Source organism: Phlebotomus papatasi, chromosome 1 (assembly GCF_024763615.1).
Source record: "Phlebotomus papatasi isolate M1 chromosome 1, Ppap_2.1, whole genome shotgun sequence".
In the NCBI taxonomy this organism is placed as follows: Eukaryota; Metazoa; Arthropoda; class Insecta; order Diptera; family Psychodidae; genus Phlebotomus; species Phlebotomus papatasi.
The window spans coordinates 99,605,766-100,082,391 of NC_077222.1; the positions used below are offsets into that span (position 1 = coordinate 99,605,766).

Here is a 476,626-nt window from a genome sequence, read left to right on the forward strand (position 1 = left end):
AGTTCAAAATTTAAAGGCCACAAATTTGTTTCTCTGAATGAGTCGATTGTTTTCCAATCAGGATTCTAAACTTTAACCCTCTGTTATCTTATTGTTATAATTAAACTAATTGGCAGAAAACTTGTTTTTCTGCTAAAAATATTGATGAAAATTCAAAATAATAATCCATTCTTCTATTCTGAAGCTTAAGAGGTGGCAAAGCGTCCTAAGCTTTGCGACGTGCTCGAACTCGTAACTTAGATGCCATAGGGGAAAGTAGGCATGGTTCGCACAGACAACCTTCAAACGATGCGAATTTTCTCTTTGTTTTCAAAGAGCTGACCTACCATTATTCATCTTGTTTCATGAGCTTAATAATGATCTATCTTATGGCTAAGAAATGACGAACTAGCACTTTGCAAACAAAGAGAAAATTTGTGTTCTTTGAAGGTTCACTCTGTGCGAACCATGCCAACATTCCCCTACATCAAAAGTACTTTTGCATCAATTACCGTGTACCGCTTTTCAACCAATTTGAACCGATTCATAAATTACTTAAAACATTGCCCAAAATAGCTGAAGAGTAATAAAATTATCATCGGTTCATTACCGGTTCAAAAACTGATTAGAATCGGTTCAGGCTTGTGAAGAATTCCAAGACCTTCGAACCAGCCTAAAGATAATACAATTCATTTGAGAAATACGCTCTCTAGAGCCTTTTAAACCTTTGACTTTGAAAACCCGTTAGAAACGATTCAACAATATTTTCGTATAAGGACGAAATATCCTCCTAGGTAGCCTCTAAAACATACCCAAAAATAAAAATTAAATCGCGCGACGCTTTTTCGAGCTATCGCAAAAGAAAACTTCGGTTTTGGCGGGAAAGGAAAGGGTTAAAGCACGGATTACTATATTCCTGGATAGTAGGTAGATATTTTTGTGTCCCATAGTAATGCAAACAAAGTGAATAGAAGTACGAATAAAGACGTCGTACCCTTGCTTTTTGATATTCTCGAGACTGAAAGTCATGCAAATCCTACATTTTCATTCCTCAGCATCAAATCGCATCATTTCTGGGTGCACTTTTATTTGGTTTGTTTGCACTATTATGAGACCCGAAAATCTCTATCTACTATCCAGGAATATAGTAATCCGTGGTTGGAGCGAAAATCAGGGGTATGTTTATGGTCCCAGAGTCGACTTATTGGAGGATCCCCCAAAAGTGCCAAGTTGCTATCTCTAACCGTTTGGTTTCTAGGCGTAGTAACGACTGGACAGACAGATGGTGAAACGCACAGACGGATATACAGCGTGACGTCAAAAACTCGAAACTTCAGTTTTCCAAAATTCTACAAAAATATACACTCTGTCCCGACATTGTGTACTTCGGGATTATGCACCTGATGAGATTATGCACATACAACTATGCAAGCTTGCCTACTTTTAGGAGTCAATTTATGAAATCATTTTTGAAATACGCCTGAATGTATACTATTTTTGTGGCACGGGCAATTTGAAGACACTATGCTTATTTTTCAATATAAAACTTTAATTTCAGGTAAAAATTTTAAATATTCTAACAATTTATTGCAGAACTCTGTCCAAAGAGTACCTACTGTTTATTGATGATTTTCTTTTAAACGGTTGAATCTTTTTGTTCTGACTACTTTTACTCCGCGCGAAATTCGTTCTACGGCCGATTCGTTCAAAAGAAATAGCCTGCAAATTTCTCGATGCATAATTCCATTTCGCGCGTTTTGTTTTTTGGTCCCGAAAGCTTGCACAATCTCGGGACAGAGTGTTAGGGCCTTGACAGACCTGAGAATTAGCCGAGAGACGGCTTAGCGCAATTATATTAAAAATAATAGTTAAACTACATTTCCATAATTTTCCACTAAGTCATCTCTCGGCTTAAGTCGTGAGTGTGTCTAGGGCATAAGTGTCCCAAATTTTGGCATAGTTGCAAATAAGAACCACTCCTAAGTTTGAAATGAAATATTTTTAACACTAAACCTACCGACCGTTTTTAATCGATTTTCCTAGCGTGCTCGGTCAAATGGGCGATAGGGTAGGATACCTACCAAATTTTTTTGGAAAAGAGGAAAAAAATTAAAATTTAAACTTTGAAAAATATCTTACATGCTTATTTTAAGAAATTTATAAAATTTGATAGCAATATTGTACTGTTTAAATATGTGTTAATTTTAAAAATGTTTTAAACCGGCCAATTTAACCGGATCTTGGTAGCTTTAGTATTAATACCAGGGGCCTCTCGGCATTTCATTTTTCCATACGTTTTCGCATAGAGGCACTGAAGACTATTGGCAAGTTTTTTCCTAAAGAGAATTGACTTATCAGTCTGATATATTTCGAAATCGTGCATTAAAAGATATCTAAAAATACATATTTCATAATGCTCGCCGAAATAATACAAAAATTACGAGCAAATTTGTTTAAGACGCGGTGCAGTAACTGCAAAATTTTTACAAGGAAAAATGAACAATATCTTCACTTTTTATTAGGCTTGATGGGCCCCTGATTAATACACATTGAAATTTCTTGTCACTTCTTACTCAGGAGGGTTATTAGGAGCCTTGAAAAGTAGTCTATAATCTTTGTTTTCTGTGAATTAGTTCCTAAAATATTGAAAAATAAAAAATATATATAAACATGGTTTTGTGTGCTATTCCGGCCACTTTGAGTCACCTTGTTTGTGACCCGTGGTTAATCGTTAATCGTGGAACGAATTAAATATTTCGTTAACTACATTTGTATTTATGATCCACAAGTCCTGGAGTCATTACGTACAATTATCGTGAAGAGTTTTGACATCACAAGTTTACCCGCAGATGCCTTTCTTGAACTCTTCCAAAGCCTTTTCTACGTCATTTTTTCATAGGGCCGATGCGTTTTTCTTTCTATGAGCATCTTACAACCCAGGAATTGAAATAAAACTAAAATAATTAAGAATTTTGGATATACAAAAGATGTGGCCGAAATAGTAAACATTACTTCATTTTAGAACCGGTCACAAAATGTCTTTTTTTACACGAAATACGTGATCCAGCTAGGAAATTTCAATCGGAATCTAGACTAATCTACACTAATCAATTAAAATGAAAAACTTCGAAGTAAATTTTTTTGCACTTCACCACAAATTGCTAGACTGCTAGCAACACAAGCGATCTGTCACATTTTTTGTAGTCTTTCCACATTGAAGTCCCAGTAATACAACATTAATTTAAATTTTACCCACAATTTAACGATGTTTGTGTTACTACATTTTAAAAAGAATAAATATTGAAAAGAAAAAAATCATTGACAATTTGAAAATTAATTCTATAATATTATATTTAATTTAGTTACTTGGCCGAAGTTAAACACAAAATAACCGAAATTGAAAGCTGGCCGAAATTTGACACACTTACTCTAACTCTTTGAAGTTGAAATGTAGCTCAAAATCGAGGGATCGTTTCTTTTCGTAGGAGCAAACGTTCAAAAATAAGAAGAAAGTTGTTTCAGCATATTTCATTGAGGAAAACTGAAAAATATCCCTCAATGTTTATAATTTGGTAAACAAAAACAAGAGTTGATGTTGTGTCCAGTTCCCAAATCTTTTGAAATTTCTAAAATATAAACAGTTTCAGTAATTTTTCAAAATTTCATATATCAATAAGTGTACTAAATAGGATCTTTAGTAAAAAAAAAGATCCACAATTATATCACTTATTAATAAACTAGAACAGTTAAGTTATGCAGATCAACCTTAGGTTTGAAAACAGTACAAGAGATAGGTCAGTTTATGACCAAAAAGCTTAGGTAGTCAAGATTAATTTTTCGCCCTTAGATACCTTTGTTCGAAAAACATTTCGATATCGAATTTTGCTTAACCACTTTGAATGGCCTATTTTTCTTGCTTAAATTAGGATTTCTTGAATGATCTTAAAATTTTCAAACCGGCTTCATCGGACTTAATCGCTTATGAATCGGCAAAGTACGGCAATTGAAGTATAATAATATGCCTTAGCCTTGTTACTAATGCTAAAATATACTAAAATGTGCTTTTATTAAACAATGCTTTTCTATTTCTGGATATACTTTACTTTAAGTTATGAATTAATTTATTCGGTAGAAATCTGGTATGTACAACAAACAAAAAAGCAAGCGAAAAGATAATACACTTTTGATTTTCAAAAATTATAGAAAATTCTATTTAAATTTTTTTGGGGCATGTGCTTTATTATCCCATGACTGTATAAGAAAAAATAATAAAGTATATATATATCTCGATCTCCCCTTGCGAGAAGGCATAAGTTCCTCTATAGAATGTCGTGCCACCATTATTATTTATTATTAGCTATTTCAATTCAGATTCTAAATATTCTAAATTTTCGTATTTGTATTAAACCGGTTGATGGCTTAAACAAATAATTTTTTAAATTTGTTTTTTTGTATTATTTATAGGAAAGACACGTGTTCCAAACTGAGATTGTAAAGAATCTCAGCTAAAAACAAACAATTTTGAAAAAAAATGAACCTATTTAGTTTAGTATGCATGACGATTTTTCCTGAGTGTGTCTCAAATTGGAGGAAAATACCCACAAATCGTAAAGAAAATCACATACATTTTCAGTGCAACATGTAAACAAAAATTAAGAGTTAAATGTAATTATTTTAATTATCCCCCATTATTTCATACTCCAACACGAATTTGATAAACAAAAAAAAAATGCACAATTTTTGTGTTTAGTTCTCTTTTCAAATTCTTCTGTGTAAATTTTTATCGCGATAATTGCATTAAAATATCGACATGACTTTTGTACATAGCAAATGAGTAGAGGAGAAATATCTGAAATAATTTATCGCCTCTACTTGTCCTTGTGCCAGGCAGTGATTACTGCTTCCATTGCTGACTGCTTGAAAAACTTTTCAGAATATTTTTCCAACAAGACACACACCAAATGAATGACTAATATAATTGGTGGCACGAAATTCATACACTTCGCCTCATTCATTATTACATATATCCATATCAATGTGACTTGCTAAACACCTTTGCATTTTTTTCCCAGGTGGACTTAGAATGTTAGAACCTGGCTGCAGTAAGACCGCGGAAATTCTTTTGCATTTTGCGCAAAAAGAACAATCTCTGCCCAATGACGTGGGCATTTTTGCAAAAAAAAAATTACGCAATATATATTCACTATTTTTCTTCAAACGTTACAATTTATAAAAAATTCATATAAATAATATATCTATTGGACAATATATTATATATTTTTGAAAATGTCACCATTTAATATAGAAACACATTTGAAATGTTTTCATTTCCTATAAATATCTTTCTGTTTACTTTTCACCATATAACGTTGTCTCCTTGTGCACACAAAATGCTTTTTACGACAATCACACTAAAAACTCACATATTTGATAGAAATGCGGAAATTAAAAATTTCTACGATGGTTTCAATCACATTCATAAGTGACACTTTAATTTGTGGCAATTTTATTTATTGATAAATTTTAATAGGAGTTTAATAAACGTGATACTTTTAGAAAGGATGTAAAAACTATCGAAGAAGAAAACACAAATTAGTGAGATAAAATTAATATTACTTTTACATTAAATCTTCATTGAAATAAAAAACTCAAAAACTATTTTTTAAAGATACAAAATTCTGGTCAGTAATTTTTAGATCAGGAAAATTTCGTAAAGTATCCGGCACACCTTTTAAATCGGTAAAATCTCATGTAATCAAAATTCACAACTCTTTCTCTCTCCAAAAATTTCTATAAGTCTGTCCCATTCTTCTCACTCAAAATTATATTGAACTAAATTTAATTTGGTCTGATTTATGAGAAGAAGAAGAGTCCGAAAGAGAGAGATAGACATATCCAAAACGTTTGAGAAAGAAAGAGGTTTGAAATTCGATTACATTAAATATAACTGATCTAAAAGGTGTGCCAGAGCCGTAAAAATTAAAATTCACATCATTTTCTCCCTCAACTTTTTTTTATTGATGTCCATCTCATTTTTTTCATTAAAAACCAAATCAATTTTTGTCAGTACAAGTCAAAATTCGTCAGATTAAAAAATAGTTTTCGTCAGTTGAAAATCGATTTAATCAGCAAAAATTATTTTGATCTTTAAAAAAAAATAATTTTGACCTGTAAACAAAAAATTGATTTATTCAGTAAGAAATCAATTTTGATCAAATACATATCAGTTTTTATCAGTAAAAGGAAAAATTGATCAGTAAAGAAATCCATATTGAACAGTAAAAATATCAATAATTTTGATGAGTGAAAAAGAACAATTTTAATAAGTAAAATAATTTAATTTCTATCAATAAAAAAATAAAAAGTAATAACAAACAGTTTTGGTCAGTGCAACTCAAATTTAGTCAGAAAGAAAATCCATTTTCGTCAGTTAAAAATTGATTTTAGTTAGAAAAAATCAATCTTGGTTAATAAAAGAAATCAGAAGTCTAAATTTGTCAAATTAGCATTTGCACTAGAGAAAACAAAATACATTTTCCCCATAATAAAACATTCATGTTTGATTTTCCTACTTTAAAAGTTTTAAATTAACCAATAAATTCAATTTCTTTTTTATTGACCAAAATTTATATTTTTATTAATCTTACTTTTGTATTAACTAAAATTGATTTTTGTGGCTCCTGCACACCTTTTAGATCAGGTAAATTTCATGAAATCAAAATTCACATCACTTTCTTGCTCACATACTTTGCATATGTCTATTTCATTCTTTCGCGTACCAAATTCAATTGAGCTAAATTGAATTTGGAGTGATGTGAGAGAATGAGATAAACATATATAAAGCATGTGAGAAAGAAAAGCATTCGAATTTAGACTTCATGAAATTTTCCTAATCTGAAAGGTGTGCTGGAGCCATTAATGACTAAAATTGTTTTAAAAAGCCTCCAGTACCCCTTTTAGACCAGACAAATATCGTGAAGTCAAAATTTGCATCCCTTTCTTTATGAAATATTTTACATAAATGTATCCCACTCTTTCATACTCAAAATTGGATTAAGCTAAATTGAATTTGCTATGACATTCATAAGAAGAAAAAGAGTTCGACAGAGTGGGATATATATACAGTGGCGGTCAAAATAATAGAATCACTTTGCAAAGCTTATATTTTTTTTTACTTTTGTATATTTTCCCAATTTGTTGATATTTATAATTCTGAAGAAGAAATCTCCAAATTATTAGAATCGTGGAATAAGGGTTATTTTGGCCGCTAGAGGTCTCTATTTTACACAGAATACGGCAATAGTGAAATTCAGTTCAGCCAAAAAACTGGGAAACTGTCATTTATGGTTTTTAAATATAGCTTTATTTAAACTTATTTGATTTATGGACCACATTCTTTAATTTAAATAAAAGTAGTCCTATTGTGTTGCTCAAACCGAATTTTACTATTGATGTATTCTGTAAAAAATAGAGACCTCTAGCGGCCAAAACAATACTTATTTGACGTAAGGTAATTATTTGAACATTTCTATGTCAAAATTATTTCAACGAATTGTAATAAACAAAAATGCTCATGGTAAAATAGTGGTCTTTGCGGAGCTGATTGTATTATTATGGCCGCCACTGTATATGTATATTTAAAGGATTTAAAAAAGAAAGAAAAGTGAATCTTGATTTGATGATTTTTTCTGATCTAAAATATGAACCGAATGCATAAATAACATAAATAACAAAATTCAATTCTTTTAACAAAACTCTGCAGTAAATTGAGAGACATTTTTATAACAATTCGATAAATAAAAAACAAAAATTAATAAATTAATTAATTAAAGAACTGATACTACTTCCTTCCTTAAGAAAAAATATCCTGGAGAATGTTTTAATTGTGTTGTACGCCACAAATCCTAACTTATACTAAGTAATATCATCATTGATCTCGAATTCACTAAAAATATTAAAATATATTTGATAAAACTGAAATGAAAACTGTTCAACTTTGTAATTTGTGTTCTCTTTGCATTCTCATTCAGTTACCCAGCAACGAAAGAAAATAAATTGAATTCATCAATTTCACCATCCCCTATTCAAAGGATAGGATATGAATAACAATGCGCTGAAATATCCCAAATTTGTTAAACGATTTGGGCCAGTTGCAGTTGGATGCAACAGGTGCCAAAAGCATTTGGGGTTGCGTAATCGAAGCCAACAATTTGGTCACAATAATTGATGGGGCACACTGGAGAACTTAGCCCGGTCAGAATTGAATTCGATTTGGCACAAATGCTGAGGCTGCATTTCGAGTAGAGTGGATGGAGTTTAAAACACACAAAATGCCACTCAATCCGACAACAATGACCCAGCATTCTACCAAGTGACCATCCAGCCAGAATGAAAAACCCACTTTCCCCCGCGATTCACCCCACTCAATGAATGGCTTTTGTAATCGTGGCAATAATCCAATTTTCACATACAACACCTATCAAAAAATTGAATCAAAGTTTAATACCAGAGAAGTGCATTTTCGATTTCAGTTCCCATTTGTTGTGAGTCTCTCTCCGAAATTGCCTCTCTCTCTGCCTTCTTTTTTTTATTATTATTATTTATTCACGTTAACGAAAATTGATACTGAAGGAAGGGAGACCTTGAAGTCGAAATTCGCAGACGACACAACGAATGCAATTTTACGGGCTGAAAAACTTCGTACACAATTTACAATGTGCTCCAAAAAGAAGAATAAAAAAGAGGCACCCAGAAAAAAATGTCTTGAGCAGACAAAAATTGTTGATTCGGCATGTCCAAGGCCACTTTTATCGCTGTTTTATCGAAATAGTGGCATATCTTTTAATAAAAACACTCATAAAGCAACATTTTTGCAAGTTAAGAATTTATTGAATACGTTCATCACATTGAGTTATATACGTTACTTCTGTATATTGATGAGCCTGATATTGATAGGGGAGATCGGGGCAGATGAAATTTTTCTCTGCTTATAATTTATGAAAAACATGTTTGAATGAGACTGATAAATATTTCAAGAGAGGGTTAATATTGCAGGGAGAAAGTTAATTACGTTGAATAAATAATAGTTTGCTCAATATTCTTTTCTAAGGGATACTATAACATCCCACTCTTTAGTTTTGATTCTATATTCTATACTAGATTTCATGGTTCAACGATCCTGGCCTTTAGTAAATCTTTTCAGACCTAGATCATATTCAAGGTCTAAGTGTTTCGATTATTCTAATTTCGAACTGGTTTCATTTGATTAATTTTGAAAATTTGCTTCTAACATTTCCTAGTGGTCTTTCTAGATTTAACGACCAATTCATAAAACTCATTTCAAATACTCTGATGTTTGTAGAGTAATGCCCTAGACCCTAGACAGAGTTATGGCTTAGGCCGTAAGACGGCTTTGTGGTAAACTAATAGGTACGCGGTATAATCATTATTTTGATTACATTAAACCGTCTCTCGGCTTATAATGTAGATCTGTCCAGCACATAAGTTTTAGTCTAATATGACAATAAGACGATTTCATTATTAGTCATACAGAGGTAGTCACTGTAAATAGGCATTTAACATATATACTAAGATATTATATCAAAGTCAAAATCAAGAAATATCAAGATCTTGAAATTTAAAAGTTTATTTTTTGCTAATGTTTCTAAACAAGTAAGTACGAACTTGCAAGTGATCAGTAAATGTGTGTAATCTCCTATTTTTTCAATATTTTTTTAGTTTTTTGTTAATTTATTTGGTAGTTCTTTGATAACCTATGTATATGTAATTGCCAATCTTTACTTAACCTGGGATCATGGATATTTCAACCTATTGCCTCAAATGTTTCTTAGTTAACCTCTAATTAGTTGCCTTTCTCAACCATCCTGTTGCAACGTCAGAGTCAAGAAAGGTCACGTATTTTTATACCTTAAATTTTTCCAATCTATTTCGACCGCAATGAACTTACCAGAACCTATTGAGTTCTATTTGCTCAACGAAATTTATACTTTTCAAAATGGCATTAATACCTCATAGTCGGATTTAGTAACCGTCCTTCCCCAATCACACAGTATCAGGTATCCGAAGTCACTCTGAATTCTACTCTGAATTGTCCTTAAAAGTATGAAATTTTTACTTATACAATTTAGACGAAAGTATGGAGACTAAAGTATTATGTTTTTTCACAGTACAAGTAAATTGTAATGTTCAATATTCATAAACCGTTATATACCGCTCAGATGGGCCTCCCTTTAAGTGTGTATTGTGGATGCTTTTTCCGTACTCCCGGAGTTGATGGACCTAAGCGGTGTATTATTACGTTTTTTATTACATAGCAAAATTGTCTAAATCAGACATTCAGATCTTTACACTAGGAGGGACTCTACGTCACAACCTTGAGTTGAATCAGGATCTATGAACTTAAAAGTCAACGCTCTATCCAACTGTACCACGAGATCCCCATAATCTTGGTTGAATTTATTGTTGAGGGCAGAAATATCCTCATGGATATTGTCGGTAATAAATACAATCTAAAGTACAAAAAGTCTTGAATACTATCGAGACTGTAGATTAACGTTTAACTGATGCTGACCGGATGGATATTCCAGTTACAAAAAATCTAACCTAATAATAGTAGTACAACGTTCATCGTCGGTCTGTTGACATAATTGACATAGATCCGTTGCCGCTTAACAACTGTGAGCAAACTTCCATTGATATTGCCACCTACTAATGTTGCCTTAACGTATAGGACTGAAAGTCACAAAAGAAAAAATTATTCTAAGTTGTATCACTATATCAGAATCCATGTTTAACCGCTACTCTCCGCTTGCTATCTTGATGTTCTAGATAAGTCCGCAATGTAAAATATTTTGCTTTCAAAATCAGCGAAATATAGCGTAGGGTTAACAGTCGTTACCATTTTATCCTTTCAAACTTTTAAATCTTTGAAGGTTCCGATGGGGCTCATTTGAAAAATATTACAAGTCTAGCACTTTTGTATAGTGCACATTTTGTTATACAATTAAATTTCAAGAGCTAATCCAGCAAAGGTCTATTTGCCTGAAAGAACTAGAAGTATTTCGGGTTTTCAAGGGACCCGATTCTACGTTAAAGTTCACCACATGGGAAGCTGTATGCACTTACTAGAATCTAGCACTGCTACTTCAGTAAAAGAAGTATCAGAAATGTACCCGCTTATGAGTGAGAGTATAGCCGTGTCAAAAAAGAGATGAGGATTGGTGAGCTCGATCGTGGACCGGGTTAACTATTGTTGATTAAGTCATACGTACTACAAAGTCATTGTTAGATCTTTCCAATATCAATTATTAAAGAAAGTAACTTCTGTAAGGGGAAGTAGGGCAACTTTGAATTGGGGCGGCTTTAAAAATGGGTTTTTTCTCCTATTTTTAAACGAAAGTGGACCTCACCGTAATATTAATTAGTTTTACAACTAATTAATTATTAGAAGCTAAAACTTGCCAGAATTTAATTTAGATCCACAATTGTTTTGTCTATCTAAATTACATTACGTTGAAACCCAGGTTTCAAATGTCAAAATAAGTTTGTTCAGGTAACGTTTTGACCATTGACGTACAAGTTTCATTTTACGTCTGTTCGGTTTCAAACGGTTCTTGCACAGCTCTGCTTTAGAAATATACAAATAAATCTTATATCAAGATAGCCGCACATCTCGTAACCCCACCTCCCTCTATGAACACTGACAGTTCACTTTTACATTGATTTAAAATTCAACGGTCTTAACGAACACTTCATATTCTGCGTGGAATTGCATTTGAACCTTTAACCAAAGAAAGGTGTTATGCCACTAAGGTGAGTAATGACCGAAATATTCGCCATACGGTGTTGTGCGTTTTGTATTCTCTTCCTCTCAACGCGTCGTCGCCAAGTTGAACGTATTTTTGTGGGGCTCGCCGAAAAATTCACAACATTGGATGTCTACCGCGACTGTCGTTGGCCTAGGTCGCCTCCGGTGGCGCATTGACCCCGTCGTGGCAGACACACATGAGAAAATTTCGGCAGCCCCAGTCCACCGTTCCGAAGGCAACACGTCGGCACACATACTTGTGCTTTTGACTTTTATTTCGTACAGAGAGAGAGCAATACGAAAATTTCGGTGGCACAAATAACACTTTGGCTTTTCAATACATGTGAAAGGCAAGAGTGGAGTGGTTCTCTGTGCCAAAATTCACTGACGCTACCATGCCGTCTGGGTTGCGCCCTCCCGCTTTTCAGTTTCAATTTAGTTTGGCAATGAAAGTGTGACGAACGAAAGTGAAACCGTTCACTGCACTCTGCAGTCCAAAACCGTCGAAAATTGCATTCAGCTCCATATGTACATGTAGGCACATATGTATCCTGACATTATGTACAATATGGTGCAGCTGAAAATTTCAGCAAACTCCCAAAATACATATGCATAAGTGGCACACATCAAAATTATTTTCATTTTGCATCACATCTGGTGCACGGCGGTTTTCTCAAAACTTTCCCACTTTTCCCGCCATCGTCTGCAGACCATTAAATCTCCGCCATAAACAAAACAATGCAACTGAAATTAGAGAAAAATCAGTTGCACACACGAAAAAATGCTGCAATTGCACGCTCCAAAGTGAGGTTATGCCTTCGACGATACAGGGACATTTGTACCGTTTCAGTGCGGTGAAAGTTAATTTTTAAGCATATATGCATACCCCTTCAAAACTCATTAAAGTTCCTTGTTCCTCCAACCAATTTGCCAAATAGAAATAGTTTTTCTCGCATTTGTTGGCTTTTCTTTCTCATCCCAAGCTTCAAGTTTGCTGAATAAATCGCGTCAGTGTAGTTGTTGATGCGTTGGTTTCCGGTGCGTTTCATTTATTCACTCACATACCGCTTTTTTTTTGTTACAGCAGCGATATTTTAGCTGCAGAGCTTTTTTATTCACTCATCATCCAGCTCCCCTATCACTATTGCTGCTCCTTTTTGTGCCCCGCACTCCAACCACATATCCACTCACCTACTGATATCGCCAGGGGTTGTTGGATATCCAGTTTTATTCATTCGCATCACAAATTATGTGGGAGGATGCTTTTATAAATATATTCCTATTCCTATGAATTTCTTTACTATCGCATGTTATGTAATGGCAATATGTTTAGCTAGGGGTGAAATTTTCACATTAACTGAAAACTTTTGGGTTAATCCACATGTAATTAAATATTTGATCTCAAAATATTTTGTCCAATCGTGCTTTGTAATTGGGTATAGCTTTAATGCAGAGGCGTGCAAGAATCGTTGAAACCGAATAAACGTCAAAATAAGTTTGCTCAGATAGCGTTTTCACCATTGACGAACAAGCTTTATTTGACGCTTTTTTCGGTTTTAAACGGTTCTTGCACACCTCTGCTTTAATGCATTTAAGGGATGCAAAGCTCTACTCAACCAGTGTACGCGATTGAACTGAAATATTTAATTTGGATAGTGATTTAATGCATAATTTCATTGTGGTGCCCTCTAGGATTTTGGGCTACATTACGTCGACAGCGACGCAGAGAATGACGTTTGAAAGACTTTTCGAATCTTGGCAATTTAGGGAGTTCTAAGACTTATAGATCGACAGCTTATTCTGAAAAAATGCTTGTAAAAATCTTGTAAAATCTTGGTGATTCATATGGGAACGTAACAAAATCTTGGCGAACTCTGTTATCTCATTGCTTCTTGTAAAAAAAACTTGGTGTTTTCAACAAAAAGTTTTTTTTAGAAACGCATTCACCAGGAGTATTAGGGGAAACTGGGGCAGTAGTAAACACAGGGTAGTTGTAAACACTGTGATATTTTTAATTGATATTGAATTTTTTTTTCAAATGATGCAGATGACTTATACAACCTGAGAATTTCTCAGTGAGAAATGAGTGAGAAAGAGCATTTCCACCGTTTGGCTATGGAAGTTGGTTACCATCGCTAAGGCGGCGGTGGACGTAAGCATTGCTTTCTGACAAATCTTTATACATATCGTAATAAATGTATCCCTTTTCTTCTGTTTTCAAGAGCACTAGCTCAAAAGCATCATTATTAATAAATAAAAATAAATAAGAAAATTTCAGAAAACGAGACCTATATAAATTTATAGATAGTATAGCTATCCTTGTTCCAATATGACAATTCTTTAGTGATAGCATACCCGTTAAAACACGAAAATCGTAATAATAATAACCATTAAGTTGATAAATAATTTCAGGAAAAAGATCATTTTGGCAGAAAAGAAATGTTACGTGTTTCCCAGCGCCATCTTTTTGGAATATTAGTGTAGATTTCATAGGTAAGGTCTTCTTTAAGCCTTACAAATCATTATTATTCCTAAAAATCAAAGGATAAAATAAATAATTTGAAAATACCCCTAAAAACGGAAATTATAAATCGCAATTGTCGTTTAAATCAACAATTGTCGTAAGTCTATCGTCACCTATATCAGCAATTCGATTAACAATATGGAAATACACATCTATTCAAGAATTTCTAATTTTAATGTTGAGTAAGTTACGATAAATGCTGATACAAGTGTAGTAGGACTGTTGCGCCTAGAGGTGTTGGAGAGAGAAAGCCCATCCTGACGAACACTCTTCTAAGCCAACGGTACCAATTACTGTTCAGCTAGGGTGTAACCTTGAGGGGTGCTATAACTGCGGCTAACTTCAAGTTACGACATCGCTATAATTCCGCTAGATGGGGTTGTGAGTGCTCGACGAGTTATTCCGAAAGTACAATCAAATTGGCTCCTCAATCGGTCTTCACTAGTGAAGAAAGGAGGACGCCGGATTAGTAGCTCTCTTAGAATGAGCAATGGGGCTCACTTCTGGAGGCAAGCTATGAGGGTGTTCTAGCATGTTCTGGTGCGGACAGCAATTCTTGCTACTCAAGTGACTGTTATCAGCCCAATATACCAAAACAGCAAACATAAAATATCAAAATCGAGGGTAAAGAACCATCTGAGAGAAAAGTTGTACATAGACAAAAATGTATCTAATAAAATTCTCTATCAAACCCATAAAACAGATTGATAAGGACAGTTCTAGTTTTCCAGATATTTTTGATTAAAGTTGCTAAAAAGATCAATTTTTCCATGTTTTCTGACATATATGAGACTACAGCGACCCCGGTGTCAGTTTTACGAACTTCATTAGTTCAGAGCATTATCGAGTATGTAAACGAGAACTAATTTTCCCATATCAAGAAGTAAATCGGTTCAGCAAAGTCGGAGATATAGGCACCCAATTATCAAAAAAACAGTAAAAACGGTTTCGCATAAATTACTTGGGTGGCTGCAAAGTTCCTTTAAGGGACCGGGCCTCTCGCACTAACCTCCTATAGTCCTGTCTTAGTGGCTCTCCATCAGCTTCCTCCAAAAACGTAGCATAGGTCGCTATTGAAAAGTTCGTCCTATCGGAGGCTCCTTGCGAGTTTTCGTAACAATCTTGCTTTTACGGGAAATGTTAGCCCCTCGCCCAACCCTCTCTAGAAGGACCAGATCTCTTGTTCGTTAGCCTCAGGTTCGTGACTTCCCACTGGGGTTGGTTACCCAATCTTCTATCACTCATCTGGCTGTACCGAGTCCTACTAGGCATCTAGTCCGCTTGGAGATATACATAGAGGAGGCAAACAAAATCCCGAAAGCCAAAATCCCAAATGGGATGAAATTATATAGAGGATAATGTGTAGAACTACTTCCCAAGACACAGAAAATGTCCCTTTGCCTCCAGCAAGAGAGGGTTCTTTTAAGAATTCGGGATTTTGGTCCATTCAGGATTTTAGCTTTCGAGATTTTGGCTTTCGAGATTTTGGCTTTCGGTATTTTGAGCGGAACCCGTATATAAGAATTGAGGGGAAAAGGCTATGTGTCGCATAACCGTAAAAAAGTTCAAAATTGTTGCATAATATAATTAGAGTAGAGTCTCTCAAATTCGGGCATATGGGACCGAAATGTCAGCCGAATTAGACAGAAATTCGGGCGACAAACTTTTTGAAATGCAACGATTTTTTATTCATGTGCATATAGATATTGAGTTTATGTGAAGAATTTCGGTCCGATGGGGTGTAGCAAGAAGTGACGGAAACACTAGACCTTTCTTGACTTTCGCAATTTTATTCTTTACGACGTTTCGAGGATGAATGTCCTCTTCATCAGGTATCGAATTTTGTTGGGAAAATCACGTACAGGCGGGAAATGATTACACTTTTCTTGGACTTGGATCTAAATTGCACTTTGAAGTTCACCATTCGACTGATCGACACAGAATTGAGTTTACACACTCATTATAACGTAAATTGCATGAAAATCCCTCAATAATGCAAAATCACATCAAAACTAAGACAAACCATGCCAAATTTGAGCATACTTGGTTCATTTGATAATCATAATCAAACTTGAAAAATGACAACAAACTTTTTTCAAATGTAACCGCTGCCCGAATTAAAAAGTAGCCCTGATCTTAAAAGAGCCGAATTAGCGAGAGTCTACTGTAATAATAATAATTTATTTAACTTCGCGTAAACCCCCTAAAACTATGCGTCCGTCGCCGTCTTAGCATTGGTGACCAGTCTATGAAGCCAAACGATCGTAATGCTTGTTCACTGGTTGTATAAGCATTGGTAGTACTTTAGATACTACAGATACTACTTAAAATTCTGGAATTTCTGACAAAGCTACTACTGTATAGGACTAGGATCCTTCCAGTCTGAAATGTCGGTCCTCAGCAAACAGAATAGCAAACTCTTAGCCGCGTTTGAGAGGAGGATTCTACGACGGATTTTTGGTCCCGTATGTGAGGAGGGACGGTTCCGGAGCCTATACAACCATGAGGTGTATGAGCGCTATCCAGAAGTCATCAAGTAAATACACATCAATAGGCTCTGGTGGGCTGGTCATGTGGTTCGCAAGGATGAGGACGACCCAGCCTGGAAAGCCTTTAGAGAAAGACTTTATGCTTCATGAAAACGAGATCACGTGAAAATCAGATAGACCAGGACGCCAGTTCATTATGGGTGCGGAATTGGAGAACAGTAGCTCGTAACAAACAAGTGGCGACGGGTCCTTTTATAAATCAATTACGAAGCCCTTCGGAATGTCTTAAGGTGTCTACACATTGAGCACAATTTTCATCAAAAATTGATTTTTTGAAGGAAATTGGCTGCAGTGCTGTAGGCAGAAACGTCAAAATTCTGTCAAAAATGCAATTTTTGACAAAAATTGCACCCAATGTGTAGAGGCCTTTAGGGATATTGATGTTGTCTTTCAAATTTGACTTCGGAACACTTCATGCAAATTTAACATCAAAAACTAATTTAAAAAATATATTTATGTAATATTAAATGAATATATAAATATTCAACTTCTCGGCATCTTTGAAGCATACCATATTTTTTTTTAATTGTCTATTGATCACATTTTCTTGACATCTGACACTCTTATTCTCAATAAAGCCTATTTGCAATTAAAATATATTCTTGAGAAGATTAAGAAAAATTCCTAATCGCTGAAGTCTGATTCTAAGAATTTTAACATCTTAAAAATATCTCTGAAAGTTATAAAAACTTTTCGAATATTTCACTGACCTTTCGGTTTCAGTATTTTGGTGAATTTTGCTACAATGTTGCGGGAGGTGGAATGTGATAGACTGTGGGGTGGAGGGTGGTTATGCTATAGCTTAATAGTGTTAGATATAGTACGGTGGTTCATCATCATGACAAGATTGTCAATATTGGATATTGCCAATGAACTGCACCGATCACCACGCCCGATTTAATTTTCACATATAGCCACATTATGGGTCGAAATGTGTGCTAAAGCGACCGTATTAATCGGGTTTTGCCATTGCTCATGGTGATTTTCAAACAATTTTGTTACTGCATTAACAAATTTTCTGCGTATTTTTTGCATCTCTGGGTGCTACTGCCGATTTTATAAAGTTATAACCGTGATGTGGAGGTGTTTTATTGAGCTATGTAATATTTATCTTCTGTACATCCAAAAAGGCGATAAATCGTTCAGTTTCTGAATTCTCAATCACCACGTCATAATCGTCACGATCTTCTAATTTAACTGGGGCTAACAACTATAATATCGCATCACTAATACACTACAATCATACGATATTTGCGGTGTATTATGGCCAAAAGTGCTGTTGCGATAGCTCGACTTTGAAGTTGCAGATGCATGGCAATATGCTTATGTAGATACAGTGTGCAAAAATTGTCGATGGCAAATACAGTCGTCTCGGAATGGCAGTTTGCGGGTCACGAGAACCTTCTGTGTATTGTAACTATATCGCATCGCACCGTGACCTTTGTGCAAATTTCCATGCAAATTTTTCTTACCTTAAAGTCACTGCTCACACTTGTTGACGCCACATGAAATTACGCTTTTTTTGATTGTGAATTTTCCAATTGAGCATTGGGTCAATAGTATTCACTATTGGAAGGTTATCGCATAATGTCAAATGCATAGAGTTGCATAGAGATTTTTGTCGTTTCATGTACTAGTGAATCGACTTGGTGAATCTGATCGGGCGATATGCAGTACGGTTTGTTCCAGCTGTTTCTGGAATAAGAAAAACCAAGGTAAGTATTGTAGGGATTGTAGGTGTTGCATTTTAATTTTGCAGCATTAATTCAGATATCGAGATAAGCCTAATGTCATGATAGTAATTAGTTAGTAATTAGGGAATTTGAGCTAATTTGTTGGATCTTGTAATAGAATAGAATATCAGATGGGTTTCATTGTAAAGCTTTACCCTTATCCCAGCAGGTTTTTTATTTGTAAACGGAGTAGAACTACTGATTTTTAAGAATCTTAAGGATCAATAGCCCTAAAATCCTCAACATTGGGAGCAATTTTCATCAAAAATTACATTTTTGACAGAATTTTGACGTTTCCACTTACAGGCACTGCAAACCATTTCCTTAAAAACCGATTTTTGACAAAAAGCAAAAATTAGAAGATGGCTGCCATAAAGGTGTCTACACATTGAGCACAATTTTCGTCAAAAATTGCTTTTTTGAAGGAAATTGGCTGCAGTGCTGTAGGCAGAAACGTCAAAATTCTATCAAAAATGCAATTTTTGACAAAAATTGCTCCCAATGTGTAGAGGCCTTAATAAAATTTGCTCAATTTGCCCAGTTGACCGATCAGTAAGCATTTTTGTAAAAAGCAGCTTGGTAAAAGTTCAGTTGGGTAGAAACTTTTCAGAAAACGTCACGCAGTTTCTAGAATGTATCAAAATTTCTTTCATTTAGTCAAGTTTTTCTTTAGTTTCTATTACTAAAAGCATGTTTTTGAACTTAAAAGTGTAGGAGATCAAGAGAATAAACAATTTGAAGGAGGAACAACATGAAAAACGTAATTTCTGGCAAAATGAGTGGGAGAAAAATCATTTGGTCAATTCGGCTAGGATCTTGATATATTTCCCTTTTAGACTTTACATTCCATTTATGATTCTCATATTCTAAAGGTACTACAATTTGTGAAATTTCAAATCACATTTGCGAGTTTTATTTCTAACCCCAAAATCGTCAAATTCACAATTTCACAACTGCTAGAAAAAGTGCAGGAATGCCACACTGTAAAAATCAGGTACACATTTTTCCAATTTTAACTGTTGGTGCTTATACTATTCAATTCTTAAGCAGTCTTCAGTTTAGAAGTTTAGCCCAGTTCGCTACGGTCTTAAAATCCTAAATAGCAACCTTTTTTATTGCTTTTTCTGAATTTAGTAAGTCATTTGCCGTTAATAACCTAATCCTAAGTCAATTTTTTTCCAAAAGGAACGTCCACATGTATTATGGCTAATTTAGATCTAAATCGGTACTCCTGGACAAACCCCGGAAGATTAACTAATCCTTCCACCACGAGGCAATGAACAAAAAATTAAGTGTCTTCGAAAGAACCCATCTGTTCCTCAAATCGCAACAAATGTGTAACCCTGCTACTCTTAGCGATAATGTGTTCACGCAATCAACTCAATACAAAAAAAGGTTGTTTTCAGATCCAGCTCTGACCATCATTTTTATAAACATTGAGGGATATAATCGACAAGCAAAGAAGCTGTTCTTTGTGATATTTGTGTTAAGTATGACTGTATTCAGGAAAGCCACCGACGTCCCTCACAAGGACTGTCCAAGATATCGGGTATGGAACTGATCATAGAGACCACACGGAAAGTACGTTAGAGGGATACTGTGGATGGGACACTTGATAAATTACTTGTCCGACCATCTGATAAGCAATTCGAGCGAATTTCCATTTTCGAGCAGTTTTCGGATAGTCTCCATACCTGCCAACTTAATTAATTAATTTTTTTTGCGATTCTTGGTGGCGTAACTGTGGTTAAGCACACAAAGCTCAATAGGCTCCGCTGGGCTAGTCATCTGGTTAGCAAGGATGAGGCCGACCCTGCTAGAAAAGTCTTAAAGGACAGACTTTACCCTTGGAGACCTACCTAGTTTCCCATTGTAGACGTTTTCCCACCAACATAGTAAAGTAGGGTCGTTTTCTACAATCTCACTGTGGCAATGTCCGTTATATTCGAACAATAATGGTTCCTTCCAGAGAGCCGCTAAGAATATGAAGGTGACAAGTAGCGACACAAGTGGTGTAGTTACTTCGTCACGAGAGCTTCGCCAGTGCACATCGTGTGTGCGAGGACCTCGCACAGAGGACCATCACCAGTGTGAGTCGTAAGTGCCTCTCTTAAGGGGATCTCCAATCTGCAGAGGAGGCCAGACTTAATCTGTGGAAGGAAGTCTTTCTACCAGATTTTGTCGAACTAAGGGAAGGCCTTCTTCCTGGTGGTGACCAAGACTGGAAGACATGGAAGTCTCTCAATCGTTTGAGAAGCGGCATAGCGCGTTCGAGAGAGAACAGGCAGCGATGGGGTTTCTACAATTGTGACGTCCTTTGTGACTGTGGGGCGATCCAAACCACCTCCCATTTGTTTGTTTGTCCGTTGTCCCTACCCTTTGTGGAGCAGAAGATTTCATGTCGGCAAGTCCGCTTGCCATTGACGTGTCCCGTTTCTGGGCAAGACATTTCGTGTTCTGGGAGTCCCGGAATGAATTGGGGCGCTTCACGATGGCCCAACGGCATGGACTAGGACGCCAACACAGTAAAGATGCGGAATCGAAAACCAGTGGCGCGTAACAGGCTCCAGTTGCGACAGTTCTTGAGTCAGGTCAAGATCAACAATTGGTTGTAGCGACATATAAGTCATAAAGGTTAAAAAGTTTTCAAGGGGTGAATAAATAACTCTAGAGTGAACCCTGAGCGTGCGGCGATCGGCAAAATAATGGCGATCTGGACTAAAATTCGGCAGATCAGTACTGTCTAATTTGATAAGAAATTGACAGATCGGCACAAGTTTGTAGAAGTACATTCCTTTATCAAGATTATAACGGTCGTAATTTGAAAGTCGTGAGTCACTTCCCCTCTCTAGAACGGTACCGCAACAGGGTATTCATCGAGAGAGAGAAGTCAGTCTTGGAAGAACCATGGAAAGGTGAACATCGGGCTCCGTGTTCTGAGGCTTGGGAAGTGGATAATTAGATTTCCCAGGGCCCAGGACAACAAGTTGGTCAGAAATCGGCAAATTGGCATAAGATCGGCAAATCGGCAGATTGGCAGAATTTTTAGAAGAAATTGACAGATCGGCACTCGAGTGAATCATGAACGGCATAGTTACCCCATAATATTTTTCATTCCCGGATGAACCTAATACCATTTTTATTTGTAAAGTAACATAGTGTTCAGGGTACCTTGTGATGACTTTTTCGTGGTATGTCGCCCGAGGCTGGGCTCAATTTTCTCAATGGCCAATTGGTGTGAATTGAATGGGGGTTATATTTATCTGGCGAAAAATCCGGAGTAGGATGCAACAAGTGTGCAATAAATTTTTTAGCTAATTCGCAAATAAATTCCAAACTGGCTGATTTTTTTTATACAATCCTCAAATGCACCTATCGCGCAACTCCATTGCCTATTTGCACATTTTAGAAAGTTACTCAAATATTATTATTTGCTGGATTTCGCGCAATAAAACTATTGTAATCTTCAATATTTGTGGTTTTGAGGCGATCAAAAAAAGATTGGTTGTGACGGAAATGTCGTTGGAGGCTTCCGTGGAGTGTCGGGGGATTAATCTGTGGGAGTCATGTGGAGAAGTTGGGATTTTGGGTTTTTTTTTAAATAAATTTTGGGAAATTTAGGGAAAATTTGATGTTTTTGATGGAGAAAAGTCCACCAATTGGAGGCTTTGTAGCTGAGAAAATTAACTAGCTGCACCACCACACTTCCCCAAAACAGTCAAATGTAGCCAATTCACCCAATTTAGTCAGGGGTTTTGGATGTGTTGGTGCTGCAACTCCTTGAAAAATTGCATTCAAATTCATTGACGGGGTAGCGGGATGGAGGAAAAGCCACCACCATTTGTGGCATCAATGGCTGTACTCTTCACACAAAAGTAAGCCCATGTCGTCTGTCGCGGGTGCATTGTGCAAATACTTAAGTCTATTTCATTCACACGCGTGGCCCCACGATGCGCGGCGCAGCGTTTCGGGTGCCCCATCGTCAGTATTGGTGTACTTACGCGATTTTTCCTAACCGTGTATGCGTAAGAAGTGCATTTTGGCGCTGCATTCGCGCTCTTCACTCATAACCTATACATGATCACCTACCCCTTTTCGCGCAACGTTACACTATACGAATATGTTTTTTTGCGATTGTGTTGTGGGCATAGCATGCAACGCGGCTGCATTGCTCGCGGACCAATTCGTAGGTCATGGTGCTGAGGTGGGACTTGGGACGTGGGCAATGAAGGTTACACTCGCTTCTCGTTATATGTAATGTATATAATACTTTTAGTTACTGAGTCGCTCTAAAATTGTGAAGAACTAAAATACATAAATCCCAATATTTTTTACATGTGGCGTCGGTTTTTCCACTCATCTTCCACCATATCTTCGCCTCAGTCCAACCCAAACCACTAAAAATGTCGTGTGATGTGCTATTTGTGAGGAATTTTTGCGAAAAATCCCAACTTTTTGCCCAAACAACCAATGTGCAGTGAAGTTTCGGATTAAAACGGATTTTTATTTTTCGTGTACTCTGCCACGGCATCTTCAAGGGGGAAATCCAAACGCATTTTCTCGCAATATAGCTGAAAGACGCTATCATACCAATCGCCTGCCGTCGCCGTCGTTTGCAATCATTGCCGCAATATAGTGTAACTGTCGTCAACTTAAATTTGCATTACAATATCAATCGAAATGCATTAGGAACTGTGCTCGAAACTCTTTTTTTCGACAATTCCAGTTTTTTCTTTTTTAATAAAATATATCAGTGAAGTTAGTTTCTATTCTGTTTTCTTTTTAATTGTTTTTTTCTTTTTAATCAAAAACCAGTTGATGAACATTTTGCAACCCAAGGAGACCTCTCCGATAAAACCCTCATCGGATTTAAAATGCACTTTTATCCATAGCAACAACACAAAAAAAAACTATCCGGAAGTGATAAGAGTGTGCATATAAAAAAAAGTTCGTTCAAAAATTCGCATTGTGAGAGTTTTAAGCAGCAAAAACTAAATGAAAAGAAACTACTGAACTTTGTGAACAAAAAGTAGTGCCTTTGTGTGAAAACTTTGTTTTTGAGTTGTGACACTAGCAAAAAAAACCCCAAAGTAAAAACAAAAAAAAAAAAGAAAATTCAGTGTTGAGGTTTTCATTGGCGAGAGTGGATTGTGACAAAAATACAAAAAAAAAGAGTATTGCGTATTGTGACGACAAAACATTTGTATCTCTCAAGTTATATTTTTAGCCCAAAAGTTCTTCACCGTGAACCAGTGAACAGGCCACAGAGGTAATTGTTTTCATTTACCTTTTGTTTTGTCCAATGCCAAAAAAAAATTTTTTGTCAAGTGCCAGCAAATCCCACTTCTGATTTATTGGCATGTGTTAGGGGGGAAAGGGGTGGGTTTGGTGGGATAGGTGCGAACGCGAGATATGTCGATTTTAGACTCGCACTTTGCGTTTTCATCGCCAAATATAAGCCACAGTTGCGTCGATGCTACTCATGGTTTAATCTACTTTTGGAATATTGCGAAATACCACCGCAAAACCACCCTTCCGATAAGTTTTCACGAAAAGTGCCTCCAAAACGTCACATCAACCGAATTTGGAGGGAACAATGGATTGGAAATTGTGAGAAAAATTAGCGAAACTTCGTGAGGAGCGGTTTGATGACAACATTTCAATTTGGAAAGCAAAATGGCTTCCATTTTTAGAAACGCCACATTGGGGAGGTGTACTTTTTTTCACTATTTTGTACTATTTCCTCTTACATGGATAACCCCTACCCAAATGATACTTGTGCAAATGAATTAGTAAAACAATCAATATGATATTTCTAGCGTCATACGGTGAAAAGTTCTGACTCGAAGGGCTACCGTATTTTTTTTTTGCTGTTGTTGGGGAAAATTGTCAAAGGTCCAATTGAGATGGACTATTGGAAAGAACTCCCCATTGTCATGCCATGGTCACTCAAAGAATTTCAACTGAACGAATAAAAAAAAATGATCAGCCTTGAAAATGTACAAGCTCTCTTTCGCATGCATAATTTTAAACATCTACATGTACATTGTCGCTGTCGATTGTGCATTGTCGAGTCAATTTTGAAGCTCGTGAAAATAATATTTAAAAGACGAAATATTTTAGCAAGACGCTCAACTGCAAGCCAGCACAAGGACAGTGTATAGCTTCGTTCAATTCTTTCGACATTCGACCGATGTCGCTGTGAGGCTGATGCCACAAGAGGGAGAAAAAGTCAACTAAAAGTGATCTTCCAGAAAAAAAAACATCACACTGCCACCCGATTTGCCATTGAGTGTGATTGAAAGAAAATTTTTCATTAAAAAAAAAACAACAAATGGCAATAATATTCAAATACACTGAAACAAAGAATATTTCGATTATTTTATCCAAACAAGAAATAATTTATGCAGTGTGGTTCACTAAAGTAAACGTCCTTGATTGAGCTAAGTAAAACAAAATGGCTGCCTAAAATATTATACTTAATTTTCTATCGTAAAATAGCTAAACGAAACGCGAAAAAAAAACACACTTTTTATAACAATTTTACATGTACGTACACTTGGATCCCACCAAACGAATGAAAATCTTACGCAACCAATACAACCTCACATACACGTGACTGCAACTGCATTTTGTGCACGTATATACCACACTTTTCCTCTCCGTGAAAAAGCTCCTTACCACCACAAGCGCCATCCACGGCAACTTGTCTTACAACACACACATAAAACACAATACAGCTACATGTACGCATGCATACACCGTGGTAGCCGCTGTAGCCGTCTTCTTTGCGACTTCGCGAAAATGCAGAGAGTGAGACAAGAGCGGGAATTAATGCAATTAAAAGCCATCAGAATGGTGTTAATTGTGCTTCTGCCAAACAATATCTAAAAACACTGGGTGCACATTTTCGATCACATTGCCAAATCATCCGCACAATATTCCCCTCGTGGATTCACGGCAGAAGCAACAACAAAGCCTGAGGTCGCCTTTGTGTCGCACTTTTTGTTTTCTTTTTTTTGCTTTTTTTCGGTGGGCTTTTCTGGACAACCATGAAAACAGATCAACCGTCTGTAACCCCAAAAAAAGTCACTTCAATGCATTGACTTATCATCTGGCGGAATTTAAAGTATCGCCACCCAGTGCAATTTAAAATAATTAACCGCAACTGTGTCCTAATTTTTGTGTCCATGAATGGAATTTTTTTTGATAATTTATTATCACGAGACACCACGAATTCACTTCTCGTTGGACGAGGTGCTCCTCGCGAAATGACACGTACTACGCAGCATTTCTTTCTTCAATACAAAAGAAAAGTCATATCGAAGGAAAATTCGCCGAATACTCGAATTGGGGATAAATTCGAGCAATTCGCTAATTGTTCCTTGCTTCTTCAAAATGGTAGAACGTTCGGTCTACTATGTAAGCAATCCGAGCTCAAAGCCATTTTAGATCATCATGTTAGAAATATTCTGACCGTGGTGTCACATAGGGGAAACTGGGGCACTACCAAACACGGGGTACCACCAAACACTGCGATTTTTTAATCAGCCATTCGACTTCTAAGGACAAGACCTATAGGAATTTATAGGCACTGTAGGGAGGCTTGTCTACTGAAGAAATGGTTGAGATAGTCCAAGTAGTTAAGAAATAAAAATTAGTGTTTGGTGGTACCCCGTGTTTGGTGTTGCCCCAGTTTCCCGTATAACAGAGGTGTGCAAGAATCGTTTGAAACCGAACAAACGTCAAATGAAACTTGTATGTCAATGGTCAAAACGCTACTTGAATAAACTTGTTTTGACGTTTATTCGGTTTCAAACGGTTCTTGCACACCCCTGCCGTATAAGATTAATATTAATGTTAAGAAAAGCCGGAAAGAGAGGTATGTAGAAAGCAAAGTTTCAAGTGGAAAATCACGTGTGTTAGAAAGAGTACACTCTAGTGGAGTAATACGATGAGTAAGATATTACTGTTCGTATTAATTGTTTTCTGAATCGTATAAATGGTCATTCGAGCAAATTTTTATGCGTACCAACTGTGATTCGGTCAGTTTTCGAGCGATTGTATTGCTGCCAACTTTGTACGCAGAGGGAAAATGCGAGAGGCAAAATAAAACAATTGCTATATTTTTTTGCCATTCCCGCAGTTCAGAACGTTAACAGTAGCGTTACATATGTCAAAGAAAAACACCGGCGAACGATAGCGTACAAAGTTGGCAGACATGGAAACTTCTCGAAAACTACCCGAAACGCAGTTGGCACGCGTGGAAAATTCTTAGATTGCCTTTTTAAATGGTTCAGAAAAGATTTAATACGAATAGACTGATCGTATCACTTAACTAAAACCTTTCTAAAACCAAAAATAGACACGGGGCTCGGCTCAGGGATCAGCTCGAAAAATGAGGATTGGTGTCAATACACTCAGGGATCAGCTCAAAATATGGGGGATCAGACTCATCATGAGGTCAAGTGATAAGCGACATAAGTGCTAGTGGCAAAAATACAAAACTTCACTTTTAATGGTTTTGGGTACTTTTAGAAATGTCTTGGGTGAAAAAACATGGAGGTAATGGTACGAAATGTTGCAAAACCTTAAAAAAATATAAAAATTAGTGATTTATAGCCAACGCACAATAACTTTTGTTTAGTAAACATGTTTTTGACATTTCATTAAGAGGGAGTGAGATCTAGATCTAGTCATCTCGCTCATTCTCATGGGAAATTTTGAAAACATGTTTACAAACAAAAGTTATTGTGCGTTGGTCATTACCCAAAAAATGCTAATCCTTAGAAAAAGATTCATAGTAGCTTTGAAATTGGGATTTTTTGGCTTATTTTTAAATGAAATTGAGTCTTATCAAGATGAAATTTAGCTTTGCAATTGATATGCTATGCTAAATTATAGTAATATAATAATTAATTATTTATATCAGAATCTGAGACGGTACATGTCATGGTAGCGAAAAATAAGTTAAAAATTCAACAGTTATAAATCATAATAATTTTCTCAATCGAAACATTAAGTCTGTTTCTCAATCACATAAGAAATATCTTTACAAAATCGCACTGGAGTAATTTAAATATATTTCACTATAATGCGAAGGTAATTTGAAAATGAGCGGTACTGTCTCTACGTAAGTTGAAACTTTACTTAAGTAATATAGTAATGTGGAGTAACTGGATCGTTTACCGAAGAGTGTTACTTAACCATTTAAGGACGATTGGAACACCGGTGTCCCATAAAGAAAATATTTTTTCCTGACTACCTAAAGTTATTTTTTTTCATATGTTTGTACATAATTGTAAAGTAGAAGGTTGAAGGAATCCAGAATATTTTTTGCAACTCTCTAGCTATTTGCTATATAGTAAATATTTAAGCTCAAAAATAGCGAATTTTTAAATTCTCAAATTCATAACTGATTTTATTTATTTTTTATATTTCCATTTTTTTTAAGCAAAACCTTTTTGGCAATAAAAACTACAATAGTCATACGTAATATTTTTCATTAAAGCGAAAAATACTGTTCATTGGTATTGTCAGAAAAATTACTTAAATTTTTGAGCTATTTTTGTCCCTATCGCTTATAGAGGTAAAAAATACACCGAATCAGATTCTGTTGGATTTTCCAAGGTTAGATGTAAGACTTATCATTGATTATGTTTCCTAGTTTAATTTTTATTGTTGATTTTCAGTCAGTGAAAAGTGTCTCGTCGTTAAAGGGTTAAACGTTTGTTTTTGAACTGATGATTTTTTTTACTTCTTCTAAATCCATAGAATTATTCACTGTTTCATACAGAAACATAAATATAAAAAAAAATTATCAAAAATAATAAAGAAAATTTATAAAATAATTATAATACTGAAATAAGTCAGCATGCACTAACTGGGTCGCCTTTTCGCTAATTCACTTTTAATTAAACCTTTGGATTTAAAATGCTTTTTTTCACAAGTAAAAAACAATATATGTTTTCAATCAAACAGCTGTCGATAGCGAAAATATCACTGCTAGAAAATTTTTAGTAAAGAATGCAGCTGGTACAAGATTGAAATGAGTCGATTACACTCACTTATTTAATGGACAAAAATATCATTTTTGCTTTTTTTCAAACTTGAATAGTTATGTAATGTATTGTTTGTTATGTTCCGGAAATGTTTATTTTACCCTGCAATATTGATCCGAAATCGGTGTAAATATTACCTTTTTTAGGTGTATTAGGGGTTAAAGTTACCCTTTTTCATGTTAATTTTACCCTTGAAAAGTGTAAAATTAACATTAAAAAATGTTGATATATTTTTACACCTAAAAATGTTAAAGTTATGAGGAAAAAAAGTTAATCGAACCCACGTTTTTTTCTCAGTGTGAGAGAGAAGAAGATCTGGCAGTATAGAAATTATGTGTGTAGTTCTTTTAAGTAAATTATTTTCTACTGTTCACCATTCAGATCCACAACAAATGTAGAAATTGTTAAAGAAGGTAACTTGAACTAAGAATAGTTAAAAAAAAAGAACAAGGATCCATATGACCAAATTTTTACATATTATGCATATAGCTATCTCTTCAGAGTTGGAGCAATAAACAAATATATAAAGAAATTTATCTTACGAGGTCAATAAATTATTTGGCAACGAACATAAACTTGAAGCAATGAATTTTTTTTGGAGTAAAAAATATTTTGTATAAACAATAAATTTTTAGCCTGGATTTTTTTTCTGAGTGCATTGTTAAATTGAAATGCACGAAATGAATAATTTGAAGATACTTAACGTCACATGCGACTCTTTTGTCCGCTCTAAGCCCTCGCGCTGAATTTAGTGCATTTAGATATCGCGGCAATTTTTTTCGTGACTATTTTCTCAACTTTTGAGTGAAACGAGCTTATCTCAATGAAAAGCAAACGGTAAATGAAAAATTGCACCTAACAGTAAATACACAATACGTAAGAATCAGTGGTAAGGAAGATTTTCAAGTAGATGATGTGGATATAACTTTAATTTCGCGGCAAGTTTTTGCACATACCATTACCTCAATTTTCAAATACTAAAACATCACAAATATTGCATCGTTTTTTTTTTCAATTTTATTTTACAAGTGCGCCATTTGCGAGAAATAAGCACCGTGGATATCATCAAATTTTGCACTTTGCTGTACTTAACAATTGCACACATGCATACGCACGAGGGAATCTTACAGTATAAATTTTATGGTTCTAAATTAAACTTTTAGTATTTTTAATTAAAGAGAAAAATAGTATTTAGTTTGAAGATTAATTCGTGCATATCTGATGCCTTTTGTTGGATGCAGTGAAACCCGGTGAAATAAATCAGTTTTTTAAAATTGTAATCTCAGGACGCCACCACAATCATTTTTAATTAAAAAATCTAAATTACCATAATTTCTTGCACATTCATGACCATTTCTTGTGGATATAAACACGCGGAAGTGCACATAAATAGAACATCTTTTGGCATTTTAAAATACATTTCGTGAGTTGAAATTTGACCGTTTATGTCTTATTCTTTTCCATTAAAGCTATGTAACTCAATTAATGTGATACAATATTAATAAATCTTAAGAGAATATTCAATAATCTGTGATCTTTCTGGACAAAATGATACATTCAGATGCAACTTTGTATTTCTGTTGAAATGTATGGAATTTTTACATAATAAAAGTAATAATGTATCATAACATGCCATTGAAGAAATATGCCTTCTCGCAAGAAAGATTTCAAGAATTGCATTATTTTTATTTCTTAGAATAACGGTGTTATCACACATTAAAATATTAATGTGATTCACATTAATTGTCGCTAATGAGCGTTCAAATTAATGATTTGTGTCTTTGAATCATTTAATATCCAGAATATTACCCATTTGATGGCAAAACATTTATGCTTTACAACAATTTAATCCTTTAAGAACGAGAGGGCCAAAAATTAATTATTTTTTGATTGTTCAAAGAATTTAAAGAAAGACATTACTTTAGATAGATGTAGTAAAAAATTGCTTTATTTGGGTTACCAGTGATCCAATAGTTCACTAAGAAAAAACCTAAAAAGTTAAAACAACTTTATAGTAGAGTTGAATTAACTTTACGAATATCGATGTCATTGTTAGTCTTATTCGTTGTAAATTTTAGTAAATAGGGGTGAAACAACTCTTCGTGCGAGTTGAATTAATTCGTTGGATATCGATGTAATTATTACTCTTTTTCGACGTAAAATTTCATCTAGACTGAAGTATATGCTTAAGTGTTTTTGTTTTAAGAATATACTTCAGTCAAGAAGATTTTCGTGTGACAAAGTTCATAGAGAACATCAACTAGAAATATGCCTAACAGTGTTTAATGAAGACATGTGCGTGCATTATACATGATATTTCGCTCGGAACATAGGGAACTTGAGGTCAAGAAAATATTAATAAAGAAAATTATAAAATTAAAAAATATAAAATTACAAAACATGAAAAAATTATTTTAACTTTAAAAACGATTTATTAACTCTTGAAACGAGTTATTTTAACTCTTAAAACGAGTTATTTTCAGTCTTAAAAAGAGTTTATTTACTTGAGTTATCTTTTGTCATGTAAATTTTAGGAAAAAAAGTTAAAACAACTCTTCCGAATACTACACCTAAATCGAAGTAAAATCAATTCTAAAATATAGTTAATCGAGAATCACAACGAAAAAGAGTTAATTCAACATCGATTCGAGTAAGTTTTACTCGATTATTTTTTCAAATGTGTTCTTAAAAGGTTAAACCTGTTAAAGAAATTTTTGCAAGCCAAATTTACCTTTCCTTAATTAAACTTGTATTAAACTCTAAATATTAAATTATTCTTAAATGCAAATAACACATTTGAACGCACGTTAAGAAACCGAAAAGCTTCTACCGGAATTTTAATACAAAATTCCCATTAGAAAGAAGTTTTTTAAATGTGTATTAAAAGACTTATTACAGTCTTGGTTCTAAAAGGCATCTATTTCCCTTCTTAGGATATCAAATATTTATTTTTTTTAATAATATTGTCAGGTACTATAATAATATTGATTAATAATATTGGTATACTTATCGAACAATTTTTTATCGAAAGGATAATTTAAAAAAAATGCAAATTAAAGAATTTGTTCTATATAAATTTCAGCTTATACTGAAGGAATAATTTAAACTTTAAGAACGACTCTGCAGACAAATTTATTTAACAAAAAGAATTGAATTGTTGTTCATGTTCACACAGATCAAAAGAATGTTTTCAGAGACTAAAGAGGCTTTTAGGCTTACTTTTATTATTTGAAACTTTTCCTTGACACATTTTTTTAGGTCAATCTTGCGTCAATTTTCTTATGATATCATTCATTGCAATTTATGAAATACTCTTAAAGTAATTCAAGAAAATTTATTTAAGAAGACATTTAAAATTGAAATTTGGGTTAAGAATTTGTTGATTTTGATCTTTAATTCATTTTTATTATTCGTTTTTATTATGCGTTTACAAATTGTGAACAATTAATACTCCCTCTGTCCCAAAAAAGGTGTAGGGGAATGCGCGCTACCTTCTGACGAATCAAGCTGCGAACAATTCAGATTTTTCTCTATGTTACTCAAGGATTTCATTCATAACTTTTTCTGAAAATTTGAGCCATTGAATCAGCTATTAAAATATAATATTATAATGGGTCAAATACATTTATAACACATTGAAAAAACTGATTTGTGCAAAGCAATTCTTTGGAAAAGAATTATCCCGGAAAAATTTGTTTTGTCGAATAAAATCATTAAGAATAAGGGATGTCCTAAGGTAAATATTTAATGTTCTGCATCTGCCTGATGGATAAATATATTTAACCCTCTAACGCTGTTTTCTTTAATATGCGAAAAAAGTTCTAAAACAATGTTTTCTAGGATAATTATGATCCAATAAAGTCGAAAAAACCGTCCATTCTTCATTATCTCTTTTAGTTTAGGCGCTAGGTGAGAAAATATAAATTTTTTTTGAAACTCTTTTTGCTTCTAAAATTCACATTTTTAGTTTTTTCAAATTTTTTAAGTAAAATATACAAAGTAGAATGACATATCTTTCAGTAAAAAATAAATTTATTTTAGTCAGATAACTTTAAATCGGTATTTTTCGATCGGAGTTTTTTTGCACTAATATTTTTTGTTGCTTTTTCTCTGACCTGTCACACAAAACTGGGAATAGCAACAAAACGAAGAGTCAAAATGAGTTCAAACTTTCAAAAGATGTTAGTAAGACTATTACCGAGGACACTATAGTACTTTTAAATAAATAAAACCTTTATTGTCGCTGTAAATGTGATTTTTGTGAAGACCGCCTGGAGGCGGTCTTACCCGTTAGAGGGTTAAGATTTTTACCAATAACAAAAGAATTTCTAAAAGTCATTTCTTAACCCGAAAATTTTTCCCAAAAGCACGACTTTTTTAGGACAGAGGGAGTAATAAATTTTATAAAAGTATTGAAATTTAAATGTTTGAAATTTAGGCCTTGAAGCGGGTTTATTTTATTTCATGGACTTATTTTGGTAAAATTAAGTTCTTAAGGGATGTGGTTCAGAAGACAATTTTTTTTCATATTTTTTCCATAAAACTTAAAGTTAAGACTTAATAATAAATATTTATCGCCAACTTAAATAGCATTTTAAAAAGTATTTTTAAAACAGTAGTGTAGAAATAGAAAAAAACACATTTTTGATATGCATTTACAAATGATACTACCGGTGCAGAATTTACAGTCTATTTGCTACGGTGATTAAGAAGAAGACTATCTGCAGATCGAGCAGTTCCAAAATAAATTGACATTCAATATGACGTAAAAAAATTAAATATTAATATTTTCTTTATGATTTTTCAAGGATTCAAAGAGTGGAAAATCGACTTTAGCCCAAGTATTGCTCACTTAATTAGTATTATAGAATATCTAGAGAGGTAGGGGTATATTAAGCTGTAACTACATTGAAAACCTTACTTCTATCGCATATTTCTGAAAGAAGCTGAACCAACCCATAATTTAATTTAGATCCATAATTGTTTCGTTGTCTAAATTTATTTACGAAAAAATAGCGTGATTAATGTAGCTCCAGCTCATTTAGACTCCACCTGTTCTATCTATTTTTACTTCATGAAAAAACAGAATTAAACTAAATTTAATATTTTTTTGAGCAACTCGATTCATTAAGTAGTTTTTTTTATCACCAGAGTGTAGCTGAAAAAGCAATTTTGAAAAAAAAAACGAATAAAAAAACATTTGAAGAAAGATACCAGTCGCACTAGAATTATCGCAAAATTGTATTTTTTTTATTTAAGAAGTATTATTTTTTAATTTAAAAAAATACATTTTTGAAAATTTCTGTTATCAATTAAACTAAAAAAAATAATTAATTTAATTAATTAAAAAAAATTTTTTGGATATAAATCAATTATTAAATAAATTATTATTTTCTCAAGAGTATTAGTCTTTAATTCATGTGATATTTTTTAAAACTTAACCGCAAGTCGCTTTTTCTAAAATTATATTCTTTGAAAAAGACGCATTGTGTAAATTAGCAGTAAATAAATTGAGTTTGGCGTACAAAAGTTAAATTTGATTAGTATTTAATTTGGAATATTGATGAGTATAATTTTTACAAAAAAGACAGTATAAAAATATTTTCAACCTACCTAGGGGAAGTGGAGCACCTTTAAAATGCCGCAGTTTTGAAATTGAGCTTTTTTCTCATATTTTTAAATAAATTAAATTATCATGACATAATTTAGTTCAGCAAACCAATTGCGAATCTCAATTGCATCATGATAAGGCTCAATTCCATTTAAAAATAGGAGAAAAAAACCTAATTTCAAAGCTATCCCACTTTCCCCTACGATAATTTTAGAGGTCAATTAGGCAAATGAAATGCGTTTTTGTAAAAATTTTGGTTTTTACTGATAAAAATCTATTTTTCAAAAACAACTTTAATTTCATTTTTTTTTTCTAAGAAAAATTAATGTATTTAATTAGTAAGGCAATTAAAACTGGGAAATTTATGAAAATTTAGTAAAGGGGAATCGGAATTCGTCGGGGAAATGAAGTCACTTTTGGAAAACGGAAACTTTTTCCAAAGCTTTCGGCTCGGTCTCCAAGCCATCATCCTGGAGCATAAAGAGAGCCTTCTTTTCTATTTTAAAGCTGCCCTAATTGAAAGATGCCCCCCACTTCCCCATAATGTCATTTTGCATGGTTTTTTTCGGTCCCGAAAATGTGCAGTGCATAGTCCCTGGACCCCCTGTTAAACCATTTCGCTCTCGCAAAAAATATGAATAGGGAAAAATAATTAAGATATTCAAGATGAGTGCTTGAAGGTCTTTACTAATATTTCATTTATTTACATCCCTGAACAAAATCAACATAACTAAATTTTTAACAGATGAGGTTTTTCTATAACTCAGAAATTGAGAAATAATAATATTTGGATATTACCTCTTTCTTTTTGTAACCAGACCCATTACTATTTTTCTATAAACTCGCATAATTTTTTTTGTTAGTTTATAAAATATTTGAATGATATCATCGAATGCAATATATGGTTTGTTTATACAAACCATAAATATATTTTGCAAACACTTCGAAAGAAAGTGATAAGTTCAAGAGTATATTTCTATTTTATGATATTAAGTTGCGTATTATTTGAAAGCTCTCTGTATTATTTTTCTTATTGTTGATTGTCACTATCTGGCAGAAGTACCGCCCTTAAAATTGAACATCATAATTATAGGTATTTTTATTTGAATTCAAGAAATGCAATTAATACAAATGATAATCTCTGAGTATACAAGTTGCGATTTCTGAGAAAAAGACACAAGCCTTATGTATACGGCACACATTTCCGGAAGTGTAACCCAAAATGCATCCGTGCCGTTTACTATGTATTAACTTCACAACCATATATAACCTGACATAGCAACGACCGGAGCCGCGCCAAAAAATTCACGATCAATAATTGAGCAAGGTGTGTGCACGGGGACTTCGCACTAAAAACTTCACATGACAGGCTATTTGAGAAAATACTATGTGCATGATATATGCCACCTTTTTTTTGTCCTTCAAGACGAATCTCCGTCCGAATATGTTCATGCAATATTGAAGATATCTGGAAATGAAATTCACACACGAAATAAATCTCAGTGACACCCTGTACTAAAAAAAAAAAGAAACACTGATAAAAAATTCATGAAGAAAATTGCTAGGGTGGGTCATGGCGTTGTATTTCACAGAAAGTAAAGCAGAAGCTTGGTAACATATTTTTAATTTTCAACACGCTCCTGTAATTTCTGCTTCAACACAAAAATCCATCTCCCTCTTTATGCCATGACAGTGCTCCTTTTTTCTTGTCTAGATATTTTAATGAAAATAAATTTCTAATTTATTTATTTAGTTTCAGCTGAAAATATGGCAAAAAGACTGACAAGTATTGTGTAATTATTTCAGTAGAAAATATGAAAGAAAACCATCTTACAATTAACGATGATTAATTGCATGGAAAAGGAATACATATTTTGTGCTATTGAAAGTTAAATGATTCATTTTAAATATAATTCATAAGAAGATATTCAGCTTAATTACTTTGTGGAAGAAGTCAGGAAAATGTTGTAAAATTATTTAATGTGGATACATTGCTTATTCGTATTTTTAGCAAATTTGTTACACCACAACTAGTTTAAGTTTTAGTATTTCTCGATTGTAAAGTTAATTTTACTCGAACTCTAATGACATTACATAACAACTTTTGGTTTTGAAAGAATATTTTAGGGACTTAAAATGAATGAAGCAGAAGACTTAAATAAATTATTTATCACTCTCTGTAATATGTTCAATATAGGGTGAAAGGAATACTTATTGACACTTTAAGAACTCGTGTCAGGACTTTTGACACCCTATTTTATAACATTACTATATATATATATACGCTATATTACTTACATTTTATTAGATACATTAAATAAATTTCAACATTTTGACAAAATTGCCAATAGGGATTCCCTGTCGAAGAGGTGTTCCATCGACCATATGTTTGCAAAACTAAAACTATCTGGTATTGTATAACATAATACAAGACAGAAGAAAGCACAATCAAAATATTTTTAAAATTTCTTAAACTTAACCCTTGGATACCAAAAATTTATACGGGCTTCAGAGCTAAAGTTTAGCCATATAGGGTAAGATGTAGTGATTCGGAACCATGGCCATTTTGTAATTTTATGATATACTTACTGTTTCAGACAAGGGTTCAGATAATAAAAGAAGAAAAGAGAAAAAGAAAACCATTAAGAAATAGGGGAAAGTCTCCATGCTTCGTAAGATACCAAGCTTCGTAATGAATAAATTTTTCCTATGTTTCTAAATTAACGCAACTCTGCAATATATTTTAAAAACTGGACACGTTCCGCGATGTGTCACATTTATTGAGAAACATAGAAAAAAAAATTAGTCATTACGAAGCTTGTGATCATACGAAGCTTAGGCACTTTCACCTAAAAGACTTTACATTCGAGAGCAATTCTTCGTTCTTTTTTCCCTTTTGCCATCAACTGATAGGAAATCTCAAAGTTTCAAATTAGACATGATTCCAAATTACCCCACCTTACCCTAAATTAACTTCTCTAATTTGTTATCACGCAAATTCTTTTGCAAAAATTTTAAGTTAGAATTCAAAATTAAAGGAACATTAGGGTAATTCTCCAACCTGCAACCAATAATAGATATTCATAGTTCATCAACAAGACGTTCTATTTCTTTTACGCTTCGATTTATCATTTTTTTTAAATTTTTAAATTATCTTAATTCTAAAAGTCATTACTGATTTTGAGTTAGTGCATGTTGTTAGTTAGTGCATGCTGAGACTTATTTCAGTATTATCATTATTTTATATTTTTTTAAAATATTTTTGATAATTTTTTTTATATTATGTTTCTGAATGAAACAGTGAATAATTCTATGGATTTAGAATAACGATCCAGTTACCCCACCTTTCTATACTTTAGGTGCTATCATACTAGGATTTTCACAACTTAAATTTAAATTCAATTGAGCCAATTGAGCATTATAAGATTTCTAGAATTTACTTGAAAATTCTCACAGCCACGACACATTTTGCAAGAAATTTGCTCAATTTTAAATATTGCTGCGAGATTTTTGATTGTGAATGACTCCGGAAAATGTGTTATAGTACTTAAAATGTCTTATAAGTCACTTATCTGTTATTCAGAAAGATCCCCAAAGCCAAATTAAAGATTTGTAGGGAAAAGGCTGATGAAGGGACTCTCATACATCTTGTTGAAAATCTGTGTGAAGTCATATAAACAGGAGATTTCTTGGCACAATAATGGCTTTGGAGGAACTTAGCAAATTACTCCAGATACTGATGCTTCACTTGCGTACAAGTTTATCACTAAATAACTGTACTTATCTTATTTTTTGGCCACAAATAATAGTAATTAATTACGAGTAAATAAATTTAATAAGAACAATTTGGTTCAAAATGATACTTGTTTAATTGCAATAAAATTGAAATTAATGACCAATTTTAGCATTTTAATTTGCTGAATTCAAATTTAATTGAGCAACCACATTTATGATATTTTAGCATGTTTAAATATGTTTTGGTGGGCCAAGTATTAGTTTATATCAATAAATAAGCGCAAATCTATCAATTCAAATTATTTTTAATGCAAAATAACGCATAGGAACATTTCATCTAAAAATTGAATTGAATTTACAAATTGAAAAAATCCTAGTGTGATAGCACGGTTAAGCACTTAAAAATACAACATTTGAACTATATTTTCTGAGATTATTTGTTTAAAAATATGTATTAAAAATCCAGCCGTAGAGGTGTGATTTTCAGAGAACTTTTTCAAAAAATTTAGTTCGCGGTAGTCACGATTACTCTCAGAGACGCTTCATCCGAAATTTAAAAAAAAAACAAATATTTCCTGTTAGCAAATATGTTAAACTGGTATTTAGACGAAAGATTTTTTTATATTCTTTGTAACAAATCATTTTACAAGACAAATGTCATACATATGAAATACAATTCTAATTCTAATTCTTTGTTTAAAGTTTTCCCAAAAATACATTTTGTTTTCAAAAATTCATCGACCATGAACGGGGTTAACTTATCAGCTAACTGGAAATATTTTGTTTTTTTTTAACTTCTGATGAACTTACTTTTAGTAATCGTTACTACTGCTATGTAAGTTTTATCAAAAAAGATCTCTGAAAATCAGATCCCAACAACTGAATTTTTAAAATTTTTAAAAAAATATTTCAGAAAATATAGCTAGCTATCTATTGTAACTTTTATATTAAAAGCTTGAATTAAATAAATTTATTATTGAGTTGAAAAAAAAAATAGACAAAATATTGTTCTTTTAGTCTTATGTAACCCCTTAATTCACAGGGAGAAAGCTCGGTTTTCCCTATCGAATGTTGTTCCATAATTCTTTTTTTTTTTTCAAAAAAAAAAGGAAAATAAAATACTAACAACGCTCACAATCCCAAATAATACAAGTGCACATTTTTAATAATCCAAAGTTTGAATGTTTATTACTTATGTAAAGTGATCAATATGTTTTTAGTCTTCCATTTCATATTTCTAAAAATTAAAAATTACTCATAATTTATAAGACAACTCCTGATTTTCTAATAGTTTAATTTTTTATGTGAAAATTTGGAATTTCTTATTCCTGGAGGGGAATTCTCTAACAGTATGATAATGTCATATGAGAAATTTCCATGATAAATTCGGGAGTAGGACGGCATTAAATCCCAGTGGTGATTGTATAGCCATTGCAATATGCTCTATGAAGCTTTTAGTAACTGATATGAAACGGATTTTTGGTTAGTTGTGTCGAATTTACCCCTTTACAAACTTTAAATTTGTTATATTTGTCATACTGATACAGAATTTCCCTACTGGTAGAAGATTGGAAGGCTGATCTCCAATTTTTGACCCTCTCGTCCTTTATGGTGTCTACACACTAGAGAGAATTTTCGTAAAAAATTGCCTTTTTTTAAAAAAATTCTGACGTTTCTGCCTACAAGAATAGGGAAAATTTTCTTTAAAAAGGCATTTTTTAAAGAAATTTCTACTAGTGTGTAGAGGCCATAATGGCTTCTATTAATTAGGATTAATTAGGATCAAATTTTAATTTTTTTTACTGACCAAGTTTAATTGTTTGCTACTTATTTGTTGTTTTTTTTCTTCTGTCACTTTAAAAATTTACAGCTTAACGATCTTTCTCAGAACAGTGATAGATTCAAAAAGCAAAATAGTTAAGAAACTTTTTTTTTATTTTCATTCTAATCCTACAAGAAGATTTTAAAAAACTTTTATTATTAATATTTATTTTCGAGACGTTGCAAAATTTAAAAAAAAATCCGAATAATGAAACGGACATCTCGACATCTGTCATTTTGACTCCCAATTATCCGAATAAGAAAGCACGCACTGCATTTTTTTAAGTATTCAATATTTAATTCGAAATTCGAAAAGAGTAAATTCTAATTTCTATTTAGAAAATTTTGCAGTCCTAATGAATTAGTTCAGTATTTCTATTTCAAAGAAAACAATAAATCCCTACTCTCCTATCCCCCCTTCACACCGTAAAGTATTTGTGATCATTCGTTTTTTTTGTCTTTTAGAAGAGATTCAAAACAGCGTTAAAAGAAAACCGTATAAAAACGAAGCCACAAATCCAGAATTGGCACTTATATAGCAAATATATCGAGATATATTTTGAAATCCTGTATATGGATATGATGTCTCATGATAAGTTTAACAACTCAACTGTTATATAATATTAAACCCTATATGACATGGGAATATTTCTATTTATGCATATTGCAGTCATTTTATCGGAAAGCTCTGTCCCCCTACCCTAATTCTCAATTCCATTCTCTCTTATTTTTTTTTTATCTATCTGAAAAACTTTTCTTGTCACTCCGTTGTGCACATAGACGAAAAGTAGAGGGATGAAAATATGCGAACATATATCGTATACTCTGGGTTTCCGTCTTCACCACCATCGTTGGAACCTTTTCCTCCACACAAGTATATACAAGCCCTGTTCAGAATGGGGTTGCCATCGGGTGGTACTGAGTAAAACGGAACACCTCCAGTGTGCCCGGGTCTCTTGAAAAATTACACAATCCGCTTTTTTAATTGGAAAACCACCCTGACACCCAACACCACCAATAACGCCACTGCACTCGCCCTGGTTCGGTCTGGGGGGATGCGAGGGTGAAAGCTGGAAGCAACGACAACTACAGGCGACATTGACGATGGGGGTTTGAGGCTGTGGGGGAGCTGTGCCAGGGGTGGCCCTGTAGGGTCGATGATGCTTAAATCCAGAATTCTGTAACTGCACATCACCAGCGCAGTCTCATCCCCCCAAAGACCCCCCCTTCCCGTCCCTAACTTTATACGTAAAAATATAGCATACCACATTCTTTTTCCTCTCCACTAATGGAGGCATCTCTCTTCCATGTGCGCGACTCCAATGCTTCTCCCCAAGTTTATTTTTCGCGTCATTGTCGCCATCGCTGCCCGGAGAACTAGCACTCCAGTGCTCCAGGCCATCGGGACAATATGACCAATATAGGAGACTTTTGGCTCGATGGTCATGACAGTGTCATTAATGATAATGCTCATGTTTCTACTACGATCAGCCTTCTGACTCTACCATTGATTGTCGTAGTCCAAAAATTTGCATGCCACCCACCCTCTCTCATTTAACCACCCTCCCCCAAAGCTCTCTTCCCCAATTTCTTTCCACCGCATATGGAAAATTTCCACGTTCTACCCCAACATTCCCATCTTATTCCTCTGCGCTCTCTGAGTCACAGCTTCGCCTTGAATCTGACGGTTAAAAGGCAAAAAATAATAGCTTGAAAAAAAAAGCTCAATTTATCATGCAAAAACATCTATAGTGAATTTGCATACAGGGAATTCAGCAAATATTGTAAATTTGAAAATGCATGAACACTAATTAAATTCATTGCCGAAGCAGGAGCTTCACTGTGGAATTTTTATTGAATTTCGTTTAAATGCACTTTACATCAACATCCGCGAAAAATAATAATCTACATAAAAAAAAATAGAGGCAAAAAAAATCCACTAAAAAAAAAGCCAAGTGTTATTTTTCAGACAATTTCTCATATTCTATAAATTTTTCTTTCCGCGTATATCACACCGGAAAATTAAACAATGATCGCTTGAATCATGGAAAAAATGTCTCATGTTGAAAACATTTCAGCTCCTCCAATTTCTGAGGTGTCATCTTCAGGCAAGACGGGATGAAGTGCAGAAAAAAAAATCTCGTGCTTTTCACATTCACCGACGGTAAAAATATCTTCGGTCTAATTTAAATAAAATTGTTATAAGACGAGAGTGAAAAAAATATCTCAAGCACTCATAGGAAGTACCAAAGAAACTTTCTAAAGAAAATTAGTTTTCCCAATCCTTCCAATCAAAAGAACGTTGTATGTCAGATTTTTTTTTCCTTCAAAATTGAGCTTCTTAGACAGGAAATATTATACCATAAAAATAATAATAAAAACACAAAGAAGAATGGGAAATACAGAACAATCAAGCTTTTAGATTGAACACTTTCGTAAATAGATCATACAATACTTATTATAATTCAAAATTTAATCATACCTTTGATAAAGAAACAGATGCGAATATTATTTGCTGCTTATAGTATTGTTTCCAGAATGATAACTTGATTTATGCTAAAATATATTTTCAAGTTTTATCTGATCATTCAGGGCACTACAAAAATTAAGCCATCAAAATATATAAATAAAATGATAAATAAATAACAATATTAATATTGAAACTTAGGAAAGACACAATAGGGGAAGGCTTTCAAGCTTCGCACACACTGTGGCTTCGAGAACTTCATATTTTCCGCAAAAACGAGTTTACGGAATGCAACGTTGATACTAAAAGGTCTCATATTAGTTATAAAATTAGAGTGTATTAAATTTAAGAAGAAAATGATCATTAAATTGTTTAGTACCTCTCAACATTTTGATCTTCATAATTACTTTACGGTTTAACGTTATTTTTTCGATTATCATCCGCTGTGAACCAGTTTATGGTTTCGATGTCCATTTTCTGAAGTCCGAACCTAATAATTTCAAATGATTATCTTATATCATACCAACCAGATTGATATTTCATGGACTGCAAAATTAAAACCTTTAATTTTAAGGTCCTAAATTCGAAAATTTTAAAACCAAAACAGACTGTTTCGATTGTGAATTTCCAAACTGTACACGTACAATCTCTAACCCTTCCAGGACAAGACACTTTTCACTGACTGAAAATCAACCATAAACCAGTGATAAGCCAAGATAAGCTTAGAATAACTGAAATTCTTTACGAGCAACTTCGAAATCGATTTTTCAATTAATCGAACCTCCGTTTAAATCGAATGAAGCTAATATGAAGCTAATATTTTCAGGAGTGTTTTCTTGAAATTCAAAATCAGTTTTTATGATTATTAAATCAGAAAATATCAAAACTTCTTGAAAATTTTTGAAATTCATCTTTATGAGACAGTGATATCATGGAGAAATGTGATAGGAAAAGCGAATGAAATCCATAAGAAAAAGATTATTAGAATAAACATCTTTTTAAGATTTCGACCCATTCAGAATTTTGTCTTTCGGGATTTTGGCTTTCGGGATTTCTACTTTCGGGATTTTTTTGGTTTTCGGAATTTTTGGCCTTCGGGATTTTGGCTTTCGGGATTTTGGTTTTCGAAATTTTGGCTTTCAGGATTTTGGCCTTTAGGAATTTAAAGCTCTGGATTTTGACTTTTTGGGATTTAAACTTATTCGCGATTTTGGCTTTTCGGGATTTTGGCTTACGGGATTTTGGGTTTCAGGATTTTGGAGCTTTTGATTTCGGCATTTTGGGATTTGAACATATTCGGGATTTTGACTTTAAGGATTTCGGCTTCTTAGGTTTTTAAAGTTCGGGATTTTGGTTTTTTCGAGATTTGGACTCGTTCGAAATTATGGCTTTTCTGGATTTTGGCTTTCGGGATTTTTTTGGTTTTCGGAATTTTTGGCCTTCGGGATTTTGGCTTTCGGGATTTTGGTTTTCGAAATTTTGGCTTTCAGGATTTTGGCCTTTAGGATTTTAAAGCTCTGGATTTTGGCTTTTTGGGATTTAAACTTATTCGCGATTTTGGCTTTTCGAGATTTTGGATTATGGGACTTTGGCTTTCAGGATTTTGGAGCTTTTGATTTCGGCATTTTGGGATTTGAACATATTCGGGATTTTGGCTTTAAGGATTTCGGCTTTTAGGATTTTGAAGTTCAGGATTTTGGCTACTCGAGATTTGGACTCGTTCGAAATAATGGCTTTTCTGGATTTTGGCTTTCAGTATTTTGGAGCTCTGGATTTTGGTTTTTCGGGATCTGGCCAGCACCAAAAAAACAAAGGAGAATGGTCAAAAGTATATGGGCGCTGGTCCCGGAATCGCCACAAACGAGAGTAGGCGCATTTTGTAGGTACTGATATAAGATTGAAAAATTGCCGGGACCCAGGACGATAAACGCTGGGAGTCCTTGTAAAAAAGCGTTTGTCCTTCCGAAATATCGCTGTTTTGACAACGAATTACGCAAGAACGGCTAAAGTGATTTTGATGAAATTCGGTATAGGGTCACTGTATGACTTAAAGTTTTTATCCATGCATATCACCCCCTCCCCCCACCCTCTGTTCTGGTAGCGCCCATACAAAATGGGGGCACTTTACCTTATAACTCCTTTCTAAGAGGAGGTAAAAAGCTGAAATTCGACAAGGGAACAAAGCTTATGGAAGACTTTTCAACCATGCATACTAACCTCCCCCTCTGTCCCACTTTCTGGTATCCCTCATACAAAATGAGAGCATTTCACCTTATAACTCTTTTCTGAGAAAAGATAGAAAGTTGAAATACAGCATGGGAACAAGTCTTAAAGAAAACTTTTTAACCATACTGACCAAACTCTTCCTCCATCACCCCTTCTGGTAGCCCCCATACAAAATAAGACTATTTTACCTTACAACTCCTTTCTAAGAGGAGGCAGAAAGCTGTAATTCGACTAGATGTCTATAAATGCATATAAAATCTAGAAAATTATTGTTAACGTTATTAGTTATTCATTTTTTTTTCATTCTTTTACAAACAAACTACTTCTTCTCAGAAAGGAGGTCAAAATGCTCTCATTTTGTATAGGATTACTAGATGGGGTGGTGGAGGAGCGGGTTAACATGCATGGTTGAAAAGTCTTCCATAAGCTTTGTTCCCTTGTTGAATATCAGCTTTCTACATAGTCTTAGAAAGGAGTTATAAGGTAAAGTGCCCCCATTTTGTATGGGGGCTATCAGAATGGAGGGTGGGGGGAGGGGGTGATATGCATGGATAAAAACTTTAAGTCATACAATGACCCTATACCGAATTTCATGAAGATCACTTTAGCAGTTCTTGTGTAATTCGTTGTCAAAACAACGATTTTTCGGAAGGATAGAGGCCTTTTTTACAAGGACTCCCAGCATTTATCGTCCTGGGTCCCGGCATTTTTCTCAACCTTATATCAATATCTTCAAAATGCGTATACTCTAATGTTTGTATGAAGATGAACCAGCGCCCATATACTTTTGATCATTCTTCATCATTGTAAAAAATAGTTTTTATGCTCTAGAACTGTTCCTCTATGGTTTAGAACATTGATCCCAGAACAAAAGTTGTTACCTATACTAATGTCTATCCAATGACATAGGTCCCGTTCGTGGCGATTCCGGGACCGGATTTGACCATTCTCCTTTTGTTCGAAAAAAAAATTATTTAAATGTACTTTTGTCTGGTTAAGAGCTTTAATTAAAAAATAGAAAAAAAATTAGTCTTCGTGAACCACGTTACCCCTTAACTCTTTAATGGCAGAACGCTTGTTACTAAGCGAAACCGATCATAAAAAACAATGAAACGTCTTACATCTTAACTTAAAAAAATAACAGAACTTGATTCTGTGTATTTTTTCGCTCTATGGAGAATTGCAATCTGTAAAGTACATGATATTTAAGAAGTTTTTTTTTCTGAAAATACCGATGAATAATAACAATAATTATTGTATTACGTAAAACAGATATCGAAAAAATCATAAAATAAGTAATTTATGATGTGTTTAATAATTTTGTGATATTTGAGAAATGTGTTTTAAATAAGAATTTAAGTCTTTTCGATTTTGCAAGAAGCCCATAAGTGATGATTCTACCCTATAGTTGTACTTCCTAATGCTAAGACGTTTTTGTTTAAAAAAAATTGGAAATATAAAATAATTATTTATCAGTGCGGTCATTAGAAAATTCGTTACTTTGGGCTTAAATATTTACTATATAGTAAATAGTTGGAAATTTGCAAATAATATTCTATTATATTTTCTACAACCTTCTACTTTATAATTATGTACGAACTATTAAATAGAAACAACTTTAGATAGCCAGAGAAAAATCTTTTCTCTCTGGTTCACCAGCGACCCAATATTTCTTGAAGGGTAAAATGTGGAAATCTCAAAAAGATAGTTTGATAGAGTAAGATGGGGTAATTTGGAAACATGTCATTTTGGAATTTTGAGATTTTCTAACAGTCTCAGATGGTTAAAGAGAAAAAAACACGAAGAGGTACAAGTCTTTACATTCGAGAGTACTTCTTCGTTGTTTTTTCCTTTTGCTATATGAAGCTGTTAGAAAATTTCAAAGCACCAAATTGGACATGATTCCAAATTATCCCATCTTACCCTATATTCTACAAATGCATCGTGTCAGAATATGTAATATTGATCTTGATTTTCGTCTCAAAATTGAGGTAATTATATCGTTCCTCCTTATAGAATTTTTTTCCAAACGAAACGATGATTAATTAAAACTAATATGCTTTTTACGGATTGTGTTTTTATTGTGCTTTTATTGGTAATATTTATGATAATAGTAATAATAGTAAAATATTGTGTTTTTATTACTTAGCCGCGGGACTTTTAGTGAGTGATGTGTTAACTGTATCCTTTTTGCTTCACTTGACTACTGACTAATTTGAAGATATATAGCACAATTCTATAAGATACTCATTACCTCTACAGAGATAAATATTTCCAGAGTTAAATCGTAAGTGAAACTGTCCCATCTTCCCTTATGTAATTTTAAATAATTATTTCTTCATTGTCGTTAGAAGGTTGAAATTAATTTGGAGACACTACGTTACTTACAGGGGTTAAAACTTTTTTTTTATTGATTAAAAATACTTAAAGACTTCTACACATTGGGAGCAATATTCGTCAAAATTGCTTTCTTGAAGGAAATTGCCTGCAGTGCTATAGGCACAAACGTCAAAATTCTGTCAAAAATGCAATTTTTGACGAAAATTGCTTCCAATAGGGTAAGTGTGCCAAATTCCGGCCTGCTTGCAATTTCGCCCATATTTTTTGTTCCTCGAATTTCCATGAATTTTCAGTTTTAGGATACTCTTGAGTTTGTAATGCAAAAAAATAACAAAAAATGTCGCTTCGACGAGCAAAATGATCCGAAAAAGATATTTAAAGAATTCTGGAAGAGCAGGGAACTGTGAGAATGAAGGTGGCCGAAATAGGCCACCAATGCTATGTCTACATTTTTATTCATTTTAAAATGTATTAAGAGTGATTTTAGAGAAAATAAAGACGATAAACTGTCTACAAGGTTCTAAGGAACACTCCTTAAGTAGAAGCAATGAAAAAAATCAATTTGTATTAAAAATATTACATTTCAAACTTAAGACTTTGGCGCTTGCATGCAACTATGCCGAAATTTGGCACACTTACCCTATGTAGAAGCCACAACGTAAAACTACGTGCGATCTATGTAATGCGACATCTGAAAATCTTCTTTATGTTTTTCCCATATTAGGCATATTGCTCAACGATACATTTATCGAAATGAAAGAAGATCACAAATCAAATGGTGAAGGGGAATATGGTCTTCTAGACTACACACATTGCATTTGATATCTCACCAAAACCCTCAACTTCACACAAAATATACAAAGTTTTGGTGTTTACTTATCATAATTTGCTGACTTGACGATATATCCCACGGATGCATCATCGAGCGTCATATTTAAAGCCAAAAGGAATGGTGTTGTAAAATATTTGAGTGGTACGATATTGTATAGAATTTAATGGTGTGTGTAACCTTCTTAAAATGGCGGTTCTTGAAGACAAGATTGTGACTCATGTGTGGAAAATTGTAAGATTGCAATTCTCGCTGATTTGTCTTTCAAAGTTTAATTTGATGCAATTTTTTGATACAACGCATATAATGCCATGAAACTGACATTTAAGCCACATTTGAGCATTTTCAATTTATTGGAATATACGGCATATTGAGCACGAGTTTGTGAATCTGAAACTTGTGCATACTCTGCAATCTTTTGCATTGTCCTTGACCTATATTGCAATCGTATAATTCATTATGTGCATTTACTTATTGGAAAATAAGATATAAAATACACGATTGTTGCTTTAACTTTAACACAGTAGAAAGCATAAGTATTTATGTGCTAAGTCACCTGTATAACGATCGACGACAGATAACAAACTCTTAAATGTATAAATGTAAAGTAATGTAATATGCCTATTCGTGTAGTACTGTTTGTTAATGCTTCCACATCTATTAAAAGGAGCTCCTATGTATCTAAAATGCACTGTGAGTCACATGGAAAAGTAATACATGCTTAATATCATATGCTAACCACTGTGATCGCTTACATTTTAAGCAGAATATTATTCAGGAAGCAACTCATATATAATACCAACAGTGCCAAAGTACATAAAAAGTGATTCAAATGTATTTCAATGATCGAGTTATAATGGCTTGAATGCCGTGAAAAGTGAAAATATTATTAGATTCCGATTGTTTTCTCCACAAAGCACCTGCCCCATGCAGAAATCACCATTTCCACTTACTGAGGGACACATATCTAATTTTAGTGAAGTTCAATTGTGCAATGAAGGAAAATACCCATTTGCAGAAATTTATTTATATTGGAAAAAAAATTGTTTTGGACTTTATTGAGAAACTTCCTTGATAATCTCTGAGAAGCAACTAGTTCAAAAGATCATAAAGTTCAAGTGGAGGCGCCTGGTCATGGAATATTCTAAGGATTATGTTTTTTCTTCCTAAGTTGAAAGTTTTTTTTTTTGAGTTTATTTAATGAAAAATAAAACATTTAAAAAGATAAACAATATGAAATACAGAATTGTTCATTTTTATAAGAGAACTAATACGAAACTTGTAATTATAAATATTACAGCAAGAACAACAAAACAAACAATATTACACTGAGAAAAACTTCATTAGTATTTTCAACAATTTATTTATAGAATAGTATTAAAAAAATGTAGTATGTTTATAGAAACTTCTACTCAAAATTTATAAATTGAGAAAAGACATAGGGAAAGTCTTTCACGAAATTTTACCGATGATCTAAAAGGTGTGCCGGAGGCAGCATAAGGGCTAAATTTCGAAACCCTAATTTTAATAAAGTCAGTAATTTTTTTTCTCACTTATGAGGCTTGTAAGGTTTGTCATGAACGTAGTTGCTTTCGAAAGCTTTCATGACTTTTCGCACTCAAATACAGTCGGTGTCAAAAGTTTGTTGCCCCATGTATGTATGTATGTTCGGGAGATCAGGGTAGGAATTCTCTAACTCTGTGAACGCTTCACTAGTGAATGATTCACTAGTGAAAGGTTCACGAGCTTCCCTTCACGACTGCTAGAAAAGTTATTCTGTTACTTTTCGTGAAGCGAGAGGGACAGTGTGTTGAAATTTTCCGTAAATTTAAGATTTTCATCCATATTTCAACTAAGTAACTATGAAAAACACTAGAATTGAGTGTTACAAAAGATGTAGTGTTGGTTTTTAAGCTGAATATGGAAAAAAAATTTACTGGCTTCACGGAGTGATAACATAATCTTCACCGAAAAATTAACAAGTGAAACACATAACCTCAAAGTGATCCTTTGACGTGAAGCTATCGCATACTGAATCGCTTTTGGTATCACTTCTGTGAAGCGTTCACCAATTTTGACAGATGATCACTTCACAGAGTTACAGAATTACCCCCCAGGTAGAAAAAAACAAGAAAAAATTACTTTTTAAAATTTTTGTTTTTGCAAATTAGTAGCCTGTAATCCGTAGATTATATTTATGTATTTCAAAACGAATAATTCATTTTACTTGATTTAAAAAATAATTGTTTTCCTAAAGTTGTTCATTTTTCATGCGTCAAAAGTTTGTTGCCTCATCTTAAAAGTTACTCAAAATGGTCAAATACATGAAACAAACATCATGTCAACCAGTTATATTTTGAAATTATGTCATTTGAGAGGAAAATGGTAGGTTTGCACATTTTGATAGTTTTCAATGGTCGATACTTGCATATAAAAGTAATGACAAATAATAAGAAATATTGTCTTATTTGTTAATTTTTAATTCATATTAAATATGGAAAATAAGAGAAGTCAAGAGGAGGAAAATTGTCCAGAGATAGGGGAGACTGGGGCAAAACTTGTCAAAACGCATATTAGGTGAGATTCTTAACAATCTCACCTACTATTTAATTTTTGTTAAAGCGTTTTTTTATTTACTGTGATTTTTCTCATTGTTAATTTTTGTGCTGTAACGTTTTTGGAACGTTATGCAGGGAGAATGTCAATTCGATCAGATTAGGATTCAGTTCACAAATTCTTAAAAATAATAATAAAAAATCAAATGCCTGAATTTGAGAGAGTTTACTGTACCTTGAAGGCTACCAAAATTTGAAATAGTTGGTTTGCCACTTTTGCGCTCTACCTTCGGAGTACATAAGCTTCTGACACCTCAATTCTTTTTACGTTTTAAATGGATTTTACATATGGATCTTTTTCTATTGAAATTGGATTAAGTATTAAAATATAATACTATAATATAAATAAAATTTATTAAAGACATAAGAAAAAAATGAATTGTTCGAAGCTTGAGATATCCTAAGTTAGCGTACTTTACCCTTTAGGGCAGAACCACATTGACAGTAAAGCGCTCACCGTATTTCGTTAATTTACGCATTTTTATTGAATTTCTTACGCAAATTCTAAATTACCGTATTACCTTATCTCATACTTGGTGGCACTATATGAAAATAATATAAGAAAATTGAATAAACAAAATGAAATAATCCTCTCGTTCAGTAATAACCTTCCCGATTTGAGAGCTCTCTCCGGTTAAGGTTTTTCCTTTACCGATTCGAAGGTATATCAGAGAGAACTTACCTAAAAACCCGTTGGAAGTTCGAACGTTTAAACCGACGAGTTACACAAAAGTAAGCCAGTTCATCAAAAGGACATTTCTTTAAATGAAATTGCACTTAAGACGTTCTACTATCCTTAAATGGCGAATCGAAATGGCAGAACAATCAGCGTTAAAGCGGCGTATAGGGTAAAGTGATATAATTTGGAATTAGGGCAGAATCACATTGACAGTAAAATGCTCACCGTCACCGTCAAAGCCCTCACCGTATTTCGTTAATTTACGCATTTTCATTGCAATTCTTACGCAAATTTTCCATTACGATATTACCTTGTCTCATACTCGGTGGCACTAGGTGAAAATAATATAAGAAAATTGAATAAATAAAGCGAAAATGCGATAAACGGTGAGCAAAAAAACTGTACGAAAAACTGTAGCAAAAAAATCCTACAGTTTTTTGTTTTGCTCACCGTTTATCGCATTTTCGCTTTATTTATTCAGTTTTCTCATATTATTTTCACCTAAGGCCACTGAGTATGAGACAAGGTAATATCGTAATGAAAAATTTGCGTAAGAATTGCAATGAAAATACGTAAATTAACGAAATACGGTGAGGGCTTTGACGGTGACGGTGAGCATTTTACTGTCAATGTGATTCTGCCCTTAGTGTTACAAGTTGGACAATTCGCCGGTACAAGTTGGATAGGGACTTTTTCTTGATAAATAAAGTAGAAAATTTATTTTTAAGCACAAGGAACCAAATTATAAAACTAAAGCACTAAAAATATACAAATAAAAATGAAGTACTAAATTTATCAAGACAAAAAGCCCTGTCCAAATTGTACTATTGTCCAACTAGTACGACTGTGCCCTATATTGTAAGAATCACTTTTATTCAAAAACGTAGAAAAAAATTAGTCATAATAAAGCTGCGAATCGTACAAAGCATAGGCATTTTCCTTTAGATTATGATAAGGCTCAGTATATATGAACTATATGTAGCTATATGAACTTGCACTTTAGGCATCCGGTAGATTTTCGAATAGGTTTGGCTTGGCTTTGGAGTGGCCTTGTCTCTTCGAAAGGTTATTACTGAACGGAGTCAATGGGGCCATGTTTAGGCTCGTTGGAAAGGTCTTGGAATTTCTCATAAAACTGAACCGTTTTCAATAGATTCTGAACCGGTAATAAACCGGTTCATAGCCGATAACAAATTTTTATCCGGAAATCAATTCTATTACTTTTAAAACAATTTTGGAGGATCTTTTGAGTGAGGATCTTTTTGAGGTTCAAATCGGTTCAAATCGGTTGAGATCCGGTAAATGGTAAATGATGCGAAAGTACTTTTGAGATATAGGATCTAAATCACGAGTTTGAGCATTTTGCAAAGCCTGAAGCATTTTGCCACCCCTTTTTTTGATAGTACTTTCTGATTTTACTATCTCATTTTTCGCGGTGCATCAAGTATATAAAAAGTATAAACATGCCACAAATGAACATCTCGCGAGAATGATATATCCAGTAGTCAGAAAATGCAATTGTCATAAACTGCAAGAGCTACCATCTCACTAATTAGGGTTCATTTTCAAAAGTTACGGCAAATTTTGATGACAAATGCAATAAATTTTGCGTGCCTATGAAAAAGAGATAAGCGTGAGAAAACGGAAATTACAATCTCAACCACTTATTTTTCTCACATATTCCAATTCACTTCACTATCACACCACTAATCTCAAGTTTTCTTGACACCCATATTTGTACTATGAAGGTAAAGACAGCGTGAATTCATGGAAAAAAAAAACAGAGTGCCATCATCTCAGGCAAAAGAGATGCTATCCCCATAATTCAACAACTGGATTTTTTAGTCAGAAAAATTATATTGGTGCAGGTGCAAGCCTTGCAAATATAAATTTAAACCAGACCTTTAGAGAGACTATATGGAAAAGTACGGCTGTTTTCTTGGGATTGTGCTGTAAATTTTTCCACTTAGGTATTGGTGTGCTTAGGAGATAGAGCCAGATGATCAAATGAGGGTCTTTTTCTCAACATCTCAAATTTTGCCATATTGCGTTGCAAATATCGATTACCAGAGAAAAATTGAAAGATCATTCGTCAAGATCATTCTAAACTTGTTTAGGTTAACTCACAATAGCATAGTGCATGATGGTTGGGATGTGTAAAAACCTGTTTAGCCTGTACTCCATATGTACTTAGGTATTACTCTTGGTAAACATATATAGTATGGGGCATATGAATAAAATCAGAAATGGGAAGAAAAGTTTCTTGTACGGGGTCTCTTCTATCTCTATATTTAAAGGTTCATATGTATGTGGTTAGAGATCTTGAGGTTGGGTATCGGGAGGAGGTGCAGCATGAAATAAAAAAAAAGATAAAAGTTCACCATTAACAAGGTGAATTGCTTGGCGCTTTTCATGAGGTATTGCAGTTTTCTTTTGCTCCATGGGCTGCATGTGAGCAATCTATAACTACATACTACACGACTAAAACAACTCAATGAAGCCAATTTATGAATGAACGCTCTTGTGCTGAAAATTGCCAACCAGGCGGGAGGATCACTCTCTTGGATATACTAAAGTATCATGGGGAAAAAGAGTGGTACTCTGCCAGCTAGAAAACTAGTCTAGTTTCCTCTTCGATCGCGTCGCCACCAATCTATCAAATGAGTCTCTTATTATGGGTAATCAAATTATTTTTGTATGGTAACACACACAGGTTCTGATTTGAATGTTAATGATCATTTTACGTGAGCTCAAAATGGGCGTCCGATTGGCAATTTTATGCTAATGACAGCACCTGAACTTGAATGGTCACTCGAGATACCTCAATCTCACAATTACCTTCTCCTCTATACTACCAAGTGCGCACCTTCTCAGAATTAATGTACACCGACAATATTCTTAATCCCAGAATAATTCCTATGCCCACCAGTGTCACTATAACCAATTTGCCCCTGAGGCTAAAATGCCCATGTGAGAAAGGTATCCGATGCTCATGGGATGAACGGATGTTACCCCCAAGACTTATAGTGTTTGATTGTCGATGGAGGTGCCGGGTAGGAGCTGCGAAATTGAACGCCTATTTAAGCAATATTGCCTTGTGAACTGTGCCAGGACAGCTGGAATACAGGCTTATGTATGGCCCCAAAATTGCATTTCCACACGCTGTAACCGTTTTGACGTGATTTGCATTCATCTATATTCACTTAGCAGCTCCGCCACAATCGCTAGAATGAGATTGGGTAGCATCAATATAGTGGTACCTGTTGATCGTCTCAACAAACTGAATTTACTCATTAAGCACTGGAGTTGAGTTAGTTTCATCAGTTTCATCTACCTCCCAACCAAACATCATGTATCCGCCTGTGTACAATTCGATGCACATAGGCACCATGCAGCAGTTCAACTGTGCACCATACGTTTTCATTTCATGCCACGGATATGTATATTATGCAATATTGTATTTACTATATATGCATCAACCATAGTACTGGGACATACCCCGTTGAGATTTTGAATCAAATTTTGCGCTTCCACCACTGGCATTTAGCCAAGCTCTGGGATGAACACTCTACAAGTCTTTATGTTGTTGATATTATTGCCAACATGAACTTCTACTCACACTTTTTTTTTCTTACACCTCTTCACCATCACCTCACACACAACACCATATGACCACAAATAGATCACTTCTTTGTCTTGCAACTGTGCCACAAGACTAAATTGTTGCACCTAAACTTTGCAAATGTTTGACGGAACTTTTCAAGAGTTCTCTGCCATGAACAACAAACCAATTTTGCTTTACTAATCTTATTTCAATTAAAGATAGAGGTCTCATACCATGATTATACTTCTTTCATATCAAATTCAAGATGGAATTATAAGCACCACATTAACCCTTTCATGACGACTGAGAGATATGTGACGCATAGCAAAAATCAAATTTAATTAAAGTGTGTTTTCTTAGGGTAGGGGAGAGCCTGCATATTTGAGACGCAGCAGGGGCCTCTCGACATTATTTTTTCCATACGTTTTTGCATAGAGGCACTGAAGACTTAATGTAAAGTTTTTGCCTAAAGAGAATTGACTTATCAGTCTGATATATTTCGAAATTATGCAGTAAAACAGAGGTGTACAAGAACCGTTGAAACCGAATAAACGTCAAAATAAGTTTGTTCTGGTAGCGTTTTTGAACTTTAACGTACATTTTTCATTTGACGTTTATTCGGTTTCAACGATTCTTGCACGCTTCTGCATTAAAAACTATCCAAAAATATATACAGTGCACGCTCTCTAATCCGGATCGCCGTAATCCGGACGAGTTATCGACAGTTACCTTTAAAATCATTTTGAGGTTATGTATGCATGTGTGTTCAGCAATGAGAATGAATTATCCTGTGAAGTTTTTGTTCAATAAATGAAGTATAATAGCATAGAATTCTCTAATTTTGTCCTTTTAAACTTCTTTAAAACTTTTATTCTAATTCTCGGAAAAAACCTTGTATTATATTTTCAAGACGTTGAACAAATTCAAAAAATCCATCCGGATTACGAAGCGGACATCTGTCAAATTGTTTCCTAATCATCCGGATTACAAAGCGGGCACTGTATTTCATAATATTCGCCGAAATAATACAATAAATACGAGCAAATTTGTTTAAGTCACGGTGGAATATATGCAGAATTTTTACAAGAAACAGTGGAAAATAACTTCACTTTTTATTAGGCTTGATAGGCCCCTGAGACGCGGGCAGTACGCTATGGATGTTTCTTTGATTATTTTAATAAATTGTTGTGGACACACAAATTAAAATACTTTTAATTATTCACTGTTGTTGTACGACAGTTCCAAGACAATTCCGCTGAATCGAGCGGTTTATGCAATTTTTATTACATTTTAGTGACCTAATTATACAATATTTAAAAAGTGTATTTAAAATATAAATAGTAAATATAAATAGAAATTAAGAAATAAATGATTTAATGATTTTACAAATAGGAAGAAGTGTTTCACAACAAAATGTTTCAAAAACATTAATCGAATTATTTTAATAAAGTCCATACTAGTTAGTATACTAAGTGGTATACAAAATTTCAGGATATTCTCTTGAGTTTTGAAATAATGCTTAAAATTAAAATTAAAAAAAGTGTCTTAAACATGCCGGCTCTCCCCTAACTCTACCAAAGTTAGGTGTAATTGAGTGCAACCGCCAAAATCTTAAGTTTGAAATACAATATTTTTTAACACAAATTTAATTCTTTTGTTGCTTATTTTTAAGGACTGTTGCTTGAAATCTTGTAGAGGAAAGTACTCTAACTTCGAACGTTCAAGCCTTCGAATAATATGAATTTACTTTTAGTTTTCCTAAGAAACTTACACTTTTCTATTAAATATTAGTTAGCTTATCATCAATTAATGATAATTATGTGATAATCATGTGTAAGTTTCTTAAGAAAAGTGAAATAAATTCACATTATTCGAAGGCATGAACGTTCGAACGGAGAGTACTTTCCCCTATATAATTTATCGTATTTCTTTTCTCTAAAATAATTTTGAAAACATTTCAAAATGAATAAAAATATAGACATAGTTTTGGGTAAGATTTCAACCACCTTTATTCTCATAAATCCTTGCCCTTCTGGAATTCCCAAAGTCTTTTTCACACAATCTTATTCGTCTAAACGATATTTTTTTTTTAATTTGTATAATCTCTAGAGTATGAAAATATTAAAAATTCATTTAAATTTGAGAAACAAATGAAGTGTCCGAAATTTGGTACAGTTTGGAATTATAAATTGGATAAATTATAAGTTACAGTTAAATAACAAGTTACAACTTGTTATTAAATAACAAGTTATAGTATAAGTTAAATTATAAATTACAGTAATTATAAATTGGATTGATTTATGTATTCCAGTATCAGACTGGTACAACTTTAATTTTTTAATATTATTGTTTTTTCTCCTTCCTCATGCTGGTTTATTTTATATATTTATTTTTTCATATTATATTATATATTAAAAATTATTTATTTAAAAATATTAATATAATTTCATATTTTTTAAGCACATTTCTTTCACATAAAACATGAATTATCTGTAACAACTCTATGCAGGAAGTGTGAACTGGTTACTTTGAAAAGCAAGTTTTGTTAGTTTTTGTGAAAGATTTATCACAAGGACCTTGTGCTATATTTTGGATATGAAAAAGATTTTATAAAGTTTTGTGAAGAGGATTTTTTTATTCACAGAAAAAATGTTTCGTAAAATTACTGCTTCCGCTAAGTTAAAAAATAAATAAATAAATAATTGTCCAGTGCTGGATTGTGTAAATAAATTTCGCATTGGAATGAAAGGGTTAATGGATAATACAGCATTTCAATAATTAATAGAAAAAAAAATAAAACAGATGTTTAGTTAGCTTTTCAGATATTCTCCTAAAGGCCAAGAAGGGTTATTAAGTCTAAAAATTATGAGTAGAAATAAATTGTAAACTTCATGGTAATAAAATCCGATAAACAAATTAGGTAATCCCTGTCTTATTAAATATTCAGATATTCAAGTATTCATCTTAATTTTACATCAGGCATATTTTGCTTAGACGTAAGTGGAAAAGCAATTCATAAATTTCAAATTGACATAATTTATGCCAAAGGTTATACTTTTAACAGTTTTCAAAGTAGAAGAAGCAATTTTCAAATTCTTCAATTAGTCTTTGGATATATCAATCTACTATTCTAATTCTCTATTTCCGGATATTTTTCTGTTTTAATAAATTTTACTAGAAAAATCAATTGGTTATCTTTAGTGTTTATGTATTAAATTCTATAACATTTTTTAGTGTATCAAAATATTGTGTATTGAACTATATTCACATAATTTTGATTAATTTGTTAAATTAGTATTTGTATATAATTAATATTAAATATCGTTTTATTAGGGGAAGTATAGCACCTTTGAAAGAGGGGTACCCTTGAAATTGTGATTTTTTCCCCTATTTTGAAAAGAAATTGAGCCTTATCGTGATATAAATTAGATCTTCAATCTGTTTCTACAGCTAAATTATATCACATTAATGCTTCATTTTATTTAAAAATAGGTGAAAAATCCTGATTTCAAAGGTGCCCCACTTCCCCCTACGCTAAAAACGAACCCAAAGAGATTTCCTAAATGGAACAAATTTCTGAGAATTTTCTAATTTTCAAATGCATTATTTGACTTTCATATTATCAAATTTACAAACCCAGTTACTGAAAAACATCTGAGCACCATACAGTACAGTCCTTTGCATCTCCCGTGAATCTTCTTTAGTGGTTCTAACTAAATTGGATTTATAAACGATTTTGAAATTAATTCATAAATCGAATTGGTTTTAACTAAAGAAGATGCACGAAAAAAGCAAAGGGTTCAACAAGTCTAAATAGAATTATCTCAAATTACCACAATCTAATCTAATCTAACTAATCTGAACATACAGATTTTTATTTAGTAACAAATCATTTCACATAGTTTTCTATAAGTATTTTTAATATATTCCTTAATCGTAAATATTCTGGGATAATCTTCTATTTCGCGTAAATATTTATTAGTTTCTGCTGAATGTGACTTGCATTGGAAAAATGCCTCTGCTTTTCACAAATGCAATTTTGTCCATGAATGTGTCAATTTAGGAAAATTTATCTCTCTGTAAAAGCATTTTCAGATATAATATAATCTTTTCTACCAGATAACAAATTCTGACATGACAAACAAAATTAACTTCATTTGGTAATTTTTTGCTGAAACATTCACAAAATTATCTGCCACATAAAATATATTTTTCTCCCATGAATTGGTAAAAGGAGAAAATGAATGTTTTTTTTCTCTTATGTGTTCTACAATAAAAGACCTTAAAAATATTTATCACATCCAATAAAATGTACAACAGACATTTTTCAAGTCAAGTTAACAGAAAACTGAATCAGGAAATACTATAACAATCCTGCTTTAATGCGATAAATCCCAAGTAAATGACTCGATATGATGTTGATTGAAAACTTTCAATTTGCACTCAAAATATGCACGTTAACATTTTCCGCGCTCATGTTGGCTATTTTCTTATTCATCAATTGAGATATTAGCACCATAAGCCTAGTTTCTGCTGTATGCTAGATCACCTTTTTTTTCATCTCTAACACATGCACTGTGAAATGACAGTAGTCGCGTCTAAAATGCAGAATCGCCATGCACAACAAGTTTCGTATGATTTCAAGGTGGCTTCGGTATAGTTTTAGAAAGGAAGCATTTGTATACTTCTACCATAAATCCATAATCAAAATGTAGTTCAGGGCAATGCGAAATATACATCAACTTATGCATATGGCAGTGTGCATAAAAATGCACAACTTTAAAGGTGTTTTTGTGTGTACAAATGACCGCGAGTAATTGGGCAAATTCAGAACATGGTGACCTTTGAGAATGCAATAACAATTATGCCATACTCTCTAAAAGAGAATGCAGCCAAGCTCAGAAAAAAAACACACATTGCTATTGTGCGAGAACTCCCCGCATGTAGCTCCTCCAGTATGGTTCTAATGTCACAAATTCTAATACCAAGAATGACGAATAGCCACTGCAGCGTTGCAAATCGAATTTTGATTCGGACTTATTTTATTTCACACTAAATTGATTTAAGAGACCTTACCCAAGCTCCGCCCGAGAATAATTTGCTCAAGCAAGTGGTTAGGGTTAGTTGAAGTGTACGGAAAGAAAAAAATTGCACATTCTTTGTATGAGGCATTCCTTCGAGTAGTTCTATGGACAAGGAGAACAATATTTTATCATTAGCCTATTAGTGGGACCATATCATAAACGAGAGTGTACATCTAGAACAAGGGTGAGGTATTTCAGTTAAATGGTGTACTCTACGTAAATTAAAAATTTAGCTTGACATTCTTATTGCAAAAGGATAAATTTAATTATAACCCCCTATTCTCAGATTAATCTTAAAGGTCTTAAACTCTAAAGTTTGAATTTACTTCTAAAGGCTGGGGTGACATGATAAATGCTTTTCTACAGTATCGACTGTCGATTCTGCAAAATTGAAACGATAGCTGTACTTTTCGCAGTTACTACAAGTATTCCTCAACAGTCACTTTCCTTTAAGAATGTCACAATAAATTTAAAAAAAATGTCATTCACTTAAGCTTACAGATATAGACTTATCGATACTGTCGATTCGATAGTGTCAAAAAGTTATCATTCCACTCCTGATTAGTATTTACAAGTCTATTACCTATGAATTGGCGGACCTAGTGGAACTGAACCTTACCAATTTATAATTTAACTCCACAAACCAATTGTGAAGCTAGATTAAGGGAACGTGCCCATGCTTTGTATGATCTCATGCTTCGTAATGACTACATTTTTCGTGTTTCTCAATAAATGTGATTATTCCCATCCGTAATTTAAAATCTAGGAGAAAGTGCCCAGTTTTTAAAATAGGGTAAAGTGATATAATTTGGAATTAGTGTTACAAGTTGGACAATTCGCCGGTACAAGTTGGACATGGCTTCTTTCTTGATAAATACAGTACAAAATTTGTTTTTAAGCATAAGGAACCAAATTATAAAACTAAAGCACTAAAAATATACAAATAAAAATGAAGTACTAAATTTATCAAGACAAAAAATCCTGTCCAAATTGTACTATTGTCCAACTAGTACGACTGTGCCCTATATTGTAAGAATCACTTTTATTCAAAAACGTAGAAAAAAATTAGTCATAATAAAGCTGCGAATCGTACAAAGCATAGGCATTTTCCTTTAGATTATGATAAGGCTCAATTTTAATTCAAAATAGGAAATAAGCCCTATCTTAAAGATACCACAACTCAAAGATATTCCTCCATTCCCAACCGTGAGATTGTAGCAGGCGTAAAAGGTCATTCAATAAGTCCGTAGGATGAGCAAGAAGAAAAAAACAAACAGAAGGCCGATAACAGTCGATATACCGTTTTCAATGATTATCCAACTTTTTAATCCCGTTCAAAAAGGAATCTTTCGTATCGTAATCTTATCGAATCGTAGTCTTTCGAATATAGAAGGACTAATTCAAACCCAATTTCATACAATTTTGCTTCATTTTTGGTTTTGCGGTTTTAGTCCAAAGTGAGTAAACTTGGCAGCATTTGGCATACAGTTTTTCATACCTAAAACATCATGCAGGATGCGGAAAATACGGTCATACGATATCCTCATGGATCATAAGTAACCCCATTAATTTCACTTTGGGATCATTTAGCACAATATCGGTGTTCTTTCAATGCTTTCTCAAATATTATATAATCACTTTTTGGGCGACCAGAAAAATCAGCGCCGTTTTTGTATGTCTCGTCACACCTTAAAAGCCCGAAAGTCCAAATTTTTGTTTAGGTTATCGTTTTCTGAAGTAAATAGTAGTGTTTATTTAATCAAAAACAAAAACGAAATTCAGAACTCTTTATTTTGAAAAAGTACTTAAGTATACCAGATTACTTTTATAACAGCTGTAACATGGGAACCAATAGGTCAATTGCTATCAACTCATTTATCATTTGAAAAATCATTTTAACCCATTCCTTACCATGGTATTATACATCATAAGCAAATTGAGTGATTTTAGATAATTTATTCCTGGGCAACTGATACTCGAATTGCTGTCGGGAATGGATTTTTAGTAACTTTAGTTCTTATATTACTTGAGAAAAATAGTCCGACAGAGATGAAAATACATTTTGTTATTGTTTTCTTGCCTAGCGGAAGGTCATGAAAAATTTTTGCTCAAAATGGCGGACGGAAAATTCGACATCTCGTCGAATTTATTAAAATTTGCTTCTTTCCTCTTTCCTGATTTGAATTCTGGTTGCCAATTTGTTTTCTTGGATAGTTACTCTATCTAAAGCAATAGAGTTTATAATGAATTAATGCACAGAATTTAAATTCAGTGACTGTTAAGACGTGTGTTTGACAGGGGCTCCCCGCGCCCCCATAATAGATAAAAAAATTTCTTTTCAGAAAAATCATCTACTAATCTGTAGCAAACTAATCCCAAAATATGAACATTCTATCTCAAGTATTTCTGGTACATTGACTGAATGGGTTAATAATGGCGACATGTATGTGTCATCCTACGGACATACTAAATGCCCTGTTACTTTTGTTTTCGATATTTGTCTTTAGTAAATTTGTTGTCGACTGACCCATTTTCTTGTCAAAATACACATGTTGAATATTGACAATATATTCCTAATATTATTATTATTTAAAATAATCATATAATCGAACGCAACTATGGTGAATTTTTTGTCATAATTATGTTTAAAGTATTTTAAAAAATATTTAATTTTAAATTTTAATAAAAGCAAAAAACTTTACATTGGCCATTCGACGTTACAAGGGGCATGACTTTAGCCACAAACTTGTTTCAGTTGAAATTATAGTTCCCACTTTCTAGATTTTGTTTTATAAATGGATTATAAAAACAAAGAATTATTTTGTAATAGGATAAGAGTGCCAAATTTCGGCATAGTTCCATGCAAGCACCAAGGTCTCAAGTTTCAAATGTAATATTTTTAATATAAATTGATTTTTTATTCCTTCTTCTTAAGGGAACCTTGTAGACAGTTTATCGTCTTCATTTTCTCTAAAATCATTCTCAATACATTTTAAAATGAATAAAAATGTAGACAGCTTTGGTGGATTATTTCGGCCACCTTCATTCTCATAGTTCTCTGCCCTTCGGGAATTCTTCCAATGTCTTTTTCACATCATCTCATTTGTGGAAGCTACACTTTTTGTTATTTCCTTTTGCATTGTATAATGTCTGGAGTATGCAAAAATTAAAAATTCATGAAAATTCGAGGAACAAAAAAGGTGACCGGAATTGCAAGCTGGCCGGAATTTGGTACACTTACCCTATCTTTTTAATTAATTTTTTCTGAAATTTTATTATAATCTTACAAAAAAATTAAAATACTTTTATTATAATATTTATCTTCGAGACGTTGTACAAATTCAAAAAACCTATCCTAATAACGACGTTGAGATCTGTTATTTTATCTCCTAATGATCAGAATAAGAAAGAAGGCACTGTAATTTATTTTTTTTATCTCCATTTTTTATTCTTTCTTCATTGTAAACAAAGAAAATAAGTAAATTTTAAAACTATTATAACTTATAATCGAAATAAATTGATATCCAGAGTTCTACCCATTTTGACCCTTTGACTATAATAATTCTCAAATTGTTTAATGTTGCTGTTAAATTTTATGTCATAATAACTAGATATTTATCATTGAGTCTCATGTAGTGAGTTATCTGGATCATATAAAATCTCCTTCTGAACATATCCTGCCAATAAAACTATGATATTTGACATCTCGTTTACAAAATTGCATCGAAAGTCGCTTAAGTTGATAGACGAGATCTGTAGAGCTGCATCGCGCCGTTAATCTCTGTATTAAGGAAATGCCGAGTGATCGTAAATCTTTATGTTGCCCATTACAACATTAAAAATTTGTAAATGAGCATTAGCGAAAGATCTGGCGTCAGTGTTGATGAAACACTTCGTATTTTGTTTCAAAACTTATAATTATAAATGTAATAATTATAAGTTACACTTTTCTTTACGGTGTTGGAACAAAATATGGTGAGTGTTTAAAATAAATCTCACTTCACTCGCATTAAGCGGTGAAATTAAAGGCGTTAAAACGTTTGATAAATAATAGAAGTAAAATTTAGGATTTAACTTTTCCTGTACGTTTTCTTTCCAATTAAATGAGACAACTAGGGGAAAGTGACCATGCTTGATACTGTAAAATGATGTCCAAGGTTTGTGATTTTTTTCTGATTAACACACAAACCGAAGCGATTCTTCCACTATGACAAAAAATTGTCTCACTTATTAGGTTCATAATCCAACCTCAAATAGTTCCTGGAAATCCTTAGATTTTCTTCAAGAAGAAAATGAAAATTCAGTGGCGACTTTTATAGAAGTCGGGTCCGGGGCCTTCCTGTATAATAATTGATTCGACAAATCGGAGGCCTATTTTCACTGCAAAAATTTCACCGGATACAAAAAATTGCACATCAATATTTAGACGGAACTCTAATCTATCTGCTTAAATCGTTTGTACGACTGGTTATTAGTTTTAAAATCACTTTTATGTAATTTTTCTAAGCCATGTTTTTATGACATTAGGACACTAGCGAAAACCATTTTTTCACTTTGAGTCCATGAAAATGTCACTCTGCAACCTTAAAATTCAGGCAACAGGGTTGAAGGCTATGTCAATTGTCGATAAAATTGGCGGATTTCAATAGGTGTAACTATGAAAGAATCACATCTAATGATAGAGTTGCCACAATTAAATTATTATTCATGGACCCTTCTTAAAATATAGGATGGACACAAGTAGAATTTATGAATTTGTCACCACCCACAAAAACAGTGTCCCCAAGTAAAAATATTTTTACATAAATATTAATACTGATGAACCCTCTATGTGCCTATGATAGTAGTTTTCCTGAAAAGCGACATTAATTAAGAAATACTTATAAAATATCATGTATCAAAATTATAGTTTTGGACCTATTTTTGATTTTTGCTTCGTGAAACTAGGAAAAAAGAGCTAGGATCCTAATTTTTTTAGGAAATGTGAGGCTTATCACCTGCTATTGAAATATATTGCGATAAATCATAACTATTGATTAACATAGAAAATAAATAGTTATTATTAAGCTTGGATCGTATCAAGCATGGTCACTTTCCCCTACTAAAAATTTTAATTACTTATATTCTTCTGATTTCCATCGCTATTTTGCTTGAACATATTATTTTCATCAGGAATATATTATTGAGCCATATTATTAAGCAAAACGTAGTACGAGGATTCATTTTAAAAATATAAACAGTCTTTCAAACATACTAGTAATTTTAAAAAAAATTCCAAATTTAAGCAGTTTCGCTTAAAATTGAACCCCCTATATTATTTGTGATTCCGGTTACATGTGTATTGACGAAAAGTCCGAATGGGTAACATCCAAGACTTATCCAAAAACCAGTGAAATCAATATTCTCACTTTTGAGAAAATTGGAGGAAATTAGAGAGGTATAGAGTAAAATTAAAAATACTTTTTATTATATAAAATCGAGAACTGAAGACCAAGTGTTGATATTTCTTACTTTATAGATCAATAAAAAACCTAAAATTCCTTAGAATACTATATTTTCAAAAATCAACCGGTGCTTTACCAATTCATTACCGATTGAAAACCATGTAATCGCGTTTGGAATTCAGGCCTTTGAAATTATTCTAAATTTGACGAAATCGATTGAGAAATAGGCCCTTCAGAATTTGACCTTGGAAACAAAACTTATGACCTCAAAAAATCCAGTACGATGATTTTTCTTTTCATAAGTGTCTATATACGAAATGTTTACTTTCGAAATGCTTGCGAAAAGCAAAAATCTCAAATGGGTACAAATCTCGAAAATCTCGAATGGGTCAAAATCCCGAAAGGTAAAATTCCAAAGTCAAAATGCCGATTCGTCCAAATTCCGAAAAAGTCGAAATCCTAAACTTCAAAATCTGGAAAGCCAAAATCCCTAAAATCAAAATTCCGAATAATCAAAATCTCGGATTGATCTAAATCCCGAAAAGCCAAACTCTCAAATGAACCAAAATCCCAAATGCCAAATTCCCGAAAACCAATATTGCGAATGGATCCAAATTCCGAAAACTAAAATTTTGAATGGTTCAATATACCGAAAGTCAAAATTTCAAATGGTGAAAATCCAGATTTGGTCCAAACCCTGAAAAGTCGAAATCCCTAACTCCAATATCCAGAGAGCCAAAATCCCTGAAACCAAAATTCCGAATAATCAAAATCCCGAAAAGCCAAAATCTCGAATGAACCAATACCCCAAATGCCAAATTCCCGAAAGCCAAATCCCGAATGGACCAAAACCCCAAATGCCAAATTCCCGAAAGCCAATATCCCGAATGGATCTAAAATCTTGAATGGGCCAAAATACCGAAAGTCCAAATTTCAAACAGCCAAAATCCCGATTCGGTCCAAATCCCGAAAAGCCGAAACCCTTAAGTCCAAAATCCGGAGAGCCAAAATCCCTAAAACCAAAATTCCGAAAAGCCTAAATCCCGAATGAGCCAAGTTTTCGAATTGGTACAAATCCCGAAAATCAAAATCTAGAATGGGCCAAAAACCTGTAAGTGAAAATTCCTTAAGTCAAAATTCCAAATAGTCAAAATTCCGAAGAGGCCAAATCCCGAATGGACCAAAATCCCGCATTCCAAAATCCTGAAAGCCAAAATCCCGAATTCTCAATAATATCAATCTACTCCCACTATTGTACATGCGCTTGTTGTAAGCAAAGAGAAATTTTCAGTGTTTTGGAAAATTATTCTACACACTGTCCACCGTATAATTTCGTCTTATTCAGGACTTTGAACCATTCCATATTTTGACCCATTTTGAATTTCAATTTCGACCCATTCAGGAATTGCCGTTCCGGATTTTGGCTTTTCATGATTTTGACTCTTTCGGGAATTTCTTTCTTCACGTTTTTGACTTTCGGGATTTCGGCCGGCACAGTCAAATAAAAATTATATAAAAATTTATTTTGATTTTAAATTAAATTTAATTAATTGCTGTAATTCAGAAGTGATATGTAAACCTATTAACTCTTTTTTAAATACTGGAAATAAAAATTAAATTCAACAAACATCACAATGACAAACTTAAAATTAAAATACTGAGGCTCTGTGTGTTGTTTTTAATTCTAAAACCAATTATAAGGCTCTATTAAATCTTTAAATTTGAAATAAGATTGTAATTCACGAATCATCATTAGACTTTGTTATCTTTAGTTTGGCACAAAAGCCATAAATTACTCTCAAAATTACGGGAGTATAGAGCAGATCTCAGGTACACTGTGATATAGGGGATATAGGTATTGTTCTATATTGAGGTATTTCCAGCAACTTTGTGCCAGCAACAACCTGAGCCTAATAGACTAATCAACCTATAATTTGGAAGACTACCAGGCGTCTCCATTGCAACACCTGGCGCCTCCATTTCAACAAAATCAATTATTGCTCACAATTTTACACAAATTTGATTTCACATTTTGGTGAACAACTGTGGTGTACAATCCATCGCAAAAATCTCGCCTTGAAACCCAAGTGCAACGCTATAAAATTTCAATTTTGCTATGCACTCCGAAGCGGCCGTATAGAATGGCAAAATGTGACACACAAAGCCAAATTGTATTAAAAAAAAAAAAAGAATCGTCATCCAAACATGACCGAAACCTATCTGGTGACTTGTTCCGATGCGATTTGTACAAATGTGCATTGGGTGTTTTAAAATAAATAGTGTTTGCAGTTAGCATGAATATGCATCGTTTGTCCCCTCAGCCTCTCTCGCCAATATGCTGCCATTTAGTGTTCCTTTTTCTTTGTGTTTTCGCCCAACACTGAATGCCTTTTATTCAAATGCAGAAGCATTTTGCACATACATACGGGGTATACTTGTCGAAAAATTTTGATGTACATCATACATTGCATGAATACATTTTTCTTACAATATACTTTACATTGAACATACGCAGTCTTCCACACATCCAAACACGTGACGTATTGTTTCGCCAGCCTAGAGATGCAAAATATGCAATTTCACGACAGCGCGTCTCTCTCACTTGCATCTCCCGACTGTGCCACCAAAATTAATCCAGAGGGAAATTATATAGTGGATGCATACTTTTTTTTGTGAATTTTCTGTGTCATTTTACTGAGCGAGTATGTACTGCATTTTCGCGTCGCGTCTTGTTTTCAATGCAAGTGAACTAACTACAGAAAACAGCAATACCCAAATGAAGAAATTCAAATACACCAAGTGTTTTTCTAAAAAAATATATATATAGTAATAAATATGCTAAATATGTTAAATTAATGAGGAAAACTTTTTTAATTCGACTTTTTTCATTCGGATTCAGAAGGCATAACTTATTTTATTGGTTTAATTTTCCGACACATTTTGTATTCAGGGGCAAATCGGGTACCTTTGAATTGGGGTAGTTTGAAATAGAGCTTTTTTCTTCTAATTTCTAATTAAACTGGATATTAGTGTGATAGAATTTAGCTCTACAGACCAATTTTGAAGCTGTAATACATTAAGATAAGGCTCAATTTTAATTCAAAATATGAGAAAAAAATCCAATTTCAGGGGTACCCCAATTAAAGCTGCCCCACGTTCTTCTAGAGTTAAAAACACCCAGGCCACCAAAAAATAGACAACAAAATAATTTCAAAACCTGCAAAATTATTTAAGACCTCTTCAATTTTACGATAGCTTAAAAATAAATTCATAGTTTTGGATTGGGTCTTCAATAAAGGCACTGTACCATTAGTTTTTGCACTACGCCCATCAGAAAAACCCTAGAAAAAGAAAGTTTGGGTGGTTTCAAATAATAAAATTAGTAATAAAATTAAAATTTTGTTAGCTAAAGTATAGTTCATCATTTGGCAAATTAGTCCTAAAAAACGATCAGATGCTTGAAACTATGCCACCATCGCTTATTAGTAAACAAAAGGATGGCAACGTCTCTCACCTTTGCGGAATGCCCAAACTTGTGACTTTTCGACAAAAATGTTGCTCGAATATGTAAAAAAAAATTATTCTATAAGGGAAGGTCACCAGCGATCGGCAATGTTCTACAAATCATAAAGTTTATGGGAGGTGAGTCTACATTGAAAACGCTATTTTTTCACATATTTCTAAAGAAAAGTGAACCGTGCTATAATATTATTTAGATCCTTAATTGATTTATCTATCTAAATTACCATAAGTTAAAAACCCAGCTTCCTTTATAAATGCGCAGAAAAACAGTGTTTTCAATGAAGCCCCAGCTCAATGTAGCCCCCACCCCCTTCAGTGAGATACCACATTAAATTCGTGGCGATCCCGGATACAGAGTGCAGTAATTACACTACAGATTTTTTATATGTTTTTTTATAAATTATCAAATATTTAAATGCACAGATATAGCTAAATTGATCACTTACATACCACTTAGCGTCTTTTTCTAACCATCTTGAATAATGCAGATGACTCGTACAACCTGAGAAAGAGTTTTCCACCGTTTTTACTCTGGATGATCGCCACCAACGCTATGACGGCGAGGCCGCTATTACTCAAAGAAATTCTTTAAGCTCTGTACCTCTGAAATATATTTTCAAGAGCACTAGCTCAAAAGTAGTTATATTAATAAATAAACGAACTCCGGGACGCAAACGATGAAAAGTCCTGTATCTAGTTCTATATTTTGCAATCCCAAGATTGCTTAGAAGTCTGGGTTGTTCAATCCGAAATGCTTAGATCCAAGTCTGTAAGGCTGTTTGGCTAGAGTAACTCTGGTGGATGATCTGCACATTGAAGTCAGAAGACCCTTAACGGCTACGTGGTATATTTCAATTAAAACATGGCGGATTTCTCTTATAATATTTTAGAAACAAAATTTATAAATATTTTTAGGATTCTGGGTGTTAGGGTTTAACCTTCCAACCCTTTGCAATCACCCTCAATTGACTTACGATCGAAGGGAAGGCGAAATAAGTTCCTAGGTTTAAGAAAAACACTAAATTCCACTAGTATACTTTTATTTACTTCACTACTACATTTTATTTTATTTTCTCAAGGCTATATGGATCTCCTCATAACAATAGGATTTAATTCCCAGGGGCCAAATGATCAATTTTAGAGACCAAAGGTAAAGGGGTTCTTCCCTACCAAAGCAATTGGGGCAGATCTCCAAGCTCTCTCAAAACTTTCTCCAAAACTCACGAGTGAAATATTACACTCTATTATGGTTGCAATTGTATTATATATGCGTTACTCGAAAGAATTATAAGCCCAAAGCGAAAAATTGCTTTCTTGTGAAAAATCGCATTTTAAATCGCCACAAATTTGAATTAGAAACCAAAAGATAAAAATTAATAATTCCCAAAATTCCTTGAGAGCTGATGAAATAAATAATATAATATATCAATAAATAATTCAATGAATAAATTTAATAAATTCTTAAAATTCACATAAAAAATCCGCATGTTCTTTAGCATTTTCAGTGTATATTTGGTTTTAAACTCAGATTATAAACTTTAAAACTACAGAAACCAATGTTTAAACCAAAAAACGTTCCATTTGATATAGAACTTATCAAAAATGAGTAATTTTATGAAGAATGTATTGCAAAATCTAATGTTTTGTGGATTGTAAATAAATCTGAGTAAAATTATGTATTAAAATCCTTGCAAAATTAAGGCAAAAAGCCTAATTCTGAACTTGCTTTAAATGATAATTTTTCACACAATACGTAATTCAATCTTACTACTAAATTTGTATTTATTTATCTATCATATTTGTGAAAAACATGCTTCAATCAGAACGATAAATATTTCAATAAATAGAAGGAGAGATTTAATACTCTGATACTTTCCTTAATGTTCTTTCTAAGGATAGCTATAGCACCCTACTGTCTAATTCCACTCCTGACTAATTCTGCCCCGGGTGTCCCCTATTTGATTCTTTACGTTTCAGATAAATCCAAATCCAGTTTAATAAATTATGTTCTATTTTGTTGAAATTATTAATGATCAAATGTAAAGTAATACTCATTTCTTTCAAAATTGCCCACTTTAATTGATTTTTTCGAACTCCAACAACAACGAAGCGTCAACAGGGCAGGAAATATTTAGTTGACACTACTGGTATCGCACTGTACTGAGTTTTAGATTTGTTTATGATCTCTGTTTGACAAGAGAATTTCATGAATTCTGATACGGTGAGTTTATCACGTGATTAAATTCAACGAATTGAGATATCCTTTTCTAAGTGATTCAAGAAACTTTCTTAAAAATTATCATGCAAATTATAGGGGGAGATGGGACTACTTTGAGCTGTGGGGCTAAATAGTTATACGACTTTTCCGCCTATTTCTAAATGAAGCTGGTGCTTACAATTATTTTATTTAAATCCACAATTATTTTGTGTATCCAAATCATGTTGAAACCCAGTTTCCATTAAAAATATCCGAAGAAATCGTATAAAAATGTAGCTGCACCTCCTCCTACTGTAAATGTTTTATTTTATGATATTTTTTCACGAAAAGCTACATGAAATATTCACAAAAGGCGATCTATAATGGTTGTGAATTTCTCATGTGAATAACTCATGATTTTCAGAATTCACCCCATGATCTCAAAATATATTTTGCATTTCATGTTGGAAACTGCCCTACCTATCCCTATCTATAATACTCTTTTAAACGACATCAAGTCATTTTGCTGATGAAAATGACAATGGATAAGTCGGCGGTAGACGCATCAACAAACATATGTCAGTAATAAGCAACAAATGTATATAAGAAAGGGTGAAAGAGTTGCAAAGTGTCGTAAAATCTGTATTATGTATAAAAGTTTGCTGGCACTTTTGGTCTTCCCATAACTCAATGTTTCGGCAGCTGTAATGCAATTAATGAATTTTCTTGTTTACCTTCTTCTGCAGCCTCCAAAGGAGCGACAGGCGTCGAGACGCGAGGACGAAGAAATTCCCTCGAAAGACTCTCATTTGGACGAGAAGGATAATTTTTTCTGATTGAATTATCCGTTTCCCAGAAACGAATTTTTCCGGGGCTGGAGAGAAAAAAAAGAGCACCATCGTGTGGAGCAAGAGTGTACATAGATTAGAGTGAGTGTATAGTACGATTTTTTTTTTTAAATACAAGTACAACGGTTTATATGCCAAAAGTGCATACGGCGTCGTTGTGTCGCTCACAAATCGATGTCAACGGAACAAGTGCGAATGAATAGAGTGGATGTTGCTGATGATGGTAGCGACGCGATGAAGAAGTCCACAAGCACCAGCAGCGGGAGCAGAGCAGCAACAGTGGAGGCGACAGTGCTGTATGCTAGTTGTTGGCAATTGGGGCAAAGGAGATGAGCATATAAGTGCAGTTGGTGCTTTTTTTTTCTATTATTATTATTTTGAGCAGCCCACCCCGCGCGCACTCTAAGGGTATAAATGTGCATTCCACCTAGTGGTTGCAATAGAGACAGCTACTGGTGCACCAACCCCCATTCGTACTTGGTTGTCTCCTGTACCTAGGGCTCTAACTGTCCCTTGCACCCACGGCACTCAGCACATACAGCCACAACGTGAAAATGTTTGGTGATTCCCATTTGTTGAGTTAGGAGTTTTTTGTTTGCTCCTCCGTTCGTTTCTTTTTTACACCCTTCCCGCAACACCCCCAAAACCCCCTTGCATTCCCTACCCTCCCCTAACGGCTCCCATGAACCCTGAGCTCTACGGAAAAGCAGCAGCAAAAAAAAAACAATTTTTGTGTGTGCAAGAAAAACTGAGGCAACTCTGGGATAGGGAAAAAAAAGATGACTTTCTTCTCCGGTTTTCGTGTTACGAGAAATATTTTTCAGTGATTTTTCCATAGCGCAGGAACACAATTTTTTTTCCCATATAACTTTCGGGGGGTGAAAAACTTGTTTTAGTGGAGAGGACTCTCTAAAAAGAACTTGCGATTCTGTGTTGCACTCTGTTTTCTTCGGTGGCGGAAAGAGAGACATTTTTTTTTGTGCCCCGCTGGAAAAATAGCCCCAACGAAGGGGTTTTGAAGAAGAAAAAGCACAGTAATCGATAGAGGGTGTTAGTGGTGCTACGAACTAGACCAATTCCTCACGCAAAAAAAAGAAAGAAGTGCAACAAAGACCTGCATCACGTGTTTGACGTTCGCTAATGAACAAGTGTCTATCAAGTGGAGGATTATGCCTCATTAGCCTCTTCAAATTTTAGATAAATCGAAAAGTTGATAGGAGAAAAATTGTGGAACTCTAGTGAAGAAAAAAATTGTGTGGAAAAAATAGAAAATTGAGAAAAGAAAAATATTCGTTAAGTTGGAACTATCGTGAAGTGCGATAAATAATTTCTACGATCATATCAGATGCACATAAAGTCGTCGCAAATGTTCGTGCCATTACTTGTTGCGTCACACTGTGCTGTGACGTCAGAGGGAAACGCATTTTTCATTTCACCATTGCCACTATTTGGACATTCTTTCGTAGATACCACAGCTACCGCTAAAAGTAACATAGACACTCAATCAATAAGTGAAGTTAACGAAAAAGCTATTGGTAGCCAACAAAAATGGCGGATTGTTCTTATGCACGTTGTGTTCAAGAGAGAAGATTTATAAAGCGTGAACTGCAGAAATGGACTAAAAGCATGGTTTATATTGTAGGTAAGTTCAACACAAAAACTAAATAAAATAAAACACTCAATTTCTTACTCAAGCACTTAATTGTGCATCCCATCTACCCTGACCTACCAACGTAGATGCCGCTACAGCCAAAATTCCCTGCTACTATCTGTTGCAACTCCTCAAATTGAAATTAATGCAATTATTCCACTGTCACGAAACATTACACCATCCCTCACGTACGGTATGTACCAAAGTCCTTTTCATCTTGGTACTCTTCGTCTCACTCGGATTCAGCCACCCGGAGTACCAAGTATTATATAGAGACCTGTTGCCAAAATGTTCCTGTGTTCATTGTGTACACAACCCTATGTACAACCATATACCCCCATCAACATCATACAGACTGAAGTCGAAAATGTTGAGAAAATTCAAGTCCTCACCCCAAAATGTCTGGGCAATGTCTGTCCAAAGTATGAGAGTGGCAGAAGAATTATTTTATCCGAAGCTGAGATGTATATGTATACTCCCCAGGCATTCACTAAATACTACAAGTTCCTTTTTTTCACCCATAACGGCTATAGTCATTTGTGATTCTACTCCCAACAATATACACGTATAACCTACAACCCTTAGTATCAAAAAAAAATGCAATCTCCTGGATTTTGAAGCAGGATAGCACAAAAATTTTCAACTCATCCCTCAAGAGGGAGGAAGTTGTGGTGGAGTCTCTGGCAATATTACCTCAATTGAACCAGAAAATGTGATAAAAGCAGATAACTTCTATGTATTTTCCCCTTTCAATGTCTCTTTATCATCTCATCATCTCTCTTCCTCTTCCCGCAAAAATTCCAACTTATCCATCCATCGCTCATGGGTGACTGCACCGGCACAACTCACCTTTCCTCCTTCTTTTTTGGAGAAGACCAAAATATAAATTTTGCAAATAGTCATAAATCACTTTAAAATAATGAGAAAGAAAACCACAATTGATCACCATAAATCATAAAAGTTCCTCCAAGACACATCATTAGGGGAAAGAACTTCATCATAGTAGAATATACTTTGAATGACACTGTTTTAATTCAGGTGAATGATAGTTCATTATGTCCTATACATTATGCATAGTATCGATAGTAAGTATTAATAATGATTTTAGGGCCAGTGGGGCAGATTTATCAAATCACAAATTTTTTCAAAACATCAAATCTCAAATTTTTTCAAAAATATTCACATAGGGGAAAGGCTCATAATTCCGGACAAGATCAATGTTCTAACACGAAATCCGAAAAAGTTAAAATAACATTCCGGAAATGTTTATTTTACCCTGCGGTATTGATCCGAAATCGGTGTAAATATTACCCTTTTTAGGTGTATTAGGGGTTAAAGTTACCCTTTTTCATGTTAATTTCACCCTTAAAAAGGTGTAAAATTAACATTAGAAAATGTTGATATATTTTAACACCTAAAACGTGTTAAAGTTATGAGGAAAAAAAGTTAATCGCACCCCCATTTCTTCTCAGAGCAAGAAACATAGGACAACTACACTGAGAAAAAAAGAGGATACGGTTAACATTTTTTCCTTAGAAATTTAACACTTTTTAGGTGTAAAAATAAATCAACATTTTTTAATGTTAATTTTACACCTTATTAAGGGTAAAATTAACATGAAAAAGGGTACCTTTAACCCCTAATATACCTATAATATTTACACCGATTTCGGATCAATACTGCAGGGTAAAATTAACATTTTAGGAATGTTATTTTAAATTTTTCGGATTTCTCTCAGTGTTAGAACATTGATCTTGTCCGGAATTATGAGCCTTTCCGCTATGTGAATACTTTTGAAAAAATTTGAGATTTGATTTTTTGAAAAAATTTCTTTCAAATTTTCAATTGGACAGAATCTTTCAACAGTTATTCAAAGGCATGAACCTTTGAAGGAAGAGTATTTTCCCCTATAATTTTTAAAATTTTGATGATTTGAAAATTTAAAAATTGACAAGTAGAAGCGTAAAAGAAATAAGAAAGTCTTGATGGTGTACTATGAATATCTTATTGGTTTCAAGTTGGAGGATTACCACAATTTTCCATTAATTTTGAATTCTAACTTAAAATTTTTCCAAAAAAAACTTGAGTGATAAGAAATTAGAGAAGTTAAGCTAGGGTGAGATGGGATAATTTGGAATCATATCTAATTTGAAACTTTGAGATTTCCTAGCAGTTGATGGCAAAAGGGAAAAGAGAACGAAGAATTAGGGTAAAGGCTCATAATTTTGGACAGTGTGCTTATAAGCATCAATGTTCCAAGTTTGAGGTGCGATATTTTTAATACTAATTGAATTTTTTTGCTACTCTCTTTTCAAAAGGGTTGTTTGGAAAGTTGGCAATCTTTTTATTGTCTTTGTTTTTACTAAAATTAGTCTCAATACGTTTAAAAACGAACTTATATGTTGAGGTGAATTTGACTCAAATTTTGGATACTTTGCTTATAATTTTAGATAGCTAATCCGCCTCAATAGGATGGCCATTGTATTCCATTTCTCGAACCTATCTTACCAAGTCCTCTTCCTTTTCATGTAAGGTGGCCGTTGAATGTCATAAGAAACCCGGAAACTTTCCGTATCATTCAATAAAGTGAGTTGACTTCGGTACTCCATGTACGTGCGGATTCGCGCATTTGCTGGTCGTTCCAGGTGCCCTTCAAGGGTTTTCTCACTACATCTCGTTGGTAGAGTTAATAATCCTTTATTTCACCGGCAATTTATACAACCCAGTCATCACAAAAGCTAAAACTTCACGAAATTTCGTGAAAAAAACACCTGTCCAAAATAAGGAGTATCACCTCACTGGTAAATCTCTTAGAAAATTGCCCATTTTTCTAACTCTCACTTCAGAAAGGGAATTCTGTAACAGTATGACAATGTCATATGACAAATTCTCGTGGTAAAATTCGGGACCAGGAGCACATTAAAACAAAGTTAGCATCTAATGGCCATCGCAAGGAGCTTCATAAAGATTTTGGTAACTGATTTAAGTCGGATTTATAATTGGTTCTTCTGAATTTACTACATAAAATTTTTAAATTTGTCATATGCCATTGTCGTAGTGTTACAGAATTCCCCTTCAAGTCAAATGTACAAATCACCATTAATGTGAATCAACACAATATTCAATGAATATTTAATAATATCGCTCAAAAAAAGCGAGGAAAAATTGTTAGTACTTCACCGCAGCTAAATAAAACTGAAGTAAAAACGAAGTTGTGTTATATTTTTCGTAAGCAATTGCTAACACTGAAATTTCAACAAAGCAATTTTAACTCAAGTCTTATTTAAAATTTGAGGAATTTAGTGTTAAAATCTTCTAAAAAGAACAAATATTTACATAAAATTCATTAGGGGAGGTGGGGCTACTTTGAGCTGTGGGGATAAATTTTTATATGAATTTTTCGCCTATTTCTAAATCAAGCTGGTCCTTACAATTATTTTATATAGATCCACAATTGTTTTATCTATTTATGTTAAAACCCAGTTTCCTTTACAAATATGCGAAAAAATCGTATAATAATGTAGCCCCACAGCTCCAAGTAGCCCCACTTCCCCCTATTCATCAAATATTGGTACAAAAATCCATAATTTTAATCAATTTATTCTTAGTGTCCAAATTTAGGAACTGTCCAAAATTATGAGCTCCTCCCCTATTTGAGATAATTTATTATCATCCAGAAATTGTGCTGTACATTTTCTCTTACCCATCATATATCTTAAAAAGACTATACTCATTTCACCTGAAATGTTCATATGCAAAAATGAATTTAAATTCACATAAAAATTTGTTATCTACAAAATACATCAAAGTGTTACAATTTAACTGGCCTCACTACTTTTTACAGTTTTGCTGGACTCTCAATCAAGTATCTACTGCACTAACTCTGGGTTTGAGCAGTAAAATTAGCAATTTTATGAATTCAAAAATAATTAAGATTTACCCTCAGATACAAATCATAAAGAAAAAGTTTAAGGATCCAGCAATAACCCTCTTGAAGTCCTTTTAATAGCTGGAAAAAATGTTATAGGCCATTACCATTTGATATTTGTCAGTGGTGTAATTTATTTTTTGAAAAATATTACTCCTATTTCAAATAATTGAAACGAAAATGAAAATATTGAATTTCATACCCACGTAGGGGAAATGTATCAAATTTCGGCCAGCTTGTAATTCCGGCCACCTCTTTTGTTCCTTAAATTTCCATAAATTTTTAGTTTTTGCATATCCTAGAGATGATGCGAAAAAGACTTTACAAGAATTACGGAAGGGCAAGGAACTACAAAAATTAAGGTGGCCGAAATATTACCCAAATCTATGTCTATATTTTTGTTCATTTTAAAATGTATTCAGAATGATTATAGAGAGAACAAAAACGATGAACTATCTACAAGATTCCAAGCAACACTCCTTATAAAAAGTAACAAAAAAGTTCAATTTGTGTTACAAATATTACATTTCAAAATTAAAACTTTGGTGCTTGCATGCAACTATGCCGAAATTTGGTACACTTACATTATGTAGTAAATAAAATAAGGAAGGATGGAGCCGATGGAGTACTATAATTTTCTCGATCTTTTCTACGTCTTTTTGAGGGATGGACTGAAGATAAAGCTTTCGTGTTATTGAAATAGTAGTATAGTCCTCCATCTAGTAAAATCATTATCTTCATAAAAGCCCAAGACTTACCGTTGTTTCACATATAGGATCGAGGAGTAACTCATTTCAGGGAACTCGAGCCAATCTGGCTGAGGAACCCATACATTTTTTTCAGGAAACCCGGGGAACCCATACATTTTTTGGGAACCCGAGCCAATCTGATTGATTATGAAACCTCTTGTATAGAATTAATATTAAGATTAATATTTTCAAAACTACGAGAATGGCAAACACGATAGCAAGTATTTTGTCTTGCCTCTATGCTGATCCTTGAAAATACTTAATCCGTAAAATTAGTGATGATTTATCCTAAACTATCATACACTGGGGACTTAGGGTCGTCGATTTGCGGTCCCTTGTATAAATTTTCTGTACTTTATCCTCTACTCGAAAGTTCTAAATAGGTACCCAAAGGATCAAGTGAGAGAGCTCTGTAATGCAAGTAGTTAGGATTCGAATCCCCTTTAAGTTACCAGGAATTTTTCTGGCGTTAAAGTTGTTCGAAGTGCATAATTGGAAGCGTAGTTCCCGTAAGTCGTAAGTCTATTTCGGCCCTAATACTTATAGCTTAAATTTTCGAATTGATCTTTCAAATTTCCAGGAAAACGTAACATTCCAGTAGGGGAATTTTTTAACAGTATGACAATGTCATATGACAAATGTTCGTGGTAAATTCGAAATTAAAACCATATTAAAGCCCACTGAGCTTCGAATGAAGCTCTTAGTAACAGATATGAATTTAATTTTCGATCAGTTCATCCGCATTTACCAAATAAAAAATTATGAACTTGTCATATGACATTGTCATACTGTTACAGAATTTACTTACAGGATTCATGATTTCAGCGATTTTAGAACAAATGCTATAGGGGCTGAGTTATTGAGAAATCAAAATATTGGAGTGTTCCAAAATGGTGGATGGGGGTAAGAGGGTAAGGGGATGGGTCTGACATCACCACTTTCTAGCCACCTGTTGACATTTAACCTGTGCCGAAAACCACTTGTCAAGATCTCTTTCCGTTTTCTCTCTAGAAGCGTTTGTACTCCGGACGGGACGTACCCGAAAACCCCGAAAACCGATTTTTAGCACAAATGATATTCATGATCTATGAATGTCAAAACGTCTATATCCAAAATTTAGGCCCGATCCGACGAGGTAGGATTTCACTTCGAACCACAAAAGCTGATATTGTAAAGTACCTCAACTAAAAAATTATTTTCACAAAAATGTTCGTGCGCAACCCATAAATTTTACTTCCTAAGCAAAAAGCTTCCCAATAAAACTAAATCCTGCAGCTAAGCAGGATGATGATTGCAGAAGATGTGCCATGTTTTTAGTGCAGCGAAGTGTTGCAAGGATAAGAAGTACAACATTGGCTATAATGATAGACGTTGAGTAGAGTGGAATAGAGCAGATATACCACTAAAAGCAACTACGAGCGTTCTATATAGCGCTCAAAGGCGATAGGCTGGGGAGGTGATCGAACTCTTTTGAACCGATCCGATATCCCCTTTTCGATATAACGCCAAATACAGTAAAGTCTCCTCCTCGATGCGCTGCCCAAAGTTTGAGGTTACCCTCCCGGTTCACCACTCCCTTGGCCATCGGTATCGCCCAAGAGGCACTTGCAACCATAAAGAGAGGGATGCGTGCGTTTGTAGTGCTCTCTCTCTCGCCTCCTCAGGGCGACGACTGCGACGACGACGTTGGTGTACCCCAATGGGGTAGGGCTGTGGGTGGGCAGGCTATTTTCGCAGTAGGGATTATTTCATTTTCGGAAAGGGGACAGACGCGTTTTTTCTACGTCTGCCACTTCTGCAGTATGCGGAAAAATCATTAGCAGAGATGCTTTTTCGTCACATCATCTTCTTCGGCGGGGTGAAGTTCTTTTCACCAATTTAAGGCGCCGATGCACATCCCAACCACCCCCAATCTTTCTCTACCTCAACCTCCTCAGCCTTGGAAACTTCTTGCAAAATGACAATGTACAGTGGAAAATTTTGTAAGACGTTGGTTTTGTTCAAAAGTATCCCTCAAGGATCCTAGGAATCTTCCCCTAATGGGTTATGTACAATTACGGCGCACAATGAAATTTATTTTTGTAAATTTTGAAAGAAATTGCTTTTGGAAAAACTCATTTTTATTGACTTGGTTATAATGGTTTAACAAAAAAAATTAACGTTACACACTACTGGAGTAGAAATACCTTGTACTCAAAGTGATATTAATATCTCACGTATTCCTTATTTTAACTTGGTTCATTTGGTTACATTTTGTTTGTTGGGATCTTTTCTTATTTAAATTGCTCCTATTCCAAAACATGATAAGTGTACTTAACATAGTTTCCCCATTGATATATGTGTTATTCCTGACACTCTATTCTATAAAGTTATAAGTGTTTTACTCATCAGATGTTTAGGTAATGAAGTAATTTATAATGCTCGAATGCAATATATAATATTGCGCATTTGATATTACAGGGACACAACTTACTTTCAAGGAGTATAAGTTTATTTTTTCTTTATTAAATTCTTTACTTTTTAAGAATGAGTAAGTCAGAAACTTAATAAAATCACTAAAATCTTCACTGTTGTAGCCAAAAACAATATTGAAACATGATAACATTTGTGGAAAGACTTTCGGTCCACTGAAACTGTGTCAGTCAATCAAATGGTGAACATTATAGCAGAAGTTGTGATCCAAGTTCAAATGCAGTGTGACAATTTCCGCCTGTACGTGATTTTCCCAGTCATGTTAGATACCTGATGAAGAGGAAATCCATCCTCGAATCCATCTCCTATTATAACCACAAAAGATCCAGGTTGGAAACGCGGTAGGAAGTTTTAAGTAGTATATTCGTCAGACCAAAGTCGGAATCCGATTTCTCATACTGGTGATTTTGATTTTTGGCAGCGATTTTTACCCCTTACTGTTCGTATTCTAACACATAAGGATAGCCTTCACCGATCTGATCTACTATATCCACTATATCCGATCGGTAAAGAATTAAAAACCTCCTTAAGTGGTACAATTAAAAAAAAGCTTACTAACAGCAGGGGCAAAGGCAACCGCAACTATACAATATTAATCTGGAAATATGTGATTTTCTCTCAAATCAGTTGCCGCACTGAGGACTATAGAACACTATGAGAACTAAACACTAATACGTAAAACTTTGTGACTTGTTTATTCCGGAAAGTTGCCAGATGTGGATTTGAAGGCAGGCATTATTAAAATTCGAACCAACAAGAGTTACTTTCCGATCCAAAAGGTATCTACATGGAGAAAAGTACTTTCTCTTCGAACGTTTATACCTTCGAATAATGTGAATTTCTTTTGTTTTTAATAAGAGATTTACACTAAATTATCACGGAATTATCAAAAATATTGATGATCAGCCATTTAATAAAAATGTATAAGTCTCTCAGGAAAACTAAAAGAAAATTAATATTATTGAAGGCATGAACGTTCGAAGGGAGAGTACTTTCCCCTAAATGTTATTTCCAATTAACCTTCAAAACTCACAGTAAATGATTCATTCGTAAAATAAATTCAACTACGAATAATCACACGAATCATATACAATATTAAAATTATAGTTTGGAATTGGCTCAGGATTTTTTGTCTCAGTATCTAGGAATTTAGGGATAGATTTCCTATTTTTAGAGGAATGAAATTTTTGATTTGAAATAAAATTTAAAAAAATAATATTCGAAAATTGGAACATGACTTTAGTTTGATTTTTTGTCCTTTTGTTGGAGAATTTGAAATCAAAAGCTAACGCATTACTGATTTCAACCCATTTCCTAATTACTGCTCAAACTCAAAGAGAGAGCAGTCATATAATCGACTTTTTTGTGACACGGCTAGAGGCAAAATGGTAAATGATATCGACTTTTGACCTTTGACTCCAATACCATGATTTTCTTGTATATATCAAAAACAGCTCCTACGATTTCTCTCATTTTCGTATATGTTTTAGAGGTAGTCTATGCGAATATTTCGTCCTTGGACATCTACATTCGAAAACCATTTCGATACAGAATTTTCGAAAATCAAAGTTTAACCACTTTGGAGGGCCTATTTTTCAACCGATTTGCTTAAATTTAGATTTTTTGAAAGATCTTGAAATTTCCAACCCGACTGCATCGGATTTAATCGGTCATGAGTCACTATAGTACCCTAATTGATGAATCTTTCTCAAAAAATGTTCAAAAATATTTTTTTATTTGTTTGAAAGCTTGTGACACAGCTAGAGGCTAAACGATAAGAGATATCAACTTCCTTATTTCTTATAAGGAAGTTGATCAATCAATTTAATCGGTAGTAAAGCGATATGTATCTAAAAAGCATGCGAAAAATAATACACAGATAGTTCTTTTTTGTGAGTTTTTTCAACAACTCTTTTGTGATATGAACAACTTTTTCATATGCCATTAGACTAAATTTTTTCGAAGTCGACTAACTACTTTCGTTTATTTCTTTACTGGCTTTTCTGAAAACAATATATAAGACGCCCCGTCTGACTAAGTTTAGCGTTAATTAAAGCCTAAATTATTCCGTATCTTTCCTACCTTACTTTTAATAAACTTCCATTGAAAATACCCCTTAGAAAATATACGTGAATGACACTGTTTTGCATTCGTAGCGGTGAGCATTGGAACTCCGAAAATTATATTGCCGACCGTATTGCTCAGTTGTCACTGACAAGATGAAATATTTTCCAATTACCGAATTATTTGTTTTTAAAACTTATACAAAGATTCTCAGAGATTTTAGTATTTTATCAAAAACAATAAATATGCGTCGGTGCGTTTCGATAGAGATAAGTGTACTGATAACAATAAACAAATTGCAAATGAAATCAGGGGTTTGCAGAATCTTTGTTTTTTTTCATTTTGTTTTTCACACTTTTGTTTTTCCCGGTTTGTCTTTGGAATCTTTGTCTTCGGTAGTTTTTGTTTTTTGGAAACTTTGTCTTTGGAAAATTGTCTTTCATTTATTTTAAACGAGTATATTTTATTAAATGAAATAATGAAATCACATTGGTTTTTTTTAAGTTTTTAGTTTCGTCCTTCAGGGCAAAGGGAAGTTTTCTGTGTTTTGGGAAGTTATTAGTTTAGTCCTTTGGACCAAAGGGAAATTTTCTGAGAAAAGGGAACTTTTTGGAAAGTTATAAAATATACTTGTGCAAAATGTGTTACAGACAAAATTTACGAAAATTGTTCAAAATGTATGAAAGACGAGATTTCCAAAGACAAAGTTTCCAAAAGACAAAAATTACCGAAGACAAAGATTCCAAAGAAAAAACTGGGAAAAACAAAAGTGTAAAAGACAAAATAGAAAAAACGATGATTCCCGATCTCGAAATCAGTGCGTTTGACAGTTTCATTCGTCCGCCATTGATGTACGTAATAAAATCCAGCCATTAATTAGGGCTTACCATTCAGATATTACCAATAAGGCCTAAAATAGTGCCTAAAGCTGGGTGTTAATTAAAACCTTAACGTAGAGTCCTCTTTACCCTGCGTAAGACGGGGGTTTTATTATTTTAGCTTCAAGCAGTTTTCCTAAAACGTTATAATTCTTTTAATTCAAGCAGTATTAAGTGGAACTGTCGGTATATTTCGTGATTTTCTTTATGAAATATTTTGTAAAACGAGAATGTTGTTATCGAATGTCTTTCTTACTTTAATAATATACTCAGTAGACCTATTACTTTTTTAAACCATTAAGGTTTTATATTCATTTTCATTGACAAAGTTGAGTAGAACTTATGACCGCCTCGAAAAAACCTTTACAATGTCACAAAGTAATTTCGAAAAACATTTTGAAACAAATTTTTTGGTTTTCGGAATCATTTACTAAAAAAAAATTGCAAACGAGGCTATAAGGGCCATAAGTAAGGACAGGTTACAAGTAATGCCACCACCCTAAACGTTTTCTTGTTATGCTAAGTACATGCAGCCCCTTAAAAAAAAACATTGGCTTGAATACAATAGTTATGAGTACTTTACAGAAATTACAGAATTTTCAAGACTATCAACTTAGTATTGAATTTACCAAGACCGCAAGAAAAAAACCAAAAGAAAAACAAAATAAAGTTGCTAAAGAAGAAAATACAGATTTTTGTGCTCAATTTTCTCTTAAACTAATAAGTTAACTCAAAACTCTGAAGTATTTCTTAGTTATTGGGTATACATGGATACTTTTAAATTGTAATTCAGATTTCTGAGCATTCAATTTTTTTTTAAGTATTTCACAACAATAATTGCTGCACTTTGGAAATGATCCCGGCTGACATAGTGCAACGAACAACAAGTTGTGGAACCACTTACGAACCACTTACTTATGGCTAGCTGTAGAAGTTGTTGGCGATTTTGTCAAGATAATAAATTTTATTAATTATTTCTAAAAAAAAAATGCAAATAGGGGAAGGTGACCAACCTTTGAATGCGGCAGTCTTTGAATATTTCAATTTTTCTCTTATTTTTCAAAGCGGAAATCCTATTCTCTAAACTATAGTCAATACAACTACTCGTAACTCGTAACTTTGCTTTGAGAAGGAAAAGAAAAAAAAATGTTCAAAGGCTGTCGCATTCAAAGGCAGACCACTTTCCCCTAATATGAAATTTTTTATTAATCTATTTTCTCTATAAGGATAGATGTTTAATAATAATAATGCTGGCACAACATTCCATGAAGGAACAAGGCCTTCCTGTAAAGGGATTTCTAGACACACATTATTATTTTTTCGTGTACGGGATGAAGTTGTCAGTCCCATTTCCGTGGAATCAAGTGCAAAGTTCACTGGATGCATTCCGAACACCTTTAACGCCAGAAAAATTCCTGGTGACCTAAAGGGGATTCGAACCTGGGACACTTGCATCATAGACCGAGTGCTCTACCACTTGACCCATTTAGTGCCAAGGATAGGTGTTTACTTATCGCAAATGGTACCAATTAGGCAGGGGCCCATCAAGCCTAATAAAAAGTGAAGCTATTTTTCACTTCTCCTTGTAAAAATTTTGCATCTGTTGCACCGCAACTTAAACAAATTTGCTCGTAGTTCTTGTATAAATTTGGCGAACATTATGAAATATGTATTTTTAGATAGCGTTTAATGTACGATTTCGAAATATATCAGACTGATAAGTCAATTCTCTTTAGGAAAAAACTTGCCAATAGTCTTCAATGCCTCTCTATGCAAAACCGTATGGAAAAATTAAACGTCGAGAGGCTCCTGCAATAGGTGTTCCTTAGACCCTATCTTTAGCATTTTTGTGGAATTTTAGTGATATCACGTGCGGGAATAAGATATAAAAAGTTAATTGTTTCATTTTAAGCGGAATTTCGTGAAATACTATCAGTGTTGGTTTGTATACAATTGCATTCCTGTATTATCGTTAGAATTTCTACGAATTCTGTGGTTTTTCGCAAGGAAGGACCAAAAGTGAAAATTTGAAACACCTCCCCCAGTGCAAAAGGGTAACGATGATATTGGGGTTTCTGAGTAATTGGAAGAGATAGATATAGCAGGAGCAAACAGAAGCGCAACCAGTAGTCGGTTGCAACTTCATTTGGATGTGTTACAATTCGTTACTCTGTGTTTGGGGAAAGATATATCCATTGAAAAGTTTGTGGCTATGTGGAATTGTGCAGAAGTTTTGTACTGTGGAGGTTTCCCCGTTGTCCTGTGGGGATGGCGCCACCCTCATCCTACCATACCCTTGTACATACTGATTTTGATAATGCCGTTCACCATGATTTCCATGATGTTAATGATGATGTGGATGCTTACGACAAGTGCAGCGGCATGCTGTTGAATCACCGCTCTAACCATTGGGAGGGTGAATGAGAAAGATACAGGAGAGTGGATCAACAAGTAGTGAAATTGTTTAGCATCATGATAGTTTTCAGAGAATTGCACTGACTCTGTACACATGTAGATAATCGCACCCTACACCAGTTATACAAATAGCGCATTCGTCGATTTTCATTTCGCTGGAAATCACGATTGACACAATTGTTTTTGGTTGGAAGTTTCGCATTTCGGGGAACTTTCAACTGAACTAATCAACATTTGCTGCAGTTTTTTTTTCGCTGTGGCAGAATTGGTTGAGTTGAGCTGGTCAGTTTTTGGGAAAGAGAGAACAATATATAAAAAAAAAGTTGATTGTTTTGGAATATGGTCGATGGTTGGTGCAAAAACATCGCAAAAATTCCTTTCTTATCTCAAATCTATCGCCACCTTCCTTTGGGCGTTTGAATGGTGGAAGACATAATGTATTGGACGAAAAAAAAAGCAGCGACGAATGAGACGAAACGAAATATGAAATTTTTTCCTCTTGCGCGCACTTCTGGAATATTCTGCAGTGACTTGTGAATATTAAATTTATTTCCCCCATGATAGAAGAGGAGCGGGGTGGAGGGGGGGTTAGGTTCTCAAAAGAGTGTGGCTCTGAGAATGAAGAAAATCTTTCACACACTAGCGAAAAATGGTCACTCACACTTTCTATCCCCCTTTTTAGAACATCTCTCATCCATCGCGAAATGCAATACAGTGGCAGTACCAGCGCGAAAAAAAAAGCACGTCACCAGCAATTGCACATTTTCAGTACTCTCCGATGATGATCGACACAGCGACAACACCAACGACACCAAATGATGATGATGATAAGGAAAATCTCTCAACTATAGCTATCCTACTCTGTAATTACACACGGCGACGACGCGATGCATTGTCACTTTCCATTCACATACACTCACACATTGCGAATTTTCCCATTCCATCTTCAAAACGCATACATTGATAGGTGCAATCGATGCACTTCCACTTACTTCACTTGCAATTGCAGCTTGTGCAATTATGTGCGCAAACGTATACGATTGTCTCACTCTGTGCGAAGAAGGCCCCTCCGCGCTGATGTGGTTGGTACACTGGGAAAAAGATTCTATATGTCACAAATTCTCAAGTGGATGCAATTTTTCTTGCCATAAGTACTATCTGGAAAATTCGTCGCCCAAAAAGAAAAATGTCTTCAATTTGATATATCGACTTTTTTTTAGTGCTTCAAAAGCAAGTATCTCATGTGTTCCAGGAAGAAAATTCCAAATCCCTTGAGGATATGGTTCTTTTTTGTTGTCCTCCCTGTGGAGTAGCCCAAAAGTCCAATCCTGAATGGGTGTTTATCCCTTTTATGCAGGGTTATGGACTCTCGAGGCTACTCAACATTGTCCGTCCTGCTCTTATTGTGCGCGAGTATATGTGCAAAAGCTGGGTAGTCAAGAGTTGGGGAAAAAGATGCATTTTGGTATTGTGTATGGTGTTTGTAGCCACTACAGGCATATGTTGGGAAAAGTTGCCGATGTATTGTGAGCCCGATTGGTGGCTGTAGACGTAGTTATACACACTTTTATATGATTTTCGCTCCGAATTGAATGTCGATGCGATATATTTTCAGTCGCATAAACGCAACGCACCGATATGCAACGGGACGTTTTTCGGGACGCGCCCCGAATCAATCCGAGTGCGTCCGAACGTGTCCGAAGAGATTTTAACATACCGCCGGGCCATAGTTTTGCGTGATTTGAAATTTTGAAAACAACATATAGCAAAAAATAAGAAAAACAAATTTTGACCAACTGTTTTTGAGTTCTTTTCCGGCTAGTCCCAGAGGTGTTGACACATTGTACTACAGCTCATTCAATGGTAGCACTTATATTTTCTTTTCTTTTCTTTTTTTAAAATTCTAAAAAGAAATGAAAAGAAAACTTGAAAATTTTTTGTAAGAACGCATTCTAAGTGGTTGTTGAGAAAAATTTGCCAAGTGTTTTGTGATTTTGGGTGATGAAAGAAAAATTGGTTATTGCAAAAGGGGAAGTGTGAGAGGTGTTGAGGGTCTTAGATGAAGGACCGCCTGGTCCACTGGGTTGACCATTGAGAGCCATACCATATGTTTGGGTATGGGTGTGAGATGGAGACGCCTAGTATCTCATGCCCATCACCTACAAAATGATCTGTTGCCTTATTGTTTGGGTTATCGACAGTGCTTTTTTTATCGGTCAATTTTAGTCCAATTACCCCAAAGGAGAAGCCCCTGTATTTGCATGTGTGTATGATTGCGAGAAAAAAAATACAGCCCCAAAATGAGAGACGAGTTGCAATAAATTGAAATAAATCCACGAATATGTCCATCAATGTGTGCACTGTGAAACGATTATCTTGGGCGGTTTTTCTTGAAGGCTTTTCGCGCTCTTCTCCTCAACAAAAAAAAAAGTGCGCAATGTGTCAAATTGCTCAAATGCAATTGAAGAAATTTTTTCAACCCTGATAACATTTATTTAAATATTTAATTTGTCTGGTGATACACCCATGGCAGAAGTTGTATATTTGAAAATTTTATGTGACGACAGCAGAAATTGTGCATTTTCTTATCTCAAATCCTCCGAAGTGCGTTTCGATTGCAATTGCAATTTCTCGGAGCGATTCTTCTTTCTTTTTTTTTAGTCGTTGCCTTCCTGCCTCGACTTGGTGGGACGCGGTTTATTTTTTTCGTGTAATGCCTCCATCTCAAATATACATTTATATAGAAGTCGTATCATTTGATAAATTTTTCACAATTGCTCTCATTGCAATTTCATATCTAATTACAACACCATGTATATGTTCTCTTGTGATATGTGCGAAAAGTAAATTGCAGTGTGTCCCAATACAGATGCACTTCCTTTAGCAAAATAATGACAATTCACATAAAGTGGTTAATTTTTTAAAATACCTGATTAGTTTCGCGCAGAAGCTCGACGGTGATAGGTTTACATATAGTGAAGAGATCCATCATAATAAAAAATATGGAATAATTGTTCTGCCAGTTTAGTGGAAAAATTATTACTGTTCGCGATCATACGTCTCTCTTTTTTTCTTCCCCAACAAGTTTTTTTTTTCACAATCAACCATATATGAAAATACAGGAAATCTTGATGGGAAAATGAAGGAGGGAAAACTTAATTGATAAAAGAAGTAAAAATCTTTAAAATTGTTATCAGTGCGTGAACGAAATAAAAGTTGAAGTTTGCGGTGGTGATCGCTGAGAGATCTCTTCAGCAATTAATGCAAAAAAAATATAATAATACTTAATGCGAAGGCGAAAAAAATAAGAGAATCGCATAAGAAGCTTGTACAAATTATATATTCACTGTATTTACACAAGAGAAGGAGGAATATCCAGCACAAAAATTGTGAACGTTGCAGCGCAGTTGTGATCGAGTAAGACAGCCCAAGATCGATCGGTCGATTCTCGATCAATATCAACAGAAATTGCAGCAGCACCAACGGCGGCTCTCAAGCCAACGACGAACGACGGCGATTAATTCCAAGTGCCCAAGGTTTACCAGTTCATGGATATCCATGACGTGCAACGTATGTTTACTTTTGCATTCTATCAATGTTCATGAATATGATCGTCTCTCGATCGAAAATTGCATTCCCCAATTCACTTACCATTAGCTCAAATATCAAATAACTACAAATTGCAAGTTAGATTTATCGACACTAAACTTGATAAAAAGGAGTTGATACACTTAATACAGAAGAAAAATCTCTCCATTTGGTTTCTGTGGTCAATTATAGCGATTTTTTACTTTAAATTTTCAATCAATCCTTATTAATATTTCATAGAGACATACTTCATTTCTCAAGAGTCACATTCTCAACATCGAGATCATTCACTGAATCACTGCTAGATTGTTGATGTCTTTTAAAGGCATTTTTTTTTGTGAGCATATCAGTTGCTAATTTCACAGATATTGTATTCCTTGGACACGATATCTACCGGCCTATGCTCACAAAATTACAACACTTGAAAAAATTTATGTAGGGAGAGCTGGGGCTGCTTTCACGAGTGGGGCTACATTGATAGGGGAGAGTGAGGCTACTTTGAGCTGTGGGGCTAGATTGTTATACAACTTTTCCGCATATTTCTAAATGAAGTTGGACCTTACAATTATTTTATTTGGATCCACAATTACTTTGTGTATACAAATTACATCATGCTAACTGTGTTATCACACTTGTACATTGAAATTTTAATATGATTCACATTAATTGTCGCTGGTGAGAGTCCAAATGTGTAATTTGTGTGTTTGAATCATTTTATATTCAAAATTTGATCAATTTGTTGATAAAAAGGTAGACTTGGCCCGCAAAATTTGATATAAATTGATTTATATCAAAAAAAATTAATGCGATTTTCTCTTTAATTTTTTATTGTGAAAAATATTTATGCTTAAGGTAGATTTAAACTTATTTTTGAAGGCCAAGTCCACTTCTTTATCAATAAATAGAAAAACCCCAAATATTAAGTGACTCAAGGACACAAATAATATATTTGGACGCTCACAAGCGACAATTAATGTGAACCACATTAAAATTTTAATGTGCAAGTGTGATAACGCCGCAAAACCTATTTTCCATTAGAAATATATGAAAAAATCGTATAACAATGTAGCCCCACAGCTCAAAGTAGCCCCACCTCCCCCTATACGATTTTTTATTATATTTCTTAAGGAAGTTAGGCCTCCATTACATTACGTTACAGCCCAGTTTCCTTTAGAAATATTTACATGAAAAAATCGCATATCATTGCAGGCCCATTGCTTAAAGTAACCCCATCTCCCCTATTTACGCTTAGGGAATTGCCTAATTAAGAACCTACCTCACAAGGGTTTTTTGATTTATCTGGAACACAAAGAATCAAATAAGATCGTGACATAAGATAGAGTAAGTGTGCCAAATTCCGGCTAGCTTGTAATTCTGGCCACATTTTTTGTTCCTCAAATTAATTTTTAGTTATAGAATACTCCAGAGATTATACAATCCAAAAAATAACAAAAAATATCGCTTCCACGAGCAAGATGATCTGAAAAAGGCATTGGAAGAATTCCGGAAGGGCAAGGAACTATGAAAATTAAAGTGGCCGGAATAGGCCACCAATGCTGTGTGTACATTTTTGAATTGAATTGAATTGAATTTTATTGTCATCTCTGTTTTTTTCTTCTGTTTGTTTCAATTTTTTTTTCTCTGTTTTTTATTCATTTTAAAATGTAAAGAATTATTTTAGCGAAAATAAAAGTCTACAAGGTTCCAAGCAACACTCTTTATAAAAAAAGTAACAAAAAAACTCAATTTATATTAAAAATATTACATTTCAAACTTGAGACTTTGGCTCTTGCATGCAACTATGCTGAAATTTGGCGCACAAATCTATAAAAAAATTTAGAACTGTGTTTATTGAGGAATATTCTTTATTTCAAGAATATACAGGGAGATTTAGGAATACTTTGAGCAGTGGAGCTATAGGGAAACCTGGCATATTCAAATATGCCAATATTTAAATATGTCTAATATTTTTAAATCAAATATTAGACTTTAGAAGACGAGACCTATATGAATTCAAGATAAGGTAAAGTACCCTTTAGTCGGCCGGTTTCTCAACTCGGCCAGTGCGACTATTTATTCAATTTACTTAGATTTGTTATAATATGGTCTTACCGATTTAACATTATAAGGTGTATTATATTATATATAACGTAAATCAGTAAAAATTTCATAGAAATTGACTATAAAACGTTAAAAAATTTGTTAAATAATTCGACTGGCCGAGTTGAGGAACCGGCCGACTAGAGGGTACTTTACCTTACTATAGGGAACCTTTTTTTGTGAAAAATACTCGACATAAATTCAAGTAATGTAAACATAGTGTTTCGTGCTACCCCATGTTTACTACTGCCCTAGTCTCTCATATTGATATACCGAAAGTGAGGATAACTTTGTCCCCTGTGGGTGACTTTGACACCCCCCTGTTTGTAAGCTTTTCTTTATTAGAACCTAAGGTTGATCTTTACCGATCCCATCTACCATGTCTGATCGCTAAAGACCATCCTTAAGTTTTAGAAATAAAGAAAAGCTTTACGAAGAGGAGGTGTCAAAGTCACCCATAGGGAACAAAGTCATCGAACCCTTTTAAGATTATTTTCTTCTTTATAACATCTACAAAATTATAGTATTTTTTTAAGATCCAAATCCTTGTTATTGCTCTTTCGGCGAAAATATCAAATCAACATAAATTTAATAGGTTTTCTCACATTGTTGAAAATATGTTCATATTCATATTTGTCTATTTAGGATAATTTATGTTCCTTTCCATGTTTTATTCATACGAAACTGGTTACATGGGTTACATCAACATATATTTATTAGTCTTGTTTTTATTACTATTTCAAGAAGGATGAAATAAACTCATCACATTGTTGAAAATATATCCAAAAATAAAAACAACTCTTTAAAATTATTTTCGATGTTCTTTTTTTTCTAAATCGCTAAATAAAATTAAAGTTTTCATTCACATACTTATTACTGAGTTAATTAGAAAATTAAATAAGAAAATTGATTACATTCTTGAATTTATATCCCAATCTACTTTTGGTTTTTCAAAGTTGTTTTCGATGTTTTTTTTTTCTTTGAAAGTTTGTCAAATTTAAAGAACCTTTTTGTTCAATGTTCATTGCTGTTTCTGATAAAAAGTCAACATAACAATAAGTAAATTGCTCTATTAGTTGAAATTTGCATTAGCCTCATTACTACAACTTCTTTACTTTTCTATGTTTTCTTCACCTAGATTGATTATTCAGAACAAATTTTGAACAAACAACTATTTTATCCAATTAGGCACCGGGTTCACATTAATTCATAGTTGAAATTAATAATTGTAGAGTCTTAACAACAATTTTCGATGTTTTTTTTTCATTAAAAAATCTATCAATTGAATGTAGAGCTACTTTCAAACGCTTCAATAGAATATTATTATGATATGGCAAAACTATATCCTGATAATCAACTAAATGGCATAAATTCAAATTTTCTCTGAAAACATAGATTTTCAATCAGTCAATAACTCTGTTATCATAGGAACTGTAATCTTAAGAAAAAAATATCTATAGAAATACTTAACGCCAATCACGTCAATTTTACTAAAGTATTTTGAATGTAAGATGAAAACATCGAAAAATGTATAGTCAGGTAATTTGAATTTGTAAATAAAGAATTAGGGGAAAATGACCTGCCTTTGAATGTTTGAATATTTGAATATTTCAATGTTTCTCTTATTTCCTAAAGCAAAAATTCAATTTTATAAATTATAGTTAATATTATTAATTATTTTCTAATAACTTCGATTAATAAAATAGAGTGTTTGCTTTGGAAAATACTAGAAAAACTAATAAATATACATAGGCTGCCGAATTCAAAGGCCGACTAATTTTCTCTATCCATGTGTAATTATATATTTAATTGATTCAATGATGTCACCAATTGAATTGAGACTTAATTGTCCCAAAATTTGATTTGGGACAGTTCAATCTCAATCTTGCGCGTCAGTTTAAACGGTTTCACTAAGGCCATTTACACCGCCACATTATATTGAGGGTTTATTGTCCTAAAATCCAATTTTGGGACAACTCTGTATTAATATAAGGCAGCAATATAAACGGTTTCATTAAGGCCATTTACACCGCTGTAATATATTAAGGCTTAATTGTCCCAAAATCTGATCTTGGAATAGTTCAATCTCAATTTAATGCGGTAAAGTAAGTGGCATCATTGAGGCCATTTACACTGCTGCATTATCTGGAGAGCTAATTGTTAATTGTACTAAAATCTGATTTTGGGACAGTTCAATCTCAATCTAAATCGGCAATCTAAAATGTTTCATTGGTGCCAATTGGTGCCATTTACACTGCCGCATTATATTGAGGATTAATTGTCTCAAAATCCGATCTTGGGTTAGTTCAATCTCAATCTAATGCAGCAGACTAAACGGTTTCATTGGTGCCATTTACATCGCCGCATTATATTGAGAGTTAATTGTCCCAAAATCTGATCATGGGATAGTTCAATCTCAATTTAATGCGGCAAACCAAACGGTTTCATTGACGCCATTTACATCGCCTCATCAGATTGAAGCCTAATTGTCTCGAAATCTGATTTTGGGACAGTTCAATCTCAATCTAAATCGGCAATCTAAACGGTTTCATTGAGGCCATTTACACCGCCGCATTATATTGAGGCTTCATTGTCCTAAAATCCGATTTAGGAACAGTTCAATCTCAATCTAATGCGGTGGTGTAAATACCATCAATCTCGTTCTTTAAATAGACACAGGCTGATTCTCAAGAACATTTAGCGTGTAAAATTTGACAGTAAAGACTGTCCCACACTGGTAAAAATAAAAGGGTCAAATTGATCCTTTTCCAAAGGATGGATCATATTTGACTCTTTGAAAGGGTCACCAGGTACCCTTCGAAAGGGTCACGGTTTTGACATCTATTTAATTCCGGAATAAACGAATAAAAAAACAATGAAAAAGTGATCTTTGGTGTTCGCTCAGATGAGAGAAATATGATATCAGTAATAAGTTTACAATAAAACATGATTATTCGTGATAAATGTGCATACTAAATTTCAAGAGATACAAAAGTGAACCTTTCAAAGGGTCAAATACGATCCATCCTTTTGAAAAGGGTCAATTTGACCCTTTTATTTTTACCAGTGCACGCTGAGAGCTTAGAATCATCGATTTTAGAGGTCCTTAGCATAAATTGCCTTAACTTAATCCTTTATTGCTGAATATTACACAGGCCAAATATTCTCAAGAATCAGTCTGAGCTTTCAAGCTTTAGCCAATTAAAAACAAGATGGAACTAAAATATTTTACAATAATAAATATTTATTAAATGTGGATAACATTTACAATACTGTAGATATTTGTTCTAAAAGTTTATGAGTCATGCAAAGAATTGTGATAGAGGAATGTTAGTTTAGTTTATATGCGATTGAAAAAATGCTATAATGGCTAACAATAGAATCACAAAAGTTCACGAATTTGATGAGGTTTATTTGAGTTATCTTTCGAAATGCAACAGACACCCTTAGTGCTACATATAGAATATCTTTCAGCGGAAAGTTTGTAGAATTTCTGACGGTGTGTCTGTGGTTCCATGGTAGTTTTGAATATTGGGGGTGGCAAAAGGCAGAAGAGTGAACATATTTCAACCCATCAATCAACAAATGATTTAAATGGTACACTCCCCATTCTCCCTCTTGTATTTTGTATACAATTGCTGTTTGAGAGTAGTTTCAAGTTGAGATTTTGTGAATTCAAATGAGAAAAGCGGACGAGATAGTGAGTGTATGGTGACACTTGTTGCTTGACGCCCATATATATATATATATATATAGTGTTCCTAGGTAAATACACCACACTCGTATATATACTTCATGTGCACTATATATAGGAGAGAGATATTATTGTGATGTTGAAGCTTCCACACTGTATTTTCCAGGATGTAGAGTAACTTTGCTATTACTATCGCCACAGTCAAATGGAAAAGCCTTCTCTCGCAAGTTTTCCCTATTTTGGGGCTTGCCATATCACCGCACGAAAATTTCATTGGTAAAATACCAAACCCAACCCCCTGTCCCTCCTGTAGAGCCACATTCAGTCTCACGTTGATGGTTTCTACACGTGGAAAAAAATTGTTTTCCAGGTGACAGAGAGAACAACTTTTGAGCATACGTAAATTTAAATAGTCGTTCTATAAATATAATTCTGAAAGTTGCTCCTACTAAAGCTTCCGTCATCAAACAACTTCAAACAGATATTTTCTCAGACAAAAGTTGAAATTATTATATGTGTATTTAGAAAATCCTACAAGTGCTCTCAACTACTCACTAAACACATTTCCTTTACATCAAAACTGTTATCCTTTGGTATTTTGAATTATTTGGAAAATGTAGATTTGGTGACCTAATGCTACTTTACTTACACTAAAATTGTATAAAATTCATCAGAACTGCTTATTCTTCCTGAGGAAAAATTATAAGCTTTTCGAGATATTTTTATGAAACACGAGAAAAAAGTCTTACAAGGAATTATCCACTTTTTAGTGCATTAGAAACTTGATATCTATTGGAAAATATTTATACTTTGAGGGAAAACATGTCACTAGTGTTCTAAAAGAGACAGTTTTCAGTGAATGTTTGCAAAAAGAATGAGCTATCCTTGTAAAATTTAATCTCACAAATTAAAAGATACTAGCCTCAAACCTCACCCAAGAAGCAAAATAGCTGCCTTATAGAACCAAGTATTAAACAAGTCTTTTAGTGCACTTTTAAAAGACTTTAAGTGCAAATTTTCTGTTGAAATTTCTATAGAAGCTCTTAAGATCCTTATGAGTGCGCCACTTTACTTATAGTAATCTCAGTGATGGAACCAAGAACGTTATAAGTAAATAAAAAGATTTTTTGTTCTATCGTGCCTTACTTAAGCAATTCTATAAGACTATATTAAGAAAAAATTGTTTCTTGGGCAACCTCTTGAGGATAACAAGGAATCTAATCAACTAATTCCTGAAAATTTATTATTTCTGTTATATTGAAAATCAGAAAAGGTTAAAGTTAAAAGTAAGAAATTGTTCTTTGATGTTTGTAAATTCCTTTTAGGAACTTACGAAATACTCGTAAATCACATAACCCACAAAAAGTTCGCAAAAGTTGATACTTTTTCACAAACATTGTTTGTAACATGGTCAGTTGACGAACATTTTTTTATTCTTTTACAAACACTTGTTCGTATATTTTTATTTGTTTGACAAAACTTTACGAATAAATTACAACATTTTACAAACATTTACGAATACATGTTTGTAAAAGAACAAAAAGGATTGTCAACAGATCATATTACGTACAATGTTTGTGAAAAGAGTACATACATTTACGAATAATTTTACAAAATATTTCTAACTGTGTCATACTTTTATTTACCTTAAAATGTGAAAAAAATTAAATTTAAAAATTTTTACATTGCAAAAAATAAGGATACTTAGATGTTTATTGTCAGGAATGTTCTTTACAATATTAAAAAAATATCTTTTTTATATCAAATCATAAAAAAATGTCTTGATATTTGAAAATTCCAACTAAAACTAAATGATTTAAAGACATGGTTAATAGGGGAGGATGGGGCACTTTCATCCCTAAATTGCAAAATGAAACTTGAGACCATTTCGTAAAATGGTGATAAATAGAAGTAAAACTTTGTATATTCTATGAGTTACAGTTGGGTTTGGGGTAAATAAAAATAATAACAATAATCTTTTAGTTTCATTCGTCTATTGTGGAGAAGATGATTTCATTAAATGGTAGAATGCGTGAAAGTCCCCCGTTGCGGGGCAATTTCACGATAAATATGAGGCCAAATTTTTGAGAAAGATAAAATGTGTTTATTTGAAAGTTTGAAAGTTGAAAGATATAATCGAGCAAGAACTTTATAAAAGAATTTTAACACTAATACATCATGCAGAAACTCATCAACTGAACAATTTTCTTTAATTTTTTATACGAAAGAAATGTCTTTTAGTTCTAAGCTAATTCTGAACAATAATGGATCATTATATAGCCTTAGAATATGACGTCTTTAGTATAACAGTTTTATAATAGTATTTTAAAATGGCATTGAATAAATGAGCAGTAAAAAGTTAAAATTCATCAGTAACAAAAAAATTTGAAACAGTGAAATTATCGTCCAAATTTTGGCATAGGGAAAATAAAGGGCTTTTCACTCTATATGGAACAATTTTAAATGTTAAATATGTAAATTAGGCCCATTTTTGTAAAGATTTAAGTTTTTTATTGACCATAATTAGATATTTTACTGCTCATTTTTAATATTTTACTGCCCGTTTAGAATTTTTTACTGATCGTTTGTTTTTTGCCTTTTAAAATCTTGAATTTTCATAATACTACAAAAAAATTATAATATCTTATTAAAAACATTCTGAAAAATATTATAACAGTTAAATTTAGAGTTTTTAAGCACTTAGAAACCACTGAAAAATTATATTTTTATTTTATTATTTTTTTTTGTTAATGAGCTTTTAGCTACTTCTCAAAATTTCCAATGTTATCGACAAAAACAGCTACAAAACGTTTTCAGTGATTGTTTTAAGGTCATTTTGATTTAAAAACTAAATTATTGAACACAGGAAACTACTACGTGTGCTTGCATGAAACTGCCCCTCACGCACTTTCGGAACTCAAATCAAAATTGTCAGAACCGTCTTAGAATTTATTGAACGCTAAATGCCTTATAATAATCATAAAACGACTAGTAAATTAATATAATTTTGTTACGATTGATAAGTGCAATGATTCAGAAATTGTTGAAATACGCTATTACAAAAAGTTTCATTTTGATGTAGTTTTATAAAATCAATTACAGAATTGAAACGAGAAACGTCACGAAATTAATTATTTTTGAACATGAGTTCAGTTATCACTTCAGTAACATAGAGGTTTTAATTCATTCCTTTCAAAGAGATAGGAAGAATATGCAAAAATTGAAAGTGCCCCGTCGTTAAACTACCCCACCCTCCTTTAGAAACTGAAAGTTCCTATTTAAGAATTTCTTATTTTTCTATGTAAGAAACTACCTGCCTGGAAGGTCCGGGATGTAGAAAAATAATGTACTAAAATGTAGTTTATCTTTAAAAGAGACTGTGGCTTGAAATTTTTATTATAGATAGCCTTCATGAACCTTCTTAAACTTACACAGTTTCAAGGAATTCGAGGAAGGATTATGTAAAATAAAAAATAATGAAATTTTGAGCCGTATTTTTTTGAATATTTGGCTTATAGAAAATATCAATACTGATTAGCTCAATTTAAGCATATTTCTCGTTAAGATAGAGAAAAATTATCTTCGACAAAGTTGTCAAAGTCGACAAATATGTCTAGGGTCGAATGAAAACCTCTCCGACAGGGAACCCCTATTGGAACTTTTATCAAAATGTTCAAATTTATTTAATGTATCTAATAAAATGTAAGTAATATGGCGTTTTTTCATTAATCTGCGTTTTTCGATAAGGATAATTGTTCAAATTTCGTATTTCAAATAGTACAGAGTAGGGTGTCAATAGGTCCTGACACGAGTTCTTAAAGTGTCAATAGGTGTTCCTTTCACCCTATTTGATCTTTTTAACGTTTGCGAGAGTAAAACGTCACAAATTATCTGATGACTGACAAAATTTGTCCCAGCAATTTTGAGAATCTCCACAAAATCGACGTTTAGAAAATTATTCGAAAATCTCATTTCTTTCTAGATAGTGAAAATAATCTCCTGCAATATTGTAGAGCAGTAAACTTCCTTTAAGAATATGCTCATTGTAAAACGTTTAAGTTTTCTCAGAGCTCGTGATAGAATTAAATATGTATTTTTGACAAGTTTGCCCCAGTCTCCGCTACGTTCCCTTCTAACGTTCACCTTAGAATGATGTGAATATTCTTACACTTCACTTACACATTTCTATTAAATATTAGTTAGCTTATTATCAATTATTGATATTTACGTGATAATCTTGTGTAAGTCTCTTAGGAAAAGTACCGTAGATGCTAGTGACTTTGTCTCCCTCTTGTTCATAAACTTTTCTTTAATTTTAATGTGTATATGAATGGTCTTCACAGACATGATAGATCGGATCGGTGAAGACCATTCTTTTACGTACTAGATTAATAAAAGGCTTACGAACAGGAAGAAGGGAAAGTTAACTACATCTACGGCAAAGGAAACTATCGTTATTCGAAGGTATGAACACTCAAAAGGAGAGTACTTTCCCCTACTGCCGAATTTCTTTACGGACCCAAGTAAAATTTTACGAAAAATTACAGATTTTTCGGTATAACTTCACAGAAAAAAATATTTTGTAGAAATGTTCGTAAATGTTTGTGAATTCCTATGGAGGAGTTACAAAATGCTCGTGAATCGTATAACCCACAAACAAGTTCGTAAAATTTTGTACATTTTTCACAAACATTGTTCGTAACATGATCACTTGACGAGCTTTTTTGTACTTTTACAAACATTTGTTCGTAAATGTTTGTAAACACACAAAAATGTTCGTAAAATTTTGTCATTTGTTCGTAAATGTTTGTTTTCCTGTCGAACATTTTACGAACATTTACAAACAAATGACAAAATTTTACGAACATTTTTTGTGTGTTTACAAACGCTTACGAACAAATGTTTGTAAAAGTGCAAAAAATGTGCGTGAAATAATCATGTTACGAACAATTTTTGTGAAAAATTACAAAATTTTACGAACTTGTTTGTGGGTTATAGGATTCACGAGCATTTTGTAAGTCTGCCATAGGATTTCACAAACATTTACGAAAAATTTTACAAAATATTTTTTGTCTGTGTTCTGTCTATATATCCGGCAAAAAATCTACAATTTGTTTAACGAGAGGTTAAAGGCGTAACTTTTTAATTGACAGTTCTATGTTCTATAACAACGTGTACGTTTCAAAAAACCGATCACAGTGATTGATCGCGATTAGCCGATCTGCCAATTCAGTCGCTGCCGATTCATTCACTAACCGGACATGCCTATCCCCTGGTTAGCAAATGTTACATATATTTTGATGTATCAAACTTTATACAAATATACCGTTTAAGCGTAAAGATAAAACTGCTCAACATCTTAGTTCTTGTACCTGAGAACCCAATCATCATCTTCATTTTTTAAATTTCTCATCGACCGGACGTTAGAGTGCTCTTAAACACGGTTGTTTGCTGCGAATAAGAACCTGTTTAAAGCTCTTCCTATTCGATATGATATAATTTTGATCGTAAAAGCTCTCTCTCGCACATTTTAATTCTAGCCGTAAAATTCTTAACTTTTCCTCATGGGCTCTACTATACTCAACTTTACTGTCACATTAAGTTGAAATTTCTCTTTCAAAGAGTGCATTGTAAAATCACCACTTAACTTTAATAAAATTGCTTCGTGACCAGTTGCATAGTAAAATCGGAGCAAATTGATGGGAGAACAATTAAAATTTTTCCTGTCAATGTTTTTTTTTTGTTGTTGTCTTTTAGGGTTAGAAAATCTGTACATTGAAATTGAATGATTATTTTTGTTAGTTGTAAGGACAATTAGAAAATCTGGTTTGTTCATGTGGAAAAAAAAGAATTATTAATTTCTTTGTGTATTTACGTGTGTGCATGAGGAACAGATAATCACATAGCTGCAACAACCGTCACCTTAACACTGGCCATTTGGCTTGACATGAGATGCAAAAAGGTGCACTCAAGTTGAATAAATTGCCCATACACGGCCATCAAACATCACTAAATTCCAACTATTCTCTAATTAGACTTTTATAAATAATTTTTCAATTGATGGTGGATTTTTTTCTTATGTACATAGTCACATTTTCCAGTGAAAAAGCCAAGAATTATATGAACAAAATAGTGAATCAAAATGTACCTAGAATTAAATCAACTCCTATGTACACCTTTTTATTAATTATTCTAGCTAAAGTCGAGGTGGTATTATTGGTAATTTTCCAAGTTCACCTTGTTTGTCTTGAATTAGCATAAAATTGTTATTTTTTTTTGCATTATTTCACATATCGCGATTAGAGATACAAAATAAAGTAAAACAATAAAAAGTGCAATTTTTTCATTGGAAAAAAATATTTATAAAGGAAAAATTGAGGTGGAAAAATAGCACAAGAACTGAAAGATATTAACATATGTAGATGTAATGTTTATTTCTGGATTTAATCCACATATCCCTCTCCTCGTACCATCGCGCGTCTTTGCCTCACCGTCAAATCATAATGCAATTTTATTTAGTGCGAGTCATGAAAATTATGTAGATAAAACGTGAAGAAGATGAACGTGTACACCGGAGTTTTTGTTTTATATTAACAATTTCAGCCTTCATAATTTATTTAATTCAATTCCATAAATGCGTAAAAGTGCACAGCGGTAGCAGACGCAAATATCACACATATCCATACATTGAAAATAAATATATGTGAACATAATGAAGGTATGATATTGTTGGAAAAAAAAGGGGAGTCATCCGAATGCACAACATCTTTTATGCTTACGCATTTGTTATGGGGGGGAAACGCACAATTATACACCAAAGTAACGTGTTTTTTTTTATAATTTTCCATATATTTTCAAACAATTTTTAATCGTCATTTTACCTGTGCGAATTCAGAAATTAGTTAAATGGAAAAATTATGAATTATGTATTCCAGATACATTGTAATACAGTTTTCAATTGAGAAATATTTTCAGAATAGAGATGAGTATTGTTGGGAGGAAGAGAAGAAAAAAAACAGAGAAACAGTTTAAATCGAATACACGTAATTAACTCGGGATATTGTCTGTTTAAATGCTATACATTTAAGACAAGATATTGAATTTGCATAAAAATACAAATTTTACCTAATTATTTTTTTTTTCATTTTTTTTTCATGGGAAATATCTGCTCTTCTGCACCAGCACCAATTAATGTGCAGTTTTTTTTCGACTCTCTGAAGTATCTCTGAAGTACAATTTTTTTGCAGCCAGAAACAAGACCCAAAGTCTTTTTCGCGTGACCATAGTTATTACCAAGAATCTATTTAATGTGAATGGTCGCTCCAGAGCACCATGAAAATTAAAAGCATTTTCTTTGTGAGGTGCTCGTAAAAATTGATGGAGCTGCACAAAAATGTTGCAGAGCTTTTGACTTGAAAATAAATTAGGGTTAATTTTCACTTCGTTTCAAGTGCACCGGGTGTATTTTTTTTTCGAGGAAACTTCCCCCAATTCCTATTCCGTCGTAGATAATTTATTATATTCGGATGTGGTCAGAGGAATTTTCTCTGTAACACACCTTCTTCTATTTGTGGGTAAATTAAATAACTCACGTTCCACACACCCTTGTGTTTTTCATTGGGAAAACTCGCGTGATCTCATTGCACGGTGACTTTAAATTGGTTAATTATCGGGGAATTTGACTTTCTTAATCATTCTTAAATCTTCAAGTTACGACACATATTGCAAGAGAAGGATTACAGATTTATTTACGTGTGAATTTACGTCCAGTGACAAAGTATTTTATTGAAACTGAAAATTGAAAATAGGTAGAGGAACTGTACCACATTTCAACATAGTCCCAGGGTTCTAGCACTAAAGTCTTTAGTTTAAAATGTAATATTTTTAATACAAATTTTAACTCTTTTTAGGAGAAAGTGCCCATGCTTCGTACGATCCTATGCATCGTAATTACTGAATTTTTCCTATGTTTCTTAATAAATGTGACTCCGAAATGAGCACTTCCCCTTACCACTTTTTCAGGAGTGTTGTTTGAAACCTTGTTGATAGTTAATCATCTTCTCTAAAATAATTCCTTCACTGAGAGAAATCCGAAAAAGTTAAAATAACATTACGGAAATGTTAATAATACCCTGCATTATTGATCCGAAATCGGTGTTACCCTTTTTAGGTGTATTAGGGGTTAAATTAACCCCTTTTCTTGTTAATTTTACCCTTAAAAAGGTGTAAAATTAACATTAAAAAATGTTGATATATTTTTACATCCAAAAAGTGTTAAAGTTATGAGGAAAAAAAGTTAATCGCACCCTCTTTTTTTTCTCAATATTATACATTTTAAAAATAATTAAAATATATCCATTTCTTTGGGTAATATTTCGGTCACTCTGATTCTCGTAGTGCCTTGCCCTTCCGAAATTTTCTAAGATGTTATCGCATGATCTAGTTCATGTACATGACACTACTCTGTTTTTTTTCGCATTATACTGTACTTCTTAAAAAAAATATAAATCCATAGAATTTTGAAAACATATGAAGTGGTCGAAATTACAAGCTGACCGAAATTTGATACAATTGTCCTGGATAGATAAATTTACACGACAAATTGCAAAAAAGTGCAACATTCCAAAAAATGCAGGGACAATAAGAGCTATTCGTTTATTGCGTTCATCGCCGGCTTAGCGTTAATATCTAGCCTAAATAAAGTTAAAAAAAATTTAGATACTTTACCATGATTATCATTGTAAATTTTACATAAACATGTAATCGTGTGTACTGATTTAGGTAATTTATACACATTTTGTCTAAAAACTGTGCAATTTTACACGAAATATGTAAGAAAATGTACGCAATGTTTAATCATTCGCAGTTGATTACACAGTTTGCCTTACACGCCTTACACAAAATTTTAAATTACACATTTTCAGATTACGCGTTTTGTTGAAATACAAACGCATTTGAGTTACTTTACAGTAATAATCGTGGTAAAAAAGCAAAATAACGGTTATCCTTGTAATCTTTTTTTACTGTGTAGGGCAGCTTTGAAACAGGGCCTTTTTCTCCTAATTTTAAATGGAATTGAGCCTTATCATGATGTAATTTTACTTCGCAATTGATTTATTGAGCTAAATTATACCATAACAAGGTCCAGTGTGCTAATTAGAAATTTTGGAGGTGCTCGGTTACCTTGTAAAAAAAATAAAATACCCGTTTTGTTACTTTTTGCCCCAGTCTCCCCTATCCTTCATATAATTTGATCTCTGTCATGATTTTGAACATTCGAGATTTTGGCTGCCTCCGCAATAAATATAGAAATATAACTTTATAATAATAAAACATATATAGTTGTAAGCCTTAAATCTTTAAACAACTGACATTTAAAATACTATTCGTCTTTGCAAAAATAATTTCTTTATTTTAAAGTGTATATAATTCTTTGGGCCGTTAATTTATGATGAATAATTTTTTTTTCTGCAAACTAGTTCTTAGAGATTTAATCCGTTAAAATAAAACGTAATATATTTCTGCAATAATTAAGCGACTTTACAAACTTTAGTATGACCAACTAACTTTAGAATCATTGGCTTATAACTCAAAACAATATTTTTTTAATTTTAAAATATTTGACTTAAATTATCAAACTTAACTTATCTTTCAATTTAAAAATTTATTTTTCTAAATTTAGCAAGGGCGAATGATCGACTAGACCTTAAGAAACACCACAGAACTTGCTTATTAATTTAGATTTCGAGACCTTCAGAAACAGAATTAAACATTCAGTCTCAAACACGTGTAATACTAGCACTAGCACTAGTCCAAGAATATTCCAAGAATACAAAATTTTAAAACAGATATTACAATATATATCAAATTTAAAAGAGGAGTATTGAAATATCAGATTCGGATCTAAGCTTTAGAAATTATGTTTCCGGCAATTTAAAAATAAGATATTAGAGTATTCATTATACCCATTATACTTTAAATTTATCAGCATTTCTATTAAAACGAAAAAAGAGGCCCCATTACTTTAATCGTTTGTTTCAAAAATTTTACTTTTTCTCTTTGTTAAATGCAATTTATATTTAGAGTAAAATGAGATAAATTGAAATCGTTTCTAAATTAGAATTTTGAGATTTCCAGACTGTTTCAGATGGACAAATAGAAAAAAAGACCACGAAGTAGAAAGGGGGAATGTGCGGTACCTTCGGACGACTCAAGCTCAAGAAAACTCAATTTTTTTCTATGTTCTTAATGGACTTGACCCATGGCTCTTTTCAGGAATTTTAAAAAAAAAATTATTAAGGCATTGGACTAACTATTAAAATATTATATAATATTAGAATGAGTCAAACTCGTTAAAAACACAATGAGAAAAATAAATTGTTCGAAGCTTGAATCGTCCAAAGGTAGTATATACGCTTGGCCCTAAGCCCTACAGTTCTTCGGGTTCTTCGTGTTTTTTTTTTTATCTCTTACCCTTCTCAAACAGTGAGAAAATCTCAAATTTGTAATTTAGAAACTGTTCCAAATTTCCTGTCCTACAATGATATTTTCATAGAAATGAAAACCATGCGAGATGCGCTTGTAGAAGAAGGCTTTTAGGTTTCGCACACACTCTGGCTTTAAACGCTTCATATTTTTCCCATATTCCTTTAATGTAGAATATGTGCGAAGTCTGAAAGACTTTTTCTACATATTAGAGCGATATAATGAAAGTTTATTTAGTGTTTAGATTCTTAGCCTAAAAGATTTTTAAAAATAGAATTTTTAGAAATAGAATTCCAAAATAGAATGATAACGTAACCCATTTGCAATCCTAAGTGCTCAAAATGACGTGTTATTTCTAAGCGTTTCGTAGAAAAAATTTACTAAATTTAAATAGTTTTCTAAATTCAAATTCCTTTAACACATTTTTCTCATTTCGATTAATTCTATTGATCGAAAATACAATTTTTAAAAAGCTCTTGTAAAGTTTAAAATTAGGATTTTCTATCCTGTTCAAACAATCAAATGTTGCTAATAGGAAATAGTAATAATTCCTAGATATATTCTGCATTTACGTAATTGTACAGTTAATTCTCTTTCGTAAATTATGCATCTATTTGATATACGGGATAATTTAATATTCCTGCATAAAGTTGAATTGCACCAAAGTGTCCTTCGAACCATCAGTCGATTGCATCTAAAATTTATATTTTAATAGTAACTTAAAATTCTAAAATTAAATATTTGATGAAGGTTCCAGGAAAAAAAACTATCGTTGTGGTTTAGGTAGTTTGAAGTGAGAACACCATAAATGTTTATACATCGTGAAAACAGATGAAAGAGTGCCAAGGAAAAATAATATATGCATAACTGTAACTGGTTGGAAAAATTTTTTTTTTCATAAAAACGCATCTTTTTCCCATATTTTTTTCAATAGGTTTTAATTCAATAGAGAAGGAAATTTTATTAATACTAGAGTTCAAGCGTCAATTGATTTCCTCAAAAGTGGCTATGAATGTTTGTATTTGGAAAAAACTATTGCAATTAATATTTTTATTGTTAATGCAAATTATTGGTATTGTATTCTGTAGTTTAGAGACTTCTAGTTTTCTATTGCTTGGAAACAAATTGAATTTAATTGTTACCATTTTCTGTTTTACCATTTCCCACATTTATAAATATCCCAATGTCAAGAATATTGTGTTGTAGAATTGTCCTAAAAATTTTCATACTGTATGGCAATTATGGTTGCATTTGTACCATTTATTATTGTACAGAATTGCACATAAAATTTTTCACATGTTTTTCATTAATAGATTATAAGTGTACAAATTGGTTCTGTGCAAAACAGAGAGACATTCAGAGAAAATTGTCTAATGATGGAAAGAAAATGGGAGATTTAGATCAAAATGTCTTTGGTGCAATGACTGCGAGGCATGTCAGAAGAAAGGGCACATCCAAAATTGTTGCATTTTGCCGTTGGATGCATCAAGTGTAGAGAGGAGCATCGCGAGGAGTTCAGCATGAATTTTACTTTCTTTATAATGCTGCCGCAGCATTTCTTTATTCGACAGACTGTCTGTGATGAATTAAGCTACACAAAATTTCATTGTGATAAGAAATTGTGTGCATATTTTCCTTTGTCTCACCCTGAGACATTGATTCCCACACGAGACCATTGACTCCGTGATCGACTGATGACCAATTCACGCATTTCCCCATAAACAATCGCCTCTTTATTCCTCCTCGATATTCACAGTGAATCGCTAACAACGGCATACAGAGTATGCTAAAGTTTTCAATGTGTGGCCAGGCCATTCACCAAAACAACCACTCTAGCACCCGCAAATTCGATAAGCTGCCCGAATTCAATTTTTGGGTTGATTCATTCGCCAATATACACCAAAACACACTCAAACAAACCCAGACGAAGTTTTTTTCTGCCAAAAATTCCGTCTGTTTTCGCGCCTTCCGCTTTGGTAGACTTTTATGCTTGCAGACCATGCATCGTGTCCGCATATGTACACATGGCACGGCGAGTACGCATATTTTACTAACCAGTTTAGCCTGGGTTGCTGCGCGAATTTGGGCAGGTCATGGTTACTATCAATGGGGTAACGACGCGATGAAACCAGACATACACGACTTAGTGTACAAATCCCATCGAACGAGTGAATGTGTCTGTGTTGTTTATCTCCATTGTATGTGTATCCCATATGCTGTATATGGCACCGTTTGTGGTATAATGTATGGCTTTGGTGGCTGATACATGGCAATAATTATGCAAAGTAGTACTAAACATTTTGGCACATTGACTGGTAAGCCTGAAAAGCGGGAAAATCAAGAGTTTTTCTTTCTTACATCAAGTTGATCTTGAAACAACTTTCGCACTTTGTGGATATTTCTATAAATCAAACGTTCACAGGTGGTTTATTTTTTCATTAGAAATTTTAATAGCGTAGCACATAAATCAAAATGATTTTTAAAATCAAAAGTGAAGAAAATTGTAATAATAAGAAATATGAATCATTGGTATTGAGTACATGGGCTTTCTTAATTGGAATATATTTAATTAGTAGCTAGATTATTGATTTCGTGCTAGGAATTTCCTAAATTTCTCTTGATTTATATTTGATCAGATAACTTGTTAGATACATTGTAAGTTGCAAATATTGAGATTTGGATTGTTTGTGCAATATGGGTGAATGGAACAGTAGCTCTTTGTTGCCCGTACGACCTACTCCACAATTGTTAACCCAGTCGACGGTCAAACTAAGTTATCTGTTACTGAGTTTGAATTTGATTACAATGGCTTTCACTATGGTCATATACTGAACATAACCACATATCATCGACGTTTTGATCACTCAACATGAAGAAACAACTCCTAATGAACGATTATGCTCCTTACTTGATTTCCACGAGTGACTCCCTCAAAGAGCTAAAATCTTTGTGCGTATAATGCCTCACCTAACCCCTTGTATACCAAAATCATTAATTTCCTAAGACCCAAAATAGACTTAGACTCATCTTCGAGAATATTTAGCCTTTAAAATTTGACAGTAAAGGATCAGGTAAAGGACATTTATGCAAAAGACCTCTAATCCATGATCATAAAAACTCATTCAGATGATGAAAAAGTGCATAAGAAAAATGTGTATACTTCAAGTATCGTTTTTTTTTCAAAATCCTTGGAATATTAATAAAAACAAGTTTTTTTAAAGAAAGTTTTTAAAAAAAAATTCCTGTAATAACATTATAACAGAAACAGATGAAATTGTTAAGAATTTCATCTAATTTCTAAACCTCGGGTACAAGTATTTCTTTTATATTTTTGTATTCTTCCTTTTAAAATTCCTCTAAGCTTGTATAGGTATTAAAAAAAAACTCAGCATTCGAATCACTTTAGCAACCCCTGTATAGTCAAGTGGTTTTTAGAATTGAAAAAGGGCCTTTATTTCAATACGGATATTTAAACATAATAAAATAAATAATAAAACAATAAATAATTAAAAAAATAAAAAAAAATAAATGGATAATACTAAAATTGTAATAAATTCTTTATTAGAGGAGACTGGGGCAAAAAGTTACAAAACGGATATTTTATTTTTTTACAAGCTACTTCAGCGCTTCAAAAATTTCTAATTAGTGCAGTTTTATAAGAAATTTACCGCTCTACAACTTCGTGAAAGTGATTTTCCTCTATTTGTTAAGGAAATACATTTATCGAGCCAATTTCTAAAAGGTAATTTTGTGATTATTCTCAAAAATGCTGGGGCAAATAGTAACAGGCATGGGGTATTATCATATTTTGAATCGCTTCATTACAGGCTTCCGTAAATTTGAAAAAATATCTAGAGGACATATTTTCATACAAAATTTATTCATCTACATCTTTGTAAAACACCATTTTCTCTGCGAGAAAAGTGAAAAAAACGAGAAAATCGCTTTTCAAGCTATTTTAGTAAAAAACTTCCTATTGCTTCGCTTTTTTGTTACTTTTTGCTCTATACCTTTTGTTACTTTTTACCCCAGGTGGCCATTTTTAATAAAAAGATTTCTGAAGAAAACAACTTTTGTGAAATTCTAAAATAGATAGCGGATTCGTATTCAAAAAACCAAATTATTTAGAAAATATTCACCAGTGCATCGATTTTGGAAAATAATTAGGTAATAATTGTTATCTTCTGCAAGGAAAATATTTCAAAAATAGGACTAAAAATTTCGATATTTTTTATTTTCTATTCTTCAACATTTATTTCGTAATGTTGACAATATTGTTGATATTGTGCTTACACAGAAAAAAATAATTTCATAAATTTGTTTGTATATGTTTGTGAATTCATACTGGGAATGCGAAATGCTCGTAAATCGTATAATCCACAGAAAAGTTAGTATAAGTTTGTATTTTTTCACAAACAATGTTTGTTACATGGTCACTTGACGAGCATTTTCCATTTTGTTACTAACTTTTGTTCGTAAATGTTTGTAAACACACAAATAAAAGTTCGCAAAATTTTATCAATTGTTCTTAAAGTTTTGTCAGACAAACAAATGTTTGTAAAAGAACAAAAAGTACTCGAGAATTTATCATGTTATGAACCAAGTTTGTAAAAAGCCAAAAACTTCACGAACTTTTTTGTAGGTTATACGATTTACGAACATATAACTAAGTAATGTAAAATACGTATAATTAAGAAGAACATTTGTCAAACTAATCAAAAAAATCCTTGAAGGAAAAAAAGGAAAAAAAAATAATCTAAGAAGAAATACTTCTCTGTGTAGATCACAAGAGTCAATGCGTAATTACTTTTTTGGTCATTTATTGTGAATATTGCAATGCTAGTCACCGCGACGTAAGCATTTCGATACTAAAATTACAACCATTTTAATTATTATTTATTATAGAAGAAAAACTACTTTATTCAAAAATGAAAGATGATTTAGACTCTGCAGATTTCTGACATTATAAATTGAAAGCGCCTTTCTCATGATATGAAGTTTAAATTCAAGAATTATTGCTATTACTTTAAAAAAAAAACGTAAGCCCAACTTAGATCACAGAATATACTAAAAATTGTAGTACTATTTATCAACTTTTTGTTAAACAATTTCAAGATTAAATCAGATTCATTGAAGGAATATGGGAAAAATATGAAGTGTTCGAAGTCAGAGTGTGTGCGAATCCTGAAAGCTTTCCCCTACATCTTGTACAAAATATATTGAAATTCTGTGATTAATTTAAAAAAAAAACAATTTCATTCAAAATCCTTATCGCAAACGATCCCCCCTTTCTCAAAGAACTTAAATCTGTGTTTCTCATTAGACAATCAATCTCAAAATATTTTTTGAATTAGAGTGAATTTATTTATATCAAATCAACTTTTTCAAGTTTATAAAACTGCCAAAAACACCTTAAATTTATCTAGATATGTCTCCCTATTTTTTATTGAATTTTTCTATTTAATATTCTGAAACGTTTCCAAAAGTGCAATAAAAAAAGAGATGCTTAAAGAACTTTCGTGCGAAAATCGTGAACTAATACCAAAAAAACTGCTTTTTGATAAATAGCTCTCAAGCACATTTCTCGCATATGCACTTCAATACGAACGAAGATGGAAACGCAACGACGGTAAATGATTATGTAAACATATACAGGAACTATATAGTGGAGTTTCTATTCATTTATGAAAGGTAGCACCATGAACTTTTCGCATATACAATTGCATACTTTTGCCAGTGGTACAAACATGCTATAATGAAGTCGAGCGTGGAAGGTGCAGCATAAAATGACGTTTGTGTGATAATTTTGCGTAACTCTCCTTAACTAATTTGAAAGAGCTTTATACTTTGGGGCGGTTGGAGATGCAGAAACATCCTTGATTGCCACCCTCTGTTACACAAGGATTTGCAAGAACGGAGTCAACAGAGTTATATGGGAATTTTTGCATTGCATATCCAGCTTTTCATAAAAGAATCTTTTAAAAAAAACAGAAGAATTTGTGCAAGATTAGTTTGAATGCTTGACCCTGGTTAAAGATTTAATGAAGGTCACTGATTGACACAGTTTATGACCACAGAAACACTTTAATCTAAAAATGTTCTTCAGAATTGATGCATCATTGTGTAATTTGAAGAATTTCATGTATCAAATCTTTAATAAGATGTGATTTACGATCATTTGCACCTTGAATATTATGTTGTAAAAACATCTCTCGTGACATCAATTTTGGCCTCATAAAATTTTAATAATCCCACACTTGAGAGAAATTGTACTAAAAATATACTACAATCAAAGAAGTATATACTTGGTAATGTAAAAAGCATGTTAACGACATTCTTGTATCAAATTCAGAAATTGCATTTATTCCATTTTCCGATTTTTGGCAAAAATTTAAAGATGCTACATCGATCTTTTGCAATCGAAAGGGCAAAAGACATTTTAAACAACTTTAAATATAAATAAAACCTTAAAATTTTCTAGTAATAATATTTTGCAATATCATTACAAAGCGGAAAATTTATCTGAGTATTTTCTGCTAAAACTGTGAGAAAAGAAGCATTTTGTACAAGTCTAATCCATGTTGTTTTAGCAGCTGTTTCCTGTTGAACCAAACAAGTACAATTGCATTGAGTTATGATAAAATGTACGAAAACCTTAGGAAAACTAATAATAAATTTGATATTTACATTGGTTACATTTACATTGAGTCGTTCGAACTATATTTTTGTGCAAATAAAACCTGAAAATGTAAAATCCCTTTGGCAATTTTTTCCACAACTTTGCATTTTCACATAGAAAAATTTACATCTTGTCTTAATTTCTTCGGAAATTCAATTTCCTGTAAATAGATTCTTCTAAGCTGAATTAAGTATGTTGAAAAGGCTATTAATAGGAGAATATAACTCATCAGAAGAAGGGGTTACAGGTCTAAAACACCTCAATCAATTTTCTGCTATAATGGTATTACTCAATTTCTGTAATAATTGTTTACAATCGAAGATATTGGTGATACCACTAAATATTCTTGAGAGAAAATAGAGCGTGCGACTCATTTGACAATTGTTAACCCAGTTTACAGACGAACGCACCAATCGTAATCTTTAATTCCTGTACAAAACGTCCAAACCTTGTCCCTAGAGGGAGTTTTAAAGTTGCTAAGGATCAATCGTCGTGTTCAGTGAGGAAGTTGGAAGATGAGTGGGACCTTAAATTCCCTGTTCTCCCTTTTCGAACTTGTAATACAGGGGGTCCCAGGATTATACATATTTTCACGACCAAGGAAAACCGCGCAAAACGGTTTTATGCATACAGAAATTTTGCATACTTTCAGGAGACTTCTTTTGAATAAGTTATGGAAATGCCGTAAAATATGCAAAATATTGTTGGAGACACTTTCTTGGGCTATTTTCAGCGCCAACGGTTCATAACTTACGCATTTCAAATTTACCGCCAAACAAAGATATATAAGTGTATTTACATAATCCCATCACATGCATAATTCCGATATGCATAATCCCAGGACCCCCTGTATTATCTAGTTACATTGTTTAATATTTGTTGTTATTTAGTTAAAAGGTTACCAATTCCTAGGAAAAAAAATAACCAATTTCAGTGAGCATTCTTTGTTGTTGTTCGCGTAAAGTTAATTTTTCCTTAAAAATTATTCATTATTCTAGCTCAAAATTGAAAAAAACTAGTTCTTATGCCCAGCGCACAATAACTTTTGTTTGTAAACGTGTTTTCAAAATTTCCCATGAGAATGAGCGAGATGACTAGATCTAGATCTCACTTACTCTCATTGAAATGTCAAAAACATGTTTACAAACAAAAGTTATTGTGCGTTAGGCATTACATTCAATTTATTAATACAAGACAAAAAAAAATATTTCGTTAAATCGTTTGTAAGTGTTTGTAAAATCATAATGGGGACTTACGAAATGCTCGTAAATCGTATAACCCACAAAAATGTTCGAAAAAGTTTGTACTCATAATCCTTTGTGTTCCTCATCCTTGACAAGATTTTTTGTTCTTTTACAAAAAAAAATTGAAAAAGGAAGATCCTTTTCACAAACTTTTCTTGTTAAATTAACAAAACTTCTTTTCAAAGTAGTCCATTATGTACAGACTTATAGAGGAATGTTGGCATGGTTCGTATACAGGGAACCTTCAAGCGATGCGATTTTTCTCTTTGGTTGCAAAGATCTAGTTCGTTATTTTTTAGCCATAAAATAGATAATCTAACCTCATGAGACTGAATGAGAAATGGTAAACAAGCTTTTTGCAAACAAAGAGAAAATTCTCATCTTTTGAAGATTCACGGTGTGCAAACCATGCCTACATTCCCGTATGATTTTTTTATTTAAAAATATTCATTCAGCCGAATACACAAAATTAGATCTCAAAAAAATATTTGGAAAAATTGTAATAAAACAATATTTTGCTTAGTAAAAGTTGAGTAAAGCTTAGTATTTTGCTTACTAATTAAAATGGCAGAATGTGATAATTTTTTAGCATCCATTGCCGTCTTAGCTATGCTTGTTAACCTCAGAATAAAAGAAATAGTAGAGCTCCTTGTCAGTTTTCTATTTATATTTTAAACATAATAATACCGATACAGGAAGGTACGGAATTTTAAAATATAGGGTAATGTGGGGCAATTTCTCTCAGCCCAACTTTTTTCATGACCCATTTGCTCAACAACATATTCAAACTGACTGTAGTCCGTTAGTTTCTCTTGTGAACTGACTCAAAAAATACGGAACAATACCTAAATCTTCAAGAGTATTTAGTCGTGTGAAACTACCCCATCTCTACAGTCACTGGCATATTTTTAATATTATTAGAAAATAATAAAGAAAATGCCAGGAAATTCATCTTTGCAATATTTTCAATATTTTAAAAGACAATATGAGAGGTTAAAACTAAAAGTGCTTTTGTTAGGCATTGTATAAATAAACAGTAACAAAAAAATTTGAAACAGTGATATTATCTTTAAAATTTTGGCAATGGGAAAAGAAAGAGCTTTTCATTCTATGTGCAACAATTTTAAATATTAAATATATAAATTAGACCTATTTTTGAAAAGATTTATTTTTTTTACTGACCATAATTATTAGATATTTTACTGTTCATTTTTAATTTTTTACTGCTCATTTTAAATTTTTTACTGGTCGTTTGTTTTTTGCCCTTTTATTAGAGGGAATTGGAGTATCCTTGAATTCGGGTACCTTTGAATCTGGGCTTTTTTCCTATTTCAAAATGGTCCTGAACCATACAATGATTGTAGTTTAGCTTCATAAACCTATTGTGAAACTAAATTGCATTATGATAAAATTGCAGGAAAGACTAAACTTTAAATGCGTCCCAATTCAAAGATACTTTACTTGCCCCCTACCTTTCTTTTAGTACTTTGATATTATCTGCAGAATTCACTTCAAAATGACACGTTTAAATTAAAATTTACAAAAAACAAAATTGAAGAAAACGTTTTGGACAAACTTTATTAGTTAATTTAAAATTTTTTGGATAAACTTCCTGTATGGGAAGGTGGGGTTACATTGAAAACGTTATTTTTCGCATATTTCTAAAAGAAGCTGAACCGAGCCGTAATTTAATTTGGATCCAGAAATCTTTTGTCTATCTAAATTATATTACGATAAAGTTCAGTTTTCTATATAATACAGAGGTGTGCAAGAACCGTTGAAACCGAATAAACGTCAAAATAAGTTTGTTCTAGTAGCGTTTTGACCCTGGACGTACGTACATGTTTCATTTGATGTTTATTCGATTTCAACGGTTCTTGCACGCCTCTGCTATAATATATAGTCCCACCCTCCTCTATCCGTCAATAAAGATCAGATAATCGTATTTTGCCCCCTCGATTGCAAAGGTGCTGCATGATGATAATGTTTGAATATGAATAGTAAAGCTATCTTTCCATATACGCCTAGGTTTCAAAATAAATGTGGAAAAGCGTTGAAAAAGCCATTTCTTTGAGAAAAGTGTATGATGTAGTTTTCAATGCTGGAAATAGTTGCATGGGAGATTTGGGGTCAAAAGCGAAAACTTTTAAGAGACTCTTTTGAAAATCATTCTTGAAGTAGGTGCGCGAGTTATAAAAAATGCACTAGTATTGATTCGTGGGGCCACTTTCCCATTTCCACCCGGTGGTGCTCGAGGGAGGGCACATCACCCGCACAAAACTGGTGAAATACCCCATTTTGAACCACACGAATACACACTCCACACTAACAGCTCGTTCCGAGTGGAAGAGGGTACCCTGGGGGATGGGACACATATCGTTGGGGGGATGTATACGAACGCCACTAACTACTGAATTCCCTCCATACATAGTGGCTCTCTCTTTGGTGCATGTACTGAATACCGTACATAGTGCAGCACCTCCGGCCCCGGCTAAGAAACACTACCGGGGGACTGTCTCTCAGCACACTTCAACTTTTCATCCCCCACTCATCCTCATCATCGTCAACATTATCTGTGTCCTCATGGGGGAAGGTGTTGGGGTACCGCTAATACAGAAAGAAGTCCTATATGTATGAGCCTACCCTACAAATGCACTGTCAAATGCATTTCTCTGCATTTTCACACACGAGGCATTTTCTTTTCAGCAATTGCCATGAAATGTTTCAATTTCGAAGAAGGGATTATTACACGTGATTGTTTGGTATATATTCGCGAATGTTAATCCTAGAAGAAGGAGAACACCACTGAAAGTATCGTCTTGTAACAAGACAATTTCAAAGCTGTACTTGACTTCTTTAGAATTTTTATATTGAAAAAATATATATTTTAAAAAATTGTTCAATATCACAGACTTTCTATTTATAGTGATGTAATAATTAGAAGATACTACGTCTAGATTGGTCTTTCTGTGATTCTATATTCTCGTGCAATGATCTTTGAAATATTCTTACTATACACAAATATCTGTAATGATTTACTTATTATATTCTTATTATTTTACTTGATTCTTTCATGTAGGAGAGGGTAAAGCAGTTTGGTACAGCACAACATTTTTTTTTTAAACTTCTTTTGGACACAAATGTGATCTAGATTATTTGTATCACTTGGATATTCACCTATTAGATCAAAATACTATAAATATTAGAAATAAAATGTTCATAATTTAAAATTAGCTTCTTCCAGATTAATAGATGATTATTGTAAAAGTGAAAGTAAATTACATATAAAGAGGATACGGGCAAATGATATTCAACAAGCATTCTAACGGTCACTCTATTCAAATTCCGCAACTTAAATTCATTTAAACACCATTTATTTAAATAATGTAACTGTCTAATAAGAGAATTTGTTACTCAGAATTCAAACTATGAAAAAGAACGAAGGAAAATATTATCAAAATCGATGCAATATCACCTTTAAGTGCACAACTTCGTGCATAAATTTTGCACAACTTTTCGCAATGCGAGAAAATTTCTCACAGTATTAAATTAAACTAGTTTAGTACAGTAGAGTCTCTTAAATTCGAACGCTCGGGGTGTATTTTTGACATTTCTCACCTCCCAAATTCGAACGATTTTTTCAAAACTAACGAAATTTGTGTGAGATTAAATTGTACTTTGAATCAAATTCCCGTACTTTCTCACAAGTCTTAGTGGTAACATACTTCCTTTTCATTTTACTCGACCATAATGTATGTAAACATTCAGGAAGAAGCACATAAATATGATTTTCATTCACCAAGAATACGAACTGTCTAACATAACCTCACAATTGACAATTTGAATCCAAACGGCGTTCGAATTTGAGAGATTCAGATTTGAGAGACTCTACTGTAATTTAGTATAAGTAGCTACTTGAATTTAGTAAACAGCTCATCCAAAAACTTAAATAGTCAGAACCGGAGCAGAATTAGCCTGCAAATGAAATTTTTGATGGCGTATAATTTGTGATAAAAATCTATAAAATAGACTGATAAATATTTCAATGAAAAGAAGGGAGGTGTTTACTTCAAATGCATAAAGATTTCCTCTATTAATCCTCTTAAGACAAACTATAACATCCCACTATCTAATGCTATCTATGACCAATTCTGCTCCGGTCTCCCCTACTGCACCAATATATTAGCAAAATTCTTCTGAATGATTAAAAAGTTTGTTCATTATAGCTCTATTTATCAATATGTTTTTAGAACCATCATTTTTTTCCTAGAGAAAATTTGATTTTATTTTATTTTACTTCCAAAAAGTGTTATTTTTCTAACTATTATACGTGGACTATGCTAGCTATTTCTTGAGAAGACATGCATTACTATAATGCCTATGACAAAGGTCTAGTTCTCTCTAAGCAGATTGTTATACTTTTCCTAAATGGTGCTTAAATTTTGTACCAATACGGCCTAGAAAAGTGCACTTAACCTGTTTCGATTTAGGACTAATTTCAATTTTATGTAGCTTTATTTATTTTTTTGGCAAACGAAGACAGAAATTGAACTCCAATTGTCAACAAGTGATCTATTTTTACCTTCCTTTACCAACTTCCAACCTCTTTTTATCGCCCATCGACAAAAAGGAGACGATATTGCATTCTAATTGTCAACAAGTTGGTTGACTTCAAATTGAAGTAAATATGTTTAACAACATTGGTTTCTTTTTGACAATTTTCAAACTTTATTATTCTCTTTGTACGTATCCCGACGTTATACGGGCTTCAGACCTAAGGCTTAGCTATATGGCTTAACTTCTCTAATATCTTATTAGTCAAGATATTTTGGAAAAACTTTAATTAGAAATGGATTATTAAAGTCGAATACCTATTAGATTTTGAAAATTAAATAAAATCAGTTGCGGTTTAAGGTTTTGAGACCCTCGAGAACTGGGCTAAACCTCTAGTGTCAAGACGGTTTTACGGAGCTCTTAGTTCCTCGATCATCATTCCCTTCCTAGGGCACGAAACGGGCTTATCTTCAGTCATGTGGGTCATATGATTTCCATTTATTCCTCATGCCCAATATCGCAATAGTAAATTTTTAGGGCAAACTTTTATACAGAGTCCTGTATCTTTCAAAATAAATTAGATTTAAAAAATGTGTCAATAAAAAAAATAAAATATTGCTTTTAAAAGAATTAATTAAAACACTGTTAAGTACTAAGAGAAATATTTAAAATACGTTATGAATAATCCAATGTTAATTGGAAAGCATAAACGAGATTGTTAATCGCAATAGAGAAGGGAGATCATTTTAATATTCTTTTATCTATATTGTTTTTGTTTTTAATATCTACATTACAAAGACAATGCTATCGTAAAAACTCAAAAAGGCATCCGACTTTGATCAACCTTCTTATTATTCTCACTGTATTATTTTTTGCCTTAACTTATTACTGGTATTACTTATACTTGCTTACATTGTTTCACCATTTTCCACAATTAATCATGTTTATTATTAATCATTTAGGGGTCGTCTCTTTTAATATATTTATTTGCCTCGAAAGTTCTGTCAAATAATATTAACGATCTTCCTATTTTTACTAGGTAAAATTGCTTATAAATGTCCTAATTTAGTTTTCTAAAATTCAAATAGCTGTATGATTACCATTATTGCTAGTAAATATTTAATTACTTCATTAACTTTTAACAGGTTAGCCCTAAAGGGGTCGTGGGTCAAGTAATCAAATACTATTTTATTAATTATTAAGAAGGTTTGCACAAAGGTTCATTTTTCAATATCAAACTGTTATAATATTTGATTATGATATTTAGATCTCATAAAATATTCTAATGAGGTAGGGTTCGCTGATTGGCTAAAGCTTTTAATGCAATAAAGCTCTAGCCAATCAGAGGACACAATAGGACTAAAGCATTTTACGGGTTACAAACATCTGCTTGCACGTGTAGGGGAAAGCGTAGTACCTTCGGACGACTCAAGCTTGATGCAACTAAGATTTTTCTCTATGTCGCTAATGGACTTGACACTTGATTCTGTTCCGGAAATTCGAGGAATAGGACTAGGTATTAAAATAAAATATTATAATAAATAAAATTCATTAAAAACATATTTAAAAAAAAATAATATTTAAAAAAGATTGGTCATTAACAAGTACTTAACCGATTCATTACCGATTGCGACCGATGCAATCGAGTTGGAAATTTGAAGATCTTTCCAATAAGTCCAAATTGCACCAAATCGGTTGAAAAATAGACACTCCAAAGTAGTAAAAGCCTTTTCCTTTAAAAATTCTAAATAGCAATTTTTAGGTCATATGTATTTTTGGACGAAATATTCGCCTGGACCACCTTCAAAACATATCCAAAAATAAAAAAAATTGTAGAAACCGTTTTCGAAATAAACCAAATAAACATGGTTTTGGAGGGAATGGTTTTCTTACCGAAACGAAGACCGGAACTTACTATCTTTTACCGTTTAAGTTCCAGGACGGTGACAATTATAGAAAGCATTCGATTATATACAGGGAGTCCCGGCTTAAGTGAAAACGGACTGAAAGAATTTCATATGAATTGTCTACCATTTGGTGGGAGCTCTTTTATAAAATAATTTTTGAAATGCCTCTAAATATATGCAAATATTTTTCACGCCGTAAATTTGAAGTACTTTTCTTATGTACCGTTTGCGCTGAAAATAGGCTGACAAATTGGACTCGAAAATATTTTGCATACATCACGGCGCCTCCATAACTTATCCCAAAGATATCTCCTGCAAATATGCAATCTTACTGTGTCACTGGAGTTAATTGCCGGGCTTTTTTCGGTTCCGAAAAATTCATTCAAAGCGGAACTCCCTGCAACTGCTTTCACTTTAAGTTCGAGCAGTAAAAATAAATTGTTCAAAGCATGAATCGTGCGAAGGTAGCACGCTTAAGGTATTTATATAGCTTAATTTTATAAAACGATCTAAATAATTTCATAGTGATAATATTGTCCTGGGTCTCAGGACAATCAATTACTCACTTTGCAAAATCCAGGGCATAGAGCTCGATGCTTTACTTTTCACTGTCATTCCAAGACTGCTCCTATCTTCCTACAAACTCTCTTTTCGGTCTTACGAATTTCAATTTTTTTCAAAATAAGAAAGAAAAAACACAGAAAAATTTAAAATTTTCCCTAATGCCGTAGACACAGTTACGACTTAAGCCGAGAGATGGCTCAACTTAATTATAATCAAAATACGGATTTGACTAAATTGCCATCAGTTTCCCACTAACTAAGCTGTTTCTCGTCTTAAGCAGAGAAGTGGATTAGTCAAAAACTGATGGTAATGTAATCTGATCCTTTATTTAACTACAATTACGTTGAGCCATCTTTCGGCTTAAATCGTAAGTGTGTTTAAAAAGTCTAAAGCATAAGCCTTCTGCCCTAGACACACTTACGACTTAACCCTTTAACGACGAGACATCTTACATCTAACCTTGGAAAGTCCAACAGAGTCTGATTCAGTGTATTTTTTTGTGTCTATGAACGATAGGGACAAAAATAGCCCAAAAATTTAAGTATTTTTTCTAACAATACCAGTGAATAATATTTTTCGCTTTAATAAAAAATATTACGTGTGAATATTGTAGTTTTTATTTCCAAAAGGGTTTTGCTTAAAAAAAAATTGGAAGTATAAAAAATAAATAAAATCAATTATGAATTTGAGAATTTAAAAATTCGCCATTTATGAGCTTAAACATTTACTACATATCAAATAGCCAGAGACTTGCAAAAAATATTCAAGATTCCTTCAACCTTCTACTTTACAATTATGTACAGATAAAAGAAAAAATAACTTTAGGTAGTCAGGAAAACTTATTTTCTTTATGGGACACCGGTATTCCAATCGTGCTTAAAGGGTCAAGTCGAGAGACGACTTAGTGGAAAATGATGGATATGTAGTTTGAACATTATTTTTAGTATTAATTCCGGTAAGCCGTCTCCCGGCTTATCCTCAGGTCTGTAAAGGCCCTTCTGCTCAGACTCCAAGCCTTCCTGTGGTCGAATTTTACTCTTTTCTAGAATTTGACCACTTTGGAGTCCGAGCCGAAAGCTTAGGAAAAATTTTGAATTTTTATGTGCTTCTTCTTCTTACCTGACGCTCATCAGTTTCCATATACATATTGAATTAGTCATCGAATATCACCAAAAAATGCAATTATAAAAGAGTAAATGAGAAGAGAATCAAGTCAACTCGGGTAAAAAGGAATTGTTTTTTGGCAAATGTTGATTTCCAAATTTCCTGCAATGTTCAAATATACCTAAGAAAATTGCTTTGTCATAAGCTGCTTCATATGAAAGTGCATTACATTTAGAATAGTCACCATGAATATCTGGCGCTTATCTATGGGGCGGTAAAGTGTATATCCGAATTATCGATTTCTACATTTCTTATTCCACGAACCCTGCTAAATAATTCTGCGATTGCCCTCCCAACATTGTGCAAAGGTACGACTGGGATTTCTTGCTGAGGTGGATCTCTGCTTGCATTTCATATCCAAAGAGAGAGGGTGGAATGGCTGGTGCATAGACTAGGCTCTACTATTTCTCTGTGCTCTCCTAGATTTTGGATAGTGCACTTCTCTTACTTAAACTATCACATCCCCTTCCCGAAATACTTCCTCCACCTTTCTGCTGGAGAGTCTTTTGAGGCTAAGTAAGAAAGGAAAACTAGGCCGGGAGTGTTGAATTTGGTTTTGGCGGATGTGTATTCGGACACAAGGATCAAAGGATACATATAGCCATCAGCAAACGTATAACATGATCATATATCACTGCATGCACTCTGCCGTTGATCCATAAACTGGACGAGGGACAGCAGGAGTTAGTTAGGTTGAATTAAATTTTGATTGTTTCCTTCCATTTATAGACTTTGCGTGAACCGACATCTACCATGTTACATATGCCCTATAGGTTGCATATGTTGAAATTGACGACAGAATGAAGGAGGTTGAGATGGTAGGGAATAGTTGAATAATACCACACAAAGGCCATCATCAAAGGCTGGGGGAGGGATATTTCTGAATATGTGTAAATATGATTGGGAACGGTATTGTGGGTTCGGTGAGAGGTGCAAACAATTTGTATCCATAGTACATAGACGTGAATTAAGGATTTCTATCACACTTCAACAGTTTGTTTTGCTATCGTCTGACCAAATCACATTCAACACTACACTTTCCAATCGACTAATCTTTTTATATACTTAATCAAGACGCTCTTTTGCAGTCATTTTACACAAAATTAACGTTCGTTTTCATCCATTCCAAATAGCAAGAAATAGATCAAGCTAAAAATATATATAACATGAGAATCTGTAAATCCTCTATACCCATCCTCAAATTGTCCTCAATTCTTTATTGCAGAGTGTCCACTTTGGAAACTTTCTCTATATTTTGACCATTCTTACTTTTCAGGTTTAGAACGAGTCGCTGAAGAATTGATGGGACGCAGGAAATGGAAACTGTACCAAGAAGTTCTTGCCCAATCACATATAAATACAAATTCAACAAGTTTAGTGCAAAACAATACATCAACAGGTGGGTGGAAAATTTAATTTTGTGGAAAAAGTTTTCCTCTAAAGCAAACTTCTGCACAAAGTCATGTAACAAGGCAGAACATTTCGTTTTGGCATCTCTCTCTCCCAGTGTGTGCTTATATATTTTTCGGTGTATATAGCGATTACTCTATTATTCATGCATTTTATACAATATATCCCTCTCTTCATGTGCTTTTACTCTCTTTACCAAACAAAATTTTCAACAGATTCTCCGAATCAAAACAACGGAAAGCAGGAGCAAGTAGAGAAGGATTCAACACTGGGATCCCAAACGCAATCCAACTTGGAGAACCATTCCAAAGAAATAGGGGACAGCACGGAAAATACCCAAATCAAAGAACCCAGCACAAGTCAAGACGAAGCAGGTAAAATATCTCACCTGAATTACTATAGGGGAAGCTCAATTGCATTTCTCACACTTGCAGAAGAGACCAGAGTTGTCGGTTATCTAGTTTATATATATTTTTTTAATTTATGTATTTATTTTCACTTTCGACAAATTTATTTTGACAAATCTCTTGAAAGCATAGCATGGTAGCGTAAAAATATGAAGAGAAGTCGTAAGCGTCCGCCGCCGTCTTAGCATTGATTGGTGAGAAACCTTCAGAACAAAATGGTAGAAAAGTTCCTTCGTAGATTGTATATACCAGGAGCAACAATTCCAATGCGCAGTGTCTCGATACAATCCATACAATCATATCGCATTTAGATTTAAAAGTGAAAAATTGGAATAAATAATAGATTAAAAATTTTTGATCAATAAATTAGCAGTTTGGTCAGTAAAAAAAAATCGTATTGGATAGTGAATAATTCAGAATGCTCAGAAAAAAAATTATTTTGATCAATTACACTAAAAAAATCATCAGAAATCCCTTTCAATCAAATTGACAGTTCCAAAGTGATTTATATCCTTTATATCTCTTTAATTTTCTCCTTGCTAAGAATATTTATATATTTTATTCACTATTTATAATTTCTCAATTTACTTGCTACAGCCATTTGTATTGCTTTGATTGACATATATGCCAATGTTTAAAATTTTCAAGCTTAAAAAGATTTAAATTTTAAATTTAAAAAATGTGTTACAGAAAAGAAATAAATTACTGTAATATAAATAAGTGATTTTAAAAAAATTACAACCTATTTTAAAAACTTATAATATTTCTCTGGCTAAGAATTCTAAATTTTCGAATTTGTTTAGATCTTTCGGCTTTGTGAATCCTTCCTTGAGATTCTCGAAAGATTCTCAAAAATTTTGAGTGTTCTTCAGTTAAACCTTAGCTTAAATCAATAATTGGAGTTTTAAATGGTTTTAGAAGCCTCTGTGCCTCTTACAAGAGTGTTCTTTATTTTGTAAGGATTAATTCGACAAAATACCGCTCTTTAGTATTTACAGAGGCATAATTCCAGCCATAACTTACTTCTTTTATTTACTTTTTTCTTTATCATTTACAACCTTTTCTTTACAAAGCAATTTAAATATAATGACATAGTTTTCTACAAAATGTTTATAGATATTTTCTTCTTGAAAAAATATATTTAAATAGTTATAACACTTATATACACGTAATTCTGGTGAAACTTTTCTTCTCACAAATAATTCAAAATTTATTTTAATAATATCTAAGAAAATAACAAAATTTTCTATAGGAGATTGGAGATAGAAATTTTTAAAGTAACAGATGCCTTTTAAATATTTCCAGCAATTCTTTGTAAGTTTTAAATAATATAACGCTTGGAAGATACAAATTCACATAGCTATAGAAAAAACTATATTTAATTACACCAAGATGTACGTAAAATTCTTAATATGAGCCGCGTCTGGATATATCTGTATTAGGAACTAAACTAAGCAAATGCAGTTTTCATATTTAAGAAAAATTATCTAGAATTTTAACATTCACTATCGCGATTAATGTAGAGAAAAACTTCTGTGAAATATACGAAGAAGCAATTCCCAGAAAAAAAAACTTTTTCATAAATGGTAAAATATTCAGAAATTTGAATTTCAAAATCTTGAAATTAAAAAGTTTATTGTCAAATGTTTTTAATTATTTTGAATTATTTTTTGTGGGAGCACTGGGATTCTATTCTCTCGAAGTTGGTGAATTGTGACTTCTGTGTCTTCATATTTTTTCATCTTCCGAATAATAAGTGCAATTTACATTTGAATAATCACCTTATTAAAATTGAAAGTTGATTAAACATCATAGTCTTTTTTCTGTTTTCCTAAAAGACAGCTGTAGATTGTAGAACAGATACTATACAAGTCCTCAGAACCTTATAAAATTACACAATCAATGTTAGGGACGCTTATGTCGATAGAATTATTTCCAAAATTTTTAAAGTTAAATATCTCAAAAATGCAACAAGGAATTGTGGTAAAATTAATTTATTAAACTGTCACAAAGATCATTCAAAAAAGATGAGTGGGATAGTAAGACTCCCCTTTATGATGGTGTTCAGTTTGGAATCTTAACCTCATTTAAGAAGGTCCTTAATTTCTAAATAACAAGCAGGGGCATTAAATTTTGAGTCTAGTCTAGTCTCAAGAATTAATTGCTTTTAAAAACCATCGTTATTCAAAATTTTCCAAAAAAACTAGTATATATTTTGAAATTTGAAACACATATATTATCTTTTATACGGGCCATATGCTGCTTTTAGACCCATGATTAACCAAATGAAATAGCTTCTCTGATTTCAATTTAATTAAATTTATTTAAAGCTCAAACAGGACGATGCCCTCTTACAATTTTTGTAGCAAGTATAAGAGGAAGGAAAACAAAAATAAATAAAAAAGAAAAAAAAAACAACCAAAGAGGAGTAAGTTACTAACCAAATTAATTCTCAGCGTTGCAAATGTAATCCCAAATCCTGAATTGCGTGCGGTGATCATCAATTTTGCGGGGTAACTAATCTCCAACCCGAAATTTCAATCGGAAATTAGTTTTCCAATCACGTTTTAGGAAAATTTTAATTTCAGATAATATGGGCAAATGGTCCATTACATGTTCAAGACTAAAATTTCTTGTTTTTTAGGACTTCAAAATAATTGAAAGCTGGATTAAATCTCCGGCCTGAAACCTGTGTGTGACTAGAAGTTTAACTCGATTCCCAAATGTCTTGATTTTCTAATTAAAAAGCAATTTAAGTAATTTTCAAAATTTGTTAGATCACTCACCCTTTCAATCTAAAGTCAAAATTTTCCTAAAAACTTTGCTTGATGAGAAATTAAAACTATTAAGTAATATAGATAAATCTGAGGTCTGAACACTGTGTCATACGGTCTTCAGACGAAAGTCCTGACCCAGTTATTGAAGAGCTTGAATTTATTTTAAAAAAAAAACCAGCAAATTGCAATAATTTTTTTTAATGATTATTTTGATTAAATTTAGTAGAAAGGAACCGGAGTTCGTCTTAAAGTGGAGTCACTCTTAGAAAACGGCAACTCTTGCCAAAGCTTTCGGCTCGGTCTTCAAGCCTTCATCAGTGGTCGAATAAATAAGGAATTTCCAAAGTTTTGTCTCTCAATCTGTCCAGGACGAAGGTTTGGAGACCGAACCGAAAGCTTTGTTAAGAGTTGCCGTTTTTCTAAGACTGACTCCATTTTCCGATAAACTTCGGTTTCTTTCTACTAAATTTCCCTAACGTCGGTTTTCTCACAACAAATTTTGATTAAAAATACGTTAAGCCGTATGTTAAGGATTTTTTAGGGGCATTTCAAAAATTACTTTATAAATGAGCTCCATATAACAGGCAATTTATATAAAATTATTTCAATCAGTTTTCACTTAAGCCGGAACTCCCTGTATGTTAGCGGCTTACAATTTTGTGTCCACTGCCGTCTTATCGACGATAGCGAACCCTCAGTTGAAAACAACAGAAAACCTTCTTCACAGGTGTCTCCACTATTTTAAACCGATCTTTATCTTTATCTATATTTAAGATTCTTTGTAGAATTTTGCAACTCTGTAAGGAACAACCCTTTGGGTGCAAAGCATCATCAAATTTCTACAGGATGCTTCTATATGTTATTTAGGAAAGGACATGAATTTTGAGAGTCTTGGGTATTTGATATAATTTGCATTGTGCTCCGTATAAAGGTTGTTTGAATTCGAGAAACTAGGTTTTCATTCCAGCGTAAGGTACCTTTTGAAATATTTTCACTTTTACCACTTTCCACCTAAAATATCTAAGAATGTAAGATACAAAGTCTTAAGAATTTCTAAATTGCATTTATATGAATCTGTCCAAAACGTAAACCAACTCGTCCATTATTAAAATTCAACTATACAAAGAGGTATTTTAAAAGGAATTCACATATGTCTTTACCTCCACAAAAGTTCAATTATTAATTTATATTCTTGTATTTAAAACTGATACACATCCCAATGGAAGAAAACTGTAATTCCATTTTCTCATTTTATACGAAGTAATTTGACTTTCATGTATATTTCACAAACATACAACTCCCTGTAATTTTTTTGCAATATAAAGTTGGAAAATGATATGTGAAATGCAAATGAGACATCCCTTTTTACAATTTTGTCACGAACTCTGAATTATAGAAGGGGTTTTTTTGTCCGAAGTAGAACTTGGGTGGTGCAATAGGTTCTCTTTTTTTAACCACAGTCTCAATATACCTTTCGTGTGTTTGTTTGTTAGAGAATCATCAGGCTCAATTTGCCAGGAGCGACAGCATAGCAGATACCGAGGTGAAGAAATCAGAAAGCAACTCAAGTGATATCAAAGGCATCACAGTCAAATCGGACGAGGAATTGCTGGACACGAGACCGCCAAAGCCGGTGGATTGGCGGCCTCAGGACAAGTGTTATTTCTGTGTGGACGGCAAACTGCTCGCAGTGAACGAACGCGGAGAACTTGTGGCTGAGTCCGGCCCGGTTAACGCCGAGCCAGATCTCGCCAACACGGTATGTCTATCATTTTTGCGATTTATTTAAAATTTATTTTAATGTTTCTTCATGCGATTTTGTAGACACCCCTCGACTCAGACAGTGATACTAGCGAGAGCTGCTCCGAGGCTGAAGTACAAAATCCTGCGGCTGCTTTTGCAGCAGCTACGCAAAAATCGGTGGCCGCTCTATTGCGAGGTTCCGTACCTCCAAATATGACTTCTTTGGAGTCTATGGCCGCCCAATTTGCAGCAGTTGCATCTCTACAGGGGCTACCTACGGGGCTAGCTCCATTTTACCCAGGTTAGTTTCACAAAATATCTACTGAAATTGATTTTAAAAACGGATCATCGGGCTCAAGCCTTGTAGAAAGGTTTCTTTGAGCCCTATAAAACTTTCCGGAACGACTATGCGTAGGAGCTTTTAAATAAAATACTAAGAAGCTTTAGTATGATGTAACGTGGGTTTTTGTTAGCCAATCATGTATCGAATTTTTGAGTTTTGGATCAGTTCTCATGGGGCTTCTAAATTAATCTCTGTAGGGTTTTTATAAATCATTTCTTGAATTAAAGCTTTAAGAGCTTTTGAATCAAACTGGATTTCTCCCTGCATCGCGTCATAGAGAACTTCTCAATTAGGATCGTGAGCCTGAGAAATAAGACTTTCAGCATAGAAAACCATTATACTCAAGGATCAAATGACATTCATTAATTTTTAACCACTAGTCCCAATTGGAATCGCGGGCTTAGGACACCCAGGTTAGCAGCCCACACCTGTCGGTCCTGTGCCACTTCAGGAAGATGTTCGTAGTCGATCCCAATCCCAAGGTGCTCCAAGGCAAGATACTGAATTTGATTCAGTCACCTTGTCCTAGGTATGCCCCGAGGTCGACGTTTCTATACAATCGTCCTCAACTCTTAAGTCTTCACGAACGGTTACGTGCCTCGCTCAATCTAAAAGAGTAATTCCTTTAACCGGAGGATCAAAAGTTATAAAAGAGATTTGCAAGTCTTAATTAAAAAAGGGTTTCTCTAACTCTTGCTTTTATTTAGAATACTTCTCTATAGGGGCCTAATACGGGCCTTAGCCTAGTGTATCCTTATCCACGGATTTTAATTCTTAAACGGCAAAATATTTGGGAAAACTGTTAATTAGGATTGTTCATTAAGGATAATTGATTAATAAGCTTTAAAAGTCCCACATTGCCTGTTGCTTATAAATTCTAAATTTTCAAGAACCTCAGCCTATACCTCGGTCTTGAAAACTTTTACAGATACCGCTCCGTAGAAACTGGTGAATTAAATCTTGTAGGACCTGTGAAAAAAATCGTTAAAAGATTGATTCAGCGATTTTGACAGAAGCCATATAGTACCTTCAAATAGCTAATAAGGGACTTCTAAGTTACCCGTTGCAAGATCTTTGAACGCACCTTAATCTAGAGGTGCCTATAGGGGGTACTTTATACGACTTTCAAATTGAGCCTTATACGGGCTTCAGCTCTAATTTCTTAATACGGGCTTTAACTGCTCTAATTTCTTATCAATCACGATTTTTTAGAAAAATATAACTTAGGATTGGATTACTAAAGATAAGTGACCTACTAAGTCATAAAAAGCAACAAAAATGCTCGCTATTTAGGATTTTAAGACTTTCGGGAACTGGGCTGAACCTCTGGTCTGAAGATCGCTTTATTTATGATGGCCTATTAATTAAGTCCTAATAACGCTTCTTGATCAAGTAATTTGGGTCTTCTAAATTAAGTTCTGCGGGATTCTGGGACCAGTAAAAAATTTCTAAATCAAGCTCTGAAGTATTTCTTCTAAATTAAGCTTTAAGGTTTTCTAAACTAGGCCAGATATGATTCCAAAGCGAGGTCTTGTAGAACTCGCCTCCAAACTAAGCATTATATAATAGTTTGTTCAAATTAGGACTTTCGGAATCTTACGTTTTAAGTCTGATTAAGTATTTGTTCAATTAAGTTCTTTCGGTTTCAGTTTATTTTCATATTTATTTTTATTCTAAATAGAGTTTTATATGGCTTTTAAATTATCCCATTATGGCCTGCTAATCAAGGTTTCAATAGGGCTTTCTAATCAAAGTCTTTTGGGCTTTTCAATTTAACTCTGCAACAGGGCTTGTGAATCATGAATGATTTTATAAATTAAACTGTATACCCGATCAATTTTTTTTTTTAGATCTTGTTACGGGTGCATTATAAAGCTCATGATCCGAAGAGTGAGAAAAAAAAACTTGAATTCCCGTAATTACTTGCTACGGCAGTAGATTATCCTCCTGATTTGGGTAAAGATTTAGTTGTTGGATAGGTACGGTGTGAGCTGTGTCGTTAGTGGTGTTGTGCAGTGTTTTTTTTTATTTTATGTAAAATCTGTGTAAGGCGATTCAGTTAACAATTGGGAATCTATCAAGTGATCACAAGGAACCTTATAATATTTTTTTCCTTTTGTCTTCTCCTTGGGAGAATATGTGTGACTAACAATCTTAGCTCCAAATTAAGCACTGTAGTTCTTTTGAATTAGATGCGATATAAGTTTTTGAATATCCTTTTACGTAGCTTCTAAATTAAGCCTAGAAAAGCGTATGAATCAAATCATAATAGAGCTTCCAGATCAAACGTTTAAGATTTTCTAAATTAAACTCCGCAAAACTTCAATATCAAGCCCTATATTGATTTTCCAAATTAATTTCCTTAGCATTTTTAAATCAATTTTTAATATTCGCTGAGATTAAGAATAAAGTCTTGAAGAACTTATCTCCTACAATCTTCCAGCTAAAGTTCTCTAGGCCATCTGAATTGACCTGAGCAAGACTTAAAAATCAAGCCCTATCAACGGTCTATGGGAGAAACTATATTTAGGTCTCTAGGCCCATCACTAAGCTTCTGTATTAGGTTCATTAAAGCTTATTTTGAGCTCTAGCTCTAGCATGAGATTCCGACTTTCCAGAATTACGAATTCAAATATTTGTACATAGGTACTAATTCCGGTAATCTTTCGATGTAGGGCTTTCAGGACTGTGGTACCAACAATTTTCGCAGCAGGTGCCCCATGCAAGCTCATCGGGAAACTCAGGAGAGATGCTAGCTTCAGGATCGTCCACAAGTGGTGCTACAACGAGTCCCACGATAAAACCCTCATCTAGCCCCAGTGAGACGATCACAAATAGCGAGCAGCCGTTAGACTTAAGTGCAAAATCATCACTGTCGTCCTCGACGGCCCTGGATCCCAAGCACATTTTCAAGTGAGTACTAAATGCAATTATGTGTGTGTCTATGTGAATTGCACTTGGCACTCGCCAAGCTCATACTTTCCTTCTATATTGTTCTTACAATCCCCATTTTTGAATTGTTGCCATTTTTATCTCTCGCAGACAGTGTACATTTTGCTCATATCATTAACCTACATTCTGACCGTCTCAAATCCTCACCTTTCTCTCCATTACTATTGGGATAGTGCTGGAATGATAAAATCCATTGGAAGAAATTGTATTTTCCCACTGGTTATGCGCCCTATGAAACCATTGGATTATACGTGGGTGTCTTTTTTTTGCAAAATTAAGCAAATAGGATTTTATTTTATCCCCATTCAGCTAATCTCTTGATGAAAATTATTGCACAACCCTTTGCAATGTCTATTGTAAAAGGAAACAATATAAATTCAGATATTAAATTACCCAGGGACACGTAGTTTCTTATAGGGAGCGTAAAACAATTTTCAAATTTGATAAGATTAAATTTGTCGCCGAGAGATAAAATGGTGAGTTCTCAATATTACATTTTCGATTAGACAAATTGCACTTGAGAAGTGTTCTACTTTTTAGGGAAGTGCAACTCGATACTGGGTCAAAAAGATATTTCTCAATAAGTATGACTCAAAATTATAAGCTTTTTACTACCACTTCGTCATTGAAATTTTTATTAGGTTTGCTGGGTAAATATATTAAATTCTTCTTGGAAATATCGTTAAAGTTCTCTAAACCAAAAGTCCATAGGGTGAAGTCAGCTTGTGGCGACTTTAAGCACTTGACTATTAGTTTACCATTTTTTATCTAAATGTAAATATTTACTATAATTTTATTTAATAGCTTTAGTCAAGACTGCTACGAAACAAAACACTTTCATAAGGCAGATATTTTGGGACATTTTGCTAAAGATAAAACATTCGTTTCGTCCGACTGACGATGTAAAACTTACAAATTTTAGCCACATGGGTCTCAAGCATTATAAAAGGTGAAAAAAGTGTTATACTTAATAATCTTACTAACTGTTTTAGATTATTTTGATTTTTTTCAACTGGATGGTTTTCGTCTACGATTTCAAAAAAAAGAAATGATAATATTTATAGAAAAAATAGTTGTTTTTCAAATTCGATAGCGATATTTGACATCTAAGTAAGACTTTAATTAGACATTTTTAGATTAAAATTGTCTTTCTTCAAGCTTTTACATAATTGCTATATGAGATAAGTAAAGTATGTATCGACCATGCAGGTCGGATCGTGAGGAAAACAATTTTTTTTTTTTGAAAATCATTCTTTGCTTTCAACTAATTATCTTTTGGAATATGCAATTGATAATAGAAGACATTTTGCAAGAAAAAACTATTAGCAAAAAACAATTAAAATTTTCAAATCCATTGAATAAATGGTCGAGACAGTCCAAGTAGTTTAGAATTAAAAATTAGTGTTTGGTGCTGCCCCGTGTTTAGTGGTGCCCCAGTTTCCCCTATATCAATTTAGCCCCACAGCTCAATATAGCCCCACTTCCCCCTAACAGTTTTGTTTGTTTTTTTTTTTTTTGAGAAAAATATTAGAATTTGATCCAAAAATCATTATTAAAGAAAATCATTTCTGTTGTTGTTTTTGTCCCTCTGAAAATAATTCCGTTCCCTATAAACTTCTTGTGTAATTCATCTTCCTGAATTTAAGGTTTCTGAAAATCAATGTTTCGATGTTTTGTCCGGCTTTAATCAGAGCTAAAGATCGAACCGATCAAACGCTTAAAAAACCTGCTTGATGTCTTCAAAGTATACCTTAAAATTACGATCATAAACATAATTGTAATTTTATTAGAAGCCTCTCCTTCTCAAAAACAACTTCAAAGATTTATTATTTCATTTTCGAATATATTTTTTAGATTATCTAGATAGACACTCCCAGTCAATATGTAATAGTAATTGCATTGAGTTTTATTTCAATCTGTTTTGAGTGTCAAAAATGATAATGGTTTTACGGATCGTACTTCTTAACATATTACTAACACAAGTTCTAAGTTTTTAAACTCTTTAAATTGATTTTTTTCTCAGACAAGAGTTTGAAATATTCAAAGATCGGATCTGAAAGCCAAAGAAAGAACATATTTACTTCTCGTTTCGTCCAAGTGGTGGCTGAAATTTTATCTTTACGAATTTCGAAGAGTCTCGAAGACCAGTTTTTATTTCGTTGTAAAGAAAAATAAAGAAATCATCCTTATTATTCTTGATCCAATATAATTTCCCTCATCACTTAGTAAATCATCTAATCACTGCATTGTTTCACCACTGAATAAGGTTCATATCCGGACCGAAAGCTCTTAGCAAATTTAAAAAGGTGTTTTAGTCTTAAACTGAATAAAAATCTCAGTGGTGGATCACCGAAATCTTTCAAACCAGGATCCCTGTAGTATAATTCATGTAAAAGTCTCGTCCTCCGAAGTCTTAAGAACAATCGTAGTGTTTACAACCACTCCATGTTTACTACCGCCCAAGTTACTCCTATCCTCGGAATTTTACGTTTGTTTTTGTTAACATATAAAAATCGGTTTAAACTTAAATTAAGTTGCGAAAATGGTTTAATCAATCCTTCAAAATTTTACCCTCAGAAAAATTTTCACTTAATTTTGGGTATTAAAAATTTGTGATTTCCGTTTCAATTGGCTTAACTTAGCAAATTTTTTACTGACTCTTTTTATAAAAATACCACTCAAACTAATGCAAATGTAAAAAATTAATAAGCTGAAGCCAAAGTGCGAAATTCGGTCTAATTTTTTGTTCTTCAATTTGACTTTATTTTGCCAACGTTTCGATCCTGGATGGGATCTTCTTCAAGGCCTATTACATACAAATTCAATCAAGTAAAAATTCAATTCAATTCAAGTAAAAAGTAGTGCATTTTTGTGTATTTTCTCTGACGGTGGTTCTCCTAAGCACTTTGATGTGAGTTAAAGTCCCAAAGAAATTGTTTGAAAAATTGTCCAAAGAATTATTTAGTAAAGGATTGAATTTGTATGTAATAGGCCCTGAAGAAGATCCCATCCAGGATCGAAACGTTGGCAAAATAAAGTCAAATTGAAGAACAAAAAATTAGACCGAATTTCCCACTTTGACTTCAGCTTGTATACGTATACGGTCGAAATATAGCACTAAAAAATTAATATTTTTACAAAACTTCTAGCTGAAAGGTAAATTGCGCTCGAGTTGACCGGTTCCTCGTCTCGACCGGTAGTCAATATTTGAATGTTTTAATGGTGAATTTCTATAAAATTGTCACTGATTCGTATTTATTTATGGAATAATTGATCTATTAATGTTATCATACGCCAAATATGAGTTCAAAAGTAAATTGAATAAATAACTCTACCGATCGAATTGAGGAACCGGTCGACTTGAGGGAACTTTACCTTACCAATGCCAAAGAGAATGTCAAAGAGAATGCCTTCCAATCAAATTCTGGTGTTGAAGTGGTTTTCAAAAAATCCTAGATGGCGCTTCAGGGCCTCTTGAAAATTTTACACATGAATTCGTGGTGAACTTTTAGGCATCCAGTTTAATTGATGTGTAGTGCTGAGTCACATAGGATGAACGATGAAGAAAAAAAGTAGTGCAGAGCACACATAATGGAATTAATTCTATGTAACACCATCCCCCTATGTTTGGAGCATAATAGGACAGAGTCACTCAAATACCCCATCTATCGCCACCCAACGTGGTGGTCGTTCTGAGATCAGCAGAAACGAAGTTATCCCGCCCATAAGACCCCACCCACCCAGAAGCCCCCCTTATTGTGTCAAGAAAACCGATCGATAAAGTCAAGTCACCAAGAAACTCACCCTCTTGGCACAAATTGGGGTTTCTGAAAACCCCAACGTCGGGCACCACCAACAATACTTCGCCTTGGACACTGCAAATATTTCATGTGTTGAGTTTGGGGGGTTGGCAGGAGGTGTTGGACATATAGAGATGAGGATGGGGGAGTAAGGGTGTTTTCAGGTATCCCAGAGTAAGAGACATTTCTTCACCCATACATACAACAATCTCCTCAAATTTCCCAAGTCGAACCTGTATAAGGGGTTGCGGGCGGAGAATGCACAAGGCAAAAAGGGTGTATGGGATAGAAGATGAGAATCCTTCGGGAAGGCCATGGTTTTTCAGGAGAGAGTAGCTGAAAAATTTTCACACAGGGACGGGAAAAATTAATTAATTCACAATTTTAATTAAAATTTATTCAGAAGAATTGTTAATTAGCGCTATATGGTATGGAGAGCAAAAACTCTCGGGTACATCAACTAAAAGAATGGGAGAGAGAGGATAAAAATTCACGGAAGTCTAGCAAATTCTTCGCGTCTTTTTTTCGATAGACACTCTTCTCTTCTTCGTAGTCAGTTTTTTTTTGTTTATGGGGTGGGTTATCGTCTTTTTATCGTCCGCAAAAATTAAAACAACAGCGACTAGCGTATACAAGTGGCGAACGAAATGGTTCTGAAAGAGAAAATACTCAGAGCTGTATAGTAGCTGCCGACGCCGTTACTGGTGCAGGTCACTGACCGGGAGTTTCTGGCGATATTGGGTGAAAAGAAAATGGGATGATTGTGTAGAGTTCGCACATTCTCCTCTTGGGATGAGGAATTGGGGGCGAGAGTGTTTCAAGCCCAGAGAAAGCTCCGGTAGCATCTGAGTTCGCGCACAATAATTGCCAATTTTTCTGGATTTTATTTTTGCTCACACTGATAGATAGTGTACAAGAGGGGGTGAAGGGTGGTGCGAAGGTGGTGAAAGAGAAGATAAAAGCTCACCACCACCTTTTTTTTATACCAAGAGCTACTACCCCCAAAGTTCCAACTCTGGAAAACCGCGACAGAAGAACGTGCGCAGGATTGGGTCGTTGCTCTCAAATATGACTCTTTTTTTCTGTCCCAATAAATGCGGAACTGAAATAGTCTGAAATTCAATTATACACCATCTCTGGGTTTTAGGTGAAAACTACTAGCCTGCCATATGGTAGGATTGCGCTGTACACAACATACCTTTCTAGTGTAAAACCTCTTACGATCAATTTAATTTTCAAAGTCCAAAAATTTTGAAATTTTTGATATTCAATTAACTGAGATATTCAACCCCTATTTCCTATGCTTAAAAGCTCGTTAAAAAGCTTTGCATAAAGCTGATAAATTTGATCGAAAGATTTCCCAAAATTTTGCCGCAATATGATAAATCAATATGTCTCCACTTCCAACCCGATTCACCTTTAATTAAATATTTAATCCCATAAGATACCTATTTTAGTCCCATTACGTCCTATGATTGGCTAAAGCTTTGGAAGCTTTAAAACTCTAGTCAATCAAGTAACATAATAATTCTGCAGCTAAAAGAATAAAATTCGCATAGGGGAAACTGGGGCTGTAGTAAACATGGGGTAGTTATAAACATTGATTTTTATGTCTAAACTTCTTGGACTTATGTCGACCATTTCTTCAATAGACAAGGATCCATTTAATAACCTAAAATCTGATTTACAAAAATTGCAGTGTTTGCAACTATCCCATGTTTACTACTGCCCCAGTTTGCCCTAGATTTTGGAAGAATATTACGAAAGAGATACAGTAGAGCCTCGCTATAGGTCATATTTGGTTCCAGATTTGACACTTGGGTCGCACTATAGTCCATGTCATTTTTTAAAATTATCAACGACTTTTAGTATTGAAATTGCCCGACTGTTTCCACTTTCTTTGCGATTGTAGTACTTGTCCTCGCTCTCTTCATTATGGATCACAATTATCACAACTACTCAATAAAGTTTGCCAAAAATATTTAAATAATTATGAAAACATTGCATGTCGCGTACTAAAAAACATAACCTATCGACATAACACATAAAACATAACATCGACTATAGAGCGATGGCCTATAGCGGGGTTCTACTGTAAGTTGAGCTTCTTTTCTTAGAACAGAGCAAAGTGACTAAAAAAATCGAAATATATAATTTGCAGGAACAATGTTACTACAGTCAAGTTCCTCAAATTCAAACGTTTGAAAAGTATAATAACATTTCTCAATCAATTTCATTTCAATTTATTTAAAAAACCACTACAAACAGGGTACAACCCTCTTACAAGTGCGTGGCAAACAAATATGCAAAAGAAATGAAAATTTTAAAAGAAGAAGAAGAAAAAAAGAGTAAAAGAAAATGTAGAAAAGCAAAGAATTGAGAATAAAAAAAATGTCACTGGTCAAGCCCAGTCTGCAAGTGTCTCTGGATTCTCCGTGGTGCCGTACGGACCTCACGGGGAAGAGAGTTATATAATGAAGAAATTTTTGCGTGGAGTCTAAATTAGAACAACAATGAATTATATTGATATATTCTCAAAATTTATTTCTCCTTATTTAGAGAAAATGCATTTTACATGAATTCCGTTATATTTTTGAAAATATTTCTCAAATTTGAGTAGTGAGAAATGTCATCTATACCCCTCAAACGTTCATATTTGAGGAACTTTGCTGTAATTTTTTTTATAAAGAAAATTAACTTATCATAACTGATTTTATTTTGAAAATGTATATTAAAAATTGAAAAAATTTTGACGAATTTCGTTCGATTCTCAAGAGAGCTTTATTGGAAAAGTGATTCTGTAACCATGACAATATCATGTGACAATGTCAGAATCTCAATTCAAATAACAATTCATATTTCAAAACAAATCAACAAAGATAGACCGCATTTGCATTTTCTAACTCCTTTGTGACATTGCAATATATTACAGAATTCCCCTACAGAAAGACTTGGAGTGAATAGTTTACTGAGTTTACTAATAATTATTTGTAATGTTTATGGAAAGTGCACATTTGTGACTTTCTGTATAAGTGATCATTAGAGAACTCTTATTAAAAATAAATCCGAAATCTTTCGAATAACCGACTTATTTGGGAGTGGATGAAGTTGACTGAATTATGTAGTTTTCATATGCGCCACTGTGCATTGTTCAAAGTTACCAAAGTGACATTTTAACTCGTGACTTTCTCACTATTATACGAGTTTGATCATCAGTCGAGCAATCTGATGTTCACAACCATTGAATATAATTTAAAGAATACCTATTTTATTTGAAAAATATATTTCGTCATATTCCCAAATCCAAAGAATTAATTGTAATCTTCATCATCAAGATCAAACTACTTATCCCTATTGGGGTCGCGGGCTGAGGTCATCTGTCTAGCAGCCCAAGCCTTCCGATCCTCCACTACTTCAGTAATGTTAATCGTTTTGTCTATATTTTTGTATTAATACCAAATCCTTGTATTACACGATAATTCGTAGAAAAACTTAAAATTTTACGAGTCTTTCCAATAAAATTATATGGTATGGAATATCCCTTACAAGCAAGTTCACCATGAAGTGAGATATCTACTCATTGCTCGCAGATAATCATTTAGTAACTAGACTAATAAAATAGTACAAGTATACCTGAGAATTGTTCCTCTAATCTTAAATACTTAGTCCCCAATCGCTCTGATTTACTTTTAACAACTGATTCCTGGTATATTATTTACGTAAGGAAAATAACTCTCACAACTAACTCGAATTCTTACAAACTTATTCAACTTTTTAAGGTTTCAAGATAATTCAGATAAATCCCTCAATTCTGAGATAAATCTTTAAATCAGCCTTTAATTTTGAGATATCAAACTACTTTAAGGCTTTATATAAAAATGCAAAACACTTTGTAATAAACTATAGTGAATATGTATAACTTTCTGAGCTTGTCTGGGCGTAAGGCGTATTTATTCCTTTAAAAATTGAGCATTCTGAGGTGTTCTTATAATAAATAAGCACAGAATATCAGATATGTAATTTTCAAAAAAAAAAACTTTATATATTTCTTTTTTTGTATTAGAATTCTGAAAAATGTTACAAATATCAAATATCGAACCCCCTTGTGCCATATGAAATTAGGGAAAATAAGATTTCGTTTTTTAAATAGTTAATAGCTCTAAGAAAACAATTGAATAAAATCGAATTTTTTAGTAATATCATTACATCTATTATTCTCCTAAATAATATGTATATGTATGCATATATATTATTTTTACTTTTAATGTGCATATATCTGGTTTTCACTAAAATCTCATATTCATTGTTGAGGAACTGTACCAAATTTCGGCCACTTCCTTTGTTTCTCAAATTTATATATATTTCTAGTTTTTTTTGTCATTCTCCAAACATTGTACAATGTAGAAAAAACAAAAATCTGTCGTCTTTAAGAAAGAGATGATGTGACAAAGTCCTTAGAGGACGCAGAAGACCAAAGGACCAAAAACAATTAATGGCGCCGATCTGAAAGAGGATTAGTTTGTGGGAGATATCAATATAATTCGCCAAGATATTTTCAAGCGTTTTTATATATCATATTGGAAAAATCCAAACCATGAAAAATGGGTGATTAACGATTTATGCCCAGCGCACAATAACATTTGTTTTGTAAACATGTTTTTGACATTTCCATGAGAGTGAGTGAAACCTAGATCTAGTTATCTTGCTCAATCTCATAGGAAATTTTAAAAATATATTTACAAACAAAAGTTATTGTGCGTTGGGCGTTAACCCTTTAACAACGAGACAGTTTTCGCTGACCGAATATCAGCAATAAAAATGAAACCGATAAACAAAATCAGTAAAAGATATTTCATCTAACCTTTGTAAAGTCAACAGATTCTTATTCAGCGTATTTCTTGCCTCTATGAACGATAGGGACAAAAATAGCCAAAAAATTTAAGTAATTTTTCTGACGATACCAATGACTGATAAAATTTTCACTCTAATCAAAAATATTATGTTTGAGTATTGTAGTTTATTGTTCCAAAACAGTTTTGCTTAAAAAAATTGGAACTATAAAAAATAATTAAAATCAATTTTCAATATCAAAATTTAAAAATTCGTCATTTTTTAGCTTAAAAATTTACTATATAGCAAATAGCTGGAGACTTGCAAAAAATATCCTAGATTCGTTCAACCTTCTACTTTGCAATTACGTACAAACATAAGAAAATAATAACTTTAGGTAGTCAGGACAAATTATTTTCTTTATGGGACACCGGTGTTCCAATCGTCCTTAAAGGGTTAACCGAAAAGAAAACAAAAATTCAAAAATGACTGTTTCCACTATCAAATTGCTACATGTAATGCAAAAGAGATATTGCTCAAGTAACTCAAAATACCGTACCGTAGATGCAGGTGACTTTGACCCCCTCCTGTTCGTAAGCTTTTCTTTAATTCTAGCACTGAATGATAGTCTTTATCGATCCGATCTTCAATGTGTAATCGGAGAGGACCGTTTTTAAACATAAGAATTAACTCTTTCGCATCATTAGGGTCATATATGACCCGGGGAAAAAACAATTTTTTTTTACTATTTGCATTAATTGAAATCTATCGGATTGTGCACGACATCATAATAGAAGGATGTAAGATTCTTGCCTAATTTTCTCAAGACTCCAGATATTCAGGAAAAGAAAATATTTGAGATCAAAAATCACTAATTTCGAACTTTGTGAAATGACTGTTCTTTTTCAAATTTTTTTATATTAATTTAGTTTTTTCAGCAAAAAGTTCTTTAGAAACACAAAATAGAATATCCAAAGATTGTATATTGCATATTTTGATATAATAAACTACTCTCAATTTTCCAGAAAAGCGTGTAGAATTTTCTGGGTCATATGTGACCCTATTGTCGGCAAGGGTAACAGTGTTTTCGTCTCAAACCTATAGCGAAATGTAGTTGGGACATTATTTTTCTTTGTGAAATGCAGGTGGGACATCTTGCTCCTGGACATTTCATCTTATATCTGATGAATTATAACATATTTTGCAATATTTTAGAGTATTCCGCAAGCGTCTCATATTGTGCAATTGTATTGTGTGTGAATAAATATGTGGATAAGTTTATTTTTGCCAAATACCACTCAAAATATTGTGACAGTGACTGTTCAAGGGATTTCCAGGAAGATTCCTTGAACACCAGGAGTACAGTGTTTATCAAAGCAATCCAGTTTGCCATGGTTTTGGCCAATTTAACAACTTCAAGCAAAAAAAACTCTCAGAAAGCCCGTAATATAGATTTTGAAAATGGTATGTACACTTCCCTTGAGGACAACAGGGTCATATATGACCCGGGGTTTTTCCGAGTTTTCACGCAATGGAAATTTTTTTTCCTCTCTGAACTATTATATTTGATCATAAAGCATTAGGAAAAACTCAATTTTACATGAATTCATCTGCTGAATAAAAGTGGGACGCGAAAGAGTTAGTTAAACGAATTTAGGAGGACAAAGTCACCCGTACCTACGAGCTTTCTCCTATCAAACTATCAAAAACGAAAGTAATAATAGAGAAAACACGGAAATTTCGACATGGTTCTTCTCCTGCTTTATTTTCTAGCCAACGTTTCGGAGCTAGAAAATAAAGGAGGAGAAGAACCAGATCGAAATTTCCGTGTTTTCTCTATTATCATCGAGTTATCGGCCGGATTCCATATAGAAAAACGAAAGTACGAATAAAACTCTTTGAACAATTGGGAATCATGCAATACGAGTTGCATTATACCAAGCGATACTATCAATATCGCCATTACTATTGACCAATTTCGATCTTATATTGCTCGAAAACCGGTCAAAATCGGTCAGACAACACAGTCGTGTGATATTACAAGATGACAATGCTCCATGGCATTGCACTTTCATGGTCCAGTAAGGAAATTCTGTAACTCTCGGTTCTCTCACTGGTCATACTTATTCACCCCCTGTTTTAGACCCAGTCCCTTCCGAGTTATCAATTAGAGAGGTAGGTAACGGAAGTACCTATGTGGTGCAAAAAAGATGGCAAAAATATACAGCTTTCAATGACCGATACTTAAATTAAACTAGTTTTTGTATTGCTCTAGAAATTTTCTATCTCTTATTGGTAAAATTGTTTAAATAGTTAGCTAAAAACCTAAACCGTAAACATTAATTCAAAAATCTATTTCGATATTGATCAGCAATCAATTTATATGGATTTCGCAACGTCAGATTTTGATAGTATAAAATGTAAAAAATCTTTTAGGAAGGGACATTGATTCTTATGCAATCTTAAAAGGTTTTTCACGGAATCATCTGTGAATTTGTATACAAAATGTACAGTATATGAAGAGTTGAGAAACAGCAACTACTTTTCTCAGATTCATGCCGACTTTGCTCTATGATAGCTATTATAAATTGCAGCATTCTATACCCGTTGATAATTCACTTTAAATTAATCTTCCCCCATTTAATTGTATTTCCCATGAGTTTGCAAGAATTCCTCATCTAATCAGCTCAACAAAAATATAACAAGAAAATGAATTACGCACCGTTTTTTGTGTGTTGCATCTCCATAATAAATTCATTTGCCTCTTTTTTTTAATTTTAATTCTTTCACAACATTGAGTATGAGTAGAAAGCCCATTCAGCAATGAAAATGTATATCGCAATTCTTATCGCTCTTCGAACTCTAGGGTGACGTGAAATTTGTCATCATTCCCATTTTACTTACAACAAAATATGTGCAAATATTTGTATGTGAAATGTTAACGAACCTCAAAGACCAGAAAGTGTCGAGACGTTGAATTTCAACCAGGAAAAAAAAAGATGAGAGAGAAAGCATGGAATATATGCTTGAAAAAAACTTTTGCTGAAGATGAAGTATTTGAAGAATTAGCAAGGATTTTGAAAATGTTTTTTTTTTTAATTAACTTTCTTCTTTTTCTGCCAAAGTTCGTACAAAGAAGAAAATTGTGCATACAAAATATGCGCAATGAAGATTTTTTTTGTTCCACTTTTATTCCCCACAAAGTTGGAAAATAAATGAAATTTTATGTGTTTATTCTTAATCAAATTTTTTCTTTTAAGATTTTATAGATAAAAGTTGTTTTTTGCTCTGGCTTCCAATGTAAAATTGTTTCTTGCAAAAAAAGGCAAATACAGTATTTCCAATTTTAAAAGAAAAATAGCTTTAACCCACTTCTGTAAACTTCAAAACCATAAGAATTCTCTTGGGAAATCCGAAAAAAAAAGAACGAGAAAATATATTGCGCTTTTTTTCATTTCCAGATTGTGTACTTTTATTTAAAAACGAGCAATTCATAAATTTCGTAATATATTTTCGTCTTATCGCTAGAGTTTATTGAACGCAATCAACTGCAAATTTTCCTTTGGATATATGGGTACGAAAAAAAGGGAAAAAATTCAAATTTTACATGGAAAATGCAATATTGTCCTCGAGCGCTTGCGTCAAGAAGGTCAGAGTGTGTGGTATTCCCCTCAAAAGTCGAATACACTAAATGAGAATTCCGTATGTAGTTTGCACTACATATCCACATAATGCATTTTGTGAAGCAACAGGCAATAATAGTTACCAATTCAACTAATTAAATTGTTTGCATTTGTTGATATAACTTATATACAATTATTTAAAGCAAATTTATCTCATCTATTATCCCACATGATGTGTCTGAACACTAATATCTCGGTTATGGGGAATATTCTAAAAATAAATAACTTATTGGGGGTTTCTAAGGAAATTGCAATAAATGTGACAAAGTAAATTTCTTTCCAAATTGTGAAATAAATCTTTGCTAAATTGTGCGTATTGTGATCAACAATGAGTGCAATGTACAGTGCGTTGAACTCTTCTTTCGCACGAATAAATCGACATAAAATGTGATTGATTAACGTTATCAAATTAAACAATATTTATTTAAGAGACATCGCGAGAAGGCTAAAGACCGGCGGGTATCACACCTTCGTCTAAAATGAAATAAAACAGTAACAAAATAAGAATTTTCAGAGGCCACAGAACTTTCAATGTTGCAACAATAAAAAGGGATATTCATAATAGGAAAAACATGTCTTTTAAATACAAAATTTATATAGAGGGACGTAGGGCTACATTGAGCTGGGGCTAGATTCAAAACGCTATGTTTTTGCATATTTCTAAATCAAGCTTGACCTAGCTGTAAATTAATTTAGATCCTCATTTGTTTTGTCTATCTAAATTGGGGGGAAGTGGGGCAAATTTGAAAGGCAAACCTTAGAAATTTGGATTTTTCACCTATTTTTAAATAAAATTGAGCCTTATCATGATATAATTTAGTTGCACAAATAGATTGAGAAGCTAAATTGCGTTATGATATAGCTCAGTTCCACTTAAACATAAGAGAAAAATCCCAATTTCAAAGGTGCCCCACTTCCTCCTACATTATACGGGCTACAAACCTCAGGCTTAGCCATATGGCTTAACTGGTCTAATTTCTTATCAGTCAAGATTTTTTTGAAAGAAAAATTTATATTTGGATTATTAACCCATTCCTTACCATGGTATTATACATCATACGCACATTGAGTGATTTTAGAAAATTTATTTCTGGGCAATTTTTATCCGAATTGCTGTCGGGTATGGATTTTTAATAACTTTAGTACTTCAATTACTTCGAAAAAATAGTCCGACAGCGATTGAAATACATTTTGTTGTTCTTTTCTCGCTTCGCGGAAAGTAATGCAAGATTTTTGCTCAAAATGGCGAACGGAAAATACGACATCCCGCCGAATTTATTAAAAATGACCTCCATCCTCTTTCCTGATTTGAATTCTGATTGCTAATTCGTGTTCTTAGATAGATAGTCTATCTAAATGAAAAGAGTTTGTAATTAATTAACGCACAGAATTTAAATTCAGTGACCGTTAAGACGTCTGTTTGACAGAGGCTCACCGCGCCCCCATAATAGATTTAAAAAAAATTTCTTTTCAAAAAAATCATCTATTAATCTATATGAAACTAATTCCAAAATATGAACAATCTATTTCAAGTATTTCTGGTACATTGACTGAATGGGTTAAGTGTGAATCATCTACTAAATTCTCAAAAACAAATAAAATTGGTTGTTATTAACGGTTTTGAGACCTTTGGGAACTGGGCTAAACCTCAAATCTGAAGACCGCTTAATGTTAAAAATACAGCTTCCTTTTGAAATATATGAAAAATAGCATTTTCAATGTGGCCAGAGCTCAAAGTAGCCCCCATCTCCCCCTGCTCCATCTCTTAAGTTCTAAAATACCATACAACTCTATGATACATAATACCGCCAGATACAAAGACAAAGTGATAAACGTCCAAATCTTTCTACTCTTTCCTGTCCTTTTTCTTCATTTTTATATAGCTTTAAATTCCTTTGCTTTGCTCTAATAGCTTTTATGAACGTTAAAAAATCTTCTCCAATTTTAACCTAAAATGATTCAATCGAGGATTAAACTCGGAAGCTATCTTTGGTGCATAAAGCCAAGCTGTGCCTTTTGAGCTACTGACTCCCTTATACAATTTTCACACTACAGGTTTAACCCAGGTTCTGAAGATCTCAAAATCCTATTAATAAGCCATTTTATTGTTGTTTGTTATTCTAATATTTAATATTTTCTGATAAACCTTGATTGATAAAAATTTTAAAAAGTTAAGCCATATGGTTAAGCCTTATACGGGATTCAGGCATAAGGCTTAACCATATGGTTAAAGTGCTCTAATTTCTCAAACCAATCAAGATTTTTTGGAAAAATTTGACTTATAAATGGATTATTATAGGAAAGATCTATCACACTCTGAAAAAAAAACAATAAAATTACTTACTGGATTTTGAGACCTTCGGGAACTGGGATAAACCTCTAGTTCGAAGATAGTTTTAGATCTCAAACTTGTATTTTTTGTTCAAATTGAAACTTAAAAATACTATGTTTTTGGTCTTTTACAATAGGAATATTAAATTTTAGATTCATTTAGAGACAGGTGGGGCTACTTTGAGCTGTGGAGCTACATTGATATACGACTTTTTCGCGTATTTCTAAAAGAAACTAGGACACGACGTAATATAATTTAGACAGACAAAACAATTGTGGATCCAAATAAAATAATTAAAAGGCTCTAAATCCTTTAAAAACATTCAAAAAAGTCGTATATCAATGTAGCACCACAGCTAAAAAGTAGCCTCACCTCCCCCTACGAAATTATTAAATTTATTTTTTATACAACTAGTTATTGTAAAAGTGATTGAACAGACTTCTGTTCGCTTGGTACGTAATCCCAAGAAATTTTGTGTTTGTGCACAGAGAGCGACAATTTGAACAATCCCAAGCGACAAATTTAACCCAAATAGAGACAGGAAAAAACTCCTAACTGGTTATTCTTTACACTAGACGAAGAGACCAAAATCCCGAAAGTCAAAATTACGAAAAACCAAAATTCTGAAAGCCAAAATTCCGAAAAACCAAAACCCGAAAAACCAAAATACCGGAAGCCAAAATCCTGAAAGGGCCGAAATCCTGAAAACTGAAATTCCGTAAAATCAGAATCCCGAAAGAAAAAAATCCCGAAAGACAAAATCCCGAAAAGCCAAAATAACAATCGCCAAAATCCCAAAGCTAAAATCCAAAAATCTTAAAAATGTCATAGCCTACTCCCATGATTACACCTGCGTTTGTAGGAGGCAAAGATAATTTTGTTGTATTTTGGGAAACTATTCCACACAGTATCCTCTATATAATTTCGCCTCTTTTTAGGAGACTATTCGGGATTTTGGCTGAACCGACCCCTTGTACCATTCGGTATAACCTGTCTAAGAATATCCGTGCACCATAATGTGCGATATCTACTCATCGCTTGGAAGTGACACAACACTGTTTTAATGTTTTTCCCAAATATTTTTGATTTCTAAACAGAAAGCTAGGATAATTAATTATAAGAGCCTATTTATATGATTGACTGCCCTTATTCTAAAATCCTTGTTATCTCAAAATAAGACATTACAGAAATTAAACCAGGTGGCTAAATCCCAGATCTAAGGGCCATAGTCAGTCATCAAATACCGCAAAGACTTAAACCTACTTTGGCCTGAACTACTTAACTTTAAACCTTTAAAGAGATAGTCCGGTAATCGTCGGGTGAGAGAAAATTCAAACCATTCAAACTAGAATAAAAATTCTTTTTTTCTGAGCCGAATCTTCTCCCATCCGACGATTACCGGACTATCTTTTTAAATTAAACTCAACGTCGATTTTCTCTATTTTTGTTGACTTGAATAACGTTTGGCGAATAACAAATTATTTACAAAAAGAGCTAACGCGACTACCTGTAAGAACTAATAGCATATTTATATTTTTTTCTATTCAATATGCTAAGTAAGCTCCACCTACGATTTGGACATACACTGCTAAAAATAAAATGATCAAATTGACCCTTTCCAGAAAAAATGGATCATATTTGACCCTTTGAAAGGTTTACTTGTATCTTTCGAATTTTTGTATGCACATTTATCACGATAGATTATGTTTCTTCGTAAACTAATTATTCATATCACATTTCCCTTATCTGAGCGAACCAAAGATGACTTTCTCATTGTTTTTATTCGTATATTCCGGAGATAAATAGGTGTCAAATCAGTGACCCTTTCAAAGGATCCTCGGTGACCCTTTCATTTTTACCAGTGTAATATGAATATTCGAAACTCTTAAATTTCCCATATATTCAAAAAATAGGCCACACCCTCCAAAAAAATATCTGGTTGTATCGTAATATGTTGTAAATATTTTTCTAGAAGTTTAGTTATTTTTTTTATTTGTTTGTCAAATTTTAATTAATGTCAAGTTAATAATTTAAATTAGTTTCTGTTTGGTATTGATTATCTGAAAATGTACTTTACATTTCCCATATAATAGTTCAATATTTAAAAAATTATGGTTGTCTGAAACTGCCCCACCTTCCCAATCTACTCACAATTTGTGAAGAAAAAGAGAATACATTATTATCTTCTGTTATTCTCTTGATCACCTTCATTATATTTTTTTTTAATTCTCAAAAATTCTATAGAAATTTTGCTTTAAATTCAAGAAAGTTCGAAAAAGGGCGTGGCCTATTTATTTATAAATAAAACCCTCTGATAGAATTGCTGCTAAGAAATTTCTTTAAAACAAATCTACCTCAAATACCTAAAGAATCCTAAGAATAAATCTTACTGGCTAGGATTCGTTGTTTTTACCCAGGACCCTATTCTTTGTCTTTCCAGAGCTAAACCTCGAATGTCTGCTGTGGCAGGTCGGCGAACTTACACAGAGGACGAATTACAAAATGCTTTACAGGATATCTTAAGTGGTAAGTTGGGAACACGGAGGGCTGCGGTCCTCTATGGCATTCCGAGGTCAACACTTCGGAACAAAGTATACAAGTTGGCAATGGAACAAAAAAGAGAGGCTAATATACATCCACTGGTAGCTCCAGTGCTAGATTTGGAAGATGAGGACAAGGACTTGTCGGGAGGTGAGGATGAGAAGGAGGTGGAAAAGGCATTGAGTTCTCTGCCATCGACTCAGGAGGAGTTGCTACGTCTGTCATCGACGCAATCCTTGGCAGCGGCCACAATGCAGAAATACGGCAAACTGTACGATAGTGCATCGAGTTCCAAGAATACGGACATGCCGAGTGAGATCAATAAAACACCTCAGACACCAACAACGCCTCAAATGGGTCTACCAACGGCACCATGGCTGGATCCACATGTTCTGCTGCAGAGTTTGCTTCTATCGGGAGGACTTGGTGCCCTGCCTGGTCTTCTGCAGATGAAGTCAGAAGATGGGCCAAATGCTGGGGTTTTGCCAGAACTCTTGCGGGCCTTGGTGCTGCAGCAACAGGAGCTGCTGATGAAGAAGCAAATGGAGAGCTCAAGTCAAGCCACCAGTGATCATTTGAACAATGGTAAACCACCAGTTCCCGATCCGCGACTCCTAATGCAGAACCTACCCCTATCGCAAGCCCATCAACCTACAAGTCCTTACTTAAATCGCACTGGAAAGACCGAAACACCCGAATCGGCCCTCCCAAGTGCAGCCAGTGCAAATGATAATGTAGATGACTCTGCTGTGATATTGAAAATTCCGTCCTTCAAACCTGTAGCCGGCTCCTCTACGCCAATCACCAGCATAGGCAAGAATGGAGATAGCACGCCTCAGTCTCAGACAGCTGCCACCACACCAATCCACTCAAGGAGCCCACAGCAGAGCCATCTCGGGATATCGCCACCACTGATGCGCCAGAGTAGTGAGTCCCAGTCACCGCCAATGGCCACCAAGGGTACCCTGTCCCTACGTGACGTCATTGCGCAGAGCATCAGTAAAAACTTCCAGCAGCACATGTCACATGAACAACAGGGCCCACCATCCATGCTCAAACAGACTGACCATGGGGATATGGGACCGTCACCGGATCAGTACAAGAGGCCCAGTATTTCGGTGATTAAGAGTTTGGGCGGGGATATGAGTCGTTTTGGAGGTGGGGCCAGTCTCATGGCAAATAGTGCGGCAGCACAATCAGCTACGGGCACTGGTGGTAAGGGTACCCGACCCAAGAGGGGCAAGTATCGCAACTACGATCGCGATAGCTTGGTTGAGGCTGTGAAGGCGGTTCAACGGGGCGAGATGTCCGTTCATCGGGCTGGTAGCTACTATGGCGTGCCACATTCCACCCTTGAGTACAAAGTCAAGGAGCGACACCTTATGCGTCCACGGAAGCGCGAACCTAAGCCACAGCCTCTGGATGAACGTGGTTTGAGCGGTGGTTCGGTGTCAAATACAAAGTCTTCAGACATTCCAAGTGCAAATATGCGTGGGGGTGTCGATAAGAGTAAAGTCCTTCCAACAACAAAGCCACCCCTGAAGACACCACCATTCACCGGATCACCGAATGGACTTAAAATGCCATTTATGGATCCAGCAATGGCTGCCCAATTTCAATATACCTCACACCTCTTCTGGCCACATCCAACTAACTTTAGTGGTCTGCCGATGGACTTCACACGGACTCCTGGTCCCTCATCATTCCCACCGAATGCAGCTGACAATTTTTATGCATCACACATTATACAAAGAATTCAGGAGCAATCTGTCCGACACCAAAATGTTAGCGGATCTGTTACGGCCAGTAGTTCTTCGACACCCAGTATCAGCTCCAAGAATATCCTCACCACTGCAGCTGCGGCCAGTGGACCCAAGACGGCACGTGAATTAACGGAGAGTTTGTATGATGGTGCCAATGGGTCCTTTTTGGATGGTATCATACGTCATAGTCTGGACCGGAAACACAGTGAGATGCCCCATGGAGCCCTGTTAGATCATCTAGTGAAAAATAGTTTACCAAGTACATCTATGAGTGATGAAGGTGGTGGTATTTCGGTGAAACGAAGTGCAAGTCCTGCCTCATTTGCCCATGAAGTTAAGAAGGAGCGAAAGAGTCCTCTGTCACTTGTGAGTGGTGCTGGTAGTTCAATTCAGGATAAAGAGCATTCCCCCCTTTTTACTGATATGTCGAAAGAATCTGTTGATAATCTACTGAAATTGCGGGAAGGACTCTCACTTCGGCGAAGTTCCACCGAAGATCACAATGGTAGTACGACGTCAACGGACGAAAAACTCAAAATATTGTCGTCTGAGAATGAGGATAGTTCGTAGAATTGGTCTTTGGATCGATACCCTTGCATACAGCGTATTTAAAAAAAACAATGGCAACATCTTACATTCTTCGGTGTGACTCAAGATTTATTAAAAAAAAAAAAAAGAAAAATTCACAATAAGCTAAATAAAATAGTGAAGGAAAAGAAACAGAAAACAAGAAATTAATAGTAAGAACATTATTCACATATATAGGTATATATTTTCGTATACGTTAGCTGATAAGACGTACAAGTGTTGACTTAAGAGGAATATTTTATATTTATAGTAACATATATTTTCTTTCGTTCTGACAATCGACACATAGGCCCCTTCTGAAGAATAAAAGAAAAATAAAACAAAAAAATACAAAAAATAACAAATAAAACCCATAAAATCAAAGATCTTTTAATAGAGAGTGAAAACAAAAGTAACAAGAGGAATAAACAAAAAGTGAAACCATCAGTAACAAAAAAATAAAAACAATAAATTGAAAAAAAATAAACCGACAAATAACCTTACAAGAAACAGCGTTGAATCAAACATAATCACAAAAAAAGAGGAGGGTGGATTTTTGCCAATCTCATGACAACATTTATGTCTTTACAACTCTTCAACACTCCATAGCCCAACAACGGATAACAAAACAAAAAATCATTAAGAATCTTCGAAACATCTCCCAATGATTGAGTGTAAAACAAATTTATGCGAAGGATCTTTTTTTTGTAATTTTATTTTCAGGAAATGTGCAACTTGATTTTTTCCTATCAACTCTTTTTTTTTGTAAATCCTGATCATGAGATCGTTTTTTTTTATTATTATACATTATATGTGTAATTATGTGATTTTTATAAATAATTAATTAGATTGTCTAGTATTTTTGCAACATTTGGCCATGTAATCTGTTGACTTGATATGCGATTTACAAGACACTCGCATGATTTTATCGTTACGAACTTTTAGGGCAAGTAACAAGTCTTTTTTTTTATCAATTAAATCTTTAAACTTTTTTTTACGGAATATCCTTGAGAAATAAAGAAAAAAAACCTGAACGTCTGGATAACACAAAATTTAAAAATATTTGAAAAACAAGTAACGTAAAGTAAATATTAACTAAAAATAAATAAAAATAAAAATTTGGTGTTCAAAATTTATCAAAAAAAAAACAAGAAATAAAAGTATATTACATATTAACGTAATCAATGCATTCCAATATACACATTTATATGTTTGACGTTTACTATATTTATGCAAAAAAAATACACATTTGATGTTGAAAACATATTTAGCAAACAAAAAAAAGTCAAGAAAAGTGAAGAAAAACTGATTGTAAGAATAATCTCTAAAAAAAATATAAATGTTCGCATAAAAGTCATGGAATATTTAGCAAAAAAAAATGATCACTAAAAAAATTGTCAAGGAAAATCGCATTTACTATTTTAAACACTAAATTAAAATTATCAAAAAAAAAGACAACTTACACTTTACTATCCATACATTTAAATATATGTGTGTGTCTTCACGTCGCGTATACCTCAAAAATATTTTTATTAAATATTTAGTGTAAAAAATCAAAATCTTAAAATTATATGTATACATAAACAATTTTATTAAAAGAAAAAAAACAACCAACAAATAAAATTATTCATTTATCACTACTGGTAATATACATTTTGAACACAAGAAAAAAAAATTATAAATTTTGCTATATTCGTGTTGAATGTAAAATGCAGAAAAAAAAATTACTCTTCTACCTTTATCTAATTGCATAAACTTATCACAATTTTACATTCAAAATGAAGAAAAAAAATTTCCCCCCAATTTTTAAAAACAAAAAATAAAATAAATAAAAATCAACACATTCAATGGATGATATTTTGAAAAAATAAAAAATAAAAAAAAGATGGAGTGTCAAAAAAAATCTTGGAAATAGATTAGCGAAAAGAAAATTTATAAAAATATTATACACTATCTGTGATTTTTAATCCAAAATTTTGATGTATATTTTCTCAAAAAAAAAGAAGAAAAAAATGAAGATGAATTAAATGATAAAGAGATAAGCAAAAGAAATGGGCAAAACTGTTTGGGCGCGCGCAGACGTTTGAAATTTAAAAAATATTTAAAAAAAAAATGTCTGATGAATTTAAAAGACTTCAAAATCTTATCTATTATCACAAATTTCTTTCATATTTTTTATGTTTAGAAACATACCGATATATTTTTGAAAATATTTTTGCTATATAGTATTTCTATCAGACACAAAAAGGAAGTTTTTCTATATTCTTTCTAAAAAAAAAACCAACAAACAAAAAGTAAAATTTCAAAACAGATGCATAGAGAGGAAAAAAAATGATCAAAACAGTTTTTTCTAAAGTTTTCTTATATATATTTAAAAAAAAAGAGAAAGATAATATGAGAAATGAAACTTGAGGAATGAAAGAAAACAAAAAAACAAAATTTTATGTATTGAAAACAAGTATAACAATAAAATTTTTTAGTTTAAAAACAAAGAAAAAAAAAGAAAATTAAAGTGCAATTAGAACGATTTAACGCTAACATATTCGTTAAAAGAAAAAAAATATTTAAAAAATGAAAAATGAAAAAATAGGGAAGACATAATTATTCTATTTACATTATTAAATAGGTAAAAGAAAAAAAAGATGAAAAAAAATATTAGCAGTTGTAAGTTAGAAAAATATACTTTAAAAAAGAAGTGAAAGATTTTTTAAAGGAAATCAAAACCCAAGAAACAACAAACAAAAAAAAGAAAGAAACAAAATCACCTTTGGGGTATGTGTTTTATATTCGGAGAGAAATAAGATTGACTACCTAAAAAACATGAAGAAAATAAAATTCACAAAAAATGAAACAAATTTTATCAAACTTTATAGGTCCAGTTGATATAATTAGTGCAATTGAGTTCTTTTTATAGAGAAAGAGTTTTTTTTTTAAAGAAATTGAATTTATATTTATTTTTTTTCTATATTACGTTTGTTTTATCAATTATTTTTTTCCAGAACATGTTTTCTGCAAATTGATTTTTAATTTGTTCTCTTCCAACTATGCAAAGAGTTTTTTTCTCCGTTTTACTTATATTTACTTCTTTCTGTAATTGCGCTTGTTTTTTGGATACCCTGGCACTAAAGTTTTTAGACATATCAGATTAACTGTGACACAAAATGCTAAAGAAAAGGTCAAAAAGATTTTCCGTTACGATTATCTTTCATTTTACTTTTGCTGTTACTGCTTTTTTGAATTTTTTTCAAAAAAATTGGTTTAAGAACTAATAATTTGGTTTTTAAGCACAGTTCGTTAAACGTAAAAACTGTTCTTGTTTTGTTTTCGGATGAAACGAAATAAAGATGGTCATGAAATTACCCCAAGAACTTAGAACTACATTTTTTTATTCGGAAAAAATTGCTAATATTGCTGGAAATGGGATTAAAAAAAAATAAAAAAAACAGAGTTACAGATGAGAAAATAGAAACACATACAAGTTTTCAAGATCAAATGAAGAAGCTGCAAACTACATAACCACAACCCTCCCTCAGATATTCTACGCCGACAGTCGATTGTTAAACCGAAACCAAACATAAAATATTTAAACAGACAAAAAATACACTGAAATAGAACCGGTAAGAAAATTGGTTTTTATGCCAATTTTCTTAAATAATACACCATACACACAAACTTTTTTGTTTTACAGTAAATAACCCTTAATAGTAATATTCTTAAATTATAGAACCACACAACAACACACAACTTTTTCCGTTTCTCCATATTGATATTGAGATTTGCTATGAAACATAATCACAAACACAATCATACATACATAACTTATTTAATCTATATAGAACACAACACATGAGTAAAAAAAAAGAAAAATCACACAGAAAATAGCAAAATAAAATGAAAGTTTTCAATTTTTAGCTGGTGAATAAATAGGTAATTAATTTAAAGGACAACCAAAACACGCGTTCATTTTCTTTTCATAAAAATGCATTTCACAACAAAGAAAAAAAAAGAATGATATAAAATTAAAAAAAAAAAAGCAGACGGTAAACCCAGTGAGAACAGTATGAAAAGATTTTTTAAATTCCACAGAACGACATTTAGAAAAAAAGAGTAATGTATGTAGGATAACTATTAAATCAATAAAATAAAAGAGAAAAAAAATAATACAAAAAAGTACAATTAATCATACTACAATAATTACGTTAAAGGAAAGATTTAAAAAAAAAGAGAGTGAAAAAAGCAGAACATGTATTAACAGAATATCATTAAATGATATATTTCAATTTTACAATAGCCCGTAAAATTTATTAATTATTGATAGAGAAATTAAAGAGAAACAACAAGAAAAAAACTTACATAAACAGCAACAAAAAAAAACCAGGATAACTAAATAATGCAGTAGCAATTGAATAGTTTTTTTTATATTAAATTTCGAAGTGAAAAGAATTGCAGAAAGAACAGCCTCATGCCATGGGTAGAGAATGTTGTGGCAAATGTCGTTCCAACAATTCGTTATCATTTCAAATTTGCAGTATATTGAATAAACCCCACCCCCCCAAAACCCCGATTTAATTTTAAACCCCCATCACTTTCTTTTTTTTATATATTTAAAAATAAGCATTTCAGATAAACAAGAAATTCCCATATGACCTTTAAAAATCTCAAACCACGTACTTGACATATCGATGAAATATTCCAGAAGAAAAGCTTCGCTAAAGACAAAACAAATCATTAAGGCTACAATAGGCAGAATTTAACTTGATTAATAGCTTTTTCATTAAATTCTACACATTTTGCAGTGTGTTTTTTATTGCAAAAATAACGTACATTTATTCTTGTGCCAGAACACCGTTAGAATAGGGATTCAAAAGTAGATAGAAACCCCCCCCACACGGCCACTTAAAACGTTTCCCCCAAAGGGCGAATACAGAAAAAAAAGACCTATTCGCCATACGTCAAACTTCTGTGTAAATTGGCAAGAAAAAAAAGGTGTATAAGCTTAGAAACAAAACATGTACCAAAAGTATACTAAATGTCTGGATAACAATTTTAGGTAAATGCGCAAATGACCTCTACTTTTTCGCTATAAAATACATGTTATTAACAAATTGATCGCCATCTACTTTAAAAAAAAGCCTATTCACTGACAGATCTCTCCATCAAAAAATGGATATTAGGATTTTATCCATCTTAATATAACGGTTTCAGGCATAAAACTATTAAGATCGATCGTCCTTTTACACAGACGGAAATTTTGAAAGAAAAAAAAGGTGAAACACTTTAATTTGAAAAATAGTGGTTATATCTTAAGGACTATAAGAGAAAATTGTGAAATATGACGTACTGTTTTGATTTCCATAGATATTGTTTCTAAAAAAAAAAGACGTGAATTTAGGATTAAAAATTTGTCAATGACAGTGATCACATGGCAGTTGAAATTAAAGTGAAAATTTTTAAATAATCAAAAAAAAAGAAATTTGTTGTGATACTGGGCATGGGTTTTCGATCAAATCAAATTCTAGAAAATAATGGCGCTTGCACATATTTTCGATTTAGTGAATTTCATTGAATTTGTTGTTCGTCTTGTTTTATCGGATAAATTCTAAAGTAAAATATTCTAATGCAGTTGCATAGAGTGGAGCTTGAAAACATTCCAATTTCTCAAAATTCTACACTGAAAAAACAATTACCACGATTATTGAGTGCAATGGTAGCATTACGATTATCGTAGTAATACTTCCAGTGATTATCATAACAAAGGCCTTATTTTCCAACTGAAAGTTGCACATTGCAATGATTGTCACTTGAAATAAAAAATAAAAACTAGTTCAGATTAAACAATTATCATTGTAATATTTAACGATAATCGTTGTAAAATTCAACTTTAAGCTGAATATTGAACTTTTTGTTACGATAATCGTTGTTATTATTACTACAACGATCGTATTACTCCCAATATAAAAATACAATCTTTGTAATTGAACCAGAGAGCTGAAATTCTAATTGATAATCGTTGTAAAAATCAACTTTAGCTGGACAAATTAAGTCTTCTTACGATAAACGTTGGTTATATTCCTATTCTAATCATAATACTACAAAAAAGAATCATAATACCAAAGAGTTGGAATGTCAAAAGATAATCGTTGCAAAATTCAACTTCCTGTTGAAAACTGAACTTTTTACAAAGATAATGATTGGAAATATTACTATAATAATCGTGTTACTCCCATCAAACAGGATTCGAACGGTTGGTATGTCAAACGATAATCGTTATAAAATTTAACTTTCATGTAAAAAAATAATATTTTTCTTTCATAAAAAATCTTCGAAATATTTCTAGAATAATCGTGTAATTCCCATTAAACATGATTATCATTCTAATTCGACGCAAAAGTTGAAACGTCAAACGATAACCGTTGGTAATATTACTATAATAGGTAATCGTTTTATTCCTAATAAACAGGATTATCATGGTAATTCAACCAAACAGTTGGAATTTCAAAAGATAATCGTTGTAAATTCAACTTTTAGCTGAATATTGAACATGCTACGATAATCGTTGGTTGGTAATATTACTATAATAATCGTGATACTCACATAAAGCACGTTTATTGTAGTAATACGATCAAACAACTGGATCGCCAAATGATAATCGTTGTAAAATTCAATTTTTTGACTATTGATTTTTTAACTACGATTATCGTTAGTAATTTGACAAAACAGCTGGAATGTCATAAGATAATCGTTGTAAATTCAACATTCAAAGCTGAATATTGAACTTTTTGCTACGAAAATAATTGGTAATATTCCTGTAATAATCGTTTTACTCCCATTAAACAGGATTATCGTAGTAACACAACCAAAGCGTTGAAATGTTATACGATAATCGTTGTAAAATTTAATTCTCGTTTAAAAAATTTAATTCTCCTTTAATAGTCATTATAAATATTTCTATAATAATCGCAATACTCACATAAAACACGATTATCATGATAATTCAACCAAATAGTTGGAATGACAAAAGATAATCTTTGTGAAATTCAATTTTCTGCCTAAGAAATAAAATTCTTATCTTTAATAAACTTTGGAAATATTTTTAGAATAATTGTGTTACTCCGAATAAACAGGATTGTCATGGTAATTGAACCAAAGTGCTGATATGTCAATCGATAATCATTGTAAAATTCAACTTTTGCCTGAAAATCAAATTTTTCCATAATGATCCCTGAAAATATTCCTCAAATAATCGTGATACTCTCAGAAAGCACGATTATCGTGGTAATTCAACCAAACAGTGGGTATGTCAAACGATAATCGTTGGAAAATTCAACTTTACCTTGAAAAATCGAATTTTTCTTATGATAATCCTTGAAAATATTTCTTCAGTAATCATGACACTTTTATAAACAAAATTATCGTTCTAATTCAACTGTAATGTTGAAACATTAAACAATATTCTTTGTAAAATTTAACTTTTGCCAGAAAAATGAACTTTCCTGTGATAATCTTTGGAGATATTTCTATAGCAATCGTTCTACTACCAATTAATACAAAATCATTGCTAAATGAAACTTTCGGTTGAAAAGTGAACTTTCTGCAACGATAATAGTTGGTAATATTACTATAAGAATTGTTTTACTCTCAGTAAACAGGATCATCGTATGTAGTAATTTAATAAAAACGTTAAAATTCCGAAGGATAATCGTTGTAAAGCTATACTTTGAGCACAAAAATGACCGTTCTGAAACGATAAATTCTAAAACGATAAAGTTTGTTTTGCTCCCTTTTCAGACGATTATTGTAGTAATTTTTTCACAGTCAGTGCTATAGGAGAGACCACGGAAAAGCCAGGCTTAGTATTAGACAGTGCCAGTGGAATGTTATAGCCTGCCTTAGAAAAAATATTGAGGAAATCACTACTTATTCGAAGTAAACACATCCCTTGCTATTCATTGAAATATTTATCAGCTTGGTACAAACATTTTCTTTACAAATTATATGCAAAGAAAAATTTCATTTGCTGGCTAATTCTGCCCCGGTCTCCCCTACTACTACGATTATCATTGCGAATGTGTAATTATCAATTTTTGGAATGCAACTGGTTTTTGGTATGTAACCAATGGAAATGATGGGATTACAATATTCTTTTTGAATAATCATTCAATTACATGTCGATAATGCTTTCGAAATTGATATCGAAATGTCGAATATGAATTCGAATCTGCAAAAAAAATCATTGATCATTCCAAGTAAACCAAGTAACGAATTTAACAAAGTTTAAAATTGAATTCAGTAAATCAAAGAGGTGTGCACACAGCATATTCTATTTTCTAATGTTCGAATTTCTATTAAACGAAAACCTATGTCTATATTTTCGAAAAATTAACCAATTGGCGTGATGTTTCGGTTCAAAATTGTGATATTTCGGTGAATTCCGTATTTGTGATATTTTTTTCGGAAAAGAGAAACTTTTTAAAAATTTTGATCTTGCATGAAATTTTAGGCATACTTTCAGTGAAAGGCTATATGTGACCACCGTCATTAAAATCTAAGGCTTTTTGGGTGACATAAAAAAACTTGTAGAAATATAAAATCTGTCCGAAATGTATTTCTATTTTTATAAATAAATGTATGTCTCTATGTGATACATGTAATATCTTATGTATTGAGAAATTTAATGGAAAAAAAAGCGTTTAAATTTCAATTTACATAGACGTATATTAAACAAAAAAAAAAATAAAGAAACACTTGATAAAATGTGTCTAATTTAGTCGATATCAGAGTAAAGAAAGTGACAACATACTTCATATACAAGTTAAATTCTATCCAAGATTGAACGTATCAAAATTTTGAGAAAAAAAAACCCGTGGTCCAAAATCTCTATTATTGCAGATGAAAAAAGAATATTTATATATATACATACCATTTCCTTTTCCATCAAAATAATTTTTTTGCGATTGTATTCATTCCATTTTTTTCTCTATTTTTTGAAATGGCTTTCTTTTTGGGTAAGTTAAGAAAATGTTTCAAATGAATTCCTTTTAGTATAGAAGAAATGTTTAAATCTTTTTTTTTATTTTTGGTGAAAATCAAAGAATATACATTGTATATGTACGCCACTGAACCTATGATATTTAATTTTTGGACTTTTTGTATAGCTAAAAGAAAAGATAAGAAAACAAAACATATATTTGCATTCTTTATTGTTGGCATTGAACAAAGGAATATTGAAAGGTATAATGATATGATACATGATTGTATATTGATACAAAAGAAAGAAGAAAAAACAAGTAAAAAAATATATAAGTTTTTAGTAAAGATACTACCTGTAGAATAAAATAATTTAATGATAAAGAAAAAAATACCTAGACGGTTAAGCTAAAAAATATTGCGCTGATGTATAAAAGATGAGAAAAATGGAAGGAATCACTTTCTTTAAGGAAAAAAACATATTTTTTAAAAATTATGTAAATAGAAAATATTGATAGATAATTAAAAATTATACTTTTATTGTCTTTTATTGCTTAAAAACTTTTTTTATATTAAGTAGAAAAAGAGGATTTAGTGAAAAAAAATGATAAAGAGAAAGAGAAATATTAAAGAAATTTTTTAGGTCGATAGGAAAAAGATTTAAAAAAAAAAGAGAAAGGCATTACAGTGTAATTGGCTCTATTGAGTTTTTATATATTATACATATACATGCAATCATAATATGTACATGATGTATGTATTTTATTATTACAAAAACAAGAAAGATGAAAGAAAACAATGTTATGGATATTTATACAGGTGACAAATTTTTATAAAATAAGATGAAAAAGCGATGGATACAGAAAGAGAAAAGACATTTTTTTTTAAAGAGTGAGATATCAGTTAATAAAAGAACATTTTACTTTATGTTGTGTTTCCTTTTCGTTTTGAATTTTTCTTTTTTTCTTTCAAATAGAGAAAAAAAGAGAAAAAGATAATAAAGAAAAATTGAAAAATTACAGTGCGTTTATTGAATGCGAAATATTTCATTGTATTTTTTACATTTTTTACATTGTAAGACATCAACTGTATGTATAATTGTTGTTCTTTTTTTAAGTTTTTCAATCTTTATAACAATTTTTTATTACATTTTTTCACACACATACAAAATTTTTCTAACCGATTGCATATTAATTAACACAATAGCCGATAAAACCAGATTCAAAAAATCCACATGAAGGAAATTTCTTGTTTTGTTCTTTTGCTAAAAGAATTCCTACAAGAATTTCACCATAAAATATAGTAAAAAAAAGACGGTGTATCGATTAGCAATAAAACAAAAGTTTTTCTTCACCGTGGATTTCCATAATAAAATTTTAAAATAGTAACTCTTAATATTCAGAGCAATAAAAGTCCAAGTGATATTGATGGAATTTTTCGTGGCACTTTGGCAAGTAAAAAAAGGAAAAAAAGCAAAAAATTCCTCCACAGCAATGCACAAAAAGATATCAATCACTTTGGATATTTTATTGCAATCCATAGTAACTACACATCTACACTCAGAATAATTATTAAATGTTGCAGAACACTCTTATAAATAAAATTACAATAGCAGGTTAAATGAACTTTTCAAAACCAATTTTTCCAGTTTTTAAAATCACCCCCACAAACAACCTCCTTCAGACAGGAATTTCTCATAAATATTTTCATTTTATGTTTTTTTTCTCATAACACATGTTAAAAGTAAATTTAAAAAACAACCAAACCAAACAATAATTCTTAAAAATGAAATAGCATGGAATAAGTAAATTATAATTACAGTAAATGGTATAACAGCTGATGAAATAAAAACGATACTATCAAAGCAAATCACTCATACTGGTTTTTAATTTTAAAATAAAAAAAAAACAAAACAACTCCTAGGACCCACACATAACACACAATAATTGCAAAAGATTTTAAGGATTTTTATTGTAATTTTGCATTGAAATTTTCACGCCAACTGATTGTTTTACTAATATTTAAGGACAAAGAAAAATACAAGAAATAGTTAGTACACAGAAAATTAAAAAAAAAAAGGTAACCAGAAAGCAAAGTACATCATTCAACAATAGTTTTATAACAATACAAACCCACCAAACTAATCAACAGCAAACAATATGAAAAATTTCCAAAATCTAAATGATTGAGGGGTTATTCTAAGCCTGGCTGAAGTGTTGAATTAAATAAAAAATAATTTCTACACTGCTTCCGGGACATCAATAGGGATTAACCTCAAGGCCTTTTTGATCTAGCAAAGTGGAAGTTTGCAAAAATCAAAGAGATTTAAGGTTTATTCTTAGACTAGCTGATGTGTTAAATTAACCCTTTTGTAAATTTTCAATACATTCCCAAACTAATTCAGAAAGAATTACTCCTAAACATTTTTTAAGCCAGCAAAGAATTAAATTGCGAAATCCAAATGTTAAAGGGATTATTCTAAGCCTAGCTGACGTGTTAAATTAGCCCTATGAATTTTCAACACATTCCGGAACTAATTCAGAAAGAATTACTCCTGAACATTTTTTAAGTCAGCAAAGAATTAAATTGCGAAATCTAAATGTTACAGGGGTTATTCCAAGCCTAGCTGACGTGTTAAATAAACCTCTTCTTAAATTTTCAAGACATTCCGGAACTAATTCAGGAGGAATTACTCTCAAGCATTTTTCACTTAGCAGAGAATTGAATTGTAAAATCTAATGTTAAAGGGGTTATTCCAAACCTAGCTGACATGTTAAATAAACCTTATTAATTTTCAACGCATTCCGAAACTAATTCAGGAAGAATTACTCCTGAACATTTTTTAAGACAGCAAAGAACTAAATTGCGAAATCTAATGTAAGAGGGGTTATTACAAGCCTAGCTGACATGTTAAATAAACCTTTTCTTAAATTTTCAAAACATTCCGGAATTAATTCAGGAGGAAGTACTCTCAAGCATTTTTCACTTAGCAAAGAATTGAATTGTGAAATATTATATAATGTTAGAAGGGTTATTCCAAGCCTAGCTGATGTTTTAAATTAGCCCTATGAATTTTCAACACATTCCGGAACTAATTCAGAAGGAATTACCGGAATTACTCTCAAGCAGTTTTTGACCTATAAAAAAATTGAACTCCGAAATCAAAATATTACAGGGGTTTTCCAATCTAAGCAGACGTGTTAAATTAACCCTTTCTTGAATTTTCAAGACAGTGCGAAACTATTTCAGAAGTTACTCTCAAACACTTTTTACTTAGCAAACAATTCAATCGCCAAGATCAAAATGATTCAGGAGCTATTCTAAGCCCAGCTGAGGCGTTAAGTTCCCCTACGTAAATTTTCAATATTTTTTCCGGGAATAATTCGGGTAAAATTGCTCTCAAACACTGTTTCTTAGAAAATCAATGAATTGTGACTCCGGGAGTTCAGGAATGAAATGGGGCGCTTTACAACACAAACTTTCAACCCATTCCGGAAATAATTTAAGCAAAACTACTCCAGAGCACTTTGTGTCACAGCAAACAATTCAATCGCCAAGATTACAATAATTGAGGGCTTATTCAAGCCTGGCTGACGTATTATATAAACCCTTTTCTAAATTATCAATACATTCAGAAACTAGTTCAGCAAGAATTGCTCTCAAATACTTTTTCATGTAAAATAATTACATAGTGGAGTCAAAATGATTCAGGGGTTATTCCAAGCCCATCTGAAGTGTTAAATGACCCTCTATATAAATTTTCAACACATTCCGGAATTAATTCAAGAGAAACTAAGCACTTTGTTGTGGCTCAACAAACAATTGAATCCGTAAGAGAACAATGATTGAGTCCTTATTCTAGCCCTGGCTGACGTATTAAGACATTCCGGAACTAATCGGAGCACTTTTGACTTAGCTAACAATTCAATCGCCAACATCAAAATGATTCAGGGGTTATTCTAAGCCTAGCTGAGATGTTAAGTTTCCCTACAAACATTTTCAACACGGTTTACGGAAATTAACTTAAGAGGAATTACACTTAATCACTTTTTGACTTAGAAAACAGTTAAACAGCGATAATCAAAATGATTGAGGGGTAATGCCAAACCCTGCTGAAGTGTTAATTTAACTAATCAGTCTAATCATTCCGATAGGATCACTCTCAAGCATTTTTTGACTTTGGAAATAACATAAAGAGGTCGTAATTTTCAAAACAGATAATTCCAAAACAGAAAAAACAACAACATTCAGAATACTCAAATAACAATCTAATCACATAATGCAATTGTTAGGAAATCAATCCATTGAAACTTTTCAATCAAGGAGGGTGATTTTGAATAAGTGAAAAAAAACGACATTTCTCCATTTACTTTTGCAGAACAGTTCAAGTGCAAGAAAAATTAAGTTAATCAAAAAATGGGAAGAAAACAAAAGGATTTTTATTTAATTAAGAAACTGGAAGATATTTTAAAGACAAATTCAAAATTTTTGATTAATTTTTCAATGAAAGAAACAGAAAGATACACTTAAAATCTTCTAGAAAAAAAGTAACACAATTTATTATACCTATAGTTGGGACCAAAAGACATGATAAAAAGATACATCTTTCGGTATATTGTCTAATTTTAAAATTTAAATATTGTCGACATTTTGATTTATCAAAAAAACGGACAAATTTCGGGGAAATTTTTACAACAAAAAAAGTTTAAAAAAAATCAAACACGATGTCTAAAAAATAAAACATTTTCCATTTGAAAATCAGGGCCATTCCATAAATTCAAGACTTGTTTTCCTATGATTTTATTATAAAGAAAAAAGACATTATTTTGTTATAAATTTTGAGTGATTTTTTTATCACCGGAAAAAAATCTGCGTAAATATCATTATAAATAGTGTATACATAAAAAAAATATCTATATGGTGACTATATTTGCCTTTAAGTGTCACATATATTTAATATTTAAAGAAAAATCGTGGATTGTTATTAGATATATTGTAAGGAAAAAAAATTATTAAAAAAAATTTAACATATTTAAATATACATATTTAGGAACCAACATTTAAAAGAAAAATGAAATTGACGTGATTTTTTCACACATACGTGTTAGAAAAAAAAGGTATAAAAAAAACATTGCATTATGGACGGTAAATATAAAATCTATTAAAAAATAGAGGAATCAAGCGATGAATTGAAAATTTTTGAAAAAAAGTTCGGTACACTGATTTTCATTGTAATATTCTATTAAGAACCTTTCTTGCTTTAAATCGGCCAATCATCTTTACAACTTTACTAGTGAAAAAATATAAGAACTCAATGTCTGTGGTATGCTTCAGAGTAAAATGAAAATTTAAAAAAAAATATAGTAGATACGAATTATGATGTATAACTAAAAAAAATAAATATTTGGCTTTACTTCGTATTATAAATATAATTTCATCCAAAATGTGTTAATATCTCAACTGTGAAGCATAAAAGTTTTTCTTTTTTCAACTAAAAAAAAAATAAAATGACCTGTTCGATGAAAGTAAAGGAAAAATAAAAAACGGTAAAAAGACGTGTAATGAAATTATTGTAAAATTACCCCTATTTTTGTACTCAAAACTTTCACCGAAAAAGAAATATTGAAATGAGAGTAAAAATGGAAAAAAAAGAAATCAAAGTATTTATGTAATTGCTAAAAGAAATTGTAATATATTATATAAATAATTAAATTGTTTGATATGAATGACGTGGCCGATATTTAAATATTGTTTTCTCCTTTTTGTATTTTTCAAAGAAAGAACTGAAAGTGAGAGGATAGAAAAGGAAATAAAAACAACTAAAGAGACACTCAAAGTGAAAACTATGAAAAAAAACATTTGCTTTGTGGGATTGTTATAAACATTTGACGAATGGTTTCTTCCAAAAAAAAAACAGCTAATGTATAAAATCATAGGAAGAAAGTAAAGTAAAGAAAAAAATAGAATAAATATTACATAAAAACATGTAATACAATGTCTTGATATGAGAAAGAAAAAGATAGAAAATAAAATAAAAATATTAAAAAAAACAAATCTTATAAGATAAATAAATTATTAAACATTAAAACAAAAAAAAAACAGAACATATTGTAATATATTTATAATGTGAATTTGGAATAACCAGTATTTATTATACTGTATCAAATAAAAAGAAATTGAAAATATCTTCCGTCTTTTCATCCAAAGTTCTGTTTCTTTTTATTTATTATTTTGAAACAATATGGAGAAATTTCGTTAATTTCCTTCGTTCAGTTATTTGACAGAATTAAGAAGATTTCGTTAAATTTATTCCTCATTTCATTTCATTTTCATAGACTAACACTTTTACAGGTGACATTTAAAAAAACTTGATAAAAATATCTTAATCAAGCATAAAAGGTGAGTAAATTTATATCTTGACGTTCTTTTCCAGAGAGTAAACAGGTCTGCTACTCACGGTTCACTTTGAGTGCCGATTAGTGCGATCCTAGAGGCTTGGAGACTGTTCATGCGACCGAGCGTTCTAAAACGTACGATTTCAAAATAAAAAGACGGTATTCGTGTAAATACCTTCCCTCTAGGGTTGCTAGGTATTATTCATCTGTTAAGTTCTGAAACAATGTATAGAAATTTTGTTAATTTCTTTCGTTCAGTTACTTGTTAAAATACTAAAAGATTCTTTATGTTTCTTGCCATTAAATATTATATTATTTCATTAAGATCTTCAGAGACTAACTTTCTTACTCATTTTAAATCACAAAAATATCTATAGAAAAATTCTGCCGATTTATTTCGTTCAGTTTCTTATCGAGTTACTGAAATATTCGTTAAGTTTCTGCTCGCTAAAAGTATAATTTCATTGAGTATCTTTCAAGAAACAAAATTTTTACAATTATCTTTTTTTTAATCACAGAAATATTAAACATAATTCCGTCTACTCCTCTCGTTCACTTACTTAGTATCGTTTTATTGAGTTTCCAACATACTTACAATTATTTCTTCTTAAATCATAGAAATTTTTAAAATCTTTATTATGAAACTTTATCTTTATTCGCATAATAGAGCCCATAATTCCGTATATTGCATTCATTCAGTAATATGACATAGTATTAAAATTTTCGTTAAGTTTTTTTTTCAAGGTTAAACATTCTTACAATTATACCTTTTAAATCACAAAAATATCAAGTATAGGTCCGTCTATTACTCTCGTTCACATACTTATCAAGATACTGAAATATTCGTTAAGTTTCTCATCACAATGTATCGTTTCATTGAGTGTCTTTCAGAAAGTAACATTCCAGCGATTATCCCTTTTCAAATCACAATAATACCAATTATAATTCTTTTTTTTTTCTTTCGTTCAGTTAGTTGTCAATGTATTGAGATTTTCGTTAGGTGTCTTGTCACGAAATATCGTTTTATTCAGTTTCTTACAAGGAGTAACATTCTTGCAATGATCTCTTTTTAAATCACAGGAGTATCAAACATAATTCCGTCAATACCTTTCATTCAATTACTTCTCAAAATACTGAAATCTTTAAGTTTCTTGCCACTAGATATTATTCGATGAAAATTCTTTAAAAGACTCATATTTTTACAAATATCAATTATGGACATAAGTCATGGAAAAATTAAGAACAAGTCCATTTATTCTTTTCGTTCAATTACTTGTCAAAATACAGCGATATTCGTTAAGTTTTGTGTTACAATATACGACTTTATTCAGTTTCTGTCAAGGACAATTATTTTAGCAATTATCTATGCATAAATCAAAGAAATATCAAGTATAATAAGGTGAGTAACCTTATCTCTTTGCATTAGAGGTCAATCAAACAATTTTAACGAGTCGTGCATGGTCAACGAAACTAGAAAATTGCATGCTAAGCTAATTTTGCGTCAACTGTAACTAAAAGTTTAATTTCCTCTCGAGGTGTTGCGATAATTCATTGAGATTGATCTACATGGTGATCATCTGCATGTTTTCTCGTGCGACCACCTGAATTCGTCGGAATTTCGCATTTTTTTAAATTTGTTGTCAAGAAGAACTTGGGAAAGAGGAAGACACTAACCTGCATCAAGACTTGACGAGCTGGGGCTATCATGAAAAACTGAAATGCGTCCAATACCTCTCTTTTTTTTCCTACTGGCTATTTCCATCTATACAGACGGAAGACGACAAGCATGTAAAATTTATCCAGAAACGTGTAATTTAAATAAATTAAAGTGTACTGTATACGTATCGAAAATTACTGTTTACTTGTATTATATTTCACATACACGCGTTATTTCACCTCTTTTTTTATGCACTTGAATATGTACGAATAATACGCCTCTAAGCGTACAGCAATTTTTCATTTTCCCTTGAGGTCGTATGCTCTCTGCAAAAATATGCAAAATCCAGACAAATTTAAATTCCATTCATGTAGCCTATAAGACAAAATTGTTACAATATCAGCGATATTGTGAGTAAAACTCACTAAAACTTGCGATAATTCATACATTATTCATAGTCTTTCATGTAATATTTGCAGCCCATTCACGATCATGCTCTCATTCACACTTTTCACCATTTTCTTCCAGCTATTTTTTATCTTAATCCTGATTTTGCCGAATTTTGGTTTATTAACATTAAAAGACAATGATTAAAATCGGTCATCAAAGCTGTGACGGCTGTGAACGCAAATATCTGCCTATTAATTTGGCCTTTTAAAACATGCAGTTTCAAAGGAAATTTTTCATATAAATAAATAAAAAAATTATTTCAAATAAACATGAGAATTCCCGAAATTTCTGGTAAATTATTATGAGTGAATTAATTATAGGCTTATATGAAATATGTTTATTTTTAATCCACAAATTGCTTACATATTTAATTCACTGTTTTATGCTTCTGATATAAAATGACAATTAAAATTTATTTAAAATTCAATGAAAAAAAGAATTAAAAATATAAATAGAGGGAAGGCGTTTAGGTTTAAGCTTTTACGATTTTCAAACTTGTAATCTGTGATCAAAAAGGAAAGAATACAAGGATATATGGGATACAAAAAGCAATTCCATACGAAGGGGTGATTCATACGGAGAAACCCTTGTCAATAGCTTAAGAAACACTTTGCGAAACCTGAGAAACCCAGAAATTCCCTCGAGAAACTGGAAACCCATGTCAGCAAGAGTGGGAATGAGTAACCCCTTAGAAATCCTTTCCTTTTCTTTAAATGAAAATTGAAAATTTCGTAATTTCTTGCAAGACGTAATTTAAAAAAAAATTATATTATTTATTTAGGATCATTATTAAGGATTATTTATCATTATTTAGGATCAATTTCTCGAAATATTTTTAGAATTATAAGATAATTTCAGCCTTCAAGGACTGCATTAATTTATTTATTTTCAATTGGTTGTCCCTATTGGGGTCGCGACCAAATTGCATCTAATGTATTATTACATTCCTATTATAATCTTCTTTATTCTTCGCTACTTCAGGAATATTTTCTTGTCCATTCTAAGGCACTCTAAGGCAAGATCCTGTATTTTCTTCAGTCACTTTCGCTGGGGTCTGCCTCGAAGTCCACGCCCCTTCATTATGGCTTACAAAGCCGTTCTGGGCAACAAATAAGGGGTGTGTAGGGTGTGTAAAAATATATTATTTTGCTATTATATTTTTAGCGAACTGTGAGTGGAAAATCCGGGTCAATTTTTGCACAAAGATTGACAGATTGTTGCTTGAAAGAATAGGGAGTACTATTCTTAATCATCTCTTGAATCAACGAAAGAAATCTTTACAAATAGCATTACAATAGGTTTGAAATAACCTAGAGAAATCCTCAAGTTTTAAATCTTTAAATCGACTATCGAGAGCTGGGGTGACGATAACTACTTTTCGATAGTATCGATTGTTGATTTTGAAAAAGGACAAAGGGCAGAAATGTATGGGAGCATCCAACCTTTCGTCAGAGACAGGACTAGGTCCCTTTTGTAGGTATTGGTGTAGGGTAGAGTCAGTACTTTTCGCCACCATTAAGCTTTAGGGGCCTCGTAAGGTGTGATATTTTTGTCAGACTAAAATGATTTTTTGTATAAAGATACTTTGAAGCAATATCTATCTATATATCTAGGATACGTCTTGAGAATTTTAGAGAATCTCATTGAAAAATATGCATTTTCCCCAATTATGCTTGTTTCAGTACTTTTCGCCACCTGTTTTAAAACGAATTTCAATTAATTAAGATACGTAATAACGTATTGGGATATTAGAGCAGAGCATTTTATGAGTGTTGAAATGCTACTTATTCTTAAATGCCTTAAATTAGTTGTTTTATATTAGGTGGCGAAAAAGTGCTACATGGCAAAAAGGGCTGACTCTACCCTATGACTTAAAAATTACCGCGCGCGACCCAAGTGAAAAAGGACTGTCAGTCCTTGGAACATTCACGATATCCTTCAAAAAAATTTACAAATTTGATAATAATTTATTTCTCAAAAACGGATTAACCGATCTTAATGAAATTCGACTCAAGTCGATGTATAACTGAAACTTTCAATAAATATTTTTAGATTTTCCTTGCGGTTGCTTTATCTGGTAGCTCCCATACAAACTAATCATGTTTTAAAGACATCGAGCATTACAGGGCACTAAAACGAAGACTTTTTTTCGTGTGATAGGAAACCACAGGTATTATCGGTATCGGAGTCATTGCTGTGTCTTTAACGTATCTCCAGAAGAAACTTGTAGTCCATCACGTCAAATTTTTGAGACATCTTAAAGACAGAGTTCTTAGGAAGTGAATGGAATTATTTTTAAAACTTGCTTTTTCTCAAAACGGTATATCGTAAACGTAAGTTGTTGGTGCCAAAGAACGATTTCTAAAGGAGAACTCAAGGAATTTTTTCTTTTAGAAGAAATCGTATCCCTATCTTTCCATTTTCCTTATAATTATAGAAATTTTTCTCAAATATTCTCGAATAACCTTTAATTCCATTAAACAGTTATCATTCCACCCTTGATTCTTATTCTTATAATAAATGATATTAATTTTTAAGTTTACATTATTTCTGTAAATCTTAAAGGTAAAATGCAACAAAATGTAAAGGAAACAAAATGAAATTTAAATGTCAAAGATTTTTTCTAAGTAGGAAAAAGTGCGCTAACTTCGGATAACTCAATTTTTTATGCTCTAAATGGATTTCACAGATAGCTCTTTTTAGGAAATTTAAGGTATTGAAATAGCTATTAAAATACATATAATATTATATTGGGTTAAGTTCATTAAAATCTATTGAAAAATGGGTTGTTTGAAGCTTGAGTCGACCAAAGTTAGCGCGCTTTCCCTTTAACCTTCAATTTGTAAATTAATTTTAATTTAATTTTAGAATTTTGCATAGTGATAATTTTGAGGCTTTTACTTTATTTTGAAGTCGGATCGTCATTCTAAAATAAAGTGTTTCTTATGAAATTATTCGCCGATTTCTTATGTAGGGGAAAACGTGCTGCCTTCGAATGACTCAAGCTTCGAACAACTTATTTTTTAAATATGTTTTTAATGAATTTAACACATTATAATATTATATTTCAAAAGATAGTCCAATGTAAAAAAAAAATCTGATAAAGACCATGGGTCAATTTTATTAAGAACTTAGGAAAAATATTGAGCTGTTCGAAGCTTGAGTTCTCCGAAGGTAGGAGGAAGTGGGGCACTTACTTGGTTAAATAAAATTGAGGCTTATCGTGATATAATTTAGCTACACCAACTGATTGAGAAGCTAAATTACATTATGATATGGCTCAGTTCGACTTAAACATAAGAGAAAATCCCAATTTCAAAGGAACCCCACTTTCAAAGATACCCCACTTCCCCCTAGTGAGCTTTCCGTTACTATCTTTTTTGCATATCGTTCCATATCCATGCAACGATTTTTGCATAAGACAATTGCTAAAAACCAGCCAATAATTTTCATTAAAAAATCATTTTTATTTCGAGTTAACGATCCGATGTTTAATATCGATCATTACAGTGATTCCATTCCACGGAGTATTATTACAACTACACTACACTAATTTTATTTGAAATTCAAAGTATTTTAGTTAAATCTTTATTATAATTTCTTAAAATTATGCAAGTCTTTTTTCAATTCTTCTCAGTACCTTTGAAAAAAATGGCATCACATTGTAACGAGAAAAACCATTCATTTTAGTATTTAAAAGAAAATAAAAAACACTTCTAAAATTAATTAGTCTTAATTAAATTATCTCATAAGTTTTTTGTAAGACAGTTATTATGATATATATTTTATTTAAAAAAAAAGAAAGATATACCAAAGATAATTGAATTATTCCTCTAAAAATGTCTTACCCTTTTTTAAATCCACATTTCGGTAAATAAATTAGTAAATTTGATAACTAAAAAATTAAATTTTGAGAAGTAAAAAAATCCATTTTTGTATTAGGGTAAGTGTGCCAAATTCTGGCCTGCTTGCAATTTCGGCCATCTTTTTTGTTCCTCGAATTTCCATGAACTTTTAGATTTTACATACTCTAGAGATTATACAATGCAAAAGAATAACAAAAAATGTAGCTACGACAATCGAGATGACGTGAAAAAGATATTGGAGGAATTCCCGAAGGGCAAGAAACTATGAGAATGAAGATGGCCGAAATAGGGCACCAAAGCTACATTTTTATTCATTTTAAAATGTATTAAGAATGATTTTAGAGTAAATAAAGACAATAAACTGTCTACACTACAAGGTTCTAAGCAACACTCCTTAAGTAGAAAGAATAAAAAAATCAATTTCTATTAAAGATATTACATTTCAAACTTGAGACTTTGGCGCTTGCATGCAACTATGCCGAAATTTGGCACACTTACCCTATTTATACATAAAATTTTCATTTTTACTTACAAATTTTCCTGGCCTCAGCCTTGAACAAATGCAAAATTTTGTTATACATATTGGATGATCTGGAACTATCAGGTATGCTTTTTTGCTGCGAAACCTTATTTTCTGGTTCGATTGAAGCCTCTAAAGACGAAATTTTCCATTTTAAAATGAAAACCCAAAACAAAGCGTCGTTGTTCTTAGATTTTCTTTCAATTCTGTGATTTCACAAGGGCATTGATGCACATACGGTTCATGTGCATAAAACTTTTCCGAGTTGCCCATTATGCAAAACGACCATGAATTGGTTTAAAAGACGCACGTGGGAATGAAATATTTTGTTTTTATTTGTTCATTAACCGTTTATTTCTTTAAGAATTTACAAATTCAAAAAATCAGTCTCACAGCGCCATCTACGACACACAAGCCCCTGCTGAAGTAGTTTAGTACTGAGAGAAAAATTACAGTCGAGGCATGATCCAGATAGTACAGTAGGTGCCACATATAATTGAACAGTCTGCTGAATCTTCTCTTACAATTGAGAATGAATCCTCAAAAATCTTTTTTGAAGATTTCTTGATGCCCAATTGCCCAAATTTATTATGTCCTGATGATAGGGCTCGCCTACATTCGGTTTTAATGAATGTGTGCTGATTCCCACAAGAAACTGCCGTGACTTTGAATTGGGCATTGAGGTCATCGTCCCCGTCCCGAGGTAGATCGATTATTTCAGGAATACTGTACACTACAGGGGTGAAATTTGCTGTTGGCAAGGAAGGATTAGAGACTGAGATTCCCAGCTGTCCACTCACATTCCAGCCCCAAGTGTAGAGATCTCCAAAAGCTGATACTGCAGCACTATGCCATCCTCCAGCTGCAATATCCACGATTTTTATTCCACTTAGAGCTTCAATTAGTTGAGGTTCTGTATGGCCCTCCAAGTCTCCGTGACCCAATTGACCCCTCCTGAAAAGGAAGAATGCTGAGAATGTTGGAGTTTTATGAATAAATGTATCATTACAGTCCATTTCCCCATGAATAAACGTCTCCATTCTTTGTTAGAAGAACTGCATGTTCGTGTCCACAGGAGATTTTCTGGATTTTCACGTGTTTCTCAAATTGGTGGATTTTCGAGGGAATATCATATATAGCACCTTGCCTGGTAACAGCAATATTCTTGGTTTCCCCACAAGAAATATGCGTAACAAAGTCTTTTTCAGCAGAATTATTTTCAGTGGAGAGAAAATTCAAAAGAATCAACTGATTTCTCATCACTGAAAACTGATAAATTTCTCCAGTCTTCAGCAAGATCAAACAGTGCTTGGTATTGCAGGAAATATCAGAGATTTCCTCAGTAAAATCATGCAATACAGTCTTTTCTTCTCCATTGATAAATCCTCTGAAAACAATAAATTTTCCCGCCGCAAAAGCACTAAAAGTGAGAGTTGCAGCAACTTTGATGGACTTTCCCTCAAATCGCCGACTATGAGGGTCAATATCGATTTCTAAAAGGTATTTCCTAATTAATTATAGACAATATCATTTTTCCAGGACATGGCCTTACCGGCAAAATCCAATGATGGCAATCTCGTGTCGTCACGAAACTGCTTAAATCCGTTGTGACCAACGAAGAGAACGTTCAAAAGTTTCCCCATCGGCTACCCTCGAGGATTCAGTTGGCCGTCGAGAACCTCGTGACAAGGACTGATTGTACAGCAGCAGCAAAGAAAAATCCCAATTAAAAACCCGTGCAATACAACTTTTTGGTGCTTAAGTGTTTTTTAAAGGTTTAACTAAGGCAAACAAATGGTAATTCCCAAAATCAAATGCATTTTATTCAATAATTATAGGGAAATTTCATCAAAGAAAAGTGTTTTGCACAGTCATTTTAATATTTTGTGAGAATATTATATTTTTCCTCACCATGGTAACGATAACAACACCTAATTTCTAAAACGTTTTGAATACATAAGGATTAAACTGAAAAAAAAGTGAAAAGCGTCTGTTTATTTAAGGGTCTTCTCTCCCTCCTCCGAAAACTACGATCTTCCCCCGACAAAGAACTGAGGATTCTACTCCTGGGGCTGGACAATGCCGGGAAGACAACACTCCTCAAGAGATTGGCAAATGAGCAAGTCAACCACATAACCCCAACCGCCGGCTTCAACATAAAGACCGTGGCAGCTGATGGATTCAAACTAAATGTTTGGGACATTGGAGGGCAGAGCAAGATAAGGCCCTATTGGAAAAATTATTTTGAGAATACCGATGTACTGGTAAGTAGATTTATTTTCACTGGAATATTTAAATTAGCACTATTGCCTTTTAAAATATTTATAAACATTGATACTCGAGATTACGGTATCGCGAAATCAATAGCTATTCTTTTATTTATTACATTTTCGAGGTTGGCACAAATCAAATTCTCAAATAATTGATAAAGATGTGTAAAGAATCAATAAATTGAGAGAATAGGGGAATAATTAGGATTAAAACACATTGATCGTTCATAACAGAAAACAGGGAGTTCTGTGAGCCAAGACACATCCTAAGCAAGAATATTTTTCAGTAAAATAATCATCGACTAACAATATAATAGGGGAAAGTAGGCACGGTTCGCACACTGTGAATCTTTAAACGAAGCGAAGTTTCTCTTAGTTTGCAAAGAGCTAGCTCATCATTTCTTAGTCATAAGATAGATAATTATTAACCTCATGAGACGAGATGGAAAATGGTAAACCAGCTCTTTGCAAACAAAGAGAAAATTCGCATCGTTTGAAGGTTCACTCTGTGCGAACCATGCGTACTTTCCCCTATGCTTTTAAGGTTCGTAACGTTAAAGACCGTTTTATAAGGGGGAGTTTTTTTAAAATGCATTCCATTATGTTATGTACTAGCACCGGTTAATCTTATAAAAAGAGGTGGCAAAACGTCCCAGGTTTTGCGAAGTGCACGACCTCGAGACTTAGATGATATATATCCATGCTATCCCTCAAAAGTACTTTCGCACCATTTACCGCTTACCGGTTCTCGATCTACTTAAACCGATTTGTAAATCACTCGAAAAATCCCACAATTAGTTTTAAGAGTAATAAAATTGATTTTCGGACAAAATTTATTTATCGGTTCATAACCGGTTCATTACCGGTTCACAACCGATTTGAACGGATTTATAAATCACTCAAAACATTGCCTAAACTAACTTAGAATCAATATAATTGAATTTCGAATTAGTATTGGAGGAATTTTCGCTCTAATAGGTTGTAGCAGATTGTGAACAGAAAAATAGACCTTTCTTGACTTTTTCTCTTTAATTCTTCACCACGTTTCGAGGATGGATGTCCTCGATCTTCATCAGGTTTCGAATGTGGAGGCAAAATCACGTACAGTACGAATTCGGTGTCAGTCCATTGGATGGTGAACTTCAGAGTGAAAATTTGTAAAAAAAAGTTCAAGTGCATTACAGCAGCAGAATTTCCCACCTGTACGTGATTTTTCCTCTACATTCGAAACCTGATGAAGAGGGACATCCATCCTCGAAACGTCGTGAAGAATTAAAGAGAAGAAGTTAAGAAAGGTCAATTTTTCCGTTCACAATCTGTTTCGAATTAGTAATCGGTTTTGAATTGGTTCAAAACCAGTTGGAACCAGTTCAGTTTTGTCGGAAATTCCAAGACCTTTCCAACGAGCTCAAATATGACCCCATTCGCTTGTAAATGCTCTCTCTAGATCCTTTTTTACCATTTGGCCTTGAAAAACCGTTATCTGGAATGTTTCAACGGTATTTTCGCACATGGTCAAATGTCCGCCTAGATAATCTCTAAAACATGTCCAAAAATGAAAAAAATAGCATGACGTGTTTTCCAGCAATCACAAAAAAACAAGGTTTCTGGAGAGGGGTGGGGGAAAAATGAGAGGCCCGTTAACGATCTTTGGATCGACTTATAGGGAGGAGTCCCCAGAAGGTCTCAAGTCGTTATCTCTTACCGTTTGGCCTGTGAAGTTGGCGGCAGCCGAACGGACAGACGGACAGACGGACAAACAGCGTGACGACATTTCTCAGAAATCATCTTAAATGCGAAAATTTGTTGAGAAAAGTAGTCTCCATGGGGTGGAAGGTGGAAATTTTGCTGGGGGGGGGTGAAAAAATCGACGTATTATATACTGCTCTCTGCGTGGAGTTCGAGCAGTAAAAAGCCCCACAGGTGCAGGATATAATAACACGAAAAGATAATTCACGAATAGCCCTATCTCATTCCATTTCAATCTCAGTCCATTTGATACGCTTTGCCATCTCTTTTTTTTTTAAATATCGTAAAAAAGTTATTTTTAATAATTACGGATAAAGTTCTCATAATTGAACAAGTGAACCTTTTATCGGACTTAATTCTAAATTAAATTCATTGAGTAGTGCATCCAACACACATTTTAGATCGATAAAATTTCATGAAATCAAAATTCACGTCCCTTTCTAACTCAAAAGATTTGAATTGGTGCAAACTGCAAGCACAAGTAGATTTTGATTCTTAAATAGTGTCTTGGATAAAAGGTAAATGGAACTCTATTGGCACAAAAAGTCGTTGATGTTCGAAGAATTCAAATTCAATTTCGAATTTTCATACTAAATTTTCGAACAAGGTAGGGAAAATTTATGAAATGTTGCAGTAAAAGTTCGCAGAATATTTACTCAGTAATTATGGATTGATTAAATAATGGAACAGAAGCAGTAAACGTCGTTGCTTTGTATTTTTCCTCACAACAAAGTGAAGATCAACACATTTTAACACTTGAGCACTTCGAAATTCGAACAGGATGTTATACTTCAGTCACCTTGCGAAAGTATCAAGAAGCAAGAATGTCTCTTTTTTGGTATAAAATCTTTGATCTTGGTTTTAGTATAAATAGATCTTCGAATTTTTCAAGAAATGAAAGAAATGAAATTGAAACAATAATAAGAAGCAATTTTAAAAATAATAAAAAATATTTAAAAAGTAGAATTTGGGCTCGAAATTTTAATATTCAAAGAAGAATCCCCTTTCAGAACACATCACACCGGAAACCGACCACAATCCATACCATAAATATTCCCTCGGTATTATTTTCAGTTTTTCTGACTCTTAATAATATTTACTTATAGTATTTAGCTTATATTAAATGATTATTAAAAGATTAGATCAGTTTTAGAATGTGGAGCTACTTTCGCATTTTTGTCTAAAAAGCTAATTTTTGAATGAACCTCAAATTATAAATTTTTTAGCCCATGTCTTTTCTCAAATCTTGTTTAAAACTGTTCTTAGGTTTATATATGAAACTATTTCAGTCAATAGAACTGGATATTACAGCGTTTTCTCGGTCCAAACCAGGTGTATTTAAACTTACGAAGGGTGTATTTAATGTTTTGAATATTAGTGTACATATGCAAAGCGTTTGAGAAAGAAAGAGATGTGAAATTCGATTTCATGATATTTTACTGATCATAAAGGTATACAAGGAGCGTTACGGCTCCGGCATACCTTGTAGATCAGGAAAATTTCCAAAAATAAAAATACTCATCCTTTCTCTATTAAAAGTTTTGCTTCTGTCTGTTCTAATCTTTCGAACTCTTCGTCTTCTTTTTAGCATTACAACAAATTAAATTTAGTTCAATCCAATTTTGAGTTCGAAAGAATGGCATGGACTTATTCTATTCAGAAGTAGATCTTGAAAAATTCGAAGATCAATTTGAAAAGCCAAAAAGGAGACATTCTTGATACTTTCGCAGATACTTAGATACTTGGATACTTGATACTTAGAATTTCTAAATTTTCTCTATTCTTTTCAAATTATCTCAACTTTTTTTATCAAAATATTGCACAATCTGCTTAACACTTGGAAGGACCCTAGTGGCAGCCGCTGCCAATTTAATTTTCAATTTTATTCTTTATAGTGAAGAATATATTATTTCGCCTGGAGACCCGATTGAATGCGTGCAGAATTTATCTGGCTATTTTTTCGTTATAAAATTTTTAATAAAAATTAAATATTAATGTAAATATATTGCAAAAACAAAAAACTGCACTCGGAAGGACCAAGTGGCAGTTGCTGCCATTTGCATTTTATATGGGAGTTTGACGTTCTGCAGATGTAATTTTCTTGATTGTTAGTGTATAAAGCCTTAAAAGAACAAATTGAAAGTGTTTTTGCAAATTATTGAGAAGAATTATGGGAAATATTGAATAGGGGAAATATGTATGAAATATGAATAATTATGGGAATTATTCAATTTTTCTCTTATTTACCAAAGCTCAAAATCCATTTTGTTAAGCGAAGTTAATAGAAAATAGTTAATAGTATTAACTATTGTTCATATGTAGAATTTTTGCTTTGAAAAATAAGAGAAAAATTGAAATATTCAAAGGCTGCCGCATTCAAAGGCAGACCACTTTCCCTGACGCCATGATTCTGATAAAAATGAAAACATCGAATGGTTAAAAATCTTTAGATACAGTACCCAAGGAGGTGAAATTTCTGATTCAGACACCAGAAAAGAACTGACTGAGGCTCCGAATGTTAAAATACATGTAAAAATATTAAAATATTATGTAAAATCCGATAAGTGGCAGCGGCTGCCACTCGGTCCTTCCGTGACACTTTTAGTTAGGGTTCTTCGAAGTGTTAATCTGCTGTTCACTCCAGTCTTTCGCAGTCAAATCTAAATTTAATTTGTCTCGATAGTCATATAATCAATTTAAATTTTGAACAAATTTTAATATCTTTCTTTTATTTTAAAAATGCCTTTTTAAAAAAAAATCCCCTATCCTTGGTAGGCACAAACGTCAGAATTTTTTTAAAAAGACAATTTTTGACGAAAATTGCTTCTAGTGTGTAGACACCATAAGGGACATGTTATTTTAGAATTTGAGGTTATATCGAACGATTTTTAAAAAAAAAATCTACTTGAACTTCGAATATAATACAACAAATTTAAAATCTCCGTATAAGCAATTATTTAATTAAAGGAATTTTCCTGGCATCAAGTTATAAAAATGCCTATTTAATTTATGAAGTTTTAAGTTTTTTCAACTTCTTCTTTTCATTCCAAAACATATCAATATCAATATATTTTTTAAGAAAAAAATAATTTTAAAGAAGGTATTATAATAAAATAAGGCACATTATTTTTTTTAACAGTGTTATCAAATAGGTATAGCAAACAATATTAAATAAATCTATTCTATAAATACCTTTTCCTCTGCAAAATCAATGCGGAACTGTAGAACGCACTTCAACTGACTAAATTTCATTCAATATTTAGTGAATCAATATGTATTTCATTAAAAATTGTAGATTTCATTCATAAAACTTTCTACTACAGTAGACTCTCACTCAATCGGCTCTTTCTCAATCGGGCGTCAAATTTTGTTGACAGTTTTCACGCTTAATTATGGAGCTAATTTTCTCAAATTCGCTGTAGTTCTTCCTATTTTATCGTGATTCTTTATAATTGAGCACTTTTTGTGGAATTTACAGAGGCTTTGACGCTAAATTCTATCGCTAAACCGGATGACATTTTGCCCCATATTCACGATTGAGAGAGAGTCTACTGTACTTGTTTTGGTTCTTGCTGTACTGTCATACGCGATTGGTAGAAGCGGTAGAGGCGATGTTTTAGCACTTGCAAGCCAACGTGCGTAAATTTAAATGCCATCTTCTCTAACGGATTTTTTGCAGATTTATGTGGTGGACTGCACAGATCGCAAAAGATTGAAAGAAACAGCTGAGGAATTGTCTGAGTTGCTGGTGGATGAGAAGCTGAAAGGAGTACCTCTGTTGGTCTTTGCAAATAAACAGGATGTCTCGAGCAGTTTGAAGACAGCGGAAATTGCAGAATCTATGGGCCTTGTAAATCTCAAAGGAAGATCCTGGCAAATTCAGGGATGTTCTGGTCTGCAGGGTACTGGGATTCAGGAGGGAATGGACTGGATTTGTCAGACCATCAAGAATAAATAGTTCTGTAGATATTCACGCAAATTCACTGTCATTTATTGCCTGTTTTGTCCGGTCTTGCGTTGAAAATCGACAATGTTAGCAGGAGTCCCGTGTTATTAACTTAATAGTGCATTAGTCAATATATAATTTGACCATTGTAAACGTGAAACAACATAGATGTACAAATATCATTATAGGACTTATCACAAAACTATCATGCACTTGATAGAAAATATTCTTAAACACAAAACTCTATTGCAATATTATTTGTAAGGTCAATAAAGGTCATCTTTTTCTTTTTCTTTTTTAATCCAACCAATCTGATTCATGCTCTCTTCTATATGCATCATGGAAGGTCTCGTCGTTCGGATCGACATAAATGCTCACACGTTATTTCAAAAAGTCTATTCAATCGGTGCGTGTCACTCATTACAACTCATTATGAACATATTCTGTAGTCACTCGAGCCTCACCTTCGTGGAAGCCTGAACAATCCACCGGGAAGCGTACCTGCAACATTTAGCGATGACTCAGTAATTGCTTCAGCACGAAGGGAATTTTTCTCCCTAATAAGTCACTTGGTACGTACCTGGCAGTTTCCTGGGTCAGATATTATGCTAAAGAGTGTCCAGAAGGGAGTCTTTGTATCACCACTCAGCACCCATGATGCTGCCATACTTCCAAACTTCGTGATACCAGCCTTAAAGCCAGCCAGACCGAGATTCTCACTCGGATCATGTGAATTGATGTCGCACATAACAAATTTATCACAATGGGGAACGATCAAGACGTATCGATAGGCACGATATACCTTAAGTACAGGTTCAATAATCTGCCAAAGAGGAGGAAGAAAAGGTGTTAATTGTCTCAAGCAACCATCAAAGTTGTTATTTTAGTATTCAGCCAAGCACCTATCAAGAGAATGGATTCTTACTTCGAGATTAACGGTGTCTGTGAGCTTGTCACTAATTTCTGTGGCGTTGAATTTCTGGAGGAGACCTCGAGCTTGACCCAATTTCAGTAGTTCTTTCACATAATTCACCGCTGGCTTCACATATGTCTTTGATGATATTTTTACGCTAAGGTGCTTCTTGGCGACAGCATCAATGAGATGTGCCAGTGTCTCACTTGCCCTGGATGGATCTATCACTGGGAGGTTCTGGCTCTTCAAGAAGCCATTAAGCATCATTTGAGCGGTTGCGAAATACCTGAAAAAAAATAAACCAATAAGTACAAAACTCAAACTATTTTAAATTTAAATAAATATTACTATTCTCAGCGTTAAACCTTGATTTTACCATTATGAACTTGAATTCTAAAGAATGGGCATTATCAAATAATTAATGCACAGTGTTATTAAGTTTAGCCAACGATAACAAAGAAAAGCACATTACTTTTTCCTAGATAAAAAATAAAGCTTTATTTTATTTTTTTTAAACTGAAAAAGTAGCTATTAAATTTTACAGGAGATGGGTAACAGAGATAGCAGAAAGGTAAAAAATGTCATTAAGCATTTTTTTTAAGTTGTGGTGAAATAGAACAAAAGAAAAATGTTACACAATTTTTCATCACACGAATATTACTATTTAAATTACAAATTACAACAAAAGCGAGTCATATAAAGAAATATGTAAATTGGAAATTATTACACAGCTTGTAAATTATTAAATATTTACATAGCCTTATTTTTGAACTTGAAAGAGATAAGATAAACAAATTGATCTGAAAAATATAAAATTAGCATCGATATTTAAATATTTATGGCTCCGGCATACCTTTTAGATCAAAAAATTTTCACAAAATTAAAATTCACATCTTTTTCTTTTTCAAACGTTTCCCATATAACGATCTCATTCTTTCACACTCAAAATTAGATCGAACTAAATTAAATTTGGTGTGATATTTAAAAGAAGAAGAAAAGTGCGATAGAGTAGGATAGACACACAATTTGAGAAAGAAATAGATGTGAATTTCGATTGAATGAAATTTTCTTGATCTAAAAACATGTGCCAGTACTATTAGAGGCCTTTTACATCAACCCCTAACTCCAAGTATTCAAATTTCGCGATATTGGCCTAAATTCTGAGACCAAGATTAAGATCCTAAATTTCAAGCTGTCAAAAATATTTTCAAAATCAAGATTTAAAATGTCTTAGCTAAGAAATAACATTTCAACAAGATTTTCCACACTTATGAAACCGTCATTTCTTCTGCTGAATTTTTTGAAGTTTCCCCACATAAATTAGTTAAATTAATTAGGCCGTATTGAATAATACACGAAAAGCTATAGGAGAGACGGGGCAGATTTAGCCAGCAAGTGTTTTTTTTTTCATTGCGTATAATTTCTAAAGAAAATGTTTGTACCAGGCTGATAAATATTTCAATAAATAGGAAAGGATGTGTTTACTTCGAATAAGTAGTGATTTCCACAATATTCTTTCTAAGGCAGACTATAACATTCCACTGTGTAATAACCATGCGTGGCTAATCTGCCCCGGTTTCCCCTATTGTGAATAAGAAAGTACAAGCAAAAGCTCCTGGTCCAATAAACCCTGAAATGTATTAGATGCTCGGTCAGTAGATTAATTTTTGAATGACAAAAAAAAAAACACGGATTTGACCTAGATCCTTCTCCTCCTTTATTACTCGGTCCGAGTAATAAAGGAGGAGAAGGATCTAGGTCAAATCCGTGTTTTTTTTTGTCATTCAAAAACCCTGAAATGCTTATGTAAGATATGATTCTTTTGGAGATATTCTCTTGGTGTTGTACTTCGATACATACATCTAGAAATATTCGATTTAATTTAATTTAATTTAAACATTTCGATTAAATTACAAGATCAAATGCAATATATTTTTTACTATTTTGTAACCCCCTCTTATAGAAATATTCTGCATCAAGATAAATTTTCTTATAACACTCTTTAAATTGTTGGTATCTTGAAAATTCCATACACCTCCGAGATGTTCTTGAAATTACTTCAAGAAAACAAGAAAGTTTGACATCTAAAAATCTCGAAATATTGGTTAAATAAATAGAAATCTTGAAATCCTCATATAGTTTGTGTCTTAGATTTCAAGATTTGAAGACATTTGACAGATTTAAGCTTATTCTTGATTTCTTGATTACAATATACCAAAATCTTGAAATCTACTTAATGTTGATTTTGATCTCGGTCTCAGAATTGAAGCCAATTGATTCATTTTTCATTTAATGTATATTTTATCAGAAACATTTCTTCTCAAACCATATGGATATTTCCCAAATTGAAAATTTTAAATAGCTATTTTTGTAGGGATGTTCCTATAAAATCAATTAGATACTTCTATAACTTATATTAGCGATATACAGAAAGAAATAATCATGGGCCTCTCGACATTCACCTTTTTTTAAATCGCCGTGTAATTGTTGCAATATTTTTACAAGGAAAAATGAAAAATAGCATCAGTTTTTATTAAGTTTGATGGACCCCTGAATATAATATTGAATAATTGATACGGACACGTAACCGAAATCGTAAATTCGTCGATAAAATATTGCAATAAATACATTTTCGAGTATTCAATTTATGCATTACCAAGATCATGATGCATGTACTTTGAAGTCTAAAATAATATAGAAAAATTGACAGCATATTTGAGGACAAATTCTAAAAATTTAAAAATTAAAACAAAATATCGAAATCTGGAAGAAGAATTTCCATTTTGAGTGATTCAATATTAATAAAATTTTCAATCTATTGGACTAACAAGGAAATATAAAATTTCAAGAACCTTAAAAGCAACTTTAAATTTTGATAAAAAAGATTTTAATGGCGCTGGCGCTGACACACCTTTTCAATTGAGTGAATTTCAACCGATTGAAATTTTATCTCTTACTCTCTCAAACTGAAAACAAATATGGGTGTCTCTTTCTGTCAAATGAAATTTAAAATTGAAATTGAAATTTCAATTTCAATTTTCATTTGACAGAAAGAGACACATATATCTTATTTCGCTTTGAAAGAGTAAGAGGTAAAATTTCAATCGATTGAAATTCACCCAATTGAAAAGGTGTGCCAGCGCCATAAGATATTACATTCTAAACTAACGTACAAATGTATACAAATTCCGAAACGAAATTTTTAGCCACCAGTTCAAGAGAAGCATTTTTGCTATGCCCTAAGAAATCATCAAGATGATTTCTTACAACAAGAAAAATTTCTAGTCTCCTTACTTTTTGACTATTGATCCTGCGCAATGACCGCAGGATGAAAATAAAATGACCGTACCAAACTAAGCAATAAAAAGTGAAACTTAGTCAGTAATGAAAAAAAAAAACAATAAAATTATCACTTAGGATTTGATAAAGTGAAAATACTCTTTTTTATCTTACATGTGACCATGCTATGTAATATGCTTCTCATAAAAATTAGATCCATATTATTAATTTAAGTTTTTTACAAAACAAAATTTTACTATTTCTGATTCTCTACTTTTCATTTTTGGCTTTAAAAATTAAGGATTGCAACCCTTTCAAATAAGTTTTGAGAAACATTGTGCTCATACATAGGGCAGAGTCATCACCTATGGACGTTCTACACTTATGGACAGCTTGCAAAAATTTTAAGTTCTTATCTAAAACCGATTTTGAAAAATCACAAATTTGTATTATAAACTGATAAATTTATAATTTTTCTCAAAATACTCAAAATTATTACACGCCGTTCATAAGTGTATAACGTCCACAAATGTTGACTTGACCCTATATTACATTATAATAATAAAATTATTAATAAAATAGGCTTTATTAATTTATAGGGTTTCAAAACTATTACTCCCATTGAACTAAAAACATGATAGATATTAAATAGTTCTTTAATTTAACTATAGCTTCAAAATAGTTGCATTTACTATTAGGAAAAAATTAAAAATTCACCTTACAGAAATCTATCCATTGTTTTGGTACAAGAAATAAATATGAAAATGTTACGCCTTGTTAGTCCCTAAGCGACTGATCTTCTTTTCAACAGAAGCTTATTCTCCAAAAAACTCCATAATTTCAAAACATCATCATAATAATACTGTCATACGTGTAAAAGATAAATTTTGGGAAACAGAAATATGTAGATTGCAAATATCAAAATTAGGTATATTTCGAAAATGAAAGTGATTGCAACCTTCAACAGAAAATAAGAAATCTTAATCTTAAATTGAAAGTAAAATATTAAAGATAAATACGTCGTAGATATTTTTCTCTATACATATAATAAGAACATAAAAAAATATCAAATAAGGGATGAATAACCAGTCAATTCTTAATACTCTTAGCCATGTCGATAAACTTAAAAAAGTCCACCATGTGCGGAAATCGTCAGAATTTTGAAGGGAAAAGAGGTGGAAAAGCATCCCATGCTTTGCGAGATGCTCGAACTCGTGACTAGGATGCTGTATCTCAAAAGTGCTCTCCCACCATTTATCGGATCACAACCGATTTAAACCTATTTATTTGATACTCAAAAAGTCGTCCAAAAAAGTTTAAAAGACACTCAAATGAATTTCGAATAAGAATTGGTTATCAGTTCATAATCGGTTTATTACCGATTCCTAATCGATTTAGATTTATTAGAATTCCTAAGACCTTTCTAATGAATCCAACCACGATCTCATTCTTTTGATATACGTGCTGTATATAGCTTTTTTAACCGTTGACATTGAAAAAAACGTTTTTAGGAATGATTTAAATGGTATTTTTTTGTATATGGACGATATATCCACTGGTAAAAATAAAAGCATTAAATTGATCTAAATTTGATCCTTTTGCAAAGGATGGATCAAATTTCGAAATGAATGCACATTTCTCATAATAGGACATGTGAATTTGATCCATCCTTTGCAAAAGGATCAATTTGATCCTTTTATTTTTACCAGTCTCCGCGTGAGTAATCTCTAAAACATACTTATCAATGTATCAGCATTAAAACATAAATGATAATTTTTTAATGCTTAAAAATAGTGGAAAACGTTTTTAACCACGTAAACTGTCTTTTAGTATCCTGAGTATGGCTATTTAAAATGATTTATGATCAATTTTCAGTTATTGACTAAAATAGAAAAAAAAGACCATTTGGACTTTTACTGACAAAACTGTTAATATACTGACAAAAGATGTTTGTGATTTTCCTTACATAAAAAAAATCATTAATTTTCCAATGGCTTTCTAGAATTTAGGATGAATTAAAGACTTCAAAACTTTGAAAAATGTGTTGATTATAAATTAAAAGACAGCATTTGTCGTCATAAAAAAATAAGTTTGAAAATTCTGTATCTGTTACCCCCTATGTAGATGACCTCTAATTCTTATACCCAGCGCGCAATAACTTTTGTTAGTATATATGTTTTCAAAATTTCCTGTGAGAGTGAGCGAGATGACTAGATCTAGATCTCACTCACTCTCATTGAAATGTCAAAAACATGTTTACAAAACAAAAGTTATTGTGCGTTGAGAATTATATTCTTTCTTTTACTTAAAAGTAATAATAAATTTGTAATAAAAATTTTCTCTAAAATATCAAATAAAATTGAGGTATAGGGGAAAGGTTTCAGGCTTCGCACACTTTCTAGCTTCGAACATCGAACACTTCATATTTTTTTCCATATTCCTTTAATGAATCTGACTCATCTGATCCATTTATGGCAATATATTCATTAAAGCAATATGGAAAAAATATGAAGCGTTCGAAGGCTGATTGTGTGCGAAGCCTGAAAGAGCTTTCCCCTACTTCAGTTCAACTGAAATAATATCAAATTTTCCTTTGTTCTTGGATTCTTTTAAAATATCATACATTTATTGTTGTTACTCTTACACCATTTTAAAACGGTTTCACTCATAAAAAGTGCAATAAAAAGTTAAAAGCTTCTCTCCTCGGGTGATACCACAGAAAAAAGCGCAAACCAGTAAATAATATTGCAAGTATCGATAAGGTGTTTACATCATTTTACATCCAACACCAATCAAACTAATGCATTTCAATTAAAGACTAAAACAACTTGAAGAAACAATTAAACAAAAAAAAAATGCTAAAGAGTGAAATTTTCACAAAAGAGCAATCTCTTCTGCGGAATTTTCTCGCTTTTACCTCCGTGAATTTTTGTGGTGACCCATTTCGAGAGCCACACCGCGATAATCAGTTCGCGATATGTTGTATTCAGATGATCTCGCGGGAACACGATGGCAAACACAAACACCAACAAGAACAACAGTTATCCAAACGGATAATTTATAGCAAGATTTAGCATAAATAAATATATTACGGTAATTTTCCTCTCAATTCTCAAAAAAAAATTGGCTGATTGAGGCGATTTTTCTTTTTCTTTGCAAAAAAAAAACAAAGTCGATGGCACAAATTTGCTTATCAAACATGTTATTAATGCACGCTCTTGTTGAGTTTATTAGCCGAGATCTAGTCTTACCTCTGATACACTTCCGGATCAGCTAGATAATTGGCCCAATCGGCCAGATAAACTGTGGCTGTTTTAATCCATCTTCGGCGGAAGGATTGGTTCTCCAAGGATTTGAAGAGTTTGTTGTAGTCAAGTTTTCCATCCCTTCCCGTAAAGCCCTGTGCATTGAATAAAGGTTAGCAATAGGAGGATTAGGTTCAATCCAGGATGGGACTGACCTTAAAAACTGCACTGATACCGGACTTTGTCCAGATGATTTCAGCCAGTTCCGATTGAGAGAAGTGATCCCACATTACATGGATATTTTCCAGGAATGGCGGAAGTAGGGCATGATCCTTGTGCCTTTCTTGGGTTTTTTGACCCTCAGGTCCTGAGAAGGAGCTTATTGTTTGCAGGACCATTGGTAAAAGGCTCATGAGACCATCACCAGCTGAATCAGAACTCCTCTGCTGCTGTGGAGCTTGATTGCCTAAGAATGTGGAAGCGAGATTGAGTACAGTGTCCCAGCCTGAAGGTTCCTGCTGACCAGGTATCTGTCGCTTCTGCCTGGAATTATCTCCATTGTTGGAGAACATATCGATGATGTTTGTGATGATGGCTGGATCAAATCCACCTCCACCATCTTGGCGGGTATTTCCCGCCGCATTGGCCAGAAGTGAACCAATTCCAGCCATAATGGCACCTGCTCCATTGTCTCCTGATTTTCCAGAATTATCGCTCTGCATCAGACTCCCAATGACCGAGGCAATGCCTCCGATTCCGCCATTTCCACCGCCCTGATTAGCCAGGGCTTCCGTGAGAAAGGCCGATGCCATGTCCAAGAATGGATTTGCCTCATCTCCACCACTCGGTCTCTGAGTGGAGTGGGCAGAGATTCTTGTTGAACTAGCCGTGAGAACTGCCACAAATAACACTACACAATTCACCATTTTCTTCCACTTAAATATTTATATATATTTTCTTAAAGAAATAAATTGCAAATAAATTGGGTAATCCAAAAAAAAATAGTTTTACTGGGGCATCTGGTCTGACCGCGAGGAGCCACTTGTTAAGCCAAACTGAGGTACCTCAAGTGAATGGTGAGAAGAAGAACCCAAGTTGCACTCGTAAGAAGCATAACTGTTTATTCCGGTTGGAGCGATGTCTTCACGAAGTTACTTTTTCTTGAGCACCTACTTCTCGCCAAGTTCTTCCCCAATGATTTTCCTCCAACGAACAACTCACACGTATCCGCAGAATGAGTGTCCAAATGGCTTTGCCAAATAAAGTATCACCTTTCTTGGACTATTCTGAAATTTAAAAATTTTAAGGTGGAGTCATTTCTGGGAGAATCAATAAATGTCCAAATAAATGACCCAGATATCCATCGTTCCCGAGAAAACCTCCATGATTCACCTCAAAAACCATCTCAAAATTCAAGAAACCGCTGCTCCAAGAATTTATTGATCACCCCCAAAAAAAAGAGTTCTTTTCCAATCCAGTTTCAAGAAACCCATCGAGACACGTTTGTCTTCCAATTCTTGACCCACTTTGTTGAGAGGTTCTTGTTGGGAATGGTAGAGAATGCGATTGGGCAGATAGATAAATCCCAGGTATAAGCCTAAAGCATGCAGGTATTGGTGCATTGGTATATTTTGAGTTCTTCAGCCTTGACATTGTTTCGATAAATTCAATGACCCAGAGGTTGGTGAAACAAAACGAGTTTTCTTTTTATTCATTGTACCAATGCACGATAACCACATAAAACAATATTTTATACATAGGAATTGGCTGAGACGATGGATTCTCAGACAAAAGAAGCTCATGGTGTAAAATTCCCTCTTTGCTAATTCGCTCATTTGCAGACTTTGCAGATAATGAAGACACAGAGCTGACGTACTCAGCTGAAAGGTAATTTTGCCACAACAAAGACACTGGTTACAGTCACAGAAGTTTCGAGATTATCACATAAGCACATTATGTGATCTTGCACTAAAAGAAATCATACTACAAAATCTATTACAAATAGTTTAACAGATGAGTTGAAAAGCGAGTAGATCAGAGATAAAACTATGTGAGTTTTATCACTTTTTGAATTAAAGGTAATTAAACATCCGATTCGTGGAGGTCGTATTAAATCATAATGTTCTGAAGAGTTGTAAAATTTTTCAAGACCTTTCATTTGCTTCGAAGATGACGAAATTCTGATTATTTGCACCTGAGTTTTGGCCATTTAAAGATTTATTTTTAGACACTTTACAATTCAAGTCAGAGGAGTCAAACAGAGGTTGTCAACCCCTTTTTTTGTATCGTTTCAATCTTCAGAAATCAACTTTTCGGACTCTAGTAAAAGAAGGACATCAGAATATTATTATCCCAATTTGCATACCTCAAATTTCAATAAGGAAAAGTGGGGCATTTTTGAAAAGGGGGCGGTTTTAAAATTGGGCTTTTTTCACCAATTTTTAAATATAACTGAGCCTTTATCATCATCCAACTCAGCTACACAATTGATTTGTAAAACTATATTATTATAAGATTCAGTTTCATTAAAAAAAGGAGAAAAAACCTTATTTTAAAGGTTCCCCACCTTCCCCTATCTCTTCTTTATCCCAAATTATCTTTCCATTCTTTTGCTAAAAAAAAACTTTTAAACCAATTTAAATATTTTCCTAAAACCTACAAAGATTAAAAAACTAAATAAAGCAATTTCTTAATCATAAGAACAACATAATTTTATGAACTATATTTTCAGAAATTTCCATTTAAAAAACTTTAAAGATTCAGCTGTTGGGATTTGATTTTCTGAAACCTTTTTTGATAAAATTTACTTTATAAAAATAACTCCGAATAGATTCACCGGAAGTAGAAAAAACAAGAAAATATATTGCTTTTCTGGTCTACGCGACCTACGTAAACCCTTAAATCGTTTAACCGATATTCATCCATCTCCTTGATATTTTGGTTTAAATACAAAATTTGTATAATTTCACGAATTTGATTCAAGACAACTGAATGGCGACTCACAATTTCAGCTCTAAATCGAATTTGCATGCATTCCGAGTTAGCTCACCTTAAGTTTACCTTATGCCGGAAATCGCTTTTCCAAAAGCGTTTGCATCACGTAAAAGAAACAGACGTAAATACACGAAAATCCATTTCGAAGTTCTCTAACAAAGCTTAGTCAATAGCGCTTTAGATCGGCGGCTGTAATCCTTTTTGGTCTTTCTGTACTCAGAATCGAAATCAACATTTTAAAAATGTTTCAATCAATTTTTACGATCGGTTTTCGTTGGTAAATGTTGGCCATAGCTTCATCGAGGAAACGTTGAGCTTAAGTTTTTTTTCTAAATCCAGTGGAGATTGATTGTCTCAGGTAAAGAGATCCGCCGAATCAACCTCGTCTCCCCTCAATCTCATGAGATTCCTCAGGATACAATTTTACGGCCCATTCTGTTTTCCCTTTTTATAAATCATGACCAGCAAGTATTTAGGTTCTGTGAATAACACTCTTATGCTGAAGATCTTCAATTTTATTAATCTGGAGATACGTTACGTTACATTCATCCTGTACATTGAAGCGGTAAATGATTAGGAGAAATTCCCATTCTTGCCCAGGGCGGAGCATTCTCATATGTACATTTTCCGTACAAAAGTATGGTATATTTTTTCTTAAGTGTTTTTTTTTCAGTTTTTATATAAAACCAAATGCAATCATTTTAAAACTTTTACCAAATGAAAGAGTATCTAATGTTATGTTATTGGCTCAAAATTTAAAATGATTGCACGAGGATAACAGTTCTTAAAACCTATATGAAAAAGACATAAAATTCGCAATTTTTTGATTTTTTCTGACAAAGTTTCTATTTGTAACACCAGTAAAATTTTAAATTCAATAAAAATATATTATCTGTACATGTGCCTACCATTTCGTGTTATATTTATTTTTGTGGGATCTAAGACTTAAAAATTATAAAGAATTTAAGAAAAATATACCATTTCTGAATTAAAATACTCCATCCGTTAGTTAATCATCCTAGTTCTGGCCCTTCAGCAATAGTTTTGTCTTGAATCCCAATCAATCTCAGGTTCTAATCATACATTCTAGAGGTGGAAGCCCTTCTTCACATCTACTATATCTTTCGCACGAAGTGATTCCACGTTCCACCCTCTTCCAAAGTGAGGAATCTTGGCAGAGATTTATCACAAAGTTTTTCTGACCTTGGGTATGTTGCAGTGCTTTCAACATTAGTGCGGGCTTCGAACCTAATGTCGGCTTCAGACTGGAGGTTTATCCCAGTTCCCGAAGATCTCAAAAATCTAAATAACAAGCATTTTTATTTATTTTTCAAAATGTAATGGATTATTTTCCCCGAATATCCAATCATTACCAACAATTTCCTAAAAAATCACGCCTGATAAGGAATTACAGGAGTTAAGCTAGATGGCTGAACCTTAGGTCTCAAGCCCGTATAAGGCTTAGCCATATGGCTTAATTGCTCTAATTTGTTATCAATCACATTTTTTTGGATAAATTTAATTTAGAATTGGAGATAAGTGACCTATTAGGTTCTCAAAAAGCAATAAAATTGCACGCTATTTAGGATTTTGATGCCTTCCGGAACTAGGCTAAGCCTCTATTTACGTATTTTTACGTATTTGTTAGAGTGCTGATTGTGCCCTTTTTCACCTACGCGTACGAGCTGTTCTTTCGGACACACTCTGAAGCCCAAAATCGGACTTCATAAATATGATCAAATTTCCTCATTATTATCGACTCCCTTTTCGGTCATCCTATGTTCGGTTATCTCAATACCCGTATGGTGGATTTCATCTCCAGGCTTCTGATGCTGCTTCCGTTCGATCATCCTTCAGTTTTTCGTATCTCCGCATGTGCCTGGTTCAAAAAGTCGCAATCTTCGCAACTCCATTTTTGGGTACCGTGTCGTACTTTGGAACATTTTGCCGAGGATGGGAAAGGGGGCCTTATACTAAGTCATGTGGCCTCTACCTCTACACGTTCCTAATTTATCTAACATTTGTATAAGATCATTCTTGTACAGAGAACCGTACGCCACATCCTACCTTCTTCTTTACGTATTCCCTTCTTTAACTTTGTTAAGGCATAGGAAACATTTTTTAACTGTTCTAGATCGTATTAAAACATAATTTTCTAAATCATTTAAACGTTTTCAAATTTAGCAAAGATTTTAGGACAAATATATAACTATGTTCTCTTTGAAGTGAATTTAAATCAATTCTGACGGAATCATGTTAAAATCGTGTAAAGCATTTAGTTCCAAAGGGGCCTTACTAATTTAAAAACTCTTCAAAAGGTGACTTTAAAAATTAAATTTTATTGCAAAAATTATAGTGAAAGAAACGGAAAAAGCCATAGAAAATTTTAACAATACAAAACCTATGAGCATGACGAAAATTTTCCTTAATCATTCTTTATAATGCATTATATGAATTGGGATTTAAAAAAATTAAAGTCACCTCTAGATAAAATGCAAATTAGACTTACAACTATCTTAAACTGATGAGCGAAACTTTAATATAAGTTTGAAATCACTTTCATAGTATAAACGATATCACTTTAACATGTCACCTAATATTTCTTTTATTCAATGCAAATGTGAAGCAATAAAATTTGCAACTTTACATTAAAATAGTGTTGCAATGCAGACTGTACAATTAAAATTTTTATTATTTCACTTGAACACGTTTTCTTTAATTTTTTTTACACAAAGCTCTTTATCATCAAACATTGTGGCTTCACTAATTATAAAAAAACATGTTTTTACGTAATAAATTTCAGTCGCCTAAAGATAATTCACTGCGAAACGATTCGTAACTTTAATTTGTTCTAAAGTACTCACCTTTTTATCAAAGATGAAAGTTGTATTTCTATTGTTAACTTTATGTGCTATCTCTGTAAGAGTTCGAGGAGCAAAGTCCAGGAGTGCTACCCAGAGCGAAACTGATGCCCTAGAAAGGTGGAAAGAGGATGTTAATTTTGAGTATATCCGCAACTTGATGAACCCCAATGCACCTGAAATTACTCCAGAATATGAAGATACAGGTGTCGTTGAGAGTCAAATTGAGAACTATCTCTTGAAATATGGTGATCCCTTTGCTGATGCAGAAGATTGGATCTACGATTGATAATATCGGTTTTAAATATGTAAATTGTACAGTTTAAAATTTACCGCCATAACAATAAAGTATCTTAATTTAAAATAAAATTATTTCTATTTCTGCCTGAAGTATGTTCCAATCAAATTTATTGGTTTCATCCATCTCTTAAGCCAATATTCTTACTAATTCATCATTCAAGAATACAGCTTTAGTGTTGATAATCCACAAATTCCAACAACTTTCTCTCGATAAACTTGGTGATTGCGTAAAGTGCAAAATACCGCCACCACCAATCTCTTGCATTTCTCACTGCAATTCACAAATGATCCAATGCACCTGCAAAACTCTAAGCAACATCAGTTGTCTTCTTACATTCCTCCTTGGTGGATCGTAAAGTGCAGTGGACAAAATAATATTTAAAAGTTAATACATATTCGAATTCGAAAAAGTTTGTGGCTCAAGATGCGTCTGCAATACAAATCCCTCCATGATGATCCCAACTTCAATCTGGATAAATTGTTTCAGCGTCAAAATTGCTTCATCGAAGTGAATCCGGGAAGTGTGATCCTGCCGAAGAAGTACAATGAGATTGGAGAATCTATTTTGGATCTTCCTGTTCGCAAAGATGATATCTTTCTCATTTCCTACCCAAGAACAGGTTGTGAATCATTCACTTGCATTTAATTTTGTTACTTGAACGGAGAAATAGTGTTCGAAGTGTTAAAAAAAATCTCTGTCTGGCGTGTTTGAAAGTTTTCATGCTTTTACTCAATTTATGGGATTGTAATTGAACTAGACAATTGTTAAGTCATATATCAATAATAATTAAAATGTAACTGAAATTGATCTTCAAACATTTTGCATTGAATGAATACAATAAATTAAACTGAGTGAATTAAACAAGTTGTACTACTAACTAAACATGGTGTTGCATTTGGATTTATCATCTTTTCCTATATTTTCAAAAATGTTGTTAATCCAAAAGGAGATAAGATCTTTAACACTAAACCTACTAAAACCGGTCAAATTGACCGGTTTAAAAACTTTTCAAAATTAACACATGTTTACACGATATAATGTCACTATCAAATTTATAAATTTCTTAAAATATGCATGTAATATATTTTTTCCTCTCTTCAAAGAAAAATTTATTGAGTATCCTATCTACCGCGGTCTGTCATTCGACCGAGGGCACTAGGAAAAATTACCAAAAACGATCGATAGGTTTTATGTTAATCCAAAATGCAGAAAAATGGCCCATAATTCTTAAAGTTTCAAAAAAATTTTTTTTTTAATTAATAAAATCTCTTACAATATGGTTCAGTTTTATAATAGGAAAAAACGCGGTACCTTCGGACGACTCAAAAGCTTTGGACAATTCATTTTTTCTATCTTCTTATGGATTTAGTCCATGACTCTTTAAAAAAAAAATTAAAGTATTAGACCAGTTATTAAAATATAATATATTATATAAATTGGTCAAACTCATTCAAAACATATTGAAAAAAATGGTTTCTTCGAAGTATGAGCTTCGAAGGTAGCGAGCTTTCCCCTATCAACCTAAATCTTTCTGAATTTGAAGCTATATTAAAGCGCCGGAAGTTATGACAAAATCATTTTGAGTATCATCTCATAAATCCGAAAATTCGTGCACTTTTTTTTTTACAATGTAATTTATTTAATATTTCTGTGTGACTTACATTTAATTCTTATTCTAACAGTTTCCAGCCTAAGCTTTTCTTTATCTTATTAGGTGACATTCTTAACAATCTCACCAATTTATATTAGAATTCTTAATTGCTTTATAAGTTTGTATTGTGTATATTTAGGGATTAGATTTATAATATGTTAGAATAATAATATGACAGAATAACCTAACTTAGAACTTGGGGTGACATGATAAATTCTTTTCGATAGTATCGACTGTGAATTCCAAAAACCTTTTTGTAACTAATTTAGATATTTTCCAAAGGTCACATTTTTTTTTTAAATATCATAATAAATGTCTCAAAAATGCGTAAAAAGTCGATATTTGCTTTATATACTAGTTATAGATTTAACCGATTTAACGATACTATAGATTCGAAAGTATCGAAAAGTTATCAATTCTCTCCTGCTTCAAATGAGATTTTGAATTAAAAGTTATCATATGAATGGATTCTTGATTTAGGGCAGAATAACATTGACAATAAAATGCTCGCCGTAGACTCACCGTATTTCGTTAATTTACGCATTTTCATTGCAATTCTTACGCAAATTCTCGATTACCGTATTACCTTATCTCAAACTCGGTGTCACTAGGTGAAAATAATATAGGGAAATTGCTAAATATAAAGAAAATTCGATAAACTGTGAGCAAAGAAACTGTAAGAGAAATTAATCGTACAGTTTTTTCCCTCACTTTTCTTATCGCATTTTCGTTTTATTTCTTTAATTTTCTTATATTATTTTCACCTAGTAACCGAGTATGGTAACCGGGTATGAGTTAAGGTAATACGGTAATCGAGAATTTGCATAACGGTACTATCACACTAGGATTTTCACAATTTAAATTTAAATTCAATTGAGCCAATTGAGCATTATATGATTTCTAGAATTTACTTGAAAATTCTCACAGCCATGACACATTTTGCAAGAAATTTGCTCAATTTTAAATAGTACCGCGAGATTTTTGATTGTGAATGACTCCGGAAAATACGTGATAGTACTTAAAATGTCTTTATAAAGTCACTTATCTGTTATTCAGAAGGATCCCCAAAGCCAGAAGAAAGATTTGTAGGGAAACGGCTGATGAAGAGACTCTTATACATCTTGTTTAAAATCTGTGTGAAGTCATATAAACAGGAGATTTCTTGGCATAATAATGGCTTTGGAGGAACTTAGCAAATTACTCCCGATACTGATGGTGATGCTTCACTAGCGTACAAGTTTATCACTAAATTACTGTACTTATCTTATTTTCTGGCCACAAATAATAATTATTACGAGTAAATAAATTTAACGGCGTTATCACACTTGCACATTAAAATTTTAATGTGATTCACATTAATTGTCGCTTGTGAGCGTCCAAATATGTTATTTGTGACTTTGAGTCACTTAATATTTGGAGTTTTTCTATTTATTGATAAAGAAGTGGACTTGGTCTGCAAAAATAAGTTTAAATTTACCTAAAGCATAAATATTTTTCACATTAAAAAATTAAAGAGAAAATCGCATTAATGCTATAAATCAATTTATATCAAATTTTGCGGGCCAAGTCTACCTTTTTATCAACAAATAGATCAAATTTTGAATATAAAATGATTCAAACACACAAATTACACATTTGGACTCATACCAGCGACAATTAATGTGAATTATATTAAAATTTTAATGTGCAAGTGTGATGACACAGTAATAAGAACAATCGTATTTAAAGTTCTCAATAATTTCTTACACTCAGGTCAATTAATTCAAACACTTCAATATAATAGAAATACTCGGAACATTAATAGTTTACAAAACATTAAACCAAATACAACTAGATTTGGATTGAAATCAATAAAGTTTTCTGCAATTAATGCTTACAATAAGTCTCTAATAAAAAATCCTGAACTAAATGATGTTAAAGAATTAAATGCTTTTAAAAATCTTGTAACTGAAATAATGAAATAAGCTTTCCTATGTCTAAACAATTCTTGTGCTGCTCGCTTTTTTTATTATTCTCAAACTTAATCATATGTTAAAATATATATTGTATAGTCCTGTTTGTTATATTGTGTAACCTGGGCATCAATCAATAAATTATTATTATTATTATTCCAATGGAAAATGCTCAGAGGAAATCTTTCTCCTGAGCATTCTTTAACGCTTCACTGTTCTCGTGCTTCTACATTATCAATATCTTCGTGTTGATTCCTGTAACGATTATTTGGTAGTTTTAGAACACGGCTAGGTCTCGGAAAAATTCGAGACAGGAACCAATGTGAAGAAGAGTCGATAATGCAGAAGCACTTGAGAACAGTAGAGTTCTTTAATATGTATAGGAGAAGGATTTCGCCCTTGGATCTTACATTAGAATAGCACCATTAGTCAGCATAAAAAATATTGAACAAAAAAAATTCAAAATAGCCAATAAATTAACTGAAAAATATTTGTAAATATTTACTTTAAGAATTGCTTATGTTGCAAGGTATTTAATAATTTCTTAATTCCCTTTGTCAAGATTATTTAACTATTTTTATTTATTCGAACTTTACGGTATAATTTTATTCAAGCTATAATAAAGTCAAAAACATATTTTCCGAAAAATAGATTTTTATGAAAATCAAAATATTCATTATCTTGCTTTAGTTATTTTTCCAATGTGATTTTTTTCATATACACTAAGCATCATTATAAAAATTGTTTAATTTTCTCTTTATTTTAAATTTTATACCTTTTTTAAATTTTTTTTAATTTCATAATTTAGTAGGGTAAAGTGGTACAAATTGGACCATGGTACAATTTGGACAGCGCTTTTTTTTCTTGATAAATTTAGTACTTCATTTTTATTTGTATATTTTTAATGCTTTAGTTTTATAATTTGGTTCCATTCATTCAATCATTTTCAACCGCTTATCCCTATTGGGGTCGCGGGTAATTTGGTTCCTGTGCTTAAAAAAAATTTAGTACTGTATTTATCAAGAAAAAATCCCTGTCCAACTTGTACCGGTGAATTGTCCAACTTATAACACTATATCCAACTTGTATCACTTTACCCTATATCTTTATGGGACTTAAAATTTATTAATCGTACTAAGAAACATATCACTATGGACATTTCGTTTCGTATCCAGAAATATTACAATGCTTTTTTATGGTTTTTTTTTTATTTTCAATGGAGAGAAGCAAAGACAAAGTCTGCTGATTGTATGAAAGAATAGGCACTTGGAACACCTGTTACGCTAGATTAGCGTCAATAGTTTACTATAGATTATTTAATTCCATATAGGGGGAGGTGGGGCTACTTTGAGTTGTGGGGCTACATTAATATAAGATTTTTTTCGCATATTTTTTAAGGAAACTGGGCTTTAGTGCAATGTAATTTAGATAGACAAACCAATATTGGATCTAAATTAAATTATGGTAAAGCCTAACTTCCTTTAGAAATATTCGAAAAAATCGTATTTTAATGTAGCGCCACTACTCAAAGTAGCCCCACCTCCCCCGACTTTTAAAAAGTGTAATAGTATTTTCTTAATTTCTTTTATTCAAACGTGTGTCTGTTTATTTAATATCGAAGTTTGTTCTTTATTTAGTTCACAAATTTAATATAAAATTGCATTCCCAGGATCCACATGGGCTCAAGAAATGGTATGGCTTCTTGGGAATAATCTAGACTTTGCCGGTGCTGCCAGGATGCAAGCCCTGAGAGCTCCACTCCTGGAATTGTCCGCAATTTTCTCTGAGGATCACACTGAATGGCTCAAGTGAGTGCCCCAATGAAGGAAATCATATGTCCCCAACTCAAATTACCTTTATCTGAGTCACCAAGAATCATTAAATAATGTTCATAATACTAAAACTAGTCTACCCACCTCTTGTATCTCCCTGAGTAATTTCTTTTATAATTAGAAAGTGATCTTTACTAATGATAATTTCGTAATATGAGATGTCTTAATACCGATGTACGATATTTTTCTTTACATAAAACATAAAACGATCAGCATGCAATCACGCCACTTTTCATAATTACACTTATCACTGTTCACGATGGCATTTTTGGCATTCCTATGCATTTCTTTCTCCAAACAGCAAGTCCATTGGGAATTCTGTGGCCTGTGTGGACAATCTGCCCAGTCCACGGTTCATTAAGACGCACCTGCCATGGCAATTGCTGCCCAATCAGTTGGACTCGGTTAAACCCAAGATTATCTACATCGCTCGCAATCCAAAGGATCTCTGTGTATCTTATTATTACTACTGTACCCTCATCCATGGTCTCAATGGAACCTTCGATGAGTTCTGTGAGTGCTTCCTGGCCAACAAAACGCCCATTGGATCTGTCTGGGAGCATGTAATGGAATTCTGGAAGCGGCGCAATGAGCCCAATATCCTTTTCCTCAAGTACGAGGACATGAAATTGGATTTGCCCGGAACGATATGGAAGTGTGCTGAATTTCTGGGTGTGTCCAACAAGATGACCCAGGAAGATGTGGACAACGTGGCTACTCATCTAATGTTTGAGAAGATGCAGAACAATCCAGCGGTTAATCTTGATCCAATCTTGAACCCAGATCAACCAGCCGATAAGAATGAAAATCGGAAGATAAAATTCATAAGAAATGGGTAATGCTATAACTCCAATAACACTTTTATTAAATAAATAAATATCCTCAATTTTATTATTTTTTATTTATTTTTTTTTGCTACAGAAAAATCGGAGATTGGCAGAACTATATGGATAACTACATGTCTCGAAAATTCGACAAATGGATTGAAGAAAATACCCGTGGTACAGGGCTCGATTTCATTTACAAATGATAACAATTTACTACTTTACTCGTAGATTTTATCGTTATCTTTTACTTTTTAAAAAGAGTGAAGGGATGGTTGAGTGCAAATATTAGAGAATTTAATTTTAGACTTTTTTTACCATAAATTGATCAAGAGTCTTTGCAAGGCTTATATTTTTCATTAGGCACCAAATAGATTCAGGCTGAATTTCAGACTCAGCTGAACCTATCATAAAGAGCTAAGGATCAGCCTGAATTTATCTAAGGCTTTAGGCCTCATTCGCTTATAAATACTTAAGGTTCTTCTTGGTCTAAAACGGAATGATTTTTACGAATTTGGAAAGAAAAACATTATAAAACAGGGGGCAGTAGGGTACCTTTGAATTGGGGCACTTTTGAAATAGGTCTTTTTTCGTTATTTTTAAATGAATCTGGACCTTTGGATAAGTGTGCCAAATTTCGGCATAGTTGCATGCAAGCGTCAAAGTCTCAAGTTTAAAATGTAATATTTTAAAAACAAATTGATTTTTTTATTCTTTCTTCTGAAAGAGTGTTGCTTGAAACCTTTTAAAGAGTTTACCGTCATTATTTACTCTAAAATCATTCTTAATACATTTTAAAATGAATAAAAATATAGACATAGCTTTGGTGGAACAAAAAAGGTGGCCGAAATTGCAAGCTGGTCGGAATTTAGCACACCTACCCTACATAATTTAGTAACTCAAACCGATTTTAAAGCTAAATTACATTATGATAAGGCTCAGTTACATTTAAAAGTATGAGAAAATTAAGTCCTTTTTCAAGTATATCCCAATTCAAAGGTGCGCCACTTCCCCTTAGTCAAAAAAAATGAAAATTTGAAAATTTTACAATAAGAAAATAATAAAGAACTAGAGAATTAAACCTCTACGTTTGATAATTTTTTAGATATTATTATTTGGAACATTTAAAACTTTCAACTACAAGAAAATGTTTTAAAAAAAACCATTGAAAAAACGTGATTTTATTTTTAAATAAGCAAATTTGCAATAGATTTCCTTAAAGTTAGGCTCAAAATATCTTTAAAAAATAATAATTCTTTCATATCTGACTATTCCACAAATTTAAAAAATAATTTTGTGGTTTTTAAAATGCAGTATATTTAATACTATTCACTCATGAAATACTAATTCACTTCTTCATGAAAATACTTCTTGATATAAAACAGCAAAAACTCTTTTTTTTAATGAATATTATTATTTTAACAAATTTGACCTTTTAATATTTTTCAATTAAAACTTCAAATAGTAAAAGAAACTATTGTTTATTATCTTTTTCAGTAAATTGAGTACAATTTCCAAGCCTTTATTCTGAAAAAATATGGTTCAAATTTATTTTAAATTTAATTAGGAATAATTTTTAGAAGTATGTGTATGTGGTTTTGTAAATATGATTAAAATACTCTAAGCAAAAATGTGTTTTATTCCTCAACGAAAAACAGAAAATACTATAAACAAATTAAAACTGAACAAAAGGAAAATAAGAGTGCGAAAGAGTAGAACAGACGTGGCGGGAAATTGATGAAAAATGGAATAGAAAATGCTCTTTTTAGAATTTGAAAAACTCTTAGAAATGTTCTTTTAGAAATTCAATTCTAACACTATTTTGATTATATTTTTTGGAGTTTGATATGGAAAATTCTAGCTTCCCTAAAATCTTTTCCAAGACGACATTGTAGCGTCCACTTTAGAAAAGCTAAAACTGATCAAAAATTTCCGCAGAGTTCTTAAGCTTATTTTGAAAATTAAAAAAAAATAGAATTTACACAATACTTTTAATAATTCTCATCGATTTTTATGTTTTAGGGGAAAATGCTCATGCTTGATACCATTGGAAGCTTCGTAATGATTAAATTTCTCCTATATTTCTCAATAAACATGACTTCGCAATATATTTTAAAAACTGGCCACTTTCCCATAGTTTTTAAAATATGTTTGCGATGATTCGTGAAACATAGAAAATTTAGTCATTACGAAGCTTTCAATAGTATCTAGCATGGGCAATGGGCACTTTCCCCTATTTTTATGAAGTTTTCATCCAAATCAAATTATATTGGGCTTAACAAACAGCTCATAAGATCCATCCTAGTTGAAGTATTCTCAGTGAAGTAACTTTCGATACTGTCATAAGATCCAACAACATATTTCTAAACCTACCTCTCGGCCAATTGTTTTTTTTTTATATGGAGTCTACCCCCCGGCCAATTGTTTTTTTCTAGCCCTTATGAATGATCCCAAACGGAAATTTTTTTTTATCAGTGAAGTAGCATATTAATCAGTAAAAAATCAATTTTGGTTAGTAAACAATAAAAAAGTGGCTATAGGTATAGGAGAAACCAGGACAGTAGTAAACATGGGGTAGTTGTAAAAACTGCAATTTTTATTAAATTATAAAACTTCAGAGAACGAGATATAGAATTGATTGATACTAGATATCTTTTTTACTGAAGAAATGGTCGACATAAAGGAACTTTACCAAATTTCGTTCAGTTTGCAATTTCGGCCACTTCCTTTTTGTTTTTCAAAATTCCCATTTTTTTCTTTTTCTAGAGGTTATACAATTCAAAAATACAACAATAAGTATCGTCTCTACGAACAAAATATTGTGAAATATGTCTTAACCCTTTAAGGGCGAGAAACTTTCCGCTGAGCGAAATTCAATGAAATCAAGTTTCCCTCGATATTTTAGCCTAAATAAGAGATTTACGGTTAAAAAGAAATTTTCCCATCCCTAGGAGTCCTGGAAAACTATGGGTCATATATGACCCAATCATCCTTAAAGGTAAAAAAGCACAAAATTTTCCAGACGACTAGTTTACTCGTTTGCTCTGTTATTTTTGAAAGATAAATAACTTGAATATATTTGTAACGTAATATATTTGTACGAGTAAAAATTAAAACGATCAAAAATTAATTTTAAAAAATCTCATTCAATTTTTCATCTCAAAGACTCTTGAAGACTTGTACACAAAAACAATAATTTTTACCATAAAAATGTATTAATGTTTACTTCATTTTTTTATTTTTATGATATTCATTGAAACAATTTCGAGGAAAGTGACCATGCTTGATACTGTAAAATGATGTCCAAGGTTTGTGATTATTTTCTGATTAACACACAAACCGAAGCGATTCTTGCACTATGACAAAAAAATGTCTCACTTATTAGGTTCATAATCCAACCTCAAATAGTTCCTGGAAATCCTTAGATTTTCCTCAAGAAGAAAATGGAAATTCAGTAGCGATTTTTATACAAGTTGGGTCCGGGGCCTTCCTGTATAATAATTGATTCGACAATTCGGAGGCCCATTTTCACTGCAAAAAATTCACCAGATACAAAAAATTGCACGTCAATATTTAGACGAAACTCTAATCTATCTGTTTAAATCGTTTATATGACTGGTTATTAGTTTTAAAATCACTTTTTTGTAATTTTTCTAAGCCATGTTTTTATGACATTAGGGCGCTAGCGAAAACCATTTTTTCACTTTGAGTCCATGAAAATGTCATTCTGCAACCTTAAAATTCAGGCAACAGGGTTGAAGATTATGTCAATTGTCGATAAAATTGGCGGATTGCAATATGTGTAATTATGAAATAATCACATCTAATGATATAATTGCCACATTAAAATTATCATTCATGGACCCTTCTTAAAATATAGGATGGACACAAGTAGAATTTATGAATTTGTTACCACCCACAAAAACAGTGTCCACCAAGTAAAAATATTTTTACATAAATATTAGTACTGATGACTCCTCTATGTGCCTATGATAGTAGTTTTCGTGAACAGCAACATTAATTGAGAAATACTTATGAAATATCATGTATCGAAATTACAGTTTTGGGCCTATTTTTGATTTTTGCTTCCTGAAACTAGGAAAAAAGAGCTAGGATCCTAATTTTTTTAGGAAATGTGAGGCTTAGCACCAGCTATTGAAATGTATTGCGATGAGTCATAACTATTGATTAACATAGGAAAAAATAGTTATTATCAAGCTTGGATTGTATCAAGCATGGTCACTTTCCCCTACTGGTAACACAGAGATAAATGTCGCATGCCTCACAAATACAATTGGTCTTATAATCCTTTTTTTCTGATAGAACCATGTGCACCTCAGTTTCAGAAACATGTTTGATGGTAATGGGTAGGTGCAATGTTGCTTGTCTCTGGGAATTTAAGACGTACAGTTGCACATTGCTGTGAATCCGGGAGTTCTTCCGGAATTGATGCGTTCTCGATGAAGACTTCAAAGTCCACTTCATCCACGTCTTGTTCCAAATATATTATGTCGTTTTCGTTCAGGATAAATTGTCGTCTGGGCATTATGTGGATGATTTCGTGGTCATTGACCTTGAAATTTTTTTTTACATTTTTGAAGTCATCTACAAGAGTAAAAAGTTATGAATTTACAACATTTACGTAGTCAGTATTTCACTGGAAATCTCAGCTAAATGATATTATCACACAATATTACACGAATAATTAACTATTTTGCGCACACATAAACAAAAAACATGAAACATTCTGACCTCAAAAACTTGGAAAATCCATTCGGTATTTTTTTACCTTTATGGACGATTGGATCATATATGACCCATGAAAATTATGAAGCTTTCCTAAAAATACCAATAAACTATAATTTTTACTTTGTTGAGAAATATTATCTATAGCTATTACAATTTCTAGTCACAAGAAGTTTTTGCTTAAAATAAAAATTAGAAATATTAAAAATATTAAAATTCAAGCACCAATATGAAAAAAAATCGTCATTTTTGACTTGAGCTTAAATATTTTTTATATAGCAGGTAGCTGGAGATTTGTAAAAAATATTCTAGATTCCTACATTTTTCTACTTCGTGATTATGTACAAACATTAGAAAGAAATAACTTCAGGTAGTCAGGAAAAATTATTTTCTCTTTGGGTCACGGGTGACCCAGTCGTCCTTAAAGGGTTAAATTTCAAATACCAACGGAAAATCTGTTCAAATCAAATATTCTATGTTTTATTGGCATGCAAGTGAGGAGCGGCGGATTAGTCATGCTGTCATGCAAGTTAATCTTTTAATATTTTTTGACAGCGCGACGAGAAGTGTAAATAAAAAGTGGAACGTGCAATTTTCTCTAATTTTCCGTGAAATACTAAAGAAAAAGGTAACAGAAATCCCTGTAGACTGTTTTCTAGCGATTGAAAAATAACCCTCAACTGCAGAACCTTTCCAATCTATCCGGAAGGGGATAGAAAAAGCTCGCTGAGGAAGATAATTGTCTGGAAACGCTGATATGGCGTCTCCATCGCAAAATAGCCCCATGGGGGTGACCTCAGCAGCTGGCACAACCACCACACAATCCACCGCAAAGACTAGTTCTGGGTCTGACAATGCCTCTGGTCAGGTAAGGGTGAGTTTGTCCGGCAGTGCGAGACAACAGCTCATCTTCCCGCGCTTCCAGATCCTCACTAAGCCCAGGCTGCAGGAGCTCGTGCGGGAAATTGATCCCACTGAGCAACTGGATGAGGAAGTGGAGGAGCTTCTTTTGCAAATTGCAGATGATTTTGTTGAGAATACCGTGGCAGCTGCATGTCTCCTGGCCAAGCACAGAAAGGTGTCCAAGGTTGAGGTGAAGGACGTCCAGTTGCACCTTGGTGAGTTCTCTGACATATTGGAATGCTTTTTCTATTTGGACAAATAACTGGGATTGACTTTCAGAACGCAACTGGAACATGTGGATTCCAGGCTTTGGGACAGATGAACTGAGGCCGTACAAGAGGGCAACAGTCACGGAGGCTCACAAGCAGCGACTGGCACTTATCAAGAAGGCAATTAAGAAGTACTGAACAGGGGAAGGTTTTGCAGGGAATTACACTTGAAAATCTTAAATAAATCACTTTGAATTTAATTCCACTCATTTATTTTTTTATTACCTTGTCATTACATTCATCTGCAAATTCGCATTTTTTATGATAAGTGTTTTAAAAATTCATAATTGTTCAATTGGTGATGCAATTCCAAGAAGCTTCTTTTAAGAGATTAAGCAAAAGAATTAGTCGTCCTTCTTCGTTGTCTCTGATTTGGACGATTCCTTGGACTCACGATCTCTCTCTCTTGGCTCACGAGAACGCCTGAAAAAAGCCTCAAAATCAGAAAATCCCTGTCAAACCAAAAAAAAATCCTCCAAGAAAACTTACGAATCACTCCTGTGAGATTTGTCAGACTTGGCAAAAACTCCTGCCACTCTGTCATTTACAGAAGATAGAATGGAATAGTACTCATTGCATCTCTTCTGTGTTGTATTCAGCGTCTGCTCCGTATCACTCAATTTCCTGCTAACACTTCGAAGATCCGATGAGAGATCCTTTATCTTGCTATTTGCTTTAGAATTTGACGATTGAAGATCCGCAATCTGCTGCCTCAGATCAACCAGCAACTTTTCAGTGTCTTCCAGAGCCTTCTCTGAACGTGACATCTGTCCCAGTAACTTTTCCACATCCACAATCCCGCCATTGTGCATCACAAAACCTTCAAAAAAAACAAAAAAATCAAGGAATTTATATCCGGAATCAATCCCCACCTTCCTAATTTTGTCTCACTTGATGACTCTGCAACTGCCGGAGCATCATCAGACTCCTCAGTTTTAATCTTCTTGAGCGGTGGCTCATCCGTTGATTCAAGAGACTTGAGCATATCCTTGAACACCGGCAAATAAATCTTATTCCCTTTGAGAATATCATCAGACAAGGAATCCTCCAAATTCTCCTTTTTCTCTTCAATGGCATCTTCAGAAGGTTCTTGTTTCTCCTCTTTCACTTTTTCCGTAAGTCTCCTGTCATAAACGAATGAAAATACCGCGTTAATTACAAAAGAATATTTAATATATTTAAATATAATTAAATTCTAAAATATGCGTGAAGCCTTATTCGCATTTAATTAAATAATTTCATCACATAAAATATTTTGAGTCCATTGCGTCTTCTGATTGGCTGAAACTTAAGAGCATTCAAAGCTTTACTCAATCATAGAACGCCATGAGACTAAAATATTTTCCAGGATTATAAATTTTATTAGGGGAAAGTACTCTCCCTTCGAACGTTCATGCCTTCGAATAATGTAATTTTTTTTAAGTTTTCCTAAGAGACTTAAACATTTCTATTAAATATTAGTTAGCTTAATATCAATTATTGATAATTATGTGACAATCATGTGGAAATCTCTTAGGACACGTAGAAGAAATTCACATTATTCGAAGACATGAACGTGCGAAGGGAGAGTACTTTCCCCTACATCACGGCGCTTCCGTAATTCATACCAAAGATATCCCCTGCGGGTATGCAATTTTTCTATGTCACTAGGTGTAATTCACAAGCTTTTTTTCGATCACGAAATATGGTCACTCGAATTCTGTTAATCTGACGTAGTCAATATGTAATATGGATTCTCGTAAAACAAAATCAATAAGAGGCTGTTTTTCAAGATGTTTCAAGTATAAGGTGGGCCAAGCCGAACTGCCAGTGACGTAGATACTTTTACCCGACTGGCACAGTGTTGATAACTCAGATTTGTGAAATATTTGTAATAGAAAAATAGTGGTCGAATAATTTTGCAAATATTAATTTTCTTCATAAAACAAAATGTATTAATTGTTCCTCGGCTAATAAATTTCAAATAAGTATAATATGATAAATTTTGATTAAAAAAAACACCTTTTTACCAATACGACCATATTGGGTATGGTATTAAAATTGTCTAGGTTCTAGGATAAAATATTGTCCATATATGTCATTGAACTCAATAATTTCCTTAAATCGATTTTCCATTGTTAAATTTTAAAATTTTATATTATTTTCCAGCTAATATGTTTAAAAATTGCATTAAAGTACAAAATCATAAAAAATTCAAAAGTGTACACTTCTTAATCAATTTTCAATTTTATTATGGTTTTCTGAAAAATTATAGACTACACGGAAAAAAAATCACAGCGTTCTGGGCAAGGCTAACCTTACTGGCCAATCCAATATATCAGGTTGTGAAGCACAACCTTTCCCTTTTTATGTCGCATTTTAGAGTTTTTATATCGATTAAATGCTTTTTCCAAAAATTTTATTACCAAAGAAAAAAAGAAACTCTTCAGAAAAATTGAAAAAAAAATTGATAGTTTATTTCAATTATTGTTTCAATGAGTGTATTAGGCCTCAGGCTAATAAATAATACCTCATTTTATGTTTCAATAGCAATATTTTCAGAGCCTATTCTAGATTTAGAGGCATGTAGCTTCACATTTGAAGGCAAAAATTATGCCTTAGAACAAATCGATATTGCATTTTTGTTTGTCTTGTAAGAAAAAAATAAGAACTTTTGAATACTAAATGAGGTAAGAGTTGTATCTTAATGAATTAGAGATTTTTTTGATGTAGTAAAAATTAAGATTTATTTTCGATTTTCACAGAAAATTATGGCAAAGTCTGAACTGCAGAGAGCACTTCGCCCTAGTGTATAGAATATTTAATTAACTTTCTCTGGGAAAAAATTAGTTGATAACATTTTTATAATTTTAATTTAAAAAAAAATAGACGACAAATCAGAATATTCGGATATAATTCCAAAATACGGTAAAGTGTAACATCTTTTACATAAGTATTACATCATAAATGAATGAACAATTGAATGGGTTTTACCACAATATTAAGACTACAGTCATCAAAAAAGGCACATTTTAATCCAGAATAGAAATTATGAGAATAACTAAAAAATTCCGAGTATCGTAAATATTTATCTCTCAAGTATTGCAATATTAAAAAAAATCTGCCAAAGGTGAGAAAATGCCAATTTTATCTGAATGAATACTCTTCGTTGGCCAAACTTCATCAGGTAATGACACTTAATAGGTCTCGGGGCATGAAAATTGATTAAAAAAGCACAAAATACTTGTAAATGTGAAAATAATGGATAAAAATTAAATCATATAAGATCCAAAATAGTCGTAAAATTGTACTGAAAGAACCATAAGGTTGAGAATTCAAATGTCACCTTAAATTTATTTTCTGAATTCCTTTTGAAACTTAAATAAAATTTTCTGAAAAAAAAACTCATGAGTATTGAATGTTCTGACACATTTGTGATTTGCTTATATGGTGTATGGTCTGCAGGGTTTCATGGTAAAAATTTTTGTCCAGTAGAATTTTGTGGAAAAAAGGTATGAGAAAAACAGAAACAACATCAAATATTAGTTTGATTGATAAAAATAGTCATTACTGTTAACAATTAAACTAATAATTTTGATAAATTCCCAACTTTTTATAGAAAAGTATTCGCATGAGATTTTGGCGCGGGTCACGAACAGATGATTTTTGACATAACCTCCAAAAAGTACAGTAGACTCTCGCTAATTCGGTTCTCTTAAGATCGGGCTACTTACTTTTTAATTCGGGCATCGGTTACATTTGAAAAAAGTTTATTGTCATTTTTCAAGTTTGATTATGGTTATCAAATGAATCAAAAATGCTCAAATTTGGCATGGTTTGTCTTAGTTTTGATGTGATTTTGCATTATTGAGGGATTTTCATGCAATTTACGATATAAATGAGTGTGTAAACTCAATATGTGTATGCAGATGAATAAAAAATCGTTGCACTTCAGAAAGTTTGTCGCCCGAATTTCTGTCTAATTCGGCTGACATTTCGGTCCCATATGCCCGAATTTGAGAGAGTCTACTGTACTACGTCATCACCAGTCCGATCTGGACCACCTTATTACTTTGTTATTTGTTTTTATTCATCTTGATGTTACAAGCTTTCAGACAATTAAAAAAAAATAAAAATATTCAAAAAACATAAACCGATACAGACGGATCGTAAATTCCAAGACCTTTCAAAAATACCCAAATTTAAGCAAATCGTTTGAAAAATAGATTCTCCAGAGTGATTTAACTTCGACTTTCGGTCTTTAATTACTTCCAGAACATATCCGATAGTGAAGTGTTTGAAACCAGAATGCGTGCAAAGCCTGAAAGCCTTGCCCTACTAAAAATTTCAAAATTGATTTTTGAGAGGACTTTGAAGGAGATTTTGATCATCTTTTCTGAAGAAAGCTGCAATATTGTATTAGAATAGTTCTTATTAAGGAATCTCCCGACCTTTCCGCATATGGCTCCATAATAATCAAAATCGGTGTAGTATTGTTTTTGATACATTTTCCAAACAACTTCACAGAAAAAATAATGGGAATCCAAAGAGCATTTTGCATTGAATTTTTGATCGATTTCCCGGCATTTTCTCAATTGAAAAAAATTGAATTTTTGAAGTTTTTGAATTTTTGAAAGTTGAAATATTAAAAAAAATGACAAAACATTCTGCCTGCGCCCTTGCTTGTACCCCTTGTGCCTATTTAAAATGAGTGATTTTGTTTCAAATAAACTTCAATTAGGGTAAGTGTGCCAAATTTCGGCATAGTTGCATGCAAGCGTCAAAGTCTCAAGTTTGAAATGTAATATTTTTAATACAAATTAATATTTTTAACTCCTTCTTCTTAAGGAGCATTGCTTGAAACCTTCTAGACAGTTTATCGTCTTTATTTACTCTAAAATCATTCTTAATCAGGGGGTGGCATTAGCTCTGAAAAATACGACCAGTTTTAGTGTAAATTTTTCCCTGTTTTCGTACACATTTCACGAGATATCTCCGAAACTACGTAGGTTGCCAATTTGGGGCTTTCGGTTGCCAATTTCATATTAAATTGGCTTTTATTTTGTATTTGTATTTTTGGCTAATTCATTATAATGACAGAAAACACCGAATAAACTCCAAAGTTTTTTCGGCACGTTAGAATTTTAAAATGAATAAAAATATAGACATAGCTTTGGTTCCCTATTTCGGCCACCTTCATTCTCATAGTTCCTTGCCCTTCGGGAATTCTTCCAATATATTTTTCACGTCATCTCGTTTGTCAAAGCTACATTTTTTGTTATTCTTTTGCATTGTATAATCTCTAGAGTACGTAAAATCTAAAAGTTCATGGAAATTCAAGGAACAAAAAAGGTGGCCGGAATTGCAAGCTGGCCGGAAATTGGCACATTTACCTTAAGTTTCTTTTTCATATTTTTTAAAGGTAGAAAGAGTTCCAATGTTTTTAACCAAAATATTTTTAAAAATTCACAAATCATCAATACAAAAAAAATTAACATACCGATAGTAGAGTGCATCCCTGGAAATAGCCTTTCCCACCAGTTTCCGGATCTGTGCTCGTGACAGATCCAATCCGAGCGTGAAGAAGAGATCCTCAATATCCTTCTCGAAAATATATCCGCAGTGACTCTGATCGAAGTACACAAAAGAAAGCAGCAAATCGGGAAAAGCTGTGTAGTACTTCTGGCGATCCTTCTCGCGTTTCCTCTTCTCTCCTGACCTCACGGACACTGAATCATCATCCGAGTCATCGTAGTGCCTTGAGCGTTCAGATCTCTCCCTCTCAGATCGGGATTCACGATCGGATCTGGAATCCCGTTCAATTTTCTTGCTCTTCGCCGAAGCATCATCATCAACCTTTTCTTTCACCTCCTTCTCATCCTTGACCTTCTCCTCTGATGCCTTCTTGGCAGATGACTCCTTGGCCGGACTATCTTCAATCACCACACAATCGGCCTTCTTTTCCTCCTTCTTCGGCTCAACGGGAGGTTCTTTGTTCTTTTCCGGCATCATGTTGAGTGCTTTGTAGATATTGAAGCCAAAATCACGCATCAACATTTCATTGAACAACTCAGCAAAGAGGGATACCTCAAACGTATGCTCCTTGGTATCTTCCGGACGATAGTCAAGGAGCACAGACAGTGACATTACTGTACACTCGAATTTGCCATTCTTCGCCATTTTTGAAGGATGCACAATAATTTGTGGAGCCTCCGGGAGAGTATATTTCTTCTCCAGAATCTGTTTCTCGCGTTCATCCAGTGGCTTCTTCTCTGCCTTCCTCGGTTTCTCCTCCGGAGTCTTCACAGCCGCCCTTGAGCCACCCACTTCGTCAATAATCACCAAATCGCCCAGTTCATTTTCATTGAACTGCGAATCCTCTTCTTCCTTGGAAACTTTAGGCTCATCCACAATTTCTCCTGCCTCCAAGGAATCATCAGCTTCCTTACTCTCTTCCTCTTTCTCAGCCTCCTTCCCTTCCTTTGAATCCTCAGCATTCTTAGACTCTTCCGTGTCCATTGGTTCCTCTGATTCCTTCACCTCTTCTGTTTCCATCTTCTCATCCGCCTTTTCTTCATCGTCAGCTTCCTTGGTTTCCTCAACCTTCTCAGAATCTTCAGTTTCTTTTGCTTCTTCTGTTTCCTGAATTTTCTCTTCCTCCTTGGTTTCTGAAACTTCCACAGATTCTTCAACTTTTGTGGACTCTTCCACTTCCTCTGTTTTGGTAGTTTCTTCTACCTTTTCCTCTTCCTTGGCTTCTTCTTCTTCTTCCTTTGACTCTTCATCTTTCGTGGCTTCTTCAGTTTTCTTTGACTCCTTAGCTTCAACATTCTCTTGAACAGTCACAGGCTCAAAGGCTTTTTTGAGCTCTGCTGCAGCTTCTTCAATTTCTTTCTTTGCTTCAAGGGCTTCAGATTTAAGAACCTTCACTAAACGAGCCGCTAGTTGAGGTTTAAGACCTAAACAAGCAAAATTTATAATTTATAATTCTACGTGAGACTTTTGCAATTATAATAATTTATTAAATATAATTAATAAATCAGGGAAAAAGCTCAGCCAATGTCTGGCTTGTATTCATTTCGAGTCATTCACCGTGGATATTTTTATTCTATTTCTTTTCTTTATAAAAATGTTACATTTGTTTTTAACCTTATGTCAAAATCCTGAAAAATAAAATCCCGAAAGGCAAAATCCCGAAAGCTAAAATCCCCAAAGTCAAAATCTCAAATGGGTGGAAATCTCAAACAGCTGAAATTTCGTAGGGGTCAAAATTTCGAAAAGCCAAAATTTTAAATTGATCAAAATTCCGAAAAGCCAGAATCTCGAATAAGCCAAAATCGTCTTATGGGTCAAAATTCCGAATGAGACAAAATCTCGAATGAATCGAAATCCTGAATGGGTCGAAATCCCGAATGAGTCAAAATACCGAAAAGTCAAAATCCTAAAAAGCCAAAATTCAGAAAGTCAAAGCCTTGAAAAGTCAAAATCCTGAAAACTAAAATCCCGAAAGGCAAAATCCCGAAAGCTAAAATCCCGAAAGCTAAAATCCCCAAAGCCAAAAATCTCGAAGAGCCAAAATCTCAAATGGGTGGAAATCCCAAACAGCTGAAATTCCGTAAAGGTCAAAATCCCGAAAAGCCAAAATTTTAAATTGGTCGAAATTCCGAAAAGCCAGAATCCCGAATAAGCCAAAATCGCATCTGGGTCAAAATTCCGAATGAGACAAAATCCCGAATGAATCGAAATCCAGAATGCGTCGAAATCCCGAATGAGTCAAAATACAGAAAAGGTAAAATCTTAAAAAGGGGTGACAAAGCGTCCCAGGCTTTGCGAAATGCTCGAACTCGTGACTTAGATGCTATACCGCTAAAGTACTTTCGCATCATTTACCGTTTACCGGTTATCAACCGATTTGAACTGATTCATAAATCACTCAAAAGATCCCCCAAAACAATTTTAAAAGTAATAGAATTCATTTTCGCATAAAAATTAGTTATCGGTTATGAACCGGTTCATTACCGATTCAAAATTAATAGGAACCGGTTCAGTTTTGTGGCAAATTCCAAAACCTTTCCAACGAGCCCAAACATGACCCCATTCGCTTGATAACTGCGCGCTCTAGTGTCTTTTTAGCCTTTGACCTTGAAAAACCGTTATTAGGAATGATTCAACGGTATTTTCGTATATAGATGAAATATCCGACTGGGTAATCTCTAAAACATATCCAGAAATGAAAAAAATCGCACGACGCGTTTTCGGGCAATCCCAAAAAACATGGTTAGGGGGAATGGGGGGAAAATGAGGGGAATGTTAACGAGCCTTGGGTTGACTTATGGGTGGTCCCTCTTAGGTCCCAAGTCTCTATCTCTAACCGTTTGGCCTCTAGAGCTGGCGAGTGGCGACAGCCGGATGGACAGACGAACAAACAGCGTGACGACATTTCTCAGAAATCGTCTGAAACGTGAAGATTTGTTGAGAAAAGTGGTCTCCGGGGTGGTACACGGTAAAAACTTTTGGACACTGACCAAAATATTGGAACAAGTTTTCCTTGGAACAAATTTTTTTGGAATCGATTTGCACCTAGAAAAGATATTTTTTTGTTCCAAAAAGTTTTCTTTACAGTTTCGTTACAAAATACAGTTACAATTTTGTTAGAGTTTTCTTTTGGAACCGTTTTGATACGGTGCAATGTCTACAAATTTGAGTTGATTTCGTTTTATACAAATTTGTTCCTGAAATTTGGAACAGAATTTGTTGCACTCGGCTGTTTTGTTTCCACTGTCAGGAACAAATTGGTACATATTTTTTATAACAATATTATTCCTACATCTGTAAAATATTCGTTACAAAAATATTCAGTGTCCGCGGACGAGGTAATTTTTGGAACGAAATTGTTACTCATATGGGGCATCTTTTTGTTCCCATTGTCGGGAACAAATCCGTGTAAGTGATTTCGTCTTACAATTAAGGCCTATACTTCAGTCGAGATGGATTTCGGTGGCGAAAGTTCATAAGGAACATCAAATAAAAATCAACTTAACTGTGTTATCACACTTGCACATTAAAATTTTAATGTGATTCAAATTAATTGTCGCTGGTGAGAGTCCAAATATGTAATTTGTGTGTTTGATTCACTTTATTTTGAACTTTTGTTGATAAAAAGGTAGATTTGGCCCGCAAAATTTAATATAAATTGATTTATAGCATTAATGGGAAAAAATAATGCGATTTTCTCTTTAATTTTTTAATGTGAAAAATATTTATGCTTTAGGTAAATTTAAACTTATTTTTTGCAGACCAAGTCCACTTCTTTATCAATAAATAGAAAAACACCAAATATTAAGTGACTCAAAGACACAAAAAACATATTTGGACGCTCACAAGCGACAATTAATGTGAATCACATTAAAATTTTAATGTGCAAGTGTGATAACGTTCTAAGAGTGTTTTATACAGACGCGTGCATGATGAAATTATATGCGAGTGCCTACAGCATGCAAAAAGTGGGTTTCTCATGTTTCACGAAGTATTTCTCGGACAAGGGTTTCTCAATGTGAGATGCCCCTTTTTGGGATTTCGGATTTAGGGATTTTAACCTTCCTGAAAAAAAATCTGTAAATCAACACAATCAATTTTAATTAAATAAGTAAAATGTTTCTGGTGGTTTGGTAAATTTTCATAAATTTTTGTTAAAAACAGCTTTAGTAAGAAATTTTAGGCCATCGTAGACGCAATGTTCTTTTACAAAAAATCCATTTAAAATTGATTTATGTCTTTAAATATTCTCTAAGATGAAAAAAATATTTTTTTTTTTAAATTAATTCTCACAGTAGTCTGACTTTTGGAAAATATTGTTGTATTTATTATTTATTAAATCTTTTTAGAAATAAAAACTTTTTTTAATGAAATTAGTGATGTGTTGTACCTTCGGACGAATTTTAAGTAAGCTTCGGACAACTTAATTTCTTTTAGATTAATAAATTTGACCCATGGATCAGATTCAATAAGGAACATATGAAAAAAAATCAGTTGTCCGAAGCTTGAGTTGTCCGAAGTTTCAGTCGTCCGAAGGTACCACACTTTCTCCTACAACACTGAGAAAAAAAAGAGGGTGCGATTAACATTTTTTCGTCATAACTTTAACACTTTTTAGGTGTAAAAATATATCAACATTTTTTAATGTTAATTTTACACCTTTTTAAGTGTAAAATTAACATGAAAAAGCGTAACTTTAACCCCCAATACACCCAAAAAGGGTAATATTTACACCGATTTTGGATCAATACCGCAGGGTAAAATTAACATTTCCGGAATGTTATTTTAACTTTTTCGGATTTCTCTCAGTGAAGTAACTCAAATAAGTTTCTTACCTTTTGGTGAAATATTCCTGGCCGACAGTTCATCTCTGATTTCCTGGATCTTCATGGTTTTTGGGTCCAGCAATGAAAAGTGCGTTGGCTCCCTTCCCGGAACTACGTCATCAGCATTTTCATCCTAAAGCACAGAAACAATATCCCTATTAGACATCTTCAGAGGAAGTTTGTCGGAAAATTTCAGGACAAGGAAAAATCACAAATAAAACGGTTCCAATAACGGCTCAATCCGCGCCTGATTAACTCCCCAAAAGTATAAAAAAAATAATATAAAGTCACATAAAAATTAAATGAGTAAATGTTAAAGATTATTTAGAAAGAGAAAAAAGAATCATTTGCCTAACTGATTGAATTAGGTCTTCTTCATTCATTCAACAATCAATCGTCCTGGAAAAATAGATCATTCACACAATGTCACTAAAAGAGAATTTCTTCTAAACACTAAAGTTATTACTTAATTTTGATTTTTTTCTTTTCTTTTCGTGTGGCTTTGTTCTAATCCCCTATTTTGGAAGAATTTATCCACAGAGCGACAGTGAAATGATGTGGTAAAAATGATTTGGTGGGGTGAAATGGTATCAACGTAACACGAAGTAAATTGTGGTAGAAAACTTATTAAAGATAAGAATATGGAGATTATGCTGTGCCTTTTCTGTTGCAACTCCACCATCATCAGGATTGACTGGAGTAGGATCATCAACATCCTCGGATTCTTTTTCTGCCTCAGCATCAGCCATTGGTTCATCTGGAACTGCTTCAGCTGGAACTTTTTCTTCCTCCTGGGCCGATGGTTTCTCTTCGGCAACAGCATCTGTGGACACTGAAGGTTCCTCCACTTTGGGAGCAACATCTGGAGACTTTTCCTCATCCTCTGCCACCGCCGCCGCCGCCTTATCAACAACAACCCCTTGATCAATACCCGAAGTTGCCAAAGATTCCCCATCAGACGGTGATGCATCATCATCCTGCTGCAGAATTCGATCCAATGCTCGCCTATATTTCCCCTGAAGCTCATCCCATTCGAGCCGTGTCGGAATACATGATCGGACATCCGGCAGAAAAATGACGACCGTTTCAATTCGTGGCGGAACAACACGTCCTTTCTGCACAACTTCACCACGTCGATAGTATAGCTCCACGAAACGGTACCTGTGTATGACACATGGAGAATATTATGTGAAAAAAAGGGCGGCAAACAATCCCAACAGCTTGGCAAATCTCTTCACTTTTTCTTTCTTTTTCTTTTGTCTCTCTCACGCCCAGCTATCCCAAGCATTCTTCTTCCACCCTCACCATTCACGCCTCTTTTCATTTTATTTATTTTTTTTTATTTAAATGTTATTAATATTTTCTGTGTCAACATTTTGGGTTAATACACTTCTCTAAAGAGGTATTACATAGTAAATATATATATTTTTTTAATGATAATATAGCGCACCTAAAAGTACCGAAAAAAAAGTTTATCTATGCATTTTACACATTGATAAAAAATCAACAATATATCACAAGGTAGAAGATAAAAATAATTGAAATATTTCACAATTGCAGATGCTTTTAGCATTACATTTTATAGCCAAGTAGCTACTTACCATTAGTTTATCTTTTAAATAAAACAACCATTTTTCAGATTTTAATTTTTGTAGAATTTGAAGCGCTTTTTGAGAGTTACAGGGGCACAACTCGTTTTTGTTTCTGTCAATTAAAAATTGAATACGAATACAAAACCTAAGGGCCTTGACAGACATGAGGATTAGCCGAGAGGCGGCTTAGCGTAATTATATTAGAAATAATGGTTAAACTTCATTTCCATTATTTTCCACTAAGGCGTCTCTCGGCTTAAGTCGTAAGTGTGTCTAGGGCATAACAAAAGCATTTAAAAATTAATAAGCCTAGATTAGCTTATTGTTGTAGATCATCGATTAGCAGCCGAAGTTTGAGCCAAATCTTTGAAATATGTAATACAGTTTTTATATTTAAACTAAAACATATAAGATTTGAATGGACTAGGAAATCGATGAGGATATTATTATTATTAATATTATTAAACTTTTAAGGCTTTGTTAATATCGCCTTTGGTTTTGAGTGCTTAGTGAATTTTGTGCATTTTTAAGATTTAGTGTGTATGTAGAATTTTGATTGTTTATTATTATTATTGTATTTTATTTTATTATTTTTTTTTAATTTATTTATTTTTTGTTTAATTTTGGTGTTGAGCTTACATGACCACAGACCACCCGGTCGATCGATGAGGATAAAAATCATCAAATTCGGTTAAGCACAAGTCAAGATAATTGAAGTTATGTGACATGAAAATTCATTTTGAGACTGAGGCGCTCCTAGCGTTGATCCTAGAAAGTTCAAATGTTCAATAGGCAAGTTTCCATATCATAACTGGTACTTTAGAGCCGGAAAACCAAGCCATTACCTATTTATATGGAGCTTTAATTAATTTATATGGAGCTATTTGAAGCCTGATCATCAGGCTTGAGATATATTTCATGTAACGATCGTGAGTACAAGAAAAGTCTCATGTAAATTTAAGTGGACATTTGGCAGGGGCTTGCGGAAAACGATAGAAATGATGTCTGTATTCATATGGATCAGTTGGTAGAGTGGTGTCTCTATGGCTGTGAGGTCTCGGGTTTAGTAACTCGGCAGCTGCAGATTTTTCAGCAGAAGTATCGAATTAGTCCAGTGAATGAATGAAAAATTAATGCCTAATGCATTGATACACATTCACTGCAACTGATCCAACCAAGGCTAGTCTGTCGCAATATAGAAACGGCACTGTGTATGTACCTCAGGCAAACAGAAGCCGAAATATAGAGCTGGACGACCACCTTGGGGTTAAGATAGAATGGAGTAATGGGGAGTGCATAATGAGCCCAAGTAGGGTGAAAGGAACGTCTATTGACACTTTAAGAACTCGTGTCAGCACCTATTGACACCCTACTCTGTACCATTTGGGATATGAAATTTTAACATATCTGTTTACAGTAAAAGGTATATTACAGAAAAAACGTTATATTACTTATATTTTACTAGATACATTAAATAATTTTCAACATTTTGACAAAAGTGTCAATAGGGGTTCCCTGTCGAACAGACGTTCCTCCGACCCTAAGTGACCTGGGGGTAAATTCTCTAATTTTCGAAACACTCACGAAAAAAAATCGACCACTTTTGTTCTCCGAATTATTTTTACGTCACTACTGGGCCATCATTCTGTGAGAAGTGTCAGAAAAAATATCGTGAGAAATGTCACAAAAATGGGCACGGATATTCACACTTAAGTGACAAATTTCGGTATTTTCTCATTTTCAGCACTCCTCAAGTTCTCACAAAGTTACAGAATTTACTCCCTGGATGCAGCGGAACCGATAAAAGTTTAAGCCGACCCATATAGACAAATATTAATCTTAATCTTAAGCTCTGTACTGTAATGGGGAGCGAGGAAGCAAACCACTTCGCGATTGCAGGGGCGAAAACAGAATTCAACAGTCGCGAATTCGCTATTAGAGCATCCTCCCAAATTCAAGGAGCTTCAAGTGGATTTCTGGATAGTGTAGTATCTCTATGACCGTGAAGTCTCGGATTCCAAGCTAGCTTGTTAGCAAAACAATGAACCGCCTAGCCCTAGAGAATAGAGGCTGGTACGAGAATGAGTTTCGGCATGAAAGTGGTACTTCAATCGATACAACTATTCACTGTCACTGATCCAAAACACACACTGAGATGGGCTGCTGTGATATAGTAGAGGTAGCGGCACTATGAGTAAGCCAGGCGCACACAGAGCTGTGATATAGAATGGCTACCCGTATCGGATGATAAGATAGGATAGGAGTGGGAAAGTATAAATTGACCCAATTGCGGCCTGAATGCATCGATAATCCGAAATGGAAAACTGACCCCTTGCAAAATCTTACCTCCCCAAATAAAAAAAAATCAGGGAAGATGTATTCACACAATACCCAACAGTCTGGCCGTGTACAGGAAGCTGTTATCTGTCCAGACTGTTCATGCCAAATGTAGATAAAAAAAGCAAACGCTGCAAATCGCTGCAGTTTGCTAATATTCTCACCGGAACTGTCTAAATAAACAGCTCAGCAGATGGAATATACAGTGTAATGCGATCTGTAGAAGATGTAACAACCCTGAGGAAACGGTCCTTCATTATGTATTGATACTGTCGTGGATTTGGCCGGATACAACAACGGCAGAGAGAAAGGAATTCGCTTTCTAGAGTGACCTGGTGAAATAGGCGCAGGTAGGATAGTTGCTGCTCTTTTTCACTCACTCGAGAGCGCGGATGACAAACCAAGCTCAAACTTATCTGTAGAAACGATTGCAACACATATACTTGACTTACTATCTTACTTATTTAAATTGTAATTATAGACATAAATTGTAAAACTGTTACAAATTTTTGTCATATACGATCTATGATTCAGGGTTTCTGCAGTTTACCTGATGAGATCGTTCGTGGTAAGTCGGCGGTAGCCGCAACCAGGCATTAATTGAGGAGAAATATTGAATTGAATTAAAATTAAATTACTTCCCTGCGAGTATGTGTTGCTCACATGAATTATAAGAGTAAATTTAAATTCATCCAAAGTACGGCATTCATCCCCTAAAGAGGACCGTGTAGCATTGCCTAAGCAGGGTATGCCTTAAAGCAGGTTCGCAACAATACAATTCGTATTGCATTCGCAAAAACCTTGTCATGTAGCTATATAGCACAACTACCGGCTATGTCCAAGCGCTATCGACAAGGTTTCGCCAAAGACTGACTCAACCCTCCCATAACGAACTCGAGGCAACCACAGCTCTCGAATCAAGGAGTTTTAGTTTTAATGAAAATTAGATCCATAAGAAGGGAGCTAAGAGTCGAGAAGTTGCTTCTTCAAGTTGAGAGACCACAACTTCGATGGTATGGACATATTCAACGCTTGAATAGAGAAAGAAGTCCCCAGATAAGCTATGCAATAGCCATTTTGAAGAGACCTCGACCTCGAGGCAGACCTAGGACCAGGTGGCTGAACCAAATTTAGAATCTTGATTTGGAATGCCTTGAGATCGAATCCGAACCCCGGGAACCCAAAAAGGATAAGCGGTTGAAAATGATGATAAGAATTATGATTATGATTATGATGATGAAGATGTTAATTATAAACGAAGATACCGGCCGGGCAATTTTTCAACTATGACCCCTTACAGCTCAGGTTACGAGTGTCCGGAGAACATAAGTTTTTTTTTGTTTGATAAAGCACTTATCAGCCGGCCCAAACGACCGCCAAGCCCGGATTAACGGCCAAAACGGCTTTGCTATGTGTTTATTTGGATTGAAATCAAACAAAATGACAAGATTACAAGGCAAGCAAGGTTCCATGATCTTTAGAGTTATTAAATTTCAGAAAAGAATTAGAGGCCTAATTGAGACTCGAACCCGGGTCATTAGCATTGTAAAAGTGTGCACTCTACCACTGAAGCCTTTTTGTTCCCTCTTCATTCAATTCTTATTATTATGTGGTTCATAAATAGAAAATACAAATTATTACTTTAATAAATCAATCAATAAATATGATCAAAATTGTCTCTGAAAAAAGGCTAAAACCGAATTGTGCCCCTGTAACTTCGAATAAGCGAAAAGATATCAGCAACTCTTCCAGCATTTTTAAACATCCTATTTCTTTGCAAAATTAGGCAATAATTAAAAATAGAGAAAGTAAACTTACCATTGAGTGCAATTTGACAAATCAATCCCAGTTAGACTCTTGCAACTTCGAATGGCAGTTCGGATCAACACCGAAACATCCGATTGTGGATTCTCTCCGTCCATCGAGGGACTCCATGGGCCCCCAATTGCCATGGCTTCGTTCTTCCCACGAATACCCACGAGGAAGTTGATGAGCCTCGAGGGATGCACAAAATCCTTCTCATCGTCTTTTTCCCTTTCCTCAGCCGTTGTAATGCACTTTCCGTACAACTCCTCCATGGGCGGACTGCCCATTAGCATCACCTGAACAAAAAGGGTGGCAATGCAAGTTTATTTTTAATGTTGTGAATTTTTACAGAATACTAGTAATTTGGCTTATTATCGATAAATTAGTCAGAAAAGCAAACAAAGGAAAGGCACCACGCACGAGTCGCCTGGTTAAGAAAAATTCTCTGTAAGTGGTTGAACAAATATAAGCCCCCGAACATTATTTGAACACCCAGAATCTCCGCGCCGAAATGTGAGATCAGCAGCTGGAAGTGTAAAGCCACCCACAACCCCAAGACAGACCACTGAAAAGCCACCTCCGATATCCCAAAGAACCGAGCGACATATTAGGGAATACTGATTAGGAAAGGGAGACGTGAGAGAAGACCAATAAAGTGTGTTTATTGGTCCTATTGGTTTATAAACCCCGTGTTTACTGCTGCCCCAGTTTCCCCTAGAAGGTCCGAATAATCGAAAAATCGATTTTTCGAAATTTCGATTTCAAATATTTCGAAAACTAGACGATGCTTTTTCTTTAAATTTTACTATGTTGTAGCTGAGGTCAAGACCTTTCCAACGGTGGGTCGCACTCTTCCCCTGATCTTCCGTGACCTGAGCTATAAACGAAAATTATTGGATTTTCGGTGTTTATGAAGCGATTTCGATAGAATTTTTGTATATGTTGTACCCCGACCCTTACTATATTCAAATGGACCGGACTCTATCACTTATGTTTATTAACCGATTTCAATGAACTTTTTTTTTCTTTTGTTCGTCTTCCTCACTCAGACTATTTAACATAAAAAATGATCAGTGATAAGCCCAGATAAGCTTATGGTAGCTGAGATTCTTTACAGGTGACCTCGGAATGCGTGCAACTCGGGGTGCTTGCAACTCGGAATGCGTTATCCCGTTTCAGAAGATAAGAAATTTCGTCAGGCTGTTTGTCCGTCTGTTCGGTCTGTCCGTGTGATCCACCTGGATGCCGGCAACATTACAGGCTAAACGGTTAGAGATAGCTACTTGGGGGAGCCACCGATAACCCGACCCCAAGGCCATTTACATGACCCCGCATGATTTGTTTCATGTTTGGATATGCTTTAGTAGAGATTACCTGGCGTAAATTTCCTCTTGATACGACAATGCCATTAAATTATTCCTAATAAGGGATTTTCAAGGTCAAAGTTTTAAAAGGTTCTAGAGAGCGCGTCTCTAAACCGCATGGTATAATGTTTGGGCTTGTCGAAAAGGTCTTGGAATTCTCAACAAATCTGAACCGATTCCAATCGATTATGAACCGATAATGAACCGATTCACAACCGATAAAGAAATTTTTTATACAAAAATGAATTATATGACTCCTAAAGTGCATTTTGGGAAATATTTTGAGGGATTTATAAATCGGTTCAAATCGGTTGTGAACCGGTAAACGGTAAATTATACGAAAGTCCTTTTCAGAGAGCATCTAAATCACAAGTTCGAGCATTCTGCAGTGCTGTAGCCCTTTGCCATTTCTTTTTTATCAAACTCCGCAGGGAAAAAATTAAAAATATTTAAAGAAATAGAAAGTTATGCAGCGGGAAGTGGGGCACCTTTGAAATTGGGATTTTCCTCCTATTTTTAAGCAGAACTGAGCCATATCGTAATGTAATATACTTTCTCAATCTGTTTGTTCAACTTAATTATACCACGAAGGGGCTCAATTTTATTTAAAAATAGATGAAAAATCCCAATTTCAAAGGTAGCCCACTTTCAAAAGTGCCCCACTTCCTCCTATGATTTTCCGCTTGATTATTTAAGGGTCAGACGGTTAGAGATAGAGACTGAAGGACTTCGAGTGACCACCTCATAATTCAACCCTGGGAGCAGCAACAACATGGCCTTATTTTTTCTTCGCTTCTCATTAACCCATTCAGTCAATATACCAGAAATACTTGAATACTTGAGATAGTGTTCATATTTTGGGATTAGTTTCATACAGATTAATAGATGAATTTTTGAAAAGAAATTTTTTTTTACCTAATATGGAGGCGCGGAGTGCCCCTGTCAAACACACGTCTTAACGGTAACTGAATTTAAATTCTGTGCATTAATTCATTACAAACTCTATTGCTTTAGATAGAGTAACTACCCCAGAAAACTGATTGACAACTACAATTTAAATCAGGATAGAGAAAAGAGGCCAATTTGAACAAATTCGACGGGATGTCGTATTTTCCGTCCGCCATTTTGAGCAAAAAAGTTGTATTACTTTCCGGGAAGCAAAAAAACAATAACAAAATGTATTTTCATCTCTGTCGGACTATTTTTTCCAAGTAATTGAAGAACTAATGTTACTAAAACTCCATTCCCGACAGCAATTCGGATAAAAATTGCCCAGTAATAAATCGTCTAAAATCACTCAATTTGCGTATGATATATAATACCATGGTAAGGAATGGGTTAATGGATTTTTTTGTCTCAAGGTCAAAGAGGTCAAAAGTTTAAAAGCTCTATGGAACGAATTAATCAACCAATTGGAACAAATTCGGATTTATTTCAAAGGTTTTAACATCCCGGATGAGATGGAAATATAATTGCAGTATGAATAATTTATCCTTCAAAACTCTTGTAAACACTGAGAACCACATCAAACGAGCACAAAGCTTTGCCTCATGACGTCCACTAAATAATTTTATTCACCTAAAAAATTAATGTTTAATTTATGTTCAACACAAATTTTTTTAAAACACTTTCTTTAGATTTCTCTGAATTAATTTTGCATAAATAATTTTGTAAGACATTGTCACTTACCTTAGCAGAAAAAAGATAGTCAGCATCAGCTGGTTCTGGTGGCAGCTCTCCGCAGATGACGGGCTCCACATCCTTGCGCATGATGTGAAAGGAGCAGGGTTTGTGAATGGAGAAGGGAACATTGGGTGGAAATGCATCTGGCCACTTGACGTTGGTGTGGAAGAAATCCGATGGGATGTAGAGGTTATTGTACCTCCTCTTGAGCACCAGAACATCCGCATCCTTGACAGTCAGGGACACTTTCGGCACTTGCACCATGTACCGAGGAATGGCCCGAGTGCGCCTCTTCTTCGGTGGAGACCTTCTCGGTGGGCTCCTTTCCCTTCGATCCGGCGTCGATCCTCGTCTCTCGCGATACTTATCCTTGTCCCGTGTCTCCCGGCGGCGCTTCCTGTCATCCTCCTGCAAAAGGGAAAGCCTTTGAGGTTTGCGTTGGGGAGAAGGGGATATCCTAGCACTGACATCTGATCGAGGATCTGGATCCCGGAGACGAGGATCCCTGGAACGGGAGCTGGTTCTTTCTGAGATGCGCGGAGGCGAGGGCGTACGAACGGCTCTGCTACTGCGACTGCTGATGCTTCGGCTATAATTAGACCCGTTCTCAGCGGGAGACGCTGAGCTGTATGTTGAGGATTTGTGGGTCATGGACAAACTTCTATTTTGGGATTGCATCGGCAGTGAAGCAGATCCTGCTGCCGAAACCACTTGCACTCTAGTTGCATTCCACTTAAACGGCATCTTCTGGTTGTAGCTAACTTCGACCAGAACCCTGTCCCCGACTTTAGGGAAGCTCCCCTTGGCGCAGACGTTCTTATTGAAGAACACCTCCTTGTCAATGAACCCAACATCGCCCTGCATCTTCGTCACAACCCCAATCCCATTGAAAATGCCATGGGATTTGGCCAGAGAGGCTGCAGTCTGCCCGAGTGGCAGAGTCTGCGACGTACTCTGATGTGACTGCTGCCCAGACGAGGGCTGCTGATTGAAGGCGATGGGATTCAGTGTTCGTGGATTTGGATAACTCACGGTCTGCGTGTAAATCTGATTGGGAGGCAGTTGACTGGCCAAGGAGCCACTAATCTGAGAGATCAGTGAAATATTCTGAGCCTGTTGCTGGCTATTCTGCTGCTGAGCCATTGCAATGTTGGAGTTGTAAACCGGCTGGTTCTGGGCATAGGTAACTAGCGCTTGGTTTGTCAAGCCCAGTTGAGTCTGAAGATTGGAATTTCTCACCCACGGGGGTGGAGGAGGGCACGCTGAAGGTTTATCGTAAGACATCCTAAACACTTTCACAAGATTAGGAAGGCTTTTATCACTCTATAAACAGCAAAATTCTTATGGAAAATTTTTTTCAGAGAAACTTTTCTTGACACTTCTGAGAAAAAATGTGCACACTGCAAAAAAAATCGCAGAACATCGCCGCATCCGGTTTTTCTATATTTCTATCTGTGCGAAAACATAGAATTCAATCTCCTTGTAATAAATGTAAAATATTATCGTGTATTATATTGTAATAAAATATTGTTGATAAAATTAAATTGAAAAAAAATAACAAATTGGACATTGAGCCTACTTATTTTTTAACACTTTAAAACGCGAGCCAAATAATCACGTAAAATACCAAATTGGCATAAAATGCCAATGCAGATATTCTCAACAAAAAAGCAATTTCTTAATAATTATTCGTTCCGTAAAACTTATAGAGCAGTTCTAGGACTCATAAATCCATTTTCCAATAAATATTTTCCCATTTTCTTGTCATTTTTATATAATTTTCTAAAAAGTGACAAAAAAATGCCAAAGTGAATTCTTACAGATTTTCATAGCACAAAGCCAATTTCTATTGAATTTTCTTTAGCAAATTGGGAAGGATCTTAGAATACATAAGAGTGAACTGAAGTACCACGGATCGGAATGTTAAGAGACATGCTCGATATTTAGTTGAAAATATATAAGCTTCAAAACACTGTTTGGTATTTTTGAGTATGCTAATCGGTTTAGTAGTGATCCATTTAACTATATCTGTGCACTTGCATTTTGAATTTTTACAATAAATTAATAAAAAATAGAACTAATTGCAAAAATGTACTCTGTACCTCAGACCGTCATGTATTTAATCAGGTGTCTCACGAAAAACTGGTTTTATAAATTAAATCTGAGCTAATGCACTGCATTCTTGTGATAGTTAAATGGTAAAAAGTATAGCTAATAATTTTTGAATATTCTTTTTATTTGTAGCTACATTACAATATTAACCTGACGATCCGCGGAACACTGCCGATCGCTGGTGCTCTTCCCTTATCTATATATTTTCCTGTAAAATTTTCGAACTTTCATATATATAGTTTGCGCTTTGTTTAAGAAAATTTTATGTGAAATTCCAAAAGAGAAAATCGAAAAAGAAAAACAAAGCGTTAAGTGAATTTTCACCTTATTTTTCTTTACAATACCACTCTGCAATAATTCTAGGTCTTATATTATTTAATTTTTAACCATTATTTTAACATTTCACGTATATTTTGCGATTTTTTCGAATCATGACAAAACTAAAAAAAATGTTAACATTTTTTAGGTTATGTAATATAAGCCATTCAAATGTCCATTTATGATGCGAACTCCATATAAAAAAAGGTGGCATTTTACGCCAATTTGGTAATTTACGTCAAGTTTGTTTTTTTCCAATTTTTTAAATAATGGAAAAGTTATCAACTATTTTTTTCTACTATACGAAAGCTAATTAAATTCTCTATACATTCGTGTTATCACTTTAGCATAATATTGAATAGAATTCCTACTATGAAGCTCCAAACTTAAAATTGGAGTAAAATCGTCAGTTGGATCAGCATTTGTCGTAACTTTCTCAGCGCTTCATCAGCACTTCTTCTAACACCATGGAAATACACACACTATACAAGAAGTGCTGATGAGGCGCTGAGAAAGTTACGACAAATGCTGATCCAACTGACGAAATGCCACTTTGGGTTTTTAAGTGTTAAGAAGGTTTTTTTTAATGAAATTTGTTATCATGCTACGCTTGAACTACTTTTCCTCTATATTTAGTTTCAATTTTGCAAGTTATTTTAAATTCTAATTCGGCCAATTCAGCTTTTTATTCTAATGTACGACGGATTGAATAATGCTAAGAAAACTTTTATTTTTTTCATAGGAATTTTAAAAAACAAATAAAAGAATTTACTATTTTATTGTTTCAAAAGAACATGGAAATTTTTTTTATTTATCGTATCGGAATATTTGTTACAATGTACAGTAGACTCTCACTCAATCGGTTCTTTTCCAATCGAGCGAAAAATTTGCTCAAATTCGCTTTAGTTCTTTCTATTTCATCGTGATCCCTTATAATTGAGCACTTTTTGTGAAATTTACAAAGACTTTGACACCCAAATCTATTGATAAACTAAACCGGATGACATTTTGCCCAAATGCCCAATTGAGAGAGAGTCTACTGTAATCATGTTATATTGCTGTTGCTTCCGTAGTGGAAGAATCCACTAAGTCTGTGTATAGACCGCCTAGGAGCACCTTCCCCGAAATGTGAATGCTTCTTCCTTGCTCTCAGAGTTTTCTGCGCCAGAGGCGGTGCATTATTACGTTTTTATCACAGTGAAAATGTATTTTTCTGACATTCAGTTGCTTGCACAGGGCGGGACTCGAACTCACAATTGTGAGAGTCGAGTCAGAAATCTCATCCACCCAAGACCCAACGGTCTTGCCTATTGCGCCACTGAGATCCCCAACTTGGAATTGAATATGCATGAAATCGAAAATATAGAGGTATTAAGAGTAAAAATAGTTTAACACAGTTTTAAAGTTTTCATACCAAAAGACTAAATTTTTATGATTTATGAAAAACATTTTTAAAAATAAATTTAAGACCTCTATTTTCCGAAGTCATGCTTTATAATTTCATAAACCTAGATCTCTGGTGGACAAGGCAAATGAACAAGCGATCGTCAGTGTACCTCGAATCGAAAAGTTGTCCCGCATATTGGAACCCCAAAATAAGATGTATTTTTGAAAATTATTTGCTGCACTTTAGCAATGACTTAGCTTAATGCATTATGTTGATTCATGTTGATTTTGTTTCTAACAAAATTGTTATTTGTTTTAGTCAGAAATCCGCCAACATTCTAAAAATTTTAGACGAGAATTTGTCTGACAGAATATGAGGAAAAAGCTATCCAATCCACTTGAGGCTTTAATTCTTATTTAAGTTTGAAATTTAAAGTCTTACGATTGTATTTGCTTTGAATTGTATAAGCAATAATCTGGCATATTAAAATTGATTAAAATCATTGAAATACAATAGATTCTAATGAATAGAACATTGCCTTTTCTGTAAAAATCTATGTTCCATAGAGGTCTTTCAATTACATAAATTGATAAAATAGTCAATTTTTGATTTTTTTCTGAATTTCCTTTCTTTAGAAAAAAAACTAAATAAAATCGATTGCAAATAGCAGTGAGGCTAAACATACCAGCATAAATTTAATATTACATAATAAAAGGCTCAATGGGCTCAATCCTTTTTTAACATAAAAATGATTTTTCAAAAATTTGAATAATGTATTTAATTTGAATTAAATACATGAATATTTACACTTTTTATTACATCGAAAAAAATGGTCAATCAATATAGAAAAACATCGAATCATATGACACATTAGTCGAAGTTCGAAGTCACGGGATCACTTTTCACTCCTCCAGTTTTTTTTAATCAAGTTTCCTCAATTTTCTCGTAATATTTCCACTCAGTAACAGCAATGAAGGCTCTAGTAGGGACTCTGGTCCTTGTGTTTTGTGTCAATGCTGCATTTGGCTTCGAGGGAGTGCCCCTTTTGCTGTGGGGCAGCACCCAAGGGTAAGTTAAAAGTCTCTTATCTCTCTTTTTTTCCTGACCTTCTGGTACTCCTTCAGAAAAACCTTCAATCCTCCAGCACTTAACGCTCTGGCCAGCAGCAATCTCCTCAGCGAAAATATCGTAGAGTCCCAGTACACTGTAGTTTTCGTGGGAGACAAATTGAGCCCCGAGGCCTTGAATGAATGTGGTGCGAAGAAGTGCTTCCCATATCTTGAGAATGTCCCCCAAAAGACGTACTTTGCCAATGTGGAAAATCCCATTGGACTTTTGGCCACAATTGGGGATGAGAGGAAGACTGAATGGGTCAATGCGGGAAGCAAATTGACCCCCGAAGCAGGAAAGATCAGTTTTGTGACCTTGACTCCGGGAGACTTCAGCACTCAGGATGCTGAGATCGCTGAAATGGTGAAGGATATTGAGGCCACGGGATACAAGAATTCTGCCTTTATCTATACAGCTGCTCACAATAATGTTGCTGAAGACGGAATGATCGCCCGTAGAATCAAGAGAGAGGTCACGAACAAGCAGGAAGAAGTTCCTGAGGAGCCTATCATCTACTATCGCGACAATGAGACCTTTATCATCTCCTACAGTTCTATCGCTTACAAGGCTGTTGGAGCTGACGATCCCATTGAATTGAATTTCACTTCAGCTGCAACTTCTCGGCTCAATGACACTGAAGATGGCCTGGCTCTGGACCTTCTTGGGGATGGACCCAAATTGTCCTTCCATATCCGCGGCGAGAATGGTCGCTGGTGGGTGGAAAAGCTACTCTATGCCGAGAAGGAGTACTATTTGAACACCTTTATTGGCACTCACATTGGTTTCTCTTTTGCCTGCACGCCCACTTCGAGATTCTTATCGATGGAAGAAGTACAGCCTGGTAGTTTCAACGAACTCCAGATCACCAGACTCCAACTGGAGCCACGTTTCAGCACTGATGCCACAGAACCCTTCTTGGGCTACAGTGAGCCATGGGATTGCGTAGGCTTCATCAGTCCAGGAATCATTGGTGGTCTCTTTGTCACCATTCTCCTGCTGATCATCTTGGCAGCTGGACTCTCCTGGATCATGGAGATCCGCACCATGGATCGTTTCGATGATGTCAAGGGAAAGACAATCACCGTTAACGTATCCGAGTAATGCGGAAAAATAATCCTCGATTGATTCGAGAGAGAATTGCACAAGACAATAAACGTTATCATCTTGTTGCTAGTATTTTTGAAAAATAAAATTGTTCATTAAAAAAATCGAGAAATAAATAGAGTATTTTAGAAGATTTTTCATTTCTTTGGTTGACTATCTACGATTTTATTGCTTGTAAGAAAATTATTTAAATTAAAAACGAAATTGAGTCGGTCAGAGCAAGAGTCTGCTATTTTAATATGAGAAACATTATGAAGTGCTCGAAGCCAGAGTATATGCAAAACCTGAAGGACTTCCCCTGTTCTCGAATTTTTACAGTATAACATTGAGTTTGATTAAAAATCGTGAAAAATTTTAAGAATTTTATCTCTGTTGAACTCTTCTGTATCCTTGAATAAATGTCTGGGCTCCTGACAAAATATTACATCAGATCTAATTCCAAATCTACCACAAATTCATTGTTTTTTTCCAATAAGCGTTCTCCAAGTTTCCTGTTTTTTTCAGACTCTGTCACCGACGAGGGATTGGGAGACTTTCTTTGAGTTCCATAAAATCTAGAAAGCTGAGGAATGATAGCCTTCCAAAGATTAAGTCTTGTTTCTTCTGGACCACTTACGAATTTTTACAGTTTGACTTAAACTTGCGAGATTTTAACCTCTGTTGAACTCTTCCTTGACCATAAATAAGTGTCTCGGTTTCTCTCATGGTGATTTTCGATTTTTTTTACATAAATTGGGTTCAGAGATAACTTGAAGCGCCTATCTACTCTACATAATAGTTCAGATATGGAACTAAAAATCAGAATATCAGCCTTATTTTGCTAAGAATTCGACAGATCAGCATAATTTTGCCAGAAATCGGAAAATCCGCTCGAAATCGGCAAAATTGTTAAAAAAGATCGACAGATCGGCACTCGAGTGAACCGTGAGCGGCACAGTTACCTGCATCTTGGTTCAGCCATCTAATTCCAGGTCTACCACATATTCATGTTCCTTTAATAAGCTAAGGCTTTGCCAGGGGTCAGTTCTCCATTTCAGATTACCGATACATCCAGGCCACACAGATTGGGCTCCTCATGCTTCTCCACTTCTATTCTAATTTACCCCCGATACGGGTATCCGCTCCATATCACAGCTCTGTGTGCGGTTGTTTCACACACAGTGCCGCTACTAATCACAACAGCCCATCTCGGTGTGTTTTGGATAAGTGACAGTGATATTTCCATCGACTGAAGTACCATTTTCATGCTGAAACTCGTTATCGTACCAGCCTATATTTTCTAGGAGGTTCACTTTTTTGATAATGTGCGCCATTGGCATTACTATTCATTCATTCACTGGACGAATTTAAAGCCGATATGGCATGAAATATATTTTTCTGCTGCTGCTCAGTCAGTTTAGTTTAGAATCTAAACCTTGGACCATGCATTAGGGTTGCCAATAAGTTGTCCCGCGTTTTTCTCAATTTGGCGCGTTTTCTTATCAGCTCATCCTTGGTTTAGAATTTAAACAACCCGAGACCTCATAGTCATAGAGACACTACTCTATCTACAGATCCATTTGAGGCTATTATCCTCTCATAATATAATAATCACAATATGAGCATTGGAAGTTACTCTCATTCCAGTCAAGGACCTAGGTATGATCTAAAATGCAGATTTGACTTGGTCAGATCATGTGTTTCATGTGTGTCATAGAGTTGGTTTTTTTTCTTTGTGCTCCCTACAGCGGTATAGGGATCTTATCTCCACAGACACTCGGCTGTTGCTTGTCAGGTCTCTCATATGCCGCACTTCACTTATGGCTCTGAGTTATTCTTTCAAGCTGACGCTGAGCCTATTCGCAGGATAAAAGTCTCCTACAATGACTAACCTAGGTTCATTTATAATCTAAACCTGGGTGACCATGTTTCCCTTGTATCTTGGTCTGTTGTGGTGTGTGACCTTATGCTCTTTATTCTACGCCTTTCTCAGACCTCGACCCTATCCTACCTCTTCTGTCTGTTAAATTGGGAGTCGTCTATCTGTCACGTGTCGGTGTTTCATGGTGGCGAGATCGCGGAATGAACGAGCTCTCTTTGTAAACGTGGTCTAAATTTTTAAATTCTATCTGCTTCCAGAACGTCTGAACGGTCTGAACTCTCTCTGCGATTTCACTACTTGGGTCGGGAAGTCCAAGAATTTATTTTATTTTAATTATTTACCTGCTTTTTCTTCTTATTGTTATTTTCTACCTGGAACTGTACGTGGAGGCTGGCTTCTAATTCTATTCTAACTCATTTTCTCTCATGCTTAGATATAATCTTACTGTGATCGAGGTGATCGACGCTGGTAATTGCTTAACTCGAAGAACCTTTATTATGTACACACTTCTAAGGACCCATTTGTATTACTTTCAATGCGAAAACTGAGAAAACTTTTGTAATACGCTCGAAAGAACTTCATTTATTGCAAATCTATTATTTGTTTTCAATATGGCTGACTTATTCATCCTGCATCATGCATGCTATTTATGCAGAATAAGTTTTCGTTAATTTACTAGCACTTTTTGCATTTAATTTAATAAATTTATCTTAAAATTTCAGAAACTAGAAGCATAAAATCACATCACAACTCACAATGGGCCTTGAATTTCCAAAATCGAAACAAAAAAGAAAATCCCTGTCTCTTAAGTTTTTAACCTCTTTTTAAAGTTAAAAGTTCATTTTCGAAAAAACATCGCAACGCAAAACATCGAGGAATTGTTGGCAGCCCTGGCGGATACGTCATAAATCAGCGAAGAAGAAGAAGAAGAGAAGTGCTTTTCACTCCCATTTTTCAGGATTGGCTTACGCCAATTTTATTTTCGGCTTTTCCACCAAAATAAACCTACTTTCGGCTGTGTTTGGTTGGGTAGCTCTCTGCACCCCAACACCCCGCTCTAATTTAGTGAATTTGTAAAGTTCTCCGGTGTTCTCCATAGACGGAAAATTAAGTTCAAATTTGAACGTATTTTCTTTCTTATCATTGTGAAAAATCATGGCTGCTTTCTAAGATGTCTCCAACTAAAGTAAATGGTTGTTTGACTCCGTGTGGAGGATATTTCCACTTCGACGTGAATTGTGTGGGGATCTATCGAGGGGATGGAGAAGAAGACAAATATTCGTGTGACTCATTTGGTGCCCAAGGGGCCACCATCGTCGTCTGAGTCCAAGAAACAAGGTGAGAGAAAATGGCGACCCCAAATTGGAGCTTTTTCTGCTTCGTGAGAATAATAAAGCCCCCCACACACACAAACAGGTAGATTTCTATTTATAAAACTTTTTGCTTGCGTCTGTTTTGCAGACGTTAGTAAGCAGTGGCCAAAGAATTCACGCAGACGTGAGCCAAATGGTCACTCCGGATCGAAAGATCCAACCCGCAGCAAACCCCCAAATGGGCACCATCAGCAGAGGATTGACAAGAAGCCACCCCGTGGACGTGGGAATCAGCAGACGAGTCCACAAGGCACTGGGAAGGGTGGGGACCTGGAGGCGTCTGGATCCAGCTCCGGATTAGGTCTGGAGGAGGATCCAGTGGCCCAATATGAGTTGAATTCAGTCTTTTTGCCCGGAAGCAAGAAGCAAAATCTCAATCATCTGCTGAACTTTCACTATGCACCACGCAAGGTCAATTCCTTCACGATGTCCCGGGAGCCAAGGGGAAAATTGTGGAGCGGCAAGAAGGTGCATTTCAACAAAGAGCAGTTTCTTCAAGCAAAGTGAGTTGTTTATTTATTTTTATTTGACCCAAATTCAGGAACCCTTTCTTTGCCCACGACGCCCTCAAAGAAATACAATGAAGGAGGGGATCAATTGAATAAAAAAAATACCTTAAAAAATTACCTAAAAATCATACAACGTAAAGTTGCAAAAGCCTTATTCAAGCGTACAGAGGCTTGAGTACCAGAACCAGATAATTGCATTTGGGGGAAACGCAAAGTCGTTTTAAATTAATCGTAATCTTATCAGCAAATTGTTGCGAAATCTCCATTCTAAATTGAAAAAAAAAAATAATATAAAATGTTATTAATTAATTCTTTTTCATTTCCTTCAAATACGCAATAAAGACTTAACTTTTATCTATTTAAAAATAATTTGTTGTGTAATATTTCTTATTTTTTCGTGTCTTTTCTAAAGGAAATTTGTTCCAAACAAGTATTTTATCTGTTTTAACGAAGTTCGTTTGGCATTGTCCTTCAGTCGGTTTTAGAGCATATGCTGCATTGTAATTTCTTCTCATAAAAATCGTTGGGTATTTTTATGCTTTGAGGACAATTGGATAGTTTGGTAAAAAGTTGTTCTTTAGAGATTTGAGATAAAACTAAAGAAAAATTCATAGCAATAGGGAGAGGTGGGGCTACTTTGACCAATGGAGCTACATTGTTATACGATTTTTTCGCATATTTCTAAAGGAAACTGGGTTATAACGCACATATTGCAATTTAGATAGACAAAACAATTGTGGATCTAAATCAAATAATTCAAAGACTCAGCTTTCTTTAAAAATATACCAAAAAATCATATCAATGTAGCCCCACCTCCCTCTAGTGATCAATGGCCTCTACACATAGGAGAAATTTACAGTAGACTCCCCACCCGGCAAATTCGGCAATTCCGATCGTTGTATGAAAATTCTGCAGAATTTCTATAGAAAATTTAATGAATTTTCGGCACTTTTCTCAAGATGTTGTCATGTCAAAATGCACTTGGAATATTTTCTGTGAAATTATCAACTTGGTGGAATTTATAATCACTTATTCTTTTCTTCTCAAGAAGTTTTCTTCAAGTTTTTCAATAGAATGTAGAAATTTGAAATAATCCGTCTCTGAAGCAGCCATTAGGTAATAGGTGTGAGACTTCGCTTACTCGAGACAAATTTGGATAACTTTAGTTAATCGCCGCTATGATCGCTAGTCGGTTAGCGATTGGCGGACGCTCGTTAAATAATTTCGTCAGATATCTTTAAAATTTCTGCAGAAAATATCTACACCTCTGCCGAAAATCTGCTGATAAATCTGTGGATATTCCTACAAATTTTATTTGGGCTTGGGACAAAATTCGTCAGAAAATTTTTGCAGATTTTCTGATGAATTCTGTTGCATACTCTGACGAATTTCTGTAGATATTTTGCCGATTTTCCGTAGATTTTTCTACATTCCAGACTTTCCAGACAGCTGTGTCTGAAAAGATGGAATATTTTTCACTGCAGTTTGCAAAATTCAATAGAGCTATTCTTGGTGATATCACAGTGTTTATATAAAATAAAGAATTCTGCGACGCCGTGTTATAAGTAGACAATAGTGAAGTGAAAATTTTAAGCAGAGTGTCAACCTAAATTGCGTGTTTTTGTACCATTCCATGGGCGATTTTTAAGAAATTAGTATTTTTGCTCGCATCTTTTTACTTATCTTAAATGTTTAATCGGAAATGCTTTTTAAGCAGAGCAGAGCATACCATTTTCTTTATAACTTCTACAGTTTCTTCATAAATCAAAAAAAATTTGTGAAGTAATGGAGGCTATGCAGATTTTCTAGGGAGAAATTCTGCCGAGAATCTGCAGATTTTCCGCAGAATTTCTGCCAAGAATCTTCAGATTTTCTACGCGGAAATTCTGCCGAAAATTACAGATTTTTTCTGAATGTGCTAGAATATACCGTTACAATTCAAAAAATCTCCGAGTAAAATCGGCAGGTAGAGCAATGATTTGACGGGCATTAACTCTTTCGCGTCCCACTTTTATTCAGCAGATGAATTCTTGTAAAATGAGTTTTTCCTAATGCTTTATGATCAAATATAATAGTTCAGAGAGGAAAAAAATTTTCCATTGCGTAAAAACTCGGAAAAACTCCGGGTCATATATGACCCTATTGTCGGCAAGGGAAGTATACATAAAATTCTGCACGCATTCAATCAGGCCTCCAGGCGAAATGATATATTCTTCACTATAAAAAATAAAATTGAAAATTAAATTGGCATCTGCTTTTTAATTCGGGCGCAGTAAGTTAAATTTTAAAAAAGTTTGTGAATATTTTTCAAATTTTCAAATGAAGCAAATAAGCTCAACTTTGTCATAGTTTGTCTTATTTTATGATGTAATTTTTCATCATCAAAATGAAAATGTAATTTAGCTTTCAAAAAAAAAATCCTGAAATATTTTTGTTTTGAGATGAATTTATAATGTTTGGTTCTCATACTGAAATTTCAAAAATATATTTAAAACTCGTTCCATTTTCAGAAAACTTGCAAAAATGGAGTGGGGAATTTACTTGAAATGTGGAAAAATCAGGGGGGGGACATGACAACTTATTTTCGATACTATCGACTGTCGATTCTGAGAAATTTAAACGATAGCTGCACTTTCTGTAACTAATATAGATGTTTATCAACAGTCTCATTCTCTTAGGAATCTCACGATGAATGGCCCAACAATCAGAAAAAAGTTCTTATTCACTTAATCTATATCTGTTAGATTAATCGATTCGATTGTATCGAAAAGTTATCATTCCACCTCAGGTTAAAATGCTTCAAAAGCGCAACATTTCTTTAAATATGGAAAATGTTTGTTTATTGCGTCCACCGCCGTCTTAGCGTTGGTACCTAACCTCCAGGGAAAATTGGTGCAAGAGCTCTTTTAATAAAATTTCTGGAACCGAAAAATGCAGATACGATAAAAGTAGACAGAATCGATAGTATATCAAAATGAATTGAATTAGATCCATTTTATATAATTTTACTTTATCTGACACATTTCGGCGAAAAAATTATTTCAATTTAAATAACTTTTTAGAAAGGTTTCCTTGAAAGAGAAATTCTTACTATTGTTCCTCTGCACGGTTTCTGATGCCCCTGATCACTTTGTAATCAATTCCCACAAATTGCAATAGCTGTGAAGAAAAGATGATGATAAAAATGTCAAATATCCAGATTCATCCGGATTTCTCTGGTGATCTCTGACGATTTTCTTCCCGTAGTTGTCAATTTGTGGTGAAGTCATCTGGAGAGTATGAGGTTCACCGTGGATGCCCGGACACCCTGGTGAAGTGGGATCAGATCGAACAGGTGATAATCCACAGCAATGAGGATACTCAGTGTCCCATCTGCCTCTATCCTCCGGTAGCTGGGAAAATGACCCGTTGTGGCCATGTCTACTGTTGGCCCTGTATCCTCCATTATTTGGCCCTGTCTGACAAATCCTGGCGCAAATGTCCCATCTGCTACGAGCCCATCTACGTGGCAGATCTCAAAAGCGCCGTAGCCAATTACCATCATGAATTTAAGATCGATGAAGTTGTTACCCTGAAGCTCATGAAGCGCAAGAAGGGCTCTTTGAGTGTGACTGAAGCCTCAAAGGATGCCCAGGATTCAGACCCTTTGCCCCATTTCTTCGAATCCAAAGACTTGATTGTTCATTCAAAATTGATTTTGGCTGATTTCGAGGAGATTCTCTCGATTTTGGAACAAGAACAACGTCAATTGTTGCTTCAGATGGAAACTGATGGACCCAATGGTCTAAATTGTCCAGAAATGATCTTTATCCAGCAAGCTCTGGACCTTCTGGCTGAAAGAAGAGCATCCCTGAATAAATTGCTAGTTCAGAAGGGAACGGAAGAAGATATCGAACAGATTTTGAAGGCCGAAAAGGAAGTATTTTCTGAAGATAATTCTGAGCAGGAGGAAAGGGAAGAAACTCCCGAAGATACTTCTAATTTCTTCTATTTCTATCAAGCTGTCGATGGTCAGAATTTGTACCTCCACACAGTGAATAATCGCATGATTCAGGCCCAATTTGGGGAACTATGGAAGGGTCCTGAGATGCTGAGTGGACGAATTGTACAGAAAGACAGCTTCACGATGGATGAGACGCTGCGCAAGAGATTGAAGTATCTTCAGCATTTGCCCATCACTTGCCAGTTTGACGTTGTGGAGATTGTCTTTGACACGCCGATTGTCTCACGGGAGATCATGGAGACGTTCGATGAGGAGCTGAAGCAGAGAGCTAAGAATCGGCAAGTGCGCGCCAGAGAGGAAAGGATCAGGGAGATGAAGATCAATGAAGTTTACGATCGGCAAATGGGGAAGATGCTGGCTCAAGCGGTGGACATTGACATTGGATCGCCCAAGGATTTCCCTTCGGTAAGTTGTAAAATAATTCTTTTTTTAAAATGCTTGAAATAATTTTCTAATTGGTCTATTAGTTAGTGAAATATAAAAAATATTGCGCGTATTAGTTTGCAATTTTCATGGAAAAAAGAAAATTTTGTTAAATTAACAGTTTTTGTCACAGATGCTTTAAGTATCAATGGATACTCTTAAAGCGGTCTTCAGAGTATAGGTTTAGCCTAGTACCCGAAGGTCTCTAAATATCCGATCCTGATTCAAAACTCATCAATTGCTCTCGAATGGCAAAGTGGGTAAAATTGCCATAAGCTTAATTCGTAATCTTGCTGCAGAGGTAGATCGCCTATCCCCATCTATTCGTGTTGACGAGCTCACTTCGGTTATTAAAGCATTGAAGAACAGGAAAGCGACGGGTATTGACGGCCTGTACGCTGAACAGATAAAAAATCTTTGACCCGTCACTGTTGACTGGATCCTTAAATTCTTTAACCATTGCTTGTATCATCGCAAAATACCGAATGAATGGAGAAAAGTCCATATCCATGTGGTGACAATTCCAAAGCCGGAAAAAGATGTCAACAATCCGAGGAGCTACAGCTCGATTTCTCTTTTGTGCCATCTCTTTAAAATGTTTGAAAGTATTCTGTTGCAAAGGATTGCTCCTGCCGTAGAGGAGAAGCTGATCGGAGAGCAAGCTGAGTACCTATCTGGAAAATCCAACTCCGGTCAAGTTTTGAACCTCACTCAGATTATTGAGGACGGTTTCGAGGAAAGCAAAATCACAGGTATTGTCTTCGTTGACCTCTCGGCAGCCTTTGGCACAGTAAACCACAGAATTCTCCTTTCCAAGATCTACAATCTCACAAATGACCACGGCCTCGCACAGATGACGGGTTCTTTTAGAGAATCGCAGATTCTTTGTTGAGTTCAGTGGTCAGCAAAGCAGATGGAGACTGCAATAAAAATGGCCTACCGCAAGGTAGTGTTCTTGTTGTGACGCATTTTGTGCATCACAACTCGGTTTTCAAATATTCATGATCGTGCTGTTTCTTTCGTGAAATATCAAGAAAATACATGATAGATCATGTCTAGCACCGCGAGAGAGTTTTTTCTATGCAATTAGTCCTTAGGAAATTTATAGCCCAGAGACAAAGAAACACCCCGGAGTCATTAGTATTCCTTTAGGATAAAACACTTTTCAGCTGTTAAAAAGGACAGATGATCACGAAAGGTCGTAAAATGACAATGGGCGAGATCTGAGTGACCAAAAAGAGGGATGCATTTGTTAATTAAGCAAACAGAGGTACCCTCTATTCCTGGAAACCTCGTAAAGTTGTTGATCTACGTTGACACGTTTTAAAGATTACTTTCTCTTTGGGGTGGCCATTAATTAGAGCTCACGCTAAAAGTAATAAAACTTGACAAGAAATGGGGACAAGGATGCTAAACGATCACTGACAGAAATCCGAGAAAGTTGAAATAACATACCGCAAATGTTTATTTTACCCTGCAGTATTGATCCGAAATCGATGTAAATATTATGCTTTTTAGGTGTATTGGGGATTAAAGTTACCCCTTTTCATGCTAATTTTACCCTTAAAAAGGTGTAAAATTAACATTAAAAAATGTTGATATATTTTTACACCTAAAAAGTGTTAAAGTTACGAGGAAAAAAGTTAATCGTATCCCCATTTTTTTCTCAGTGTGTGTTTGTCCGTTGTCCCCTGCCCCATGCAGAGTAGGGGATTTGATGTTGGTGAATTCGCTGGCCATTGATGATGTGCCCCGTTTTTGGGCAAAATGTTTTAGGTCTCTACGCGATTAATATTATCCGGCGTGTATTGTAACCGAAGAGTGGCACCAAAGTTGAAAGGCAAGCTGTACCAGATCGTAGTTCTCTGACTCTGAATGTAGAGCAACCACTAAAGCCCATGATCAAAAGCTTCACGTCACAGAAATGCGAATGCTAAGGTGATCGTAGGGAGTCACCCTAAAAGATGGGGTGCGCAAATGTAAGATGGTGAAAATGTAAGGGGCAGCATGCGAGTGGAGAATATTGGCGATAATCTCGCAGAATCACGGTTAAGATGGTATGACCATGTGATGCGTCGCCCGGCGGACCACTTAATAAAGAGAGTTCTTAACGAAACCCAACAAAAGTGAGGTCCTGATCGCCCTCCTACCATATGGCGTTCCACTGTAAAAACGGACATGAGGTCGAGAGATCTCGAAAACGAGAAGACCCAGGATCATATTGCCTGGCAAAGATGTACAAAAATTGCCATGGCGTAGACAACATGTCTATAGGCACCTAAAAATATTAAAATATATTACAGGGAGTTCCGCTTTAAAAGAAATTCTCGGCACCGAAAAAGGCCGGCGAATTCATTCTTATGTGTCTACGAATTCATTCTTCCTGTGTTCGTCAGAGGATTGCCTTCTTTTCAAATCAAAGACTAAAAGTTTTTCTCCAAAGCTTTCAACCCTAGGTATGGGTCTTCCTCAGTGGGTTGAGAATGATTTCCTTATTTTAGATAAATTTTCTTCATGGACAATCTTACAATCTCCTCTCTTACTCAATTATACTCAATATCCGGGGGACTATGGACTCTGATAAGATTCCGTTCACAGAGGAATAAAAAGAGAAAAAGATTGAGGACCACAGTTGGAACAAAACCACTGAAGAGGAAGCAGCAAACAAAGAATAAAATTATATTAAGAAAAAGTAATAGCAAAAATTCCCATATATTATATAAGAAAGAAAAGTAAGTTTTGTGGCTATGTGTAGTGTTAAGAGGACGAAAGTCGTTTCCAAATCATTAGAAAGACTATAATTGAGTAAGTAAAAGAGGAGATTGTAAGATTGTCCATGAAGAAAATTTATCTAAAATAAAGAAATCATTCTCAGTCCACTGAGGAAGACCCATACCGAGGATTGAAAGCTTTGGAGAAAAACTTTTAGTCTTTGATTTGAGAAGAAGGCAATCCTCTGACGAACACCGGAAGAAACTGAAGAGAATATACAGCTGCGTCAGATACAGTATTCGAAGATATTGGAGATATCTTTCGGATAAATTGCGGAAACGCCGAGATGTATGCAAAAATTTTCGGCGCCAATTTTTCAGCATATTTTCAGCGCAAATGGTTCATAATCTAAAAAAGATGTGCCAGAGCCTTAAGAAATGTATTTCAAATTTACCGCGTGGAAAATTTGCATACATTTAGGAGCATTTCAGAAATTATTTTGTAAAATGAGCTCTCAATAGGCAATTCATATCAAATTCTTTCAGTCCGTTTTCACTTAAGCCGGAACTTCCTGTAATTACTAATTTTTAGGCCGAGGAAATCTTCTGAGGAAATTTTTCTTAGCATTAGATTGAATTAGGCTTCGCAAATAGACCGATTAGACACTAATTGATATTTCAGTGAATATGAGAAATTGATGGAAATCTAATCTGATCATTATTTTGATGATAATTACGTTAAGCCGTCTCTCGGCTTAAGTCGTAAGTGTCTCTAGGGCATAAGATACCTACACTGAGGAAGAAAGAGGGTGCGATTAACTTTTTTTCCTCATAACTTTAACATTTTTAGGTATAAAAATATATCAACATTTTTTAATGTTAATTTTACACCTTTTTACACCTGAAAAGTATAACTTTAACCCCTAATACACCTAAAAAGGGTAATATTTACACCGATTTCGGATCAATAATGCAGGGTAAAATTAACATTTCTGGAATGTTATTTTAACTTTTTCGGATTTCTCTCAGTAGTGTATCAATAAAGCAATACTTTTGCATTTTTTTTTAGTGCGGAAGTTTCACCGAGAGACCCCCTGAGATGATGATGGAATGCCCCATTGAGGTGAAAGAAGATACTCGAAAGCAAGGACCATCCTTTGCAAAGGTTATTTTCCAGGAAATTGTCCATCTTCTCCGGAAGATTTTTTTTTAACAGAAGCCTCATTGCAGATGCTCTCGAGTCCATCTGAGGGGGCATTCTGGCCGAGTTTGATGGACAAGAAGGCATCCGTTGAGTCTCCCTGGAGCAAGATTTTGACAACTGCAGAACCTGCAGACGAAGACAGCACTGTTCCTGACTTTAGGCGTGCTTTCAGCTCGGACATGGCAATGGCTCTGCAGAAGGCCGAGGCTTCCATGAGGGAGTCTGAGGGCTCAAAGTCCTCCCAGAAGAAGAACAGGAAGAAGCAACAGGCCGTACTTTTCTCAACAGATATGAATTTCAAAAGAAACTAACCCAGATTTTTTCTTCATGTACCCCAAATTCTAACTTTATTTTGCAAAAAAAAAAACTTTTCGGGAGGATACACAGTAGTTTATGCAGTGTAATGGATTTTCAAAAAAGAAATAAAAGAGAAATTAAAGGGTCAGAGATTAGTAGTCAGTGTTGAATGAAAAGTCAATAATTTCAGCCAGGCAGCGTCCAAATTCCTCCAAAATCATCTTTTCGGTCAGCAGGAAGGGAATACTGGACTTCTGGCAGTCGTCCGCTTGGGCAATCATACACTGAATGGACGCCTCGACGACGTCGGGAGTCATAAAGTTGCATGCTTGCTTCTTGGGTGTGCACTGTTGTGGCTCCAATTCCTCACTCTGACGACGCTTCACTCCGGCAGCCTGGGGACTGATTTGATCGCTTCGCGGAAAATAGCCCTCAACATTGCGACATCCGAAGCATTTGCAGTTGCTGGAGCATGAGATCTTGGCCTCGTAGCATTCGCAGTAGTTCTTGAGGCAACCACTCCTCTTGCAATTGCATCCCTTATTGTGCTGCCTCCGAATGGCATCTTCCTCATTGAACTTACCAATTTTCGGCCTAAAGGCATTTGGATTGCGATCCAGGCACAATCGAATGGCCTTCTGTCGATCCTCCTCATGTTCCAGACTATTGTAGCACTCCTTGCAGTTGCACCCTTTGCAGAATTCCCCATTGGCAAAGCATTCGCAGTAGAGCTTGAGGCATTGGGATCTGGTACAGTTGCACGGACGCTTCTTGCCATCAGCATTGAGACCACCACCCTCCAGCAATTTCTCAATGTCAATCTTCTCCTTGATGTCCACCTTGCGTTCCGTGATGATGGGTTTGTTGGAGAAATTGCGCACTGTGGTCACGTTGGTATTGGATCCGGGAGTATGGGTACTCTTGCTGGTGAATACGTGCACAGGGAAACTCTTGGAGTTGTTCGATACGCTCGAATTGAGAATTGTCGGCTCTGGAAACACCACTTTGAGCTTATCCTTGTCCAGAACAATCTTCGACATGGGCACAGGGATGCCACTCTTCTGACCAGATCCAGGACTAGAGCCACTTTTGGGCTCCAGAGTGTACTTGGTGGCATTGGCCTTTGTGGGCGATGTGGCCACATAGAAGCACTGGCCGTTTTTGCTTTGGATTACCAGCTTTGGCGGAGGAATAGTGCTCGGAGGTGTTGTTGATTGACCCTCCTGAAAGGTAAAAATTCCATTGATTAATTTCTTTTCATGTTTCAATGGATTTTTAAGGAGTTAGGGTAAAATGGGGTAATTTGGAATCATTTACAATTTGGGACATTTGAGATTTTCTCACTGTTTTAGAGATTCAAAAGGAAGAAACCTCTCCTTTTTCTTCTTAACTCTTTCGTCTCTTTTGGGACTCTGAGTACCCAAAGAAGCATATGAATATTCTATGAAAAACAATGTTTTTTTTTAATTATTCAGAACTGATAAAAATCCGATTCTTGTAGATGATTACAAACTATAAGGATGTCCAAATGTAAGATATTTTTTTGTAGGACCTCAATTAATTCCTGAGCTTAGATATTCTTGATTAAAAAATGGTGAAATTGGCTTGAAGCATATGCTGCGATACGGAAAGAGTTAATCCTTTTTCATGTTTCAATGAGTTTTTAATTTTAAGGGGTTACATAGGTTTTGATATTTTTAAAACTCTATTGCTCGAAATCCACGGAGAAAGCAGTATAATCCGTCCATTTTTCTCTCCATTCTTCTCCTCCCTCATTCTTCCAGAGACCACAATTCCTAAGTCACGCTCTTTTTCCGTATTTCCGTCCGGTAGTCGCCAGCTCTAGAGGCCAAACGGTTAGAGATAGCGACTTGGGACCTTCGGGGGATCCCCCCTCCATAAGTCGACCCAAGGATCGTTGACATGCCCCTCATTCCCCTCCAAAACAGATATGTTTGAGAGATTACCCAGACGGGCATTTGAACGGATTTTGAATCATTCCTAATAACGATTTTTCAAGGTCAAAGGTTAAAAAGACACTATAGAGTGCATTTATCAAGCGAATGGGGTCATGTTTGGGGTCGTTGGAAGTGTTGGAATTTCCGAACGAGTTTGAATTCAGTTCCAAACGATTTTGAACGATAATGAACCGGTTCATAGCTGATAACTAATTTCTATTCGAAATTCAGTTCTATTAGTCCCATTTTTTTTTGGGCAATGTTTTGAGTGATTTATAAATCCGTTCAAATCGGATTATAACCGGTAATGAACTGGTTATAAACCGAGAAGTAATTTTTGTCCGAAAATCAATTTTATTTAGGGTAAGTGTACCAAATACCGGCCAGCTTGCAATTTCGATCACATTTTTTATTCCTCGAATTTCCATGAAATTTTAGGTTTTGTACTCTAGAGATTAAACAATGCAAAAAAAAAAAACAAAAAAATGTTGCTTCGACGAACAAGATGATCTGAAAAAGACATTGGAAGAATTCCAGAAGGGCACGGAACTATGAGAATGAAGTTGGCCGAAATAAGCCACCAATGCTATGCCTATATTTTTATTCATTTTAAAATGTATTAAGAATCATTTTAGAGAAAATAAAGGCGATAAACTGTCTACAAGGTACCAAGCAAAACTCCTTATAAAAAAGTTACAAATATATTCAGTTTGTATTAAAAATATGATATTTCAAATCTAAGACTTTGGCGTTTGCATGCAATTATGCCGAAATTTCGCACACTTACCCTACTCTTAAAATTATTTTGTGTGTAAGGGCCTTGACAGACCTGATGATTAGCCTAGAGACGGCTTAGCGTAATTATATTAGAAATAATGGTAAAACTTCATTTCCATAATTTTCCACTAAGTCGTCCCTCGGTTTAAGTCGTAAGTGTGTCTAGGACATAAGCCGTAGGCCTGCCAAAGCGGTCAAAGCCCTAAGACTTGAATGGGTAACTCAGTAACGTTCTTAACATTGATTCAAAGGTTCTCTGGTGAAGGGGTGCATATAGGGTAAAACTTGGAAAGCGGGACAGTTTGGAAAGTGGGACCAAGCAGTGTGGAATGTGGGACATCTTCCTATAAACTTGATGATAACTCAATTAAATATTTTAATTTTTGATCAAAATATTATTAATCCTAATTTTGTGATTATTTGAGAAGTTAAAAACGCAAAAGGCGTTACTTTACAATCAAAGAGTAACTTGCAAAACGAATTTGAAAAATGTATTGTATTCATGACATACATGGCCTTACGGGAGTTGTCATTTTCACCGTTTCTTATGGATGTGGGTAAAAAAAGTTTCAAAGTTTTTTACTTGAATTGCCTGCAGTGAAAATTGAAGGAAATTCATCCATTTAAAAGGTGAATAAAAAATGTATGTGAAATGTTAGGGGTAAAAGGAGTGAAATGTGATTTAATTTCTTGTTGCATTCAAAACAAGTTTAATGAAATTTTGAACAAGTTGATTTTCTGAATAAGTTTGGCGATTTTGTGTGGTAAACTCATGTCAACCAGGAAGAAAAACAGCCTTAATTACTCAGTGAAATAGTTACAACAGCACTAGTAGCTATTAGGCAGAAAATCTCCTGGTGAAAGGCTACCAAAGCTTTCTTGATTCCGGAGACCACTCTGTCTGACAGAGTGTTTAGTAAAAACCGTAAAAACACTTGGAAAAGGAAAAAAGGTTCCTCTGTAGTACTCCCAAAGCCTTTGGTAGTGTAAAATCAGAAAAATGTTCTACAGAGAGGGTTGTTCAGCCACCTCTAAACGGCGTCTGATCATATGGTCGTTGAAGAAAAACTTTCTTGTCTCATCAAATACAGCACCGTAAGAATAGTGCCAATTTTTTTCCTTGTTGAAACACCCTAATGTCCATCTTTCCAGAAAAATGTGTTCCACTTTCCAAAATTTTGTCCATCTTTTTAAAAAGAGTTGTTTTCTAATTTATATTGAATTTTCCAATTAGGGTAAAGTGATACAAGTTGGACAATTCGCCGGTACAAGTTGGACAGGGATTTTTTCTTGATAAATACAGTACTAAATATTTTTTAAGCACAAGGAAACAAATTATAAAACTAAAGCAATAAAAATATACAAATAAAAATGCAGTACTAAATTTATCTAGAAAAACTTCCCGTCCAACTTGTACCATTGTCCAACTCTTAAACTTCTTTACCACTTTACCGTAATTGGTCGAATTTTTTTAACAAAAACGGTTGAAATTCTTTTATAATAATTCACAAAGAATCTCATGATGCCAAGAAAATAAAAAAAAGTAAATATTTATTTAGCTTAGAAATGCATTTGAAATTGAACTTTTTCTTAATTGTCCCACTTTCCAAAGTTTACCCTAATTTCAATAAAACGGAATAAAATGATTTCGAGGAAATTTCGAAAGTCTAACTTTTTGTTTTATTGAAGCTGGATATTTAATCAAATAAAATATTTAGAATAAAATTATTATTTTTGCGTTCTTTGACTAGATAAAAACATTAAATATGCTTTTAGATTTTTGTCAAACTTCTAGTTGAATAATGAAGCCAATTTCGCAGAAAATTCATCGAAAAATTGTTAAGGAAAGGCTTTCAGGCTTCGCACACACTCTGCCTTTGTACAGTATGTACACTTCATATCGCTCCTTGGAAATTACAAGGGGCCAACTCACTTTTTGGCGATTTTGAGGTTTTAATACACTCAGACAGAGAATTTAATAAAATTTCAGATGATATGAGTCAATAAATTTCGTTATTAGAAAAGTTTTTCAAAATTTTACTCTTTATGATTGCTTGCGCGGTTTTGTTTGAAGTCAAGCGGCACAAAATAGATTTATCGTTCAAATTTTTGTGAAACAAGAGACTAACTCAAGCAAGTTGATCCCTTGTCATTCTAATTTCAGCAAAATTTGCACATCATTTAGAACGACAAGGAGCTAACTCATTAAAAAACATATTTTAAAAAGTAAAAATATAAAAGTTTCGATATTTATATTAGTGCTCATACAAATAGAAAAGAATTAAATTGTTTTTATCAAAATACTTAATTGAGATAATTATTTATACAAAGTTGAATCTTTTATGCTGTCTCCTGAAAAATGGGCGAAAATTAGTTGGCCCCTTGTAATTTCCAAGAAGCGATATATTTCCTATCAATCTAACGTATCTTTTTAAGGATATATGTGAAAAACTGGCTACTAAATATGCTGCAACTAAATCAAATTCACTGAATACACTGAATATAGAAAAAATATCAAGTGTTCGAAGTTAGGGTATGTGCGAAGCCAGAAAGCCTTCCCCTATTGGTCTCACTAGCCTAACAAATTGTTAAAAAAATCTCCACCAGGAATTATCAATGTATAAGTCCTTTTTAATTGGTATTGTTAAGAACCTTTCCAATCAGAAATGGCGAGAGAAAAATATTAATTACTCTGGAATATTCTAAGCCCGTAGTGTACTCTGATTGGTTTAAATCTAACCAATCAGAGGACGCAATGAGAATAAATATTTTACTATAATGTGGATAATGCTTAAACTCCTTAAAATTAAAGAATAAGACCAGAAATTTAAATTTTCCTTAATTTCTCAAAATTAAAATTCATTTTCATTTAAAAAAAAATTAGTGAAAAAAATGAGAAAATAAAATTATCCCTTGGCAAAATTTGAAGATTTTTCACAGTATCGTTTCTGTTACAAGTTTCAAATGTATCAGTTAATAATGCAAATCTCTTACCTTTATCTTTTGCGGATTGGCGATAACAATCTTCTGGAGAGTCTGCTGCTGGGTCTTTGGGTTGATCACCCTCACGACTTGCACTTTATTGGGCACATTGAGGGCCTTGACTGCAGTCATCTGGCGACTCTGTCCCTGAGAAGATGATGCCCCGATGTTGAGGATGTTGGGCGAGCTCACTACCATTTGTTTCTGTCCGCTGCCCATGTCAATAAAAGTCCCAGAAAGCTTCGAAGTAGTTGATCCTCCGGGAGAAGTCTTCACGATGATCTTCTGCCCTGGGCTGCTGCCCAGTGTCTTGAGCCGGGAGATGTAGGAAGGTGACCCTGAGGACACCAGTTTGAATTGCTGCGCTTGAGATGGAGATATCGTGACAATCTTCTTTCCGCCCGAACCAGATTGGAGGGCAAACTTCTGCCCCAGCTGCCCAGTGGACGTTGCCATGCGCGGTGAAGCGGAAATGGCAATGGGGGATGGTGTTGCAGAACTGTTAACTGGCTTGGACACAATAGTCACCTGCTTCCCCATCAATTTCTGCACCTGAGACGCAATAGCTGGGCTCTTGGTGGCCTGAATGGTCTTCAGTTGCAGTGGAATACCCTGTCCACCACCCGTAGACTTGATGCACACAATATTCTTCCTCGGAGGAAGATCTCCGGTGATGACTTGTGGTCCGGAAACTTCATCTTCCTCCCTTTCGTAGTCATCTGATGGCAAAATATCCACAGTCTCTTCCTCCAGCTCTTCACCCTCCTCAGAGTATATCAATTCCTCAATTTGCTCATTGTCGTCCGAATGATCCATTTTTAGCACGTTTTTATGCTTTTTCACTGGTTCTGACGAGGAAAAAGCACGATTTTTTTCAATTTTTCAAAACCCAAGCTCACACGAAAAAACTTCGGCATACACCTGAAGTTGGCGCTAGTGACGTCATATTTAACGAAAAAAATATCGTTGGGTTTTGAAGAAAATTCTAGCAGTTTTTGTCTCATAACCTCAACCTTTTTATTTATTTTGCTTTTATTTCTTCATAACTTTGATAAAAAAGACCATAACTGGAAAGAAGAGGAAGAAAAAGCCATGAGAAATTGTTCCAATTGAGGATATATGGGGTTTTCTATACTTACACATGAAAATCATCATCACACAGCCAATCATCATCCATATCCAACATTTGCAGGCTCGATTTGAATGCTCCTTTAGTTTCTCAGATTTCGTCTTCAGGGAACCAAAATTGGACTCTGATAGGACAGTAGATCTCTTCACTGTCTCAACATCATTCTTTATAATCCTATTTGCTGTCTGGGTCTGCTCCTTTAAGCTGCTAGTTAGTGATATCATGTTTTCGGCAATTTTCTCTTGAATATCCGCAAAGTGCTTCATGGCTTTTCCCATGTCATCTCCTGGAGCTGTGCCCCCACCCTTCCTGAGTCGCATAGAATCACTTCCCAGCAAATCCTTCCTGAGTTCTTGATGGTAATTCGCATTGTGAACTTGCTGAATCTCTTTGAAAATACTATCTACAGATGGAGCGAATTTGCTGATAGATTTCTGAGGTTCTTGATAATTAACTAGTTTCTTTAGCTCTCCACACCGCCTCCGATACTCCTCAATAGCTTTACTTTCAGGATCCCTGAAAGAAATATCTGTTTTTTGCCCAAAATCAAAAGCAAAACATTCATCCTACGTACATCATTTCCTCTTCTACGAGCTCCTGAATCAAAATATCAATAGACTTGATGTATTTCTTAAGCCTCCAGTCCATGCTGTCTGCTTTGGCTATCTCCTCGCATTGAGCTATTAAGCTACGAATATTTATTTCCAATTTTGATGACATGATAAAATTTGTAAATAGAAATTTTTGGTGAGAAAAAACACAAACTGCTAGAAAATTACAATCCCAGTTGGCAACACGTGTACTAAGCCGTTAGCAGTACTAAAAGTACGAAATATATTAATTTCAATATTTAGTACACACTAACGACACGATTTTCCATAAAAAATATTAATTTTTTTATTAAAATTTAAAAAATTTCATCAGAAAATCAAAATATCACTCCATAAAAATTAATTCACACTGATCCAAAAGTCAATCAAACTGAAAATTGAATAAAAAGACTTTACCGTTAAAGCTTCAATTTAATTTTCAAAAAAATGATTCGTCAAAAATCAATTTACAAATTTTGAACAGTAAAAACTGAAAAAATATTCTCTTTTCTGCTACTTTCAATTTTATTATTTTCTCCTTTAAGTTACATTTCCCTTTTGGTGATATTATGTTAATTACATAGTTGAAAATACAAGGTATTAATCTAATGTTCTTTTGCATAATTCTTCACACAAGATTTTCTTTTATGTATTCCCTGGTTTCTTTTTAATGGATATGGACTTATCATTTGCATTTGGTTTTGTAATATCTTTCTCATCAAATTAAAAGCCACCAATTGCAATTTTTTTTTGACAAAGAAATAAACACACTCAAATATCTTTATTGCAAGGGAAGGAAAGTCTTCTTGATTCATAAGATTTTATTTAAAAAAAAAAAACTTGTAATCTCTAATTTGACGTTTAGGTTATAATAAAATTGTGAGGTTATGTTGAATATAACCTATCAAATAATCTAAAGTAGAAAAATTTCTTCTAATTTTCCAATTAAAAGGAAATTATTATTAGTAATTTAGCCTTATTTAGAAAAAAAAACAAAGCTGTTTGTCAAGTTTGAGACTCATTTATTGCCTAACCTTACAAGAATGAATTTTGAATTGAAGAAATGGAATAAGCCAGCGAGCACAGTCAGCTAAAAAAAATACAAAGTTTTCAGCATATTTTTGCTGAGTCGATCAGCTGAACGATCAGCAATTGTCGAACAAACAGTGCTAAACAAATAATATGGAAAAGGTACTGCCCTCGCGAGTTTCATTTTAAGGTTAGCAGAATTTCAGCTGAAAATACAAATGTTTTCAGCTGAATTGAAGTCGGTTAACAGTGGGTGCTCGCTGGGTCATTAACCTAATCTTCCATCGAGCATAGCTAAAAAAGGCAGTGTTTTCAGCATATTTTTGCTGAAAACGCTGCCCTTTTTTAGCTAACTGTGCTTGCTGGGCTTTCAAAACTGAATTTTGAATGAAAGAAAATGGAAGATCTCAGCGAACGCAGTTAGCTAAAAAAAAATAGCGTTTTCAGCATATCTTGCTGACCGATCAGCAATTTTCGAACAAAAAGTGCTAACCAAATGGAAAAGATACTGTATCGCAATTGTCGTTTTAAGGTTAGCAGAAATTCAGCTGAAAATACAAATGTTTTCAGCTGAATTGAAGTCTGTTAACATTTGATGCTCGCTGGGTGATTACATAATCTCTCAACGAGCACAGTTAGCTGAAAAAGGCAGTGTTTTCAGCTTATTTTTGCTGAAAAATGCTGCCCTTTTTAGCTAACTGTGCTCACTGGGCTTTCAAAATTGAATTTTGAATTAAAGAAAATGAAAGATCTCAGCGAACGCAGTTAGCTAAAAAAAATAGCGTATTCAGCATATTTTTGCTGATCAATCAGCTGACCGATTAGCAATTTTCGAACAAAAAGTGCTAACTAAATGGAAAAGGTGCTGCTTCGCGAGTGGCGTTTTAAGGTTAGCAGAATTTCAGCTGATAATACAAATGTTTTCAGCAGAATTGAAGTCGGTTAACATTTGGTGCTCGTTGCGTCATTACCTAACCTCCCAGCGAGCAGAGTTAGCTGAAAAAGGCAGTTTCTCAGCATATTTTTTTTGCTGAAAATGCTGCCCTTTTTAGCTAACTGTGCTCACTGGGCTTTCAAAATTGAATTTTGAATTAAAGAAAATGGAAGACCTCAGCGAACGCAGTTAGCTAAAAAAATAGCGTTTTGAGCATATTTTTGCTGAGTTGAGCAGCTGACTGATCAGCAGTTCCCGAACAAAAAGTGCTAACCAAATGGAAAAGATACTGCATTGCAAGTGTCCTTTTAAGTTTAGCAGAATTTCAGCTGAAAATGCAAATGCTTTCAGCTGAATTGAAGTCGGTTTTGGTTCTCGCTGGGGCATTATCTAATCTCCCAGCGAGCACAGTTAGCTAAAAAAGGCAGTGTTTTCAGCATATTTTTGCTGAAAACGCTGACATTTTTAGCTCACTGTGTCTCGCTGGATCTTTAAAACTGAATTTTGAATTTAAAAAAAGGAAGATTTCAGCAGCGCAGTTAGCTGAAAGAATAGCGTTTTCAGCATATTTTTGCTGAGTCGATCAGCAAAAATATGCTGACCGATCAACAGTTCTCTAACAAAAAATGTTAACCAAATTGGAGTGTCGTTTTAAGGTTAGCAAAATTCAGCTGAAAATACAATTCGTTTTTTAGAAAATACATTGGATCAGCAACTGTGCTCACTGCATTTGCTTTGTGTCAGCATTCATTGAAGCGACGTATCGCTGCGCGGCTTTTGCTGCTGGATCAGCAACTGTGTTAACTACATTTGCTTTGTATCAGCATTCATTCCGCATTCAACACTAAGCAAATGCAGTTAGCACAGTTGCTAATCCTGCAATGATATGTTTTCAGCGATCACCAACCGCTAACCGATTTCAGTTCAGCTGAAAACATGTATTTTCAGCTGAATTCTTCTAACCTTAAAATAACACTCGCGAGGCGGTATCTTTTCCATACATTTGGTTAGCATTTTTTATTCGAGAACTGCTGACCGGTCAGCATATTTTTGATAATAGTCTCAACAAAAATACGCTGAAAACGCTGCTTTTTTTTTCAGACAATTGTGCTCGCTGAGAATTTACAAAGAAACGCTACAAAAAATTGATTTCTCTTGCAAATACCTTAAAAGAAAATAAAATAAAAATTTAAAAATTTTCTACCCAGTTATAATTTTTAGGTTACTTCTAAATATAACCTCACATTTTAAAGTAAGCCCAAGCCCCAATGCGCAATTTTTTCAAGTTTATTTATCAAAAAAGAGCAAGTGCCATTGATTTTGAAAATTTTCCGTGCAACAATAATTTAGTGATAAAAAATTTTGTCTTTATATTTGGAATTTAACAATTTTAATAAATTCTTTATGCAAATATTGCTTAAACAGTGATTTTTTTCAGCAAATCCCTCAACAAAAAGCGTTTTATTCTTGTCCAAAATTCCATTACCATTGTCCATTTCTCAAAAAAATTGCATATACTTTTGACCTTTTTCCGTATTTCCAGATTGAATGAAAAATTACCTTCCTGTTGTTTTTTTCCTTTAATTGATGTTATTTATAAAGTATTCTCAAAAATATATTATTGTAAATGACATTATCAGACTTTGTAGCATGCTGCTAAAATATCCTATTTATTTGTTTTGCTTCATTTTAAGTTAATGTGAGACGTATAAAACAAATTAATTATATTTTCTTTTTAAATTAAATTCTTGTAGGAATATTTCATGTTGCAAATTTTTGAGTTTTTTTTTTTATAAGAATCTTTCCTTGGTGGGAACTTTAGCTTTTTCTAAACAAATTAGTTTGACAGAATGAGTGGGAAAAGTTATGTTTGTCGTTTTAAAATATCTATTCGTTGATTTTATGGATGATGTCGGAAGAAAATTTCTAAAATAAATAAGAGGTTATGTTGCAAAGTAGCTATTTGTTGAGAGTTAATGAAATTTAGATCAGGACATATTTTTAATGATCAAGCTTTTCTAAGCTTTACAGCCTATGAAAACAGTTTCAGGCGGTCCTTCAGTTCTATATCCCGGCTCGAAAAACATAACCCTAATGGCAACTGGGCAAAATTAGTCAGCAAATGAAATTTTTCATTACGTATAATTCACAAAAAAAATGTTAGTTATCAGGCAAAGTGTTCCAAAGTATGGCACCCTCCACAAAAATGGAGTTGCGAAAATTGTAACTTCCTGAATTATATTCCAATTTTCAAAAAAGGAGTAAGAAAATTATATCGGAAACTCCGGAAACCTTATTGGACAAAATTCGACTAGCTTTGTTTGAGGTTAAGTACAACATAACCTCAAATCTTGAAATTATTTTTAAGCCGTGAAATGAGTTCCATTTCAGAACGACTTTATGAAAATCATGAAAATTAAGGGATTGGAAAAAATCACAAAGTATTACCATTGCACTTTGCAACATAACCTCTAATCCATTTTAAAAAAATTTCATCTGTATTATTTTTTGAAATAAATGAAAAACTGTATCGAAATTTTATCCACTCTGCATATCATTTTATTTTATTAGGTAGGTTAAAGTAACATTTATGTCATTATCCATGTAGCTACTTGTAACTTTTTTATATTTCACCATCATTATGTTATCCATCTCTTTTAATTCTCTTTCTTTTAAACATAACACAAAGTATACTCCATTTAAGTGGTAAATAGCAAGAATTACTTTTGTTGTTTTCTTATTATTTTCTAGATTTTTCTTCTTCCTTTTCTTTCTCTTTTTTTTTTAATTATAAAATTCTTGTTAATTCCTATATATCTATTCTATTCTTTTACATTACATATATTACTTTTTTTCAATAAATAACTCAATTTATTAGAATCACCCGAAAACGCGACGAGAACGCGACGCGACCAAATCTTTCTATCAATTTGGTTTAATAAGGTACGTACGATTTTTTTTATAATCTAAAACTAATCACATTGCACTTTTTTCTGAGAGAAAAAAAGTACTATATTCTTTTTTTATTTTGTTTTTTTTTTAAGTGCAATATGATTATACTCAAAGAAATGTACTTCCCCGACGAACAAGTACATTTTTAGTCTCAACAAAAATTCCTTCAACAAAAATACATTAATCACATTTTTTTCTTGTATTACAAATTTATTGTTACATTTTTTTTCTAGTATTTTTTTTTTATTCTTTTTTTTATCTAGCAATGCCTTGAAAAGCAAGACATTACTAAAAGTGATGAAAGTCATTTTGTTTTTTTTTTTTTGTGATATAAAATGAGTTTGTCTTTTGTGGGAATATCTTTATTATTTTTTTTCTTTACTTTTTCTTATTAAAATAATGTATTTTGTAGAGAAATTTTTGTCTCAGTCGATAAAACCGACGCGGTGGATTTGGGGACGAATCCATTATAGAACGACCGACGCTAAAACCGACGATAACGTGTGCGATACGCGACGATTACAAGTTTAAATACGCATATAAAAAACGAGAAATCCCCTGAATTTGTTGTTTTTTTTTTCTTTTTCTTTGCAAAAATCCTTTTCACGCGATATAGCTTTTTTGTTGTTGTTTATTTTCACATTAACAATCAAATAAAATTGTTCAATCGATTCCAACGCTCTTTAAATTATAAATATAAAAAATCTTTTACATCATTTTCGCGTAAATAAATCCTTTACGATCATACAATAATCACCATTAGAAAATAATTAGCTATTTCTTTTATGCCTTTTTTATGACGTGTAATTTTTTTTTCCTCAAATAGTGATAATTACTATTAAGATTTCTTTTTTTTTAATTTTATTTTATAAACTATCTTTAAATATAGATTTTTTTAGCTTTTCCTTTTAATACCTATTGTTTTTTTGTTTTCACGTTATATTCGACTGAAACATTGGCTTTCTTTCACTTCTAATTTATTCTCATTCTTTGATTCTTTTTTTTTTATCTAAAATAAATAAAATATTAAATAAATAAATGAACATGGAGATTTTTGAAAAAGATATATAAATTTTTAATTTGCAAAAAAATTACTGTAATCCACAGAAAATAGGGAAAGCGGGGCATTTAAGAGACTTTTAAATAATTTTAAAAAGAGAGTAGTTGATATTATTGTTCCAATGTACTCCATTATCTGGCATTTTATATAAATTTTGAATTACTTTATTGACTTTTGAAGTATTCTAAAAAGCCAATAAACTGTACTGGAATTTAAACTAATCAGTAAGTTATTCCCAAGAATTCATTTTATCTTAAAAGAACCATATAGTGGGGCACATTGGAACAATAATGGGGCAGTTTTGTACACTCTATTCTTATTATAGTGCATCCCTCGATATTTCACTGTCAACTGAATAATTCTTCCAAATAATGATAAATCTCAAACTGAAGCGGATTCTGAGTTTCTTTTCAAATTTTGTTACGTATTTTGGAAACAAAAATTGGCCGGGGCACTCAATGAACCAAGTGGTAGAGTACTCTCTCTATGGTGCAAGTGTCCCAGGTTCGAATCCCTTTAGGTCACCAGGATATTTTCTGGCATTAAAAGTATTCGAATTGCATCAAGTGAGCTTCACTGCAATCGATACCACGGGACATGGGACTGACAACCGCATCCCCGTATAAGAAAAAATAATAATGGATATCCCGAACTCCCCTTGTGGGAAGGCCTAGTTCCTCTATGAAACGTTGTGCCACCATTATTATTATTATTATTATGATTTTGGTTTCCGAGATTTTGGCTTTCACGATTTTGGCTCTTTAGGATTTTGATTCCATCAGGATTTCAGCTTTTCGGGATCTCATTTCAACTTCTCGGATTTCCGTAGAAGAAAAATTAATAATGCATGTCTAGAAATCTTCTAGGTCTAGGTCATGGAATGATAGGTAAGAATAATAATTATTTTTTATAAAATTGGCCGACTGTAAATGAGAATCTCATTTCTTTAGTACAAGTAGCAAGTACAAAGCCGTTTGCTGTTCAGAGAAGAAAAAAAAGCTGATTTGCTCCTTAATAATCTCAAACACTGTGACAAAAAATAAACAAAATCCTGACTAATATGTCTAATAAAAAAGACAAACAAATGACCACTGAAGAAGACACGATCGGTGTCGAAAGCTCTGGTAAATTGAGTTTTAAGAAAATAGGTTTTGAATTGTGTTCAATAACACCAACGCACACTAGAAGGATATTTTTGTTATATTTTAAAATCGAATTCCAACAGCTTTAACTGATACTTTTACAAAGCTACAAAAGATTTTTCCCAAGCTGCAAAGGTGGTACAGTTTGCGATTTTTCCACGAAAACGGCCCCTTTTGAGCAAAATATTTTTAAAGTCGAATCCTTTGAAAATCTTTTTTTGTCAACCGATAACCCATTTCAACCTTTGGCATCTGATTTCATTTAAACATCGTTAAATTTCCAACAAGGAAAATCCCTATTTATTAACCTCAGTGGGTTGGTGATAGAACAACATTTACGGATTCGAGATCCTAGGTTCGAAGTTGATCATAACGTACTTGCGAGTTTAGAACATTTAGAATAGCCTTCACCTCCTCTTTCTTCTTTTCTACTTTAATAAAGTGTTTGGAGTCGATTTCAAAGCGTACCTAGCCAAGAGCCAGAATATGGTTCAGGCAACTTCGTCTAGGTCTGCTCCGAGGTTAACACCACATATTACTTCATTTCAGTAATCCACAAAAAGCGGGATAATTACTGAAATAGCTTTAATCGATGAAAGATTCCCCAGAAAACTATGCAAGCCATTGCGAAGGAACCTCGACTTCAGGGCAGACCTAGGACAAGGAGGCTGAAATAAATTCAAGATCTTGCCTTGGAGCGCCTTGGACCGACTGAGAACATTTTCCTGAAGTGGCGGAAGATCCAAAGGTACAGGCTATTAACCTGAGTAGCCTAAGCTCGCGACCTCGTTAGAGACAAGAAAGCCTAACGAGACCCTGTAACGATCTTCAGACTGGAGGTTTAGCCTAATTTCTGAAACTCTCACAATCCTAAATAGCAATCACTTTGATTGGTTTTTCTTCAGAATTTAATAGATCAATTGACCTTAAAAATCCAATCCTAGCTTAACTTTTTCCAAAAAATCATGAATGGCAAGAAATTAGAGCAAGTAAGTCATAAGGCTAAGCCTTAGGTGTGAAGCCCATACAAGAGACAAGATTGTAAACCGAGACACACAAGAAAACGATTCTCGTGAACTAGAAATACGATTTTTCACCTTTAATATATAATTCAAGTGAGCAATACATATACAACCGCAACCACATACGATGCCTCAAGACTGAGATTTTTGAGTGTATAAGACCCGATCAATAGAGACATCTCTAGCCTCCATATACTATTCATCCTTCTGGCCCTCGATCAAACATAAAGATTTAAATTTTTGGAAAAATCAAAATCTGCAAGACGAATGATTGAGCTTGAGAATTTCTACCTTCCCCCAGAATGGAAACAATTAAGTTATAATTCCTTATTATGAGTTCCGGTCAAGGAATCTCAAAGGGAGAAAACCCTTAAGACAATTGCAAAGATGAGCGCTTTGGCTACCAGAAGTTGTTCCAGAGCTGTCAGCATTCCTTCTTACGATCTACTCCCTACCAAGATCTAAAATAAATAAACTTTCATAACTAAACTGACTATCTCTACGATAACCCTTCCAGGGGCACGAAATAGATCAATATTAGGTCCTTGACACACTCAGAATTTATGCCGAGAAACGACTTAGTGGAAAATGATAACAATGTAGTTTAAGCATTACTTCGAATATAATTACGCTAAGCCGTCTCTCGGCTAATACTCAAGTCTGTCACAGCTCTCAGAAGAGAAGAGTACTTCGCTCTACGATGTAAGTGTCCAGAGTTCAAACCCCTAGAGGTCACCAATTTCTGATGTTAAAGGTATTCGATTGCATTCAGTAATACCAGCTTCAGACTGGAGGTTTATCCCAGTTCCCGAATGTCTCAAAAACATAAATAACAAACAATTTTGTTGATATTTAAAAATCTAATGGATAATTTAAAGGTTTACAATGCTCTAGAGAGCGCATTTATCAACCTAATGAGGTAATGTTTGGGCTCGTCGGAAGGGTATTGGATTTTCCAACATAAGTGTATGGGTTCTAATTGGTTTTGAACCGGTAATGAACCGATTCATAACCGATAAGTAATTTTTATACGAAATTAATTTAAATTACCCCTGAGTTGTATTTCGGAAAATATTTTGAGTGATTTATAAATCGGTTCAAATCGGTTGTGAAACGGTAATGAACCGATAAGTAATTTTTGTCCGAAAATCAATTTTATTACTCTTAGAACTATTTTGGGGAATCTTTTGAGTGATTTATCAATCGATTTAAATCAGGTGATTACCGGTAAACATAAATATTGGGAAAGTACTTTTGAAGTTAACATCTAAGTCAAGAGTTCGCGAGCACTTCGCAAAGCCTGGGACACTTTGTCACCCATTTTGATTAAAAAGTCCTGAAATTAGCTCGCTGACTATTTTACGGTTCAGCAAGAGTTTACCGTTCAATATTGGTAGCCGCTTTATATAACTGCAACCAATCTAAGTGTTTTTGAATCAGTGACAATGAATATTTAGAGCGACTGATGTACTACTTTCATGCCAAAAATCGAACCGAGCTAGAGACCGTCATAAAGATACAACTCTATCCTCTGATCTCTGAAACTCGTAAAACACATATGGGCTGGAAATTTTTGGTAACGTAAGGAGTATTCGAACCCGGGACACTTCCATTATACAGCAAGCACTCTACTTCTACTACCATTTGAGACATTGTGCACTAAAGATCAAAGTAGAATAATAAGACACTTTAGTATCCCCATTTCGTGCACCAGCTAGATCGTTTCTCAGTACAGAAAATTCGGTGTTTGTACACCAGTAAAACGTATAGAAGTCTATATCCTATACAACTTATGGAAATTTTGCACAGCGTACAACAAACGTTCCTGGAACTTAATTTTTTATTGTGACCACCACGTTCCGAAGAAATTGAGAGGTAGCCACTACTACAATTTTTTGAAGCCCAAACTCTTTCGTGGCTGGGAACTTTGCTTCATTATTGCCTACTACTCTGCCCCGCTCTCCCCTATTCCTTGTATATTTTTATATTTTCTTTTTATTTTTTTATTATTACAGTTCTCTACTGTTTTTTTTTTTTTTGGAAAATCCAGTTTCAGTCTTAATTATTTGACAAATTGTGGGTTCGGGATGGGGGAGAAGAGAAGTAAAAATACAACACTAAAAAGTGTTTATTTTTTGTTTCTTTTTTTCTTTTTGAATGGCACATCAACTGTGATTTATCTGCATTGTCTGACAGTTAAATATCATTTGGATTCTTTTCCTTTGTTAAATTTCATAAATTAATTTACACTTACTACAATTATTAAACTGTCTACTAATAAAAAAAAATATTAATTGTTGACAGGAATAAAGCAGTGATAATTTTTTTTTTAAGAAAAAGCATCAATGTTTCAGTTCGTTTTCTTTCTTCTTCTTTTTTAGATTAATTTTAAAGTATAAATTATTTTATATTTTCTTTCTATTTAGAATAAGCAAAAAAATGACTTTAAATTTGTAAAAATTCATTTTCCATTCTAAAAAAAAACATTTATGAAATTTAAAAAATCATCTAATCAAACATATTCCTATCACATTGTTACGAATTTCTAAATTAAAAAATAATCTTTTCTCTGTCACTTAATTTTCTCAAGCTGCTGAGTAATGAAAAAATGGAGAAAATTTAGTAAGTGATAGGGGAAAGTGACCATGTTTCGTACGAACCCAAGTTTCGTAATGACTAATTTTTGCCTTTGTTTCTGAACAAATTTATTTAGGGTAAATTAAGCTAATTCAAAACCTGCTTCAAATGGAAATTTTTCGCTACTCCAAATGGAAACGTCACTGTTTTCATGATAAATACAGTACTAAATTGCTATATTTATATATTTTCTATACCACAGTTCCATTATTTAGTTAATTTTGCTCTAAATAGAGCGTAAATCCATTCATATTCACAAATTTTAATTTGTTAATTTCTCAGAAAAATTAAAAGTGTACCTTTTCACCATTAAATTTTTCATAGGTCAACCATGTTTTCCAATGAAAAAACACAATAAAGTGACTGTTGTTTATTCGTTTTGTTTAACATTTATGTCATATTTCTGGCTAATTTTAGTTAAATTAAGTGCCAATCTTTATTGTTAACGTTACGTGAAGTTTTCAAATGAAATAATTACCTATTTCGTGAACAAAAAGGGTTTTTCTGAAGTGTCTTCAAATGCTTCAATAGGAAACCCCGGAAATATAATTTTTTTGAGAGATTTTCTTATTATTTTAGATGAGAAAGGAGAAAAGACCAGAAATGAGAACAAATCCTACACTCAGGAGCAACTCAATAAGGTTTTGGAAGCCTTTCGTCGTGGTTTCACTTTGTTTCCAATTAGAAACTTTCCCTTGTCTCCATTTGGATTAATATGTTTCCAATAGAAGCATTTTGCCCTCGTGTATTTTTCTTGTATTTAAGAAGTTTTTAAATTGTACATAAAGAATTTTCACTAAACAGTAATGCCCAAGGCACAATAATTTTTGTTTTGTAAACAGGTTTTTGACATTTCAATGAGAGTGAGCGAGATCTGAATCTAGTCATCTCGCTCACTCTCATATGAAACTTTGAAAACATATTTACAAACAAAAGTTATTGTGCGTTTTGCATAACATTCTAAAAGAGTCAAGGAGCAAATTTATGTTATTCTCTTAAAAAAAAAAAATGAACTTAATGCGTTGAATTTTCTGTCACACTTAAAGCTTCTGAAAATGGTTTTGAATTAGAACATTTACCCTAAAAACATAGGAAATATTTAGTCATTACGAAGCTTGGGATCGTATGAAGCATGGGCACTTTCCCTTATATATTTTTTTCTTTCTTTTTTTTATAAATATTTACGTTCAGCAGCTTTTATCCCTTTGCATAATGCCTAATAAGAATTTATGTTATTACTAATTCATACATACATAATTTTTAAATCACGCAACATACATTAATAAGAAATATTGAGTAATATTTTGCGAGAATAAAATTGAAAAAAATAATAATAAAATAATATTTTATAACTTGATCAATTGTGGTTTACTAATTCTTTCTCTTTAAATTAGAAAAAAAAGTCGGGTAAATTCGAAAATATTCGTCATTGTAAAATGTGGGGAAGGATTTAATAAAAAAAAAGGGAATCGAGGAACTTTGGAAAGGATAATCAGAAATGTTACCGATTAATCAAAAAAAAAAAGTACAAATAAATTTTTTATCTAATCTTAAATTCTTCTCTTATTAATCATAAAAGTTTGTTTTTAGATATGAATATTTCTCTCTCATCTTTCTTTTATACTTTGCTTATGAAAGTGATTTTCAATTATTCTCTTACTAATCTTATTACGGTGTTTCTGCTCTAATACTCTTTTATTTCACTCTAAAAGAAAAAAAACCTAGTTGTATATGAAAGTGTCGGTAATAAATTTGAAAAGGAATTGAAAAGAAAATCTGGTAATTATCATTGAAAATCTCTTGAATTCTTCCATCTCTTAAAATGACCCAAGAAAATAAATATTGGTATTTATTTACTTATCACAAAAAATTAGTTACTGATTCAATTATAATTTTTTTTTATTTAGAATGCCTTTCTACTGAAATTAAAGATATTTCTTTTGTTTCTTCTTTTCTCCTTCATTATCTAAATATGAAAAAAAAATCAACTGCAATAATATTATTTTTGCAGTTTTTTTTGTGTAAAATTGTGCCATTTCACATGATTGATCTCTGTCTGTCTTAAGTAAATAAATCCTCACGAGTAATTCATTGTAGATTATTTACCTTTTGTTTTCATTCCTTTAGATATCATACATCGTGGTCAGACGTTCAGCCAATTGTGGTGGGAATTGATCGACAAATCGTCTCCAGTTTTCCTCACCGACCTGAGTCTTGAAGCCAGAAAGTATCTACACACATGCCAAAACAAAAATTCCATTAAACCCCCCTGTGCTAGAAAGACACCCTCCCCTCTCACGCAAAGAAAAAAATCTTTCTTACCTTTTGTAGCATCTCATGTAAGTCACTCTTTGGACTTACCCATGATGCAGCTGCATCACAGAAGAAGATAAAGTCCGGAACAACTCCAACCGGATTAACACTTATCATTTGACACATGCCTCTAAAAGCAGAATCCTTCTCCTCATTGTCACGTATATTTCGTAGCGATGTGCACCTAAATTGGTTGAGAAAGTTTAACCAACATTAATCCCATCCAATTCTCAATTTGCGATTAACTATACATCTACGTGTAAATGTTTATAGTTGCGACAAATATTTCAAGTTTTCCTCTATTTTTTTGTAAAGATTATTATAAATATAAAACACTGACTTAAAATAGAAATTAAACAATTCAAACATTAGCCATAGTATACCAAATACAACACAATAGAAAAAACACCAATATTTAATTTATTTATCTTTTTAAAGACTGTGTCGCTTATTATGGAAACAAACTTAAAATCATATAATTAGATGTAAATGCCCAATGCACAATCACTTTTGTTTGTAAACATGTTTTCAAAATTTTCTATAAGTGTGAGCGAGATAACTAGATCTAGATCTCACTCACTCTCATTGAAATGTCAAAAACATGTTTACAAAACAAATGTTATTGAGCGCTGGGCATAAGACGTTTCAGAAGTTATATTTATAGGTTTTATTTTATTGTTGATTTTAGATCCGTAAAAAGTGTCTCGTCCTTATGCATTAAAAGGGGTGGCTAAACGTCCCAAAATTTGTAAAGTGTTCGAACTTGTGACTTAGATGTTTTACCTCAAAATTACAATGACAACATTTGAACCGATTTATAAATCACTTAACCCATTCAGTCAATGTACCAGAAATACTTGAAATAGATTGTTCATATTTTGGAATCAGCTTCATACTTCATACAGATTAATGGATGATTTTTTGAAAAGAAAAAAAAATATCTATCATGGGGGCGCGGGAACCCTTGTCAAACACGCGTCTAACCGGTCATTGAATTTAAATTCAGTACATTAATTAATTACAAACTCTTTCGATTTAGATAGAGTAACCATCTAACGGCGTTATCACACTTGCACATTAAAATTTTAATGTGATTCATATTAATTGTCGCTTGTAAGCGTCCAAATATGTTATTTGTGTCTTTGAGTCGCTTAATATTTGGGGTTTTTCTATTTATTGATAAAGAAGTGGACTTGGCCTGCAAAAATAAGTTTAAATTTACCTAAAGCATAAATATTTTTCACATAAAAAAATTAAAGAGAAAATCGCATTAATTTTTCGCATTAATGCTATAAATCAATTTATATTAAATTTTACGGGCCAAGTCTACCTTTTTATCAACAAATAGATCAAATTTTGAATATAAAATGATTCAAACACACAAATTACACATTTCGACTCTCACCAGCGACAATTAATGTGAATCATATTAAAATTTTAATGTGTAAGTGTGATAACACAGTAAGAACACGAATTAGCAATCAGAATTCAAATCAGGAAAGAGGATGGAGGTAAATTTTAAGAAATTCGACGAGATGTCGTATTTTCCGTTCGCTATTTTGAGCAAAAATTTTGCATGACTTTCCGCGAAGCGAGAAAAGAACAACAAAATGTATTTCCATCCCTGTCGGACTATTTTTTCGAAGTAATTGAAAGACCAAAGTAACGAAAAATCCATTCCTGACAGAAATTCGGACATCAATTACGCAGAAATAAATGATCAAAAATCGTCTATTTTTTGAGTAATATATTTATCGATGGGTACGAATGGGTTAAAAGATCCCCCGAAAAAGTTTGAAGAGTAATAAAATTGATTGTCGGACAAAATAGAAAGGGAGAGGTAATTTGGGTAAATTAGTTCGATAGAGAATATTGACTTGTGGAAGGGTCAGCGAAGACCGAAAGTCAATATCTTTTACCGTTTGGCAGTTAGGATGGAGAGAAGTTGAAAAAACTCGATGGTGGAAAACGTCGAAACTGCTCTCTCGTGGAGTTCGAGCAGTTAAAATTACTTATCGGATCATAACCTGTTCATTATCGGTTCACAACCGATTGAAACCGATTTATAAATCACTGAAAATATTGCCCAAAATACACCTTAGAATATTATTGAATTTCGGATAAAAATTAGTTATCGCAGGGGCCTCTCGACATTTCATTTTTTCATAAGTTTTTGCATAGATAGAAGAATATTGGCAAGTTTTTTCCTAAAGAGAATTGACTTATCAGTCTCATATATTTCGAAATCGCACATTAAACACTATCTAAAAATTCGTATTTCCTAATGTTCGCCAAAATTATACAAGAACTACGAGGAAATTTGTTTAAGTTGCGATGCAATAGATGTAAAATTTTTACAAGGAGAAGTGAAAAATAGCTTCACTTTTTATTAGGCTTGATGGGCCCCTGGTTATCGGTTATAAATCGATTTATTACCGGTTCATTACCGATTGAAATTGACTTAAGCTTGTCGGGAATTCAAAGACCTTCCCAATGAGCACAAACATGATGTCATTCGGTTGATAAATGCGCTCTCTAGCCTCCTTCAGCCTTTGACCTTGAAAAACCTTTATTAGGAATGGTTCAATGTTATTTTCGTATATGGACCAATGTCCGCCTACTCTGAAAAAGGATTTTGTTAAAGAAACAAATAGATTTTGTTCAAATTTGGTCAAAAGGATGTTATTTACTAATTTACCAAAACGTTTTTTCGCATTTTATATGGGAAAACACCTTTTTGACAAATCTTTAACAAGATCCAGTTGGCCCCCGATTTGACAAAACTTTTTCATATTCTGTATGGCAGAACATCCTTTTCATAAACTTGTTTTGTTAATTTGACAAATCTTTTATTAAGAGTAGGTAATCTCTGAAACGTAGCAAAATCGCACAACGCGTTTTCCAGCAATATCTTGCCGTAGTCAGTTTGCCATTGACGTTGCCCGTTTTTGGGCAAGACAAACTTAATTTTAGGACTCGACACGATTAATAATAATCATGAGTTGCTCGAAAACCCATTGCAATGTGCAAAGAGAGGCGAACGAGTGATATTGTAATACAACAGCGCTTCGTGGCATTACACTTCTATTTTTTTGGGCGACTATTTTTTTTTTTTTGTATTTCTCTAGAATGTTTTTGTCTTTCACTGAACAAAAATTATGCACAAATTAGTTTGAAGACCTAGTACTTTATGGTAAAAAAAAGATCTTGTCTTTTTTGTGAGGCAATTAACGCAAGAGGTTTCCTAGCTATTGCATTTCATAGAGCTCACTAAACTGTTCCTTAGTTGATCTCTTTTAGCGGTTATATCATGGTAAAAATGCTTTGAAGTGATAAACACGAGAGAGCTGAGTGCCCTATAAACTGAATCAAATTTCTAAACGGCTAAAAACAATAAAGTCTTCAAAGGGTGATCAAAGAGGATAGTCCAATAAAAAAATCGGAACCATTGAACTGTTAACAAAGAAGTTTAGGACGTGATTTGAAACCGATTTTGATTATTTACATTTTCGGTACTACGATTAGACAAAATTGCACAAAACATATTAAAGTTAAAATAAAATTCATAATTGTGGGGGCAATGCGGATTAATACTTTATTTAAATGGGGAATGGACCGGCTTGTGAACAATTAACTGGGGTGGGCCCCAGACTGTACGCGAGGAGCTAATCCTAAACACGTCTGCACTGCACGACGGTCCGCCAAGAAGAGAGAGAGTTCTCCCTTTCTCTACTTGCATGCCTATTCGTTACTAATAGTCCTATAAGATACTCGCTTGACAGTCTTCTTCACCACCCTCAGAGGTTCTGGTCCTGGGAAGGAGACTATTGTCTCGAAAAGAGTGGGAATTTTGCCAAAGCAGAGCCTTTGTTGCTTATGGCGGGTTTTATTGCTTCTACATAATGAAAAAGGAATTTTCAAAAAATCAATGACATCACATCGATACTAAATTATTTTGTACGTTTCCATAATTCACGATACAGTCCTTATACCATATTGAATATTTCCTCTCCATTTGCCACAAATGTTTTCTCTTTTACTCAATAATTAGCAATATAATGTTTTTAATTTAGAAAATAAAAACAATATATATATATGTAGAAATAATGATTGAAAGAAGAAAATGATATGTAAACAACATACTCATTCAGCTTTCAGTGGTTATGTGTCACTCAGTAATTAAAGATTAAATAATTCAACGTCATATAATGGTTCAATTATTCAACAGAAAATTATACAGTAATTAAATATCAAAATGATTTGCAATAAATACTCTCTAATAGTCTTTTTTTCTCTTCGTTTCGTATTTTTATGTAACACACATATTTAAATGAACTGTGCAGGATTTATAGAAAGATCAAGTAGGAACCAATTGTGTTGTAATAAATATACAAATGGCAATAAAAAAATGGTTTTTTTCCTTTAATCAATCAGTCAAAACCAAAGGAATATATAGATTTGAAGTGAATGTAAAAAATAAACAAATATATATATTAATGTAAAAAGTCATATGAAATGCAAAATTTATAATTATATAAAATGTAATTAATAAAATATTAAAAAATTTGGATACCTTCAACTCGTGTCAATATGTTGATTATAAAGTGAATAAAAATAATTTTCTCTTTTTTTTTAAAGAAAAAAACAAAAACAAAAATCAAAAGGAAAGGAATGACTTTACCAAAAACTAAGGATGTTAGTGATGGATTTCTTCGTTTAAAAAAAAATAAAGGATGCAATACTGGGACGTGAGAGGAAAGGATTTCATGATTAAACTCAAAAAGAAAATAATAATGTTAAAAATGGTAGAGGAGAATTGTCCAAAAAAAAATTATCAGTATATAAGAATAATAATAAAAAAATAATAATAATAATAAAAAGGATTTGTTACACACCACTGCCGAACAAACTGTTGTAATAAAGGAGCCACATCAAGGGGGCACACTAAACCTAGACGACCGATTGTTATAGCTAAAAACAAACAGAAAAAAGAAAAAAATATACGTAACAAATGACAAAGAAAACAAATTATAGACGTGTGTATTTGAAATGATACCAAAATTGACTCATATTTGATAATTAATATATACGTTTTGCTTTTTTGGTTATATATTTCAAAAATAAATTAAGAAAAAAAGAAATTATAGACACACTTCAAAAAGGTGTAATGATAAGATTGCCTTTATGATTAATGACTTGGATACAGAACAGAAAAGCAAAAAAAAAGATAATAATAAAGAATTGCTCTCTCAGTGATTTGTTTTGCTTTTTTTCCATTTTGTTTACAACACACAAACAGAGATAATGGTGAAAATATTCTTCTAAGTAATTTACTTGGATTATATATCATCAATAAATACTCTTTATGATAAATATAATAGAAGGCAGATAACAGAAGAGTGAAAAGAAATTAAATTATTACTTGTAATAAACATAAAATGCCGTAACTTTTTCTTCAATTTTCTCTTTTGCAGATATCATACTTCCTGAATAAACACTGAATAAAAATAATTTTAGGCCACGCCTTCATAGTTATATACAGTTCATTTCTTATTTTTAATATGCAATAGAAACACGTTTAGACAATAAGACCGCCCAAGCAAAAAAACACCACCCGTTGATTGGGCGGGGCCAAAAAGATAAGCCCATGAAAAATAAACCACGCCCCCTTATTGCTACAAATACAAGAAAAGCGGGAAGATTGGCGTTGAGTTCTTTTTTATCCTATGATAAAATGTTACATTTTGATTGAAAATTAAATTGTGCACCAAGTGTAATAAAAAGAAAAGGAAATCTGGAGCTAAATGTGGCGAAACGGATCTGTTATATTTTCATAAGATCTTAAAAGACCCGAGAAAAATCTAATCAGTGCATTATTAAAAGAGATTTACTGCAATGAGAAAAAAAGAGGGTTCGATTAATTTTTTTTCCTCGTAACTTTAACATTTTTAGGTGTAAAAATATATCAACATTTTTTAATGTTAATTTTAAACCTTTTTAAGGGTAAAATTAACATGAAAAAGGGTAACTTCAACACATAATACACCTAAAAAGCATAATTTTTACACCGATTTCGGATAAATAATGCAGGGTAGCATTAACATTTCCGAAATGTTACTTTAACTTTCTCGGAGTTCTCTCAATGTGCTCTACAAATTTTCCGAAAATCATTTAACACTATAACAGAACAAGTTCAACACCAATTTTATTGATTAACTCTTTCGCGTCTTTAGGGTCATATATGACCCGGGGAAAAAAGTTTCTTTTTGGCTATTTACATTAATTGAAATCTAACTGGAGTCTTGAGAAAATGAGCCAAGAATCTTACATCCTTCTATTATGATGTCGTGCACGAACAGATAGATTTCAATTAATGTAAATACCCAAAAAAAACTTTTTTCCCCGAGTCATGACATTACCCTATGGACGCGAAAGAGTTAAAAGGGGTGGCACAAAGTTGCCAAACTTTCGTTTACACTTTTTGAACATACAAGAAATTTTCCTCCTTGTCCAAAGATACCTGGATTTTTTTTCTACCATGGGGCTATATTCTAGAAATGTTATTTTGGATAAAAATCTCATTCAAATATCTCAACTAATTTGGAAAATATTCAAGAAAAACATGAAAAAGTGGCACAAAGTTGTATGATTTGACGGTATCTATTAAGATAGATAATGCATGAGTTGATTTTTAGCTCCAGATGGGCACTATTTTGCCGATCCCCGCTCACAGTTCAGTCCGAGAGCCATACCTCAAATGTATTTCACATTTACCGATTTTCAACAGTTTTGAATCGATTCATAAATCATTTATAAGATCCGCAAAAAAAGTAATAGAATTGACTTTCGGAAAAAAAAATAGTTATCGGTTCATTCGGAATCGGTTCAGGCTTTTTAAGAATTCCAAGAACCGATTGAATTCGATTAAGAAATACGCTGTCTAGGGGAAACTGGGGCACCACCAAACACAGGGTACCACCAAACACTGCGATTTTTTAATCGGATATTCGACTTAAGAGGATAAGACTTATAGGAATTTATAGGCACTATAGGGATGCTTGTCCACTGAAGGAATGGTCGAGATAGTCCAAGTAGTTTAGAAATAAAAATTAGTGTTTGGTGCTACCCCGTGTTTGGTGGTACCCCAGTTTCCCCTATAGCCTTTTTATCCTTTCACGATGAAAAACCGTAATGAGGAATGATTCAACGGTATTTTCGTGTAAGGACGATATGCCCGTCTGGATACAGTAGACTCTCGCTAATTCGGTTTTTTTAAGATCGGGCTACTTTTTAATTCGTGCAGCAGATAAATTTGAAAAAAGTTTGTTGACATTTTTCATATTTGCTTATTCTTGTTAAATGAAGCAAATATGCTCAAAATTTCCATGGAGCCTAAATTAATCAGGAAAACCTCATTCTTTAAGCACAAATATATTCAGGCTCACGCTCGAGTTATATTTAAACCATAAAATTTGATGCAGGGAAATCTTTAATTCTCGATCCTCTTACTTATATGATAGTTTGGATTGATCCTTTACCGCCAAAATTTACAGACTAAAGATTTTCGGCGATGAGCATGAGTCTATTTTAGGTCTTTGCTGCCTAGGTAGAGCATTCCAAAAGAATGACATTATCCATGACAAAGAGAATACTCTGAAAAGGAACCTTAAAGAAATTAAACGGAGACACGAGAATTTGCAGGAAGACCAAGCAGCCACAAGCTCTGCAAAGTACAAGTATCTACCAGCGCAATGAACTGAGATTCACGAACATCGAGATAGCTAAACAATTGAAGGCCGAGAATGGAATCTACCAAAGCAGAAACGTTATCATATTTTCTGAGTTTGAACACATAATCAAAATTAAACGACCCGTAAGTGAAAAAGCTAGAAATTAAAGCCCGAAAAGGTCAGGGCGTAATACGGGCTTTAAGCGATCTTCAGACTAGAGGTTTAGCCCAGTTCCCGAAGACCTCAAAATCCTAAAAAGCAACCACTTTTATTGCTTTTTCTGAATTTAATAGGTCATTTGCCCATAATAATCCGATCCTAAGGTATTTTTTTCCAAAAAATCTTGATTGTTGAACAATTAGAGCAGTTAAGCCATATGGCTAAGTCTCAGGTCTGAAGCCCGTATTAGACTAGATGTTTAGCCCAATTCCCGAAAGTCTCAAAACCCTAAATAGCGAGCAATTTTATTTCTGTTTGAGAGCCTAATAGGTCATTTATATTTAATAATCCAATCCTAAGTTAATTTTTTTCAAAAAATGTGATTGATAAGAAATTAGAGCAATTAAGCCATATAGCTAAGTCTTAGGTCTGAATCCGGTATAACGGTCCGAGTACGCAAAATAATGCATCGTAAAGAAGACTTTATGCGGATCCTTAAATTTTTTGCTCAAAAGATTGGAATTGCCCGATTCACCTCATCAAAAAGAGGTACCAAAACTAGTAGAATGTCTAACTGCCTAGCCTACCTCTTGTATGCGTATTTATATTTATAGTTTTTTGTCTAATACTTCCAACAAACATTCACTCTTCCTAGAAATACCGATAATTTTTAAAAATGGGGTGTAGCCTATTTCCTAAGTGAAAATTTAAGCCTTGCCCATAACAGAATTCGTGGAACTAGCATTTTCGCATTTTTCTTAGAAAAATTAAACAAAATTTAACCAAGAGTTTAACTTTACTTCAACATAAAACTTAAAGAAGGCGTGACCAAAAATTACTTAGGGGCGGAGCTTAGTCATAAAGTCATTTTTTTCTTTTTCCACAGTACAAAAATTAAAAAAAAAAGTTACGACATTCTGTAGAAATTCAAATAAAAATCCTTACTATTTTTCAAATATAAGGCAATTTTTGTCTGTTCTTTTTAGCTCATAATTAGTTTTTAATTATAGAAAAAAAAAATTATATAACAAAAGAAAGTTCCAACTTTTATTGAAGCATTTTCACTTTCAAAATATTCAAATTAAAAAATAAATAAATAAATAAATAAATAGAAATAAATGAGAAATCAAAATGAAACATCATCAAAGTATTTTACCTGTATTTTCCAATAGTGTTTTCGTTGTATTGGGACGATTGATGATGGCAATCAACTGATTGAGAACAAGGGGGATGTACAATCGTGTTTCAGCACCTGTAAACAACAAGTTCTCCATTAAATCCATTGTTGCATGACGACCCGGAGAGAAACGGTGAGCTTCTTCACTCTATTTCCCCTCCCCCCAAAAAAAAAGCCAACAAACAAAAATATTTTAAAACATAAAAATCAATTTACCCAGCTTGATACTAATTTCCCCAATTGCCCATATGGCATTGTTGCACACGGATATACACTCTGGATTTAAATTTTGGCCGAGAATTGGCAAAAAGTCCGGAATGTAGCGAGCCACATGTTGAAAGCAAGCCTTTGTTAAATCTCCCAGTAGAGCAAATGATGACTGTCTCACTTCTGGCATTATATCTTGCATGCACTGAAACAGCAATTCCATTATATTGCTATTCACAACCAGCGACTCAATATGCCCATCTAAGCCCTCAGCCAGCCCCGACAGCAAATCGAGTGCCACAATCATAAATTCTTTGTCCGGTTGCTCATATTGTCCCGGACTCGCCGTATTGGCCATATCCTGATTGATTGTCTGCTGTATCAGAGAGATACATCGATTGTACACAGGCTCACAGTACGGCAAAAAGCCCGATTGAAGTGCAGTTGCCACACTCGACAGGCACTGGAAGAGACACAATTTTCCCACGTCATACAATCTCATTTGAATACCTAAACCCAATTTCTAAAAAAAAAACTGAATTTTAACAAAAAAAAGTACCTCCAACAAGGGGAACAAATCCTTATCTTCATCCTTCAGCATATTCCACTTGTGAATCAGCGGTGGCATCAGCATATTGATGTAATCTTGCTTATTCAAATGGTGCCCTACAGAATCCGCCAATGTACCAATGGCATCGTAGAGAATAAGCAAGTTTTTGTGCTGGAAATATCAAAAATAGCCAGCCTCAGCACTTTGTCTAATTTTTACCTCAAGTCTTTCACATTTTCCCAGTTTTTTTTCTTAGCAGGGACATAAACCATTATTCGGCTGCCTATCTGGCCGAATAGCCTTTCGGCTAGCTATGACATAAACCTCCGTACGAAGTATTCCGGGCGCTCATAGCCGGAATTTCCCAAGGGAAAGACATTCGAAGATCGGTTTCGAAAATGAGGGGGCAATGCAAATTAACAATTCATTTAAATGGGGAATAGACCGGCTTATGAACAAAAAGAACTGGTCATAGTTAAAGGCTTAACCGATTTCGAATTAGAAAGGGCTTACATTTCGAAAACCAAGATAAAAATTATGCCGAACCTTCTATGTCTTCACACTGAAAAAAGAGGGTGCGATTAACATTTTTTCCTCATAACTTTAACGCTTTTTAGGTCTAAAAATATATCAAATTTTTTTAATGTTAATTTTGCACCATATTAAGGGTAAAATTAACATGAAAAAGGGTACCTTTAACTCCTAATACACCTAAAAAGGGTAATATTTACACCGATTTTGGATCAATACTACAGGGTAAAATTAACATTTCCCTAAATATTAAAAATAAATAAATATTACCCTTTTTAGGTGTATTAGGGTTTAAAGTTACCCTTTTCGTGTAAGTTTTACCCTTAAAAAGGTGTAAATTTAACATTAAAAAATGTTGATATATTTTTAGACCTAAAAAGTGTTAAAGTTCTGAGGAAAAAGTTAATCGCACCCTCTTTTTTTCTCAGTGTTGGCTAAACTTTGCAAACAAAGAGAAAATTTGCGTTGTTTGAAGGTTCACTCTGTGCGAACTATGCCAACAATCCCCTATATTTGTAATAAATTAAATTTGTGAAAGTTGTGGCTTCTTTGGTACAGAATACCGTTATGAACTCGGTTCTATTAATAAAAAAATAGGTTATTGGCCCAAAATAAATCAGAACGTAACGGAAATTGCAATAAAATATTTTGTTTTATCTAAAACAAAAACGTTCTAAATAATTATGTTACTTAATTGATGCAAAAATCTGCCATTCTTAATAATGATATTAGAATAAATGTAGTTCGAATATTGATATAAAAATATCTTTGAAAATTCTAAAATAATCCTAAAGTACGTCAATTGATGCGAAAAGTTTTATATGAAACATACATGAGACCCATGAGACAGTCTCATAACTCTGTAAAAATTTCCATTCACACGATGTTATGAATAATTTATTGAACACTCTGCATATGATGGTGTTCACAACAACTTCAAAGAGGACTAAAAATGAACTCAAAATCATAAAACTTCTTCTTTTGTGAAATTAACTGCATTTTGGAAAAACCAGCTCTTGGAAAAGGCTTTCACAAAAAGCGGTCTCAATTAAGATTGCATCTTCTTTTCATAAACCATTCAAAAAATCAATAATCAATAATAGGCACAGATTTAGACAAATATAATTTTTTAGGAAAGAAAATTTGACCAACTTTAAAAGTTATGATTCATAAAGCTTAAGGATCAAAAATTTTATCTCGGATCTAGAAGGCCCATTTATAAAATTAACTTGGACAAGATTGTGTCTAATTGGTTTAACTAAAATATTTTGAAATTTTAAATCCAACTCCATTGACTGTCCAAATTGGTAATGAATCGGTAAAGTGCCGGTAATTGATTTTATATTTAATTTATCACTATAAATTCCAAGTAAACCAATTTATCTATCTATCTGTAGCTTTTTCAATATTTTTTCTGGAAGAGAAGAAAACGAACGAACTTCATGAATTTTCTAAGGTTTATGGATTTAGATTTAAAAAAAAAAACGTCGGCAAAAATCCTTAAAGCCGACATTCCGAAAGCGAAAATTCCGGTAGCGAAAATCTCAAAAATCGGAAATCCTGAAAGTCAAAATCCCGATTACCGAAAACCTGAAAATCCCGAAATCAAAACACGGGCACAATTACGAAGAGTCAAAATCCAGAACACTGAAATCCTGAAAACCCAAATCCCGGCAAAAATCCCGAACGTCAAAATCGTAAACAGCGAAATCCTGAAAAGCCAAAATTCCGAAATGCCAGTCCTAAAAAGCTAAAATCCCAAACAGTTAAAACGGGATTTACGAGTAATTATTACGTAATTGTCAATAATTTATAAGCTGACTAATATTTAATAGAAATGTGTAAGTCTTTTAGGGAAAATAAAAGAAAATTTACATTATTCGATGGCATGAACGTTCGAAGGGAGAGTACTTTCCCCTATTTTGGGCGATCTTTCTCAGTTTAAATCGGTTGAGAATCGGTAAGCGGTAAATGATGCGAAAGTACTTTTGAGGGATAGCATCTAAATCATTACGAGAACTTCGCTAAGCCTGGGAGGCTTTTCCACCCCTTTCGGATATGATCTTCAGATTACCCAGACGAATAATTCGTCCAAGTTTTCAATGTCAAATGTCAAAAGCGTTAGCTAACTGGAGGTAAAGAAAATTTGTTGTGTGCTGTATTTTATAAGTTCGAGCATCCTGCAAAACTAGGACACTTTTTTACAATTTTTAGCTTAAAAAACTTATTGATTAGTGTAAATTTCGTGATATTTGGACTTTTCAAGAAAGCATTCACCAGATTTGGCGTTTTCAAAATGAAATTCCCATGGAATCAAGCAAAAAAATGGTTTTTAGTGTCATGAAAACATCTCTTAGAAAAGTTCCAAAAAAGTGATATTAAAGCGTTTTATTCCCTATAAAAACGGTTTACTGAAGTAGATTAGAGTTCTCTTTAAACAATGATGTGCAACTATTAGTGTCAGATGCAAAATTTAGGGTAAAAATAGGGTGTTCAATGATGACGTGAATCGTGTGCGAAGATAGAAACTTGATTGAACTTTCGCACAAATCACCATTAAAATTTCATTTTCCTTTAGAGGAAAATCTGAGGATTTCCTGGGATTATCTCAGGTAGTATTATAAACCCTATAAGTAAGAGACCTTTTTGGTATAGTTGGAGAATCCATACGGTTTGCATGGTAGTCAGAAAAAATCACTGAAGTTGAAAATCATTTTTGTGTGCGAAAGTTCAATGCCTCCCCTAGTGTCAGATTTCTGGGGATCATTGCAAAATTTTCAATAGGAAACCACGTTCTCGACTTGAAATGTATTTCCAGCTCAAATACTTCTACGGAAATCCTATTTATTTCTTCAACCTCTTAAGACTTTCGTGTTTCACTTTTAAACAATAAGCCCTCAAAAAGGGGTCCATCAAACCTAATAAAAAATGAAGCTATTTTTCACTTTTCCTTGTAAAAATTTTGCAGAAATTGCACCGCGACTTAAACAAATTTGCCTGTAGGGTACAGTCAGTACTTTTTCGCCACTAAGCACTTTTTCGCCACCTAAATTAAAATCAAATTTTAAGAGAATTATTGAGTTTATGGAACTACGAAATGACTATTACTTCGTAACCTATAGTCCAACGGATTAGAAAACCATAACTGGTGCTCCACCGACTAGATTATTTGGAAGATAATTAAAGAAATTCTCGACAAGGTGAACAGTCACCAAAAAAATATGGAGTTCTTGAGAAACTTGTCAACGCTCAGAGAAATTGTCTTGCATAATTTTATGTTTTTGCTGTACAGCATTTGATATCTTTTCACTGAAAGTCAATCTTTTATTAACTAAACTTTGTTCTAATATCATTTTTAATAATGTTTTCCAAAAAAAAACAAAGAAATTCGGATGTGGTGAAATAGGGCTTACTTTTTTCGGCTGTGTAGTGTAAGTACTTTTCGCCACTAATTTTTCCAAGCATTTTACAAGTGGCGCTTCTCGCGAAATTTAATTGAAACAAGCATAATGTTCAATTGATTTTTATCGCAAATAAAAAATGTGCAAAAAATCATTCGAAATACTCTTATAATTGTCTGGTATCGGTGTTAAATAAGAAAAGTACTGTGCCGTGTACTTTTGGGAGTTTTCGAATGCTGCTGTTTCTTAAAATTCAATTAAAAACAAGTGGCGAAAAAGTCCTTACAGAATGGCGAAAAAGTGTTTACAAAGTGGCGAAAAGTACTGAAACATGCATTGTTGCAGGAAATGTATTTTTTCAAATAGATGCTCAAAAATTCCCGTGAAGTCTCCTGGTTCAATAGAGAGACTATGCTTCAAAGCACCTGTAGATAAAATTTCATTTTATTTTGACAAAAAGTATAAGAATTATAAGGGTGTCAACCTTTAAGGTGGCGAAAAGTACTTACTCTACCCTAGTTCTTCTATTATTTCGGCGAACATCAAGAAAAATGTATTTTTAGATAGCTTTTAATGCACAATTGCGAAATATATCAGACTGATAAGTCAATTCTCTTTGGGAAAAAACTTGCCATTAGTCTTCAGTGCCTCTATGCAAAAATGTATGGGAAATTGAATGTCGAGGAGGCCCTTGCCTCAAAGAAATATTCTCAAAGGGCTTTGAGGAAATTCGCAGAAGTAAACAACCCTGTCCTAAATACTTTCGAAGAAAATCAATAAAATTTCGAGAGAGAGGGAAAAAGCTTACCTGATATTTGGAGAAGGCAAACACGAGGGTTTTGAGGATAAAACTCAAATAGGGCACCAATTCCGTGCATGCTTCCTCTTCCAGTGTGGCAAAAGCCGAACAAGCTGCCTCCTGCACCCTCTTATTGGCATCCAGAATCCTCTTGAGCAATTCCTCCATCAGTGGCTTCAAATACTGATCGTGATTGGGCTGTATGACCACCCAATTGGCATAACGCGACAGTGTCCAGCAAGTGATGGAACGCACAAGGGCCTTCTTGTCTGACAGGCAGGAAATGAGGTATGGGATGAGTTCGGGCAAATGGGGCACCATGCCCTGCATACAGCCTTCAGCAATGGCTCCCAGAGCCAATATTCCACTCTCCTTAATCTCCCACTGTTGATGGAAGAGAATCTCATTGAGAATGGGATAGAGAATCGGTAGGCATTCCTCCCGGAAAACATTGGCCAGAACATCGAGAGCTGCTGCACTGCACTTTCGCAGATTCCACTCAGACAGCGAATTATCATCATCCATTCCATCATCATCATCAATATTGTCACCATTTTCATCGCTCGATGACTTGAGGGTATGTGTTCGAGATTTATGAAATCGCGGACGAATATCTTCCTCTCGATCCGGAATCATTTCATCCTCCTCGACATCCCCCTTCAGCAGAATGATGTCTATGTCTGAATATCTCATTCCACGGATGAGTATCGGTGCAAGTCGCGGTAGATGGGGTCCAAGGACATCCTTGCAGATATTCTGCTCAGCCAGTGACAGCCAAAATTCCGATGCCTCAAGAGCTACACTGTCATCCTGATCCTGACTCCGTTGCAGCATATACTCAATTATCTGATTCATGTACGGCATCAATCTATCCATTCGCACCTCCAGCAGCATACACAGTGCCCTGCACACATTCTTGCGCACCTCATGATCCTCATCCGATGACAACCGGAACAGATTCTCAATGAACGCATCGATGTACAGCATCAGCACCTGCGTCCTGTGAATGATGAACTGATTGATGCACGCGATGGCATGTGAACGTATCTTGGGACTCGAATGATGGAAGAATTGCAGGAATTTCGGAATCATCACATTGAGTGGACGATTGAGGTCAGCACTATCCAAACCCTCAGCTGAATCCTCACAAATCTTCTGAAGTGCCCCAAAAGCCCCTTCGCACACATTGTGATCCTCCGAATCCAGCATATTGACCAGAGTCTCCAGGAGATTTGGCCAATTTATCAGACCACCCTTGCTGGCAATTGTCGTTATCAGGATACCAACTGTTGCCCTTATCAATGGCGATGGATCCCCCACAGCCATCAGACATTCCTGCTTGATGTAATTGATGATGTCTGACTGGAGATTCGTACCAAGATGTCGAATGTTATTCTTCAATATCAATCCACTGAGAGATCTCGTTGGTTCATCTTCCGTTTTCAATTTTGTCAGGACATAGATAAGGTAGTTATTGAAGTCCGGATATTGATTAAGTTCTTCCAATTTCTGCAAAAGCGAAAAATTAAATTAATTCAAAATTATGCTTGCCTTTTAAAAAAAAAAAAAAAACAAACAGCTACAGCGGTTTTTTTGTGGAACATAACGGTTTATTTATTTTATTCTTCATTTGCACCGTTTATACTTTGTGAGATTTTTTTTAAATAAAATATCTCTGGAATAACTGGTAGGTAATAAACCTGACCATTCACATTCAATTTTGGCAAACTATAAATAGGACAAGTTCAAATAGGGTAGAGACCAGGGGAATTACATTTCCTATGTTTTCCATATGTTTCTAGCGAGCCGACAAAACTTTTGAGTTTATTAGCTGTTTTCTGTCATTGTAGAATGAATTAGCAAAAAATACTAATACAAAATAAAAGCCAATTAAATAACGAAGAGGCTACCAAAAACCCTAAATTGGCATCCTACGTAGTTTTGGAGATATCTCGTGAAATGTTTACGAAAATAGGGAAAAAATTACACTAAAACCGGTCGCATTTTTCAGAGCTAATGTCACCCCCTTGGTAGAGACAGCCCTTTTCGCAACCTAAAATAAATTTACTAATTTAGGACATTTTATGAATCGGTATAAGAACAAAATGAGTATATTAAGAAATGTGCTGAATTTTTTTAGAAGCCAGATTGATAAATAAAGATAAGGGAACTGTACCAACTTTTGGCTTAGGGTGGAGTAACCACTTATCGCCGTGTTTAGGGAAAAGAGGAATTAATTTTATTATAACTTTTGAACTCTTATTACAAGATAACTCAAATTTGACACAAAATCACTTAGGGTAGAGTCAGTACTTTTCGCCACCATTAAGCTTTAAGGGCCTCATAAGGTGTGATATTTTTGTCAAACTAAAATGAATTTTTGTATAAAGATACTTTGAAGCAATATCTAACTATATATCTAGGATACGTCTCTGACATATATAGACGAGGGTTTGGGGAATACTAAACTGATTTATTAATCTCATAGGCTTATATTCAAAACTGGTTGGGAAGCCTGGTCCCGGACCACTATTGTTCATCATTTAACAATATATATCAGTCTCGAGAATTTCAGAGAATCTCATTGCAAAATATGCATTTTCCCCAATTATGCTTGTTTCAGTACTTTTTGCCACCTGTTTTAAAACGAATTTTAATTAATTAAGAAACGTAATAGCGTATTGGGATATTAGAACAGAACATATTATGAGTGTTAAAATGCTACTTATTCTTAAAAGCCTTAAATTAGTTGTTTTATATTAGGTGGCGAAAATGTGCTTACATGGCGAAAAGGGCTGACTCTACCCTAGATGTATTAGCTCTAGATTCGGCAAAACAATAGTCTTCCAATTTAACCCATGTCTACCTAAAAACTGATTTTTATTAACAATACAAAAATAACCACTTCGACGCCACTGTTCACCACTTTTTGCCAGTTTTTTAACCACTTCTCGCCACCCATGTGGAAAGATTTAAACTTGATTATTTTGGGCAATATTAGAGGAAATTGCGCTACCTTGGGACGATTTATGCTTCGCACAAATCATTTTTTTCTCAATGTATTATAAATGAATTTGGCTCATTATAATATTAAATTTTAATTGCTAGTCCAATGCCTCAAATTTTCAGAAAATAGCTATGGGTGAAATCTATAAGGAACATAGAGAAAAAAATTGAATTGTCCGAAGCTTGAGTCGTCCGCTTTCCCCTATACAAAGAATACTTTCAGCATTTCGTTTTCTAATACGATTCGTATTACAGGCAATTCGAGCAATTTTTCATGCGTGCCAACTGTAATTCGGTTAGTTTTCGAGCGAAGCGTGAGAGAGAGGCATGATAAAACACTTGCTATCTTTTTTTGCCATTCTCGCAGTTCAGAAAGTATTAATCTTAATATTACTCTTATGTGACATGGTCTGAGTTAAATGCGACTTAATTTCTCCATTTTTCAGTGAATTTTTTTGGAAAAATTAGACTTTAGGATTAGATTATTAAAGAAAAATTGCCTAAAATATTCTGAAAACTAAAATTTTCAAACTTGATTACTATTAAGGATTTTGAGACCTTTAGAAACCAGGCTAAAGCTCTAGTCTAAATACAATTTTACAGCAAAGACTTAAGCCCTTATAGAGTACAAAAACCTGTAGGGTGGGGTCTACATTTATTATGTTATACACTTATTATATATAAGATAAATTGCAAAAATCTTAAGTTATTACATTAAACAAATTTCGAAAAATCATAAAAAATGTTAAAAATCTGTAAGAACTTAAAATTTTTGCACGCTATCCATAAGTGTGTAACGTCCATAAGTGTAGACTCTACCATAACTGGCCAAAATTTCGAAGAGACAAAATCACAAAAGCCAAGATCACGAAAAGTCAAAAACCCAAAATCCCAACAGCCAAAATCACGACTGGGTCAAAATCTCTATAGCCAAAATCTCGAATGGTCAAAATTATGAAAGAACGAAATTATACAAAGAACAAACAGTAAGAGCGTCTTCAGATCAGAGGTTTGGCCCAATTCCCGAGGGTCTCAAAAATCTAAATAACAAACAATTTTGTTAATTTCTCAAAATCTAATGAAGAATTTGCCCTTAATATGCCAATCAGGAACAACAATTCAGTCAAAATTCTTGCCTGATAAGGAATTAGAGGATTTTAGCTTTATGGCTAAGCCTCAGGCCTGAAGCCCGTATAATCCTTTATTAAAATTGACCAATGCAATGGCAATATATTTTGCAAGCTAGTCCTAAGTCACATATTTCCGAAAAAAATAGGTCAGATATCAAATTCTCAAATATAACCCGTCAGAACTGGTTACGGTATATTTTGTATGTCGATTTCCTGGTAAATCGTAAATTTAGCCATGGCCAAAACCAATTATCTCGTACAATACTCCATTTTGTATTAATCCGAGATACTTTACCTCCTTCTAAGCATTGAGGCAATAGAAGAAAGTACTCTACCTTCGAACGTTCATGCCTTCGAATAATGTAAATTTTCTTTTATTTTCCCTAAGAGACTTACACATTTCTATTAAATATTAGTCAGCTTATCATCAATTATTGACAATTACGTGATAGGGGAGGCCGGGTCAGAATTAGCCACATATAGCATTAGATAGTGAGGTGTTAAAGTTTTCCTTAGGAAGAATATTAAGCACACTGCTATCCTTTCAGTTATTAAATCCCTGCCTATTCGTTTAAATATTTATCAGTTTAATTGAAACATATTTTTCATAAAATTTATAGGCAAACAAAAATATCATTTGCTGGCTTATACCCCGGTCTCCCCTAAGCATTTGTAAATCCCTTAGGAAAACTTAAAGAAATTCTCATTATTCGATGGTATGAACGTTCGTTCGAAAGTAGAGTACTTTCCCCTATGTTTTTTTATAAAATATCTTAACCAGTAATTAGTCAAAAACTTATCTAATATGGAAAAATGGGAAAAGTATGAAATATTCGAGGGCAGAGTATGTGCGAAGCCTGACAGACTTCTCATACTAAAGTAATTTTAGAGGGCAGTGAAGGTCATAAGACCCTTTCAAACCCATCAGGAAATTTCGGAGTTTGAAACTCTTCCAGAAGTTCTAGATAAGTCAAAAAAGTTGGTTGGGAAGGGTGGGAATACCAGTAAGTTTAAATCACCGTCTTTAGTGCTCCCGTTCCCCTTTGTGTTCCACTTTGAGCAAGGTTACCTGAGGGTTAACTACTGTCTACGAGTCTAAGGAAAACAATCGTGTTTTGATGCTAATACCAATCAAATTTCCCTAGAATTTCCAAAGGTATTTGCATTATCTCTTTCTACGTTGTAGCTCAAGTTGTTTTGCTCTAGATTTACGCATTTTCTTTACGGAATCCTCATAACCCCATTTAAAGATCTTTTGATATCAAACAGCTCGATGGACTGGATTGCAAATTTGTAATGATTCTGGACAGATTCCTCTCAATACCCGGAAAGGCAGGTATATTATTTTATGGAATTTTACACAATTTTCCCGGGATTAAGACAATAAAAACGTCATCTTTTGAATAATTTAATCATGAATACTTAGTTGATAATCTATCTCCAAGAAAACGAATCATTTAGCACCTTTGCATGTGTTTTCACTTGGCAATTCAATGCAAGGAGACTTGCACAGTGCTGAATTGGACAATTTGCAACAAAAAATTGCGCTCCATTTGCGAAAAAAAAAATCAATTTCCATGTAAACACATGCAATAGGCCATCATGGAGGACAAGCATTTCTCCATCCGAATTGCATTCACCAGATTGTCTTCAGGGCAGAAAGAATGGTTCAATTTCAGGCCAATTGCGTGATGTTTGATGGGATAAATTTATGGATTTTGCACCCTTGGCTCACGGAGGAAAGCAAATTATAGTCAAAATCCAGCAAAATTGCGTAGCGTGTTGGGTAGAAAAAAATCAATAAAATTTATTATACCCTCTGAACGGCTTGTTGTATTTCTGTGTCTGGTGACTGTGATTCCTTCAGCAAATTGAGTATTTGCTGCAAACCTTCGGGCTGCGGCTCCCATGTCATTTTGTTTAACCACTCAATTCACCCCTCGATCTCACAGTTAAAATTATTTACAATAAATTTCAATTATATCGCTCCACATAAACTCTCTGGGAATTTTCGCCTTTTCATTCGACGAAATGGAAACCGCGATTGCGTTGCTTTCTCACTCTGCTCCGGGAACGTGTGCCGCACACTTTTCACGCCACCTTTTCACCCAAATTTGGCCACTTTTCACACTTTTTGCACTCACTGAACAATTCTCCACACACTATTGGCAATTTCTACACCGTTTTAGCACCTTTTCTCACCCTTTTCACACGATTATTGTGCAATTGAAATTCCTTTTTCCCGAACTTTTTCTTCAAAATGTCGCTTATACTGTCAAAACCATCATCACTTCCACCTAGCGGATTTTTGCAGAACTTCAACTCGTCGAAAAAATGGTGAATTTCCGTTGACATTTTTGTGGGGGATTATTGCGAAATTTTGAAAAATTGCAATTTCCTGGGCCAAAAAATAAATGGATCCGAGGATTGATAACTCCAAGTGGAAGCCTCGTCGTACCCGTGGAACTCCATCCTACAGATATCGTCACTATTTTGCTCTAAGTGTTCTTGCCGTGGCCGTTTCCACCGGCTTGTACGGAATGTAAGGTTATATTTTTGATTTTTGAACAATCCTGCCAGGATAATCACAGTAATCCTTCCCGGAAAATTCCCTTTCAGTCTCAGTCCTCGCTTCACAAAATACTATCACATCATTGAACCAAAGTTCAGGAATACCCAGGAAGAAATTGACAGGAAAAATCTCATGGGTTTCCTGCCGCAAAAATCAAAGGAGGAAATTGAAGATTTTATGGAGCAGCAGAAGAAGATTCTTTCTGAAAAATAATTCTAGGGATAATGGAGAAGAAGCGTGACAAGTTCGCCAAGTTGCGCTCCAAAAAATGTAGCAAAATGTAAGAAAAGACTAAATATAAACTTGTTGATTTTGTAATCTGGATTTTTTTTCTTTGTTCCAGTGATGCTCCACAGATTACTAATTTTTTCACTCCCAAGATTATTTCTTCTGCAAGTGGGGCAATTGGGAGTCAGGTTCTAAGTCAGGGGAGTCAGAAGAGTGAGAAAGATGAAGCTGAAGATGATGTAATTGAAATTGATGAATCTTCCAAAAGTTCGAGTGGCAGTCAAAATAAACCGCAAGTTCCGGAAGCTGGATGTTCCAAGAACAAGGGAAAGAAGCGTGGGAAGATGTTTGATAGGAGAGGTCCAAGAGCCAAGTCAAAAAAGCTAGAAGATGATCAGTTTCTCAATGAATTATTGATTCATCAAAGCATGGCTGAAAATATCAATCCGGATGATTTACAGCTAGCTCTTGCTCTCTCCAGATCCATTACAGATACCCACGGGGAGTGTTCAACAGCCCTAAGTGAAGATTACTGCGCAAGTCCTTCCCAGTCATCGAAATCATCGGTAAAATTCACGCTGGAGGAATACGGATTCAAATCCAGTGCAACGTACAATAAAAAAGTGATGAACTTCCTGGGAATGGAGAAAGAACTGAGAGGATTTAGGAAAATGTCTTTGCTGCTTCATAGAAATCCCAAGAAGCAAGATCGTCTCTTCAGAGACAGGATCAATGATCTTCTGGACAAGTCAATTCACGAGCGGGAATTCGTCCGGAAACCAAGATCTTCGTACAATTTTTTAGTAGTCAGTGAAGATCTTATGCAGTGGCAGAACAAGGGAGATGGAATCATGACTATGAACAGCAATCCTGATCCCACTTCTGAGATATATTCACTCTATTACAGTGGAAATCTCGTGGAGCCGTCTTACACAAAGATTGACGCTCTGCTGAGGAACTGGGATGAGATTCCAGGGAGAGAAATATCTCCAGACCGAGCTCGGAGGATGCAGGAGTCATCTAGGATGGAAGTAGATGATCCAGAGATTGCAAGGGAGAACATTCCTGAAGAAATTGAAAGAGAAGAAGATATTTTTGGAGAAGATCTTTCTGCAGAGGAAAAAGGAAGCCTTCCTGGAGAGCTAGAAAGAAAAGATCTTCCTAAAGAGGAGAAAGAAAACCCTTCCGGGGAGCTGAAAGGAAAAGATCTGCCTGAAGAGGTTGATGGTGAAAATCTTCTTGAAGAAGAGCACGATCTTCGTCGTCTTCGTGAAAAAGATCTTCCTGGAGAGGAAAAAGATCTTCCTGGAGAGCCAGAAAGCGAAGATCTTCCTGAAGAGGAGAAAGAAAACCCTCCTGGGGAGCTGAAAGGAAAAGATCTGTCTGAAAAGGTTGATGATGAAGATCTTCAAGAAGAGCACGATCTTCGTCGTCTTCGTGAAAAAGATCTTCCTGAAGAGGAAAAAGATCTTCCTGACGAGCAAGAAGGACAAGATCTCCCTAAAAAATTAATAGAAAACCTTCCAGGAGAGCTAGAAGGAACAGATCTCCCTGAAGCGAATGAAAACGAAAATCTTCCTCAAGAAATACAAGGAAAAAATCTGTCAAAATCTGTCTCATTTCCAACTCCCAGAAGATCAACAACTCCTGACATCTTGGAGAGTGATGAGAGTACTCTGCAGATTGCAAATCCTGAGAATGATTCCATAGAAATATCCAGTGATGAGGAAATGGCTAGTGAAAAAGACACCCCTCAGAAAACCTTACTTTCCCCGGAAAACAATTCAACAAAAGAAAATTCATCTTCAAGCGCTTCCAGCCTGCATAAAACCAACTCAAAGAGCTTCCTGGACGTCGACAATTGCATGCTGCAGGAATCTGTTATAGTGATTGAAAGTGACGATGAGCAGGAGATCAATCAGAGCATCAATAAAATATTGGATGATCATCAGGAAACTAAGCATCTTGCGAAGAAATCAATTTCCGATGGCTTCATTTTCTGCCAGAATGGAAGTTTCAGTGAAATCCATCAGCAACCAGATGAACCAGAAGTCCCTCCGGAAAACAACATCCCACTCTCCCTGCAAAGCAATATCAGTTCCCTTCTGACAGATGAAATAATCCAGGATACTCCTCCAAATGATCCTCCTGTGGACAAAAACGAACTGACTTTTGTCACAGAGTCTCTAAGAAACGAGGATATCTCAGTGGTCAAGAGGAGAGCAGTTACACCTCCTCCAAACTACAATGCAATGACCAATGAAGAAATCCAGCAGGAACTCAGGAAGTACGGCTTGAAAGCCATCAAAGGACGAAAGGCCAGAATACTCTTGGAGCACATTTACAATCAACTGCATCCTTTCATTCAGATCGAGGACCCAATGTTCCAATTGAAGTCCAAATATGGCCTAATCGATGCCAACACAGAGCAACAGGAAGTGCCAGGAAAAGAAATTGTCCCAGAGAATTTTGATATGGTCTGCAGAGATGATTTTCTCGGGGATATTGAGGCAAAAAAGTGCATCCTTCCATGTCCTCCGAGAAAGAAAATCCCAACTTGCGCACTTCCCCTTCACATTGCCTTCTACAACTTCTTGCAGTGCAACAGGGATATTCATGAGAAGATCCTGCAGTATCAGCCAGTATCTTTAGAACTCATCAATGCGCATTTCAAAGGAATAGGGATCAAATACGAGAATAATGTAAGTAACTTATTTGAGAGATTTTGGATGATAAACCCATTTAGCTGAGACCCTTAATTGAGATCCTGCAAAAAATATCCTAGATTTGGACATCCTTATAGTTTGTAATCATCCACAAGAATCGGATTTTTATCGATTCTAAATAGTGCAAAAAAAAATTTTCCATGGGTACCCAGAGTCCCAAAGGAGACGAAAGAGTTAAGCAGTCTTTAGACTGGAGGTTTAGCCCAGTTCCCAACGGCCTCAAAATCCTAAATATCAATCAATTTTATTGCTCTTTCAGAATGTAATAGGTCATTGTCCTTAATAATCCAATACTAAGTCAAATTTTTCAAAAAAATCTTGATTGTTTAAAAATTAGACCAGTTAAGCCATATGGCTAAGTCTTAGGTCTGAAGCCCGTATTACGTTTAGGATCTTACCATGGACAGAACGGAACAATCGTGAAAGAATTTTAAAAGAGCTTAGTTTTTTTTTAATTGAATATTTAAATTGAAAAATAATTAAGGAAAATTATTAGTGCTCGAACTGAAGATTCGACATTTGGTCAATCTGCACTGATTTATAATTGATTTAGATTAGACAGAAAAAATATAAAATAGACCGAGGTAGAAATTCTATATAACGGTTTAACGTTTGACGGTTTGACCCATTTGATGACCCTTTGACCTTGAAAAACGGTGTTTCTTTTAATGAAATTGGGTCAATGGCATATATGGACATAATTTCCGCCTGGACTACCTCCTTCAAAGCAGATTTAAAAAATCGTCAAAGAGATGCAAAAGTCATTTTAAAGCTATAGGGGAGGGCGGGACAGTTATATAGGCATGTTTGACTTTGTAATAATAATAAGTGGGAAATGTAATATTTTTAAATAGAAATTATTACATACTGCTTTTGAGCTAGTGCTCTTGAAAGCAAAAGTTTGACAACAGATACAGTTTTTCAAAGAATTCAATGTTTGTGTAATAGCTACCACCGCCGTCTTAGAATCAGTAAACAACCTCCAGAGGAAAATGATGGAAAACTCTTTCTCAGGTTGTATGACCATCTTGCTTCTTGGGAAGGAATATTTTTATGATAATGTTGATGTTGATCTATATGAAGCATATGTTTGCATTCGGGTCCCTGTTAAAATCCCGAAAGCCAAAATTCCGAAAGCCAAAATCTCGAAAGCCAAAATTCCGAATTGGTCAAAATCCCGAAAGACAAAATCCCGAATTCTTAAAAAAAAATTCTTTTCTGTGTCTTGGGAAATTAATCTAAACATTATCCTCCATATAATTTTATTTCTTTCAGAATTTTGAACATCCGGGATTTTGGGTTTCAGAATATTGGCCCTGTCGGGATATTTCCTTTCAGGATTTTGGCGTTCGGGATTTTGGCCCTTTTGGGATTTTGGCGTTCGGGATTTTAGCTTGCGGGATTTTAGCCCTTTTGGGATTTCGATATTTCGGAATTTTGGCTTTCAGGATTTTGACTTTTGGGATTGTGGCCCTTTCGGGATTTTGGCGTTCGGAATTTTGGCTTTCGAAATTTAGGTTCTTTCGGCATTTTGGCTTTCAGGATTTTGCCGTTCGGGATTTTGGCTTTCGGGATTTTAGCCCTTTCGGGATATTGGCGTTCAGGATTTTCGGGATTCAGGATTTTCTGTAAAAAGTTTGAAAAAGAAACCAATTTTGAGACCGAAAGAATAGAATAGACTTATTCAAATATTTTGGAAAATAAATGAACGCGAATTTTGATTTCATGAAATTTTACCGACATAAAAGATGTGTTGCAGGCATTAGGACTTCGACAGATCTTTTAAATCAGAAAATTTCATGAAATTAAAATTCATATCCTTTTCTTTCTCAAAAATGGATTAAATTATTGAATTGTTTTGAAGTTCAAAAGAAGAAGAAGTGTGACAGAAATATGCAAAACTTCTCAAACAGAACGGGATGTAAAATTTTCTTTCATTTAATTTTCTCGATCTTAAAGGTGTGCTGGAGCCATTTCTGACCAAATTTGATTTTTTACTGACCATTTTTAATTGTTTCTTGGCTAATTTAAATTTTTTACTTTCCAATTTTGCTTATTTACTGACCAATAATCTTTCCAAATTTAATTTTATTTTGGTAATTTGTGTTTTACCTTTAAAAGCATAAGCAATAAATTATTTTTTCGGTCTTGGCTCCGCCACACCTCAGGAAAAATTCATAAAGTCAAAATTCACTTCTCTTTCCTTTTTAGAAGTTTAGCATATGTCTGTCCTATTCTTTCGCACTCTTCTTCTTATTTTGAACATCAAACCAAATTAAATTTAGTTCAATTTTATGCAAATCGTTTGAGAAAGAAAGGGACGCGAATATTAATTTAATGAAATTTTACCGATCTAAAAGGTGTGTCAGAGTCATTAATGCATAAAAGTAGTGAAATTTTTCTTAACAAAAGGAAAATTAGGTCATCTTGCTTGATATTTATCATGATTTAAAGTGATTTATAATCAATTTTGAGTTATAGTGATCAAAGTAAAATTTTTTTTGCCTAGAATGCTAAATTATATTTATATTTCGAATTTTTTACTGGACAAACTGTTGACTAAAATGTTTAAGTTCAAGCCTTGGTAGCGATAAAATTTGATTTGCTTTTTGTTGACCAAATTTGATTTTTTACCACTTGTTCTAGAGCAAAACAACTGTCAAAAAATACTAATTGTATAAATGCCCATTTACATTTTTTCACAGAATTTAATAAATTGATCAAATCTATTTTTTTTACTTGAAAAAAAAAATAAATAAAATCGTAATTAATATTGCCCCACCATCCCGTATTTAAATTATAGTATACTTTTTGAAAAAAGAGATTGTTCCTACATCCAAATTTTTAATGACCTTCGCATCGTTCTTAATGTTTTTGCCAATAAACTTTATGCAAACTTTTTAATATTCAGCAAGGTGATTCAGTGACTTCTTCCCAAGTTGTTCAAATAAATTTGATTCAGTGACCTATCTCAATGTTCCGGCAACATTAACGTGATATTTTGGTAATTTTAGCGTTTTTGACTGATTTTCAGGATTTAATTGAATTTCTGGACAAGACATGCATCACGTTCCAAGGCCCAAACAGCGGGAGTCGCACCACGAGGAAGCAACCGTCATCGCCCAAGAAGACTCTCACGAAATCAAATTCGTCCAAAGAATGTGGTGAATATTACTGACACTTGTTATCAGTGACGTCATTATGATTGCAAAATCTCTGGGGCTTTTTAGAATTAAATGGGAATAAAAACAAATTAGAGAGTGTTAGCAAATTATCCAGCGAATTCTATTCTCTCTGTCTCACGCTCATTAATATTGATGAATGCTGAGGGAGTTCAATACACTCAGTCCCGGCATTAAGTCCTTCGGGATTATGCACCTGACGGAATTATGCACACACAATTATGCAAATTTGCCTACCATCGGGAGTCAATTTATGAAATCATTTTTGAAATACGCCTGAATGCATACTATGGTGCGACGCGGGAAATTTGAAAACATTTTGCTACTTTTTCAGAACAAAATTTTAATTTCTTTTTTTAAAGTATTTTTTTTTTATTATTCTAACCATTTATTGAAGAACTCTGGCCATGTACTGTTTGTTAATGCATTTATATTGTTGAATTAGTTGAAACATTTGAATCTTTTGTTTGAACTACTTTTATCGACTTTTAATCTGCGCGAAATTCGTTCAACGGTAAATTTATTCAAAAGAAAGCCCCTGTAGGTATGCAAATTTTCTCGATGCATAATGCCATTTCGCGCGTTTTTTTCGGTCCCGAAAATGTGCATAATGCCGGGATCTAGTGTAATGTACAAAACAGTCTGGCAGCATTGAGAATTTTACGCTACATCCAATTTACTCAGCCAGTTAAATGAATGGGTGATATGTTGGTGTTTTCCTTGTAGCTGTGTGTACTTATTGTTCTTTCCTCAGTTGCGCCTAAGATTCGCTGAGTGAATGTTGTGTTTTATTTATTTTTTTTAAATAATAAGCAAGAAACATTAATTTTTATTTTAGTGCTGCAAGCTTTCAAGAGACAAAGTGAAATGTCGTTTTATCGTTCTCTCTCTTGAGTATTTTTTTTTTTTGAAAAAAATTCTTTCGCGTGGTTCAAAGGTTCCCATTTGTGTGATAATGACTGTGAGTGAAAGATAAAACGTAATCAGTGTTTTGGAACAAGAGACAAGAGAGTGTTATACGAGAAGAGTACTTTACAGTCTGATTAGTAAAATGAATTCAAGACTGTGCATCAAACACGAAGGGAGTTGAAGAATTTAATTATAATTTGTTCAGTGAGTCTACAAGACACAATCAAGGACAATGGGCGAAAAAGAAAAATTCATTGGGGCCCTAGATATCGGAACTACGACCCTGAGATGTATGATCTTCAATCATTCTCTCCAAATCTGCGGCATGGCCAGTGAGCAGGTATATTTTTGTTGTTAAAATTTTGAATTCTTTCCAAGGGGTAACTCATAATATAAAAATAATTACACATGATTTCTGTTTCTAGAAACACGAAAAACAAGGATACTTTTCGTAGTTTATGTTTCTGCGTGTTGAAAAATCTAAGTAATTTTAACATGTTTTTAAAATTCTTAATTTATTTTCAATTTAGAATCGTTTCTACGGTTTCTGCATTTCTTAAAATGTTTCAGCGTTCTAAGATTTCTTTATAATGGTTTTCGTGCTTTTAGAAATATTTCCGGATTTCTTTGATCTGCATTTAGTATTGAGAGAAACGTTTCCATGTCTTTTCAACGCGTTGTCACGTTTCTAGAAACATTTTCGGGCTTCTAAAATGTACCAGCGTTTCTAGAGTTGAATAATATTTTCGTGTTTCAAAGATTTTTATCGTTTTCATGCTTTTAAATGCACTGTCACCTTTCCAGAAACATTGTCAGGTTTCTAAAAATAAATCAATATTTCTAGAATTATTACCGTTTTTCCAGAAACGTTTTCTGTTATAGCATCTACACACTAGTAGAAATTTCTTTAAAAAATGCCTTTTTAAAGAAAATTTCCCCTATCCTTGTAGGCAAAAACGTAAGAATTTTTTTTTTAAAGACAATTTTGGCTAAAATTTGCTTCTAGTGTGTAGATACCATTAGGAATGAATGTTTCTAGAAATGTTTTCATGTTCCTCAAAATGTATCAATATTTCTAGAACTACTACACTGTTTCCAGGGATGTTGTCATGTTTTTAGAGTTATTATTGCGCTTCTGGAAACGTTGTCATACTTCTAGAAATGAATCCATTTTTTCTATAAACCTTTTTGTGTTTATAGAAATACATCACTGGCACTGTTTCTAGAATTATTAACGTGTTTCCACCAGAAACGTTGTCTTTTTTCTAGGAATGGATCAATGTTTCTTGAAATGTTATCATGAAAGTGGTTGAACAGACTTCTGTTCGCTTGGTACGTAATCCCAAGAAATTTTGTGTTTGTGCACAGAGAGGGACAATCAGAACAAGTGAATCCCAACCCACAATTTAACCCAAATAGAGACAGGAAAAAATTCCTGCCTCTACCCAGGCTTGAACTGGGGGCCTTTCGCAATCTAGGCGGTACCTGAGAAATGGTATCAGGCTCATAGTGAGTCGAAAACGAGTTGGAATGCATATGGCAATTGATTGAGATCAGTGGCAAAGACAACCAGAGCCAGTGCCCCCATAGCTCAGTTGGTAGAGAATTCGCCTAGATTGCGAAAGCCTGGGTGGAGGCAGGAATTTTTTCCTGTCTCTATTTGGGTTAAATTGTGGGTTGGGAATCACTTGAAATGTTATCATTATCCTAGAAATGTATCAATATTTCTAGAATTATTACAGTATTTCAAGAAACTTTGTAATGCTTATAGAATTATTATCTAGTTTCTAGAAACCATTCTATACTTTGACTACGTTAATGTGTTTGTTTCTTTTTTTTTAATGAATTTTCATGTTTTATAAATATTTCAATGCTCCAATTTACATTTTTTTGGAGAATTGTCCGTGTTTTAACTGCTCGAACTCCAAAAAGATCAGTTTTTTTTAATGCGTTTCAAAATTTCTAGAAATATCCTAGCGTTTCAATAATTGTTAAAGGAATATCTGTCATGTTCCTGGAAATAGATAAATGTTTCTAGAATTATTACCAAGTTTCTAGTAACATTGCCGTGTTTCTAGAAATATATCAACATTTCTAGAATTATTACCTTCTTTCTAAAAGTCTTTCTGTATACCTTGACTGCGTTACCACGCTTCTAAAATGAATTTCCCCGCTTGAAATGAATATAAATATTTCAGCGTTATAGTTTACGCACGTTTACGTATTTTTGGAGAAGCGTTCGTGTTTTTTAATGAGTTTTGACATTTATAAATGTTGTAGTAATTCAATTAACGTTTTTGCGTTTCTAGAAATATTTTTATATTTTTATATGCGTGTCCTGCGTGTCTGTATTTTCATAAAGCGTTTCTGTATTTCTAGAACTGTTTCAACGTTTTGATGTTTCTTAAATAAGTTCTTCTGTTTCTTGTATGCATTTCACCGTTTTTAGAAACAGAATTGTTTTTGCGTTTCTAGCAATAATTTTCGTGATTTTGATTATGTGTCCGTATTTTTAAAAACCTTTCTGTGTTTCTTGAATTCGCCACTGTGTTTCTAAAATTGTTTCCGCGCCCCTTTAATTCATAACCGTGATTTTTAAAAGCACTTCCGTCATTTCCGTGTTTCTTAAATTAGGTCTACTCCTTGGATCTATTTCACCGTTTCTATAATAGTATTTGTGTTTCTAGAAACGTTTCTGTGATCCTAAAAACATTTCTTGCAAACGTTACCATGTTTCTAAAAACATTTTCTGATATCTTATATCTATTATAGCCTTTCTGGAATTATTTATGTGTTTCTAGAAATTCTTACATATTGTTTGAACGCGGTTCTCTGTTTTTTGAATGTCTTTCTTTCCTAGAAAACTTTTTTCATCTTTTAAATGTTTCCGTGCCTTTTGAATCCGTCTTTGTGATTTCTTTAATGTGTTCTTTGTGTTTCTATAGGCTTTTGGCCACTGTTTCTAGCCGCGTCCGTGTTTATAGAAACACGGAAGGGTATATTTTTCTACAATGAGTTACCCCTTGATTTTTCCGCTCAAAGCTTAATTTTGATTTGCTAATTGATCTCTAGGTTCAACTAATTTATCCCAAAGTTGGATATATCGAAATAGAACCAAATGGCTTCTGGACAAGTATAGTCAATGTGATAAAAAATGCCCTGGATGGCGCTAAAGTGGCTCCAGAACAACTTGAGTGTTTGGGAATAACCACTCAGCGAAGTACTTTTATCACATGGGACAGAGAAACTGGCAAATACTTCCACAATTTTATCGTGTGGAATGATTTGAGGGCTAAAGAATTGGTGAAAAAATGGAATGAGAATATTCTCTTAAAATCCTTCCAGAACATCACAAGATTTTTATATTTAATCACGAGGAATAAACGCTTCCTGGCAGGCAGTGTAATGAAGTTCATGAACAGCCAGGTGACTGTACGCTTAGCCTGGATGATTCGCCACAATGATGATTTGCGGAAGGCCATCCAAAATAAAAGTGCATTGTTCGGCACCATTGATACGTGGCTGCTGCACAAATTCCAGCAAGGTCTCAATGGTGCAAATAAACAGTCAATTGATCACATTACGGATGTCACCAATGCCTCTGCCACTGGACTCTATGACCCCTTTCAGCTCAATTGGGCTGAATGGTCATTCTCCCTGTATGGCATTTCTGCTGACATGATGCCCAGAGTCGTGGACAATTCCCATGACTTTGGCGTGATAGACAAGTCAGTTTTTGGGAGTGAAATCAAAATTGGATGCTCGGTAAGTTCGCAATAAAAAAAATCCAAAAATAACCTTGAGAGAGAAACTTTTTATTTTATTTGCAAAATTTTAATGCTTTTGCGCCGGCACATTTGGAGATTGAGAGATAAAAAGTGCAGAATGATGTCCTTGAATGTGAGAAATGGCTCTTACGAAGCTTCCGGGTAATATTCATATCTGCACATGGCAAAATGTTAGGTCAATTAAAATGAAAAGATTGTCGGAAATGCTTTTGGCCATCCCAAAAATGAAATGATATATAATTATATTGTTCTTTTGACCCTCAATTGGCACTCAAAAAAAATAATCTGCAATTTTTGGGTCAATTTTATACTAAAAGCAAGTAGGGGAAAGCTCGCTACTTTCGAACAACTCAAAGCTTTTCTCTATGTTCCTAATGGATTTGACCGATTTGAACAATGACCCTTTCCAGGAAATTTGTAGCATCGAACTAGCTATTAAAATAAAATATTATAATGGGTCAAACTTATTAAAAACATATTGAAAAGAATAAATTGTTCGAAGCTTCGTCCGAAGGCAATGCGCTTTCCCCTTTCAGAGTACAATGAGAAGGCATTTAATCGATTTAGGAACGAACATAAAAGTAATGTAAAACGGAAAGCATTTTTTCAGTTAATAAAAAATTAAATTTGGCCAATAAAGCATTATTCACATGAAATTTTATATTAATACAATTAATTTCTCATTAAATATTTTAGTCCTTATGCTTTCTCTGATTGGTCAGAGTTAGAGCTTTATGAAAATCAAAGCTTTTAGGTTTAACTCTTTCGTCTCTTTTGGGACTCTGAGTACCCAAAGCAGCATATGAATATTCAGTGAAAAACAGTGTTTTTTAATTATTCAGAACTGAGAAAAATTCAATTCTTTTGATAATAAATAATAATTTGATAATAAAAATGCACAAGAATAGGATTTTTATCAGTTCTGAATAATTAAAAAACACTGTTTTTCACAGAACATTCATATGCTGCTTTGGGTACTCAGAGTCCCAAAAGAGACGAAAGAGTTAACCAATCAGAGAAATCGACGAAAGTAGGGGAAAGTGCTCTCCCTTCGAACGTTCATGCCAGAATGCATTGAATAATGTAAATTTTCTTTTATTTTCCCTAAAAGACTTACATATTTCTATTAAATATTAGCTAACTTATCATCAATTATTGACAATTACGTGATAATTATTTGTAAATCCCTTAGAAAAACTTAAAGAAATTTACATTATTCGAAGGCATGAACGTTCGAAAGGAGAATACTTTCCCCCAAATGGCTTTTGACAATACGATTGGCATTTTACATTTTTTTTTGTTGAAAATTTGCACTTAATATTTATAAAATGATGTTCTTGAACCTGTTATAGAACCTACAAAAACTTTTTAAAACACGAATTATACAAATAAGATCATCAAAACTACTCTGAATAAAAGTTTTGTGAAATCTGCGGTCAACTGGTTCTTGTTAACGTTGCTAACAATTTGTCAAATAGATGTTTTTTCTCGCCAAAAAAAAATGTGTTAAATTGGTGAACAACATGTTTACAAAATTTTAACGAGATTTGTCTACTTAATAAAACTTTTTTTTCAGATTAGGGGCGATAAACCGATTAATTAAGGCAGACTTTAGATGTTTTGTTATTAGTACTTAAATGCCCGATAGAAACAAATCACGTAACATACCTAATAAAATTCAGATTTCTGAGATTCTGAACAAAAAACAAAATTTTCTTCTTATCTACGTTTTATCTTTTATACAAAAAAAAAAAGAAATTGGTGTAAAGTACTGCTAGTAAAGCTGGTTAGGAAGACAAAGCAAAGAAAATCAGTTAATGATATATTTTTAGGTCATTTGATTTTTGCTCCATAATGGCTCTAGCGAACTTTTTAGATCAGGAAAATTCCATGAAATCAAAATTCACATCCCTTTCTTTCTCATACGTTTTGTATATGTCTATCTTATTCTTTCGCACTCCAAATTTGATTGAACTAAATTTAAATTGGTCTGATGTTGAAATGAAGAAAAAGACTCCGAAAGAGAGAGACAGGCATATGCAAAACGTGTGAGAAACAAAGGGATGTGAATTTCGACTGAATGAAATTCTCCTGATCCAAAAAGGTGTGCCGGAGCCATAATAAACAACTTGATATTTTTGTTTTAGTGGCTTTGGTACAACTTTTAGATCAGGAAAATTTCATGAAATCAAAATTCTTATCCTTTTCTGTCTTAAAACCTTTGTATATACCTATCCTACTCTTTCGCACTCTTCTTCTTCTTTCAAACATCACACCAAATTCAATTTAGTTCAATCCAATTTTGAGTGCGAAAGAGCAGGTTAGACATTATGCAAAACGATATGGAGAAAGAAGAAAGAGGTGGGAATTTCGATTTCATAAAATTTATATAGGTGTGTAGGAGACAAGGACGTACCGAAGAGAGAGCAAAGAGGTGCCGTTACCCCCTCCCCCGTACACGATTTATAAAAAAAGTAAAACACCAAAAAATAATTTAAGAACGCTAATATTTAGCTCATCTTAAAGCATTTTAACCCAAAAAGTGCCTTTACTGATCTGAAATGTCTTTTGTAGATTCTTATGAGCTTTTCAAAGAGTTAAAATTCATTTGATTTGGATTGAAAATGGATTTACAGTAGACTCTCTCTCACTCGGGCATATGGGGAAAAATGTTATCATCCAAATTATCGAGAGATTTGGACATCAAAATCATTGTAAATTCCACAAAAAGCCCTCAAATATAAAGAATCATAATAAAACAAGAGGAACTACAGTGAATTTGAACAAATTTGCTTTAAAATCAAACGTGAAAATTGTCAACAAAATTTTGCGCCCGATTGAAAAAGAGCCGATTGAGCGAGAGTCTACTGTATGGTGATTTTTTTAAAGAAAGTAGCACAAAGTCTAAATGTTAAAAAACGATGGATCTTTGGAACAACTTTGGGCAAGCTTTTGATAAACTTTTCTGAAAGAAAGCTACAATGTTGTCTTAGAAGAGCTTTAAGGGAATCTCTCAAGCTCTCCACATTTGCCACAGAATAATCAAAATCGCTCATTAAATTTCTTGGCGAATTTTTTGATATATCTGGCGAGAGAAAGACTTTTGTTGGGTTGGCCTGTTAACTACTTTATTACTCTTAGGTGGCCGGGGAGGAACAGAGAGCGAGCTTATGACGAGCTCGCATAGGACTAATTGTGAGCAGTGCCTCAAGAAGGGCGACACTATAAACTTGTTATAAAAAACATTTTTGAAAGAAATTTATAAGTTCTTGAATTGTAAGCACTGAGTGAGAGAAATTTGAAAAAAGTTAAAATAACATTCCGGAAATGTTAATTTTACCCTGCAGTATTGATCCAAAAATCGGTGTAAATATTACCCTTTTTAGGTGTATCAGGGTTTAAAGTTACCCTTTATCATGTTATTTTTACCCTTAAAATTTAAAAATTAAAATTTTTTAAATTTTAGGTTTTTTTTTTTAAATTAAATTTTAAATGAAAAAAACCTTAAAAATTAAAATTAAGATTAAAAAATGTTGATATATTTTTACACCTAAAAAGTGTTAAAGTTATAAGGAAAAAAAGTTAATCGTACCCCTGTTTTTTTCTCAGTGAGGGAATTATAAAGCATTTTCAATTCTATTTTTTGAATTATTTTTCGGCATTTTTTTTAAAGAAAAATCTTGTTGGCAAAGCTTAATCGCAATTTTCTTCAAGAAAAGCTAGAACAGTTCTGAAGTGGATCTTTGTGTCCAAAATATCTAATGATTTGTCGATCTGTTTTCATGATTGGCTGATCAGCTTCAATCAGTCTCCATGATCGTCTGATCGTGGCGATCAGTCTTCGTGATTGGTTCATCGCGCTAAATTTTTTCCATAATTGTCGGATCGGTTTTAATCAGTCTCTATCTCTATGATCGTCTGATCGTGCTGATCAGTCCCCATGATCGACTCATCGCGCCGATCTGTTTCCATGATTGGCTGATCAGCTCGTCGTGCCGATCAGATCAGTCTACTTGAGCGAATCATTGCGACGATCAATCTTCATGATTGGCTGGTCGGCTCCGAGCGGTCTCTATGATCGTCTTATCGCACTGATCTGTTTCCATATTTGGCTGATCAACGCATCGATCTTAATGATCGGCTCAGATTCTATTCTATCGACTCATTGCGCCGATCAGATTCTATTATTGGCTGATCAGCTCCAATCAGTTTCCAGGATAGTCTGATCGCGTTTATCAAATCAGTTTCCATGATTGGCTAATTAGCTCCGATTAGTCTCCATGATCGATTCCTCGCAGCGATCAATCTTCATGATTTGGTCATCGCGTAAATTAGTTTCCATTAGTTCCCATGCTCGACTTATCGCGCCGATCCGTTTCCATGATTGGCTGATCAGCTAAAATCAGTGGCTGTAATCTGTTTGTCTTTAAGTAGATCACTGCATGAATTTTCTTAACGATTTATGCACTCAGAAAAAGAGGCTACGATTAACTTTTTTTCCTCATAACTTTAACACTTTTTAGGTGTAAAAATATATCAACATTTTTTAATGTTAATTTTACACCTTTTGAGGGTAAAATCAACATGAAAAAGGGTAACTTTAACCCATAATACACCTAAAAAGGGTAATATTTACACCGATTTCGGATCGATACTGCAGGGTAAAATTAACATTTCAGGAATGTTATTTTGACTTTTTCGGATTTCTCTCAGTGTTTTTGCAATGCATTTTTGCAGGAAAATAAAAATTATTGATAAAAATATCTCAAAATCGAAGGATTATTGCTCTCTCGGGTATCAGCAGGGTATTGGCCAAAGGAAAAAGAGTTTCTTAATATTTAGGGGTTTACTTAATATTTGGGGTTTTTCTATTTATTGATAAAGAAGTGGACTTGGCCTGAAAAAATAAGTTTAAATTTACCTAAAGCATAAATATTTTTCACATTAAAAAATTAAAGAGAAAATCGCATTAATTTTTCGCATTAATGCTATAAATCAATTTATATCAAATTTTGCAGGCCAAGTCTACCTTTTTATCAACAAATAGATCAAATTTTGAATATAAAATGATTCAAACACACAAATTACACATTTGGACTCTCACCAGCGACAATTAATGTGAATCACATTAAAATTTTAATATGCAAGTGTGATAACACAGTTACGACATTCTACAACTTTTCTGTTTCAATTTAAAATTCTGAATTGAATAATAATAATATTTTTAGGATTTTTAGTATATATTCAAGAATTGACTTACCTTTATTCCTACTCTTAATGATCATTCCCAGATTGCTGATCAATCAGCTTCCATGTGGGGCTCCTGTTGTTTCCAGAAAGGCGACGTCAAGGTGACTTTGGGCACTGGAAGCTTTATGAATTTAAATACAGGAAGTCTGTGCAATGCATCGATCTATGGATTGTATCCTCTTGTGGCTTGGAGAGTCTTCAATCAGGAAACAAACTCCAGGGAAGTAGTTTACTGCGTTGAGGGACAAAGCAGTGACACGGGCTCCTTGATTCGTTGGGGCATTGACTTTGGACTGTTCACTGATCCATCCTGCTCCTCAGAAATGGCTTATTCTGTGGATGATTCCGAAGAGATCTTCTTCATTCCGGCTTTTAGTGGACTCGGGGTGGGTGGAATATTTTATTACAAGTTGTAAATGTTTGATGATTGAAGATGTTTTCTCCAGGCTCCAATGAACGATGCCAAAGCTGCTACTGGAGTCATTGGTATTCGTCCTACTACGACAAAATCCCACATCGTGAGAGCCCTGTTGGAGAGTATTGCGTATCGTGTGGCTCAATTGTACATTTGCACTATGGAAGAGACTGATTTCAAGTTCTCCATCATCCGTGTTGATGGAGGCGTGTCCAGGAATGACTTTGTCTGCCAACTTCTGGCCAATTTGACTGGTTTGGAGGTAGAGAGGGCAGATAATGCTGAGCTCTCTGTGCTAGGAACGGCCTTTCTTGCAGGATTGAATGTTGGAGTCTTCAAGAAACGGGAGGAATTGGTCAGGAAGAGGATTGTTGAAAGGGTATTCCATCCACAACCTGATCACTTTGAGAGGGCTAAAAGTAAATTTCAAAGGTGGCAGGATGCAGTGGAACGCTTTAGGGATTGGTATGATGAGAGCTAGGGGATCAAAGTGAATAAAATTATTTTTTTGAAAAATCTAAGAATCCAAAGTTAGTTTTTATTTAACGACCGTTGGAAATTCAAAATTTCATAATCTCGTCGAAAGACTTTTTCGTTGGGCAACCCCAAATTTGTGTTGTCAAATGTGAGTTCCGGTGGCCATTTCTTTTCCAATCGCGGTGCAAGAAAACGTGGATCGCTGATTGTGTTTTCGTGAAAATACAAAATGGTTAGTGGAGTTTTAAGTGAATTCAGAGTGTTAAATGATGGTTTGAGGATCTTGCCATGGATTAATGTATTTGTTTGTCTTGCAGGGTATCGATATTTGTCATAGATATGACAGGAAAACTCGCCGCCTGGAGCCTAAATCTCAGGACGTTTACCTGAGGTTGCTGGTCAAGGTAAGGACAAAATTGATGATTATGTGGCTTCCTGGGATGCCAATGCATCTACTGAATGGAAGTTCAATGAGATATTTGTGATTTTCCTTGAAATTCAAGAGCAGGAAATTAATTGAGGTTATGTTGTCATTTTGCAGCTCTACAGATTCCTGTACCGTCGTACCCATAAGAAATTCAACAAAATCATCCTTCGCCGCCTCTTCATGAGCAGGACCAATCGTCCACCAATTTCCCTGCAGCGTGTTGTGCGCTTCTTGCAGGACAGCAAGAGACCCGAGAGCATTGCTGTTGTTGTTGGCTCCGTCACTGATGACAAGCGCGTGCTGACCATCCCCAAGGTGCGTCTCTGTGCCCTGCACGTCACTGCTTCAGCCCGTGCTAGGATCCTTGCCCAAGGTGGCGAGGTGCTGACTTTCGATCAGCTGGCTCTCCTGGCCCCAACTGGGAAGAACACGATCCTTCTCCAGGGTAAGCGTACAGCTCGTACCGCCCATAAGCACTTCGGTAAGGCTCCTGGAGTCCCACACTCCCACACCAGGCCGTACGTGCGCTCCAAGGGACGCAAGTTCGAACGCGCTCGTGGTCGCAGACGCGGTTGCGGATACAAGAAGTAAAGAAAAATCTGTGGCTGATGCTCCGGAATTTCAGAATACAAAGTTTCTGGACAGATAACAATTTATTTTTCTCTCATGCATAATTCGACCAATAATTTACTAATAAGGCATCTTGCTGCTGAACATTCAAGATCTTCTTGATTCGATTAACATCCTGACTGTTCTGAATCTTCTTCAGGCAGTTGATTTTACTGAAAGAAACATCCTTTTAATGGTCTTCCGGATGCATTTAGGGTAGTTCAGGTTTTTCTTACTTGTTCCACTCTTCAATGAGGACTCTCAGATGTTTCTCGAGAACAACGTCGGTAAATTGTTCCTCTTCAAAGGCCCTCAGGACTTTAGTCAGGAGATCCGGAGCTGAAAGGAAGCCAAAGATGAACTCAAGTTCATGGCAGGTAGGATTCTTATTGACGTAATCTTGGTTTCAGACTAAAAAAGTGCTAAAAAAATAAGGACAAAAGGGGTAACTCATTCGGGAAATTCCGTGTCATTTTATTTTATGTTTCGCGAAAATCGAACAGCCAATAAAAATTTTTACGAATTTAAATAATTGAAGCAATTTTCGAGGAAACCAAGAAAATTTTCAAAAATAAAAATTACTGAAACTAAAAGAACTCATGAAAAACATCGCGAAACATAATAATAATAAATTCGGAAATGGAGAAAATATAGAAACAAAACGTTTCACAGAAAGAAAATTTTAATAATATGTTCGGAAAACCTTGGAAAGCTTCAAAAGTTTTTGCAAGAGATCCATGAAAGTCCTTGTAAAATTCGATAAACTACACTCAGTCAGTATACATTTAGGTGTATTTCAAAAGTGATTTCATAAATTGACTCCCAATGGTAGGCAATTTTGCATAATCGTATGTGCATAATTCCGCCAGGTGCATAATCCCGAAGGACTTAATGCCGGGACTGAGTGTAGACTCCTTTGTACTCTTCTTAGATAAAGGCTAACCGGGCTGACCTTATCATTCATACTAAAAACTAAACTGTTTTAATTTTTAGTCCGTTTCCCAGACATTTATCACTAAAAAAAAACAGTAGACTCTCTCAATCGGGCATATGGCGCAAAATGTGATCCAAATTATCGAGAAAGTTGGGCATCAAAATCATAGTAACTTCCACAAAAAACGCTCAAATATATAAAGAATCATGAAAAAATTAGAGGAACTACAGCGATTTTGAACAAATTTGCTTTACATTTACATCTTACATTTATTGATAAAACAGTAGGGCATGCCCTCTTATACAAGTGTACATAATAAAAGAAAAAAAATACAAATGAACAAAAGAAAAATAAAACGAAAAAGGAAAAACAGATCTTAAACACTCCCAATCAATGATGAAAAACGACTCAAAAGCTCCCGCTTACGAGTTCGTGGGAGTTCATTAAAAAAAATGACTCCCCCAACGAATAAAGAGCAATGCAGGATGCGACCCACCGATCTCGGAATGAACAGACACGAAGACCCCTCCGACGGCCCGCGCTCAATCAACTCCGCAAGATATGCCGGTCGACCTGTCCATAACAGGCGACTGAATAAACTCAACAGCCCGAGACTGAAAGTGGTCCAGCAATGCCCGTCCCAGAATCTTGGCGGCCCAAGAGGAGACATGATCAAAACGGCCAAGGTCAAATACATACCTCGCAAGAGAGTTAAATGCTCTATTCAGCATTTTTTTAAAGAAGTCTTGTCAGTTGCAAAAAAAAGTTCCGCTCCGTACATGAAATGTGGAACGCTTTAAAATCAAACGTGAAAATTGTCAACAAAATCTTGCGCCCGATTGAAAAAGAGCCGATTGAGCGAGAGTGGTACTGTATAAAAGACAGTGATAAGCCTAGATTAGCTTATAGAGGTACGATTTCTTCTATGCAAAATTGGATTGTGGCAAACGCGGATTGGATGAGAAATGCATAAAAGTGTCTGAAAATCTTTAAAGTCGATTATCTCGGAAACTATGAGAGATAGAGGCCTCAACTTTACATCTGTTTAGAACCTCTGTCAGCGACCTGTGATTATCCACGAAGTTATTCATTACCCACGAAAAATACGCGCCCAGGGAAAATCCGCGACAAAATACACGAAATCCATGAAAAAAATCGCGTCCCGCGAAAGTCCGCGAAAAAATACACGCTCTTCAAAAATCCGCGAAAAATTTCGCGGCCCACGAAAATCCGCGAAGAAATTCGCGTCTCGCAAAGATCCGCGAAAAAATCGCGGATCGCGAATGGTATATGTCACTTGAATTACCTCTCCGGGAAGTTTTTGATTGGTGACTGGTTATAAAGATAATTGTGCTTCCCTGCTTAACTCTTTCGTCTCTTTTGGGACGAGAGTACCCAAAGCAGCATATGAATGTTCTGTGAAAAACAATGTCTTGCAGCATATGCTGCGGTCCGGAAAGAGTTAAAAGAAGGGAAAGTGTCTCGGAATAATACAAAATGGAGTGTTGTACGAGATAGATGGTCTTCTTGGCTATGGCTACATTTGCGATTAAACAAGCAATCGCAACAAACTAAATAGACAGTAACCAGTTAGTTCAGTTCAAGAATTTTACCTCTGATTTTATGGCCTCTACACACTATGAGAAATTTCTTTAAAAAATACATTTTTAAAGAAAATTTCCCCTATCTTGTACGCAGAAACGTCAGAATTTAAAAAAAGGCAATTTTTGACGAAAATTGCTTCTAGTGTGTAGATCCCGTTAGAGACAAAGAGAGGGGCTTTTAGAAATGCGACATTGCTACTAAGAAACATGGAAACTTTTCAAGAAACGCAGAAATGTTTCTGGAATCATAAAAAAATGTTCTAGTCTAGAGACATGGCTTCGCTTCTAGAAATACAGAACATCGAAATATTTCTGGAAAAGAGCATACGGAGCAAACGTTTTTAGGAACGCAGAAACGCTTTTAAGAATCAAATAAACATAGAAATATGTTTTTACAGTCAAGTGTGCTAATCGGGGCACTTCGCTATCTGGATCGTTTATGACTAATCCACTTAAAATAATATTTTTATTTTTATTTCCGTAATATAGTCACTACAGTAACATAATATAACTATTCAAGTTTGAGAAAAAGCAAAAATAATATTTTTATCCATTAAATAAGTGAGTGTAATCGACTCATTTCATTCTTGTACCAGCTGGGTTCTTCACTGATATTTTCGTTACTGACAGCTGTTTGATTGAAAACATTTATTGTTTTTTCCTTGTGAAAAAAGTATTTTAAATCCAAAGGTTATTTATAAATTTTCTTTAATATTTTTGATAATTTTTTTTAATATTATGTTTCTGAATGAAACAGTGAATAATTCTGTGGATTAAGAAGAAGTAAAAAGGAATTTCATCAGTCCAAAAACAAGCGTTTAAATAGCACTCTTCGGAAAACGATCTAGTTAGCCCACCTTACTATAATTGTAAACCAAACAATTTTAATTGTTAATTAAATGCAATAATTTGGAAATTTTTACTAAAGCAAAAAGTATTTCATTTGGACAATATATTTTTAATTTAAATGGAACAAAAATTATAATAATTGCACGAGGATAACCTTCTCTAAAATCATTGGAAAATGCCATTCTCTGTTGCTACAATTTCACGTTATATTTAGTTCCGTGGGATGGCCTAGCAATAAGAAGGAAAGTAAGAAAAAATGCACTATTTGTGAATTAAAATTCTGCATATGTTAGTTAAAGTTGCTCATCTTAATATCAGAAGCATAAACGGGAAAAGGACATGATGTTTCGAGAAACAAGAAACATAAGACATTTTTTATTCTTATGAGTTGCCCCTTGCCTGCTTTTTGGATATTTTAATTGGTTCCAACCGGTAATTTTTTGGAAGCCGTTTTTAAATTGTTGTAAAGCAGTGAAAAGGAGACGAAGTGACGAATTTGAGTATAGCACTTACTTTTTCCAGGAACTTCTCCTGGCCACTCCACTGTTATTTTATCGTCTCGGTCCCTGGGAACATTCACTCTGAAGATTGTATTGCAAGGCTGAGGGATGGTGATGCTGGGCGAAACGCTCAGGATGCGACATTCAGAAGGGGGAAGGTACTTGGGAGCATCGACATGGATGAGTCGATGAAGGTAATTGGGCAGGAGTTTTTTGAAGCACTTTACCATCCGGGTAGTCTCACCAGATGGCCCTCTGATGATCACTTGGACACCCACCAGTACGCAGTAGCAGATTGAGAAGAAATGGTGCCCTAGGACGCTGCTGAACCTCCTGAAATCCCGGATAATTTGTACATCGTCATCTTCATCCATTCCATGTTTTCGCATCAGCCATTCTTCCTTGTCAATCTGCACCATGGTGAAGCCCTCTTCGGTATCCTTGCCCAGCCACGGAGGCACCATTGGACTGCCAATTGTCACGGATTCCTTGAGATATTGGGCTCCTGCCCTGAGAATCCATGCGAAATGGGAGTGAATGTGGGCGAAAATGTGCTTCTCTCCTGTCAATTCAGTGAGTGGCCGAGGCTGGGAAAATCCCATTCCTTCATTGAGTCTCTGAGCCTTCTCACTCTGTCTCGATTGATCTCCTGGATTTGCTGCATCGGCGTATTCTTTGAGTTGGGATGAGATTTTTCTCAGATTGTGCGAGAGGAAGGGCTGAATGTTCAGGAGGAATAATTTATCCTTCATCAGGACGAGAATTGAGAAGAGTCTGTAGAAGCCCCTGGCTTTGGAGTCGGGAATTTGGAAGGTATGACTGAGGACATGACCACGAGATCCATCTCCGAAGAAAACCAGCCCGTCTTCCTTGCTGTTGATCTGGAAGAGAATATCTGGTTTACTTACCTTTTCTGGGATGATCTTTGGGTGTTCTTGTCGTTCTTTAGATCCCTCACCTCACAGCTCAGGCTGCGAAATGCTGCCTGTTTGACCAGTGGAATCACATCCCCGATGATTGGCTGCTGGGAACTCACAAATTTCGCCTGACTCTCCTCATCCTTGGTCATGAAGACCAGAGAATCACCCAAGGAAGTGCAGGCTGAGCATTTTTTCTGCAGGGAATCACCCTTTTTGCTGGACAATACATCACTAAGGCGGGTTTCTCGCAGTGTCTGCGTGCAGAAGATTGCCAGAGGCCCGTGAACTTCACAAAAATGACAAAGAACAATCACGGCATTCATGGAAAATGCGAGAAAATCTTGGATATTCACTATTTTTTGCAAATTTTTTCACAAAAAGGTCACGTTTCTCCAATCAAAACAAACATCAGAGTTCTCTTGCGGAAAATAAAGGAAGCTTGATTCGGAGGGGAAGTCCTCAGTACGGTATTTCACGTGTTCTGAAGAAAAACGTGGTTAATTTTGCTTAATTTTCAGTGGTATTTTCGTGTTTTTCCTGTGAAGTAAGTGGTTGAAGTGAAAATTCAACTCCTCTAGGAGTTTTTTTGAGCAATGGGTAAGAAAAAGAATAAGAACCAAGCCCTTGGGATGGGAAACAAATCTCCTACTGCGAAAGCTAAGAAAGCTGGGAAGAACAAGGTGAAGAATGGATTTGGACAGAAAAAAGGCAAATTTGAAAGCAGTCCTGGTATTTCTGGGGTTTCTGGGGTGTCTGAAGGGAAGCCTTCACAAGAATTTTCCAAAAAGAAACAGAGGAAGAAGTTAAAGAAAGAGAAACAGAATCAGACAAATCAGATGCCTAAGAAACCGGTTCCGGAAGGTGTCAATGGAACCGGTAGCAAGGATTCTAAGGATACCCTTGCTGGGTCCATGAAGAGACAGAAGAAAGAGGGATTGAAGGGACCAAAGCCAAAGAAGATCAAGAAGAAAGCGACTCAGCCAGGTCAGTTTGTCAAAGCAAACATCAGTCCGGAAAAGGAGGTAGAGCGTCTTCCGGAGAAGGTTCAGAAGAAGAAGAAAAAGAAGGGAAAGACTGGGAAGGGCGAGAAGGGTCAGAAATCTTTGGAGATTGCTGTGTGTGAAGATGTGTCAAAGGAGAATTTAGGAGATTCAGACAATTGCTTCGATGATCCCTATCAGAGATTTCTTGGTACATTTCTGGATTCTTCCGGAGATGATTACAGTCAGTACTCGAGCTCTGATGACTACGACAGCTTCAGTGATGAAGAAATTGACGAAGAATTCTCCACAGATACTGATTTTTCCGAGAATGAGGAAGAAGAATCATTGTATTCTGATGATTCTGAGGATTTGGAAGATTCCTCAGATGATGATGTGGAGTATTTTCCTGGAGATCAATATGATGATGTGATTTTGAGGAAAGGAGAGGCAAAGTACAGAGAAATCCCGAAATCTGTTCAATTTTCTGATGAAGCTGTGTCAGAAATTATTGAATATTTCTCTGATGAAGGGGAAATCAGGAAGGAAGGGCAGCCACAGAAGACAGTGGATCAATCTCTGGACACTAGCAAGGCAGTGATACAGGCGGGAAGTGTTCAGCTGGATGGGAAACCGGCTAAGAAAAAGCCTGAAGCTTCCAAAATGAAGAAAGTTGTTTGTTCGAAAAACTGTTCACATGAGCACATTCCCTGCCCCAAGAAATCCTCCAAGGAGAGTCCTCTCAACTCCCTGAAGTTCAAAGAAACTGAAGAAGTGACTAATATCGAGGCTTCCATGGAAGTAGACAAGGAAGACGCAGGAAAACCAGAAGAAGATACAGAAGAAATCCCTGATCTGGAAGCAAGTGATTTGAGGGATGAAGATGACAGCCAGGAGGACGTAAAGTTCTACAATGCCATTGATTCCTATCATGTCCTCCTGCACCTGAAAGAAACCATCAGTTTCCATGGAAATCTCAGCATTAAATTGGTCGCCGGAGCGGCTTCTATTTTGGAATACACTCTCGATCTCAATGAAAGAGTCACTGCCAATGCTCCCATTGGGTACTCATCTGTCAACATTACGCCAAAACCGTCAAATCCGGAGGAATACTGGAGAAAATCCCTCGAGAAGGACAACAAATACCTTAAAGAGATATTTTTCGAATCTGACCTGAAAGAAATTGAGGAGAATTTGAAGCCGTCCCAGGCAGTTTTACTGCTCAATAAGATCACGAACAATCGTGTAAAAATGGTTGAGAAGTATTCGGCCAATCGGGTATTCCCCAATATGATCACTTACAGAAAACCCAGACCTTTCGCTTCTTCTGAATTCATCCTCCAGTGTCGCTTCAGTTCCAGCAGCAGGAACAATTTCCAGGTGAATCCCAAATGGCAGGAGATCTCCGTGGATGAAAATAGTCGCATCATGACAATTGGAGGGAAGAATGTCGGGAAATCCAGCCTCATTCGGCACCAGATTAACAAAAACTTAAAGAAGTTCGGGAAAATCCTCCTGATTGACCTCGATATTGGTCAACCTGAGATTTCCCTGCCACAAACAGTGTCTGCTACGCTCCTGGATCGTCCAATCCTCGGAATGGCATGCTTTATGGAGCAGCAGCCTGAGACTAGTCGTCTCTTTGGAGACCTCAATGTGGCCAATGATCCCGCGAAGTATTACAATAGCGTCCTCGATCTTCAGCAGGATATCTCCAGCAAGGAGGAATTCCAGAGTATTCCCTGGTTTATCAACACAATGGGATATGCCAAGGGAATAGGAATGGAACTAATGATTGCCCTCATAGGCCTCTTTAAACCCAGCCAAATCCTCCAGATTGACCATGAAATCCAATTGGAGAATTTTGAATGCGAATTCAGCAAGAAATTGGTCGATGACTGGGAATGGCAGCTCTTGGATAATGTCTCTCTGCCTTCTCGGGAATGTTCAGACTTCAAAGTCCTTCGCTTTCCCACGATGGTCAGTGGGAGTTTGTCAGATGACATCAGGAGGTCCAAGGCATCAGAAACCAGGCAGATAAGCATTCTAGCTCACTTAGGAGGAGCCCTTGGGGACGATTGTGACTGGATAACGCAATCCCAGCCTGTTTGGTAAGTCTTATTTCTAGAAGATGACAGACTAGAAGAGATAGACCCCCCAAAGTTGGCATCAAAAAAAAATTTGTTAGGCATATTTTGTATGCCAATCTTTAAATGTGAATATCTCGTAAACTAGAAGAGATAGACCCCCCAAAGTTGGCATCAAAAAAATATTTTTTAGGCATATTTTGTATGCCAATCTTTAAATGCGAATATCTCCTAAACTAGAAGAGATAGACCCCCCAAAGTTGGCATCAAAAAAAAATTTTTTTAGGCATATTTTGTATGCCAATCTTTAAATGCGAATATCTCGTAAACTAGAAGAGATAGACCCCCCAAAGTTGGCATAAAAAAAAATATTTTTTAGGCATATTTTGTATGCCAATCTTTAAATGCGAATATCTCGTAAACTAGAAGAGATAGACCCCCCAAAGTTGGCATCAAAAAAATATTTTTTAGGCATATTTTGTATGCCATTCTTTAAACACGAATATCTCGTAAACTAGAAGAGATAGACCCCCCAAAATTGGCATCAAAAAAATATTTTTAGGCATATTTTGTATGCCAATCTTTAAATGCGAATATCTCGTAAACTAGGAGAGATAGACCCCCCAAAGTTGGCATAAAAAAAAATATTTTTTAGGCATATTTTGTATGCCAATCTTTAAATGCGAATATCTCGTAAACTAGAAGAGATAGACCCCCCAAAGTTGGCATCAAAAAAAAAATTTTTTAGGCATATTTTGTATGCCAATCTTTAAATGCGAATATCTCGTAAACTAGAAGAGATAGACCCCCCAAAGTTGGCATCAAAAAAAAATTTTTTTAGGCATATTTTGTATGCCAATCTTTAAACTCGAATATCTCGTAAACTAGAAGAGATAGACCCCCCAAAGTTGGCATCAAAAAAAATATTTTTTAGGCATATTTTGTATGCCAATCTTTAAATGCGAATATCTCGTAAACTAGAAGAGATAGACCCCCCAAAGTTGGCATAAAAAAAAATATTTTTTAGGCATATTTTGTATGCCAATCTTTAAATGCGAATATCTCGTAAACTAGAAGAGATAGACCCCCCAAAGTTGGCATCAAAAAAATATTTTTTAGGCATATTTTGTATGCCATTCTTTAAACACGAATATCTCGTAAACTAGAAGAGATAGACCCCCCAAAATTGGCATCAAAAAAATATTTTTAGGCATATTTTGTATGCCAATCTTTAAATGCGAATATCTCGTAAACTAGGAGAGATAGACCCCCCAAAGTTGGCATCAAAAAAAAATTTTTTTAGGCATATTTTGTATGCCAATCTTTAAACTCGAATATCTCGTAAACTAGAAGAGATAGACCCCCCAAAGTTGGCATCAAAAAAAATATTTTTTAGGCATATTTTGTATGCCAATCTTTAAATGCGAATATCTCGTAAACTAGAAGAGATAGACCCCCCAAAGTTGGCATCAAAAAAAAATATTTTTTAGGCATATTTTGTATGCCAATCTTTAAATGCGAATATCTCCTAAACTAGAAGAGATAGACCCCCCAAAGTTGGTATCAAAAAAAATATTTTTTAGGCATATTTTGTATGCCAATCTTTAAATGCGAATATCTCCTAAACTAGAAGAGATAGACCCCCCAAAGTTGGCATCAAAAAAAAATTTTTTTAGGCATATTTTGTATGCCAATCTTTAAATGCGAATATCTCGTAAACTAGAAGAGATAGACCCCCCAAAGTTGGCATAAAAAAAAATATTTTTTAGGCATATTTTGTATGCCAATCTTTAAATGCGAATATCTCGTAAACTAGAAGAGATAGACCCCCCAAAGTTGGCACCAAAAAAATACTTTTTAGGCATATTTTTTATGCCAATCTTTAAATGCGAATATCTCGTAAACTAGAAGAGATAGACCCCCCAAAGTTGGCATCAAAAAAAATTTTTTTTAGGCATATTTTGTATGCCAATCTTTAAATGCGAATATCTCCTAAACTAGAAGAGATAGACCCCCCAAAGTTGGCATCAAAAAAAATATTTTTTAGGCATATTTTGTATGCCAATCTTTAAACTCGAATATCTCGTAAACTAGAAGAGATAGACCCCCCAAAGTTGGCATCAAAAAAAATATTTTTTAGGCATATTTTGTATGCCAATCTTTAAATGCGAATATCTCGTAAACTAGAAGAGATAGACCCCCCAAAATCGGCATCAAAAAAAATATTTTTTAGGCATATTTTGTATGCCAATCTTTAAATGCGAATATCTCGTAAACTAGAAGAGATAGACCCCCCAAAGTTGGCATCAAAAAAAATATTTTTTAGGCATATTTTGTATGCCAATCTTTAAATGCGAATATCTCCTAAACTAGAAGAGATAGACCCCCCAAAGTTGGCATCAAAAAAAAATTTTTTAGGCATATTTTGTATGCCAATCTTTAAATGCGAATATCTCGTAAACTAGAAGAGATAGACCCCCCAAAGTTGGCATCAAAAAAAAATTTTTTTAGGCATATTTTGTATGCCAATCTTTAAATGCGAATATCTCGTAAACTAGAAGAGATAGACCCCCCAAAGTTGGCATCAAAAAAAATATTTTTTAGGCATATTTTGTATGCCAATCTTTAAATGCGAATATCTCGTAAACTAGAAGAGATAGACCCCCCAAAGTTGGCATCAAAATAATATTTTTTAGGCATATTTTGTATGCCAATCTTTAAATGCGAATATCTCGTAAACTAGAAGAGATAGACCCCCCAAAGTTGGCATCAAAAAAAATATTTTTTAGGCATATTTTGTATGCCAATCTTTAAATGCGAATATCTCGTAAACTAGAAGAGATAGACCCCCCAAAGTTGGCACCAAAAAAATACTTTTTAGGCATATTTTTTATGCCAATCTTTAAACGCGAATATCTCGTAAACTAGAAGAGATAGACCCCCCAAAGTTGGCATCAAAAAAAATATTTTTTAGGCGTATTTTGTATGCCAATCTTTAAATGCGAATATCTCGTAAACTAGAAGAGATAGACCCCCCAAAGTTGGCATCAAAAAAAATATTTTTTAGGCATATTTTGTATGCCTATCTTTAAATGCGAATATCTCGTAAACTAGAAGAGATAGACCCCCCAAAGTTGGCATCAAAAAAAATATTTTTTAGGCATATTTTGTATGCCAATCTTTAAATGCGAATATCTCGTAAACTAGAAGAGATAGACCCCCCAAAGTTGGCACCAAAAAAATACTTTTTAGGCATATTTTTTATGCCAATCTTTAAACGCGAATATCTCGTAAACTAGAAGAGATAGACCCCCCAAAGTTGGCATCAAAAAAAAAATTTTTTTAGGCATATTTTGTATGCCAATCTTTAAATGCGAATATCTCGTAAACTAGAAGAGATAGACCCCCCAAAGTTGGCATCAAAAAAAATATTTTTTAGGCATATTTTGTATGCCAATCTTTAAATGCGAATATCTCGTAAACTAGAAGAGATAGACCCCCCAAAGTTGGCATCAAAAAAAATATTTTTTAGGCATATTTTGTATGCCAATCTTTAAATGCGAATATCTCGTAAACTAGAAGAGATAGACCCCCCAAAGTTGGCACCAAAAAAATACTTTTTAGGCATATTTTTTATGCCAATCTTTAAACGCGAATATCTCGTAAACTAGAAGAGATAGACCCCCCAAAGTTGGCATCAAAAAAAAAATTTTTTTAGGCATATTTTGTATGCCAATCTTTAAATGCGAATATCTCGTAAACTAGAAGAGATAGACCCCCCAAAGTTGGCATCAAAAAAAATATTTTTTAGGCATATTTTGTATGCCAATCTTTAAATGCGAATATCTCGTAAACTAGAAGAGATAGACCCCCCAAAGTTGGCATCAAAAAAAATTTTTTTTAGGCATATTTTGTATGCCAATCTTTAAATGCGAATATCTCCTAAACTAGAAGAGATAGACCCCCCAAAGTTGGCATCAAAAAAAATTTTTTTTAGGCATATTTTGTATGCCAATCTTTAAATGCGAATATCTCCTAAACTAGAAGAGATAGACCCCCCAAAGTTGGCATCAAAAAAAATTTTTTTTAGGCATATTTTGTATGCCAATCTTTAAATGCGAATATCTCGTAAACTAGAAGAGATAGACCCCCCAAAGTTGGCATCAAAAAAAAATTTTTTTAGGCATATTTTGTATGCCAATCTTTAAACTCGAATATCTCGTAAACTAGAAGAGATAGACCCCCCAAAGTTGGCATCAAAAAAAATTTTTTTTAGGCATATTTTGTATGCCAATCTTTAAATGCGAATATCTCCTAAACTAGAAGAGATAGACCCCCCAAAGTTGGCATCAAAAAAAATTTTTTTTAGGCATATTTTGTATGCCAATCTTTAAATGCGAATATCTCCTAAACTAGAAGAGATAGACCCCCCAAAGTTGGCATCAACAAAAATTTTTTTTAGGCATATTTTGTATGCCAATCTTTAAATGCGAATATCTCGTAAACTAGAAGAGATAGACCCCCCAAAGTTGGCACCAAAAAAATACTTTTTAGGCATATTTTTTATGCCAATCTTTAAACGCGAATATCTCGTAAACTAGAAGAGATAGACCCCCCAAAGTTGGCATCAAAAAAAATATTTTTTTAGGCATATTTTGTATGCCAATCTTTAAATGCGAATATCTCGTAAACTAGAAGAGATAGACCCCCCAAAGTTGGCATAAAAAAAATATTTTTTAGGCATATTTTGTATGCCAATCTTTAAATGCGAATATCTCGTAAACTAGAAGAGATAGACCCCCCAAAGTTGGCATAAAAAAAAAAATTTTTTAGGCATATTTTGTATGCCAATCTTTAAATGCGAATATCTCGTAAACTAGAAGAGATAGACCCCCCAAAGTTGGCATAAAAAAAAATATTTTTTAGGCATATTTTGTATGCCAATCTTTAAATGCGAATATCTCGTAAACTAGAAGAGATAGACCCCCCAAAGTTGGCATAAAAAAAAATATTTTTTAGGCATATTTTGTATGCCAATCTTTAAATGCGAATATCTCGTAAACTAGAAGAGATAGACCCCCCAAAGTTGGCACCAAAAAAATACTTTTTAGGCATATTTTTTATGCCAATCTTTAAACGCGAATATCTCGTAAACTAGAAGAGATAGACCCCCCAAAGTTGGCATCAAAAAAAAAAATTTTTTTAGGCATATTTTGTATGCCAATCTTTAAATGCGAATATCTCCTAAACTAGAAGAGATAGACCCCCCAAAGTTGGCATCAAAAAAAATATTTTTTAGGCATATTTTGTATGCCAATCTTTAAATGCGAATATCTCGTAAACTAGAAGAGATAGACCCCCCAAAGTTGGCATCAAAAAAAATTTTTTTTAGGCATATTTTGTATGCCAATCTTTAAATGCGAATATCTCGTAAACTAGAAGAGATAGACCCCCCAAAGTTGGCATCAAAAAAATTTTTTTTAGGCATATTTTGTATGCCAATCTTTAAATGCGAATATATCCTAAACTAGAAGAGATAGACCCCCCAAAGTTGGCATCAAAAAAAATATTTTTTAGGCATATTTTGTATGCCAATCTTTAAATGCGAATATCTCGTAAACTAGAAGAGATAGACCCCCCAAAGTTGGCATCAAAAAAAATTTTTTTTAGGCATATTTTGTATGCCAATCTTTAAATGCGAATATATCCTAAACTAGAAGAGATAGACCCCCCAAAGTTGACATCAAAAAAAATTTTTTTTAGGCATATTTTGTATGCCAATCTTTAAATGCGAATATCTCGTAAACTAGAAGAGATAGACCCCCCAAAGTTGGCATCAAAAAAAAATTTTTTTAGGCATATTTTGTATGCCAATCTTTAAACTCGAATATCTCGTAAACTAGAAGAGATAGACCCCCCAAAGTTGGCATCAAAAAAAAATTTTTTTTAGGCATATTTTGTATGCCAATCTTTAAATGCGAATATCTCCTAAACTAGAAGAGATAGACCCCCCAAAGTTGGCATCAAAAAAAATTTTTTTTAGGCATATTTTGTATGCCAATCTTTAAATGCGAATATCTCGTAAACTAGAAGAGATAGACCCCCCAAAGTTGGCATCAAAAAAAAATTTTTTTAGGCATATTTTGTATGCCAATCTTTAAACTCGAATATCTCGTAAACTAGAAGAGATAGACCCCCCAAAGTTGGCATCAAAAAAAATTTTTTTTAGGCATATTTTGTATGCCAATCTTTAAATGCGAATATCTCCTAAACTAGAAGAGATAGACCCCCCAAAGTTGGCATCAAAAAAAATTTTTTTTAGGCATATTTTGTATGCCAATCTTTAAATGCGAATATCTCCTAAACTAGAAGAGATAGACCCCCCAAAGTTGGCATCAACAAAAATTTTTTTTAGGCATATTTTGTATGCCAATCTTTAAATGCGAATATCTCGTAAACTAGAAGAGATAGACCCCCCAAAGTTGGCACCAAAAAAATACTTTTTAGGCATATTTTTTATGCCAATCTTTAAACGCGAATATCTCGTAAACTAGAAGAGATAGACCCCCCAAAGTTGGCATCAAAAAAAATATTTTTTTAGGCATATTTTGTATGCCAATCTTTAAATGCGAATATCTCGTAAACTAGAAGAGATAGACCCCCCAAAGTTGGCATAAAAAAAATATTTTTTAGGCATATTTTGTATGCCAATCTTTAAATGCGAATATCTCGTAAACTAGAAGAGATAGACCCCCCAAAGTTGGCATAAAAAAAAAATTTTTTAGGCATATTTTGTATGCCAATCTTTAAATGCGAATATCTCGTAAACTAGAAGAGATAGACCCCCCAAAGTTGGCATAAAAAAAAATATTTTTTAGGCATATTTTGTATGCCAATCTTTAAATGCGAATATCTCGTAAACTAGAAGAGATAGACCCCCCAAAGTTGGCATAAAAAAAAATATTTTTTAGGCATATTTTGTATGCCAATCTTTAAATGCGAATATCTCGTAAACTAGAAGAGATAGACCCCCCAAAGTTGGCACCAAAAAAATACTTTTTAGGCATATTTTTTATGCCAATCTTTAAACGCGAATATCTCGTAAACTAGAAGAGATAGACCCCCCAAAGTTGGCATCAAAAAAAAAAATTTTTTTAGGCATATTTTGTATGCCAATCTTTAAATGCGAATATCTCCTAAACTAGAAGAGATAGACCCCCCAAAGTTGGCATCAAAAAAAATATTTTTTAGGCATATTTTGTATGCCAATCTTTAAATGCGAATATCTCGTAAACTAGAAGAGATAGACCCCCCAAAGTTGGCATCAAAAAAAATTTTTTTTAGGCATATTTTGTATGCCAATCTTTAAATGCGAATATCTCGTAAACTAGAAGAGATAGACCCCCCAAAGTTGGCATCAAAAAAATTTTTTTTAGGCATATTTTGTATGCCAATCTTTAAATGCGAATATATCCTAAACTAGAAGAGATAGACCCCCCAAAGTTGGCATCAAAAAAAATATTTTTTAGGCATATTTTGTATGCCAATCTTTAAATGCGAATATCTCGTAAACTAGAAGAGATAGACCCCCCAAAGTTGGCATCAAAAAAAATTTTTTTTAGGCATATTTTGTATGCCAATCTTTAAATGCGAATATATCCTAAACTAGAAGAGATAGACCCCCCAAAGTTGACATCAAAAAAAATTTTTTTTAGGCATATTTTGTATGCCAATCTTTAAATGCGAATATCTCGTAAACTAGAAGAGATAGACCCCCCAAAGTTGGCATCAAAAAAAAATTTTTTTAGGCATATTTTGTATGCCAATCTTTAAACTCGAATATCTCGTAAACTAGAAGAGATAGACCCCCCAAAGTTGGCATCAAAAAAAAATTTTTTTAGGCATATTTTGTATGCCAATCTTTAAATGCGAATATCTCGTAAACTAGAAGAGATAGACCCCCCAAAGTTGGCACCAAAAAAATACTTTTTAGGCATATTTTTTATGCCAATCTTTAAACGCGAATATCTCGTAAACTAGAAGAGATAGACCCCCCAAAGTTGGCATAAAAAAAAATATTTTTTAGGCATATTTTGTATGCCAATCTTTAAATGCGAATATCTCGTAAACTAGAAGAGATAGACCCCCCAAAGTTGGCACCAAAAAAATACTTTTTAGGCATATTTTTTATGCCAATCTTTAAACGCGACTATCTCGTAAACTAGAAGAGATAGACCCCCCAAAGTTGGCATCAAAAAAAATATTTTTTAGGCATATTTTGTATGCCAATCTTTAAATGCGAATATATCCTAAACTAGAAGAGATAGACCCCCCAAAGTTGGCATCAAAAAAAATTTTTTTTAGGCATATTTTGTATGCCAATCTTTAAACTCGAATATCTCCTAAACTAGAAGAGATAGACCCCCCAAAGTTGGCATCAAAAAAAATTTTTTTAGGCATATTTTGTATGCCAATCTTTAAATGCGAATATCTCCTAAACTAGAAGAGATAGACCCCCCAAAGTTGGCATCAAAAAAAATATTTTTTAGGCATATTTTGTATGCCAATCTTTAAATGCGAATATCTCGTAAACTAGAAGAGATAGACCCCCCAAAGTTGGCATCAAAAAAAATTTTTTTTAGGCATATTTTGTATGCCAATCTTTAAATGCGAATATATCCTAAACTAGAAGAGATAGACCCCCCAAAGTAGGCATCAAAAAAAATTTTTTTTAGGCATATTTTGTATGCCAATCTTTAAATGCGAATATCTCGTAAACTAGAAGAGATAGACCCCCCAAAGTTGGCATCAAAAAAAAAATTTTTTTAGGCATATTTTGTATGCCAATCTTTAAACTCGAATATCTCGTCAACTAGAAGAGATAGACCCCCCAAAGTTGGCATCAAAAAAAAATTTTTTTAGGCATATTTTGTATGCCAATCTTTAAATGCGAATATCTCGTAAACTAGAAGAGATAGACCCCCCAAAGTTGGCACCAAAAAAATACTTTTTAGGCATATTTTTTATGCCAATCTTTAAACGCGAATATCTCGTAAACTAGAAGAGATAGACCCCCCAAAGTTGGCATAAAAAAAAATATTTTTTAGGCATATTTTGTATGCCAATCTTTAAATGCGAATATCTCGTAAACTAGAAGAGATAGACCCCCCAAAGTTGGCACCAAAAAAATACTTTTTAGGCATATTTTTTATGCCAATCTTTAAACGCGAATATCTCGTAAACTAGAAGAGATAGACCCCCCAAAGTTGGCATCAAAAAAAAATTTTTTTTAGGCATATTTTGTATGCCAATCTTTAAATGCGAATATCTCGTAAACTAGAAGAGATAGTCCCCCCAAAGTTGGCATCAAAAAATATTTTTTAGGCATATTTTGTATGCCAATCTTTAAATGCGAATATCTCGTAAACTAGAAGAGATAGACCCCCCAAAGTTGGCATCAAAAAAAATATTTTTTAGGCATATTTTGTATGCCAATCTTTAAATGCGAATATCTCCTAAACTAGAAGAGATAGACCCCCCAAAGTTGGCATCAAAAAAAATTTTTTTTAGGCATATTTTGTATGCCAATCTTTAAATGCGAATATCTCCTAAACTAGAAGAGATAGACCCCCCAAAGTTGGCATCAAAAAAAATATTTTTTAGGCATATTTTGTATGCCAATCTTTAAATGCGAATATCTCCTAAACTAGAAGAGATAGACCCCCCAAAGTTGGCATCAAAAAAAAATTTTTTTAGGCATATTTTGTATGCCAATCTTTAAACTCGAATATCTCGTAAACTAGAAGAGATAGACCCCCCAAAGTTGGCATCAAAAAAAAATTTTTTTAGGCATATTTTGTATGCCAATCTTTAAATGCGAATATCTCGTAAACTAGAAGAGATAGACCCCCCAAAGTTGGCATAAAAAAAAAATATTTTTTAGGCATATTTTGTATGCCAATCTTTAAATGCGAATATCTCCTAAACTAGAAGAGATAGACCCCCCAAAGTTGGCACCAAAAAAATACTTTTTAGGCATATTTTTTATGCCAATCTTTAAACGCGAATATCTCGTAAACTAGAAGAGATAGACCCCCCAAAGTTGGCATCAAAAAAAAATTTTTTTAGGCATATTTTGTATGCCAATCTTTAAACTCGAATATCTCGTAAACTAGAAGAGATAGACCCCCCAAAGTTGGCATCAAAAAAAAATTTTTTTAGGCATATTTTGTATGCCAATCTTTAAATGCGAATATCTCGTAAACTAGAAGAGATAGACCCCCCAAAGTTGGCACCAAAAAAATACTTTTTAGGCATATTTTTTATGCCAATCTTTAAACGCGAATATCTCGTAAACTAGAAGAGATAGACCCCCCAAAGTTGGCATAAAAAAAAATATTTTTTAGGCATATTTTGTATGCCAATCTTTAAATGCGAATATCTCGTAAACTAGAAGAGATAGACCCCCCAAAGTTGGCACCAAAAAAATACTTTTTAGGCATATTTTTTATGCCAATCTTTAAACGCGAATATCTCGTAAACTAGAAGAGATAGACCCCCCAAAGTTGGCATCAAAAAAAAATTTTTTTTAGGCATATTTTGTATGCCAATCTTTAAATGCGAATATCTCGTAAACTAGAAGAGATAGTCCCCCCAAAGTTGGCATCAAAAAATATTTTTTAGGCATATTTTGTATGCCAATCTTTAAATGCGAATATCTCGTAAACTAGAAGAGATAGACCCCCCAAAGTTGGCATCAAAAAAAATATTTTTTAGGCATATTTTGTATGCCAATCTTTAAATGCGAATATCTCCTAAACTAGAAGAGATAGACCCCCCAAAGTTGGCATCAAAAAAAATTTTTTTTAGGCATATTTTGTATGCCAATCTTTAAATGCGAATATCTCGTAAACTAGAAGAGATAGACCCCCCAAAGTTGGCACCAAAAAAATACTTTTTAGGCATATTTTTTATGCCAATCTTTAAACGCGAATATCTCGTAAACTAGAAGAGATAGACCCCCCAAAGTTGGCATAAAAAAAAATATTTTTTAGGCATATTTTGTATGCCAATCTTTAAATGCGAATATCTCGTAATCTAGAAGAGATAGACCCCCCAAAGTTGGCACCAAAAAAATACTTTTTAGGCATATTTTTTATGCCAATCTTTAAACGCGAATATCTCGTAAACTAGAAGAGATAGACCCCCCAAAGTTGGCATCAAAAAAAAATTTTTTTTAGGCATATTTTGTATGCCAATCTTTAAATGCGAATATCTCGTAAACTAGAAGAGATAGTCCCCCCAAAGTTGGCATCAAAAAATATTTTTTAGGCATATTTTGTATGCCAATCTTTAAATGCGAATATCTCGTAAACTAGAAGAGATAGACCCCCCAAAGTTGGCATCAAAAAAAATATTTTTTAGGCATATTTTGTATGCCAATCTTTAAATGCGAATATCTCCTAAACTAGAAGAGATAGACCCCCCAAAGTTGGCATCAAAAAAAATTTTTTTTAGGCATATTTTGTATGCCAATCTTTAAATGCGAATATCTCCTAAACTAGAAGAGATAGACCCCCCAAAGTTGGCATCAAAAAAAATATTTTTTAGGCATATTTTGTATGCCAATCTTTAAATGCGAATATCTCCTAAACTAGAAGAGATAGACCCCCCAAAGTTGGCATCAAAAAAAAATTTTTTTAGGCATATTTTGTATGCCAATCTTTAAACTCGAATATCTCGTAAACTAGAAGAGATAGACCCCCCAAAGTTGGCATCAAAAAAAAATTTTTTTAGGCATATTTTGTATGCCAATCTTTAAATGCGAATATCTCGTAAACTAGAAGAGATAGACCCCCCAAAGTTGGCATAAAAAAAAAATATTTTTTAGGCATATTTTGTATGCCAATCTTTAAATGCGAATATCTCCTAAACTAGAAGAGATAGACCCCCCAAAGTTGGCATCAAAAAAAATTTTTTTTAGGCATATTTTGTATGCCAATCTTTAAATGCGAATATCTCGTAAACTAGAAGAGATAGACCCCCCAAAGTTGGCACCAAAAAAAATATTTTTTAGGCATATTTTGTATGCAAATCTTTAAACTCGGATATCTCGTAAACTAGAAGAGATAGACCCCCCAAAGTTGGCATCAAAAAAAAATTTTTTTTAGGCATATTTTGTATGCCAATCTTTAAATGCGAATATCTCGTAAACTAGAAGAGATAGTCCCCCCAAAGTTGGCATCAAAAAATATTTTTTAGGCATATTTTGTATGCCAATCTTTAAATGCGAATATCTCGTAAACTAGAAGAGATAGACCCCCCAAAGTTGGCATCAAAAAAAATATTTTTTAGGCATATTTTGTATGCCAATCTTTAAATGCGAATATCTCCTAAACTAGAAGAGATAGACCCCCCAAAGTTGGCATCAAAAAAAATTTTTTTTAGGCATATTTTGTATGCCAATCTTTAAATGCGAATATCTCCTAAACTAGAAGAGATAGACCCCCCAAAGTTGGCATCAAAAAAAATATTTTTTAGGCATATTTTGTATGCCAATCTTTAAATGCGAATATCTCGTAAACTAGAAGAGATAGACCCCCCAAAGTTGGCATCAAAAAAAATATTTTTTAGGCATATTTTGTATGCCAATCTTTAAATGCGAATATCTCCTAAACTAGAAGAGATAGACCCCCCAAAGTTGGCATCAAAAAAAATTTTTTTTAGGCATATTTTGTATGCCAATCTTTAAATGCGAATATCTCCTAAACTAGAAGAGATAGACCCCCCAAAGTTGGCATCAAAAAAAATATTTTTTAGGCATATTTTGTATGCCAATCTTTAAATGCGAATATCTCCTAAACTAGAAGAGATAGACCCCCCAAAGTTGGCATCAAAAAAAATTTTTTTTAGGCATATTTTGTATGCCAATCTTTAAACTCGAATATCTCGTAAACTAGAAGAGATAGACCCCCCAAAGTTGGCATCAAAAAAAAATTTTTTTAGGCATATTTTGTATGCCAATCTTTAAATGCGAATATCTCGTAAACTAGAAGAGATAGACCCCCCAAAGTTGGCATAAAAAAAAAATATTTTTTAGGCATATTTTGTATGCCAATCTTTAAATGCGAATATCTCCTAAACTAGAAGAGATAGACCCCCCAAAGTTGGCATCAAAAAAAATTTTTTTTAGGCATATTTTGTATGCCAATCTTTAAATGCGAATATCTCGTAAACTAGAAGAGATAGACCCCCCAAAGTTGGCACCAAAAAAAATATTTTTTAGGCATATTTTGTATGCAAATCTTTAAACTCGGATATCTCGTAAACTAGAAGAGATAGACCCCCCAAAGTTGGCATAAAAAAAAATATTTTTTAGGCATATTTTGTATGCCAATCTTTAAATGCGAATATCTCCTAAACTAGAAGAGATAGACACCCCAAAGTTGGCATCAAAAAAAAATTTTTTTAGGCATATTTTGTATGCCAATCTTTAAATGCGAATATCTCGTAAACTAGAAGAGATAGACCCCCCAAAGTTGGCACCAAAAAAAATATTTTTTAGGCATATTTTGTATGCAAATCTTTAAACTCGGATATCTCGTAAACTAGAAGAGATAGACCCCCCAAAGTTGGCATCAAAAAAAAATTTTTTTTAGGCATATTTTGTATGCCAATCTTTAAATGCGAATATCTCGTAAACTAGAAGAGATAGTCCCCCCAAAGTTGGCATCAAAAAATATTTTTTAGGCATATTTTGTATGCCAATCTTTAAATGCGAATATCTCGTAAACTAGAAGAGATAGACCCCCCAAAGTTGGCATCAAAAAAAATATTTTTTAGGCATATTTTGTATGCCAATCTTTAAATGCGAATATCTCCTAAACTAGAAGAGATAGACCCCCCAAAGTTGGCATCAAAAAAAATTTTTTTTAGGCATATTTTGTATGCCAATCTTTAAATGCGAATATCTCCTAAACTAGAAGAGATAGACCCCCCAAAGTTGGCATCAAAAAAAATATTTTTTAGGCATATTTTGTATGCCAATCTTTAAATGCGAATATCTCGTAAACTAGAAGAGATAGACCCCCCAAAGTTGGCACCAAAAAAAATATTTTTTAGGCATATTTTGTATGCAAATCTTTAAACTCGGATATCTCGTAAACTAGAAGAGATAAACCCCCCAAAGTTGGCATCAAAAAAAAATTTTTTTTAGGCATATTTTGTATGCCAATCTTTAAATGCGAATATCTCGTAAACTAGAAGAGATAGTCCCCCCAAAGTTGGCATCAAAAAATATTTTTTAGGCATATTTTGTATGCCAATCTTTAAATGCGAATATCTCGTAAACTAGAAGAGATAGACCCCCCAAAGTTGGCATCAAAAAAAATATTTTTTAGGCATATTTTGTATGCCAATCTTTAAATGCGAATATCTCCTAAACTAGAAGAGATAGACCCCCCAAAGTTGGCATCAAAAAAAATTTTTTTTAGGCATATTTTGTATGCCAATCTTTAAATGCGAATATCTCCTAAACTAGAAGAGATAGACCCCCCAAAGTTGGCATCAAAAAAAATATTTTTTAGGCATATTTTGTATGCCAATCTTTAAATGCGAATATCTCGTAAACTAGAAGAGATAGACCCCCCAAAGTTGGCATCAAAAAAAATATTTTTTAGGCATATTTTGTATGCCAATCTTTAAATGCGAATATCTCCTAAACTAGAAGAGATAGACCCCCCAAAGTTGGCATCAAAAAAAATTTTTTTTAGGCATATTTTGTATGCCAATCTTTAAATGCGAATATCTCCTAAACTAGAAGAGATAGACCCCCCAAAGTTGGCATCAAAAAAAATATTTTTTAGGCATATTTTGTATGCCAATCTTTAAATGCGAATATCTCCTAAACTAGAAGAGATAGACCCCCCAAAGTTGGCATCAAAAAAAAATTTTTTTAGGCATATTTTGTATGCCAATCTTTAAACTCGAATATCTCGTAAACTAGAAGAGATAGACCCCCCAAAGTTGGCATCAAAAAAAAATTTTTTTAGGCATATTTTGTATGCCAATCTTTAAATGCGAATATCTCGTAAACTAGAAGAGATAGACCCCCCAAAGTTGGCATAAAAAAAAAATATTTTTTAGGCATATTTTGTATGCCAATCTTTAAATGCGAATATCTCGTAAACTAGAAGAGATAGACCCCCCAAAGTTGGCATCAAAAAAAATTTTTTTTAGGCATATTTTGTATGCCAATCTTTAAATGCGAATATCTCGTAAACTAGAAGAGATAGACCCCCCAAAGTTGGCACCAAAAAAAATATTTTTTAGGCATATTTTGTATGCAAATCTTTAAACTCGGATATCTCGTAAACTAGAAGAGATAGACCCCCCAAAGTTGGCATAAAAAAAAATATTTTTTAGGCATATTTTGTATGCCAATCTTTAAATGCGAATATCTCCTAAACTAGAAGAGATAGACACCCCAAAGTTGGCATCAAAAAAAAATTTTTTTAGGCATATTTTGTATGCCAATCTTTAAATGCGAATATCTCGTAAACTAGAAGAGATAGACCCCCCAAAGTTGGCACCAAAAAAAATATTTTTTAGGCATATTTTGTATGCAAATCTTTAAACTCGGATATCTCGTAAACTAGAAGAGATAGACCCCCCAAAGTTGGCATAAAAAAAAATATTTTTTAGGCATATTTTGTATGCCAATCTTTAAATGCGAATATCTCGTAAACTAGAAGAGATAGACCCCCCAAAGTTGGCATCAAAAAAAATTTTTTTAGGCATATTTTGTATGCCAATCTTTAAATGCGAATATCTCGTAAACTAGAAGAGATAGACCCCCCAAAGTTGGCACCAAAAAAAATATTTTTTAGGCATATTTTGTATGCAAATCTTTAAACTCGGATATCTCGTAAACTAGAAGAGATAGACCCCCCAAAGTTGGCATCAAAAAAAATATTTTTTAGGCATATTTTGTATGCCAATCTTTAAATGCGAATATCTCGTAAACTAGAAGAGATAGTCCCCCCAAAGTTGGCATCAAAAAAAATATTTTTTAGGCATATTTTGTATGCCAATCTTTAAATGCGAATATCTCGTAAACTAGAAGAGATAGACCCCCCAAAGTTGGCATCAAAAAAAATATTTTTTAGGCATATTTTGTATGCCAATCTTTAAATGCGAATATCTCCTAAACTAGAAGAGATAGACCCCCCAAAGTTGGCATCAAAAAAAATATTTTTTAGGCATATTTTGTATGCCAATCTTTAAATGCGAATATCTCGTAAACTAGAAGAGATAGACCCCCCAAAGTTGGCATCAAAAAAAAACTAGAAGAGATTTTTTTTTTTTAGGCATATTTTGTATGCCAATCTTTAAATGCGAATATCTCGTAAACTAGAAGAGATAGACCCCCCAAAGTTGGCATCAAAAAAAATATTTTTTAGACATATTTTGTATGCCAATCTTTAAATGCGAATATCTCGTAAACTAGAAGAGATAGACCCCCCAAAGTTGGCATCAAAAAAAATATTTTTTAGGCATATTTTGTATGCCAATCTTTAAATGCGAATATCTCGTAAACTAGAAGAGATGGTCCCCCCAAAGTTGGCATCAAAAAAAATATTTTTTAGGCATATTTTGTATGCCAATCTTTAAATGCGAATATCTCCTAAACTAGAAGAGATAGACCCCCCAAAGTTGGCATCAAAAAAAATATTTTTTAGGCATTTTTTGTATGCAAATCTTTAAACTCGGATATCTCGTAAACTAGAAGAGATAGACCCCCCAAAGTTGGCATCAAAAAAAATATTTTTTAGGCATATTTTGTATGCCAATCTTTAAATGCGAATATCTCGTAAACTAGAAGAGATAGACCCCCCAAAGTTGGCACCAAAAAAAATATTTTTTAGGCATATTTTGTATGCCAATCTTTAAATGCGAATATCTCGTAAACTAGAAGAGATGGTCCCACCAAAGTTGGCATCAAAAAATATTTTTTAGGCATATTTTGTATGCCAATCTTTAAATGCGAATATCTCCTAAACTAGAAGAGATAGACCCCCCAAAGTTGGCATCAAAAAAAATATTTTTTAGACATATTTTGTATGCCAATCTTTAAATGCGAATATCTCGTAAACTAGAAGAGATAGACCCCCCAAAGTTGGCATCAAAAAAAATATTTTTTAGGCATATTTTGTATGCCAATCTTTAAATGCGAATATCTCGTAAACTAGAAGAGATGGTCCCCCCAAAGTTGGCATCAAAAAATATTTTTTAGGCATATTTTGTATGCCAATCTTTAAATGCGAATATCTCCTAAACTAGAAGAGATAGACCCCCCAAAGTTGGCATCAAAAAAAATATTTTTTAGGCATTTTTTGTATGCAAATCTTTAAACTCGGATATCTCGTAAACTAGAAGAGATAGACCCCCCAAAGTTGGCATCAAAAAAAATATTTTTTAGGCATATTTTGTATGCCAATCTTTAAATGCGAATATCTCGTAAACTAGAAGAGATAGACCCCCCAAAGTTGGCACCAAAAAAAATATTTTTTAGGCATATTTTGTATGCCAATCTTTAAATGCGAATATCTCGTAAACTAGAAGAGATAGACCCCCCAAAGTTGGCATCAAAAAAAATATTTTTTAGGCATTTTTTGTATGCAAATCTTTAAATGCGAATATCTCGTAAACTAGAAGAGATAGACCCCCCAAAGTTGGCATCAAAAAAAATTTTTTTTAGGCATATTTTGTATGCCAATCTTTAAATGCGAATATCTCGTAAACTAGAAGAGATAGACCCCCCAAAGTTGGCATCAAAAAAAATATTTTTTAGGCATATTTTGTATGCCAATCTTTAAATGCGAATATCTCGTAAACTAGAAGAGATGGTCCCCCCAAAGTTGGCATCAAAAAATATTTTTTAGGCATATTTTGTATGCCAATCTTTAAATGCGAATATCTCCTAAACTAGAAGAGATAGACCCCCCAAAGTTGGCATCAAAAAAAATATTTTTTAGACATATTTTGTATGCCAATCTTTAAATGCGAATATCTCCTAAACTAGAAGAGATAGACCCCCCAAAGTTGGCATCAAAAAAAATATTTTTTAGGCATATTTTGTATGCCAATCTTTAAATGCGAATATCTCGTAAACTAGAAGAGATAGACCCCCCAAAGTTGGCATCAAAAAAAATTTTTTTAGGCATATTTTGTATGCCAATCTTTAAATGCGAATATCTCGTAAACTAGAAGAGATAGACCCCCCAAAGTTGGCATCAAAAAAAATATTTTTTAGGCATATTTTGTATGCCAATCTTTAAATGCGAATATCTCGTAAACTAGAAGAGATGGTCCCACCAAAGTTGGCATCAAAAAATATTTTTTAGGCATATTTTGTATGCCAATCTTTAAATGCGAATATCTCCTAAACTAGAAGAGATAGACCCCCCAAAGTTGGCATCAAAAAAAATATTTTTTAGACATATTTTGTATGCCAATCTTTAAATGCGAATATCTCGTAAACTAGAAGAGATAGACCCCCCAAAGTTGGCATCAAAAAAAATATTTTTTAGGCATATTTTGTATGCCAATCTTTAAATGCGAATATCTCGTAAACTAGAAGAGATGGTCCCCCCAAAGTTGGCATCAAAAAATATTTTTTAGGCATATTTTGTATGCCAATCTTTAAATGCGAATATCTCCTAAACTAGAAGAGATAGACCCCCCAAAGTTGGCATCAAAAAAAATATTTTTTAGGCATTTTTTGTATGCAAATCTTTAAACTCGGATATCTCGTAAACTAGAAGAGATAGACCCCCCAAAGTTGGCATCAAAAAAAATATTTTTTAGGCATATTTTGTATGCCAATCTTTAAATGCGAATATCTCGTAAACTAGAAGAGATAGACCCCCCAAAGTTGGCACCAAAAAAAATATTTTTTAGGCATATTTTGTATGCCAATCTTTAAATGCGAATATCTCGTAAACTAGAAGAGATAGACCCCCCAAAGTTGGCATCAAAAAAAATATTTTTTAGGCATTTTTTGTATGCAAATCTTTAAATGCGAATATCTCGTAAACTAGAAGAGATAGACCCCCCAAAGTTGGCATCAAAAAAAATTTTTTTTAGGCATATTTTGTATGCCAATCTTTAAATGCGAATATCTCGTAAACTAGAAGAGATAGACCCCCCAAAGTTGGCATCAAAAAAAATATTTTTTAGGCATATTTTGTATGCCAATCTTTAAATGCGAATATCTCGTAAACTAGAAGAGATGGTCCCCCCAAAGTTGGCATCAAAAAATATTTTTTAGGCATATTTTGTATGCCAATCTTTAAATGCGAATATCTCCTAAACTAGAAGAGATAGACCCCCCAAAGTTGGCATCAAAAAAAATATTTTTTAGACATATTTTGTATGCCAATCTTTAAATGCGAATATCTCCTAAACTAGAAGAGATAGACCCCCCAAAGTTGGCATCAAAAAAAATATTTTTTAGGCATATTTTGTATGCCAATCTTTAAATGCGAATATCTCGTAAACTAGAAGAGATAGACCCCCCAAAGTTGGCATCAAAAAAAATTTTTTTTAGGCATATTTTGTATGCCAATCTTTAAATGCGAATATCTCGTAAACTAGAAGAGATAGACCCCCCAAAGTTGGCATCAAAAAAATTTTTTTTAGGCATTTTTTGTATGCAAATCTTTAAATGCGAATATCTCGTAAACTAGAAGAGATAGACCCCCCAAAGTTGGCATCAAAAAAAATTTTTTTTAGGCATATTTTGTATGCCAATCTTTAAATGCGAATATCTCGTAAACTAGAAGAGATAGACCCCCCAAAGTTGGCATCAAAAAAAATATTTTTTAGGCATATTTTGTATGCCAATCTTTAAATGCGAATATCTCGTAAACTAGAAGAGATGGTCCCCCCAAAGTTGGCATCAAAAAATATTTTTTAGGCATATTTTGTATGCCAATCTTTAAATGCGAATATCTCCTAAACTAGAAGAGATAGACCCCCCAAAGTTGGCATCAAAAAAAATATTTTTTAGACATATTTTGTATGCCAATCTTTAAATGCGAATATCTCCTAAACTAGAAGAGATAGACCCCCCAAAGTTGGCATCAAAAAAAATATTTTTTAGGCATATTTTGTATGCCAATCTTTAAATGCGAATATCTCCTAAACTAGAAGAGATAGACCCCCCAAAGTTGGCATCAAAAAAAATATTTTTTAGACATATTTTGTATGCCAATCTTTAAATGCGAATATCTCCTCAACTAGAAGAGATAGACCCCCCAAAGTTGGCATCAAAAAAAATATTTTTTAGGCATATTTTGTATGCCAATCTTTAAATGCGAATATCTCGTAAACTAGAAGAGATGGTCCCCCCAAAGTTGGCATCAAAAAATATTTTTTAGGCATATTTTGTATGCCAATCTTTAAATGCGAATATCTCCTAAACTAGAAAAGATAGACCCCCCAAAGTTGGCATCAAAAAAAATATTTTTTAGACATATTTTGTATGCCAATCTTTAAATGCGAATATCTCCTAAACTAGAAGAGATAGACCCCCCAAAGTTGGCATCAAAAAAAATTTTTTTTAGGCATATTTTGTATGCCAATCTTTAAATGCGAATATCTCGTAAACTAGAAGAGATGGTCCCCCCAAAGTTGGCATCAAAAAATATTTTTTAGGCATATTTTGTATGCCAATCTTTAAATGCGAATATCTCCTAAACTAGAAGAGATAGACCCCCCAAAGTTGGCATCAAAAAAAATATTTTTTAGACATATTTTGTATGCCAATCTTTAAATGCGAATATCTCCTAAACTAGAAGAGATAGACCCCCCAAAGTTGGCATCAAAAAATATTTTTTAGGCATATTTTGTATGCCAATCTTTAAATGCGAATATCTCGTAAACTAGAAAAGATAGACCCCCCAAAGTTCACAAACGTTTACGAACAATTTTACGAAATCTATTTTTCTGTACCGCAATAATTAAAATCAAATTTGATTATTTATTAGTTACGAAGAATTCAATTAGTTCCCAATTAATTTTTTAGCTATAGTTCGTGTTAATGAAAAGTCCAGGAACTACAGTCTTCTTTCTGTATCTTTTTAGCGTGCCTCTGGATAAAATCACACTTCTCAATTTGACTGACGAAGATATTGATGAGCAACATAAATGGGATTTGATAAATGGCAATTTAGTGTATCTCTGCAACAATTCCTTTGAGAATCCAAAGGTCTTTGGATTGGGTTAGTGTTTGTTTTTGGAGAGGAAATACCTTGCATCTCTTGCATACTTATACGTGAAGTGTGTATTTCAGGTATCGTCAGAGGGATCGATAATGCCCTGCAAAGTCTCTATCTTCTGCCTACAACACGACAAAATCTCAATCAGGTGAATTCCCTGGCCGTTTGTGCGATTACGCTTCCACCTCAGCTGATTCTCAACCAGAGTTCAAGTGTTCAGGGAGAACTACCCTATGTCTACAACACAGATGAAGCCATTGGGTCCAGAAATGTCGTTGGGAGGGCTTTCAGGGATGAGAAAGCCATCGCCAACATGTACAGCAAGAACACCATTGAGTAAAACTTTTGTTAATTATGAATTATTTTGACGAACATATTTGATGAAATATATAATACTACTACTGATATTAAGATATAATAAAAAGTCTTTGAATTTTATATAATTTTTATTTTAATGATAGAAACGGAAAAAATGGTGATCTGGGCTAATTTGGCGCCAAAGAACTCGACTAAAATGGTTGGATTCGAAATCACGGCGAATTTTGACAAAGTAGCCAAACTCGTCGAAAAGATTTCGCCGCGAGAATCAGTCGATTTATCTCGTCAAAAGTTGGTGGACTGACAGTTTTTGCATAAGGCGTATTTGTATTTTTTCACGCACTTTCAATTTTATTGAAAAAAATTCTTAAATCCAAAGTAAGAATAAGATCCATTCTGTGTAAAATTGCATGTAGTTGGTGACGGAACAGAGTAATGTGGTGTTTTTCCTCTGGCCAAACTAATAACCCAGGTATTTGTGTTGTGAAGTTGGTGTCGTCGCCTCAGCTAATGGTTGTAGTCTAGAAGAGAGATACCTTTTTTCTCTTTTTATTTTTTTTTTTGTAAATTTTTTGGGAAAGCAATTTTTCACTTCATCTTACACTTTTCTCACTGAAAATACCATGCTGCTAACACCTCCGTGGCAGCCTGCAGAGCTGCAAGTAGTTAATTCACGCCGTCATTGCATTGCCACTAGGCATAGTTAATTACATAGATTAGAAGAAAAAAAATTCAAGTGCATTTTTGTTTCACGCTAAATGGGTCATTAGTTTTTCCGATGAAAATCAGAGGTTATTTCCACGGCTCATGGCTTTTTTCAGGGCAAAAGACACCTCTGTCTGCTCACTCCCGTCCTTTTTCCTGCTTCTCCCTCATCAAATTGCAATTTTCAATCCTTTGGGATATACATAACATCATGACGTCATCGTTTTGATTTCAGAACATTTAGGGCATTTTTCCTGGCAAGCAGAAAATTTAATTGCGTAGACAGTATCCTTAGAGATCCATTTAACGCATTTAGAATATCATTTAGTCAGATTTGTAAGTAAATACAGCCGCATTTATTGGTTTTCTTATTAATGCTTTTCCGTTGTGGTTCTTTTGAAGTAGTCACAGCTATAGTAATTGACCGAAAATTTTAAATTTTTAAAAAAATTATTTGTAATGACCTCTGCTCAGCAAATTCTGGTTTATCTTTAAAAAAATATATTAATTAAAAAAAATCTTACCACTTAAAGATAAAATAAGATCGACAATTCTTGTTACATATTTCCTCCGTCCCAAAAAAAAGTCGTAACGTTTGGGGAAAAACATGGGATTTTCTGAGAATTCTTTTGTTGTCGGTAAAAATCTTAAATATATTCATACATAAAACATTTCCGGAGCATAACATTTATCAGCTGAATGTTGATACGAATACTTAGTAGGACCATAGATTATTGGAGCTAATTTATGGTTAAAATTCGATCAGAATCGGGATTATTTTTTTTGTATGCAGGTAGGAACATGAAATATGACGTAAGTTGTTTTTTTCACACAGCAACCCGATTTTGACTAGATTTTTTGATAATCTTGTCCCACAAGACCTGCTCGAAATTCTCCAAAAAAAAACTAGAAACCAATATTGTGGGTATGAAAGAACAAGTATGTTTTCATGACTCAAAGAAAAGCGCGACTTCTGCTTTAAAAGCAATTAATTGAAGTCGACTTTGCTGGATGTTTTTTTTTATTTCACACAAAATTCGCTTTTGAAGAAACTGTATAGTGAGAATTTTAAATCTTTTTGTTACATTAAGTAAAGGGCAAGCCGCCCTCAATTACATCAATTTACTATTACTTAATCGTATTATTCTCATACATATAACCGCATTATTCCAAAAACATTGATGATAACAAATACCACTGTCTAATTTTGGGATGAATTGACGGATAGATGAGGATACAGTAGACTCTCGCTCAATCGGCTATTTTTCAATCGGGCGAAAAATTTTGTAGACAATTTTTACGTTTGATTTTGAAACAAATTTGCTCAAATTCGTTGCAGTTGCTCTTTTTTTTCTTGATTTTTTATAATTGAGTGCTTTTTGAGGAACTTACAATGACTTTGTCTCCCGAATCTCTCGATAATTTGGATGACATTTTGCACCATAAGCTAAAGTGTCGCCTGAGACGATTAAAATGCATTTTCTGGGGACTTAGCTTTCTCTCTTGTGTGGCCTTGTTTCATTTCTTTTTGTCTTTCTCTTTTCATTAAATTGATTGTAAAGGGGGCAACCCTAATATCAGTTAATTAAATTATTATTATTATTATATGCCTGATTGAGAGAGAGTTTACTGTAACTTTATTTTATCGTTAACCCAAGATTCGTACCTCCGAATTCGGGGTCTAAACTTTCGCTTAAGTGTTCATCCATTGTTTAAATTTACTCTGCTTCACGTTTAAGCATTAGAAACGGCAGATAAGTTATGGATTATTTTTATATTTTGTTTGAACATTCAGATCGATCGTCCAGAATCAGAAACGAATAACACGCAGTAGGAAAATTTGACAGGAGAACGATTTGAAGCTGAGATTTTTCATGCACAGTACAAGATTTTTGAGATTTAAAATCTCTATAACTTTGAAAATAATTATTTTTCAAGTATAATATTCACAGAGAAGGTAGAGGGTTTAAAGAAGTATCCAAAGACAATTCTCAGAATAAAATTGTTTCCTAAATATACGACTTTTTTGGGACAGAGCAAGTATTAATTTTTAAATTAAAAAAAACCCATTCAGAGTTACAGTCATAGAATGCCAGATATATTGCAATTACAAGTTTACTTAAAAATATTTATAATTATTTAGGGTTCAAAAAGTTTACTCGTGACAAAAACGTTAAAGCTTTCTCGTGATGAAAGAATAAGAAAAAGAAAGTTTAAAACATTTCATATTCCAATTTGAGTTTGTGGAAGTTTGTTTTTTTTTTAGCTAGAAATTTGACATTTTATTATTAGAGATCAATATTTGAGAATACTTATCACCCTTAACGGCTGACTTAAAAATTTAAGAATCCTAATTTTTTTATTAAAGGAAAGGTATTCTTTTCTCCAAGAGATGAAAAAATCAAAGAGACTCGATTCTGTTTGAGAAATAATATTTCCTTTGCTCCGAAGAGAGTCGTACAATTCCTGAAAGAAAAAACAATGTTGCGAAAAAAGAATAGCAATGGTTTAATCTTGTCTTTACAGAAATTTTGAATTGAATTTTCCTCTTTTGTATTCTTAAATACCGTTTCTTATAAGAACAAGTAAATTTGTAAAGGTTTATATTGATATAGCAATAACCAATACTTATAAGCTTACCATAACACAAAAACGCTTGGCTTTTATATCTGCAGCTTTTGCTATTGCGATTTGTCTGATTTGTTAAATCTGCGGTTTTAAAAATTATATACAAAATTGTAAAAATTAAAACACTACATGACTTTATTTGTAGTTTTGTTATATTTTAAGAACTAAGAAAAAATGTATTTTAAATTTATTTTATCATAAAGAAATATTCAACTTTCGAAATCTTATTTGAAAAAAAATTGTGATTTATCAACATCAATTTTTTTGTTTTTAAATTTGACTTCCATGCTGCATAATGAATTTAAATCTTTACTTAACTCATTAAGTTTGCGGATGAACTGTATAAAACCAATTTCATTTCCAATACCTTTAAACAAAAATACTATCAAATTCGTGAGTGAAATTTTCTAAGGAATAGTAATATGACTGATTAATCGCAATTTTTATTTTGCAAACTAAGATCTTCCAAGTTGTATATGTTTTTTGTAATTATCTAGTATTTCTTGAGTTTATTTAGTGTATATTATATAATATCGACGGCCCCATTCCATATTAATCTAAGTTGATTTAAAATTAATTTACTCCAAGATATCATAGTTTGAGTCTAACTTTGTCGTATTTGGTTTTTCGACAATTTTTCAAGAGGAGGGTTTTACAACTTTCTTTTATGCTTGTTTTACCCCATAGTAAAAATGAGTTAAAATATCCTAGTTGAATTCAACATTCAGTTGAAAAATTATCTAATAAATAGTAGAAGTTTTTTTCTGTCATATTTCTGATTATCTATTCTGAGTCTGTCTTTCAAATTCAAATGCATGGGGGTTATGTATGATATTTTTCACTTCTGAAATACGAACGGTTTTTTAAAAAAAAAAAATATGGATTTCAAGTGAGAATTAATACTACTTTAACTCTGTTTAAATAAAATTCTCGTACTTTCTCATAAACCTTCGTGGTTTTAATATTCAGAAGGCAGTAATTAAATATGGGTAGGGATTATGGTTATCGGTTCACTTGTATCTTGAATTGATTAATTTGTGAGACTTTCTTAAGAACAAATAAAAATATTGATTTTTTATCAGAGCTATTATAAATTTTTTTCGTTAATCGTTCGATTTTCTGAGAAAGCCTTCAAATTAGGTAGAGAATTCCTACCATGGTTTTTAAACGGACACGATATTTGTCATTTGGATGGAACAGTTCCAATTTGAGACTGTAAATTAAACATATTCAAATTCAACAGATTCAAAATCAATTTGAATCTGAAAGGGGAACATACAAATTAAAGGGAAAGACAAACAATGATATTATTCCCGGTGCTTAACATTTAAACTTGCATAAAATAGTAATGATTCGTTTTGAATTACGAGATATTTAAATTTATTGAAAAATACACAGGCAGCATAGAAATGGAATGGAACCGTCAATATTAAGTTATAAGTTATTTAAGTTTAGAAATTAGGTTTGCGGTATATGTAGTTAACGTATTACAAAATCTAGAAACTTTTTGAATTTAATTTTTGAATACTTCAATATTCAGAGCTAGCTCCAAATGGAAATTTTTTTAATTTGAACATCAATATGAAAGGATTTTCAATTCATCTGGAAAACAAAATAGTCACTTAATAATATTGTGGTTAGGGCGAAGTTGGGCACTTTTGAATTTGGGGCAGCTTTGAAATTGAGATTTTTCTTCTATTTTTAAATGGAATTGAGCCATAACATGATGTGATTTAGCTTCTCAATCTGTTTGTGCAGCCAAATGATATCACCATAAGGCTCAATTTTATTTAAAAAAAATAGAAAAATCATAATTTCAAAGCTACCCCACATTCTAAGGTGCCTCACTTTAACCTACAGATAATATTGTCAATTGGTAGGTGGGGCTACTTTGAGCTGTGGTGCTACAGTAGACTCTCTCTCAATCGGGAATATGGGGCGAAATGTCATCCGGTTTAGCGATAGAATTGAGCATCAAAGCCTTTGTAAATTTCACAAAAAGCGCTCAATTATAAAGAATCACGATAAAATAGGAAGAACTACAGTGAATTTGAGCGAATTAGCTTCATAATTAAGCGTGAAAATTATCAACAAAATTTGACGCCCGATTGAAAAAGAGTCGATTGAGTGAGAGTCTACTGCACATTGATATACGCATTTTTCGTATATTTCTAAAGAGATTTGGGTATTTAACGAAATGCAATTTAGATAAACAAAATAGGCAAAACAATTGTGGGTCTTGATTAAAATATGATAAGGTCCAGCTTTCTTTAGAAATGCAATAGACTCTCACTCAATCGGTTCTTTTTCAATCGACAGAATTTTGTTGACAATTTTCACGTTTAATGATGAAGCTAATTCGCTCAAATTTGCTGTAGTTCTTCCTATTTTATCGTGATTCTTAATGATTGAGCGCTTTTTGTGGAATTTACAAAGGCTTTGATGCCCAAATCTATCGATAAACCGGATGACATTTTGCCCCAAATGCCCAATTGAGAGAGAGTCTACTGTATGTGAAAAAATTGTATATTAACGTGGCCCCACCTCCCCTACTGTATTTTTGAAGGAAAAAATCCCATTTGGAGTAAGTTTTAGATAATTCTATCCTATAGCTATTGAAAAAAAAACCGAGCAGAGGAAATGGGTATTCGTGCACTTAGCAATGACTATCATAAGAATCACAACTGCCTATAAGCTTTTGGTGCCTAATGTGTAATTGGCCGTGTGACAATTGGACAAAAAATTGGTCGAAAGGTGGTCGAAAAGCATTTTGACACGGATTTTTGCGGCTCACAGTACATGTCACCCCGCCATTTTATTTCTCTTTCACAAGCTAAACTCGGTTGTAATCGAAGAAGGCGTTGTTCCGATAATTTTTGTGTGTTTTCAATTTTATTGCACCCTTTATTTTACCATTGTTGAAAATCATCTAATTAGTTTTGTATTCTGTTTGGTGAAATTTATACTTTGATCCAGAACCGATGGCGGCTATCCGCAAAAAGTTGGTAATCGTCGGAGATGGAGCATGTGGTAAAACTTGTCTCCTAATTGTGTTCAGCAAAGATCAGTTCCCGGAGGTGTACGTGCCGACAGTTTTTGAGAATTATGTTGCAGACATCGAAGTAGATGGTAAACAGGTATGTACAATGGTTTTTCCGTATCATTGGGATGGGGATCTGGGTGTGAAAATTCCTCTGGGAGAGTCACCTCCTTATCAATTCGGAGAATTTGGGTGGAAAATTTCAATGAGCAGTGGTGGCGATTTTGCCTCAGCCCCTTTCACGGTCAGCCATGCTCACGATAAATCAACAGCATGAGGTGGATTGGCTGGGAGGGTGGGAAAATGTGCGCCAGGCGCTGATGGGTGGGCGCAGGAGAGAAATGGCCTAGTGGAGACATGAAGGAGGCTGTGTAGTAAAGAACGCAACGTAAGCGTCTCTTGCTCATCGGGGGTGTGATTTTTGTTTTGACCACACAAGCTCAAATTGCAATCAAATTGGATTTTTAACTGGTTTCTGGTGGTGTCAACGATACAGCTTTCAATTTAATTCGAATCTATTTTTAAAGTTGGTTTAGAAATGTTCGAGAGAAAAAAAACATTTAAAAATTTTTAACAGAGAACATAAAGAAATAATAAAAGGTAAATTGATAGGGTCAGAACCTACGAAGATTTACTACGGAAAGGGCAAGTAGGTTAATTTTTCTAAAGGAAAATGAATAGTCTCAAATTTTTGTGTTTTGTGGTTCTCTTCAGAAACAGAAAGAAGTTCTTAGCACAGAACTCTTGTGATATTTATTGAATGGTTTATTTATTTTTTTCACAAAGAAAAAATCCATATCCTATTTGATTAGCATTATCTCAGGAAAATTATGTGTTCCTGGTGCAAAATTTTGGGAGATTGAATATCGTCCTTATTACGAGACCTAAATTAGGACCAGTAGAGGAATTCTGTAAGATTATGACAATGTCATATGACAAATTTTCATGGTAAATTCAGGCGCAGAGCAACATAATAGAAGGAATTGGGAAGGGGTCTACTATCAATTGGATTTACGATTAGTTATTCCGAATTTAAAAAACAAAAAAATTAAATTTGTCATATGACATTGTCATACTGTTACAGAATTTCCCCACAAAACTGAGAAATACGTTCATAAATGAGTTTTCCAATTAGATTTATCTGTCTTTGAGTTTTATTTTATCGCTTTAAAAGTATTTGCTATAAATTTAACATTATACAGTAAGGAGGGCAAAACTGAAAATATATTTAAAACGGTTTAATGGAAATCTCAAAATTGCAAGGAAGATGGATCTTCCTTGAATTCTATCAAAAACACTATTATTAATTCATTATAGACTTAATTCAGTTGGGAACGATTTAGATTTCTTTAGATTATCAAGACCTTTCAAAGCAATACAATCTGTGCAGTTTGATAATATTGGTGACCGGCTAAAGGAAAAAAAGTACATTATTAGAAAATAGACAGAAGCCGGTATTTAAATATAAATTTCAGTCAGGTTACTGAGAGTCGCTACGTGTTGAAATCGGTTCAGATTTGACAAAATTTTAAAAACTTATAAATATCCTACTTTTACCAATTCGTTTCAGAAATAACCCTTCTGAAATGGTTTGCGGGTTTGACCCTTTCTTCTAAATTAATCAAGTTTTTATTTATAAACCGTGTTTTAATAAATTAGAGAATTTAAACACTTATTAACTTTGAAATTATACCCAGTCTGGTGGTAAACTTACGCCTAAATATGTGGAGTAAGCTTTAAGTCGTTTGATTTCCCAGTTATTGGTTAAAAATCTCTCATTATGAGCTGTTGATAAAGAAAAAAAAAACCATGAGTGAAAAAATCTGACTAATAAGAGGGTCATCAGTATCGCAGTGTACATTTTGAATTATAAGGCCGATAGGGTAAGGTGGGGTAATTTGGAACCACGTCTAATTTGGAATTTTGAGATTTTCTAACAGTTTTATATGGCAAAAGGAAAAACAATGAAGAAGTGCTCTTGAATGTACAGCCTTGTACTTCTTCGTGGTTTTCGTTTTCTCTTTGACCATCTGAAACAATGACAAATCTCAAAATTCGAAAATAGATATGATTCGGAATTACCCCATCTTACCCTAGCTTTGGTAATATGTTAGACACAAACACCGGGTAATTACGGAATAGTGTAGGGGTACCATTCAAAAAAAAAAAAAATCCATAATTTCCTCTTTCCATTTAAGAGTAGATAAAGATCATAGATCTCCTTATCATTCTCTATCCTTTCTGAAGCGAGTGGCTGTGCTACTGTGGAACTGGTTCCCACAGGTGGGTTGCCTCTGTGAGACCGGTCAGAGGGGCACAGATCGTTGCGGAGATCGGTGGTATTCCACATAAGTTCCGGTCATTTCCAAAGTATGCTTCCGCTTCCGCCACAATAGTATAAGACTTTTACAAAAAATTCAAATTTGACAAAATCTAACCCTAAAAATGGATTTTGTCTTTAAGAAGTTTCAAAAGGAGTATTATTAGAATCAAGTAAACGAAATGTCCAATTGAATTCCCTGTAAATAGGAAAATGGTAGCTTCATTGTCAGATGTCTCAAAAGTAGCCCAATCCGAAAAATATTAGATTTTTGAAGGAAAGTTGCTTATAGTTAAATCTTTCACCAAATTCCGATCAGTTTACCAAGTCTTCCTCCCTGTTTATGAGAAGAAACCGTAGGATATCCTAAAACCAACTTCAAATGGCTCTTCTGAAATGTCATTCTGAGATAGCATAATATGGAATGGAAGCGTCGATTAGTACTTTTCATCACTGTTAAATAAAACTGAAGAAACACAAAATTCAGCCCTATTTCTCGTAAGGAACTTCTCACACTGGGAGAATCACCAAGAATAAATATTTAGGTTGAATACATTATTCATTGGGCACTCAATGAAGGTACTCGCTCTATAATGCAAGTGTCCCGGGTTCGAATCCCCTTTAGGTCACCAGGAATTTTTCTGGCGTTAAAGGTGTTCGGATTGCATCCAGTGAGTTTCACTGCACTTGATTCCACGGGCATGGGACTGAAAACCTCATGCCGTACAAGAAAAAAATAATAATGCTGTCTAGAAATCCCTTGCGGGAAGGCCTTATTCCTTAATGGAATGTTGTGCCAGCATTATTATTTATTATTACATTATTCATTAAATATGTGAAGAAAATTCTATAATTTTAATCTGAAGGCAGCCACAATCTCGAAAGCCGAGATCCCTAATGTTCAAAATCCTGAAAGGGATGAAATAATATGGAGGATAATGTGTAGAATAATTTCCCAAGACACAGAAAATTTCCCTTTGCCTCCAGCAAACACGGATCCAATCGTGGGAATAGCTGACACTTTTAAGAATTCGGGATTTTGGCTTTCGGGATTTTGGCGTTCGGGATTTTGACCGGGACCCTTTTAATCGATTTATTTGTAATGTCCATCTTTACCTCAAAACGTCTAAAATTACAAGCTGTCCGAAATTACAAACACTTTCCCTATCCGTTTTAGGCTTGACTTTTTTTTTTATAAACTTGGCGCAATTTTTATGAAAACTGTTTGACCATTATGACTTTAATTTATTGAAAGTCAGTTCTTTTCTTTTTTATTTATTTTGATTTACCGGGCTCTAGTTGCCATTTTGTACATTGCTGCGTTTACAATTTTTATTCGGTTTTACAATGTATGAGAAATATGTCCCTTCAGACGCTTCAATCATTTGCACCGGGCGGGACTCGAACTCACAACTGTGACAGTCGAGCTGGTGGTCACAGCGCCCAAGAACCGAACGTTCTTACCAATTGCACCACGGATCCCCTTAAAGTCAGTTCTTCTGTTTGAATAATACCGGTATTAATTTGACGCTAGGGAAATCTGCTCAATTAAACGAGACCGTAAATAGGGAGTTCTTAAGAGACCGAAGTTAGTCTTTGTTTAGACGAGAAAAATGGGAGCATCCAGCTCCGAGTTCTGCGTTCCTGGAAATTTGTTTTTAGTTATTTCATAGCTGCGGAGTCAAATTTTGACCCTCTTTGTTTAAAGGTGAAATGTGTCTCGGATTAAAGCTAAATGGTGTGTTATTCGAGATTATTAATATTGTCTGTGCTTAAATTTCTGACTTTTCAAGACATTTGCCGAATTGAATAGACAGAAACCAAGCGAATTTATCTGGTAATATTCCTACACTGAGCAAAAATGGGGGTGCGAATAACTTTATCTCATATTTTTAACACTTTTTAGGTGTAAAAATATATCAACATCTTTTAATGTTAATTTTACACCTTTTTAAGGGTAAAATTAACATGAAAAAGGGTAACTTTAATCCCTAATACACCTAAAAAGCATAATATTTACACCGATTTCGGGTGAATACTGCAGGGTAAAATAAACATTTCCGGAATGTTATTTTAACTTTTGCGGATTTCTCTTACTCAGTGTAAATTAATCTTCCCTTATTATACCCATCCTTGTGTAAGAAATAAATAATAAAGATATAAATAAAATGATAAAAATGCATTATAATGAGCGCCGTAGCATTCAATTTGACTACAATGTCCTTAGTCCGTCTTAATGACAATCCCAGTGATAATATTTCTCAATATTTTCTTTGAATCTGAATGACACTAGCTGTGATTTATAGAAAATAGCATCCAATAACACACACTGTGGCGCTTTTGCCGATGATGATGATGTGACGCTGACGCGCTCTTAACCTTCGTGAAATTCTCAGAGAAATTGTCGCTGAGCGACAGAGTCAGTGTCGAAAGACGAGGGAGATGCTTCTGAATCAGTGCCTTGTGCAAATAAATACACAAGAAATTGCCTTCAACCCAATAGAGAAATATCTTTTTGCAAAAAGAAAAAGCAGAAAAGAGAAAAAATAAAGTCCCCCCATCAAATGATAATAATTGAAAAAAAAAATCCTTTTTGGGATTTGACTCTCCTTGAAGCATGGATTTTTGCATACAAACAACAATATTATGTTTGGCCACTAAGTCCTACAATTTGCCATGAGTGAATATTCCCTCAAAAGCCTCGTAAAAGTCACACAAAAGCGATAAAACACAAGAACTATAAGTTGAATGAATCATTCTTTCGTGTACGGTGAAGAGAGAGAGAAAGAGCTTTTTGTTGAGATAGTATAAGCATTTATTGAACGATTAAGAGAGAAAAATCTACGAGAGGAAAAAGCGAGATTTCCACATCATCCTTTGCTCATTCTACTCTCGTCAAACAATTTTTCCCACAGGATGTTTTTTTTTAATTTTTCAACAGAATAAAAGTGAGGTATCCAGTAAGAATAATAATTTATTGATTTATTGCATTAACACCCCCTACTACATGAGTATTATCTTTGAAAAAAATAAATAGGCAAAAATACTCTTGACGCTATCAATTTCCAATATTTTTATACTCGAGAAAGACTGTAAAAAAAAGAAATGATTAGATTACGATAAGGAGGCAATTTCTAAAAAAAACTTTCTCACTTTGTGGATATCTCTGATAAATTTTTTGCCAATGACTTCCATAGAGGATACACTCAGTTCTGCAAATTCTTATCAGAATTGTGTGTAAACTTTCATGGAATGTGATTCACATAACAATCTGAATGAGTGTTTATTTAATATACAGATAATCACCTCCGTATCCCTCTCTCTCCCTCGCACCACTTCTTATTGCCTCTTGGACCTCTTGAATTTAAAGAACTCTGGTTCATTATCAATTTGAAAGACGAAAAGGTATTCACGATTGTGGGAATTCCTGATTAATTTGCTATTAAAGTCATGAAAAAGATGTAGCTTTTTATGTCTGTTATAATTTTCAAAGACTTTAAAAATACCTAAAAGCTCGTGGCTTTTTTTATTCTTTAATTGATTAACAAGATAAATTTGCAAAGCTGATATTTATTCAGTGTTACACATGTTTCCTTTTATTTGACCAAGAGATTCCTCCCTCAATTCCCAGATAATGTAAACTTAAAGATTTAAATTAAATATTTAATGTCAAAATTGTTTTATTCAAACCTCAAAATTTTGAGGTGTTACAGGTTTTTAGTGGCTTTGTGATTAAATTCGCACATCAAATTTAATGAATTTTAACGGGGAATGGTAATCAGCCCTAAAAAGGTTGAAGCCCTTAAGTAGTTAGCATTAAGGACATGAAGAGTATTTTTACTAAGTACTTAATTAAGGACTTTCTACTAAGCACTTTTTAAGTACTTACCCTAATGTCTTTAAAACATTTCTGGAATTCTTTTTGGAATCCGTCTGAAGAAATTCCAGTTGCGTCTGGAACAAGGAAATCAAAGATGATGGGATAAAAAAGAATATTGAAAATATCGTAAAGTTAAACTCCCGGAACATGAGTTTATGGAGCTAATATTGGGGTTAATTAATGTGTTTATCAGAGTTTAATACTCTTTGGGGCACATTACCAAATTATACTCTGGTGGAACTTGAAGAGAGCGACGATCACAAGCTAAAGGGAATTTTTGACAGAATATTAGGCACTTTTTTGTAATTGACTTTTCCGGCTAGAAAGTTAAAGGCATGATAAAACAAAAGATTCAAAAGAATTTAAGACAATTTCGGGCAAATTACGGATTTCAAGTTGCTGGAACTAAATGGAGGGCTTTCAGATTAACTTATTAAATCAAAATTGACTTCCTAGTTTTCACTATATTTTTCCACTTTTTGCCAACAGATGTCACTACCATTGCCCAAAAAATTCCTTAACTAAGCCTTAATTAGTACTTATTGAAGACTTACTTTATGCAAAGTTCTTATTTAAGAGGAACAATGCCTTTAATTATTTTATAGCATTACATTCACTGAGAAAAAAGGGGGTGCGATTAACTTTTCTTCCTCGTAACTTTAACACTATTTAGGTGTAAGAATATATCAACATTTTTTAATGTTAATTTTACACCTTTTTAAGTGTAAAATTAACACGAGAAAGGGTAACTTTAACCCCTAATACACCTAAAAAGCATAATATTTACACCTATTTCGGATCCATAATGCAGGGTAAAATTAACATTTCCGGAATGTTATTTTAACTTTTTCGTATTTCTTTCAGTGTTGGTAACAGCTTGCCTTATGTTAGTTAGGTATCCATATCTTAAATTAGGTAAAATGTAGTTTTAAATTTCCTGTTTAATATCAATAAATGGTATGATAAGGCAACCCGAAAGATTCGGCCCGAAATGTCTTTTTTCTAAGTCAGCGTCTCTGATGGTTGTGGATATCAACTGTAAAACCGTCTTTAGGGTAAACTGCATCAGTAGTAAACACGACGTAGTTCTGAATACTGTTTTTATTATCATACTACTTGGACTTATATCATCCATTTCTTCAGTGAACAAGGATCCCCATAGTATCTATGAATTGATATAGGGGAGACTGGGGCAAAATTTGTCAAAACGAAAATTTTCAATATTCACTATTTTCTAAAATAAAAGAGACTGAGGCTTGAAATTTTTATTATAGATAGCCTTCATGAACCTTCTTAAACTTACAAACTTTCAAGGGATTCGAGGAAGGATTATGTAAAAAAAATAATGAAATTTTGAGCCCTATTTTTGGAATATTTGGCTTACAGAAAATATCAATACTCATTAGCTCAATTTACGCACATATCTCGTTAAGATAGAGAAAAATTATCTTTGACAAAGATGAAAATATGGAGAGTTTCTAGTCGACCGCTTGGGGTTGGCGGGTTGGCCACCAATTTCTATTATTCTGGGTTTTTTTTCTGGACAGCTTGCCTAGTAGCATTTTTGGACACACACATTAGATATAATGGGGTCAAAGCTTTCGAAATCCAAAACGTCATATCTCCGTTTCTATTTGACCGAATTTGATAACTGAGGGCACAAGTCAAACGTCTCACAAAATAGTATAATAGACTCTCTTAATCATCTTAACCCATTCATTACTATAGTATTACACGTCATACGCAAATTGAGTGATTTTGAATAATTTATTTCTGCGCAATTGATATATGAATTGCTGTCGGGAATGGATTTTTATTTACTTTTATCCTTTAATTACTTTGGAAAAATACCCCGACAGTTGTTGTTTTCTTTCTTTCTCGAAAAGTGATGCAAAATTTTTACTTGAAGTGACGCAGAGAAAATTTGACATTGCATCGATTTTCGTAATATTTTCCTTCATTCACTTTCCTGATTTGAATTCTGGTTGATAATTTATTTTCTAATATGGTTACATTATCTAAATCAATGGCGATTTTAATGGATTAATGTAAAGAATTTTGATTCAGTGACCGTTAGAAAAAATGTCTATTGATCTGTAAGGAACTAATTCCAAAATATGTATTCTACCCCAGTATTTCTAGTTACATTGAATGGGTTAAATTCGGGCATTTGGTAGGTACTGAAATATCACCTGAATTACAGAGAAATTAGGCTGTGAAACTCTCATGAAAAATTACAACATAATTAAGAAAAATCGTTACAATTCTGAGCATATTTTGCTGCATTTGGTAATCATACTCAAACTTGAGAAAATGTAAAAAAAAAAAATATTTTAACTGCCGCCCGCATTAAAAGTAATCCGATAAAAAAAAACGAATTACCAAGAGTTTACTGCACAACTATTTATAATATTTAAAGTTCATGGGATCAACGCTAGGGGCGTCTCAGTCACAAAGTTATAGAGGACATTTAGGCCGATTTAACCCGTATTTTATTTTTCTTATAGGCTTTATAAATCTTTTTGACTATTTCTTTGTTTTATTTGAGTTTTGTCTATCTGAAAATATATAGTGCAGTGCCTAGGTAAAACCAGAGTGAAACAGCCCCGGAATCCCCCAAAAACAAAAGAATTTTTGAATGTCAGTTGTTTTGAAAATTGCTTTTGGCTAAATTGTTATTGTTAATTTCAGGTTGAACTCGCCTTATGGGATACGGCTGGACAAGAGGACTATGATCGATTGAGACCTCTTAGTTATCCAGATACCGATGTCATCCTGATGTGTTTTTCAGTTGATTCTCCCGATTCATTGGAGAATATCCCAGAGAAATGGACACCAGAAGTAAGATTAAATTATTTTTATTAGTTTTTTTTTTTCAATAAAATAATTCTTTTTTTTAAATGTTTTTTTTTTGCAGGTGAAACATTTTTGCCCCAATGTTCCAATTATTTTAGTCGGTAACAAGAAAGATCTTAGAAATGATCCTAATACAATTAAGGTAAGTGCGGTTTTTCTTTTTCAAAGTTATTTTTTTTAGGTTTAGTCAATTTTAGGTGATAGTTTTGAGTTTTTTTTTTGAGATTTGAGGGATTAATTGGGGGATGTTTTGTATAGGAATTGGCTAAAATGAAGCAAGAACCGGTGAAACCACAAGAAGGACGTGCAATGGCAGAGAAAATAAATGCGTTCGCTTACTTAGAGTGTTCAGCTAAATCAAAAGAAGGTGTTCGTGAAGTTTTTGAGACAGCCACCCGAGCCGCTTTGCAAGTGAAAAAGAAGAAGAAAGCTAGATGCCTTTTGCTCTAAGAATTTTTTTATTAATTTTTGTTTTTGAGAAAAGTATCAGCTGAAATAAATCTTTTTCTCTTGATGAAAGATGTCGGAAGTTACACACACAAAATATTTTTACATTTTATTTACTGAAATTTTTTTTCTGGAGAAAAGATACAATTTTGAAGAAAAAAGTAAAAATATTTATAGAAAAAGGAAATGAAAATCATAATACTTTCTATAACATTTGAGATTTTTAAAATGTGTAAAAAAAAATGAAGAAATTTTAATGAAATCATTCATTGAAATGAAGATATCTAGCTGAATCTTCCTTTTTATCATTAATAAATTCTACGGGGTGGTTAATTATAAATCGAAAGTGAGTATTTGGCGTGTTTGCTTGAGAGAATTTCTCGAAAACTAAGTGAGAAGCAAAAAAAAAAAATAAATAAAAGAATTTTACTGGGAAAAAATTGTGCTTAGATTTCGAGAGATGACTATCGCAAAATATTGCATTTCTTCCCGATAGCATTTTTTTTTTAAATTAGAGATTCCGTCAAAGAAATGATATTCCCAAATAAAAAAAGAAATGATTTTATGTTTTTTGCATCTGCAGGTAAATTACAACTTGAGTTATGATTTGCGTATGTACATAAAAAAGATAGAATCAACTGCAACAATTGATCCTAATATTGAATTGAAAAAAAAATAAATCTGTGGAATGCATATTGACACTTTTTGAATATTCAAAGATTAATTCAAAAAAATAAAAAAATAAATATCAAACCTTAAATAGTAAAAAAAAACCATCCTTAATCCAATTATAGTCAAGAAGAAAAACCAGAAAATTAATGTATATAACATAAAAGAGAAATACTTTTAAGTCATTTAAATGAAAAAAAAATTTCAAGAAACTGAAAATCAATAAATAAAAACTAATTCTTTTATTTCTTAAAAAAATTAACTAACGAACATTTTTCGAGAAGGAAGAAGAAAAAAAATCATATTCCAAGATACAAAGCAATTTGTTTACTATTAAAAAAAATTACAAAAAAAATAAAAATATTTATTTAAAAAAAAATCTTTAAAACTTAAAGCAAAAAGGAATATTTGGCCTCAATTCTGAGACTAAGATCAAGATCAAAATATCAAGCTGTCCAAAAATTTCTAAAAGCATTGATATTCTGGCGCACTGTGGAACATAATGTGTCTCGGCTAAAAATCAAGAAATCAGGATCGTCCACACTTAACGAAATGTCATCCGTGTCAAAACATTTGATGATTTTTGTGATTTTGTCATTTGTATCATCAAAGAAAGTAAGAACATTGATTATTCTGAGGGATTTCTAAAATGAAAGTTAACTAATAATTAATTCAGTTCAATATATTTCTCCGAAATTGATGCTTGGTTGCGTCTACTGCCAGCTTACCACGACCGATCTCATTAGGTATAACGGAAGAAACCCGGAATCACAGATCGTGATACTAGGAGTTCGTGAAGGTGGAACAACAGGGTTTACATGTTGTATGGGTCTGAGTAGTGACAATAGTGAGAAGTAGGGTCCAGGGAAGGGGGGTGGGGGTAAAAGGGACAGAGTACCATCACACTCAGGACACCCACGATTAATCCTGCCACCTATAGCCAGAGACCCAGTCAAGAGGGTGTCCCATGGGGTAACATTTTAGAATAACAGCGATGGCCTGTCATACAAGTCCATCCTGCACATTGATGGGTAAAAAAGAGGCAGAAGGCACAGAAAAAAACCCACTAGGGCGACCCAGTAGGAAACGGACCAGACAACGCGGATCAAATACCCCAAAAGTTGAATAGAGTTTATGGAGACATTCTGATGACTGGAAGTATGGCCGTTAACGGCCAATTGGATGACGGATAGAACCTTGGGAAATTTCAGGAGCGATCAAATGCATAAGTATGCCATAAGTGTCGCTTTAGTGGCAGAAGGAAGAAGGATCTGCTTCTTTTACTGTAGTAGTGTCGTTACGCGCCTCTCCGTTGGCAACCCTCCCCTATTGCAATCTCAAGGTTGCCTCCCTGACCTGCTTCAGAGTGAGTAGTATGACACCCTGGCGCCATTAGTGGTGGAGTCAGTGTGTCACAGGAAGACTCAGAGTGCAGATGCTGAGCCTGCGAATCCCAAAAAGAAGGCCACCGCCTGTTCAGTGTAAGTGTCAGTAGTTCCGAAAGGGCTGCAGTTCTTACTAAATAATTCGCCTCTGGGGATAGGTAGGGACATTTCGGGCCCCTAGAGAGACTTCCGACTCTCTCTAATGCTGAAGTATCCACTTTTCCTAAAGAAGACTTTCAAGGGTTTATCTAAAAATCGGTCCTAAGAGCCCTAACCTCAGATTTCAGAATGTATTCCAAGTCTAACCAGTGAAACCAGAAAGAAAATACGTGGTCTAATCGTAAATTTAAGACAAAGAACCGTTTACGTAGATTTTTGCACTAACCAGAGATCCACAATGGAGCCTAGTGCTTCTGACTTCGAGACTAAGTGGACGGAACTTGGAAATTTGCTCAATAAAACAGGCCCCGTCAGAAATCTGTTGACAATTGGAAGAAAAATTTCCAGGCATGTATAAGTACGCAACCTAGCAGCAGGGCCAGAGAGAAATATTGGAGGCTAGAGCAATCTCTTCGGAGATGATGATCTCATTGCTAGGGGAGTACCAGAAGATGCACAAAATCGTCTAGAAACTGTTAATGGGAATAGGGTTGAAATTCTTCCTGGGAGTTTTACATCAAATGCTTCGATTTTCATGTCTTCTGATGATTGCCAATCAGTGCTGCTGATTTTTACAGAAAGCAACTGTGGAATGATAACTTTTCGATACCATCGAATCGATAGTATCGACAAATCTATATCTGTTAGATTAAGCGAATGTCGGCTTTTTACGCATTGCTGGGTCATTGCAAAGTGCAGCTATCGACAGTCGATACCATCAGAATCGACAGTCGATACTATCGAAAAGAAGTTACCATGTCACCCCAGATTTCGATACAGTAAAAGGATCAGAAATGTCCCGGAGTTGACTATATTGTAAAATCATTAAAATCCTAAAACAGTAGGGAAATTCTGTAAGAGTATGACAATGGCGTATGACAAATTTTCATGGCAAATTCTAGAGTAGGACAACATGAAGGTCTAGTGAGCATCTAATGCTCATTATAAGCAGCTCTGTGAAGCCCTTTGTAACTGATATCGATCGGATGTTTAAATAATTCTTCCGAATTTACTACATAAAAATTTTAAGTTTGTCATACGACATAGTCGTAGCGTTACAGAATTCCCCTACACGACATCAAAAATTAAAAAAGTAACTCATTCTGGAACCAAACGAAGAATCAATTTTCCATTTTTAATCAATTTAGCAGCAGATGTATCCTCTTTACACGAGTTTTTACTAAACTTCACTATCTTGATAATTCAAAGTACCTTCGAGAGCTGCTTGGAATTATTTCAAGAAAACAAGAAATTTGACGTTTTGGAATCTTGAAATCCACACGTTTTTTGTCTACGAAAATGGGTAGACAACTGTGCCGCTCACGCTTCACTCGAGTGTCGATTTGTCGATTTCTTCCAAAAATAATGTCGATCTGCCGATCTTGTGTCAGTCTGCCGATCCCATGACGATCTTCCGATCCCGTACCTATCTGCCAATCTCATGCCGGTCTGCCGATTTCTGGCTAAAATGTGCTGATTTGTCCATTTCTTAGTGAAATAGTGTCAATCTGCCCAGGGGCCTCTCGACATTTCATTTTTCCATACGTTTTCGCATAGAGGCACTGAAGACTATTGGCAAGTTTTTTCTATGTAATAGCTGCAAAATTTTAACAAGGAAAAGTGAAAAATAGATTCACTTTTTATTAGACTTGATGGGCCCCTGATCTGCCAATTTTTATCTCCAGATCGGAACTGTTTTGCCGATTGTCGCTCACAGTTCACTCTGAGCACCACTTATTTACCCCTTGGTCATAGGATTTCAATACATTTGACATCTTGAACTTGATTTTTTGATTTCAGAATACCAAAGTCTTTAATTTTTTTTGACCTTGATCTTAGTCTCAAACTTGAGGCCATTAATTGTGTTTGAAAATACTACCTTTTTTGTCCTTCATTTGAAAAAAAAAAATCATTTTATTGAAAAAAGGAAAAAAAATGTCAAAACACAAAAAAAATTCGTCTGATTAGTTTTTATTGTAAAAGTTTCTTTTTGAAATGAAAAGTGCCTAATTTTCAATGTAGCTACATATAAGTGTGTGAACAAAATTTTAAGTCCCTTTCGCCGTGAGATCACATTTTTACATAAACTATTGCTGTCTCAGATTAAACAGAATTATTAAAAAAAAAGAATTAAAAAAAAGGAAAAATAGGAAAGATGAAAGAATGATGAATGGAAACCAACCTCAAAAGGAGAAAAAAAATTAACTATAGGGCAAAATGACTAGAGATAACACGAAATAAAAATAATATTTTGTAATAAACATCCGTAAAGTTAAGTATTAAAAAAAGATATAGGTGATTTTTATTTTTAATTTATAATTTTCTTTGGGCTTTTGACATTCTCTTACTTTTCGTTCTTAATTAAAAAAAAAGAAATTAAAACAAAAATGAAATCACAAAGATATTGAAATTGAACGTTCACACACAAAATTTTTTAATGTTTCTTCATTAAAAAAAAAATAAATAAAAAAAGAATAGAAAAGATAGAGAAATGAAAATCTATGCGTGCGAATTGTACTTTTTGCAGATTTTAAAACTGTAAAATTTTTTGAACAAAAAAGGATAAATTTAAGACGTCTCTAAAGTAATTGAAGAAAAGTGAAAAATTCGTTTTGCATATTTAAGTATATAGTAAAAATTCCAATATCCAACATGTGCTAATTCTTAGCTTAACCGAATCATTTTATACTACAAGATAATATTAAAAAAAAGAGAAAAAACTGATAAAAACAATATTTTTGAAAATAAGTTTAATTTCAGTGGTTTAAAGCTCAAAAAATTTTTATATTTATGTATTCAGCAGGATATAAAAAAAGAGATTTAAAGAAAAACAATGCGCAGAAAACGAGGGTGGCATTTTCTTTGGTGCTCTCGTAAAAATAAGGATTTTTGAAAAAATAACTTTCTTGAGGTCATCCAAAGTCTTTTCTATCTATTTGAGAAAAAGAAAATAAATTTAAAAAAAAAACATAAATCATAGGAATTTTTCTTTGGGAAAATGAGAATAATCTACCGTAAATTGATATGGAAACTATTGAATAATTTAAGTATGTTCAATCTTTAAAGGAAAAAAATGTTATAATTTGATGTAATCTATAATAATAATAATATATAATGAACGAATTCTATGAGATTCATTTTGAAAAAACTTCCACAGAAAATTTCCCTTTGTCCCAAAGGACGAAACTAAAAACCTCCCAAAACTGAGAAAATTTCCATTTGCCCCAAAGGACGAAACTAAAAACTTCCCAAAACAGAAAATTTCCCTTTACCCCAAAGGACAAAACTAAAAATTTCCCTTTGCCCCAAAGGACGAAACTTAAAATTCCCCAAAAACACAGAAAATTTCCCTTTGCCCCAAAGGACGAAACTAAAAACTTCCCAAAACTGAGAAAATTTCCTTTTGCCACAAAGGACAAAACTAAAAATTTTCCAAAACTGAGAAAATTTCCCTTTGCTCCAAAGGACGAAACTAAAAACTTCCCAAAACACAGAAAATTTCCCCTTGCCCTAAAAGACAAAACTAAAAATTTCCCAAAACTGAGAAAATTTCCCTTTGCCCCAAAGGACGAAACTAAAAACTTCCCAAAACACAGAAAATTTCCCCTTGCCCTAAAAGACAAAACTAAAAATTTCCCAAAACTGAGAAAATTTCCCATTGCCCCAAAGACCGAAACTAAAAACTTCCCAAAACTGAGAAAATTTCCCTTTGCCCTAAAAGACGAAAATAAAAACTTCCCAAAACTCGGAAAATTTCCCCTTGCCCTAAAAAGTACGAAACTAAAAATTTCCCTTTGCCCCAAAGAACGAAACTAAAAACTTCACAAAACACAGAAAATTTCCCCTTGCCCTAAGTGAAATAATCTTGTGAAAGTGATAAAGACTGTTTAATTCACGGTAACAATAAGTTTGAAAACCAGTGATTGGCAGCGCCACCCACGGGAGAAAACAGTGCCCTCTTGCGGAGGAAAAAAGTGAAAGTGTCAGTAAATTTTCAGTAATCTTTTAATTTTCCATAAAAATATTAATAACGAATCAATTCTTGCGAAGTGGAAATATAGTGGATAACGATGAAAATTGTGAGTATAAAATGAAAATTTTCTCTCATCATTCGTCAAATAATACAGCGGTACAAAATTCAATAAATCAAATTTCACAGAGATAAAGTTAACTCAACTGTGAACTTTATACAAGCTTTTAGAAATTGAGTATCAAAAATATTTGAAATTTATCTTATGAAGCCTGCGCGGTTGGGAAAAACATTTTGTGACTGGTTGAAAATAAAAAGAAAAGAAAAACAGTTAAAAAAGAGTGGCAAAGCGTCTCAGCTTTGCGAAATGCTCGAACTCGTAACTTAGATGCCATACCTAAAAGTATTTTCGCATCATTTATCGTTTATCGGTTCAAAACCAATTCATAAATCATTGAAAAAATTCACCAAAAATAACTTTGAAGAAATATAATTAAACTTCTGATAGGAATGGTTTATCGATTCATAACTGATTATGAAGATATATAATAAGAAGTTAAAAAAAGGGAAATTTAAAAAAAAAAATGAAGTATTTAGGGAACGTCTCAAGCTTTCAACATCTGCTCCTTTATACAAAATCATCAAAATCGGTTAGGCATTGAATTTTCCGTGAATATTCAGACTCAAAAGGGCATTTTACTGATGAACTGGACTGATGAAACTCCTTAAAAATCCATAAAATTATTCAGAAACATAACAAAATAAATTTACTCAAAAATAAAGAAAAATTGTAAAATGATGATAATTCAAATAAGTCAGCGTTCTGTAAGTGGCTCACCTGTCCGCTAATTGGATCAAATGGTCCTTTAATTGCATCACTCAATTTACAACGTTCCATATAGCGAAGCTCCCAGATTAGCGCACTTGACAGAGGTGTTTTCCGGTGTAAGTTTTTTTTAAGTTCGATTATTGGAGTTATGATTGATCAAACGTAATTTACATTTTGTTGTCGTTTGTGATTGTACTATTTCAACCAAGACCTTTGAGCTTCATCGTAGACGATCGAATTCTGAGGAACAGAGTTCTGCCCATTTTAAGATCAAAATATCGATAAACTGGGCGTGGTCAATACAACCTTTTTCGAAAACTAAAAGTAGAAACAAATTTATATATTTACAGACTATTTTTTGTAGATTTTGTAGCGATTGTAGTAAGTTTAAAAACATAAATATTTGATTTAAGAAGAAACATACGTTTTTAAACAGTGAAAATGCCATTTTTTCTTATCTATCTAGAATTTTGATAGGGGGAGGTGGGGCTACATTGATATACGATTTTTTCGCATATTTCTGAACGAAATCACTGTGGATCTAAATAAATTATGGTAAGACCTAGCTTTCTTTTGAAACATAGGTACTAAAAAATTGTATATCATGTAGCTCTACAGCTCAAAATAGCCCCACTTCACCATATTGAATTTTGTTTCTTTTTAGTCTATAAAATTTTTACGTCCCGTCATGTTTTTTGATTATGGCTTGACCTAGCTTTAAATTTAAACGCTTTAACGACGAGACAGTTCTCGCTGACCGAAAATCAGCAATACCCGTCAAATAATTTTGTCAGATATCTTTAAGATTTCTGTAGAAAATATCTACACCTCTGCCGAAAATCTGCCGAGAAATCGGTAGATATTCCTACGAATTTTATTTGGGCTTGAGACAAAATTCGTCAGAAACTTTTGCAGATTTTCTGACGAATCCTGGTGCATACTCTGACGAATTTCTGTAGATATTTTGCCGATTTTCTGTAGATTTTTTTCTACATTCCAGACTTTCCAGACAGCTGTGCCTGAAAAGATGGAATATTTTTCACTGAAGTTTGCAAAATTCAATAGAGTTATTCTTGGTGATATCACAGTGTTTATATAAAATAAAGAATTCTGCGACGCCGTGTTATAAGTAGAGAATAGTGAAGTGAAATTTTTAAGCAGAGTGTCGACCTAAATTTAATGTTTTTTTTATCATTCCATGGGCGATTTTTAAGAAATTTGTATTTTTGCTTGAATCTTTTTACTCATCTAAAACGTTTAATCGGTAATGCTTGTTAAGCAGAGCATACCATTGTCTTTGTAACTTCTACAGTTTCTTGATAAATCAACAATATTTTTGTTGACACAATGGAGACTATGCAGATATACTATGCAGAAATTCTGCCGAGAATCTGTAGATTTTCGGAAGAATTTCTGCAGAAAATCTACAGATTTTCTAGGCAGAAATTCTGCCGAAAATCTATAGAATTTCTCTAAATGTACTAGAATATACCGTTACAATTCAAAAAACCTCCGAGTACAATCGGACGAGAAACTGATAAACAAAATCAGTAAAAGGTCTTGCATCTAACCTTAGAAAATCCAACAAAGTCTGATTTGGTGTATTTTTTGTCTGTATAAACGACAGGGACGAAAATAGCCCAAAATTTTAAGCAATTTTTCTGACAATACCAATCAATGACTGATATTTTTCACTCTAATGAAAAATATTATGTTTGAGTATTGTAGTTTCTTTTATTAAAACGATTTTGTTTAAAAAAAATTGGAAGTATAAAAAATAATTAAAATAATTTTTAAATTTGAGAATTTAGAAATTCGCCATTTTTAAGCTTAAATATTTACTAATATAGTAAACATCTGGAAACTTGCAAAAAATATCCTACATTCTTTCAACCTTCTACTTTGGAATTACTACAAACATAAGAAAAAAAAATAACTTAGGAAGTCGGGAAAAAATATTTTCTTTATGGGACACCGGTGTTCCAATTGTCCTTAAAGGGTTAAGCTATGGCATTTAGTCAATCTGAGAACTCGAAGGAACTAAAATATTTTTAAATTCCTTTTAATAGGGGAGAAATCTTTCAAGTTTCGAACATACTCTGGCTTCGAACACTTCTATTTTCCCATATTCCTTTAATGAATCTGACTGAATTTTTCAGGACTTTTTTTTACAATTCATTAAATATGGGAAAAATATAGTGTTCGAAGGCAGAGTGTGTGCGAAGCCTGAAAGTCTTCCCCTAGAAAATAGTGGCTAAATTTAATTCAAGTAATAATCCTTTTCTTTTTACCTAAGATTCTTTTAATTAAAAAAAAATGAAATAAAAAAGAGACACTTTTCTGATCAATTTATCATTTGTAAATCCTGAAGCCCAAGGAAAAGTTGATAAGGAAATAACGCCCACTATCACAAGAGGATGCTCTTGTAATTTTTCCACCGACCAGCTGTGGCATTTTCTTTATCTCCAGTGTTCAGCTCTGGCATCCGTCGATTACGTCATTCAATAATTCACCCTATCTCCTCTTCTGGACATGCGCCCACCGCCAGTCGCCATAATTTCTCCATTTACGCTGAGAGTGAAAACTTATTGGCATTTTCCACGCTAAGAGCTAAATTATCATTTTTCTTGGCATCTGGCATTGGCAGCAACGTAACCAGGTGCCTGTCCAGAGAGTTCCGTGTGCGGAATGTCCAGCAGAGGCTACTGAAGGGATGTTTTTTGCCTCGAGAAGTCAGTCGTGAAGGTGCATTGTGGACTTTTTTCTGGATGGGAAAATTCCCTTTTTTTTGGGTGGGATGAAAAGGGTCTGATTATCGAGTGATTTCTTGGTCAGGGTGTGATGAAAATGGCCGGTGACTTTACTGTGGGATGCACAGCAAGGAAGAAGACAAAGTCGCGATCGGCCGAGAAGAGGGGCAGTGCGGGCAATGAGGGCCTATCTGGGATACAGCAGCAGCAGAATAAGAGTGGCGGCCTGCGCGTCTACAAAATCGTCATGCTGGGCGATGGAGGTGTTGGGAAGTCCGGTAAACAAGTTTCTCTTCTATCAATGCCTTTTGGTTGCCGTGTGGTGGGAAAAACAATGGGAATGATTAAGCGGCAAACAATGTGAATCATCTTTCTGTTCTGAGCCTATGACATCATTCTCTGGATTTCTTCCCACGATCTGCCTGCTTCTCGGCGTTTCTCTAATCTTTGGTGTTCTTCTTTTTGTAGCCGTGACTCTTCAGTTCGTCACACGGAGTTTCTTGGAGTTTCATGATCCAACCATTGGTGAGTAATCTTTGTTTCAAAAAAAAAGCCGTTGAAAATGGGACACTGAAAATCTGCATTGATTTCTGGGAACAATCAGAGGATTCCTACCAGCAGCAGGCTGTTATCGATGGTGAAGCAGCATTGCTGGATATCCTAGATACAGCTGGCCAGGTTGAATTTACAGCAATGCGTGATCAGTACATGAGATGCGGAGAAGGATTCATCATCTGCTACTCTGTTACTGATCGTCATAGCTTTCAGGAAGCATCTGAATATAGGAAGCTCATCACTCGAGTACGTCTCACCGAAGACATTCCTCTCGTGCTCATTGCCAACAAACTAGATCTCCAATCCCAGCGAAGAGTAACCACGGAGGAAGGGAAGCATCTGGCGTCTGAATTTGGATGTCCCTTCTATGAAACTTCAGCTGCCCTGAGGCACTACATCGACGATGCTTTCTACACTCTGGTGCGAGAGATTCGCAAGAAAGAGTCTCAGAGGGTAAGATAATTTCTTCCAAAGGCATAGTCAGAATTTTAGTAAGAAGGGGGTCAAATAGAAAATTATGATAGGGTAAATTAAGCTAATTCAAAACCTGCTTCAAATGGAAATTTTTCGCTACTCCAAATGGAAACGTCACTGTTTCCATGATAAATGCAGTACTAAATTACTATATTTATAAAATTTCTATACCTCAGTTTTATTATTTAGTTAATTTTGCTCCAAATAAAGCGAAAATCCATTCATATTTACAAATTTTAATTTGTTAATTTCTCAGAAAAATTAAAAACGTACCTTTTCACCATCGAATTTTTCATCGATCGACCATGTTTTCCAATGAGAAACACAATAAAGTGACTGTTGTTTATTCGTTTTGTTTAACATTTATGTCATATTTCTTCCTAATTTTAGTTAAATTAAGTGCTAATCTTTATTGTTAACGATACGTGAAGTTTTTCAAATGAAATAATTACCTATTTCGTGAACAAAAAGGGTTTCTCTGAAGTGTCTGCAAATGCTTCAATAGGAAACCCCGGAAATATGATTTTTTTTTAGAGATTTTGTTATTGTTTTAGTTGGAAAAGGAGACAAGGCTTAAATTCAGGCTAAAATTTTTAGAGAATTATCTCCCAAAGAAATGTATTTCGAACGCAAAAGATAAGAATTTTCTCGGAAAATCCCAAAAATCCAATCAATAAAATTCTTTACTAGAATTTTATTGTACCCATACATTTTTTAGGGAATCTGGGAAATCCATACGTTTTCAGGGAATCCGGGGAATCCATATGTTTTTCAGAGAACCCGGGGAATCTATACATTTTTCAGGGAACTCGGGGGACCCTTACATTTTTCAGGAAGCCGAGAACCGTTAGATTTTTCAGGAAATCTGGGGAACTCATACATTTTTCAGGAAACTCGGGGAGCCCATACATTATTCAGGAAACCTGGGGAATTCATACATTTTTCAAGAAGCCCAGGGAACCCATACTTTTTTCAGATTACCCGGGTAATCCATACATTTTTCAGAGAACCCGGGGAACCCATACATTTTTCAGGAAACCCCGGAAAGCCATACATTTTTCAGGAAGCCGGGGAACTGTTAGATTTTTCAGGAAACCCGGTTAGCCCATACATTTTTCAGGTTTCCCGGGTAATCCATACATTTTTCAGAGAACCCGGGGAACCCATACATTTTTCAGGAAACCCCGGAAAGCCATACATTTTTCAGGAAGCCGAGAACAGTTAGATTTTTCAGGAAATCTGGGGAACTCATACATTTTTCAAGAAACCTTAAAAACGCTTACATTTTTCAGGAAACCCGGGGACCCTTACATTTTTCAGAAAACCTAGGGAACCCATATATTTTTCAGGAAGCCGGGGAACCGTTATATTTTTCAGGAAACCCGGGGAACTCATACATTTTTCAGGAAACTCGGGGAGCCCATACATTATTCAGGAAACCTGTGGAATTCATACATTTTTCAAGAAGCCCGGGGAACCCATACTTTTTTCAGATTACCCGGGTAATCCATACATTTTTCAGAGAACCCGGGGAACCCATACATTTTTCAGGAAACCCCGGAAAGCCATACATTTTTCAGGAAGCCGGGGAACCGTTAGATTTTTCAGGAAACCCGGGGAACCCATATATTTTTCAGGAAGCCGGGGAACCATTAGATTTTTCAGAAAACCCGGGGAACTCATACATTTTTCAGAAAACCCGGGGAACCCATACATTCTTCAGGAAACCTGGGGAATTCATACGTTTATGAGGGAATGTGGGAAGCTCATACGTTTTTCAGGAAGTCCGGGGAACCTGTACATTTTTCAGGGAACTTGGGCGATCTATATATTTTTCAGAAAATCCGGGGAATCCATACGTTTTTCAGCGAAACCGGGAAACCCTAACATTTTTCAGAAAAAACCAGGGAGCCCATATATTTTTCAGGGAACCTGGAAAACCCATACATTTTTAGGAAAGCCGGGGAACCCATACATTTTTCAGGAAACCCTGAAGACCCATACATTATTTAGGAAACCCGGAAAACCCTTATATTTTTCAAGAATCCCGGGAAACAAATATATTTTTCAGAAACTCGGAAACACCTTACATTTTTCAGAAAACCCGGGTTTTTGGGGAACCCGGGGAAGTCATTTGTTTTTCAGGGAATCAGTGGAACCCATACGTTTTTCAGGGCCCTGGGGAACCCATACGTTTTTCAGGAGACCCGGGGAAAGTATACGTTTTTCAGAAAACCATGGGATCCCATAGGTTTTTAGGAAATCCGCGTACCCCGTACATTTTTTTCAGGGAAGTCACGGGGAACCCATGAGTTCTTTAGGGCACACGGGAAACCCATACATATTTTAGGGAAATCGGAGAACTCATATATTCTTTTTGGAACAAGGAAAGCCAGCCACTCTAATTCCTATAAAACACCCCTTGTTCTGCACCGTTTCTTGACGATTTAACAGATTGAGAAAAAAGTACAAAAACGTTCTCATATGAGTAACTTTTCTTGGAAAAAATTGCATTTAAGCTTCAAAATCTCTTAGACTAAGAGGGCTCTCGACTTAAATCCGATTTTGATGATTTTAAGTGGTTTGTTTCGTATAGCAGATATCGTAGCTTCATTTGTCTTTCAAAGAGTAAATAACATCTTATTTCTAAGGAAAATGGATCAAAAGTACTTCTAATTCTCCTTTGAAGCTTTCTTTAGAAGTTTTCTATTTATTTCTGCTTAAATTTCAGCATGCACAGAGAAATATATTTTGTAAAATTGTTCGTCAATGTTTGTGAATATTTACTAGGGACTTACAAAATGCTCGTAAATCATACAGTTCACAAAAACATTCGTAAAAGTTTGTACTTTTTCACAAACTTTGCTCGCAAATCGCAACTTGACGAACATTTATTGTTCTTTTACAAACATTTGTTCGTAACATGATCACTTGTCGAGCATTTTTTCTTCTTTAACAAAGATATGTTCGTAAATGTTCGTCAAATTTGGTCATTGTTCATAATGTTTTGCCACTCAAAAAAATATACAAACAAATGTTTGAAAAAAAAAAATTTGGTCGTCAAGCGATCATGTTACGATCAATGTTTGTGGAAATTACAAACTTTTACAAACTTTAATGGATTATACGATTTACAAACATTTTGTAAGACGCCAATTGGAATTCATAAATGTTTGCGAACAATTTACCGAAATATTATCTGTGTATTATCCCAAAAAAACCCTTAAGAAAACCCCCAAAAACAAATTCTTTCTCCGAATGTCTTCCAGATGCTAAGCAATGGCTCAAGCACCGAGAAGATTTTCCAGAAGAGGAGCCGATGGTGGCGCATAAGGTCGATTTTCGCATTGGTTTTCCGTCGACGGAGGCATCTCAACTAGATTTTGGGCCAAGCACAATGTAGCGCGCCCTAAATCCCAACCGGCAAAAAGTAGACGTTCCTAGTCGTAAGTATTGTTGAATTTTTGTATTTTCTACTGAATAATTTTCATCTGTGATTATGCATTTTCATTTCCAAACTGAGGATTTTTGTGTAAAAGAAAAATGTAACAGTTGTGTAACATAATTAACCGCAATTAGTCTTCCATTTTATAATTTAAAGATATCCATGTTTTTTAGAAAAGGAAAAATATTGAAACAGAAGAATTATTTTCAATTCAAAAATGCTCGCTTTATTTTCTTTTGTTTTTTTTTCTTTGGTAAAGAAAGAAATAATAGTGTTTTACTTTTTTATTGCAAGAAGAAAAAAAATGGATAAGAGACCACAAAGTCATAAAGAATAAAAATAAAATACAGCAATATATTTCGTAGACTAGCTTGAATGTTCGTAGCAACAAGATACCTTGCAAAACTTCTTCGTGTGTCTCCTAAATTTAATACAGTCTCGTGCCAAAGATATTGGAGCATTCCAAAGTTTCTGGGGATTTTTTTTTCGGGAAAACTTTGTGTAAACCGAAGATCTGATGTAACAAAGATTATAGAAAGGGAATGACACTATTTCAGTGAAAAATGAAAAAGAGAAATCCTTCTCCTGAACATTTTTGTTTAATACATGACTGTTCTCAAAGTGCTCCTACATTATCGAATTTTCTTTGTAATGGTTCTTGTCACGACTGTTTGGTGTTTTTAGAACACGACGAGGACTCGGGAAAATAGTCATCACAGGAACCAACACAAACAAAAATCGATTATGCAGAAACACAAGAACAGTCGTGTACTAAAAAAAATGTTCAGGAAAAAGACTTTCCCTTTTCGTTTTTTCAGCACTTTACTGTTCTAAATTCTTCAGTATTATCGACTTTTCTTTGTTTTGGTTCCTGTTTCGGCGGTTTCCACTAGTTTTCGCCGTGTTATAAAAAAATCACCAAACGGTCGTGACAGGAACCATCACAAAGAAAAATCGATAATGCAGATGCACTTGAGAACAGTAAAGTGCTAAAAAAATAATTATGATAATAACTAGATAATAATTATGATTTTTACGAACTAACGAGATCAAACGCATCTCAAATGTATTTAGATTTGTCCAAAGTATGGCAAGGTTAAACATTATCTGGCATTATCCACATGTAATGAAAAATTTAACTTCAAGGAATATTTTAAAGTACTGCGCTGTTTGATTGGTTCGAACTTTGAATGCTTTCAAACATTAGCCAATCAGGGAATAAGATGAAACTAAAATATTTAATGGGATTTAAATATTTAATTTTCAATTATTTATTATAAATGCTTTAGTTTTCAATCATTTTTAACATTTTCTTTTTAATACGTAAAAAAAATAGAAAAGATTGTCGGTTACGTCGACCACTGTCGTGTCTCCATTATGAGCATTTGCATCAAATCCAGATGCAAAATAATTGCAGATACGACAATGGTCGAGTCAACAGACGACGATACATTTACCTATCAAACTAAATCAACAAATCTCTCTAGAAAATCTAAACTAAAAGAATTTATTAGGAGTTAAGCCTCCATCGGTGGTTGCAAGAAAACGAATAGAATGAAGGAATAAGGGAAATTTATATAATGATTATTCTAATTTTTTTGGGATAATCGGATAAAAACGTCCTTAAAAAATCAACAGTGTTTTTTTTTTAGTAAGGATTACATTATGTCTTTACGACATTCTGCATGAAAGGACTTTCCCTTACCTGCGACTGTTGAGCGTCCAAACAGCTTCCGGGAATTCCAGGCATGGTAATTTCTTTGCTGTGCTGCTCCATCCTTTTTTCTCTTCATTTCTTTTTAACTCAGAGTCTAAAAATGCCATAAATCCTCATATTCCAAGAATAAATTACTCTCAGTAAAAAAAAAAAAGCAGGACTTGCTTTCTTGGCCAAGCTGGTATTCATCCCTCAATTTGCCTGATTCAGTTGTCCTCAACCCATGCAACAACTTCCAAAAAGTACACAATTTCTCAAATGAAATTGTAAAACATTGCATAAAATGCTTAGAATAAACGAGTAGTGATTCGTTTCGATCACCGTTTTCCTTATGAAATCCATCGTGGTAAGACGGCGGCAAACGGATCAAAGATCAAAGCATGTTATTGAATTATATTGAACAAAAATAATCTCTATCTCAAGAAAAATAGGCGAAAGGAGGACAGTTTCAGGCAACTGATTGGACATTGGCTATTTAAAAATATACATAACATTTTCCATTTATTTTATTGTTCCAAAGGTTCATATTTTCGAAATTCATGTAATACCTGAAAATGTATCACCTTCAATTAATTAAAGAACTGCCTTTAAATTGTTAAAAAAAAATCGACTTAATGATATACTTCGGCTGAGATAAAACTCTAAAAAAAAAAGAGAGACAAAGTTAGCGACTTTTATTGTTCTGAGTCTAGGATGATTAACTAACGGATGGAGCATTTTAATTCAGAAATGGTATATTTTTCTTAAATTCTTTATAATTTTTAAGTCTTAGATCCCACAAAAATAAATATAACACGAAATGGCTGGCACATGTACAGAGAACATATTTTTATTGAATTTAAAATGTTACTGGTGTTACAGATAGAAAATTTGTCAGAAAAATTCAAAAAATTGCGAATTTTACGTATTTTTCATAAAGGTTTTAGGAACTGTTATCCTCATGCAATCATTATAAATGTTGAGCCAAGAACATAACATTAGATACTCTTTCATTTGGTAAAAGTTTTAAAATGATTGCATTTGGTTTTATACTAAAACTAAAAAATCACTTAAGAAAAAATATACCGTACTTTTGTACGGAAAATGTATGAGAATACTCCGCCCTGTTCTGAGTACCCCCCCCCCCCCCCCCAAAAGTCAATCTAAGGAATCACACGCATTTGCCTCTCATCCCACTACTTCTCCAGATACCATTCTTTTGAGAATATCTCAAGAAATAAACCATCGATCCTTTCCATTTTTGGATATGTTTTGACATGACCAAGGCGGACATTTCGTCCTCAGACACCAATATCATCCCGAAATTTCTTCTTGAAATTTCCAAGGCCAATGAATATAAACTGCGTAAGAGAGTGCATTTTTAACTGATTTAGACAGAATGTGGTTTATTTGATAGATCTTAAATTTTTTTACAAGCTTAATCAATTTTTACTTGGTTAAGTATTTCTTTTATGTTGAAATTCACTGGTACAAAAGTTTAAACACTTATTTTCTAGATTCCAAAAAAAAATTCCTGGATGATACTGGAGTCTGAGGACGAAATGTCCGCCTTGGTCATATGTCAAAACATATCCAAAAATGGAAAGGATCGATGGTTTATTTCTTGAGATATTCTCAAAAGAGTGGTTTCTAGAGGAGAAGTAGTGGGATGAGAGGCAAATTCGTGTTATTTCGATTCCTTAGATTGACTTTTGGGGGGGTACTCAGAACAATAAAAGTCGCTAGCTTTGTCTCTTTGGTCAGAAAATTGATCAGAAGAAATTCTGCTCTTCTGAACAGATTATTAGCATGTGCAAGAAGAGGTCGGACGTCTTTGAGATGTATGGATGAAATATCCGATAGGACACTCTCTAAAACATATCCAAAAATGAAATGCTCCGATGGTCTGGTTCTTGAGATATTCCTAAATGAGTGGTTTCTGGAGGGGAAGGATAAACGTGGGGGTGAAATTGAAGTGACTTTTGGATTCCTTGGATCAACTTATGGGGGGATACTCAGAACATTCTAAGTCGATATCTTCATCAGTTTGTCCAGAAAATGGGATAGAAGAATTTCTGTAATTTTTTCCTTGCGTTTAACATTTTAAAATTCTTGCAAAAGTCGATGAATAAAAAAAAGTAAGATGTCCAAAAAAAAAGTTTCTTCCACAAATTGTACCATTTGAGTTCCTCTAACGGACAGTCCTTGTGCGAGAATTGTGGGTCACTCCTGGTCCCAGTAGTAGATGGCCAAAAAAGACGTTGCAAAAAGTGTCTTCTTCAACATAAATGGTTCTGGATGACCATGGTTTACCCATAGCCAATTACATATACCAGATTCTGAAAGCTAATGAACCAAGCTTTCCAACAATAGTTCACTCATCCAATTATGTTCATCAGGAGCTGAGATATACCACTCCAAACTTTCGACGTCTTCTACTGACAGAATATATGTGCTCATCTAATATCAACTTCAGTTGGCCGTATCTTATGATAGGGGCGTGGCCTAATTTTACTCCTTCTGTATGTAACTTACCTTTGACATCATGTACTTACCGCTCCGCAAAGTATCACGTTGTTGAATAAATTTTCCATATTTAGAAATCAGGAATAAGAAAAGCCAAGAAAAATTCCTGAATAAGTAAATTCCAAAAATGCCTGTGAGAGTCATTTGGAATTCCAATAACTTTGGCAAGAGGCTGTATTGTGCAAAAATAAATGTATCAAGTGTTCTCAGTAACCCCGATAACGTAACAATAAGGCGAATGCGATGAAAAACATTGAGGCAAAAAAACAAAGCACATTAAATGGGAACAAGTTCTTTTCTATAAGAAATTCCAAATTGTTGATGAAGAGCAGTTTTTAGGATAAAAATGGAAGAGGCTAATATAAGTCATTTGTAAAATCCTGCCTAAATGACAAAAGATTATTTCACCTTGAAGACATTTTTTTTGCCACATCACGATTGGAGTTTTCAAAATAGAAAATGATTTAAAAAAAAGTGAAAAATAGTATTATATTGAGAGCCATTGTAGCCATTTTAGGTGAAATGATAAAAGAAAAATATTTCTATCAATGTTTGTAAAAGATTAATAAGAGTATAGAGTTCCAAAATAAAGCAAATTTTTCCTTGTTTATTTTCACTCTCTTTTCCTTTTGCACCTGGGAAAATTTGAAAAGAAAAAGACATATTTTTAGCATAATTTATATACATTTTTATTTCCCTAAGCATTTACATTAATTTTTTTTTCAACAATAAAAGTTTTAATTAAAAACCCATTGATAAGAATATATTACTTCTAATTTTACTTATATTTTATTTACATTTAATTTTAAAAATTTTTAATTGCTAAATATATTTTAGTGGTAATTTAAAGAAACTGCATAATATCCTTTTTAAATTTTGTGATTTTTTTCTCCTGTTCCTCCCTTTTCTTTTGTGCAAATATTTCAAAATGTTGCACTTGTCCTAGATTTTCTCTTTCTCTTCCAAAGGTAATTTTGAGATAAATTCCAAAATGATAATTTTCTTATTAATCATTCAACCGAATTTGTGTCACGAAATCGCTCCAGATACATCTTCTCACGATGACTCTTCTCGAGAATTGGACTAAGCACATGACCAAGGCTCAAAATACGCTTCCCAAAGCGTTCCCTATCCCTGGCCACTTGCTCCCAGTGACCCTTCCTTGCTGTCCTATACGCAAAATCCCACGCTCTGATCACATGAATTTCCGGTTTCAAATTGAAACGCACCTGAAACACACAAATAAATCACATATTTTTTTCCGTTGAACCAAAATCCTCTTAGCTGTTGCCTTATCAACAACGGAAAATAGTTCAACAAAATATTTTGCCTTCAAGGCAAATTCTGGCACTTTTGTTTGTACACCTCAGCAATTTTATCAAGTCAACATTCGAAAGTTGATATTCATTTATCGCTTCTCTGGTTTCTCCCATTCTAAACTGTGATAATGACAAGAGAAACTGGGACTAAATATTTATATATTTTCCTCTCGAAATTCTTCAGAAAAATCCCTCCCAGAAAGAAGATTACAAAAACTTTGGACAGGAAAATGATTCACAATTCACATGAATTCATGTGAATAATGGATTTATTATTTCACAACAGTAACATTGTTTGACATCAAGTTCATTTCTCTCCTTGGAGTTCACACGGTTGCACCGATGAAACCACCAAACCACAAGTCATCAGTTGAATTTCATGATATTTCGAAAATATTTCCCAAAAAAAAAAACCCAGAAAAAGGCACCATTTTGAAATTTTCTTGATAAATCATTTTATCAATTTGACGATAGATCATCTAAATTCCGCGTGACGACAAGGTAATGATAGTACGAAAGCAAGAGATAGACCTTTGATACACAATTAACCGTGTAAAATACACAAAACGAGCTCATCTAAAATCTCAGGCTATTTTTGCAAATGAATGTGTTTATTTTTAAATAAACTGATAAGAGGCAAATTCAGTTGATAAAACAAATTTTCTCTAATTGCACCGCGACAGACTTTTAATGGGATTTCAATCAAAAATCCTCACAGAGATAGGGTAAGTGTGCCAAATTCCGGCCAGCTTGCAATTCCGGCAACCTTTTTTTTCCTCGAATTTCCATGATTTTTTAGTTTTTACATATCGTCGGTTCCGAAAAAGACTATTGTAAGTCTACTTAAAATAGTATAAAAAGATGGTATCATTGGATACAGAAACCTTAGATCTATATCCCCACAAAATTTTATGTTGATTAAGATATTCCTGCAAAAGTTACACGAAAAAACTTAAAATCAGCGTGCCCAATTATTGAGTTTTTTGCCCACAATTTTGCTATAATTAATTTAAAAGTAGTGTTAACTAGAAGATATTCAATGCGTAAGTATGATAAAATAGTTTCAAAAGCAGAAAGTATACTAATTGCAGTGAAATTAATGAAAATAAATTTTAGCTGTCAAACTTCAAACCTCTTGTAAAGTTTACATTTTGGACTTACAATAGTCTTCTTCGGAACCGACGATATTCTAGAGATTATACAATGCAAAAGAATAACAAAATCTGTAGCTTCGACAAACGAGATGACGTTAAAAAGGCATTGGAAGAATTCCCGAAGGACAAAGAACTATGAGAATAAAGGTGGCCGAAATAGGGCGCCTAAATCATTCTTAAATGTATTAAGAATGATTTTAGAGCAAATAAAGACGATAAACTGTCTACAAGGTTCTAAGCAACACTACTAAAGTAGAAGGAATGAAAAAAAAAAGAATTTCTATTAAAGATATTATATAATATTTCAAACTTGAGACTTTGGCGCTTACATGCAACTATGCCGAAATTTGGCACACTTACGCTATCGTCCCTTGTGTCACCAATTGTGATAGTCAACTAATTCTCAGGAAATATTTGTAATAGTTTGATTTATAAATGTCAAAATAATAATTAATATTCTTTCAGCTTGTCCAAGAAAATTCCAAAATTAAATTTTTATATTAGCATTGAGACAATTTTTCATGAAAAAGGGGTAGAACATTTTCTGATGCAAGCGTCGGCAAATCATATTACAGTAGACTCTCTCTCATTCGGGAATATGGGGCAAAATGTCATCCGATTTAGCGATAGAATTGAGCGTCAAAGCCTTTGTAAATTCCACAAAAAGCGCTTAATTATAAAGAATCACGATAAAATAGGAAGATTTACAGTGAATTTGAGCGAATTAGCTTCATAATTAAACGTGAAAATTGTCAACAAAATTTGTCGCCTGATTGAAAAAGAGCCGATTGAGTGAGAGTCTACTGTAGACATTCAATTGAAATAAGAGACTCATCTCTATGAATAATCCATTTTATAGGGTGTCAATTGCACTGCTACTTTTGAAAGTGTTTTATATTTTAATGCTGGAACCCAAAGAGAGAGCAGTTACATAATCTACTTTTTTTCAATTTGTGACACGGCTAGAAGTCAAACGACTTCTGGTCTTCAACGACCCCCCATATAAATCAACATTATCTTCCCCCAAAAACCCATGTTTTTTGAGTTTATTTCGAAAACGGCTCCTAAGATCTTTTTCATTTTCGAATATATTTTAGAGGTAGTCCAGGCGAATATTTCGTCCTTGAACACCTATTTTCGAAAACATGTCAATATCGAATTTTCGAACATCAAAGTTTAACCACCCTGGAGGGACTATTTTTCAACAGATTTGCTTAAATTTGGATTGTTTTGGAAGATCCTGAAATTTCCAACCCGACTGCATCGGACTTAATCGGTCATGAGCTAGTATAGTACCCGTAAATGATTTATTTTTCATGCTACAAGCTAAAATATTCTAAAACCTACTTTTCTTAAGCCATTTCTTGTTTCGGGAAGACGTTTTAAATTTATAAATAATTTTAATGGCATAACTTTTACTGCCAGAACTCCATGGAGACAAATTCTCAATCTCCGGAGACAAATTTTCTAAACAAATCTCCGCGTTTCAGACGATTTCTGACAAATGTAATGCTGTTTGTCGGTCCGGCTGTCGCCAGCTCTAGAGGCTAAACGGTTAGAGATAGCGACTTGGGACCTTTGGGGTATCCCCATAAGTCGACTCAAGGATCGTTAACAAGCCCCTCATTTCCCCCCAACCCCTCCCCTCCCCTTTCCCTCCAAAACAATGTTTTTTTGGGATTGCCTGAAAACGCGTCGTTGTTTTTTTTCGTTTTTGGATATGCTTTTAGAGGTTGTCCAGACGGACATTTCGTTTATATACGAAAATACCGTTAAATCATTACAAATTAACTAGAAATTTCTTGGATTTCCTGACAATTATAAACCAATTATAATCGGTTATGAGCCGATAATAAACTGCTTCATAACCGATACCTAAATTTTCATCAGAAATTCAATTATATTACTCCAAAAATGTATTATAAACAATATTTTGAGTTATTTATAAATCAGTTCAAACTGGATGTGAACCGATAATGAACCTGTTATAAATCCATAAGCAATTTTTGTCTGAAAATCACTTCTACTACTCTTAAAACTATTTTGAAGGATCTTTTGAGTGATATGAATCAGTTTAAATCGATTAAGAACCGGTAAACAGTAAACGATGCGAAAACACTTTTGAGGTATAGCATCGAAGACACGAGTTCAAGCACTTCACAACGCCTGGGATCATTTACGGGTACTTTACAGATTTAATACGGATTAAATTCAATACAGCCAGTTTTGAAATTTCAAGACCTTTCGAAAAGTCCAAATTTAAGCAAATCTGTTAATAGGCCCTTCAAATTGGTTTAACTTTGACCTTCGAAAATTCGATATCGAAATGTTCTGCGATCGTGTCTATGAACGAAATATTCACCTTAGAGGCCTCCGAAACATTTTCGAAAATGAAAAAATTCTAGGGGTCAATTTTGAAATATACCCAAAAGTCATGCTCTTGAGAAGAAAAAGAAAAAAACGTTTGGAGATAATGTTGACTTGTTGGGGGACATAGTCACAGATCACCACAGACCGAAGGTCGATTTTTCTTACCGTTTACGCTTCAGAAAGGGTGACAATTTGAAAAAAAAACGCATTATATAACGGCTTTCGGAGTTCGAGTCGTTTGAGTAGTAAAAAGTCCATAAACCCCTTTAGAACTTCTTGAATTCTGCCTCTTGTAACTATTTTGATTTTTAAAAAATCCTTTTTGCATATTTTATGAATTATTGTTTAATTAGACAATGCTTAAAACATTTACTGTGTATGAAAAAAGTGTCTGAATGCCTTTTAAATTTATTTAATAGCCTAGACTAGACTGTAAGAATTGTCATAAAATATTATGAGCATTAATATAATTTTTTGTACTTCAACCATCATCAAAAAATATTTCTGTAATTCAGAGATAATTCAGTGGTATTTTTAGGTGCATAAATTAAATATCTATAAAATATTGCAGTACGACGATGTATTATCCACAACAACGCGCTATCGACAAGCCAATCTATGTATACACATATCTTGAGGTCTGTGAGCGCCATAATGCTACATATAATATTTAGATAAGAGAAAAAAGCCCCCTAGTTAGCTCCCTTATCTTAACGTCTATCAGTGATAGTGCCACGAAATTAAATTTTACTTTCAAAAATGAACAGTTTTACAACGAACCAGAACTTAAGGTTGTGTTCAAGTCTTTTTCTTTAATTTATTAACCTATTTCATGCCAATTAGGTAAATCACATTTTTATCAATGTCTATCCATTCCATTTGCAATACAAAAGAAATTGCTTTGCTTTATCTTCCCTTGTTCCAAGCCTAAGTGAAAGTCATTATGTTATTACTGCCTGCTCTACCTGCTACAAATAATTTAGATAATGGGATAATTTTTGCAAATTACTTTTTATGCATAGGAAAATTCCCAAATATATATTCTCTTATCACACTTATCACAGTTTCGAACGGGAGGTGTGGCATAAATTTAAAATTGTCTCAAGAAAACCGCATTGCGAAGTGGATAAGACTTCGCGGAATGCTCGAGTAGTGTTACTGAATTTTGTACTTAGTAAGGAATGTGTGTCTTTGCTGGATTTAGTAAAGGAAGTCACCATCAAATTCACGATTTCTAGTAATGAATTCTCGATTTTTATTGATTTTCGTGAGATCATTAATAAACATTAAGAAAATGTAAAATAATATATATTTTTTTAATCTAAAAAATTAAAGAAAAAATAATCTATTGCCGGATGTAAATGTTTTGAACTTTCCCCGGATTTAATGATATTTCAAATATTCAGATTTTGCCCCAATCAGTAGAGAAATATGATCTCCAGAGCCCAATATTGATCTTTGAAATAAATTAGAATAGTTAGATGTTAGAAGGAAGAAATAAAAGTGATTGGTATAATTAGTTAAATAATTATATGCCTGATTAGCTAAATGATATCTCAATGAGAACTAATCTTTGAAGCAGAAGTGAGCAAAAACGGTTTGAAACCGAACAAACGTCAAACGAAAATTGTACGTCAATGGTCAATACGCTACCTGAACAAATTTATTTTGACGTTTATTCGGTTTCAAACAGTTTTGGCTCACCCCTGTTTTGAAGCCAATTTTGAAGATAATGAAACCAAGGGTCAAAATCCGCTGATCCCAGATAAAGATCAAAATCGAATATATCTTTTAATAATTGTTTCTTTTTAAATTTTTACACTTTAATGAGAATTTTAATAAACGAAAAATAATTTTTCAAAATTTACGTTTCAAGAGACGTAAAAAAAATTGAAATCTTGTTTCTAATAGGGACATGGGTCTTAATTTTGACACCAAGATCAAGATCGAAATTTCAAGCTGTCAAATATTTCCAAGATTAAGATTTCATATTATGACGTGATATATTTGTGGAACTTAAAATGTCTCAGTTAAGAAACAAAATTTCAAGACTCTCTCTTAAAACAATGTTCCTCATCAAGGGCGATTTCCGTATAAAACTCTTGAAATTGTTAGTATCTGGATAATTCCAAGCACCGCCGAGAGATTCTTGGAATTATTTATGGAACAGTATGTGTCTTGGACTTCAAGATTCAAAAAAAAAATCAAAACATTACCAAAATAATATCAAAATCTTGAAAATTTCTTGATCTTGATTTTGATCTTGGTCTGAGAATTGAGGCCATCATTTATATCCTACAAAATATAACACGTCGGAGTAAGAAATTTTGATCTGGATCTTAATGGCGTTGGCACATCTTTTCAATTAATTGAAATTCATTAAAATGAAATTTTACTTCTTATGGCGCTGGCACACCTTTTCAATTGAGTGAATTTTAAGCGATTGAAATTTTACCTCTTACTCTTTCAAAGTGAAATTAGATATAGGTGTCTCTTTCTGTCGAATGATTAAAATTGAAATTGAAATTTCAATTTTCATTTGACAGAAAGAAACTCATATATCTTATTTCATTTTGAAGGAGCAAGAGATAAAATTTCAATCGATTGAAATTCATTAAATTGAAATTTGAATTTCAACTAAAGAAACAAATATCTGATTTTAGTATGAAAGAGTAAGAGGTAAAATTTGAATTGATTTTTAAATTTCAGAATCGACTTTCGAAACCTCTCTTGTTTCGAATATAACAACAAATTCAATTTAGATCAATCCAATTTTGCGTGTAAATGAATGAAATATAGCATATTCCAAATGTTTAATAATACTTCCGGCACACTTTTTAGGTCAGTAAAATTTCATGAAATCAAAATTTGCATTTCTTTCTATCTCAAAAGATTTGCCTCAGTCTATCTTACTCTTTCGAACTCAAAATTGAATTGAACTAAATTTTAACTGTGATATTTAATAGAAGAAGAAGAGTGCGAAAAAGTAGGATAGCCCACATGAAAGACTTGTATGGCTCTGGCACAATTTTTAGATCAAGAAAATTTTACGAAAACGAAATTCACACTATTCTCCTTTTGAAAACCACACTAAATTTAATTTAGTTCAGTCCAATTTTGCGACCGAAAGAATGGAACAGACTTATGCAAATCCTTTGAGAAAAAAAAAGATTCAAATTTCGGCTTTATAAAATTTTCCTGTTCTAAAAGGTGTGCCGGAACCATTAAGAAAGAAATATGAATTTCGACTTCACGAAATATTATTCATTATCTAAAAGGTGCGCGAATAGAATAATGCATCAAGTACACATTTTAAATCAAGGATATGTTCATTCCTTCTTTTTTTTCGAAATTACTGCGTACTTCTACTCTTCTCTTTCGCAGTCAAATGACGTGATCATGAAAAAAATGCAGTTTAGATTTGAGTACGAAAGATTATGATACACATATGAAATGCTTTCGAGAACCTAATGGCACCCGAACTTCTTTTAGATCGGTAAAATTTCATGAAATGAAAATTCGTGTCCCGTTCTTTCTCTAAAGATCTTCATATGACTATCCTTTTCTTTCGCACTCTTCTTCTTCTTTTATCCATCACAAAAAATTTGTTCAGTCCAATTTTGAGTCCGAAAGAGTGGAATAGACGTACGCAAATCTTTTTAGAAATAAAATGATTCAAATTTTGATTTCATAAAATGACACCGAGCTAAAAGGTGTGCCGGAGGCATAAGGAATGGAAATTTCGATCTCGTGTATTTTTTTAACATTAAACCTACCGACAGATTTTGGTCGTTTTTTGGTAAAATGAGAAACCGCGGTATGATTAGGATACTCAACAAATTTGTCTTGGAAAAGAGCAAAAAATTAAAATTTAAACACTGAAAAATATATTACATGCATATTTTAACAAATTAATAAAGTTTGATAGTGACATTGTACCGTTCAAATATGTGTTAATTTTAAACCGGTCAATTTGACCGGGTCTTGGTAGGTTTAGTGTTAAATCTAAAACGTGTGCTAATGGCTCCGGCACACCTTTTGGATTAGGAAAATTTCATGAAGTCGAAATTCGAATCGCTTTCTTTCTCAAACACCTTGCATATGTCTGTCTCATTCTCTTGCACTCTTCTTCTTTTTTTGAACATCACACCAAAGAAAGGGACACGAATTTCGACTTCTTGAAATTTCCCTGATCTAAAAGGTGTGCCGGAGCCATAAAGGCGTTAAATGACTAAATTAAAAAGCAATTTAAATGGATCAGAAATTTTTAAATAAAATCGACAAATTGAAGGATTACACTGTGCTATTTTTATAGAGGTCGAGCAATAAAACCCACCACGCGAAATACCACAAGCACCACAAGTCTTTCCAGTCTTCAGCTGTAGCAACAGACCAATTTTTTTTCATGAAATTTTCTTGGTAGACAATAAAATAAAAAAAAAATATTGGAATCCAAATGGGGCCAAATGGAATAAATTCTCACGATTTTGCACAAAGTCTTTTTCCCTGCGCAAACTAAGCAGAATTTGTTATCAATGTTTTGGTTATCGCATAATTATATAATTTTTCCATTTTGATCTTTATGCCGATTGGTGGGGACTTTCTCTGTGAGGGCATTGATCGGGGGAAAGGAGATTGGTTTTCCGGCTGATGGAATATTTCTTGAATCTTTCGTCATTATTTCGATTGTTGACTTGATTCTGGGTGTCCTTGGGGCAGGGAGGGGGAATGGAAAAGATTGAGATGCTTACCTTTCGTTCTTCAAAACCCGAATCCAGTTGAATGGGATAGGTTTCGTCATCTTCGCTGTCTGATGCCTCTGACGACGTCTCGTCAGAGTCGCAGTCTGAGGGATAATCGGGGCAGTTTTTGTCGTCCAGGAACATGACATAGCTATCGTCACTCTCCTCCGACAGTCGTCGTCGCCTGTCGCAGGCCCGGAACTTGGGTATTCGATCGCACGCCGACGGTGATGTGCTGTCTGGTGTGCCAAAGATTATGAAACTGTCGTCACTGTCGTAGTCAGCTGACGGTTTTCTAGACGTGGGACGCCTCTTTGGCGAGAAGGGAATGTCCATACGCAGAACATTCTTCACAAATGCGCATGGGGATGGTTTGCAGGGCTGTGAGGAGGGGATTGAGGCAATAAAATCACAGACATAGTCTGATGCATGAGGCGACAGGGAAGTATTGCCATCTTCAATGGATGAGGAAATTTCTTGTGATAGAACATCCTCAAAGTCCTCTTCTGCATCCTCCTCACTATACAGCTCATCCTTTATGTCCCAGATCACATTCTTCCTCATCTTCTCCCTGGTGTGCTTGGTTTTCCGAGACTTTTGAGTATTCTGGCAAGTTTTTCTCTTCTGACGCCTCGTGGGAATTTTGCCCACATTGAGGTCACTTTTGGTGATGGCTTTGGATTGTTCTGGCATTGGGCTCTTGTCAGTCATATCGATGGTTTTTTCTGGGTTTTGGGGCAAAGGATCAACTGTGTGGATGACAGTGAAATTGCTCAGATCTACCAGGTCACTCTGCGGACTTTGTGGTTCAGCCTTTGGTGATGGTAGGCTTGTAACCAGGCCCATATAAACTGACGAATTGCTAAAGTCAGTGGTGCAGTCTTCTCTAGGTCCAGGGACCAAATTGGTCAGGTTTTTCCGGAAAAAGTCCCGGACTGTGTTAAAGAGTGGCACACAGGCAGCTCTAATGTTTGCCATGCGACTCTGAGGTTCTTCAGGCTGCTTTTGCACATCCAATAGCCCAAGCACAATGGCTTCTGGCAGGGTATCTGTCCCCTTGAACAAACACTCCATCTCTTTGGGAGATTTCTCCTCAAACATGCAAATTGTCGAGCTAGCTCGATTCTGTTGATACTGTGATCCCCAGAAGGATGTCCTAAAGGTACTTCTACCAAATTTATTCTCCATCTTGTGTGTCTCCTAATGGGATATTATGCTTTTTCTTGGTGATTTTCCACGCCAAAAAATTTCCCGCGCACTTAAAACAAAAAAAACACAACACTTTCTATTTGGATTGATTCACTTCCGAAATGCAATCCCAAAAAGTCCCTCTTTTTGTACACATATTGTCTAATTTCAATCAAGCCATCTCGTTGTGTGGCTCAAGATACGCATTGAAAAGATATTTCGTATTTTATTGAGGAAAATTCTCTGTCCTTGGGTACCAACAATCAAAATGTTTTTTCTGCAGCGACACAAATTCTGATTGCGTGGATTTTGATGGAATTGCTTCACACTTTTCACCCCTTTGTAGCACAATTTCCGGGCTTTTTTCTTACTTTTCGAACAGAGCAAATTCACAGATTTCACTTGATGTAACTTTTCAACACTTGCACTTAATTTCTCCATTGTAGAAAACGAAATTTACTTGGAACAATTTCTCACATTCAACTAGGCAGCCATTTTGTTTGATGAAAAAATGAGGAAAGGAAAAAGCCACTACTAGTGGCGCCTCTAGTTGCAAAAAATTTCTCGATTGACCTGGAATTTTCCACTGAATCACTGATTCTATTTTTAACCAAGGGCGAAATAGAATTGCAATCTAGTGGGAAAGTGCATTTTGTAGTGCTTTAAATCTTATTAATGTTACTTAAACCTAATGAATACTAATTAAATTTTATATAGGGTAAAGTGATATAATTTGAAATAATTTCCAGAGACTTAATTCTTTTTATTATCCTTTCGAGATCATAAATAAATTTGCTCCTTGACTAGAATCTAGAATACCTCTACTTCATGGAAATGCTTAAAATATGTTTTGAAAAATCCTAAAATAAAAAAAAAAATCGTGAGTGAAGAACAATATAATTTGGACAAGAAGTATTTTATAATTTGGACAATGTATTGAACACATTCATAAATATAATATATTTTACTTACTTTACACATTTTTATTAATTTGAAAAAAAAAAACATTCAGGTTTAAAAATTTTATTAGGGGAGACGGGAGACTAGGGTAAAAAGTCGCAAAACGGATATTTAATTTTTTCTCGAGCTACCTATGATTCACAGAAATTTATGATTAACGCAGTTTTATAGGAAATTTATCGCTCTACAACTTTGTGAATATCATTTTTTCTAATTTCTAAGGAAATACATTTATCGATCCGTTTTCTAAAAGGTAATTTTGTGACCATTCTCAAAAATGGTGGGGTAAATAGTATCAGGCATGGGGTAAATCTATCACATTTTGTTTCTCTTTATTACGGGCTCCTGTGAATTTAAAAAATACCTAGATGACATACAGTAGACTTCCTCAAATTCGGGCATTTGGGACCGAAATTTCACCCGAATTAGAGAGAAATTCGGGCGACAAACTTTTTGGAATGCAACGATTTTTTATTCATGTGCATATAGATATTGAGTTTACACACTCATTATAACGTAAATTGCATGAAAATCCCATAATAATGCAAAATAACTTCAAAACTAAGACAAACCATGGCAAATTTGAGCATATTTGCTTCATTTGATAATCACAATCAAACTTGAAAATTGTCAACAAACTTTTTTCAAATTCAACTGCTGCTCGAATTAAAAAGTAGCCCGATATTAAAAGAGCCGAATTAGCGAGAGTCTATTGTATTTTCATAGAAAATTTATTGCTCTACACCTTTTATAAATAGAGTTCACTCTATCTGAACGAGAAAAGCGATTTTAAAGTTGTTTTTCAAAGGCTATTTTTGGCAAGGAAATTCTATTCAACCATTTTTAGAAAGCGATAATGGCGAATTGGGCGAAAACAAAAAAAAATAATGGAAAGAAGTGTTTTGTGTTCTTTTTAAAATAAATATCTATAGATTTAGCTTATTTCTGTATATCAAGTCAATAGAAAAAACTTTCTACACATTTTCTCGTTTCGGATGGATTAATTCAGTGATTGCAATTTCATAAGTGCAAATGTAGCAAATTCATTTAGCAGAGCACACAGACATTGGCGATGGCGATAAGCTCGTCTTTATATTGTTTTTGCTGGACGTCCTCTCTTCCTTGATTTTTCTTCTGCAGATTCCCTTTTTGATTTCGTTTTTTTGGCACTTTCCTGATGAGCGGACATTCCTGACACCACCACTCAATCTGAACGCCCCGATTTCTTAGGCTTGTTTTTTAGACATCCCCTTTTAGATTTTGTATTTTTGTCAGTTTCCTGTCGAGCTCCAAATTGTGACGTCGCCTCCGGATTTGGGTTTCCCTCTTCCTCAGCCAGACCAGTCGATACCAGCAATTTTTTTTCATTCCAAGACGGTGGTTTAGTCATCTGCAGCTCTTATTGAGCATAATCAAATGTCAATCTTCTGACACTGCTTATAGACAATCCGAAATATCTATCGGAACAATTCAGCAAATACTTTTGCAATGCTGCTTCTTGCTTTTCACTGAATACAGTTGCTCGTCCTTTTTTCGCAGTTTGCACGCATGCCGTATCTTTCAAACCTTCTCCTTTTTGCCAATAACGTCGAAGGGTCTGATAGTTTATTTCGTAAAATTTGTCGGTTGACCTCACCGAAACACCGCTTTCCAACATACGCAGCGCCAGCGAGAGTTTTCCTGGGTCAAAAGTGCTGCATTTTTCCTTTTATATTCACGCACCATCTCGCTTTTCTGTATTTTTTTTTTAAAATAATAAATGATTTGTGAACTAAACTATTTAAATTATTATAATGCCATATTTGCAAACCTTAATGTTTTCTCATACGCTGAATAATAGAATAAGGAACTTTCAAATTTCTGGAAATTTGTAAAAACGAAAAAAAAAACACACACGAGACTGCAAATCGTTTAACCAATGCAAAATTAACAACAAGCGGCGACACATGACAATGACGTTTCTTTTCGCCGTGAGACATCAGATAACGCTTCGGTTTTTGTTACTTCTGTCCCATACATCTTGATACTTTTTACCCCAAGTGATCATTTTTAATAAAAGGATTTCTAGGGAAAAGAATCTTTAGAAAATGCTAAAACGGATAGCAGTTTCGTATTCAAAGAATCCAATTCATTTAGGAAATAGTTACCGTTACCAGTGCATTAATTTTGGAAAATAAGTAGGTAAAAATTGATATCTTCTGCAAGGAAAATATTTCAAAAATAGGACTAAAAATTTCAATTTATCCGGAAAAAATTCCCTGTCCAATATGTACCCACGAAATTGTCCAACCTGTACCACATTACCCTATCTCTCATTCAAAAGAAATTATTTTAGGTTTATTTCTTCAATAACTCTTGCAATTTATTGATTACAATAGCTGTGATTTTACAAATTTTTGAAATAAGATTGCCAGTGGCGCCTCTAGTTGAAAAAATGCATTTACAGCAAACTTCAGACTTTTGATCCAAGATAAAAATCCCGCCAAAATTTCAATCCGAAAAATTTTCTTTATTCAGAACAGGATTATTTTATAAATTATACAAAATATGCCTCACAGACCATCATCACTTCCTCTTGCTCACCCTGCCACTTCGCACCTTCTTCATGGGTTCCTTTGATTCCTTCTGCTGACCCTTTTTCTCGCCTTTTTTCTTATTCTTGGGCTTGTCCTCGCCGTACTTCTTCAGGAGATCATCAAAGAAATTGTCATACTGCTGAGCTCGCTCATTCTGTCGCTTCATTATTTGCTTCTCCAGAGAATTTCCCTCCTTGGCCAACTTAGCTTTGATCTCTTCCGCTTCTAGAGATTCCCTGGCATATTTCTTGTGTCGCCGATTGCGCTTCGCTTTGGGCTCTTCGGTGAAAATCTTGAATTCCGGCACTTCACCAGCTTCAATCCACTCCTTAACCAACTCGATAATCCTAGGCTCATCTTCCACGGCCATAAAGGGTACAGCACTCATCATGTAATTGATGCAGCCCTTTCCGCCGAGATATGCCTTCTTGATGTCACTCTTCTCCAGATCCGATCCCACATAATTCTTCTGGTAATTGTCAATGTCCTCATCGGAAATTGGCTTAAAGATTGTCTTCCACATTTCAATCCATGTGGCCAATTTCGTTTCATCCTCATCATCGTCGATTATACCCTTTTCTTCGTACAATTTCTTTCTGTCTGGATCCGACAACACGGCATGTATCTTCCCGAGAATCTTAAACTTCTCCGTGGCTTCGGCTTTCTCCTCCTCTGGCACACGGTCAGGATGCACCTTCAGGGACAATTTGTAGTAGGCCTTCTTTACTGAAAATTGCACAAAATAGCGAAATTATTCTGAGTTGGCAGGTTAGGAAAAAAAGTATCAGGATTTCCTACCGTCTTTCTCAAGAGTATTTTTGTCAATATCCAACAATTTATACACATCTCGGGTTCCGTAATACTGCTCGCACAAATCCAGTGTCGACGGCATTTTCTTTTGTGTGGAATTGGAAGAAAAACTAGAGATTTCGAGTTGCAGTCTTCAGTCGCACAAAGCCAAAACAATGGCGAGACGTCAATGTTGGCGCGCTCTTTTCGAACACATAGATTTTTCGACGAGTCTTTCTTGAGAATTCCGCCAGAGGGCTACAAGTCGCTGGCTTTTTCTGCCGCGTTTTTCCAGCTGATAATTGATAACCTCTTTCTCTCCGGTTTTAGTTTTCTCTTGAGTGTTTTTCTTAAGCTTTGTGATATATTTTAACTATGGTGATTAGCTTGGTAAGTTTCTTCAACTATTTATCTAGTTCTCTTTTAATCAGTAGGAGGATTTCTGGTATAGTATCATTAATTCTTTAAATGGCTTCTCCTTTTAGGAAGATCCTTGGGCTTCCATCTTTAAGATCTTTAATGATCACGAAAATGTTTGGGATTATGCTAGTGAAAACAGTGAATTCCTCAACATTTCCTGAACTATTAACACAGTTTTTTCTTCATTCTGCGAAAAGGCATCGATCAAGGTAAGATTTTATTTTATTCGCATAGGATTCTTCGCCCAAGCAAAGCTAGAGCTCAATGGGGTTAAGTATTCCCATCTACTCCCTAATAATTGGGGGAGGTGGGGGGTGAATCACTCTCACGCTAAAAAATATATTCAAGTGCCAATTTACGACATTATCTATGCCAATCTGTTGATTTTTGTAAAGATTTTGTACCAATCTCTCGATCCCTGCAAAATCGCGCCAAAATATGCTAATCTTGCAAAGAACAAATTTATCTTTCGATTTTCGTGACCAAATTTGTGTCAATTTACGGTTCACGGTTCACTACGGGAACTACGGGAGTCACTTATTCGCTCATAGGCAAGATTTTTAGGTGATTTACTTTTTATTTATGGATTTTTATCAGATTTATCTCTGGTATTTTTCATACGATGTTCTGCTGAAAGATACATTGTCTTAATTTTTTATAATGATATTAAATAGCAATAGAGGCGATTGGGGCAGAATTAGCCACGCATAGTATTAGACAGGGGGATGTTATAGCTTTTCTAAGTAAGAAGGAATATGAATCACTATTTATTTCAAATAAACACCCCCCTTTTATTGAAGTATTTATCAGCCTGATACAAACATTTTTTTTTTTACCAATTATAGGGGACATTGGGGCAAAAAGTCACAAAACGGATATTTTATTTTTTTACAAACTACCCGTGCACCTCCGAAATTTCTAATTAGCGAAGTTTTATAGGAAATTTACCGCTCTACAACTCTGTGAAAGTCATTTTCTTCTATTTTGTAAGGAAATATATTTAACGAGCCGTTTTCTAAAAGGTAATTTGTAATCATTCTCAAGAATGCTGGGGAAAATAGTAACAGGCATGAGAAAATATCACATTTTGTTTCGCTTTATTACGGGATTCCGTAAATTTAAGTAAAATACCTAGATGACATATTTTCATAGGAAATTTATTCTTCTACACCTTTGTAAAACACCGTTTTTTCTCTCTGAGCAAGAAAAGTGAATTTTAAGCTATTTTACAAAAAACACACAAAAGACTACAAATCTTGCTTTTCACCGTGGGACATAAGAAATTGTTTCGGTTTTTGTTACTTTTTGCTCCATAGCTTTTGTTACTTTTTACCCCAAGTGGTCGTTTTTAATAAAAGAATTTCTGGAGAAAAGAATCTTTGTAAAATTCTAAAATAGATATCGGATTCGTATTCAAAGAATATTCAGGTAATTTGGGAAATATTCACCAGTGCATAATTGATATCTTCTGCACGGAAAATATTTCAAAAATAGGCCTAAGAATTTAGATATTTTTTATTTTCTAAATTCCTTGTTCAAATTCTAACAAACTTACGACATTGAAGAAGACCTATGGAGGCTGTCTATGGAAAAAATTTTAAGCCGCTATCTTATTTTATCTTGGCAGATATTGAATTTTGAAATTTTCGATTTGTGACTTTTTGCCCCAGTTTCCCCTACTCAACATAATGCAGCAAGACAATTACGATTTTTGGATTAAAAATATCTTAGCTCAGGAATCACTCGATGTTGTACAAAAAAGTATCCTAGATTTGAACATCTTTGTGTTGTTTTATATGGATTTTTTATAAATAGTCCAAAAAAATTGTTTTTCGCAAAATATCCATATTTTCTGTTGGGTAATGAGTCTGAACAAGAGACGAAAGAATTAAAGTTTTTAATTGCTTGAATATTACGAGGGTCAACGAACCACCCTAGAAGGCCTATTCTGCAATCGATTTGATTAAATTTTGATTTTTTTGAAAGGTTATGAAAGTCCAAGACCGGCTACATCGGTCACAAATGGCAATGAATTGGGAAAGTAACGGTATATAAACTCTATCTTAAAAATACTTTTTTTCGCGTTTTTTTTTTAGTCTTCTACAATTCAAACGGTAAGAGATATCGACTTACAGTCTTTGATGACCTTCCTAAAATGACATCATCTCGAAACTAATCTATTTCTTTTTCCCGCTACCTCACCTCTTCATGCGTTTCCTATCCCCCTAATATAAGATTTTTCATTTTTTTCTCAAAATTGACCCTGGCGACCTTTCACCGGTTACATCACCATCTTGAATAATGCAATTATTTAATGTATTTTTTTAAATTTCGTATTTACTATTATTGCAATTTATCGGTTACGTTTCTTTTTTATTTATTTTTTCATTATAACCAAGGATCAAACCAAGTGATTGTGAGCCATGAAACCGCTTTTAATTTGCCCATGAACTAAGGAAAGAGTACCAGCGATCGGCAGTGTTCCTCGGATCGTCAGGTTAATACCGTATTGCTGCTCCAAATAAAACAATTTTTAAAAAATTATTAGCTATTTTTTACCATTTAACCCTCACAAGAATGCACTATACATTGGCTCAGATTTAATTTATAAAAACAATTTTCCGTGAGACACTTGATTAAATTCGTGACGATCCGAGGTACAGAGTGGAAGGTTGCAATTACTTACACCTATTTTTTATTAACTTATTGTTAAAATAGAAAAATCAAATGCACAGATATATTTAAACGGATAACTAATTGACCATTTAGCATATAGGGTGAAAGGAACATCTATTGACACTTTAAGAACTCGTGTCAGCACCTATTGACACCCTACTCCGTACCATTTGGGATACGAAACTCGAACATCTTTGTTTATAGTAAAAGGTATATTACAGAAAAAACGTTATATTACTTATATTTTACTGGATACATTAAATAATTTTCAACATTCTGATAAAAGGGTCAATAGGGGTTCCCTGTCCAACAGACGTTCCTCCGACAAAACTACCAAATAGTATTTTGGGGCTTATATTTTCAAGTAAATATGGAGCATGTCTCTTAACATTCCGATGCGGGGTGCTCTTCCCTTATACTCAAAAACAAAAATGAAATATTAAAAGAAATTAAAAATCAATATTTTTCGTAACACGTTTATTAGAATGAACAGCCCAAAAGAACAATAAATTAATAAAAATTGTATCTAAGTAAAGCTTGGGTTTTAGAAAATGCTGGAAAGTATTTAGCCGTGGGGCAATTTCACACAGCCCAATATTTTGTTCAAACTCTTGCTAGGCGATTAACTTTATTCAAGCTGTCCTGTTGGCAGTAACTTACAGATATTTACTATTTAATTAACGTATACCTTACAACTTTTAGATGAGGAAAAGGTATAGGGGAAGTGTTTCAGGCTTCGCACATACTCTGGCTTCAAGCACTTCATATTTTTCCCATATTTCTTTAATGAATCTGACTTAATATTCGCTATTAAAATATGTTGCCATAGACCAGGTTCATTAAAGGAATATTGAAGAAATATGAAGTGTTCGAAGCCTGAAACACTTACCCTGTCTTTTCCAAAATTTAAATTCTTGAACTACCCCATCCTTTCGTCTTTATCTGATGCAATTCGTATCAGAATGAGAGAATCTATTTAGCGGAGTAATACAGCTGATTCCAATGCTACAGAAATAATCTGAAAAATCCACCTGTCTGTCTGGTGGCATCAAAAATTCATGATGAAGGGAATTGTCTAGTCTCCTGGCGACGCAAAAGGTCCAAACAGAAGAAAATTTCCATTTGGACACGTGAGTTAATTTGTGTGTGAAGAATTTTTGTTTTTTTTAAACTTCTGGAGAAGATGAAGCATCAACAAGTGGTAGTTGACTACTGGACAATGTTCAAAACCATGTTTACTTACTTGGTTCTCGTGGCTGGAGCCTGGCTCATGTTCAGGTTGGCTATTCTCTCTGAAGTTTGGTTCAGGAAATGTGATGCAATAATTTGTATAATTTTTTGGAATGGGATAGGCTGTTTCATGCGGTGTTCTGGTTCCCAAAGATCCTTCAGGGGAAACATGAGGAGATTGCCAGGAAGATTGAGTATCATACGAAGAGACTGCAGGAGACCATGGAGAAGAACCAGGGAATGGAGGACGGGGATGGGACTGGAAAAGAGGCAGTGACAAATGAGAGTGCAGAAAGGGAAGAAAGGGAAGAAATATCTGGGCAGGAGACCAAAAAAGAAAAGTAGATTATAGTAGTGTTGTATATTTAAATACATTTCAACAAGATTCAAATTGGTAAATGTGTAACACTACAAATTCACTCAATACTCATCGCTACTGTCATCCTCAAAGGGATTTGAAAGTCTATGGACAGAATCTGGCTTTCTATTTTTATTCTCAGCCAGACGTTCCAGCAGTGTTATCCTCTTGCCGTTGGAATTTGTGAAGCTCAGCGAAATGTTCTGGGATGATCCAAAGAGGGAGTCATCAGTTGATGAGCAATCTTTGAGATTGGCCAGGAGGAATTCCTGGAAATCCTTCTCAGTGTGTCTCTTCTTTGGACTACTCTCAGTTCCTGATTCTTCCTTCTTTTTTTCCTCCATTCGGCCTGTTACTTGGTATTCTGGTGACCTTACTGAGAGCACTGGAGTACTTTGCTTCCTGTGACGTTGTCTCTTGACAGTTTTGACTGCCACATCAGCTGAAATCCTTCTCATTTGTCTCTTCTTGTGGCCCTTTTCATTCTTCTTCAGGATACTCTTTAGGGATTTGTCTGCCCAGGAAAATGGCTTCTGGGTGGGGTCCTCTTCTGGAGATCTGGCTGGGAAAGCCACTCCTGGAATCACAGGACGTTCCACGGTTGGAGGAACCTTTGAGAATGTCGCAGCATGGAGAGCTACTTCGGCTTTGGCCATCACGAAGGCAGCTCCCTTAATCCCTTCAATCTTGTAATTTTCATCAGGCACCACAGGAGCTTCCTCCTTGACCACGGTATGGACAATTGGGGAGGAATTCTGCGGAGGACTCTGCACAGTCACTTGCACGGGCTTAGGTTTCTCAATTTCCGTCACACTCGGATTGCTGATGCTCTGAGAACTTCTGTTTCTCTTCTTGGCAGCTGGTGCCTGATCCATGAAGATTCCCTTGAAAATATCCGATTCCTTCTTCAGCAGATGCGACAGATCGTAGACAAAATCCTTATTGACCGGTTTAATGCGATTCCTAATGGGTCTCTTGGGGATATTGTCACTGGTGTGCTTCTTCTTGTCCTCCTTCGGTGATTTACCCTCGTCTTTGGCTGGCTTGCGCTGAGGTGTCTCAAACACGAGCGGAATCTTGATTTTCTTACTGCCCTTGGGACGTCCTCGACGCTTTGGGGCAGCTCCACTAGCTTCCGGGAGAGATGAGGAATTTGACGTGGAATCCTCAATAGGCTCAGTAGGCTGTGGCGATGGACAGAGGCTGGCAGGGAGAGATTTTGAATTTTGTGGGCTCATTTCATTTCTCTCCCTCATGAGTTCCCTATTCTCCTCCTTGGCCAGCGTTATAAATTCCTTCACAACATGCTTATCTCCCATGATACTGTGCTTCACGCCAAGATGCGCAATCAATTCCAGCTTCTTATTAGCCCCAAACTCACACAATTTGCAAAGGAAGCGATTCTTGAAGTAGTGAAACATGACATTGTGTCGCTTCAAGTTGCTCTTTGTCACGAAAGTTTTGTTGCAAATATCACATTCGGGCAGTTTCTCTGCACCTCCGCCCTCCTTCTTCTCCTTGGGTGATGCCCCAGTCGACGAGGGTGGAGGCGGCGGCGGCAGACAATCTTCCTCTTTGGCGAATTTCTTCACACTCAACTCACCTCCTTCATCCATACTCCAATAAACCTCATCAGCCAGACTCTCCTCCGTTACCTTCTCTTCCACCACCTTAGCTGCCCTCTTCCGCTTCCTCTTATTCCCCACTGGCACAACCTCCTTCACAATTTCCTTCACAGCTTCCTTCGCAACTTCCTTCACAACTTCCGGCTTCTCTGTGGAATTGTCTGAATCCTGTGCCTCAGCATCGATACTTACATTGAGTTTATTGTGAAGATTTGACTGGATTATCTCCTTATTCCCCGATACACTTGTTATGCAGCTATCGAAAGAATTTGAATTCTCATCCTGCTGCCCCGGTGAGATCTCCTTCATTGTCTCCACTACGTTTTTCTTTGGCTTCTCCACCTTTCTGACCGCTCCCGAAGTCACAGTGGACGTTCGGCGCTTCTGCCGACAGTTCACCAGATGCGTTGTCAGCACAGCCCTTCGCTCAAATGTCTTGCCGCAGTAAGTACACATGGACTGGCCAACGTCGTAGTTCTCCACATTTTCCAGCCACGCCTTATTATCTGCCTCCTGACGCTCTTGATCCGTCTGCAGGCGCACCAATTCGCGACTTGGCCCCTTCACCTGGACCTCATCCATCCGGATGCGACGCTTGTAGATGGTGTCTCTCATGAGGCGGATGCGCTTAAGTGACTTCCTAAAATAGAGCATATTCCGTGGGGAAAGAAATTTTAAGGATTACATTCGAAAGGAATGATACACAGAAAAATGTTGACTCTAAATTTAAGAGTATATAAAGCTGTCTACACATTATACAAATTATTGAAATAATAGCATTTCAAAGTGACATTGAAAAGTAACTTCAATATTGAAGCGAATATTGAAACCGATATTTCAATAATTGCCTACACTACACACTCAACAAATTGACTTCAATATTAAAAACACCAGTCTAGTCAGGGATTCACATATCTTCTGGGATTTCTTCCGTATTTTGTCAAGAACACCCAAAAATAACCAAGTTGGTCAGAGGATTTCTGGAACTTCCTCCTGGAAATCCCCAGATCTACTGGGATTTTCTTGTTCATTATGCCCAAAGCACTTCAGATGCATTCTGTGGTCAGAGGATTCCTGGAGCTTCCTCCAGGAAATCCCCAGATCTTCTGGGATTTTCTTGTATATTATGTCAAAAACACTTCAGATACTTTCTGTGGTCAGAGGATTCGTGGAGCTTCCTCCAAGAAATCCCAGATCTTCTGCGATTTTTTTTTGAATATTTTGTCAAAAACCAGTCAGATACATTCTGTGGTCAGAGGATCCCTGGAGCTTGCTCCAGGAAATCCCAGATCTTCTGGGATTTTCTTGTATATTATGTCAAAAACACTTCAGATTGGAAACAAAAGCCAAATTGAATTAATAACGAATTCTCACAGACTTTCAGGATCATGCTTCGTATCATACCGTGTGGCTACAACCACAAGCCTTCGTTCCTTCTGTAGGATTCCAATTTGTATCATAAAATTATGAAGTGGGATTTCTGGAGGAAGCACCATGAATCCTCTGGCCACAGAATGTATCTGAAGTGCTTTGGGCATAATATTCAAGAAAATCCCAGAAGATCTGGGATTTTCTGGAGGAAGCAGGTGATTAGTGCTGACCGAGTTGGGTTCTTGAGGAGACTGAACAAAATATATAACAAAATTCCAAGAATCTGGGATTTTCTGGGGGAAGCAGGAGAGATGTGTCTTGACTTGTATTTTTATCTTGGATGTGTTTTCATTCATGATCAAGGAAAATCCAGCAGTTCTGTGATGTTCTGAAGGACGAGGATTCCTGACCATTAAAAAATATTAAAAGAAATATCACATCAATTTGATATTTAGAATTTCTTTGAAATTTTATTTCAATGTGACTTTCAAATTTTTTATTGAAATGATTTTGTCTAGTTTGTAGCCATTCAAAATAATGAAATAAAATATTGAATAAAATGTTCCATATTGAAACAAATATTTCAATATTTTGCCTACACACTGGACAATTTTCTTCAATATTGAAACATTTATGTCAATAAATCTTTGCAATGTGGAGGCAATCCTTGTCAATATTTGACATTGAAATGAAATTTTTCAATAAATTATGTCTAATGTATAGCCAGCTTAAGACTCCGGGAACTTAAATTGGACGTGTATCCTCGAGGCGATTAAATTCAGAAGCCTTTGCTAATAAAATTGGCTAGAATCCCTATCTCTTGGACGCACAATGATCGAGAGTTTAAGTTCAGCATTAGCTGAAAAATGAAAAATGTCTTGAGATTTGAAAATTCCAATTAAAACCAAATGATCAAGGGTTTAGGATTACGGCGTTATCACACTTGCACATTAAAATTTTAATGTGATTCACATTAATTGTCGCTTGTGAGCGTCCAAATATGTTATTTGTGTCTTTGAGTTACTTAATATTTGGGGTTTTTCTATATTTATTGATAAAGAAGTGAACTTGGCCTGCAAAAATAAGTTTAAATTTACCTAAAGCATAAATATTTTTCACATTAAAAAATTAAAGAGAAAATCGCATTAATTTTTTGCATTAATGCTATAAATCAATTTATATCAAATTTTGCGGGCCAAGTCTACTTTTTTATCAACAAATAGACCAAATTTTGAATATAAAATGATTCAAACACACAAATTACACATTTGGCTTCTCACCAGCGACAATTAATGTGAATCATATTAAAATTTTAATGTGCAAGTGTGAGAACACAGTAAGACTCCGGGAACTTAAATTGAACGTTAATCTTCGAGGCGATTAAATTCAGAAGCTTCTTGCTAATGAATTGGGCTAGAATACCTATCTATTTGACGATCTGAGATCGGGAGTTTAAGTTCAGCATTAGTTGAAAAACGCAAAAAATGTCTTGAGATTTGCAAATTACGATTAAAACTAAATGATCAAGGATTTAGGATTAGGGCATTGGCATTCATTGGATGGGATTTGAAATTAAATTCCTGGGTGTTTCTGTTTAAGAATTTTCTATTTTTCTGTGTGTAATTAATGTAAGCTTAGCTGGTGATTTAAAAGGGGTTCGACCTGGGATACTTGAAACATTAACACTTGGAAGGAAGGACCCTAGTGGCAGCCGTTGCCAATTTTGTTTTTAATTTTATTTTTTTATGATGAAGAATAGGTATATCAATTCGCCTTTAGGCCTGATTGAATGCGTGCAAAATTTATCTGGCTATTTTTTCGTTATAAAATTTTTAATAAAGGGGTTGGCAAAGCGTCCCAGGCTTTGCGGAATGCTCGAACTCGTGACTTAGATGCTATACCGCTAAAGTACTTTCGCATCATTTACCGGTACTCAAGCGATTTAAATTGATTCATAAATCACTCAATAGATTCTACAAGATAGTTTAAAGAGTCATAAAAATTATATTCGAACAAAAATTACTTATCGGTTCATAACCGGTTCACAATCGATTTGAACCGGTTCATAAATCACTCAAAATATTTCCAAAATACACCTCTAGAGTAATTTGATTGCATTTCGCATAAAAATTAGTTATCGGTTATGAACCGGTTCAAAACCGATTAGAACCGGTTCAGTTTTATAGGAAATTCCAAGATCTTTCCAATGAGCCCAAACATGATCCCATTCGCTTTATAAATGCGCTCTCTAGTGTCTTTTTAACCTTTGACCTTGAAAAAGCGTTATTAGGAATGATTAAACGGTATTTTCGTCTAAGGACGAAATGTCCGCCTGGGTAATCTCTAAAACATACCCAAAAATGAAAAAAATCGCATGACGCGTTTTCGAGAAATCTAAATAATAACATGTTCATGGAGGGGTGGGGAAAAATGAGGAGTATGTTAACGATCCTTGGGACCCCCCCCCCTGAAAGTTCCAAGCCGCTATCTCTAACCGTTTGGCCTACAGCAAATAAGAAATTACTTAAGAAAAGTAGATTTTAGGAGATTGCAGCAGGAGTAACAAGCCTATGAACAAATAAAAAAGTAAAGACGATAAATGTAAATTCAAGACCTTTTAAAAACCCCAAATTTAAGCAAATGGTTGAAAAATAGTAGGCCCTCCAAAATAGTTAAACTTTGATTTTCAAAAATTCGTAATCGAAATGTTTTTCGAACATAGGTGGCTATGGACGAAATATTCGCCTTGACTACCTCCAAAACATTCGAAAATGGAAGTTCCTATGAAACAATAACAAATTCTAATCGGTTCTGAACCGGTAATGAACCGATTCATAACCGATAACTAATTTTTATCTGAAAATCAATTCTATTACTTTTAAAACTATTCTGAGGATCTTTTGAGTGATGAATCGGTTAAAATCGCTTGAAAACTGGTATAAATGATGCGAAAATACTTTTGAGGTATAGCATCTAAATCTGGAGTTCCAGCATTTCGCAAAGCCTGGGATGCTTTGCCACCCCTCTTTTAATTAATCAACCAATTTAGTCTGTAGTGAAGCGGTATGCACCCGAAAAGTATGCCAAAAGATAATGCAGGAGAGCCCTTTCTTGTGATTTTGAGCATTCCACAAAGTTGGGGCGCTTTGCCATCTTTTTGGACATGTTTTAAAAAAAGGTTACGTAGACGGATATTCGCCCATATACGAAAACATCGTTAAATCATGTCCAATAACGATTTTTCAAGGTCAAAGGTTAAAAAGCCTCTAGGTAGCGTATTTCTCAACCGAATAGGGTCATATTTGTCTCGTTGGAAAGGCCTTGGAATTCTTGACAAACCTGAACCTATTCCAATCGGTTATAAGCCCGTATTGAGCCGGTCCATAGTCGATAAATAATTTTTATCCGAAATTCAATTATTACTTCTAAGCTATTTTGGATAAATTTAAGAAGGAGTTGGCCAGAGGGAAAACTGCGAAATCCTTGCATATACAGTAGACTCTCTCTCAATTGGGCATTTGGGACAAAATGTCATCCGGTTTATCGATAGATTTGGGCGTCAAAGCCTTTGTAAATTCCACAAAAAGCGCTCAATTATAGAGAATCACGATAAAATAGGAAGAACTACAGCGAATTTGAGCAAATTTGCTTCATAATTAAACGTGAAAATTGTCACAAAATTTTTCGCCCGATTGAAAAAGAACCGATTGAGTGAGAGTCTACTGTAAGTCATGAATTCGAGCACTTTGCGAAGCCTGGAACTTTTTGCCACCCGTTTTTAAAAGATGATCAAAAGACCTTAAGTCTTCTGCTAATTCAATCAATTATGTTTAAGTTCAACAAGATGTTTATTTTTATTATGACTTGATGGATAGCCTTTCGCCAACTCGTTAAACTTTTGTGAGAAATCTTTGAAGTCAAATTGTTTTTAAACAAAGCTTTTTGAAATTTCAATATTGATTTAGATTGTTTTTATGTTTTTATGGTGATAATACTTTTACAATCACTAACTTTTTTTTTGTCTAAGAAAAAATATGCCCGATAACATTTCTGCTCAATATTTTATCTAAGAACAGTGTCAAATCAACAAAGCGTATGATAATTCAATTATTGATTTCCTACATTTCCTAGAAGTTTTTTCTTAGGCATCGCAGTGTGAAGTCAACGCCAATATTTTGCAAAGGAAAAATTATTATAATTTAAATAGTTTTGCTCTTTCGAAAAAAATAAATAAATCAATAAATAAAACACTTCCCAATTGTAAAATTTCCTCATTTACTTGAAACTCTTGAGAGTTTAATTGGCAGAGATGAACTCTGAGTTGAACTCAAAGCTTTACGAAGCTTAAAATGACCTTGAGAGCAAACGCGGAATTCCCGCAACACAAAACAGATAAATTTCATCAGAGAGCGTAATATTGTTTGTCTGAGGGAGAGTCTAACTTACTTGTGATCGTTGCTCAGGTGTCGAATCACGGCAGCAGGCACGAGGAATGTCTGAGGGCATGCAGGACATTGATAGACGTACGTTGAGTGGATGTGCTTTGCTTCCAGATGGAGCTTCAGGGTTTTTACTGTGGCAAATTTCACGTGGCAGATTTTGCATGAGACTGTTGCCTGTGGCACAGTAACATCCATATCATCGTGGCTGAGGACTGGTGGAATTGTGGGCATTTCATTGATACGGATGGCCTTGCCATCGGGTCCTAAAACAGCCTTATTGTCCAACAGGAGGCTTCTAACTTCGTCCACCTCGATTTTCATGCTATCTGTGTCCGGTTGCTTGAGTGTCTGGAACACAGCGACATTGCTGGCTGGTGTTCTGTCCAGCTGCAGAACATGGTTCTTCTGCAGAACCTCATCTTGGGTTAACTTGTGACTGACACGGTCATAGAAATCAGTTAACTTCATAAGTCTATCCACATTCCTCTTGGCTGTCAATCGATCAATGATACTACTCAGATCCTTGCCCACATTCTCCGGTGGTTTATCCTTCACACTGTAGTTCGTATACTCCTGCTCAGCCTGAATTATTGTTGATATGTCCTGATCCTTGAGAAGAATATTTTTTTTGAATTTACATTCAAAAGGGGCATTTTTGAGCATCAAAAAAACTCACAATGAAACCGTTGCTGGGGAAATGGAAGTGCTGGGATGCATTGAATTTCTGACGACAATACACACGTTTGTGCGAGATGAAATTGGCCAAGCTGCGGAAAATATTGCGACACACCTTGCATTCGTACACGATGTCGCATTCATTGGCCAGCAACTGTCGTATCTTTTGGGAATAGAGCACAAGTATTTTTTTCTCATTTTACTATCAATCAAAGAATAATCTGCTGCACAGGATGTCTCAAAAGAATGTCCTCTAGCTCAATTTTATCGTATTCAGTATGAATTTATTTATTGGCATCCCAAAATCTGCTTTATTTGAGCATGTGCACTTTATTTTTCACATTCGCAAAAGCAATTACGCTCAACTACATTATCCTTGAAACGGATATGCGTGGGTTTGTGGGAAAATTATTTTCTAAATTGACAAAAATCAATATTTTAATAATATTTTGTAATAAGCCTCATATTATTTTGTCATTTTGCTTTCTATTTACTTGAGTACTCAAAGAAAATACTCTGGCATTTAATATTTATTTTGTTAATAATAATATTAATAATAATAATAGAGGGTCTAAACTAGAGATCATTTCGAAAGCTACATAGTAAAAAAATTAACACTTAGTGCACAGAAAAAAAATGTGTAAAATTTTACTACTATAATAGTGCAAAATCGACCATTTTAGTTGTTTAATTTAAAAATGTTTAAAAAATGCACAATAATTTGGTAATTTATTGTCACGAGATTGAAAATTACCACTATTATAGTTAAAAATTTTCAACAACGTTGTTTAATTTGAAAATGTGTAAAATTTTAACACTATAATAGTGTGAAATCGGATAAATTAATTATTTAATTGCGATCTGTGTAAAATTTCTCACTATTATAGTCATAAAAAATTTTCAACAATGTTTTGTAATTTAAAACTGTTGAAAAATTCTAAAAATTACCACTATTATAGTATGATTACAGTTTTTCACATTATTATAGTGTGAAAAAATACACAACTTTATGGTATTTTTTGTCACATGATCAAAAATTAACACTATTATAGTGTGAAGCCTTGTGTATTTTCAACCAAAGTTGTTGAATTTTTAAACAAAAGTTGTGTAAAAATTGTTGAATTTCTATTTAAGACATATACTTCAGTCGAGATGTTTTTCATTGGGCAAAAGTCATATAGAACATCAAATATTTATATGCATAATAAGTATATCGTGAAGATCCGAGCATCAGATGTAATTATCTGGCATTAGGGAGGATCCCGAGTACAGGAAAAAATATTACAAATGTCCAAAAAAGAAAAAAAAACTAAAATAAACGAAATGAAATGAAAATTCAACAATTTTTGAGTTTACACACAAAAAATCAACAATTTTTAAATTCAACAACTCTAAATACAACTACTTGAAATTCAACAACTTTAAATTAAACAACATTTTTTCCAAATTTATGTTGCTGAATTTTTGTGTGTAAACTCAAAAATTGTTGTATTTTCACTTAATTTCGAAGATTTTATTTTTTTGTCTTTTTAGACATTTGTAATGTTTTTTTCCGGTACTCGGGATCCCCCCTAATTCGAGATAACTACATTTAATGCTCGGATCTTCACTATATGCTTATTATGCATATAAATATTTGATATTCTATATTACTTTTACCCAATGAAAAGCATCTCGACTGAAGTATATGTCTTAAATGGAAATTCAAATATTTTTACACAACTTTTGTTTAAAAATTCAACAACTTTGGTTGAATTCACAAGGCTTCACATTATTATAGTGTGAAAAATGATGATCAAACTATAATAGTGTTAATTTTTGATCATGTGACAATAAATACCATAAAATTGTGTATTTTTTCACACTATATTAATGTGAAAAACTATAATCATACTATAATAGTGATAATTTTTAGAGTTTTTCAATGCTTTTAAATCACAAAACATTGTTGAAAACTTTTTATGACTATAATAGTGAGAAATTTTACACAGATCGTCAAATAATTAATTTATCCGATTTCACACTATTATAGTGTTAAAATTTTACACATTTTCAAATTAAACAACATTGTTGAAACTTTTTAACTATAATAATGGTAATTTTCAGTCACGTGACGGAAAATTTCATGTAATCGAAATTCCCATCTTTTTCGTTCTTAAACCTTTTGCATAAATGCTTACCCCACCCTTTCGGATTCTTCCTTCTTTTGAGCTGAATTGATTGAACTAAATAAAATTTAGTTCAATCGGATTTTGAATGCGAAAGAGTGGGATAGACAAATGTAAAATGTTTGAGAAAGAACGGAATGTTAATTTTGATTTCATGAAATTTTTAATATCTAAAAGGTGTGCCGGAGGCTTTATATCACAACTTAGGAACAGTTTTTTGAGGAAATTCTGTTAATTGATTCAGTTTTGCACCAATCTTAATGATATCAATATGAGACAATTTTACAAAAAGTTTTTTATTTGTTATGGTACACCTTTTAGATCGTTTAGTTAGAGCAGTAAAATTTAATGAAAATTCTATCCCATTTCTTTGAGAAAGAAAGGGATGCTAATTTTGACTTTATGAAATTTTCGCGATTTTAACCCTTTGATTGGCTTGATCTAGCTTTAAACCCTTTAACGACGAGACAGTTTTCGCTGGCCGAAAATCAGCGATAAAAATGAAACCGATAAACAAAATCAGTAAAAGGTCTTACATCTAACCTTAGAAAATCCAACAGAGTCTGATTCGGTGTATTTTTTGTCTGTATGAACGACAGGGACAAAAATAGTCTAAAAATTTAAGTATTTTTTCTGACAATACCAATGAATGAAAATTTTCACTCTAATGAAAAATATTATGTTTGAGCATTGTAGTTTCTGTTTCCAAAACGGTTTTGCTTAAAAAAAATTGGAAATATAGAATATAATTAAAATCAGTTTTCAATATGAGAATTTAAAATTCGTAATTTTTTAGGTTAAAAATTTAGAATTGTAAATAGCTGGAGACTTGCAAAAAATATCCTAGATTCCTTCAACCTTCTATTTTGCAATTACGTACAAACATTAGGAAATAATAACATTAGCTAGTCAGGAAAAAATATTTTCTTTATAGGACACCGGTATTCCAATCGTCCTTAAAGGGTTAAAGGTGTGACTGAGCCATATTTGAAAAGTTTTTATTTCAGAAAATTGCACTTTTAGCTTGGGAATATTATAAAAAAAAAAATGTTTTTAAATGAAATTCAGTTCGTTTTTGATTATTTAAAGTGATTTTAATAGCTATTAAACTTTCAAAGGGTCAATATTAGTTTTCTTTTAGTTCAAGAAAAAGATATATGAAATGTAGCTTGAATTGTTCTTTCAAACTTCCTTCTAAGAGAAAATTACAGGGACATTTTCATGCAAAAATACTCTAACTAAACTCTAAAACATTTCTAAAACAACATTGTAACTTTTTTTGAGAAAAGTTGATTAAAAGTATTCTCTAAGTCACCTAAAAAAACTATTTTAAGTTTATCATATTAAATTTTGTGTAAAATTTCTATAAGAAAATTCACCACATAATCCATTTTTTTATTGGAACTTCAGTGATTTTGGGCTTTTTGGAAAGCTAATAAAGATTTACCAAAAGAATTTAAAAGCCTTGTTATTGTTCAATTATTTTTAGTGTTATGCTTTTCTTTTATTTATTTATTTACTTTTTGAATCAAAAGATCCGCTCTGACCGGTTGACCGGCGATTTGTGGCCACGTAAAACTTACTTTAACATAAATACGTAAATTCGTTTTAATAAAATAATTAAATAAATAGAATACCAAACAAAACACAAAACAACGTCACAAAGGCCAAATATGCACACAGTTTAAGAAGATTAAAACCAAAGATAATGCTAACAAAGCCTTAAAATTAATAATAAATAATAGAATAAGAAGTTAAAATGTTTAAGACTGAAAATTTAGTTTAAATAAACTAAATAAAGAGATTTTATCTAAAAAAATATTGTTGAACTAGAAAAATGTGAGTTCTTAAATCATTTTGAACTGAACGTGTGAGTAATAGCGATAACATTTTTATATAAATATCCAAAGTCATTTGTCTTTCTTTTAGCTCTTGCTGCTATTAATAATTGTTCTTGAAATCGTGCTATCCATTCAAAATTTAGTCCAGAGATCAATTCGACGGCTCAGAATGAATAAGTCGCGAATAGCCAAATTTAGAGAGTGATTTCAAGCTAAAATTTTACATTCTAATAATTTTGGGAATAATTAACTTTCCATCATGATATTTACATAATATATATCCAGTATAATATTGAGAAATAGTTCAAAAACGTATACTTTCAATAATTTTATTGAAATATTACATTTTTTAATGATATTTTTTTAGAATTGATGATAGTTTCTAATTTGATAAAATTAGAAAAGGATTTTGTTTTTTTATTCCTTGCTGAAATTTTTATTTTTTCAGTAAAAAGCTACATTTTGCTTCGATAATATTTTAAAAAATATTAAACTTTAAAAATTTCTATGATAATACTTGCTTTTTAATTAAATAAGATAGTAAGACTAGATAAAAAGACTAGTGAGACTAGTAATAAAATAGTAAGTTTTGCTAAGTTAAATCGCAAATCTTTTTCAAAGCCGACTGTTAACCCTTTAAGGACGATTGGAACACCGGTATCCCATAAAGAAAATAATTTTTCCTGACTACCTAAAGTTATTTCTTTCTCATGTTTGTACATAATTGTAAAGTAGAAGGTTTAGGAAATCTAGAATATTTTTTTCAAGTCTCTAGCTATTTGCTATGTAGTAAATATTTAAGCTCAAAAATGGCGAATTTTTAAATTCTCAAATTCATAATTGATTTTATTTATTTTTTGTATTTTCAAGTTTTTTAAGCAAAACCCTTTTTGCAATAAGAACTACAATACTCATACATAATATTTTTCATTAAAGCGAAAAATATTATTCATTGGTATTGTCAGAAAAATTACTTAAATTTTTGGGCTATTTTTGTCCTTATCGTCCATAGAAGCACAAAATACACCGAATTAGACTCTGTTGGACTTTCCAAGGTTAGACGTAAGACTATGAAACATTGAATATGTTTCCCAGTTTAATTTTAAATGTTAATTTTCAGTCCGTAAAATGTGTCTCGTCGTTAAAGGGTTAAACCAAGCTCAGTCTTTAATCCTCTTAGTTAATTTATTTTGATGATTCATTGTATGAACTATTCCTAGTAAAATATTTTCCTACATTTTTATCAAAATGAAAACGTTCTTGTGTTCTTTTGAAATACATTCTCTATATACTCTATAAAATTCAAATAATGATTCTATTATCAGGACATTTTGGGGCACCCTGTAAAAATGTTGTTTGACTCACCTCCTCTGTGCCATTCTCGTAAGCCTTTCGGGCTTCATTAAATCCTGTTATCGAGGTAGAAATTGGTTTCCTAAGAATACTCAAATCAAGGCAATCATGTGAATTCTCTGTTCCCTCCTCTCCCAATGTCTTTCCCTTCATTTTCCAACGTACTCTCCTCCCAAATATCTGTCAAATTCCCAAAAAACTCTTTTAAAATTTTCCACTGAGGCCACTGTTGCTGGGCCCAGAAGATGATCCAAACTCGATACTTGTCAGTTGTTGCTCCTTTTGGTATCTCTGGAATCTAGATGGGAGAATCAGAGAGAAAGGCAAATTAGGATTTGAAAGATTTGGTTTTTTTGCAATATTTATTTATTTGTTATAGAGTTCCTCTCAATTTGCGCAAATAAAATATTCACATGCCTCTTCAAAACACCCAATTCAATAAAAATTGACATTGAATTAAAATCTCGCGCTCTCTTTCGATATTTTCTGTGCGGTGATATATTGACCATCTCCGGGCACGCGGGGAACATCAACCAATCCCAAATGTGGTCTAGGAATTGGGTGGAAAATGCCACGAAAAATTAAACTAATTACAACTGCAATACACTGTAAACATATGCTGCAAGTATATTGTTGGTCTCTTGGCTATCAATTGTGCTGCTAAGTGCAGTGAAACATTTTTTAATTCTCTCTTTTTTCCCCTTCATAAGAAACCTCATTGATGATGTAATAACACACCGTTTATGGAGAAAAAAAATAATTCACAGTTTCACCCAGGCACGATAATACACCTTCAAAAATATCATTCACTTTATGGTTCAATCCTATTGATTTATCTTGAATGTCCCCACGGGGAAAATTTGATGGGAAATCTTATTATTCCAGGAAGGCAAAAAGAATTTGTTGTGAGATGGAAAAAAGAGACACAAACTCTCTGTACAAGTGCCGATGATCGAGAAAAAGAACTTCCACTATCGCGTTTTATTGTGAGCACAAGAGATTGTGAGTAATGCCTTTGACGCTTAGTTCATTAAAAAAATGAGTTTCTCTGTTAAAAAACTTCTTTCGAATGAAATCCCAAAAAATTCTCTTGAGATTTTCCTTCAATAAAAATCATATACACACCCACTGATACATTAAGTAAATTTTAACATTGTTCCTGGATTGATTTTATCGGGCATTTTGAAGAACAGGCAGCACAAAATGCGATAGGTACTTCACGCTGACATCTAAACTTAAATTGAGACTGAGGCTCTCACTTGTGTTACAAAATATTCTATAGTACACTCCGTGGATGGGAAAACGAGTCATGAGGAGAAGCCCCTTTTATTTAGCAGACATGTCTCTCATGCTCGCTTTTGGGGACTTATGCTGAACCATATACATCTCAGGCACAACCAAGAAGTTTCTCAACAGAGAAAATGTCCGAAGATGCAGAAATTGATACCCAGGCAATATTGAAAATTCTCTAATCACTACCACAAACAGTGAATTATTTTCTTCGCACTTCTTGATACTGAACAATTATTGCGTTCTGCACAATGAAATTCACAAATAAAAATTTTTGTAACTCTGACACTGTCAAACCACTTTTATTCACCGTGTGGCTAAGCAACAAACACCAATTCTCAGCATAATTTTTCTGTGTTTTTTTTTCTTCTACCTGAACATCATCCTCCTTCAGAAACAATTCAAGCCAAAAGCACACACACCGGTGTAATGATTTTCTCGTGGGACGAACTTCTCGAAAAAAAATCTCCGTACTTTTTGAGAGCACAACGCGGCTGACGCATTGCACATGGATTTAATTCAGGGAACTCCTATTACCCCGTTAGAAAATTCGGTATTGAGTGGCATTTGAAGGAGAACTTCTCTAAATCTCCAGGAATCCACTATCTTCCCCGGCAATACCCCCAAGAAGTAGTCCTCCAATTTAAATAACCATGGGCATGGTAATTAATTAATAATGAAAGTTCTTTATTTTTCTGTTACACCAATATACAATAAATCTCATTAAGAAAGCATTAAAGATATATAAAGAGGAGAAAAATATGCAATATAAAGAGTGCGTTTGCGCAGGCAAAGTTGAAATTTTTGCCGAGGAAGGCACACACTCTATCAATTTGTAAAAAGTTGTAGAAATAGACTTCGTAAAGTGCTCAAAATTTGAATTGGTCGAATTGATCTTGTGCCCTCAATCTTTAAAAGTCCTACAAGAAATTTAGGTGGTAGTGGGGCACCTTTGAATTGAGGCAGTTTTAAAATAAGACTGTTTTTTTTTCTTATTTTTAAATGGAATTGCAACTTACCATGTTACAGGGAGTTCCGGCTTAAGTGAAAACGATTTGAAAGAATTTTATATGAACTACTATTTGGAGCTCATTTATAAAACGATTTTTGAATTTCCTCTAAATAATGCAAATATTTTATCACGCGGTAAATTTGAAATGCATTTCTTATGAATCATTGGTGCTGAAAATAGGCAGAAAAATTGGCCCCGAAAAGGTTTTGCATGCATTACGGCGTTTCCGTAACTTATTTCAGAGACATCTCCTGTGGGTATGCAAATTTTCTGTGTCACTGGAGTGAATTCGCGGGCTTTTCTTAGGTCCTGAGAATTTCTTTCAAAACGGAACTCCCTGTATAATTTAGTTCCACAAGCTAAATGTGAGATTAAATTTCATTATGATAAGTTTCAGTTCAATTTACAAAAATAGGCGAAAGAAGCCATATCTTAAAGGTATCCCTAATTCAAAAGTGACCCACTTACCCCTACTGACAGAAAATTAATAGAAAATTTTTGCTCTAGAATCTAGGAAAAAATACAACTTCTGTATTTTCAAAGACACCAACCAATTGCAGTTGAAAGGTTTAGTCTTGATACATTCCCAAGTATCACCAATTTTTACATTTGTACAGTCTTTAGAAGTTTTCTTTAACTCACCGAGAAAATAGGAAATTAAATTAAAAGAATTAAGAGAAATTCTTGCCAGTTTTTATCCAGAACACTTAACTACAAAATAGAAACACTTTAATTTTCTAAAGAAAAAACTTTTCAAATACAATGAAAGTCTGGACGCTCTATTTTAAATGATTTTAATAAAGCTGTGGCGAATAAAAAAAGAAATATTTCTTTTTTAGTATTTCGATGATTCCCTTAAATAATATTGTAACTTTAATTACTCAACCGGAACATTACGAAGCTGCAAAATCTTAAAGAAATAGAAAGAAGATAATTTGAAAATTTCTATCTTGTGTTTGAAAGAGTTACTACATGAAATAATTTAAAATTAAAGATAATTAATTCTTCAGCAATGCTTCGCTTAATAGAAGTCAGCTTAAAACGTTAAGCTTAGCTTTAAAGCTTAAAGATTGAATTCAGAATTAAGATGGAAAGAGCTGAGACTGAGATATGATATTTTATAATTTTACTAATATGATTTTTTTTTTCAAAATGTGGATAGTTTTAAGAAAAAAAAAAGAAAACAGTGATAAGCCCAGAAAAGCTTATACTAGATGAGGATCTTTAAAGGCGACCTTAGAATGCGTTCAAATTGGAGTGCTTGGAACTCGGAATGCGTGAAAATTCGATTTTGAGTTGAATTTTCAGGGTAAAGAATCTCGTCTAGCCAAATTTATCCATTTCGGCCGCCAAGAACACTTTTCTCGCTATCGATATTTAATCCTTGTCGAAAATCGTTTTTTGATATCTCTATCCGTTCTCTCCAGAAGTGGTTATACGACGAACGGGACAGGAAGTCCACGACAATCGATTTTTGATACATGATCCGCGATGTAGGGGAAAGTGCTCTCCCTTCGAAATGTGAATTTTCTTTTATTTTTCCTAAGATTCTTACACATTTTTATTAAATATTAGTTAGCTTATCATCATATTGATAATTACGTGACGATTATGTCGCTCATTGAAAATTACAAGAGGCCAACTCACTTTTTGGCGATTTTGAGGTTTAATTGCACTCAGACAGAGAATTTAATAAAATTTCAGATGATATGAATAATTAAATTTCGTTATTATGGCTTCGGCACACCTTTTAGATCGGAAAATTTTCATGAAGTCGAAATTCTAAACCCTTTCTTTCTCACATGTTTTGCATATGACTATCTCATTCTTTCTCGTACCAAATTTGATTGAGCTAAATTGAATTTGGAGTGATGTTTAAGAGAAGAAGAAGAGTGCGAAAGAATTAGAAAGACATATGCAAAACATGTGAGAAAGAAAGGGATGCGAATTTCGACTTCGTGAAATTATCCTGATCTAAAAGGTGTGCCGGAGAGTTTTTCAAAATTTTAATCTTTTTGATTACTTGCATAATTTTGTTTGAAGTCAAGGGGCACAAAATAGATTTATCGTTCAAATTTTTGTGAAACAAGGGACTAACTCAAGCAAGTTGATTCCGTGTCATTAAAATTTCATGAAAATTTGCGCATCATTTAGAATGACAAAGAGCTAACTCATAGAAAAACATATTTTGAAAGGTAAAAATATGTATGTTTCGTTGTTTATAATAATGCTCATACAAATAGAAGAGAATTAAATTGTTTTTATTAACATACATAAATGAGATAATTATTTATACAAAGTTGAATCTTTCATGCTGTCTCCTGAAAAATGGCTCAGATTGAGTTGGCCCCTTGTAATTTCCAAGGGGCGATGTGTAAGTCTCTTATGGCCTCTACAAACTAGTAGAAATTTCTTTAAAAAATGCCTTTTTAAAGAAAATTTCCCCTATCCTTGTAGGCAGAAATTCAGAATTTTTTAATAAAGGCATTTTTTACGAAAATTTCTTCTAGTATGTAGCCAGCATAAGACGAAACATGCCAAATTTCAGAATATTACATATCTTCATTCAAAACTTAAAAAAATGTCGATAAACTTTTTTCAAATTTAACTGATGCCCGAATTAAAAAGTAGCCCGATCTCAAAAGAGCCGAATTAGCGAGAGTCTACTGTATGTAGAATTTTCGTGGAATTTACCAAGGAAAAATACTGAAAAATTTCGAGGAATTTTTCCTTGTGATTCCTTATTCCGCTTTCTTTTGCTATGGGGAGGGGGAAGTGGATCAGCTTTGAATTGGAGCAACTTTGAAAATTGGTTTCTTTTCTTGTATTTTTAAATAAAACTAAACTCCATTATGATGCTAAGATAAATTATATTATGGTAAGGTCTAGTTCCCAAAAAAGTCCAATTTCAAAGCTGCCCCCGCTGCCCCACATTCTCCTAAAAAAATATATTTTTGCTTATTCTGCCTTTTCCTATAAGGTGGCAATAAGTCATGATATGAGTTTTCTTAAAGTGCCAATAGGTATTCCTTCAGCCCTATAGTATCAAATTGAGCCTTCATTAGTTTTTCAAATTGGGAATGGATGTGGGGGGGGGTCGTGATTTATAATCTTGATATATCTAAAAGCCGATAGTTTATATCACTCCATTTGTTGAGAGAGTTCGAGCAAGGTAAAAGTTGGAGTATATATTTGTGAGAAAATAGAGAATCACAAAAATTCTCCATGGGGACCACACAATGTTACTCTCCCTTGTTGGCCAAAAGGAATTTCGATGGAGACATCTTTTAGTTAAGATTATCTGCAATTTTTCTCCTGGACAAAAATAATGTTGGCTCATTTTTTTCCCCTTGGTCATTCTCAATTTCTCAGAGCGTACTCTTAAAGATCACCAACTATAACACATACACACATATTGATTAGTAATGTGAGTGTATAAAATTATTATCATTTCAGTCCAACTGATAAAAAATTCCCAACTTAATACTGCACCATCTCTGTTGGAATTTTTGTTATAAATGGGAATAGGTAATCTGGGGGCTGGATGAATTGGTGATTTTTCCGGGAGTATCCACAATTTTAATTTGAAACTATTTGGAATTTAATTTTCAAGTAACTTTTATTTACCGTATGGAAATGTCGAGTTTTCTTCGATATTGCGAACCACTTTCATTGTTAATTTTTTAACCAATACACACACTAAGGGGGCTTTTTTATGTGCGGAAGACTCTCTGTGAACTGGGTGCTCTCCCGTGGAAATCAATCTTTGAGATTTGGCTTTTGGATAATATTTGACTAGATCATAGGGGACTTTGGGGAAATTGGGGGATGATAGGGGGTTTGGGGATTGATAGAGACGGGTTTTCTTGGTAAGAAAATCACATTAATTGCTTTTAATGTGCAATTTATGTCAAAGTATGAAGTTATACTGTCAACTTGATTTCTTGGCAAGAATATTCCTTGTTACCTTCTTGGTGATTGTGGAGAAGAAAAAACGTGATGATGAGGCAGAAAAGATGAAGTCCGATTTTTTTCATGGACAAAATCCTCTTGGGGATTGGTATTTACAGAAATTTGCACAACTCTTATGACTGTTCTGCAGGACAAATAGATATTACGTGGTGGTTAATCTATTTTGTATTAAAATGCTCGTTGATGTGAGCATGAAAAACTGAGAGTGTGGTTGGGATTTTGTTTAGCACACAAGAAAATTAATATGCCTGCAATTTTATCACTCACAAAATTATACCACAATTCACTCTGAAAATTGGGAAATTTTCTCTTTGGCAGGATAGATTCGTTCACGAGGGTTTTTTTAAAACTTAGAAGGCTGTGATTTTTTTTTTGTTACCTGGAAAATGTGGGGGCGGTTTAGCCCTTGTCAGCTAAATTCTCCTTGTGACCATGAGAGGTGTACAACAGCATTAAAAATGAACAAAAAAAACCAAAGAGAAAATCCAGCAAATGGCAATTTTCCAGAGTAACAAACTTTCGAGGAAAATTCTCTGGGAAAAATGGTGAGTTTTATGTAATCACACGATTTTTTTTCAAAAAAGAACTTTAAACGGGAACTTGAAAATGGTTTAAGAAGTAAATTGGCTCTTGTGAGAAAAGTATCAGCTCAAAAGTCTCTGGCAGAGAGAATGTTAGCAGAAATTTCGTGTGAGGAAAAATATATCATGAAGGTCACTTCACTCAAAAAAAGGTACAAGTATTGCTTGGTATCTTGTGGCCAAAACACCAATCACCATCTCCAGACACTTCCAAAATTAACTGAGAATTTTCCAAGTTGGAAAAATGGTTACAGAGACACTTGGGAATAGCACTAAATGCCTGAACTTGCATGAGTGACACTCCTAAGGCCCCTCTCTCTGAAGAAAAATTGTCATGGTGTTGTTGCTCATGTACGTTACTGCCAAGATTTCATATCGGGATGGATTTTTGGTGAATCATGAACCCTCCTGGGGATCAATAGACGTCGAATGACCATCCAGGAGGAGTTTTTGGGGTGAAATTAACCCTGAAAACCTCTTGAAATCCCATTCTTAACATCTCAATCATAATCCCAAAGTGGTAATGCTAATCATGCACATGTTGCTCTTGGGAAGTATCGATTCTTCCGGATGGAAAAATTACTACACCGCTCCTAATCACAATTTTTCTGAAATTAGCCCTCAAGTGCCCCAGAATTCCCTCAAATGTTGACTAATAAATTAAATTATTCATAGAATCATTACGAAATTAATAAAATAATAAAAAAAAAACTGCACTTTACGAATATTGCAAAAAACCTTAAGGAATAAGGATTAAACTTACCCAATTAATCAGGATGATCAGGATGATCCGAACGATTCCTGTTGGTTCTCAATCAAATTTCGTGGTAATAAAAATCAGAAAAAAGCAATTAATGCCCTTACCCAGGAAGATTATCCGCAAAAAGAGCGTGATTTTCTCTCTGTGTTGGTGCTGCCATATGTATCCATCCGGGTTACCCAACTAAACAACTGTCACTTTGTGGTACACTTGTCACCTGACCACATTTTCCAGAACCGTGAAAATTGTGAAATTGTGTGAAAATGGAAGCAGAACCTGGTGAAATATGCACGGAAATTGATTCATCAGAGTCCAAGATGTAAGGATACCCAAAAAATCCCAATCTTCCTCAGTGACATTACCCAGAAATCTCCTGGTTTTTAGATTATGCTGCGAATGTGGCATTGCCATTGTTCCCAATCCGGCTAACATGTGCGTAGGATGTCTCCGGACACACGTGGACATCACCGAAGGGATTCCCAAGCAGGCAGTCCTGCAGTTCTGTCGGAATTGTGAGAGATACCTTCAGCCACCGAGTGAATGGGTTCAGTGTTCATTGGAATCCAGGGAACTCCTAGCCGTTTGCCTGAAGCGCCTGAAAGGTCTCAAGGAGGTCAAACTCATCGATGCTGGATTTATCTGGACAGAACCCCATTCGAAGCGCCTAAAGGTAAAGTTAACAGTTCAGGGGGAAGTTTTAGGAGGGGCAGTCCTTCAGCAAATTTTCGTAGTCGAGTACACAGTAAACAATCAGATGTGCGATGATTGTCACCGGACAGAAGCCAAAGACTTCTGGAGGTGCGTTGTGCAGATCAGACAGAGGTCAGAGAACAAAAAAACCTTCTACTACCTCGAGCAACTGATCCTCAAGCACAGAGTCCATGAAAATACCCTCGGGATTAAGCCAATGCACGGTGGACTCGATATGTACTATGCCAATGACAGCCACGCCCGAAGAATGGTCGATTTCCTGCACACAATGCTCCCGGTGAAAACCTCAACGTCCAAGAGGCTAATCTCTCACGATATTCACAGCAATAGCTACAACTACAAGTACACCTTTGCCGTGGACATTGTCCCCGTGTCCAAAGACAGTTTGGTGTGCCTCTCGAAAAAGATGCAGCAGCAACTGGGAAGTATCTCTGCCCTGTGCCTCGTGAGCAGAGTAGCCAATACCATTCACTTAATCGATCCCCTTTCGACCCAATTAGCCGAACTCAATAGCACAGTCTACTACCGAAATCCCTTTGAGCCCATTTGCAATCCCAAATCCCTCCAGGAATACATTGTCATGAACATTGAAGTCATCCCAGATAGGAACAAACCCTCATTTCCCGGTCAAGGAAAAATTTCCCACAAGCATCTTCTCTGTGACGTCTGGCTGGTCAAGGCTGCCGAACTAGGACTCAATGACAACACAATCCACACGAGATCTCATCTCGGTCACATCCTAAAACCCAGCGACACAGTCCTAGGATACAATCTCGAAGATGCCAACATCAACGATGACAACTTCGAAAAATTGGACAAAACCCGCGTCCCCGATGTGATCATCGTCAAGAAATCCTACGGAGATTCCAGTGACAGAATCAATTCCCGCAGATGGAAGCTAAAACACATCCCCGACTACTCCGCCAACATGGATACCGACACCAAGGAATACCATGAATTCCTAGATGACCTAGAAGAAGACCCTGCCTATCGCCAACACGTCAATATCTACAAAGACCCCAGTAAAATGATACCAGTGGACACCAACGACATGGACGATCCATCAATTCCAAGGATAACCCTCGAAGAGATGCTAGATGATCTGGCGCTGGATGATGTTGACATGGAATAAACATTTATTTCACCTCGCACTCCTACAATTTTTTTTCATTTTTTTTTAAACCCCATGTGGGGCAGAATTTTTAAGTCTCACATTTTTTTTACACTATTGTAATCCACTTTATGCAGAATGAAATTTTTTTTTTCAAAATAAATTATCCTTAATTCAAAAAAACATGCTAATACTTTCAATTTCTTATATCGTTTCAATATCCTGCAAAGAAAAAAAAAACATTAGTAAGGATTGGAAAGAAAATCTGGCTTCAATTTGAAAACCAAGATCAAGATGAAGATCAAGAAAATCTCTAAATTATTCATTTTTCATGGTTTTGTTTTGGAGATTGGGTTATCTAAGTAAGACGGCGGTGGACAATTATTTTTAAAGCGTAATTTTTACATATTTTGAGAAACGCTTTAGAGGCATGGAGAGACGCTGTAAGACCTGCATTTTAACGGTTGATGTTGGGGAAGTCTCAGGCTTCGCACATACGTTCCCATCTTCCTTTTATGAATCTGACCTATCTTTGAATTTCTGAAGAAATAGGTCAGATTCCTCAGATTCACTCATTCATTCATGGGAAAAATTTGAAGTGTTCGAAACTAGAATATGTGCGAAGCCTGAAAGACTTTCCCTATTTAAATTCTTTAAATTACAAACACCATTTATTTACATAGTGTAGCCATTTAAGAAAATAATTCGTCACTCAGAATTAAAATCAAGAAAGAGAATGAAGGAAAATATTATGAAAAACGACGCGATATCAAACTTTCCGTAACCCTTTAACAGTTAGAATCTAAAGCGTAATTTTTACATTTTTGAGAAACGCTTTAAAGGCGTGGAGAGACGCTGTAAGACCTGCGTTTTAAAGATCGATGTAGGGGAAGTCTCAGGCTTCGCACATACCGTGCCTTCGAACACTTTGTATTTTCCTATCTTCCTTTTAGGAATCTGACCTATTTATCAATTCCTGAATTATTCGTTAAAGGAACTTGGGAAAAATTTGAAGTGTTCGAAGCCAGAGTATGTGCGAAGCCTGAAAACCTTCTCTAATTTAAATTCTTTAAATTAAATATTTACAAACACCATTTATTTATATAGTGTAACTAAAAAGAAAATACTATGAAAATCGAAGCGATGTCAAACTTTCTTCACTTCGGAGAAAACTGGATGATTTGAGTGTCGCTAGCTCTGATTGACGATTCTCTTTACTCAAACTGAATTAAAGTGCAACAATTCTCACACACTACAACTCTTTTGAACATCCTATTTTCATCCGATTTAATCAAAGGTCCGATTAATCGAAAAATCAATTTTCCAAAATTCGATGTCGAATATTTCCAACACTAGACGATACTTTTTCATAAAATTTTAGTATGTTGTAGCTGAGGTCGAGACCTTTCCAACGGTGGGTCGTATCCGTCCCAACCCATCTCAATGTACCCTGATTCGGCCCTTACTATACCGAAATTGACCGGGCTCTATCTCTAACGTGTATTAACCGATTACAATGAACTTTCGTTTTCTTTTGTTGGCTTTCTGTACTCAAACTACGATAGAATCACCACTTCTCGCCAGTGCCCCACTTTTCGCCATTTAAGGTAAAGTGCCTTCGAGTCGACCGGTTCCTCAATTCGACCGGTGGTCAATATTTGAATGTTTGATGGTGAATTTCTATAAAATTGTCACTGATTCGTATTTATTTATGGAATAATTGACCTATTACTGTTAGATCATACGCCAAATATTAGTGCAAATATAAATAAATTGAATAAATAACTCTACCAGTCGAATTGAGGAACCGGTCGACTTGAGGGCACTTTACCTCATATTGAAATTGCACTTTTCCATTATTTGTGAAATAAATTAGCTGTAAAATTATTTGTGTCTCTACTGCTGCTACTTATACAGCCAAAAACACTATTTTTTTTTGTTTTGAATTGAAGTGTTTGAACATTTTTTAGACAGCAATATTTTAATAAAGTGCATGAAATCCAATAAGTCTTATCAAATATGATAAGTGTCATGAAAGTTTTGTCGAACAAAATTAACGTTTTTGGAGAAATAATTTGTCTATTGAACATTTAATTTTATTCGACGAATACATACAAATGTATATTCATTTGTTTATATTACATTTTATATTATTTTTATATAAAAATGAGCCATGGCGGCAAGTGGTAATATTCTGAAATTGATTTACCACCTGTCGCCATTGCTTTTCAGTAAGCGACGCTAACTTCACGTCATAGATTTTCAGTATTAGTCGTCAAATCTGCTTCGTTTACTTTCTGCAGTAGTCTAATAATTTAACTTTCTCAAACAAAAGTGAAGAAAAATCATTTAGTGAGTAATAATAAGGTGATCATACGGGGTAATCATCTTCCAGATGAACCCCTAATAAAAAAATAAATAAATAAGGTGATCATGAGGAAAAGTAAATGCTGAATGTATTCTTTTCATGAAATTGCCTAAAATAATCGAGTTTGTGGCTTTTCAAGTGGGTGGCGAAAAGTGGTTACAAAATTGGCGAAGTGGTAAAAAGTGGCAACGAAGTGGTTATTTTTGCATTGTTATTAAAAATCAGTTTTTTTAAGTGATCCGTTGAATTAGAGGATTATTGTTTTGACGTATCTAGAGCCAATATATCAAAGTAACTTTGTGTTAAATTTGAGTTATCTTATAATAATGGGTCAAAAGTTATAATAAAGTTAATTTCAATTTTTCCTAAAAGTGGCGATAAGTGTTTACTCCACCTTATTTAAAAATAGAAAATGATCAGTAATAAGCATAGAAAAGTTTATTGTAAGTGAGATTCTTTACAGGCAACCTCGGAGTGCCTGCAACTCGGAATGCGTAAAATTTCTATTTTGAATTGTTTTTTTCCGGTTAAGGAATCACGTCGAGCCAATTTTATCCATTTTAGCTGCCGAGAACAGTTTGCTCCACGCGATTCTCGACTCCCAAAATTCAATTCACAATCAAATTTTCAAGTATTTCGATCTGCAAGCATTCCGAAGTTTCTGTGAAGAATCTCAGCTACCACAAAGTTTTCTGGGCTTATCACTGGTCATTAAGTTTTTTTAAGGATTTTTGATCAATAATTTTAGTTTTTTTGTTATATAAAATGAACAAAAATTGGCAATTTTTTTTCTTTTTCAATTTGTTACTGTCCCGGAGCTTAAACGGTAAGAGATATCAACTTCTGGTTTTTGGTGACCCTCCCTTAAGTCAATATTATTGATATCTTCCCCTCTAAAATATTGTTTTTTTATGTTTTCCTTCGAAATTGGAATAAAAGATTTCATTAATTATGAGATATGTTTTGTAATTAATTTGAACTTACATTTGCGATGTGTTTTTTTCGGCCTTAGGACCCTTAGACCCAAATGGTTTGAGATATCAACTTTTGGTTGTTATTGTTTACTTGCTTTATTATTGTTTATTTCGAAAACGGCTAAGAAAAGATAACTTAAACGGCTAATCGAAATGATAATTTACGATGGTTACGATGATTTCGAGAAATTGTGCTAAGTTAGGACGCTTTGTTTTTGCTAGATTTGTGAATTTTCATTTATCTATTTGACATTCACAATTTGTCTGTTGTGAGGAAATACTGATCATAAATAGAAAAATATGGGCACACTAAATTCATTTTTTACTCCAAAGATCAATAGGTCAGGCGACATTTGATCCCATAATGAAAATATGATATTTTAATATTTAAGTATTATTCACATGTAATTAAATATTCGATCCTGTGAAATATTTTTGTACTATTCTGTGCAAATTGGTCAGAAAATACTTATATTAATTTCGAATGTTAAAATTTTGAAATTTTCTTGATCTCTTACTCTTGATTCGAATTTCAAAATTGAGGCTACTGTCAGGGTACTTACAGTTGGATCACAATCCGCACAATGCCAAGAGTAGCCACGACGCTTTGGTGTCTTCTTGAGAGGCGGCTCCAAGCATGCAAAGTGGTAATTTTTGCGACATTCATCGCACCTGAAATTCACAAAAAAAGAGATCTCTTTCCTGCAAAACTCAGCTCTACAACTCTCTTTAAAGCCATTCACTTACATAACTGAGTTCTGAGGATTTCCCGGCTGACAACAGACGTCGCAAATTTGTGATGCTGAATTTCTGCTGGTGTCTCCACCTCCGGTTGACATGTTGAGGGACATAGTTCGTGGTCTCTTCCTGCGCGGGGAATTTGTACGTGCCACCTTGGGGCTAGATAATGGTGATGTATTCCGTTGAGATTCGACTTGCTGAAAAATTAGGGACAATTTTTCTATTTTCAAGATTTTTATAATTTTTAGCTTATTTCTCTCCTGGAAAATAGATATTGCTATAATTTTAGTTTGATTCCTGTTTTGACTACAGACCTCACTCTCTTTTCCTTCTGAATCCTTTTCCTTGACACTAGGGCTTGGCTGCATGAAAATTTTGTGAAAATCATGAGAAAAAAGGAATTTTATAAAAATGTGACCGAAAAAATGGAAAACATTTAACGGAAGTTAAATAAACGGAAGTTTCGTAAAGGATATTTCTATCAAAACAGCAATTTTTGACGAAAATGCCTCCCAAATGCCTAATTGTCTATTAAAAAGAGTTTTTCGTACATTTCGAAAACGGTTCCAATGATCTTTTTAATTTTCGGATATGATTTTAAATATTTCCGGGAGAGTATTTCGTCCGTATACCAATGACTTGAAACGGCAAAAACTGTTCATTTTTTAACATTCGAGTTTTAGAGTTTCTTGATATTTATAAAATTAATTAAATCAATAGTAAAATGTTATGTATGAAAAAACTGTGCGAAACAAAAAGCTGGGAACGATTTGTGGAGTGTTTAAAAGTTCAATTCGCAATCTCGAACAAGAAAAAGTCAAAATTTCGAAATCCAAAAGCCCGCAAAGTCAAAATCCCGAACGGCCAAATCCAGAAATAGTCGAAATCCCGAATGTTCAACATTCAGAAAATCCACAAAATCTGGTAGAGCCAAAATCCATTAAAACCAACATTTCGAAACCGTGAAAATCCCGAAACGGTCACGATCTCAAAAGGGTCAAAATCTTGAATGGTCAAAATCCTGAATAGGTCGAAATCTCGAAAAGCCAAAATTTCGAATGGGTCGAAATCCAGAAAGAAACTCAAATCTCGAAAGGGTCAAATTTCCGAATGACCAAAACTCCAAAAATGTCAAAATTACGAATGACTAAAACACAAAAAAGGCAATATTCCGAAACGGTCAAAATCCTGTATGGGTCAAAATTCCGAATAGTTTAAATTCCAAAAAGGTTAAAATCCAAGAAAGATCAAAATACTGGTCGAAATCATAAATGAGTCAAAATTCCGAAGGGGTCAAAATCCTGAAAGGTTCGAAATCTCGAATGAGTTAAAATTTAGAAAAGTCCAATACATCAAAATCATGAAAGGGTCGAAATATCGAATGGATTCAAAATTCTGAATGGAAATTTCGAAATCCAGAAAGATCGAAATTTCGGATAGATCAAATTACCGAATGGCCAAAACTCCGGAAAAATCAAAATCTTGAATAGGTCGGAATCCTGAAGAGCAAAAATTCCGAAGGAGTCGAAATACGAAATGGGCCAAAATCACGAATTGCTAAAAACCAGAAAAAACTAACACTCCGGAACGGTTAAGATACCGAAAGAGCCGCAATTTCGAATGCGTTAAAATCTCAAGTAGTCAAACTATTTAAAAAAGTGTCAAAATTCTAAATGCGGCAAAATTCCAAAAGGACCAAAATTTTGAAGGGGTCGAATTACCGAATAAGTCAAAACCCTCAAAATCTCGCACAGCCTAAATTTCGAAAAGGTCAAAATCCTGAAAGGGGAGAGATCCCAGCCAATACTCCGAAAGGGTTTTAAATCTGGATTGACTCAAAACTTCTGCACATCATAAATTCCAAGATAGATGGTAACTTTTTAATTTCCCCTTTACCAAGTGCAAAATTACTTTTACCAAATTGCTCCTTTAACAAACTTTGCCCCCCCCCCCTTCTCCCTTTTCTGTGATCGTGGAAATTTCCTTACTTTAAAAATTAAACTAAAGGGATAATTGCTTTTATTATTTCGGGTTTATCTTTTTCTGTTGATCTTTTACTGCTCGAACTCCACGGAGAGGACTAATCCCTCGATTTTTTCACCCCATCCCTCCCCCAAATTTATACCTTCCACCCCCCGGAGACCACTTTTGCCAACAAATCTTCATGTTTCAGACGATTTTTGGGAAGTGTCCGGCTGTTGCTAGCTCTGCGACTTGGGACCTTCAGAAGATTCCCCATAAGTGGACCTAAGGATCGTTAACATTTTTCTTTTTTGGGATTCCCCGAAAACGCGTCGTGCGATTTTTTTCATTTTTGGATATGTTTTAGAGAGATTACCCAGGCGGACATTTGACCTTTGAATCATTCCTAATAATGATTTTTCAAGGTCAAAGGTTAAAAAAGGCTCTAGAGAGCGCATTTATCAACCGAATGGGGCATGTTTGGGCTCGTTGGAAAGGTCTTGGAATTTCCGACAAAACTGAATCGGTTCCAATCGGGTTTGAACTGGTAATGGATGAACCGGTTCATAACCGGTAACTAATTTTTATTTGAAATTCAATTATATCAGTCCTAAGTGATTTTCGACAATGTTTTGAGTGATTTCAAAATCCGTTCAAATCGGTTTTGAACCAGTAAGTAATTTTTGTCCGAAAATCAGTTTTAATTACTCTTAAAATTTTTTTTGTGGGATCTTTCGAGTGATTTACAAAGTGGTTGAAATCGGTTGAGAACCGGTAAACTGTAAATGACGCGAGTTCGAGCATTTCGCAAAGCCTGGGACGACGCTTTGTAAGGGTCTTCGACAGCTGAGAGACGGCTTAGCGTAATTTGATTCGAAATAATGATTAAACTACATTTCCATAATTTTCCACTAAGTCGCCTCTCGGCTTAACTCTTTCGTCTCTTTTGGGACTCTGAGTACCCAAAGCAGGATATGAATGTTCTGTGAAAAATAATGTTTTTTTAATTATTCAGAAATGATAAAAATCTTATTCTTGTGGATGATTAAAAACTATACGGAAGTCCAAATGTAAGATATTTTTTGTAAGACCTCAATTAATGCCTGAGCTTAGATATTTTTTATAAGTTTAGATTAGCTTAGATATATAGCTCAGGAATTAATTGAGGTCCTGCAAAAAATATCTTACCTTTGGACATCCTTATAGTTTGTAATCATCCAAAAGAATTAAATTTTTATCAGTTCTGAATAATTAAAAAACATCGTTTTTCACAGAACATTCATATGCTTCTTTGGGTACTCAGAGTCCCAAAAGAGACGAAAGAGTTAATTCGTAAGTGTGTCTAGGGTAAAGTGGTACAAGTTGGACAATGGTACAATTTGGACAGGGCTTTTGTCTTAATAAATTTAGTACTTCATTTTTATTTGTATATTTTTAATGCTTTAGTTTTATAATTTGGTTCCTTGTGCTTAAAAACAAATTTTGTACTGTATTTATTAAGAAAAAAGCCATGTCCAACTTGTACCGACGAATTGTCCAACTTCTAACACTAATTCCAAATTATATCACTTTACCTTAGGGCATAACCCATTTTTAAAGTAGGTAGACGACATTTTTCATGCATAAGTTTGTAAAGTGATTCATAATTTTTCTTATGTTCCAAGTCCATTGATCTTTTGAATATTCTTTGATAAGGCCTATGATAAGGAGAGAGAGGTGTTCAGAAAAAAGAGAGACTTTACTCACATTGGGCAAATTCGTGGGTGTCGCTGGTGTTTGATTGCGACAAATCTCCATGGGTCGGCAAATGGGTTCTGGCGGAGGATCACTGTTGCTGGGCACATAGAAGACCTGAGCTTCGCTATTCTCCTGGCCAGCTGGAAATGGGATGACCTTGAGTTTGATCTTAATTGGCGGATGAGGATCACTTGCACTGGGTGCAGCATCGCTTGTATTATTCTCCAGATTGTACTTCTTCTTTCGCTTCCTCTTGTGCTCCTTGTTGGCCAATCTCTCCAATTCTGTGTACTTGCTCTTGTGCTTCTCCTTTCGCTTTTTTCTGTTCTGTTTGTGATTGAACTTGGTGAGATCTTTTTCAATCTTTGCTTCTATTGATGCGTTCAGTTGAGATTCCGTGGCAGGGGGATTTTGTGATGTCTCCGGGGGGTTGATGTCGGATGTGTCGAGTGGATCAGATTGGGAGGATTCTGCAGCTGGAGTGGTATTTTCAATGTAGTACGAGTTGACATGATTGCGCTTTTCTTTTTTGGCTTTGCGCTTCTCACTTTTGTTGCTGGTGCTTCCGGATTCGGTGTTTGGGGGTTGTTCAGGGGTTTTTGTGACAGCTGGATTGGCAGGGGGGGCGGGATCGGTGGAATTCTGAGGAGGGATGATGGTGTTTGGCTGAATGACTGGGTAAATTGATGAAAAGGTGTTGTTTATTGAGAGGATTTTCTTCTTACGTCCTCGCTTTCGTGGTACACTCTTCATGATGTCCTCGATCTGGACCACTGGCATCACGCCCTCCAGCTTCTGATCACCACCTGTTATTCGTCTTGGAATACTCATGCGTCTGTCCACGATTCTGGCCAGTTTTGGACCATTCTTTTGCACCGGAGGCGATTCTTTTTCCTCCACAATAATCCCATCTTTGCTGTACCTCGCCCGGGATTTCCGTTGACGCTTTGGCAGGGATGTTCCTGCGTCAGAATCATCCGAACGATCACATTCTGAACACTGCCAACCGTAGAGTTTGCATTTTTTAGGATGACGCGTCAGCGGTGGATTGAGGCAGCCGAGATGGTAGTAAAAGTGACATGTGTCACATTTGGCCAGAAGATGCTGATCATTGCATCTCTTGCAAATGCCACATTCATGCAGCAATTCATCATTATTCTGTCGTTGGGTACTGAGAATTTTTCCTGAATCATTTTTAGTTCCTGGGAGATTGATCAGGGGGAAGCCTACGCCCATTTTCAGGGCAGCTGCAGTGGGAACGGACATTGGACGTCCGGGAGGTGGCGTAGCTGCAGCTACATTCACCACAGGCTTCCCGATATTCTCAATAGACACGAGATTCTTGGTCGGACAGAGTTTTGTCACATTTCCATGCAATCTCGTGATACTTTCCCGGAGCTGGCTATTGGATTTTGTCAGTTCCTCACTCAGCTTTATCATTTGATCATATTTCTCCCGGAGATGCTTCTGCTCATCCAGCAATCTCCTGTTTGACTCCAACTGCTCCTGAAGATTGATTTTGAGATCTTTCAGCCGAGTTATCCTGTCCAGGTAGTATCCGATGAATTCCACACTGAATGCCGGGGCAATGTGCCATTTTTTCCGGACATCTGCCAGTGCTAGCATCTGAGCTTCCTGGAATTCCAGGGCTTCAGCATCAATTCCCATCAACTGAGCCTTTACGATCAGTCTGCGGCAGGCTGAAGCACTAGTGGCCAGCATCCTTGGCATCTTCTGCGTGGGAACCCAGGGTTCCATTTTAATAGCCTTATTGGCCAGATATTTATTCTTATGCTTCTTCAGCTTCCGCTCAATCCTCTGTTGCTCAGGCGTCGGCTTCTCCGAACGCTTCTGCTCATTCTCGAGCTTCCGGTGCTCCATCCTAAGCCGCAGGGCATGGAAATTCCTCCGGCGATGCTTCAGGAGTGTCTTATCCGAGTGGATTTTGCAGTGAGCATAGAAAGGATCGGCGTGATCAGCTTCCTCGGAATGGGCTTCCGACAGGAGTCCTGCACTCTGAGCACATGTCACATGAAAGTACGTCTTACACATTCCAGCATCACAGCCAATGCAGACTCCTGTCCGGGCAAAACGACCATCTTCGCAGATGGAACAAGTCTTAGCGCCCCATTTGCTATAGGGCATCTCAAAGAGCGTCACAGACGTCAATTGATCCACTTCACCAAAAGCCACTCCCGGCACATAGAGAGCACAAATCAAATGAACCCACTTCCCCACGTCCGTTTCCTTAAAAATGCCCCCCTTATTCGGGCACAATTCACACGTGGGATCCTGAGCACCAGCTTTGCAGGCTTCACAGAACCAGGGTTCGGTAGAGCAGGATGATACAGTACTCGACAAACTGGCAGTGTCATTGACCCCGTAGCAACCTTCATGCACAGTCACACCGCATCCATCGCACTCCACAATCTCATTGGCATCGTCACTGCGATCTCCCAAACAGGCACAGCAAATAGGAGTACTCAGCAACTTTGGATCCAATTTAGCCTTCACCTGCCCCAATAAATGATTCACAGACAAAACTCCATCCTTAGGATCGGCATTCAATTCATATTTTGTCTCTGAACTTCCACTCTCTGATTCCTCCTCCGAGTCATCATCATCATCATTATTCTCTGCCACTGAACAAACAAAAACTCAATCCCTCCCTGGATATCAAAAACCCTAAAAACTCACCTTGCTCCTCTCCGCTGTTCTCAGAGTAATCATCACTCTCCTCAGCATGATCCTCAATTCGAAAGTCACTGTCTGACGAACTCTCACCCAGATCAAAGTCCAGAAGAGTCTGGGTGGTCAGTCCAGTTCCACGCTTTTTCATCTCTTTTGCTGCTGGGGTGTGTGTGATTTTTATCCAACCCCCCGCAATATCAAGCTCAATTCCTAACCTCAAAATAACACACAAACAATCAAGCCGCTTAGCTTTTCAGCTCAATTTCCTCTATTTCAACTACACTTGAATAAAGATTGTATTCAAAGGAAGATATAGCACCTTTCAATGTGTCCCTTTCACCACAATTCTGGCCAAGAGAGTCATTTTTCCAGCTAAAAATCCCACTGACAAAAGTGCTTCTTCCAGAAAACAATGATTTATTCGATATATCGCCAGGCACAGCGATATATCGCCGTAGCTGGCGATATATCGAAGACCGTTTGGGGAATTTCTCTGTTTTTCAAAATGGACTGATTTGTAACGGTTTTATCTGGGATTAACCCTTTAACCCTCTAATAGTGTTTTCTTTAATATCCAAAAAAAGTAGTTAAATAATTTTGTCTAGGGTAATTAATGGTCCACTGAACTCAAAAATACCATCCATTCTTCATTATCTGTTTCCGTTTGGGCGCCAGGTGAGAAAAAGTAAAGACCGCCTCCAGGCGGTCATATCGTCATATCAAATCAGCATTTATCGTAACTTCATTTTTGCGATTTTGAGATATATACATATTTGAAATCAGTGTAATTTTGTTTATTTAACGCACTTGTGAAAAAAAACTTTTATAAGCCCAATAAAAATTATTTTAAACAAAAATTATCGTAAGTGCCCTTAATTAAGAAAAATTTATCAGAATTTGTCGTAACTTCCATTTTTGGGGAAGTTACGATAAATTTCCATACAAAATTTTTAATAATCAGCATTTGCCGTAACTTCTTTTGCTCACTTGCGTGGCTTGTAATTTGCAGCAAAATTGAAATATTTCTCAACAAAACGTTTACAAACTCTTCCAAATATCGAAAGACAGTGCGAATAGTGTAAAATGAAATCATTTTAATTCAATATTTGCGAGAAAAAAGTGAGAAAAAATCCCTTCCCATCTGTCATTAATTCAAAACAAAACAAGCGACGTGGCGCACAAAATTTATTCAATAAAACTTATGAAATAAAACCTTTTAGGGACAGGGATAAGAGTTTAATTGACTAATTTAGTGAAATAAAGGCACTCATTGACACTAGAATAATTCAAATTGATATAATGCATTTTAGAAAATTGTCGTAACTTCCAACATTTCCATACATTGGAAGTTACGGCTTTATAAACGATGGAAGTTACGATAAAATCTTATTGTGTTTCATCGAACATATATCTCAATATCTCAGCTTTTAAATCATTTTATAAAGATTTTCTCGAGTTAACTTACAGTTTATTAGTGCCACTTTTATTATTTTGACTCAAAAGTATCGCATTCGGGGCTCATTTTTAAGAAAAATAATATTGAACTGAAAATTTCGTCTCCTGAAAATTTGTCAAAAGGAAGTTACGACAAATGCTGATTTAACTGACGATATCTGTTTAACTCTTTCGTCTCCTTTGGGACTCTGGGTACCCATGGAAACAACAATTTTTTTAGACTATTTAGAATCGATAAAAATCCGATTCTTCTGGATAAGTACAAACTATAAGGATGTCCAAATCTAGGATATTTTTTGCAGGATCTCAATTAACTCCTGAGCTAAGATATTCTTGGTCAAAAATCGTGAATTTTCGATTTTCTGCTTCCTTGCAGATATTGTGACTTTTTTGATATTTCTAGACTAGAATCAGGAAAAACCTCTCGTGGCCAATAAGTATGATAACTAACAATTACAGATTGCATAAATTCGAAAAATATTTTTTTCTTAAATTTTCAAGAAACTTGTTCAAACTTTATGGGTACTCTCGTCCACAAAAATCTAGAGGCCAAATGTAAGGTTATACCGCCAATGCCCGCCATTTGCTTTTTGACCACAACCTTGTAAGAAAATTCCATGCGTGAGCGAAATTTTTGCCAAGATGGCCGATAATTTTGACATTTGGCAGCGAGGGAGCATTGCTTTCAGGGAAGTTTTTCCTATTGTTCCAGATTTTGGTGAATTCTGATTGTCCAGGAAGTGTTTTTTTGGCTTTTGAGAAAGCTTAATGTGTCTGCAATAACATCGTGTTGAGAGAAATGTGTGTTAAAGTGTTTTTGTGTGAAATATTTTGAGGAATCTGTTGGCAAGCAGGAGCTGGGTGTCCTTTTTAGCACTTCCTGGACATCCCACAAGATACTGGTCAATAATTCTTCTTGTTTTAGTGATCAACATTGTAAAGGAGTCATTTGACACGCAAAAATAATTCACAAAATTGATATTATTGGCTCTTGGAAAATTGAAGTTTGTCCAAGTTTGTCTCCTTTTCGTTCTTTTGGGGACGAGAGTACCCATGAGTTTTCCAATTTCCCAGAGGCGGAGAAAATTCTTTCTCTACAAAAGTATCATATTTGACCACTAAGACTTACAATAAAGTGAGTTTTACTGAAAATCGTTCGCTGGATATGTTGTGGTCCGGAAAGAGTTAATTCTTGGCGGAACTCGCGCTAATCTGGCCAGGGAACTTATGAGAAACCCGGGAAACTCACGAGAAACCTGCAGGAAACTTATGGAGAACACTGGTAAAATTAAAAGTTTCACTGGGGATCCTTCTAAAAAGGGGTCATAGCCTGAAGGGCTCAATTTCATGAAATTTTATTTACTTAATTGGTGGCTACAACGCCCATTTAAGGGACAAGGCCTTTCGAACTAACCTCCTCCAGTCCTGGCGACTCTCCGTCAGCTCGCTGCAGACATAACTCATTTTTAACAAAATTACCTTTAATTTTTAAAATAAAAAAAAACAGTGGATTTATTAAGTTCTATGAGTCTAATTTACCTCAAGGGGTAACTCATTCCAACTTTTACTCACGAAGGGTTTCTGTTTCCTCGAGTTTCGTGATGCAAAACTTGGATTTCTAGGGTTTCGTGATGTAACAATTAAGTTTCTCGGATTTAGCGTTGCAAAAAGTGGGTTTCTCGAGTTTCGAGAAAGATTGAAATCTAGAATGTTCTGGCAAGAGTTACAAGCATACGCATAAACAAAAAATGTGAATACGAGAAAGATAATTCATTTACGGATATTGAACTGATTTCAAGATCATTTCGAAAAATTCAAATTTAACAAAATCGGTTAAAAAGTAGGCCACCTCCAGACTGGTTAAACTTTAACCTTCAAAAACTAAAGATGGCGACTTTTTAGGTCATAGGTATGTTTGGACAAAATGCTCACCTGGGCCATCTTCAAAACATATCCAAAAATAAAAGAAATCGTAGGAGCCATTTTCGAAATAAACAAAAAAACGTTGTAGAAAATAAAAATCATAATAATAATCCTTGTGTCGACTATTCGCACTATTCGTATCTAATTCCTATCTCTTACCGTTTGGCGTCTAGATGAATAACAATTAAACGGATAGAAGAAAAAAAGAATATTTAAAAACGATAGGCCGGTTATGGGTACTTAATCGATTCATTACCGATTCTGACCGATGCAGTCAGGTTGAAAATTTCAAAGAATTTTGATTTCATGAAGTTTTACCGATCTAAAAAGTGTGCCAGTGACATAAATTTTTATTTTGATGTTTAGGGGAAGAAGAAGAGTACTAGTGAGTGTAGTGAGTGGGATGGACATACGCATTCGTTCAAGAGAGAAAGAGATGTAAATTTTGATTTCATGAAATTTTTCTGGCAAAAGTTTTAAATTCCTTAGATAGAGCATAGAACAGAACCTTATTTGTTATCAATTTATATCTTAACATTTTGAGGATAATTTTTGATAAGATTTCACAAAATTTTTAAAGAAAAACATTAAAATTTGTAGAGGCAAGAAAATAATTTATTTACCTTTGTTTTCAATGTTTCGTTACACTAGCGTTCAAAATATTACATTTAATATAAATCGATGGCTATTTTTTCATTAATTTTTCAATTTGGGTGTCACATTAGCATTTTGCATCAAGTTTCTCCGTAAGAGAGAGTGTAACCATAGGAAAAATATTCAATTTTCATATAATTTCTTCCGTTACAGCTATTTATTTTCTTTGTAATTATAGTATTTTTTTTAAATATTTATATTTTCTTGCATTTTATTATACTCATCATTTGAAAGCTATTGCAAACAGATTGCTAAAATGATATGACAAAAAATGATATTTCAAAGTAAATTTTAGTGATAAATTTTTAATTAAAATAAGTTCCAGCTCAATTTCTAGCACATGATTATTTTTGATGTAAATGCATATTTTTTTTTTAAATGTTTCTTCTTCAAAAATAATCTTTTCTCTATAATTCATGTTTTTCATGACACAGTATTTCTATTAATTTTGATTTTTCAACATCTATTAAGTAATTTTCTATTTCTCAAATTTTCTTTTTTTTTTTCTTGTGAGTTCTAATAGTTATTTAATATACATCTTTCTGGACACTTGGTAAATATACTTTTGGTAAAAAAAGAAGAGAAATGTACAAACTATAATAAATACATCATTTTTTACTTAAGTTTCTTCGTAAGAGTGTCTAAAAAAAATTCATTTAAAATTCGTGTCAAATAAAATTGCTCATAAGATTTGTTATTATCATATTTCACACGCATGTTACTCATTTCCTTTACAATGCACTTTCCATAAAATTAATTTAAATAAAATTGCATGGAGTTGTGTTGTGTTAAAATGCTGCTAATTTTCTGGTTTGACCAAGAGGTTATATATTGGAAATTGAGGTTAGGTTGGACTTAACCTAGAAAATAAACTGAAGAAAGCATGGGAAGGAATTTTGTTATGTTTTGTAAGTTTGTAAAAAATTTTCTATAAAATACGAAATCCAAATCAAAAGGATCAATAACAAATTGTTCAATTTTAATGATTTTAAAGATTTAAAAAATTTTTTTAAATGTAAAATAAACTATTTACTTTCAATTTAAGATTAGACTTAGGATACCAATATATAGTAAACTGATTGATTTAATATATCTAATGAGAACGGACTATGATCTTTTTCTTAATTTTTATTCTCTACAACGTTTCGGAAACACGATATCACCTTCATCAGGTCTACCCGAAAAGTTGTAAAAGTGAAAAAAGGTCATAGTCCGTTCTCATTAGATATTGCACAACCTCAGACCGTACATAGTTAATTGATTTATGTCACTTATTGAATGAAAATATATTCTTTTTGAGGTTAAGTGCAACATAACCTCAAAATCCAAAATAAATCGGCCAAATTAGTTATTGCAGCTCAATGTTAGACAGTTCCTAAAACATTTTATCTCCACAATTTGAATAACTAATTTATCCTTACGCTTAACAGATTATTGTTCAAATAAGTTTCTACAGTTCCAAGTTTTTTTTCTCATTTATTTGAAAGGCAATAAGTGATAGATAATTTTCCTATTATGTCTTTATCTACTTTAGAATAATTTATTTCGTTTTTTTTTTATATGAATATAACCTTAATTGTTTTTTTTTCTTATTTCTTAAGTGATATCGCATTACAATTTTTCAAATCAGTATGCAAAATTTATAAAAATAATAGTCAAGCTATGTTATTTATTTTTAAATTTCACAAAATATAATATCGCGGGATATTCTATTTATGATACAGACGTTTATTAGCTCTGTGATCGTGATTATTAGAAAAATATACTTTAAAATCTTTCTTCTTGGGAATTAAACCTTTGTTTTTTTTATATCTTGTACTAAATAAATTTTTGGTATAGCAATACTAAGTTGTTAAAATAAAGAAAAGGACGCTCCACAAGAAAACATAATACTTGAATTTGTTAGAAATGGATTGGATTTAATTTTTGTGTGAAGTAAATCAACTCAAAAAAATTAAGACTGAGGTGTAAGAGGTTTAAATCTGTGTGTTTTTTAAATCCAATCTACTGGCAGTTTCAAGAATACATTTAGCATGGAAAAGAACTTACTTTTGGTAAACTCTCTGTATAGTGAAGTTCTCTATGTTAACCCATTAATTGGTAATAAGAAAAGAGGTAAAATCTCCAGTAGAAATCATTTAGTAATTGTATCAATATTTCAGAAATAGAATATTCAAAATAACTACTAGGAAAATGTGAGCTAGAGAACTCTTAAGCACTGTTGATGATGATGATAATGCTGTAATTGGACTGAATTTCACGTCACTTTCTTGAAGAAGTGGAAAATCGATTACGTGGATGACTCCGTTTGTGCACTCCACATCCGGACGGAACACGTTAATCCATCGATTGTTGAACTGGATTGAATATCCTGTAAACCAAATATTTATTTAAATCAAAATCTCTTAATCGTGCAGTCAGACGGAAGATTGTCAGGAATGGCCGAATCGTTGAATAGATTTTTAAATATTTACAAAAAATAACAGCCTTTGAACACTTTGAACATTTAAGACTAAATGTCACTCACCCGAATTAATATTAGGCTGTTCTTGATGATGAGGATTATACATATGATTATCTTCCTCTATTTTTTAAAGAATTAGTAAAAGGACGTTAGTAATAAAATCATAAAAATATAGTCTAATTATTTAAAGAAAATAGGAAATAATTTTATTTTACTGCAGTTTTTTTTTGTTTCATACTCAGGGAGATAATTTTTGAAAGATTAACTTCCCGAGATACGGGAAAAGTGCCCATGCTTCGTACGATACCAAGCTTCGTAGTTTTTTCCTATATTTTTCCTTTTTTTTTTTTTTTTTTTCCTATATTTTTCCTATATTTCCCCTTAGTTTTCAAAATATGAGGGCGTTGAGTCACATTTATTGAGATACATAAAAAAATTTAGTCATTACGAAGCTTGGGATCGTACGAAGCATGGGCACTTTTCCCCTATCTCGGAAACACTCAATTGAATACGATGATATTGATCTATAAAAATAAGTCACGCCCTGTAATCGATTTTAAGAAAAGAAAATATCGTGTGATTTATTGCATTATTTTTCACATGGTGCAATTGTTTTATCTTGCGTAGAGGTTATTTTAAAATGTGAGGTTATGTGGAAATTAACCTAAAGGAGCAAGTCATATTTAGGAACTTAGTACTTTAGTTTAGTGTATTTCTCATCTAAACGGAATTTTTAAAATAAATTCTTCAGGAACAAAAATTCGTCATAACTTAAGGGCTAAATATATACATAGCGCTCTCCAATATCCTGCACATCCATGGTCGCCTGGCAGCTGCCAAACACTAACGGTTAACGAATTCATTTTTTTTTTTTAAATAAATAAGCAAATCTAAAAAGGATATCAATGCGTCCTAAAGTTCTGGAACTTGTTACTTAGATGCTATACCTCAAAAGTACTTTCGTAACATTTACTGCTTACCGGTTCTCAATCGATTTGAACGGATTTGTGAATTAATCAAAAGATCCCGCAAAATATTTTTAAGAGTAATAGAACTTATTTTCGGACAAAAATTTATTATCGGTTAATAATCGTTTCATTACGGAGTTAGAAAGGGCCAAAAATCCAATTTTCAAATGGCCATATCTCTGATTTTAATTGTCAGAATTGGAAAAATTTTCGTGTTTTGAAAAACTCTCGTGGAGTACTATAACTCTTGTGACACCCTAGTTCATCCAATTTAATTGACTACGGTCCGATTAATCGAAAAATAAATTTTCGAAAATTCAATGTCAAATATTTCGAAAACTGAACGATACTTTTTCTTTTAATTTTAATATGTGGTAGCTTATTAAGCGATTTTAATGAACTTTCTTTTTCTTTCGTTGGCTTTCCGCACTAAGATTATTTAAAATAGAAAATGACCAGTGTTAAGCCCAGATAAGCTTATGGTAGCTCAGATTCTTTACAGGCAATCTCGAAATGCGTGCTACTCGGAATACGCGAAAATTCGATTGTGAGTTGAATTTTGGGGGTAAAGAATCGCACCGAGTAAACTGTTTTTGTCGGTCAAATTTAAATCTTTACGCATTTCGAGTTGCAAGCACCCCGAGTTGCGCGCATTGTAAAGAACCTCAGCTACCATAAGCTTATCTGAGCTTCTCATTGCTTTATTACTGCCCCAGTTTCCCCTATCTAATTTTTTTATAAGTGTATTGATGAACAAAAAATCGTTGGATTCTAAACAATTTTACACGTCTAAATGTCTCTGTAATTCGGAAGATATTTCCAACCCAAATGCTCGAATTTGAGAGAGTCTACTGTACTCTGTGATTTTTTGAGGTTAAATGCGACATAACCTCTTTTATCTTTATACAGTAGACTCTCGCTTTCCTTTTATTTTATCGTGATTCTTTATAATTGAGTGCTTTTTGTGGAATTTGACTTTGACGCCCAAATTTCTAAATAAATCGGATGACATTTTGCGCCAAATGCCCAATTGAGAGGGAGTCTACTGTAAGAGCCTTACTATGCGAATCATGCTCAAAATATTTTCCTAGATCAGAATTTGCTTCGTTTTAGAAAATCCTTTTCTGACGAACAACGAAACAGTTGAATATATTAATAACCTGTTTTAGTTAAATACAGAATATGTTTATCTCTTAGTGTCTGATGTATAGAAGAAGTATCTTCAGACTGATCATAAAATTGCTGGATAATTTGTTCTGTTCTTTGTACACTTTTATTATACCATATTTCCATAAGAGGTTTCGTAGCATATTTTTCTCTATTTTTTTTATCAACGTAATATTTTTATTATTTCAAGTTCTTTTAATTTAAAAAACTTTAAAAATTCTGCCTCTGGGACTTGATTTTCAAAGACCTTTTTGCAAAAAAAAAACATACTTTTCTGTGGACAAGATTTATTGGAATTGGTTCGTCTGAAATTCAAAAACCAAATAAGGTAAAGTGCCCTCGAGTCGACCGGTTCCTCGACTCGACCGGTGGTCAATATTTGAATGTTTTAATGGTGAATTTCTATAAAATTGTTACTGATTCGTATTTATTTATGGAATAATTGACCAGTTAATGTTAGATAATACGCCAAATATTAGTGCAAATATAAAAAAAATGAATAAATAACTCTACCGGTCGACTTGAGTGCACTTTACCTTATTTTCTCTTAGCTGATGAGTTAAACCAGTCCTTCAACGAAAGGTTTTTAAAAAAATTAAATTCCAGTTTTTGGGGGAATTTTATAAAAAAAATCATTTTTGACGTATTTTACACCACGTTTCGAATTGTAGAAAAAGTTGTAATTAAGTAAACGTAAAATTCTTCGTTCAAGGGGTTCAAGGATTAGTTTAACTCATCAGCTAACAGGAAATATTAGGTTTTTGGATTTCAGATGAAGCAATTCCGAGAATTTTTTTTTAAATTTTTTTATTGAAAATTTTAGAAAATATAGTTTAAATGTTTTGCTTTTATGTAAGGGAAGAGGACCACGGATCGGAATGTTTAGAAACATGCTCCATATTTAGTTGAAAATATAAGCCTCAAAATACTTTTTGGTATTTTTGTTGATACTAATTACTCTATTAATTATCCATTTAACTATATCTGTGCATTTCATTTATAAATCATTACAATAAAGTAATAAAAAATAGGTATTATTGCGCACTTGCCTTCTGTACCTCGGATCGTCACGAATTAAATCAGGTGTCTCACAGAAAATTGGTTTTATAAATTAAATCTGGGTTATTGCAATGCATTATTATGAGAGTTAAATGGTAAAAAGTAGCTAACAATTTTTAAAAATTCATTTTATTTGGAGCAACGATCCGGTATTAACCTGACGATCCGAGGAACACTGCCGATCGCTGGTGCTCTTCCCTTAGCTAATTGCTTAAATTAAATAAATTTTATATTATACTGAAAATAATTTAGAGAAAATATTATTTTTATAGTCTTCTTGACCCACATAACCCCTTAAGTAAAGTAAGGGGCGTGGTCTATTTTTATAGTTGTGTTTCTCTTCCTCAAAATCTCTTCTAGGTTGAAACGACGAGGTTGATTTGTGATTTGCTCAAGAAATATAATAATTTCAAAAATATTTTGTAGGGGGAAGTGGGGCAGCTTTGAGATTGGGACTTTTCTCCTATTTTTAAATGGAGTTGAGCCATATCATAATGTAATTTAGCTACTCAATCTTTTTGTGGAATTAAGTTATATCATGATAAGGTTCAATTTAAAAATAAGAGAAAAATTCAAATTTCAAAGCTGCCCCACATTCCCTTATTCATTAAAATTAATTGGTCATTTTAATGGTCTTTGGAAAAAGGAGTGACTTTAAATGTTTATGGACAGAGTTGAATATGAAGGTTATATACATTATCTTTCCAATTAATGATTTAAAAAAAAACTGCAGTGAGGGACTTTCAAAAGTAGTACTCACGTCGATTCTCTTCCCGGATTTTCAGCTTCAAGACTCCTCTCATTGCTGGCAAAACAACCACAGAATCATTGGCAATTGCCTTAAGATCTGCCATGGTGTAGGCATTGTCTGCGAGAATCACATGACGCTCGAGAATGGAAGTTGCCTTTTTGAAAAGATTTTTTTTAAATTACAATTTTTGGTAATATTTAGAATTCGATGGGGATATGGGACTCACGTGATAAGAATAGTGAGGCATAAAGAGTTTTTTGTAGGTCGAAGGCCAAGTCCTATCTAAAGCTCCCCATGCTTTGTCTCTTGGCACGAAAAATGTATATCTCCTTTTAACGTTATCTAGTTGGTCGTTGAAATGACCCGGAATGCCCAAATGGTAGGTTTTACTAAAAATATACACGAAAGTTTTGCTTAATTACTTTTTCTCGTGAAAATGGGGTATCTTTTTGTGAAACTTTCAGGAAAATTTCTCAATTTCTGCTCTAGTACATTCTTTGAAGTTTCAAAGTAAGGAAGAACTTTATTTTAAGGATCTTTGTGCAATTTTTTTTTGAGTCACTTGACTGGAAGAGGATACCTTTGAGGAGGAATTCTTCTTGAGAAATTTTTCTCAAAGTTTCCTCTACGATAATTTGCTGCGCAATTGGAAATTAATTTTGTGAAAGAGTTGAATATTTTAAAGCATTCTTACTTTAACATTGGATCGGTCTCTAGTTTCCCAAAAACTGTTGTGTATGGAATGCCAAGAACTCGGTCAATGATGTGTACATATCCATTTGTTGCGGCAATATCAGCCTGAATGAGGGTGGCATTAACTCCTCCACCCTCCACTGTCACAGTTTCATTGTTATCCTGGTCAGCTATTACGTTGAAGTACAGGAACTTCTTATCGGCATTCGTGGCGACTTGGGAAATCTATCATTAAACCACCCAAGAAGTATTTATTTAATTACACTCTCAATCGATTAACCGTCTCCCCTATATTTAGAGAGAGGTCCGCAGTCAACTCACCGCATTTACGTTATTCTTCTTAATCTTATCAATTGTCAGCCTGTCCTTCACAATGTGTAAGTTCAGGATATCACGCATCTTTTCCGTGTCTCTGAAAAAGAAATATGATTTACCATTTGTTCAAGAAAATAATGATAATTCTCTCTGGGAAAAAAGTACTTTATTAAGTTGTCCAAATTGGATGTGGCCCAGGCTTCGTTACTTGGAGCAAAGAGTGTGACATTTTTCATTCCGTTGATGCTCTGCATAAAGTCACTGCCCACTTTCATAATGACTTCATAGAATTTCTTCAGTGGTCCGTCATCCTTGTCCTGAATTCAAGAGAAAATTGGGAAAAATTTATTTGTCCCCTTTTTGGTCTCCTCTTTCTGGTTTATTAAATTTGCTAAATCTCTGTGATTACAGTTGATTAATTTTTAGATTTTATTATATAAATGGAGTTATTTCTATACAAAAGATTATTTATAAAGCACTCTAATGGTGCACTAAATTAAGAGGCACGCATTAAAGTGAAGAATTTTGCCTTAGCTAGTGAGATTATTACGAGGTGTTAAAATGAATATGACCATTTGAATGACTTTTCTTATTCATAGAAAGCTCAAAGTTTAGTTAATTTGAATTTCACACCAATAATTGCATACGATGGGAAATATAAATAAAGATTTTTCTCATATGAGAACCGGTTAGCGTCGGGGGTGTAGGATAGGGTAGCTCAGAAAAAACATTGATTTTCCCAAAGCTTTCGGCACGCATTCCAAGCCTTCCTTCCAAGTTAAAATAAGATTCCGGAAATATTAATTTTACCCTACGATATTCATCCGAAATCAGTGTAAATATTACCTTCTTTAGGTGTATTGGGCTTAAAGTTACCCCTTTTTATCTTAAATTTACCCCTATCAAGATGTAAAATTAACATGAAAAAATGTTGATATATTTTTACAACTAAAAATGTTATCGTTTTGACAAACAAAAGTTAATAGCACACACTTTTTGAAGAGTGTAGGGGAGACCGGGGTAGAATTATCCACGTATAGCATTAGATAGTCACTGAGAGAAATCCTAAAAAGTTAAAATAACATTCCGGAAATATTACCCTTTTTAGGTGTATTAGGGGTTAAAGTTACCCTTATTCATGTCATTTTACCTTTTAAAAGGTGTAAAATTAACATTAAAAAATGTTGATATATTTTTACACCTAAGAAGTGTTAAAGTTCTGAGGACAAAAAGTTAATCGCACCCTCTTTTTTATCTCAGTGGTGGTATCTTGTAGTTTGTCTTCGAAGGAATTTTGAGGAAACCACTCTTTATTCTAAATATATTATTATTATTATTCATTGAAATATTTATCAGCCTCATACAAATATTTTTTTGTACAAATTATATGCAATAAAAAATTTCATTTGGTGGCTAATTCTACCCCTGGTCTCCCTTATATGTAGTAGTAACTCTACTGACGAAAATTTGACGGTATTTTTATGACAGTGAATTACTTCATAAATCAATTTATTCCACAACTTTTTTTTTAAGCCTTTATTCATTGATTTGTTAAATGGTTATCTTAATTAATAACATTATAATATAAATTTTCGAAATGTGTACTGAGAAACCCTTTATAATTTTTTCTTGGGAAATTTTTCGTAACAATAACGTAAATTTTACTTAGAGAACTAATTCTTGTTTTGTTTTGTTAAATTTGCTTAGCAATATTGAGGCAATTTTCCAACTGTTTCTTTACAAAAATTGTAATTTTCTTTTGAAAGATCTTTCGTGGAACTGACGTTAATATTCCGTCAAAGTTATAAGGCATGGTAGGGTAGTTTAATGACGGAGCAGTTTCAATTTTTTCATATTCTTTGAAAGGAATGGAATAAAACGTTTATGTTACTGAAGCAGCAACTTAAGCCCATGTTCGTAAAAATAAATTATTATCGTGACATTTCTCGTTTAACTTCTGTAGGGGAAAGTGGGGCACCTTTGATTTGGGGCAGCCTTGAAATTTGTATTTTTTATCCTATTTTTTTTAATGGGATTGGGCCTTATCATGATGAATTTTAGTTTCGCAATTGATTTGTTGATCTTTGATTTATTTATTGATAGATCAAGTTCGAAAATTCACGAAGTAGATTTCCTAAAACCTCATTAACCAAAAAATAAAACTAAAATAAAATTTCAGCGTTTTTCAAGAGCTTAAAAACTGCAAATTTAATTGTTTTAATATTTTTTTGTGAATGTTTTCAGCAAGATATTCTAAATTTTTTATAATACTATAAAAATTCAAAATTTTAGAATGTACTTTTGTAAAATTACTGAAAATGACATATTCTAAAGTAATATAATGATCCGTCAATGTTTTGAAGCAGTAAAGCACTGTGAAAGACATTTGCTTCGTATAAAAAATTATAAAAAAGTGTTCAATTAATGAGGAATATGTGGCGATGTCTCATTTTCTCTGTATGATCAATTAATGCTAAAATTCTGTTATAAAGTTCGTGCCAGATTATATTTTTGAAATTTTAATCAATTATGCAAGTTTCAATTAAACGCATTTTGTCTTTCAGACAAGTGAAAACGTATTTACCACAATAGATCAATGAAGTTAAAGGATTATCGTTAATATTATTTTTAACTTTCAGAATATACAAAGTTTCACTTGTGTTTATCACCTTTTTGTAAAATGGTTTCAAAATGCATTTAGAGGTGAAATTACCCTTCCCCTCCCCTATATAAATCGATTTTCTTCTCAATTTTACTTATAGAAAAGTTGAAATTTTCTCATTGGGAAATTTTTGGGAAGTATAACGTAAATTTTCCGTGACAGTAAATTATTGTTTTTCATTTGAAAATAATGTCAATAAAATCACTGAAATATAACTAAACTAGTTTAAAAAAAAAAAAACTTTAAAACATTCTCATTAGAAATGTTTCGAATGTTATAACGTAAATTTTATCTCACAATATCAATTCTTTTTCTTCTGAAAATAATGCTTATCAATTAAAATTTGACGTAACATTTACTTAAAAAACTTTTAAAATTTTTTTTATTGGGAAATCCTTCGTAATTCTAACGTAAATTTTACCTGACGATATTAATTCTTTTTGTTCGAAAAATAATGTCAATAATCATGGCAACGCTTTTGTTTAGAAAACATTTAAATTTTACTTAATTCGGAAAATACTATCAATAATATTTTAAATTTGACGAAACAATTTAGAAAACTTTTAAAATTTTCTCATGGGAAATTTTACGGAAGTATGACGTAAATTTTACCTCACGATTTTTGTCTTTTTCCTTCTGAAAACATTGCCAAATATCATTAAATTGACTAAATTTTTGCTTAGAAAACTTTTAACATTGGGAAATTTTTCGTAGCTATAACGTAAATTTGCCTTGATGGCATTAATTCTTTTCCTTTCAAAAATAATGCCAGTAATCATTCAAATTTGACGAAAGTTTTTTTTAGAAAACTTTTGCTATTTATCGTGATTTTTTTTTTAATTTTTCAAACCGCCATCATGCAGGAAAAAGAACTAAAGCTTTATAGTAAATTTTACGTTATTATTACGTAGAGATTTTTCCACATCTTTTCATATCGTAAGAATTACGTTGTTGTTCCTTTATTTTACTTCATGGGTCAATTTACTCAATATTGCAAGAATATTTATCCATTTTCTTCCTCCTTGAATAATAAACGAAAAGTCAGACGCACAACGATCTTTGGAAAGGCTATCACGAATTCGTCACATTTGGACAGTGTTATGGAGTAAATATGCATGTCATCGAGTATTTAAACTTCTACTTAATAGCTACTAATAACACCTAGAACAGAAGGGAATGATTAAATTAAAAATTAATTGACATTAATAGCATTTCTCTTTCGTTTCACATTAAATAGCTGGCATATAGAATAACATGAGAGTGGGCTTTCTTTTGTGCTTTATTTAGGGCTCTTCCGTTTTGCTTATGGTTCATTGACACGAATATTGTCTGGGTGTCTATCGATCTGATTTGGACGTGAGATATGTGCTGTTTTTTATTCAACCCCCAACGAAAAAAAAATAACCAGACATTTGGGGTGGACCCTGTAATTTACTTTAGTCGCGAAAATTCCGGGAAATACTATAAAAACACAGAATTAGTTTGAGGAACACTCAGACAAAGTCTGCAAATATTGCTTGTCTTCAGAGTTCATTACATGGTGTAAGAATTTTATTGGAGTCTCATGAATGTGAAAATGAAAGTCATCCTCGTGAATTTCATGACTTTTTCATCGTCCATTGCGATTACAGCATTTTATTCGCAATCATGCACTTTTGTCTAGAAAACTAAATTAAAGCAATGCCAGGAATATAATAAAATTATAGGAAAATTATTGGTGTGCCAGGCAGTCATCCCTTTTATTCTCATTTTTTGTCTGCTGAGAATTTTTCATCGACACAAATTGGAGATTAGTATAGCAAATGCACAGAGCTAAGCGATTGAAGTGATTGAAAAAAAAGAAATTATTGAGAAAAAATTTTTAAAAATATATTTTAAAGTAATTGTAAAGCCATTATGAAGGTGTTATATAAAAAAAATGAAAAAAATATATTGGCGAAGAAAGTAAAAAATTAGCACATGAATGTACTAAATTAATATATGTCCATGATTTACAATCAGAATTAAATGGTACTGACTTTGTCACTAAGTTTAATGTTATGTTAAATATATGCTTATGTTGACAGTTATCTGGATTTAGGCCTATTACCCATAGCCTAATTTGTACTAAATATGTGGCAAGCTCAGATAAGTTGACGATAAGTTGAATTTTTATACCGTAGCAAATTTTGAAATTCTTGTGAATCAAAATGAAATATTATACAGACATGCTTTGAAACAATAGGGGTAGGTTTTCTGACTTCGAACACTTCATATTTTCCCATATTCCTTTGATGAATCTGACCTATCTATTGAAATTTTAATAGCTAGTCTTTAGTCACATATTTCCCGAAAAAAATAGATAAGATTCATTAAAGTTAAAGAAACATGATAGAAATATGAAATATTCGAAACCAAAGTATGTTCGCAGTATGAAAGCCTTCCTTATCTCTCTAGGACCCTTACCGACAATTTTTGAATATATCATTGATAAAAGCTTTGAAAGATTTTAGCTTTGGAAGTTTCTGCACATTTCACCACTCTTTTTATTCTAATTAAATACGAGATTAATACTTAAGTTTAAATATAATTTAATATATTTCTTTTCAGTATAATTGTCTCCCTTCAACTTCGGCCATCGCCGTCTTAGCGTTGCTTCCAACCTTCATGATAAAACAATGGGTAAGTTCTTTCGCTGTTTTTATGTTCCTGTATTTTACAATTTTACGTTAAATTGGGGTCGAATGAGCATTTACCTATCAAAATTTCAGAGAGCCTAACTAATATTAATACTAATAATTGTTTACTAATTAAAATTGTCAATATGAAGGTTTTCATATTGACTCATATTTTTCTTGTATTGCCACTTTAATTTAAGGATTTTGGACAGTGATTTTGGATAATATATTTCTGATAGACTTAATAGACCTTTTTCTTCTTAAAATTATCACTATTATTCTGTAAGAAGTTAATTTTAAAATGTGAACATTCTATCTTCAGTATTTTTAGAACATTGTTCTAATTTCTAATAGCTTCATAGAAGTATAAAATAATGTAAAGTTTACGACTTGGTAACACATGTCAACCCAGTCGACGACCGAAGCCACTAATCCAAATCCTTTCAATCTCTACCATCTTTATACGGGCTTCAGACCTAAGGTTTAGTTATATGACTTAACTACAGTCAGCTCTTCGTTATCCGGCACTTCGTTATCCGGGTGACAGCTGCCAAACACTGGCGGTTGATGTATTCAAAATTATTTTGACTAAACATGAAGTTTGTCCAGAGTGAATTAAAGTATTATTATCATTGTATCGAAGTTTTTAATACATAATTGTGATAAAAAATTAAACATAAGCACACCATGAAGAAAATTCTCTTGTTCTTTGATAGACAGAAAATAAATTCACACAGCACAAAATATAAAAACCGTTGATCATTCAAAAAACCTAAATGTCATTTTGTCCCCCAGTCAGCCGGATAACGAAGAGTCGAGTGTACTCTAGTTTTTTATCAATTATGATTTTTTGGAAAAATTTAACTTTAGAATTGGATTAGTAAGGATAAATGATCTATTAGGCTCTCAAAAAACAATAAAGTTGCTCGCAATTTAAGATTTTGAGACATTCGGGAACTGGGCTAAACTACTAGTTTGAAACCGGCCTTATCGGTGCTGCTTAAGAATCATATTGCTTTGTGATTCTTATTGTTCAAATGGATATGGATTCTTATTCGTCAAAAACGGGTGGCACCTTTTTTTTATTTTTCTCAAAATTGGCCCAAACTTTTTTAATGATTTTCAGATATGTTTTGGAGATATCCCAGGAAAATATCTCGTTCAAATATAACCATAATCGTAAAATTCGCCATTTTAAATTATTCAAGCTCAAAAGTCAAGGTCAAAATTTGGAGGGCTCACTTTACAACCGATGTAGTTGAATTTGGACTTTTTGTAAAATAATTAACTTTTATTGTCCGGCTATATCAGCCCCAATCGATAACGAAGTGGTCAAGTAAACGTAATTGATTTATTTTTCTTAAATATCGCTTTTTAATAAATATTATTTTTATTTGGTCGTAAGCATGTTACTAATAACAAGAATATTCTAAAATGCGCATTTCTTAGCCAATTTCCCAGCTCAGTTTTTTTCTAAGCATATTCAAGTTTTAGTACAAAATTCTATGTTTTCAACTTTATCTTCTCTTCGTCTTTAAAACCTCTTAAATCTTGAACAGAAATAAGAAAGAATTTTATTTTAATTCTATTAAGAGTCCATTTTTATATCTAACGGAAATATGTAAATACACTCGTTTAATTTAGTACAAACCTGTGCTAAATTATTGCGAATTTTCAAATATGCAATAGCTGCATTACTTGGAAGCAGCGATTAGAGTTTTGGAAGTAAGATAAAAAAATATGATAAATGTAAGTGAGCTAGATACCTTCATAATTAGTGTAGATGGTATAAATGAGACCTAAAGAGAATAATGAAGATATAATTATTTTTGAAGAGCAATCAATGTTTGATTGAAGCCATGTTTTGTCACTTAAATTGCGTAACTCTGTGCCTTGAAAGTTGCTATCGTGATATCCAACAAATAAATCAATATTTTGATTAGTATATAACTATATATAAAATATTTATAAGATCGACTTTTTGCTTTACCATAATTCCAAAATGCTCTATATATTCGTGAATAGGCAAAATTGTGAGAAATTTTTACTGACAGAAGAGTTATTCTATGGTGTTCTTAAATGAGTATAGTCTTTGATGGGATTTTTTTTAAATAGAGAAAAGATTATTTAAAAACAAAAGTTTTATCATTCTTGCATCTCATATTACACACAAAAATGCAGTTTTCTTGGTCAAATCAAATAATGAATTCAACTATAAGAATGGAAGTTATAAGAATGCTCTACATTTTGTATTTGTCATACTTACATTTACAATCTTAACGAATGGAAATGTAGTTTGTGTCCCATCAATATTCATTTAAGACATGCGAAGCGTTTTGGACAAATTACAGATCGGTTCATCATCAAAAGTTATCTCTCTTCTTGATTTTTATTTCTAAATGATTTTTTTTGAAGCGTCGAATGAGGGACGAGTTAAAATGGTAATTTTGAAAATTAATTTAAAGAAAAAGAAATACAGTCAAAAGAAAAGAAATAAGAAAAGTCTTTAGCTATTCTTTGGGTTTTTTTTAAAAGCTGAATTTGTTATTTGTCTATTGTTAAATTGGTTCAATAAATAAAGCTATATGATCATTCCGAATGATTTGAAAAAGAAAATTGGTGGCAATTTTATGAATGACAAATGAGCTGATTGATAGTTATTGCAATTATCTTTTTACCTTGAATAACTGAACGTGGGAAAATATCCAGTTTTTCAGGTTTTGAAAAAATACAATAAAATTTTTACATTAGTTACTCCTAGAAGTCATATAAGAATGAAAAATAAATCAGTTTGAAGATTGAAGGAAAATTATTAGAAAAGTTGAATTTAAATAAATAAATATTCTTGCGTATAAGTGATTTTAAAAAAAAATATTAGGAAGAAAGAATTTTAAAGAGGGTTATATGAGTTCAAAATGAAGGGGACATCTCTACCTCAAAATAGACAAATACTGACCTCTAAAAATTCTTTCACCGTATTGTCGACAATCATCAATGGGCGACTGATGAGGTGAACAACACCATTCTTCACTGGAATATTCGCCTGTACAATTTCCGCCAGGACATTGCCAGGTGTATGTTTATCGTCCCCAATAACTGTATTTGAAGTCACGGAAACTATCTCTGAAAGTTCAACAAAGGGGGAGGACGTGGGTAATTTGAAAAAAAAAATCAATTTCAATTGCAATGTATTACTTTTGGAGGATTTGCTATCCGACGTCTGCGAGAACGTGATTTGCACCTTTAAGTTGTCTTCGAAGGCCAATGTGGGCAGGGGATCGCCGAAGGGAGCTGCTGCTGTAAAGAGCACTCGATTGGGAATGATGTGTCCGTCGATGACCTTCTTGTCAAACAAGTCTGCTCTTGGTGGTGGCTAAGGGATAGAAAGTAATTGGATGTTTTCTCTCTCGTTATGTCATATCAAATTCTAACGTATGCGGGCTGAAAAGTAGACAACATTTACGGAATTGAAGGAGAGGCGGAGGAAGATAAATAACGATTATACGTTATTTCTCGGCATCCGCATAGTCGGGGGAATTAAAAGGTCTTCAGATCTAATGTTCATCTTCATGGATTACCTTTCATTATTTCTTATCACGATTGATTTTTGAGAATATCGCCGGTACACATATAAAGCATGTAAATAACAATAAATAATGACATTGATAGGGGGAAGTGGGGCACCTTTGAATTTAGGTACCTTGGGTACCTTTGAATTTGAGTTAGCTCGACAAGCGAATTGTGAAACTAAATTACATTATGATAAGCCTCAATTCCTTTTAAAAATTAAAAAAAAGCCGAATTTCAAAGGTAGCTCAATTCAAAGGTGCCCCACTTTCCCTATATTTTTATAAACAAAAATAGGATTATTGCAGACGTTTTTTTAGATCGGAAATTTAAGTAACTAAAAAGAGATAGAATTAAAATCTCTTAGATACGTTCATGGAAAAAGTAAGGACGAAAATCTTTAAGGGGTTACATGGGTGACTCAGGTCAAAAAATTATTTTTTTTTTAATTTTTTTATTTTATAGTACTTATAGTATAACATTTGAAAAATATTTTCTGAAAATTTCAAATCAATCGGAGTAAAACTCTTGGAGGTAGAGCAGTTTTAGTAATGCATTCCGCCCTCGTGCGCAAATTGTTGTAAAACTTTAAACGCGTTTTTCTCAAAATACTGTTTTACAATGCGGTAGTCAAGATTACTCAGAGTCTACTGAACCGATCTTTCTGAAATTTTGCATACTAGTTTTGAGAAGTATTATAGTGTTTGAACCGTTTGAACGAAGGATTTGCCTTTCTTTTAATCAGAACCACTTTTACAATACAAAATGTGTTGAAAAAGAGGGTAAAATTGATACTTTTTTACAAAAACTTTTGCCAAAAATCCAAATTTTGTTTTTTTTTTTTTTTTCAAAAATACTTCGTTCATCCACGGGTCCAACCAATCCTCTAACCGAGTATATTCGGTTTTTTGATTTCAAATGAACCTACTGGGAGAAATCCTGCCTACCGCAAGATCTGTTTTTTGAGGAATGGATCCAAAAATAAGCTACCAACGGTAAAATTTTCAAAATTTTTCATTTTTTTTTAAATTTTGTTCTAAAGTTACTCTTTTATATCCTAAAGGTTGGAATTTCTAAAATATTTTCGACACAATAAATTATTATCAGAAAAGGCCTATTTTTTGACCTGAGGACCCATGTAACCTTTTAAACTTTAAAGTAATCTCGTGAATTATCGTCTTGGCCGTCAAAAGTTTCTCGGGAACTCCCACCGTTTCTCTGATTCACCGTAATAATATATGCCTTATGAGGATCCAACATGAATTAACTTTCATTACTAAACTTCTCTACAGTATCCTTCTTGCGTTCTCGCAAGTGTAATTCACAGGCTAAGAACGCTCTTAGGAGAAATCGGTGCCGCTCCAAGAGACATCTATGATGTCAAGTCAAATAGCAACGGTGGTTTAACCGTTGACAAGAAGCTATTGATAACAAATCCCAAATTTATTGGGCTTCAATTTGAAAAATATCCCAGAAGTGCACCTATCATTCACAACGCTATTCAAAGCAGTAGCGTCTTTAACGAACAGTGCGTACTTTAGGAACCAATAACTTCCGAATCTTGGCTGAGTCTCCTATAACCAAAAGACTCATTAGGTATTCAGTACATCTCGAGCATTTTATTTTAAAGTATTACATTACTGAGTGATTTATATTCACATACTTTTCCAAAAAAGAAAATCTTAAAGGAGTTAAAAAGCGGTCCAGGCTTTGCGAAATACTCGAACTCGTGACTTCAATGCTATATCTCAAAAGTACATTCGCATCATTTACTGCTTATCGGTTCTCAACCGAATTAAACCGATTCATGAATCACTTAAAAGATCCCTAAAAAAAGGTTTAAGAGTAATAAAATTGATTTCCGGACAAAAATTGCTTATGGGTTCATAACCGGTTCATTATCGGTTTACAACCGATTTGAACTTATTTATAAATCACTCAAAATATTGACCAAAATACATCTCAAGAGTAATGTAATTGAATTTTGGATGAAAATTTAGGTATCGTTTATAAACCAGTGCATTACCAGTTCAGAACCGATTGAAATCGGTTCAGACTTGTAATGAAATCCAAGGAATTCCAACTTAATGAGAATTATTCAACGGTATTTTCGTATAAGAACGAAATGTCCGCCTGGACAACCTTTAAAAACATATCGAAAATTGAAAAAAAAAATCGCACGACGCATTTTCGGGCAATAAAAAAATATGATTTTTGTGAAGAAGAGGAGGGGTGAGGGAAAATAAGGGGCATATTAATGGTACCAGGTTCAACTTATGGGGGGAGGTCCCGTGAAGGTCCCAAGCCTCTATCTCTAACCCTTTGGGATCTGGAACTAACGAAAGAAAGCTAAGTCACCCGCAATGCTTTAGAAATTCAAAATTTTTAAGAACTGATAACAGTTTCTAACTAGAAGTCTACTTTAGAAAAGAAGAAAGTGGAATATTAGTAAGAAATCTGAGCACAAAGAATTCTCAAAGAATTTAGAATTCTCGACAAAGCGGAATTCCGATCAAATCAATTTATTTATTATCATTTATTATCAAAGTTCGAACATCCAAATTGGATTGTCTCTAGAATTTCGTTTAGTCTGAAATTACAAATTTTTACCCTAATTGAAATTAAATTCTAGTCATTTGGAGGAGGATTGTCAAGACTAAATTTAATCTTGAACCCTGCTTTGATTTTGACTTATGATTGATGGAAATCTGTATTGATGATCACGTGATCATCAAGATAAATTTAATTTGGATTTGAGTGTGAAAAATTGGGATAGAGTTCAAGATTTAATTTAGTTTTAATAATCCCTGGCTCTGTGTCACGAAGTAACTAGGTTTTGATGTCTGATGGATTTGAGAACAAAAGATCGGACCAGGGTTCAAGATTAATTTTAGTCTGGATTTACCTATAATCGCGTGATGATCAAGTTGCTTTTAAGTGCAAAATGAAACACAGTTCAGGATTCTATCTCAGCCTTAATTTGTCTTGTTAATCACGTGGTCCTCAAGATAAATTCAATTTAGATTTTACTGTGAAAGGAAAGGATTACAGTGTAAATTTCTTGAAACTTTGCTACTTTTCAGTTCGCATACGTTATACAGGGCTGCACACCGATATTTATATCACTCAAAATCGATAAATCAATCTCAGAAAATTGCATGGTACAGAAAATTTCTAATTGAAATTTACTTTACTTATTCCAAGACGATGGACGACTTTATGAATATATTAACTTTTATTCTAAATACGATGTCTGTCTTACCTTAAATCCCTCATCAATGGGAATAAAATAGGTGTGACTTCCAACAGCTTGAAATACAATTTCCTTCTTATTCATAATAACTTTTTCACGATATGAGCGCATACGGTGGGAATTTATATCTAAACTCTCGGAATAAGTTAGGAATTGAAAGGCGTCTGGACTGAACAGCTCAATAGATGACGATGGAAGTACTGTCAGGGGTTGCAGAACATCATCAATTACGTGGAGTACCTGCGTTTCATTTTGTTAGTCAGAGGATGACATCAAAAATGAATTAGGTCTCTACATCATACTTGCTTTCTCCCATCTGAATTCTGTAGTTGAATATTCGACCTCGATCGCAGGACGAGGGCATTGTTAATGAAAATTTTCTCCTGGGACGCTTTCCCTCTTCTCGTTATGTACAATGGTGGATTTCCCTCCAAATCCGATGATATTGTTGAACCCAGTTGTTCCAATGTTGTGGCTACCGTTGCTGTCGTGTTTGAGGAAAAGAAAAAGAGTGATCGTATTTAGGGTGATTTCATGTGGAATAATCTTCTTTTGATCTCTCGGCGTGACATTGCACTTACAAATGTGATAGAGGACGTGCGTTGTGTTTCCAGTGTACCGTTGAAAAGCTTCATTTGTTGGAGCAAAAAGTGTTAGCGAACGATATTTTAATGAGGCCATTGCTACTTGATTCCTCTCCAGGAGGGTGTAGAACTGAAATGATAAAAAATGAGAGCTTTCAAAGTTTTTGGTTAAAATGACTTTGTCAACTTTTCAGGAGATCTTTTGTTCAAAACTTTTTAAAAGAATTAAAAAATGAGGTATTTAAGAGAGCCTTACTTGATTATGTTAAAAAATATGTGTATTGATCTTAGAAACGTGGAACGACTGAAATAAAATCGTAGGGGCGTAGCTTAAAATTCAGCACGTACTAAAAAAACTTAGAATAAAGGTTGTAGCTTTTACAGAATTAGTAAAAAATTAGACAAGAAACTTATGAAGCGGTAAAAGAAAAGCAAGAAGACAAGAAAATGAGAAGGTTAAGATTACAGTTTTTTATCCCTACTAAATCACATGCATATTAGTTTATATATAAAAATGAAAAATTGAGAAGAAATTTCTCATATAAATTACTGAACATGTATTACAAGATAGAGCAGTAACATAAATATTGATTGAAGCTTTCTGATAAATATCAGAATAATTAATAGTAGATTAATATCGTTAAAGACTTAAGTAATAAATATATTAAACATTCTTTGAAAATTCATTTTGAAAAATATGTAATTTTTTGAAAATTCACAATAATTTTTTTCATTTGATGTAATTTCTCTGTAAAAGATGAAGACTTTTTAATTATAATATTTCCAGAGGGAGGTGAAGTTTAACCTTCTGAATCAGTTCCGCCCATAAATCATTGCTTATCGCGCTTCATGCAAGAATGATATAAAACTAAAGATTTTACTTATTTAATTCTGATCTGATTATTTAATAGGGGCTAACACTTTCTATAGTCAATGTTCAATATTAACCCATTTCTTACTATGGTATTATACATCATACGCAAATTGAGTGATTTTAGATGATTTATTCCTGGGCAATTTTTATCCGAATTGCTCTCGGGAAAGCATTTTTAGTAACTTTAGTTCTTCAATTACTTGGGAAAAATAGTCCGACAGAGATGAAAATACATTTTCTTATTGCTTTCTTGCTTCGCGGAAGGTCTTGCAAAATTTCTGCTCAAAATGACGGACGGAAAATTCGACAACCCGTCGAATTTGTTAAAATTGGCCTCTTTCGTCTTTCCTGATTTGAATTCTAGTTGCCAATTGGTTTTCTTGGATAGTCACTCTATCTAAACCAATAGAGTTTGTAATGAATTAATGCACGGAATTTAAATTTAGTGATCGTTACGACGTGTGTTTGACAGGGGCTCCCCGCGCCACCATAATAGATAATTTTTTTTTCTTTTCAAAAAATTCATCTATTAATCTGTAGGAAACTAATCCCAAAATATGAACAATCTATCTAAAGTATTTCTGGTACATTGACTGAATGGGTTAAATTTAGGGGAGGGCCCTCTAAAATCTAAGGCATGAAATATAGACCACGCCCCCTGTACAAAATGTTATTACAGAATTCTTTTGTTTCAATCATGTCTAACGTTCTACCGAAATTAACTCATTTTCGCCAATTGTACATGACTAATTCTAAAATATTTTTTGAAAAGTAGGGTAAAGTGATACAAGCTAGACAATAATGGTACAAGCTGGGCAATAATGGTACAAGTTGGACAATGATACAAGTTGGACAGGGAATTTTTCTTGATAAATACAGTATACTAAATTTTCATTTTTATATTTTTGTATATAATCTATGCTATAGTTTTATTATTATTATTATTATTATAGTTTTATTATTTGTTTCCTTGTTCTAAAAAAAATTTAGTATTGTAATAATCAAGAAAAAAATCCTGTCCAACTTGTACCCGAGAATTGTCTAACTTGTAACACTACTATCCAACTTGTATCACTTTACACTATCCTTGGGAGAGTGGCCTATTTTATCGTAGGTCATGATATCTCCCCAGATTATCTTACTAAGAGTGATTTGATCGAGAACCACAACTGTATCCTCTTGTTTAACAAAATGTTGAGAATTCAAAAATTCAATCATTTTAAAAATAATTTTGGTGGAAGGAATGATTGACAGTTATTTTTGAATTGAGCTTACTTGAAAATTTAACAAGATTTGATCTAAAAGAATGTAAGATTATAGTGAAACTGAGTAGTTCTAAAAATTATTTATTTTAACGATTTTGGGATAATATTCTACAGATTCTAAGTTATTGATGATAAATCATGCACATCTGCAAGATTTTCGCAATAAATCATTTACAGCATTTACAGAAAATGCCTTGATTGGAGAATTAGTTCAGCAAATCGTTCTCCAATGGTCCTGATTTCAACTCAATCTCAATTTATGACGGATTAAGTACAATCCTCTTAAAGTTCTTTAAGTATTGTAATTATCAATAAATAAACGTTAGGGATTTGCATAGGGGAAACTGAGGTAGAATCGCATAATTTTGCTAGGTGAGAATTTTACTTGATTTTTTACAAATACCGGAGTGCCGACAGGTTTGAAACACATTTTTTTTGGTTTTGACTTTAAGGGTTTATTTCCAGAATTTAGAAAATTACCTTTAAACTTTGTATAGTGCTTAGTATACTTTATTTTAACTACCCCAGGGGATATATTTATTTCCTATATCTAAATATTATTAGACGTCTAATAAAATTCGAACTGATACTTTTGGAACAAAACGTAGAACACTAGGGCGTTAAGCGGTCTTCGGACTGGAGGTTTAGTCCAATTCCGAAGGCCTCAGAATCTTAAATGGCAACCAATTTTATTGCTCTTTCAGAATCTAATAGGTCATTTGTCCTTAATAATCCAATCCTAAGCCAAATTTTCCAAAATATCTTGACTGATGAGAAATTGTAACAGTTGAACCATATGGCTAAGTCTTAGGTCTGAAACCGATATTAGACTACTGTCTTTCAGCGTAATTCAGTCGGTTCCTGGATTCGCTTAGTATACTCAAGTATCGCTTAAAATAACTCGATTAGTGTTTTTGTCACATTAAATAATCCACGTGTTAATAATCTACGTCCGAAACTACAGTGAAAGTTACACAAAGGATGTTAAATATACAATCACTGTTCATTTTTACTTGTCATCAAATAAATTCGGAGTAGGTCTTTCTATATTTCTCTGGGGTAGATATAATATATAATACGTGTAATCAAGAAAAAACAGAGAAGTATCATTGAAGTTCGTTATGATAGACGATAATTTTACATTTTACATGAAGACATACGGCTAGACATAAGGCTTATACGGATTTAGGACCTAAGACCGTCTTCAGACTAGAGGTTGAGCTTAGTTTCCGAAGGTCTCAAAATCCTAAATAGCAACCAATTTAATTTGTTCTTCTAATTCAAATTGATTAATTGTCCATTTCTAAGTCAAAATTTTCCAAAAAATTTCGACTGATAAGAATCTAGAAAAGTTAGGCCTTATGGCTAAATCTTGAGTCTGAAGCCCGTATAAGGCTTAGTTATATGGTTTAACTTTAATTTATGATCAAGTCAAACTTTTTGAAAAATGTTACTCGGGATAAAATTATTAAGAGGAAATGCTTCATTGGATTCTGAAAATCCAATAAAATTGGGTACTATTTAGGGTTTTCATAGCTTCGGGAACTAGGCTAAACTTCTAGCCTGAAAACCGCTTCTGCTATATCGCTTAATTGCTGTAGTTTCTCAAATAATAGCAATTGATTGTTGTTTAGAAAATCCCGAAATTCGGTAACTGGTCTAAACCTGTAGTTTGAAGACCGCTTAGTGTCCTCTTTGTATTTCTTTTGTTCAAAAGGCATAGGACAAGCTTTCTTAAAAGCTTCGAATGATGGAAGTTTCGTACTACAATAGACTCTCTCTCAAATGGGCATTTTAGGCGAAATGTCATCCGGTTTATCGATAGATTTGGACGTCAAAGGCCTTTGCAAATTCTACAAAAAGCGCGCAATTATAAAGAATCACGATAAAGTAGGAAGAACTACAGCGAATTTGAGCAAATTAGCTTCATAATTAAACGTGAACCTTGTCAACAAAATTTTTCGACCGATTGAAAAAGAACCGATTAAGTGAGAGTTTACTGTACTTGATTTTTTCCTAATGGAAATTTTCTCAAAAGGAACATGGGAAGATTCATTAGGGCCAAGGGGTAACTCATTCCCACTTTTACTGCCAAGGATTTTTAAGATTCTCAGGTTCGCGAAGTGCTTCTCGGACAATCGACAAGGGTCTTTCAATATGAGTTACCTCTTGTAAGGACGCTAATACGGGCTTCAGACCTAAGGCTTAGTCATATGGCTTAACTGTTCTAATTTAAATTATTAAAGATAATTAACCTATTAGACTTTCAAGAAGCAATAAAATTGCTCGCTATATAGGATTTGGAGACTTTCGGGAACTGGGCTAAACCTCTAGTCTGAAGACCGCTTAATAGACTGAAGCTGATCCTCCAAAATATTCAAAGTGTAAAATTTGGAAGTGAAGATCTATCCCAAAACAGAACAGTCATACACTGAGGTTTTAGAATAATCGATTAGATGCCCCTTGAACTAATTTTCTTTGCCTGATCCTTGGGAAGTATTTAGGAAAATATGAGTGGTACTTAATATCCGTAATCTAAATCTTTGAAAGCCTTTCAAAAGTAAAATTGATCAGAAGTCACTTCAAATCATGCCTAAAATGCCAAGATGGTTTATAACTTCTTAATTTTCTCTCTGTCAAGAATTTCTCACTATTTTTAGATATCAGAAATTTACATGATGTTATTAAATTAAATATTTACCAAAAAATTATACCGTTTTGAAACAGTTTGTTTATACATTTGTCTTTTAAACTTGATAATAATAAAATAGCTGACGATTAGACTTGAGAATCACAGTTATGAACATTTTGTCTTGAGAAATTTTATAAAAAAAAGTGTAAGGGGACAGGAAGAAACAAACAGCCCAATTTAACAGACAATTTAAGCTTTTTTTTCTTAGTTTATAAAATCTATTTCTGATGTATCGAGTCTGAAGATGGAGTGTGTGAAGTGTAGAGGTATAATTTGAAATTAAACGGATTTGCAAGAAAACAAGCACCGCCATTTCGTTCTCCTCTAATGAATTAATCCTCACGTTTTTGTATCTGATCCATTAGATATATTGAGGAAGGGACACATGTAATGTTGGTGTTTACACATGTTTCGTGAGAATATCTTGAAAGTCATTCTTGGTCAATTTCTAGGCTTTTTTCGATTCATTTGCCGCGCGGAAAGAACCCCTCATATTGCCCATTAAGTCCAAACGTGGTGTATTTAATCACTCGACCGCAACATTTTATGCAATGTGCGGCTGCATTTTGTTCTCCATATTATTTAAATATTTTGAACATTTTCACATGTCCACTGGAGCATAAATTTGAAACTTATTTTTTTTTTCGGAAGTCACCAAATGCATACATTTGGCACGATCCAAACACAAATTTGATAGCCCACCTTAGAAAATGCCATAAAAAATTAGTTTGAGTGTTACTTAAATGGAATATATTAGGTTAACACCTTTATTTATTTCTTCAGTAAATTGCTACAGGGTAGAGGAGGAAAAACTTTTCATTATCTAAAGTGGATTATGGTAGTGTTGAGGTGTTAATGAAAATTTTGCTATGGACAAAGTGGAAACTGAAAGCGAATGTCCCATTAAAGTTTTCCAATTAAAATTGTCGCAATGTTGGATAATGGAGAGATTCTAGTAAATTTAAGAGCAAAAACTCTATTGTAATTTGAAAAATTTTCAGTTTTTGCACGAGGTAATTCTGCTCTTTTTTTTCCTCAATGGACGTGTTTCCGCGCTTAAAACTGTTGAATTAATGATAATGATGACACGGTTTGATTCTTTTCACCGTTTGTACACCACCTATATAGCCATTGCCATAGGGAAATATTGCGCAAAAATGTGAAATGAGTTTCAAATGGGTCCAATTGAAATGAAATTTACATTGAAAAGAAAAACTTTCTCGTTTTCCAGGAGTTTTTTTTAATCTTCCTGCTAAATTGTTCTCTGTGGATTATTATTTTTGCAAATATTCTCTTTCATTGGTACATTGAACTTTATTTTTTTTGCAAGTAAATCGTGCAAAAATATAACATGATTTTTTTTAGTTTAGAATTAATTTGATTTGATGGCACTTCCTCGAACGAGCTTCCATGTCATGGCAAAAAAGCATTTTATATTCACCCTCTGAAATTTTTATATGAATACATTATCTTAATCCTGATTTATAGTCAGCAGAGGCATCTAGAATTTCTTTAAATTGATAGAAAAAGCAAGATATGCCAACATATTTTATCCCAAAATGTGCATACAAGCTGTTGCAAGAAGACACCGAAATAAGGATTTGCCCGTATAATCTCAAAGAATAAGAATTTTTGCCCCTAAAGAGCTCCTTTTGTTAAGCTCTCTCTCGACTGTCTGAATAAGAAAAGAAAACCTGTAACGCTTTTGTCATAAAAATCTCTATATGATGGTCAGAAGCATCTCAATAAACTCTTGAAGCGTGAAGGAAAGACTGATAATTTCATAACCCCGGATTTACTACAATGTTGGCTTAATTGAACGTAAATAATGATGTGTGATAGAGTTGTTATAATATGGAAAAATTTTAGTATGAACCAAAAGAACAGCAATTTTGCACCCTAATTCAATCATCACAATGGTATCTCATTAATTTATAAAAGTACACATTTGTCATGAGTTATTTTTTCGTTTTGTGCTAAAGCCCTAAGCTTGGAGTACAGGAGCAATGTGTAAGAGGGTAATTCAATATGATTCCTCCTTGTTATGCGACATTTTTTTATCCCTCGCCCTTTCTGATACCTTCCTGTTTGATATATGGCTCAAGTATCAGATTATGGGGTGTGAATGAGAGTGTTTGTATTTGTAACGAAAAATTCAACGTTTTCTGTGGTTCGGAACACATTTCACAGCCCAATCTCGATGTCTGTCCATTAGGACAACGATATTGAGTGGTAAAAACGAAAACAAATATTATCCTTCTAGGACGTTGACGCTGTAGCGCCAGTCGAAGAATCGAACTCGATATCTCTAACCGTTTAAGCTCTAATTTACCGCCCCAACTGCAAAATTAGGTGACCTCTTATGGATAAGGAGGTAATAAATTCTTTTTCTTCTAAATTTAGGTTAATTACATTAAAGTTGATCCCCAAAATGACCACAAAGCGATATCTCTAATCCCCTAGACACACTTACGACTTAAGCCGAAAGCCAGCTTAACGTAATTCTAATCCAAATAATGATCAGATTACATTTCCATCAGTCTCTGACTAATCCGTCTCTCGTCTTAAGCCGAGAAACGACTTTGTTAGTTCGATCTGAGAAGGATTTAGTCAAATCATTATTTTAATTATAAATACGTTAATCCGTTTCTCGGCTTAAGTCGTAAGTATATCTACGGCATAACCATTACGTCTTTTTGTCGAAAAGATCTATAAGTATTTACATAAAATTATGAATGCGATACACAGCGCATTTAATGATATATCTTCATAACGTAAAATAAAATTTTATTTCATTTAGGGTAAGTGTGCCAAATTCCGGCCAGCTTGCAATTTCGGCCACCTTTTGTGTTCCTCGAATTTCCATGAACTTTTAGACTTTACGTACTCTAGAGATTATACAATGCAAAAGAATAACAAAAAATGTAGCTTCGACAAACGAGATGACGTGAAAAAGGCATTGCAAGAATTCCTGAAGGGCAAGGAACTATGAGAATGAAGGTGGCCGAAATAGGGCACCAAAGCTATGTCTATATTTTTATTCATTTTAAAATGTATTAAGAATGATTTTAGAGTAAATAAAGATGGTAAACTCTTTACAAGGTTCCAAGCAACACTCTTTCAGAAGAAAGAATAAAAAAATCAATTTGTATTTAAAATATTACATTTGAAACTTTAGACTTTGACGCTTGCATGCAACTATGCCGAAATTTGGCACACTTACCCTACGTAGCTACGTAGCTCAACTCGGTTATGTTTCGATCTGTGATAGTGAATATTTGTATCGAAGGGTTTTAGTTTCAAAGGAAGCAAAGAACATTGAGAAAAAAGGAGAAAAAAGAATGAGGAAATCTCAAAATTCCAAATTGAAAATGGATCCAAATTACCCCGTTTTACTCTACGCATTTTTTTCAATTCTACAACTCAACCAAAGATTTATGTGGTCACATGGGTTTTAATGGCCAGAAAAGCATATTTAATTTATTTTGGAATTTATTGAATATCATTTAAATTTCAACTCTTAGGCATTATTTAAAAATTATAATCTTAAATTTTCATTTCTAAATTTTTAAAATTCAAATATTGGAATCTGATATTCGCAGATCCTGCAATATAAAAACAACAATTTGGTCGTTAAAATTTTGAAAATGTGGATCATACTTTATCCCATACTAAAAAGCTTATAATGAACTTTTCAGAGTTCTAGATAAAACCAGAAAGATTCATTTTGTATCTCAAAAAATCATAAATCAGAACGAAATTATTCAATGGATCTATTATAATCGAAATTTGACATTTCCAATATATTTTGTCCTGTAAAGGAAATCCTGTTGAGCCGTAAAATCAGATGGATGCATTAAACAAAAATTAAGTTTTGAAAAAATGATAGGAATTTCCAAAAGCTTTCTTTACTAGTTTTATTAAAATTATTAAGAAACTTTAAGAAAATACTTATTATTTGCGTTTTATAATTACTAGATAAAATAATGAGTTTTTGAAACTGTATTAACTAATAACTTGACCTGACAATATTTAAATAAAATTCTTCCATGAAATTCAAATATGCTTATTAAGGGGTTATGTGAATCTAAGAGACTGAAAAACAGTATATTTTCTCTTAATTTTCTTCAACATAAAAAATATATATTTAATTCAAATTCTTAGGATCTCTCTGAATCTCTGGAACCTGATTTTTGGAGATATTTTTGAAAAAAAAAAAAAAAAACTTTGCGGTGAACAAGATTACTCAGAGTAAATTTATCCTTGGTCACAAAACTAAATAATTTCTTTTAGCAGATGAGTTAAACTAGTTATGAAACGAAGGATTTTATGTTTTCTTGTCCATAACTTACTTTACAAGGCAAAATGTGGTGCAAAGTGTATCGAAAATTGTACTTTTTTGTACAAAATACTCCCAAGAACCTATAATTTTAATTTTTTTTCAAAAATATTTCGTTCAAGAACTAGGGTAAAGTGGTAAAAGTTGGACAGTGGTACAAGTTGGACAATGCAATGGTACAATTTGGACAGGGCTTTCTTTCTTGATAAATTTAGTACTTCATTTTTATTTGTATATTTTTAATGCTTTAGTTTTATAAATTGGTTCCTTGTGCCTAAAAAAATTAGTACTGTATTTATCAAGAAAAAATCCCTTTCCAACTTGTAACACTAATTCCAAATTATATCACTTTACCCTAGTTTAACTTATTTTCTAATAGGAAATATTTAGTTTTATGCTTTCGGATGAATCTATTCTAAGTAATCTTGTCCAACGAGTTGCTGAATTTTTAAAATTTTTAAAGGAAAATTTCGGTAAATATGGTTTGAGTATTGCACTTTTAGGGGAAACTGGGGCAGTAGCAAACATGGGGTAGTGTAAACATTGATTTTTATGACTACATTACTTGGAGGTATGTGAAACCTATTTGAATTCATATAGGTTTCGCCTTCTGAAGTCAATACTTAATTTAATAAACTGCACAATTTAATAAACCCCTCAAAAATCGCAATTAAGTGTATTTAAAGAAAGGATTTAAAGAATGAAAATTTGAATTCATTTAAAAGACAGTGGGAGCATCTCAGCTTTACTAAATGATTGGACTTATAACGGTCTCTTAACATGGTGAGAAATTTTAATTTTGAAGGTAATTTGGAAGATTAATAAGGAGTATTTTGAAGTAAATTTCTTGCACATCTGCATGTAAATCGACTCAAAATGCGTCAAAATACTTAAGTTTGATGAAAGTTTCTTATAATGTGCAGATTGTATTAGATGATATACCCCAAAAGTAGTTTCATGCAATTTTCAGAAATAATAAAGTTTTTTTTAGTAATTGGCAAGAGAAAAGTATCTATCCTACTCACGAGTTTAAGAATTTTCTAAATAAATTTAAATCGAATGATAGATCACCTGAAAAACTGTAGAAAACAACGTAGAATAAATACAATTGAATAACTCGTCAGGGATTCAACAAAGATCTTTTTACCAAAATCAAATTTTTTGTCCCAAGAAATTGTAAAATTCTCTTCTAGAGGTGGTCGTGACCTTGTGTATTTAGATTTGACCTTGAAAGACCATTTTAAGGAATGATCCAAGGTCATATGCATGTAGAGGAAAGCGCCCTACTTTCGGAGGACTGAAGCTTCGATCAACCCATTCTTTTCAATTCTAGTCCAATGCCTTAAATTTATTTAAGAACCATGAGAAATCCACAAAGAATTAGTTAGTGCGTTTTCCCCTTTAAACAAATATTTAACTAAACATCTTCCAAATCATGATCTAATTATCGAATTTACAAAGATATGGCAAATATGGTGGGTGTAGGATGAAAATTTCAAGGTATCAAGAAATAGGTGGGGTTGTTAAGAATATCACCTAATAAAGGGTTTTTAAATAGCTCTCTAGCTGGAATTCAAGCAATGTAAAAGCAAAACTGCCTCTTCAATTCAGCTTGAACCAAATGATCTTTTTATTTGTGTTTTGCCATTAGAACGAGCACTTTGCAGAGCGTTAAAACTTTCGCTCTCCATTTGAATTGCACCATTTACCCGCAACGTGTACAGGGCATGAAATTCAGTGTAACGTAAATATGTTATAACTGTATAACTTTGAGATAATAACCATGCCAGCGAGCCAGTTGAGATGTACCTATGCAAGCCGAAGTTGTGAAATACAGACGCTCGTGAAATATTATACAAATCAAAGTGTTTTTACTCGTTGAATACGCTACATGGTGTCAGAAGACGACGAACCAGTGATTGAGCATTCACCTGAGGAAGAGGCAGTTCAGGAAATGGCAGAAAACCCTCCAAAACCAGCAGTTAACCAGCCCAAGCCTTTGGCCTTGGAATCTAACATGGCCGTGGCTTGGAAAAAGTGGCTGAATTCCTACGAATGGTACGCAAAGGCACATCAAGTGGCAAAACAGCCAGCGGAAGTGCAATCGGCAATATTTATGTCAGTCATTGGACCAGAAGTGGAGCAGATTTACAAGGGTTTTCGTTTGACAACTGCAGAGGAAAACGACGTGAAAGTCATTCAGCAGAGATTTGCCGCGTATTTTGAGCCGAAGGGCAATGACGTCTATGAGGGCTATTGTTTGCGGAAAATACTGCAGAAGGAAGATGAAAAATTCTTTGATTTTGTCACGAGGTTGAAGGTACAGGCTGAAAAATGCCATTATGACACTCTCACCGACAGGATGATACTTGAACAGTTGGTGATTGGAATCAAATGGGAAAAAATGAAAGAGAAAATACTCACGATCCCAGACATTTCCTTGAAAGATGCAGAAGAAATGTGCCAGGCATATGAATTGGCCATTTTACAAAAGAAGGATATGTCAAAAGGCCCGGAAGAATCTGCAACAGCGGTTGTTATTGATGAAATTCAGAAAAATAGCGGAAGTGCTTCCAAGGAGTTCAAGTGTCAGCGATGTGGAAGAATCCATGGATCCAGAAACTGTCCAGCTTTCAACAAGCCGTGTCATAGATGTGGAGCTCTTGGGCATTTCAGAATTGGGTGCCAAAAAGCAAAAGTGAAAGTTCAAAGTCTAACTGGTGACAGTGAAGAACAAGCTGATGGAAAGGAAGATGAGATTTGTGAGTTTAAAATCTGTGAAGTGTCAGTGAGCAAGAAGAACAATGCGTGGACTCAAATAGTTAAGTGCAAAAATAAAGAATTTGTGGTGAAAATTGATACTGGAGCAGAGTGTTCAGTAGTAAATGCAAAAGTGCTGAAAGATCTCAAGATTCAGGAGATCAAGCGATCTAAAGTGAAGAAATTGGTAACCTACAATGGTGGTGAAATCCCGGTGCTAGGAGAAGTGACTCTTCCATGCGTGATTGAAGGAAATTCAGTGGACATTAAATTCCAAGTGATTCAAAAATTCTGTACACCCGTGATCGATGGTAATGTGGCCGAAAGGGCTAATCTGATTAAAAGGTTGAATACAATTGAAGTGCCAAATGAGGTTTTCACGGGGTTGGGGTGTTTGAAAGACTTCGAATATGAGATTGATGTAGTGGATGAGCCCAAATTTTCGATTTGTCCAGCACGTACGGTGCCCTTTTCTTTGCAAAAAGCAGTGAAAAAGGAACTTCAGAACATGGAAGAGATGGAGGTTATAAAAAAATGCTCGAAAGCTACTGACAGTGTATCTCCGTTGGTGATTGTGAGAAAAAATGGCAAGTTACGTTTGTGTATTGACTTGACTGACGTCAATAAAAATATCAAGAGGCGCCATTTTCCACTATCCACTGTCGAGGAAATTGCAGCTAGAGTGACTGGCAGTAAGTGCTTTACAATACTGGATTGCACGCGAGGATTTTGGCAAATTAAGATGGGGCCAAAGTCACAGGATTTGCTCACGTTTGCTACACCTTGGGGTAGATATTCTTGCCTGAGGTTGCCATTCGGTCTTGCTTCAGCTCCGGAAATTTTTCAAATGGTCATGACTGAGATGTTCAAGGATATGCATGGTGTAGAGGTCTCCATGGATGACATCTTGATACATGCTAAGGATGAGGAAACTCTTAATCGTCTGACTAAAGCAGTGATCGATAAACTAATGTCAAGCGGCCTCAAATTGAATCGAGATAAGTGTGTGTTTAACCAGAAAGAAGTAAAGTTCCTTGGACATCTGCTGAGCGGTGAGGGACTCAAGGTGGATCCAGGCAAAGTGGAGGCGATCCACAACCTTAAGGAACCTGGAGGAGTTAAAGAATTGCAGAGACTATTGGGTATGTTAAACTATTTGAGTAAATTTATCGATCATTTCTCTGATTTAACAGCTCCTTTGAGAACCCTTCTCAAAAAAGACGTCACATTTTGTTGGGGACCTGAGCAACGAAAAGCTCTTGAAGCTCTAAAAAAGTGTTTGACAAGTTCCCCCACTTTGAAACTGTATGATGTAAATGAAGATGTGGTTTTGTCAGTCGATTCCTCATCTAAAGCTTTTGGAGCAGTCCTACTCCAAAAGGGACAGCCTGTGGCTTATGCGACCAAGGCACTCACAGAGTCAGAACAGTTATGGCCCCAAATTGAAAAGGAAGCTGGAGCCATCCGCTTTGCGTTGAAAAAATTTCATGATTATGTGTGGGGAAAAAGTATTGTTGTGGAGTCAGATCATAAGCCACTTGAGTCAATTTTCAAGAAAAATACAGTTTCTGCTCCTCCCCGCTTGAAGAGAATTCTTCACGATGTAAAGCCATATGATCCTAAAATTGTCTACAAGAGAGGTGTAGATATTCCCATTGCTGATACGCTAAGTAGAGATGTGGTAGCTGGTGTTGAAGAGGAGTCGGACGAGGAACGAGTTGAAGTTAATGTGATTCTGGCATTAACTAAGGAGGCAGAAAATAGATTCAAAAGGGCTACGACTGCTGACACTCATTTGCAGTTGCTAAAGAAATTCATTGACCAAGGTTGGCCAGTTAATTCAAAGAGGGTACCAGTTGAGATTAGGCATTATTTCGCTTTCAAAGAGGAATTATCTCATGTTGATGGGATTTTGTTCAAAGGTGATAGATGTATAGTTCCGGCTAGTGAAAGGAAAAAGACGCTTGAAGGACTTCATCAGGGTCATGTGGGTCTAAATCAGTCAATTAGAAGGGCAAAGGATTATTTTTATTGGCCAGGAATCACAAAAGAGACGACAGAAATGGTAGAATCGTGCAACATTTGCCAAAGCAATCAGAATCTTCGTCCAAAAGAAAAGCTCTTGATGAAAGAAGTTCCTGATTTAGCCTTTGAGATAGTATCTTCAGACCTGTTTACTTACAAAGGCCATGAGTATGTTCTGATTGCTGATTCATTCAGTGGGTACTACGATTTCAGACAATTGAGGAGCACAAGTACTGAATCCGTGTTGGACTTTTTCAAGGAGAAATTTTCGGAACATGGTGTTCCAAGGCAACTTCACACAGATGGTGGTCCGCAATTCACATCCAGGCAATTTCAACAGTTCGCAAAAGATTGGGGTTTTGAGCATTGTGTGTCAAGTCCTTATTTCCCACGGTCGAATGGTCATGCCGAGCGCTATGTCCAAACTGCCAAAGGTCTTCTGAAGAAATGTGATGAGTCTAATCAGGATGTTCGTCTTGCTTTACTTCTAGCGAGGAACACACCTGGTGAGCATCTGCAGGCAGTTACTGAAAGAATTTTTGGGAGAAGGACGAGGACTCCATTTACAGTCAAATCAAGCATGCTAAAACCAAAGCTTGCAGAGGACACCAGTCAAAAACTTAAGGCTCTTCGTGAACGACAGAAGCAGTACGCTGATCAAGGTGCTCGAGAATATCCCAAGTTTCCTGATGGAGCACGGGTCAGAGTTAAGGATCAACATGGAAATTGGTGCACGGGAGATGTTGTGGACATGGCAACTGACAGGTCGTACAATGTCAAGCTGGATGATGGAAGAGAAGTGAGAAGAAATGGAAAGTTTATGGCTCCAACAAAAGTACAAATATCTATGGGACCTCCTGTTGAACCTGAGCCACCTTCACATGTTCGCTCCAATGATGATTCTCCGATGTCTGAGACAGTTGAAGACTTGGCGTCACCGTTGAGCTCTTCTTATGAGACAGCTGAGGAAGTTACCCCACCACCACCTGATGGAATGGTTAGGACTCGATATGGACGTGCGGTTCGACCTCCAGTAAGACTAAATCTGTAGATATTCCATTTATTCGTGATTCATTCATTTTACTTATCCACTCTTTCCTTTGCATTTACTTTTCCGATCTTTGAATTACATTACTAACTTAAAAAATAAAAAAGGAAAGATGTAACGTAAATATGTTATAACTGTATAACTTTGAGATAATAACCATGCCAGCGAGCCAGTTGAGATGTACCTATGCAAGCCGAAGTTGTGAAATACAGACGCTCGTGAAATATTATACAAATCAAAGTGTTTTTACTCGTTGAATACGCTACATTCAGTGAGGCAAATTAATTGGAAATTTATATTGTCATTGGTTGGAAACTAACATTGGTTCCCTTTTTTACGCTTCACTAACTAACTAATGCTGAATTTTGATGCCCTTTCTTTGACTCTTTCGCCAACACTTGAGAACAATTTCGCAGCCAATTCGCGATGTAAGTCCAATGCGATGACCATCCGGCTTCAGTGCCAGATAAATTCATGTTATCTCCCAATGGAAGTTGTATTTAACTATGGATGGGGCATTTACAATTTTTTTTCTTATTAATTAAGCCAATGAATTTCACAATTAGTGGTGTTGTGTTTTAATTTAACTCAATTTTCTCTTGCTTCTTATCGTTTGGTTTTTTTTATTGTGATGTTTGAAAAATCAACTAAAGATGCATATTTATAGTACATTCCATGGTCGGATGTCTTCTTCAGCAAATACAATAGGAATATGACTGGAGGAGACCCATAAAATGATCATTCTCCTCAATCTCTTCATATAAAGTCCCTCTTGAACAATATGAGAAAGAATAACTCTATAATAATAACCTCCTGATCTATCTCATCATCTTGTTCTTCAACACGAAAAAATAACATTATAGGGGAAAATGCATATTTTTCTTCAAAAAATTCCAATAACGAGAGATACTTAAAAATCATTATGTAGTTTCAAGTTCAGTTCTTGAAATTGTGCATAAACCATTGAGTTCATATGAGAAATCTATATACACGCATCAGAGGAACGTAAGAAATGTTATTTTTTCATATTTTTTCCCTCTTTCTCAAAGACTGAAGACAGTCGAAGACCTAATTACGAAAATGACTCAAGTTCCACAGAATAACAAAGTATTTTTTTTCTCGAGTAAAGGTTCTTTGAACTTTTGCAGAAGTGTACAACAGTAGAACAATATCTCAAAGTCGTTTTCCCGCGACGAAAGGGAATAATTTTGCAATTCACTAAGTGGATCACAGGTTGATTTTTATTAATGGGTGGAGCACCACAATAAATAATTTATTGATTTTACGATATTTGCGAGGAAGGAAATGATATATAGAAGAATAGTGTCTGGTTGAGTACAAAAAAAGAGGTATCAAATTTATGTGGCTTCATTCTGGACAGAAAATCAATACGTTGGTAACTATTTAGACTGAAATCTTCCTGGTTTGAAGAATGAGAAAGGAAGAAAGCCAAGCACTCAAAATTATTGCACTGAGTTTTTATGCTATATACAAAAATGTATATGAATTCAGTGGAACGGAAGTGGAGTAAACTTTTTTGGGAGTAGCATATATTGTTGATATTACAATTGACGTTATTTTTGTTTATAGGAGGAACTAAGTGGGGCAGGATGTATTTAATCCTTATAAAATTCAAAAATAGAGTAATATAATCCATATCGATTTTATATACTTGTATTATTTTGTAAACTTCAATTCAATAAGTTATGAATTGTGACATTTTACTGCTTATTGCTTTTAATCTTTGAATGTGATGTCGGTTTAACCCTTTCAGGAAGAGAGGATCAAAAACTGGGAGTCAGTCAGTTTTTTTCCGAATTTTTTTAGAGCAAAACACAATTATAGACGGCCGTAGGATATTTTTGGGTCATCAGTGGTCCAATTATCCTTAACCCTTTAAGTACGAGTAGGACACCGGTATCCTAAAAACAAAAACCAAATTTTCTGACTATTTAGAGAGGACATAATAATTTTCTGTAGTCAATTTTTTTTTTCCTTTTTGGGACACCGGTGTCCCTCTCGTCCATAAAGAAAGGGTTAATAATATTTTTTACAAATGTTTTTTGTTTAAGAAGATTAACTTGAGACAATTTATCTCGCAACAAAAATCCTCAATCATCCATTTTTTAACCTATGAAGAATTTAATTAAAAAAAAATATAACAATGCGATTTTGTTTTGCGTAATGTTCAACCCCGTGACGTAGATACTATAGGGACAGCTGTGAGGCGAGATTGTTATACGACCTTTCCGACTATTTCTAAATGAAGCTGGTCCTTACAATTTTTTTATTTAGATCCACAATTATTTTGTCTATCCGAATTACATCAGGTTAAAACCCAGTTTCCATTAGAAATATGCGAAAAAAAAATTGTATAACAATGTAGCCCAACAGTTCAAATAACCCCACCTGCCCCTAATTTAAAATTCGTCTGATACATCTGTTATATTAATGAAGTCTTTTAGCGGACAAACACTGAGTATTTGTTGATTGCTTATCGATGTAACATCGATTTGAATAGATTTGAAAAATTTGATTGAGCTTCAGATAAAAATTATTCAGCTTTAGATAACAAATTATTTATTATTTTCAACTAGCTCAATCACAATCGGTTAAGAAATAAGTTGTCTAGAACGTTTTTAATTTTTAACATTGAAAAATGAGCAAGGGTTGGAAGTGGCAGGAAAGAGCTAGGGAAGAGAAGGGAAGGGATTAGGGAAAATGAAGATTATATTAATGATTTTAAGATCAAGTTACGGGAGAGGAACGGGAGTTCTCGGAGGATCCTAATGCGGGCTTCAAACTGTCGATTTAGTCCACTCCCAAATGGTTTGAAATCCTAAACAATAGGGGAAAGTGCTCTCCCTTCGAACGTTCATGCCTTCGAATAATGTGAATTTCTTTTGTTTTTCGTAAGAGATTTACACTAAATTATCACGGAATTATCAACAATTGATGATAAGCCAAATATTTAATAGAAATGTGTAAGTCTCTTAGAAAAACTAAAAGAAAATTTACATTATTCGAAAGCATCAACGTTCGAAGGGAGAATACTTTCCCCTAATTAGCAATTTTAGTGGTTTTTCAAAATCCAATGGATTATGTGCCTTTAATATTTCATTTATTGTCAATTTTTTTTCAAGAATATTGTTTGAAGGGTCGAATATAGTGAGCGATAGTGTGTAGGTTGTACGTCCGATCAGTGTAGATTTTTTTTCCACAATATAGGTCTGTATATAACGAAAACTATACTCATACAGACCTATTTTGTACAAAAAAGATCCAGGCTGATCAGATCTACAAACCGCACACATCACTCACTTCATGCTATCCTCTTAATTGAATTTCGATAGGTGTGTACAGTGTACAGTGTACATAAAAAAATATCAAAGAAGATGTATTAAGAGATTATTATTATTATTATTATTTATTAATTTCATAAATTATATCATTTGATTATTATAATTGTTTTTTGGTATAATATCCTTGTAGTAACCTTGTCCATTTCTATCGTAAATCTATTTTTTAGAGTATTGCAGGATTTCAAATTATACGATATTACAAAAAATGTATTCTTCAAAATGTATTTTTAAAATAATTTTTAGAGTAGTAGAAATATTTTTATGTTTTCTTATTTTGTTTTGCAAAAAAGAAATGTTAAAAAAGATTAACTAAAAAAAATTAAAACTTGCAGTAAGAAGATAAAGGTATATTTTTTAGGAAAACTTGCTTTATCGATTCTTAAATGACTTTTTAGAAAAAAAAACTTAGGAATATTTTTTTTTTTGAAAGATTTATATATTTTCTTATAGCATTTATTGTGATTTATTTTCTAGGAATAAAAGAAATTTTTTAAAAGAGGTGACAAAACGTCCCAGGTTTTGCGAAATGCTGGAAGTCGTGACTTAGATCGTATATCTCAAAAGTAGGGCAAGATGGGGTAATTTAGAATCATGTCTAATTTGGGCCTTTGAGATTTTTTTTCACAATTTCGCAATATTTATTTACAATCTGTCATCCACAAGAGACATTTAGTAAATTTTCAAGCAACAAAGAAGAAAAAAAATAACTATATACAACATTGACCACTGTCGTTATTGCATGATTTTTCGCACACTATGTCAAGTTGAATATCTTGACATTAGTGAGATGACACTTTGAGATTTCCTAACAATTTTAGGTTAGAAGAAGCATTCTCGAATGTGAACCCTTGTATTTTTTTGTGATGTTCTTTTTCTCTTTGACAATCACAAATTGTGAGAAACTCTTAAAATTATCAAGATAGATCTGATTCTGAATTACCTTATTTTACCCTACTTTCGCATCATTTACCGTTTACGGGTTCTTAATAGATTCAAACCGATTTATAAATCAAACAGTTTAATAGTTTAAAGAGTAATAAAATTGATTATCTGATAAAGATTAGTTTTCGGTTTATAATAGGTTCATTACCGGTTAAGACTGATTGGAATCGGTTCAGTGCAATTAGAAATTCCAAGACCTTTCCAACAAGCCCAAATGTGATATCATTAGTAGAAAAATATGTTTTCTATAGTCTTTCAACCTTTGACCTTGAAGATAAGGTAGGTGGGAGTTTTGGGAAGGGGCGGAAGGTGAAAAAAATCGAGGGATTGTATACTGCTCTCTCTGTAGAGTTCGAACGATAAAAACTGACGTTTTTCACACAATAGGCAGTCCATGATGAAATTAATAAGAGCATAGGGGAAGGTGGGACTACTTTGAACTGTAATGCTACATTGTTATACGATTTTTTCGCATACTTTTGAAAGAAATTGGGTTTAAGCATGATGTAATTTGGATAGACAAAACGGACAAAACAATTGTGAATCTAAATAAAATAATTGTAAGAACCAGTATTATTTTAGAAATACGCGAAAGAATTTTATATCAATGTAGGCCCACAGCTCAATGTAGCCCCACCTCCCCCTAAGGCTTTTGAGCGGTGTTATTCCTGACTTGACTGTCACTGTTGTGTTATGAGTTCGAACCCTGCCCGGTGCAAATGATTGAAGAAAAATTTGTAAACTGAATGTGCAAATTTTCAAATGGCTATATCGTTGAAATAATGTAAAATTCACGTTCGTAGAGCTACCGTTGCTCAAAGTAATTTTTACAGTGCAAAATTTACATTTAGTTTCTTTTTTAATTATTGTTATAGTTTATCTATGAGATGATTCCCCAGACGTGATGTTCTTAATTTGATATGAAAGTGATTATGTCGAAGTAGAATCCATGCTTTCAATTGTCTTGTAATTATTTAATAAGCTAAAAGGTAAAATTTTTCACATATGTAATGCGTACCTTAAAAAATTATTTTAAGTAGGGGAAAGCGCACTTCTTTAAGTTTTCCTACGAGACTTAAACATTTCTATTAAATGTTAGTTAGTTTATTACACTGAGAAAAAATGGGGGTGCGATTAACTTTTTTACCTTATAATTTTAACACATTTTAAGTGTAAAAATATATCAACATTTTTTAATGTTAATTTTACACTTTTTTAAGGGTAAAATTAATATGAAAAAGGGTAACTTTAACCCCTAATACACCTAAAAAGTATAATATTTACACCGATTTTGAATCAATACTGCAGGGTAAAATAAACATTTCCGGAATGATATTTTAACTTTTTCGAATTTTTCTCAGTGTATCAATTATTGATAATACCGTGATAATTTAGTGTAAATCTCTTACGAAAAATAAAAAAAATTCACATTATTCGAAAGCATGAACGTTCTAAGGGAGAGGACTTTCCCCTATTGAAAAAATGAATCGTTTGAAGCTTGACTCGTCCGAAGGTAACGTGCTTTTTCCTATTTTTTCTCTTAAATTTATCCAATTTGGTCAGTTACTGTTTGTGATGACATGAATTGGGTTGTACTCTATCAAATTAAATTTATGCCGGAGTCTAATTTTGAATTCGTAAGCGCTATCAATTTAAATTTATTAACTGCAAGGGTCAGGTAAACAATGTGCTATAAATTCACCCTGAGTCGATTTACTGAGAGTGCATGTATTTATAACAGTTTGATGAATGATCGTTCCTAATCATATTAGCAATTACCCGGCACTATTAATGGGTTTTCCTCATCGCAAATCAATTTTGGCACACTTCTTTTTTTAGTTCTTCATGTTTACTTATTTTCTTTTTTCATTAACTTTCCTGACGCGTAAGTCTATTTTTGAAGATGCTATCTTTTTGTGCGTTTTCACATGCAAATAGTATTTTTTTTTAAAATTATTTTTAAAGGAAATAATTGCTAGGATAAAAAAAGCTTAATTGTATTGATTCAGCAGTAGTGTTTGGGGTGTAAATTTGAACCCTTGAGTGACATGTTGAAAATTATCAGGGTTACAATCTTCTGTTAGATTTTCACAGATTATGAGAACCCTTCATGAGCTCATTTTACAATTTTCGACTAAATCTAGCAAGGAATATGAGTGTAGAAATGGCTGCATTGCAGATGTAAAGTGTTATGCAACTGGCACATTGCACAATGTTGAGCTATATTTTCAGGCTATTTATTGAATTACTGAAAAAAAAAAAAACTGACGAGATAGACTTCGAGTCATTTAATCTATCACCTCATTTTGCGGTATAATTGCCCTCTTTCAAGAGGATATTATGTGAATTCTATTTAATGGGGTTCAATCATGCTTCTGTACCTTCTGCACATTATTGAAAAAGCAGCAGTTGACCCACTAAAAATCAAGGTAAAACTGTTTTTGCAAGGATACACCAGTTCCAAAATTGTCTGAATTGTTTGCATTATGGAGCTTTTTTTGCATTTAGTTACTGACAAAGTGTATCATTCGACATTTATATCGATTTTTTTGTATTCGTGAATTTTCGATATCGATTTTGTGCCCTGGAAAAAGCTCTGGGTTCTCCTTGAATTTTCAGTGACACAGAAAACTTTCTTTTGTGAATGAGAAAAGGGATTTTGAGAGCTTTTTTCTTCTCTATCGATTTATCTAGCACTATTTCTGCTCACTTTGCCTTGAACATATATATTCAAAGTATTTGGGGGTTTGAGAGCTTTTCTTTTTACCTGTGACAAGTCTGAATCATCCCTAATTCGTTCCTCTAGCGTTGCATTTTTTCCCAAAGTGAGTGTTGAGAGAAATATTAGGACAATTCCCAATGGAGTTTTCATGTTGTCCTTCAACTGTGCGTTTTTCTTTTTTTTAAATTCCTTAATTTCCACTCAAAAGCCACAATCCAATAATTATATAACAGTTTTACCCTGTAATGATTGTTTCTACCACTAATATTTCACTCTGACTTTTTACCCATTCAAAGAGAGAAGAAAATCTTGGAACATGTGAGAAAATCACGTTGCAAAGACACACACAATGCACTACTTTTGCTCCAATCTTTCAATTTCCTCCACACAGTATTCTTTAATGTAGAATAATTAATAAATACTCATTTCCACCATTCACGCCACATACTTCACGCAAGGTATTCAAACTACTGTGCCAAGATAGGGGAATGATGGAACGTTCAACCGGCAATGCACAGAGGGGTTTGCCCCGAACGTCACCACGAGACCGAGGGAGAGGCACTGGAAGGTGACTGGAATACTTCCAGGGGAGTGGTGAATGTCATTGGAAAAATTATATATATTCTGTGGTGAAATTTCTTGGAGCGCTTTTTTGTTGCTTTTGGTCAACCCTGCGAACAAGAATCAAATTAATAGCTTGGCGAAAAAACTTTCTACACATTTAGTGTTCTGCGCCAGAAAATATGTGAAATACTACACAGCTTGATCAAGAGTTGGTTTGAAATTGAATTAACGATTCCACATGTGAACTTTATGAACTAGAGAAGACTTAATCTGCAAATGTTCAATGAAAGTTCACAAGATTAATTCTACAAATTCCAGAACCAGGGGCATCTCAACATTTAATTTTTTTCCACACGTTTTTGCATAGAGGTACTGAAGACTATTGGCAAGTTTTTTCCTAAAGAGAATTGACTTATAATTCCGATATATTTCGAAATCGTTTACTAAAAGCTATCTAAAAATACGTATTTCATAATGCTCGCCGAAATAATACAAGACCTTCGAGCAAATTTGTTTAAAGGTGTCTACACATTATAAGAAATTTCTATCAAAAATGAGCTTCAAGAAGTGTTCTTCAAGAAAATTGCCTACACATTGGTGAGAATTTTTGACAAAAAGATGGATTTTTGAAGAAAATTTGTCTAATGTGTAGACAAATTTCTTCAAAAATCATATCCAATTGAAGGTAATTTCCATCAAGAATTTTTGAAGGAAATTACCCGCTACACATTGGAATAAAATTCATCAAAGTCATTCTTGACAGAATTCTTGACGGAAACCATCACGATTCAGGATTGTTTTTCACGAAAATTTGTTATTTTCTACTGGAAAAAGTGAGAAAAACGTTTGGTGAAGTTCCTTTGGATAGTATTTAGTGAATTTCTGAAGAAAATCTTCTAAATATGCAAGGGAATAGTATTTTTCTGGAGATGTCGTTCCTGGTGGAATCCAACCCAGCCTTTGAAGGAACATTTCCTGATATATAGAGATTCCAAAGTGCCCGTAAATTTTCTCCTTTCCATCCATCTTGCAATCCATGGAGTACGAGGCCACTGTACTGTGGAACACCTCAAGAATACACAAATGGATTAACTTCCGGCAATTTCTGGAGGAAAATCACAGGAAATCTTCCTTCAAAGGCTGGGTTGGATTCCACCAGGAACGATATCTCCAGAAAAACACTATTCCCTTGCATATTTAGAAGACTTTCTTCAGAAATTCACTAAATACTATCCCAAGGAACTTCACCAAACGCTTTTCTCACTTTTTCCAGCAGTGAAACAACAAATTTCCGTGAAAAACAGTCAGAAGAGCAAGAGACTTGGAAATGATGGCAATCTGTCAAAAAAAATTTTGATGGAAAATAAAAAACCCAGTGTGGAGGCATTTTTCTTCAAAAAATTCCTTCAAAAATATGAATTTTTCTTTAAAAAATTCTTGAAATGATTCTTGATGAAATCAGCTCCAATGTGTAGACACCTTAAGACGCGGTGCAATAGCTGCAAAATTTTGACAAGGAAAATTGAAAAATATCTTCACTTTTTATTAGGCTTGATGGGCCCCTGCCGGAACACATACAGAACGTAGTACAGTAAATAATAAGGTTTAGTTAACTTCCATGCTTGTACACCTAGCATATAAATCTGCAGCTTTGCAAAAAACGGTAAGGTGGAATGGGACGTTTCTGAAGAACCGGAATTTATACATTCAAAATTAAAACAAATTATATTTAATTAGTCATACGGAGCTTTTTCCCGTGAAAATCTTCTATGGAATTCCATTTCACATAAATGTGTTTTTAAGTGCAAGAGATGAAAATTTTTCTTGGGAAAATAAAAGGGGTGGCAAAGCGTCCTAGGCTTTGCGAAGTGCTCGAACTCATGACTTAGATGCTATACCTTAAAAGTACTTTCGTAACATTTACCGTTTACCGGCTCTCAACCGATTTAAACCGATTCATAAATCACTCAAAAGATTCCACAAAATAGTTTAAAGAGTTTTTGTTACTTTTTGCCCCATACCTTTCGTTACTTTTTACCTCAAATGGTCATTTTTAATAAAAGGATTTCTGGAGAAAAGAATCTTTGTAAAATTCTAAAATAGGACTCGTATTCAAAATATCCAAATTATTTAGAAAATATTCACCAGTGCATCCATTTTGGAAAATAAGAAGGTCAAAATTGATATCTGCTGTAAGGAAAACATTTTAAAAATAGGGCTAAAAATTTCAATACTTTTTTATTCCTGAAATCCTTGTTCGAATTCTAAGAAACTTATGACTTTGAAGAAGGTCTGTGGAGGCCATCTATGGAAAAAATTTTAAGCCGCTATCTCTTTTATTTTGGAAGATATTGAATTTTCAAAATTTCAATTTCTGACTTTTGCCCCAGTCTCCCCTAATAAAATTTTATTTTCGGACAAAAATTACTTATCGGTTCACAACCGATTCGTTACCAGTTCACAACCGATTTGAACTGATTTTTAAATCACTCAAAAGATTTCTCAAAATAGACCTCAGGAGTAATTTAATTGAATTTTGTATAAAATTTAGTTACAGGTTATGAACCGATTGGAAAACCGACTGGAACTGGTACACTGTTATCAGAAATTCCAAGATCTTTCCAGCGATCACAAACATGACCCTATTCGCCTGATAAATACCCTCTCTGTTTTCACTAGTCCTTATCGTGTTCTAAAGCCACCAAACAGACGTGACAGAAACCAACACAAAATAGTCGACAATGCATAAGCACTTGAGAACAGTAAAGTGCTAAAAGAAATGTTCAGGAGAAAGATTTCCGCTTTCCATTTTTCATTCAAACTGCACAATAATTCAAGCAAGTTGATCCCTTGTTAGTCTTATTCCAGAATGATATGCCCATCATTTGGAATTAATTAGCATATTAATGAGAATTGAGCAAATTAATGAGCAAAATTTGCCCATTAAATTTTCATTGGATACTTCTTTATTGCAGTCATTCGAGTATTTTCTGCTCCACAAAGTTCCCATGAACCCTTAATGATTAAATTGTGGTAAAAAATATTGCACTACCTCGTTTTCTTAATATTCCTTTGTCAATGAGGTCCAAATATAATGTAGCAGCATATTTGGACTTTGTTGGATCGAGTATAATTCACAAATATTTGGCAAATGAGTTTTAAAACAATGTCAACTCCCTGAAATTTCCCTACCTAACCCTAAATCAGTCAATATGCGTTCCAGGAAACAACTGTGATGTCTGAATTATAAATCATATTTATAAATATGAAATGAATAAATTAAAATGGCCCACCTGATTTATGATTGTATTGTTATACAAATTAATTTTTTTTTTGGCAACATATTCAACAAGTTCATTTAGTGAGAGAATCATAATTCTGTAACTGTGATGCTTCCATGTTGGACAAATATTTAGTTTTAATGCAAAATTACTCTTTACAAAAGAAGAGCAATTTTACAAAGTGAAAAGTATGGTTTTAGCAAACTTTTGGAGGATTACTGAAAGCGGAAGTAAAATCATTTTAGAGAAAAGGTATAGAGATCTTAAAAACGGAAAGATTGGAATATTTGTGGAATTCACTGTTCGTTGTGTTGCAAAACCACCAAACAGTCGTGACAGGAATCAGCACAAAGAAAAGTCGATAGCGCAGAAGCCCATGACAACAGCCATGTGCTAAAAATGTTCATGTGAAAGATTTCCCTTTTAGTTTTTCATTGGAATAGCACCATAACACAGGACCATCACTGTTTCTAAAGATCATATTTGCAAAAGTTGTCCTAAAATAATATCCTGGTTGGGGGTAATGGTATCAAAAAGGACCAGTGCTTCTACATAATCAACTTTTCTTTGTGTTGGTTCCTGTCTCGACTGTTTAGTAGTTTTGCAACACAACGGGGATTTGGAAAAACAGTCAAGACAGTAATCAACACAAAGAAAAGTCGATAATGCAGAAGCATTTGAAAACAGTGAAGTGCTAAAAAACATGTTCATTTTTCATTGAAATAGCACCATAATTCATCTCTTCCTGAACTCAATCTTTCATAAAGATTTCATATATAGTAAGGCCATGTAACTCCGACGATTGCAAAACTCGGATGCCGCGGCCGATTTAACTCCGATACATCCACTTAAAATATAATTTATATTTTTATTTCTGTAATTAATTACTGAAGTATCATATTATAACTATTCTACTTTAAGAAAAACCAAAAATTATATTTTTATCGGTTTAATAAGTGGGTAAAAGAAATATTTTTTAAGCTCGGGTCAGCTGGGTTGTGTACTAAAAATTTAATTTCTGAGAAAATTTTGCTGTTGACAGCTCGTCGCTGGAAAAAGTTTAGTGTTTTTTCTATATAATAAAACATTATTTGCAATCAAAATTATTAATAAAAGTTAGTGTAGTTATTGATCTACAAGGTGAGTAAGAGTTTATTGATAATATAAATAATTCATACAGAAATAAGTGATTTTTGTGAATGTTTACATTTCGATGCATGTCGGATGCGGTGAAAGTCAATATTTTGGTTCAGAATTTGCATTGTTCAGGACTCTTTTTCTGTTTCAGATGCCAAAGGGAACAAAAGAAAAGACCTATAAGGACAAGCCCGACTCTAAGGAAGGTATTAGGAATGCCTTGCAGTGTGTACGAGATGGTTCTACCATAGCATATGCATCCAAAACATTTAATGTCCCAAGAACAACACTGCACAACAAATTGACCGGCAAATACCCAGAGGAGTGCCCCAATGGCAGGCCAACAATTCTTTCAAAAGAACAGGAAAAAGAACTTGTCAAATGGATCCTGGGATGTGCGGATGGCTGGCATCCCATCGGGAAGGAACAAGTTCTGGACAGCGTTAAACTCATCTGTGAGGTCTACAAAATTCCAAACCATTTTACAGCTGGAAGACCCGGAGACGTTTAGTTCAGGAATTTTCTTAAGCGTCATCCAGAGCTCAGCAAACGCAAACCAAAATCCTTCTCATTGGAAAGAGCTACTGTTACTGCTGAAGACCTCACGGAATGGTTTCAGAATTGTCTTAAATATTTCACAGAACACAACCTTCTGAGCATTTCACCAGACCGTGTTTTTAATTGCGACGAAAGTGCCTTCTTTTTGACACCGGAAGATGGAAATGTCCTGTCCAGGAGAGGTTCACGTGTAGTTCCATCTCTTAAAAATTCAGGACCGAGGCAATGTACCACAGTACTCTTCATGGTGTCAGCTACTGGCGAACTTGCTCCTCCAATGGCTGTTCATAAAACTGACATTACTCCAAAAATTGCCATTCACAACGCAGAAGGATGGAAAATGGGAACGTCACCACAGAGTGGCTGGATGGATGGGCCACTTTTCTATGCTGGTCTTTATTTCCCGAAAATTGTTTTCCAACATTCAGAGGAGTCCATTATCAATAACCAGCACGATCAGGCCACCGACAATAATCCTTCAAATGATCCAGTCATCCCTGGAAACCAACTCTCTGCAACTTCTGAGACTCAACCGATCTTCGACACACTAAAACAATGCTATTTCTGGCCAGGAGAAATTCCAAAACGTCGTCAGAAGAAGAGGGTCAAAGCCAGCAATGTCAAACACCAGTATATTGTATCTTCCGAGGAAATTATCGCGGAACAGGAGGAAAAATTGAGGCAGGATTTACAAAAAAAGAAAGAAATTGCTGAACGGAAGTTGACCAGAGAGAGGAACAAAAATATAAGGGCAGAAGAAAAGGAGATAAAACTAAAGGAGAAACACATGGTAAAGGAAAAGGCTCAAATGCCAATTGAAGCTGAAAAGAAAAAACGTGGAAGGAAGTCAGCCAAGAAAACCGAGGAAAAATCAAAGAATTGAGTGCAATCTTAAAATAAATAAAAATATATATAATTAAATAATAAATTAATGAAATGAATTGATGGAATAAAACTCTAAAAAATGTTTTTGAAATAATATCTTCTCATTTTTATGCATTAAACTTTTCCTTAAAATGAGCATCCGAGTTTCATCGAATTCAACGGAGTTACAAAAAAGCATCGCAGTAACATTCTTGCGCATATATTAATATTATCGTAATTTTATTAATTTTCATCAATATTATTGCTAAAATTCTATTTCTATTATGATTCTAAATTAAACAAAGAATAATTCTATTGATTTGGAATGGCGAAAAAAATATTTCATCAGTCCAAAAACAAGCATTAAAGTCGCACTCAATGAAAAGTATCCGGATTAGCTCTCTTTACTATATTTCTCTTCTTTTAAAGGACAATGGGCAAAACGGTCCAACCTTTCGCCACGAATGAGACCTATACCATCGAATAGGTATTGGTTAAGGTAGCAACTTTTGTTCCGGGACCGACCCCAAAAAATATGTAGGAAGAGCACTAAAGCATAAAACATTATGTAAAAGAATTGTAATGATTTTTTTGGAAAAACTCATTTTGTACAATAACGGTTAATCGTATATTGGCCCTTTTTAAAACTAATTTATAAATAAGGACTTAAAGAAAATTTTCCTAGAACAAACCATATCTTTCATCTCTTCATTTTCCCTGCAATTCTCCAAATCTTTCTTATAAATCTTTTACCATCCTTCAAATTTTTAAAAAAAGGATTGTATCCTTTTTTATGAATGGATGTCTTTTATGCAGTGATATTCTGCTTGAAAAAAGAGTTAAAACCTCTAAAGATCGCAGGGTTCTAAAAGATACCGTTATTTAAATACTTTGAGTAATAAATTCAGAGAAAAAAATGTTTCAATTAATTATACTGAGAACATTTTGTTAAAATTCTTTAGTAACGGTACCTTTACAATCCCATGAACTTCAGCAATCCTAGATCATTTTTTAAGGTGAATATTTCTCTAAAGACGATAAAAGGATGCAATAGGGGCAATACTTTTAACGGAATTATAGAATATTCGAGAATGTTTGAGGAAAATCTGGATACAAGAAAACTGGAGGGATAGGGATACGGTTTCATTTTAGGAAAATGTTCCTTGGGTTCAGTTCTCAAAAGAAACAAAACAAGTTTCCTAAAAATAATTTCTACCCATTTCTTAAGAACCCTTACTTTAAGATATCTGAAACAGTTGACGTGATGGACTATAAGTTTCTTTGGGTGATATGTTTAAGATACACCAAAGACTCCTAAAATACCTGTGATTTGTCATTAAATGAAAAAAGTTTTCGTTCTGTTGCCCTGTAATGTGCGATGACTTTAAAACATGGCTAGTTTGTATGGGAGCTACCAGATGGAACAATCAGAGGGAAAATCTGAAAATATTTATTTAAAGCTTAAGTCATACATCGACTTTGATCCGAATTTCATTAAGATCGGTTAAGCCATTTTCGAGTAATAAATTGTAAAATTTATGAATTTTCAGAAGGACGTAGTTAATTTCCCAAAGATAGACAGTCTTTTTTGACTTGGATCTCGGTAATTTTTAAGTTATACAAAAATACCTACAAAATGGGCCTGGTTTCATCTCTGGCGAAGGGTTGGACCAGCTCCCATACATTTCTGCCCATTGTCCTTTACATATTTCTCTGTAAATCTTGCAGCAACAAAATATTCCTATTAAAAATCAAAATCGAAAGTAGAATCGTTAAGTTTATTAGTTGAGATTATTAACAATTTCATCTACTATTTTATAGTAAGTTCCTAAAAAAATTCGATACCTATTCTTAGCTTAAAAGAAATGTTATTTTTTTTTTAAACATACGGTTCAAAATCGGTTTTATCTCTAAAAATCGGTAGTAAAACCGTCTCGAATAAAGGGCAGTTAAACCATTTTTCGGCAACTGATTATCAGTTGTTGGAATCACTAATACCTATTTAAGTTACATAGGAAGTTTATAAGTTCAAGACCCCTGTGGAATAAAAGAAGCCTAAATGTTTAAGATATCGTCGGTTGCCTCAGCAACTGTGCTAACTGCAATTTGACAACTTTTCAGGAGACCATTTTTTTACTTTAATCACATTTTAATAAAAATCAAACCCCGAATGAGTTATTTTATATTACAAATATCGAAAGACCATCAAGTAATCTGTCTATTAATGCAAAGAAATTGGAAAATAGTAGATTTTTTACACTAAAACTTAAGCATTTCCTAAAAGAATACACAATATGCAATTGTGCTAACTAACATCGTTGTTCAAAAGTCTATCTGCAATGTATGGAATTTTTGCAGATAGCACAATTGTTTATCACAGTCAAAACCTAACAAGGAAAGAATTTTCTTTTTTTTTTTATTCTATTGACTCCGTGTAGAGCAACATTTTATTGTCATTTAAAATTTACTCCAAAATTTATCTTCCGAGTGTGTTTTCTTTTTATCAACACTATTTTGCTCTCATGGATCTCTGCAAAGTCTACAAACGGTTCCTCCTAAAAGTGTTACGTTAATCTGAAAATGAAATATTTAGGAAATAAACGATCTCTGATATATTAAGAAGAAAGGGGATACTTTCACAAAGCTTAAGGATCACATAAGAATAAGCATGGAAAAAGGAAATTGGCACCAGATATGTGACAGGAATTTATAAAATTGTTCTGGCCATATTGAAAAAAAATAGGGCAATTAAAAGTTCTAAATGATTATATTAAAAGAATACTTGATTATGAGATATCAATTTTATTTCTTACTTTTCATTTTGTTTATTTTATCCATTTCCAATTTCTGCACGTAGTATCATCATTTTTTTTCTTTTGAAAATTCATACACACAGAAAAACGAAAAATTCTTAAACAGAAACACCCAGGAATTTAATTTCAAATCCCATTCAATGAATGCCAATGCCCTAATTCTAAATCCTTGATCATTTAGTTTTAGTTGCAATTTGCAAATCTGTAGACATTTTTCATTTTCCAGCTAATGCTGAACTTAAGTTCCCGATCTTTTAACTTGAAAGAGCTAGGGATTCTAGCCCATTTCTCTCACTCAGAGCTTCTAAACTTAAACGTCTCGCGGATTCATGT

The 476,626-nt window shown here is 33.9% G+C and overlaps 27 protein-coding genes across 48 annotated transcripts; 15 read left to right on the forward strand and 12 right to left on the reverse strand.

Annotated features, from left to right (window-relative positions):
* Positions 1-22,561: 22,561 nt before the first annotated feature.
* On the forward strand, positions 22,562-166,131 carry LOC129810036 (mushroom body large-type Kenyon cell-specific protein 1). 4 transcript variants are annotated; one of them, XM_055860266.1, is made up of 8 exons: positions 22,562-23,881; positions 71,594-73,337; positions 123,108-123,230; positions 123,457-123,615; positions 127,919-128,184; positions 128,250-128,469; positions 131,187-131,424; positions 148,549-166,131. In XM_055860266.1, exons 2-8 carry the CDS (start codon positions 73,244-73,246, stop codon positions 150,980-150,982), a joined length of 3,534 nt encoding a protein of 1,177 aa, XP_055716241.1. In that variant the 5' UTR covers positions 22,562-23,881; positions 71,594-73,243; the 3' UTR covers positions 150,983-166,131. The 4 variants fall into 4 exon arrangements, with proteins under 4 accessions (XP_055716241.1, XP_055716242.1, XP_055716243.1 ...); XM_055860267.1 differs by lacking the exons at positions 22,562-23,881; positions 71,594-73,337 and adding exons at positions 79,049-87,715; positions 88,975-89,422; XM_055860268.1 differs by lacking the exons at positions 22,562-23,881; positions 71,594-73,337 and adding exons at positions 79,049-87,715; positions 89,050-89,422.
* A 7,027-nt stretch (positions 166,132-173,158) lies between these two features.
* LOC129810038 (uncharacterized) lies at positions 173,159-180,432 on the reverse strand. The gene is made up of 4 exons (XM_055860271.1): positions 180,046-180,432; positions 174,387-174,526; positions 173,844-174,327; positions 173,159-173,788 (listed from the first exon to the last, which is right to left on the reverse strand). The coding sequence occupies exons 2-4, from the start codon at positions 174,475-174,477 to the stop codon at positions 173,284-173,286; spliced, it is 1,080 nt and encodes a 359-aa protein (XP_055716246.1). The 5' UTR covers positions 174,478-174,526; positions 180,046-180,432; the 3' UTR covers positions 173,159-173,283.
* Positions 174,456-181,105, forward strand: LOC129810040 (ADP-ribosylation factor-like protein 3). Its single transcript, XM_055860272.1, has 3 exons — positions 174,456-174,631; positions 174,838-175,098; positions 180,533-181,105. The coding sequence occupies exons 1-3, from the start codon at positions 174,629-174,631 to the stop codon at positions 180,809-180,811; spliced, it is 543 nt and encodes a 180-aa protein (XP_055716247.1). The 5' UTR covers positions 174,456-174,628; the 3' UTR covers positions 180,812-181,105.
* Positions 180,823-193,844, reverse strand: LOC129810037 (uncharacterized). Its single transcript, XM_055860270.1, has 6 exons — positions 193,740-193,844; positions 188,452-189,522; positions 188,243-188,391; positions 181,725-181,998; positions 181,380-181,622; positions 180,823-181,300 (listed from the first exon to the last, which is right to left on the reverse strand). Exons 2-6 carry the CDS (start codon positions 189,160-189,162, stop codon positions 181,220-181,222), a joined length of 1,458 nt encoding a protein of 485 aa, XP_055716245.1. The 5' UTR covers positions 189,163-189,522; positions 193,740-193,844; the 3' UTR covers positions 180,823-181,219.
* An 882-nt stretch (positions 193,845-194,726) lies between these two features.
* LOC129810041 (luciferin sulfotransferase) lies at positions 194,727-202,282 on the forward strand. The gene is made up of 4 exons (XM_055860273.1): positions 194,727-195,011; positions 199,665-199,803; positions 200,129-200,662; positions 200,749-202,282. The coding sequence occupies exons 1-4, from the start codon at positions 194,816-194,818 to the stop codon at positions 200,855-200,857; spliced, it is 978 nt and encodes a 325-aa protein (XP_055716248.1). The 5' UTR covers positions 194,727-194,815; the 3' UTR covers positions 200,858-202,282.
* A 3,664-nt stretch (positions 202,283-205,946) lies between these two features.
* Positions 205,947-206,892, forward strand: LOC129810043 (transcription initiation factor TFIID subunit 12). Of its 4 annotated transcripts, none has more exons than XM_055860279.1 (4): positions 205,947-206,025; positions 206,084-206,265; positions 206,323-206,515; positions 206,580-206,892. In XM_055860279.1, exons 2-4 carry the CDS (start codon positions 206,155-206,157, stop codon positions 206,705-206,707), a joined length of 432 nt encoding a protein of 143 aa, XP_055716254.1. In that variant the 5' UTR covers positions 205,947-206,025; positions 206,084-206,154; the 3' UTR covers positions 206,708-206,892. The 4 variants fall into 4 exon arrangements, with proteins under 4 accessions (XP_055716254.1, XP_055716255.1, XP_055716252.1 ...); XM_055860280.1 differs by having other exon boundaries at positions 206,107-206,265; XM_055860277.1 differs by having other exon boundaries at positions 206,084-206,515.
* LOC129810042 (cell division cycle and apoptosis regulator protein 1-like) lies at positions 206,765-227,130 on the reverse strand. Of its 2 annotated transcripts, XM_055860276.1 has the most exons (9): positions 226,160-227,130; positions 225,698-226,099; positions 222,657-222,940; positions 217,569-218,070; positions 216,919-217,042; positions 212,049-213,507; positions 207,461-207,693; positions 207,059-207,389; positions 206,765-206,992 (listed from the first exon to the last, which is right to left on the reverse strand). In XM_055860276.1, the coding sequence occupies exons 1-9, from the start codon at positions 226,973-226,975 to the stop codon at positions 206,914-206,916; spliced, it is 4,230 nt and encodes a 1,409-aa protein (XP_055716251.1). In that variant the 5' UTR covers positions 226,976-227,130; the 3' UTR covers positions 206,765-206,913. The 2 variants fall into 2 exon arrangements, with proteins under 2 accessions (XP_055716251.1, XP_055716249.1); XM_055860274.1 differs by having other exon boundaries at positions 225,698-227,116.
* Positions 227,131-230,368: 3,238 nt separating this feature from the next.
* Positions 230,369-231,853, forward strand: LOC129810044 (V-type proton ATPase subunit S1). Its single transcript, XM_055860281.1, has 2 exons — positions 230,369-230,576; positions 230,633-231,853. Exons 1-2 carry the CDS (start codon positions 230,479-230,481, stop codon positions 231,717-231,719), a joined length of 1,185 nt encoding a protein of 394 aa, XP_055716256.1. The 5' UTR covers positions 230,369-230,478; the 3' UTR covers positions 231,720-231,853.
* Positions 231,854-234,455: 2,602 nt separating this feature from the next.
* Positions 234,456-244,258, forward strand: LOC129810045 (RING finger protein 10). Its single transcript, XM_055860282.1, has 5 exons — positions 234,456-234,921; positions 235,045-235,459; positions 238,712-239,873; positions 243,672-243,767; positions 243,833-244,258. The coding sequence occupies exons 1-5, from the start codon at positions 234,843-234,845 to the stop codon at positions 244,115-244,117; spliced, it is 2,037 nt and encodes a 678-aa protein (XP_055716257.1). The 5' UTR covers positions 234,456-234,842; the 3' UTR covers positions 244,118-244,258.
* LOC129810046 (protein lin-54 homolog) lies at positions 244,124-250,761 on the reverse strand. The gene is made up of 2 exons (XM_055860283.1): positions 249,833-250,761; positions 244,124-245,326 (listed from the first exon to the last, which is right to left on the reverse strand). The coding sequence occupies exons 1-2, from the start codon at positions 250,634-250,636 to the stop codon at positions 244,256-244,258; spliced, it is 1,875 nt and encodes a 624-aa protein (XP_055716258.1). The 5' UTR covers positions 250,637-250,761; the 3' UTR covers positions 244,124-244,255.
* Positions 250,762-250,834: 73 nt separating this feature from the next.
* LOC129810048 (vesicle transport protein USE1) lies at positions 250,835-251,744 on the reverse strand. Its single transcript, XM_055860284.1, has 3 exons — positions 251,524-251,744; positions 250,960-251,465; positions 250,835-250,887 (listed from the first exon to the last, which is right to left on the reverse strand). Exons 1-3 carry the CDS (start codon positions 251,667-251,669, stop codon positions 250,853-250,855), a joined length of 687 nt encoding a protein of 228 aa, XP_055716259.1. The 5' UTR covers positions 251,670-251,744; the 3' UTR covers positions 250,835-250,852.
* A 12,445-nt stretch (positions 251,745-264,189) lies between these two features.
* On the reverse strand, positions 264,190-285,608 carry LOC129810050 (transportin-1). The gene is made up of 8 exons (XM_055860286.1): positions 285,135-285,608; positions 279,192-280,691; positions 274,461-274,622; positions 273,911-274,364; positions 273,674-273,769; positions 269,524-269,599; positions 264,638-264,812; positions 264,190-264,546 (listed from the first exon to the last, which is right to left on the reverse strand). The coding sequence occupies exons 1-8, from the start codon at positions 285,231-285,233 to the stop codon at positions 264,439-264,441; spliced, it is 2,670 nt and encodes an 889-aa protein (XP_055716261.1). The 5' UTR covers positions 285,234-285,608; the 3' UTR covers positions 264,190-264,438.
* Positions 285,609-285,626: 18 nt separating this feature from the next.
* LOC129810052 (uncharacterized) lies at positions 285,627-286,208 on the forward strand. The gene is made up of 2 exons (XM_055860289.1): positions 285,627-285,860; positions 285,938-286,208. The coding sequence occupies exons 1-2, from the start codon at positions 285,733-285,735 to the stop codon at positions 286,101-286,103; spliced, it is 294 nt and encodes a 97-aa protein (XP_055716264.1). The 5' UTR covers positions 285,627-285,732; the 3' UTR covers positions 286,104-286,208.
* LOC129810049 (structure-specific endonuclease subunit SLX4) lies at positions 286,111-292,116 on the forward strand. Its single transcript, XM_055860285.1, has 3 exons — positions 286,111-286,170; positions 286,234-288,820; positions 291,879-292,116. The coding sequence occupies exons 1-3, from the start codon at positions 286,115-286,117 to the stop codon at positions 292,020-292,022; spliced, it is 2,787 nt and encodes a 928-aa protein (XP_055716260.1). The 5' UTR covers positions 286,111-286,114; the 3' UTR covers positions 292,023-292,116.
* Positions 292,117-292,658: 542 nt separating this feature from the next.
* On the forward strand, positions 292,659-302,909 carry LOC129810051 (putative glycerol kinase 5). Its single transcript, XM_055860288.1, has 4 exons — positions 292,659-293,275; positions 296,008-296,700; positions 302,015-302,359; positions 302,420-302,909. Exons 1-4 carry the CDS (start codon positions 293,168-293,170, stop codon positions 302,867-302,869), a joined length of 1,596 nt encoding a protein of 531 aa, XP_055716263.1. The 5' UTR covers positions 292,659-293,167; the 3' UTR covers positions 302,870-302,909.
* Positions 302,910-303,006: 97 nt separating this feature from the next.
* On the forward strand, positions 303,007-303,941 carry LOC129810054 (60S ribosomal protein L18). Its single transcript, XM_055860291.1, has 3 exons — positions 303,007-303,097; positions 303,183-303,269; positions 303,407-303,941. Exons 1-3 carry the CDS (start codon positions 303,095-303,097, stop codon positions 303,881-303,883), a joined length of 567 nt encoding a protein of 188 aa, XP_055716266.1. The 5' UTR covers positions 303,007-303,094; the 3' UTR covers positions 303,884-303,941.
* Positions 303,927-309,129, reverse strand: LOC129810053 (folliculin). The gene is made up of 4 exons (XM_055860290.1): positions 308,747-309,129; positions 307,802-308,669; positions 304,138-304,240; positions 303,927-304,074 (listed from the first exon to the last, which is right to left on the reverse strand). Exons 1-4 carry the CDS (start codon positions 309,029-309,031, stop codon positions 303,957-303,959), a joined length of 1,374 nt encoding a protein of 457 aa, XP_055716265.1. The 5' UTR covers positions 309,032-309,129; the 3' UTR covers positions 303,927-303,956.
* A 20-nt stretch (positions 309,130-309,149) lies between these two features.
* Positions 309,150-333,480, forward strand: LOC129810055 (polynucleotide 5'-hydroxyl-kinase NOL9). Its single transcript, XM_055860292.1, has 3 exons — positions 309,150-311,799; positions 332,923-333,059; positions 333,131-333,480. Exons 1-3 carry the CDS (start codon positions 309,302-309,304, stop codon positions 333,394-333,396), a joined length of 2,901 nt encoding a protein of 966 aa, XP_055716267.1. The 5' UTR covers positions 309,150-309,301; the 3' UTR covers positions 333,397-333,480.
* A 169-nt stretch (positions 333,481-333,649) lies between these two features.
* LOC129810080 (ras-like GTP-binding protein Rho1) lies at positions 333,650-354,586 on the forward strand. 4 transcript variants are annotated; one of them, XR_008752699.1, is made up of 6 exons: positions 333,655-333,846; positions 339,684-339,844; positions 348,639-348,788; positions 348,865-348,945; positions 349,062-349,596; positions 349,834-354,586. XR_008752699.1 is itself a non-coding variant. In XM_055860333.1 (5 exons), the coding sequence occupies exons 1-5, from the start codon at positions 333,810-333,812 to the stop codon at positions 349,251-349,253; spliced, it is 621 nt and encodes a 206-aa protein (XP_055716308.1). In that variant the 5' UTR covers positions 333,650-333,809; the 3' UTR covers positions 349,254-354,586. The 4 variants fall into 4 exon arrangements, 3 of the variants coding, with proteins under 3 accessions (XP_055716308.1, XP_055716309.1, XP_055716310.1); XM_055860333.1 differs by having other exon boundaries at positions 333,650-333,846; positions 349,062-354,586; XM_055860334.1 differs by having other exon boundaries at positions 333,655-333,752; positions 349,062-354,586.
* A 2,870-nt stretch (positions 354,587-357,456) lies between these two features.
* On the forward strand, positions 357,457-365,357 carry LOC129810079 (GTP-binding protein Rit2). Of its 3 annotated transcripts, none has more exons than XM_055860331.1 (5): positions 357,459-359,007; positions 359,098-359,290; positions 359,481-359,537; positions 359,617-360,020; positions 363,311-365,357. In XM_055860331.1, the coding sequence occupies exons 2-5, from the start codon at positions 359,104-359,106 to the stop codon at positions 363,419-363,421; spliced, it is 759 nt and encodes a 252-aa protein (XP_055716306.1). In that variant the 5' UTR covers positions 357,459-359,007; positions 359,098-359,103; the 3' UTR covers positions 363,422-365,357. The 3 variants fall into 3 exon arrangements, 2 of the variants coding, with proteins under 2 accessions (XP_055716307.1, XP_055716306.1); XR_008752698.1 differs by having other exon boundaries at positions 357,460-359,290; positions 363,311-363,487; positions 363,565-365,357; XM_055860332.1 differs by having other exon boundaries at positions 357,457-359,290.
* Positions 365,358-368,372: 3,015 nt separating this feature from the next.
* Positions 368,373-379,044, reverse strand: LOC129810070 (uncharacterized). The gene is made up of 2 exons (XM_055860318.1): positions 377,303-379,044; positions 368,373-368,937 (listed from the first exon to the last, which is right to left on the reverse strand). The coding sequence occupies exons 1-2, from the start codon at positions 378,479-378,481 to the stop codon at positions 368,719-368,721; spliced, it is 1,398 nt and encodes a 465-aa protein (XP_055716293.1). The 5' UTR covers positions 378,482-379,044; the 3' UTR covers positions 368,373-368,718.
* Positions 379,045-381,929: 2,885 nt separating this feature from the next.
* On the reverse strand, positions 381,930-383,018 carry LOC129810076 (J domain-containing protein CG6693). The gene is made up of 2 exons (XM_055860327.1): positions 382,816-383,018; positions 381,930-382,743 (listed from the first exon to the last, which is right to left on the reverse strand). Exons 1-2 carry the CDS (start codon positions 382,907-382,909, stop codon positions 382,007-382,009), a joined length of 831 nt encoding a protein of 276 aa, XP_055716302.1. The 5' UTR covers positions 382,910-383,018; the 3' UTR covers positions 381,930-382,006.
* Positions 383,019-386,904: 3,886 nt separating this feature from the next.
* Positions 386,905-387,529, forward strand: LOC129810084 (uncharacterized). The gene is made up of 2 exons (XM_055860341.1): positions 386,905-387,180; positions 387,255-387,529. Exons 1-2 carry the CDS (start codon positions 387,086-387,088, stop codon positions 387,475-387,477), a joined length of 318 nt encoding a protein of 105 aa, XP_055716316.1. The 5' UTR covers positions 386,905-387,085; the 3' UTR covers positions 387,478-387,529.
* LOC129810062 (uncharacterized) lies at positions 387,475-408,727 on the reverse strand. Of its 8 annotated transcripts, none has more exons than XM_055860307.1 (5): positions 408,584-408,727; positions 400,978-401,263; positions 395,605-395,766; positions 394,933-395,537; positions 387,475-389,755 (listed from the first exon to the last, which is right to left on the reverse strand). In XM_055860307.1, the coding sequence occupies exons 2-5, from the start codon at positions 401,116-401,118 to the stop codon at positions 387,553-387,555; spliced, it is 3,111 nt and encodes a 1,036-aa protein (XP_055716282.1). In that variant the 5' UTR covers positions 401,119-401,263; positions 408,584-408,727; the 3' UTR covers positions 387,475-387,552. The 8 variants fall into 8 exon arrangements, with proteins under 8 accessions (XP_055716282.1, XP_055716278.1, XP_055716277.1 ...); XM_055860303.1 differs by lacking the exon at positions 408,584-408,727 and adding an exon at positions 407,619-408,120; XM_055860302.1 differs by lacking the exon at positions 408,584-408,727 and adding an exon at positions 407,235-407,484.
* A 40-nt stretch (positions 408,728-408,767) lies between these two features.
* Positions 408,768-410,585, forward strand: LOC129810068 (60S ribosomal export protein NMD3). The gene is made up of 2 exons (XM_055860316.1): positions 408,768-408,899; positions 408,965-410,585. The coding sequence occupies exons 1-2, from the start codon at positions 408,844-408,846 to the stop codon at positions 410,421-410,423; spliced, it is 1,515 nt and encodes a 504-aa protein (XP_055716291.1). The 5' UTR covers positions 408,768-408,843; the 3' UTR covers positions 410,424-410,585.
* Positions 410,405-421,318, reverse strand: LOC129810061 (PHD finger protein 14). Of its 2 annotated transcripts, XM_055860300.1 has the most exons (6): positions 420,882-421,318; positions 418,194-420,826; positions 414,800-414,847; positions 414,492-414,682; positions 414,308-414,416; positions 410,405-410,624 (listed from the first exon to the last, which is right to left on the reverse strand). In XM_055860300.1, exons 1-6 carry the CDS (start codon positions 421,021-421,023, stop codon positions 410,607-410,609), a joined length of 3,141 nt encoding a protein of 1,046 aa, XP_055716275.1. In that variant the 5' UTR covers positions 421,024-421,318; the 3' UTR covers positions 410,405-410,606. The 2 variants fall into 2 exon arrangements, with proteins under 2 accessions (XP_055716275.1, XP_055716276.1); XM_055860301.1 differs by lacking the exon at positions 414,800-414,847.
* A 3,528-nt stretch (positions 421,319-424,846) lies between these two features.
* On the reverse strand, positions 424,847-467,606 carry LOC129810064 (fasciclin-1-like). 2 transcript variants are annotated; one of them, XM_055860310.1, is made up of 13 exons: positions 467,122-467,604; positions 445,045-445,177; positions 444,766-444,947; positions 444,473-444,703; positions 440,839-441,016; positions 440,600-440,766; positions 432,490-432,641; positions 432,331-432,421; positions 432,011-432,234; positions 431,543-431,705; positions 431,326-431,470; positions 427,435-427,491; positions 424,847-427,278 (listed from the first exon to the last, which is right to left on the reverse strand). In XM_055860310.1, exons 1-13 carry the CDS (start codon positions 467,224-467,226, stop codon positions 427,058-427,060), a joined length of 2,049 nt encoding a protein of 682 aa, XP_055716285.1. In that variant the 5' UTR covers positions 467,227-467,604; the 3' UTR covers positions 424,847-427,057. The 2 variants fall into 2 exon arrangements, with proteins under 2 accessions (XP_055716285.1, XP_055716286.1); XM_055860311.1 differs by lacking the exon at positions 427,435-427,491 and having other exon boundaries at positions 467,122-467,606.
* Between the last annotated feature and the right edge of the window lie 9,020 nt (positions 467,607-476,626).

Coding starts and splice junctions, on each gene's coding strand:
- LOC129810036 (XM_055860266.1), top strand. CDS start 73,244: ATGGCGGATTGTTCTTATGCACGTTGTGTTCAAGAGAGAAGATTTATA. Junction 123,616..127,918: donor CACAAGTCAAGACGAAGCAG/GTAAAATATCTC, acceptor TTTGTTTGTTAG/AGAATCATCAGGCTCAATTT. Junction 131,425..148,548: donor GATCCCAAGCACATTTTCAA/GTGAGTACTAAA, acceptor TTGTCTTTCCAG/AGCTAAACCTCGAATGTCTG.
- LOC129810038 (XM_055860271.1), bottom strand. CDS start 174,477: ATGGGGAAACTTTTGAACGTTCTCTTCGTTGGTCACAACGGATTTAAG. Junction 174,328..174,386: donor GCCATCATTGGATTTTGCCG/GTAAGGCCATGT, acceptor AATACCTTTTAG/AAATCGATATTGACCCTCAT. Junction 173,789..173,843: donor TATTCATGGGGAAATGGACT/GTAATGATACAT, acceptor CTTCCTTTTCAG/GAGGGGTCAATTGGGTCACG.
- LOC129810040 (XM_055860272.1), top strand. Junction 175,099..180,532: donor TTGAGAATACCGATGTACTG/GTAAGTAGATTT, acceptor GATTTTTTGCAG/ATTTATGTGGTGGACTGCAC.
- LOC129810037 (XM_055860270.1), bottom strand. CDS start 189,162: ATGGTGAATTGTGTAGTGTTATTTGTGGCAGTTCTCACGGCTAGTTCA. Junction 188,392..188,451: donor GTATCAGTGCAGTTTTTAAG/GTCAGTCCCATC, acceptor TTCAATGCACAG/GGCTTTACGGGAAGGGATGG. Junction 181,999..188,242: donor GATCCGGAAGTGTATCAGAG/GTAAGACTAGAT, acceptor ATTTTTTTTCAG/GTATTTCGCAACCGCTCAAA.
- LOC129810041 (XM_055860273.1), top strand. CDS start 194,816: ATGCGTCTGCAATACAAATCCCTCCATGATGATCCCAACTTCAATCTG. Junction 199,804..200,128: donor GATCACACTGAATGGCTCAA/GTGAGTGCCCCA, acceptor TTCTCCAAACAG/CAAGTCCATTGGGAATTCTG. Junction 200,663..200,748: donor ATAAAATTCATAAGAAATGG/GTAATGCTATAA, acceptor TTTTTGCTACAG/AAAAATCGGAGATTGGCAGA.
- LOC129810043 (XM_055860277.1), top strand. CDS start 206,155: ATGGCGTCTCCATCGCAAAATAGCCCCATGGGGGTGACCTCAGCAGCT. Junction 206,516..206,579: donor GGACGTCCAGTTGCACCTTG/GTGAGTTCTCTG, acceptor ATTGACTTTCAG/AACGCAACTGGAACATGTGG.
- LOC129810042 (XM_055860274.1), bottom strand. CDS start 226,975: ATGTCTTACGATAAACCTTCAGCGTGCCCTCCTCCACCCCCGTGGGTG. Junction 218,071..222,656: donor TTGTCAAATTGCACTCAATG/GTAAGTTTACTT, acceptor TGTCATACACAG/GTACCGTTTCGTGGAGCTAT. Junction 207,694..212,048: donor AGGGATGCACTCTACTATCG/GTATGTTAATTT, acceptor CGTTTATGACAG/GAGACTTACGGAAAAAGTGA.
- LOC129810044 (XM_055860281.1), top strand. CDS start 230,479: ATGAAGGCTCTAGTAGGGACTCTGGTCCTTGTGTTTTGTGTCAATGCT. Junction 230,577..230,632: donor CTGTGGGGCAGCACCCAAGG/GTAAGTTAAAAG, acceptor GTACTCCTTCAG/AAAAACCTTCAATCCTCCAG.
- LOC129810045 (XM_055860282.1), top strand. CDS start 234,843: ATGGAGAAGAAGACAAATATTCGTGTGACTCATTTGGTGCCCAAGGGG. Junction 239,874..243,671: donor CGCCCAAGGATTTCCCTTCG/GTAAGTTGTAAA, acceptor ATTTTTTTTTAG/TGCGGAAGTTTCACCGAGAG. Junction 243,768..243,832: donor AAGGACCATCCTTTGCAAAG/GTTATTTTCCAG, acceptor GCCTCATTGCAG/ATGCTCTCGAGTCCATCTGA.
- LOC129810046 (XM_055860283.1), bottom strand. CDS start 250,636: ATGGATCATTCGGACGACAATGAGCAAATTGAGGAATTGATATACTCT. Junction 245,327..249,832: donor CCAATCCGCAAAAGATAAAG/GTAAGAGATTTG, acceptor TTTACCTTTCAG/GAGGGTCAATCAACAACACC.
- LOC129810048 (XM_055860284.1), bottom strand. CDS start 251,669: ATGTCATCAAAATTGGAAATAAATATTCGTAGCTTAATAGCTCAATGC. Junction 251,466..251,523: donor CTCGTAGAAGAGGAAATGAT/GTACGTAGGATG, acceptor TATTTCTTTCAG/GGATCCTGAAAGTAAAGCTA. Junction 250,888..250,959: donor TGTGATGATGATTTTCATGT/GTAAGTATAGAA, acceptor TCTTCTTTCCAG/TTATGGTCTTTTTTATCAAA.
- LOC129810050 (XM_055860286.1), bottom strand. CDS start 285,233: ATGACATGGGAGCCGCAGCCCGAAGGTTTGCAGCAAATACTCAATTTG. Junction 269,600..273,673: donor AACACTATTGGAAAATACAG/GTAAAATACTTT, acceptor GTTTGTTTTTAG/CTATAACAATCGGTCGTCTA. Junction 264,813..269,523: donor CAACAGTTTGTTCGGCAGTG/GTGTGTAACAAA, acceptor CAACCAATTTAG/GTGCACATCGCTACGAAATA.
- LOC129810052 (XM_055860289.1), top strand. CDS start 285,733: ATGGATCCGAGGATTGATAACTCCAAGTGGAAGCCTCGTCGTACCCGT. Junction 285,861..285,937: donor TCCACCGGCTTGTACGGAAT/GTAAGGTTATAT, acceptor ATTCCCTTTCAG/TCTCAGTCCTCGCTTCACAA.
- LOC129810049 (XM_055860285.1), top strand. CDS start 286,115: ATGGAGAAGAAGCGTGACAAGTTCGCCAAGTTGCGCTCCAAAAAATGT. Junction 286,171..286,233: donor TCCAAAAAATGTAGCAAAAT/GTAAGAAAAGAC, acceptor TCTTTGTTCCAG/TGATGCTCCACAGATTACTA. Junction 288,821..291,878: donor GGATCAAATACGAGAATAAT/GTAAGTAACTTA, acceptor ACTGATTTTCAG/GATTTAATTGAATTTCTGGA.
- LOC129810051 (XM_055860288.1), top strand. CDS start 293,168: ATGGGCGAAAAAGAAAAATTCATTGGGGCCCTAGATATCGGAACTACG. Junction 293,276..296,007: donor GCGGCATGGCCAGTGAGCAG/GTATATTTTTGT, acceptor ATTGATCTCTAG/GTTCAACTAATTTATCCCAA. Junction 302,360..302,419: donor CGGCTTTTAGTGGACTCGGG/GTGGGTGGAATA, acceptor TGTTTTCTCCAG/GCTCCAATGAACGATGCCAA.
- LOC129810054 (XM_055860291.1), top strand. Junction 303,270..303,406: donor ACCTGAGGTTGCTGGTCAAG/GTAAGGACAAAA, acceptor GTCATTTTGCAG/CTCTACAGATTCCTGTACCG.
- LOC129810053 (XM_055860290.1), bottom strand. CDS start 309,031: ATGAATGCCGTGATTGTTCTTTGTCATTTTTGTGAAGTTCACGGGCCT. Junction 308,670..308,746: donor TTCGCAGCCTGAGCTGTGAG/GTGAGGGATCTA, acceptor ATTCTCTTCCAG/ATCAACAGCAAGGAAGACGG. Junction 304,241..307,801: donor AGGAGAAGTTCCTGGAAAAA/GTAAGTGCTATA, acceptor GCTTCCTTTCAG/CTCCGGATCTCCTGACTAAA.
- LOC129810055 (XM_055860292.1), top strand. CDS start 309,302: ATGGGTAAGAAAAAGAATAAGAACCAAGCCCTTGGGATGGGAAACAAA. Junction 311,800..332,922: donor ACGCAATCCCAGCCTGTTTG/GTAAGTCTTATT, acceptor GTATCTTTTTAG/CGTGCCTCTGGATAAAATCA. Junction 333,060..333,130: donor TCCAAAGGTCTTTGGATTGG/GTTAGTGTTTGT, acceptor TGTGTATTTCAG/GTATCGTCAGAGGGATCGAT.
- LOC129810080 (XM_055860333.1), top strand. CDS start 333,810: ATGTGGTGTTTTTCCTCTGGCCAAACTAATAACCCAG. Junction 333,847..339,683: donor TGGCCAAACTAATAACCCAG/GTATTTGTGTTG, acceptor ACTTTGATCCAG/AACCGATGGCGGCTATCCGC. Junction 339,845..348,638: donor TCGAAGTAGATGGTAAACAG/GTATGTACAATG, acceptor TGTTAATTTCAG/GTTGAACTCGCCTTATGGGA.
- LOC129810079 (XM_055860332.1), top strand. CDS start 359,104: ATGAAAATGGCCGGTGACTTTACTGTGGGATGCACAGCAAGGAAGAAG. Junction 359,538..359,616: donor GTTTCATGATCCAACCATTG/GTGAGTAATCTT, acceptor GGGAACAATCAG/AGGATTCCTACCAGCAGCAG. Junction 360,021..363,310: donor GCAAGAAAGAGTCTCAGAGG/GTAAGATAATTT, acceptor AATGTCTTCCAG/ATGCTAAGCAATGGCTCAAG.
- LOC129810070 (XM_055860318.1), bottom strand. CDS start 378,481: ATGGAGAATAAATTTGGTAGAAGTACCTTTAGGACATCCTTCTGGGGA. Junction 368,938..377,302: donor CGGGTTTTGAAGAACGAAAG/GTAAGCATCTCA, acceptor TGTGTGTTTCAG/GTGCGTTTCAATTTGAAACC.
- LOC129810076 (XM_055860327.1), bottom strand. CDS start 382,909: ATGCCGTCGACACTGGATTTGTGCGAGCAGTATTACGGAACCCGAGAT. Junction 382,744..382,815: donor AAATACTCTTGAGAAAGACG/GTAGGAAATCCT, acceptor TGCAATTTTCAG/TAAAGAAGGCCTACTACAAA.
- LOC129810084 (XM_055860341.1), top strand. CDS start 387,086: ATGAAGCATCAACAAGTGGTAGTTGACTACTGGACAATGTTCAAAACC. Junction 387,181..387,254: donor GGAGCCTGGCTCATGTTCAG/GTTGGCTATTCT, acceptor GGAATGGGATAG/GCTGTTTCATGCGGTGTTCT.
- LOC129810062 (XM_055860307.1), bottom strand. CDS start 401,118: ATGAAGGGAAAGACATTGGGAGAGGAGGGAACAGAGAATTCACATGAT. Junction 395,767..400,977: donor ACGAGAATGGCACAGAGGAG/GTGAGTCAAACA, acceptor TATTCCCAAAAG/ATACGACAGTTGCTGGCCAA. Junction 395,538..395,604: donor TCCCCAGCAACGGTTTCATT/GTGAGTTTTTTT, acceptor ATTCTTCTCAAG/GATCAGGACATATCAACAAT.
- LOC129810068 (XM_055860316.1), top strand. CDS start 408,844: ATGGAAGCAGAACCTGGTGAAATATGCACGGAAATTGATTCATCAGAG. Junction 408,900..408,964: donor GATTCATCAGAGTCCAAGAT/GTAAGGATACCC, acceptor CCTGGTTTTTAG/ATTATGCTGCGAATGTGGCA.
- LOC129810061 (XM_055860300.1), bottom strand. CDS start 421,023: ATGAAAAAGCGTGGAACTGGACTGACCACCCAGACTCTTCTGGACTTT. Junction 414,848..418,193: donor CACCCACGAATTTGCCCAAT/GTGAGTAAAGTC, acceptor ATTTTCATGCAG/CCAAGCCCTAGTGTCAAGGA. Junction 414,417..414,491: donor AATCCTCAGAACTCAGTTAT/GTAAGTGAATGG, acceptor TGTGAATTTCAG/GTGCGATGAATGTCGCAAAA.
- LOC129810064 (XM_055860310.1), bottom strand. CDS start 467,226: ATGAAAACTCCATTGGGAATTGTCCTAATATTTCTCTCAACACTCACT. Junction 444,704..444,765: donor ATTCAGATGGGAGAAAGCAA/GTATGATGTAGA, acceptor AATGAAACGCAG/GTACTCCACGTAATTGATGA. Junction 432,422..432,489: donor AATTTGGACAACTTAATAAA/GTACTTTTTTCC, acceptor TTTCTTTTTCAG/AGACACGGAAAAGATGCGTG.